Here is a 576,716-nt window from a genome sequence, read left to right as displayed (position 1 = left end):
TTTCTACTCTTAATAACTGCTTCTCTTGTCTTAGCTTTGGGTTTTTTTAATCTACTTTTTTTCTATTTTTTTAAATTAATAAACTTAGTTCATTGACTTTGCATATGTTTTTTAACATAAGCATTTAAATATACATCTTTCTCTCTAAGAAATGTTATAGCTGCACCCTCAAATGTTTATATGTTGTATTTTCGTTACCATTCAATTCAAAATTAATCACCCTTGTCAGGAATTATTTAGAAGTGTGATGTTTAATATTAACATATTGTAATTTTCATAAATATTGTATTATTTATTTGTTAATTATGTTATGATCAGAAAATATACTCTGAAATACTTTAACCACTAGGTGTTTATTGAGGATTGTTTTTTGGACCAGGAAATGCTCTATTTTCGTGAATAGCCTGTACACTTGAAACAAAAGTAAATTCTTTCTTTTTGCAGTTATTTGAAGTAGTTTTCTATAAATATCAGCTGGGTAAAATATTTGATACTGTTGTTCAGCTCTTCCAGCATATTACATTTTTACTAGTTTATCTGACACATTTGGAGAGAAGAATGTCAAATGTACTAAAATTATGGGTTTATATATATTCCCCTTTTAATTCTATAATTTTTTGATTTACGTATTTTGAGACTTTATTACTAGATTTATTCAGCGATATGTGTTATATCTTCCCCATGTATTGTTTCTTTTATAAACGTGATTCTTTTTCAGTCTGTTGAAATCCTTTGTCTTGAAGTCTCTTTTATTGGATACTAAAATCTTTACTCCAACCTAATTATATTTGTAGTTTTTATAATAAATATTTTTCTATCCATTTACTTCAATGTATCTGTTCTTCAAGTTTAAAGTGAATACCTTCCTAATAACATATAGAATAGTCTTGAATTTTTATCCATTCTGTCAAAGTCTGCCTTTTAATTGGGGAATCTGGACCATTAACACTTAATGTAATTATTAATATGGTTAGATTTAGTGTGTGTGTGTGTGTGTGTGTGTGTGTATATATATATATATATTTTTTTTTTTTTTTTTTTCCTGTAGCATTTCTTATGCCAAGTCAACTTCAGGAAATATCCCCTAACCTCCCAATAAGGTTTCACTGCTGCCTAACCTCCCTGAACTATGACTTCTTCTTTCACTAAGGGAAAATAATGTTTCTTTCTCCTTTAAGTTAGTTACTTTCATTCTTTTCAATATTTCTTGGCAAATGTTTTGTACCTCTTCATTATTCTAAGAGCCATATAAATGCTTTCCAGTTTGTATATGTTACCATGAAGTCCTCAAAATTCAGTGTAATTCAATGAATTAAATGTAATTCAACTCAGAGCATTACAGTATTTCCTGACTCTCAATATTATGTTAAAGTAGACTAAATAACCGTTCATTTTTGTTGGGGTCACATCATGCTGTTTACTCACATTTAGCTTCTGGAACACTAAAACCTATAGTGGCTAACAAGTAACATGGTATCTAATGTAGATTCGATATGATATCTAATGTATCTAATGTAGATGCTGTATTACTTGTTATAGGTAAATTACTTGTTATAGGTAACTTGTTAAATTCCAAATTCCAAAATCTGGGTTATAAAATGTGTGATCTTTCCACTGTGTTATTGATGGCAGCGGTGAGCCATCTGGAGCAGGGGGAAGCCTGGGAGGTGGCGGCAGGGGCGGCTGCAGGAGCAGCAATGACACTGGTGGGTTGCCGATGCCCTGCGTCCCCGAGGTGGCCAACTGTGCCACCCCAACACTTCCGTGGCTGGGTGGGACCTGCCCCCAGGCCCAGAGCCTCCGCAGCTGGAGACCCTGACCCCACTTCACTACTCCAGGAGAAGGAGGCCTAGCTGGGTCTGTGCTTCAGGCACCGGGGTGGGAAGTGAGAGCAGCAGAGCAGCATAGAGCTACATAGAGGAGCTACCCTCTCTGCTGGTAGCTGAACACTTGTCGGGAAGAACAGCTGTAGGGAGGAGTTACCGTCTCTTTTGAGAACTGAACACTTGTTGGGACGACCTGCCTAAAGGGGAGCTACCGTCTCTGCTAGGAGCTAAACACTCATCAGGATACCCTGGCTACGGAGGAGAGCTGGCCACTGTGTGTCTTCTCTAAGCTGTCCCATTGCTCAAAAAAGTTCCTCTTCATCTTGCTCAGCCTTCACTTGTCTACATACCTCATTCTCCCTGGTCGCAGAACGAGCACTTGGACCCACTAAACAGCGAGGCTAATATGCCTCTTGTTGACCATCTTGGAGGAGAAGAGAAGGAGAGAGGAGGAGGCCCTTTGGGGCACCCAGACCGGGGAGATCCCTGAGGCAGGGCTGTGACTCCCTCTTTGGGGCCCTGTGGATCTTGGTATCTCCAAGCATCCGGGCACCACTGCATTCCTCGGTGCCAGCCAGGGAAGCTGCTTGTGGTGCGCCAGATCCAGCCGCAGCCTTGCAGAGAGCCAGCAACCATGCCAGCACCTGGGGCTGTCCACCCTGGGGCAGCAGCCGGCATTTTTGACTGCGCAGTAGCCAGACCCCAAGTTTGCTCGCACACCTCTGGCCTCTCCACACCTGTTTCACAGTCTCCCTTGGAGGCACGGGATCCAGGCTGCTAGTGTGAGCTGAGCAAAGACTGCAGGCCGAATGGATGGAACAAGCCCAGCTCACCTAAGCAAAACTAGGGCAAGGCGCCACCAGCCACAAGTGTCCAAGAAAAGCAACACCCCAAAGATTCCATAACATTATCATTCGTTTGGAGATTTTATTTGTATAATTTTATAGTCCAAGCCATTTTCTACATCTTTGATCATGGTGTCTAAGACCCAGCAGCAAAAAAGCAAAAATATCAAAACATTCTCATTACCAGCACATTCTCTGGCAATGTTAGCCTTTATGTCATTGAATCTACCTGCAAGAAGTATGAGGTGATGTGTGTTATTACATGCAATGACTTCCAGCAGGTGTCATTTTAAGTATTAGATCATATCTGGGACTGAGGAAGTAACTTTTCCAATTTGCGATTGCCAACAATCTCCCGACACATCTTACCCAATTTAAAAAATGCTCTTCAATGTTTCTAGATGTTCACAAAACCTTCCTTTATGATTGTATTCTGTAATATCTATCTTATAATCCATGCTGTGTTCTCTGAGTCATTATTTAAAAAATAAAAATACTTTTTTCATTTCAATCTTCCATAATCGTTCCTGCCTTCCACTTTCTGCAAAAATTATCATCACTATTTTTTAGGTACTTAGGGTATAAAGTTATCATTTAGAGATGCATATATATTGTATGTAATATCTTTTTGCTTTGAAATTAGTTATGTTTCAGTGACTAAATATGCCCCCCAAACAAATCTCATATTTGATTATTTAGTCTATTTTCTTCTGGGAGCAAGAAGAAATAGAACTCAGGAATATATGAGACTTCTTCAAAAAAACATTCAATCAGTAACATTGATTTGCACCCAAATTTAAAATTAGAGTTAATGCAGTGAAAGAGAGCGAAAGCAAAGTTATCAAACCAGAAACCAAGTCTTATTGATAGTTGCTTTTTTTGGTATGTTGTTTTATGTTTTATCAGTATAGCTTTATTCATAATGGGGATTACAGTAGTATTCATAATTAAATGGTTTTTCCTTTATATATTTGAGAAAATAATTTCCAACTTAGTCCAAAATGTTTATATATTCATATAGGTGATTGAAATAAAGATATTATTCAAATTATAGCAGGAAAAGGACTGTGCAGTGATTCTTCTCTATTTGCAGCAATATGGTAATGATATTAATGAAATAATAAAATAAATCACAAAGTTACAGCATGATGATCTGCCAGGGAATGGTGTAGAACTAAAATGAATTCCAAACAGACTCATTATGTAAAAAATGGATATGGTTTTATTATTGTATAATGATCTTCATTATAACTTTTAGTTGTAAAGTATTAACAGGTAATATTTTCTATTACTTTATGATATTTGATACATAAATTTACTTTTCTTCTTTCTTGATAGTCAGATTTACTCATTTTCTAGGATCCATAAAGTGAAGAAAATCTCCCCTTAAAAAATAAAAAGAATAAACAGATAAAACGAAACCCTCTGGTCATGTTACTCAGATGCTTCCTTTTGGGAATTTATCTAGGCATAAATAATGGTATTTATTCAAATATTTTAGCTCTATAAGCAAACACTATGTAAATGCAAATACTGCTATACTTGTCATTTTTTCTCAGAACTCTAGGCACAGTCTCCTTAGAAACATAATTAAAATTTGCATACTCTTATTAAATGAAACTATTTGAAGGAAGTCATTTGGTGGCTCTCAAAATAGAACTTTGTTTTCAGAAATAGTTTATGAATGTCATTCAACGCATCCCCAAGGCTTCAAAAAGAAAATGTCAACCTCCTTCAGGATATCTTCCTAAATTTCCCATGTGTCACCTTGGTTTTGCAAAGCATGTTTTAAAATGAAGAACATGACTATATTCACAATTGGATATCAACAAAAGGACCTAGGAGGATCTGCTGTTGTAATTGGATAAATTGTGTGTGTGCTTGTGTTTGCAATGCATATGTTTGTGTGCAAACATGTATTGGCCAAAGGGGCTACTTATGAGCTGAAGACAACTGAAAGCAAGATCAGTGACCTTACATTGTTACCTTTCTACACACTCAGCGCCAGTTGCACTATTACAAATTACAAAACCTATTAAAAATTGACACCTGACTTGAAAGTCAGCAAAAGAAAGAAGGAAGGAGAAGGAAGGAAGGAAGGAAGGAATGAATGAGAATGAATGAATGAATGGAAGAATAATGAAAATAATGAGGGATGGAAGGATTGAAAGAAAAGAAAGAAAGAAAGAACGAAAAGAAAGGAAAGAAAGAAAGAAAAAGAAAGAAAGAAAGAAAGAAAGAAAAGAAAGAGAAAAGAAAGAAAGAAAAGAAAGAAAAGAAAGAAAGAAAGAAAGAAAGAAAGAAAGAAAGAAAGAAAGAAAGAAAGAAAGAAAGAAGGAAGGAAGGAAGGAAGGAAGGAAGGAAGGAAGGAAGGAAGGAAAGAGGAGCCTCAATTAAGAGGTGTAAAACATACTCTTTCAGGTGGTTCTAAATCTCCAGTCTTTATCCATGAAAAATTGCTTAATGTAGCAAACTAGATGGCTGTGGCCCATGACCTGGTCAGCAGAAAAGTTGCACTGTTATAAAAAAAAAACAAAACCATAAACATTGGTGTCTTTTAAGACTTAAAGTGTGAAAAGGAATTATTTTATCTGTAGCTAAGAAAAATATAGTCTAGTAAAATGGTTTTCCCCAATGTATTCCCTTATTGCATAGTGGAAACACAGCATTATACATACAAAGAGAGAGGGAGCTTTGTTACTGCTTCAAACACTTTTTCCACAAAACTGAAAAGAAGGAAATAGAGTGATATCGGGTTATGTATAGCACCCTGAGAGTTCATATGAGTTTCACAATGCAAGCAGGTGTTTATTTTAGCCCACTTGACAATTTAGGCAAACATGTAGCCATTAGTACATTTACAAAATGGTCCCCTGTTTTATTTCCTAGTCATCACATAGGCACAATTTAACCGAGTTCTAAAAACAAAATATATAGAGAACTTTTAATCAGGTAAAAAGAGGGTAAAATGAGAGGGAAAACCCACAATATAGAAAACAGATACAGATAAAGGAATTAAGTAAAAAGGTTTACAAAAATTTTAAATGTGAAAACTGATCCATAAGAGAACCAGACAACTTAATGAAGATGACTTTAAGTAATTATATAAATTATACATATAAATGAACATAGGGTTTTTCCAACTCCATGGTGCATCGTATTATTCAGTTTGCAAAGAAATTTTGTGTGCTGTGCTTTGGAAGAGTCCGAAGAATGACTATTCAAGACTTTGAGTTATTAGTTATGAGTTCAAGATATTGAACCAGAGTTATGTAATGACTATCTTTGCTTTTTGAATATTTAAAAACAGTGATATACAAAAAGAATCTGCATAATTTTATCTGATTTTCTAGTCAAACATTATCAGAGAAATAAAAAATCTATTCATTGGCAATGCCAGATGAACAATCAGAATTCCCTTAGTTGATGTACAGTAGTGTCATTCAATATAAATATAATGCAAACGACAATCATTTATAAAAATTTTCCAGTAAACACTTTGAAAAAGTAAAGAGATATGTGAAAGAAATTTAAATGATATATTTCATTAAATCAAATATATTCAAAATATTATCATCTATTTCCAAATATTTTATTTCACCATGAAATGAATGTATACTAGTTTCAAAGCTGTCTGTCCAAGTAATATCACTAACATTTGTGTCAACTCAGTATTATCATCATTGAATTCAAAGGATATTGAGTAAGTTGAAAAACAATTCTAAATTTATTGAAATCAATATATGTTCTTCAAATTTTTTCTATAGCTGTCTTAGTCAATTTATGTAACACTATTTGGTTACCATTTAAATCTTCTGCATATAGATTTATAGTAGAAAATGTATAAAATCTTTATTATTTGGTTTGTTTATGAAAAATTTGAATGTCAACATAAATTCTCATAACAATCTAGCTAGGTGGCAGATGAGCTTTTCCTTTCCTTGGAGTGCCAAATTTAGCTTTTTTATATATAGGGTGATACCAATGAGAGAATGTAAATCATGCTGGTATTATCTTAGTGTCTATGATTATTGAATATTTGACAATAATTTCTTTTGTTGTAATAGGAATCTTGAAATGAAAATAAGAGCACAGTAATTTGTTTTAAAATGTTTCCATAGTTCAATCAACAAGCATCGGCTTATTGGTAGTCATGACACTTTCCTAGGATCTGCCTCAGAAAACTGAGCACCAACATTTTAATATCTATCACGTGGTAGAATTAAGCAATAAAAGAAATATCGATCTCTTGTTATAAAATTCCAATAAATTTGGATTATTCCTAACATAACTAGGATACTATCCTTTATAATAGAATTAATTTATTTTTCAAATCCAGGTAAAATACTTCTTTGTTAGGTGTAGAAGATTCCACAAATTTGAGTTTTAGGCTGCAAATTAATGTTTCACCAATATTTGTAAGTCCTCTAAGGCAAAATACAAGCAAAATATTCATTGAGTCATGTCTCTTATATAGCATGACTCATTAGATATTTGCAATATTTTAAGTTGTTGGAGCATTTGATCTTTATATGTTAGGAAACATTTTATATCTCATAAGCAAATGTTATTGATGGCTTAATTGTAGATCTTTCACTTCTTAAAAACCCTCAATTTTACTCTTTTACTTAAAATTTTGTTTTAAGAAACTTTTATAAAGTAATAAGTTGCTATCTCTTCACCTAAAAATGTGTGTGTTTGCATAGGTACTCTGTGTGTATGTACTCATGCAAGAATCTAAGCCGTTTTACAGTTGGCTGGAGTTGAAAGATCAGATCCTGTTAGTAACCATTTAAAATATTTTGTTACAAATTTAATTTGTATTTCATTTGAATAATTTCATTGATTCTTTTTTATTATTAAGATAAAATATATCAAATTCCCTATTTGCTGAAAATTACTCCAATTGTTTACTTCATTACTATTCTTTTTTTTATTAAAAAACAGCTTTTACATTTTGTTCTCTAGCAAACCAAACTGCCTTTTATTATGAAATTTATAACATACCTCTTACTGAGTCTTCTTCATTTATTTTTTCCAGTCGGATCTGCCAGTATTGGTTCGTTATTCTAATTCTACATCAGTATTGCATCGTTATTCTAAATTAATTGTAATTCTTCAAATAATTCAATTATACTACAATTAAAATAACACTACGTATCTCAGTTTTATTAGTAATTTTGATTTACCTAAGTATCATTAGTATCACTATAACTGTCTGCATAAGGTATTCAGTTAAACATATTTCAATATTAAATAGTCATTTACACATGAAAAAATGCTCATCATCACTGGCCATCAGAGAAATGCAAATCAAAACCACAATGAGATACCATCTCACACCAGTTAGAATGGCGATCATTAAAAAGTCAGGAAACAACAGGTGCTGGAGAGGATGTGGAGAAATAGGAACACTTTTACACTGTTGGTGGGATTGTAAACTAGTTCAACCATAATGGAAAACAGTATGGCGATTCCTCAAGGATCTAGAACTAGATGTACCATATGACCCAGCCATCCCATTACTGGGTATATACCCAAAGGATTATAAATTATGCTGCTATAAAGACACATGCACACGTATGTTTATTGCCGCACTATTCACAATAGCAAAGACTTGGAATCAGCCCAAATGTCCATCAGTGACAGACTGGATTAAGAAAATGTGGCACATATACACCATGGAATACTATGCAGCCATAAAAAAGGATGAGTTTGTGTCCTTTGTAGGGACATAGATGCAGCTGGAAACCATCATTCTTAGCAAACTGTCACAAGAACAGAAAACCAAACACCGCATGTTGTCACTCATAGGTGGGAACTGAACAATGAGATCACTTGGACTCAGGAAGGGGAACATCACACACCGGGGCCTATCATGGGGAGGGGGGAGGGGGGAGGGATTGCACTGGGAGTTATACCTGATGTAAATGACGAATTGATGGGTGCAGCACACCAACATGGCACAAGTATATATATGTAACAAACCTGCACGTTATGCACATGTACCCTACAACTTAAAGTATAATAATAATAAATAAATAAATAAAAAATAGTCATTTAAACAGAATCAATCTGTTAATACCAACTAGATTAGCTGTGTGTTCATGTGTAATGCAAAAAATTATACAGGTAGCCAAATGTACACTGCAAAACAACAATAATACTTTATGTGATGCAATGGATAAAGTAAATAGTAATCTTACCAAAACTCTAGTTATGTTTGAAGGAAAAATACTCCTTTTTTCACATTTCAATGTATTAAAGAAACATAAAATTTAAAAATACCTATCTCAAGTTCAGTAACTACATTTCAAATGTTTTATAGGTTTTATAGTCATATGTGACTAGTGGCCACTGTATTGGACAGCACAGATATAGAGGCTTAACAGAATACATAAAATATAATTATCATTTTCTAGACCAACAAATAACAAAAAGCACATACTGAGTAAGTTAAAAATATTAATCAAATAAGATAAATTAAACATGTTTTGTTTTAGTCAATATTTACCCTCATTTGGAGGGGGAGAAATGTTAAGGACTATTTGACTTTTGCATAGGTACTTTGGAAAAGTTTTATAATACTATTTTAATGTAAGTGAATTTACATTTGTTGAAATGATTAATGTATACTTAATTATATTTCTACCACTAAGCAATATTATTTTCTTCTCAAGGAGTTATTGTTTCTATTTTGTTGTCTCTTATTATTTAACACCTAGCTCACATTTTTCTTCCTCTAAAGCAGATTAACCTGTGGTTAAGTGCATAGGCTCTGGTGACCATCAGAGTTCAAAGTCTGGCTTCAAATCTATCCGTGTGACCTTAGGAAAACTTCATAATATTTTTCAATTGTAGTTTCTCATTTCTCAAATTGGTATAACAAGAAATCACAGCTTGTCAGGTGGTTATGAGAATTCATGAAGCTAATATACATAAAGCACATGACATGATGCCCAGAACACGCATGTTCAGCAAATGCCTCCACTAATATCTCATCCGATTCCCACAACCCCAGTTTCCTCCCTCTCTATGGAAGAGTCATCCAGTAAATTCCCCAGAGCCAGAGTAATAGTATTGCCATTTGGTTTAGCTCATGGTACAGAATTGAGAATAAGATGGTTGGGTTTACCTCCACCAGCCATGTAATAAGGACAAGTTACACAATCTCTCCAAACTTTACTTTTACTGTTCAAAGCATTATGATAACGAAATCTACCTATTAGAAAATTAAACAGTAAAATATGCAAAAGCCATTCAGTAGAAATGTCTTACACATAATTAAAAATAAAATAACTATTATTTTTCTAATCTTCAATACTAAATTTTGTATTATGTTCACATAAATATCACATAAAATAAAATAGTGATTTATCTAATTTTATTATGTGAATGGCACTTATCCCAAATCACTCAATATATGTGATTTTTGTCTCAAGTAATAATTATTTTGTGGATGAATTATTTAAGATGATGGAATGAAATATGTTTACATAAATTATGTGTGTCTAAAGTGTTAGCATCAAAATAGAGTTATTTACAATATATGACTTGAAGCTAGTTTCTAGCTTTTGTGGACATAAAATTAAGTATTATGTTTTTTGCCCTTCAGAGTTCTATACTTTGGGATGCTAGATATATGGTCATAAATGTTAGAAATGAGAAAGGTCAATATTAACTCTATAGTGCAGATTACAACCTGGAGAAAATGTTCCCAAATTCCAGGAGGAAGAATTAAACATAAAACAGATATCAAACCTCCACATCACAATAGCCTTTACCAAATGTCCTCTGGAATGGTTAAAACGATTTCAATTTCCTCTAGTAACATAGGAATGATATATGTATTGAACCCCTAACAACACTAATATTTTTTAATCTTTTCCAAATTGATAAAATGAAATAATATCTCCATTATGGAGTATTTATTTATGAATTTTTGAGACTGAGTCTCCCTCTGTCACCCAGGCCAGAGTGCGATGGTGTGATCTTGCCTCACTGCAACCTCCGCCTCCCAGGCTCAGGCCTCAGCCTCCCTAGGAACCAGGATTACATGAACCCACCACCATGCCTGGCTAATATTTGTATTTTTAGTAGAGACAGGGCTTCACCGTGTGGGCCAGGCTGGTCTCGAACTCCTGACCTCAGGTGATCTGACCTCCTCAGACTCCCAAAGTTCTGGGATTCCAGGAGTGAGCCACCGCACCAAGCCTATATTATTGTTAACATTGAAATGTTTAACCTTTTTCTATCTTCTCTGTAGACTATTTATATTAGATTGTTTTCACTGTGTTTTATGTCTATTGTCCTATTTACCATTTTTATTTTTTATCTAATTGAAGGTGAGATTGATATTTTTGCTTTTCTAGCAACTAAAAGTTCTTTACAATTTTAACTGTTTTTCTGACTGGTAATATATCATTGTTTAATTAAAACTATGTAGGATAAAATGTACTTCTAGTTGTCTTAGACTCTCATATAATTTTGTAAAAAATAACCATAATGACAAATGCATTCATACATTCATCCATAACCACTGAAAAGAAATACAATAAATGGCTCTCAGTGACCTTCTGTAGATGCTGGGTGTACTAGTAAAGACCCTTTTAGTTGTAAGTGATAACAAACACGCTCCAATTTGCTTAAGCCAAAAACAGACAAAAAAAAGGTAAATGGATGAGGGAGAGTGAACTTCATTATTGATATAACTCAAAATTTCATTTATGTCATCTGTGCACAGTTCTGTTCTGTCCTCTCTTGATTTTATTCTCAAACTTTTTATGTTGGGCCTGCACAAGAGCGTGTCCGAGTTATTGAAGGACATCATCAAAAGAAAACACCTGCTTCCCATTTTTTCCAGAAGACTCCTGAACTTGACCTTCTTTGTTCCAATTGGATCATCTGCTTATTATTAAATAAATCAGTGTGGCTATGGGAAAGGAATAAACCTGATGTGCTTAGGCTGGGTGAAATGTGTGTTCCCTTCCACATGAAATGAGAAGTGGAAAGTAATGATTTCCTATGGGAAAATCACTGAACTGTTCCTATACTGAAAGTCAAGAGGAGTGGCTGCTGCACAGAAAATCAACCAAACAAAAAGCAGTGTATGGCCTACAATGAGATTATAGATATATTTTAATTAATTTGCTTTGTGTACTACACAAATTATCGAGCCTGGCATGATGACTCATGCCTGTAATTTCAGCAGTTTGGGAGGCTGAGGCAGGACAATCGCTTGAGCACGGGAATTAGAGGCTGCAGTGACCCATTGTTGGACCACTGCACTCTAGCCTGGGTGACAGAACAAGTGTCTGTCTCAAAATCAAACAATCAAACAAGTTATTTAAATTGTACACAAATAAATGTAAAAGTCTAAAAATTTATAAATGAAGACATATTAGTAAATATATCGCATATGTTACATATATTGAAAAGAGAAGAAAATACTGCATAAAAATAGATATATGTGTCTGCCCTAGATAAAGATCAGTATTTCCTAAGTTATCTCACTATTTGATAAAATCTACATTACTGGATTAAATATAAATCGTTGAATTATATATATGATTTTAGAGTATATTGGTAGAGGTAGTTTTACAAATTAGGCTAGGTAGAAAACTGGCCATTGATCAAAGCATCTTAGTTTTTTTTTTTTTTTTTTAATAAAGAAAGGGAATCTCCATGGGATATGTATATTTTCCTTTTTGGCTTGACTATGTCTAAAGCCTTTCTTTCAGGCTATTGCTTGATGTCATAGGGGAAGGGAATTCATTTCTAAATTACACTAAATTTTCAAATCGTATAGTCAAAAAATACCTAAAGAAAATAACTTTGATGATAAGGATTTCAGAGAAAGTTCAAAAACAAAATAAATGCAATAATTATTTACCATTGCGTGCTATTATTCTGCTAAAATCTCTACTCTAAAAAATAAAAAAAATCGAACACTGAAGACCTAAATTGAAGTAATTTCAAGGCTGTAAACATACACATACATTTCATGAACACCTTTTTAAATCTATCATTAGAACTTATGAGCAAATAAGCATTCCAAGTTTATTCTTTCAATTTGTAAAACTTCCATTGGTTCAAATAATATATTATACTAGAAACAATTTAATTACTCATGTGCATTATTACAAAAACTTAAAAAGTCAGGAAACAACAGGTGCTGGAGAGGATGTGGGAGTAATAGGAACACTTTTACACTGTTGGTGGATTAAACTAGTTCAACGGATATGGAAAAGAAGTACATGATTCCCCTTCAAGGATCTAGAACCATAATGTACCATATGACCCAGCCATCCCATTACTGGGGATATACCCAAAGGATTATAAATTATGCTGCTATAAAGACATGCACACGTATGTTTATTGCAGCACTATTCACAATAGCAAAGACTTGAATCAACCCAAATGTCCATTGCGATGATTGGATTAAGAAATGTGGCACATATACACCATATGGAATACTATGCAGCTATAAAAAGGATGAGTTTGCGCCCTTTGTAGGGACATGATGGAAGCTTGGAAACCATCATTCTTAGCAAACTACTACAAGAACAGAAAAACCAAACACCGCGATGTTGTCACCTCATAGGTGGAACTGATCAGTACTGAGATCACTTTGGACTCAGGAAGGGGAAACATCACACACCGGGCCTATCATGGGAGGGGAGGGGGAGGGATTGCACTGGGAGTTAAGTACCTGATAAATGACGAGTTGATGGGTGCAGAATCAACATGGTCAGTATACATATGTAACAAACCCGTACGTTATGCACATGTGCACCCTCTACAACTTAAAGTATAATACTAATAAATAAATTTAAAAAAAAAAACAAAAACTTTTCCTAGAAATTCATTTTTTTCATTAAAATGACCTCAAATTCAGAAATAATGTAATAGTTAATTAAGGATACACTGTCACTACTGTGTATATAACCATGCATAAGTCAACTCTACAATAGCTTTGATTTCTTTATATGTGACCTGATTTCATCTTTATCAGCCTTATTTTTCCAATCAAATTTATTGGTTTCTGAGTAGAAACCATTTAATATAGGTATACAGCATTAAAATAATCCCTAAAGTACATGAGGAGTAGGGCAGAGCTTTCTTTGTGTGTTTGAGACCACTTAGGTACTTGATGGTAAGAAAAGGTGCTCACTTTACCATCTAGAGCAGAGGCTTGTTTCTGTAAATAAGTGTTATTGGAACACAACCATGCACATTTGCTTATGCATTGTCTGTGCAGAGTTGAATACTTGCAACACAGACTATGTGGTCAACAAAGCCTATACTATTTTTTCTCTGTCCCTTTACAGAGTTAAAAATTTGCCCATGCCTGAGTTAGAATGCCCCCTTACTTCTATTGTATGAATGGAATGGATATTATTGATATTTTCTAAATCAACCCCTGAGTATTCTAAGGTGATTAAATAGTAAATTACATTAGTTAATTTTACCTTATATAGTTTTCATTAAACAACGAAAAATTAAGTAGCAAGAAAAACAAAGATGCCGAACAGAATCTGGTAGCTTTAGTGAATGTAAGATTGCTTAGTATCAGTAGTATTTATCCAGTAATCAGAAGATGTATTTCTGGTATTCTTGCCTTCCGCTGTATTAGCCATTTGAAATTTAATGGATACATTATTTCTGAAACATTTCTTCATCTATAAAATGGAAATAATGCCAGCAATCCCTTTCTCAACAGGTATTGTCACAATCAAATAAATGGCTATGTCTAAAGTACCATACAAATATGGAGTAGCTCCTGCTTCTAATTATATGTGAATACAATGTAGACATTTTATATGTTGCAAACAAAAACTTTCACATCGGAAGATGAGTTAAACCTATTTGAGAAGGATCAGTGGCCTGTTCCAAATTCAGAGTACAATATAACTCCATTCAGGACCTTCGGGCTTATCAACTCTCATTGAGCCAAACAATATTTTCTATATTTCCATATATTGAAAGACTATGGTCATGCCATGTTTGTATACCTTATAGCCTTTGAATATTCCTCCCGTAGAGACTACTTTGCAAAATATTGGCATACATCAGCCAAGTGAGTTACTAATAATCAGAGCAGGTAGCTCCTAAAATAACATAAATAATCTGACTCCATTGGTAGTTCTATTAAAATATTCTAGCTATATTGAATCTAAGATATTAATCTTGGCTTTGCTATTCTCTCTTGTCTCATGCCCAGAATAAATGTTTAATCTAAGCCCAGATTCTGCTTATTTTCTTTCACTTTGATTTCAATTGCCTGTCCTGTGTCCTCATGTCTGATTAGATATTCCCTATCTTAGATTGGCCCTCTATATGCATAATATTCACCAACTGCTCATTCTGTACTCATTGTTCTCTATGGTAATAACTTTAGATGTAGACAGAGAAATTGACATGTAGATATATACACAGCTATAGATACAGATAATCTTTTCTCCATCAGTTGGTCCCAGTTTCAGGTTTGGCTTGTCCTGCTTTTCCTTCATTTTCTGTTTTTAATAACCTGACATCAAATGTGACCTTCCTCATGATACTGAATCAAAAGTTTTATGGCCTAAGGACTTTGATGTACCTTTAATAAGTCATTTCATTCAATTTTTACTTACTCCAAATGTGAACTTTAAAATCTACTTTCCTAGAAGTCCTTTTTTAAAGGTTTGACTTTGTTCCCATTTCCCCATCCATAAATAGGTCCATTTGTGTAATAATAGACAGCCTAAAATTCATCAAGTTAGAAACATGTGTGATGTGGGCTAATTTCGTATTTCATTTCTCCTGCAGTAACCCTTGTTTGCAGGGCCCCTTACTATATTAAATTGGTACAACTTACGAAAACAGGCTGTAACCTTAGAAATCAAAAAGGAGGGGAAAATAGAAATTAATGCTCTAGAAAAATCAACGATGTCATGATAAGAACCTCGAAATAAAACCAAGCTGCCCTCTAAATAAAGTGTTAGATTATAACCAAATAACCATTTCCTGAAATTTTTCTGTATACATATTAAAGCCAAAAAAATCATGTTATTGTTTATAAATAGGAAGCAAATATTTTAGTAAGATAATTGGGATTCTGACTGTAATTCTAGTGAAAGATAATTGTCAATAGCTTATGTGAAGTAAAACCTTATTTGGATGGTGACAACCATCATTAAAATTTAAGCACAATGGAAAACATAAAAAGCACTAAGAAGCTAGTTAGGTACATTAGGTTTGCCTTCTTCTAAGAGCTATGTGGGGGTTGGCTGTAAAATACCTCTTTAAAGAATCCACTTTTATAACTCATAAAAGTGATCATATTTTTTATTTTAGATAGAATCCTAAATATACTATAAGCTGGACTTGGTAGCAAAAGCAGCACATATATATGAAGTTAATTAATTCAGCAATGAGTACTATGGATCTATAATCTGGGGGATTAATACATTTTATATCCTTCTTCAGATGATTAAATAATGGAGTATCAATACTTCCTCCTAAATAATATAACTTAAAGTATTTCTCAGAAGATTCTATTCATACATTTTCTTTCTGCTAAAGTTATTTCTGTAATGCTTTGATAAATATCTTTCTACTTTCTGTTAATGAAGTATAATAGAATTGATATATATGCTAGGAATATGCCTTGGAATTAAAGTATATAACACTGAAACTGAAAACACTCATAACTTTCTGATTCATGTAATTGGTGACAAATGATACTGTACATCGCTCATTATTTTTGAGACCTGCAGAAGGACTCCACAAAAGTGCATAATGCCTCATAAAAAATATGTTCCAATCTCATTTATCTAGCCCATAAATAATTAAAATTACTATTCCCCAAATTGGATTACTTTGATATAGATGCTTATTATTTATACAACTGCTCACATTACCTAAATATTACATTCAATCAAAATGTCTCAGACATCGTAAATATTTTTATAAGCAAATACTACATGCTATGTACTGGCATACAGTTTTCAGAGGAAACATTTAAATATTTCTGGCCGCTTGGGAAGCTTCTCTTACTATGGAGTCACGAATAATATTGATTTCTCAGAACAATGTTAAGAAGTTCTCCATACCTCCCAACCCAGGATTGTCTAAATCATACTTTCATATTGTCCTACTTAATTCTGGGCCTAATTCCCTACCTGCAGGTATATAAAGATATAAAGGGAGCACAAGGGAAGGGATGAATAGAGTACCTGTAGGAGGTATGAAAATTTGTCCTAGACTGTTCAGGACACTATAGCATAACACCATCACCTGGATAGCTTATAAACAACTGAACTCTATTTCTCACAATTCTGGAGGCTGGGCAGCCCAAGACCAAGGGGTCAGTAGATTCAGATGTCTGGTGAGGGCCCTCTCCCTGTGTTTCCACGTGGTTGAAGGAGCAAGGGAGTTCTTCAGGGTCTCTTTCGTAAGAGCACTAATTCCATTCATGAAGGCCCCACCCTCATGGCCTAATTATCTCCCAAAGGCCTTGCCTTCTAATACCATCACATTGGTGATTAGGTTTCAAAACATACATTTTGGAGGACACAAATATTCAGACTACTACAAAAATGAATTGTGTAATTTCAATGATTCAAAATATGAAGTAAATGCTCTATGTTTGCCTTTAAAGTAAGCATTGCACAATATAAAGATTAACACTAAAATTCATGCTAATATTTTAAACATTTAATATTTCTTTACCTAGAATGCCATTAAGCAACAATAACAACAACAACAAAAACATCTGGACAGATGAAGAGAGAACCCATGAAAGAAAGGGAAAACCTTAAGGTTTTAATACCTTTAATGTCACTTATAGCTATTCAAATATGTTTCATTTCCTGCTTTTTGAAGAATCAGTCTGCATTTTCATTTCATACTGAGTCCCACAAATTACGCAGTCGGTCCTGCTGTTGGAATTAACACCTATAGGAGAAAAAGAGAGCAGGATTGGACCAAGGGAGACGTCTGTGATACAGCACACAAAGGGCTGGTCCAACTCCACAGGAAACTCTGAAGCTAGTATAGATTGCCCTAGCAGGTGTTCCCAGTTGGATTGAGAGGATCGGGCCTTTAAATCTTGTGTCTGCCAGTTATTGAAGTCAGACGGTACTAGGAAGGTAGCTCTCCAAGGCCAAGGCAATTTCCAGGGAGGAAGCCAGTGGACAAGCCATGAACTGACGTCCTCCCCAGCAGTTGGGGAACCAGTGGCTCAGTCTTGAAGAAGAAAGCTGGAGAGAGCTCTATAACATCCAGAACGATAAACAGGGAGTCTGGACAGTGTGTCAGATAGTGCAATTGTACTACTTTCAGAAGAGCCCTCTGACAAAGAACGTTCCTTGCAAGATAGCTTTCATGTTGCAAGAGAATAGCCAAAAAAAAAAAAAGAAAGGATAAATCCAGAGGCACCTGACATTTGACAGCTTGATATTCCTAAGAGTAAGCCTCCTAAATCAAGGCTTATGAATAGCCGAATCTGAAAGTGTCTCAGGTATGGCATCCTTGAAGTAGATTCAGGGGAAATAAGCTGAAAAATGAACCTTGACTAGAGGAAGAAAAACAACTACTTTGTGTTTATCTGTTTTGTTTTGCCATGAGAGCTTTTATCCCAAGTTGAGGTAGAGACACATAATCAAAGCTTTTACATCATCATGTATGCCCTGCTTCATTAGGTCTACAGCTTTGAATTGCTGGGCTATCAATCCAATGCAATACATAAGAATTATAGCTATGTCTTCATCTAAAAAGCCAAAGAAAAGAAAAAATAATAAACCATGAAGCAGCAGTTCATTGGACACTCTCATTCTCAATACTGACTCTTTCTTCTAGGGAATTGGTACCTTCCAGAGACAATTTGCTCAATTTTAAATTAAGATTGTTCAATATTTAATTAATTTTGATGAGGTAGAGAAGATTTCTAAAATACATGCAACTTACAAACAGTTATTCGAATACGTTTCATTTCTTTTAGTTTGATATTAAAACTGACTTATCTTTTCACTATTTTCCATCAGAAGAGGGCTGTGGAGGTATGATTCATGCAACAATGCCAGCATACTAATTAATGGCTAGAAGCCTCAGCACACTGGTGGCAGAAGTGGGGAGGAGGAACTCGCTGATTCTGATGAGCATTTGGCAGCACACTCCCTTCCTATGGAACCTTGGCAAAGCCGCAGTAATAGAATTCTATATATATGTGTCCACCCAAGCCTGTTCCTGTCCCATCTTCAGGGCTGGCTTCATGAACCGGCAACCTGTGCAGTCACAGAGGGCCCTACATTCAGAAGAGCCCCTGATTTGGTTTAGTGTTCTGCTGTCACTGTCTTCAAATTCCTAATAGTTTTTGAAGAGACCTGCATTTTAATTTTGCATGTGATCTACAGATTGTGTGGCTCGTTCTGTCCATCTTTGAAAATTTCTGATAGAGTCAACGGGTTGAGATACCAATCTCAGAAGTGTTTGTCATCTGCAAGCAAAATAGCAGCCACCTTCAAAAGACAGAATGTTCTCTACGTAAAAAGAGAAAAGTGGAAAGTGGAAAATGGACCTGCTCTGGCAGAGGAGAGACAGAATGCCACCCATTGGGTCTTTGCTTCTATTAGCCCCTAAGTTAGGTCTGCAGAGTCTACAGAAACTGTGATACACAGTTTGGAAACCATTCCTTTAGAATTTATCCTAATGAATACAGAAAAATAAATGTTGGGAAACTAGTCATCCCACTAATCTAGCAACTGGAATTTGCACACATTTCATTAAACAAGTTATTTGTTCTTTGGTTGTATTTTGTATTTTCTAGAAAGTGTTTATTTGGTCCCTTCCCCCAAAATATGGCAAAGAAAAGATATTAAAAGTGCTTAGATGACATAACAGTAACCAGTTAGTGATTATTGCTTCCTCTTTGCTATGTGTTATGCTAAACTCTTTCTAATTACTGTATATCATTTAATCTTTACAATGGTGAATCTCAGAGAAGTTTCCAGAGTGGTGGAACTAAGATATTATGTAGCTAAATGGTGACAGAGATGCTATTTTAAACCAAGACAGTTTGACTCTAATGTCCTTGAACTAAACATCAATAAAACACTAAACTCTGTTTAAATATGCTTAAAATCTTGATTTGTTGTTGAGTATCTATAGCAATACTAAGTATGATTAAATAGAAATCATTACACTGAATAAGTACAAACAGAGTAGTTTAAAATAAGTAGAAATAGGAGAGAAGTCATTAGAAAAGAAAAGCGAGTGTCATAAACGTAATGCTAAGATCTAACTCATATACTTGGGCTTTTTGAAAGCAATTCTTACTCATTTCTAAGAGAGAAAAAAGGGGTAAGTAAATATCTTTAGAAACTTGGTCTAGGTCCAATGTTTGTTGGTTTGCAGGAGCTGAGTAGAAAAGGAAAAGAGATTAGAAGGAAATAAAAGGATATTGAAATGTCAGTGATGAAAAAATATGAGGCAATTCCACAACTGGACTCTCTATAATGCAGAAGAGTAAATTTGCATGTGAAAACTGACTTCTCAGAGTTATATAAATATTTTCTTCTGAAAAACTCCATCAGCAAAAATAACTCTTCCTACTGAAATCATTATGCTTCTGGGAATTGGACAAGTCACATCACTTAGAATTCATTTCCCTGGGTTCTTTCACAGGAAAGTAATCAATTCAGTTCAAGAAAACAAACCATTTTATGTTTGGCACCATCTGCATGATCAAATGAGTCACTGAAGAATTAGTAGTCCTGCCTCTTCTTTAAAAAGAGAAGAATGCAGTAGGATTAAATAGGCAAATTATATAAACAGATATTTTACAAAAGAGGAAAAGCAAATAGTGAACTATCATTCATTTTACTAATGCAAATGAAAATAACAACAAATTACAAAATTTCGCCTAACAAATTGGCAAAGTTTGTTTGCCTTTTATTTGTTTTTGAAAATACCCAATGATTGTAGGGCATAGACAAAAACCTATTTGCATGTAGAATTGGTAAAAGAAAAATTTAGTTCTATTTCTTATAGAAGCAATTTTCAATGAATAATAAAATGCCTTGAAACACTTATTCTCTTTGAATACCTAATTCTATTTCTGGAAATATATTATTATAAAATAATGACAAATAAAGCATTAAAGAAAAATTTTGTGAAGGTATTTATGTTACACTTGTTAGGGAAAAAATGGAGGGAAGTCAAATACTATCATTAGAAAATGGCTTAAGGAAATATGATACATAAATGAAAGAAAAGCCATTAAAATTATTGTCACAAAGAATTTTAAATTAAAATTTAAAAATTTCTTAAAATGTAAGTGGTAAAAAATTATAATATCTACATATATACTTTCATCTAAATTATATATAAAACTATGTATAGGCTTATATGTGTAATTAAACTTTAGGAAAGTTCATATGTAAATTGAAGTGTATGTCCATATCCATATATATATATAAAAATATATATCCATATATATATATATAAAATAAACTACTACATAACAGTAAAAGTGATTCACATACAACCACAGGCAACAATATTATGAAACATTAAGACATAAAACTGAGAGAAAAAAGTCAGAAAAACCTGTTAATAGTATTGTCATTTCAAACCTTAAAATTGTATGCAATGTGCATACAATATATATACTCCTATATATACACACACACACGGATATATGTATGTATGTGTACTTTCTATTGTGAATATGTGTGTGCATACATATATATATATGACTAAATTCATGAAGAAATACAGAGATACATAAGAGTAGACAAGAATAAGACAGCATAAGAGGGCTGGCTATAATACAAAATATTTTTGAGTTATTTATAGTTTACAAAATTTTAATAGTTTTTAATCAAAGATAATTTGGACATCATCTAGTTCAAATCTTTTATTATGTGAATCAGAAAGTGAAAGAGCACAAGTAACTTCCCAAGATCACAAAGATTTATGGATGAAATATCCTTATTATAGAAAGACAAAACATCTAGAATGACACAGATTTTGGTCCATTAACTTGTTTTAAATTTTATCAACCCAAATTATAGTTTTATGATGTGAGAATGCTCCTTGCCTTTATTTTTGTACCTTCTTAGCCCTTTATCCCAGGAAAATATACTTATCAGTTATACATTGTACAATTCAGCAATTGTGTACTCGATATCAGAGTAGATTTAATTTAATGTAATCCACAGACATGGAGCATGTACTACAGACAAGATGCCAGGTTAAAACTCTTAAGCATAGGAAGAAAAGTACAACTGATCTTTTAGTCCCCAAGATATTGCAATGTGAAATGGTCTCTGTCCCTATTCCTCTGCAGATATAAAAAGGGTAAGCAAGTAACATTTATGTTGAGTCAGTTTGCATGTTATCACATAATCATCATAATAATATAAAATGTATTTGTTATTTCATTTTTCTAGAATTAGATACAGTGATTCATGTACACAAACCAGTAACTTCCCAACAACACGCAGATATCAGGTAACAAGAAAAGGATTTGAACTGCAGATATCAGGTAACAAGAAAAGGATTTGAACTCATGTCTATTCGTTGTTGAAGTCTGAAGTCCTCCTGTCAACTCTGTGAACTCCTAGCTCATTCTACTGCCCAAGAAAGAAGCTTGAGAAATTCTTTGACAGAAACACATTATCTTACTTTCTAACTATATGCAAGTGATTAAAGTTTAGGACTCTAAGGAGGAAAACCATATAAAACATGTGTTCTCCAGTTGTCTAAAGTAAATTAGTGCCTCAAGTAAATGGGGACAAGAGAAGTAGGAAATGCCCACTGATTGTAATTTTTGCTCTCTATTCGCTCAGTTAATAAACTCTATTTTTCTTTCTTGTTTCCTAGAAAAAAAAGTAATATTCTTCCAGATACTAGTAGATTTTTTTAGGATCCCAACTAACTTTTTAAAATTTTTCTTAGTGCTAGATACCATTTCAAATTTTAAAAATACAATACTTCCAACTTTGTTCGTAGTCCCTCTGCCCATCTAATGAACTCATTATTGATATCTAAAGCAACTCTTTTTTTTTTTATCAGTATAATAACTGCCAAAGCTACCAATTTAAAAGTGAAGAAGATTAAACAGATTAGGTGGCATTATGTAGAATCATCTAGCTAACAAGTAAAAGATTATTATTAAATTCATATATTTTTAAATAAATTAATAATAAAAATTCAACTATTTTAAAATAAATGAGTTGAGTCATCTTAGACTATACACAAGAACTAAGCTGTATTGTCATCATTTTATAAACAATAATTATCAAAAAATTCTAAAACTTTTCTACACTGGGGCTTTTCTACACTGGGGTAAAAAACAATCAATTATTTTAAAAAACCACGTAAGGGTTGGATTAACAGATAAACATTCTTTTGGATTGCAATACAGAAACCAAAAATTGATAGTTATGCACTTTTCTTTTCTTTTCTTTTTCGTTTTTGAGATGGAGTTTCGCTCTGTCACCCAGACTGGAGTGCAATGGCGTGATCTCGACTCACTGCAACCTTCACCTCCCTGGTTCAAGTGAGTCTCCTGCCTCAGTCTCCCAAGGCGCTGGGATTACAGGCACCCACTGTCACATCCAGCTAATTTTCATATTTTTAGTAGAGATGGGATTTCACCATGTTGGCCGGGCTGGTCTCGAACTCCTGACCTCAGATGATTCACCCGCCTGGGCCTCCCAAAGTGCTGGGATTACAGGCGTGAGCCGCCACGCCCAGCCAGTTATGCATTTTTCTAACTGTTGTGCATGCCTTGAAAACAGGTGTTAGGAGTTAGTAATTCTAGTAATCCAGAAAGGAGACAAATTTAAGAGAATAATTGCTCTTTTTAAATATTTATTTAGAAGCTCTTACTCTTTCTCTTCATGATTTCTCATTCTAAAACCTAGAAAGACAATTGGTCACTCTTATTTCAGCTGCTCTTTACAAAGAAGTTAGCGCCTTCCAATCTTATCAGCACATAAGATCCGAGTGGATTATAACTCTAACAGATGTTAAATATTTCATTTGCAGAATATAAATTCTTACCCAAAAAGCTATAGCTAACGTCACACTTCTTAATGTAGTAAAGAACATTCTCTGACTTGAATTTTCACCAATATGAAAGTCTTCATCAAATATAAAAGCAAATTAAATTACTTTGAATACAAAGCTTTGTGCTTGGAGGATAAGAGTGTGCCAACTCTTTATCTGATGAATCAAAAATATAATATTTTGTTACTGCTATTATAATCTGGTTCTGTATGTGTTGTTTTGTAAGTTTTTTTTAAGACCTCAAGATCTTGAGCTATGACTAACTCTACATTGAAGAAAAACAGGTGTACATCACAGGAAATCATGGCAGGGTCCCAGTATTGATGAACACATCATCATTTTGCTGTCATTTCTCTATAATTAGCACATCGTGACAATTTGTTCTAATATACAAAAAATGCCAGCAATGATACTTGTAATTTTTCCTCCTTTCTACTTATTTTTATTTTTTATTTTGAGGAATTTCATTTTTCCATATGTAAATTCTAAGTCTGAAATCACATTTTATATTAGGGTAGATATTTGGCAATAGTTCATATCAAAAAATGTTCAACTTCTTTCTTTAGGTATAATCTGAATGTTATTGTCTGAATGTTTGTCTGCCTCCCACCAAAAATTTCTTATATTGAAATCTTAATCTTCAAGGTGATAAATAGTATTAGGAGGTAGGCCTTTGGGAGGTAATCAGATCATGAAAATGGAGCCTTCATGAATGGAATTAGTGCCTTTGTAAAAGAGATCCCAGAAAACTTATTTGTTCCTTCTACCATGTGAGGACACAGCTCATAAACCAGAGAGTGTGCCCTTACCAGACATTGAATTTGCTGGCACCCTGATCTTGGACTTCCTAGTCTCCAAAACTGTGAGAAATAAAGTTCTGTTCTTTATAAGTCACTCAGTTTATCGATTTTGTGATAGCAGCCTGAATGGACTATGACATTGTAATAAAGAACAAAAAGATAAGGCATTTCTGGAAATATGGCTTTTTAATTCTTACCAGCTGTTCCTTTAGACCAAAATAATAAGAATTATAATAATAACAATGTATTTCTAAAATCTTGCATATGAACACTCATTTTCAGTCTGTTTCTAGAAACTTGCCCTGTCTGTAGATTTTGGAGGGCCATATTTATCTACTAAAATAGACAGGTACCACCAGTCTGTGGCCTGTTAGGAACTGGGCCACACAGCAAGAGGTGAGTGGTGGGTGAGCAAGTGAAACTTCATCTGTATTTACAGCCTCTCCCCATTGCTTGCATTACCTCCTGCACTCCACCTCGTCAGATCAGCAGCAGCATTAAATTCTCACAAGAGTGTGAAATTTATTGTGAACTGTGCATTTGAGGGATCTAGGTTGCTCATGCCTTATAAGAATCTAATGCCTGATGATCTGAACTGGAGCTGAGGCAGTGATGCTAGTGCTGTGGAATGGCTACAAATACAGATTAACATTAGCAGAGAGGTTTGACTGCACAGAGACCATAATAAATCAATTGCTTGAAGATTCATATCAAAACTCTGTCAGTAAGTGACATGTGGCAATTAAGCTGCATCTGGTGGCAGGCTTTATAGTGGCAAGTGAGTTGATGTACTCCAATCGTACAGCTGCATCTGGTGGCAGGCTTTAAGTCAGAATCCGACACTTATTTTGGTCTGTGCATGGATCGCCCATCATTATTTTATTTACCATTTCTGTCCACACCTCTTTCCCCCACTGTGCATTTGTCTCAGTCACAGTTTTAGTAAGTCCACAAGCTAACCCTAGCCAAAATGAATAAAATATGAACATCACTGGAGAGCTTCTTTCAAAAGGGGGAAAGATCCAATGATGAGACAGCAGAAGACTCTAAGACACTCTAAGAATGTCAACCAAAAAGAAAGATTATTTAAAAGAAAATACCAAGAGTCCCACTTAAATTCCGGGTTCATTGCAACAGGTGATTCACATTCTTCAAGCCCACTTTGTACAATATGTGGTGACCCACTATCCAACGAAGCCATGAAACCGTCAAAACTGCTTCGCCACATGGAAGCCAAGCTCACTTCATTAAAAGACGTGCCTTTGGAGTTTTTCAAAAGAATAAAAAATGTGAACACAAAGAACAAAAGTAATTATTGAAGGCCACTACTTCATCAAATGTGTCTGCACTGACAGCATAATTCTTAGTGGCTAACTACATTGCTAAAGCTAATAAGCCCCTTGTTATTAGTGAAGAGTTGGTCCTGGGTGCTGCCAAGGACATTTATCATGAACTTTTAGGAGAGGCTGCATTCAAAAGGTGGACATGTTTCTCTTTCAGTCAACACCACGACTAGACAAGTTGTTGAGATAGCAGAGGATATTGAGGCACAATTGTTAAAAAGGATTAATGAGTCACTGTGGTTTTCAATCCATGTTGGTGAATCTACCAATGCTGACAACAAAACAATGTTTTTGTGTGATATATTTTTCAGGAGGATGTGCCTGAGGATATGTTACGTGCACTTTGCCAACCAACACCACAGCTGCAGAACTATTCAAGTCTTTGAATGATTACACATCAGAAAAACGGAACTGGTCATTGTGTCATCCATTAAGAAATGGTGGCTAGCTGAAAAATGTTACCTGAACTTAACAATGTTTTGCATTATGTGATTAAAATTATACACCACATTAAAGTACATGCCTTTAACTCACTCAAAGCACAGATGCCTTCTCTTATACGGAAGTGAGATAGCTTTCTAGCATAGATCTCTGGCCAGAGTTTTTGAGTTACAAGAGCCACTCCAGAGACTTGTTTGAGAAAAACAGTCACCACTGGCAGCACATTTCAGTGACACAGAATGGGTGGCAAAACTTGCTTACTTGTGTGACATATTCAACCTGCTTAATGAACTCAATCTATCACTTTAGGGGAGAATGACAACTGTGTTCAAGTCAGTAGGTAAAGTGGCTGCATTCAAAGCCAAACTAGAATTATGGGGGCGATGAGTGAACATTGGGGTTTCTGACATGTTTCAAACATTACCAGAGATTTTGAAAGAGACTGAGACAGGGCCTTCTTTCTCTCAGCTGGTGCATGATCACCTATATCAACTTTCAAAAGAGTTTGAGCAATTCTTCCCAACCAAAAAAGACCCCTAAACTGAGAACAAATGAATCTACAACCCATTTGTGAATAGGCCAGGTGAATCAACTTTGTCCAAGCTAGAAAGAGGATCAACTATTTGAGATCACAAATGACTGTGGCCCCGAAAGTATGTTTGAAACAACTTCAAATCTCCATGCATTCTGTTTGAAAGTCAAGGTGAAATATTCTGAGATTGCCACAAAAGCACTGAAAAGCCGGTTTCCATTTTCAACATCTATCTTTGTGAAGCAAGATTTTCTGCAGTGACAGCTACCAAAATGAGATTAAGGAGTAGACACTTCAGGTGTCAAAAATTTAGGGTGTCACTGTCTCCCATCACCTCCAGATGGGACTGTCTAGTTGCAGGAAAAGAAGTTCAGGGACCCCATTGATTCTACATTATGGTGAGTTGTATAATTACTTCATTATATATTACAATATAATAATAATAGAAATAAAGTGCACAAATAAATGTAAAGTGCTTGAATCATCCTGAAACCAACCCCTCAACCACCGCCCCACCATTTACAGAAAAATTGCTTCCCACAAAACCAGCTCCTGGTGCCAAAAATGTTGGAAATCGCTATATTAGAGGATTCTGCACCATTGGCCATGGCTGAGATACATACACATGACCCCAAATTAGACAATTCATTGTCTTAGTCATGCACATCGCATTCCTTTTTTTCAAGATTCAGAATTAAAAGACACAATCTGTATTTAGCCTAGGTTTAGAGTTTAAGATACAGTAAAGTTGGAGCTGAGGCTGCCATAAGTGGACATACAGAATTCAAGTAATTCCAAGAAGCAGATAAACAAAGGATAAAAATGGGGGAGAGAAATATAGCGATCTAGAAGTGTGATTGACCATAGAAACTCTCAAAGATTGAGAAATAAGCCCCGATTGATGACTTTCCAGGTCAGAGTTCAGTTGGACTACATTTCCTCCTTATGAATGTCTGAGTTTACCTCTTGAATCCTTTAATAAATCTATATTGTCTGTTGGTACCTAATTTTGTCACCTTTTATTTCTACTTCTTACTCTGGAAATTGTGCATAATGTATTGTTTTCATATTCTTATACATATAACCACATACCACGTACAAATACTTTGCTTATGTATTTAAGTCTGCTAAGAGCCTAGTCCAAACAATTGCTCCTTTGATAAACCAAATCTAACTTTTAAAGTGTATTTACAAACAAATGCACAGATTTGTTGATTTACAGCAATACATTTAGTAGTTATTTTAGAGTTGCTTTACAGGTACAGTTTTTTGTGTGCCAATTTTATAATTTGAAACAATTTTCCCTGGAGGGTTTAAATGAAGTTTTGTATCTTGGGGAAAGAAGCACACAGAAGTTCTTGCTGAATGCTTTAGGAGATTGCTAAAAATGGAACTGTGTTTCTAAGGACTACTATCATTATAGTATGTCCCACTTTATTGAATTTGCTGTTTTTTACTTAAGAGAAGCTATCTAAATCAGTTGTGTATCCTTGTCAAAACATTTCATTTCTTTGTGTCTCCATTTCCTCATCAATCAAGTGGGAATAATAATAGTATCAACATTATAGGTTAGTTGTAAGGATCAAATGAGATAATTCATTAAAAAAACATTGAACATATGTATTGCATTTAGAACAATGGCTGGGACATATTAAGCATGCAACATATATTAATCAGAATTTTTACTGGATGAAATAATGCATGGAAAGAAGTGGTTCTTCTTTATTTAATACTTACAATAATTCATTTAGCATACAATTTGCCCATTTAATGTGGAAATTTAATGGCTTTTAATATAGTCACAGATTTGTGCAATCATCACCACAATGAATTCTAGAGCATTTTCATCACCTCGAGAAAGTATCCACTATCCATCTCCCAATGCTCCATCAATTTATTCATAAGCAACAATAATCAACATGTCAGCTCTCTGTATTGCCTACTGTGGACATACATCATGATGAATAGACAAAAAAATACATAAAGAAAATTAAGTTTTCAGCTCAATATAACATTTGCCTTGTTGATGATTCTAGAAATAGTGAACCATAATAGATTTCTTGGAAATCTTAAATTAGAGCATATAGTGGCCCATTTTTCTTCCTCAGAAATTTTTCTTTCAACATGGAGGAAGCAGTACCAGGAACTTGGAAGACTGCCCAGTGTGCTCTGCATAGCATTCAATTGACCTTTTGACCTATGTCCCAAATACAGCTTATAACGTGACGATTAGTTCCTTAGTTTGTTTAAGGGCAAACTTACTCCCCTGTGCACAGTGCCATAAAGGAAAAAGTACAAAGTTCCTTTTCTAAGAAAAATGTTCAGGAAACCCAGTGACTGAGATCAACTGCAAAAATTGATTTTGTGAATGGTTTGTTAGAAAACACATAAAATGGTAACATCAGTTCTAATGTGACATTTGAATTGTTTGTATTCCAAGCCTGTGCAGATGGGCAATTCACTTTGTAGGTAATTTTTATGGCTAAGATAACAAACCATCATATTTGCCTTGGACAAACTACCTTATGCTATAGCAATCTTAATCAGTTATATTTCATGAATTTTCAAGTACAGCAATATTATGGACTATATAAAGACTACAAAATCTGGAAACCATTCTCTTGATTCTTCCTAACGTAGCTTCCTTGGTATCGTGCACCACTCAAACTGACAGGCTGGATCATGACACCCCCAACACACACAATTTCAAAACTATATTTAGATAATTTTCATATATAAGTGGCATTTTAGCATCAGGATTCTTTGCAACTATTTATTTCTTTAGATATTTTCTTACCTGATAGTAAAGAGCTAAGTGTAGCATACAAAGTTAAGCTGTAGGTAAAATATCCTAGGTATTTGGAAAAAGAAGATAATAGCATAGGCTACAGAAATCCAGGAATTTTGTAATATATTGTTTGCTGATAAAATCTAAATGTCGATGTTACATAGATTTTTGTTTTAACGTTACTTCATAGATTTCCTCAGTTAACCTGCACAGTAATATTGCAACCGATTAAGTCAGTAAACTGAGACCACAAATTTTGGACCTTCACAAAATTCCAACAAAATCTATGACTAGGAAAATTTTATCCAGCTACAGTGATGATTTCTACAATAAGGTAGAGCAGAATATTTTTCAATACCTTGTGCAATTTGTATGTTAATATCAAGTGTGAATGGTATGCTATGATAGAGAAGAGCTAGAAAAATCTATTTTTTACAGATCTTTCTACATTACATGGCACATTGTCTATGAAATCATAGGAAAGCACTCTTACATAGAATTTCTTCAACAATTATAATAAACATGTACATAGTGTGTCTACCAATTACTTGCTCTTGCTGCTACATTACAGGAAAGTATTTAAGAGAAATATAAAACTTTATCCCTCACACAATAAGACATGTTCTATGTATGCTTAACTCTGCCATTATAGAAAGAGGTCACAATTTTTTAAATGATATATATTATCGGATATTTAAACATGTATACATACAAGTCAGATAAAACTGATTGTATTGTGGAAACTTTCATCATTCTGTTTATGACACATACCAAATAGCACAGCCATTGATTGTATGATACATTAGGCACTGAGCACTTAAATATCCAATGTGATTAGGTTGACTTTTTGCTATTTATCTGTGGATCATAAAATTACCCTGATTTTGAAAGCATTGTAATTAAAATAATAATATATTGCATTCTAAACATTACATATCTCTAAGATTTTTTAAATGACCCATTCATTTTTACCAGAAGTGTAAAACATGGCAAAAATATCTACGGTAACAAGAGATGTTTGTACCCTCTCTGAAAACAAAATTGAAGCTATTTATTTTCAATGATAGCATCTTATGTTTAGCTGCTTTGAACAAACATGATGGGGTCAGTTCTAGCTACAACTGTCACTTCTTGTTCAAAGTAAAACTGTGCATACCTTAAACATCTATGATACACTCAATCCTAAATTGTTAGTATTATCCAGTTTTACCAATAAACAATCAAGAAAGATAAGTGCTTGTCACACCTTGATCATGTGAAAGATAGGAAATCCTGATTTTACTTCTTGACAATAAAACAGATGCTTGCTACCTTTGTTATTAACAAAATTTTGACATGGAACTGTAGTGAGTGTTTTGATTAGTATGTTACTAGTATATGTATAAGCATATGTTATAAGTAAACCCCCAACATTTAACCTGAAAAGGTATATTCATCAGCTCTTACTGATAGAATCACTTTAAATACAAATTTTTATGCATCTCTGTTGATTCTATTCTATGATTTCTCAACCTTAACACTATTAACACTTTGGATCAGATAATTGTTGTTAGGCCTGTGCTGTTATTGTAAGATGTTAAGCAGTAAACATGCCCTCTGCCCACTAGATGCCAGTAGCATCCCTCCCAGTTGTGACACTTTTTCCACATCCACAGAAAACCTTAGTATTGTTAGTCTTTTCAACTTGAGCCACTCTGATAGATGTAACGTAGCATTTCCTTGATTATCTTTTTAACATCGGCCACACAGTCACTCAATTTAATTTAGTATCAATATTATATCTTTTTTATCTTTTTATGTTCTTATATTTTGAACTTAACTACTAAATTAATGTAAATTGTCATTTAATGGATTAGATTTACAAATTTTCAAACATGCACTTTACAATATCTACTTTAACTTGCTAATTTAGTCCATTTATATTATTTGTGATTATTGACATATTTGGATTTCTTTTCACCTTTTAATTAATTATGAAGCTACATTAACTTTGAGTGGTCTGACTCAATCTTATTTTTCTCATCAGCCTATCATTTTATGGAAATAATTCTGTAAAACATAAGATTTATAATCATGCTGTTACAAAAATATCTGTATCTCCTTCACAGATTGAAATGTTATTTCCCTTCATTAATTTTACCTGTTCTGTTTTTTTTTCTGTCTTAGAATATTTTCTTGCAAACACATTGTAACTGACTTTTAATTGTATACAATTGATAAGTGAGTTACATACTTACTGGAATTATTCATAAAATTATACCTATTTTCTATTTCATATTTTCTGCTTCCCATATTATTTTATTGCTGCTTCTTTTCTTCTTTCCTACAATTTTGGATTAATTACATTTCCATTGTGCTTTTGTATTTTTCTAATCATTTGGAAGCTAAAAATACATATATTTGGTTTCTGCATTCTTTCTGAGTGAATGAATTTAAAGCATACATCATTAGTTATAAATATTTCTTTTAAAAACTCCTAAAGTTATTCATTTTTAAACCTTCTTTCAAGATAATATGAATGGACTTTAGCAAGTTTAAACTATTACATGATTCCCAACTTTCCCAATATTGTATTATTGTCTAACATGTTGCTTCACTTATTTTTATACACAAATCATCTTGTTATTTTTAAATGATAATTAGTCAGTGAAATTTACTATCATCTTATATCTATTAATCAGTTTCATTCTCTATGTTTCTTATACTCCATATATTCCTTTTGAGTTTGTTTTTGCCTTTTCTTGAAAATATGTCATTTAACAATTATTTTAGTGATGGTCTGTGTGTGGTAACCCTCTTAGCCTTTGAAACATCTAAAATATTTTATTTTATTTTATTACCCCACTGTATGTTTATTTCATTTGGGTACAACTTTCTATTTTTCCCCAGTACTTTGTAAAAGTGTCTCAGCTGTTATCCAGCACATGTTGTTGCTGTTGAAAAGCCTGCTGGTATTCTACTTGCCATTCTTTTTTTTTTTTTTTTTTTTTTTGAGACTGAGTCTCGCTCAGCTGCCCAGGCTGGAGTGCAGTGGTGCGATCTCGGCTGGCTGCAACCACCATCTCCCGGGTTCAAGCAATTCTCCTGTCTCAGCTTCCTGAGTAACTGGGATTACAGGTACCTGCCATCATGCCCAGCTAATTTTTGTATTTTAGTAGAGACAGGGTTTCACCATGTTGGCCAGGCTGGTCTTGAACTACTGGCCTCAGGTGATCCGCCTGCCTCAGCCCCTCAAAGTGCTAGGATTACAGGCGTGAGCCACCGCACCCGGCCCTACTTGCCATTCTTTACTAGGAAATAGTTTTCTTTTCTTCTTTGATGTTGGCAGTTTTGGTACAGTATAACAAGAGTGATTTATTTACTTACTCATTTTACTTGCTTAGTTTGCAGATACAGGTCTTTCTTCAATTCTGAAATTTTTAAAGTACTATTTCTTTAGCTATAGATTCTTTGCCATTTTTCTATTTTCTTTTTTGGCAACTCTCACGGGTTGTATGTTGAGGCTCTCAATCTAGCCTTAATGCCTCATTACCTCTATGAGCCTATATACACACACACATACACATACGTATGTCCATATCTTTATGTTTTGGATAATTCCATCCCCAAATTTACTAATTCTCTCATATCAATTGTTTATATAGAGTTTATAAGTCAATGGAATTTTAACTTTGCAAACGTCCAAATGTTTGACATTTGATTCCTTTCATATTGACTTGTGTTTATTTCCTTTCTCAGTTTTTGGTTCATGAGTTTATTTTTTTAAAAAAAAAAAAGACTTTTATTATTTCTGGCTAGGTGCAATGGCTCATGCCTCTAGTCTCAGAACTTTGGGAGGCTGAGGCACCTGAGGTCAGGAGTTCCAAACCAGCCTGACAAACATGGTGAAACCCTGTCTCTACTGAAAATACAAAAATTAGCTGGGCGTCGTGGTGCACACCACTGCAATCCCAGCTACTCAGTAGGCTAAGGCAGAAGAATCACTTGAAGAACCCAGAAGATGGAGATTGCAGTGAGCTGAGATGATTCCACCGCATGCCGGCCTGGGCTACAGAATGAGACTCTGTCTCAATAAATAAATAAATAAAAATAAATAAATTTTAAGACTTAAAAAACTTCCATTATTTCTAATATATGTTTGAGAATTCAGCCATTACTTGTATTCATTTATTTTGCAAATAATAACATAGAACTATTTGTGGTTTTCATATATTTAGGGAGTAAAGTACAGGTTTATTTCATGCATATACTGTATATTGGTGAAGTATGGGTGTTTAGTGTACTTATCACTGGAATAGTGAACATTATACACAATAGATAGCTTTTCAACCCTCATTCTTGTCCCACCCTCCCACCTTCCAGTCTCCAATGTCCATTATTCCATTGTGTATGTACATGGGTACCCACTGTTTAGCTCTCTCTTATACATGAGAACACGGTGTATTTGACTTTGTTTCTGAGTTATTTCACTGAGGATAATGGCCACCCCAAAAGATATAATTTCACTTCTTTATGGTTGAGTAGTATTCCATGATGTGTGTGTGTGTGTGTGTGTGTGTGTGTGTATACATGGTATATATACCTGTGTATATATACCACTTTTTTATGGCTGAGTAGTATTTCATGGTGTGTGTATATATATACATGTATGTATACTGTGTATATATACATGTATATATACCGTGTGTGTGTATATATTCACACACGTGTGTATATACACTATATATACATATATATACACACACACACATACCCACCATGGAATAATACTCAGCCATAAATTAGCATCACACCCTGCTAATTTTTGTATTTTTAGTAGATACAGGGTTTCACCATGTTGGCCAGGCTGGTCTCAAATTCCTGACCTCAGGTGATTCACCCACCTGGGCCTCACAAAGTGCTGGGATTACTGGCATGACCCACCATGCCCAGCTATGCCACATTTTCTTTATCTAGTCCTCCACTGATGGATGCTTAGATTTATTCCTTACTTTGTTGTACTAAATGTTGTACTAAATTACATTCCCACCATGTATAAGTGTTCTCTTTTCTCCACATTTTTACCAACAGATGTTGGTTTTAAACTTTTTAATAATAGCTATTCTGACTGGTGTTAGATGGTATCTCCTGTGGTTTTAATTTGTATTTCTCTGATGATTAGTGATATTGAGCATTTTTTCATATGTTTGTTGGCAGATTGTACGTCTTCTTTGGAAAAATGTCTGTTTATTTCCTTTCCCACTTTTTAAATGGTTTTTTTTCTTGTTGAGCTGTTTGAGTTCCTCATAGATTCTAGAATTAGCCTTTTGTTAGATGCATATTTTGAAAATATTTTTCTCATTCTGTTGGTCGTCTATTTACTCAATTGTTTATTTTGCTATACGGAAGTTTTTTAGCGTAATTAAGTTTCATTCGTCTATTTTTGGTTTTGTTGCAGTTGCTTTTGAGGACTTTTGTCTAGGCCAATGTCCATAAGAGTTTCTCCTGGGTTTTCTCCCAGGATTTTTATAGTTTCAGATCTTATGTTTAAGTCTTTAATCCAGGAAATAGATAAATTTCTGGAAACGCACAACCTCTGAATACTGATCCAGGAAGAAATAGAGCTTCCAAACCAACCAATAATGAATAGTGAGATGGAATTAGTATCAACAAAATAAAAATAAAAATAAATTATAAGAAAAAAAGTCCAGGATGAAATGGATTCACGTCAAATTCTACCAAACATACAGAGATCTAATACCAATCCTCCTGAAACTATGCCCAAAAATTGGGGAGGGAGAGTTCTCCCAAACTTATCATACAAAGCCAGTATCATTCTGCTACCAAAACCAGACAAGGACACGACCAAAAAAAGAAATCTGCCAATGAATATCCCTGACGAACATATATACAGAAGTCTTCAACAAAATACTAGCAAATCATATCCAACAGAGCATTAGAAAGTTAGTACACCATGAAAAGATTGGACTTATCCCACGGATACAAGGATGTTTCAACCTATGCAAATCAATAAAGTGATGCATCATATAAACAGAATTAAGGTTAAAAACTATATGATTATCTCAATAGATTCAGAAAAAGTCTTCAGTAAAATTTGGCATCTCTTCACAATAAAAATCCTCAACAAACTAGGGATAGAAAGAACGTATCTTCACCGCTTTTTTTCTTTTAGATAGAGCCTGCCTCTATCACCCAGTCTAGAGTGCAGTGGCATGATCTCGGCTCACTGCAAGCTCCACCTCCTGAGTTCAAGCAATTCTCCTACTTCAGTCTCTTGAATAGCTGGGAATACAGGCACGAGCCACGACACCGGGCTAATTTTTATATTTCTAGTTGAGACAGGGTTTTGCCATGTTGTACAGGCTGGTTTCAAACTCCTGACCTCAAGTAAACCACCTGCCTCAGCCTCCCAAAATGCTGGGATTACAGGCATGAGCCACTGTGCCTGGCCTTTCACCAATCTTGATTCAACATACAACTGGAATTCCTAGCCAGAGCAATCAAGCAAGAGAAAAATGTCAGAGACATCTAAATTGGAAAAGAGAAAGTCAAATTCACTGACGATATAATCTTATATCTAGAAAATCCCAAGGACTCTGCCATAAACACTCTTAGATTTGATAAATTAATTTAGTAAATGTTCAGGATATAAAAATAATATACAAAAAAAAGCATTTCTATACACCAATAACAATTTAGCCAAAGACCAAATCAAGAAGGTAATCCCATTTATAATAGTTACTAAATAAAATAAAATGTCTATGAATATGTTTAACCAAGGAGTTGAAAGATTTCTATAAGGAGAACTACAAAAAACTGATGAAATAAATTGTGAATGACACAAACAAATAGAAAAATGTCTTATGTTAATGGATTAGATGTAACAATATTGTTAATATGCCTCTACTGCCCAAAGCAATCTGTAGATTCAATGCAATCTCTCTCAAATTACCAACATCATTTGTCACAGAATTAGAAAAAAAAATCCTAAAATTCAAATGGAGCCAAAAAAGAGCCTGAATGGTCAAAGCAACCCTTAACAAAATGAACAAAGCTGGAGGCGTCACATTATCTGACTTCAAATTATAGTGCAAGGCTATAGTACCAGCATGATACTAGAATAAACACAGATACATAGATCAGTGGAATAGAATAGTGAACCCAGAATTTAAACCACATACCTACAAACGATTCCTTAACAGAGTCAACAAAAATATGCACTGGGGAAATGACACCCTATTCAATAAATGATGCAGAGAAAAATGGATAGCCATATGCAGAAGAATGAAATTGAGGCCATACCTCTCACCATGTGCAGAAATTACCTCAAGGTGAACATAAATATTACTAATATTTGCTCAACATCTTTTTAACATTAATTTTTTTCATAATGTTTGATAATTTTTAACTTTAGTTATTTGATAATCCCTAAGGCTGTGTCTCCACGTGCAGAAAATTATTTGAGCCTTCCTTTGAGAGGATGACACTTAAAACGCTATTTAAAGCAGGGTATTAGCTCTAGCTCCCTTATCTAAACAAGGCGCCAAACACGTAAGAACCCTCTTACCTCAGATACTAAGCTGCTGACAGCTGGCCCAGAGCTTCATTCTAGTTCACATTTTTATATTGCTGTTCAATTTTTGTTCCATAAAAAGTTCATATGTATTTTTTCTAGGTATAAAGTTTTCAGTTTTCTCTTTTTTTTTGTCTCCTTGCTTTGCATTTGACCATAGAATATTCTGATTCAATTTTGTTAGCAACCTCTCTTCTCAGATTTATTATCTTTCCTTCTCTGTAAAGCGTTATACTCCAAGAAACTGATTTAACAGACTTTGTTGCCCAAACTTCTTGGATTTTTCTAAGGCACACATGAGGAGGAAATCAGGGGACAAAAAGCTGAGAGAGCAGGGCTGGAAGTGATAATAATTTCCCCTGCCTGCATTTCTATAAGTAATTCCTTCATTTCAGTCTCTGTATTGGACCCATCTGAATTGGATTCTGCTTCCTGCCCAGACTGACGTACAGGGGATGTGATGATGTTTGCAAGCACCATTCCATCTTGACAGGAAGCCCCTTAGTGTAGCCCTTAACCACTTCCAAAGTGCTTTAGCACATTAGTTTTGGTAAGCTCATAGAGACACATTTATTAAATTTGCTCACACAATACCTTACAGATATTTCACTGAGAGCATTAACATAGATCTCTAACTGTTTCTGTAAGAACAGAACCAAGTAGTTCTGAGAACCAAGAATAAGTTTGGCTGGATGTGGCTCTGTTTGGCTACATTTGTCTTCTTCTAATACATATTCCATATCAAATAAAATACAACCCTAAAATAGATGTATCAGAATTGTTCCCAAGCTGCTCTTCTAATTATTACTGTTAGACTCTTGGGTAAAATGTTTAAAAACTTGGGGATGCACTAACTTCACTTTATATGGAGTAAAGGATTAGGAAACTAACTTCTCAACAGACTTCATACAAGAATTTCACCTTTTGAAGTGTTCCAGGAGTTCCACTAACCAAATTGAAAAGTGTGTTAACATTTACCTCATGAGACAAATGTTCTATTTCTTAACATATACTCTGCACTCTACAGTTTGACACCCTCATCAAATTCCATAAAGACATTGACAGCAAACAAAATTATAATGGCATCTTGTCATTGCACGCTTATCAAAAAATCAGAAACTGGGAGTAGGATAAAAAGATGTTTTTTGGGTGTGGGGGAGTTGATCAGCATGTCTAAAAATATAGCAGTTCCTAAGAGGTAACTTCCTGCTTGTGTACACACTCACATTCACATGATACATAGGCAAGTACAGAAATTGTTCCAAATAATTGCTCATCTTTGGTTCATTCGTATATCAAATTTTCTGTATGGTAGTAAGTCTGTTTAGGAATAATATGGTTTGGATTTGTGTCCCTGCCCAAATCTTATGTTGAATTATAATCCTCAGTGTTGGAGAAGGGGCCTGGTGGGATGTGATTGGATCATGGGGGTGAACTTCCACCTTGTCGTTAAGATAGTGAGTGAGTTCTCTTCAGATATGATTGGTTAAAAGTGTGTGGCATCTCACCCTTCGCTCTCTTCCTCCTTCTTCCACCATGTAAAACATGCCTGCTTCCCCGGCTGCTATGATTCAGAATTTCCTGAGGCCTCACCAGCCATGCTTCCTGTACAGCCTGTGGAACCATGAGCCAATTAAAGCTCTTTAAATATATATATACACACATTTGTCAGTTCTAGGTATTGCTGTATACAGTGTGAGAATGGATTAATACAGAATATTGGTACTGAGAGGTGAGGCATTGCTGTGAAAACACCTGAAAATGTGGAAGTGACTTTGGAACTGGGTAACAGGCAGAGGTTGGAAGAGTGTGGAGGGCTCAGAAGAAGACAGGAAGATGTGGGAAAATCTGAATCTTCCTAAAGACTTGTCAAATGGTTTTGACCAAAATGTTGATAGTGATATAGACAGAAGGGGCCAGGCTGATGAGGTCTCACTTGGAGATGAGGAACATATTGGGAGCTTTGAACTTGAGAGTGATGATTTAGTGTATTTGACAGAAGGAATTTCTAAGCACCAAAGTGTTCAAGAATGACTTGGCTGCTTCTAACAGCATATACTCATATGCATGAGCAAAGAGATGATCTGAAACTGAAACTTATATTCAAAAGGGAAGCAGAGCATAAAAGTCTGAAAAACTTGTAACCTGACCATGTGGTAGAAAAGAAAAAGGCATTTTCTGGGGAGGAATTTAAGCCAGCTGAGAAATTTGCATAAGTAAAGGGGAGCCAAATGTTGATAGCCAAAATAATGTAGAAAATGCCTCAAAGGCAACCTCTCCCATCACAGGCCTGGAGGCCTAGGAAGGAAGAATGGTTTCATGGTCCAGGCCCAGGGCCACTGCTGCTCTGTGCAGCCTCAGGACATGGCATCCTGCATCTCCACAGCTCCAGCTCCAGGAGCATTTGACCATAGAAAATGCCAGTGGCTTAAAGGGGCCAAGGTACAGTTCACACTGTTGCTTCAGAGAGTGAAAGCCATACTTTTGGTGACTTCCATGTAATTTTAAGCCTGTAGATGTGCAGAGGGCAAAAGTTGAGGCATGGGAGGCTCCACCTAGTTTTCACAGGATGTATGGAAATTCCTGGATGTCTGCTGCAGGGGCGGAGCCCTCATGGGGAACCTCTACTAGGGAAGTGTGGAAAGGAAATGTGCAGCTGGAACCCCACACAGAGTCCCCACTGGGACACTGCTTAGTTGTGCTGTGAGAAGAGGGCTGCCCTCCTCCAGATCCCAGAATGGTAGATCCACCAACAGCTTGTACCATGCACCAGGAAAAGCCACAGACACTCAACACCAGCCCTTGAGAGCAGCCATGGGAGCTGAGCCCTGCAGAGCCACAGCCACAAGACAGGAGCTTCTCAAGACTTTAGGAATCCACCCCTTGCATCAGTGTGGCCTGGATATGAGACATGGAGTCAAACAAGATTATTTTGAAGCTTAAAATTTAATGCCTGCCCTGCTGGATTTCAGACTTGCATGAGGTCTGTAGCCCCTTTGTTTTGACCAATCCATTTAAAAGTATACTTTCTAATTGAAAGTATATAGCACCTTCCCCTTTTCTCTCGTCCTCCTCCTCTAGGCATGTAAGACATTCTTGCTTCCCCTTTGCCTTCTGCCATGATTGAAAGCTTTCTGAGTCCTCACCAGCCATTCTTCCTGCACAGTCTGTGGAACCGTGAACCAATTAAACCTCTTTACCTAAAACTTACCAAGTTTCAGGATTTTTTATAGCAGTGCAAGAACAGAGCAATACAGGATTTAATATGAATATTTTTAATTTATAAGAAAAACAAGAGACAGAACAGTTTTTTACAAAAAGGAAATATGTATCTCACTTGAGCATAAAACTGTTTTTATTAGATGCAACATCAGAAGAGAGACAAATAGGGAAGGAATTATAAAATATATTCTACTACAGATTTTTGTTCAATCAAATTAAATCAATTTATAACGGGTCCATATCTATTTCTACATGCTGACCTAGGTCATGGAGATTCAAGGACAACTAAATTTTAGTTCTACCATTAAGGAGTTTATAAACTGATCTATAACCATTCAAACTGTCATAAGTTGAATAATACTACTTGAGAATCCTGTAAGTGGACAGGATTCATTGTAATCAGAAATATCCAAGTAGATTTCATATAAAAATTGACAATGATAAGAAGCTTAAAGTGTAAAATGATTTCAGTAGTAGAAAATGTCAGACTGAGCATTGGTCAATTGCATTCTAGATAATAGTGTAACTAAGGACATGGAGGTGTAATAATGTATCATGTGTCCTGGGACTAGCACATAAAAATAAATTTATATTTCAATGTAGCACAGTGATTAAGTGCAGGCACACTGGATTCAGACAGGCATGAGTGCCATTATTAGTTCTTTCATTTACTACAAATGTAATATAAATCCTGTATCTTAATCACTACATCTGAAAATGAGAAATATAATACTATCTAACTTACAGGATTTATTTAAATATACAGTGTTGTAATGTATGTAATTGGTTAGCATCACAAGACCCAGTATATAAAATAGAACACTCAATAACACAAAATTTCTCCAGAACTTAGGGTGTTTGAGTGAGATTTGAGTAATGAAGCTGAAGAGCAAGTTGCCAAGTTAGAGTGGGGTCAAATGAAGAAATAAAAGATCTCAGAATGCTCATCTGCATACCACTTTTACCCAAGTTAATTCAGAGCTGGGAAATTATATTTAATGTAATCCCAAAAATGGTCAAAAAATTGTTTGGAAACTCAGTATCTCAATAGTTTATACAGACCTTAAGCTTCAAGAAAATTCTATTTTTTATCTCTATTCCACTGAATAACTGGCCAGAGCAATTCTACAATAAATTAATACATGCAAAAATATGCTTTTTAAAATAAAGCAGATTATAGTTAGAAAAACTAGAATAACAAATATTCCTTTTTGCTTAAAAAGAGTAACAGATCAACTAAATAACTTGCAGATCTTGATAGATGTAAAGAATATTTAAGCACTATTTCCTGGAATCACAAAATAAATTACTTGAAGTTAAAGAAATTTAAGGGGTGGAGAATAGGGAAAGAAGCTTCCTATTTGCTAACAGGAGCACAGGAAACACACAAGACACATGATGTCATAGAAAGAGCTCTTGGGATTGAAAGAAAAAGAGCACCTTTTCTTACGGGTCATGTGAACTTGAGGGCATCATTTGATCTCTCTGGGCCTCGGCTTCTTCTCAGGCAAGATGATGATCTCCTCTTTACTTTTAAGAGTTATAATGTGGCACTCTCTGTTCCTTCTCCTTCCAAAGAATCCCTTCTGCCAATGAAATTTTGAAGAATTCAAGAGCTTCATAGTGACATACATTCTCCACATGGCCTGGATGTTGACATTTGCCTTGCTTTGTACACTCTGTCTTTCCCACCGTCTGTAATAAGCACACCTCTGTTCTAAGTGAACATGTAGCTGGCTGTCTTTGTTGGGTGAACTGAGTATCATTTTGGCATTTTTTTCTACCTCCTGTTAGTATAAGGATTTCAGTTCTACTGAAGCACAAGATGGTACTCAGGTCTGTGGTTCCATGCCAAATGTTTGGTTCTTCATTATCATTTAAGAGAGAGCATACAAAAAAATCCCAAATTTTGGTCACTTAAAAACATGTTATAGTAATGGACATATTTTAGATATTCAAGCATAACCCCTGGCAGAGCATTATCCTTTGAACAATTTATCTCATTTTAAAAATATGTCATTTTATTGGTGCAATGGGTTTTATGTTGTTGTTGTTTGGTTTATTTTTATTAAAGGGAATTACAAAAGGTTTAACATGAGTTCAGTAGAGTTTACCACAAACCCCCCCGCTTGTCTCTGTTTGAAATATCACTAACTTAAGTAACTGATATTAGGAGAACTTCACAGTTACCTTGGTAAAACTGAATGTTAACTAAAAATAGCACATATAGAATAAAAAATATTTGAGGCAAAAAAACTCAATAAAAATAGAAATTATTTATTTTAAATGTTATATCTGCCCTCTTAGAAAATTCCATATATTAATTTTCCAAGCTTAATGTTATATGTGTCCTGGAAATATGGCTTGAAGTGTAATTATGTTTAATGCAAATATTTTTGTATGAACTTGATTCCTTAACTAATAACTAATTGTCTTTTCTGGGGAATATATGTTCCTTGATCTCACAGCAGAATGTAATTTATTATGCTTTTTGCACATTTACATTTTGTGACCCACTTAGGTTAAAACTAATTCCTGTATACATAAGCTTTGTACAGGAAATGAGTAATTTTTATTTCATCTTCATACAGGGAATTAGTCAGATATTGGCAATGAGATGCAGTATGTCATCAGGGTTCATATTGCACAAGACTCTAAAAAGGAAACTTCTCTAATAGAGGGAACAAAGAAAGCAAATTCCAGCAATGTCATTTAATTGTTATATATTTTTTATTGTAAAGTATTAATCTATCAAAAAATATTTATAGAAATCCAGCTATATCTACAGCTCAAATCAGCTGCAAAATAATATAGAGTGTGGGAATGAAGTAGAGAATAAAATTACCATAATAGTCATCCTAAATTTTCACATAACTTATTTGAGCCTAAAATTCCATATAAGGTGGAAATATCATATTATATGGTAGTTAACATTATGCTGGGTTTTGAAAGCTCCTTATTAGTTGAACTGGACAGTTTTCTAAACTCTGTTTCTTAGTTTCCTCCTCTGTAAAATGTTGGTAATTATGACACCTACACCCTAGGTTTATAGGAGGATTAAATGGGTCAGTCACTTCAAGGTCCTTAGCAAATTGCCAGATATATAGTAACCACTCAAAAAATATTTGCTCTTACTTATGCTTTTTGTCTGTCTGCTGTAGTTCAGGCTGCTTATAATAAAGTTCCATAGACTGGGTCACTTATAACAACAACAGAAATTTTTTTTCTCACAGTTCTCAAGGCAGGAAGTTTGAGATCACTGTGCCAGCATGGTTGGGTTCTGGTGAGGGTCTGATTCCAGGTTGCAGACTTCTCATGGTATTCTCACATGGCAGAAAAGAAGGCAAATGAACTCTTTCGGATCTCTCTTATATGGCCTTAATCCCATTCATGGAGGCTACACCCTCATTCTCTAATCATCTCCCAAAGGCCTCCATTATACCACCATATTGGGAGTTTTAATATCAACATATGAATTTCGAAGAGCGAACGCCAACATTCAGTATCCGGGGTATGGGAAGGTACATTGAACACGTTCCATATTGGCGAAGAAAAGGTTGCAAGAAAGGAGAGTGGAAAAAAGAAAAAAAGATCAAGAAAAAAAAATGAGCAGTGTTTAACAGTATAAAGATATTAGTCTTGATCTCAAGTAATTTATAGTATATAGGGGAACAACACTTTATTAAAATCAATTTAGATATTATCAAATAATATACCAAGGTACTTACTCTAAATATAAATAAATTATGAGAAAGGAGAAAAACAGTGAGCAGAAATTGTCAAAAAGACTTCTTGAGGAAACCAACCTCAGTCATATGATATCAAGGCATTAATGCCATTTTTATACTGTCTTCTCTCCATCTTCCACTTCTTCTAAAATAATGCAAATAAACTGAAATATATCAGTCTACAACTTTAACTTGGTTAAATTGGCTAAACATTTTTGTTGTTATTAAGCTGAATTATTCCATGAAGTAACTTTCTAGAAAAAGGAAGTTGAATCCTTTGTAGGTCTATATAACATAACTCTGCCCCAGAATTTTCCATTAAATAAAATAATGACATCAAGTTGCAGGCAAGAGAAACCCAGACAAATTATTGGCTACTGTCAGACATGAACCTGTATTTGATATTATTTTATTTTTCAGCCAACCTTTGTAGGCTATTTTCTGCCACTGTAAGCTAAGTGAGACAGCAAATTGGATACTTTATATATTATCTGCCCAGTCTTTCATTTTTCTGGAAACTTCCCCGTCTGAGCACATATAGTTGGTTATAGGAGTAATTCTTGGCAGCCTTATTCCTACAGCATGACTCTGCACTCTGGTTTTAGTTGATGGAGCCAACAATCTAAGGACAGTCATCAATTTCCTCCCTAAGAATTTTCAGCTGGGGTCCAAAGAGATAATTTCTCTCTTGAAGTTGGTCATCTAACCTATAATACAGTAATATTTTAGCTATGTAGGTCATATTTTTCACCATGTGAACTCCAGAAGCCACAGGCTGGGGAGAGGGAGGTGCGAAGAAGAACTAAATGAAGAACATACAAAATGAAGAACAAATGAGAAACAAAGGCAAAGTCCTTTGTACATTTTTGGTTCCCTATTTTGTTCAGAGACACCTCATGTTATTAAAATAAAGGAATTGTTTATTCTTATTTATGCTACCTTGAATTAGTCTGTCTTGCTTATAGCTGAAAAAAGAATATGGATGATATGTGGTTCAATGATACTTGGAATTTTTTTCCTTGTTTGTTCCAGCTTCATTACAGATTGAAAGTATGTGAGAGTCAGGATTCCAGTAAGATATGTCTTATGGCAAAATCAAAGAATACTGGGAGCAGAAACCCTCAGATCAACTGGAAAGGAATGAAGGGATATGTTGTGTGGCAGAAACTAAGCCTGACTGTCTAAGGAAAGTATGCTGACTTTAAGATTTTATGTAGACTGCCTTCAACTTGAAGTCATTATTTTTTTTAAATAGAAAATTCTGGGACAGTTATGTTACATAGACCCACAAAAGATTCAACAATCATTTGAAGTAATTCTGGGGAAGAAAGAATATACTTCCTTCTCTAGAACTAGTTCAACTTACACGTAAGGAAAAATGATTTTAACTATGCTGATTTTAAGATTATGAATATGTTGACCAACGCCTAATTTGCCTGGAGTGTTTCTAGTTTCAACGTTCAAAGTACTATGTCCAGGAAACTTCCTGAATCTTGAACAAACTGGAAAACTTGGTCACCCTACTTCTACGATACGTCTAAATTCAAATTATTTCCCTCGAAATTTTTTGAATTATCCATAGAAAAATATGATTTATTTATCTTCTCTTCAATTTGTTGCATTAATTGAATTTTGAAGAGGTTACCTATTAATAGCACTCTTATTTTTCAGAAGTCAAGGCTAAGACTAACTTATCCAAAATGAGGAAAAAAATACATTTATTTGAATCCCTGGTTGGTGTTTTTTAAAATTTTATTATATTTTAAAATATATTTTAAAATTTTATTATAATTTTATTTTAAATAGTAAAACTTTATTATAACATGTTGTTTAGTTAAAAGAGTTCTCAGATAGATTGAATCTCTTTGCTCACAATGTTCTACCTGTTAATTATGAGAGCTTTGGTATGCACACGCCTCTGGTTACATGATACTCTCAACCAGCTGCAGGTGTCAAGAACATGAACATCACAGAATCTGGAACCTAGTCATGACTGCACTACCATCATGGGACCTGGAAAAGTTGCTTAAACTTTCTTAGGCTAACTTTCTTTACTAGCAAAATGAGATAAGCATAATACATTTCTCAGAGGGTCTTGGTGAAGATGAAATGCACTTTTGCATATGAAAAAAAAATCATAGTACCTGGATCCTGCTAGGAACCCAGTTAATGGTTGCAATTATCCATTACTTCATTCAATCTGATATTTACCTTCACCTTGTGAGCTAGGAAGAGTGAGGGTACTATAACCCTGTTTTGCAGTCGAGAAAACTCAAAATTAGAGAGAGAGAAAATTGAGACATTCCATGTAAATTGTGACAGAGCCTCTGTCTACTTGAACTCAAGTTCTTCTGACTTCAGGCCAGGACTTGTTCTACCAACTATGTTTCCTTTGGGGTAAAAACAAACAAACAAAAAAACCCTGTATTTTTTCTTGTTACATTTCAGGAAAATAGGTGTTTAAGTGTTGAATATGCCTCTGTCTAAATGATGCCTAAGCAATAAAACAAAACACAAAAAAGAAATGCCCCTATTGTTTCAGGAGATGCCAAGGTTTCTACAGGGATTCAAAGATTCAATTTCTCACTTGTTAATCTCTGTTAGGAGTTATGAGGCAATAATTATTATCATCTCAATTGCCAGGCATTATCCAAAATGAATCATCATATGGTCATAAAATATTATCTGGTACCAAAGAATATACTATCAAAACAAATGAAATAAGTGAAGATAAAACTTTTTAAAATTTGTATTTATTTTTTCTAGATGGGGGTCTCAGACTGTCACCCAGGCTGGAATGTAGTGGCTCTGTCTCCGCTCACTTCAAGCCTCCACCTCCCAGGTTCAAGTGATCCTCCTACCTCAACCTTCTGAATAGTTGAATAGCTGGGACTGCAGGCGCACACCACCATGCCCGGTTAATTTTTGCAATTTTTGTAGAGATGACGTTTCGCCATGTTGCCCAGGCTGGTCTCGAGCTCCTGGACACAAGCAATGCACCTTCTTTGGCCTCCCAAAGTGATAGGATTACAGGTGAGAGCCACCATGCCAGTTAAAACTTATTTTTTAAACAAGCTATATTAAAAAGAAAGTATTGTTGAATTTATTTAGTATAAAACCTTGACTTTAAAATTCATACGAATATTGTTTAGAGACATTAATTGTTAGAGAAATCGAGTTTCCATAGTCTGAACTCCAAAAACAAAAACCTCACATTTCAAAAATCGTTATAGAAAAACTCAGAACAAATGATATAATGGGAATGCACATGTTTTTGGTTTTGTGATTGCAGTGAATGAATAGAGAAAAATCTGATTTATGAATTTACAAGACCTAATCGATAGAATTTATGCTGCCAATAAAGTTGTTTGCAACATTTTTAATTGAACGTTTTTTATGCCTGCATAGATCCTATGGCATCTATAGAACTACTAACATAAATCTTTTCAGAAAAAGCAAGACAGAAGTATGCTAATACACAGGAGTAAGAAAAGCAAGTCTTTTTTTTTTTCTTGCTATACAGAAATAGTTTGCAATCATGTCACACATACAAAGTAAATTATTGCCAGACCTGTAATCCTAGCACTTTGGGAGGCTGAGGCTGGTGCTGGAGTCCAGGAGTTTGAAACTAGTCTGGGCAAAATGGTGAAACCCCATTTCTACAAAAAATACAAAAATTAGCCGGGCATGGTGGCATGCATCTGTAGTCCCAGCTACTTGGGAGGCTAAGGTGGGAGTATCACCTGAATGCAGGAAAGGTTGAGGCCACAATGAGCTGTGATTCACCACTGCACTCAAGCCTGGGTGACAGAGTGAGACCGTGCCTCAAAAAAAAGTAAAATAAGTAGATTGCCTTAGGAAATTAGTCATAATCCCTTACAAGTACTGTGTTAGGAAAAATTCTCACTTTATTTTGGAATAAAATGTATTTATTGATATATTTGATGGTTAACTTTATGTGTCAACTTGGAGTCATGAGGTACCCTGCTTTCTGGTCAACCATTATTTTAGGGTGTGTCTGTGAGGATGTTTCCAGAAGAGATTAGTGCTTGAATCAATAGACCGAGTAAAACAGATCATCCTCCCCAATATGGATAGTCCTCATCCAATCTTGTAGAGACCTAAATAGAACAAAATGGCAGAGGAAGGGAGAACAGTATCTCTCTGCTTGATTATCTGAGCTGGAACATAAGCCTTCTTCTTCCCTTGAACTGGAACTTACATCATCAGTGTTCCTGGTTCTCAGACATTTGAGCTCGAACTAGAACTTATGCCATCATTTCTCCTGGTTCTCAGCCCTGTCTCAGCCCTTTAGACTTGTCCGGGAACTACACCTCCAGCTTACATTAGTCTGTAGATTGTGAGACTTCTCAGCTTTTATAGTCATCATACGAGCCAATTCCCTCTCTTTCTCTTTCTCAGTCTGTCTTTCTGTGCTTCTCTCACTCCAAATACACACACACACACACACACACACACATGCACATGCACACACATATATGTGTGTATGTATTTGGAGAGAGAGAAGCACAGAAAGAAATACGTGTGCATACACACACACACGTGTGTGTATATGTATCTCCAATCAGTTCTATTTCTCTGGAAAACTCTGACTAATAAAGTAAGCCATTATTCTCATGAATTAATTTTTTCTTTTTTCCTGAACATCATCTGCCTCTTCACAAAGTTGAGTGTCTACATTTGCAAAAAGAAAGCATGTAAGTTCTCCATTATTGTACAAGGAAATGACACTATATTCCTATTTTATTTTCTTATTTTATGAAAGTTATATTGTGTTAAATTATTTTTCTTTTATTTGATAAATGTTGGTTTGTGTGTATATATATATACACACACACTATATATATACATGTATGTACAAATACTATATATTATATATAAAATATATAGTATATATACAATACATACTATATACACAATATGTATATATATTCACACTGTATATGTATATATATTTACTACATATGCTATATATATATATATAGAGTAAATAGTGCTATATTAGGCATTGACAAGAATAGATATACATATCTCCTTTGTAAATAGTGCTGTATTAAGCATTGACAAGAATGAACTGATCCCTGCCTTTATGGCAGGACAGTTTAGCCAAGAAGATTATATATGCTATTTGAATAATATTCACAGACTCATTAATTAAGTAAAGGATCTAAATAGTTTTATTTGCTGTAGACTTCCAGTATTTTATCCATATATTATGTTAACATGTCATTTTGTTTCTCTTTAACCTTTGCCAATTTGGCAGGCAGAAAATTGTACCAGATTGATGTTTAATTTTTTGTTTCTTTAATATTAAGGTTAATTTTATATGTTTATTATTCATTTAGGCCTGCAATTTTTGTTATTGATGTTTTCCTGAGCTATTATTTATTAATAACATATCTTTATATGTAAATTGTGTTTATCTTTTCTCTGTAAGATTACAAAAATATAATCCTAATTTTGCCTTTGATTTTTAATTTTATTTACAGTACTTGGAAACAGGCAGTTTGAATTTTTTTAATATTAAATCAGTAAATTGTAGTGAACAATAATGAAGTGCTAACTGTTCCCAAACACTTTAACAATACTTTATATATTTTATCTTGTTTAATTTAATCACAGCTTTACTAAATAATATTGTTATCTTTGTTTTATATGTGGGAAAGTAAAACTTTTTAAAGAAGATCATTTAATTTCAATAAATTTATTCAACTAAGACAATGAATTTAAACCGTAATGTTATTCCTTCAGTCTTCTGTCTTGAGTGCCATGTTTAGAAAGCAAATGCACTTGCTTCAACATTATTATATCTTCCTGTGTGCGTGTGCTTTCTTATTTTTTATCTACAATGCATTAAATAATTTGATAATTAAAAGTATAAAATTTCTGCAATCAATTTTGATCCATGGTGGAAGGTAGTAATATAACAGAGAGCTATACGGGTTCCAGTTCCAAAATCTGTATATAGACCCTGACTCGATTCTGAGTTGACAACTGAAGCATTCATGCTCAGGAGAAATTCATAGAGGCTCAAAGGAAAGCAACTGGAAAGAACTGAGCACATATCTCAGCTTCTCCACTCCTGAAGAGACAGAGTTTAGAATGTGTCACCTGATAGGCTAACTGCCTTTTAGAACAAAAATGAACAGCAATCCAGAGTTTCTACAAGTATTAACTTAATATCTAGAATACAGTCTAAAATTATTTTGAATATTGAAGCATCAATTAGAAACAGACATTGCGATGACTTAAAATATTGAAAGTACCTGATAAAGACTTTATAACTATATTTTACGTATAAAGACAGTAAAAGAAAATATGGCCTTAATAAATGAATAGATGGTGACTCTCAACAGTGAAATAGAAATGACAAAAATATTAAAATGAAAATTCCAGAATGGAAAAGTACAACATCTGAAATTTAAAAAATCACTGGATGGGCTTAATAGCAAATAAAGGTGACAGAAGCAGACACAACTGAACTTAAAATTAGATTCATATAAATTATCCAAAATAAAAAGCTGAAAAAGTTTTAAAAAACAGGGTTTCAGTGATCTGTGGAATAATATCAGAAGATATAAAATATGTGTAATTAGTAACAGATGGAAATATTTTTTGAGACAGAAAAAGTAATGGAAGAAATAGTAAAATAAATTTTCTAAAATTTGGGGGGAATAGATAAACTTGCAGATACAAGAAGTTCAGTGAGCCTTAAAGATGATGAACCCAAAGAAAACCGTAATGATACTCAATATAATCAAATGGACTAAAATCAAAACCAGAAAAATATTAAAAGCAGCCTAGGATAACACATTGCTTAGAGAGGAACAAACATTCAAATAACTGAGTATCTCCCATGAGAAGCCAAGGGGAACTCAAGAAAATGACACAGTATTTTTTTTTAAATTCTAAAAGAAAGAATTGTCAAATCAGAATTATTTATTCAGAAAAAATTCCTTCACAAATGAAGGCGAAATAGACATTCTCAAATAAAGAGAAAATAAGATAATTTTGCTTGCAGTAATGATCTAAAGAAAAAACTAAAAGTAGTTATTTAGAAAGAAGGGAACCGAAACGAGAAGGAAATTTGGAGCATCATGAATGAAGCAATAGAAACAGAAATGTTAAATCAGTTAGTAAACAAAATAAACTACTTATACCTTCTTAAGTTCTTTAAAATGTTTGACAGTTGAAAGCTAAAGATTATAACAGTTTGATGCTGTTTTCAATGTATGTAGATGTAAAATATAAGGCAACTATAACATGAAGAAGAGAGGGTAAGAGAACCTACATGATGGTAATATTTCTACGTCCCATTTGAAGTGAAGTATTAATTTAATATACCCTACGGAAATTAAGTCTGTATATTATAATCCTTAAAGCAACCACTAAAATAAATATAATTAGATTAAAAACAGATATGTTACAATGGAAAACTGAAACTGTTCAAATAATCCAGTAGAAGCTGGGAAAGAAGAAACAAGAAGAAAAGCCAGATGGACAAATAGAAAACAGGTAACATAATAACAAATCTAAATCCAAACATGTGAATAATTACAATGAATGCAATTCGTCTAAATACAACAATTTAAAGGCAAAGGTGCCATAATGTAAGACAATATATGGCCTAACTATATGGTATGCACAAAGAAAAGCTTCCTTCAAATGTGATGATAAAGATGATGATAATGATAAAGATTCTAAAGTGGTCCCAGAATCCCCACCTCCTTACATTGATGTCCATGCGTAATCCTCTTCCCTTATGTGTGAATGGGGCCTGTGACTTACTTCTGCCCAATAGAATACAACAAAAGTGGCTGAATGTGTATGATTATGTTATATAAGTCTGGAACTCTATTCCTGGGAGGAAATTGTCTCTCCCTTGATAGCTTTAAAAAAAAAAAAAAAGTTGCTATGTTGTAGCCTGACTTGAGAGGACCACGTGGCAAAGAAGCTGAGGATGAACTTCTGCTAACAATCAGCAAGGAATTGAAGCCCTCAGTCTGACAACCCACAGACCCACAGCCACCTTCCGAGCAAGGAAGCAGATTCTTCTTCAGGTGATACTACAGCCCAGAGAATTACTTTTATTACAGTTTTAGAGGACCCTACTATGCCCTGCCTGGACTCCTGAACCAAAGAAACTGAGATTTTTTAAATTCCTATTTTAAGCCCTACTTCTCTTACAGAAATTAAATTTATCATTTAAAAGAAATATCCAGTTGCGAGGAGCGGAAGAGTTAGAGGTGAACAGGCACAGCGCAGAGAATGTTTTTGGCAAGGAAAATGCTCTGAACAATACTAAAATGGTGGATACAAGTCATTAGACATTTGTCCAGATCCATAGAATGCACAACTCTGAAGGTGAACCCTAATGTGAACTATGAACTTTGATTATGATGTGTCAATATAGGCTGATGAATTGTAACACATGGACCACTCTGGTAGGGGATGTTAATAATGGGAGAAGCTATGTATGTGAAGGAATAGGGGATACATGAGAAATATCTACACCTTTTCCTCAATTTTCCTATGAATCTAAAGCTACTGTAAAACATAGTCTTAAAAAGAAAATCTCCAGGCCCAGATGGTTTCACTGAAGGATTCTACTAAGTTTGAAAAGAAAAAAAAAAAAAAGAATTAACATCAATTATACACATTGTTCTTGCTTCCAGAACATAGAAGAAGGAACACGTTCCTACTCATTTTGTAAAACACTAATACCAAAACTAAACAAAGAGAGTACAAAAAAAGGAAGAATGAATAAAACTTCAGAGGAATGCCACTTAAGAATATGAATGCAAAAATCCTTAACAAATTAGTAGCAAATCAAATTCAGCAATATGTACCTAGAATTATAAACCATGACAATGTGGATTTTGTTCTAGGAATAGAAGTCCAGTTAAATATTTAAACACCAGTGTGATCCACACTGTGGCTAATGAAAAAAAAGTACATTATCATATGTTAGGTTGGCGCAAAAGTTATTGCAGTTTTTGCCATTACTTGGCATTTGCATTACAATGGTAAAAACTGTGATTATTTTTGCACCAATCTATAAATCATGTAGAAAAATCATTTGACAAAATGCAGAACCCAGTTGTGATTAAAACGCTCAGAAAACTTTGAATAGAAAGAAGCATTTTGCACTTAATAAAGACATATACAAGAACCTACAGTAAACATCATACTTCCTAGTGAAAAAATAAGAGTACTAATTAGGAAAAAGACAATGATATCTACTCTCGCCACTTCTATTCAACATATATGATGGTAATCTGAAAATATGGCAATACAGTCACTAAAATTTCTGACTAGCAAAATAAGATAAATAAATAAATAACAAATAAAAGCATACAAATCACAAAGAAAGGAATTTGTTCCTAATTGCAAATGGCATGATTGAATATTAGAAGATCCAAGGAATCTGAAATAAATGAATTAAAAAATTAAAAAATTAAAAATTTCCTATGACTAATAAGTAATTTTGGCAAAGTCAAGGAACAAAAGATCAATGCACAAAAATAAATAATATTTTATTATAAAAACAAGGTATGATTGGAAAGTAAAAATAACAGAGTACCATTTACAATGGTTCCAAAAAATGGAATACTAATATATAAATATAACAAAACATGCACAGGACCAATATGCTAAAAACTACAAAATTATGACAAAAGCAATAAAAAGACACCTAGAAAGATGAAGAGACATACCATGTCTAGGGATTAGAAGACTCAACGTAATAAAAAACAAATCCTCCCCAGATCGATCAATGACCTTCTTGTCAAAACTGAGAAGAACTTTTTATAGATATAGACAAGCTGACTCTAAAATTTATATGGAAAATCAAAAGAACTAGAATAGACAATTTTGAATAATCAAAGCAAACTTGGAGAAATCATACTACCTAACTTTAAGACTTTAGTAATTAACAGTGTGGTATTGGCAGAAGGATAGATGCATAGATCAATGGACCAGAATAACAAGTGCAGAAATAGAACGACAAAAATATGGCCATTTGGTCTTTTACAAGATTGTAAAAGCAACTCAATGGGGAAAAGATAATCTTTTCAACAAATTGCATACAAAAAAATCTCAACCTAAATCTCACATTTTCTACTAAAAATAACTCAAAATTGATTATATATGTAAATTTAAAATATAAAACTTTAAAACTTTTAGGAAAAAAAGAGAATATCTCCATAACCTGAGATCAGGCAAATAAATCTTAGATGTAGCACTAAAAGGACAATCCACAAAATAAAAAATTGTTAAAATTACTTACCAAAATAACAAACTTTTGCTCTATGAAATACATAGATGAAGATACAAGCTAAAGATTGAGAGAAATATTTGCAAATTACATATCTATCAAAGAACCTGTGTCAAACTATATAAGCGACTTTCAAGAAAGCAAACACTGAAAATAAGAAAGCAAATAACCTAATTAAAAAATGAGCAAACAGCTTGAGCAGATACTTCATGTAAGAGATTATATGGATGGCAAATAAGCACATGAATGTTGTTCAACATCATAAAATATTAGGGAAATGCTGACTGAAACCACCATATGATATCATTATACATGTTAGAATGGCTTAACTAATCAACACCCAGGTACTGATAAAATAACAAGTACTGACGAGCACGAAGAACAACTGGAACTCTGATACATTAATGGTGTGAATGCAAAGTGGTACAGCCTATCTACAAAGTAATTTGGCAATGTTTTATAAGTTAAAAATATCCTTACCAGATCATGATACTTGGGTACTTAGACAAGAAAAGAGAAAACATTATTTTCATGAAAATCTATACACAAATTTGTAATTGCAGCTCCCTTTATAATTGCCCCAAATTGGAAACAACCCAAATGTCCAAGGATATGTGAATGGAAAAACTGGTAAAGCCATACATAGAATGGTATTCAGCAACAAAAAACGACAAGAGGGACAAGCTATTGATATATCTCAAAGGTACTGTGCTCAGTGAAATAGCCATTCTCAAAGGTCACATTTATGTACAATTACAACTATATGGCATTTTCAAAAACACAAAGCTATAGTGATGGGGTTGAGTAGAGAGGTGGGGAAAATGTAACTATAAGCAGATAGTATGAAGAAGTATTTTAGGGTGATTTAAGAGTTCTGTCTTCTGATTGTTATTATTACATAAATCTATGCATGTGTTAAAATTCATATAACTGCACACCAAAATAGTTTATTCTAGTGTATGATAATTAAATTTAAAAAGTTATGGGCCTAAGGAATATGCATTTATTGAATAGTCATGTAACTTAAAAAGCACCTCACAAAATTCTGTGGGGTCCACAAAATTCTGTGGGGGCTTTAAAATATTTAAGTGTGACCTAGACGATGATAGATGCTCAATTACCTAAAAATTTCTTGTTTCAATACATAGCAGAGTTATTTTCTTTTGCCTCAAACCATATCCTAAACAGGCCTTCTAATAATAATTGTTCTAGTTTCCAGAAATGCTGAGACTGCAACATATGAACATTTTCTCAAGTCGCTTAAGCCCCTTCTGTTTTACTTCTCTTGAATTTCATAATGCCAAAAGACCGTTGTGATCCTGGTTATATTAGCTGGCATTGTATGAGGTCCTAGGCAAGTTTTACTAATATAAAATGTGATTGTTGATAAAAACTTCCTTGACGGTTTAACAAAATATAGATTCAATTACAAAGCCAGTAGACGATCCTTGGGAATTTTAAACGAGGACATGCCTGTTTCATAAAATTAGACTGATTCTTTGAATAATATTATTAAAGGTCAGTGCCACAGCTGTGTATTTGATGAGCAGCTGTGTGAGCTACCAGGAACAATGAACTGTCTGATTGGCACCAGACCCGGCCGTGCCAGCAGTTAGGATGGAAGGATTTTGAACAGATTTAGAACAAGTAGCTACTGCGTCCTGCTGTGGACACCCTAACTATTGGAGAGTTTAAAGCAAAAGGAATAAAGATAGTGCAATTTGAGAATAATATAGACATCCTATGGAGACTAGGGTTGTGATGAGGAAAGAACACAGAATGTTCCCTAAGGCAATAGAGACAGTCTCTTCAAAAGCATTAAATGAATTTAAGTCTTTTAGTTTGAGAATATCAAAGTAGGATGTTTTTGACAGCATTTGTTGAAATGGTGGAAAAATTCACACAATCCCACTTTCCACTGGCAAGGTGACACTTAAATCCTATTTACTTAGATCTAGAATTTATCTTGGATTTATATGAGCCTGCAATAACATGGTAAAATTTCTTTTTCGAGGAGTATTATGGTAGGAAATAAAGGAACATATAATGAGTTCTTCAAGTAAAACAAGAGAGTCAGCAGCCTACAAATGCATGTGTATGCTTCTTGCTGGTAAATAGAGTTGATTTTTATTTCACTCATCATTATTTGAAAGACTACTTGTTTGTGTGTGTGTGTATGTGTGTGTGTGTGTGTCCATGTGTGTAACATGAATATTACTCTTCATATGTATAAAGTCTAATATGGAAAAAACTCTCACTAGCATGTTTTACAGTTTTTATTGCCAATCACAGTTTGTTATTTTGTCTTACCTTAATTACATTCAGTTTTCGTTTGCTATAGTTTATTTTGATTACATCACCATTACCTTCCTGTGTTCTCGTAACCTTCTATCCTCTCTATCCAAAGCAGATGGCCTTCAGACGTGAACTGCAGCATGGCTCTTCTCTGACACCCCAGCCCGTGGCCCATTCTACAGATGTGGGGACTTGCCAGCCTTTACAATCATGTAAATCAATTGCTTAAAATAAATCTTCTTCTGTATATATGTATACATCCTAGTGGTTCTGTTTCTTTGGAAAACCCTAACTAATAAAATCACCATTCTATGCAGAGAAGGTTGACTATGAATGTGGAAAAATGATCAGCGAAGCTTGGCAGTCATGCAGAAGGAAGTATATTTTTAAAGCTGGTAGATTCTATGAACAACAAATGAATATTTACTACCTTCAGTCTACACCTCAAAAACACCTACCAGTGGCATAAAAACCATAGATGAAATCGTTTCATATAAACTTTGTTGAATAAATATAAATTAAAACGATATAAAACATGCATTTGCATACAAACATGTATTAATCTTTCTTTTAGAAGGTAAAATGAAGATAACTTTTTTCTTCTTTTTCAGATAACTTTTTTATGGAGGTATCTCTTGCAATAAAAAATTACCAGTTCTTCTTTTACTGCTCTTTTAATCTGTTAAATACTAAAGCATCCTCAGTATAATTCCTACTGTTTCATATATAAGCGGAAACCAAAAGTCCTTGGGTCTTTTTTTTGGCAGTGTATAATCCCATACCTGACTGCAGAAGACAAGCACTAAAAATGTTTGTTTGTCTTCTAAAAAGCCCTTTAAGACATAGAGAAGAGAGAGCTACACAACATGTTACTAAGCTAGCCATACACACACACACACACACACAATGCATGTATATATACAAACACATTTGTATGTATTCTAGTAATCTCTAGCCTTCTAAATTTCTCTCTCTCGTTCTCTTTTTTCCCTCTAATTATTCTGCCTTCTCTTCCACCACCACATGCACAATGCAAACCATCTGTAGGACATTTTATTCTTCCAGGTCATCTAAAGACTAGCAACAAGGAGAAGCCTTCTCTGTGTAACTCACACATCTCCTCACTTGATAAAACAAAAGGAAGATTTTACTAGTCATCATTTTTCTAGGGCGAAAGAGCAAAAATTACATATCCTTATAACTGATTTTTTCAGCCATAAAATATAATTTTTAAATCATTTGATGACTTTTCCTTAATCTTCTCTTCGTCCCTCCCAATAAAGTACCCAGATATTTGTTCTGGCCTCCCCAAGGTTCTTTACCTTTCATACTGATTCATTCTGTCTTGAGCCATGTAGTTTTGTATTTCAGAAAAGCCTCTTTTGTGTAGCATTCCACCATGTGCAGTTAGATATTTAAGTAATGTTATAGTAATCATTGATCATACTTTTTCTATCTGTTTCACTGGGCTTTTTAAAATCTTTTATACTATATTTATATTTTATTTCCATAAATTTATAATATGCTGCTATTTATTCCTGTATTTAAAATCTTTACATAAGAATATAAACTAATGTGTCCATGAGTGAATCTTTCCTTTCAGCTTTTTGGGAAACTATACTATATGTCATTAGGCCATGAACATTCTCCACTGTAAAGAGTTCAAGAAGGAGAAGGCCTAGTCAGCCTGGATAGTCTTCAGAGACACAGGGCATCAAAGTCTGTGCGGGACACAGGCTATGCACCAGGTCTGTGTCTGTTGGGGCTAAATTGGGTGAGAACAGAGTCAACTTTTAAATGGACTGATCATTATGATGAAAGGACTGGCTTTCATTTTTATTCTTTTGAGCAGAAGAATGAGCTGGAATTCTGGCTGACTTATCCTGAATTATTACATAACATGCAGTTATCAATAGTAATAGAGAATGGGATGAAGAAATTCTCAGGAAATCTCTGGACCTCATTTTAGGCATAATTTAAACGTCAATGATAAGAAATATTTAATCTAGCTTCTACTAAAGTCTTTTCTTTGGAACATTAATTCTGTTTTATGTCTTAAAAAAAGAAAAATTCTCTAAAGAAATAAGTTTGGGAAATGCTAGGTTCAACAGAGTTAAAACCAGTTTCTTTTTTGCAAGAGAGCTGGAAGCCTTTAATACCCCAGTGTGTACTGTGAATTTTTAAAAGGGGGAATATAATATGCAGCATTTATCCAGCATATTGAATTAAAGAAACATTTTTAAAGGAGATTCTTAGAGAATATTCTATAGATCATACATTGAAAAATGCTGCTTAAATCAGAATTGGTAATAGATAGCAAATTGGTATGATTGCATTAAGTGGATTTTTTAAAAATTTTTCCCAGAAAATCTGCCAAATAAGTGCAAAATGTCCTAAGGGCAAGTAAACATATGGACTAGGAAATCAAAAAAAGTTCTGGATAACCAGCCTGCAAATGCTTCAGCATAAGCTATACTTTTAGTAATAATTGGTCTCCAGATTGTTCTGGAAATATGCGATTGACAGGAAATCGAAATCAACACATGCCCTACCAAACACCTTTTTAAACTGCTGCTTTTCCCAAGTACTAATACTTTCTTCTATCTCTCCAGAGCCAAGGGTAATCTTCACCAATATCCAGTCTGCTAGTGGCTGGGAAAAAGTCCAGCAGAGCCATGGGTGAGTACTTCCGCACTCAAAGCAAGTGATCACATTGATTAGTAGCTGCTCTGTAGGAGCTGGGAGACAGATGCCTTGTTCTAATTACAGTTTTAGCACCTTCCACTCCACATTTCCCTGCTGCTGAGGGTGCTGTGAAGTCTCTGCAGATGCTTATCAGCTAAACTCCATTTTGAATACAAAGCAGCATTACTACCTCACAGGAACTCAAAGTACAGGCTAAATTCACAAGGTGCATTCCCAGACTTCACCTCTGTAAATACCAAAGAGAATATTTATTTGTACTTTATTGACACAGGGAAGTTGAGACAACTGTGTAGACCTCTAATAACTTCATTTATCTGATACTGCATCAGGGAAAGAACAAGGAATACTACACGTGCAGCTCATTCCTGGCTTCTGCACTCAGTGATCATGAGAAACGGGAGGGACCAATGAAAGATACTGGGGCGTTATGGCCAGGGGAGTAGAGTGACCCTCCACAGCTCCTCAGCCGCTTTCATTGATTCTTTCTCTTTCACCTTTTATGAACGCTGGTATATTTTCTACATGTGAATTTTCTGTATCAATCACCCTTTTCCCTCTCAATGCTCTTCAGTGGGACTCTAAACCACTTTCTGTGGCTTCAGCCAACAACTCTAATTGGACAGCTAACAAAATTGTCCCTAAACCCCTGACTTCTCTCATAAACTATAGTCATATTTTCATCTTCCTGATGGACATTTTCACATAGGTATTCAACTAGTGGCTCAAATCAATACATCAAAAAGAGAACGCTTTGATCGCCACTTCCCTAAGCCCAAATTTCTTTTAAAAAAAAGTCATGTATTTCATACTTTTTTATTGGGATAAGGATTTAAAAATAGACCATATATTTAACAAATACTTTCGAGAGTATATTATGGACAAGAAACTGTCCTGTGGGTTAGGAATACAGCAGTGACCAACACAGAAAAACAATTCCAGCCCTCCTGGAGTTTATATTCTACTGAATTGTTCCAGAAAATAAATACGCCAAACACACAAGGTCAAAATGTAATGAAATTATGGAGAAAACCTAAACAGATGAAAAGACTCTGAGCTACACAAATGTTTGATGTGTTTTTGAGATATCAAAGAAGCCAAATGGTACTAAAGCAGAATGAACTAGGAGGAAAAGATTTGGTTCAAAGAAATAGTGGGCCCAGAAAGTGAGATACAATTGTTCTCAATCCAAGCTGAACTTGATAGTTACTAATACGGTTTGGCTGTGTCCTCACCTAAAACTCGACTTTAATTTTATCTCCCAGAATTGCCACCTGTTGTGGGAGGGACCCAGGGGGAGGTAACTGAATCATGGGGGCTGGTCTTTCCCGTGCTAGTCTCGTGATAGCAAATAAGTTTCACGAGATCTGATGGGCTTATCAGGGATTTCCCATTTTGCTTCTTTCTCATTTTCTCTTGCTGCCACCATGTAAGAAGTACCTTTTTCCTTCTGCCATGATTCTGAGGCCTCCCCAGCTATGTGGAACTGTAAGTCCAATTAAAACTCTTTTTCTTCCCAGTCTCAGATATGTCTTTGTCAGCAGCATGAAAACAGACTAATATAGTTACCTAACAAAATATTTTAAAAATATCATTGTCCAGATCCCATACAAGAACTGTTAAATTAAAATCTCTGAGTAAGAGACCCTGATATTGGTATCTTTCAAAAGCTGCCCAGGTGATTTTAATTTGCAGATTATGTCAAGAACCACTGAAATTGGGGACTTGCTGGCTATTATAATGACTAGTCTACTATCTGAGTAAGAGGTAATGTTTTTGTCAAAGACGTAGCATGATCCTATTTATGTTTTGAAAGGATAGCTCTATCTGATGTGTGGAAAATAAATTGCAAGTGGGGGTGACAAGGGCATAAGGATCAAGTCAACTTTTGGACTCCAGTAACAACTCAAGTGAGAGAGTTAGTGGTGTGGGGAAGGGTGGTAGCAATGGATGTGGTGGGAAATAGTTATCCTGAATATATTTGGAAGGTAGAGGGAATATGGTTTGCTAATACATCAAATGTGTGTGTCAAAAAGACTTGAATGATAACCCCAAAGTTTTGGCCTAAGAAGGATGGACGTGTCATACCTCAGCGATGGCATAGTCTCCCACAAACATGGGAAAAAGCTTAGAAGAAAAGGCTTGGAGAGGCTTTTGAACTTGTTAAGTCTCTTATGTCTTTAATAAAACACAGAACAAACGAAAGACATCCAAGACTATGAAGTAGACAAATAGCTAGAACTCTGAAATTCAGGGAACACATTTAGACTAGAGATATAATTTGGGGAGTCATGAGCAAATAGATGACTTTAAAGTCAAAAGATTGTATGAAAGCCCCTAAGAAGTGAATAAAATGAAAAAGAAAAGATGTCCAAGGTCTGGCTACCATTGAAAATTTATGGAAATAAGTGAGCAATAAAAGAAGGAAGGGGATCAGTAGAGTACATGGCATTTCAAAGAAATAAACTTCATCTAATGTTGTGAAGTCAAGTAAGATAAGGACTGACGATTGCTTATTGGATTTAGTAATATAGATATTATTGGTGGACTTGACAGGAGTAGTTTTAATGGAACCGTGTGGGCAAAAAAGAAATATTAGTGTAAGCTGAAGAGTAAACCCAAGGAGAGGACTTCAAACCAACGTTTTGATGAATTGTGCAATAAAAAGAAACAGAGAAATGTGCTTGGAACTGAAGGGAAAGTGGGGCTTCAAGAAAGTGTGTGTAGGCCGGGCACGGTGGCTTACACCTGTAATCCCAGCACTTTGAGAGGCCAAGTTGGGTGGATCACCTGAGGTCAGGAGTTCAAGACCAGCCTGACCAATGTTGTAAGCCCCCCATCTCTACTAAAAATACAAAAATTAGCTGGGCATGATGGTGCATTCCTGTAATCCCAGCTACTTGGGAGGCTGAATGACTTGAACCTGGGAGGCAGAGGTTACAGTGAGCCAAGATTGTGCCATTGCACTCCAGCCCAGGCAATAGAGTGAGACTCTGTCTCAAAAAACAACAACAACAACAAAATCAAGAAAGTATGTGATACTATTATTATTGGAGAGATTAAGGCATGTCATATGATAACACAAGAATCAATTAGAAAAAAATGCTAGAACTATGCCCTTAAGTAGATGAAAGGGAATTAATGCATTATGCACAAGAGGCTGAATTTTGCTGAGAGCACCAACTTTTTTTCTCCCAGAAACAAGAAGGAAGGCAGAGATAAGAGGGTGTGAGAAGATGTTGTGGTGGGATTACATGGAAAATTGTTTATGCATATCACTCAATTTTGGAGTGTTTTTAAATTTTTTTCTCCTGTGATACAGCTGTTAGATGGAGAAATTTCTTGCTTTACAAAATGGCTTTTTAATTATCCTAGGTTAGATTGATACATTTTTAAAAATTGTGACATCTTGCATTTTTCAGCGTTAAAGTAACTTATCTCTCCCTTAACTTTCTAAGCCATCCATATGTCCCAGAATTTGGTGAGTTGCTAAACAATTATCCTTCAAAAATAGATGATACATTGTGGGAAATAACATCCTGTTTTAGTTTACTACAAGAAAATCATGAGTCAAATGTAATGAATTTTCTCTCCAAACCTAAGAGCCCTCATACACATTCTGTCCCTCAGCTTCCAACTCTCCAAGAGAGCTTTCAACAACTGATTCCAATTGACTTTAATTCAAGTTGAAGTAAATAAAGGATTAAAGAATCATGCCTCCCTCTAACATGTGTGAAACTGATTATATAATCTACAAAGGATCTACTAAAATTATACAGATTGTACTATCCTTCATATAGAACATTTCATTAGTTTATAGAAAAGGGAGACTTACTGAACTAATGGCTATATGTAATCTATCCACAAAGACTGACTTTTTCAATTACAGAAAATTTTTCCCCTGTAAAGGCCAAAAATAAGATTTGGATTAGCTGCTTTTTATACCTTAAAATAACTTTTAGCAAATCCTGAAATTAAGGATTTGCATATCATTTTATTGTCAAATTTTTTAATACTTACATAAGAGCCTGTTATTCTTATACTGTCTGATATTATGGGATTATATTATGAAATCCTGATAAGGATCTGGCTTCCACCATTTTCAGCAACCCCATAGAGGCTGGAATATAACATATAGTAGGGGCACAGTAAACTTAATGAGGTGAATGTACTTTAAATTTTAATTGAAAAAACCAGTGTAAATAAGCAGTTAACTGATTAAAGTCATCAGAATATAAACTCCATGTGGGCAAGAACTTTGAATTTCTCTAACAACTCTATTTCTAATACCTGGCCCACAGTTTAACATATATCTGTTGACTGTGTGTTGAAGAATAAATGTACAGATAATTTCTCTGTTTACATATATTGGAACATGGTCTTTAGCTATGACATATGACTATATGCCAAAGGTTGAAAAGAATTATTGTTAATTTTGGAAGCTATGTTTCCTTATTTCTCTCTTCTTTATTTAGTTGGTATGGTTGTCTATCTTCAAGCCCAATCCGCCAGACCTCCTAAGAATTTTCTGAGATGCCCAGTTTTTTAAAAATTTTTTTTATGTTCAGCAAATGCCTTTTTCTACTTAAATATTTCAGAGACAATTTTTTGTTGTTGAAAACTAAGAATCCTGGCAGATAGAGGATTCCTGTGCTCCTTGGAGCCTAGAAGAGATTTCATCCCAGGGACATAGTCTAGACGTAACAGCTGGGTCCTCTGCCTTTTCTTCACTGGAAATTTCTTCTCTTAGGGTAGAGCAAAGAATTCCGGGAGGGAATTGGAATGAATCATGAATCTGCTGTTAATAACACTTTGTACTTTCCTTGCAAATTTTGTTCCCACCAGAGCTCAAAATGTTTTATAAATCTAGCATTTTGTTCTGTGGCTGTTATTTCCAAGGATGTTATGTTTGAGGATAATATGTGTTTCCAGAAAAATTGCCAAAGAATTGCTACATGTGAATAGAAACTGAAGCAAACTTTGCCTCTGACCCATGCTAAAATAACACTCTTTTGTTAGCTTGAGGAAATTAATAACCATGAAGGTGATATTTTAATACTACCTGTATTCCTTACAGGGGAAAAAGCTCTAGAATTAGTCCTCCAGTTCTTTCAACTACTCAGACCTTTCGATGAAGATACAAGACAGGTCTTGAAAGATGTTGTTTTGACACTCTTGACTATTGTAATAATCATTTCAATCTTTATTTCTTTCAAAGAGTGTAACATCACAACATGAAATAAAATGACTATCTCTTTTATACCTCTGTTTATTAAAAAAGCAAATAATTTTTGACTAAAATGAATTTTTACCAAATCAGATAAACCTGAGCTCCAGGATTTGATCTTTTTAGACAGCTGAATGAGAGAATTCTTGGCCTCCTTTTCCCCATCATGGTTTCCAAATCGTTGTCTTTAATTTGTGTGTGTGATTAAGCATTGTGTTTAGAAGTAACTAACAAATTACAGATCAAATTATTTCTGTAATGATCAGTCTCCAAGATGATCCTCAATGGCCTCTACATCCTGGTATTCAGACTCCCATACTGTATGAGGGATAATTTGTGTGACTAATAACATGCTATATGTAATGATGTTCAAGGATTAGGTTATAACATTGCAACCATCTTGGGCTCACTCCATCTCTTATATTGTGAGAAGCCCATGTAGTGAGGAGCTGCAACCTCTGGCCAACAGGCAGCACAGAACTGAGAAACTGAGGCCTGCCAACAACAACATGTGAGCTTAAAAACAAATTATCTAGCCCCAGTTAAGCCTCGAAATGACTGTAGTCCTGATTAACAGCTTGACTGCAACCTTGTGTGCTAGAATTATCCATTAAAGCTGCTCCTGGATTCTAGACTCTCCAAAATTGTGTGGGATATTGTACAGTTTTTGTCTTCTTGCTGAATTGTGCATCAACTTGACACACAGCAATAGACAGTTAATACTATTTCTATAGTGCCAATCTGATAGAAAAAAATTGTGAAAAATTATCTAGATATATATTCAGTTTGCATACAGTACATCAAAATCAAGATGCAGAATTAGTGATCATCCACGATTAGTGCCTCCACTCTGAATTTTACTTAAAATTCATGTTTAGACATTAATATATTAACAAAAATAAAATGAAAGAAAATTAAAGGCAACTTTGGACACTATTTAAACAAAATTTCTCATGAATTTTTATTGGCTACCTTAAAAATCTTTTGGTTTTATATTACTATCAAAATTATTTTAGCTTTCTATTATAGTCTATGGTTATAAGCAAAGACACTGAATATAAATGGGATTTCTCAGGACAAACTGACAGATTTTATGTTAAAACCTTAAAAGTCCTCAATTCTTTTGATTCATTATGAGACATATTAAGTGCCACCATCAGGCAGATGTTGTTCTAGGCACAGAGAGTAAAACAGCAATAAGCAAAACAAAATAAAAATGTCTATGCCCTTAAGGAGTTTATATTTTAGTAATCTCTCAAAGTATTTAAGATAGTTTGGCAACATATTCGCTAGCCAATGTCAGGAAGATCTTACTCTGTGTGGCATCATGCTCTTTCATAAGAAAAAAAAATATTTGTATTGTGTTGAAGTTTGTCTTCCCGTGAATGACACGCAATAGTTTCAGCTTTTCCCTCTAAGTGACACGAGGCATTTTTACCTTTATTTTATGGCTGGCCTTCAAAATATTAAAAATTAGCTGTTATATTTCCTTGTGGTAGTCCCATTACCCCCATTTTTTTAAAACAAGCTAGAACTTCAGCAATTTTGTGTGCATTTTTAAAAATCTAAATATATTCAGTGTAAAGTATAGTCATTTCTTTAGGCTAAATGAATTGTATGTTTGAACATTTTTGCTTTATGATAAACTCTATCATAACATTACATTATTTAGTTGTTCCCCTTGTATACATTAATGTAGCATGAGCCATACATATAGTATCTGCTTTTAAATGTTTCACTGTTGTAAAACGAAATTTTCAAATTATCTGCATTTTAATATAGTGCATGCCTCCAAAGGAGACTGTCATGGTTTTGTTTCTGGTGGACATAAGGTGAAAGTGCAGCTCTCATGATGCCATCTTGTGATAAGGCTGCCTGGAAATATAGTGCAGATGACCCAATGGTGTCAGAGGGACCTATTTCACCATTTGTGAACCTATAGAATCAGTAAAAAGCTGTTCATCTCTATGTCTTGTCAGATGCATGTAATGCACCTTGAGGATAGAAAAAGACATTCAGTATATACAGTAAAAAATGAAGGCTAGTGTGAGAGGTGAATAAAATTCCAGGGAGAAAAAGAACACTTGCATTTAAAAAATATTTTTCATTTTGAGTGGAATACCTGTTTTCGGTGGCTGAATTTTTGACAACAAAGTAAAACCTTGAGTATTTAGAAGATGTCAGGACAAAAGATAAGTGATCAGTTTTCTTCACAATGCAAGTTAGCTCTAAGCGTATCATCTTGGAGCTTTCCATTGTCTGTCAGTGACTCACACCATATCCAACTGTAGCTTTGTGTTTTCTCCAAATTTGAGAAGACAGTGTGTGACTCATTGACAGACAATGGCAAACTCTCTTCAAGAAAGCAGGGGGTAGAAGAAACAAACATCTGGGAACTAAGCTGTGAAGAACTAATTTAAGAGTTAAGATGCTGCTGTCCATCTCCATCTGTGCATCTCTTCTCCTGAAAAATGTTTGTTTGTTCTTCTTTAGATAGAAAGAAAAATGTATTTTGTACAATGGAAATAACAACTTTAGACTGCTAGAGCAGCCTGCTCAACTGTGTAGCACAGGGTTAATATTTTTCCAGATCACAAGAAAAGTTGAAATACATTGATTTGTTATTGTTGTTTTTAATACAAGTAATTTATATTATTTTTTCTAAATATAAGGATAAAACAGAAGATGGGCAGAGAACCACAGTTTAACAACCATTTAGTCATATTAGTATATGATTCTATAATATAATCACATTTTAATTTTATCTGTCTTAAATATATGAACTTATTTTATGCAGTTATCTTTATGTTGTGCTTGTATCTTAGTATTTATCTTTAAAATATATTACTTTCATCTGACCTCAATCAAAATCAACAAATAATGTGGTATCTTTCCCCTTTATATTTCAGACTGATATACATTTCTGAGAGTTCTTTTTTTTTACATCTAGTTATCTTTCAGAAGGCATGATATATTCACTCTTTACTCTGTAAGATTTTTCCGAAAGTCCCATTTTTTCTTAAGCACTAAACACTAGTTATTTTTTCTACCTAATAGAGTCAAAAATGCATATGCCATTCATCAGTAAATGAATTGTTCAAATTTTTGAAACTTTCAGTTTTACTATACTAGGTAGTCAAGAATATGCAATGAACATCTGTATTTCATATAATATAATGCTTATTTGCTGTTTCTCAATGATTTCCATTTGCAACTAAGCAAAAAGAGTATATGAAATTTCCAACATGCTGTGTCTCTGGAACAAATTACTTCAAGAAAAATTTTTATTATAATGATTTTCTATAAAGAGAATCTTTTGCTACTATTGTTATTTTTGGGTGTGTGTTTGTGTGTGTGTATGACCTGTTTTTATAAAATTACTCTGCAATCACAAAATCTTATTGTTTTGCTAGTGTTCTTGGAAGATTCCAAGTCCATCTTCATATCAATATAGACAACTCCTCTTGGCATCTCTGAGAAGCTAACATCTATTTCCTGCGTAAGTACCTTCATTTGCTACACTTTAAAAAATAAGATCAATTTGGCAACAACTATGTTCCAGGTACTGTCTGATATGGTTTGGCTGTGTCCCCACCCAAATCTCACCTTGAATTGTAGTAATCCCCATGTGTCAAGGACAGCACCAGGTGGAGATTATTGAATCGTGGGGGCAGGTCTTCCCCATGCTGTTCTCGGGGTAGTGAGTAAGTCTCATGAGATCTGATAGTTTTTGTTTGTTTGTTTGTTTGTTTGTTTGTTTTATTATACTTTAAGTTCTAGGGTACATGTGCATAACATGCAGGTTTGTTACATATGTATACTTGTGCCATGTTGGTCTGCTGCACCCATCAACTCGTCATTTACATCAGGTATAACTCCCAATGCAATCCCTCCCCCCCCCCACAAAATAGGCCCCGGTGTGTGATGTTCCCCTTCCCGAGTTCAAGTGATCTCACTGTTCAGTTCCCACCTATAAGTGAGAAAATGTGGTGTCTGGTTTTCTGTTCTTGCGATAGTTTGCTGAGAATGATGGTTTCCAGCTGCATCCATGTCCCTACAAAGGACACAAACTCATCCTTTTTTATGGCTGCATAATATTCCATGGTGTATATGTGCCACATTTTCTTAATCCAGTCTGTCACTGATGGACATTTGGGTTGATTCCAAGTCTTCGCTATTGTGAATAGTGCCACAATAAACATACGTGTGCATGTGTCTTTATAGCAGCATGATTTATAATCCTTTGGGTATATACCCAGTAATGGGATGACTGGGTCTTATGGTACTTCTAGTTCTAGATCCTTGAGGAATCGCCATACTGTTTTCCATAATGGTTGAACTAGTTTACAATCCCACCAACAGTGTAAAAGTGTTCCTATTTCTCCACATCCTCTCCAGCACCTGTTGTTTCCTGACTTTTTAATGATTGCCATTCTAACTGGTGTGAGATGGTATCTCATTGTGGTTTTGATTTGCATTTCTCTGATGGCCAGTGATGATGAGCATTTTTTCATGTGTCTTTTGGCTGCATAAATGTCTTCTTTTGAGAACTGTCTGTTCATATCCTTTGCCCACTTTTTGATGGGGTTGTTTTTTTTCTTGTAAATTTGTTTGAGTTCTTTGTAGGTTCTGGATATTAGCCCTTTGTCAGATGAGTAGATTGCAAAAATGTTCTCCCATTCTGTAGGTTGCCTGTTCACTCTGATGGTAGTTTCTTTTGCTGTGCAGAAGCTCTTTAGTTTAATTAGATCCCATTTGTCAATTTTGGCTTTTGTTGCCGTTGCTTTTGGTGTTTTAGACATGAAGTCCTTGCCCATGCCTATGTTCTGAATGGTATTACCTAGGTTTTCTTCTAGGGTTTTTGTGGTATTAGGTCTAACATTTAAGTCTCTAATCCATCTTGAATTAATTTTTGTAGAAAGAGTAAGGAAAGGATCCAGTTTCAGCTTTCTACATATGGCTAGCCAATTTTCCCAGCACCATTTATTAAATAGGGAATCCTTTCCCCATTTCTTGTTTTTCTCAGGTTTGTCAAAGATCAGATGGCTGTAGATGTGTGGTATTATTTCTGAGTACTCTGTTCTGTTCCATTGGTCTATATCTCTGTTTTGGTACCAGTACCATGCTGTTTTGGTTACTGTAGAAGTTCTGGCTAGGGCAATCAGGCAAGAGAAAGAAATCAAGGGTATTCAGTTAGGAAAAGAAGAAGTCAAATTTTCCCTGTTTGCAGATGGCATGATTGTATATTTAGAAAACCCCATTGTCTCAGCCCAAAATCTCCTTAAGCTGATAAGAAACTTCAGCAAAGTCTCAGGATACAAAATTAATGTGCAAAAATCACAGGCATTCTTGTACACCAGTAACAGACAAACAGAGAGCCAAATCATGAATGAACTTCCATTCACAATTGCTTCAAAGAGAATAAAATACCTAGGAATCCAACTTACAAGGGATGTAAAGGACCTCTTCAAGGAGAACTACAAACCACTGCTCAGTGAAATAAAAGACGACACAAACAAATGGAAGAACATACCATGCTCATGGATAGGAAGAATCAATATCGTGAAAATGGCCATACTGCCCAAGGTAATTTATAGATTCAATGCCATCCCCATCAAGCTACCAATGAGTTTCTTCACAGAATTGGAAAAAACTGCTTTAAAGTTTATATGGAACCAAAAAGGAGCCCGCATTGCCAAAACAATCCTAAGTCAAAAGAACAAAGCTGGAGGCATCATGCTACCTGACTTCAAACTATACTACAAGGCTACAGTAACGAGATCTGATAGTTTTATAAAGGGGAGTTCCCCTGCACACACTCTCTTGCCTGCCACCATGTAAGATGTAACTTTGATCCTCATTTACCTTCAGCCATGATTGTGAGGCCTCTCCAGCCATGAAGAACTGTGAGTCAATTAAACCTCTTTCCTTTATAAATTACCCAGTCTCAGGCATGTCTTTAATAACAGCATGAGAATGGACTAATACACTTTATGAATGCTGCAATTAGCAAAATGAATACTGGGTGTGTTGGTTCCCAGACAGCATTCTGTCTCCTTAGAGAGATGAACCAACGAGCAAATAAGTAGACAATAGTATGTTATGTGTCACAACGGAATAAAGTCTCTAGAAGGTAGAGAGAGACTATCTCTTTGAAAAGTTAGAAAATACCTCATAAAAGAAAGAATATTTGAGCGACATTTCAAACAATTTTTGCAGAGCAATTGAAAAATAAAGGAGAAAGTGTAGTCCAAATAAGCATAAGAGAAATAGTAGGTGTTTAGATGTGTGAGTGTGCATGATAATCTAAATAAGTCAGATTCCTGGAACTTACATGTAAGAAGTGTGGAGTGATTGGAAAGATGAAAAATAACACTGGAAATATATTTCTTAAGGATGGTGAAGGCCTGCACTATGTCTTAGAGTTTTGATGTTATCCTCTAGGTGAAAGGTAATAACTAAAGTTTGGCAAAGGGAAAAGGATGTGCTTGTTTTATATTTTAGGAAGTTCTGTTTGACACCAGAATAAAGGATGAACATTAAGGTTGGGAAACTTAAAGCGTGGATATCAGTCAGCAGGCTATTATCCTAGTCCAAATGCAGAATCAATGGAGACTTAAACCAGGAGTGGGACAATAGAGGGAAACATTAAAATAATCAAAGAAATAAAAGCAGCTGTTAGAACAATAGACTTTATTAAAAGTCAAAAATTGCCTTCCTATAAATTTAGTCATTCTGTATTAGTTTTGACCTCTGCTCTGACATTTCTGCATATATTAAGTTCAATTAAAAATATACATACACATGAATACATACGTGTGAGCATATGTAATTTATTTATAGGTCAATTTATATATGTAATTTCAGAATCATATTCTAAATCCATAATGTTTCAGATTAGACATATTTATATTTAAAAATTACTTATAACATCACTTTCCCCTTATCATCTTGATGAATCTCCTCCAGATATGCTTTGGTGTCTCAAGGTTCCTCTGAAAAATCACACTCAAATTTCTATGTTTTTATTGATTCATATCTCTATAGTTATGTTCTGTGTTGCATACGTTCATTTCCTATAGTAAGAAAATTATACCTCCTTTGCCTATTTTAAATATTCTCACAATGCTAACTTGTCTATTTTTTCTCATCTTCCTCTGATTGTCTAGAGTAAATTGCACAATTAATACAGTCAAAGTAATTATAAAGGGGTTATTATGGCAAATGAAATAGTTCATCTAAATAGAAGTTAACATATGTCACTGAATTAATAGAATTAAAGAGCTGTAATTATATAATTAAGTTAGTTCTTTTTTAGCAAGTATGATGATCAGAATGTATAGTGTTTCTCTAATTATAAATAAATTCACATTTTTATGATTAAAGCCCTTAATCTTTTCAGTTTTACAGGGATGGGAAATAGCTTGGAACCAAAAGGTTCAATTCTTCCAGTTAAAACTTTTAAAAGTAAAAAATGAAGTTGATATATTAAATGTTTTATTTTAACTTAAAGTGACCAAGTTGAAATTTCACAGAGTAGCATTTTTGCAGACAGCTGGCTATGTAGGCCACTGGCTGAATTTTTTAAAATTAATTTTAACTAAAATTTTGCTAGATATACATCAAAATTTCTACATTTTAACACCCGCTTTCCTGGAGCCAAGACCACTCAAGTTCTTTTTGACTTTTTAAAAAATATATCTTTCTTAGCAGGGAATATTGAAGCAACAACTGACTGGATAATTAGCCAAGAACACTGTTCCTTTGCTCTGTATGTATCTGCACTTCTTAGACTACCAAAAAAATGTAACTGTTACTTTCAGAGTTTCATTTGCAATGGGCAGCTGACATGTTAGGGAAGAAAACATCATTGCTATCCTTATACATAACCAATCATTAAATTAGTAATACTATTATCTCTCAATCTTTGTTGTTAAAGATGATGATAGTAACATAGATGTATAGTTTTTGCCTTTGATTATGGCTGTGAGAAAGGCACAGAAGTTTTCATTTCAAGGGAGCAATTAGAGAAATACATGGAATCTTAATTTCTCAATGTGCTCAATAGCAGAGGAGGACATCTGGCTGTACGCAGGCCAAAATGCAATCAAATTAACATTATGAGAGTACCACTGGCGAGTCCCATTTTCTTCCCAACATAGACTATGTTTTAATTCTTTGTAGTTTAAAATATGATCATTTTGTTTAGATTATCTGCTAGGAATTTCATCTCCAAAGGGCATTAATGTCATAATAGTTTTGAAAAGTGACTCTATCCTCTATTTCTCTCAACAAAAACTAGGTAGGTTTGGTCTAGCAAAGCAGAAAAGTTGTCATACTGTGGCTTACAGTGTTCTCTGGCTCTGTTTTTCCAGAGGGGCCACAGCTTACCCATCTTTAAGGAGGCAGGGGACAAGATTATCCTTTCAACAGAGGAGTGAGGCTTTTAGTCTCCATTAGTCTTTGTGGTATCTTACAATATTTCTGGCAGGTGCTATCTCTGCATGGGACTGGACAACTGTTTTTGAGGCTAGTCTCTCATGAGCAAAAGTAATAGCTAGTCAGGAGTATAATCAATAATAAAAATAAATTTATACAATCAAAAAAAGTTAGCATGTTTTTCTAAATAATTATGGTTTATGTCCAGGAATTAGATTTTTAAGTTTGATATATATGAGATCATATTAATTTACAAAATGACTGCCAATGCTTTAGAAAATATTTGAACTATAATGCAGTTCTGCGTGTGTGTGTCTGTGTATGTGTATGTGTAGTGTAGTGTACACATTCTAGAAAACAAGCAGGTTATTCAGCAAACAAACGTGTTTGATGACTGTCCTGGTAGTTTTGTTATTGGTCAAGACACAAATCTATAGTTTGCACGTCATATGCTATTCAGTAATCCTCATCATTCATTATTTGAATAAAAAATCATTTGTTTTCTTTATTGCAATGTCCAAACCATTTAAATAAAACAAGAATATACAAGGCAATTCATTTTCTTCCCAGTCTAGGCTCAAAGTCCCCTGCTCAGGGGAATAACACTCACAATAGTTTCTTGTGTATTCTTTCAGAATTTTTTTATGCAGTTATGATTAGAAGTGTATAATATTCTGTTTGTTCATTTAATCATTAATAATTTATTTGACACTTTGAAAATGTTTTATTTTTATTGCTACTATGATAGAAAAGTTAGATTATTGCAATAGAAAATGATTCCAATGAAATCAGTCAAATTTTGCTTTCACAAATTATTGTTGGTTGTTCCAAGATACAGAATGAACTTCGAGGTTTCAGGTATAGGAAAAAAGGGAGAGTAAAATTATATCAAATTAATTTTTATAGATACATTCTTGATGCATCAGTGCAAAAAAATCAAGTCTTACTTTACAAAATTTTACGTTAGGAAAGTTGAAACCAAGGTGAACACTCCATCTTGAGTGAATTTTTCTATAGGTAAAAAAAAAAATTAAGAAAAATCAATCACCATGTGACTCAACATTTCCTAGAAAAAAGAAGTGAATACTACCAAAACTGTTTTTGGAATTCGGCAGTTAATTCCAACAAAAAAACTAAACTTTAAGTATAGATGTGGTCGTGTGTAGAAACAGTCTTCTCTGCTGGACATGAGGTAAGTTTATAATCATTTCTTTCAAGATGTTTTCTCAAATATCCATATTGCTTGTTAGAAAACGCCAAATCAGCATTGGAGGAAAATGAGAAAAACAAGGAAATGCAGGCATAGATTCAGTTGAAGATATTGTAAGATATTGGAGAATATGTAAGATATTCTCCAAGTGAAATCATGGGAGGTACATGGGAAAGGTGAGAGCAATAAAGTATCTTCCATTGTCATGCCCAAACAAAATTAGAAAATCAGTAGCCTCTTCAGCAATCAACTTAACGTCCAACAAGTGACAGCTTCATCCTTTGATGTTCTCTCTCAGCTATTCCCAATCCTCCACTATCCTGGAGAGCAATCAATTGTTCTCTGTTTTAACATTTTACCTAATACTATCCAATTTAAGAATAATAAACTGCACCGAAAAGATGTAAGCAATTTATATGCCAGACCCTTCAGATTATGTTTTAAGCTGAAAATGCTTTTGAAAAGGCTGACAGACAAGTTGATAACTCTTTCATGTTGATATTGCTATAGTACTCATTAAAATTAAACATTTCAAGCACTGGGTCTGGTGCGGTGGCTCACGCCTGTAATCCCGGCACTTTGGAAGGCCGAGGCAGGGGGATCGCCAGGTCAGGAAATTGAGACCATCCTGGCCAACATGGTGAAACCCTGTCTCTACTAAAATACAAAAAACATTAGCCGGGCATGGGTCGCACACCTGTAGTCCCAGTTGCTCAGGAGGCTGAGGCAGGAGGATCACTTGAACCCAGGAGGGAGGCAGGCATTGCACTGAGCCGAGATCATGCCACTGCACTCCAGCCTGGCAACAGAGCAAGACTCAGTCTCAAAAAAAAAAAAAAAAACATTCAATCACTGAATCCATCAGTAGAAGAAAGCAGCCTTATAATGTTTCTTAAATAATAGCTGCGGTATGAATCTGTTTTAAGTTTTAATCCATTAAGCATGTCTAGAACTAGGGCTCTTGAAAATGTCATATAGAATGTATTCATATTTGGAAAAAAGAACAAACATAAGAAAATTTTTGAATTATTAAGTATTATTAATAACAATGGGAAATATAAGTACAAATGTTAAAATATTTAGAGAAGTGGAGCAGAATGAAAATATCAAGTAATAAGTTTACGACTGGGATGCAATAAAGAAGAAAATATACTTATGTTGGTGGTTACAACTGAGGAAAGATCATATTATGTTACATTCAGCATTGTCTTTTATTTGTCTGATGTATTAGGATAAGCATTTCGGATCACAGATATAAACTTTTTTACAAGATTGAGTGTCAAGTTAAACAGAGCCAATGTGAACAATAGAAAGACAAAGAGTAAAATGAAGGAAGATGAAAATTTGTTAAGCTGAGAAAGATTTTAAATTACCAAAAAAAAAAAAAAAAAAAACTGGGAGCCGGATTGGCAAAAAGAGAGAGCCAAGGAAAATGAAATAACAGGATATAATGAGACAAGAAAGTGTTATAAGGAAGAGAAAGCATGACATTCTACCAAAAAAAAAATCATAATATAACAAAAACCCACAGGCAGATTTACAGTTTTACTCCCCCAAAATCTTAATATCTGCATAGCTTAAGCAATCCATCAATCGATATATGTCAATAATATCTAAATTGCCAAATGTCAGTAGAAGTATTGGGTTCTCATGTTTTCCCATTCTGGGCTAACTAGGTAATTGCATAAAGCTTGTGTCTGGAATAAATTGAATACATGAAAATGCATTTCAATTAGAGTCTACTTCTACTTGTTCTGAAGTTACCTGATTTAAAAGAAACAATTTTAGTACATCTACTTGTCACACTCTTTCTTGTTCATTTAAATGATAGTTGATAAATTTCACTCTGAATATATTTGCTGTTTGGCATTAAAGCTATTAAACTAAAAAATCAAAAAAGTTATTTTAACATTGTGTGCCCTCACAAAACATATGGAATATGTAATTAGGATTTGTAATATACCAAGGAAATATAGCAACTAAAACAACTGTTTTTGATGGCTATATTATATTTGATAATTTTCCTTCTAAATTATATATTTAAGAAACTGTGTTAAAGGTCAATAGTATCAGTAAAAGTTAATTTAGAAGTGACAGTTTAGGACACACTTTCAATATATGACAATTGCAATAAACATTTATTGAATCCTTTGTCCTAAAGCAGCATGGCTGTTAAATTACTTCTCATAATGGTAGTTCTTAGTTTAAATAAATAAATAAAAGCCCACATCTGTTCATGCTTAAACTAAAAATAATGAGTACATTGTTTAGTGATAGCACCTCTGGAAAATAGCTCGGCAAGCTTCATTTATTTTCCTGAAACAAAACTTGAAAGTAAATTGTCTCCTATATCAAGAATTTTATAAATTTAAATTTAGAATTTTTAGAGGATTAGAGAAGAGGAAGCAACATATATAGGTTTAATAAATAATTCTCATGTTTTAAAAAATATTACCAACTAGAGATATCACAGTTTATTTGCCAAAGAATGGAGCAAAATTACAGATGCACATTTTTTACTACTAGTAACTACAAGAAATAACAAATTTTAAAATGTGAATAGGCCCATGAGAATCCTGTCATTCCTGATAGCTCCAGTCTGGTAGTCAGTGAATTCCTACTAATATAATTGTGTGCAATAATATTTTGATGAGTGAAAATACAGTTATGGCTAAGTTTCACGCTTAGGAAGGCATACTTAGTTTAGGCCTAGACACGTAAAATAGCCAGACTTCGATTCAGTAATTATTTTGTCTGTGCCATAAACAAAACTTATATATTAAACATTAAGGACAAAAAAATGAAGAATAAGATCCTTGAAAACGTTAGGGAGTTCACAAACAGGTAAGATATTGAAAAAGAAATTTAAGAGACTCTCAGAGCCTTACTGAACTTTTTTCATTTCTGGACCATGCCAAGCTGCTTTAGATTCCAGAGTCATCAGCTCCTGCATCTGACACAAAGCCTTTTCTCTCACTTTATCAGGCAATGCCTCCTCTTCATGCTTTTGGGCTCCCATTTCAATGCCACTCTGCTGGATGTGGCTTAACTTACCCTTGAATAAGTTAGATCCTAGAAATAGACGCCATTCTGTGCCTGTTTGCTTTTCCTGAAGAGTACTCATCTCAATTTCAACACATTATGATTATCTGTTTAATTTATTTTGCCAAGTCAAGAACCAAGGCTATGTCATATGTGCTGTAACTCCATACATGGTAGGTTCTCCAAAAAAAAAAAAAAAAAATCTATATGGACTGAACAGTTTATCAGTCAGGATTTCTACAGACCTTGTTTCACTTAAATGTATGAGATGGTGTGAGCTTTTATTTTAGAAGGAAAGAAGTTCTACAGAGTATTTTTTTTCATAGTCTCAGTTACTAGATGGCACAACTTGTGTTCTAATGTAAACCTCATCTCCCTCCACCATGTTGACTTAAGGTGCTACTGACTTGATAATTATGTAATAAATATTTTCATTAATGTTTCCTAATGTTCTGTTCAGCATTTTGTACAAATTGCTTAATTTTTTCTTTGTAAGTAACATCAATTTAACTAAACATAGAACCTCCCTACTCTTAAAAATGCAATAATGCCCTTAAGAAGCAATTTTACTGTCTGGTTGAACTTATTTATTTACATTTATTCTATACATTTATACCAGTAAAAAAAACTAGTAGTAGAAGTTTTATCTGTATGAACACCATGTAAAACATTATTTATTATACAGGCTAATTCTTCTTGTCACCGTAGCATACATTGTTATCCATAATAGTGTAATATTGGCCTTTAATGATTGCCATTACAGAAAGGAATAATTATTAATAATAACACTACATGATAAGGACCCTCAGTTTTTATGGTAAAGTGCTGATTTGTTTCAGAAGGAAATTTTTGGATTTAGCGTTTTCAATTGCAATCTAACATTCCTGGCTGGGGGGAAATGATGACATTCTCAAATACGTAAAAATTTTTACATTTACGTTATGTTGATATTAAGAAAACTAGTAATCCTAGCTTTAACTGCAAATATAATAGATCTTCTAACCAGAATAATAAAACAATTGTACTAAAATAGGTGAAAATTATCAGCATTCCAGAGAATGAAGTGAAAATTACTTGAGAAACTGTGAAATTAAAATACCTCGAACTGTTATTGTGGAAAACATGCCTTGACAATACATAATATATTGCACAGATCAACTAATTTTTTAAGCATTATTCTTAAGTATGAGCCAATGGTCATCAACTGTAAGCTATGAGACATACCACAATTAAGAACTTCATTTGCAAATATAGAGAAAACCCTTTAGCAATAACCTCAATTATTCCATAGAGGTTCTGAATAGGCAATCCCAGCACAACACAATGTGTGTTCAGAGAAGGACTGAAGAAGGGCAGTCAGGGAAGGCTTCCCACAGGAAGCCTTGACCCGAGAAGGGGCCAGGGCCCCCCAGTGAGAATCCCTTGCCTCTCCGAGAGCTTGCCTCTCTAACAAGCCACATTTTTTTTTTCCATAGAGCGTTACCAACTAAAAGAATTTGTGACTGATCACACCATATTCATATAAGAAGGAAGAAAGACACAAAAATACAAAGTGACATTTAGGGAGATCCATCTTGTGCTCGCTCACAAAGCTTCCTTACTGTTTGTGTGCCCAGCTCTCCAAATTCAATATCTTTCCTAGGCTAGATGAAATTGTTACTTGAGTGCAGTTAATGCCCATTCTATATTTAAAAGCTCCAGGCTATGATTTTACTAACTTTTTGTAGAACCAGAAGAAAATAAAAAAGATATTTGCTCTTGAAACAGTAGAGAAATGTAGAATAACTGTTGAAATAATAATTTGAAGAAAAATAAATAGAACTATAAAAGTTGGAGGCGGCATATAGGAATGAAAGGCATTCATCCACACACCATGTTGAGTTATTTTCTCAAGCTTGGAAAAGAAAACAGCAATAAGCGTGGAAAATGCAGCAAATCGGGTATTCTAACCTATTTGCCAAGGCTTTCAAGAGAACAACACAGAGGGAGTGTTTAAAACACAGCAACCAAGCCACATACAGCCAGATCTCAGCAACGTACCTTTTAAGAGGGCAAAAAATAAAGAGGAAAAAAATATTGAGTGGGAAAAGTAAATACTCAAAAGACTGCTTTTACCTACAGATCTACAAATATCACTGAAGTGGAGTCAAATGCTTGGCATTTCTGTTCATACTTGACTCCACTCCAATGTAGTACATTAAGAGAATGCAGAACAACAGGCACTGTGGTGATTATGTATAATGGCAGGGCATTTGTGGCAGCCAAGCCTAGTTGTTGAGTGCTCTGGGCCATTCACTTAGCGTATAGAGACACAGTCCGTGAAAATGACTGTGAGGCTCATCAACTTAAAAAGAACACACAGAATTTAGACAGAGTTCAGGGTAGAATGACAACAATAATGGAGACCTCTAAGGAAACATTAAATAGAGTCATTAGCCTGAAGAAATCTGAGAAGCTGAATATTTATTGATCTTTAAACAAATTATGGCTTACCCCTCAAAGGAAAGTAGTGCATACTTTTTATTCCACTGGGCATCACAAAAAGGAAATGAATTTAAATTGCACTGTGAGATATTTAAGTTAGACATAAAGAGATATTTCCAGGTAGTGAGAGAGAGTGGTTTAAAAAATTAACTTTCTCCGGAGGTCATTAAATATATGCCATCTTAATTGGCTTAACCCTAATGTCTCTGATTTTCTATCACGTGTTTTCTTCACTGCTGTTATGTTACTACCCCTGTTATTTTGGCATTATAACAGATTATATTTTTATTAGGATGGGACATATTTCTTTGACTGACTGCCTTTCACTCTCTCCTTTTAAAATGTGTATAACATACAAGGAATACAACCAAAATGACTTGTGCCAGCCCAGTGTATTTTTCTTTGTTCTTTTGTGTGAAGATATTTTAGAGAATATGCTTACTCCACATTGATTTTTCCACTTTTAGAAAAGGTTAGGACAGTTTGTGTGTTCCTAGAAAGACTAAAATATGGGAGAAAATACAACAATATTCCAAATACTCATTAAACCGATTTTACATACAGTTTAAAAGCATTCGTCGAGCCCCTGATGTGAATGGGACTGCTCATTGTGCTGTGCTCTCTTCCAAGATGGAGGTGACTATTCCCTGTAAGCTAAATCACCAAGCTATCTGGGAAGAGTTGAAGTGGAAAAAAATAAGTAATAATTTTTTATATTTAAGAAAGTTAAGCTCCATTTGCCCGAACTTTGTCCTACTCACATTAGTACTGGGTCCAATCTGATCATTCAGAGAGGAAATAGAAAATCTTAGACTATTAAAACAGCACAATGATCTCTGTCCCCCAAGTACTTACTCTGACATTCTAAATCAAATTCTCCCCTTTATTTAATTAATCTTCATATAAGTTTCTAGAAGGAAAAATTAAAATATAAAATGAGAGTCAAGTTATTGATCCCACTTGATTTAAATCTTCGGAACTGACTCATTTGTCAAGTTGTCAGTTGTTAAAAAGATTAGTTTCTGAGGCCGGGCGCGGTGGCTCACGCCTGTAATCCCAGCACTTTGGGAGGCCGAGGCGGGCGGATCACAAGGTCAGGAGATCGAGACCACGGTGAAACCCCGTCTCTACTAAAAATACAAAAAATTAACCGGGCGCGGTGGCGGGCGCCTGTAGTCCCAGCTACTCAGGAGGCGGAGGCAGGAGAATGGCATGAACCCGGGAGGGGGAGCTTGCAGTGAGCCGAGATCGCGCCACTGCACTCCAGCCTGGGCGACAGAGCGAGACTCCGTCTCAAAAAAAAAAAAAAAAAAAAAAAAAAAAAAAAAAAAAAAAAAAAAGATTAGTTTCTGAAATTATAAATAAATACCTATAATGAACTCTCCAATATGATAGCCAGTAGCCACATGTGACCTTTTAAGTATAAAATAATTAAAATTAAAAATCTAGTTACTTAGTCGTACTAGCCACATTTTAAGCATGCAGTTGTCACATGGGGCTAGTGGCTACCAAATTGGATAGAACAGATATAGGACATTTTATCATCACTTGAATTTCTATTGGACTGTGCTGACCTAGATAATTTATGACGTATGAAATTTTAGTCATTTTTCCTTATTTTATTCATTATATTATAATCTAATTCTCTGTAATTTGGATCATAGTTTATCAAAATATTGTACCCAGATTAGACAATGTTAAATGAATTGAACCTACATTAACTAAGTTCTCCTCTGCTCTCTGTCATTAGTTGAGTGACCTTGAGCAAGTAACTTAATAAATTAATTCACTCATTTATTCAAGAAGTATTTCCTGAGCATCAACTATGTTCAAGGTATTGTACCAAGCAGTGGATAGATGGCAATCATCTAAACAATGCCCCTGAACCTGAACTTACATCTTAATAAAAGAAAATTGCGTGCAAAACAATATGTTACATAATATCACAAAGTATTAATTACTCCAACAAAAAATATGCAGGGTAAGGAGTAGAGATATCCTCTCTGTCAAAGTGACATTTGGGAGAGAAGCTATGCTTATATCCCTAGCAGACACTCTTTATGTATAAACTCACGTTCCTATCCCTATCATACCTGTGTACCAGTTCAGAATCTCTCAGCCTCATCTGTCTGGTCTTTCAAACACCTGTTCCTCCCCAGCTTCTGCTACATAAAGTAACTGCACATAGGCTCTGACTTCACGCAGACACATCACCCAAGAACCACTCATGTATCTGTTGCATCCTGCTTCAGACAGTGGCTTCCCTATTGATGCTGAGGCATGAGACATTCTGCCTGAATTGCTTGACATCCATTCACGTAGGATCTGGAAACACAGAGGAGTCAATGCCTCAAGGCGAATACTTTAACCAATGATGAGGAGAGCTGAAGGATAAATTCTTCTCACTTCACTCTTCCAGAAGTGAATCCTGAGACACACCCTTTCATGACCTTGGAAGACGGGTCCATAAAATGGAGACATGAGCTGCACTGGATGTCAAGCAGTAGCCAGCTCTATAGCCCAGCCTTTGTTTTATTTTTTCTCTTTATTCTCTCCCTCGGTCTCCCTTTTCTTCCTTCCCCCTTTTTCTCATTTCTGCTTCCCTAGGATTGCATTCCCTAATTACATCACAAGATGTAAAGTTTTGCTTTGTGAGAAATTCAAGAAAAGTTACTGGGAAAAGAGCCTTCTAAACAAAGGATGTAAAAAATTCGAAGTCCTTAAGCTAGGAGCGTGCTTGGATTGTTGAGATATGACTACATTTTTCAGTCTTGGTTTTTATGTCTATAATGGTTGATTGATGTGTCAGTATTTTTAAATACCTGTGGCTTTTATATGTAATATTTGTACATATGTATGTTGTATATATTTATAAAATGATATTGTTTATTCTTTTTCACTTTTTCCAGATTTCTTTTTTTACAATTTTGCAATCTTATATGAAGGCAACTTATGGAGTCTTTCATGCATAATGATTGTCTATTAAGTTGACTAACTGGCCTACTGTATTTGTGCAACTACCTTTGAAATTAGAAAGAGTACTTTTTTTTTCTTTTTTCATTGACTTAATAGGTCAGTGTTTTCTCAAACCTTCATAAATACCTGTATTTCCCAGAATCCCATTTTTAAAAAGTTCCCTACTGCAATAAATCATTTCCGTTTGTCTGAGAGTAAACCGCGTAATCTGTATTTTTACGCAGCACCCCAGACAATTATAAGAAGGTACTCTGATGACTACACCTTTGAGAAACATCATATTATGTAGTATTCACAGATGTTGATGAGGCTACATGAAATCTTGGCACTTTGGTGATTTAGAAAACTTGGTTGTAAGCAAGCTCTTTCCATAAAGGGTTTACACTTATGTGGCACAGACTGGTATAACAGAAAGAGCTATAAATTGACCATTTAAAACATTATTTATTGATGAAAACAATTCACACAATTCATAGAAAAGCAAACTTCACTTGATGTGTCAAGGGTGAAAACATTTTCACAATTAATTGCATAGAACCACCTCTACTAAAGTTATACTGGGTATATTATTCAACAGTTTTTCATCACGGTAAATGATAAATCCATTAAAACAATTATTTTAGAAGATAGATGATGGCAGAACAAAAACAGTTGAACCATTATTCTAGTAAAGTTTGGCATTCACTCTGCTCATGAGATGCAAATTTTCTTCTGTGAAGATGAAGCACTAAATATTAGCAGAGGGTGTGATGTCTGAAAAATTATTACTGAAATCTATAATTATCATTAAATATTCAGGATACATGGGAGTATTCTGAAGAATATATTACCACATCACTTTCTTGTCCAAAATCCTTCAAGGATTCTTTTCAAGTTGCCTGCAAAATTAAGTGGATTCTCCTTGGCTTTTTATTTTAAGCATTCTGTGATCTGGCACTGATTCACTCTTTCGATTTTATCTCTTAACATCTAGTAGCACTGTTCATGCACTTTTCTGCTTGTTTCCAATAAAGTAGAGTTCCCCACAGGATGTCCCTGAGAACATTAATTTCAGGACACTAATAGGTGTTATATTTTAATAAAAAAAGTCTCCAAGGTCAAATGCATTTGGGAAATGATATGATAAGCAAAGTTAATCATGTCTCTTTTCTATAGTTCTCAGAAGCTTTAGGATGCTAGTGTGAATTAAAAATAGCCAGAGTAGATATAGAGTGAACTATTTCCCAAATGAATTTTACATAAAACACCTTTTTTTGGTGGAGTATCTGTTGAGTACTGTTCTGAAGGACACAGTTTAGGAAACATTTGTGATGGTGGAATGAACATGGGATTTGGAATCTGATGTCCTTTGGAGTCAAATCTCAGCCTCAGCATTCACCAATGATTTGACCTGGGACAGGTTAATCTTCAGATTTTTGTTTCTTCCCAGTAAAAGAAAAGAGATGTTTAACTTAGAAGGTCATTGTAATAATTTAATAAGGAAACACAAACACCTAATATGGATCTTGCCATATGTTATATGGTCAGTAAATAATATTTCTCTTCCTTTTCCTTGGCTTCCACCCAAACTAAACTCTTCACAGTTTCCTTGACTAAATGAAGCTCTTCACTTTTGGAGGTTATAGAACTCAGAGAATCTGTTATTTCCATTGTCCCAATCCTTTAAGAAAATGAGTTAATGAATATACACATTTTTTAGTGTAATCTTTGCCCTCTCTTCCTGACTGTTATAATCCCCCAATCCTCCATCCTTCAAATTCACCTCTGTAAGCCTTCCTTTGATCTTCAGAATTAAAATCTCCTCTAATTGTATTTCCAATGGAAATTTTTTTGCAGCATTATTTTATATATCCCTATTTAGTGTATTATAAATTATTTGCGCTTAATTTTTTATCAATTATTCTCTGACTTGTATTAAAGTATTTTTCTTGAAATAAATGATAATGTCTTATTTTTTAGGAAGACCATAAGCAGCGACACTGTTCTTGATGACATAGCAATAAGGTTTATAATCATCGACATCAACAAGCTACCTGTTGATCCTTGATCCATGTTTCTTAATTAATTTTTTCATTATTTATTCATTATCTGTTTTTAGAGACAGAATCATGCCATATTACCCATGCTGGAGTGCAGTGGCACAATCATAGCTCACAACAACCTAAAACTCCTGGGCTCAGGCATCCTCCCTCCTCAGCCTCCTGAGTTCTGAGTATCTGGGACTACAGATACATGCCAGCTATTTTTTATTATTTTATTTTATTTTATAGAGAGAAAGTTTCACTATATTGCTCAGACAGGTCTCAGGCTCCTGACCTCAAGTAATCCTCTGCCTTGGCCTTCCAAAATGTTGGGACAGGCATATGCTACTGTGCCTGGCCTGAATTTTTGACTTTCTATTGCTTTGTGTTTGTTGGATGATGAAAAAGATTCACTTATTCATGCCTCTTTTGTTACATTTTCATCATTGTTGGCCTAACATTTTTGTCCAAAATACTGGTATTTTTTTCTCTTGAGGTTCTCAGAAAATATCTAGGTCTGTACTTTTCTGTTTCTAACATAAAGTGTATTTGGCTGTATTCAAAAGCTGCAAATTAATTCATAAAATTAATTTTTTTTCTAATTTGCTGCTTAAATCTTGATGTTGAGAAAATGCAGAACAGATTGGATAAAAATGTAGTTTTGTATTCAAACACTCTTGGGTTAAAATGTTGGATTCATCACTTATTTACCCACAGGAACTTGAAGTTTGGAAAGTTTAAGCATACTCCTCAATTTTGTTATCTCTGGAAGGGGATAACACCACTTCCTAGGGTTAATGTGAAGAGTTAATGAAATAATACATATCATATGCTGTTCAATGAGAAATGAACATATTTTAGATATTGTTCTGTATAAATGTAGTTTTATTATTTTAACATTTACAAAAACTTATATTATTAAAATAGTTTAATTCGAATACTCAAAAATATGGTGCTATTTTCATATTCTTTACTTGTTTTAATATTATTCAGGAAATGGGAAAGTTAATAGTTCCATATATGGGCTGAAAATGAAGTGGTGGGGATTCCAGGCAGTTCCCCAGTGCTCATTCCTAGATATCAGCCCCCAGACTCTGTAACAATCTTCTCACTAAGTACTAATTATGTACTAAAATCATTTGTCTTGAACTAATTCCTATTTTTTATTTTTCTCTTATGTTTTAATAGAAAGTTACAGTTAATCAAATAGAAAACAAGAAGGAATAAATTCCGTATCTAAAAGATGAAAGTTATGAGAACATAAAGACTTCTTTATATGAACTTTGTTTTAATGTATAGTCTTGTGGAATATTTCAACATATCGATACTCATTGAGGCTAAAACCCCAAGAGCATGAATATTAGTGAACCTCAGATTTACCATAAATACAGTGCCAGAGCCAAAGTTTACTTCACTGTTACAGTATCAGGACTACGGGAATGCTGCACTAATTTCATGCTAACCCCCAACTTGCTTTAGAAGCAATTGCTTGAAGGCTTTGATATATCCATTCTTGATATTGGATCCCTCTTGTTCTCCAAATCACACACACACATACAAAAGTCACACCTCACTAATGACATCTAAATTTCTGGTTTCAGTAGGGGCTTCAATCAGAAAAGAAATAGTCAAGGAAGAGAAAGAGGCAGAATCTTTGAATATTTCAGAGGAAGATGAGGGAATTGCCATATAATCAAAGACTAAAAATATCTATTTTGTTAATATTAGAAGTAAAATTTTTATTCTGAGAGAGTTAACACTGAAGATTATCAATCTGTGGCTGTGTTTCTATTGTTGCATCCCTCTTATCACAGTGTAATATAGTTTTATTTTATAGAAAACAGAAGTCAAATTTCTTTAAAATATTAAATGAAGTCAAAAATAAAATGAAGTAACAATAATGACTTTGCTTAAAATGTATATTTTAAACGAATACAAGCACGCTCATTTTTATCTGATATTTAAGTTTCCTTGGTATCAAGGGAAAGAAAACTTATTAATTTCCATGGAAATAATGTTCCCCAATGGAGAGCGAAGTGTTCTATTTATCAGGACGCTGTTCTTTCTGTTGCACGAGAATTACCAGCAGATCACTGTTCTCCACCTGATGCCTGCAATAATTTTAAGCTGCCTTCTCTTGTGGCACAGTTTCCCTAAGCTGGGTGTGCTCTTTTTTATTACAGCCCCCAACTCTTTCATTTTAGATCAATTGCTTCTTCCCAAGTTGTACTAATTCTCATCTCTTCAGAAAACAAGTGTACGTGTTTTTGCAGGTGTCATATCATTTATGACAAAAGAAAAGAGCAACCACATAGAAATCTCTAAAGGTAGAGAGAATTGGAAATGTGCTCTGAAGTGGAAAACTGAAGAGGGAATAAAAATAATAGCATCTCCAGAGGAAATGACCTTGCTTGATTGGATTTGTATCAGTGCTTCCTCCGAACTAACCCCCACACTGCCTGTAAGCACATTTTGCACCTGTACTCCTCCTGCTGGTACTGTTGTTGTCTCCCCAACTTTAGTTGTTATCCAGCTGGATTACATCCAGTCTGCAGCTGTTTGATAAAGCCTTACTTGTTTAGGAGCTATGTCCAATAACTTTTTTCTCTGAATAAGTTTATTATCTATTCAGCTGTAGCTACTTTCCCAGGATAGCATTCCTTCTCTTATGGTGCAAGCTCCTTCCTTACCTTCTGCTCAGCCTCATGGTTCCAGCTGCACTTGGTCTCTTCTTACAAATCCCATTGTCACTTGGCCAAAATTGAGTGACCTGGTGTAAACATCTGACCAACACCAAGCCAATCGTATTATTACACTACCTTGCCTGACCAATGTGTGCCCTTCTTTGTGTTTTGTTTTTTGGTGAGTTTATTTTGTTTTGTTTTTAACTTGGATCAAGAACGAAGATGATTCTCAGTCCATCTGTCATAGAAAATCTAATAAATGTGAACTTGAAACTCTAGTAGCTGTGTTGAAGTGACCAATCCCAGAGAATAAAATTAACATATAGAGGGAAATGTGAGGGGACGGATGGAGAGCAAGGGAAAAAATTGAGGGTTTTTTAGTGGAGTTCTTATAGTGCTGGTTTTAATCATCTATAAGACCCCACTATACCCTTGCACCTTTGTGGCATATTATATTAGCTAATAGTATTTTATTTGGTCTAAGTTGTTCAAAATAGAATTTTGTGCTAGAAATTTAAAAACAGTAATAATATGTCAATATTATTATTTAAAGACACAGTATACCATCATTTTAATAGCCTTTACAGATGGAGGAATTTCAAATTCCATGAGAGTAGTGACTATATTTTATGTTTTTGCATCCTTTGTGAGACTACCCCACTGAAAGGAACTCAATAAACTCAACTTGCTGATGACCTGAGAAAACAGAGTTATAAGATTGCTTGTGGCCTCTGAAGTTGTGTCTTGCTACTTTAATCAAATTCTGGCATTGGTAGTAACAAGCAGCTAAGGGTGGAAACATCATAGCTGACCTTGCTTTCATTAAAAGCATTGTATTTGGTGTTTGGATAAAACATAGAATTTATATAGAGTGATCATAAAGACCGATTTTCTTATCGTTCAGATAAGAAAACTGAGATACAGGAAGATTAAGTAACTTGCTGACATGCATCCAGATATAGTAAAAATAAGGATTAAAAATCCGGTTCACCCGAACTTGGATTTCTCTGAATCACATCTTTAAACCACTTTTAATAGTTAACACGAACTACTTGAAATTTGTATGAATATGGGTTTTTTAGATAAATATCTTCATTGCTGAAATATATTTAGGTAGGTTAAATATATTGCCATAAATCAGATAAGATAGTGAACTTCTGAATTAAAAAATTTCTTACACAAAAAAATCTTTGATGTCTACATAGCAGTATATCTTATATATTGTCTATCAATCAATCTTATTTTTTAAATAGTAAAATAATCAATATGGAAGCAGTAAAAGAGAAATAGAAAGCTTTACCTTCCCACTCACAGAATAAAATAGAAAATGAGATATAAAATGAAACTTAGAAAGCATTAATAATAGTAACAGTCATAGAAAAATAAAAATGATGAAAGACCCAAATCTGTTTTCTTAGCTTTTACCTATTGTGATTTATTTGGAATAGAATCACATAACCAAATTCACTTCGATCAAGTCACAGTACTAAGTCATATTGATTACTCCTATTAGGGTAAAGAGCCTAACTCTGATTGCACACCTGGCTTTTTGCGGTTCACATGCTCCTTGCTATGGCATTTTAGAATATATGAAGTATACATAAAATTGGCTGCTTGATATTCTAATTTGCGCATAAAAAAGAGTTCTTTTCATTTGTTTCCTTGATGGCAATTGTGTTGTTATCTGAGATCAGAAATAAAAGAGTAGAGTTTGGGAGTAATTTTGATCATCTGAGTTCTTTTTCCTCAAATAGGAAATAGGAAGTTGGAAAGGAGTAGAAATTGAAAACTTTCATTGTCAAGCTAAAAATAAGAAAGTCAACAAAACCCTGAAACTACTAGGTAGATAATTATCTGTTCTATTATCTATTTCACCATTGGGAGGTCAAATTACCCTTGGCTGTGTTTCCTCACAGGTGATTTTTAGATTTATCCAGGAATTTTTCTTTATCTGAATTTCATTTTTCCTCACAAATATCCTAGTATAATCTACTTAAGATTTGTGAATTCTTAATTATTTCTTGTTATTTATTTGAAATTGAGGTTAAAACCATGTTCAAAACTCTATGTTGACTTATCTATAGATATGCACCTTGTCACTCCCATGGTCATCACTAGTGCTCTTGAAAGTAGACTTGGAATTTTATATCTTAAAATTTTAGGATTTCAAGGAAATATATATGTATAGAAGAAGAGTCATTGTGAATAGAACCAACAGTGATGGATAATGACAGTGGTTTGAATGACGTTGAAGATGTTAGACTAGAGAAGTACAAGGTCATGTAAGATATTATGAGTTTCATAAGTCAGGGTAAGATATTTGGATTTATTTGAATTAAAATAGAATATCAATAAAAAAGTCTCAAAGTTGTACATAGATTATTCTATGGATTTTTAAGGGGGAAAGAGTAGGTACAGGGAAACCAGTTCGAAGCACTGCAAATATACAACACAGGAGAGAGATGACAGTGGCTTGGGTGTCGGCGATAATAGAGGTAATAAGAGGTTTGCTTGGGGAGTGAATCAATAGGACTTGGTAATGGATTGGATGATTTAATCAAGAGAAAATGGGAAATTTGTAAACTTTGGCCTGACGGACAAGACATGATTTTAAAATTAATTTTGTTAACCATGATAGAGAAGATTTGACTGGGAGCAGGTTTGGAGTAGAATTCTGTTCCAGTAATATAAAGTTTGAAATGTCTATTAAACTTCCATTTTGAAATGTCAAATAGGTTTTTGGATAATTTTAGATTTCAGAGAGAAAAGATCAGGGCTGAAGGGACCCAGTGATATCTGAATATTTGAAAACATAAGATTGATAAGTTTACCTAAAAATATTGTGTATAGAGAGGTCCTTAGGCTCCCTCATATTTTAAAGATGAACAGAAAAGGGTAATCGAGTAAAGGAAACAGAAGAATTGGTCAGAAAGATAGAAGAAAAAGCAGGTACATTGCAGATAATCAAGGTTTATTTCCTTTTCTCTTTAAATAATTGCTTTATGATAATTTGCATTCATGTACCTTGTAGTAATCTCAAAGTAATGTTACAAATCATTTCTTTTTATAACTTTATAAATTTATATTGCTATAAGACATCTAAATAATTATAGTATTAGCCTTTCTACTGTGAACTTTTGAGCTTTGCTTTTAAGTTCTTTTATGGCAGGCCTCTTAGGGTAGAAACTACCCTTACCAGTTATACAGGAGATACATATTTAGGAAACAATCTATAAACATGATTAATAACTAGAAATATTTATCCAATAAAATTCTGTGCACCTTTTAATAATTATAAACTTACCTGCAGTATTTTGACAGCATAAAAATATAAAGTATATTTGAGGTCAGTAGATTTAAATTGCTTCTTTGGTACTTCAAGCATTGTAAATTTGCTGAACCTCACTTGCTCACAACGTAAATTTTAGCAAATAATCATCATGACCACATAGTGTTTGGTATATATTTATTAAGGTAAGATTGAAAAATGCTTGCTAAGTGATGATGTTATAAATACATGACTTGTGTTTACAGGAAAATCTCCACAAAATGCAGTATTTATATATATTCTAGTGACAATAGAACTATAGCTATTTAGTAATTGAATTCCAACTTTTGGCTAATTAAAATCAAAAAAGCTTAACAACTTACATTTGGAGTTGATTAGAAATTTTCAGCTTCTTTGTTATCTATTAATTTTTTCTGGATGAAAGTCATCATGAATTTATGTTCAAGAGTGTTACTTTTTTTGTTTTGTTTTGTATTCTTTTAAGTGATTAACTTTTTCTGTCAGATTAACTTACTTACAGATTACTGTGATCTTGTGAACCTTTCTTTCAAAATTCTTTTAAGGTAGGTCCAGAGTAGCTTTTATTCTAGTGCTGAGTAAGCCCCTCATCTAAGGTGTGGCCCAGCCTGGATGTCTACTGAATGCCCCTGTATTTAACAAGGTGGGAAGTAAAAAAAATTCCCAGCGCTGTGTGAGTTCTGAGAATTGTCTATCTTAGAGCTCAACAGTAAATTTCTTTCCTTAGAAGTTGTGCTTGTCTGGCCTTATCGGATTTCACCCCATACATATGCAAACTGTTATTCTGCCAAAGACTCAGGGAAACCTCTGCAGATTTCTGTAGCTCTCATGGTCTCTCCAACTCTCTCTGGGCATTTTCTTCTCCGTAGGTATTCTACTGGGCAAATTCCAGCAACCTTGACCTCTGTAGACTCCAATCTCTGTTTTCTCAAGAAGTTTAAGTACTATTCAAAATTGGAATTTCATTTCTATTGATTAATGAAGAGATTGGCATAGCAAACAATTGAATTATAAACATGGCTTATTTTGATATCAATATTTAAAAATATAAATAATTTATGGCATTAATTTTGAAATAACAGCTATATAAAAAATATTTTTAAATGTTGGAAATAAACAGTTCAAAAGGTACTTAAGTAATTTTAGGCAAGTTGCCCTAAAAACAGAATAGGAAAAGATTTTTTTGGGAAAAATGTTGACCTAATTACATTAAAGAAATAATACTTGTATCTTACCTAATGTAATTTATAAAATAAGTGAAACGAAACATCATTAGGGATAAATAGTTAAATGAGACATTTCTAAGTTGGTAAGTCATACTTCACTCTTTTCTGCACAGAAATGCAAAATCATTTTGGAATTAAAATGTAGTTTTGGAGCTCTGATAGTCATTACAACTAATCTGTGTACATATTTCTAGATTCAGGCTTTATCATCTATCACCTAAATGTAGGGTATTTTTTCTCCTTCTATTTGAATTTCCTAGAGTTTCTATGTAATTATATAGTACTAAATTATTTATTTATGTATTATCTTACTCATTATTAAGACATTATTGTATTAATTCAGCAAAAATGTCATTGAGTATCTGTTATATTCCGGGCAATGTAATAAACAATAAGAATATGATGGAGGCCCACAATTGAAGAGTTTGCAGTCTACATTAAGACTCAGAAAGGTATGTGGGTAATTGTAATTGAGCATCTTACTCCCAGTATTAAGTGAAGAGAGCAGGTAGGTTGACTTTGGGTAGGGGATTAGATAATCTTCCTCTTAGAGGTGACATTTAAGTGAGATTTTGAATCCTGAATACGAGATACATTAGATAGATAGACATAGACGCACGCGCGCGCGCACACACACACACACACACACACACACACACACACAAGAATGCTTGCTGGACACCTGTTAGTAAAGTGGTAATATAAATACATAAGAATTCTTTAGAATTAATTGCTTCACTTTAAGCATCTCAGACTGAAATGTATTTGATAAATAGTATGTTTTCTGCATACTCAAACATTTTCATAGTTACAATACAGAATGGGTGGTATTTATGAAAGTCAGAACAAAAAATAAATGTATTTTTACCAAAATATTTGAGTGAATGACAAGTTTAGAAACAGCCTTCAGAATTAATAATTCTCATTAAGGGTATAGTTCAAGTTTGTGTTTTGCTGACTGAATCATATAAAAGAAAAGTAGAATTGTATCAAAAACTATTAATAAATGATTACAAACTATAAAGAACTGAAGACACCAAGGTAATGAAATAAAAAGAAGAATAAAACCAGTTGACACAAGACATTTTCAAGTATTTCACATTTTTTGAGAAGCTTTCCTTCTGGTATTGACAGGTACCCATGAGCTTTTAGCTCACAGCATATAAATGTTTTAATGTCTTTATTTGCAAAACACAATACACTGCATTGTCTAAAGCATTCTTAAACCTTGGCATGTATGAATAGCTTTATTCTGCTCTCATGCAATGGATAAATTGTGGTTTATATAATTAACATAACTAGAGTGTCAAACTCAATGAATATAACTGTGTATTGGAGAAAAATCAACAACAAAAGGATCAAGCCCCTGAGGACTATTATGAGATATCAAAAAAACAGATTGTATTGGCACTAGGATTTTCATCTTGACATGGTCACTGGCCAGGAATGTGACTCACGTCTGTCACCTCACCTCCCTGGACATGTAGCGCCTCATCTGAAAATCAAGAGAGTAAGGCTATATAAGCCCTATGTTTCTTTTGGCTTCTAAAATTCTATGATGCAATAATTTTTATTGTCTGACGAGCGAATATATGATGATTGCTCATAAAACTACCGTCAGATGACACCGAACACCTTTTAAATATCTAATTAATGCCCTAAATATCTTGAGTTATATTGAGAAATACTCTCATATTGTAAAGATATAAAATAGATTTTTAGCAAATGAGAACCAAGGAGAATCTAAGTTATATCACATCTAACACAGAAGGCATTCTGTTACTTAATTACAGTGATTTACCCAGCAAGGTAGGAAATAAAAGAAATCTTTTACATTATACTAGTCAATAGCAAGAAAAAGTTTATAAATAACTGCTGATAAATATAATCATAAATTTAACAGTATATAATCTTTTATTTCCTCCTCCTAAAGGAAGTAGGTAATGACTGAGAATTACTTCAAGCTTAATTCCAAAATACTTTATTAAAGTATCCTTCTTATTACTGATGCCGGGTTTTAGCAAATTAAGTATCTTCTTGAAAGAGCAAATGCAAATAAAAAGGGAGGGGGATGGCTTTAAACTAAAAAAGAATCTCATTAATAGCTTCCTAAAAAAGGAAATACAACAAAGGCCTAGATACTGAATCTGCAGCTGCAGTTAACACTTCATCACTGAGCTATCTATGATGGACAATACTAGTACTGTACAGATTCAGGCTAAATTAATGCTGTTGGTTTTTGTTTCTAAAGACAAAAAAAAGTGTATGAAACAACTTCAGTTCTCACTAAGCTGGATCTGAGATCCCATCTGTTCGGATTTCATGCTTTTTGAAGAAAAAAGAAACCAACCTTAAAAACAAACCTCCTTCATTCTAATATTATTAAAATATTCAGCTGGAAAAACAGATAAAATCCTTGGAATTTTATTAAACTTGTGCATCTCTAAATGATGAAGGCACCATCGTTTTTGCAATACCCAGGGAAACTTGCGCTTCTAAGAAGGTCTATGAATGAAGCAGTGAGCTAGACCTATATAGAGTGATGTCACTGTTTTTCCTGGCACAACCTCAGTAGTGAACTACACAATTTAAGGGTTGTAGCTAACAATTCTGATAAAGTCTTCTATTTTACTAAAGGCTGTCAAACTGAAAAGCAGAAACATCACATCAATGTTTTCCTTTTAATTTTTAAATGACATTAAAAAGGATAAATAAATGTCCATCAAAAAACTCTACTACTTCTTCTTTCTTAGCAAGAAAGAAATCTGATATAAACACACAGTGCTATTGTCTAATGAAACACTTACTAGAGAATAACTAATTGGCTTAAAATAATTTAATTATAGGCTTGATTAAATTTTTTCAGTGTCTGTTGTAGCGGCTTCCTGGGTGCAATAAATATTGCATTTCTTTACAGTTTATGACGTTTGTAAATAATCTGCTCCATAATTTAAAACACAGTGAAGGAAACATTGTTTAATTTTAGGAAAAAGCTTTAGATTCTATGCTTTCTCAGAATTAAGATTTATATTATCATTATTGATTATGATAATTTTACATGTTCCAGTAAGCCTTCAAAATGGAAGATATATTGATGTCTTTATACTTTATTAAATGAAATTAATTTATGATATTCTTTTTCTATTAATCTGGCCATAAGTACTTATTATCTTAATATTCCAACATCATGACTTAGATATATTTTTCTCCACAAATAAAAATATAAAAAGGAGACTAACAACCTAAAAGCCTCATATTGTTTGGATACAAAGAATTTGGTAAAGGGGAAATCAGAAAATATTTGTAATGGATTAAAACAACTTATACAGACAGATTTTTTAAAATGTTCTCAGTACAATCAATCTTCCATACATTATGCTAGTAAATAGAAAAATTATAACATTCTGTGATATGAGTGAAATAAGAAAATTGCCCTGTTAAGGTATTTCTATATTCTTAGTTCTCATCCTATAATATGTTCTTGATAGCAACTAAAATTTACTGAGCACTTACTATATTCCAGACACTAAATGAAGTTCTTCAGTGTTGTCTATTATGTTTTTTTCAGTGTATTTCTCTTGACAATCCTCTTTCTATCCCCATTTTATTTTACATATGAGAAATCAAAAACACGGGGATGTAAAGTAGAGTGCTCAAATTCTTACAGCCACTAAGTGGTAGAACTGGGATTCAAACCAAGGCTATGTAATATTTTATGACTTTCCAAGGATAATAGAGCTGTTAAATTTTTTTCAAAATATTTTTCATTAAGAAGAAAAATTAGAAATATTTAAATATGTTGTATGTTTTTTTTATTCCTCAATTCACTGTTCAACCAGTATTCAGATCACATAGAGATTGAAGTGATGTTTTCAACCAAAAAAGAAAACTTTTTCTACAGTTTGGGTAGATTTTGTCAAGTATAAAGGATCACCGAGAAAGTGAAAATTGGCATTTGAAGACAGCAACTATACCAGTCTGCTATTTAGGGGAAACAATAAATTTGCTATTCATTAAATATTTACTTTTTGCCCTAAGGCGATTTAATATGTAATAAATGTAAGCAGGAGAAAAAGTTATGTATGTATGCGTCTTTTAAATAGAGCATAGAATTGTTTGTAAAAGAGCAAACATAAATAATTCAGAAAACAAGACAAATAGAAGAAACTAAAATTACCTGTTGCCATAGGTATTTCCAATAGCAATGGTTTAAAAAAAAGCAGTAATTGACCTCAACTTGGAGTATTTGCAATTTTTCTTCTTCACCTTGGTAGCATTATATGTGATTTCAAAAAGTTCAATGATGAAAATGCACCACAAAATAAATAAGTAAAAATGCATCGTATTGGAGCCTTTCTTTAGAATTTAGAGAGAGATCTCACATCTATCATCTCACTTGATGAAATAATGATGATCATGATCTCTTATTATCAGATAAATAGGTATCAGATGGTTTTTTGATAAAGACTCTACATAAATGCTTCATTACACATTCTTCAACTGTAAGAGTTGGGATTGTATCATCTTCATTACTATCTTCAGATGATACAATCCCTTCCTGACAGTCCTCTACCTGTGAGTCCTGTGATATAAACTGTTTTTGTAGAAGGTAACCAGGATGAAAGCACACAGATAACATAGAAAGAGTGGGGTTAGAAAAACATTTAGGAGAAAATGGGAGGGAATGTTAGGCAAAGTTTTAAACATGTTGACACTGGTAATTATACATCTTACATCAAAATTTACAAAAGGTTAAAATGCAAATTGTTTCTTGAAAAAGAAAATAAGCCATAGATAAAGGTTTAAAAATCATTCACTTAGTGGAAATTATTTAATCTTGAGAATAGAGGATAATGACAAATGGGAAAGGAAGGTGAAAGAGGGAGAATCAAGAACAAAAACCTTAGAAAATGCCCAGATTGGGCATGGGAGGTGGATATACAGCCAAGAGAAGAAAAGGAGAAATCATCAAATGGCAAGAAAAAAAAAAAAAAAGGACAGTATGTGCCATACATTTCAGGAAACATGCATATTCCAGAGGTTAGTCACTTTTAGGAAAGTGAAGATTCATGTTATTAAGCAAAGGGAATATATGGTCCATTTTTCTTTATTTTTCTCTCCTTTCATATGAGCCATTGTTTTCCTGCTTAGTGAAAAAACAAGAGGTTTCAGCAATGACTATGATGTAAATATTTGTGCAGATTTAAAATACATATGCCATCTGAAATTATTCATTGTATGTATGTTGACCTGTACTTCAATTCATAAGCAATCTTTTCATTACTTTGTTTATGAAAAAATGACAACACTTGGCTATTATAATTGCTTTTATTTTGTGGCTCATATGAGTGGGTGCTATGGTCTGAATGTTTATGTCCTCCCAAAATTCATGTAATAAAGTTTTTAAATCCAAGGTGATGATATCAGTTGATGCAGCCTTTGGGAGGTTATCAGGTCATGGAGGCAGAGCCTTCATGAATGGGGTAAGTTCCCTTATAAAAGAGGTTTGAAAGAGACCCCTCACCTCCTCTGCTACGTACGTGAAGACATACCAAGAAAACTGTCATCTGTGAACCAAGGGGAGGTCCCTTACCAGACACTGAATCTGTTGGTGCCTGATCTTGGACTTCCTAGCCTCCAGGACCGTGGGAAATAAATGTTGTTTAGCCAGTTTGTGATATTTTGTTATAGCAGCCTGGTTAATACAGTGGGCATGGTTCTGCAACAAAGTTAGTGGAGTAAAAGCTATCCTTTACAGTTCTGCTATGGTCTCAATGTGTGTGCCTTCCCCCAAAATTCACAAGTTGAAACTTCATACCCAATATGATGGAATTAAGAGATGGGGTCTTTGAGAGATGATTAGGTCACAAGGGCAGAGCCTTCACAAATTGTATTAGCACCTTTATAAAAGAGGCTCTAGGGTTGCCTTACCCTTTCCACCATGTGTGAACACAGCTAGAAGGCACCAGGAAAAGGGCCCTCGCCAGATATCAAATCTGCCAGTGCTTATTCTTGACTTCCCATCCTCCAGAACTGTGAAATATAAATTTCTGCTGTTACTAAGCTACAGAGTCCATGGTATTTTGATACAGAAGCTTTAATGATCCTTAGATAAGACAACTCCCTTGGATGAATGAAAATTTTGGTCAAGCCACATAGGCAAGTTATAATTAGGGGCAAAGCTATAACCATAGAGAGGATTTAGGAGCTTATGAATTCCCATGAGAGATAAAAGGCATACTAAGAAGAGCCACAATCTCAACAGAAAGAACAATGGATTAGGAAAACTGCCAAAACATCTGTCCATTGAATTAGGAAAACTGCCCAAACTGCCCAACTGATTGAACAAGTTATGACAATATCAAAATAGCCAGTAACTTGACCACTCTGGGTATGAGTGTCTTCTCTTCTATAAAAGAATCAGATTAGGTTACCTTTGTGAACTTTTCTTTATTTCTAATGAACTATAATTTTTCCACCCAGTAGTTAAAGAATATTTATTAAATTACAAGATGAAAAATATACAAACAGCTGTCACCAAAATTCATCTTAGAGAAAGATGTGTAATTTTGGAAAGAATATATTGATACATACTTGAATAATATATTGATACATACTTGAAGACAGAAGATAAGACCCTAAGAGTTATAAGTAAAATAATTTTAAATATGACAAGGGAAAAATGTTGTTTCTGGCTCTATGAAAGAAAGAAAGAAGAAAGTGAGATAGAAAGAAAGAAGAAGAAAGAAAGAAGATAAGAAAATGAGATGAAAGAAAGAAGATAAGAAAATGAGATAGAATAAGGTAAATGATATAGGGGCACTTACTTTGAGAGGAGCCTCTTTCCAGTGACCTCTTAAAGTCACAATAAAACCCACTAGAGTTATGAAATATTTAACGTGTAGATTGCTTATGAAATGGATGAAGGAGTTGAGTTGTGAGTCCATGGGGGAAAAGCAAATACAATCACCAAGCAGCTAGGAGCAGTATAGAGTTAGAAAGGAGTAGAAGACAGTGAGATCTTGTAATTTGCAGAAATTGTGGGTAAGGCTTTGAATTCCATCACAGATGAAGGAATTGAAACTCAGGCCAAGCCCAACAAAATCTTTTAAGAGCAGGAAACCTCAATATGGCATCTGGTTTATGACTCTAGATTGTGAGTTGTTTCATTCTCCTACTTGAAACCTCTTTATTTCTCTATTGTTTTGGTAATGATGTCCAATATCATTTACATGAATTACATGACTATGCCCCATTTAGCTCCTGCCTGTCAAACAACATCATTGCTCATTGTTTTCTGGCCCTTGTATTCCTTTCTGTGAGCCAGACTCTGCATAAATCCTGGCCTGAATATTTAAATGATTCTTTACCATAAATGTTATTCTTCCCCATTTCCATATGACGCTGAATAACAAGGTCTCAACTTATTATTTTTTTTTTACTTTTTTTGTTTAGTGGGCTTTCTTGATCTCTTAGAATAGGTTTAATCACCTTCATTTCTGATGTTACCAAACATTTTCTAGTTCTTATCGTTTCATAATATTCCTCATGCTTTAACTTTGTCTTTGTCTTTTCTTCTAAACTGTAAGGACAGAGACCATTTATACCATTCTATCCCCAGTATTTCACATAGTGCCTGGAACATGGTAAAAGCAAAATAAATTAGTAGAGAATGACTGATTTATAAAAATAATGAATTATTTCAGATACTAGGAAGGATCTGAAATAGTTCCTATGGGTTCAGAGTTAGACTGTGATAGCCAGTCATCAATCACAGGGCAGTCATGTTATATAAATGATAAAGGCAATATGAATTCTGCCACTTATAAATATTAGTAACCTAAAAAATAGAGATGCTACTTTCTATCATTTATTATATAATTATAACTTCATTTATCTAGTCATCACAAAAAAAAATCAGACATCTCTCCTTCTGACCACCCATTCTCTGGTTACTTGGTTTAGATTGCTTGCTCAATTACTCTGTTTTTTTCCATTAAGAAAGCTGCAAAACCTCATAACTTTCCCGCCTGCACTGTTACAATCCATTTTACACGAGGGGGATCAGTGGTCATTTTAAAACATAAATCCAGTCTGGCTAGGCTCTGAGTAAATCCTTGAGTGGTTTTCCATTATACTGTACTCAGAAAGCAGCAAGCCAAAAGTCTTGCTATGATTTACAAGACCCTGCATGATCTACTAAATTTGGCTCTTGCTTACCCTCCAGAACTCATAACATTTATTTATTTAACAAACAATTATTAGTGCAATATATGCTAGACATTGTTATAGTTCCCAGGATGCAGAATTTCTGCCCTCATAGAGCTTGCTTTCGTGGTCAGATGAAGCTAAATCATCTGTTCACATTACCTCCCAATCTACCATCTCCTCTCTGGATCCCCTTCTATTAATACTTCTTTTGATAAGTCACCAGTGAACACCAACTTCTAAACTCAAGTGGCACATTTTAAATCTTATCTTATTTGGCCTCTCCAAAGCCTATAACAAGTTGCCTACTCACTCCTTCTATAAACACTCTGTGTCATGATTTTCCCCTCTCTAAACAGCAATACCTACTCAATCCCCTCTAACAGTTCACCCTCAACTCTACGTAAGCAAGAAGGAGATGACAAAAAGTTGGGGGTGAGACAGAGCCCTGAGAAACTCCAATATTTAAATGAGTAAATGAAGAGCTTCCTAGCCCCTAGATCAACTTACTTGACATTATTATATACTCTACATACTTTAGTGCAGGAGAAACCTGTACTAATCCTCCATGAAAATTTTCACAATTATATTTACTTATTTGTGTCATTACTTACTCAATGTTTATCTTTGCCACTAAACCCATTTTCCTCCTAAACCCCCTAAGACTGTCAATCTTGTTCCCTACTGCATCCTCAGAGGTAGCTTGGGGTCTGACTCACACAAGCATTCAAAATTGTGGAAAAAATGAATGTACGATCCTACCACATCCACACATACTCATCTACATACCTTTCATTGTATAGCTGTATGACTGCGCTTATGACACTGAAATGATGAGAAATGGTCCCAAATTATTAACAATAAATCAATACACTAAAAATAAAAACTATTAATAAATTAGGATTAATCCCACATTAACATAGTCTTATCTTTTTTACAGCAAAGATCATCTATTTTAGAGTTAAGTATTTCTGCTATTTTATTGTCATAATAATGTCTGCTTCCTAATTAAAACCTACCTTACCCTATAAAGTAAAAGCACGCAGATAACTATCTAAAAATTATAAGAATATGTAAAAGACAAGTGAAATTAATGGTTGAAAAAATTAAATACAAGACTCTGATATAGAGATCAAAATTGTATTCTCACCTCCCTCTTGCCATAGATGGTGTTCCTTTACTTATCCCATCCTATCATAAATTCACTGGATGCTCCTGTAACAAGTAATATGAATCAAGAAAAAATGTGCAGAGGGGTATACTAAGCGACAACTGGAGCAGACCTTTGTACTTCCTGCATTCTTGTTAGCAATAATGGTAGATTCTGAGATCAATTTTGTTCAAAGATATTCACAAAAATATTCTCAAATTCACTATAATTTTTTAAATGGCCTAAGAAATTATTTTCGTAACATTGCTTTTTGTGTTTGTTTTTTAATGCAAAATTTTACTTTTAAAGACAGTATCGAATAACAAAAGAAGTAGAACAAGGGTGTTAATATGCATGTTCCTAAAGTTATATGGATATACAGATATATGAAATACATTTTTCCTCTTATCTAAGTTTACGTAGAGATTTACAAAAATATTGAAATAACCACAGACATAATATACAAATATTTTTGTAATAATATATGCATTCAACATGGTTTTATATTTCTTCATATATTCCCCAATCTGAAATCTAATGCAACTTACCAACATAGATCTTTATTATCAGAGTCAATCTATATTATAGAAATATAAATTAAACCAAGTCATTTGGAAATAAACTATCATGCTTCTATAACAAATTGCTTCTTTTTTTATGAAAATGGCTTACATAATGTGGTAACATTATCTTTGTTATTAATAATAAAAAATAACTCACAAAATATGGTGTTTATCCTAAGCTTCATGAGTTTTGGAGAATTATTTGTACCTCCTGAAACTATGTGTATATTTTGGCATAAGCTTATGAGTATTTTTCTGGGATGAAGAACCTCAGCTTTTATTCACTTCTCAATAACGTGATACCCTAAAATATATGTACTAATAATATACTTAAAAGGGCCTAAGAGTCCACAGTGAGATGGGTAATGAAATTAATGAGACTTTAAAATTAACTTTTTACATGGGGTTGTCATCTTAATGCTGAAATGGGAGAAATAATAAATTTAAGATTTATTTTATGTTTTTATTAATATCATTTATACTCTCACATGCTTAGAACCCATGGTAAGTGATTTTAACTTGAGGAATCTATTACTGAAATAACTTTCAATGGGTATGTCTGTAGAAATAAAATTTTAACATGATTGAACTAATTGATTGCTACCTCATATGTACAATTTCAGAGATATCGAAATGACTACTTAACCGGCTTAAGTTTGTGTTAAATCTTCTCTGAAAGTGGAGTAAAAATAAATAACATTTAAAAACTAAACTGCAGTTTTAAATGTTATATGCAGATGACCCACGTCTCCAGACAGGTAATTTAATGTTGCCAAATGTATATTTTCATGAAATGTAACTTTCCACACAGTGACAATGTTCTCTGTTTTTATATAATAAAAATATATATTGTACACCAAGGTGAAGGCATTTTGTTGCTGTCAATGAAAGCAACATACATCATCTAACCCTTATCTTTCAATCACATGACACTAGGAAGACAATATTTTATTAGCGAAGTAGAACTTGTTAGAGAAATAGCTTATTGTTATGGAATATAGGCCTATTCATGCTGTAAATTTATCTTCACATATGTCACATAAGATGCATTATCGACCATTAGATGCAAGTATAAGCTAAACATTAATGGAGTGATTGTTGATATCTTTTCACCACAATATCCTCCCAGTCGTGTGTGCTGAACAGAGCTCTTTCATCTAAATTGGTAGACTGCTCTCAATGATACACAATTAAGAAATGTGCTATTCCAATGCATTAAAGTACAAGCCAAATGCAGGTTATTAGCATCCATTTCCAGTACAGCTTGGCAAGTGAGAGAATGTACGCAACAAGGAAGTGATTGTTTACACTGTAATAACGGTTTAAGAAACCGATATTTACAATACATATATTCTAGCTAGAGAAGCTTTCTTTCAGCTCTTTGTAGTCATCTTGATAACTCATAAGGTAAGTTTATTTTTACGGGGCATTGAATTCTCAGAAAACATTAGGTAAATCTTTTAACATTAATTCCCCACTTGCTCAAATGGAAATGAAAACACCTGTCTTTTAAGGAAGGTGAGAAATACATAAACAGTTTTGTAAGAAACAAGCATTGTGTAAATATTGTTAACATTATTACTAATAAATCATCAAAGAGTTGACCTATTAAAAGGATATTTGGTCATAAAATTAACAGTGGCTTTTTCTCTATTCACCATGACATTGGATTTCCTCACCTATTCACTAAATCATACATCACGAAGATCTTAAAGATACATGTCAGCTACAAAACTCTTCCAAAATGTTTAAAATCTCTAAATTATTGTTTAATTTACATAAAGTGAAATCACAGTTAAAATTTTCAATGAAATGAAGAATTATGAAGAAAACTACTGTTTTCTACTTAGACAAAGTATCTTAGTTGTATTTAAAATCTGTGGGACCTGTCTTCTAAAGTTTCCTAGTTTTATGGACTTCATTAGTTCACATATAAAAATAGAACATTTCATATGTAAGACAATATATAATACACTTACCCTAACACAGATCCACCTATTTACATTTTTTTATATCTACCATGGTCTAGAATTAGAAGTAATTTCTTAATCCAGAGTGTGCGGAGCTGGGAAAATTGGAGAAAAGGTGTCACCAGTAATTATAATGGCTGCTGATTTAGGATTTGGCAACAAAAATCAAATAGCATAAACTTATCTTCCTTTGTACATAGTAAATAGCAAATAATACCTGTCTTATTACAGAGCATCTTACAGATAACAAATCTTATTTAATCCTCATATTGTTGCATATATAATGAAATTGAGTATCAGGAAGATGAGACTTACATAATCACAAGGATCAGAGCCAGAATATGGAACAAGATTTTTCAATTCAAGTTCAATTTCCTGACTATTGCCCCCAAACCTGTTCGGTGTATAATTGTAAATCCATAGCTAATTGTCACACTGGAAAATTAAAAACAAACAAACAATAAAAAACCAACCATTTTCAATAACAAACTTTCTATAACTGAAAAAGAAAGTTCCTTTTTTCTTTTTATTTTAAGCTCAGGGGTACATGTGCAGGTTTATTATATAGGTAAACTTGTGTCATAGGGGTATGTGAACAGAAAAGAAAGTTTCTATAACTGAAAGAAAAGATTAACCTTTGTAGGAGAAAAGAGCTAATTTACTTGGTCTATGCTGGTGTGTCATGTTAAACACTGTTTTATATATATATATATATATATATATATATATATATATATATATATAATGCATCCACTGTGATATGATATAATTTAACTTCTTTGGAAAGAATTCAAGACCAATCCACATAACATTGAAATATAATATGGTAACTAATATTACATTAGATGTTAAGGTTATAATAATGTATTATGACAACAAATGAACAAAAAGTCAGAGCTTGTAAGAAATCGTGTTGCAACTGCATCATTTGTTTACAAGTATATATGAAGTAAACTTGAAAGATATTTCTAATATCTTTATTAGAGATTTTTATTAGATATATCTAATAAATATATCTAATTAATAAATATATTTATTAGATATATATCTAATATCTTTATTAGGAACACTCGTGTTAAACATGTTCCTCACTGAGAGTAGTTAAGAGTGAAAATGTAAGCCTTTGTTTGGCTAGCTACCTCAATATTTCCCAGTAAACACATATTAATGTTCTCTTTGTGGCCTTTACCCTTTTGGTTGGGGGGATGAGGTAGACATCTTCATTGCAAAGACAGGATATTATGTGTCACAATTGCATTACATTTTAATTTCAAAATAAAATAAGCATTCATAAACAAGAAACTGAATAAATTATGAGACATCTAGTATGGCATTCTATCAACTCCAATGAAGCAGATATCCTTGTGTTAAGTGAATAAAGCAAGAAATAGAATGGTATATATGGTAAGAGCGCATTTGTAAATCAAACACACACACACATCTATCTATCTATCTATCTATCTATCTATCTATCTATCTATCTATCTATAGAGAGAGGGTATGACAGGATGATGGGCCTGGACAAATCTGAAAGGATTCTCAAAAGACTAGTGACAGCAGTTAAATTTGTGGAGTGAGATCTGAGGCTAAAAAGCCAGGATGATTCTATATAAACTATTTGTGATTTGAATTTTGAGTTGTTTATAATGTATAGATATATACATGTGTTTATATATATATACCCACATTATGTATCTATTATATGTAATATACATATATGTATATACATGTGTTTGTGTGTACAGGCATACTTTGGAGATAATGTTGGTTAGTTTCCAGACCACCACAATAAGGTGAGTCGCACAAATGTTTTGGTTTCCCAGTGCATAGGAAAGTTATGTTTACACTACACTGTAGTCTATTACATATTCAATACCATTACATCTAAAAAATAATATACATACCTCAATTTAAAAATACTTTATTGCTTAAAAAATGCTGACAATAATCTGAGCCTTCAGCAAGTCACAATCTTTTTGCTGGTAGAGGGTCTTGCCTCAGTGTTGATGGTTGCTGACTGATCAGGGTCATGGTTGCTGAAGGCTGAAGTGGCTGTTGCAATTTCTTAAAATAAGACTACAAAAAAGTTTGAGAAGTTTGAAATGATGCTCTTTCATGAAACATTTCTCTGTAGCATCTGATGCTGTTTGGTAACATTTTACTCACAAAACTTTCAAAATTGAAGGAAATCCTCTCAAACTCTGCCACTGCTTTATCAACTAAGTTGTCACTTCAACAAGGCTTATAGCATCTTTACTAGGAGTAGATTTCATCTCAAGGGACAACTTTCTTTGCTCTTCCATGAGTGACTCCTCATCCATTCAAATTTTATCATGAGATTGCAGCAATTCAGCCTCCACTTCTAATTCTAGTTCACTTGTTATTTCCACCACATCTGCAGTTACTTCTTCCACTGAAGTTTTGAGCACAGGTCACCAAAATAGATATAATAATAATGAAAAAGTTGGATATATTGTGAGAATTACCAAAATGTGACACCGAGACATGATGTGAGCATATGCTGTTAAAAAAACTATCACCCATAGACTTGTTCAATGCACGGTTGTCACAAACCTTCAATTGTATTAAAAAAAAAAAAAAAAAAAGGCAGCAAAGCACAATAAAAGGAAGTATGCCAATAGAGAGATAGGTAGGCAGATAGATAGATAGATAGATAGATAGATATATAGATAGATAGATAGATAGATAGATAGATAAGATAGAGTCTATACGTGTGTATGTGTGTATGTCTGGTCCCCAAATATCACCAGCTGCCTACCTTCCTTTATCTTTCCTTTTCTTTCATTTGAAAAACCTCAAATTTTGCATCAAGAGAATTTTCATTTATTTGTTTTATGGTCTGAAGAATTGGGTAGTGGATTTCCTGACATGAAGCCATGGGAATACATAGATACCAAAAATCTAAAAGCATAATAACACCCCCAAAACACAAATAACATACTCTTATAGTGAGGCAATGAAACCAATGACCACTCCTTAGGGAACACATAAGCAGAAGATGTGAATAGTTAAAACTCACTGTCCCTTGCTTAGGCAACCCCTGATGTGCTCTATTCTTCACATTCTCAGTGCTGGACTTTGACTCTAAAATAGGTCTTGCCCGTAAAAGACAGGGTAAAAGAACTTCCGATTATTCAAAGGAGATTTCACTACCATCTCTGGTAATAGTGTAAATAGGTGCATTCTTTCCAAAGTAGGTTGATTAATACACTCCGTTTAAACATTTCAATTTAATTTATCACCATTTGTTGCATGCCAACTGTGTATATGTCAATTTGCTACATCTTGGTGTATACATACATGAAGAATGATGTACCTGAGCAAAAATTAAAGATCTTTAAAATTCAACATTATTTGACTATTACATATAAAAGGAAATCTAGTTGGGCACTGTGGCTCATGCCAGTAATCCCAACACTTTGGGAAGCTGAAGCAGGAGGACTGCTTGAGGTCAGGAGTTTGAGACCAGCCTGGGCAACATAGTGAGACCACATTTCTACAAAATATTTAAAAAATAGCTGGACGTGTTGGAGCCCAGGAGTTCGAGGTTGCAGTAAGCTACGATAGTGCCACTGCGTTTCAGCCTGGAAAACAGCAAGCCTCAGGCCCTGTCTCAAAAAAAAAAAAAAAAAAAAAAGCAAGTCTTACATATGAAAGTCGAGAATTTACATAATTATGAATAAACTAGTTCTATAGTTCATTAAAAAGTTCACTCACTATACAGATATGTCCCATTTTTAGATGTACTAAATGTAAAATATAATTTTACAATAGCACATATACAATATATAATAGACATCTATTGTAGATAAATGCAATCTATAAACATTTATATCCAAGATGGGTATGGTAGGATCACAGAGAATACTGGTCTGTTCAGACAAAGGATGTAAACAGCTAAAGTAAAAAATAGAGACAATGCAGCCCCAGAAAGATTAAACATGTGCCTTAATTCCTGATAATTTTCTAGTTGTAGATTTCAGTCCTTCCCATAATCTACGTCCTTACTCCACTAGAGGTCCACAACATATTCTTTCTCTTTTTACACCAGGGTTTCTTTGTTACCTAAGGATTAAAATGAACTCTGGCCAAGACAATATATAGCGGGGTCGGAGAAACTAAGTAACTTATATGAATGTAAGTGTTTGTAGATTACATTTATCTACAATAGATGTCTATTATATATTATATATGTATTATTGTAAAATTATATATTTTACATTTAGTACATCTAAAAATGGGAGATATCTGTATAGCGAGTGAGCTTTTTAATGCTTATAAATGTGAAGACAAAGACTGCAACTCAAATAGTTACAGCTGCCTATCCCCTGTCATGTGATCTTGCCATGTCATTATACTGGAAGCTCTGATAATAATCAGTAAGTGGTTAACTGTCCAGATTTATACTGTAAAGAAATAAGTATAGACATGTAAATAAGTCAATTAAATTCTCTTTTAAATCTTGCGAATTTTCTATTTAAACTTTTTTTTTTTTTTTTTGAGACAGAGTCTTGCTCTGCCGCCCAGGCTGGAGTGCAGTGGTGCGATCTCGGCTCACTGCAAGCTCCACCTCCCGGGTTCACGCCATTCTCCTGCCTCAGCCTCCCGAGGAGGCTGGGACTACAGGTGCCCACTACCACGCCTGGCTAATTTTTTTTTTTTTTGTATTTTTAGTAGAGACAGGGTTTCACCGTGTTAGCCAGGACGGTCATGCTTTCCTGACCTCGTGAGCCGCCAGCCTCGGCCTCCCAAAGTGCTGGGATTACAGGCATGAGCCACCACGCCCAACCTATTTAAACATTTTAACATGTAGAACAATATAAGACTCAGTTTTTTTGGAAAGTCGTGTTATGAGACACAATCTGTATCTGATTCTGTGTTACAATCACTGCTAAGGAAATGACAGGCTAACATTTTAACCGTTTTTCGAAAGTGCTTATGATGTCAGAATACATTACATCAGAAGATAGAGTTGCGGAACATTTACACTACTAACGTAAAGAAGACCTGATTGTGAGCTGACTTCACTGCTGAAAAGACAAGTCAAAGGGAATGACCAGCCCTGGCACCTAAAAATGGCAACACAACTTTTCAAAAGTCTCATTCATTCCTTAAACTGTTGCTACTAATGAAGTAATAGGTGGAAATCCATTGCCATAGTTTATTGTACTGGTTTCTTGCTAAAAGGGATTCGTGATCAAATAATATTAGAAAATCTGAGGTCAATAAAGTTAAACAGGTGTTTCGTTTTCCTTGATGTCTTTTGCTTTATTTCACTGCAGGGCTCCTCAGAGCCTTTAATGTGTAAATGCACGTTGTGAAGCTGCAAGTCAGCGATGTTTATATGAAGTTTTCCTAAATACTGTATGAAAGAAGTTCCTCCCCTCCATTTTACTTTTTTTTTTTTTTCTTTCTGTCTTTTCTTTTTTTTTTTAGAAGAACCACATGTGAGTAGAAGAGCAGCAGCACAGTGGCTGGGAACATTAGTGCTCCGGGGGCCTGTTCTACCACTGACAAGTAACTTGGAGGGAAAAAAAAATCAATGTCACAGATAATAAAAGGAGAAATGATTGAGGCTTATGGCATGAAATAAATGGGTAAAATGTTCAGAATATGCAATACTGGATGGTGTTAATAATACAAATTGGAAAGAACTACCTTTACTAAGTATTTTTCTAATTTCGCCCAATAGAAGCCATGAGTGGCCAAAGAGAAACACAAAAGTTTCATTCCAAGATGATTCTAGCTCCTGTTTCTGACTCCAGAAAATAAATTGCAAAATGAGTTTGAAATAAAGCATTAGGCTAAGCCTTAAAAAGGCTATGATTAAAATAATAGCAATGGAAACCTACTTGAATTTATAAATAAAGACACCAGATTGTATAGAGATGACTACTGCTTATTACATCTAACTCTCTTCCAGTAACAGTTCTTCCTTTTTCTTTTCTAAACTACTGGCAAGCTAGTGGCAAACATCAACTGGTTCATATTGCTTTGGCTAGACATTTTAATATTCTTTGGTGAGATGTGTGTTTTACAAGTTTTAATTCAGAAAAAAGGTAAGTATTTTACTTCCTGAAACTTGGCTATTTGAGTAACGAGAAAATAGCCACTTACTTTCCCCAGGACAGTGGTTCTCAATCATGGCTATGTGTTTCTCCAGGAAAACTTTAAAAATATATATACACCAATGCTTCTGTGTCACTTCTAGAGTTTACAAGTCTTTAAATAGGAACTCAGCAACAGTATCCTTTAATTCTCCAGGTGATTGTCATGTGAAACCATGACTGAGCCCCACTGCCCTAAGATGAAATAAACTTTCTTCAGCACTGAAATCACAAACTTAAACTACCAAAATTAATTAAGGGCATGGGAATCAACAAGGCATAGGTAAACTTTTACATTATAAAATTATTTTTTTTAAATCACAGCTCATTGTTTATATGTTATTTACCATTGTAGAAAAGGGTGAAAAGATAGCAAATTTAATTACTCTCTGTTTGAAAAATTATCCAGAAATGAAGATGACTTCTCTGAAACATTGTCAATATCATTTTATTTATAAACAATGTTATAATACATTTACTACATACTGATATATACCTTTTCATATGAATATTATACATTAAAACTAAGGAAATAATGATTTAGAACATTCTATCCATATCTATATATCTAAAGTAGGCTAGAAAATAAGATATGAGTTATTAAATATGAGATGTTAAGGTTTGGGGGCAGAAATTATACTGTACTTCATTATCAATAATCAACATATACTTCAAAAGACTTAGTAAAGGTAGTTCTTTTCAATTTGTATTATTAACACCATCCAGTATTGCATATTCTGAGCATTTTACTCATTAATTTGTACATCTTTAATTATTTTTAATTATGTATATAAATATAAGTACACACACCTTTATATATTTATTTACTCATACCTCCATTCACTTCTTTATATAGGGGATCCCCCAAATCCATTACCGTTAAGCCATACATTTTTATTTTAATCTTTAGAACAAGCCCAGGAGGCAGGTATTGTTATTACTCACATTTTACAAATGAGGATATTGTCTACAGTCACAAAGTTACTGTATCAGAAATATTAGAAGCTTAATACATATTTGGTGAACATATGCATAAAAACAGAGAGACATGTACAACAGCTCATCTTTATACTGAGTATAAGCTTTTAATCTGGCTTAGAAACTCTCTGTGAAAACTGAGCAAAACTCTAGGTATCCTTTCGTTTGTCATATAGGTATAGGTGGTACCTTACTTCTCCAACAAGGATGAGTATTAAAATATGGATCCCAGGGCCCAACTCCAGATTTTCGGAATCCCTGATAGCGGGACTTGGAATTTGTCTATTGTTTCAGAGTTTCTCACGGTATTCATATGATCAACCAGGTTCAGAAATCACTGGATCTTATTGCTGAAGTTTGAGAATTAACATTTGGGCCTTACTGCTGCTCCACAGAAAGGGCAGACAAAGAAGTATCATGGACAGAACTGATACATTCCCAGTTAGCTTCCTCTCTCAGAAGCTAACAGGCAGCAATACAGAAGAAATTAGTGACTTTTGTCTTGTGCTCTGAAGTCAGGCAGAATTTCACAGAGTCCCAGCAGTGTCACTGACTAGATTTGTTTCATGGGGCAAGTTGTCTGATGCTTTCAAAGCCATATTCCTTTTCTGTAAAATGAGATAACAATATTCTTTGTCTCATAGGGGTGTTTTAAAGATTAAATAAAAATAACGTGTTATATCCTCCATGGCACAATGCCTGACACCTAAGAAGCAAAGGATACATCTTACCTTTACTGAAACAATCAGAATGTACGAAATCATGAAGAAGATAGAGTTCTGACTGGCAGTGTATCTTATTTTCCCAGGTTCATTTATTTATCTTAAACTATTCTTGTTGAAGAATAACTTCCAAACCCCCGACTTAAGCTGTGAGTAATCTCACCCTTTATATTGATGTTCTTTCCATGAGAAAAAAACAAAATGTTTTTAAGTTTTCTGGAGAAAATATCTCTGAGCTATTTCTACTGGAAAATCTAACAACTGGACTCTACCCCTCTGCATCAATTCTAGAGTGCGTATGCCACAAATAAAGTATCCTAGCTCAAGAAGATTGAAAATAAATATGGTATAGTATTTTAAAATAAGAATTTTGCAAATGCACGGTACGTTTTGTGTCGTATTACTAGTAATCATATAATACACAATGCAAAGTACAATTCATAAACTTAAATTTAATTCTAATATGTAAACCGATTTCACCTTGTTGGGGAAAAGTTAAAGCACTAATCCAATTGCTAATGCAGTCTTGTCTACTTGTTTGGTACCGACTGACGAGTCTAAATAATGTATATATTTTTATTTACGTATTCAATAATACAATTCTCTGCTCAATGAGTGATGTTCTTCTGCCACTTGGTGGTGCTTGCCAGTTTCAGAATTTGTTTCTTGGTGGCACTATAACACTAAGTACATACTAAGTGCAATAAAATTGCAGCATTCCCATTGAAAAGGCTTTGCTTCACACTGTTTAATAATTTAAAGGACCTCTGTGGAAGCAACTGCTTTTGTTAACCAGTCACAACCAGTAATTAACTCCTTTGGAGTTTTAACTTACTTTTGGCAAAACGTATTAGGAAGAGTATATATTATTAGAAAGTATGCCAAAAATTTACTTAGCAGAAAATTCAAAAAGAGTTTTCCTCTGCTAAGAGGTTCTGTAAAATTCTACTTATATAGCCAAGCTCTGAAATCCTAGCAGGTCCTGTTTCATTATCGTAATTACTGCATAAACACATTTAAGGACTTTGCCTTTAGTTTCAAGCATGACTTATTTTCATAAGCTTGATTAGTTACCACACCATCTTTGCTATGGAAAATGACATGTTCTCACTCTGTGCTGTAGAGTTGTTAAATCTTGATCTATATTTATGTTTCCTTCTCTGCTGAAAGCCTGTAGCGAAAGAAATCTCTAATTCCTTGTTTTGCAATATTAGTTGGCAGTTCTATCTAATGGGTATTCCGTTTCCTTAAAGAATTTAGCTGCTCTGTCTAGAAGCCGATTTTCTGATGCCTCCAACGTCTGGTCAAATTGATCTGTTTTAATGGAGTCTTCGTCGGTGAGGAGCGATATGCCACCGACTAGAATGCTGGGATCTGCTGCTTAATTGCCAGGAGTGACAGACACTGAGATTCAGAAATCTTTGGAGGTGGGAGGGGAAGGGGACAGTCTCGGACGGAGGCGGAGATGTAAGATAAAGGGATGGATTTCACACAGGAAAAAAAAAAAAAGATTTCTTTGAGGCACTGAGGTGCTGCACGATCACATCTCTCAAAGGAGAAGTTAAAAAGCGAGGAAGTGGGAGTAGGTTGGAGGTTAAAGTACTTAAAAGGATTACTCGGGTACAATTTGTTTTTCTGGTGGTGTCTGTAAAGGATAGATAGTCCCATTTTCAAAGTATGTTAATGCCTCTTTTAAGTGATTGGGAATGGACACTAATTGCCTGTTAAATGTTATTAAATGCTCTCCTAAATTCAGAGGACACAGAAAGAGGGGCACAAAAGGAAAATTTAAATAGAGAGAAAAAGGGAGGATCTGGAGGCTTTTGAAAACTGGGGGAGAAGAAGGAGGAAGAATAAAAGAGAGGAATAGAGAAGGAGAGCGGAGAGAAGAAGGAATAAAAACCAGGAATCACTGAATAATCACACACAAAAAAGAAAACTCTTCCATGTGGGGCCTCCAAAACACTGAGACTGCAATAGTGACCCCGGTCACGGAAGAAAGATGCTCCTCTCCACCCTTGTCCCGGAAAGCTCTCGGTCCCGTTACTGGCGACTAAAATTCCATTAGGCTAAAGAGTGTGTCTAACTGCCTGAAGAATGCAGCAGGCGGAAGGCGGGTCCCGCTATGCCGTTTGCCCTGTGCCCGCTGGAGCGAAGGAAAGAAACGCGCAGAGCCAGAGACTCCTGCCGAGTTAGACCTTCTCTCGTCGCCCCAGGTCACCGGCCATCCGGCAAAGACCTGCGTAAGGCACGCAGGGCCATTGCCTGAGCCAAAAAACAGAGCCCGCTCTCCCCTTCCGGGACGCCGCTTCCTGGCGGATGCTCCCGGCAACCTACCCGCGGTGTATGCGGAGGAGCCTTTCTCTTCCTCTCAGACCACTTGTCCCGCCCAAATCTGACCTTCCAAACACATCTGACCGCACCTCCCAGGTGGACACACGAATAGGCTACGGGCTGGAGAGGAGCGGGTGACGGAGAGAGGGATTCAAACCTGCGGCCGCTCGGGCTGGGTCGGAGCTGCGGGGGGCCTGGGAGGAGAGAGGGGAGAAGAGAGAAGGAAGGAGAGCGCCTGCCGGGATGGCTGAGCTGGCTCGGGGAGCAGCCTTGGGGTTGCAGGCTCTTGTGGGAGATGCTGCTGCTGCTTCCAGGCCGGCCAGAGCGGTTCTAACACCATCGCCTCTCACCCTCTCCTCCCTGCAAATCCCTAGAAAAATGTTCCTGGCCTCTCCGCCGCGACATTCTCAGCCTGCATCCCCCTACAGTCTAGGCGGCGCGCTCCCGCACGCTGGAGCACTGGGCGCCAGCGGGACGCCCTCTCCCGCGCCGGCTCGCCCCTCTCTGCCCTGCTGCTGCTGCTCCTATGACACCTCCGCCCCCACCATCTCCAGCTCGGAGAGACGCCTCCCAGCCGCGGCCGGCGCTCGCTGCCCGGGGTCACGCGCGGAAGAGAGGCGCTAGTCCGCACCCCGCCCTCGGTAGGGGGCGTCCTGGAGCGGAGAGTGAGGCTAGTGGTATATGAGTATGCGGGTAGCCCACCATGAAGCCCGAGCTTCTCACTTGAGCCAGCCCCGCCTAGCCCCACTCAGGCCGGCGCCCGGCGAGCGAGCCCATCTGTGGCTTCCGCGGCCGCCTCCTCCTTGCATCCTTGCACCTCCTCGTCGACCCCTCCCTCCCGGGACCTGCATCCTGCTCCACCAATCAGAGTCCGACTGCCTCTTCCCACGTGACCCCGGGCGGGCTGAGGACCTGCTGCTTCCCAAACGCCAGAGGGATGCGGGCGGCAGAGCTTGATAGGCGGCTGCCGGGCTGCGGGGCGCCTTGACTCTCCCTCCACCCTGCCTCCTCGGGCTCCGCTCCTCTGCCCCTGGACTCCCGTCTCCTCCTGTCCCCCGGCTTCCCAGAGTTCCCTCCTTATGGCAGCAGCTTCCCGCGTCTCCGGCGCAGCTTCTCAGCAGACGACCCTCTCGCTCCCGGGGCTGAGCCCAGTCCCTGGATGTTGCTGAAACTCTCGAGATCATGCGCGGGTTTGGCTGCTGCTTCCCCGCCGGGTGCCACTGCCACCGCCGCCGCTTCTGCTGCCGCCGTCCGCGGGATGCTCAGTAGTCCGCTGCCCGGCCCCCGCGATCCTGTGTTCCTCGGAAGCCGTTTGCTGCTGCAGAGTTGCGCGAACTAGTCATGGTGCTGTGGGAGTCCCCGCGGCAGTGCAGCAGCTGGACACTTTGCGAGGGCTTTTGCTGGCTGCTGCTGCTGCCCGTCATGCTACTCATCGTAGCCCGCCCGGTGAAGCTCGCTGCTTTCCCTACCTCCTTAAGTGACTGCCAAACGCCCACCGGCTGGAATTGCTCTGGTAAGTCCAGAACCCCCGTCCCCGACCCCTTAACCCCGCAGAAGAACACGCGTATCCAGCACAGACCAGCCTACCCTAGCGCGCCTCCTCAGCCCCTCACCTCCTACTGCCCTAGACTCCTAAGACCACCCACCTCTATCCAGAGAAACACGGAGAACTGTTCCAGGCCCGGAGGTGGGGGGTAGTTCTGGGATGGGTAGAAAGTGCAGGTGTAGCAGGAAACCTTTGCATGCTCGCGCTTACATTGGAGCTGAGAGAATTTTGAGAAATATTAAACGGGATGGTTTTCTGGGTTCACTGGAAAGAACACCAATCTCAGGGGAAACACAAAAAGAGAAGCTTTGTCATCATTAAAGAAAAAAGTCTTACTAGGATGAGGAAGAAATAACTTTATGAGAAAGAATGAGCGAGAAAGCAATAAATCAAATGGTGACTGCAGGGGAATCGCTGATTCCTGGCAAAGGTGCCATGAGGGTGCACTGGTCTCCCATTCAAGACCAGGTCACACAGATTCTAAAGGAGCTGGATTTCAATATAATCAATTTCTCTCTCTCTCTCCCTCTCTCTCTAGGCGACAAAAAACATTGGTTTTGCATTCCAGTTATGCCCCTCTCTTGCTTCCCTAAGCCTTCCCTCTACCCTAGTAGAGGGAAGTTGAGAAAAAGAACACTTTGCGGGTCTCCCAGGCTGGAGTGGGCATAACTGAGGCTGGTCAGGTTCCGTGTAGGCTAGCCGAGGGCGGAACCGACCTCAGTGGGCGCTGACTCCTCCATTTCTGGACAGGCTTCCGTGGAGTGGGTCAAGCACTCTTCTTGCTCGCTTGGGTTCCTTCAGATTCTGACGGCAAGAGCTTGGCAGGCTTCGCTCTGCTGAAGCTTCCTAATTAAATAGGGCCAGAGAATGGGAGTTGCTGCACTCCTAGCTGGCATAGCATTTCGGTTTGACAGCCTGTAGTATACTGGGCAGAATTGTGGTGTAATTTCCTTGGCATTTTAAACTCCGTTAACATGCCTGGGTATTGTCCCCTAGGTGTGGTCTGTTCTAGTTTTAGCAAGTGTGTATGTAATTTTTCATCTTCTGTAAATATAATTTTGCTGTAGTTAAATCTGGCTGTGAATAAAGTGGCTTTAAGGATGTATGTGAGCTGAAGTGTATGTAACTTTAGAGAGGAGGGAATGACCAACTGTAACTCATAGGGTGAAAGCCTGTATAGTTCCTAGTTATTACCACTGTAAATGCCAAAAGGAAAATTATTATGCATCCTTCTAATTTATCCTTTACAAAGACAAGTTGAGATTTGCAACCCTATTAGATTTGGGTCAATAGATTGTTCTGTTTTTTTGGCAGTTTCTAAATTTGGCATTTTAATAAAACTCAACATGTTTCTGTAACTTCTTGATTCATGCATACATGTGTGTTGTTTTTGAAAGAATAAGTTTCACTTTGCTTTGCCTAATCACTTTTTAGATGCTTTATTATAGTAATAATTTTGAGTCTGCAAAATCAGTTTTTGGAAATGTTGATGGCTTTGTAGTCCAACACAGACTGGTTTGCTTCATTCCTAGCCCTTGCATTGTTTTAGGAAATAACTAACTTAAATGTGAAGTTGACATTTGCAATCAAGAAATTCAATATTTGCCAGATATTTTAAAGGGGACGGCATAAACTAAAGAGAATAAACTGGTTTTGCAGATAGGTTGTCAAGAACTTGGCACCCCGCTCCCACCCCTGTTAACTTAGAGGTGATCAATCTTCATTTGAGCCAAACAGACCATCACAGAAAACACTGTGCCTGTTTATCTTTATTATTGAGGCTTTGTTTCCTCTTTGTCTGGATAAATTTCAAATAAGGGTTTGTTTCAGTCCTTGAAGCAAAAGAACAATTAAAGATGGGGAAGTGGTAAAAGGGCATTCAGAGATCATCGCTAGCTCTTTTCCAAAATGTGGAGTTTTGTGGTCATAAATATTGTCCACCTAATGAGCAAAAAAAAAAAAAAAAAAAACCAGGAAGCAAATGTTAAGCACCACTGTCAATATTAATGAAGCCTTAAAAAATAGCACTGTCAGAAAAGGATATTAAAGGAGAATTGACTAGAAAAGAATTGTGGAAAATGGAAACGAATATTGATCACTTAACTAGATTTTGAGGTTATCAGTAGATGGTGACCTTGCAGTACAGCTATAGTTGTTGGATTTAAAATTTAGAACAAGTATTTTAAAGCTTCAAGATAGTGTTTTTTGTTAAAAATCTGTAACATATTTTAATGACTGGAGTGTTCTCTTTAAATTTGAGGTTATGATGACAGAGAAAATGATCTCTTCCTCTGTGACACCAACACCTGTAAATTTGATGGGGAATGTTTAAGAATTGGAGACACTGTGACTTGCGTCTGTCAGTTCAAGGTAAGAAGTCTTATATTTGCATCTTCTAATTCATTAATGAGACTGCAAAGCAGGGATCTCCCTTTACAGCCTATCACTTGGAAATTTATAGCTATGCAAGCTAAGAGGGAAGCTGGCACCAAGCAAAAGTACTGGCAAGAGAGCCAACTGATGTCAAGAAGACATATACTTTTTGGAGAAATGTATATGCCAAAGTTATAAACGCCACTGAAGGTAGAAAGCTTCAGGTTGTGCTTTTGGGATGTCAAAGGAAAATTATGTTTCTCTGACCCTTCTAGCATCATTTTAAAAGTGAATTGACTGGGCATAATAGTCAAAGTAGGGGGTAAAAAGTGTGAACTTGTGCTTTTGTTCTTTTTGATGGGAACTATCATCTTTTTATCTTATTGCTATCTGTTTTAATGCTCGTGGCCTTTATTGCCCTTGCAACCTGACTAGGTTTTTAAGTTAACTCCTTATTAGTGTAACTTCAAAACTTTGTTCTAATTTGGAAATCATGGAACTTATTAATTAATATATGTCAGCTTTTTCATAGGTACCACCCTCAATTAGAACTGAATCCCCTAGGAATCCAAAAGAGCATTTAGATCCACAAGTTATTTTATGAACATCAGGAAGATGTACTTTTTCTTGTGTTAATTTATTTTAAGTAACAAAGCTGGCATCATCAAAACTAGGTTACTAGTATATATTAAAGATAGAACTTTTAATGTCATTAGGATGCTCATTAGCTAACAAATGCTTTCCACCATGTAAGTTATAAACCTTTTCCTCTCAAAATGGTCATATAATCATGTAGAACTTCAAGTAGCATGGGTGTTGTACCAGTAGCCTATATTTGCCCTTGAGCATTTTAAATTACTTTTAAAAATACTTTTAAAATCCGACAGTATGACTCAACCAGGAAATATGCACATAAACAAAAGTACATGTGAGATAAGGGAAACTTTTCTAAGAATAAAAAAATATAGAACAAATAAAAACATTAAACTCAAATTTAGACCTAGGTATCTGGTTTAATAGGTAATATTTAGAATTATTGATGAAATTTAAATATTTTAGATTGAATTTGAACTCCCACTAAGAAGAGAATTCACATTTAAATAAAGTTTAAGTGGCTTTTAGAAATGCTAAAACCTTCTTAGACATTATTTTCTTCTTTCTAAGAAACATAATATGACAACTGATATTTGTAAAGTGCACCACCTCCTGGTGGGTGAGTACTGCTCTGACTGTACAGTTTTTTAGACCATACCATAGTGTCAGAAACATATTCATGCATATTTAATATGCATGTAACATCAACTTCTAAGGTCTCCAGCCACATTAAACAATGTCATTATGTACTTTCAATGAACTACATGAGAGAGATAGAGCATGAGAACTCCCCAATTCATACTTAACCAAATGTTAACTAAACAGGAAAAAAGCACAATTGGATAAATCATTAATTAAAGGCCCAGAGAATTTTGTGAATTTTTCCTTCTTTCCCTTTTTGATTTCCATAAATTTGTCTTATTTTCATAACCATAGATAGACAAAAGAAATGAACTCATAAAAAATATCAAATGAACCAGGAAAAGCATTCCTGAAGTGTAAAGCCATGGTTCTAAGATTTCACCAGGAGAAAAAAAAAAGGGGGGGGTTGACAGAACTCCAAAGGAACAGAACTGTAAAGCTGCAAAATGAAAATAAATAATCTTCTTGTTAAAGGAATTGTTTTCATTTTATACGTGCTACGGAAGATTTTGGTAAAACTTTTATCAACAAAAATATGTGTGTTTTTCATACATTGGTCAGTCAGCTGTTTAGCATTAATTTAAATAATTGTTAAGTGGAATCGATGGGGGAGTGGCATCGAATGCAAGTTTGAGTAAGAAACTAAAATGTAAATTTGCTTTTTGTAATCCTCGTGGCATTTGAAATGTACTAGTGTATTACTACTGCTATTAGTTTGTGCTTTGCAATAGTTGTCAATCTGGCAAGAAAAAATAAACATCTCCCTAGTGGAAAATGTAGACTTTGCACATACCAAGAATATAGAGTGGCTGAATTAAATTGAAGATCAAAGAAAAGTATAAGTTGCATGAAGAATAATAAATAGGATATTTTAAGCTAAGAGTCTCTTGAGTCCATCTTCTCCAATACATGAATTTGAGTTTTTTGGTGTTTGTTATTTTAGCCCTAGTATCTGATAAAAAGGGAGAGGTATTGAAAATCTATTTTCCTATGTATTACTCTAAACTTCTGTTTCTTTCTCTGCTGCCTTTTCAGGTACAAGCAAGCATTCCTCTTTTTTTTTTTTTTTTTTTTTTTTTGAATTTTTGGAGACAAGAGTCTTGCTGTGTCGCCCAGGCTGGATAGTAGTGGTGCGCTCTTGGCTCACTGCAACCTCCACCTCCTGGGTCTCCCAGCGATTCTTGTGCCTCTGCCTCCCGAGTAGCTGGGACTACAGGTCACTCCACCATTCTCAGCTAATTTTTTTGTATTTTAGTAGAGACGCGGTTTCACCATGTTACCCAGGCTGGTCTCAAACTCCTGCGCTCAGGAGATCCACCTGCCTGTCTCCCAAAGTGCTAGGATTACAGGCATGAGCCACGGCACCCAGCCTGCAGTCTATAGTCTTTCTAGCTGAGAGATAAATTTCAAAGAGAAATGGGCATATATTTTTATATCTATAGTGTTTACAATTTGCCTTATCACTGGAACACTAAAGTAAACATTATTAGTCTTCACCTCTCTTAGATGATTTTAAATAAATTGATTTCTATCCTTCAAACATATTATCTCATTTATTTCTCACAACTCAGTGAGATGATTGTTTTCTCTCCCCTTTTTAAAACTTTTATTTTAGGTTTGGGGGTACATGTGAAGGTTTATTACATATGTAAACACGTGTCATGGGGGTTTGTTGTACATACTATTTCATCACCCAGGTATTAAGCCCAGTAAGTATGAGGATGAAAATTTGGAGACAGTAAATGGATAGACAGACAGATAGGTAGGTAGGTAGGTAGGTAGGTAGGTAGGTAGGTAGATAAGAATAAAAGTGGGGAGGAAGGAAGGGAGGGAGGCAGAAAGTGAGGGAAAAAGGAAGGGAGATACATGTAGATATTTATAGATAGCCCTGGTCATGCAATGATCAATAACTACTTTATAATTTAAAAATATTATGAAGCCTTATGTTTTTCAGGTATTACCTAATTCAAATACTAAATTTTTTTTTAATAAGTCATGCTTTAGATCTAAAATTTTCTTATTACTAAGGCTGTGTAACAGACTGCCCAGCACTTAGTGGCTTAAGACAATGAATATTTATTTTGTTCATGAATCTGCCATTTTGGCAGGGCTTAATCAAAACAGCTCACCTCTACTCTCTTTGGCGTTAGCTGATGGTGAGGGGAGGGAATTCAAAGGCTTGGTGCTATACTGATCTGAGGGTTCTCACTCATATGTCAGACTGTCAGCTGAAGACCTTCTTCTTCTCCATGTTGATCTCTTTGCATGGGCAAGTTTTGTCTTCCTCATAGCATAGTGGCTGAGTTTCAAAGTCAAGCATCCAGAGAGAAAGAAAGAGCCAGGTAGAAGCTATATCCTTTAGTGACCTAGCCTGGGAAGGCACACAGAGTCATTTCCACCATAGTCACAGGCCTGTCCACTCTTAAAATCATAATTTTTTTTACATTTAAGGAAATATAAATCACAGAAAAGTAAAAATTACTTATGGAATGGCCAAAGGATTGGAACATATGCAGATTTTTAAAATCTTTTTTCCTTTTTGGAAGAAAAATATACCATATCCCAAGCCATTCTTCTTAAGCCTTTGACAACTGGGAATATAACAGAATTGACTTAACATCTGTTGAGCACCTTCTACATGCCAGACTCTGTGGAAGGGGCTGGCAATATATAAAAACATAAGTCATACGTAAGCTTCTAGATGCTGAAATCTCAGCTCAAAAAACCTATATTAATCAAATAAGCAATAAATCCTATGAAAAGCTTCTCACATAATTTTTATTAATTTGTAGCAAAAATGAATTTCATGCATTCTAGTGTGTCAAGTTATTGACTCCACTAGTGTGGGGGTTAGCCCATTTTGGAACAAAATTCTTCTATTGAAAAACACTTGTTTGGAAAATAAACATAAGATTTTAAAACATAGAAAAATAGAATCACTTTTCCCCCTGAGAGGAAGTTTGTACAACACATACATTGATGGACCTAACCATCTGAACTCGAGTCTTGTTTTTCCTCTTACCAGGCAACTGTATGGCCTTTAGCAAGTCACTTAACATCTCAATCTGTCTCTTCATCTGAAACTGAGCAGTATCATGAATATTACTAAAAACTATTTCCAATAATTTGGCATATTTTAATGCAGTAGTTAGCGTATTTCATGCTTAGGGTTAGCCTGTTTCCTCTTGTTTTTCTAGTTCTAGAAATGCCATGGTTTGATGTTAGAGTTAAAATACATATCATACAAAGCAAATAATTTACATTTCTTTGTGTAAGTATTACAAGATGTTTCTCGTTTTAAAAACATGACTTTGTTAATTTCCCAAGTGTTCCAGGTAAGCATTTCAAGTGGGAAAACTAGGCTATAAACCTGTTAAATATTTCATTGTTGACTAACATTCAAAAAGTCCTACACCAAGGCAGTGAAAGAAATAGGAGGACCTAGGACTAGACTCCCACTCATGAGTTTTCATCATTTAGGACGTGCGTCCTCCTTGTATTCTTCATATTAATGAGTGCAAGTCTTGATACTAAGGGCCAAAAACATCATGCCAGTAATCTACAGTTAAGCTCTTTTCAGCTCTGTAGAAATCTCCCTTTTGGCTTGTGCGTGGAACTTGGCAGCTCTGTTTTTAGAACTGTTCGAATTTGGCTTACTGCATCCCTCAGAAGCGGCATATGAGCACTTTATCAGTTTATTCGATATTTTAAGATGCATATCAGCATTGTGTACTAGCAGTTGGGAGAGATAATAAATACTTTCCACTCCCCACTCCCAGTCCACTGACTCTATATTTGAGTAATCTGAGAAGGACAAATAAATAAAATTTAAGGATTGGAGAGAAGAAAACAAGGACCCAAATAATCTACACACAAAGTATTATAAGCAGGGTTGGAGATGGAGATTGAAAAGTAGTCTGGGGCAAGAATGCCAGGCCTCAAGCATTAGATGTTAGTCCAGCTAGTCATAGACATATTATGACTCTCTTCTGTCTACTGAAAGGATCAGCAAGTCTAGCGATCATAATGTCACCAGCTGTTTCCTTCTTTCTGGTCTCTCCTCCATGTGCTCAGACACCATTGTAGTGTTCGTAGATCAACATAATCCTACCTACATTCTCCTGTCTCAGGTTCTGATCATAGCACATTTATCAAGCACCTATCCCTGCACTTTCCTTGCTGGCCACAGTTCTGGCATGAGCACAAGCCACATTTATTTGTTTTTTCAGTACTGCTCATTGGAAAATTCAAATCTTCACAGGCATTTTGCTCTTGCCTTCTTTCTTGAATAGTAGTGCAGATGCTCAGACCTGTGGTGAGTCAGTTTTCAGATGTAAATTAAAACAAATTTTTGGAAAGCTCCTGGAAAACAGTGCTTACACAGGTATCGTCTAATCAGAAGTCAGTTGCTGATTGAGTTAAACATTAGCAAAAGATTAGTGAAAAGCTCTAATCAAATCAGTTTTTTTTTTTTTTTTTTTTTAAACAGAATCTTGCTCTGTCGCCCAGGCTGGAGTGCAGTAGCTCAATCTCGGCTCACTGCAAGCTCCACCTCCCAGGTTCACGCCATTCTCCTGCCTCAACCTCCCGAGGTAGCTGGGACTACAGGCGCCTGCCACCACGCCTGGCTAATTTTTTGTATTTTTAGTAGAGACAGGGTTTCACCGTGTGAGCCAGGATGGTCTCGATCTCCTGACCTCATGATCTGCCTGCCTTGGCCTCCCAAAGTGCTGGGATTACAGGCATAAGCCATCAAAACAGTTTTTTAAATATAATCACATACATAGACTGAGTCTGGGAGACAATAATGTAACTGTGGAAAAGAATTACTATATAGAGGACTTGCAGAATGTCTAGATTATATATTGTAGAAATTAAGATAAAGAATATTTTTAAAATATGTGCTAAAGCAATCTGTTAGTAATTATGGTCATCTTAATATGACTGTCATCCCATTTGGGTTTACTGTTTGGAAAAAAGTTGATCATAATTACCAAAACATTATATTTAAGTTGTTAATAATATATAAAAAAATAAAACTCATAAAATTAGGCTTTCATTTCAAAGAACATTGACATTTAAATTTGTTATGACACTTAAGCTATTATTATATAAAGACAAAGAGCAAGAGTTACATAGATGGTTAGGAATAAGGAAGTTTAGATATTGTAAGGAAATAGAGTAAAATAATAAATTTCAGGTTTTAATCAATCGGATTATCAACATGTTGAGAGGTGTTTTCTTTTGCATAAATTCTTGAGTTGAAGTTTATTTATGATAGGGTTTTAGGTTTGTTATCATATATATTTAAACTTTCCTACCCATCTCACTGTATTATTGGTTTATTTTGTATGTATTCTGAACTCACAGAACATCAAAGATTCAAATATATTAGATAAAAGTAAAACATAGAGAAGAGTTTTTACATGCATCTGTAAGTATGATTTTCCTTTCTTAGTTTCTGGCATAGGTGAGCATATAAAGATAATAATCTTGATCATTATATTGTTTATAATTAAACAATAAAGCACATCAGTAGTAGTAATCATGAGATAATCACATCCCTGGTGTAATTAGCAGGCATAGGACAAAGCCAAGTGTCATTAATGCCTTAGAGTATGATTATATTATGATGACTATACTCTGTAGGTTGCCTTAATTTTCACTGTAATATATATACTTTTTTAAATAATGAGGTTCTTTTAAAAATGAACTTTTCTCTTTATGGGATATCTATTAATAGACATACTTTGGAATAGTCAGTAAAGTTTACTTACAGTTCAGTAGTTGTTTAAATTTTTCTCTGTGTTCCATAATTTTGTTTCTCTCTAGACCATATCCATATCAATATACAATAGTCTAAAGAGGTATAAAAATAAATAAGTAAATCAGTGTCTTATCTGAATATTTAGAAATTTACAAGGACTAGAATTCAATAAAAATTCAATTAAATTCAATTTAAAAAAACAACTAAGAGTTAATTCATTTATTTGGCATTTTGGCCATATACTTCCACTCCTAACACAGATAGACATTACCTGTTTTTGAATAGCTTGAAATTAAACTGTATTTTAATTTTTTCCATCAAGTCATATGGGCTACATACTAAAAATAATATTAAGTAGTATTAATATGTTTGTTGCTATATCTTTGTTGTGCTACTTGTGCAGTCACTTTGTTGGAATTCCCTGATCAATTTACATGCTTATTTTTGCCCTATCTAAGTGAAATGACTGGTTGGCTAACTTGAAATTGGCTTTGTGAATCTTTCAATGATGCCCTTATGAAGACTCATTGGACACAATTAGAATCATTGAAAATGAAGACAAGTGGTTTCTTTTGCAAATTATTACTTCTGTTCATCATGTCAGAGGGATGCAGTCTCCAGTACTAACTATAGGCTTACATCTGTGTATTTCCCAGTGCAACAATGACTATGTGCCTGTGTGTGGCTCCAATGGGGAGAGCTACCAGAATGAGTGTTACCTGCGACAGGCTGCATGCAAACAGCAGAGTGAGATACTTGTGGTGTCAGAAGGATCATGTGCCACAGGTATGTGTGTGATCTTCTTTGAAACCTTCTGCCTGGATTCCAAATCCAAAAACTATGTCTTTCATTTCTTGTTATGTCATCTCCCAATAAATAATTCAGATTATATATTGACTAGACAAGCCTGTATTGTTCTGTTCAAAGCATTTATTATTCTTATTCTTTGTCATTTTTACATTTCAAGTCACTTTTGGAAGAAAGAGGGTATCTACCATAAGGACAGTGGTAGATTTAAGGACATGTGTTATTAAATGAAATACAGGCAGTTTGAATAAAAGTCACATATAATTAGAAATCTAGATTGACTGCCAACATGCCAAATATGGAGAAACCTGACTATGTATGGATAAAGTTGTATTATTTATTTGTGTGTTTGTTTGTTTTGAACAATAGCATTATCTGCTGGAAGGCAATTTTGCAGATTTGGGCTCTGAAGTTGATGTCTAATCTTAGCTCTACAAAATGGTCTTATTATTTAGTAGATTATATTGACAAATGTGTTTGTAGTAGACATAATTTCTAATGACATGTGTCATTTCTGACTCAATTAACCTGGAATTCTACAAAGTTTTTCAGTCAAGTTTACCAACAATGCTATAAAGGAAGTAAGAAGAAAGAGAGACTTCATATGCTCTATAGCTTTTCAAGCTTTCCTTCTATCTGTAGTAGTTGTTAGAGCTTACGCTTTAAAATGGGAAGTGCTTTAAAATGGGCCTGAGTTTTCAAGTTAAGCTTGATATCAAAGTCACATGTATTATAGAGACTTTAAGATGCCATGGTAGTTGTTCTTAATGGCAAATAAGCATCTTTCTGGGAAGTCATAATTCCTGAGAATTTAGATGATATAAGCATATTCAGGAATAATAACAATGATATCAAATATAAACTTTCTTCAAAAATAGGAGCAGAGAATAGCATCATGAAAAGTCTATTTTGTTCAAAAGTCCCTTAGATAACAGGTATTTCTAATCTAGAGTATGATGTTAAAAGTTATGTGCTAAGTGGCTGGGGCAGTGTGGAAAATGAGCAAAGAGAAAAGCCTCGTATTCTTTAAAAGATCGTCTTAAGCGTATTGATTGTTAGTAAAGTTATACTGGTGACTACCCAAGTTTCTGAGAATTAGCAGAAGAAAGAGAATAGTATCATATCTCATGGCCAATGATATTTTGTTTTGGTTTTGGTTTCTAGCAGTCTTTTCTCCTAAGGGATTATTTGCTTAGATGTGAATGTTCTTCATGAAAGGATGGTCAGGAGGCAAGCTGAGCTGGTACTGCATTTGCTTATTTGCTAAAGCAAGCAGGTCATTGCTGCTTGGTCTGTGAATGACAAGTCATGAATAAAAGGTACCGCAATATGTGAGAGTCAATGGGCAGCCTTCTCTAGTAGGAAAGGAGGATGAGCAGCATGCTGTTCTCATGCTAAGGATGAGGGATATAGAAAGTATGACAAGGAGCAAACGAATTATGAGGAATCAATCAGCCATACCAAAGAAATGAGAAATAATACTTTAGGACAAACTGAATAGAAAAAAAGTAGAATCCCAGGAACCAGGAAGGATGAAGGCAAATACCATAGAGTATTGAGGAAAGGATTTGCTTTTTCAAGATCATCAAGAATATCTGTTCTTTTCTAACAATAACCACATGAGAATTGGCAGGCAATTATTATAATAAACAGATCAGAAGTTACGGTTATGGCCGATGTAGCAAAATCTTTCTTTCTTACTTGCCAACCTCCAAGTTCTTGTCAGCGCATATAATCACATTCTCCTGAATCATTCAAGTCTTTCCATTCTAGTCCCTGATGTGCTGGTTATACTATGAAAATAAATACTTAGCCAAGTAGAAAATTTAATCACAATTGAGTAATCCATCTTTAGCTCATTCACATACTTAGATTTCTACAAGATTTAATTAGTAAGCCAGTCTTGCTGAATGCATCTTCCATGGACTTGTAAATCTAAAAGGTTTTTGATCTGAATAATGATGGAGAGAACAAAGTAATTTTCATTAACCAGATCTGACTGTAAATAAATTGGGGTTCTGACTTTTGATCTAAAAGGGATTCTCATTCTTTTCTTTGTATATTTCCCATTTATTTTTTAATGCTGTTTGACACTGAATGAAAGTGGCAAGTTGTAAGCTCTAGGAATAATAGGCAGTAGAAGATATAACTTTATATTTATTATATTTCATTGAACTTTATTTTTTTGTCCAGAGAATGGATTCTTATTGGGAAATCTGCTCAATGGTCTTACTGTCAATTTAACTTTTTGCCTTGTAAGAAATGCGTTAACTAGGAACTCAGATTTAGGTCTAACAGCATGACTTATTTTCTTAGGTGTTTCTGTCTCACTAATAAGACTTTAGTAGGCTACTTATCATCAGTTGGCCAAGATGACTCATCATATAATAGAGAAAACATTAAAGCTTCCCATAACGATTTCATAATGATGCCACCGACTTAAGTGATCATTTTTCTAATCTATTCCTTCTTTTCTTCCCTGGCTGTTTCATTTGTGTTAAATCAAATATTGTCTTAAGAACCATGCCCCTTGAAGTTTTAGAAATGCATGTGGGAAATACAAGATAAAATACTATCGGCATTTTTTTCTGATTTTTCCCAATCATATGTATTTATTAGAATACCCGTAGATGAATAGGCAAGATGTTTACTCTACATTTTAATTATTATGTTCCAGACAGTGCTTAAGCATTTAAAATATACTACTGTGCAGTAAGCCTCAAAATAGCCCAATTGGATAGATATTACTATACCCATTGAATAGAGGAGAAATATGCTTAGCAAGGTTGCATAACATTTCTCTATCATGCAATGAGTAAGGTTTGGAGCTTGGAACTCCTAAGCCTTTATGCATTTCTGCTTATGTTCATATAAGTGTAGAGTGATAAACAACACATTTTCCTTGACTGAAAGAAGTTTATAGGGGAAAATTTAAAATAAACTATATACATTTAACTAAAATATATTTAGAATGTGTTATCACTATAATACCACAACCTGCTATTTAGCCCTGAATGAGTATAATACTGAGTTAAGCTTTCAAATTAATGCAAATACAATCAATTAAAATTTTTGTCTGTGAAAGTATACAAAAAGGAAACTTGACAAACATTAAGCACTCAAGCACTGTTCTGTCCAAAAGAGATGATGTTGTGACTTATAACAGTCAGTTCAGTTGGTAGGAATATTCTAATATCAGCATGAATTCATCAGTCTTTCTTGATCTATTATCATTAAACAGTCAATTCTTATGATTAAAATCCTTGTTTGATTCTACATTTACTAAGAATAAATTTTATCATAAATTATTTTACCAATTTACTTGCCTTTAAGGAAAAGATATGCTGCCCCAAAGACATATGTCTTGTCACATTAATAGTTAATTGATTACTTGACATTCTAATAGTCAAGTAGTGCTAGACTGTATAAATTTAGTTAATGTGGGTCTCCAACAAGACTGACAATTCAAACTACTGCTCCTTCATGGTACTGCTAATGCCAATACATGATAAAAAGGAGGGCTGCTAGGAAGGCCTTCCTTCTTCAATATATGTCAGCCTTCTGTGGATTTTCATATACCATGCCTCTTTCTATGTGGTGCTTCTCAATAAAGTATCATGCAAGCAAACAAGTAAAAGTCATGTTTTATTTTAATTGGACTAAAACCGTAAATTCTTAAGAGTGGCATTTGGTATAAGTCTTGAACCCTGGGTGAGATTTCACTGTGGGATAAGGGCACATCAGGCAGAGAATATCAATATTAATCTTATTTCCCTGTATTAACATTAAAGTACATAACCAAATGTATTGTGGACGAACAAAAATGGAAAGGCAGAAGGAATATGATATCTATACTTAAGAAGTAGAAGCAGATGGAACCTCAGTGGTTTTGATTTCAACTTGAAATTTTGCATGTTTCTGGGAACTACTTTCCCAGAAATAAACAGCGTTGACCAATTGTAATTAATGGGAGGAAGGGGAGAGAAGAAATAGTGAAAGAAAAATCCAGAAGAGGAGGTATGATTTTTTTCTGCAAGAATCATTTAGTGAATATCGGACTTCAAGCACAAAGGCAAAAATCAAGCTCTCTTCTACTGATGTCAAAAACAAAGGATGGTTTGTCACAGATGGAATCATCTACAATTGTGGTATTCGTAAAACTTATCAACACCCATATAAAAATATTTCTTTTTAAACTGCTTTTCTCTTTGTTCATATGCAATTTGCAAGAATATAAGCCTTAATTATGGGTTTATTTGCCACAGACTTTAGACTATTTAATTTCTGAAACTTACTGATTGTTACAAGCATCTCATTTTTAATACTTTATTTTGCTAAGGGCACCAAATCCAGCCTGTCAAGATTAGGAATTTTTCATAGTCGAGATTAGGAAATTTTCCAAACTGGGCAATAATGTTTTCTTAAAGCTTTGGAATAAAAATGATGGATAATTTATTTTAGAAGTTACATTAATAGATATTAAATTAAATTGATGTGAATGTATATTTTTGGATTAAATATTAGTATTTTTCTCAAACAATATTATTGCAGTATTAAACTAAGAAAGTAAACTTGAGCTTAAAAAGTCATAAGTATTTTTGAATGTGTTTTACTAGCAAATATAATTTTTCCCCCCACAGATGCAGGATCAGGATCTGGAGATGGAGGTAGGAATTGCCTTTTTACATATTTGAAGATTTACTGGTGGATATTATTATGTATATTTACTTATATATATTCCATTTCAGATATTTAGGGAAAATTCATATTTTGCACTTTAGGAAAGATGAAAACATAAAAAATTGTCTCCATATAAAGTACATGTATATGCCATGCAAATTATTTGGCATACTTATGAATCATACTCTATCTCTAGTTAATCTTCTTTGTTCATTTGTTTGTTTGTTTGTAAGTTATTTTTGGTGTGGATAGGCATAATGTTAAAACTTCTGAAGAGAAGCATGCAAGCATATTTGGCAGGGAAGAAAGAATTCATGAGGAAATAATTTAAATATTGGATTTTTAAATATAAGACACTGCTCTCAATTACTAGGTGCTATTAAGACATACATAACCTACCATATAGACAAGGTTTTAATTATCAGATTTATAATTTGAAACTGAAGGAACTTTAGTTCATAAAAATGAAAAAGATAAAATTAAGTCCAATGAAAGTATATTATCTTTGCTTCCTTGAGTAAATCTATAGTTATTTTTACTAAAGTATGATATATGTTCCCATTATTTAGTTTTGTTTAGGGAAGTATATTAGAAAGAGAGAGAGAGGAACTTTAAAAGTTTGATCTAATGTATTTACTACCAAATGAAGATTTTACCTGTAGACTGAAACTAAATTGTAAATGTCCCAAATACTTTTGGCAATGAAATTCAAGCAAAATTAGACTTTTATACACACAAAACGAAACAAAATACAACCTATGTATAATTTCAAGATTAAGAAAAACAAAACAAATGAAAAACATTCTCTCAAGACCTTGCTTCAGTTGTGTAAAATAATTAAATGTGCTATTCCAAGTTGATTTCAGTTTTTAAATACAGAATTTGATAAAAGATAAGTAAAAGAAGGCCTTGGGTGCAGGGTGGCAGGTATTTAATGCACCCTTTATCTAGTTCAGGAAACACTTGAAAGATTTATCAAGTTTCCTTATGTAATGAAAGGCTTAACTAGTTCAAATAAGCAATACCCACAGAACATAATTAGAGCAGCATATTGGAGCACAATTTTTTCCATAAAGACTAAAACTGAACAGCAGCAGATTGAAGCACAATTTTTTTCCTAAAGACTAAAACTGTACAACAGTCAAGACTCAAGCATAGAATATGTTTCAATGTCACATGATGTTGGACAGTCCTTTGATGTCTGGACAGTCTTTCTCTACTTCTAATAAAGTTTTTCTTAGCTGATTAATATAGTATTCCCAAGAAAGTTTCCCTAGAGGTTTTGAAAATAAGACCTTAGAAGAACATATTAAATCTTAAAGAAAAAAAAAAAAAGAGAAAAAAGGCAGTTCCTTTAGTATATGTTTTACCATGAGAATATTATTAAGAAATCAATTTTTTAAAATGTTTCTTTTGTAAGGAAATAGTTTCTATGCAAAATTGTGTATGTTTTCTAGCTGTTTAGTTTTATATGTAGACTACCTAATTTTGCAAATATTGTGCTGAGACTGAACTGTTCCACTGTTTACCCACCAGTCTTGTTAATTTTCTAGCATCTTTAAAGACAAAAAAAGAAAAAAAATCATACCAAGAATGTCTTCATTTCTCTTTCTGTTAAAGCATCATCACATACGTTTTTCTGCTTGACTATCCTATCATACTATACATCATATCTTTATTTTTCTAACAATAAGATGTGAGTTTTGTTTCACATACTAGTTTCTAGTTTTCATTCATTGTTATTAGCATATGCAAGTGAAAGTGAAGTCAAACTCACTCTTCCTTGTTGCATTTTATATTAAAATCGTTGGTTCATTATGTTGTCTCGTGATCTGAATCAGACATTTTTTTCAGGAAATAATGTTAATCTCATGAATATGACATGTATAACTTATTTTATACCATATGAGTGAAACATCACTTAGAAACCACTTTTTTATTTTCTTTGTCTTTTTCTGTTTTTAATCACTCTTCCTTTCAATTGTAGGTGCTTTATAGTAACTTGGAGAAAACAAAAACAACTTCCAATGTTTGCTTTAGAAAAAAAAGCATATAATACATTTAATTCTGAGCTTATTATTTTAAATAATGGCAGCTCTGAAAATTGTGGTGATGAGTATTTGCTCCTAATTGCATACAATGTTTAAAATTAGAGACTGGTCAGGTTTTTCTTAACAGAACTACTTGTTTTTCTAGTCTACATGTTACTTTGCTCTGTAAGACTATTAGTTTTAATTTTCTTTAAATTCTTTATTAAGGGATGCCAAAAACACTTAGTAACTAAAACCTAAAAACCTAGTTTAGAATGACATGCACAAATTCAGTTCATATATCCATTGGATTGTTATCGTAAGATATATGTGACTTGCTATCTCTCTTATATAGATGATAGACTTTCCCCTGTATTTTTGTACAGTTCGTATTACCAAGGTATTGAGAGGCCAGAATCAGCTTTCTTTATTTTTGAATAAAGCAAAAGTGATTGAATAACTTGTGATTGTTTGGCTAATCCAACAATTGTAACTAGTGATTGTTCTAACTAATCTCTATATAACATATTCTCAGTAATGTGTATTTAATTAATAATGGGTTTACTTGGCAAGCACTTTGGATGGTTAATAGTTATTTTCTAATCTCTTATTTTAGCAAAAGTTAACATAATTCCAAAGTGGAGGACATTGAACAAAAGGGTGAAGTGAAGAAATTTACTTGCAAAACATTTATCATGTGTGACTATCATAAATGATATCATTAAACCCACAAATCTAAAATCATGTAAAAATATATCAACTATTACTTTTGAAAGATTGTCCTATATTTTAACATGAATGAATATTACAGTAGTAATGAATATTAGACCTGATTATTCTAAAAATAATTTAAGCTTAACCCATTTGCACAAGAGTATACCTGTCATTTACTGCATTTGAGAGAACTTTTTACTACAACATGAAAGGGACATAGAGGTTTTATAAAATTTATTTTAACTTGTTATTGTACATTTTACAGGGAGTTCTAAAATCTTTAACTATTGACCTATTTACTCAGCTGAAACAATTCAAATGGTTAACTGTATTGAGATAAAACATGTTTACTGTGTTTCCAATATGATCCACAAAGATGCATTCTCTCCTAAAGGTGATTTGTAGAGTAATAAGATACAAATGCTTCATACAAATCTTAATGTTTGGCTGTCCCATTTCAGTGACTGTATCCTCTTCTTTTGGTGTTTAAGAAAACTCATTAATACAAAAGATAATTTTGTATTATTAGTTTTGAACATAGGACCCGCCATTTATGGAACTCTGTTTTTGAACATAAATGTTTGTTTTGAAAGGCATCTACATCAAATAAATTTTTTGGATAGATTCACACCTGATAAAAAAAAATTAAAGATAAACTCTAACTGTGAAGTGTGCTATTGGGAGGTAATATGTGGTCCAAATTCCAAAGAATTGGAGAAAGTGATAGAAAGAAAATGATTGGTGTTTCAAGTACTTATATATGGAAGTTTAATGTTGTAAATAAGAAAACGGGTGTGTGTAGGAGGGATAATAACTTCTTATCCACCCACAGACTTCCTTAAGCAACAAATACTGCAGGAAGAAAAAGTATTAGAGGTGCCTCCTCTCAAAATTCAGAGGTGTGTGGGTGGTTAAAGAATAATTTTTAACCCTTGCTTTTCTCTCTAGGTCTTTCAGTCATATTATAAAGACAATGCTATGAATATTTTCCATTACTCTTTTTTTTTTAAGTATTTTTGTGTTGTTTAGATCTTTGTTAGATTCGGAAAGATAAATAAGTCTGATGAAATTAAAACCATATTTTAACTATCAAAATAATTATAAATGTATTATCCTGCTGTACATGTGGCAGAATCCACAGTTAAATTTTAATATCATCTTAAAGGAAGTTGTGTGATAATGTTTATAGAAATAAAATGTATCTAAGATACACAGCATAGATACAATAAGTATATTTTTATTTCATGAGATAAAAGGAAGCACAGGACTTATTTATACAATTTATATATTTATAAACAATTTTAAGATAATTCTTTAATAGGTTATTGTTGGATATGTACAACAACAAGTCAAATTAAACTTATGTCTATTGTTTGTATAAAAAAGCCTTGCTTTTCTATGAATTATCCAGATAATTGTTGTTATGATGACTTTGGTGTAGAAAATCAGTTGACATATGGTTTTTATTTAATGAAAAAAATTCAAGTACAAATTATTTTCATATAACATTACTAAATATGTCCATAATTAAGACATTTGCTTCATATACATATTGGATAGAACAAGAAAGGTTTACATGGCAACACATTGTAGATCTTGGGCTGCTATTTCTGATTATGTGAACTGCTAAAAACTGACAAAAATATTTTAAGAACTTCGAAACTTGGAGATAATTTTTTAAAAATCCTTGTCTTTCTAATGTGGATTTTATAATATTTAGTAATTTGGTTGACTTGAATGAGGCTAATACTATAACCTAGGTATTGTTGCAAGATTTCTGGGGCTGTAAAGATGAATATGACACAGTTCTTTACACTCAAGGAGATTACATGTAAATTCTCTTCAGAGCACACAATGGAAAAAATTATGATTCTAATTATGAAAAGAAAAATATTCCCCTGCAGAAATAAAATATAAAATATATTGTAAATAGCAAGGAAATGAATATTTATTCCATAAAACATACTTGTAAAAGGCTAATTTTCCCTTCCATGTTGCTGTACTAATTCCCTCTCTAACCAGCATACCCTTTCCATTTCTCCACTGTCATGGTCAAATTCTGGCAAACACAACATTTCACATCATTGTTGTATGTTTTGTTCCTCCTCACCTCAGCTCCCCGTGCTTGGGCTCACATTACAGCCAAAGTCTGACAGGTGTCAATTGTAAGCAACTTCTGCCGAAATACTAATTTAATAAAGAAATGCTACCAAGCATGACATGTCTGAGATTCTTCCCAGGAAATATATATGGGAAGAAAGCAAAACCTATTCTCTTTTTGCTCTGCCACACCTGAGAGCTGCTGTTCTGCTGGAGATGAGCTTATAGGCATCTGAACTTCAATTGAAATCCTATCTCAGCTCTTCTTAGGTTGAAATCTATCTTGCTTTCTCTTTACCCAAAAGAAAAACTATATTGCAGTGGAGTAATGAAATAGAGATAGAATGAATGAGGGCCATGTAATGGATAACAAAATTGGAAAAATATAAAAAGCAAACAGAAGGAGGAAAATAAAGTGTGAGTGATGGAAAATGAAAAGGGAGGAGAGAGGGACCTTTGTTATCAGTATGGCTATAGCTTGTTTTCACACATGAATACTCTTTTAAAAATAAAAGTAACTTTTTTTCTTCCAGTAGAGCAGTAATAGTTCTCTGAATTTCTGCACATTGCTTAAGAATGTGATATAGATGCTACAAACTTTTGTCTGAATCATCCATATGGGTTTTTAAAAACTATATATAGGAAAAGAAAGTTAAGCATTATGTGTAGTATGATAGAAATGACTTTGGATTATCAATCAGGAGATTTGCATTCTAGATTTTTAACTGACTTGAAGAATGCCTGTTTGATTTTTACTCTCAGTTTCCTGGGAGATTCATTTATTTTATCAGTGAAACGGTAATATGCCTCTATAGGAAAGATGATTAAAATAAAGTAATGCAAATAACTTTAAACTCCAAAAAATTCAAAATGAAATTAAAAGAATTTACATTACCTTTACTCTTTAAAATTTCAAAATGAAATTAAGAAAATTCAAAAAATTCAAAGTGAAATTAAAAGAATTTATGTTACCTTTACTCTTTATTCCCATATACTCTAAGAGTATAATTTCTCTGAAGGGTTTAATTAGAATGTTGAATCTTTTAATTAGTGATTTTAAGTCCATGGCTTAAAGTATTGATGCTGGGATGGTAATAACTCTAAGAATCCAGTACAGTTTCTAGTATTTAGAAGATACAGCAGCTCTACCTCCTGAAAGGAAGTGAAATCACTGTGCTAATACACTTAATGGAAGAGAAATGCATCCAGAGGAAATGCAGTTACGCAAGATAGGTAAGAAATAAGGAATAATGTTTAAAATTTCAAAACAGTACATAATTATTCTTAAAAGTACAGTGGCAGGCATATTGCCTCTATAACAAACCAATAAAGAAGAAATAGGAGGGAGTCACAATGTAGGAGATTCTGTATATTTACAAGAAAAAAATGTTTGTGAGGGCTCTAAGCATTGCAAAATTTTTCTTAGGGAATTAAGCTTTTTAGAAAGAGATTCTTTTAAAATTGATGGGAAGATTTTATTACAATTCTGCTCGATGTCAAAATATAAACTAAGTAAATCTGTAGGAATCCCTATGTTCATGTATAATTATTTATAAAATGCTCTATAGTTTATAGAAAGCACTATTATAGCATTTAATTTTTAATTTTTATGAAGATGTAATAGTTGAACATATTTATAAGCACATATGATATTTAGATACAAGCATGCAATGTGTCATGATAAGATCAGGGTAATTGGAGTATCCATCACCTTACGCATTTATTATTTCTTTGTGTTAGGAACATTCCTACTGTATTCTTTTAGTTGTTTTGAAATATACAATAAGTCATTGTTAACTATGGTCATCTTGTTGTGCCACCAAACACTAGATCTTATTCCTTCTATTTAACTGTATTTTTGAACCCATTAGCTATCCTGTGTTTATCCCACCCTTTTAAACCACAACAGCCTTTGGATGTGTAGATGAAGATGAGAAAGGATGAGCACTTTGTGCAGTAAATATGGTAACTAAGCCCGTCCTTGAACTTCAGGAAGGAAGGAAACTAGTCTGCAAGATCGCCCTACCTCTTGTACTTCTTTGCAACAACTGTACCAGACCTCATCTTCTTTGGTTTATGTAAATCATCAATTCTACCAGCAGTCCGATGACATTCTATTATTACATCTCCTCATCCCCTTCCCACTTTCACTTTTGATTCTGAAATCATCCGTTCTACTCAATGTAAATCTCAAACCCCATGGATTTATACTTTTTTCTGCTAAGTTAATCACGCACCTCAGTCCATGGGACTTAATGATTGCCAACTATTCTATTACTTTTCCCCTTTGTTTATCCAACCCTAATCCCATTCCTGATCTTCTGTAAGTATTCACTCTAACGTATTTGAGATACTTTAAATCATTGCTAAAAAAATATATAGGATAGTTGTGTGAGTAGCAGTAGGAGGTAGTGGTTCAACACACATATTCTAGAGCTCTAGACTCTGGATTTGATCCTGGCTCACGACTTATTAGCCAGGCTACTGGCCAGTACTTACTGTAGCTGCTGATCCTGGGCAGGATACTTAGAATCTCTGTTTTTCATTTCTTTATTTGTGACCTTGGCATGGTGTGCAGGAAAAAACTCTAAAGTTGAGATTTGTGCACATGAAACTTACGAATTTTGCTCTTAGGATCAGCATCTGCAGAAGGGAAGACAGTAAGATTGAGAAGAGGGTGAATTTGAATTAGTGCAGTTAAAAAAAAAAAAAAAGCTACACAGCGTGGCCCATATGAGTTCTCAAGATGGGATGGCCCCTATGAGTTGTCCTCAATTGAAAAAGCAGGGCTGAGCTTTTATACCCCACCATTAATCACCATTGATGTGGGCATCTCCCAAAAGGGAGCATACCTTGGGCCAGGCAGCTTTCTTCAACTGCAGACTAGACCTGGAGCGGGACTCAACTGTGAGCTATCTGAGTGAAATACTCCAAGTAGCTGAGGAGGGAAAAATGTGGACATTGCACCACGGTATCCACTAAGACCTGTAAAATATGAAACAACAACAAAATAACGGAATTCTTAACCTTGTAGAACTTATTTCTTGGAAAGAGACTTGAGCAGTAAACAGGAAAAACACAGATTGTCATATGGTAATGAGTGTGATGCAAGAGAAGGAAAATGAGATAAGGGAAATGAGAGGTTACTAATTTGTTTGGGGTGATCAGGAAGGCCTTGGAGAAGGATCCGGAGGGAATGAGGGGGCAAGTCCTGCAGTCAAGGGAGAGAAGGATATTGTAGCAAAGGGAACTGCAAATGAGAAAACTATGAAGCAGATGCATGTCTGGGATATTCCAAGAACATCAAGGATGTTAGTTGGACTAAAATGAGTGAGGAGATGCTTGGTTGAAGATGTAGTAAAAGAGTGAGAGTGACCCTCAAGGCCAGAAACAGAAAATTCTTTCTCTAGGTGAGAAGGGAGCCATTGAAAGGGTCTGGAGGAGAGGAGAATGTTGTAATCTGACTGGTGATTTTAAAAGATCACTCTGGCTGCTGTGTTGAGAACATGCCTTGCTGAAGTATGAGAGTAAGGGAGAAAGCAGGGAGACCTGTGCAATTAAAAGAAAAGAAAGATAAAGTTTTTTTTCCCTGGTTGTCATTGATTTGGGGATCACAGTATCTCTTGTCTATTTTGGTATATCACTCTGCTACTCATCTGAGGGACTTTGTGTATGGCCCTTTATTGAGTATATTGAGAAGATACCCTAGGTTTTGCTGTAGTCAAATCTATTTTTAATCCTCATAAGGTATTTTTATATTGGGGTTTTAAGATATCTTTCTTCTGTTTTGAATTTTTTAATTCCAGATAGTATTTAATGCATAGGAATGTCTCTGCATGCTGCAGTGCATGCCAAATTGCATTGAATTTGTTTCAAATTTGGATTTGAAAATATAGCTTTTGCTTTCAGTGTACTAAATGAACAATACACATTGTAGCATGTGATTTTCAATGTGTACTTAACAAAGAGCAATTTCATTTTCTCTGGTAAATTACACACTTGTTACAGCTTTGGGATTTAAAAAAATCCAGGAATAAATAGAAAACAATATGTTTAAATAATGTTAGCATCCTGGCTCAATGAGTCAAACCAAAAGAATTATTCCAGTGCCTGTCACTTAGTAAACTGGTTGTGAAAAATCTTTTAATTTTGTGTTCATTGCTGATCTGTCTCTGAAAAGAATAAAGGGAGAATTAACTGGATTTCAAATAATGTTGGCCTGGTGCTTCCATGAACCAATTGTGCAATTTGGTTATTTAAACTGGATTCATTCCAAATTAAATAATATTTCTTATAAACTTGAACTTTTTATCTATTTTTTTTTCTCGTTTTCCAGCTGCATTCTCAGTCTTTTCTCCTGTAATTTGGCTGACTGGATTGCTATTCTGTCATTACCTTCTTTTGGTGAAGGCCACAAACAGAAGGAACATATTAGTGGAATCAGTTGGAGAGGAAACCCATTTCTATAATTGCATCTACAAAAAAATGGTATACTCTGTATATATTTGGTCCTGGCAACATTGAGAAGTTTGCATGTTCTTGTAAGCATTGAGATAGTGTGAAAGTCGTTACGGGTATGCTGACTATCCTCTCCAGAGAACACAGCACTCGCAGAAAAATATGACCTTTGGCAAGTAGAATTTCTGACACACTAATTTAAGTGATAGTGGTGGCAACTCGTTGAAAGGACATGTGGACCTATATAGTGTCATCTTTTCTGGCCCCTTTGAGCCTCGTGATATAGTTTGAGATCTAATCCTTAAGGGTTAGAGAGTTTTACAGTGTTTAGAATTTTATTCAGTTACTCAAAAGACAACCGTAATAGCAGCTTCAATGTGGTTATCTTTAAAATAACTGTTATTTTTAAATATAATTAAAGAGAAACACAGCTGGCAGGTTAAAGAAAAAAAGGGAATTAGTAGTACAGTTATTATACTGCATCTTAAATAGTGAGGTGATATTAAATGGTTGTATTCTGGAAGCTCATGCCCACACTGCCTTTGAAGTTCAGGCTGCCCAACCACATTCAGGCATTGATTCAGGAAACTCCCTTGGCCTTCCAGTAAGAGAGAGCTCCCTTATGCCAAGAACTGCTTTGAAATAGAATGTGGCAGAGTTATATAGTGGGTCCAGTTCTGTAAGTCAGCACACTCTGTGGATTTTCTACTGTGAATAGTTCTCATATCTACATCTCCAGACCCTCCACCAATAGTACATTTCAGCCCCTGGGCATCTCTCGTCTATAGCATTGGGAAAAAAGCCTCCTAACAGATCTCCCCACTTCCATTCTTGCCTACCTAAAATTTTTCTTACTTGCACAGTCAGAATATTTACATAAAATACTTATCTAAATGTATCATTTCCCTACTTGCAACTCAGCAATGGCTGTCTATCATCCTTAGGATAAAAATGTGTCTTCACAACAGGAGCTACAAAGACCTCCAGAACTGGTTCAGTTCCTGGCTCTCCATCCACATCATTCATTTTCTCTACCTCAGACTTGACACTCCGGTATACTTTTTTGTTGATAGTAGTTCATTGGGATAGACCATCAATTGATTGCATACCTCTGTGCTTTGCTAATGCTCTTCTATTTGTCCAAAACCGTTCCCATATTTTTTTGCCTAAATATCATTCATATTCCAAGACTAAGTCAATGATAATCTACATCAGAATGATTGTCCTCAATCCTCTGATTGGACTACATGTCTCTCATCAATTCTACTTTATGTCATCAGTCTGATTCATTGCAATAATCTGTATATTATATGTGCCTCAGGCTAATGACTATTAATACCTGTATATCAGAAAAGAAAGGCTAGTGCTTAGTAGAATTTTGTTAAATATTTGCTCAACTGAACCAATGCATTAATACTAACAACAAAAAGTATGCTTAATTCAGGTATGACGGCATGTGCCTATAGTCCCAGCTACTGAGGAGGCTGAGGTGGGAGGATTGCTTGTGGCCAGGAGTTAGGGGCAGCAGTTTGTTATGATTGTGCCTATAAATAGCTACTATACTCTAGCCTAGGCAATGTAGCAAGACCTCGTCTCCAAGTAAAACCAAAAATTTAAATAAAAAATAAAATTGAAAAGGAAAGTGTGCTTAAATTTCTAAATGTTTCTGCTCACATGCTGCCATTTAAATTATTTGAAATTCTAAATTAAAAGTTGAATATGAATGGTTTTGCATGCTAAAATGACTGTAGAAGTATTTTAACTTCATAAAAGATGATGGGAAATCAGCAACAACAACAAAAAAATAATGGCATGCCAAGAGGAGCCTAGTAAAACTGGGTTGCAAGCTTAGCCTGAGAGTCATCTGATACCAGTATATCAACTTGTGATCTACCTCATTCTCCAAAAGTAATGTGCAGAAAGAAAAAAAATTGAAGTTATTTTAGGATTCTAGTTTGTTGGTAATTGAGATAATTTTCACCTATGTGAATACTCTATTCCACATTCAAATTACTTATTAAAATCCCGAATGACTTTGGCCAGAGAATGTATTATTTGGAATTCCATTTGATGCCTTCATTTAATTTGACATTGAACCAGTTGTGGGGAGGGGTGGTGGTGGTGGGGGAATAACTTTTTGGAATATTCGAGGAGTTACAATGATAGTAAATTTACGTATAAAGTTCATAAAATTTAACCATCAAAGCATATTACTTGGAAAATAAAACACTGGATGTTAGTTCCTCATATCTAGAAAGTCTCTTACTTTTTTGAACAAAGAGAATAGAATTCTTTGAACGTTTAACTTTTGAAATAGTCAAAGATATATGGAGAGAAAAATGGAGCCTCCATCTGATGCCATGGAGATTCTAGATCAAATGATTTTAGAGTAAGTCACATCACTGTCAGTAGACTGAAAGTAAAGACTCAGCCAACAACGTTTCATAGAATTGTGTCTGGCATGTACTATGTGCTTGTTAAATACTTGTTAAATTAAGGGATGAATGAATGAACTGTCGCAGAAGTGATGTGAACTGCTATGAATACAATTAATTGATGCATGCATGAACATGGAAGCCACTCTTCTACTTCCCAGTAATTGCTAACTATGGCCCTCAACTTACTGAGAGTGGGCATAGGAAATACCATAATACACATCATCTCTGAAGAAATCTGCAAAGTGATTCTGTTTCATCCATTATCTTCAAGTGAGATCTCCTACCCCTGTCCTCATGCTCTTTGATCCCATCTGTTTGCCTCACATGTGAAACTTCAGCAATGTAGTAATGCTGTGCTCAAATATAAAATATAAGTGTAGAGGATAAAAAGGAGAACTTGGAAAAAAACAAGGTAAAAAGAACAAACTAGTGAAGGGAAAAGGACTTTTCTATGTAAAATAACAGAAGAAGAAAGGAGAAAGCAGTGATGGTCAGCATTTTGTAGAAAAGTTTTAATGGTTAAGTAAGGAGAAAAGATGAAATTTTAAATAGCTGCAGGCGTGGGTAGGCCGTATTAGTTTTATACATTCTAACTCTTAACATTTCTTTCAATATTAACGTATACAATATTTACTAAGTTTATGCATTTCTCCCTTTGATTGTTTCTGTATGCCCAACACATGTTTTGAGAAGAAAATAAAGAAAAATGTGTTCCAGGCAGAGATTTATTTTCCTAACTCCACCACCACATGCATATTTCTCACCCACCTAAAATAGCATTTAATGCTACCATTAGATATTTTATTAGGAAAAATAGGTTTCGTGCTTGCCAGACAAGACAAAGGTTGAAATCAATGCTTCATTCTGCTGACTAGGAGAATTAGACATCCTTCTTCTACTCTAGCACTTTTAAAAATGTGTTTTGTGGAACTTGAATGCCTCAAGATGCTATTCTGAAAAGAGTATCCATTTAAGTGAGGTTGATAAAAGCAACATATTTTGATGCCTTTTCAAGAGCCATATATAAGGTGACCAACTAGTGCCAGTTTGCCCAGGATTTTTCTGATTTTAGCACTGAAAAGCTTGTATCCCAGGAAACTCTTCAGTTCTAAAAAACTGTTCTAAAAAATTCATATATGTCTTGAAGTAACAAATATGCTAAATTTTGTTTGAAATGTGTGTTTTTTTTTTAAGAATACCTGACAATGAAACATTTTTCTTAAGCAATAATATTAAAAATCAAAGGGATTAGTCATCTATGATACACAGTTTGGGAAACTCTGCCCTAATCCCATCCATTTTTCTCCTGGCCCCTGGAGTCTCTCCTTTCTGTTGCTCCATTTTGCAGGGCATATGGAGCCTGAGGAATGGTCTAGCATTGTAACTGCTTGAATTTCCTCCTGAGCGTTAGACTAGAGGTGCTTAAAGCCTTAAGCTTGAAATTTAAAATAATTTCTATGTTGCAAATATTTTTATCACTTTGAAATATTTCTCCTATCTCAATCTCTTTTACAAATATGTACCCGTCTTAATGCAAATCTCTTGGGAATTTCTACAAGCATGTAATACATTGTAAGAAAAATCCCTAAAAAGTCTGTATTCCATTTTCTATTACATAATTCTGGATGAATCTTGTGTATGTTTTGGGAAGTATATGTACATTTCAAAGAAGAAAGTCATAAAGAGTTTTGAGGTTGCCATGGTATGGCAACATAGGCATTCCAATAACTCTCTTCTGAGCCCTCTCTGTAAGAGCAATTTCCATACCTGAGCGGGGGAAGAACAACAAGACAAGCAGTTAAGAGGCATAAAACGGAAGGCAGACATTGTCAATGCTTGGAAAGGGAGAAAAATTCAAATTCACAGCCACTTAGTTTCACTCACTTTTTTTTTTTTCAAATAACCAACAGTTAAAAGTTTCATCTGCCTCAACACACCTATACTCCCACGGCGTCACAAACTAGAAACAGGTGCCTTTTCCTTCACTGCAAACAGTCATAAAAGGCAAGCCCGTTTCAGTGAACTCCCAAGTACTGGGCAAATGAATGTATGAAAAGAGCGCTATTACACTGAATAATGTTTCAAAGACTGTGTTTGTTTCAACCAATTCTGAATTTTTTCTAAATTCAGAGATATTTATCTAACTTCTTCTAAGTAGTTTTCATCTCTAAATATCTGAGAATTAAAAAGTATGATTTCTGACATTTCTAGCACACAGTATCTACTGATAATGCTGAGGGAGCATTCTTTTTGACACACTCTCTATTTTTTTTTTTTTTTTTTTTACCTCTGAGATAAGACCATGCAAAAGAAAAATGCAATAGTTGCCTGCTGTTCCCTGGGGTTATTGGAGAGGAAAGGGAATGGATGGAAAAGTACTTCAAATAGTATATTACTTTAGGTATGCTGCTTTCAAAGGGGGTGATTCTAAAAACACTGACAAAGACACATCACTGCTGTTTTACAAATTTTATGTGTGTGTGTGTGTTTATATGTCTCACAAAAGTTCATAGAGCTTATCTTCTCCCATAATTGATAAGCCCGGTATAGCACTCTAGAGACTAAACTATCTTGTTTTAATATACTTATTATAAGGAGTACCTACTATGTGTCAGGCATTTTATAGCCATATGTTAAGTACTTGCTATAACTCTTCAAGAAAGACATATCACCTCCATTTTTGGGTGAAGAAAGTAAGAGATACAGATATTAAGTTATTTATGCAACATCAGGTAGTGTTAGTGGCAAAGGCAGGATTTACACCCAGCCTCCTGGGCCTCCAAAGTTTCCCTTTTCTCCACTGTTTTATGTGTAGTCTGTTATTTTTTAAAGTCAGGGATTTATAACAGAAAATTATAAAATTTCATATTAAAATGTGTTAAATATATGTTATTTTGGTTAAAAGTAAGGTATTGCTATCAAGGAGAAATACGGCACTAGTCACAGAAACATCTGTGCTATTTGTTTTGTGTGATGTGTCTTTGGCTTGCTAGTCTCCTGCACATGCAAGTATGTGCATGCACACACAAATACACACACACGTACATGCACAGTTTTTATTCAGAGTAGTCATTCTGCTAGTATGTATTAATAACTTTTATATATTGCTGTATTATACTCTGAGTATTTATAACATAGCATAACATTATTATACTCTGTGCCAACCATATTTTAGATGCTAGAGATACAGAAAAAGTCCCAATTCACAGGAAGTTCAATTCAGAAGAGAAAAAAACAGACATAAACCAAGCAAATAAATAAGCAAAAACATTTCAAAAAGTCTCACTATGTCACCAGGCTGGAGTGCAGTGGCGTGATCTCGGCTCACTGCAACCTCCGCCTCCCGGGTTCAAGCAATTCTCCCGCCTCAGCCTCCCGAGTAGCCAGGATTACAGGCACGTGCCACCACGCCCAGCTAATGTTTGTGTTTTTAGTAGAGATGGGGTTTCACTATGTTGGCCAGGATGGTCTTGATCTCCTGACCTCATGATCCACCTGCCTCAGCCTCCCAAAGTGCTGGAATTACAGGCATGAGCCACCACGCCTGGCCTGTAATTACTTTTAAGAAAGTAAAACAGTGATGTTATGCAAAGTAACTAGCTTTGCGGAAAGAGTGAGATTTTCACTGATGCCTTAATTAGTAGAAAGAACAAGGTACACAAAGATCAGAGGCAGGGCATTTGGAGCAAAGGGAAGAGCACAGGCCAATGCCCTAAGGGATGCCTTGGTGAAATATAGAAATAGAAAGAGGGTAAGTGTAGCCCGAGCATAGTGAATGAGCAGGAAAGTGATAGAAGAGGAGAGTAGAGAAATGGTAAGGAATTTGGAGTTTATACATAGCATCATGGAAAGCCTTTGGAGAACAGTAATATAATCCGGTTTATATTTTCAAAAGATTGCTCTGGCATCTGTGTGGAGAATGAATTGTAGATGAGGCAAGAGTGGATGCAAAGAAAGCAGTAAAAAGATTATTATAGTGGAGCAGGGAAAGAGGATCCTGGCCTGACTAGTATGGTGGCAACAAATGTGGTGAGAAGGTGACGGATGTCCTGGGAGCTATGTCTACCCTCATTATTTCCCATTCCTTTCTATATTGATATTGGTGTGAACAAAATTGTTACATGCCAATGCAAAGAAGGATATGGAAAGGAGAAGAAAAAGAAATAACTCCATCACGTCATTTAGTACTCGCCAAGTTCTCCATGCCCATTTAACATAAATGAATGTGTAGGTTTACTTTTAAGACATGAAAATGTGTCATAAAAAGCATTATTTTAAAAACCAAAACCCATGCGTTGAGCCTACTATATTCATCTACAGTAATTTTCTCAGACTTTCAAGAGAGAAACAGATTGGTGTACTTTTGGGGTTGTTAACTAGTGGCTTTTCAATAAAGCCTGAATATATTGGTGATTTTGTTTTTCATTTACCTTTTAAAATTTATACAATTTAAGTACCATCACCGATATGGCAGTGAAAAGTAAAATATAAAAATAGACAGCTCTATAATTTGGCCTTTAAATGGCTTTACATATTTATATTCTATGTAGGATATGTAACAGATTGTGACAACAGAATCAGATATAATCAAATTGCAGCCTTACAAATATAGCAAATATCATGAAACAGCTCCCTTCTGCTGACTCAAAGAGTGGGAGTTTCATTTCTTTCATTATATTTTTTCTGTAACAGCTTATCACTAGCAACACCTTTGTAGCATTTCTCCTTCTTTCTTAGTGTGAATGTCCGCACAATAGCACTTTACCTGTATTTGCCATTGATTCTCTCACATTGGATTTTCTACTCTGGAGACAACTAATTTGAGTAACTGGAAATATAAAGCTTATGGCTTCCACCTTCAGTTTCCCAGTTCACATAGCAATATAGAAGTCACTTCCAGAGGCAGAAAGCCCAAGACCCACCCATAGACTTTGTTCAGCCTCCATGGTGCTCCTTAGCTTATTTCTCTAAAGTCTGCAGATTTTCACATGTGGTATTTGGGGAAAATCTTATTATCAATATATAAGCATTCACTACAATTAAGCTCTGCTTGTTGTGATGTCTGAATATCAATAAGGACTGCAGTTCATCCTGAGAGTGACACCCATTTACTTCACTCTGCCTGTCTAATCTTGGGCAAGGATTTAAAAGATGCTGTCAAATATTTGTAAACATGTTGTGCATTTTTCTTTCACAGAGATTATTTTAGAGTGAGAAGAGTTATTTTTCTGTTTTTGTCTTGGATTATTGTTTGGTTTTTAAAAGCTCGTTTAGCTTTTCCTCTTCTTTAACAGTAAATTGCAATTTTTTTCCCCCTAAGACTCACAGTAGCTATCCTTCGCTGTATTCGTGAAGTGGGAATAGTGTTGTACCAGTAGGGGGAGCTCATATCATACCTATTTTGTGGGTTGGCGAAAAGTAAATTCTGTAGGTTTGTGTAGTTAAGGGTGGAGCTATTTTACCTCTAAAGGCAACAAAGATTATGAGTTGGAATAGAAGTTATTTCCCCCAGTTGAAAAGTTAAACTTTGCTAAAGTTGTAAATCTTCACTACAGTAAGAGTTTAAGTGACTTTTGGTTAATGAAACTGCATACTGTGGTTGAAGTTTTCAGATAGCTTAATGTGGAGAATTTAAAACATATTAAAAGACTTCTTTCCTGATAGGTATTATCAAATTTTTTAATCCATAAATAACAGACACAGCACACACACCCCTGATTTTAAGGGGTTTCTTATGTTTGTTTCATGGCTGTAGTTTCATGTAAACATAGCCGGTGCTAATGTGAGTGGCAGTGGACATAGAGTTGAACTTCTTCTTCTGATAAGTGTCTCCTAAGTAAGTTTACTTTGCGGTCATTTGCCTTCTTCATTACATTGGCATCAAGTGTAGTCCCAAAGGCACCAAGATCATGATTAGCTAGCTTTCACCAACACCAGTGAGGAAGCAGAACCTGAGGCATCCTTCTATTCCTTTTTCTTCTTCAAGGTTGTTATGTTTGTCCTTTGAGTTGTCAGCACCCTTCAAAATACTCTCTGTAATTTTAGAATCTTTAATATGGTGAACATCAAGCATCTCATCATGCCAAATGTAATTTTCTACACCCCCAGCATTTACTGTGTTCACAGGAAATGAAAAAAGAATCACGCTTCCTCTCTTTGCTTGTTTCTTATGCTTTATCGAACACCATTTTAATGCCAGGCACAGAGTGAGAGACCAGAGATTAAAAAATAAAAGATGAACATGGCTTATCACTGCCCACAACAAACTCGTGATCTAGGCAACACATTATTTGGTGTACTGGGGAAAGTATGACTCCAAAGCCTGTTTTCTTTATCAGAAGAAAAGGATACAGTTGTCTGCACACTGGTCCACATGTTTGACTTTCATATCATTTCTGACTCAAGCAAATTGCCTAATTGCTTACACTATACATGCTGAAATTGAAAGTCTTTGAATTTGGAAGTGCATGATGCCTGCTTTTAGATGGACGTGGATTATGGATTCACTTATGTCATACAATTTTCATGCAAACTATTATGCTATTTCAGGCCGGGTGAGGTAGCTCATGCCTGTAATCCCAACACTTTGGGAGGCCGAGGAGGGCAGACCACTTGAAGTCAGGAGTTCAAGACCAGCCTGGCCAACGTGGTGAAACCCTGCTAATGAAAATAGAAAAATTAGCCCTGCATGATGGCAGGTGCCTGTAATCCCAGCTACTAGGGAGAATTGCTTGAACCCGGAAGACAGAGGTTGCACTGAGCCAAGATCATGCCGCTGTACTCCAGCCTGGGTGACAGAGCAAGACCCTGTCTCAAAAAAATTTTAAAAAAATTAATATGCTGTTTCATAGGTTGAATCTGCTTGGACACTGGTATGCAAGCAGGAGGGGACGAGGGGAGAGGAATAGGAGGTGACATGGGAAGATGAGACTGGGAGATGGTAAAATGTCCCCACTTCCTTAGGGTGAGCTCCACAACTGTCTAGCAATTCTCTAGCAATAAAATGGCTGTCCTAAGATTGATAAGCCTTTAGCATGGCAGAGCGATGACTCTAGACTCTCGGATTTAAAGATCTCTTTGCTTCCCACAGGGTGAGTCTCTTCTCCTCTCTTTCCTCTACATGAACTTTCTTCTCTGTCATCGTTACTGCCTATTTCATCCAGTTTACTGTAATGCATAATTACCATGCCATGATTGCTGCTGCAGATGCCTCGCCTCTTTCTCTGTTCTTCCTGCACATCCTTTTCCATTTATCTTATATTTCCTTCCTTGGAAACATAAGATACATCTATATACATCACGGTGCCTTTGTGATGTTAAATATCTTTTTTTTCTAAAGAAGTTCCCCTACATTGCAAAAGCTCAGGCTCCACAGAGACTTAGATCAGTCTCTGTCCGTGGGTTTTAATATTCACATCTTTGGCTCACTTTCCAATTGCCTTGTTGTTTTTGCTGCTGCTGCTGCTTTTGTGTTATGATTCTGTAGGTAAATTATTGTAGGGCTTGTTCTTTTCTTAATGAATATTTTTAATATCTTTTTTTCTCCCAGGCAGTTTCCTAGTCCAGAGTTGTGCCAGAAGCCAAATTTTCTAATAGAGCTTAATGGATTCTTTGACAATTCTTATAAAATATGGTATCTTAAACATCTATCACTAAAGTGGATATTACAGTACAGATATTGCAAGAATGTATTTAACAGGGTACATAGAATTTCTGCCAAACCAAATGTTGATACACAGTATTAATAGGACTCACTCCGCAACTTATATTTCAGCCTTCACAGTTACTGTGATATCAAGTTCTTTATGAAATCTATTGAGTACTCTCTCAGTTTCATCCACCTTGACCTCCCCTCCCCAAACACACATACTTGCTCCACCTAAGAGGCCTAAGCCTTTCAAAATTTTAGAAAGCAGTTCAAATAAGATGCCCTTTTTCCAGGCAGTAATATCACAATAGAAAACATCTTCTGAATACTAAACCTCTGGCAACAATAGAGTCTATTCATTCCATTGCCAAAGGAAATGGAAACCCAATAATTATCACTGGCCCTATTACTTCTTCTCATTAGCCCTGGTCTCACACAAAGCCATAGTTCAAGTTCTTGGTTCAGACTTTGGGATTTCCAAAGAACTGGTTTGGTGAATGACTTTTATTTCTTAATTCAACGAAGCAGGGCAATGAGATGGGAGATATTAAGGGATGGAAAAAGACTGTTTAATTATCTAGAACACTTCCTTGAAATAGATTAACAAGCTTTCAATACCAAGCAGTTAGGGTAAGCCGTTGCTCAAAGGGATTACTATGACAGTTTTTTGTATTACCAAATTTTATTAGATGTTAGGTCCATACAGAGGTTGAACTATATGCAATGGCAGTAAACCGAATATGAAGTCATTAAAAATTAAGTTTTATGTTATTCTTTTGGGTGTCATGAGAGTAGCAAAACCAGCGCATTCAGTTCCCAGAATCACAGCTTCATCATAAAGATGAGTCATGTTGAACTAAAGGGACCATATTTTAATGAACCAGTCTGGTTACTGTAGCTCATCTATGCTCAGCAGCAGACTGCCTGGGGAACAGGAGACAATCTATTTGTCAAATGAAGAATTAGTCCCTGATGCTATCTTTCTGTCTTGATTCCCCTCTCAACACTCTCCTCTCTGTTCCTTCTTGTATGAAGTCTTGCCTTGGGGGTTTCCCTTAACTGCAAATAACAGTAGCATAAAACAATCTGCAATGTGCCTGCGATTCCCCATTTGGCATTTGTTGACAAATAAGAGTCATCAAATATTTATTATTTATCTACCATGCTTTTAGCAATGTGGGGTTAAAAAATAATCTTTATAGAATAAGTTCTTGTCCTTGAGGAGGAGTTTACAGTCCTTTGAGAGAGTGAAAACATCCATATATAGAACTTCAGAACAAAAGGTATGGTCTGTAGTCATTCAGAAAAAAATGATTGCTCGACCGTATATTAGGTAGTCAATAGGGAGAACCTTAGAAAGGAGTTGGGACATGAGTTAAACATTGAAGGATAGTTTAGGTGTTGAATAATTTGGCATTTTTATCATTTTCCAATTTGCTCTCTTTTTAAATTCATGTACTAAAGATTTCCTATTGACAAGCATACGATGCACAATTACTTTTATTCCTGATTTCAGTGGATCATTCTATGAGTTGCTGTGGTTGTTTTTCTAGCTTTAGGAGAGGATTAATACCTTGAATGCTTACTTTTGAGTCTCACCAGCACTAGAAGTTTTAAAGTGTGGAGTAATAACATCTAGTGTGAGGGAACTAGAGTGGAGACAAAAACATGCTAATTTTCAGTAGTCAGTGTATCCATGGGTAATTTTTATGGTTTGTGATATTCTGATGTAAATGCTTTAAAGTAGATTTTGAATATATTATCTTCTACTGAATATCACATACTGTTATTTTAAAATGTATTAGTAAATACCAACTCTGTGTCAAGTAATGAACATTACTGATGGCTAAAAAGCTTGACTGGCATCAGATCTGTCTAGCTTTCACATTAAAAATAATCTAGATTTACAAAGTTCTTGACACACAATATATCAGAGGTATAATCTCAAAAACATATATCCAAATAAGTACTGTCCTTTAAATTTGATCCTCTATATAACGATAATCATACCTGAATAGTAATGCCATCATTCCGTAGATTTTTTAAGTGTGTGTTTCAGTCTTTCTTAAAGTGCCAGTAGACAACTGTACAGATAAATTTCTTACATTATTGTGAAATTCACATTTTTACAAAGATGGTATTGCCCCTGCTTGATCATCTGCTTCATTAATTCACGCAACAAACATTTTGCATGGTACTCATACTGTGCCAGGGAGGCAAAAATAAATTTGGCGTGGATCCTGCCTCTAAGGATTGTACCACTAGTAGACTAAAACAGGTAAGAACTTGGCAAACGAACAAGGAAAAGGCCATTTGAGATAGAGGAAATGCACATAAAGACATGGAAGTGCGGAACAGCATGGCATTTTCAGGGAACAACAGATGGTTTGGCATGACTAGAATGTGAAATGCAAGGAGAGAAAGGGTGCAGATGATGCTTTAAAAAGTTATTTTAAGCCAGACAATAAAGATTTTTTAACACTTAAAATAATTCCCTGTTATCAAAGATTTTATCTGTCTTTTTTACGATAGCCTGGAATAAAGTTCTAGTAGGCTTTTCAGGTATACTTTTATTAAAATTTGAGGGAATAGGGACAGTAGGAACAAATAAATAAGCTTAGAAGTGCCATACATGGTGTCAAAGTGATGTCTTGCTTTCACATTAAAAATGAATATAGATTTACAAACTTCTTGACATACAATATATTGGAGACATCATTTCAGAAACGTATATCCAAATAAGTATTACACTTCTTGTGAGCTATTTTCTTTTTTAGTCAAAATAGTTAAGAAAATCACAGAGAGTATAGATGCTTACTTTTATGTGTTTTTATTAAGCTTTAATATTTAAATACATTAACTTATTTAATATATATAGCAATCTAAGTAATACGCATTTCTCTCCCTGTTTTACAGATGAGAAAACTAAGATTCAGAGAAAAAAAGTGGCCTAAGATGTCTAGGTTACTAAGAGACAAAATCAATATTCAAACAGATATGTTTGACGACAAAGTTAATAGTTTATACTGTGTTGCCACTTTCCCTTAGTCAGACTTTATCTATACCATATTTGGGTTTGAACACCTTCTGTTCTGAAGAAATTTTAAAGCTTTCATTAAACTGTCCCAAATGTCAGGTAGGAAAAGTTGACACTGATTTCTCTAAATCACAATATTCATATTAAATATTCTGGAGGTTGCCAGGGAAGAATTTCATAGCTATATTATCTGCAACATCCTGTACAAACTGCCTCTTGGTTCATTAATCCTCAAATGATGTTAAAGAAAAATTGGGACTATTATAAAATCTCTAAGCGATAGTAGTCTCTCAAATGTGACTTTAAGAAAATATGTTAACCCCTCTCGACCTTAATTGTTCATCTCTAAAATGAACAGTTTAGGCTAATAATCCCAGTGATCCTTCTGCATGGTCTCAGGATTCTGTGCTCACTCCAAAATAAATAGCATTTCATTCTATAGATACAGTATATGCTGGCTTAGAGGTGAGAGAGAGACTTGTAGTGTTATTATTTTATAACCGCCAAATTCGCAATCAGATTTGAGAGCTGTGATTTTTGTGTTTATTTTTAAGAACTCTCATGGCCTACATATTTCTGGCGTATGTAAGATTTGTTACTGGTGATATTCCCTGTTTATAAACAGAAACTTGTTCTTTAAAAACAAGTTACCAATATGCTTAATTTTCAAATCAATAGAAATAAACTAATCAAGAATACCCATCAACTGCATTGTGGAGTGGTTGTGGTTGTTATATAAGGAGGCAGTAGGGTATAGGGATTAAGGACCCGGACCCTGGGTTTGAACCCTGGAAATGACACTTCTTCCTAACTGTGGAACTTTAACCACGTTAATGCAGTTCTCCGTGGCTCAGTTTTCTCATCTGTAAAAACAACTTCTGCCTCATAGAGTTGTTTGAGGATTAAATGTGTTCATGTATGTGTAGTACCTACAACAGTACTCGGTACATATAAACATTCATGAAATGTTACCTGTTGTTAGCGTTATGGATAAGAGATCATTTATTTGAATTTAAGAAGCTACAGAATTAATGGATAAAACAAAAATATTGAAGGTAAGCTGCAAGAGGGCAGAGATTTTTGTCTGTTTTCCGTATCTGTTTCCTGGGCACCAGCCTAAGTATCTGGCTTAGATTAAGTGCCCAACATATATTTGTTGAGTGAATAGTTCAAGATTCAATGATTTGAAACCTCTATTATCCTGTTTTTTCCAAATGTTCCTCTGTATTTTAATGTTTCTTGTGTTCAAGAGCATTAAGCCATATGCTATAAATTCTATAACATAATGAGTAGTAAGTAACAGCTTTGGTCTCTAGACTCCTGTTTCAGTTCCTCTGTGCTATTTTAAGCAGAAATATCATAAAATCTTAGATAATTTCTTATAAAAACAAGTGTTAGGCCTCATCTTTTTTCTTCTTTTTTTGACAGGTAAATAAAACCAGGCCTCTACTTATTTAAACATTTCATGGGTCTTGGCAGTTCTCTTTGTTATAGCAGTAGCTGTATTGATCCAGCTGTTGCAGTTGCTACTTGGGCAGCTGCTGGGCAGCATTGCCAAATGTCTCAGATGGTTTTAAACTGATTTTAGGGAGAAAAACAATCCAGGAATTCCAGAAATACAGCTCAGCTTCCCCTCTCTCTTGTCCAATTAGCAGCTATGACTTAGAACCATGGATTCCAAATACAGCAATCCTGCTCTTTTGGATGCAAATTAATGCCTATCTTGAAGAGTCTAAGTTGGATAAAAATCTCACCCTCAGTCTCAGTTTTAGTAATAATACTTCAGAATTACAATTACTGTAAGCCAAGTGTTTATAAGGATTTTCATAATCTATATCTTATTTTACTTAAAAACCCATGCTTTCTCCTCTTTACTCTTTCCCAGATAGACATAGTTCCCAAGTCACTGTTGATTAGACAAAGTGACAAGGATAGCCACTTTAGTTAATGAAACTAAATTATTTCTCCCAATAGGCTCTCAGTCAAAAACTTGCTATATATAAGGTGCTTTCCAGCTTTGTACTGTCTTAAATGTCTTATTGTTGTCTAGATGATTTTGTTTGAGCCATAGGCTTGGAAAACAAGAAAAATATATTGTACAATGCCAAAACCTAATAATTGTCACCACAGGGTGCATTGGCCAATGAGAGGAAACTTTGCCCCTTTTTTTTTAACAGAAAGAAATATCTATGTCCAACTTAAAGCTCCCAGGAAGAGTAAGAAATTTTCGCATAAAGATTTTATAAGTTTTATAGAAGGAAAGAGGCTAGAAACCTATTTAGACCTTTTCTGCCCAAAATGCAGTGGTACAGAAACCTGTCAAAGTTTGGGAATGTACTTTCCAAAGACCAGGGATGAGAAGCAGGCAAGAAGCCCTTAAAAATCTGCTGCATGAAGATGGTGGCTGCAACATCACCAGCCTCATAAGAATATGCACATGTTTCAATTCCACTGTGGAGGTAGAATCCAAGCACAAATGATCCCTTGGCGATCACCTGAACAGTCTCCAGAGAAGAGAGAAAAGAATGTACCTGCTATAAGCATTGTGGAAGCTCTTATAATTTAGAAGGATTATTAAAAAGAGATGCTACTTTATGTGTTACCCCAAAATAAGTGAAATAAGTGATAAAATTCATTAAGGTTGGTACAAAGTTCTGTCTGTGGTCCTTATTGGAGACACAAGCACCAAAGTAGTTTCTAAATAGAAACTCTCCATGTTTTTGATTTGTGGTATTTGAGGAGTAAATGCCAATCATGGCTAAGTCAGAAATTTAACTTAGCATGCTTACTGTACCAATGTAGAAAGTGTACATGTAATCATTATGTCCATGCTTACTCAAACCATACCCTCAATCAGAGCGACCTCTCTCTTATACCAAGCTCTGTAACCAACCAATGCTAAACTATTCACTAGAGAGAGTTGTACCCAGTGTTACATATTATTTGGTGTCTCTACTCCCCACAAACATACACTGCTTCTGGATGAGGAAAGTCATAAGCGCTGGTTCTAAATACTGAAATGTAACATTGCCAAGTTAGTCCTTTCCCCTATAGTCTTGGACTCCTCTAATCACAGGAATCCAAGGGAACCACTGGAAGCACAAAAATAATCCTTCCCCATTTTCAAAAGCAGCCATGTCACTAATCAGAAACTGGTTAATGGAATTAGTATTGCATTTAACTTTCTCTGCCTTCAAATTTAAGATACAAGCACAGCTTTGTATTCACCCTTCGCCCCACCAGGTAAGAATTTAAGCTAGTTTTGATAGAATTTCCTCTCAAAATAATAAAGCAATTTTATGTTTATTTACTGACTGAACCTGTGCCAGCCATTCTGGTGCGTTCCCAAGTAGGCATCAGCCATCTCATCCCTATTTGAGCAGCATCAGCACTTTCATCCCTATTTGAGTATACAGTATTTTGAGCAATACAATGTACATCAGCATCTGTGATAGATCAGCTTCTTTCAAAACAGAAAACAGTGTAGACAGCCTATAATATGCAGTTTTCATACCATAGGTGTTGATTTCTCCCCCAGGAAATGTAAGAACGGCACATCAACAGATATTGGCTATCATGAGTTGTGTCTGAGTGTTGATTTTAAGTAGTCTAATTAAAATGTCCCATGGTCAGCAAAATATTTGATGATCAGCCTGCACCATAGTTGTTGCTCTATCACAAACAGGGTAAAGTTGAGCCTGGTACCTGATCATCGGCTGCCATCAGTGAATCTGCACAAAATGGAGATGCATCTGCAAGTAAGAATTGGGGAATTGGCTACTCATCAATAAATTGGTGGTTATGAAATGGGTATATATGCTAGGAAAGAAGCACAGTGGGAAGCTAAATACACACTCATCAGTGGAAATAATTCCAAATCCATAATTTTAAAAAAACCATTATTCAGGCATATCGTGCTGTATAAAATGCAATGAGATTATTTATAAGGGCTAATATTTAAAAGTATAGAAAAATATAATTTGGTTTAGACTCTTAATATCTAAAACCTATTTCTTTTAAAAGGTCTAGTATATCTTTTAAGCAAATAAACTAATTCTTAGATTTATTAAAAAGAGTAATAATTCTTAATTTAATAGTAAATAGTAAATATTTAAAATATTTAAATATAGGCTCTGTACTGACAATTGAAGAATTTTCTTAAATTTAACATTTTCAATCAGTTTAAATTATATGCCAAATTAGCTAATATCTTCATGCATAAGATTCTTAAATTTTAAGATTGTAATGGAACCTGATATGACAACCTTATGGTACATGCTAATAAATCCACTAAAGTAGGGTTTTGATTAAATGTATTCTGAGAATGGTTGTCTTTGGTTATTATAATAGTTAGAAAACAGTTTTCAGCCTTCATCAACCTTTTAAAATTAGTGGCCTGTAGGTTATTCCAACACAGTTCTTTTGTACATACTAGACAAATATAGTTGTTAGTTGAAATAAAACCAGTATTATAAATGGATCAAATGACTCTGGGTTGATTAAATAATTGTCTTTTTTCTAATCTATAATCTGTGCTCTCTTTTATTAAAATAGATTCATAGCGACTATCTGCTATGTGCAGGTACTATACTAGCTACCTTCATAGACGTTGTGTTTTACGGTCTTTAAAATGTGAATAAGTTTTGCGTCTGATAAATGTGACTGGTCCCCGTTGGGCCCACTCATTACTTTTACTGCAGCATCAAATCCTTTTTTTCATGACCCTATTATATCATGTAAGTCCTGGTCTCTTTCTTGCTTAACTACCTTCCATGAGGTCAGAAATGATTACAACAGCAATCATATTAGGTAATTTTAGTGCCTATGAAACAAGATAAAGAGAAATCTCTGATTTGGTGAATTGAAAACCATATAGATATGGGGATGAAGAGTTCGTATGACTGATTTTCCTATCTGGATTAAAACCTTGCATTTAGTGTAATATTTACAATAAAAAAACAAGTCTTCACTGCCACCCACGGTCACACCAGTGTTGTTCTCAGCTGGACAATATGGATTACTTGAGTTATGGATGAGATAAAAATTGGCAGCCATCCTAGTGCACTCAGTTCTTGATTACACATGAATGCATTATTCTTTTGTGGGTAACACATGCATCTCCGGATTACCACCTCATAATTGCTGTTATGGGACCTCCAGGCCTCTTCCTTCCTGAACACTTCCCCAACCACTCTAGAAGCCCCTAAGGACATGACTCACAAGGTTCCTGAACAATTACCCTTAGCCAACATGGAACATCTGCCATTTTCCTCCCCTGCAGCCCAATTCTCTTCTGTCATATTGCTCAGTTAGCCAGGTGCATGCCCACTAGTAATGCAATCACAACCCACTTATGTTGCTACCTGTGTAGGCTGTCCCAAGGTGAGACTATTTAAACATCTCATCACTAAAACTCTGCAAAAATGTTGAGAATGTCTTCTTCCCATCATGTTAGACTCTCTCATGATAGTCCTTGCAGGATGGGCCTTGTGAGTGTCAGAGAAAAGTTTGTGCAAGAACAATTTACTTCCCTGGTTTCTGTTTACACTTCTAGTCTGGGGGACTAAACTTGGAAATTTACCTCAAAATTCTAACCGTCACGCTCTTGATAGTCACTAGTTAAAAAACAAACAAATAAACAAACAAAAGCAAACACGTCTTTCCCAGTTTTCTCTTAGAGTTTCTTAATCAGCATAGTTGCTCTTAGAATCAGGTTCAGACATCTCAAAATGAGCATGTGAAAATAGAACTCTTGATTTCTCTAAACAATTATACATGCTACAGCCATGGTGATCATCTTAAAAGTGTAACAGACCAATAGTTCTCAAAAGTTACTGGATATTAGAATTAGGTGGAGAGTTTTTAAAAAACAACTGATGTCCATATTCTTAACCAAGTGTATTAGTTCATTTTCACACTGCTGTAAAGACATACTCGAGACAGGGTACTTTATAAATAAAAGAAGTTTAATTGACTCACAGTTCCTCATGACTGGGGAGACCTCAGGAAACTTACAATCATGGTGGAAGGGGAAGAGACATGTCTTACATGGTAGCATGTGAGAGAGAGTAAGCAAGAGCAAGGAAAATTGCCTTATAAAACTATCAGATCTTATGAGAACTCACTCACTATTACAAGAACAGCATGGGGGAAATGCCCCCATGATCCAATCACCTCCCATCTGGTACCTGCCTCGACACATGGGGATTATAGGATTACAATTCAAGGTGAGATTTGAGTGGGGACACAGGACCAAACCATATCACCAAGGTAATGAATCCTTTCTAAGGGAGAAAAACTCACAGGAAATATGTGACCCACCTCATCTCCAACGACAGAGAATGAAAATGTAAACTTGACATTCTAAACTCAAACTTTTCAAAGACAAAGAAGAGGCTGGAAGGAGAAATGTACTAGGGTGGAAATTCTGGCTCCCATCCTCCATTTGTTCCCCGGGAAGTTATAATAGAACTGAATGTAAAAAGAAACCATGAAATGTCCTCTGCTTGGACCTAGGAGTATGTGCTCTGGAAGCACTCTTGATACCTTGAGTATGAGACACTTTAGGAAAAGTGACCCACACCAGAAGAGAACTGATAGTGAAGTAAAGAACATAGGATGTACTGCAGGGCCTGGATGCACCTGTTCTAGGATTACTGCAGAGTTGTTCACTATAGCATCCACCAAAAACATCCCTGACTTTAGTTTCTGTTCCTCAGGATTGTTTCTTAACATTGTAAAAGCATTCTACTGGACAGTGTTGGGCTGAGCAGGTGAATGTTTTTCCAAGATTGTGGATCAAGGCTTCAGACAAGTGAATTGTGAAACACCCCACACTGGCCCGTATTGTTAGGGGCATGGCTGACATCTGGCAACTCACAGTTTCCTTTTGTCCTTTTGTCAACATCAGCCCGATTATTTTAATAACAATTCTTGTGTGTCACTATCCTTGTTTGTATATTTTTTAGAGGAATATGGTAACTAAGTTTCCATTGAGGAAAAATACAAATTTAAAAAATCTAAAAGATCGTGTGTGTTTTATTTGTTCACTTGTTAGTTATATTTTAATTAATTTTAAAATGATATATATAAAAATGAACAAGATGGGTCTCAAAAATCACAAGTGGAACTTATTAGTATCAGTTATAAATAGTGCCTGGCAACAAAACATTGATTTCCAGAGCCTTACGAAGAATTGCTCTATAATGGGCCTTCTAAACTAATGTTAGATAGAAATTGTACTTAATAAAGGTACTGAGATATTAAATTATTATAGTTGAAGGTTAGCCAGGAAGTTATATAATATTTTGCCTTCCTGGAATTGTGTGTAACAGTAAACAAGTCAATCCCTTCATCAAGAAATTGTATGAAAATATGTAATGGTAAGTGTAAGATAGACTTCTTATTACACTCTTCTCTCTTTAGAATGTGTAACTCCGACATATTTCATCACAGGTTATTTACTGTTCTTAAGGCAGACAGTAGTATAACCATTACTATCATTACCATAAGCTTTAATTTAGAGCTCATGTGCATAGTGTAAGTGTGAAAAAATTCACAAACTAAATTTACATTCTGATCTTCATATTTAAGACAGCTTTTCGATTAAGTGTACATCTAATATTCCATTTCCATGTTCTGAGTTCAAAGCTCCATTGCTTCACGTATTAAAAATCCCCCAGAAGTCTTTAATCAGCACTGTTCTCCTATAGAAGAGATCCAAATGAAAGTTGAAGAATAGGAAAAGCAAAATTGGAGCTATTTCTTCAATTTCTTCTTCCTCCCCCGTCACTATGCTTGTCTTTCTCGTTCTTGTATACACACCCACTCGTACGTATTTTTGGAGGCAGAAGAGCACTGCTTGCTTTTTGTGCAAATGAAATAGCAAAAGAAAACATGTTGCTGTGAAGCTGAAACACACTCGTCAGACTACCAAGTGCTTCTAGAGAAAGCTTTCACTGAACGTCATTCTGAGGAATGCAGCTCCCTTCCTCTTGGGGCCCTAGGCATGAGCCATCCGACTTCCCAGTCCAACAAAACCTATTAGACAATGAACAGCAGTTGAATGCAAAATTAAAGGCCTGAATATTGTAGTCACTAAGTGATTGGTAGGTTGTGACTGAGGGAAATGAGGAAAAAATAAGCAATTCTCTTGTTTCTTCTTGCCTCTCTTTGTGGTTTTCTTGTCATTCTAAAAATGCAGAAAATGCTGTGGGACTTAGGGACCTCCTGGACACAGAAGATAGTCTAAAAATACATTTCTTTAGAATTTTTTTTAAAATTCCACTTTAGAATTTGTCTTCTTTTGAGGTAATCTGTTACACAAGGCTGCTATAATTTGGCTTTCAGCAGTAACAACTAGTTATGCCAAAAATGAATCATAAATAAAGTCTAGACAAATGTAGACAAATGCAGTGTTTTTATTCCAGAGGCAGCCAGCAGATGCTTTGTGTAACCTGCACTCTCCTGCCGGCCAGATTAATTTTGCACTATGCTTTTACAGTGTAATGCCTTGGAACAAAACAAATTTAAAATGTGTCCTTTGGCCACTTGGACTTCCTCAGATCACTCACTGTAGCATTCTTCAATATTAACAAGAGTAAACTGTCTTTTTAAGGGCCTTGTGATAGTCAGTGACATATCACACAGTCCTACTTAGGCCAAGGAGTTCACAAGCGAAGTAATAAGTACTCCAGAGATGTTCTTCAGTTGTCAAAATTCTGTAGCATGTCAAGTGTGGAAAGAAGGACAAGGCAAAGGAATGCAAACCTAGGGGAACAGAAATCTCAACTTTCTCCATGGACTGTCGGTCAAGTATATCATTATAATTTCTGAAAACCTCGCCTTTCCCTTCTGTAATATTCATATTATTGTGGAAAATATGAAACCTTTCAGATCCAGCACTTTCTCTTCAAAATGCATGTTATATTTGAACAAACAACACTGCTGCTTTTCCAAATGGACTAGTAACAGGATCTTAAAAAACAGGCTTTTTTCTTTCTGAGTGAACCAATGTATCACTGCTGAGGAAAGAGCAGAAAGGTTAGTGGAGCTTGTCCTTGAAATATAGTCCGAATTGATACTCTGTGCAACCTAAATGTAAGCATTAGCTGCAGTGGTTGTGGGAAACATGATTGAGCTTTCCACTCATTACAAGCAATTCTCCTAAGCTCAATAGACAGACTTTCCTTAATTGAGGAACAGGCATTACCAATGAATTTTTATGAGTTTATTCATTCTAGAATTGTTCATCATAATGCAGTCAGTTTTTTATATTAAAAATGTATATCACAACTGAAGCAGTTTTGTAAAACAGACGTTAATACACTACTGTATCTGTTTATTTGTACCTTGGGGATATAAGGAAAAAAAAAAAAAGCAAACTGCTTGCTGCATGAAAAATCCTAGTCATCCAGTGGCTAATGGCTGTCATGTTGAAAGTCAAGTAAATGCTTCCACTGGGCCCCAGTCAAGTGTTTGGGGTTGATTATAGTAAGATGAAAGGGTTAGTTGAAATTGCAAGAAGATGTAGCACAATTGTGTATTAATATTTTTAATGTTTGTTGAAAATAAAATGTAAAGGAAGATAACGTATTTTCAATATGTCTACAAGAGTTCCTGATTCTTCCTATGACTACTCATATCAATAATTCTGGAAAGGGGAGTCTTAAAAGCCACTTAAAAAGGAGAGTGACCCAAGAAAGCAGAAGGCTAAAGTAAAGTGCAGTTGTCATCTATTTATAGACTATTTTAATTATGCCTTTTAATGTATTACTATGGTTAAAAATAAAAGCTGTATATGAAGTCTTGAAAACTAAAACTGAAATGTTTATGTTTTCTTTATTGTAGTTACAATTTTTCCTTTGAACTTTCTGAATAAAAAATTCCCCTGCAGACTCATAGGCAACCAGTATTGCTTAGCTTAGGCTGTAAGTCTGTAAACGGGAAAAAATTGTTCAAGAGTGTAATCACCAAGCCATGAATATGGCTCTGGGTGCTCTTATGCAAGTTTCTCTGGCCAGTATTTTTATGTATGATTTGTTGGAATATATATATATTTTTAGATTTAAGAGAGTTGTTAGAAAATGTGCAATTGGAGAATAATTTACACACACACACACACACACACACACAAATTACAGGCTGTTTCTATGGGCCTCTATAAAGCTTACAAATTCAGAAAATAGGATATTCACATTCTTTCAATGAATCAGAAATGTAGCAGTTCACATGACTAAACTGATGACTAAGCAGACACTCAGGGAGAAGAGCTTGCAAATTGGGCTTTAGGGAAAATGCTGTCATTAGACTCTAAAAATCTAAAATAATTATCACTTAAAGAAAGCCAATGTGAAAAATTAATTACAATATTTTAGGTCATTAATTTTTCTAGTCTCAGATCTCTTCCTCCCCTCCATACCCATTTCCTGGCATATTTTAATCTAGCCCAATATTTAAAATACATCAAATGTCAGAGGAACGCTTTAAAAATCAAACCTGGAGTTTCTGTCAGTTCTTTTTCCACAATGTTTTTATTGGCCGGTAGACTGTGTTCTGAGAACAATCCATTTTCTCCTAACTAGAAAGACTTAAAAAAATTTTCTTTGCAGTTGTCATAGAGATGGAACCTAGCATGGTGGCAGGATGTCAGTTATTTTGTCTTTTGTGATATTTACATTTTTGTGAATATTTTTATGGTCTTTTTTATCCTGCCTGCATGAAGTGATTCTCCTGCGTGTCTTCTGGTAGTAAACACAGGAGTAAACGTGCTTTATTTCCTCACCTGCTAACATTTGAGTGTGATATGCTTAGTTAATCAGTTCACTGAAGCAACTAAGTTGCTTTTCAGTTTTTTTTTCTTTTTCTGTCTTCAAAAGGGCTTCAGCTTCTGGAAGTGCCACATTGACATGATAAGAACAAGTTTATATGGTGCTTACTAGATGTTGCTCACTGTTCTAAGTTCTATAAGTAGAAGAAAACATTGAATCATTGTGGTAACCCTAAAATATACCAATGAAGACTGAGGCACAGAGAAGTTAAATAAATTTCCTAAGACTGTGTGCCTAGTAAGTTGTCAGGTCAGTACAGTATTTGAAGTGAGCAGTCTGTGTCTAGACTCTATGACCTTAGCCACGACTCTGTTCTTCTCCCACAGAAATTTACTCATGTTTTTTCAGTTATACAGAAGAGCCATCCCCAAAAGGTTATTTAAGATGAATGCTTTGTCATTTTTTTAAATCATGTAGTGGACATACTTTCAAAATGTTACATTGTATTAATTGAAATCTCTGATTCCTAGCATAATATAGACTTTTTAAAATGCTACTGCCAAGGAATTGCTTACTTGAAATAAAATTTTACTTAAAAATGGGTACTCTGTGTTACCATATACTTCTGTATTGCTGTCTCTTTTCAGCTCAGCATTTTACTGTAAAAAGAAATGCACACATATTTAAAAGTTTTTATATACAATGAAGATTCATGACATTAATTACTTAATTTATAGAGTACATAATCAGAATTTTATAAACATAAGTATGTATTTTCTAATGATAATGTTGCAAAATTAGTTACTTTTCAAAGAAATCAAGATCAAATTGCTTGTACTTAATAATGTTAATGTTAAGTAATTAATAACATAACATATTGTTATATAACTTAGTGTTCCTTGTGTACTAGGACTAGCACTATATAATATGCATATTTACATCCTTAGAAAATTTTGTTTTCCTGTTAAAAATGTATATTCAGTTTTCCCCAAAATGGGAAAATATCTCAGAATAAAATACCTATTTGTTTCAAGTATGTCAACAAATAATGTTTACTCAATTATTTTGGTGACTCTATACAAAACCTCCCAAATTTGTATTTTTTTGAAAATTTTAGAAAACTCCCAAATCTTACATTAAATTAGTTATGATTTGGCATTTAATCACTTTAATCATTTTATCAGAAGAGTTGAAGCCTACAAAGTCAAGTTAGAAATGATCCCACTAGTGACTATGATTTTGTATGTTAAACCACCTGTTCTCAGCATGTACAGTAACATTATCTTCTGTTTGAAGAAGGTAACATAAAAAACTGAATAAAAGACAAACGACCCTGCACTTGTTGTTATTACATTTAAATAAGTTATTTAACCTTTTGTCATTTGTTTTTGCTCATTCAGGGACAAGATTTAAAGTACTGTTAGATGAATGTTAAAACGTACTTGCACACACATTAATTTAGCCAGTTCTATGGTTGTCTACAAAATAAAGAACAGTTAATAAAAGTTAATAAATAAAAGTTAGACAATTCAGTGAAAATATTGCTGGATAAGGGCTAGGTGAGCTAAAATTGCTAAAGATGACTCCTATCTCTGCTCTAACATTATTGGGCAAATAGAGTGTGATACTTAAGAGATGGGTATGGGATGAGTATAAGTCGGAATGAGACTAGAAAATGAAAAGCAGTATAATTAAAATTTTTAAAGCATCAGATATATTTACATGTTCTCCAGTATCATGCCCTTGACAATGAGGAAAAAATAATATTTCATACTAATCCTTAAAATAAAGAAAAAGGAGGTAAAAACTTCCCAGGTGATATTTGAGAAATGAAATCAGAAAATGGGGAGAGTGATGGTGATGGTGACAATATGGGAAGGACTGTGGGCTCTTAGGAATAAGTTATCCTTCTTGTCTTTCAAGTACTTGAACACAGATTTCAAAAAATAGAAATTATGTTTTCCTTACCACATAAGTGAAGATTTATGAATTTGTAAGTGTTTTGATATCCACCACAGTTTTAAAATAGCCGAGTAATACTTGCAGTGTTATTTTCTAGTGTTATCACTTGTGTGAATGAACACACAGCTAATAAATGGTTAAATGGAATAAAGACCAACCTAAGAGCATGACATCGTGAAGTAAAAAGTCAGGCAAAAATAATCCACTGTATGTGCAAAAGATTTCACATTCTAAATTAAAAGTAACTATTAAAAAATATCAACGAGAAGACAGTATAAGTCTTATATCCTTCAAATAAACCACTTGATAAATTCAGAGAATGCTACAGGAGGGTGCCTCTACTACTCAGAAGTTAACAAAAATGTGTGGTTGTCATGGGGATACTCAAATTACAGAAAGGAAGAAATCAGGAAATGATGAATGTAATTAATTTTTCTTGAAGTTCAACTGATGCAAGGTAAAAGCATATTTATTATGTGACTGTCTAGCCATCCATGATATTAAAAAAATGAATAAATACCAAATTTGCAATATATGTAAATTAGGCAAATTTTGTCATGGAAGTTCACAACAGATACAATTATAGTTACTCACTGAGGAATTTAATTTTTTCATATGGGTTTGCATAAATAAATAAATAATTTATAAACATAGAAAACTGACTTTTGTTAGTTTTTGCACTTTTTATTAGGAGAAAAATTAATCAAAAAGGATGCAATAGCCCGCATACACCAGAAGCAATTGGTGTGTCAAATTTGCTATAGTGCTGAGCAGTAGGCCACTCTTTGAGGGCAGAATTTGAGCAGCTTTCAAATGCCCAGTTCTGCTGCTAACACTAAATTAGAGAAATAACAGATCAAGATTAGATTAGAGAAACAGATCAGGCAAATAAGTGGAACAATATAGTTGCTAAAAAAAAAATCAGGAGTAGTAGGGGTTGGTGAGGTTTACGGTAGACTAAAGAGCTCATGCTTTGTTGAAATGAACTGCAGCAAGTCAATTTCTCTAATAGTTGTCCTGCATGAATTTGAATCCATACATGCTAAATCTGATTTTTCATGGGAAGCTGAATGTGTTTCCATGAAATATTTTTCTGCAAAACTTCCTAATTTTTAAATGTGGGCAAGTAATATGTTTAATCATCTAGTGGAATACAAAAGAACTACTGTCAGTAACTAGTTTGGGATCTTTTTGTGGGTCTTTATGTAGAGTTGTCCTTCATATGCAGGCTAAAAACTGATTAATTAGGGATTTGTTGGTTGGAATCTGGTTGGAATTTTATTACATTTCCTTACTCACAGGTGTATAAGTATGAAGCAGTCCACTGTCTTAGATCAGTGATAGCTTTTAATAAATGATAGCTTCTTCTATCTGTAGGTATAGTCTGCCTTTCATAGATCCCAGGTGCCAACCTAATAAAACCTTTCTATCAGTACCTGCATTCCAGGCCATGGATATTTTTAGTTAACACTTCTCTATGGTTCACAAGAGAATTTTACATAGCCTCCAGTAAAAGAATTTGCTAATTGCTACTCCCATCATTTGCCAATCTTTAGATAAAATTTTGGCATCTATAACAACAAGGAATTTTTGTATCTTTTTGATAAAGATTAATGTATATGTACATGGGTTTAGAATAAGAAAAAAAAATGGTGTCATCTTTAATGTTGAAAAATATACCAGATCATCAAACCAAAAGGCACTACGTTTGGCCCACTGAGAACTAATTTATTCACCAAAGTTTATCTCAGTATGCCAGATTGAGTTCTTTGCTTCTAGGAGAATCCAAGATTTAAATCTACATGTAAGAAACATATGATACCTAACGTTCACAGAGTGCTAAGAATTTTCAAACTACATTTTAAAATAAGATCTCCTTTTGATCCTAGACATAATGAAAACAGACATCAAACTCTTTCATTCCCCCTTTGACTTTCCAAAGAGGGTCTTTAAAAAATATTCTAATGGATTATTTTCTTATTTTTTCTGTAAAGTCTTTATCGCCTGAAAATTACAGTGTGATACAGTGGCATATATTATCATAATGCGATAATATATACTTGATTCTATATCTTTTTTTAGTTAAATTTTCCCATATAAGGCTAGGAGGATTGAGGGAGATGTTAAGAGCATCTCCCTTGTGAAGAGCCTCAACCTAGTGCCCTGGAATATAGGCAGTTTGTAATAAATACAAATATCCTTAGTTGTTTCGATTTTGGTCACCTTCTTTCTAATACACCAGTTTTGTCCAACTTATCCACTTATGCCAATTCCTAAAACATAAATTCAGTCATGGTAATTTCACACTCCAACATGTGCTGTGGATCCTTCCTGCCTCTGAAGATGGGGTATAGCTTTTAAAGTCCTCTCTTCCATACTTCCTCTTTACCATTGTTTTTTATCCAAACTAAACAACTTTCTGTTCAGGGTTTCTCTGAGCTCACTAGCTTTGTTACAATGTTCCCATCTACCTGGAATTATTTTACTAAATAATAATAAAAGCCAAATGCATGTCTGAGGCCTAGCTCTATGAAATATTTCTACATTTTTTTTTTTTTTTTTTTTTTTTTTTGAGACAGAGTCTCACTCTGTCACCCAGCCTGGAGTGCAGTGGTGCAATCTCAGCTCACTGCAACCTCTGACTCCTGGGTTCAAGCGATTCTACTGCTTCAACCTCTGGAGTAGCTGGGATTACAGGCACGCACCACCACTCCCAGCTAATTTTTGTATTTTTAGTAGAGACAGGGTTACACCATGTTTTCCAGGCTGGTCTCAAACTTCTGACCTCAACTGATCCAACTGCCTCAGCCACCCAAAGTGCTGGGATTACAGCCGTGAGCCACCACGCCCGGCCAATATGCTTAGAATATTCCTACAGTTCTAAGCCTTCATCTTCTCTGGTTCCAGGACCCTCTCAGTTCTTAGAGGACATACCAGTTTTGAGCCTTAAAAATTAATGGAGCATATACCTTAGCTCCATTATAAGATCATAAGCATATTTAGGATAAAGACTCCATCCCACTCACTTTTGTATACCCAGAAAGGGGAAAAATGCTTTTCACATAGTAAATGCTCCATAAATCGTTACAGAACTAACTTGGCAGAAACTACAGGAGCCATTGACCAGCTTCCTGCCTGTTCAGAAATCAACTCTACATCATTCCCGTGTCCTGCCTGTGGCTAAAACACGTGCAAGCTCATGACCTCATGACATAGTGTTTTTCCTTGTTGAAAAATTGAAATTATTAGAAAATTCTTTCTTGTTTTGAGCTGAAATATTATTTCCACTTTACTCTTACCTCTGCCTGTGGAATTGGAGTACTATTTTTTTTTTCTTCTACATGCCAGTCCTTGAAATGTTGATACGGTGCTCCCCCTCAGCATTCTCTTATCATGGTAAACCTCACCATTCACCCCCACGTTGTGTTTTCTTTATATGGCTCCATTCTGGTCATCCTCTTTTCAAATGCTGCTTATTGTTTTCAGTCTATTTCTTTCAGTGTGGGACCCAGAACTGAGCAGAATACTGTGTGAATGATCTGACCAGTACAGAATGTGGTAGAAATATTATCTCCCTTGGTGTGGAGACCACATTCCTATAATTCAGCCTACAACTTTAGCAGCTAGATTATATGGTTAGCTCATAGTGAGCTTCAACAAATAATGATTTAATGAGTGCCTGTATCTGCCAGGCACCATAAGGACCCTCCACATGTTATCTCAGTAAAGTTTATAAAGCTCGATTAAAACTCCCATGTTCTTGTCAAAAAAATTGCTGTCAAGAAAACATCTTCTGTCCTCAACGTGTATAATTGTGATCTCAACACAAACTAAGATTTTTCGTTTATCTCAGTTAAATTTTATTGTTTTGGTGTTGTCTCATCCCTTATCCCAGTTAAATTTCATTATGCTGGCTTTGCCTCGTCCCTTTAACCTGTCAGTATCTTTTCAAATTCTGTGTCTGGTGTCAAAGATAGTAGTCAGTTTTTTCCAGCTTTGAGTCAACTACCTCGTTGATAAGGAAGCCATTTAGTTTGCAGCTAAGACATTGCTGGAAAAAAAAAAAAGTGTTGAACTGAATGGAGCAGAGCCAAGAATGAAAATTACCCCTGTAAACTCCTTCCTACAGATTTACAATTAGAATTCCAAAACTAGGGCTCTTCTATAGCTACAAATTCATTAAAGATTCTAGCATTCATCCCACATTCTCCATCATAGTTAAAGGGAGCAGCATGAGCATTTTTTAAGTTTATGATTTATATAATGATAGACCTCATGAAATAATGAGATGGGCTTGGCATGCAGCATGCTCACCACTTACTAGAAGTTCCAAACTAATATTTTGACAAAACTTTATGATATTTTCCAGGGTTGAATAACAGTCTCATAAATCTTTGGATTCTATACTTTGACTTTTATCCATTTTTGGAAATTGGTCCTTTGTTCATCTCTGATCTTGTGGGATTTACTCTGTTCACCATCGCTTCCCAGTGATTACCCAGATTGATTTGTTTCACCTTTCAAATGGAATTCATCTGTGTTTGGACTGCTGCATTCATTTAAAGAGACAAAATGCTCTCATAATCTTTGCTTTTATTTTGTGCTTCAATTACCTCTTGGTGGTGCTATCCTTCCTAATGTGAAAATAGTTCTCCCAGTGGAGAGAAATAAAAGCAAACCACCATTTTACCATATTTAACAGTATATAACTTTTCCCAAGCAATGATTATATCTATCACTTTTGAGGTCTCATTTACTCCAAAAACAGTATTTATATCATATATGCAAATATTTTATGCTCATCAGAAGACCTCTTTAATGTCCCTTATAAAGGTAAGACATATCAGACAATTTCAGCCACTTGGTCCTTTTTTTAAAGATTATTGTTTCTCTTTTGTATTCAACCTTGGTTATATGTTCTTCCCTTCATATTTTGTACACGTTTTGTTTAAATCAGAGCTCATCAGAAAGAGAGCCCTAAGCAACTACAATGGTTTCCTTGGATACAGATTCTTTATTTTTCTCATCAATATCATTTGTGATTGTATTACCAGATTTTCAATTTTTACTTTCCATCTCCTTTATATTTTCTGCCCATTGAACCCCCCAGGGAGACAATAACAGCTGTTGATTCTTAAATTGTTTTTCAATAGAATTACCTAAAACCTGAGGTGTACTTTAGTAGCCTTTACTTGGCCTCTAAAATGCCATGGATGCTTTTTCTAAAAGTTTCCGTTGTTTCACATTCAGGAATAATCTCCTCTTTGCTGCTAAAGATTAAATCAAGAATGGAAACTTCAGAATGAGAAACTCCCTTCCTTGTTCTGTCTTCATTCTGAGGAATGCTGTTTCATCAAGATAGCACAATAATTTCAAATGCTTTCTATTAGGAGAAAGAGCTGCCTAGTTACATGCCCAGGTGGTTGAAATTTCCCCGAAATTGCCACTTTCACCACTTTATGATTTGTGTAATGCAACATCAGCATCATATGTGTACTTATTAGAAAAGTGAATTCAGGGCCTCAGACTGGACCTATGGGGTGAGAAACTTTGGAGGTGGGTCTCAGCAATCAGTGTGTTAGCAAGTCCTTGAGATAATTCTTCTCACTAAAGTTTGAGGAGCACTGTTGTAAAGCATCATCCCTACATTCTGAGTGGGAAGCAATGCAGCGTATTATCCCTTAGTCACTTATGTTGGCTCAGATATCTATACCAATGTGACAATTTTCTAAGCAGATGCACATATACCATACATGCAGTATTCTTGCCTTTTTTATGAACATACTTCTTTTGAACAGAGTCTTCTATATTATGTAGTTGCATCCTAACACATTGTAGTAACTGTAAGATACTGAACTTGTAACGTTAAGTTGCCAGAGTTTCAAAAATATACTACTCAGGAGGCCGGGTGCAGAGGCTTACACCTGTAATCCCAGCACTTTGGGAGATCAAGGCAGGCACATCACCTGGGGTAAGGAGTTTGAGACCAGCTTGGCCAATATTCTGAAACCCCATGTCTACTAAAAATACAAAAATTAGTTGAGCGTGGTGGCGAATGCCTATAATCCCAGGAGGGGATTACAGGAGTGCCTCAGGAGTCTGATGCAGGAGAATAGCTTGAACTCTGTGGGTGGAGGTTGCAGTGAGTCCTAGATCACACCACTGCACTCCAGCCTGGGTCAGAGAGTGAGACTCCACCTCAAAAAAAAAAAAAGACATATATATATATATATATATATATATGTATATGTGTATATATATAACATATATATAAATAAATATATAGACAGATATATTTTACTCAGGCTTAGTGTATAGGTATGCAGATATCTGAGGCCTTTCCTATAGTCTGACTCATTCAAGACTGTTTTGCCAGAGAACTTCTTGGCACCCTCTCCACTGCTGGTCTTGCCAGATGATACCAACCACCTATGCCTGCTCTCCTTGCTCCCAAACTCCTCTCACTCTGATCCTTTCTTCTGTAAGTCGACCTAAAATATAGCCCTAATTATGGCATTTCCTTGCTGGAAACTCTGCTGATTTTTAACTCCTCACACTGGCACATGAGGCTCTCTGTAATGTTACTTCAGCCATCCTGTCTGCACTTTCATTTCATGACTGCCTACTTTGTAGCGCACTCTCCAATTCAATGAGATGGGAATGTGTGTTGTGCCCTGGACTTTTCTGCCCCAGGCCTTTTTTCATTCTCTTCTATCCTTTCGGCATATCATTTACCTTCACTTCCCCGGTTAAAATCTTTTACTTCACATCTCTGAGGTACCCCACCCTCACAAATCCTTTTTAATGTAACTTAGTTAGGTGTCATTCATCTTGCCTCCTCTCCCTCTGGTAAGCACCAAAGGAACACAGAAAGTTATGCTTGATGTGCCTGATTACACACCACTTCTTAGAATACATGATTAGTGACTTGTCCCTCCGTTAAAAAGGGACTTGGATATATGCTTCTTCCTTAATGATATCTGTTGAATGGAAGTAAATATGATGCTGTAAAAATTCATTTAATCATTTCTTCTCTTTCCTTTTCCCCCTCCTAAAATTTTCTCAAATGATGTAGTTAATTTCAAAGTGCCTAAGTAGATTATAACTGCCAAATTATTTGAACTTAGTGATTTAACACAACAATGTGTTATCTTTTAGATGAAAGGCCCCTGGAGTATAATGTTCTTTTGATAAATCTAAAGTTGGTTGTTTATCTTTAGTTAGTTGTTCATGACTTATTTCCAAACGGAAGCAGGTGTCGAATATTAATTTATGAAACTTAATGTTTAAAAAAAGACATAAATGTGTGTGGTGAGAGAGAGGGAAAGGGGGGGAGAGATGGAGGAGAAAGAGAGGAAGAAGGGAAGGAATGAGAAAAAAGAGAAGAAATAATCCACAAAGAATGATAAATCTACTTATGTTTTGGTCATAAAGGTCTTCAATATTTCTTTCCTCCTGTTGATAGTACTACCGTACACTCAATTTAAATGGAAACATCACCTAATATAGGAAAAGAATTATTTTATTCTACACTTAAATACAGGTAAGTGCTAATTTAAGAATTATAAAAAAAAGATACCATGTATTTAGACAGTATGTCGTAGAGTTGAGATTTTATGAATCATAAAAAGGCAAGAGATAAGGAAGCTGAATCTGAAAATAGGGGAAAATACTTAGCAATTAACCTTGGGATGAAGTCTCTTTCTTTTCTTATCATTATCAATTCATATTTAAGTCTTAAATGGAAAATGACTTGTATTTAACCTTTTAAGATTCAGGGAACCATTTAATTGTAATTATAGCTAATCCAATTAAAGATGGATTATAATAACTGCTGAATTAATAGGTCATGAAATACTCAGTTTAATTAGTAGATTTCTATTTATTTTCAGAAAAAGGAAAAATATTCTTTTTAAGGTATTATGTGAAAACTAAAATTTTCATCTAAACTCAAAATTATGGAGGTTGCATTATTAGAAGAAAGAGGAGACAGAGGAGAAGGAGGAGGAAGAGGAGAAGAAGGAACAGTGTAGCATGAAATTTAGGAAAAAAATCTGAGTTATTACTTTTTTAAAATTTAGTTTAAATTATTTTATATTTGCAATCCTGGAAGAAAAAAATAATAGCAACTGTTTAATTCCTTCTTTCTCTAGACAAATTAAGATTGTTAATACATACACTCACAGAATAAAAAGTAATAATTAAATGACAGTTTTAGTCTTTAAAAACTACAAATCACAATGCAATACAATCTAAATTGCTTATAGACATTTTGCATCTATTTGTTTTATATTTAGGGAAAATAATGCAGGTGCAGTTAAATTAAGCTAAGTGACCTATGCTAGCATCAGGTGAATTATTTCAATATTCGTCTTTGTTAATTTGTTTTTAGAAAAACTGTGTTAACAAATACAAATTTAAGTGACTAAAAACAAAGACTTGGCATGACAGATAAATTCCACAAGTAAAATTAAAGGACTGTTTTATTATGTATGTACTGTAGATTATACAGTGTGGTGGGCCTCAGTCTTGCTTTCTACTCACACAAACATATACAAAGGACCTTGCTCCCACAAATGTACACATTTAGTCCAAATCCTCAAACTGGGAAGTCCTGGAGCAACATCAGCAAATCCCTCACCATAAATATCACATTTCCTTAATTCTATGCTGCACTGTTTCCATATGTAATATTTCTGAAGTCAGGATTGATCTTAGAATTGAAATGTAAGAACGCATGTGGGGTCTTCAAACTCTTGTTCCACTGCATGGGGAATTTTTCAGGTTGACATAAACTAAAGTCGTATTAAAATCCTTCCCTCTAAGAGTGTCCTTTTTCCTTAGATGGCCCAAAAACTATGTACATCATGGTCAGAAAGGTATTTTTCTGAGGATATTGCTCTTTTTTTTTTTTTTTTTTCTATTAAACATGCTGGTAAAATGTGTCAGAGTATACTGCTTTCTCCTCTTATAAAATAACCCGGGGATTATATTTTCAAGATGACAAAAACTACTTAAATGAGACAGTTAGTGGACATTTTTTAAAAACTGAAAATCAAATCAATCCAGAATATATGCTTGAGGAACTCTCGGGGAACCAATTCGAAGGTTTGCACAAGGATCCCAGGTTTCCTAGTAGTTTTTTCAGCCTTGGGCCATGTGGGTACACAGAAACATAAACTAGCACCAGAACTAGAATACCTAATTTAGGGGCCCCAAGCCAGGGGGTGTTAAGATTGCTCTGTGCTCAACGCTCTCCTATGGGGCACCCAGGCATGTCTGAGAGGAAATGTGTGGCTACTGAAAAGTCCACTATGGTAGTATACATCAGGTACACAAATAACCCAAAAGGCACCACACGTGCTACACACTGGAGAGTTTTGCTACCTCTCGGGGAGGCCAAAATGCGCTGCTGCAGCACTTGGAATGAAAATGCATTTTCTGTGAGCAACAGCCTCCTTTGAAGAAACTGCTTTCTCCTTCAGCATTTGGAAGCTGCTGGGCAACCCATAATCAAGGTTTTCCTTACATTGTTTTAAACAGACCAATTATCAAAGTCGCATCTCTCTGAAAGCTTCAGACTTCATTATACTATTTTTTTTTAATTAACATATTATGCCTGATAAGCTTCTGAAACTTGCAGCCTTACTAATGCTGGCTGTTCCAGCACTTTCTTCCTACTAAAAGCGAGTTGCACAATAATTAAAATAGATGCTATTTGTCTACTCCTTTCTTGAGATAAGAAGGTAACAGTTCTCTTGTTCTGATGTTCATTTTCTATCCGTACATTCAAGAATTCATTTTTAAGATGTCCTTTCTTTTGTCAAAATGTTAGATCTGTGCAAAAATTTATGAAGGAAAATCATTTCAGACGTATTTATAATAGGTAATATTAAAAGTAAATTTGAAGGCTACAGTGACTTATTGCAATATTTTATTGTCAATAGTCTAATTAGAAACTAAGAATATTATTATATTCTACTAGTGCTGATTTGTTACCTCACCTGTCAATTCTTACATGCTGTAAAGATAGATTTGGAAAAACTGAAAATAAATATATGCATAGACATTGAGCAAAAATAGCATTTTTAGCTTCTTGAAAATTACAGGCTTTATCTGTAATGACAAATTTAAAAAAATGTGACAGAGCAATTTATTTGGACCTAAGTTTAATGAGTGAAAGGCTAAACTTATGTAATAAGACTAAAAACTACAGTGATCTAAAATCTAAAGTTGCAATGGCAAATCAAGATTGGAAATATTAATGATCACTACCTTGCACAGTAGAATTGTGTAACTTTGGCTAAGAAGAGCTACAAAAGAGCCCAGAACTATATATCTCAAAACTTTAAATTAATGGATTTCCAAAGAGTAGTTATGTAGCACATAAAAATTAAAATTAAGATTAGAAGAATGTAATAGTGTAAGTTGAGTGGATATAACACTTCTTTGGTAGTTTTAAAGATTTCTGCTAAGCTTTGACTCATTGATAGCAAGAATAACACACAAAGAAATATTATTACTTAAAATTGTCACGATTTATTGAACTAACATTTTACGATTTAAGCTACAAAGATTGGGTTTTTCAGTTAATGTAAAACAAACAAAGTTACATAATTGTGCTGTTGCTCAATTTTTGACTTTAGACATAGTCAGCTCATGTTCTTGTCATGTGTTGAAGCACAATGTTTCAACATTTGCCCCAAATCATAGTTCCAAGCCAGCAAGTCACATTTTCCCAAAATAAAGAGGATTTCTCATCTAGTTTGAATAAAAATAGCTACATTGTTGATTTATTGAATGTTTTTCAAATGCAATAATTTTTACATTTTGGATTTAGAGAAGAGAGAAGTAGGAGAGAAGGCAGGAAGGGCAGCACTTAAAGACAGAAGGGAAAATATTCTAACACCATTAAGAATTCACTCAGAAAATAGCAATGAATTAGGTGGCCTGTGATATTTAATGAGCCCTGTATGATTTGCTCTATTATTAGTCAATATTTGGCTTTCTGTGAGCATTTGCAAAATTATACCTTGATGAACAATAGGTCAAGTAAGTTTTTCCTTCTTTTTGCTGACAGAGAATCATTGAATCATTTGAAAATGGTCAGAGGTAATCCAGATGTCATTAGTGCACTAGATTCTTTCATGACTTGGGGAGGAGTCACAGACTCTCATCTGTCAGAAAACTTGGTAGAGCGATGGGTTACTTGGCATGAATAATCTCATTCATGTACTCAGTGTTACAGCTGTTTAAATAAGAGTGCTTTACTGTTCTTATATTTATACATAATTAAATATTAGTTCTAAGTTACATAGCAAAACAACAAAATTCTAAAACCCAAAGCAAAAATTAACTTCTATATTGAAATACTTGAATTTTCTGAAGTGGAAGGAGGGGACATTATTTTACAGCAGCCAAAACAAGTTTTTGTTTTTGTTTTGTTTTGTTCTGTTTGTAGTTAGAAGGCAACTCCACATAGTGAACAAGGACAGGTTTTGGAGTTTAACCAACCTAGGTTTTACCACCTTGAAGAACTTACCCTGTCTCTCTGAGCCTCAGTTTCCTAACATGACTGTCAGAAGGGAACAAGATCATGAATGTAAAACATCAAATATCCTAAGTGTTAGTCATTTCTCCTTTCTAGTTGCAAGTGTGCCTTACTTCCTTCATACCAAATGTCATTACCATAGCAGTATCTAGAATGTGTCAAGTTGTGACATGAAACCTGGAAAATACAGTCAGTATCTTTAGTTTGGGACTGACAGTTATAATTGTCATATTTTATTGTTCCCTTAACCTCTTGATACTGTGTTTTTCTGACATATATCATGTAATATCTTTATACAAATATTCTAATGTATTTGAGATATCAGAATAATTTATAATATTTTCTGTTACCTAACCTGTCATCATATAGACTTGGCAGATGTATTAGCAACTGAAAGCATTTCCATAGAAAAGAAATGGTAAATTATTCAAACTGTACTTTTCCTCATTAATTAGCACAGCATATTAAGGATCTATATTATGTAGAAAGTAGTATGCAACTAAATGTAATGAGCAAAGATTCTAAAATATTTCAGAAAATGGAAATTCATGGTGTGTATTATTTTTACCACTGGGTTGATAAATGTGTTTTTTATCTTTTTCAAATATCTGAATCATCAACTGAATTTTTCACTTGCATTTGAGTATATCCATTTATTGGTATATTTTTAAAGCACAAATTTTTTTTTCTTTACATTTTATTTTAAGTTCTGGTGTACATGTGCAGGATGTGCAGGTTTGTTACATAAGTAAATGTGTGCCATGGACATTTCCTGCACAGATCAACCCATCACCTAGGTATTAAGCCCAGCATCCATTAACTATTCTTCCTGATGGCCTTCCGCCATTCCTCTGACAGACCACAGTGTGTCTTGTTCCCCAACATGTGTCCATGTCTTCTCATCATTCAGCTCCCACTTATAATTGAGAACATGCAGTGTTTGATTTTCTATTCCTGTGATGTTAGTTTGCTGAGGATAACAGCTTCGAGCTCCATCCATGTCCCTGCAAAAGACATGATCTCGTCCTTTTTATGGCTGCATAGTATTCCATGGTGCTTATGTACGACATTTTCTTTATCCAGCCTATCATTGATGGGCATTTGGGTTGATTCCATGTCTTTACTATTGTGAATAGAACCAAAATTTATTAAACCTGCTTTCTTTAAAGTATTTTATTTTTGCTTAAATTTAAATGAAATTAATAGTTAGCTTCACTTTAAATTTAAGGATATTCTTGATGATCTTGAAAGTCAATCTGTTAAAAAGATGTCTAAGGGAAAACCCCAATATTATTGCTTGTAATACAAAGATATTTATATTTCTATAATATAGGTTTTTTAAAATTATGAAATAGTATACTTTTCTTAGAGTTGAGCTGAATGTTATTTGATCTCAGAGATGAACTGTATATAATAGCTAAAAAATAATTGTATGTTTTACTTGTTTATCTTCTCCCTGTAACATTTATTTTAAGATCTCACTTCTGGTTTAAAATACTCAATTAGACGTAAGATAAGAAGGGAAATTCCACAAACCTTTGGGATACACTGGAGTCCAAATGTCTCCCCATCCGGCTGAGAAAACTTTTACAAATATAATTCTGTACTATATAATTTCATACAATTGTTGTTGTTTGGGTTGAGAAATGATAATGGATCTTTTGTGGTATCCTTTCCCAATTAATTAAGGCCTCTTTTAGGAGAAGTTTGGTCATAAGAGCTTTATAGAGAACATAAGGCGAGTTCTAGCCAATGGAGGAGAGTTAATTCTGGATATACAATGGACGAGTAATTAAAGGGTACAAGAGGCAAAACAATTTTGCAGAGTGACTAATATCCACTCTTTCCAAGGGACATGCTAGAGGAGCAATGAGGACCGATTATGGAAATGAGGCACCCTTGGCTTGTAACAAAACTCTGAAATATTGGAAGAATATATATGTGTTTCCTCTTAGTTTAATGATCAATATGAATTACTCCTGTGTCCTTACATGTTTAAACTCCATTTGCCAGGTGTCAGCCAGGAAACCCATTTTCAGCTGCTAATTTGTGTTTTCTGTCAACTGAAAATTTTTTATAAGTGTACAGTCTGTTTCTCTGAGGTTGGCCACATAAATTTGAAATACTTGCTGATCTTATCCATCCAGAAGATCCTGACAGTTTCACAACCATATAGGGGATCCAGATATTCCTCTCAGGAGTCTTAATTTGACCCAGAAAAGGAGCAAAGCATCCGGATCCACAGAAGAAAGAATGGAGCATCCATCACTTCTGCCAGGCCTTTGTCAGGTGACCCTCAGAGCCCCATTATGATGTCTTCTGTAGGGAAAAGTTTGACTACATTCTCGGGTTAAGAAAAGGTGATGCCGTTTATAACTGCTGAGACAGGGGAATGAGAAAGAGTTGGATAAATCAGTCCAAATGAAACCATAAATTGAATAGAGCATGAATGTTTACCCCTGTAGCCCTATACCCACATTCCCTCCAATTTTTAGACTTGACATTCATTTTTGTAATGATTGCATTCATGCATGTTTATCTTAAAGTGGCAGAAATGAGGTGATTGATTAAATCCAAATGCTCTGCGTGAGATTTGTAACCCAGCAGCACTGCAGATTCAGACTGCTTCAGTTAGGAAAGAGTGAAAGGTGCATTAAGAGAAGCAGCTGATCAGTTCTTGGCAGGCAGAGTACTGCTGAAGTAACAATTTGCAGTAGTTTTGCACTCCTGTCAGTGCCAGTTGGCAAACTAATGGAGATGATGGAATGAAAGAACAAAATGTCACAACAGAAAGGAGTGAGCTGAAAATTCAAACGTTTTCTTATTTCTCATAATCCTGCTGAATCAAAATGAAATCAGCCTCAGTCTACAAATGAACCAACTCAATAGTGAATAAGAGGCAGCTATCTGCGCATTTTTTTTCCAAGTAGGAAAATTGATTAACAGTATTATGACCATTAGCTTGCTCAAAACTTCATCATGGTTTGTAATAACTCAGAGGAGTGATTTATAAACAAGAATACTGATTTTAACAGAATAAGTTTTAGTTGAGAATAGCAACTGATACAGATGTTGTTGAAACTTCAAGGATTCCCGTGTTGGGTTGCAGTGGAATATCAGTGACAAGGCAGCAAAGTCAATTTTAAACTATTATTTTGCTAATAGTAAATATAATGCAACTCCTAGATATCCTCCTAATACAGATCATCTGGATTTACTATGTAATCTTTGCCTGACACTGCAGACTACACTATGAAAACCAATTTTATGTACACATTACGAATCATATTTTTAACTTCAAAGATTTAAGTGTTATTGACTTCCCGTGGTTCACTCAGTTTTAAGTGTTTTTGTAACCTAGATCAATTACCTCAATTTTTGACTCCAGGAAAAAAAACATAAACTTATTTATGAAAACAAATAGGAGAAAATCAAATTAGCACATCATATCAGAAGTACAGCACAAGATAACTAAATGTGAAAAACAGATGCTACCAAACAGCATAAATATCACCCCAGTAAATACACTGAAGAACAGATCCTTGTACTTCAGATGAACTACGAAACAGTAGCCATTAACACATCAAGAATGAACTACAACTTGCCAAAGGTTGAAAAGTAATTTTCTCCTTAATATGATTTTAGAGTGCAGCAATGTAGTGGCTTATTCATTTTTCTCCCATTGGGTATACAGGATAAGTTGTTTTAATATTCACATGAAAATAGATAAATAACTTTATTGCATGGCTGCTATAGAGCTCAGAGCCAAAGTTGTGTGTCTTGGTATTACAAATACATCTTAATATATGCTTCCTAATTGCATTTCTGGTTCAAATCTGATTTTTTGAACTTTACATTTTGCTATTCCATTATGTTTTTCTGTATTTATAAATTATTGAATCACATTGAATAATATAGGATTATAGCTGTGTCAATCTGTTAGTGCCTGATAGTATTTTAAAGGCATTGATTACAGGGTATTTTATTTCTATGTAGTGTTATTGTGTATATTTATCTCATAAAGGTAATCTTCTAATTACTTATTATTCTACACTGAATTAGTCTTTGGACCAAGCAGATGTGCACAGTTAATTTCATAAACAAACTTGGTATCATGCAGTCTATTTCATTGCCCATTGATCAGTACTGAAGCCATATAATGCAATACCATACACCATATTTAAAATACCTTAAAAATCATATTGTTCTTTGGCAGATTTAAGCCATTCCAAAAGGAGAAAGGCCTATCCCATTCTTAAGAAAAGAAAACTTGCATAACTTATCACCTGAATATTTTCTGGAATCTTAAAATAAAGCTTCTACATTGGCAGAGTCTAAATTCCTCTGACATCAGTTTCAGCAGACTGGAGGTTAGCTATTACACGCCAAAATATTTCTCTTGTATATTTCCTGTTGGAATAAGTCCTGTTACTAAGTACCTTTTTTTAGCACTAAGAAAATCAAATTCTGTTTTTGCTTTTTCACTGGAGAATAGAGGGGTTGGGATGAAGTTATGGCCGTATTTTTTCCATTGAGTTTTCTTGACATAAAATAATTGTGTATATATATGGGGTACATATGATAACTTGATATACTTGTAATGTGTAATGATCAAATTATAGTAATTGGCATATTCATCCCCTCAAATATTTATTATTTCTTTGAGTTGGGAATATTCAGAATTCTCTCTTCTAGCTATGTAAAATGTACAATAAATTACTGTTAACGAAAGCCACTCTATTATGCTATAGAACACTAAAATATAATCCTAATATTTAACTGTAATTTTGTACTCCTCATCCATCCAGCATTTCTTTCCTGAGGATAAATGATGTAAGAATTTTTTTTGCTGAGAGAATCTTCTTTTCTGAGAAGTTTCTCTCAACAATTCTCTTCTATGCTTGTTTCCTATAGGCAGTTTTACTCCATTGAGCTACAACTTTATCTTTGTTATTCTGAAATTTGATTGTGTTACTATTCTGCTAGAAAAATGACAACTGTCTAATCCATGACCAGATGAGAGCTAAAACCCTTAGTGTAGTGTGGAATCTTGCTATTCAGGTGTGATCCTAAAGCCAGTAGCATTACCACCACCTGCAATCTCCTTCCAGAGGCAGAATGGCAGGCCCACCCAGGACCAACTGAATCAGAATTTGCATTTTAAGATCACCCAGATGATATGTCTGCATTTAAAAGCTGAAGCCCTAGTTCCAAAGACCACTCCAGTTTAGCCCTATCTTGCCTCTATAGCCTGGTCCTTCCACCTCATCCTTCCTCTCCTTCTACTTTGTCTCTACTGGCTCTCCCTTCTCTAGGCTCACAATGGACTTTTCGTGCCTCTAGCTCTCTATATACAAAGTGACCTCTGTCCAGAATTTCCTTTCCTGACCTCTCTAAGAAACTTCTACGTAGTTGTTATGACCAAGACCAAATATCCTCTCATCTGGAGTTTCTTTTCAAACTACGGCATCTGACAAATTACAATTATTTGATTCTGTCCTCTGCTTTATAGCACATTTTGCTTCTTTCTTCTTAGCACTGATTGTGTTGTTAGAATTACCTGCTAACATGTCTCTTTCCCCCACTAGACTCGGTGTATTTTTTTTTTTCTTTTTCTGTTTCTTTTTTCCTTCTCTGATACTTACTAGAATTCAGGTACATAGTAGGCCCCTAAAAAAATGTTTGTTCAGGCCGGGCACGGTGGCGCGCATCTGTAATCCCAGCCCTTTGGGAGGCCAAGGCGGGCAGATCACAAGGTCACAAGTTCAAGACCAGCCTGGCCAACATAGTGAAACCCCATCTCTACTAAAAATACAAAAATTAGCTGGGCATGGTGGCGCCCGCCTGTAGTCCCAGCTATTCGGGAAGCTGAGGCAGGAGAATTGCTTGAATCTGGGAGGCGGAGTTTGTGGTGAGCTGAGATTGCGCCATTGCACTCCAGCCTGGGCAACAGTGCGAGACTCCATCTCAAAAAAACAAAAAAAAAAAAAAGAAAAAGAAAAAAGAAAATGTTTATTTAATAAATTTATGAAAGAGTGGATATTATAACGGATTATAACGGATCTCTACATTTTGCTCAAGGCAAATAGAAACAATAAGCATTGTCATCCAAAAGAGCATGAGGATGGTTAATTGGTAGAAAGGAGAGTTTTACTGGCGTTATCAATTTCCAAACTGGGAAGAGAAAGTCTCCACAGGGCACAAAGGTGCTCTCTCTTCAGAGAGGCGAAGAACAAGTTGGATTTTATGCCTCACAAGGCCAGTATCATACATATTCAATAGATTTAGGCGGAAAGCTATATATATTTATAAGCAGTGCTGAGCACATGCACAATAGGTAAACATGTATGTATTGTACATCCCATGTTCACTGTGGGGTGGGGTTTGAGCATTAAAAGAGGTAGAATTTCGCTCTTTACATGAAAAGGTGAACTACAAGACACAAAGACAGTTTGTGTGCAGCCTCTACAAACTGACTGAAACTGGCTTAAGGTCTACAATAGCTTTTCAGAAAAAAAAATGTAAGGCCAGTCCTCTGTTCTATCAAGGTTGTAGTGGTCTGGGTGGTAAATCAGTCTAATAGCTCTTACTCTTAGGGTGTTTAGCAAGGGTGTGGTTTTTCTTATGGCAGTAGAAATTTGGAAATTTGCCCTACCAGCCAAGCCTTGACCCTTGACCCATAGGAGACCCTTGTTTCCTTAAACTTAGGGCTCATCTTAATTGATAAAGAGATGTCTATTTCTGTTTTTCCTATCATAATATTTACTAGAGAGCAGTTTAAACAATTCCCTGTGTTAATAAATTCCACCTACAATTGAAGGCATACAACACCTACATGTGAAAACTACACTGCTATCAATTCATTTAGAGGACAAATGACATTGTTTGAATCACAAGTAATGTCAAGCTGCGTTAGAAACAAACTCCTTTAACTTGTCAAAGTTAAAGCAGGAAGTGAAACCTCCATTCTCACACAGATTTATGAGGGATGTATTTTCTGAGGTCAAACACCAAAGTAAATCCAAAGGAAATTTTTTTGTTTTAAAATGCATATAACTGTGTGATTGTGGGCTTCCACCTAACTTTGAATTGGAAGTCACTAGTCTACAATTTAAATACATGCTAAAAGGCATATATTGAGAGATGAATCTAGTGGAATTCTATGAATTCCTTCCAAGTGACAAATATACTCAACTAAAATCATATACCCATGCATTTATGTAAGTCTTTAGCACTACCTATCTGGTTGAAAAAACATATTCAAAGATGTAATAAACACAATCTTATTACAGAAGAACATTTGCAATTAATTTCAATGATAGAGAACACTAACTTTGAACCTCAATTATGCAAAATGTTATATACTCCCCAAAGAATTTCATTTTCTCACTAGTAGATTTGTATTACACAATATGCACTCCATTTTTACTATTATATTTTGGATTTTATCAATAACAATTTTGTGAAAATTAGTTTGGTATCTTGTCACATAAGTACTTGGACAATGTACTTGATTTTGCCTCTTGGTCCACAAAGCCTAAAATATTTATTCATTGGCATCTTACAGAAAAAGTTCTCTGGCCTCTAGAAACAAAAACAGAGAGATTGAACATTTGAAACAATCAATATGTATTTATTAAAGGTATGTTTATTAACTCTGAGAATAGAGACATTTTCACTAACTCAACTTGTATTATCAAGTAATATGCTTACCTATTTTCTAAATAATTTGGTAAAATATATAACAATAATATTGGTATATTTTTAAAATATATATTTTAATTTCTAAAATTGACATCAGAATAAAGGGCTATGAAATTATATGGGAAGCTCAAATGGAAATCTACATGTAAAGTATTTTCATATCTAGACAACTCAGGTTTAGCTCAGATTTATTTACTTTATGGACATTTTACATCTACTGGACAAAGAAATTTGGTCTTTAAGGAATTTGTCTTGTCAGGTAGCAAATTGTTATAATTTTTTAAAAGCTGAAAACTGCCTTCATATTTAGGTTGCTGAATACACTCTCCGTTCCTGAAACAACTTCTATAATTAAACCAACAAGTATCTCTTCGCTATTTACTGTACACTTCACATCACATAGAGGCATTTCTGAACACACAAGGAGGGCCCTTCAGAGCTGGAGAAAGGGGAAATACATTTTGTTGTACTATGACTTATATATATTTCTTAAAGACAAAGCAATTTTCTCCATCAAAACTTTGATTCTTTTAGAGCTATTATGGTGGAGTAGTTACATCATTCCCAAAATTTTTACTGCAAAGGGATTGCCTGTTACAAACATAATCCTTAGAGAACTCTCAAAAAACTGGCAGTTGCCGTAGACAGTCAATTGAAGAGGATCAAACACATTTGTTGTCATGTCCATCTGTTACAAAAAATTCTCCAAATTCTTGCTACAAAAAACTTCCATTTTGATTAGAACATCACTGAGAAGCTTACAAAAATGAGACTGAGAGAACGTCATTACCTTTAAGGAGTAAATCATAAGGAAATAAAATCAAGTATCTCTCAAGTAGATTAATTTTATTCCAAATCTATTTTTTTTAATCAATGGAACTGTTACCAGTGGAAGGTGTCCAGATTCTTGGCATTTTGAACAAAGAATTAGATAAAGTCCACAAACAAACCAATGAAAGAAAAGCACAGATTTATTGAAACGAAAGTACACTCCACAGAGTGGGAGCAGGCTTGAGCAAGTGGCTCAGGAGCACTGGTTATAGAATTTTCTGGGGTTTAAACACTCTCTAGATAGATTTCCCATTGGTTATTTGGTGTACACCCTATGTGAATGAAGTAGTGGTCTGCAATCAGAGGCTGAAGTAACAAAGTTATACTTCCATGCAAATGAAGACTTGACCTGTGACCAGTCTGATTGGTTGTGAGGCGGGAACCAATCAGAGGCCCTTTCATCTGCCATGCAGAAAAGTGGGGAGTGGGGAGGTGGAAAAGAGTCATCTCTGGTCCTTTTGTTACTTGAGCATGGAAAGTTGGAGTTTTCCTTTTGATTTAGTTCTAGGAAGCCAGAGTTAATCAGCCTTAGGTTCTCTGCCTCCAGACTCTATTCTCCTGCCTCAGAAACCAAGAATTTTCTTTTTAACTTAAGCACTTCTCATTCATTGGTTTTCCTTTCCCTGGTGTTCTATTTGGATCCTATTAAATAAATTACCATTTTACTAACTTGAAGAATCTTTTACTTCTACTTAGTAGTTAATCTACTACCAGTATTTTTAATTTGTATGCCAAATTTATATACATAACAGTGTATACCAGTATTATATTAAATAATTTTATGTCTACTTATCATTGAGTTGATTATAGGTCTCAGAAATAAATTCTAGTATCATGTATAGTTTCTGAAAATTATCCTTAAAGGTAGCTATTCATAACTCTGAGAGAGCACTGTGCTTTTGGAAGATTTCTGAAATGGTCTTTTTACTATGTCTGATTACAGCCATTCTGTTATAACCTCCATCTATCAGTAATCACATTCTAAGGAATCATTTGTCAAGAAAATAATTGGTCAAAAACATTACAAATATCAAACATGTATTGAAAATATATAGAGCAGTACTTATTAAAATGGTGCTGTTAGATAACAGTGAAAATAACAAAAATACATTTTTGAAAAAATAACTATATAAATAAGATGTAATTGTTCTGAATGACTATTGAGTCACAGATGTTTGATCTCTTGCTTAAAAGGTTTACAAACTCTTATCAGCAATCATAAGTAACATGATGCACTGAGATTTAGCATTTTTGATAATCCTGATCTTGATTCTTTCATTTCTTACATCATGACAAAGGCAGCAGTCTTAATTTATGTAAAAAGATTGCTAATACATAAGTCTCACGTCTCACAAAGATTCAGACCAGCTCTCAGAGAATACTTTTTGAAATATAAGTAGTTACATTTTAAATAAAATTATGTAGCTGTTTTGTCAATCTGTTCATATTAACAACTTCAACAAAAACTACAAAATTATTTCCTCTATGGTTATATCCAGTGACTAATATTAGTATATATTCTTTTATTAAAATATAGTAACTTAACCCTATATTGAATTGATTCATTTATTTTCATTTTGCTTTCTAAATAACACTAGGCAAGTCTTGTGATTTACTCTGTCTTAGCAAGTTTCAAGTATACAATGCATTATTATTAAGTATACTCACCATGCTATACATTTTGTCTCCAGAACTCATTCATCTTATAAACGAAAATTTGTACCCTTTGACCAACATCTCCCCATTTCCTCAGTATCTCTCCCTACTCCGTAATCACCTTCTGCTGTCAGTTTCTATGAGTTTGACTCTTTTTAGATTCCACACATGAGATTATATAGTATTTGTCTTTCTGTGTATAGCTTATTTCACTAGACATAATTGTCTCAAGATTCATCCATATTCTTGCAAATGGCAAGATTTTCTTCTTTTTAAGGCTGAAAAAAATATTCCATTGTGTTTATGTGTGTCACAATTTCTTTATCCATTCACCTGTTGATGGGCACTTCAGTTGTTTTCATGCCTTGTCTACTGTGAATAATGCTGCAGATATTTTATGAGGTGGTGGTTTAATTTCCTCTGGTATATATCCAGAAGAATAGATTGCTGGATCATATAGTAGTTCGATTTTTATTTTCTTTAGGAAACACCATACTATTTTTCTATAATGTCTGCACCAATTTAAGTTTCCACCAACAGTCTATAAGAGTTCCCTTTTCCCCACATCCCTGGCAACACTTATATTTTGACTTTTTTATAATAGCCATCCTAACGGGTGTGAGGTGATACTCATTGTGGTTTTCATTTGCATTTCCCTGACTAGTGATGTTGATCACCTTTTCATATGACTGTTGACCATTTAGATGTAAGCTTTGGAAAAAAATGATGGCCTTTGCCCATATTTTGATTGAGCTTTTGGGGGGGGTTATTTTTGATTTTTGCTATTGAGTTGTATGAATTCTTTATATATTTTCAATATTAACCCCTTCTCATATATATGGTTTGCAAATATTTTCTCCCAGTCCATATGTTGCTTTTCACTTTGTTGACTGTTTCCTTTGCTCTGTAGAAACTTTTCAGTTTGATGTAATTCCACTTGTTTATCTGACTTCTGTTGCCTGTGCTTTTGTTGTTCTATCCAAAAGATAATTGCCAAGATGCCAAGATCAATGTCATAGAGCTGTTCTCTGATGTTTTCTTTTAGGAGTTTTACTGTTTCAGGTCTTATATCTAAGTCTTTAATCCATTTTGTATATTCTTGGAGCCTTTTCTGAAGATTAGTTTGTCTTATTTGCATGGGTTTACTTCTTGGCTTTCTATTCTGTTCTGTTGGTCTATATGTCTCTTTTTATGCCACTACCATGGTGTTTTGATTACCATAGCTATGTAGTGTATTTTGAAGTCAGGTAATGTGGTGCCTTCAGTTTCATTTTTCTCACTCAAGATTGCTTTAGCTAATTAGAACCTTTTGTGGTTCCATATGGATTTTAGGATTTTTTTTAATCTGTGGGAAAAATGCCATTCAAATTTTGGTAGGGATTGCATTGAATCTGTAGATCACTTTGGGTAGTATGGACTTTAAAAAAACTTTAGTTGACAAAGATTATGTATAGTCAGCTGTATAGTGTGATGATTTGATATATATATATACTGTGTGATGGTTATCACAATAATATCGTTTAACACATTCATCATCACCCATGCTATACATGAGAGCCTCAGAACTTGTTTATCTTATAACTATCAGTTTGCAATATTGACATTTTGATACTTTATTATTTCATTTATTTGTGTCTTCTATAATTTCTTTTATCCATGTTTTATGTTTTCAATATACAGAACTTTTACCTCCTTGTTTAAGTTTATTTGCTAGTATTTTATTCTTTTAGATGCTACTGTAAACAGAATTGTTTTCTTAACTTATTCATTGTTAGTGTCTAGAAACTCAACTAATTTTTGTATGTTGATTTGACATCCTGCAATTTTACTGAATTTGTTCATTAGTTTTGATGAATTCTTTAGAGTTTTATATATATAAGATTATGTCTTCTGCAAACAAAGACCATGTTACATTTTTCTTTCCAATTTGGATGCCTTTTTTTTTTTCTTTTTCTTGATGAATTTCTTTGGCCAGGACTCTCAGTTATATGGATTAGCAGTAGAGAGAGTGGGCATCCTTGTCTTCTTCCTTATCATCCTTGCATTTTTATATGTTTAATTTTTACTGTATTTATTCCAAATATACTGTTAGAATGTATCTACCACAGAAACAGATAATATGATCCAAACCTTATTTTCATATAACAAAATATGATTCTTTTGGATCAAGGGCTATATGCATGTTCTCTGCAGTCTGAGTTGTTTGTTTTATATTTTCTTTTGGGTTTTTTTGTTTTAAAGAAAGAAAATTTATTATTGGTTAAGGGCTATAACACACACACACACACACACACACACACACGCACACAGAATTTCCAGATTTTATTCAATATTGCTCTCAAGTAAAAAAGTAAATCTGTGTAGAAACCCATATCAGTTTTGATTGTCAATGTTATTAAAGCATAGAGGTTAAAAGCCACACTTTGAAGTAAAAGAGATTTAAGATCAAATCCCTGCTCTACTGTTAGCAATGTGCCCTTTTCTGAGCTTCAGTTGCCAGCAATACAGTGGGGATAATAATAGTTCCTGCTTCATTAGGAGGGTGTAGATATACAAATACGATAAAGTGCTTGATGAATACTAAGTACCCAGCAACTGTTAGCTACTATTGCTGTCACCTGCTTTTGAGCAACTGCCAATATTAAACTCACTGTTTGAGAACTTGTATTACTTTCATATATAAGTTTATTGCATATTGAAAAATATCTTTCATTTTCTTCTACTATTTCTAGGGATGCTAATTATATTTACCAGAATATATATTTAAAACAACCTAAACAGCTTATTAGAATTAATTTAATGTGATTAAGTGATATATTTATTCCATATTATTTCTATGCAAAGAAAAGAAATTTCTTAAGGAAGAAATATCCCAAACAAAAATATGTTCTATAATCTACGTATCTATTTACTTTGCATAACCATAAGACCAGTGTTCATTCATGAAAATAGTTTTCTTGTTTGGTGATAACATATGATATGTGATAACTAAGACTCAAGAATATATAAAAAATAATTTGCCTTTTCAAGGAACACTATAATTTACCGAAAAATATCAATATGCAGACTCATCTACTCAACCTGCCCAATTATTAATCCTTTAATTATTGTCAGTCTCTGGGGGAAAGAAGAATAATACAACTGACACAATCTTCTCTAACATTTGCTACAATGGCAATACTTTTTCAATAGTGTGTAACCCTAAACATTTTCAAATGAACAAATACTCTTATTCATAATATTAATTTTAAGTGCCTCTATACAACCTTCAATATTAATAAAATCATGTTAAAACGCTTGAAGTATATGAAATATAGATTTTCAGGTTATTATCCCCAAGAAGCTATTTTATTAGTCAGTTTCCACACTGCTGACAAAGACAACCCAAGACTGGGTAAATTATAAAGAAAAAGAAGTTTAATGTACTCACAGTTCCACGTGGCTGAGGAGGCCTTACAATCATGGCAGAAGGTGAAAGGCATGTCTTACATGGCAGTAGACAAGAGAGAATGAGAGCCAAGCAAAAGAGATTTTCACTTACAAAACCATCAGGTCTCATGAGACTTATTCACTGCCGTGAGAAGAGTATGGGAAAAACAGCCCCCATTATTTAATTATCTCCCACCAAGTTCCTCCCACAACACATGAGAATTACAGGAGGTACAATTCAAGATGAGATTTGGGTAAGCACATAGTCAAACCATACCATTCCACCCCTGGCACCTCCCAAATCTCATGTTCTCACGTTTCAAAACCAATCATACCTTCCTAACAGTCCCTAAAGTCTTAATTCATTTCAGCATTAACTCAAAAGCCCAGAGTCCAAAGTCTCATCTGAGATGAGGCAAGTCCTCCCTATCTATGAGCCTGTAAAATCAAAAGCAAGTTAGTTTCTTCCTAGATACAATAGGACAATAGGGGTGCAGGCATTGGGTAAATACAGCCATTCCAAATGGGGAAAATTGGTCAAAACAAAGGGCATACAGGCCTCATGCAAATCCAAAATCCAGTGGGACAGTCAAATCTTAAAGCTCCATAATGATCTCCTTTGACTCCATGTCTCACATCCAGATCATGGTGACACAAGAGCTGGGTTCCCATGGCCTTGGGCAACTCCACCCCTGTGACTTTGCAGTGACAGCCTCCCTCTAGGCTGCTTTTACAGCCTGGGTTGTGTGTTTGCAGCTTTTCCAGGTGCACAGGGCAAGCTGTTAGTGGATCTACCATTCTTGGGTCTGAAGGATAGTGGTCCTCTTCTCTCAGCTCCACTAGGCAGTGCCCCAGTGAGAACTCTGTGTGGGAGCTGCAACCCCACATTTTTCTTCTGCACTCCTCTAGGAGAGGTTCTCATGAGGGCTCCCCTCATGCAGCAGACTTCTGCCTGGGCATCGAAGCATTTCCATGCGTTCTCTGAAATCTAAATTGAGGTTCCCAAACTTCAATTCTTGACTTCTGTGCACCCACAGGCTCAACGCCACATGGAAACTGCCAAGGCTTGGGGCTTGCACCCACTGAAGACACAGCCCAATTTGTGCCTTGGCCCCTTTTAGCCATGGCTAGAGCTTCTGGGACACAGGGCACCAAGTCCCTAGCCTGCACACAGCAGGGGGGTCATGGGCCCAGCTGACTATTTTTAATTCCTAGGCCTCTGGGTCTGTGATGAGAGAGGCTGCCACAAAGTTCTGTAAAATCCCCTGGAGACATCTTCCCCATTGTCTTAGCAATTAACATTTGGCTCCTCGTATGCAAATTTGTGCAGCTGGCTTGAATTTCTCCTCAGAAAATGAGTTTTTCTTTCTTTGTAAGGCTGCAGATTTCTCAGACTTTTATGCTCTGCTTCCCTTTTAAAACTGAAGACTTTTGACAGCACCCAAGTCACCTCTTGAATGTTTTGCTGCTTAGAAATTTCTTCCACTAGATACACTAAATCATCTCCCTCAAGTTCAAAGTTCCACAAAGCTCCAGGGCAGGGGCAAAATGTCGCCAGTCTCCTTGCTAAAACATAGCAATAGTTACCTTTACTCTAGTTCCCAACAAGTTCCTCATCTCCATCTGAGACAACCTCAACCTGGATTTCAGTGTTCATATCATTATCAGCATTTTGGTCAAAGCCATTCAACAAGTCTCTAGGAAGTTCCAAACTTTCCTACATTTTTGTATCTTCTTCTAAGCCCTCCAAACTGTTCCAACCTCTTTCTGTTACCCAGTTCCAAAGTCGCTTCCACATTTTTGGGTATCTTTATAGCACCACCCCACTCTGCCAGTGGCAATTTACTGTGTTAGTCCATTTTTTTTTTTTTTTGAGACAGAGTCTTGCTCTGTCACCCAGGCTGGAGTGCAGTGGCCGGATCTCAGGTCACTGCAAGCCCCGCCTCCCAGGTTTATGCCATTCTCCTGCCTCAGCCTCCCACGTAGCTGGGACTACAGGTGCCCACCACCTCGCCCGGCTAGTGTTTTGCATTTTTTAGTAGAGACAGGGTTTCACCATGTTAGCCAGGATGATCTCGATCTCCTGACCTCATGATCCGCCCGCCTCGGCCTCCCAAAGTGCTGAGATTACAGACTTGAGCCACCACGCCCGGCCTAGTCCATTTTTTAAGCTGTGTTAAAGACATACCTGAGACTGGGTAATTTATAAAGGAAAAGAGGTTTAATGGACTATCAGTTACACGTGACTAGGGAGGCCTCACAATCATGGCAAAAGGCAAAAGGCATGTCTTACATCGCAGCAGGCAGAGAGAGAATGAGAGCAAAGCAAAAAAGGATTTCCCCTTATAAAACCCTCAGATCGCATGAGACTTATTCAGTACCATGAGAACCGTATATGGGGAAAATTCCCCCGTGATTCAGTTGTCTCCCACCAGGCCCCTTCCACAACACATGGGAATTATGGGAACTATAATTCAAGATGATATTTGGGTAGGGATAAATGCAAAATAACAAACACGCATCTTTACAAGATTTCATTCAGCTATGTTAAAAAGAAACAACAATGAATGAAAAATTAGTGGTACAAAGAGATGTGCTAGAATTGCAACAAATCTGACATTTCTGTGTTTATAACAAGCTGGTATATGGTAAATAGTTGATAAATGCTATTTATCCTAGAAGAAATATAAAGAAGTGGGCAAGGATTGTCTTGGAAGGGAAGGGAGATATTTAGACAGAAAAGAATGAAAGTACAGTTGGAATTTTTTTTCAAAAGATGAAGGATATCAGCTAAAAACAACAACAAAAACTTTCCTCTACCTCTAGCACACTCGTTGCCAACACTCTTACCTTCTCTTGTTTATAATTGTCTATATCCTCTAACTCCACTTCTTCACTTCCTACTCATCACTTAACCCATTTCAATTTGGTTTCCTACCCCATCTTACCACATAAACAACTCTTTGTAAAGTCACCAGTGACCTCTGGGTTATGAAATCCAGTGGACGTATTTTAGTCCTCAACTCCACCACTTAGATGTGAGCGACTCCATTGACCCCTTAGTTCTTGAAAATCTTCTGTTCCTTCAGCTTGTATTGCTCTCTTGTACTAGTTGCTTATGATGCCTCTAATAACTACTTCTCTGTCTCTTTTTGATGGCTCATCTTCATCATCCAGACATTAAATATTGGAGTTCCTCAGTAAATAGTCACAGATTCCCCCATCCTTTTTTCTCTGTTCTTCTTTCTTTTCATCTCCTTTCCTTTTTCTAAATTTTCTCCCTAAACCATATCATTCATACCTATGACTTTATGCTCTATATGCTAATGGAGTCTTCACTTAGGTCTCTCATCCAGAATTCTCTGAGGTTCAGACTTGGAAGTATAATTGCTTACATAATATTAGACAATTAAGGATATCTCAAAAATGCTTTAAAAGAACCTGCAACATAATATGTCCAAACCAAATGAGTTATCCTCCTACACACAGGCATGCACACATTTTGCACATATCAAAATCTGGAGTTTCAGTTGAAGTTCCTACCTCAATTCAGTTGTTTAAGTCAGAAAACAGAAGGTTGTTTCAATATTTGTCCCTTCCTCTACCTCTCCACCGTATGTAGTGTGTCATCAGATAGTGTGGAACTGACAGTGAGTCTGTCTTGAAGCCGTCTACTTATTTTTATCTTATCTATAATAGAGATAACATTGTAAGTGTTCATTAAATCCAGAGGCATCTTCATAAATTAACTATTTATTGTTGGTTAAAAATTTAACATCTCTTGGTCAAATAGAAGAGGTTAGAAATAAATGCAATGAGGATCAATATACTAAGGAAAGAAGTACCTTGAAGGGATGGGAAATTGATAAGAGGTGGCAACCAGCAGTGAGTCGATAAAACAGAAAGGAATTTGCAAAGATTTCACTTGCAGTAGATTGCATGTGAATCAACAGTGTATGTCTATTGATTTTTGTAAAATCAGTAAAGGATCCATAAATAAGAATATAGTACATGAACTCTCATACTAATTATTTATTTCATATGACTCTTGATATATATTTACTGGGGACAAATGTATATGACATAAAATTTGCCATTTTATCTATATTTAAGTGTATAATTCGGTGGCATTAATTACATACACAGTATTGTGCAACCATTACCACTACTTATTTCCAGGACTTTTTCATTACACTAAACAGAAACTTTCCCCATTAAGCAATAACTTCCTGCTAGCTACCTTTAATCTATTTTCTATCTATGAATTTACCTGTCTAGGTATTTCATGTAAGTGGAATCATGAACTATATGTCTTTTTATGTCTGGCTCATTTTTCTTGGCATGTTTCATTAATGTTGTAACATAAATCAGCACTTCATTGCTCTTTATGGCTAAATAATATTCCATCAGTATCTCTACATTACATTTTTTAATCCATTCATAAGTTTGTGGGCACTTGTGTTGTTTCTGCCTTTTGGCTTTTGCAAATAACATGCTGCTATGAATATTGGCATACAGGTATCTGTTGGAATAACTGTTCTCAGTTATGTTTAGTATACACCAAGGAGTGTCATTGGCCTGCTTCATTAATGTTGTAACATAAATCAGCTCTTCATTGCTCTTCGTGGCTAAATAGTATTCCATCAGTATCTATATATTACATTTTTTAACTTATTCATCAGTTTATGGGCACTTGTGTTGTTTCTGCCCTTCGGCTTTTGCAGATAACACTGCTATGAATATTAGCATACGGTATCTGTTTGAATAACTGTTTTCAGTTATTTTTAGTATATACCAAGGAGTGTCATTGCTGGGCTAAACGATAATTTTGTTTAACTTTTTGAGGAACCATCAAACTCTTTTCCACAGTTACTGTACCATTTTACATTTCCACCCACATACAGGGTTCCTCTCACTGTTAATTTTTCAAGTATGGTATTAATTTAGTGTTTGATAATTTAGAAATCATAAAGAATTTGTTGCAGTGTGTTAACAACATTAAATAATTTAAACATGAAGGTTAAAAAGCATTAGCACAATGACCTGGAAAGACTTTTAGTGTAAAGAAGGCTGTGGAATAATCTAACATTTATTTTCATTTAAAAAAAGATTACTTTTAAATAAAGTCCTGTCTTTTATACATGTGGATTATACTAATAATCTGTATGAATATTGCATCCAATTCAAGTTGTTGTTAGGGAATCAGAAACATTACTCTGATTTAGCTGCTTTGTGTTTTGTTGTATTTTGTTTTGTCCAAGCTCCAAATAATCAAAAGTATTCATTTTGAATTTACTGGCTAGATTAGTAATTTGTCTGTGGAAAATATCAGAGTTAATTGCCTGCTTTGAAAATCAATTTTTTAAAAAATTGACCTGTGTGAACTAGGTAAGATAATTGATCACATATAACGAATGAATAGCTATCTAGTTACACTTTGTTCCATTCAGTGCCAGAACAAAAGAAAGAAATTTAGTTTATAACACATTGTCATCATGACGTTATGACAGAAATTATGTTTTCTAAAAAAACAGTTATATTGTTTCTATCTTTGTATAGAATTAGAATTAGAGAGATAGTTTTGTAAGACAGATAGACGATGACTAAGATGACCTTTTAATTTCTCATTTTGCCTTGTAAGTTCTTGATTGATCTGCACTACTGACGTACTGAGTCAATTTCATTGGAGTACAGGAATTTTCATTCTTACTGCAGTGTGTGTACTCACATTGCCATATGTGGAGAAATCACTTGAATTATTATATTTGGGAAGCTAACAAGGACTTCAGTGTCTTATAAACATAGGAAAATATCTTGTGAATGCATATACATTTTCCAAGTCTATAAAAACTTTAGCTCCTTGTTTCAGTAGACTATCAGCATATGAGATTCTAGAGATTGTATAAATTGGGCAGTTCTACTTTAGAAAAGCTATCTTTTTTCCTAATACTATATCTTAATTTCTTACAAATTATTGTATCTAGCATAGCATTTACACTGATGTTCATGATAAGATATAAATATGTGTAGAATATTGTCTTAGGTAAATTTAAGAATCTTTTTGAAATGTCTGAAGTAAAAGAGAACATAAAATTTTCTAGGTTCTCTAGCTGAAAAAAAAGAAGGAAACTCTGGAAATTCTCTTTTTCTTTTGTACTAATCCATCACAATATCAAGATTCTTCATCAGTAGATGATGCTGAAGCACTCAGAATCAAGGGTTCTGTTCATGGTTATTGAATCAGTAGTGCCTTAATCCTACGTGCATTTAGCATTAATATTATTCATACTTTAACATAATGTAATTCTCTAACTGAAAAACTTTTAATAACTCCACAATAAATAGAGAATAAAGTAAAAACACTTTTAGCCTTTTTCCCAGAATATTTGGACCTTGAAAAGAGAGTTCTCTTTTCAGCCTTATATTTCACTATTATTCATCAAATACTCAATGTATAAATAAACCATGCAGTTTACTATGCCTTACTCCCTACATGTTCCTCATGTAATCCCAACCAAATAAACATGCGTAACTCTTTGACTCCACCTACAAAAGTCCTGCTTACTCTTCAAGTCCAATTTCAAGATCAAATGCCATCATTTCCAGTAAATTTCTCTCTGTTCACTGAATGGGAAATAATTTTCACCACATTGCCACTATAAGAACTTTTGCCACTATTGATTTATTTTTACATGTTATCTGAAATTAAAGTTAGGTTCTATGTGCTTTATTTTTTCTATTTGTGAGCTCCACGGGGACTAGGACAATATATTCATCTTGGAACATACCAAAACACCAAAAAAAGTGTCATGCAGATAGGGAGTACTTAAAGTAGAGTTTATTATTTTGAATTGAACGAATTTTACATTTTCAAGCATAGATTATAAAATGTTATTTTTAAGAAGAGTAAATTTTATTATTTGTTAAAGAAAATAATTAACACATGGGTAAATCATGGACATCTTTTGAAAACAGTGTAGGCTAAGTATTATCAGTGTTTCAGAACAGAAAATAACATAAAATGGTAACTTTCTGAAAATAACTTTTTGGTTTATTATCAAGTTATACATTTATTCTATAATAAGAAACAAAAACATCCACAAAAATAAAATTAATTTTATTTCCAGTATCAACAATAACTCCCATATGTACCAAGTTTCATTTTTGACCCCACAAAGTGGTACATAGTATATGTATTTTTCTGTACATATATTTTACGTATTTTTTGTACATATATTTTTGTGTTTAATGACAGTTTAACATGACCTTTTTTATGTTGATGAATATACTTCTCAAACATTATTTTTAAGAATGCCTAGCATTCCTTTCTTATCTCCATAATCTCTATTTTTGGACATTTCAAATATCCTATTTTTTTTACTATATTTAAGTTATTTTAGCTTCATTTATGTGATTTAATCTTTAGCTCATGTTGGACTATTTTCTTGAGATTAATTCCTAAAAATGCAATTGTTTTTCCCAAGATATATGTGTATTGTTAAAGCTATTGATATTCACTAGTAATATGCCCTTCAAACATTTTTATTGCCAATTGCTTTTGGCAACAGTAGTATTTTGGAATGCCCAATAGTGACAGTGTTTAGCACCCTATTTCTGACACAAGTTGCATTGTCTAAAGTATTCCTCAAAATTGGGATATGTTACAATTCTTATCTATTAGATATTAAAGTACTTGATAAAGAAAATGCAGTTGGATTAAGGATATAATAACTTGGATCCTCTTTTACCTTCCATTTTCTGCATACATGTTTTGGAATTAGTTTTATTAGTGCACATTAATGGCATGTAGTATGTGGTGACTTAGTGTTGCAAATTCAGAAATGCCAACTGAATTAAAGACGCCTTCTAGTTCTGAAGTTAACTTGCCTAGGTTCAGAGTGTTTTCTGCCACTTACCATAGCATGATGGTGGACAACATACCTAACAGCTCTTAGCCACCATTTCATTATTCACAAAATAGAAATAATGACAATACCTTCTTTGAAGGGTGGTTGTGAGGGATAGATGCAATAATGCATATAAAGTAAATTGCTCAGTGCTTTCCCACTAGAATGTCTTCACAAAATAATAGCTGTTATTAATTTTACCTATAATATTTCAAAAATATCTGCTTAAAATACAGGCTCATTACTTGATAGATATGCGCAGTAGGTGGTTTTACTTATTGTAGAATGAGTTATATTACATAAGGGGGAAATGTGAAAAATAATATTAATTTTATGTGTACTTCAGTAATACTTCATAAAATATGCATATAATCAACATTTCTATCTCATGAACATTGAAATAATTTGAGAAAAAAACACAGCTTTATGTCACTTTAGAATAGGTCAAATGAAAAGAGTATGTTACCCAACATTACTACATCAATTAAACTTTATATGAATATTTAAAGGATTCTGAGAATAATTCATGTGACAAAATTCAAAAGCAGCCTTTTCAATAAATGAAAAGTTTCCAGGTCAAATCTCTTCCCGACATTCATACATATTTTCTTGTCTTGAGTTAACATGAGATAACAGTCTGGGTTACAATTTTACCTATAACTAACTTAGAGAAATAAGACAGGTAAAAAGAAAAGTACTGCTTTCATGACACAAATGTAGAATTAAACTGTCAAGACTTGAAATGTTCAATATACTACATGTAGAGTAAGAATTTTTTAAATTCAAATAATTTTCTTTGAATGTGATAGGAAATGAATGTATTGGCCAGAAATTTGTGACAATTAATTGCAGAATGACTGAATTGTAATGAAAGGTTCTAAGGAAAAAAAAAAAAAATAAGATGAAATGAATGTGCTGTTTGCTTTTAAATCATTTACAGTTAAATAATTTATGTTATCTTTAATTCATCCAGTTAAATTATCCAAGATGAATATAATATGAATAGAAGAGGTTTAAAATTGTCAGGTTTTTGCATTAAAATGTTTGCCAGTAACCACTTTCTATTTTTTTATTACTATTTTAATGGTTTGATATATTGCAATATGAGTTAGAAGACTAAGCTGGAGTATACAGTGTAATGGGTTTCCAGGGTTATAAATATTTGACCTATGTCTTGAGACATTAAAAGAAAACCTCTTATGTAGACAGGTTATGTATTCACTCAAAGAAAACTAGTGGAAATTACTCTGATATGCCCCCTAAAATTTCACCCACCATATTCTTTCCCTTTCTCTGAATAACAGCATTCTTTAGTTGTTTATACCAAAAACTTTGGAGTCAACCTTATTTTCTCTAAACACTACATCTGTCAGCAAATCCTGTCAGAAGCTACCTATGAAATAAATTCAGCATACTTAGAAATGCCTACTGCTACCTCCTTTTACCTTAAGCCAATGTCAGCATTATATCTCTTGTTCTCTCTCTGGATTGTTAAAATAGTCTCTTAGTTCTCCTTCCTTTAGTGGTTGCTTTCCTTTGCTTTCTTTCCAATACAACCATCAGAATGAGCCTTTACAATGAAAGTTAGAATGCGTTAGTCCTCTCAAAACTCCCAATGGCTTTCCATCTTGCTCAGAATAAATGCCAAAGGTCTTATAATAAACTTCACAACAGTATACTGATCTAGATCCCCTGCTCTTCCTCTGATTTTATCTCAAAGCACTCTCTTTCTTTTTCCCTCTACTCTCTCAAACAAGCATGCCCTCACCTCAAGGCTATGGCATCTCTGCATATAAAACAAAGACGTACAATTTCTCATATTCCTTCTCATTCTGCTAATGACTCCACCATTGCTTTGATTCTTACCAAGAGAGCCCTGTAATCAAGGTCTAAATGCTAACAGACTGACTGCCTGACTTAATATACACAATAATTTACAGTTCATATAGCGTTCTACTAGGTTCTTTACCTGCAGAGTTGAAAACAAGACTACCTTCTTGTAAGCTTTCTTAACACAAAGAATTAGATACTGAGTCAGAACTCGGGTTTCGTTAATGTAAAATTAGCGGAAGAACAAGGTAAAGTAGGAAGACTAGATCCAAGTCCTAGTTAAACTAAATGATTACTGTACATCTGAAATGGAAGCAAGACACAAACCAATTATTCTAAGGAGAAACAAAAGAGGGCAGATGTCTTAAGGTGAATCCAAAACTAAAAGTTCCATATCCAGGCCACAATCCAAGCAGAGGTGTGACAGGATATGAGAGGAAATCTAATACCTGTCGTTGGTGAAAGTACTTATGAGTGGTCAGTTGGGGCTAAGAAAGGGGCATAGAGAAAGGAAATATGACAGCAATTGTACCTACTTTGGGATACTGATATACATAAAAAGAATTTCCTTGGGAGCAGGGATAAACATCAGAAAACAGTTTTAGAAAAAGGAGATCAAGGAGTACGAAACAATGAGTTATAGGTCAATGAATATCATTGACATGAGAATAGAATTTAATTTCTGAGTGTCTGGGCAGCCAGCTTCAAGTCTGAATTAGTGAGAAGTCACTATTTCCATTGTTAATGTCCAGGGTGACCCAAAGTTTTTGGGAAAAACTCAAGTAGACCCAGCTTCAGTATTCCACACCACAGAATGCTCATAGAAAAAAAAAGCAATTTTCAGTAGGATGATCAAGAAAGACATTATTGAGGCCAGGCGTGTGGCTCACGCCTGTAATTCCAATACTTTGGGAGGCTGAGGTGGGCAGATCACCTGAAGTCAGGATTTCAAGACCAGCCTGACGAACATGACGAAATCCGTCTCTAGTAAAAAACAAAAATTATCGTGCCACCTCACTCCAGCCTGGTGACAGAGTGAGACTCTGTCTCAAAAAACAACAACAACAACAAAAAGCCGGTCGTGGCAATGTGTGGCATTAATCCCAGCTACTTGGGAGGCTGAGGCAGGAGAATCACTTGAACCCAGCAGGCAGAGGCCATAGTGAGCTGAGATTGTGCCACTGCACTCCAGCACTCCAGCCTGGGTGACAGAGCGAAACTCGATCTCAAAAAAAAGAACGAAAGAAGAAAGACATTATTGAAAAGGTGACATTAAAATAAAACTAAAAGGAGGGGAAGGAGAGAGGGAGCCATGGAGATATCTGGGAGCAGAGCATTCTAATCACTGGGGACAACTGCAAAAATCCCGTCTTAAGAATTGCATGAAGGCTAGAGTAAGGGAGTGGAGTGAGGAGAAAGAGAAGCGTGGAAAATAGGCTTGGAGTTGAGGCACACCAGTGGGACCCTATACACAACCATGGTGAAGACTTTGTGTTTTATTCTGAGTGAAAGAAAATGCTCCAAGATGGTTTTTTTTAATAGAAGTATACGTGATCTGTGTGCTGGTGATAAGCTTGTAAGCATGTCCTTTATTCCTGGACTAACTGCTGCAAAATGGTTAGCTAAAAGCTGAAAGAGAAGTAAATGTAGGCTTCAATATGTTTTCTTTGTTTTTCTTTTTTATGTGGTAATAGGTTCTTACTATATGAGCTTCAATAATGTGTACATAGTGTTTTGCATACCTCTCCCAGACATACTATTATTATTTAACATTCTAATTATTTCTAATTTTGTAGCTTAATCACCCTAAAACTAAGTTAAATCACACCTATGGAGCTTTTGTATGTGCCAGACATTGTGCTGTATGCTTCATATGTAGAATCTCATTTACTCTTCCAACAGCACATAATAATAATCACCACCATTTTGTTGACAGGGAAACTGTAAAGCAGAGAACTTAGGAATTCCAGAGCGTGTGTCTTCACCAGAGTTAACATCATACTTGTTATTGTGGACCCGAGTGTCCTCGTCAGATGTTTTCTTTAGGTTGCCTAATATTTCATTATAAGAGAGTACATTCTCCAGGCTGACTAGATGTCTAAGCGAGAAGACAGTCTGCATTTTCAGTCTTTTGTTATAGCATAAGATACTGCCTGGGACATAGCATAGTCTAGTGACTCAACATATGTACCAATGAATCAGAACACAGGGTTCCTATCCCAGCTCATCCATTTGCCAGCTGTGTTTCTCATTTTGGTTCTTTGTAAAATAACAGTACCTAAAGTAGGATCCAAGTCCTATTAGATTTCAAGATCACATTTTAAGAGAAAGAATACGAAATTAGGCACAAAAGTAAATATCTATTCATGTAGAGAAAATAAAACATAGCAAAATGTGAATTTTAAAAAGTTAACAAATACCACACAAATGATAAACTTCAGAAAAAAGTAACTATATTGTTTTATACATAACATGACTCTCTAGGGTGTTTTTCATTTTTTATCCATTTTTGGCTATATGTTTTTCAACTGCCTCTGCACATTGACTTCAATTTGGTAATATATCACACAACTAATTACACAGTAAAATTATTTTGGGTAATATCCCCAGTATTGTTCTCTTCCAGCCCTGCAGTGAAAGCTGCCCATCAAACTCTGAGGAGGCTGCATAATTAAACTCTACTGTTTCACAAGCTAAGCTGCTGAAACACAGTAAACCAAGTCCTGGGAAATTTCTTTTTCATGGTATACTTAACATCCCATGAACTATGTGGTATGGAAATCCAGTTTGCAATGCTCTGTTCTTCATAAAACACAGACTGGCTTTACTCTCAATTAGAGTTTATAACAAGCGAGAGGAAGGAGATAGAGATGTTAAAATTTTGTTCTACTCACAGATAGCTAAGAAACTTCATGTGTCTCCATAAAGGAATAATACAAAATTTGTGCAAATAAGTTACAAATTCAAAAGGAACTCATACAAGAAAATGTATTTGTGATGGTATACATTCGTGAATATTTAACATTTTGATCACCTTGAACTATAATGTTTAATCTGCATTTTATGTTTTTCTGGATGCTTAGAAATTTCAGGAGTATTTAATTTCAAAAAGATTGTCAACATGCAGATAGAAAATCAGATTATTTTACATCTATAAGTGAAACCTTGTTATCCCCTTCATTTGAGGAAATCCAAGAGTTTTAAACAGCTCAAGTTTACTGGCTCTCTCTATCGTTAAGCCACTAGTTGGTTTTTGGTTTGTTTGTTTTTAGCACTTAATATTAGTGTGTGTTTTCCCATAACTTAATTACCAAATTAATAAAAGGGTCATTTTTTACTAAGTATCACAGTAGTAGTGAGTAGAGATAGTAATTCTACCCAAACAGCCTTTGTTCAATAAAAGTGCAGTAACCAGGAGTTGGAAATACAGAAGATGTGCTTTGAAAATGCACGTTAGAAGGCTTCAGTCACAGTGACATGACAAGGGATTGCTGGAAAATAGTATTTGAAGTCAAACTCTCCTGAAAGCCCAGGCATGAGGCAAGTCTTTCTGGACAAAAGTTTCCAGCAGACCACAGTCTGACACAGCATCATGAACAAAATCAGTTTTTAAGCCTCCAAGTCAATCAAGAAATTACCTTGAAATGTGCACAGTGTATTTTAAGTAAAACCAGTCTCTGTAGGCGCTCAATATATGTTTGTTTAATGTAATTAAGTTTGAATTAAATTCAGTAAGGCTGGTTTCCTAATATAAAATATGAAAAGGCTTATTGAATTTCAAACTTATTTTTATGGCTATTTTAAAGCAATTACTAACTTTGATAATAAAAGTGTGAGCAGGACTGTAATTCACTATTAGGCTGGCACTTCTTACTGTGGGCATTTGTCAATAACTTTTCCGGCCAAGATATGCGGTGATCTTGGGAATACGCGTGAGTAATACATAATAATACAGAAACAATTTGGAAAACCAAATGCTGACTACATTTTTTCCACTGATCTATTTGTCAAACTATGTTGATTCAAAAGCACTACTGAACCAAAATATGCCATCACTCCTAAGATGGAAAAAAAAAAGAAAAGCAATCCCATCATTATTATGTACTGTGGGAATACATATGCATGGGAGTAAAACCCTAGTTTTTTTTGTACAAGTTTGATAAACAGCTAATAATTAATTTGATAGTTGTTCAAAAAAAATCAGTACCAAAAAACCCAAGCCAACCTCTGTAAGTTGTGGGGTTTCGTACGTGGGCCATCTGAAATCGCCAAATAACCTGGACAATTTAAGTTATTCTTACATAATTGTGAATAAACAAAGTCATTTTGTTCTGAGTGCAAGGGTTTAGAGAAACAGATCATTGCTAACCCAAGAAAATTTGAAACACAATGGGAACAAGAAATCTATATGCAGAAGTGTCTGGCTTGAATAAAAAAGTACATCTAAAAGCTGCTACAGTCTCTAATGTCCTAAGCCTCTCAAAGAAGTTGTTCATGGATTTACTTACTCTCAAGCGTTGAAACCTACCTATACATTAGTTAGGTAGTAACAAATAAACAAACAAACAAAAATATGTTTGTTGGTTACTAAGGTATGAAATTTACCTAAAACAGTTACCCAGAGTTCCAGTTCCTATTCTATGTGAGGAGAAAAACAATAACATTTTGTTTACTATAAAGATTGAAATGGTAACAACCTGAAAAGAGGGAAAAAAGGGAAGGAACAATAGGGAAGGAGTTCTCTGTGGACTCCTCTTCAACTGAGTGTGTTCATGCTCTGTGCTGGTTCCCCCCGTGTGGGTGTCCTATGATGGTACCTGGCTGTCTTTGGAGAATATGAACCGAGTGCTAGAGTGGTTTTGGAAGGTTTGCCTTGTTGCGAGTTTCAAAAATATAATACCCCTGTTTTCCAAATTCAAAGCCATTTAACAGTTTCATGCCTGGTTTCTATAACTGAAGTTCTCTGAAAAACTTCAAATCAATTTTTTGTGAATAACTAAACTGAATAAAATGTCACCAAAGTCTTCTCAAGACTTATTCTAAAGTTTTGTAGTATTCACTCACATACAAATAGTGAATTATGATGATCAGCTAGCTGGCAAAGATGTGCTTTTAGCCATCCTGCTGTCCTTCCTGGAGTTGCCATTTTACCCAGGAGAGAAAATCTTCAGCAATTGCAGCTTTATTGAACTGCCAATTTAGCTAATTTTTATTTATTTTTCAAAGTTTACTTTTATCATCCAATTGAGAGATGAGCAGCAGATGGCTTCTGCCTCCAGCTCAGCTGCCCTGCTATAAAGTAAGCTGGAAAACACAGTAGTACCTTGGTTCTCCCTTATTCGTAAATCTCACTGTCAAATCAGGAAACATCTACTGGGAGCCTCAGAGTATTTCCTTTAAAGACAGTCTCTTAACACTTTCCTACTCTTGTTTGAGCAGCTTGTCTTGTCAGATAATGAAGACCTTTTTTGGAGCAAAGTATTTTAATTCCGAATGGCAGACAAATCAACTACTTTGAAAATTTTGATTTCATATTGACCAAAAATCTTCAAATATTAAACACACATAATTTTAAATATTCTTTTTCAAACACGGAGGGCAAGGTTTCATTCAAATAAGGTTTGAATTGACATTGTTTTGCTTGATAGAATGTTACCTGGCACTCACTGAGCAAAAAGTCACTTTTGTATTTAAAGAACATGTAAGCTAGTATTTCATTTCACTTTGCTATTGTGGTTAAATTCAAATTTGAGAATATTGTTTTTAGATCACTTCCTAGCCAAAACATTATCAAGTGATGATGTGTACTATTTAAATATAAAGCACAGAATTCTAGACATTTTACCTCAGTACTTGGTTAATTGTGGCAAATTAATTGTCATTCACCAAATGCTTGTGACCTTTCTTTTCTTCATTCTGCCTTCCTTCCAAGCTGCTGTTGAAAACAGAGATTTGTTATCACTTAATAATACTTTGGCCAAGTGTAAATGTGATATTATATATATTGTGCCTAGGATCCTAACTGGGCACCTTCTTTAATTCATTTATAAAATTTTTAGGCTAATATGAGCTTTGAATGCAAACACACTCTCTTCAGTGATATATTTGTATAGTCTAAAAATAAAAATATAAAGACCTTAATAAATAACAATAATGGAGGTCAAAGGGTACATAGTGAAATGCAATTGAGAAATGATATGACCTGTGTAATTGTCTTATTCCTGCTGTATCGCATAAGCAGGAGAATGAATTGAAAATTGTAATTAAGATTTATTCCATTTTGTTAAGATTAAAAATGAGCAGTCAAATAATTCTTTCTCTGAGAGAAGAGTGTATGGTAGGTCCATTGAGGGTATCTGTTGTATCTTAAAATCTATTTGAAATGTTTGGGTGAATTATTGTCTAAATTGACAGATGATTGCTTCTGTCAGCATACTTCAAAATACTTGTGTTAGCATAGCTAAAGAATATATGTTAAGGAATATATGCTCTTTGTAAGTTTTGATTGAGTATATAAGATGATACAGATACATGAATTAGGAAACAAATCAGCAATCAACTGGAATTACAACCAAATCTATGTAATTCTGTTGTGAGATCTTTTTACTTGGAATCCTTTGCAAAACATGCTATGCACAATGTAATAAGTATGCTTGTAATAAACAATTAAAGGAGCTTTTCACATGGAGAAGTCACACATAATTTTTGTTAAATCATCTCAATAAATGCCTATCAGCGAAGCCAACATGATTTTCTTAAGTTCTTTGAAAATGTGTGTATGGCTGCTATTCTATTTGCAAGAGGCAGTATACACACAAATTTGATTATTTCATTCTTTATCAAATACTGTATTTAGCACATTAAGTGCTAAGAAATAGCACTAAAATGGGCCGGGCATGGTGGCTCACGCCTGTAATCCCAAAGTTTGGGAGGCCAAGGCAGACGGATCACTTGAAGTCCAGAGTTTGAGACCAACCTGGCCAACATGGTGAAACCCCATCTCTACTAAAAATACAAAAATTAGCTGGGCCTGGTGGCAGATGCCTGTAATCCCAGCTACTTGAGAGGCTGGGACAGGATAATCACTTGAACTGAGGAAGCGGAGGTTGCAGTGAGCTGAGATTGTGCCACTGCACTCCAGGCTGGGCAATAAAAGTGAAACTCCGCCTAAAAAAGAGAAAGAGAGAAAGACAGAAAGAAAGGAGGGAGGAAGGAAGTGGGGGAGGGAAGAAGAAAGGGAGGGAGGGAGGAAGGAAGGAAGGAAGGAAGGAAGCAAGGAAGGAGAAAAAAATAGCACTAAAATGGACATAAAATATATGTGTGTGTTTTAGAACAAATTTTACAAAGACTCAAATTTATACACTCAATTTTAAATTTTTAAAATAACTTTCAGAATAATGGGTTCATTTGTAAAACAAAATTAAGGTTGTAGGTATAAAGAATTAATTGAAAAAAATCAGTCATGTAGGAATATCTCTTATATATAGAATGAGTATTAATTTCCAAATGATGTTTTAAAGAAACCTCTTATAACAGTACCCTGTAAATCACTAAAAAATTAACCTAGCATACAGTCACATGTCTGTTGTTTTGTATTAGTGCTCCATCTACATCTATGTGTATAAAATTTTTTAATTCAGTTGAAAATCTCTTTATATAAAAGGTTCAAACTGTCCTTTGAAATGAAACAGGCCCAATGAATATTCCATTGATTTCATTGTAACATTAATGGGGGACCAAGTCATAGTTTGAGCAGAAGAGAAAGTTAAGTAATATCAACCGCTTTGTTTTTCATAGAGGAACACCCATGCAAATGCCATTTTCCTGCCAGTAAGTGCTCTGTAGAGCAGTGTTTTAAATTCCTGTAATACCACTTCTCATTATGAAAACCTCTTCACGATTTAAAGAGTAATAACAGAAGACTAAGCCACCACAAATGTCCAAAATGTCTTTTAAATTAGTCATATGACCTCTGAATATATTAATATCTTAACCTCAAATTAGGGATTATGTCAAAAACTAGGAAGGATACTTCTCTTACATACATTTTATTTGCTGTATATTTATTATTTATTTGCTAAATATTTTGACAGTTAATTATTTCTTATTTATTGTATATTTAAAGTAAGGTACTAAAAACTTCTGCTCCCAGAGTTCAGGAAGCACTAGGCCTGAATTTAGAAGTGGTAGGTTGAATAACTCTGGTATTTCTAGCTTTGCCATTCGTTTATTATGAGGATCATTTTGGAAAGTCTTTTGGTCTTTGCCTCTACAATAAATTAGTAACAAAATTATCTGTATTATGAGGATTTGTGTTGTTGTTGTTTCTTATCTTTATTTTTGTTTGAAATAATTGTTTTCCATATTTCTTTTGCTGCAGGAAAAGTTTTGGGTTTATTGTGTTTCCTCATAACTGTATAATTTTATTTTATTTTAATTTACTTTTGTGTCTATGCATGGAGATGAGGGCCTTGCTTTGTTGCCCAGGCTGGTCTTGAACTCATAGCTTCAAGCAGTCTTCCCACCTTGGCCTCCCAAAGTGCTGGGATTACCGACATGAGCCAACATAACTGTATAATTTTAATATTGCAAGGAACACTCTTAAAAATAAATTAGGGCCGGGTGTAATCATACCCATAATCCCAGCAATTTGAGAGGTTTCTCTATGGCTTCAACTATTTTCTCTTACCTAAGTTGACTTCCAAGCTTTAGATTTGTAGACTCTAAAGGAAGAAACCTAATAGGACTCTGCAGTCTACACAGAAAGGAAAGCTGGCTGTGGATAACTAAGAACCACATTGCAAAAAAAGAAATTAGTCATTGGATTCTAGAGGAAAATACATCCATTTCTGTTGCTAATGGGATGCTGGAATATAAATTTTTCAAAAATCCTTTCTTTAAAGCCAAAAACTGCTAAAAATAACAGTAAGTTTGAAACTTAATTATTGGAAGCTTAATTTCTCCCTCTCCAATATATACACTAACTATTGCCAATTGATGTCAACACAAATCGTGAGCATGCATGAAAAACTAATTGTTCTATATTATTTTACAGTTATTATTGATTATCATGCCCTTTGCAAATCAAGACAAAAAATAGAAGCTGTAATAATTCTTAAGGTGAATTTAACAGTTGCTAGAGGAGAGGAAGCGTGTTTCCAAATACTTTCTTAATCAAACATTAAAATTACAGGCTTCATTTAAAGGGTTTCAACTGAGTATAAATAAAATTTGACTCTATTTTCAAACATGATCTCTAATCACATAAAGACTGGTTTAAGATGAGACTTCTCTCATCAAGTTTGAAAATATTTGGTTTTTTTCTATCAGAGGGCATCCTCTTCAGCCACAAATAACGTAAGATGGGGTAAAAATCGAGGTGTGTAGATTGACCAAACACACACAAACACACACACACACTGCTAAGAATATTTTGTCCTCTGGCCTCTGGTGGAATATTTTCTACCTTTGGCCTCTGGTAGAATTTTATTATGAGTATTCAGTTATCACTTGAAATGCGTTTGGGTCAGTGCCTTTGAAACCTAGCTGTATGTACATCACATGGAATACAAGTAGGTTGAGAGGCTGCATCACACATTAAAATAAGAACAAAAGAAAAGAAACATGAGGAGCATGATAATAAAAGTTGTATAGCATCAAACTTTTATCTGTGTTGTGAGCCCCAATTCTATTCAACCCTCTCACTCTAACCTGAGAAACCCAAAAACCTCAACCAGAATGAAGTATCTCAGCATTTCTCCTTTTCAAATACATATTGAAATAAAGTGGATAAGCTTCATTCAAACTAAATTAATAATAAGTACATCCAAAAGTAACCACATTAAAATGTGACAATGTAGAGAATTATCATAACTTTATTGCTAATACTGTTAATCTAAAAACAACTCACAGGCATGAGAAAACACATCAAAAAATTTAGTCCTGGCTGTAGCAACATGGATCCATGTGTCTCCAAGACCAGCCTCAACTTGCATGAAAACCCAAATTTCTTTTCCTTTCACTTCGCTTTTTTTCTTTTGATTTCTAGTCTTTTCTTCTTACTGTTCTTTTCCCTCTTCTTTCTTTTTCTTTTTCTTTTTTTTTAAAGAAATATATTTCTTTTAACTTTGGAGTTCTCCAGGTTTAAATATAATCACAAAGACTTTTACCTTGGGTTTCAACTCTAAAATCACAGCAGTGGATGTAGAAGTGGCAAATAAGGTCTGATTAGGCCTGGGTCTACTCATTATCAGATGATTCAATTTTCTATGGAGATTCCTGGTGAAGTCTATTTTGTCTGGTTCTCATTCAGCAACTTCAAAGAAAGAGGATAGAAATATCTTATGCTGTTGAAATGTTGGAATTCAGATTTGGCACTTGCATCCAAATGTTTTTTGTACTATTTTCTGCCTTGCTAATTATGGCTACATTTTAGAAATAAGGAACACCTAGCTTTCTAATATGTGATGAGAGATGGGATATTATTGAAACAAGAAAGAGTCTGTTTGGGAGTCCCAAATGAACCCTTCTTTGTGGACAAATAATATATAAGAACATAGAAACAGAATTTGAGATATATTCTTGAAAAAAGATATATTCTTGAAAAAAGTTATAAAAACTTTTATTTTTATTTCATTTTTTATTACTACCTCAAAATAAATAGCACTAAAACATCACTATCTCCTTGTTTTATTTGTCTTACTACCCGCTTTATCATCTAGCAACATTTGTGTAACATCTATTTCTTCCCAGTAAAATGTGAGCTGCAAGAGATCAGGGACACACTGGGTAAGCAGAGCACCTGCCTTAAATGATATCTACAAATAAAGCTAAAGAAGAACAGCTCAACAAACAGCAGAGATGGGCATTTGCCCAACAAAGGCCAGCTGGAGAAATATCAAGAGAAGGTTTCTAATTAAACTCTTAATTTTGTGGGGTCTATATTGGTTTTCTATTATTGCTGTAATAAATTACCATAAACCTAGTAGGTTAAAACAAGACAACTCTATTGTCTTATAGCCCTTGATGTCAGAAGTCCAAAATGAATCTTACAGGACTAGTAGTAATGTATGGGAAGGGCTGCATTCCTTATTGATGCTGTAGGGGAGAATTCGTGTTTTTGCCTTTTTCAGCTTCTAGAATCACCCACATTCCTTGGTTCATAGCCCTTCATCCCAATGCCTTTTCCCTCTCTGCTTCTTTGTTCACATCACCTTCTACTCACTTGATCTGCTGCTCCCTTCTTCCAGGGACCCTTGTAATTACATTGAGCCCAACCAGATACTCAAAGATATTCTTCCCATCTCAAAGTCCTTACTCACATCAGCAAAGATGCTTTTGCCATGTAAGATAACATGTTTATAGATTCTGGGGATTAGGATGTGGACATCTTTGAGAGGCCATTATTCTGCCTACTATCGCGTTCTATACAAACTTCCTTCCCAACCAGTCCTCAATCAGTGAAAAAATGTATATTGGTATTGGGAGCACCGAAGATTCCTGTAAAATATGGAACATCATTTTTTTATATAGTCGCCAGATTTCTTTTTAAAATTTTAAATAATCTATAAAGTATCTTTAAGTTATATCTTTAAGAATTTATACTTGTTAAATACAAATTCTAATATGGTAATGAAGCCTGTATATTTGAAAATAAATATAGAAAACCCTGCACATAGGAAAATAAATGAAAGAGAATATTGAAGAGAGTTTCTGAGTAGCAATATAAAACTTTATTGTGATTCCATTTTCTTTTTTGGCACTCATTCAATCAGAAATAGGAGAAAGGATCACACTGAATACAATAGGAATTGTCCCTTGCATATAATATCTAGCCAGTCTTCTGGAAATATTATTTTTGTTACTGAACTTTGTTGAGGGAAAGAGCTGTTAGTTAAGGGTTCAAGTCCTGGGCAAGTACCTAGACATAAGTTGTTTCAGTTTCTGATGAAGAAAGCAAGCCGCTATATGTTTTTAAAACTTTTAAGAGGAAGTAGTCACACTATCATAAAAGAAAAATCCTTCTGAAAAGGCAGCAATACATGTCTCTTGGAGTGAGGACAGGGTTTTAGCACCTAGGTTTCACTGCCCCTTAGGAATTTTATCCCCATCCTTTCACTCCAGTTTTGGATATTTTAGCATAAAAGGCAGATAGCAGTTCATGGCTTTTAATGAGTTGAAGAATTACATTGAAATTCAGTACTGTGATAATAACCTCCAAATTAATGTTTTCCTTCAGATGAATTGCACTTGAAAAAAAAAACTAATCTTATTGCCCATAATGTGACATAATAAAACCAGAATGCCAACTATAGCATGCAAAACTCTCCCAGCAAATGTTACAGAGACAGTCCATTTTCTGAGTATTTGCTCTTTGTGTTTAGCTATTAAAATAAGGGTTTAATTTAAAATGCATGAATAAGCTTCTTACTTGATTGCAGACAAGCAAAGGAAGTAAATATTTTTTTTCTTTCTCTCTTTTAGAAAGCAAATGTTCTATGCTTTTCTTTCCTTTGTGCAATTGCAAATTTAGTAGGTGACCTGGGAGTGAAAAGGGGATTTAGGGGCAGGGGAGGAGGGTATTGAGCATAACTGTTCAGGTAACTGATCTAATGTCCTGATCATCTCTGTGATTTCCCTGATGTTTCTGCTACTGTGTGACTTTCATTTATGCTGGGATTTATAACTCTGTCATTCACGAATAGGTGTTTGAGAGGAGCCATTAAACAACCATCAAAGCATTAAACAGATACACACGGGGGAAGCTACCATAAGTACTGCCATAAGTTGGCTGCAGAGAATCCCTAAGCCTGGCAGCAGATGTGATACTACTTGGAGTGGGAATCTGGGTAGCTGAGAGTTGACAACAATGTCCAGAGGACTGGAGGTGAAAGAGCAGGCAGCTTGAGTGTGTGAGACAGATGCTGCTTTCACTATCTCCCACGTGTAATATTTTCAACACATCAAAGGAGCATTAGAGTTCGTGGCATGCTTAGTGACAGGAATAGAACCATGAAATTGTAATGTCTTGCCAGTTTTAAGATGTAGATGAATAACTTCTTGTCAGAGCAATGAAGTCTTTCTTATCCTATAAAAAATCCACGTATAACTAATGAGACTCTTAGGCCATCATACCTGCTCTGTTCAATGTCTTACACTGATTTGGCTGTTCAACTAACTACCTGTGGCATTTGGACTATGAAGACAGGTATTTTCCAAATTGATTAATGCTATAATAAATTTGAATACAAATGCCTACATCTGAGTTGCATCCTGAATATACTGGGGAAATTTGACATATTATTTAAGCTATTCCTGGTGCTCCTACATCAATGATCAGATTTCCATGATTCTCTTTCATACAGAAAACATAAAAATTAGCTCATGTCACACATTGTGGAGGGAGACTAGGGATGGCAAGATGTCAGGGAACTGCCATTTTGACTGATTGTCCTCCTGGCAACTTATTATGATAATAGATTGCTTTTTATTATATCACTGCATTTGACTGTGATGATATTTAACTACTGAAGATTAAAGACATGTCATGATGCCAAAGAACTTTATGAATGGACTAGTACATTTTTTCCACACTTAAAATTAATAAGACAGACAATAATAAAAAATTCTGGAAAAACTCAGAGTCACTCCACTAAAGAATCTACAATTTTTGTCTTTCAGCACTTCCTTCAATTGTTGAGCCAATACATGTTTATTGTCTACTTTTTATATGATAGCACTAGGCTAGGCACCACTAGGCCAAAGGACACTTGACCATAAACTATGACCCCAATCTTAAAGATTTTACAGTCAAGTTTATCATTCATAAGGCAAGAGAAAAGAATGCAAGATAATATATGCCATTTCTAATTTGTATGCTATAGAAGATAAGTGAAGTGCTGCTTACAGAAAAGAGAAGCAGATCAGTTATGGACAGAATGATGTAGAATGATTTTGCAGTCAACTGGTGGATGGATAGAATTCTTTGAAGGAAAGAGAAGAGAAGCCATCTTACATAGGGAAGTCAATGCATGGAGAAAAGAACATGCTTATGAGGGGAACAGATAAGACCATTTCTTAAGTTTAAGGGTTACTGTGTTCCAGACGTTGTGCTACCTGATTTACATGTCTTTTCTTATTTAACCTTCTCAGCAATTCTGTAAAGTAGATTTATGGTCCCCATTTTACAGATGAGAAAACAAAACCTTAAAGAGGTTACGTAAAGTCATAGAGTTGGAAGAGGAATAACTTGGTCTGAAGCCTAGTGACATGACTGTGTGCCAGCTACAATGCAAATAGTGGCTACATGCAGGTTCAGTCTAGGGTGGTGGCTGTGGGAACCCAGAGGTAGACCCAAATCGCAGATGCTGTTCTCATGAAAAAAATGGTCAGGACTCTCTGGGTATGGAGAAAAACACGAAGACTGTCAAAGATTCTAAGGGTTTTACTCCAGAAGTTGAGTGCTGACTTTAAGACCCACTCAAAAAAGTCGGGAGAGTCTGTTCTCTGAGATCCTGCACTCTGTGGAGTTATCACAGAATTTCAAGAGCAAAATTATCTGCTGCCTAGAGAGCAATATTCAGTCATCCTCACCTTTGGGGGGGAAAAAAAGACTAAGATTGTTGGTCCCTAGGCTGCTTACCTAATTCTTCTCTCAAATAACTAGGTCAAGTAGGAGGATGCTTGGGTGGGATTGAGGAAAAAGGCCTTTCCTGAGCCTAAAGGGATTTAAAAATAAAGGGAAAGGAGGTTAGGAAAGACTGTGCTGGAGTCTAGGGAGCAGGAGCTTTGTCTGGGTACCCTAATTCAGTGAAAAAATGGAGCAATTAGCTGAACTGGAGCAATTCTATCCCCGAACGTCACTTTTGTCTTGATTTTCAGTGAGTGTACTTATCAAACAAATGTCTAGTGAGTGCCTCCTATGGTAGTGGCTTAAGAGATACAAATGTAAATTAGATACAGATTATATCCTCCAAGAGTTTATTGAGATTTATGGGACCACATATACCCATAATTAACCCTATAACTGGGGTGAACATGATGAATAGCTTGAGCTAGGCAGATTAAATTATTTCAGAGTTCAGAAGAGAAAGACTTCTGCAAGAAGGGAGAAGGGTAGGTGAAAGGCTAAGAACAGAAAGTATTATGGAGATAGTTTTTGAAATGTATGTGATAGGCGTTGGACATTTAGGGATGGCAGAAGAAAGGAAACCAATTTTAGACAAAAGGAATAGCATGAATTAAAAGATTAAAAGGTGGGAAAACATGAAATATCAATAGGGAACAAACTTGAGTACTTGGGTTTGCCTAGAGAGCAAAGGATACATGAGTATTTCAGAAAATACAGGATAATTGATTCAATTTTGCACTATATTCTGCATATCGTTTCATTTGTAGCATCTTATGCTGATACCACCAGCTACAGTGGGTGCCCATAATGTTATCAGAGTTGACTGCCCCTGACCCAAGTGTTGCTCATTGCTTCTGCCAGTCAGGTCAGGTGAGACCCTGCCCTCTTTGCAAATTCAGCCGGAGGTGATTTGGAAAAATGCAGACACTCCATCAGCTAAACATCCATTGACCACATATTTTCCCAGCTATTGGACATAGTCAATGTTAATAGTCCATGTAAATAGTCAGTGTTAGTAAAGTTAGTGTGAGACTCCCTTTCCCACCTCCCTGTTAGTCTTCTACGTCCCTTCATGGATTCAGTCTTTTCTTACCTATGGGCACAATTCAGCTTCCTTGGATGTGTTGGGGGAAAAAAAAAAAAAAAAAAAACTTTGATTTGAGCTTATGGTAAATTTCTAGAAGTGATAAAATTGATGTCTATATTCAGAGGCCCTACAAAGAAACTGTTTTCTCACTGTTGAGCTACCAACAAAAAAAAAACCTGACACTGAAATGCTGCAGTTTCTTAGTAAACCAGGCAGCTAGAGGGCTATGAACCACACTGAAAAGAGTTTGCCTTTTTCAAATTAGTGTTTGGCTCAAGGGGAGGAACAGGAACTAATTGTAGTAAATATTACCTCCCAGCATTTAATTCTTTATAAGTAAATTTACTTTTGGTTTAATAAACACATTATTTCACCTTTTATATTCAAATGTATAGCCAAACTATATAATATTATGGTTTTCTTCTTAAAGGTATTAACAGAGGAGTCAACGGACATAGTACAGGGATCTGAGTCAGTCAAGTATGAGTGTGATATAGAGAACTTCCACAGAAGAGCATTTGTCAGTGTCACACATACTGTACATTAAACACAGAAAAGTTTCTAATATAATCTTTAGTCTCATTTATTGTATCTAGTTATAACGGATCAGCTCCCTTTTCGTTTCTTCTTTAATTTCACTGTGGTAACATGCTTGAGTGAATTCAGACATGGTACATTTAACCAATTTGGCACTATGCTTTAGGCTTTTTAAACAAACAAAGATTTGATGGGCTGTCTCTACATTCTAGCCCCACAGGTAATTCTTGCAGCTGTAAATACTACCCCTAAGGTGAGTTTTCACTGTACTGTTGGGACTCAGGATGCTATCAGAAAGTGGAACCCACACACTTCAGGACCAATGTTAACTCCTCAGATTTCTCTCCTCCTTTTAAGCTGAATGTTGTCTTCCCTCCAATTTATGATTTCTGCAACTTTATTGAATTAAATTGTAGGCTGTTTTTTTTCACTAGGTGTTGCATATACTTCCTAAAAGCCGTCATGGTTGGGGATTAAATATCTTGCAAAGTTAAGACATAAGTTAATGAATTACTCTATTATTTTTCCAAATGAACAGACAAAATCCTCCTTATCGATTAACTGGATTTTTTTCCGGGAGCTCCTTCCCATAGTAGGGTATAAATAAGTATATTTATTTATAATAAATACATAATTTATATAAATCAATATTTACAATAAATATATAATATATAAAATATATAAATAAATATATAATATATAAAATATATAATATATAATATATTAAATATAAATGTCTTTTGTGACTTTATAGATTAAGAATATAATTTAATGTCTGAGGTGGAATTTTTTAATGTTGAAAAGATATATACTTCAATTATGTTCTTCTTAAATCCAATCTAGCAAATGATGCCTAACCTTTATTATACGTAAGTCAAAAGGGAAAATTGGCTTTTAATGTATTTTCCTACCATGTTTAAGTTGCAACATTATATGCTAATAAAAATATTTCAAAGCAAGTGTCTTGAGAGGTTGCATGTAGGCCAAAAACAATAGAAAGTATATTCCACAATGAGTTAAAAACATGTGAACTTAAGGTTGCTTGTCCCCTAGGTAAGAGATTTGTCTTATTTTGTATTAGCTTGGCACCTACCACAATGTTGATGGATCATAAAATTTGATTATTACCATGAATTTTTTTTATAACCCAAACTTATGACCCATGACCACCACCTCATCTCTCAACTAACAGCCCTTTACCTTTTTTGAAGTGTTACCAAGGTAACACATACTACAAAGAATGCACAACAAAAGACATGGGAATTACAACAGGAATGTTTCATGGGCATCCAAATTGTAAGCAAATTCCATAATCAGCAATTTGAAAGAAGTCTACATAAACCTTGATTCAAGACAAAAACCTTGTCAGAAGGATATTATTTTCTAAAGAAACCGGGTTAAATTACAGGATAATTGCAGTTATGTTTACTCATGGTATTTGTGGAGGACAACAAACCTTGAAATGTACTTTTATATAGATTTTGTAGTGGCTCACTGGTATTGCATAGAATTATGAAGGCAAAAATGAGTCAGCCAACAACCGGATATGCCAAAAGCTTAGATGCTCTCAGTTGTGGACAAATATCAACGAGTCCTCTAGCCAACTATTGTTAAATAAGTCTCTTTCCCTAATATCATTAATGACCAAAGATACAGATTTACACAAAATAACAGAGTTCATCTTTCCTATAACACCTTTGATTTTTGCAATGGCCTATAGTATTGAGGGGAGTTGGTTTTCCTAATGAGGGAATTGACACAGAGAAAGAGGTAAGGATTTACTAAAGATCATAGCAGCATTTTGAAGTTGCTCTTTCTTGCTTTTGGGAAATGAATCCTGTCTATATGAATATATCCTTTGAAATTCCGAGTTCTCTGGAGTACTAATTGCATGATGAGTCAATGCTGCTATGAGATGATGGTGAAAGTTGTTTCTTAAGAGCTTCATGATCAGATTTGTACATTTGTATGCTAGGTTTCTCTGACCTGACTTTGTTTACTGAATTCTGAAATTACCTCTTTTGTGGGTTTTTTTTGTTTTTTTTTTTTTTTCTGCTTCTATGAGTTCACTTTCTATCTCCATAGATACAGATTTCTTCTTCACATTCCTCTTTAATATGGTTATTAGATATAAAGTGCAGAAGATTTCATAGTTGAGATAGTGAGATGGAACCAAGCACACTGTTTTGAGGTTTGCACCCTCCCAGTTTATCTCTTCATGTGGCTGCCTGGGATGGGATTATGCCTTGCCATCTTTAGGAGCAAGGCCTTTCAGCTGCTGTCAGATTCATTTAAATAACCCATGGTGAGTGATGCCTGACTATGTGGTGCTGTTTGATGTGCAGAAAATGCCAGGGTACATATGGAGAGTAAAGCCCTGATGCCTTGTGTATCTCATTTTGGCCTCGCTGAGTTGGTTTTCAGTGATGTGCTGCTTCTCCCCTGCATTCCATCTCAATTTACTGAGGAACTGTGAGCTCAAGTAACTTATCCAAAGTCACACATGAGTGGCTTACCAGAATTCATACCCCAGAACTGTCATGGTTCCTAAATCCTGTATTATGAGCATTATACCATACCATCTCCAGGTCTCAGTATTAACATCATGTAAATTTATTCTCCAGCATGATTCATTAAAATGAAAATGGGCCATTTTCTCTGATTCTCCAAGCACTTCAGAAGAAGCACTACATCCTGAATACAGATTTCATTTCTGAGAAGGGGATGAGAAAAGAAGCTAAACCTTTGCTTGTATTGGAGGCTGGTTCAATTTTTAAGGGCTTTCATAACAGTTTTCAGTTTAAAATATTTAAAGAAAAACCAAACAGTATTAAGGTTAAGAACAGCTACAATTGCATTTTTAACAGTAGGTAAAACAAGGAAACTAAAAAGTGCCTGTAATTCAGTGGCAGAAACCTAATGAATCCCCTCTGAATAAAATGTTAATGTAAAACTAAATGAAAAAAGAAAACAATCAACCTGTGCTAGACACCCACTCACACATTTTAAAATGCATTCTGTCATCATAAAATACATAAGCATCAAATGCCTTTTTTGGCGGTATCTCATTTTTTGTTTAAATAATGAATTAAAATAATGATAGAGCAACCATTTATATGTAGCTCCGAGTATAAAATAATATAACAAGAAATGAAACTCAACATATAAGCATGTTTGAAATTATAGTGAAGAGGTAGAAAGGTAAAACTAAAAAGTGGAGAAATTTTAAAATGTGATTTTATCCTTTTCTTCTCTTCAGTAAGAGTACTTGCACTTTGGGTCCATTCTTCTTTTAAAAAATATAAAGAATACTTGCTTTTTTTTACATGGATGCTTAGGTTAACTATTATCTTCAGCAAAAGTCACTTATTAAGCACCCATATGTGCCAAGTAGCAGAATTGACACTATTTGGAAAATATCATTTCCTCTCTCAAGGAAGTTATAATTTGGCTGTGGAACAGAGAATACAGAGACGAAAACGTCAAGTAAGTGGTGCACAGAGTAAATATTGCAGGGTGTTTTGATGAGAAATGTATGTTACAGCAAAAAATTAGCCTTCCAAATCAAAGCAGAAGCACAAAAGATGGTGACAGACGGTAGAAGAGCCTGACTTTGGGGTTCCGATGGACCTGTTGGCAAATACCATCTCTACCACGATGAGTTGTGTGATGTTGAACAGGCCTTATTCCCCAGGTATAAGTAGGGATGATACTACCTACCCAATAGAGCTATTTTGAGTATTAAATTAGAAATATACACAACTAACTTTCCCATCAGTGGTAACAATGATTCTAGTGGTGGTAGCAATAAGAGCATTTTTGAAACTCCTGGAACCAGTGCCTTGTGTAGAAAAGGCTCTGAATGAATTTCAGTTCCCTTTTCTAAGCCCCCTTTTACCTGCAACACCATCTAACTCTAATTGCATAAGTTGAACCTTAAGTCAAAATAGAACATACAAGTTTAGAATTGGAGACAGACATTTCATATGTGAATAAAGAGTAAACAAAGTCTGGAATTTGAAAATACAATTAGGGCCTTTAAGAAACGATGAACATACTAGATTCAGGGGATAGGTGTTGATTGTAAAGTACTACCACATGCGTTTTGAAAGCTGATGAGCTGTCTAAATACTACATATGGTAACCGCTATGTAGAGGGTTTTTTTCTACTACTTGACTTTGAAATAACTTTTCTCCATATGCATGCCAAATTAATATAGCAGAGGGAGAAGTTCAATTCAGTTCACTTCATCAAGTATTTATAATTGCAGAATGCCAGAAAAGGACATTTTTCTTGATCAACATCTGCATTCCTCTTCCAGTAAGTCCCAATAGACTTACTGTCCATATTGCTGTTTTCTGCATAAACAGGAAATCTTGGAGGTTTGGCCTCTATACTCTTCTGAAACCACATATGACAAGTAGAATTGTTCCTTGATACGCTGAGTTTAGATGATTGCCCCAGCCTTCAGATCACCTAGTGGAGAGAACTGGGGACAGACTAGGAAGAGGGCAGTGATTTTATCAACTGGGTACAAAAGAACACAGGCAGATCCACATTCGTCAGTCATTCTTCTACTCTTCCCTGGACACTACCTACCACCAATTTTGCCTTCCTTTATACCTCTCAGTTGCAATTTTGAAATTTTTTCCTAAGGGCCTGTAAATGTCACATGTATAAATATAGGGATTCAGCACATAATATTACAGTATTATGTGTCCCTAATGAAAATGTTTTAGGTGACAAGAGCTTCAGCAACATCACAGAAGAATGCAGAGGTAATCAAAAGACCATGTTCAGGGAAAAAATCAACTCTCTAAAAGTCTTGTTGCTGTTGACACATTCCAAATGCAGGAAACCTAACTGATAAAGTAAAATGTTCTACTTAGCACTTTGACATCTTTTACTCTCTTCCAGTTTTTTGTAATTAAAAACATATTTTATGGTTGAAAATAAATCGTGTTACTCAAGTGCATGAAAATTAATTTTTAGGAATAACAGTTTGGGGAAATGCACCAAAATAAATACCAAATGGAGTAAAGAGGTTCCACATCTAATTCTCGAGGAACATCATTTCTCTATAGAATCCCAGTAAGTAAACAGGCAAAGCAGTTTTAATAAAAGTCCATTCCAGAGCCAACATAGTTAACAAACATACATATAGAAGGATGTTTACCCCATGCATACTCCAAGAAACAAATACAATAACCTTATGATAAACGTTATTTAAAAGTTTAAAAATGATAAAAACTGACAAAATGTTAGCAAAATTGCAATAAGTCTCTATATTAATTTGTTTTTGGTAGCATTGAAAATTGGATGATTCTTTTAGAAAATCATGGGTGAAAAATGACAAGTAGGTAATATTTAGCATGCTAACTCTGACTTTCTGTTTAACTCCAGTGCTGTTTGGAGCTTTGTGCTGATAAGAATCCTAAAGTCTCATGTGGTTTTAGCAGGAAAGAGCACTAGACTAGACTAGAAGTGTGTGCCATGGGTAAGGGAACAATAGTAAGAGTAAGGATAAATAGTTTTCACATTCCTTGATTTAAAAAACTGCACTCCTAAGCAAATGTTTCAAAAAATTTAAAAAAATCTATTTATAAAGAGGTTCATCACAGAATTAACTGTAATGGCAAAAAAAGACAACTTTAAAAACAAGGGAAATAGTTTAATAGTATCCATCGATTTTTATGTATTTAAAAGTATAGTTTTAAAGATCATGTTGAAGACTATTTCCTCTGTAATATTTTTCCATGTAATATGCCCATATGGTAAGCAAACAGAAAATAATAACTAAATTGATTAAAAAGCACTAGGAGTTTTCTGCCACTGAGATCAGTTTTGTATCATCCCTCACCCTCTGGCATTTTAAAAAATAATAGTTTTGATTCCCTGATTCTATGGAAAGAAAAGCATTATATTTTAGCACAGTTGATTCTGTAGAAATTAAATTTCAGGTATATGAATTTAACAAATTGGCATATCATCAGGCTGATTGTTTGATCTTTCTTAAATTAGAATTAATAAGGCTGGAAAGAAATTACTTCCAACTTGTGCCTCTTTATAGTGAAATTTGCTAATGAAACAAAACCTCAAACTACGTAAGAATGCAACAAATTTTCATGCCCTGCATTTTCAGGCTTAGTATTAAAGTAGACAAGCTTCTTTGCAAACAAATTTTTCAGAGAAAGCTTCAAGACTAAATTACAAAGCACACTGCATTTTCTGCAGATTTGTGGTAAACCAATAAGCTGTGCAGCAAGCTGTTACTAGAAAAACAAAGCGTATCACTGTGCTTTTTCAGTTATTTGTGTGTGTTTTGGATGGGCCCTAGTATTGCATCTGAAAATACCTATTACAAAATGTTCTTTCTTTCATTCGTCATTGTCTGTCATAACAAAAAATTACTGTTTTTGTAACATTTCTATACATCTTTCTAAATACTATTGCAATGAATGCTAATTTTAAAAAATACTTTATTCAGCAACCACAAATAAAAGCATAAAGGATAGTTATCTTTTAAGATTTACCTTTAAATATCACACAGAATTACATATAATGTAATGTTTGATCAAATATTTTGCAAAGCATTATACGTAATGAGAAGCAGAAGATGAAAATTTGGAAATCAAATAAGCTTTGGATGTATAAAACAGTAGCCTAATAAGCACATGTATGGGGTTTGGAAAAGAGATTACTCTATACAGTTCAAGTCTTTATTGTAGTGAAACAAGGAAATTGTGAGACATCAAACTGGTCATTGAAATCGATATGTGTAAAATTTGTGCAGTTGCAGTGTCTCTGGAAATATCAAATTGACTTACTTTCTCTACCACAACACAAGCCTCACAAAGGTGTCTCTATTAGTCCAATTTCATACTACTATAAAGAACTGCCTGAGACTGGGTAATTTATGAAGGAAAGATGTTTAATTGACTCACAGTTCAGCATGGCTGGGGAGGCCTCAGGAAACTTACAAATATAGCAGAAGGCAAAAGGGAAGCAAGCCACCTTCTTCACAAGACAGCAGGAGGGAGAAGTGCTTAGCAAAGCAGGATGAGCCCCTTAAAGAACCATCAGATCTCTTGAGAACTCACTCACTATCAGGAGAATAGCATGGGGGAAACCACCCCTATGATTCAATTACCTCCACCTGGTCTCTCCCTTGACACGTGGGGATTATGGGGATTACAATTTAAGATGCAATTTGAGTGGGGACACAAAGTCTAACCATATCAGTGTCTAAGAAATGTGTGCCGCATAAGTTCCTAAATGACTAACTGGAGTAAGCCTATCTGATGGTAAATTATTTTGTTATATTGTGGTTTAATTGATGTGAGCTAATATGCCTTAATTTACATTGATAGTAAATTACTCCATTGGACTATGCCATCATGGTTTAACCATTTATAAAATTGTATTTGCTCTGCCAGCCTCAATTCTATCACCACATACTTTTGGTTATAGAAAAGACCAGTTTTAAAAATAATGTTAAACTCATTTGGATTAAGGGAATCTAATCATCGTTATACTTATCATGTGTCATGTTACTCAAATTTACATATTTTTCTATTTTTTAGGCTGTATTTACACAACATGATATAAAAATACTAAGCAGTGCACATGCTTTGGGTGATTTAAAAACTAATAAAAAATAAGGAATGTTTTAGACCCTAAAAAGCCAGTAAGGAAATCAAGAATTTATTTTTAGAAAGCTGATCAAAGTTTAGATAAAGAAATGACTGAGGAATATAAAATTTGGAGAGTAAGGAAAAATCATTTTAATCTTTAATATTTATTTGTACATATATTAGAGTCTAATACTCTAACAACTATACATAGTACCACAATAGCTCAAAAAATAAAGGTTATTTCTCCCAATGACCGTCTAGGCCTTCAGAACAGATGAACAGCTTTGCTCCACGTGATCACTCACAGATCCATGTTTTTTTTATATTACTTAATTCAGTTGAGTCCTCTGAGAAATAGTCATTGTAACAAATGTAATTTTACAGAAAACCTTATTTGGTGAGTGAAAGATAAAATGGGGAAGTAGCAAAATTAGACTACAAAAGCCTTCCAACTGTGATGCAGATCTGAAACCTATGAAAAGAAAGAGGAAAGGAGGCAGGATTGAGCACAGCAAACCTGAGACCATCATGTAAATCTGGTGAAGATTAGGTCTGTCCAGTGTACATCCGCAGAGCAAATATTGCTTATTATAGAAGTCTCATATTGGGCAAAAATGGGCTGACCCTAAAGCCCTCACCATGCTCAATTTTTGGCTGTGGCTGCCCAAAAAGAATGTGGCCTGGGCTTGAAAACTAAGGTAAATCCTGAAGGCCTTAACAGTTAGAGGCGCTCAGCCAATCTTGCAACTACATGGCAAGCTCTTTTCTTAATGTGAGATCTGGGATCAATGCCTCCAAGGCTGCCATATTATGTAATAAAGGGAGAATGGGTTCAGGGGACACCAGCTGTTGGCACAGTATGCATATATATCCCATTACTAGGACTAGAATACAAAGAAATATTGATTTAATAATTGGTTGGATTCCTGCTAAATCTATCTAGAAGAGGGCTGTATCAGAGCAGTGAGTGTTATGCCTGCTCTTCAGTTTGAAAAACATTTATGATTTTTTTTGTTTTTCAGACCAGAACTGATATAGTTGATTAAATAGCAGTATCTGTTGTCAGATTTGTGATATTTTGAAGTTTATAAACAGACACTACATAGAATATGGTTTTTCATTTGTATTGAGATTTAGCTGAAAGAATAAGAAAGAGCTAATGAGGGTCCTTGGCCTGAATTCCCCACAAATAAGCTGTAATATGCAGAATCAGCAAGAATAAGTGATGAATTTTCCTGATTCAAATTAAAAGCATCTCTGCAATGTATCTCTAACACTCGTAGTAAAAATTCTTACTCTCTGTTGCTATCCAGATCCAATGACTAGAATTAATTCTGACAAAAAGGAACACAAGAGACTGGGTTTGAATATAAATATTTTTGTCCAGATCCAAGAAGTTAATTCAGTGAAGAAATAAGTTTCCAATCCAGAGAGATAAAGAATAATTTCTACCATTTATTGAAGGTTTACCATTTATTGACATATGTCAAGATGTTTCTATATGTTGCATCTAATCTCAGAATATTCCTGCAATCAGTACTGTTATCCTCATGTTACAGATGATGGAACTAAGGCTTAGAGTTTTACTGATTACCCAAAGACATATGGCCAGTACAGACTTAACCTGGTGTTATACTCAGATCTCTGTGATCCAGAACCCATCAATTTTTAATTATGCCATTGTCTTTCTAATAATGAACAATCCTTTGGAATAAGCAGTCTTTCCTTTTCTTAAGTGTTTATAATTGGTCAGATTTGGAAATTATTGCTTTTTTTAAAAGACGATAGTACAGTTTAAATGAATGTGTTCTGTTTAAGGCAGACTCTAGTGTGTGCTATAGTCTGTTTATTTTCCAGAGTTCACACACATGGGGGTTGGCAAGGAGCCAGGTTTAGTTTAGAAAAAAGTTAAATAATGTTTTAAGACATAGAAGTTTTGTTAAGTCTCTTTCTTATAAGAAATCAGAACATTGTGCTTATATATATATAAACATATATAAATATGTACATACATATAAAATTATATATGTACAAGTGTATATGAACACATAAATGTAGACAAACTTGAAAACATAAATTTAAATATCCATGATACCTTCTGTATCCACTCAGACATTATTATATAATTGACATTCCTCATTCCTGGCCTCATTATTGCCTGATTTCATGATCAAGAAGTAGACGAAAGACACCTTTGGAAGGTTAATAAGCCATCCAGAAAATTAGATTAGCATGGTCGAACCTTAATGATTATTGTTTCTCATTATAATAGATCACCCAAAAGTTTGAGGAAGAAAAAAAATAAATTGGCATCATTGGGCAATTATACTTTTAGTTTTCCACAGCAGATTTTACAGATGATCACCAGTTATGAATTCTTTTCATATCAAAAACCAGAGATTTTTTTATACATTATACTGCCATTATTATAGTAATCAAAGGCCGTTTATTTGATCATCATCATAATGGAGTACTTGAGGCATTTTCTTCTTTGCTAATTGACAGTTGGTCAGTTAAGAAGTGCTTTTCACAAAATCTTCCATAACCTTAAGGGTTTGAATTAGCTTGTAATAAATGCCTGAGAAGCTCCTCTAGATTCTTAAGTGCATTTGCTAAAACTCTCAACTGCTATTTTCCACCTTCTGGTCAGGAAATGCCTTTGATCTGCCATCTAGCTGCCCTACTTGCATATATCTATCTGTCTCAAGCATTGTAACCCTACTCATCAGCACAGTGACACATTACCATTTAGATATCATTTTCTGATGACCGATTTCTCTGAAAAAGAAAATGAAATGGTAAGAGTAGGAAAAGGGTCAAACCGAAGCTCAGATTGTCCTATCTGGAGAATTGCAGGAGGTGGTATGTAGTCAGAAGACTGAGCCCTGAGCTTGATCTTCACTCCCACTTTAATTACACACCTAAGCACTTCCTGTGCAGACTTTTTGGCTCACTGGCTGCTCCCTGATCACTCACGTGCCACTTCACCATCTGTGGTGGGACACCCTGCCCCAGAGCCTGAGTTCCACAATATCAAAATCCAGTAATACAAAATTGCTTCCTTCAATTTCACTCTCCCCACCACTTACCAATAAGGTGCTGGTAGTAGGGGGTGGGCATGGGAGTGAATTGGAGGAGTGGGATAAATGAACTTGCTGGTTTTTTAAAAGGAAGAGTGCAGTACATGGTCTTAAAGCATGATAATACTATAATATCCATAGTGACAGGGACTTTATTTAGCTCAGTTTTCTCCCCATTCTGCCACTTATGTGTTTAGTAAGTGTTGGTGGAGTAAATGAAAAAGCTAGAGAGATTGGTTTATATCACTGAATTAAAAATTAAATCTAGTTTTACTTCAATTCTCTCATGGCATTCTATTTTTAAGTAAATAAAGATTTAGAGAAGATATTTGTGTGGCATGCTCCCAAATATTAGGAATTTAATTGATCAATCTAAAACCTCTGTTAATAATAGTAAAGGAAGAAAGACAATAGGGGAGACATAGAAAGAAAGGAGAGGACAGTAATGTATGTTAGTTTCTCAAATATAACAGAGTAATAGATATTTGAGTAAAGAAAGTTTATAACTATAAACATATACCTATAAATACTAAGTTTGGAAAAAAAGACTTTTATTCTTTTTCTTATGTAACAAATATTCCCTAAGTGCCTACTCTGTGCCAAGTAATGTGTGGGTGCTAACACAAAGAGCAAAATGAAACAGATTTTACCCACAGAGGGACCATACAGGTAGTTCCTTACACTTTTACTTCTTTCATTCTTTGCTTCCTTCTTTCCTTTCTTCCTTCTTTCTTTTCTTCCTTTCTTTATTCCTCCTTTTTCTCTTCCTTCCTCATGTACAGAATACAAAGTCAACAGTTTGAAAAATAAAATGCCATCCTTAGTATCTCCCTAATAGTTAAATTAACCTGGAAAAGTTAGAAATTGAAAATCTCTTTTTCTCCATAGAAGTTAGCTTCCTCAGTGTGCTTCCTAATATTTAAAATAAATATTTTGCAATTAGGGTGAAATATGTTAGTGACAGCTGCAGAGGCTGAAGGCTTCTATTTATTCAGATACCCATTTATCTCCAAAATATCAAGGTAATGGCAGATCCCCAGCTTATCATTGCTTCTAGATGTGAACACATAATTAAAATCTCTATATGCCTTCTTATTGCTTTAATCTCATTCCTCAAACTGCTAGTAATGAGAGACCTGTTGATGTCAGTTGGGAAGGTAATTCTTTTGTAGGAAATTTTTAGCCACTGAAAATGAAGTTTGTCCTATTACAAGTAATACACTGCTCAAGGGTTCCATGTTGTCTTTGTTTAAACTCACATAGCAAAATTTATACAAGGAACAATTCGGCCCCCGTGAAAAGAAAGCACTTTTGCAAGGATATACATAGTATGTGTATAATAGTACTGTACTCTGGATACAATAATTAATCTCAGTGGATGAGATAGGCATGCTAATCCAAACTATAAATGTAATTGCAAATATAGAAGCCAGAGCCTTGGGCAGAGGAACCAAAGATATTCATTATAGCGACATTCATCCTTCTGTGCCTAGTTCGATTATTCTAATCTGTTGAACTTCAAGCCACAGTAATATTGATGCTCGTCATTAAGATGTTAATGTTAAGAATAAATTAGAAGACAGCTTTGTTTCAGCCCTTTAGATAAAATGAGTGTGTTTTCATTTATGAAAGTTTTCTGTTGTGTTTGTTTATTAATCAAGAGAAATATATACAAAAATAACACACATAGACACACCACACATATATGATCATTCTCTCCATTTCATGAGAAGATGAAAATGGCAGTCATGCTATCTCTTATTTTATACAATTTGAAAGTCTGAAAGGCTCTAAAACAAAAGCCCTGAATTGGGAAGACTGATTCATGGATGCTATTATATAATGTATTTGAGTTATATACTTGTTAGAGCAGCACTATCCAATAACATTTTTTGTGGTAATGGACATGTTCACAGTAACCACTAGCTACATGTTGCTATTGACCAGTTGAAATGTAGCTAGTCCAACTGAGAAACTGGATTTTTAATTTGATTTAATTTTAATTAGTGTAAATTTAAACAGCTACAGGTGGCTACTAGCTTCCGTATTGGAAAATACAAACCTAGAACATTTTGTTTCCATTTTTAAAAATACTTGTTTTGTTTTTTATAGTAGTAATTTAAAACACTGCTTTTAGACAAATATTAACCAAAAAGATATATAAAATATAATTTATCATTCAATAAATATTTATAGAATATTTTATGATCACCCAACAAAATGGATTTTTGATGCTTGCAATAAGATTCCTCCTAGAAATTTAGAGACCAAACTCACTACAGTCTCCACCTTCTCACCACCCCGTTTCCTCAATGTATGAGGTTTTGTAATTTGTGATTTAAAGTGTTAAAACTAAATATAATTATTTAAAAAGTGAGTCAAACCTTCTCAAAACTAATAGCAGCAACCGAAGGCAGGTTGATACTCAGGTTTGGATAAGCCACACCAAGTGACATATTAATTTCTCTACTGGCTTCTTAGAAGAAAGATTTGAGGTCAGAAAATAAAGGAACTACAGGTGCCCACTCTTTTAGTCATCTGACTATTTGATTTATTTGATGAGTGATCTCAGTTGACCCTCCCAGGCACTGAACCATCAGAGAGTTATGTTGCTTTGTGATAAGAAACCTTGAGAGATACCTAAATCTTCTTTTACCACTGGGAGTTTCATCTATTCTGGAATAAAGAACATTTTTATGTATGATGTTTCTATCTAGATAACTGTAGAAATATTCGGAAAAGATTCACAGACTTAAATCAAATTCATTCTGACAAAAATCTTAAAATTGTATAATATTTACCAAGAATATATTAGATAACACCTTATTTTATTTTATTTTTGTTTCTTAAAGGTTGAAGGAATGGTTAATGTATTATACATTGAGAAGTCAATTAATGTTTTGATTAGCATTTGTTTTTCTGTATTTTCCTCAGAGACAAACCAAAAAATGAGGAATTTTTTAATTTGATCTCTGGAGTAATCATAGATGTGGATATTGTATCGTTTAACAGATGCACTAAACAAACTAGTAGGTATTGAAGTGTACATTTCTATTCACCAAGAATGCAACTGGCTTCTTAATTTTCCTGAAGTTCTGAGGCTGGTTTTTATTTATAATCTAATGTTGGGCTGCTGATGATATACAGTCTTGAGTTTTTAAATAGGAGTTAAATACAAGTAACTTGCTTAAAAAAAAATGTTGAAATCATTCCCAGCTGCATTAAAACTGATGTGAAACCTGCTTTTAAAAACATGTACTACACAAGTGACACCCTTGGCTGTTATATCCTATCCCACCCACAGATTTCTCTCAACATATAGCAGTTTTCACTAAGGAGATTTCCTTGTTTATAGTATACTCACCTTGCCCTGGGACTCTGCCAGGTATAGCTGATATAAAATATACACTATCATTAAAACACATCTTCCCCATTTAGAAATACCTCACCTGAATATTTTTTTCATTTCTTTGCACAAACCCATCTACACACAAACAAATCACTACCTCGACCATCTGACCCTCTTTTTTTTTTTTTTTTTTTTTTTTTGAGACGGAGTCTCGCTCTGTCGCCCAGGCTGGAGTGCAGTGGTGCGATCTTGGCTCACTGCAAGCTCCGCCTCCCGAGTTTATACCATTCTCCTGCCTCAGCCTCCTGAGTAGCTGGGACTACAGGCGTCCACCACCACACCTGGCTAATTTTTTTTGTATTTTTAGTAGAGACGGGATTTCACCGTGTTAGCCAGGATGGTCTCGATCTCCTGACCTCGTGATCCGCCCGTTTCGGCCTCCCAAAGTGCTGGGATTACAGGCTTGAGCCACCGCACCCGGCCCATCTGACCCTCTTAAGAGTAAAGCAAGGTACATGTTTTATTTGGAAACCCTTTTTAGGCAAAGGAATGTGGTTAACAACCTTTCTCTTTGAACTGCTTGTCAGGCAGTGTGGGAGCAGAGGAGGAATGAGATTTGTCATGAAAGACAGCCCATGCTTCTGACATGGAATTCAGCAACTCAGGCTGTGTCCTCTTCATTTGGAGTACTTGTGTTGTGCTGGTGGAAAGTATTCCTATATGGAAGTGGTATTCCTGAAAAAATGAATATGATGCAGCAAATATATGATTAGTCTTCGTGGACTACTATATAGATTAAATCTCTTTTCCTCTCCCTTCTCTCCCACTTAAAAATGCTGTCAATACCAGTGCTTGTACATCTACATAATCCCATAAGAATGGTACTTCAGATACACAAAGAAAAAGCATTTGAGTATAGAGACAAAATCAGTTGCTACATATCAATATTTCACAAAGTTTTAAGTATTTCATTTCATTAACATTTTCTTTGAATCACACCACATATTTTTCAGGGAAAAAGACTTCTATTCATTTTATCTGATCTAAAAATACGAATATTCATGAAGAAATCTAAGCAGCATTGAGGAAAAATGAAAGCAACAGTACAGGATGTTGTGTGGGTATGGATTTGGTCAGGAAACAGAATGTGTCTTGAGATAGGAAAAAAATGTGTTGGTTCCCCCGCCTTGCCCCCGACTTTTGGGGATAGCCTGAATCAGCCACAGTCTGATCTTTGTATCAAAGTGCTTTAAGTTTTTTAAAGTATGCATGAGAATATAACTTTTAAAATACAAGAGATTATTAGAATATATTTCCTGTATATTCTGTGAAAGTGAAATTGGGCCTATTTAAGGATACAAGAATTTAGGTATATTCTTGCACCTTTTTTGATAGTTATTATCAATATTAGCTCTATAGAAAAAGTAAGGTTAAATTGTTCTAAATGTTCCAACAGTTTGCTCCTGTCTTCTCCTCTACTAGAGAGCAACACCCCTCAAACCTTATCTACTTCTACTCTCATCTCTGGTGTAAGGCTAGCAGACTATATATTCCTTGCTTCGTACTGTCATTTTCAAACCACTTTCAATGCAATCCAGCATTACTATCCAATAAAATGCTTCTTATTTGAAGTTCATGCTGTTTGCCTATGCCACCTTTTCTCCATACTTTAGTTATAGGTTGCTGAACTCCACATCACTATCACTTTTCTCAGTGACTCAGCGCATGACTTATTTTCATATGTAGTCAGCCCTCTGTATTGTGGGTTCCATATCCATGAATGCAACCAACTAAGGAATAAAATATTTGAAAAAACGTGGATGATTGCGTCTGTACTGAACATATACAGACTTTTTCTTGCCATCATTCCCTAAAACAGTATAAGGATTATTTACGTAGCATTTACATTGTAGTATTATAAATAGCATAGGGATGATTTAAAGTAGATGAGAGGATGTGCATAGGTTATATGCAATTACTATACAATTTTATATTAGGGAACAGAGCATTTGTGGATTCTGGTGTTCACAGGGGTTCCTGGAACTAATCCCTCACAGACCCTGAGAGATGACGGTACTCTTTTTTAGGGTAACCAATCAGGTAGCTGGGTACTTGAGAGCTAATGGTGAAATTGACACGTTTCAGGTTTCTAAGAAGGTGTAAGATCTATAATATAGACCTCATCCTACATGTAAGAATAAGCAGATTGCATCCATGCCACTTAGCCTTATCTTGTAAAATATTCAAGTAGTGCTAGGTTGTGTAAAGTTAGACAGTAGTAAAACATCCCCCAAAATTTAGTGGCTTAAGAAAACCAAGGCTCACTTCTCACTCTCACTACTTGTTCACTGCAGTTAGTTGGGCAAGATGCTAGGTGGGGCAGCTGGCTCTGCATATTGTAGTCACCAGAGGACCTGGACAGAGAGCAGCTATCTTAAACATTGACATTACACCTGTCCCCAGGACATCAGTAAATCTCATCAGTTCTCTTTTCAAATTATATGCCACATTTGACACTTTTTACTATCTCTCTGCTGCACAGCCTCCTAATTTGGCCTCCTCCCTTACTTGTTCTAAGCACTCGCACAGTAGGGAAAGAGTGCTCTTCAGGGTCTGCAACTTGCAATTACATGTTCTACCCTGAATTGATCCCATGTGACTTTCCACTCAACAACTCATTAGTCAGAATAAATAATGTGACCCAGTCAACCACAGGGCACCTCGGAAATGCAGACTTGCCTTATGCCTGGACATTGACTGCACAACTTTAATAACTACCAAAGGGTCTATTTGATCTTTCTTCTCAACATTGGCCCCATAGTCCTCAGACTCCTCAACTTCGGTTTAACCATCTGGACATGTGGTTACATCTTGTTATTACCTAGAACTGCTATGATTTAAAGATCTCAAATTCTGAAATTTATCTGACCTCTAGTTCTTACCTCTCAAGCCCCGTGCTAAGATGGATATAAAAGCAAATGAAACATATGACATAACCTTGAAGAACTCAAGGTTAAACAGTGAAAGAATCATAAAAATAACTCAAGTTCTAGAATGCGATAATTACTAAGTACTTGTGGGGCCACAAATTAAGAGCCCAACACAAGGATGGAGGAAAGGGGAGGAAAGTGAGTACATCTTTCCTAAATGGTGTGATGCTGTAGCTGAATCTTCAAGTTAGAGTCTGAATCAGCCACAGAGGCAGGAGGAGATATGCCCTTATAGATAGTGATTACAGTGTGTATAAATCCCTGGCAACATGACAAGTATAATTGCAGCATAAGAAACATGCCCAGGGGGCTAGAGATGAAGGTGAGATGGTAGGGTGGGGGAAAATCATGAAAGACTTTGAATACGATGATAAGGACTGTGTATTTTCATCCTTAAAGCCTTTGAACTAAACAGGCTTATATCGTAATCAGACTTACATTTTTAAAAAGTCATTCAAAATTGTTTATTAACCTGTATTTCATAGTTATTAGAAATACTTCATTGGCTTCTAAACTGAGGCATAATCTGAAATTATATGAACAACAGTGAAGCCCTACAAAACATGAATTTCAAAAATTTTGTCATTAATTCCATCAGTGTGACTCACTATGTTATAGTAAGACAGATCCTTTGACATTTAAAATGCTTCTTGGGTTTATTATTGTTTCCAATATGCCTTTATTCATTCACAAATCTAAATCATAACTTATACCTGAAAATTTTAGCTTATATGTCCTTCAATATTTGTATAATATCTTTAAAACAAACATTAAACAAAAGTAATAATGGTGCCAGTTAAACCTAAACCTTCATAGTTCAGGCCAATAGCAATTTTCCCCCTAAACTTGAAGATATATATATATATATATATATATATTTTTTTTTTTTCCTAAATCGAGAAAAAACAGGGAAATTGGTTGATTTCCAATTATATTACAATTAAGGTATAACATCTTTAAAAATAGATCCATGAAACTTGATGCAGCTAGGAATGAAAGTAGTTTGAATTTAAAAACCTAAAGTTGAAAAAATTAACCTGATTAAGAAGTTCTAAATAGAACATTGTTAATTTTAAAAAATTTATCTCTTTGCATTTATCTCTGGGTAACCTTGGTGATCTAATGGCAGTAAAATTTTCTCTAAAACTCATACATTTTTTTAAAAACTAGATGTCTTTTCCACAAATATTTATTTTCACTTTATAGTTTCAGATTGAGCTAATGGTTTCGTAAGCAGACATATTGATTAGTTCAAAGTCAATTTCTAACCTATTCCAGCTCTTCAGCTTTCTTAGACCATTTTGTGAGTTTTGTTTTTTGTTTTCTTTTTTTTTTCATTTTGTGGAAGATGGTCATGTCTTCTTTCACACCTGAAATCAAATAAATCTGACCTTTCTGTCCTTAAATGTTTGAGGATACATTTTTCTTCTTGCCATCTGTTGTTGTTGTTGTTGTTTGTATGCTGATTTAAAATAAAGTATGTGAAAACACTTTGGATAGATGGGAATGAAACTTAAGGTGCTGGGACCTCCTTATTTGGCTGCTCGTGGAGCAGATTCCAAGATGGGGCATCACTGCAGAGGTCTTCAGGGGTCCTAGGGGGTAGACTATAAATTATGGATTTGAAACCAGAGCTTGAGGGGCAGTTGTAAGCTGGAAGAAGGAATCACAGGAGTCACTGACTCTACTACCTAGAGCCAATAGCAAAAGAGAAATTGTAGAGATGAAATAGGGTCCCTCAATGTGAGTCAAGCAGGGGATCAAGGAAGATATGTAGCTGGATCGAGCAAAAGACTGAAACTAATTACAGGCACTGAATTCTGTTTTGGTTATTGTAATTCCCCCCTCCCAAAAAAACAAAAAAAAAACAAAAAAAACAAAAAAAAACAGGAAAAAGGCCTTAGGTAACAAAACTAGGCTGGAAAATATTACAGGCAATTCAAAAAAATTATTGCTATAAACTACCAATTTTACAAAATATGTTGACCTCTTAAATTGGCTTTTTATATTTTTGCTACTCTTTTATTTCATTGTTCTATTTATATCAAATAAATTATGTATTTAAACAAGCCTGATTTTTTAAATTTCTTCTTAAATTTTACCTAGACTTAGAAGTTAGACTTAGATGGATAATGTGTCAGGCTTACAGTGAAAACTACTACCTATAGTGGGCAAGTACTAAAAGAAAAGGATAAAGCCCTTATTTTGTTTTTGTCTTCATCAATAAGAAAAGAGAAAATATCACTTTAGTGCTTTCTTTTATCCAAAGTCCAGTGCACTAAAACAAAGAGTCTGGAGCTCCAGGCAATTTCTGAAGATATCTACCAGGGACTTCTTATCTATTTCTTACTTGCTCCTTTGCTCCTCCCTTGATCCTTTTACTCCTCAATATAAGAAACCAAATTTGGATGTTTCAGAGGAAGACTTTTACTATAGGCTCCACAATGTATTTATCTGTTTTTGTTATGTTGTTTTGTGTTTCTTATTCCCCTGTTCATACAAAGATTTCCACTTCAGCATCATTATAAGGTCAAAAATTCACATTTGAGATGCTCAGCTATGAACTTCCTTCAAAGAACCATCTTACTTGGAATAAAATAATGACTTTCCTTCACCTTTAACACTTTCTTAATGGTAACGCCTTAGAGTGGCAGAGCAATTTGGAGGGTGCAAAGCAAAGTCACACATCTTCCTATTTAATCTGCATGAGCACGGCAGGCATCTTATTTTACAACTAAAAGTTCTGAGCCTCAAAAAAGACTCTGGACAGCCCAAATCTTCTTTTAGCAGTAGGAGAATTTTGTGAATATGCAAGTGCATTTAGATTACTTAATGTCATTTTCAGTTTTAAGTGTCACTATTAGATTTTCATTTCAGTAAGAGACATGGGAGATATGTGTAAGAAAGGCAGGTTTGTAAGTACATAAATCAGCTAGTTAGAAGGTTACTTTAAAATTTAGGCAAGTTATGACAAAGATCACAACCACTACAGTGGTGACAGAATGGGAAAATATTTAGGACATAAACATGGAGTAAGTTATTAACAGATTATGAAGTCCCTCTACCAAAACAAATATTTAGTAGGTTAAAGTTAACTCAATTGGCAATTAAGTCTTCATTTGATTATTCAAATGAAACTTGCTCTATCACAAAATACCTTTAAGTCATCAAAACCAAATGCCATTTGCTAAAGACATACAGAAGTGTAAGTTAATAAAGATACATCTTTATTTGTTAGAGGCTTAGTAATTAGAAGAATTAAGTACAAAGTTGGCAAGCAACAAATTGATGTAAGAAAGACTTAGAAAGACTTTTGGTCTTCCTTTATTCACATTAATTTTCCTGCAGTATTTCACACCTTCTTCCTTGTTACATCACCTCAACTGATGACCTCCTTAGATGTAAATACAAGAGAAACAACGAATACAAGTAGAGGAGATCAACTTCGTCTTGCCTTTTCAGTGGCACCACCTCTCTACATATGTACCTGCATACTCTGCCATCCCTTTTCCTCCAGAAGACATGGTCCTGCTTCTAAGACCAACCACCACACCTCTCTCTAAACCCAATCCCTACTTTGCTCCTGTAATTACCCGCTTTCCTTCCCATCTAACTTTGTTCCTCTATGCTCTGTGATTCCTCTTAGCACACAATGATGCCTGAGCACTATTCTTCCATAAAATCTCTCTCTTGATCCTACATTTTTATCCAAGTAATGCTGCATTCTCTGTTCTCCTCATTAGCAAATCTGTGTGAAAGTATTGGCTACATTTACTGTTTCCACTTAGTAACCTCCCAGGCTTTTCTCAATCCCTTCTAACTGGGATTTGCCCTGCAGTAGCCCAAGCAAATGTTTATAATTTACCAATAAAAAAGAAATTCCTCATCTTTCAGGAATTAAATAAAGAAAAAATTAAAAACCATTTATATGAATATGCATAAAATGATTCAAATAAATTATCCTGGGAATAACAGCTATATTTAATTATAATACCATATTGTTGGTATGATATATTTTCATGAAGTCTGGCATAGTAACCTGCTCTAAATGAATTTTGCTATGCATGATATCAGGCTGTCTGCCTTCCTTCCTTCCTTTCTTCTTTTCTTCCTTCCTGACTTCATTAATCTCTTTCTCCTGTTTAAAATAAACTGAGTATCTTCAGTTGTAACTCTGACAGGCTTAAATGATAATAGAATTCTCCCTCAATATAGTAGCTTTGTATTAATCTCTTAAATTATTTTTCATTAATATGCAAAAGATAAATTATGTGTGATTTCTAAAGAAGCTTTGTCAAGCTCTAGCAAACTAGCTTAATTATGAAAAATTAAATATTCTGTAATGATCTCTTCTTTTGAAGTCTTTAATATGAAATTACATTTGTTTAATCATAAGCTTGGTTCTTGGGCTTTTCAAGTGGATTTTGGAATTGTAAACCATTATGTTTGAGTGTAATTTCAGGCTTTCTTTAGTTTTTGGCATTAAAATCAATTTAAAATTAAAAATTATCAGTGGTGATATATTTTTTAATCAAAAAGAAACAAAGATAATGGATTTCCTCCCTAAAATCTGAACATATGTTACTGCACTATGACAGATACATATGCAGTATTTTGTTTTAGTTTTATAGATAACAAACCAAAATGCTACTTCTTGTTTTCACATTTTAATAATATGATGTAACAGTATAACTATTATTCATATGACTCATATGTCATAATCTATGAAAAAAAGGAAAGTGTTTTCTTACTATTTTTCTTTAAAGTTGTATTGGGGTTTCTAGGGAAAATTTAGGAAATTTTAAAGAAAATATGACTACAGCTCAAAAACAACAACTTAGAATTGTCTAGGCCTCTAGGAACTGTCAACAGCTTCCATCATTTAAATACAACTTACTCACATGTGGGAGAAGCATATGGAGGGAAAACTCACACAAGATGCAAAATAGGCAAGTTGTACAAATTAAAGAACAGAATGGAGAGTTTTTATTTAAAATTTTCTTTTTATTTTCTAAGTCAAATATGTCCTTTATTTTAATGTAAACTCACAGTTCAGATTTTTTGTGATAATGAGACAATAATTTTTATAATTTATTCAAAAAGAAAAATTGCTGTTCATAACTTGATAGTCATTTTAGCTACCACAGATATATTAAATGCTATCACTAATCATTTCTTTATCTATGTAAATAAAGTGAAAAAAAGATAAGCCTATCAAGAACTATTTTGTTACCTATTTAAGAAAAAAACACTGACGACTAGATTGATATTGACTAAAATAGGAGAAAAGTACATTCTAAAGTTTGAGATAACCAGATTAATATCTGCATAAAATATGTGTAAAAGCTCTTTTCTCAGCTTTGTAATAATTTAAATGAGTGTAGAACCAGTATTTTTGTGTCATATTTTAAATCTAGAAGTCTCCTTTTTTTTTTTTTTTTTGTTAACATAACCTGATAGTTTCGGGGACCTCCTGCTTTATTTCACACTTGATGTATGTAAATACTTCTATTTATACACATTTATAGTGTGTTTAATGTTATGCTATGCTTAATTTAAATGGGACATCTTACATGTTGATGAGAGACACGTACTAGAGCTATATGGAAGAGAAAATTTGAACCATGCATAAAGTAGGAATAGTAGTGTTATGTTGGGAGAAAGTCAAAATATAATAGAAGAAACATACCTTAACTATTATGAAATCTATACTGACAAAGAAAGAAAATGTTAGAAAGTTTGAAGGCATATTTGGAGAAAATTAAAAGGAGATCTTGGTTTGTATAAGTAAGTAAAGCAACCAAAATCTGAAATGTGGAAAATGATGTAAAAATATTTATTTCCTTAGAATTTATCAAGAACATTAATCCATATTTTATTAGTCAGCTTTCACTAGGTAAAGCTAAAATTACAGATGACCTCAAAATCTCAGAGGCTTACAGAATCATTGGCATATTCCTTGCTTTGATAACTGAAGTCAACTGTGATTGTGCTCTATGTATCTTTTCCTTCTGGAACTGGTTGAAGGAATAGCCCATATTTTGAGATGTGCCTTTTTTGTACAGAAGGAAAGAGCAAGAAAAAAGAAATTCACATGATAGCTTTTTAATAGCTTCTATTAAGAACTCTCTCGATTCCACTCACATTTCAATGGCAAAAGCATGTCAGAAAACTAATGATGATATCAGGGAACTGCAAGTCATGCAGCTATGGCAAGAAACATATAATCCTTTTATCAGAAAGGGAGGAAAGATAATGGGGGAAAATGATACAATCTATTCTGCATCATATGCCAAAAGTGTTTTTCATGGAGAATGTGGTACTACAGATAAGTCTTGAAAAGTTAGGGCAAATACAGAACAGACGTCAAATCATTTAGCAGCGATTGGCAGGGGTCTTCATTTGTATAGAAAACTTTAGCTTTTTGCCTTTGAAATTAACACAAAAGAGTAGAATGGCTGTATAAAGTAAAAATAATTTTTTAAAAGGACATGAGTTTTATCACATAGGTAGAAATAAAATGCATGACAATAAGATTGCAAAGACTGGAATGTGATAATTAGAAATATATTGTCATAAAGTTAGTAAATTTTTCATGAAGTAATAGATTAGAATAATTTAAAGATGCATATTGTAATCCTTAAAGCAACCACCATAATAATAACAAAGAAACACTACCTCCCCACCAAAAATTTATTGGAGATAAAGTAAAATATATACCTAAGAATACTTTATTACACACAAAAAAGACAGAATTGGAAACAGAGAAAGAGAAGATTGGTCAAATATGAAGCAAACACCAAGTTGGTGAGCTTAAAACTAAACATATCAGTAATTGAAGTAAAAGGACTAAACACCCTGATTAAATCCAGACTAGATTTTTTTATAAGTTAGACTAAATTGTATGTCGTTTAAAAGAAACACACTTTAAACTTAAGGAGCAAAGAGATTGGAAGTAAAATGATGGAAACAATAAGCAAAAAATTAACCTGGTGAGGCAATGTGAATATCAAAATAAAGTAGATTTCAAGCTGAACAGTGCTAGCAGAGATTTTAATGGGTCATTTCATAATGATAAAAGAATCACTTATTCAAGAAGACATAAGACTACTAAAAGTTTATACCCCCAGTACAAAGCTCCCAAGTATGAGACAAAAACTGACAAAACAAGAGAACTAGATGCAAATTTACAGTCACCAATATAGATTTTAACACTATTTTCTCAGTAATAGGTAAAACAATTAAATAAAAATCAGTATAGTTATGGATGATTTGAACAACACTAACCATCAATGTAAGCTAATTAACATTAATAGAAAATTGTTCCACACTAGAGCAAGTTACAACTTCTAAGGTGCACATGGAATACTCAAAAAGATAGACCATATCCTGGGCCATAAAACAAGTTACAATACATTTCAAAGTATTTAAATTAAAGAATGTGTTCTCCAATGATGATAAATTAAATTACTAAATTTAATGAAGATGAATAAAAATAATATGCCTTTGAAAACCCCCAAATATTTAGAAGTTAAAAACACACTACTAAATAATTCATGAGTCTAAGAAATCTCAAAGGATATTACAATATATGTTTTGAACAGAAATATATGAAAATACAACATATCAATATTTGTGGTATGCAGCTAAAGCAATCTTTAGAAGGCAATTTATACATTTTAATACCCATATGAGAAAACAAAAAAGACATAAAGTCAAGCATTTCTACTTCCATTTTAAGAAACTAGAAAAATAATAAATTAAGTCTTAAGTATGTAGCACAAGGATATAAGAACAGAAATCAATAAAATAAAAAATGAAATAGCCTTGTATAAAGAAATCAAATTTGTAATTGAACAACAAGAACAAAAAAATCACTCCTGGACCAGATAGTTTCACTAGTGAGTTATAACATATGAATAAAAAATAATACTAATCTGACACAAACTCTCATAAAATAGCAGACTTGGGAACACTTTTCAGCTCATTTCATGAAGGGCAGGCATGGAAAATACAAGAAAAGAAAATTACAGCCAATATATTTCGTGAAAATAAATACAAAAATGCTCTACAAAATATTAGCAAATGAAATCCAGCAATATATTAAAAAGTTAATATACAAAGATCAAGTTTGACTTTTCCCAGGAATGCAAGGTTAGCACTGTCAACAAAATAGACCGAGAAAAATATTGCAACACATATATCTGACAACAGGTTTGTACCCAAAAGATATTAAACATTCCTGCAGGTGGAGAATTTAAAAACCACCAACAACAATAATTTTTGCCTTAAGATTCAGTAATCCTGCTGCTAGTTATTTATTCAAGAGAAATAAAAACATATGTGTACACAAAGTCTTTTACAAGGATTTGTACAGCAGCTTTATTCATAAATACTCAATTATAATTTTCAGTCAATAACTGAAAACAACCCAGATATCCTTCAACAGGAGAGTGAATAAATAACCTGCAGTGTCTCATTCAGTGGAATACTAAGCAATAAAAAGATATAAACTATTGATACATGCAACTACCTGAATTAATTTCAAAAGTTATTATTTTGAGTGAAAGAAACTTGACACAAAAATTACATATTGAGTTATTCCGCTGATATGATGTTCTAGAATAGTTAAAACTAATCTGTGGTGATAGAGATCTACCCATATATAGACAGGGTAGTGGTAGGGCATTGCCTGGGAAGGGTAACCAGGGAACTTTCTGGGATGATAGAGTTGTTCTGTGTGTCTTTATATGCACTTCTCAACACTAATTAAAGGCTACTGAGTTAGTCCATTTGCATTGCTCTAAAGGAATACCTAAGGTTGGATGATTTATAAGGGAAAAAAGTTTATTTTGGCTCATGGTTCTGCAGGCTGTATGAGAAGCATAGTGCCGGCATCTGCTTCCAGTGAGTCCTCAGGGAGCTTTTTACTCATGACAGAATGCATAGTGGCAGCAGGTGTGTCATGTGGCAAGACAGGCAGCAAGAGAGAGAATGAAGAGGTTCCAGACTCTTAAACAAGCAGATCTCACCAGACTCTTAAACAAGCAGATCTCATGTGAACTAACTGAGTGAAAATTGCCTCATCACCAAGGGTATGGTCCTAAGCCATTCATAAGGGATCCACCCCCATGATGCAAACACTTCCTACCAACCCGTACCTCCAACGTTGAGGATTACATCTCAACATGAGATTCATAGAGGATAAATATCCAAACCATATCAGGTACCCTTAAGATCTGTGTATGGTCATCCTTCAGTCTTCTCAGGGGATTGGGTCTAGGACCCACCCTCCCCACAATATACCAAAATTTGTGGATGCTCAAGTCCCTGATGATATTAAAGTGGTGTATCCTATGCACATCCTCACATATAATTTAAATCATCTCTAGATTACTTGGAATACTTAATACAACATAAATGCTGTGTAAAAATTTGTTATACTATATTTTTATTTTTTATTATTTGTATTTCTGCATTGTTATTTTGTATTTTTTTCTGAATATTTTGATTCAAGATTGGCTGGATTTGTGAATGAGGAACGAGCAGATATGGAAAGATGACTTCATTTCGCTGAATTTCAATTTTAATTGCATTTTTAACAAAGTGAATTACAATGCTTACCCATGTTTGAACAGTGTTCTGAAAACACTGTTTTCAGAAATGGTATGACAGGTTAAGAATATTATAAGTCACAAGAAGCATGATAGTGAGAACTGGGTTCATCATCATGTAGGACCAGCAAGAAGAACAGGGTGGTGATGGAATTCAACCTTCAGAAGAAATTACCAGGGCAGAGAGATTTGAGAGAGAAGTAACTCAATCATTTCTTGTAATCCCTCCGCTTCCAAACCTCCCTAAAATGATTAAATACGTTTTAATGGAAGGGCAGAATATTAGGGATAATGTGCTTTCAGTAGCTCCACCTCCCTCACCCCTCAAATTTCCCTCAATCATTTGCCAAAACCTAAGTTTCTATAAAATAATGGGAAATAATTATCTTACTTTGCAACTCAAAATAAAAGAGCTTAAAATATAAATGCGTGATTAAGATAATACTTTAAGATAAATGAATTTTATTCCTAATCAATGTATGGATGCAAATAAGCACTGATCTTTCCTGTTACTGGTAATATAGAAAGAAGAGAAGGAAGTAGCAGTCCAATTTAACACACATTTACTGAGAGTGTAACGTGTACTAAATCAGTGGTTTTCAAGCTTTTGTTACTGTGACCTTTAGTAAGAATTGCAATTTATATTGCAACCCTGTATGTAAGTACATATGTATAACTAAAGCAGTGTTATAAAATAAAACATGTACTTGCTAAATAAGATGCAGTCTAGTATTTACTAGACTAGTATAGTGTGTTTCATGTTTACAGAAATGCAAGTCATGATGCATTAATTTCACTACCTGCTAAAACGTTGTGAACTGTGGTTTGAAAAACACAGTGCTATTCTTTCTACTCAAAATGTGGTCTGTGGACCAACAGCAGCAGCATCTGGGGACTTTAAGAAATACAGAACCTGAGACCATACCTTGCACCTAATGAATCAGAATCTGCATTTTAACTAAACCTCCAGGTGCTTCCTGTGCGCTTTAAAGCATCAGAAGCCCTGTGCTAGTTGATGCCTGAGGAGGGTGCTCTGGACAGATGAAGCCTTCTTTGTATTGTTTAAGGCAGAGATTCTTCCTCAGAGATAGTCTGTATTCAGAACAGGCATATTCAAGCCCCCAGCTAAGTCCAATTCAGTATCTCCAAGGATATCTCAGGGCATTTTTATTTTAAAAAAAAGGAAAAAAAAAACATATTAACAAACAAGATCCACGAAAGCCTCTGAATCAGATCCTGTTTAAGAACCACTGGTATAAAAAGTGAAATGAAAGTTGAGCACTGATTAAGTCGTTTGTTTGTTTACTATTATACAAAGGCGCAAATCTATGTTTCCAGTAATGTGGAAAGATTTTATTTTATATTTCTTTGTGGGTGACTTCATAGAAAGGCACTTTATTCACACAATACTTATTGATGGGGGTATTCCCACTGCTTCTTTTGAATGTACTTCTCCTTATCGGAGAATTTCCAAACATCTCCATTTTACCAATAATTGCCCTTTTATATAAATGTAATGTGACTTCTGGTAGAAATATTATTATTAGTCCTGCTGAGATAGCAAAATTTATCCCTGGATGACCTCCAGTCGATCCCTTACCAAAGATCTCAACTGCTGAAGAAAATGGGGCTGTCTCTAAGTGGCCATCATTGTTCATTAAGGTCCTTGCCATTGTGTTCGTATCTTTCCTGAGTAATGGGAAGTTTTAGTCTGGAAGTTGCTAATCTTGCTAACACTAAAAGGCTTTCTCCCATTAGCAGCTTCTGTGTTGCATTAATAATAAGAAAGTAATACAGAGACGGACCTCAGCTGTTCAGTCTCCCCTGAGATGAGGCCCCAGCTTCCCTCTTATCCCCATGGTCCACTCTAATGGTCTTGCCTATATTAAAGTAGTAGAGTGGATAATAAGATAAGTGCTGTTTATTTTATCAGAGTCTAAAATTCCTTCTTCCTGTTGGGGAGGACACGTTTTTTTTTCTTAAGACATCCAAATTGAAAACTATACCATCAATACTTTTGCAATTGAAATTGACCTATTTGCTTCATACTGTTTTAAAAATGTAAGTGTTGACTATCAAGCACAGGAAAAAAATGTTTTAGAAAAAATAAATCCCTCCACCTTTCTTGGAAGAGTTACAAAACAGATAACTCTCCTAGGGATGTCTTCTTGTCCTTTTTTGAGTAAATCAAATTACTCATCTGAACAGCAGTAGATTAAAGAAAACTAAAGATCTTTGATTTTATAAGTATTAAAAACTCTTGTTAATAATCAAAGAAGAAATGAAGAGAAAATAACATATTAAAACAAAGTAAGTAAGACTGGATTTGACAGGTTCAAGGTGCATGTTAATAAATTGTCTTTGTTATTTAAAATGTTCATAAGGACAGGAACTAATGCTGGGATTAATTGCTTATGTTCTTTTTCTGTTTAAAATATGTTATCTTTTGCAGAAGTGCACTTCTTAAAGATTCCCTTGATTTAAACATCTGTTTTTAAGTGTATATGATCTGTGTATGCAATAGTTAGTGGATTGCAATTTTTCATTTTAAAATAAAACTACTTTTTCTTTCAACAATATATTTTTAACTGGGAAAAGAGGTAATTCACCTAGAAAGTGTTGCTCATTCCTTGCACTCAAATACTAGAAATTTTTTCTCAATTTACACTGTTGTATCCTGATTTTGAAAAGCTAACTTTATAATTGGGTGATGTATTGCCCGTTTTTGTACTTGTCATTTAGAGGAAAAAAGAACCAATATCAATCATCATCATCATCAGTGACTAAACAGTGACTCAATGTATTTTTTAAAATAAAATATATGTTCATAACCCTCTAACAAGGAATCACTGTGATTAGCTTTATGCAATACTTATGTGAGATTCAATAAATGACAGTAAAAAACAACTAAAAGCTATTTTATAAAAACTTATAATCAACATATTTTTTCTTGTAAGTACTTAACTGTTTGAGGGAAAAAATGTGGGCATATCTAATAAATCAGGGATGCTCATTGAAATTTTTAAAAATTATACATGAAAACTTTCTTTAGACCAAAAGGTCCATAATCTGGAAATAAGAAAATTCTAAATACGTTTCAGTAAAATAGACAGTAGATCTTTCCCCCAGAGAGGTGAAAATTTAACTCCCTGTTAACTAAATAACTCTTTCATATGGTCTATTTATTAGGCAAATAATTTTGATGAATACAGTAAACTCACATGTTTGTTGTTTTATTTAGCATGCAAAATGCAAACGTGTTCACCACATACCAATGGGAAGCATATTATTGTTAGAGTTGTCTTTAAATTGGAGGAAGAAAAGAGTTGCTTATGACATTCTTACGAAGCTTCAATAGCAGACAGGTCCATTGGGAAAGTAACAGCTTTAATACAGAATTGTTCTGGGGTTGTAGATATAATGCACAATTACCTGAATTCGTTTTACTTTTTTCTGTCCTACAGTCCATGAAGGCTCTGGAGAAACTAGTCAAAAGGAGACATCCACCTGTGATATTTGCCAGTTTGGTGCAGAATGTGATGAAGATGCCGAGGACGTCTGGTAATATGCTGTTTTTATTCTTTTAGACAAAATAATGACAGTGATTAATTTCTTTTTAACGCCATCAACCATTCTGCAACAGAAGACATTGTCTGCATTTTTATTTTCTTATTCAGTTCCCAAGTGAAAAAATAAATAAATAAATAAGGGCTGTAATAACAGCAAGGAATTTCTGGAACTTGATTAAGAGGTGGGCCAGCCAAGCAGCTATCCATGGCATTACTTGATAAGGTACACTAAAATATCATTGAATCCTCCCAAAACTGTCAATGTTAGGATATAGAGGGGAAAAAAAAGTCTTATTTACTAGAATGTCTTTGAAAAGGTATCATCAGGACTGGGTGTGATGGTTCAGGCCTGTACTCCCAGCACTTTGGGAGGCCAAGGCAGGAGGATCGCTTGAGGCCAGGAGTTTGAGACCAGCCTGGGCACAAAGAGAGACCCATATCTCTACAAAAAAAATAATAATAATAATAATTAGCTGGGTATGGTCGCACTAGCCTGTAGTCCCAGCTACTCAGGAGGCTGAGGTGGGAGGATCACTTGAGCACAGGAGGTTGAGGCTACAGTGAGCTGTGATCATGCCATTGCATTCCAGCCTGGGCCACAGAGTGAGACTTTATCTCAAGATATTTAAAAGGCATCATCAGGAGGCAATAGATGATCAGAGTTAGTCTGTTTGGGTTTCTATAACAAAATACCATAAACTGGGTAGCTTATAAACAAAAGAAATTTATTTCTCACCATTCTGAAGGCTGAGAAGTCCAAGATCAAGGCAGATTTAATGTCTGATAAGAGCTCACTTTCTCTTAAAATAACCTTCTTCTTACTGAAGCTTCACATGGCAAAAAGGGCAAGGGAGGTCTCTGGAGCCTGTTTTATAAGGGCACTAATCCCATTCATGAAGCCTCCACCCCCATAACCTAATCACCTCCCAAAGGCCCTACCTCCCAATACTATCATTTTGGAGGTTAGGATTTCACCATATGAATCTGGGGAGGGGGACACCAACATTCAGATCATACCAGTTGCTAATCTGACTTCTAAGATGATGGAGTAACTACTCTTATAAAGATATGTTCATCAAATAAGGAATCATACTTATTATTTTGAAAGGGTGCCAACATTTTAGCTTTCTACTATATTGGTCCCACCTTAAGCATGTTGAAAAGTGAATAACTCAAACTTCTCAGGGGTTCTTTGTGTCATGATAGTGAAAAGAAGCAGCCTCTTTTTTATTCCTTTCCTCTTCTCTCTTCTGCTCCTCCCCTCCTCCTCTTCCTCTTCTTCTTCTTCCACTTTCTCGTCTTCTCCTCCTCCTCTTTTCCCTCCCTGTCTTCCTCCTCTTCCTCTTTTCCTTCTCCTTTGTCTTCATCTTCTTCCTATTATTATTATTATTACTATTATTTATCTCTTTTTCTTTTTTACATATACCTCACCCTTTTCAGGAAAACATCTGGCTGCTTTTTATTTTCTTCAGTATGCAGACTGTGCTTGCCTAGAGCAGTTAACCATCATTTTGATCAAACTTTTATGAGTAAGGGGAAAATTCATCTAAGGAAAATGAAGAAAAAAAATTAAGACAAGATTATTTGGCAGTAGTAAAACAGTCTGCACTTAAAATATTTTTCAAGTGAAGATTCTATCTGAGTAAACGGTGGTTCTTAGGGTAAACTACGTACTTACAAGTAAACACTGCCTTTGAATAGCTAAGTGAAATAAACATCTATTAGTAAAACAGCAGTAGAGTTTTCATACCTGTCAAACACTTCTAGCCAGTGGGCAGCTAGGAGCCAAGTGAGAGAGTCTATGCACTGGTTTGACCATCTTGAGGTAAACAAATGTATGTTTTTTATTGAGACAGCATCTCATTTTCTTTCTTTCTTTTTTTTTTTTTTGAGACAGAGTCTCACTCTGTCGCCCAGGCTAGAGTGCAGTGGCGCGATCTCAACTCACTGCAAGTTCCGCCTCCCGGGTTCGAGAGATTCTCCTGTCTCAGCTTCCCAAGTAGCTAGGATTACAGGTGCGCACCACCATGCCTGGCTAATTTTTGTATTTTTAGTAGAGACAGGATTTCATCATGTTGGTCAGACTGGTCTCAAACTCCTGACCTCAGGTGATTTGCCCACCTCGGCCTCCCAAAGTGCTGGGATTACAGGTGTGAGTCACCACGCCTGGCCAACAAATGTTATGTTTTTTAAAAAACATCCCAGGTACCTTAATGTCTGATGAATTTGTGGTTCCCAAAACTGAGAGATTGCCAGAGGTACTATGAGAATTTTTTTAAACATACCAGTTATTTAGTTCTGCCCCAAAATTAATGAATCAGAATTTCAGAGAAGCGGGGCTTAAAATTTTAGTTTTCTACAAGTCCCCCACGTGATTATGGAAATACTACTCTAAAATAAATTACTAATTCAAAGACTCTTTCTCCTTCCTAAATGCTTTAGGGCTCTTCTGTAGTCATAAGATCAAGACACACAAATAGGAAATGTATCCTTAAAATATGTTGTTTCTAATGTTTGTTGGTGACTGCATCTGTGTTTCAGCATCATTTTTTCAAGCTGTCTTCTTGTAAATTATTTCACTTAAAAAAATGTACATGAGTCTCTTTTTTTAAGAATTTTAATTTTCCTAGTTCCTTATCTTTTTAATGATCATTCTTTAAGTGGTATAGCTCCACTTTCCAAGTACAGATATTTAAGACATGAACTTATAAGAGCAGCTAAAAATTATTGGTTGCTTACAATGGGTTCTATCCATTTGTACCATTTGTATACTTTTTTTTTCTCAGCATTCTTCAAAATAGCCATAGGAGGTAGATTCCATTATTATTTTACTTTAAAAAGAGAAAACTGAGTTTTAAAGTGTTAAAGTGGCAGGACCAAGATGAAGACAGGAGGCGAAAGTAACTAAAGGGTGTTAGCATAACAATTCAACCAAAGATGCAATGGAAACAATATGTCTTTGCTATCATGTCTAGACAATGAGATGGCCAGATTGCAGGCAGCATGTTTGCACTGACTCTCCAAGGCCTGCAAGGTTAGAGCTGGTCTAGGTAGATATTTGCAGCTGGAAGTGGGAAAACATCCAAGCAAGCAAGGGGTTAATCCTGGTATTCTTGCAGAAGTTCAGATCCATGGTATGAAGGCAGTATGAAGAGATACGGGCAAGGGTAGTGACACCAGAAAGGCTTAGCAGTTGTCTACAGGGCCCAGCCATAGCAACTGTAATTCAGAAAATAAGTTCAGTTACAAATGGGACAAGGAGAAGGACAAAGCAGAACCTCAGTCATGGAGAAATTGGTGTCAATCAGAAAAACTCATCAAGAACTGAAATAGGAGAGCCTGGATAGATACTGGAACTGGTATACAAAGTCAAACCTTGGTTACAAGTGGCTGGGAGAAGCATAGCCTACATCTGAGAAATAAATTACAAGGTCAGAATGAAACCAGCAGCAAAGCTGTCTGAATGCTAAATCAGTTAGCTTTTGGCTACGATATCTTGTATACCCCCAGCATAGGGACAAGATTAGCTCCAAAATGCAGAATAAGCCTGAACCTCCAGATGGGGGCTAAGTGGCCACGGCTGTGAAGATTAGAGGGCTGCAGGGGCAGGGAGCCAAGAAGATCATTAGACTTCCAAGGCAAGAATGAAAGTTTTTAGTGTTTAAATAAAATGTATTTAAAATGTTCAATGTAAGCAATAAGGAATTGTGCTGAAATGACAAGTGCATTGATTTTCATTTACATACCTTGTATGTTAACATACCTTTGTATGTTAACATATTGTATTAGTCATGGCCATGAAGGGCAGATTGGAAACAGCTGAAGGACACAGGAATAAAGCAATGAGTGAAATTAAATAGGCATAGAATGAAAGAGGCTGTAAAGTAAGATAGGAAGCAATAGCGGAGCAATCTGACTGTAGTACCAGGTAGCAGAACCTTCACTAAATCAAGGGAGCGTTGATACACTATTGATTTTGGATGACACCATGGCCACGTTCTCTCAAACATAAAATACTACATATGCTGTGTGGCAACAAAGAGTACAACTTATTGTTTCAGTTTTTTCCTTTAACACTAACTAAACTATAATTTTATGTGTACAGATTTCCTTAATCCTGCACTATGAAGTAATAACAAGATGTGAATAACTGCTGACGTGAAATAATGTTCTTACTATATCCACAATACTGAAACAAAGGTGAAAAATTAATTCCCAATCTTTCTTTAACCCTGGCCTAATAAGTTAATATTTTGCATTTTGCCACAGGGTTAAATCTAGTTATTCAAACATTCTTAAGTACTTTCAAGATGAAGATAAATCTTTATTAGAATAAAAACGTCAGTACACGGTTAACTGATCATGTTTTCATAGTTAGATGAGTTTTTGAGTTCAGAAGAAAGTCACACTGGAGATGGGAATTTAAAAAAGTAATAAATAGGGGAAGGAGAAGGAGAATAAAATAAGAGGAGAAAAAGTAATAATCAGATGGCATTGACAAACTATGATACTAATGACATAACATTTTAATGCTTTTATTTTGAGAAAACAGATGGCTTGTAATCTAATATAAGACCCTAGTTTATGTTCTGTGATTTCATTTCAAGGTTTTTCTCTTGCATTTTTCTTATATGGAGAACATCAAGGCTGTAAAAAATCAGAAAATTTTAGGTTCTCTCAATAGGAAAGGAAGACCATTGCTACAAAATATTTTTTTTCAGTTATAGGTATTAACTTAAATGTAGAAAAGGATTGAGCTTCCAAAAGAGGGTTAAAATTCAACAGGACAAGTTATTCACACGTCAGTACATCCATTCTCATAATAGAGGTATCTTTCATTAAGGAAGGACTTCAAAAGTAGCTGAAACACCTGTGTGAAGGGATGTGTGTGCCTGTTTATGGGGAAGGGGTTAAGAGAAGAAGGGCTTAAAAGATCATTTCTCTTTATATCCAGACTGAAAACAGTCAAAACTAATACATTTATACATAAAAGAGACTCTCAAATACACCCTGCCAAATATAATTTATAAAGAAGAAGAATGGCTTATAAATAAGTCAAATATAATAAAATTGACTCATTGCAAAGTAATAAAGCTCCATCTGATAGCACTGGGAATACCAACTTATGATTTCAGCAAATATTTCTGATTTCACTTTAGAAACAGCTTTATATTCCCTTAATTATCTTACCTGATAAATTATCTCAGTAAGTCCAAAGTAGGTCAGTGGAAACTCTTTTCTCTGGGAACTGTTCCTTAGAAGTAATTAGCCTGGAAGTTTCTGTTGGTTCTGTCAGTCACAAGTAGTTCAGAGCCCTGGGGTTGATACTTGATTTAATATACATATACATACAAAAGCATTGATAGCTGGGTCTGACCATAGGAATAGCTAGGTATGAAATTGGCTGCATGCCTAATATTTCCAGGAAGAGAGCACAGGTGCACAGGTGTAAGAGCAGATGCAGCCAGATGACAAATGACATAATATGGGACAACTTAAATTATTAGGTATATTTGCTTTATATGTATTCTTCAGAGCTCTTTATTCCTGTTTTAACTTTGCTTTTGTAGTATTCTCTACATGCCACTCAGGCTCCATTAGCGATATCTTATTGGCTTAAATGCTATTAACTCCTTAGTAGTCATTCATTTTGTCTTTGAAAGCATTAATAATATTTTCCAGTTTTAGTGTATAATATCCTTGGTGTTTGAGTGCAATGGTAAGAAAGGAAAGAAGCAAAGTTGTTGCAATAAAATGAGTTCCAAAGAGGAATGCATTGAATGTCTATTATTTTCTCTATTTCATGGATGTTTCATAATTGAAACAGGGTGTGGGATCTGGCATTTCTTTTCTGGGTGTCTCTTACAAAGACAGTTTAGTTTGAAGTCTTTAACATCTTGCTCCTTTGATCTGAGAAGGCTCCTTGTCACTAGGAAGACTGTGTTATTGGCAACCTGCCCACATTTAATGCATTTTGGATTGTGGAGGCTCATGAATATTTGAAGTGGGGCAATGGCCATGGATGATCCTTGGCACTAGATTTCATCATAGGTATAAGTAAATTAGACATTAGGTCTTGCTGACTTTAGTACCTTTGGGTTGTGAATTTGATAGGGAAAATTAAGACACCTCTGAGGAAAATATAGAAAATGGTTTTATTTAAAACCACTCCTGGTTGACAGTTGAACAAAAAGATTGTGTTTAAAGTAGAAACTGCAATCTTTGTATTGCTTTTCTACTAAGCAAAAAGAGCAGACTTGGATATGGTATATTTAAAGAGGATGCTGATTAGTCACAAAATTAGCCACCTAAGAGTTCATTCAGTTTCTCCCTAGGGTGTTTCCCTTTTATTAATTTCCTTTGCTCTCTGGCCCCAGAAGTGTAACTGGTAGCCAACATTAGGTCTGGTTTCTAATATGAGTTTACTCATGGAGACAATAAAAAAAAAACAGAAAAAAGATAATAGATCTGGTCTAGAAAATCTAAGGTTTTTGTTGAATGTATACATGGCTTTTTGAGAAAACATTTTAGTTCCAAGATTCCTGGAGTTGAGGTATGACCTCCCTCCATTTACCTCTTATCCCCACCTTGAAGACAGTAGCTGTCACCTCTGAAAGTTGCAGTAGCGTTTTCTGTTTGAGTCAATGAGTGGGAACTGAAGAGTAGATACCTCTAGTTCTTTTAATGATTCCATTTGCCCAAAAAATGTTTTTGATGGGGACATATACAGCTCCTGACTTAGGGAAGCAGACATCTTTCCACTCTCACAATTTCAAGGGGAAAATGTTGATAGTTTTTAGCAAAGATGTGTCCAAATCTAAAAGTTGGGGTTTGCTTTTATTATTTATTTCTTTTCTGTATTTCTTCACCTACCTTGATCAAGAAAATAAACAACTTATATTTTTCTAAATTTCAAACACTATAATAAAATTTAGAAGTAAAAGACTAGTAATTCTGACATGGTCTGTACGTTGGTCTATACAGGGCATTAAACAATGCCCAGTGTCAACAAATGCCGTATTCGCAATCCAGACTTCTCTCTGCAGTAGCTGCGAGTAATCCTACCTGCAAACGGAAGTTAAAAGCTTCAAATGTTACTCAGGAAGACAAATGAATAACAATGACTCTTCTAATATGCAACAGTCAAATAATAACCACCCCCAACAACTAGCCACCCCTCCAGAAAAAGGAGAGTCATGCTTTATGAAAGTAAAAACTAAAAAAAATTGAAAAATAAAAATAAACAATAGTCTTTAAAACCTTGGGTCTTCTGTGATGCTAGCCTACTTTTTTAAAAAAATGGGTTTTCACATAAATTCTAGAGAATCTTTTAAATTTTTTCTCGTTATCCATACCTTAACTGTACTAGCTATCACAGTGATTAGTGAAACTTAATTAGGTTATGACAACTACAAACCGAGATCTGGTGTAGAGTACCAAGAAAGATGGGGATAAAGAATTCTGAACTTCAATGTGTTTTATTTGTTTTTACAGTATTTATTAGGCCATGCAGTTTAAATCATATAACTTCTATTTTATATCAAAATCATAAATTACTGCATGGCAATAGAACAAAGGAAACAAAACTCCTAAGTACAGATTGTATTTCTACCACTAACTTAACAGTTTTCATTACTTGTTTCTCTTTTTACTTGCTTTTTTTGTTTGTTTGTTTGAGATGGAGTCTCGCCCTGTGGTCCAGGCTGGAGTGCAGTGGCGCCATTTCGGCTCACTGCAAGCTCCGCCTTCCAGGTTCATGCCATTCTCCTGCCTCAGCCTCCTGAGTAGCTGGGACTACAGGCGCCTGCTAGCACACCCAGCTAATTTTTTGTATTTTTAATAGAGATGGGGTTTCACCATGTTAGCCAGGATGGTCTCGATCTCCTGACCTCATGATCCGCCCACCCCGGCCTCCCAAAGTGCTGGGATTACAGGCTTGAGCCACCGCGGTTGGCCTTTACTTGCTTTATAAATCTTTGCTTGCTTTTTAAATCTTGTTGTAGGCCACACCCTGTTAATGGTAGGTTGCCTAACTTTTGGTGCTCACTCATTAAATTCACTCTCTATTTCTTCTTGAGTTTTCATGTCTCAGTTTCTAGCATATTCTGAGTCAGCGATTCCTGTCTCCACACTCAGGAAATACCTGCTCCATGTTCCGATGTCCCAGTGTAACATCCCAGTCTCAGAAATAATAATAGGAATCTCACTGTAGTTATCAAAGTGTGACAAACGTTTCCAAAGCGTATCAGACACCATCCTAAATGTCTAGATTTATGGAGCCATTTAATCCTGACCACAGTCTTATGAATTTAATACACTAGTAATTCTCATGTTACAAAACAGAAAACTGAGGCACAGACAGGTTAATCAAACTTCCCAAAGCCAAACAGCAAGTGAGAAAGCCATGATTTGTGCCAGCCAGGTAGACTCCATGCTGTTAACTACCACTCAAAGTCTTCTCTTATAAATTATGTGTGTATATAAGTGTATATTGTGAATATGCGCACACACACACACACACACACACACAGACCAAATGTATCACTTAAAGTAAAGTGGCAGTTTGGGATGAAATTCACCACTAACACACCTACATTGTGTATGATGCCCTTGAAGTTCTTTTTCACTCGGTATATAAAATATATTTCTTTGTAGTTCCCTTCAAGGCTGTGTGGTTTTCATTAGTTTGTTTTTCACAGAGGTATTGAATTGTTATGTATGGAGCATATTCTTATCATGGTTATGCATGCGTCCAATCAGATGAGAATGTTACTAGCCTTAAGGTTTCATAGAAGAGACATACCTTCACCAAAACCTGAGGTTTATTTAGCTGCTTCAATTCAATTTGCCTGTTTTGCAGTTGCAATGGCAATCCTGACTGTGAACCAAAGCTTATTACAAATGTCTATTTCTGCTGTAAGAATAGAAATTCCTGGAGATGAGAAATAGAAAAAGAGGGAAGGGTCACCAAATTAAATAAAAATAAATATGACAGTGGGTTTTAATCTCTATCTTAGGAGCAATGCCCTGCTGTATCTTTTAATTTAGCACTTAAAATATGATGTGAAGCTTCTTATATTCCAATATAACATATATTTTTGATGGTTATATTAAAATGGGTTTTACATTTTTTCTAAATATAAATACACACATTGCATCATAGTGAGTTTTTTAAAAAAATAGAAATACAAAAACCTTAGGAAAATGTCATCCCTTTCTAAGATAATCATTGTGAAATTTGGAGATATATTTTCCGTGTGTGTGTGTGTGTTTTATGAGAATCTGATAATATTTTACATATTAACAAAACCACTTATCTTGATCATTTTTAATCTTGAGGGTGAGTTATTTAGTGATTGTTAAGAATGCCAAACCAATTTAAGAATAATGTATTCATATTGGAAAGCAATTTCTGTATCCCAAGCTCTGATAATTCTTTCAAAATTTTCAGCACTTCTAAAAAAAATTCATTTGAGGGTACTGTCCTAACATTGTGATCTAAAAAATTACCAAACCCTATATCCCCTCTAAGCCTGTGTTAAACATTTTTCGTGTTTAACTCCAAGAGACTAGACAGTATGTGAACTGAAAACATTTCCACTGTCTGTATCCAGAGTGTTCATAATAAATAGCTTTCTGAGGCATAAGCATTGTTTGCTGAGAAGCTGTCCTCCCAAAGGTGTATTAAATCGGGTAGAAACTGTTGCTGGTCTTCTGTGGTTTACTTCCAAATAGTAATATATTGTATGTGTTGGCTCATCTAAACTACAAATCAGTGAACCATCCTCAGCAGCCGACATCAGTCTCTTCTAGACACATTTCCCTACAAACAGGGCATATAATATCTAATAAGTGATTGAACAAATTGTAAAATTATATGCAACACCCAATCAAAAAATCAATACTGCTGAAAGTCTAAACACTTATTAGAGAAAAAAGCCAATAAATAATGAAAACGCATATCTGATTTTCTAGCCCTCCTAATGTAAAGCAAAATTAATCAAGAGTGGGTCCATTCATCCTTTTTTCACTAAGCTATGAATGGAACATAAGAAATCAGAACAATGCATTTGGGACAGATGATCTTCTGAAGATTGTTTACCACAGCTCTTTCTTATTTATTGCAGCCTTTCAAAGTCTTTGACATAGTAGTTCACTGTATTCTCTGAGCTCATCCTGAAATGAGCTTTCTACAATCAAAATTATATTATCCATGGTAATAAATGTAATGGTAGGTTCTAGCTAGCCATAAGGGCTTATAATAAGCAGATATTAGGAGATGTTTATCTGGGAGAAGTGCACAACAGTTTGGAAAAAGGCAAAAATAAGAAATAAAATAAAATATTAGCTTCACATTAGCAAAAATTAGTGATGCATTTCTGTAATAAACATAGGTATCTGCAGGCCGGGCACAGTGGCTTACGCCTGTAATCCCAGCACTTTAGGGGAGGCTGAAGCAGGCAGATTGCTTGAGTTCAGGAGTTCATGACCACCCTGGGCAACACAGTGAAACCCTGTCTCTACTAAAATACAAAAAATTAGCTGTGCATGGCAGCATGCGCCTGTAGTCCCAGCTACTCAGGAGACTGAAGCAGGAGAATTGCCTAAACCTGGGAGGCAGAGGTTGCAGTGAGCCAAGATCACACCACTGCACTCCAGCCTGGGTGACAGAGCAAGACTCCATCTAAAAAAAAAAAAAGGAATAAACAGGTATCTGCATAAATTTGAAACTTTAGGACGTTCAAATATAACATCGAATTATCAATAATGATGAAAAATGAAAATGATATATTTGATTACAGTATGCAACTTAATTTTAATTGAATATTATTTGTCTTCCCTAGAAAGTATGTTGATTTTTGGAAAAAGAAAATACGACAGAACTGCTTGCATTACAGCTACACTGAATGGTCAGACTTGGGGGGAAGAAAGAAAAGAAACAGAAGAAGCCCTGCATCGATCAATATATTGGTATATTAATCAGGGTTCTTCAGAGAAACAAAGGAATAGGAAGCAAAAATTTTTCTAGTGAATCACTACAGATAATAGTGGAAGGTGACAGTTCCATTTCCACCCCTTGATTTCTGGACCAATGAATTTTGGTTATGGGAGACAGAGCACCACATAGTAAATGCTGATGCAGAGCACATACAGCCTTCTGGAGAACCTTGCCCCACTCCTAGAAAGGATGGCTACCTAGCTGGTGTTACAACTGTGATTTCTTTCTTTTTTTTCTTTGAGACAATGTCTCACTCCGTCACCCAGGTTGGAGTGCAGTGGCACGATCTTGGCTCACTGCAACCTCCACCTCCTGGGTTCAAGCAATTCTCCGGTCTCAGCCTCCCAAGTAGCTGGGACTACAGGTGCACACCACACGCCCAGCTAATTTTTGTATTTTTAGTAGAGATAGGGTTTCACTATATTAGTCAGGTTGGTCTTGAACTCCTGACCTCAGGTGATCCACCTACCTCAGCCTCCCAAAGTGCTGGGATTACAACTGTGATTTCAAAAAACCATTCCACCACTCTATCAAGCCAGCAGCTATAGGATGGCAGGAAACATGGTGAGGCCAGGGAATTCCATGAGCGTATCCCCATTGCCATGCTTCTTTTGTGGTGACGTGAGTTCCTTAGTCAGAAGCAACGCTGTGTGGAATACCAAGCTGGTGTATAAAGCATTCTATAAGTCCATGGATGGTAGTTTTGGGATAAGCATTGTGTGCAGGAAGAAAAATTTATATCCAATGTAAGTACCTATTTCAGTAAGGACAAACTGCTGTTTCTTCCATGATGGAAACAGTGCAATATAATCAACCTGCCACCCAGGAGCTGGCTGGCCACCATGAGGATTGGTGCCATATCAGGGACTTGGTGTTGGTTTCTGCTTCTAGCAGATTAAGAACTCAGTGGTGACTGTAGCCAGGCTGGTCTTGGTGAGTAAGAGTCTATGTTGCTGAGCCTATGCATAACCCCCATTTATTGCCACAATGGCCACTTTGTTCATGAGCCCATTGGGCAATGAACAGGGTTGGCTGGAGAAAGAAGCTGAGTGATAGCTACAGAATGGGTCATTCTATCCAGTTTATTATTACAGTCTTCCTTTGCTGAGGTTTCCCTTTTGTGAATATCTACATGGGACAAGTATCTTCATGGTTTTTTGCCCATTGAGAGAGGTCTATCCACACACTTCTTCCTCAAATTTTCTTCTCACCAATATTCCAGTCAAGTCCTTGACCATCTACCTAACCATTGGCCACAGTCCATGAATCAGTGTACAGTCACATGTCCTGCCTTTTCTCCTAAGCAAAGTGAACAATCAGGCGCACTACTTGAAGTTCTGCCCACTGGAAGGATTTTTCTTCGCCATTGTCCTTGAGGAATGTTTCAGAGAAGGTCTGTAGTGCTGCAGCTGCCCACTCTCAGGTGGTAGCTGCAATATCATGCAGAATCTTCTGTAAATCAGGCCTCTTGTTTCCTCTATCAACTGATCACAAGGAGCTCCCACATGAGGCCACAGAAGCAGGCGGGAAAGAGAAGGTCCTGTAATAGGAGTGGGTGCCGTGACATTTAGGCCCCTCTTTTCATGTAACTTACTTGTGCCAAGGGCCTGATTTGACCTAATCTCATGCAAAGCACTTCCATTTGATGATGGAGTGCTGCTGTGCATGCCCAACTTCATGGCTTTGCAGGTAAGACAACACTCAGTTCATGGTGGGAAGCTCAGGTCGAATAGTAACTTGGTAGTGCATAGTTAAGTACTAAGTCTCTGCTAAGGCCCAGTAGCAAACTAAGAACTGTTTCTCAAAAGGAGAGTAGTTATCCACAGAAAATATCAGGGCTTTGTTCAAAAATCCTAAGGATCCACACTGTGATTCACCAATAGGGACCCATCAAAGGCTCCAGACAGCATCCCTGTCTACCACTGACACTTCAGGCACCATTGGATGTACTAAATCATAAGGCCCTAGTGACAGAGCAGCTTGCACAGCAGCCTAGACCTGTTGCAGAGTCTGTTCTTGTTCTGGGCCCCACTGAAAACTAGCAGCTTTTAGTTTACTCAGTAAATGGACCAGAGTAACAGCCTCAGATAAGGAATATGTTACCTCCAAAATCCAAAGAGGCCCACTAGGCATTGTTCCTTGTTTATGGTTGAAGACGAGGCAAATGCATCAAGTTATCCTTTACTTTAGAAGGGATATCTCACATGCTCCACATACTGACCCCTAGAAATTTCACTGAATTTTCTTGAAAATTCACTCTCTGACATGCAAATGTCTTACCAATAACTATAGAGTAGTTGCTGCTTCTTGCTCACTACATCCCATCAGCATAATGTCACCAGTGTAATAGACCAGTGTGATATCTTTTGTAAGGGAAAGGTGATAAAGATTCCTGCAGACTAAATTATGACATAGTGGTAGAGAATTAACATGCCCCTGATGCAGCACAGTGAAGCTATAGTGCCGACCTTGCTAGCTAAAAGCAAACTGATTCTGGTTGTTCTTCTTGAGAGGTATGGAGAAAAAGGCATTTGCTAGATCAATAGCTGCATACCAGGTACCAGGGGATGTATGAATTTGCTCAAGCAATGAAACCACATCCAGTACAGCAGCTGCAGTTGGAGTCATCACCTGGTTAAGCTTATAATAATCAACTGTCATTCTCCAAGATTCGTCTGACTCCCACACAGGCAAGTTGAGTGAGAACATAAGTATCACCCCATCCCTGAGTCTTTCAAGTCCTTGATGGTGCAGTCTTTCCCGGAAAGTAGTATTTTTTTGTGTTTAATATTTTTCAAGGTAAAGGCAGTTTTAGCAGCTTCCACTTATCTTTTCCTACCACCCTAGCCTTCATTCCGCATGTCATGGAACCAGTGTGGGGTTTCTGCCAGCTGCTGAGAATGTCTACTCCAATTATACATTCCAGATCTGAGGAAAGAAACACAGTGTGGGTTCAGCGACCCACTGGATCCACTGTGAGATGGAACTGAGCTAAAACTTCACTGATCACCTGACCTCCATAATCCTGTACTCTGACTGTGGACCACAGTGATGTTTTGGGTCTTTTGTAATTAGTGTCAGTACAGAGCCAGTGTCCATTTGTCTGTGAAAGGTCTCATTCCCAATGCACAGTTATTCTGGCAAACAGCTGAAGGTCCTTTTGAGGAAGGCTAGGAGAAAGATTAACAGTATACATTTTTGGCACCATACCAGGGCCCTTTCTCAAGGGGACCTGACCTCCCCTTTATGCAAAGGGTTCTGTATCCATAAACTGACTCTAGTCTGAGACTTGATTAACGGACCATAACTCTCTTTTTTTATGATGTAGGCTAGACTTTTGTTTAACTAAGAACTTTTCTGCTTATCAAATCAAGTAAGATTTAGTAGGCTTTCCATCTATTTTTCACTTTTAGGAACACCATGATCCTAAAACACTAGCAAGGAACTCTAGCCAATACCATAGGTCTCCATGAATCTGGCGATTCTGATTGCTGCTTTTGACCTTGCTTTTGGCAGTGGAGTGCTGCCACTTGGCCCCTGCTGCCCTGAGACCCAATTACTCCAGTTGCATTTAGATTTCCCAATTCAGTTACTGCTATTCCCATTTAAGTTCTGGCCTGCAGAGAAGAGTGGTCCTAGAGCTCTCAAGGATGTTGTGGCTCTCCTCACAAATCTGTTTCTAACAATATGGATAGAAGGTATGTCTTCTGGACCCTTCCAGTGTGTGTGAGTAGGTCTTAAATGACAAATCTACTCTAGCATTCCAGTCTCTCTAAGCCTTTGAACCTCTTTCTCTGTGTTAAACTGAGGCCTGCCTGGCATTTCGCTCACTGTGGACCACCTTTTGGTCCATGTTTCAGTCAACCAAGCAACCAGACTGCTGGAGCTCTTTCCAGTTCCCCAAGCTGCAATATTAAATGCAGTATTTAATATCTGCCGAGTGAGCTCATATCAATAAATTCAGCCTGATTCATAATTTCATGTTGTTTTCACCATTATCCCACACCCTAGTGTCCATTCCTACACATGTTTTTGGGATTTTTGTGTAAGTTAGGAACTTAGGTAGTTCTTTTGGAGTGTAGCACACCTCTTCATGGATTTCACTTCCTATCTCACTTTTAGGTGCCTGCTGGGACTGGCGTTCAGTACAAGCATACCTCATTTTAGTGTGCTTCGCTTTACTGCACTTCAAATATATTGTATTTTTCACAAATTAAAAGTGTGTGACAATACCATATAAAGCAAGCCTACCAGCACCTTTTTTCGAACAGCATGTACTCTCTTCATGTCTCTGTGTCACATTTTAGTAATTCTCACAATATTTCAAACTTTTTCAAACATTTCTGTTATTATGATCTGTGATCTGTGATTTTTATTTATTTATTTATTTATTTATTTTGAGACAGAATCTCACTCTGTTGCCCAGGCTGGAGTGCAATGGCATGATCTTGGCTCACTGAAACCTCCACCTCCTGAGTTTAAGTGATTCTCCTGCCTCAACCTCCCAAGTAGCTGGGATTATGGGTGCCTGCCACCACGCCCAGTTAATTTTTGTGTTTTTAGTAGAGACAGGGTTTCACCATGTTGGTCAGGCTTGTCTTGAGCTCAGGTGCTCCACCTTCCCTGGCCTCCCAAAGGGCTGGGATTACAGGTGTGAGCCACCGCACCCGGCCAATCAGTGATCTTTAATGTTACTACTGTAATTGTTTTGGGGCACCCAAACCAAACCTATATTAAACAGTAAACTTAACTGATAACATGTTATATGTTTTACTGACCTGCTGATCCCCCATCTCTCTCCTTCTCCTACGGCTTCCCTAGCATGAAAAGTATTCCACTGTATGAATATATCATATTTGGGTTATTTGTTCATCAGTTGAGGAATATTTGAGTTGTTGCTACTTTTTGGTTATTATGAATAATGCTGTTATGAACATTTGTGTAGGAGATTGTGTGGGAATGTATGTTTTCAGGTCTCTTGGGTATATACATAGGTGTGGAATTGCTAGGTCCTATGGTAACTTTATGGTTAACTTTTTGAGGAAGGGCCAGACTATCTTCCAAAGTACCTGCAACACTTATATTCCACCAGCAGCATATGAGTGTCCACATTTCTTTACATCCTTGCCAATGCTTGTAATTATCTGTCTTTTTGATTATTACTACCCCAGTGGGTATGAAGTGATATCTGATTGTGGCTTTGATTCACATTTCACAGGTGGCTAATGGTGTTGGTCTCTTTTTATTTGTATATTGAACATTTGTTTATCTTTTTAGAAGAAGTATCTATTCAGATCATTTGTCTATTTTTAAATTGAGCTATTTGTCTATTTGTTATTGAACTGTAAGAGTTTTAAAATTTTATATATATATATTCTAAATATATATAAATATATATATTCTAAAATTTTATATATATATATATATATTCTAAATATAAGTTCCCTGGCAGATATATGGTTTGCAAATAGTTTCTCTTTTTTGTGGAATTGCCTTTCACTCTCTTGATGGTATCCTTTGAAACACAAAGTTTTTAATTTTGATGAACTCCAACTTATCTATTTTGTTGTTGCTTATGTTTGTTGTCATATCTAAGAAGGTTTTACTTAACCCAAGGTAGCAAATATTTATTCCAATATTTTCTTCTAAAGGATTTATGGCTTTAGCTCTATATTTAGGTCTGTGATCCATTTTGTGGTATTTTTTGCAGATGGAGTGAGGAAGGGGTCCAAATTCATTTGTTACATGTAGATATCCACTTGTTTCTACACCATTTGTTGAAAAGGCTAGTCTTTTATCATCAAATTTTTTGGATACCATTATTGAAATCAATTGACCCTGCATGCAAAGATTTATTTGTCTAGTCTCATTCTAGTCCAGTGATCTATGTATCTATCCTATGTTACAACTGGACTTCATTTTCTCATAGGTAAAATTCAGGAAATGAGGGTGTTGCTCTATAAGGTTTCTATGGTTCCTTTGGGCTCTAACATCATCCATCATAGCAGAAGAACTACTGTGAGCTCTAAAGAACTGCCCCCAAAGCGTCCCCAGTGGCCCTAGTGGCATTTTTTTCTCTCTCTTTGACCTAAAATTTCCAGAGTCACTTTTAAATTTGAGAAGATAATCTATTGTGTCCAGAAGGCAACATTTCCCGCTTTATATTTTAATCCTTATACATTCACAGAAACAAGTTTTTCATATTAGCTAGTCACCTCTTTAGAAAGCACAGAAAATAGGAAGTTCTTCAAAGGATTTGAAGCAGCTATGGCAAAAGGTAAACATATAATGAAGCTACTTAAGTAAGAGAGAAAATTCAAGAGTTAAATAAAAAGACAATGTCGAGGAGAAGGAAGAATGTAAAAGGTAGGATAGAAATAATAGCTTTAAAGAAAAACCAAGACTAAGAGAAGCTGCTTCTATTAATCAAAAGCCTTATCTCTGAGTGCTCTGAATTCAAGGTGAGAAAGAAAAGGAATAACTCTTGTGTTGTAATTAGAAATGACAACTAGTTCATCAAGGAATACTTTTACCAGTTCTGAATTCTACAAAAATATATACTGTGTGCATTTAATATGATTTTGAATAAATGACACTATCTTTGATTACTAGCTTATAAATTACATAAAATTATTTATATTGGAACTTAATATAATTTGTTACTGATAAAGTTGTAAAATTGTAGGTGATTCTTTGTTGAAATGTGAATACTGATATCCAGGCATATCATTGCTATGATTATATGAGCTAGTACAGGAGTAAAACATGAGGAATACATGGCCACTGTATTCCTTTGTCTCCTTTCAATTATCAATAATCTCAGCCAGAGATTAGGAAGCATCTCTAAAATACGTAATATGAATCTTTAAAATTATAATTCTCATTCACAGACAGCAAAACTAAGTAGTTATTGAGCAATAAATCATTTGTTCATATGGCAGAATAAGGATGAATGCCAGGTGTCCTGAGATGGTCCTAGGATAGTGTTTCCTGAACCGTTCCCTGATTTATTCAAAAACTACTTTATGAACAACTGGGGAATTAGATGACTTCATTTGTGGCAATGAAGGACCATTTCCCTACATAGTTTATTTTTCTGTAAATATTTTATTTTACTCCCAAGAATAAAAGCAATTGCTGTTATATAAGTTGCATAGATTGGAAAACATTGGTCTGATCAAAGTTTTATGATAAATATCCTTGCTTTAATTATAATTAATTGATTTAAAACACAAATGAGAAGCAAAGAGAAAAATGTACAAAGCTATAACAACATATCACAATTTTGGACCTAGCAATTATAATTATGTGTTTAGAACATCCAGCCTGACTTGGAGATAAATTTACTTATAAGACTTCCTACTACCAATTCTGTTCTGTCTTTTTTTATTCATACAATTGATAAATAACCAATAATTTTCTAGTTATATTTGCCTTTTTTTCCTGAAAGTCCTCACAATAGGACTTGTAGTCCTTCATTAGTATAATCAGGCTGCTGAAAACTTTAACCCAGTTATTCACCTATTGCATCTCTTTTCCTCAATTTTTGTTTGCCTTAAACCAAGACACCATTTCAAATTAAAGTCTTCTACTATAATGTTAAGTTAGATGGGGGGAAATACCTTTGCATTAAGGACCAAAAACCACATGGCAATAAGGTAGAGTGCATAAGGGCCATAGGCTTGCATTTTTTAAAATGTAATTTAGTTAAATTCTGTTTTTGCTGCCTATAGCATTGGCTAGAAGGGTTGGTATAGAACAGTGTGGATATTAAAAACCGTAGCTTGCAAAGTTACTTGTCAGGAAGACTTTCTTTTTAAAAGGAAATACAACAATGCAATGCATACAACAAGTTTCTTAAGTATAGGAAGAGGAGGCTGGGCAGGGTGTCTCACATCTGTAATCCCAGTATTTTGGGAGGCCGAGGCAGGTAGATTGCTCAGTCCAGGAGTTCTAGACCAGCCTGAGCTACATGGTGAAACCCTGTATCTAAAAAAAAATAGAAAAAAAAACCTAGCCAGGCATGGTGGTGTGCACTTGTAGTCCCAGCTACTCTGGAAGCTGAGGTGGGAGGATCACTTGAGCTGGAGAAGGCAGAGGCTGCAGTGAGCCAAGAACTGAGTGAGACCCCACCTCAAAAAAAATTAATTTAAAAAAAGGAAAGAAAAGAGCAGTGTCAGTAGGAGTTGGGATGGTTAGGTTTGAAAGGTTTAAAAAATAATTTTAAAATAACCACTAAGTATTATTGTTGCAGTGCTTACTTTGTGCACTGCACTCTTCTAAGGACTTTGCATTCCTTAACATTGAACCTTCAAAAGAGCAGTACAAGTTAGGTACTATTAGTATTCCAGTTTTAAAAGGGATGAACTTGAGGTACAATGGTGTTAAGTAACTTGTCTAAGTTTACTTAGCTCTTAAAGGTCAAAGCCAAAATTTGAACCCAGAGGTCATGCTCTTACCTGTTCCGTCAACATTCTTATCAATTGTGCTCCAGAAAACCTGCAACATAGTGAAGAACTTGTAAGACTCAAAGGACTTTTACACGTGTAAAGAAGGGAAAGAGTTTTGTTGAAGAAACAGAAAGAAATGTATTAATGAACATACATGAAGTCATATGCACCATCTTATTTAATCTTTCACAACGGAGTGGTAAGTTAGTCGTGATTTTCCTCCATCTGAACAAAGGAAAGCAAGGTTCAGAGAGATGGGTAACATGCTGAATATATGTTGTTAGGTTGAGGTGGATCTTGAGTTCAATCTCAAACTTTTCTAATTCCAAAGTCCATGTCCTTTTTACTGCATAATGCTATAGGATAGAATTCAAGGTAGAATTAAGACAGAAAACTGTCATTTCAAAAGAAAGAACAGTTTATGGTTGAGAATGTGTGTAGCACTTGAAGAGTTAGAAAAGTACATATAGCCAAATGATGGAAGATTTTGTTGTCACGTATAATAGGGTAAGCAATATTAAATGCTATAACAGATAAGTGCCAAATTCTCTCCTTCTCTCTTTGTCTCTCTCCCTCTCCCGCCCCCCACCCCCCCACACACGTTACTCTCATCATAGGTCAGAGAAGATGGTGCCAATCAGGCAGCCTAACACAAGGTCCTGCAGGGGCCAGGGGTCTTTCCATATCATGGACCTGCCTTTCCTTAAATCATTGAGGTTCTAGTCATTAATTTAATAGAAGGAAAAAAAATCTTAAGTGAGAGGGTTTTTTATTTGTTTGTTTATTTGATTTTTTTTTTTTTTTTTGCGGGGGGGCTAGTCTTAGAAGTGCATTCTGCACTTCCAGCAACGTGCCACTGGCCAGAACATTTGCTACATAGTAAAAGTGGCATTAAAGAGAAAGGACCCAGTAATGAGGTTCGGTAATGGTCCCCAAAAGAGAGATTAGAGTCAGGAAAGCTTTACAGTATGAGGAGATATTTACTTAGTACACATGATAGGTCATGCTCTGTCTGAGCCCCGGGAATACAGCATATAACACAGATAAGGTCCTTGCCTTTAAACAGCTTACATCCTGAGAAGGGGAGAAATGGAATAGACAATAAAGACATGAACAAGCAAGCAAGCAGACAACATCCTTTCAAATAACAAGTGTTTTAAAAATAAAACAGGCCGGGCGCGGTGGCTCAAGCCTGTAATCCCAGCACTTTGGGAGGCCGAGACGGGCGGATCACAAGGTCAGGAGATCGAGACCATCCTGGCGAACACAGTGAAACCCTGTCTCTACTAAAAAAATACAAAAAACTAGCCGGGCGAGGTGGCGGGCGCCTGTAGTCCCAGCTACTCGGGAGGCTGAGGCAGGAGAATGGCGTAAACCCGGGAGGCGGAGCTTGCAGTGAGCTGAGATCCAGCCACAGCACTCCAGCCTGGGTGACAGAGCAAGACTCCGTCTCAACAAAAAAAAAAATAAAATAAAATAAAACAGAATTCTGAAAAACAGGATCCTGGGAGAAAGGGATGCTACTTAAGATATTTAAGGAGTACCTCTCTGAGGATTGCCATTTTAGTCAAATGGCAAGAGCCAGCTATGCAAAGATCTGTTGAAACAGTATTCTAAGCAAAGAAAACCTCTGGTCCAAAGGCACAAGACTGAGGATAAGCTTGGTGTGCTGATGGAACTGACAGAGGTCAGTGTGTCAAGAGCCCCTAAAATAAGAAAGAAGGTCAAAATTGAAAAGGGGTTTGATCGTGAAGGTGCTAGTAGGCCTTCATGAGGAGGCTCAATTTTATTCTAAGTATACTGAAAATCCTCCAGATGTTTTATTCTGGAATAAATATTTATTCCAAATATTTATTCAGGAGTTATATGATTCAATCATCACTCTCACTTCCTCCTGAAGCCTTACAAGACCATTCCAGAATATCATCATCATCCCCTTCTCTTTCCATATCATGGGCCTGCCTTTCCTTAAATCACCGAGGTTCTATTCCTTAGTTGAATAGAAAGAGAAAGAAAAACATGTCTCACATGAGAGTTTTATTGGCTAGTCTTTGAAATGCATTCTGCTCTTCCAGCAGAATATCCAGCTGGCCAGATATCCCATAGCAATTTCCCTTGCTAGTTACCTGGAAGTATGGATATGCGTTCTCCTTAACTGGAATGTAACCTCTTGGAGAGCAGACTTATATTTAATTTGTGGCTTCCTCAGTAACAAGCACAGTTCCAAGAAAACACTTAGGTCTTGAGTAAGTACATGAATAAATGAATGATGAATAAATAAATAAGGAATGAAAATAGTTGAAGGAATAGAGAGCAATATCCTCTGGTATTTGGAGTCTACAACGTACTTTCACTTTCACTGTATCATTTGATCCACATGAGGACATGGAGTTCATGGGGGAGAGTTTGGTAACTGCACAATTATGAGAAGCAAGAGATTAGAAAAAGAATCAAAGAGAAATGAAGATTTTAAGGCTGAGCACTGAGAAGAATAATGGAACCACTTTGGAAATAGGGGATCAGGAGGTAGAGTCAATTTGGAGTAGGGGAGGGAGGTGGTGAGAGAAAGTTATGTTCTGATTCGGCTGATAAAAGGCAGAACCAAGTAGAATGCCCAGTAGGCAAGTAATTAAAGGTTAAGTTGTGTGATGCAGACAGAAAGAGCTGCAGGAGTTCAGAGAAATCTAATAAAGAAAATGGATTTGGGACTGAGGAATGAGAATAGACACTGAGGTAGCAAAAAGTTAGATTGCTAGGTATAATGACAGCAAATATTTACTGAAAATAATGGAATATTGGGAACAAAGACAAACTAAGTAATGGGAAATAGAAAGATATCACAATATATTAATTAAGATAAGACATCAGAAGTAAACCACAGAAGAAAAAAACTGAGGAGCTGCCATTTTCCATTTGTTTAATTAAAAAATGAAATTACTGCTCTATTCACAGTGCTACTCACTGAATATTTCCAATTTCCTACCTCCAAAGCAGTGGACATAGGACTGTGTTGTGGGATGCTACTTCCTGGCTCCTTTTCAGTGGAGGACACTGATGTGTCTGGTTCTAGACTGTAACCTGTGGCTGAATGTTTGATTGTCAATACAAAACTCTGCAAACTTTCCTCTTTTTGACTGGTAGTAGTCACTAGCAGTGTTCAAGTAGGTGACTGATTTGTCATCCAGGGACCCTGGGCGATATAGAGCATAAAACAAAACAAAACAAAAAGATCTTTGTCATTTTAAGCCACTGAGATATTGAGGGTGTTTGTTACTGCAGCATAACATTATACCCTGACTGATGCTGTCAGCATCAGTGCCCAGTAAGAAAGGATAAATGTGGAGTGAAATTGACTCCTGTGACAGGAAACAGTGGGGAAACTAAGGACCATTAAAAAGGGAAGAGACATCAAGTTGGCAAATGATACTGACCAATCTTCTAAGACACTTATCCCCGAAGGCCTTGCAGGAGGATAGAACTGGAAACTTCACAGCAGGTGTGTTTACCTACCCATCCATGCCCCCTCCAGTGAAAAGCAGGATAGAGCAACTCCTTCAGGATGATGGAAAACCCCTCAGACTGGCTGGCTGTGTCACTGTCCTTGACTCCTCCTCACAACTAGCATGACTTAGGTTGATGTGGCCGAGCATCAGAAAATCGAGAGAACAGTTAGTGGTGCTTCCAGGTCTCCAGAGCCACAGTGCCTATGACAAAGGAGAAAATGAACCAGAGACAATCATAACCAAAATTATAAAGTAGGACAACAATTTATAAACAGGAGAGAGCAAAATGCTTGATTGGGTTCTGACAAGAAGAATATATTTAGAAAGATAAAACCAAGCTTACAAGAATAAAGCAGAAATTGATTTTCCACATAAGACCTACCAAGGTAGAGATTAGTAAAAGGAAAAGAAGACAAAAAAGGTAAATCCATTTTTGTTCCTACAATGTACAACATATCAGTGATTTTTTTTATCCCCATGGAGGAGTGATGGGAGAGTGGAAGGGAAGGGAATGAATATATTTTTCAGCTAAATCTTTGACTACTTGTCATAAACTAACTTTAAATTTTAGGAATTATATACTTAACACTGTACTTGAGATTGTTATTTTAACTGGAATTCTAAGATTTATTGTGAAAAATGAAAAACATACTCATTAAATTTTATTTTTTTCTTGATACTCAAAATCATGTTTATAAAAAAAGGATTTTTTTAAAGGAGAAAGAGGTGCAAACCTCTTTAGTTAGTAAAAACTAACTAGGGAATTCTCACTAACAAAAGGCCCTATTACCAGGGTAGATGGTCCATTTGTGACTGAGTTGTAGCCAAATCATAGGTGTGGGATGATCACACTATATCAAAATCTAAATGTAAAAATCTGCCTATCTTTATTCATTGACCATGAACCAAGAGCTCCAGCCCTGCTGGTCATATTTAATAGGGAAAAATATGTTTGGATGGATTGATGGATGGAGGGCCGAACAGATGGATGTATGGAGAGATTTATCTAATGAGGCAGCTTGGTATTTTGAGAGAGCACAGGTTTTGTGTAAAAAAAAAAAAAAAATCCAAACTGTTTTTTTTGTGCTAAAAGCAGTCTAATTAAGAGCTGAGATGCTAAAGTCAGTTTGCTTGGCTTAAATTTTGGTGTGTCCACTTACTGCTGTGTGGCCTTATGCAAATTTCTTAACCTTCCTGAGTCGCCAGGTTCTTATTCATATAAAGGGAATTTGAACATCTATTGTATGAAGTTACTAGGAATATACATAATAACTATCATTAGTCTCAGTTGTCTTTGAATTGCTTATTTAAAAAGCTTATCTCAAAAGTATTTATCTTTGCCTATATCTTAAACATTTATTATTTATACTGATTTGGAGGAACGTATTTGTTCTGTTGTTATTGATTACCTGTATGATAGTGTCTTTGCTCATCACAGAAATTCTTTATCTGACTCCAAAGCAGCCATTTAAATAGGCCTTGAATGTTAGCACTTATTCTACTAGGGGCTTGAGGTGAGGGGGTACTAACACCATCAAACCAATTGTTTAGGTTTGTAAAAACAAAATTAGTGCTTTAATCTATTTTTATACTTTGAATACTAGTATAGGTATTAAATAAAGAGCTTAAACCAAGAAAAACCATACCATCCTGAATCTTAGGAAAGTTATTTTGTTGTTGTTAGAGAAAAAAAGAACAGGTTTATTTATAATATAAAATAAACAGCAATTGTTCACAAAGAAGACTTTGTTTGCTACTCAAAAGGACCGTAAGTGTTCCTATCCTGATTTTGCTAGTAAGGAAATGGGGAGAAACTGTTAGGAGGTACATTCCTTATACCGTATCCTATGGCTGATAAGTGAAGGGGGCCAAGATCTGAACATAGGCATTCTGGCTCCAGAGCCCAGGCTTCTCACTCCCTCACTAAATTGCCTCTCAAATAATCATACTGTGTTAAATGGGCTGGATGGGACCTTGGAGATCATATAATCCTGTCTCTTTGTATTACTGCTTGTAAATGTAAAGCAGAGAGAAGTTAAACGATCTGCCCAAGGTTATACACTTCTGTCTCTTTCCCAACATAATAACACACTCTCGTTGAAACTCATTTCTAGGATTTATACAAACTAATGGCAAAGTCATGACATTTTTTAATTGAATGCCCAATAAGAGAATCATTTTCATCTTGTTTTCCCATCTCATGTCCATGAGTAAAATGTTAAAAACGTGTTGCAAAGCCAAGAGGGTACTTATCTTCATTAATAGCCTGCTTTTTTATAGAAGGAGGAAAACCATCCCTAGGCTGAGTCTGTTTTAAATGAAATAAGCGTGTAGTCATTTTCTTGGTGAAGAGAATCTCTGAGGCGTTAAGGGAAAAGATGACACGTCTGACCTTCTAAGTCATGTAACTTCAACTTAGACAATACATGACTTCAAGAAAAGCATCATCTTTCCTGTACTGGCTAGTCTTATATATCTTATGAGAGCCTTCAGGTCACTTCACTCTGGTTTCAGGTAGAAAAGCAATGGGGCTAAAAGTGCTTTGTCTTTCCAACAGACCAATTAATTTTATTTTTAACTGTTAAAGTATTTGTTGCTGTTTGATCAATCTTTTACTCTTGCTTTATTCAGACATTAGAGAGGATGTTTATAAGTAAGTATATTATCTGAATGATCTTCTGATTTCAAAGTCAGGAATTATTTTCCTTGAACATTTAAGTGGTCATCTCTACCTTTTACAAAGCCAGAAAGCAAGAAGGACTGTGGGTCATTTTCCTCGAAAAACTACATACCACAGCTGAACACAATTTAAAATTGCAGCCATTAGAGTAAAATCTCTCTCAAGGGTTCTACACAAGAGCTTATTTTGGTGTTTCATATAAAGGCCCAGCTCCCTGACTGACTTTTTGACCTTAGTTGAGTTACCTAATCTCTCTGAACCTCAGCCTCTCTACCTGTAAAATGGGAGAGACAACAGTATTTACTCACAGGATTTTTATAAGAGTTAAATCCTAAAATGTATATAAAATTTTTAAGACATTACATGGTGCTTAATAAATCTCAGATATTATCTTTGTGAATTCAGCATTCAGTAAAAATGCATTTATCTAGTCCCGAGGCTTCCATTTTTATCTTTAGGCATATTATAGACAATATTTTTGCAGCTCTGAATTCATTCATTCGTATAACACATATTCACTGACTGTCTGCTAAGTGTCAGGCATTGTCCCAGGCACTGGAGCTGCAAAGTGAGCAAAACAGATAAAAAGTTCCATTACTGAACTTACCTTCTATTAGGAAAACATGATAAATAAGCATATATGTAGTTTAATATAGATAAATGTTCAGGTAAAAAAATTAGTGTAGAAGCGACACAGGACTTTTTAGGATATATTGGACAAGACTGTTAAGGAAGTGGGTCGTGAATATTGCAATTTCAGATAGGATGACCAAGGAAAGCTTTCCTAAGGGGGCAATATTTTAGTAAAAATGTGAAGGAGATGAGGAAACAAACCCTATGACTATCAGATCAATTCTGTCCCAGATCACAGCAAACATTTATGTAAGCACCAACCACATGCGCTCTATTTTAAGTATCTCTTTCTTGACTCTGTATGTCCCAATTTAACCCATCATCTCCCCGCCCCACCCAACCTGCAGTATTTCTGTTCTATTCTTCTAATCATGCAGGGGAGCAATTAACCATGCCATTGCTGATGCTTGCCTTCCATTCTCCTTTCCGTGCATGCCAGTGTCCATCTACTCAGCTGCTAAGTCCTAAAAATTTATCTCCACAGTTCTTTCACATTTACTGTATTCCTTTTGTTTCTATTGACACCATTGTAGTTCAGACCCATAGTGCCTTTAACTTGACTATCTTAATAATCACCTCGCTGCTGCCTCAAAGTCCAGCCCACAGTGATCAGTCCACTCTTTGTAGACAGTTCACAATTTCAGAATCTTCAACAATTCTCTGAATCAAAATAACTCAACAATAAAAGAGGTTGGGCAGCTCTGTGGCTTGTCAACAACATGCGGGCTCTCGGTCAGCTCAGATTCCTTTGGCTTTCTCAGCATTGAAACAGGAAGGCTACAGCAAGCTCAAGCAGCACAATATCCAAAGGCAGAAAGGAGTAAACCTCTGTATCGATGAGTTTACACTTTGCTATCACCACCAACCACAGCTGATTTCTTTTCACCACCATGGTTGTGTCACATATATGTGCTTATAGCAATCATGGGAAAGGGAACACCAATCAACATACTTCCCCTCAACCCATGACCTTCTAATATCTGAACAGATTCAAGGATTCTCTAGTAAGGAAGAAAGGGAGCAGAAATGGCTTTTGGATAGGCAGCAAATAATGTCTGCCAAATCCTCTACTGAATAAGCTGTTGAGTATGATATGCAAGCCTTCTGAGAATAACTTTATTTTTCCATCTACAATGTGGTTTAGTCAATATGTGTTCTGGACTCTCTCATCTCCATGACCTAGATCAGTTTATCTCAATGTGTGGTCCAGGGACTAAGATATTATTTGCCTTTTTTATTCTCATTCTTACACAAATGCACAGTGGAGGTTTTCAGAAGCTACTTGATATGTGTTCTTCAACAGATTCAATGCAGAAGCAGGTATAGAATTCAGCTTTGTTGTATTAAGCCAAGCAGTAAAGGGGTTTTAAAAAATATACACACTGCCATTCTTCTCACTGAATTTACTTTTAGAAAACATATTCATTTTTATAAAAATGTTATCTATATCAACATGCAATGGGTATGTTATTGTTTCTAAATAAATCAATAAGTACAAATTTTAAATCCCTCAGTTGCATTTTCTAATATGATAAATATCAATATGTATAGAATGCATAAATAAACGCCCTTTGGGGTCTTCAAATAATTTTTAAGATTATGGTGGGGTCCTGTAAGAAAGTGGTTTGGGAAATGTTGTCCTGGCCTAGATTACACAGCATCTTCTACCTGTGATGCCACTTCCTCCATCACGAAATGCTCATCCTAAAAGATTTAGATCAGAGGACTCTTCTTCAGTCCTTGGGAGGAAGCTCTCATTCCACTGCATCTCAATTTTCTATTCCTTTTCTATTGCTGCATTACAAATCATCCTACAATTTAGCAGCTTAAAACAACAATGCTTAAACTTCAGAGTTTCTGTGGGTCGGGAATCTGGGTGTGGCTTAGCTGTGTGCTACTGATTTAGGGTTCCTCCTACAACTGCAATCAAGATGTCAGCCAGAGCTGCAGTTCTCTCAAGGCTCAGCAGGGGGAAGGTCCACTTGCAAGCTCACTCATGCGTCCGCTGGCAATACTCAGGCTCTTGGTGGTTGTTGGCCAAAGTGTCTTGACAAAATGGCTTAAATTCCCTCCCTTCCCCCAACCACTAAGAAAGAGATGGTAGGTGGAGAATGGAGGTGGGAGGAGGGGGAAAGAGGTGGATGCCAGAGTATTATTTTTATAATCTAGTCTTGGAAGCAACATAGCATTATTTTGGCCTATTATTTGTGGGGCCCAGTGCAAAAGAAATATATGAAGTCCCTAGTTCAAAAAGCAAGAAGAAGTTCCCTTAAAGGGTTTCCTCTTTCTTCTGTCGGTGTCTTTTTCTTGACTTCCTATGGTGATTCTTACTTGCTTTGTCATTCTGAGTAGAGAAAGGTTAAAATTTTAAATAATTAGCGTAATTTTACCATTCATTTTTATATTGTACTATGCCAGGCTTAAATGCAAATATAAGAGCATCTAATTTGTATATAGAATCACCAAAATTACACAATTTGTATTTCATAGCTTATACATTCATGTGTATTTCATTCTTACAAGAATAGTGGAAACTTTTACACAAAACGAATTTAACTGTTTTTATTGCACATCATGATGCTCACACATTCTACCAACCCTGCCTACCTTTGCTTGTTGATAAAAAGTGACTGCAGGAAAAGGAAATATAGTCTGCCCTGTCTTTTTCCACCTGTGTCATAATTTTCAATATAAATGGTTGGCTAATCCTGAGAAGTCAAATTTCACACATCCAGGGAAGTCACACACACACACACACACACACACACACAACAGTTTGATAGCGTTCCTTGGTCATTCATATTTCTCAGGACATTATTGCCATCTTTCTCTGTGATAAACAAGCTCTAGTTTGAACAGAAGGGGCATCTTCTTGCGGCAGTCTGCATCCTCCTTACTTAGTAATAGAAGTAATGCACTTGTATTCGTCTGTTTTCACGCTGCTGATAAAGACATACCCAAGACTGGGCAGTTTACAAAAGAAAGAGGTTTAATGGACTTACAGTCCCACATGGCTGGGGAAGCCTCACAATCATGGCAGAAGGCAAGGAGGAGCAAGTCACATCTTACATGCATAGCAGCAGGCAAAAAGAGAGCTTGTGTGGGGAAACTTCCATTTTAAAACCATCAGATCTCATGAGACTCATTCAAGAGTCTCATGAGACTCTTGCACAAGAACAGTGCCAAGAAAGACCCACCCCATAATTCAATCACCTTCCACTAGGTTCTTCCCACAACACATGGGAATTATGGGAGTTACAATTCAAGATGAGATTTGGGTGGGGACACAGCCAAACCATAACAGCACTTACCTTCTACTTGCTTTGAGTCTCACTGAGTTCCCATGACTCAGTGAGGGAATCTTGCGCTCATGAGGCACTGAGAACCACCTATGTGAACAAGGTGGCAAGGGAAGGAGGCAGACACACATATTGAACACAGCTCACAGAGCTCATGCTCTGATCCATTGTCTCACTTGACTTCATTTACAAAATTCAAAGCTAAAATGATTAAGAACATCAAGTTGATGACAATAGAACATTAAACCAAGTTCAAGACTCTGTGTGCCCCGTGTGCATTGGTCACATGCCCATAAAGCCAGCCCTGCCCATCACTTCCTCTGGTTTATTAGAATAGTTACTAGTTCCAGCCCACACTCAAGGGTAGGGCATCACACAAGGGCATGAATACCAGGAGGCAAGACCCTTGAGGATCATTTTAGATGTTGCTGCCACATCCAACATCATCTTTCTGTTTTGACTTGTTCTTTTCTTTCTTGTACTGTCTATATAGTTACTCATGTACATATTATTTTGTATATTGTTTTATATGGTAACCTCCTTAAGGATAGCATTCCTCTCTGATATATATCCTGACATTCCTTTGTCATGTGTAATATGCAACACAAAGCAAGGACTGAATACATGCTTTTGAAATGAATGAATAAGTGAATTAATGATGCAGTGCAACTTTGATTTAAATTCTGGTAAGCAGTCTTTGTGAAAAATTATCATAATGAGAAGTTGACCTTAATATTTACCTGAAATGTTGCAAGATTAAGACTGTCGTTATTATTTCAGATCCTTATTTTTGCACAAGCCACATACTAATTTCTCTTTCTTCCCCCTTGTCATGAACTGTCCTCCCTCTAAGCATGGATTTTTTCTGACCTCTACAAAAATCTTATTTAGGTTATTGTTAGGGGCGAATTATTGTACTTGAAAAGAAAATTAATGATACAAGGGACAGCTGGAGAATATCTGGAGAAACTGTTCCATTGGCATTTATATTTTTATTTTGGACTGCATCAAAATGGCAGGGGAGCTACGCCCTTTTAATGGCTTGCACATGTGGTCAGGCATTGTGTGAGCAAATAATGCTTTCCAGTGCTTGTATTCAATTTTCAGAAAAAGAAAATAAAAATGAACAGAAGTCTTTTTAGATCTAAGCATTTTCTTCAGTTTTCTTCTTCAGTCTATCCCACAATGCATAAGCTTTCACTTCTAGATCTGTTTCAAGGGTCTTTTATAATGACAGAAGCTAAGTCTTTGTTTCCAAGTAGCAGAATACAGAATACATCAGTGTGCCATTTAAGAAGAACTATTTTGTCAGTCTTGTTTATGCACTCAAGATAATACAGTGTTTTGAAAAAAGGCTGGACTCAACCTCTGCCTGTTTATTCAATATAAACAGAAGCATCCCTTTTGACGTTGTAAGGACAGGATGTGTGCTAATTTCACCAAGTAAAAGCCACTGCACTTGGCCATATCAATCCTTGTCTAAAGCAACCTTACTGCTTCACAATATCGTGAAAGTGCACATAAAGGATGCTAATGATGATGCACATCAAATATTAACGTGCATTGACACATAGTCATCTACTACAGCAGGAAAGTACCCATAGTGGGCTGCTGTAGGGTTATGCCTTCCTTCACCTTTGTCTTTACCCTTGAGCTTTCCCTCCCCTTCCCATGCCTAAGCAAAACAAAGCACTCTGTACCCTAAGGAGGAACTCCAGGAAAGTCTGGCAGCAAAGTGACTGGTGTCCTCATGGTGGCCTGTTTGGTTAAAATAAAACGCCTGTTGGGCTAATGTGTGATCAAGAGAGGAATGCCATTTATTGTTTCGGGTTTATAATACTGTGAACTGAGCATAAGTGAAAGCCACTCGGGGGCTTGGGGCGCACAGGGGCAGAAATTCACAAGCAATGAATTGTATTTTTTTTCTTTACCAGTTTCTTCCCAGCATTTTAGCAATAAATGCATTGTCTTTTTATCATGTTTTATGTAAGAATGTATGAATAACCAAGCAACAATTCAACTCCGCAGTTTAGAAATAAACGTGTTGATTAAATAGTTCAGTCAGGGATGTATTTTTCTCTTTGTACTAAGCGGCAAAAGCAGCTGTGCTGTATCTGTGCCCCGCATTCAGACATTGCATCTCCCCCTTGTGGATCAGGCCCCCTCGAGCTAGCACCCGTCCCATATCCTGCCTCATTTTAGAATAGTACCACACCTAAATAGGAAGGAAGCACCAGGAATCTGTTTATGCAATTCTAAATCTTCCAATTTAAAAAGACATATGCCGAAAAATCAACATATTGCTTCCAGACAGAGTTTTGTATTATTATGGCACATCCACAGATATCTTCCCATAGAAAATGCAACTACTGAATTTTATACCCCACAATAATATGCTGAAGCAGAAATTTTGCTTTTTGCTACACAGAAAACCATTTCTACATTTTATAACTGATGCTTAAGTGAGAGTTGCACCAACTTCTTAGATTTGAACTGTGCTGTTTTCCATGTCTTCTTATGAAACATGTTTGGGTTTTTTGTTTTTAACAAGAACCCTATATCATTAAATTAAAAAAAAGAAAAGAAAAAAGAAACCTCTGTGAGCTGAATTTTTGCCTCAGATAATACCTTACCCGGCATCAACTTAACCAGTAACTTCACACTTGGTTGTAGGCTCATCCTTCATCATCCCTGATCAATAATTCAGAAGCTCAATAGAAATGCTTTAAATTGAAATTGAACACACCATTAACAGTCCTAGAAAAGTGGGCATCATTCAAACAAAACAACCATAGGCACTCTCTCCGTCACCAGCAATGCCTGATATAGCTTGAAGTCTGGATTCCTCACTAACTGCCAATGCATTTCCCTCAGATCAATTATTTAGTCCTGAGTGAGTAAACTTCTGATCAACTCCCTTCATCTTGGCATTAGTCTATTTCCTTTATAATAGGCAACAGTATACCTCAATCATTCCCTCTTTCTTCAGGCCTCTCTGCTTTTCGTTAATTTTCTCCTGGTCAGTCAGCCAACTCTGGCTCCCTGTGGTTATAGGAAATTATCCATGCAATGAACTTTATTTAGAAAACTCTGCTGCATAAAGAGGTGGCAGAATTATTCTTCTCATAGTCCAGTCTATGTTGACTTTCGTGCTACAGCATTTCAACAGTCACTGACATAGAAATAGATGCTTAATTTAAAATGTTTTTGCAAAAGTCATTGGACAATTGATAAATAAAGCTGAGACTAGACTCCGAATAAAGTGCTTTAAAAAGTAAAATTCCAGCATTCATCTTCCTTATCCCTTAATGGGGAAAAACTCTCATGAAGCACAAACCATATATGTACTCTGAGAGTATATATTTTAAAATGTGTGTCTCTATTATTAGAAAATGTGCCTGCTATGCACACTTAAAATAGGTAAATTCTAACTCAAATTTTGAAATTTTACTGTAGAATAACTGTTTCAAAATTTCATTCAGGAACTACCAGTGTTCTCCACATGCCTGACACAGCTCTATTGTATACCATGCTAACATAAGGAAGCATTTCGCTTAATTTGATAAATTTTACAGCGTCTCTCTTTCTGCTTGTGAAAGAACAAGAATCCACCATATTTTTAAAAGCAAAACAAAAAACAAAATACTGAAGGGCACTCCTGAATTTTTTACAATTTATAATATTCTGCTATATATAAATTGAAATAATGTGTTGACCTAATACAACTTGTGTTGACTTAATGCAGCTAATAGTAGAATGAAGAGTGGGAAGTATCCATAAAATATAATTCTATTTTAATATTTATGATAAATCAGCTATAGAAAACCCTCATGTATGGGAAATACATTCAAAATTATCCCATGAGTAAAGAAATATGGGAATATTGTGCCTTAGCAATCATAAAGATACGCATAGATTTGTGACTGTCACAAGGAATATCTGTGAATTTGTCACACATTTGTTCCCAAACTGTCCCCTTGGCAGTGTTCTTTCACAGAATTCCAGAAGAAACACTCTTATTTCATGTTAATCTTTCTTTAGCATGCCTTTTAATCACTTTGAAGCTTGTGATTACCTTTAATCAATGAGAGTTGCTAAACCTTCATCCAATGAGTATAGTCTGCCCCAAAGTCAGGTGATCTAAGGATAATAGAAATATCACTAAAAAGGAGCTATAGAGGTGATGAGAGGAAAACTTTCCCAGTTTAATTCTGTCTGACTAGCAGACCTAATGAAATTTTCCCAACTAATAAAACAAATAGAAACGTAGATAGAAGATAAACAGGCAGACAGACAGATAGAGATATGAAAAAGTCAAGCTACCATAAGTGCAAAGCCAATAAAACTGGATTTAAAAATTTAATCAACACCCTCCATTTCTTTATTTGCAGAAACAAAGAGTGCCTACCCTTACCTGCAGCCTATTTTGAAGAACATAAGGACAAACCGATCAAAAACTGTGCAGCCTTTCCTTTATAGATTGATGTTGCTTTTGGAGAAAACCAGAATACTGTCATCCCCGTTCTCCTTCCCATGAGTTGTCACCTCTCTCTCAAAATTCAGGCAGAAATTACAGTTCCTAGGGTATAATTAGGCATGACATAGACATAGGAAGTACCTGGTGTTGATGTAGTTCCCACAAGGAAAAAATGCTACAGGCAGAAGAGCTAGGGGGTATAGACAGAGTCATGGATGTTGAGAATATCCATGACTGTAGATTTGGGTGTACTCAATCTATTCATGTCTTAGAGGGTAAAGACCAGCCATTTTAGATAAAAGCCTAAGCACTCGGCTTTGAACTAAGAACTCTGTCCATCAACCTACCAACAGAGACAAATAAGGGAATATGGCCAGTGTGCAAGAAAATAGAAAATAGCATAAATCACAACCTGTACAACTTGCATATTGGCAAACAACATTTAGGTAAATCAGGACTTATTCAAAGATGAATAAGCAAGTAAAAAAAAAACAGATAAAAAAAAGCTTCAGTGTCTTTTCTATCTTCCATACTTCATAACATAAGGAAATCCAACATAATACTTAGTGTGACTCATTGGGAGATACTTACTTCATAAGCTTATTGTAATAAGATAAAGAATGTAATCTATCTAGAAAGCACTTAGCACAGCTCCTGGCAAGTAGTAAACATCCAATAAAGAGTAGGTATCATTGTTATTGATAAACAATTGAAACTAAAGAGATAACTCAAAAACTGCTTTCCTGAGTCCAAGTAAATCCAAAAAAACAAAAACTCAGTCAGATTAAAAGAAAAAATCTCAGTCAACATCAGTGAATTAGTGAATAGATGTCCACTCCAAGATATATCATAAAATAAGATTTTAATTATAAAGACAGAGAAGAAAAACTGACAAATATCCAGGTACAAAGAAACACTTTGCTTACTCTATCAGAAGGATTCTACCAAAGAAACAAAGCCACTATGAATGTTACAAAGTTAGGAATGTTTCACGAGAATAAGCCCCTACACATTTGTGAGAGCTGCTAAAGTAATAAAGTAGTACATGGTAGGGGTTGCCTCTGCATGTTGAGTTGGTCCCAAAGTCACTATAGACCAACAGGGTTATTAATCAGGAAGAAAAGTTGAATGTGAGTCAAGGACAAACTAGAACTCTCAAGGACAAACTAGAACATGCAAGGACAAACTGGACCACATATCTCTCTCTCCTAGCCTTCCACTTCAGTGATGAGGATGACCTGTAGAAGTCGAAACCTTTACTATGAACCTGCACACCGCCTGGATTTGGACTCAGAGAGGCTGATGGAGGAGGTCTAGTGGGAGCTTGAGATGCTGCAGGCCCCGCTACTGCCCCACATCAGCAAAGTGAGGCAGCAACAGATCAGCCGTGATCAGTGTGATCAGCAGCTGCACCTGACACCCTCCATAGATGTGCAGAGACTAATCGGTATAGCTTCACTTCCAGACAATTCTCTTATGGCCAACACTAACCCAAAACCATGCACAAGGGGATTTCTGTGAAATGCAGTTGTAACTTAGATACCTACAAAGGAACAAAAATGAGAATGACCTCAGGCTTCTCTTCTACAAATCTTAATTCCAGGCAAAAATGGAACAATGACAACTGAATTATGAAAAAAAAACTAAGCTATGGGCTAAGGACTTAGTTCCTGTATTTGCTTTTTTCACATTCAAAGACATCTGTCCTTACTTCAGCTCACTCAGATTTTTAAAATTCGTTAGATTTCCCATACCTCCATCTGCCCCTGCTGCTTTTCAGTTTGAAAAGCACACCCCAATGTTTCCATGTATTATGATGCTCCTGGAGCAGTTCTCAAATTCACACTTTTGCTTGCATCTTGTCACTCTTAGTTATGGCACATGGAGTCCTGCATCTTATTCTATCACACTATCTTTCTGTCTCTTCTTTCCACCTGCGGTCTAGCCACAGCTATTCTTTAAATTGCTCTCAGGTTTACTATGGTCTCTGTTCTTTCAGTATGGGGTCCACACATACCACAAAATCAGTACCTAGGAGGACAGTCTTTAGATCATCCAAGCCTTGCTCATTAACAAAGCCCCAGACCCCCTTGAGTAACTGCCTCTTTGATCTTGATTCCTAGTATGCTTTTCTGTTATTTGATTCCTGAACTGTTTCCCATTTTCAGTCAATATATTCACCCCATAAGGTATATACTCAATACATACTCTGGAGTATGTAGTGTGGCTTTTATTTTATCCTCCTTAAATTTATTAACTTAATGCATGGGTCAAACACTGAATTTTAGAAAGAAAAGTTAGCAATTTAATTGCCTGTTAATTAAAATACATGTCATATACAGGCAAGATTCAGCTACCACTAATTAATCTTTCATTTCTAAATAATGACAACAAAACAAAGGGAAATAGAGTATAAATCAATTTTGTATGTCTCCTTCTAATATGAGCCTTCATTTGTCTTATACTAGGACTTGTCTCTGTCTTTAGGTGTCACTTGGGAGTTGTGTAGAAGCTCTTCTCACCATGACCCAAAGAGTTAAAACTATTTACTGGTAATAAATAAACTACAAATTCTGTTTCATTTTCTACATAGTAAGTTAAATTGGCAAAAATATTCCCGAAATACTTATAGTCCTCCTTGCAAACTACCCTAGCTAACCAGCCTGCAGTCCACATACCCCACGCTATTGCTCCCACCGGGTCTAACTTTGCCCCCATGGAGGGGACTCATCTCTCCACCACCCTGCCCATTTAAAGCTGATTCCCAGAGGCCTCCAGCTTATCTTCTTTACAGGCCAGACTTTGAGAAATACTGTTGTGAAAAGAGGATTTATGGTTTATTCACTGATTAATTGAGGAATCAAGGGTAGTAAGAAAAATCTAGGAATGGTAGAGTCTGCTTTGAAAGATAATTCTCTTGTGTCTGTTTCACCCTTTGTCTTTTTCTAGATCTTCTCATTTTTCTTTCTTTTTCAAATTTCATTCTATTCCCTTTCTTAATTTCTATACTTCTTTAAAGGGAGAAAGTACTCCGGAACCTTCAATAATCAAAATTTCATTTGTTTTCTTTGATGTCCTGCTTCAGCCTAGTTCTTCTGAGAGCCCTGTGATCAGTTCTCCTAGGAAAGTGACTGGTAAAATCAAAGAAAATTGAGGAAGTAAGTGTCCTCAACCCCAGAGTAGTATTGGTGTGATAATTTAAAAAGAAAGACAACACCTGTGCTTGCAAAGATACAGTCTCTCTTTAAGATGTAAGGGAGGACTAGGTATTCTTAAACTTTTTAATATGCTTTTCAAACTATTCTAAATGATCAATGCTTAAGAAAAACTATTAAATAGATAAAATGTTGTTGAGTATTATACATTTGAGAGGTCACTTTAAAATAGAACAAAAGTTCAAAAGTAAAACAAGAAATGTATTTTGCCCTTAAAGTATTAGCATACAATTCAATATGCTGTTGAAAGCCCAGACACAGAGATGGTTGCAAGTCAAATGAAGGTTATATTATAATTGATACTTTGAATTGTTAAGGAGAAGCAAAGGTGAAATGGAATGCTTTTATTATTATTTTTGTTGAAATCTTATTAAAAACTTTTAATGGAATGCAAACTAGAGACTATTTTCAAGGTCTCAAGTTAAATTAGATATGCAGCCATTAATAGTATCCCTTACCATAACACTTTTTGAAAATAACTTTCCCAACACAGAGATGGGCTAATGCATTTTCTAATTTCTTTGTATTTTCTTTGCTATTTCAGAGAAATTCATGAGCTCAAACGATATAAGATATAATCATCATACCTACTCCTGATTCTCAAATATAGTTGAAAATATCTGGATTGCAATTTAGACTACGTACATACATATATATATAATCAATAAGTTTAGCATTATAATTCAGTGGTTTGCAGTCATGTTTAAGTGCTTGAGCACCTGAAAATCTTGATATTTGTTGAAAATGTTCATGAAATAATGACATTTGAATTGAATTGAATTAGAAGGAAATTCACCTGCAGAAGTATGACTTTTTATATGTATGCAAGTCTCCACACATAAAAAGTAATGATTCATAATGTATATTTGAGAATTAACATAGATAAGATTTGTCTTGTTTCTTAGATGTTCTTGGTTCATTCATTTTGTCAAATTTAGCAGCACATGCCACTAGGCAAATTGAAGAACCAACAATACTAGAAAAAAGAGGGTAGGGAAGAAAAACTTACAATTCAGAAAAATTTCTTTTTTAACTTGTTTTCCTCAGAGCCTGGAAAAAAGCTGTTATTATTTTATTTTAGTGGCAGAACATCTTGGTTGTGCTCCCAACAGAATGGTTTCCTAGAAGCATAGTATGAAACCTACTATTTTAGTGTGTGTATCTGCTCAGACACATTTCTGAAAGAGAACACTTCATCTATGTGAGCAAAGAAAAATAGTATAATTGCACTAAATTTTTCACATTATGAAAGCTGAAGGCCTTTAAAATAATTCTCATCATCCAAAACCGATTCTCCATGTAGTGTTCTAATCATTTTGAACATAGTTTACATATTATTCTAATTATTTGATTAACCTTGTCTGTCCTATTGAATCGCCATCCAGCACCTTTTCAATCGCTTTTATTCTTAGTAAAGAAAAATGTGCAAACTTTAATGTATCACCAGGGAAAGTCAATGCAAAATACAAGGACCGTGAAAGAGGAAAAAAAAAAAAGACAACATTTAAAAATGTAATATTTTGTGCATGTTATAATCATCATTTCAGAGGAAGGAAGCAATTCTAAAAACAAATTTTCAAAGCTATTTTTACATTAACATTATTTTTTCTAAATGTGCATCCATTATGGTAGAGTTATCTTTTCCTTCCGTAAGCGCAGAATTAAGTCAAAGTTAATTTCCTGGTATGCAATGTGGCTTTATTTTTTTTTTGTTATTTAAATTGTTTAGCCAAGGTGGGATCAGCGACTATGTATTTATATGTTTCAGAGCACTGTGAGCTGAAATAACAAATTTTGTATAACTTATCTAAGTAAAAATATTTATAATACTTCTCAACAATTATTCTAATGAAGATGTATTGAGTAATTTATTACCATATTTTATGTTTTAAGAGTTCTGATAGTACAAGTAAAAAAAAAAAAAGGTATAGCCTACTTCTACTCTTTTACTGAAATCAAATAGATGGCATGTGATGATTAACATAAAAAAGAACACATTCAACGTAATATATTGCGATAGTGGCAGTCTAATAGAAAAATAGCAACTGTTGATTTACTTTTATTTATTTGTTTTATTTATAATAGATATGTACCAAATGTAAAATTATTTCTAAGAAGATTTTTCTTTAAATACCAAGCATTACAGTAGATGTTGTCTGTATGTGTGTAATTTAGAATAATGATATTGTATAATAATATTAATATGATTGTGGCTAGAAGGAATTGATTTGATCACTTACGTACAGCAAATTAAGAATAAGATCTTAGCATATCCTAGCTACTACATAAACGTAGCAAAGTTATTTCGCTACCTTGAAAAAAATACAAGTGGACAAAAAAAATTGCCTAATTTCATGGAAAAACTATAATTTTGCCAGTTAATACCTGAGATTCTCAAATTCATGAATTTAAAATGTTGAAATAATTATGCTTTTGCTGCCTGAAAATATATTGGATCAAAGTTTCAAGTGGATATCATCAGGGGATTTGGATGGGGAAGAGCAAGAGGGGAAGGAGGAGAGGAGATTTAGTCTAGCCCTATTTCCAGCTGATCCCCACCCGGCAATGCCAAGCTATGGGTTCACCAATTCAATAGGATGAAGTCAATCAAATCCTCTTTTAAGTAATGGTTGAATAAAATAAAATGAGGGGAAGAAAATCAAGTACTCTAAATGATTAAAGGGTATGAATAAGTGAAAAATGTTTGCGAAACTGAGAAGGAAGAAGAATCAGGAAGTGGTTATTTATGGTGCCTCAATATGTAAGGGTAAAAAGAAATTTAATATAATAAGGATAAGCTAAAAGCAAAGAGGAAATGTTGAAGCCCTTTACCTCTCACTCTCTGATGTATAGAAATTCTAACACTGCTAGATCGTTTTTTCTCCTGGCTATCTCAAGTGAGTTTACCAATTAGAAAGAATATTTGTTTATTGAGAGAGAAGAGAAATCTAAGACTCAGATAAACAAAAACTGCCTCTAACAAGGCTTGCATTCTTACAGACTCCAGTAGAATTTATTATCCTCATAGAATCAAATGGTACAAATTCTCCCCTTCCCCTCCAATCTCTTGCTCTGACTCCATCAACAAGCCAAAGGCTTGTTATCTTTGATAAGCTTGTCACCTGAGGTAACAGTGGGGAAAGTGAGGGTAAAGAGGTGAAAGATTACAGTGAGACGTAAGAAAGGATATATCAACCCTGACTCGTAGGCTTCTAACTTGACTACCTGGTGGATGTAGATGCCTATTACTGAGGGGGGTCAATTCAAGTGGAAGTAAATATCTGGGAAAAGAACAAGGGTTTAATTTTTAATGTTAGTTTATGGTGCCTATGAGACACCCAAGTGGATATGTGAAGCAGACAGTTGAATTCTAGTGGTTGGATTCTAGTGGATTCTGGCCTGGAAAAATAAATTTGAACTTGTTGGACTGAATTGAAGAGACTGCCTATAGAGAAACAGCAAAGAGAGAAAGAAAAACAGGAATTAGGACTGAGCTTTGAAGAACACCAACCTATAAAGCATGAAAGATAAAAAAGACATATTAAACAGGCTGAGAAGGGGGAACCAGAGGTACAAGGAAAAACAGCAGAAAGTGGTTACACAAAAGGTGAGAAAAAGAATAGAATGTTCATCTATGGTGAGTGCTGCCAAAAGGTATAATCAGATAGTTAATCCCGGCCTCCACATTTCTCCACTATATTGATATATGGCTTTTGAACTGGTCTCCCTGCTTCCTCTAGGAAGAAATCTCTAATCGATTACTATTCCTTCTGACAGAGGGTATTTCTAAAATAAGCAACTCTCTCTGTCATTCTTCTGCTCCCATTCTTCAAAGCTCCCTGTGTCTTCAAGGTCCTTAGCAGTTCGTACACCTACCACATGGTTTCAAAGTCCTTAGCAGGTCATCTACCTACCACATGACCTGGCCCCACCTGCCTCTCCAGCCTCACTGCACTCCTCGCCCCAGTGCATGAGAACCTCCAGCTCTACCAAGTCACCTGTAGCTCCTTAAACAATGGCTTCATGCCTCTGTGCTTGGACAGAAACTCTCCTCTACGTTGGAGATTTGTCTCCCACTTCTGTGCCCAACCAAGGCCTACTCAATTTATATTCCTTCTCTAGGAAACTTTTACACTCCACCACACCCCAATCTCAGTTAATCATGCAGCCTTGCATTTGCTCTAAAACAACATTCTGTAATTAATTTTGTGTCTCTTTCTCTTAATTGTAGGATATTGTCTTGCCCATCTTTGTATCCAAAAAACAGTGATGCAACATGTTAGATATTCAGCACAGATCTGTTGAGTAAATGACTAAATGAATGAAAACACTAGAATTCTGCTTTGCAATTTTTCTTCTCCAGCTTTCTGCCACGTTGCTTTATTACTCAATTGGAAGATCTAATATTTGGTTAATGCTCAAGAAAACACAGCCTAGCTTCTTTTTTCTCATTTCATTTGAGGATAGCACCTTTTGGACTCTGATTTTCATTTATTGGCTACAAAAGAGAAACATTCAATTTTACTGGACTTCTAATAACTAGCTGCTAAAAGAACATGAATGAAAATGTGAAAGGCTATAAGATGGACTCACAGGATCCTTGGCATATTTCATCTACTGAAAGCAGGGTCTTCTTAAGCCAGGAGTGAGTATTAGTGTTTCACAGCTCATGTTTCAGTTGATGAGGCATGAGATTACAATGATATTAGTCATTTGATTGAGTGCCTTATGCAGATGGTTACTGTAGAGCTTTAGGTTGCCATGATCAAACTGTAGTGTCCAAAAAGATGATAAAATGAATGACCCTTGACCAATCTAATCTAATTTTGAATTGTTAATAAACAAAGGTAGACATGTATTCACCAATTAATTAGACAATATTGAATGAAAATGAAAATCATCCTATTCAGCTCCCCTACCCTGATTTCTAATTATTTTCTTAAGAGTTAATTGTATCTCTCAGTTCATGGGATTCTGTCAGCTTTGGTCCATGTGCAAGTTCTGTCTTATGATATGGTCACAACCCCAAATATTGGTACCATCATTGTCCTCTGTTTAAGGTAGTCTTTAGAATTTGTAGGCTAAAAAGTGAGTATCTTTCTATGTGACCCAAGGCATTGAATAAATATATTAATACATCTCTGTACAGACCTTACGTTTAATCAATATTCATTTTAAGTGTCTTCTCCTGTGAAAACATCTATCATTTTCTCAGACTATAAGCCTATACTTTCAGTTAGTTTAAGCTGACACAGTGATTGCTTGAACTATGACACTGTATTATGATACAGTGAGACAACACCAACATTCGTGACACTGGCATCATGCTTCAAAGAAAAGAGAATGGACCCTAGTCTCTCAGGCAACCTGACAGCTCTGGTTCCACTTTCCTGAGTATGATACCAAGTAAAATCATATGTATTTTCTCATAGAAATGAGCCTTCTCCTAAATGTCACATTTCAAAGTTTCTGGCTACTTATTAAGTGGTCACCATTGTTTCCTACATATGTATTATCTTTTAAAAAATATAGTTGCCCTTTTATTTAGTGTGGATTGCTTAAACACAATTACTTCAAAGTGTATTATATTTAAAAGGCTTCTGCTTTCTGCTCTTTAAAAACATTGTGAATATGATAATCATTCTTTAGCCTTTAAAAAAATGTGGACCCTAATGTGTGCAATTTAGCCACAGTTGCAGACTTTAATCATAAATTCTTTTAAAGGGGCACATATATTGCAGATTATGTAGCCGAATGGACCAAGTTCAGAATGAGCATCTAAAACCCTGTATACATTTTAGTCATTACCAGACTGGCAAAAAAAAAAAAAGCTTCAGTGATAGCCTCTAGAATGCCATTGAACCATTTTAATGTCCCTCTCTCAATCAAAATATTCCAATGACAAGTCACAGTTATCATCTTTAGATTCAATTTTTATAAATCTTTGTTTAGCCTAAACCTTATATATCAAGATACAGCCCAATCCCAAATGTTAACTAGGCACAAACCTAACAGCATGCCGTCTCCCCAGGCAGAACATGTGTATCAGAAAGTCAGAAGAACATTGCTGCCTAAGAAGTCTCTCTAAGTACGCAAAGGGAGGTATTATCTGCTTTGCAGTTGCTTGCCTTATTAACTACATTTGCTGCAAAAATGCCTTATGATAGTAGGTTCTGGAAACCATAGTCAAAATAAAAACATTGCCTGTGAAAAGGCAACATCTTTCACTTCAAAGTATTTATGTAATATTTAACATCCTTCTGTTGCAGTTCATGATTTAATAATAGTTGCATAAGTAATACATTGATACTCATTTTTCTTCTTGTTCTACCTAAACTTTTGAACCCACAGAAAGCAGTTTCAACCAAAACAGGCCCAAGTTTATTTGGTTTTTCAGTAGCTGTCCCTGCATCTTTGAAATAAAATAGATGTCTTGATGCAAGTATAATCGGAAGTCAGATCAGAATAATCAAATGATCAAATTACTTAAATTAGACACATACTGAATTGCCTAAAGAAGAAACTGCTCAGTTTGGAAAGGCTTACAGCAGACAGTAACCTTCGGATTCACTCTTTTTTTTTTTTTTTTTTGAGACGGAGTCTCGCTCTGTCGCCCAGGCTGGAGTGCAGTGGCGGGATCTCAGCTCACTGCAAGCTCCGCCTCCCGGGCTTACGCCATTCTCCTGCCTCAGCCTCCCGAGTAGCTGGGACTACAGGCGCCCGCCACCTCGCCCGGCTAGTTTTTGTATTTTTAGTAGAGACGGGGTTTCACTGTGTTAGCCAGGATGGTCTCGATCTTCTGACCTCGTGATCCGCCCGTCTCGGCCTCCCAAAGTGCTGGGATTACAGGCTTGAGCCACCGCGCCCAGCCGACAGTAACCTTCAATCATTTTCCACCTCTGGAAAAAATATTGAGTCATACTTTGAAGGATAGGTGATCTTAAGGACACTAGCAACAAAGATTCGTACAGATTAAGTAACCATTGAAAGAAAATGCTGATTGAGTTTGTGTTCAGAATAAGGAGATTCAGACAGAATCTAAACCATTTTGGGCATCACAATGAAAAAATATGAAAATTACATAATATGAATTTTAATACTAAGAATGTATATAGATAGTGAAAAGGCTAACTGGATGCACTGCATGTAGCCTAGGGCTCTCAAACTCTGGGGACCTTTACCGTTCACATTGATTACTGAAGACTGATCATTAGGGCACAAAATTCATCATCATGTTTAAAATAACCTATTCTACCTAATAGGGGTATTTGGACCATTGTTTGGTAATTAAATACCAAAATGTCTAGTAACTTGTACGTGGTAGGTACTCCATTTATTCCACAAATATCTATTGCACATCCACTATGAGCTAGGCATTTAACAAAAATTAACACATATTTATCATGTGTATAAATGAACATACTTTTTTGATAATTGAAGCAAAACAACATGCATTGATCTAATTAATCATATAATTTGAATCTAAACTTTATGTCTAGATCACTGAAATATAAGCATATTTTAAATTTAGAATGTATTCATTCACTTATTCATTTTTTCAACAAATATTTATTGAGTGCCTATTTTGCATCAACCATTGTTCTAGTTGTGAAGAGTACAACACTGAACAAAGCAGACGGAGGTCACTCTCTATGTGTAAGTGTACATTCTAGTGAAGAAAAGGGACAATTAAAAAAATCAAGTATGGGCCAGGCGCAGTGGTTCATGCCTGTAAATCTCAGCACTTTGGGAGGCCAAGGCGGGCAGATCGCCTGAGGTTAGGAGTTCGAGACCAGCCTGGCCAACATAGCGAAACCCTGTCTCTACTAAAAATACAAAAATCAGCTGGGCATGGTGGCAGGCGCCCGTAATTCCAGCTACTTGGAGGCTGAGGCAGGAGAATCCCTTGAACCCAGGAGGCGGAGGTTACGGTGCGCCGAGATCATGCCACTGCACTCCAGCCTGGGGGATAGAGCGAGACTCTGTCTCAAAAAAAGAAAAAAAAATAACAAAAAAAAAACAAGCATGTAATATCATACCATGATGATTCAGAGATTAAACTGGTGCTTCGTTAAATAGGGCAGTCAGCGTAGGTTTGTCAGAAAAGTAATATTTGAGCCATGCAAGTATCTGAGATTAGGACATTCCAGGCAGAGGGAACAGCAAGTGAAAAGTGCTGGTGGCAGAAGCATGTGGTATGTTGGAGGAGCAATAAAAGTCTAGTGTAGTTGGAGTACAGAAAGAATGTATAAGATTGATCAGAAATATAATGGCATAGGTAGTCAAGAGCCAGATCACACAGGGTCTCATGAACCACAGTATGAACTACAGGTTTTATTCTAGGGTCCAGGGGAAGGAGGCCTTTGCTAGATTTTAAGCAAGGGAATGATTCTCATTGACATCTTAAAGGCATTGCTCTAGCTGCAGCATGAACTGACTTGAAGAAAGGCAAGTAGAAATAGGAGAGCAATTCAGAAACTCTGTTATTTCCCTGGTAATTTATACATATGGATTTATCTTTTGCTGTTTTTATATCCTGAGCATCTTAGTATCCTAATTGTGGACTAGCCTCTAGGTTTTTCTATAATCGGGGAAGAGTATTTTTAATTTGTATACATTTTTACTAATTTTTTATACCTTTGTATTCCAATTTATATGCTGGTAATTTTTCTTAATATTATAATAATAATGAGTATTTTGTGATCCAAGTGACTCTGTAATCTATGAGTATGAATACAAAGTTAAAGTCATCACATTTCTTTCTAAATATTTTATATATTTTTAAATTATATTCTGTTACTTTTGATTAGAACTTTACATTTTAAAAGTACTTTTGCCTATTAGGAAAAAATCCTAAATAAGAGAACAAACCGGTTCATAATTATTTAGGACTAGCATTTTATCAAGGAAAACATAAGCTTAAACTTCAACTCCTGTGAAGGGGCCCCCAGCTAATACAGTATTTGGATGCATAATGAAAGTATCCTGCATGGTTTATTGGCATAGGTTCCATTGTACCTTGATATGTGTGTGATGATAATGTAAGCATGCTCCAAATCTGCCTGCCTGATAACTGTCAAGTCTCAGTAGACCTTATGTCAGTGAGAAAGGTATAGAACACCTACTATTCAGAGACACAACAAAAGTTATCACCCAGTGATTTTAAATTGTAATCAACTATAACCTAACTAATTTAAACAGAATTTATGTTTTCTGCTATGTACATATATAGCATGGCACTTGAAGATATTTATTTTGAAAACAAGATAGAAGATAATATGTAGGCCGGGTGCGGTGGCTCACTCCTGTAATCCCAGCACTTTGGGAGGCCGAGGCGGGTGGATCACGAGGTCAGGAGATCAAGACCATCCTGGATAACATGATGAAACCTCGTCTCTACTAAAAATACAAAAAATTAGCTGGGCATGGTGGTGGGCCCGGCGTGCTGGTGGGCGCCTGTAGTCCCAGCTACTCGAGAGACTGAGGGAGGAGAATGGTGTGAACCCGGGAGGCGGAGTTTGCAGTGAGGGGAGACTGTGCCACTGCACTCCAGCCTGGGTGACAGAGCAAGACTCTGTCTCAAAAAAAAAAAAAAAAAAAAGATAATATGTAAAAATAAATATATTTTGAATTTAAAGAGTTTATAACTGAGCTTGCTTAAAATAGAAGACTGACAATGTATAAAATGGATGACTAGACTAGGTAAGGATGAATCAGATCTCTCTCACACACTATATATAATATATACAATCACCAAACAAATTGTAATAATAAAAATATTGCCAAATTTCAGGTAATAACTGATAACTCTAATGTTTATCAATAGCTTATTGGTTTCATAAAAATGATATTTCCTCTTAGAAGGAATTCAAAACACCCATTTAAAAAACATATTACATTCCTGTAGTGTCCACTTACTATTATTGAAAGAAAAGTCTACATTTGATTATGCAGCTTCTAAGATGAAGCCAAGAACAAAACCATTTTGTACACCCAGGCTTAAGAATAATATCAATTGTTTGTCCAGCTCATTCTTGTCTTCCTGCCACCCTTGCAGTCTTTGCTGATTCTTCTCTGCTGGATCCTTTGCTACATGAATTTAGCAAGTTCCTCTGCCTTCCCTGACCCCTAGCACAGTGTTTTGCACAGAGTAGCCAGTCCACATAGAATGGTTGAGTGAATGAATGGATTAATGAGGACTCCTGTTTGATTTTTCAGCATTTCTTTAATGTCCTTCCAATCAGTAAATTATTCAGTGATTCCTACGTGTCCAGGGCTCCAACTATGCTCTTTATCATTGGGGAATGCTTCCTTCCTGGGGTGGATGCTCATAGGTTCTTTGTTCCAACTTTATCTGTAGCTATAGTCACTTAATCTCCAACCTGTTTTCTTCACATGGTTTAGTGAAAAACACATAGACCCATGAATCTTGCAATGAGGAATTCAGCCCATTATCAGTACCTAAAAAATGCTTTTGAGTCAGTGATACACTTAAGTTAAAATACAATTCTGTGTTACTTGACTCATCTGGGATGAGCATGAGAATGACACCGTTAGGGGGAAATCGTCAGTGGAGAAAGGATTTACATGTCCTCTTGTTTCAAGTCAGCAGGGAGACCAGCTGCTGAAATTCTACTCCTTTTCCAAGTTCCAGCTTAAGCATCACATCCTCCGTGAAAGCTTTTTGTACCCACCAGGTGTAAGTAGTTATTACTGCTCGGTGATAGCAAAATACATTTTCATGCTAACAAAGCCAAAGTCTGATGACTCTGTTTGATGAATATTTGTTTTTCTCCTTCTGTTTTGATCTCTGTTGCCAACTGTAATCGTAAGCATCATCTTTGTCTCTGATGTTCAGCCTAGTACCTGGTACCAAGTAGGTGCTCAGCTACACTTATGCAATTCAATTGAATTAAATGAGATCTGTGGTAAACTAAAATGTATATACCTCGGTAGGGGGAAAAAAAAAAAAGTGGCAATAATAGCTGCAGACCTCCAAACACCTTTGACCAGAGGACCTTACCTAGGGTTCACTCTCGGAGGGTACTCACAGATCCTGTCCTTTCTTACTTTCTAAAGCTTAATATTTTTGAGATACTGAGAAGCATTTTTATTTCAAGGCAAAATATTCAAACATTTCTACTTAAAGTCCTTCATCCCGAGAGTTTCAGAACAGCTCACAACTATTTCTGACCACACAGTCCTCTCTCAGAGCAATCAAAACTCACCGGCAATACTGCAGGAAGCCAGTGAGGAATGGCTGGTTTGAGGCTGTAAACTAAAATGCCACCATGGGTTTTTGAGTTTAATATTTTAGTGGGCAAACACATAAGATGAGGAGAAAGAGAGAGATGATTCCCTTCATATAATAAACTCTGCTTGAAAGTCGCTTTTAGACAGACATAAACTCAATCTTAAATCATTATTTTCAAAGAAACATTATCTTGGTCCAGTGGAATGTCTCCATGCACATAATTCTTTTTCAGTTTGTTTAAACAACTTAGAAATAAACTTTCCTGATCAAAATCATGCAAAAACTATTTACCAAGATTGATAATTTAATCATTTAAAGCAAAATGTCAAACCTAATATTTTTATTTTAAATGATAAAGTACAGTGTTTTGAAACTATTAAAAGTAATATAATACTTGTGCTCTACTACCTAATTTGAACAGATGCAAACATTTAGCATATTTGCTTTTGATCTTAAGAACCAAAACATTACAGATTAAATTAAGGCATTCTCCTACCTTAATCATATTTTCCATCTTCTCTTTCCAAGTTTCAGTGCTCCTATAAATATTTCTATTATATTTATCTTTATTCAAATATGATATTTATTATAGCATGGTATAATATGCATTAAATATTATTTTTAAAGTAAATTTAAAGTAAATTGACCCCAAAATTAATAAGTAAAAGATTGATATAATCATGAAGGGTAAACATTTGGTATGAGTTCTAATTATGAAGAGTTAGTTAATATCAACATGATTTAATTAGTACTTTATTTTTATACTCAATTATAGCAGTATAATCTTTAGCGAACATCAACTGGGAAATAACATGTTACAAAAACACTGAGAATTAATTCCATGATGATTTGTTGCAAGTGCACAAATGTCACCTTATTTTCCTACCTTTAACAAAAATCTATTAAACTTGTTAAATTGAGGATTTGTTGTTTTCGTATACCACCTGTCCTTCATTTTATATATACACACACACAATCACACACACTCACTGCTTATCTCTGAGCTCCCTGAGAGCCAAGGAACAAAGGAAAATACAAAAGATCTTATAACTGACTCGATTATCTAATAAAAGGAAATGTGCCGTATCACCAGGTAGGACTACCTTGTGTTCTCTGAAAATAATTATCATGAGTGTTCTTATAATAAGATAAACAAATATAAACCAAACAAATAAAAGCCACCTGAACAATATAGTGGCCAATTATTTTCAAACTAGCAGTTTTACCAAAGTACAAAGCTGTAATTCATCTGTTGTTTCTTATCTTTCATGGATAAAATCCAAGGGCATGATGTGAAATTGCAGTTTCGTGGGAAATCTAAACTGTAATGATGTTCATACACATTTACTCCTAAAAGCCTTTTGTCAGGTGAAAGCATAGCAGAGGGCCAGTTGGTAAAACACAAACATGAAGCCACCCCAATCATTAAAGTGGGTGTGGGAATCCCGACGCTTGGGAATGTGCTTAAACGTTCAATGTGATAATGACAGAATGGAGCCAGTGGGAATCTAGTCTACCACATTATTCAAAAGTGATTTTTTAGTAACTTTACTGTATTGTTTTTCCTGCCAACTTTTTATTCTGGGGTTTTCATGCTTCCTGACTCTAGTGTGTATAAAGACCCATCCAGTCGGAGCGACCGCACTTCTCCATGATCACAAAGTTACCCTTGGTTATGGAATATGTTTTCCAGCTTAATGAGCAAGCACATACACATGATGCTAATGAGGAATTTTGCTTCAAGATACTTTTAAAAATGTACATGAGTAAGAAGAATTGTCTGCTTTGATTATTTTAAGATGTAAATGCAGCTGCTTCTAAAAAGAAAAAATAATCCTGAGGAAAAGGCCATCGTGATCCATGACAATGGATGGAGAGTTAAATCCTGCTTCCATCTATCATATGTACTGAAGAGGGACGTGGGAGCAACTTCTGCCTTGGAAGGAGCCTTCTTTGCTCACTAACGCAGTGGGCATTAATAAGTCTCTGCTGCCCGTATGGTTTTGTTTCAGTCATTTTAAATCAACCCTGGAACCAGGCAGAGTACACATTAATAGAAGGCGTTATTCTCCTTCAATTGTAGTTAAGGGTGCTTGCGTGCTATCACTGTTGTGATAGAAGCCTGTTTGCCTCTGTCCCAATAGTGAAGGCAGAAAACTCTCCCTATGAGGAAAGAAAGCTTTCCTGAGTCACACACACAGCTGCCTCCCTCCCTTAGCTTGGCAGCTCCTGTAGTAAGTTTCTAGTTTGGAACGTAGTACAGATCAGGAAAAAAGCAGGAAAGGGTAGAGCAGGAAGGACATGGTGGTTAGATTTTTGCCTTGGTGCTTCACTATAATATGCCTTAAGTAGCAAGCCACCAAGTCCTAATGACTCTTCCTTTTCTTCCATATAGTGAATGCCTCCCTCTGGGGCTTTCCTTCCTTGTCCCTATACCTAACAGCAATAGCCTGGGAACTAGTCCCTCTGCCTGCACTCTACTGCTAGCATCATCTTTCTAAAGCACCGCTTTCATCATGTTGACCTGCTCATCACACTGTGCTCAAAAAGCTTTCAGGACTCCCCATTGCCCAGAAGATAAAGGTCACTCCTTGGACTGGAATTGAGGCCCTTTGCAATCTGTCTAGAGCGTTGTGTTCAGTCACATTGGATGAGAAGAGTTCATTCTAATCAGACTGATCTATCTGTGATCCTCCCAGCACACTGTGCACTGTCTTCCTCCATACATTTCCCCAGGCATTCTCTCCACCACTCTTCTTCATCTAAATCCTACTCTTCTTTCCAGATAGTTCACTTTCCACCTCCTCCTCCCTATCTTATGAGCATAAAACGAAAGAGTCATAAGGAAGTTGGAGCAAGGTGCCAGACACAGGGGAACCTCATGATAATTTCATCCCCTTTTTTTGCCACTTCTCCCACAGAAAAAGCTAACTTGCTTTAAGATACTGATTTCTGAATGCCCCTCCAGGTATTATTGCAACAAAATTTGTCACGATGAATCTTATATAGAGTAAATCTGGAAAATCTCTTAGCCTTAGAAGGTGAGAAAGATTATCTAATGTAATTCCGGCTCACCCTGTCTGCACATCAGAATCACCTGTAGCATTTTTGACAACAATGACTACCTAGTCCTCACAGCAGACCTCCTAAATGAGAATCTCTGAGTTGCAACCCAACCATCTGGGTTTTTTAAGTATTCCGCAGAAGATTTTGATCTGCATCTAGAATTTGAAATCCAGGACTTGAAAGCCAGAAGTTAATGCTGGACAATATTTATTTGATTACAACTTCTCAGAAACTTTGTTAAGCAATTGATATGCATTTAGTGACTACAGTCTTGAGTCATTAACTCCATTTTCACAGGTGAGGATTCTTAAGCTTGGGAAAGTGAAGTAGCCCAGTGCCATCCAGCTAGTAAATAAGCCTCATTAACTACAGGTCTATCTAATACCAAGTTCCAACCTGTAGTCACATTCTCCATCTGCTTTTATTATAATTAGACACTATTTCAATATGTGGCCATCAGTCTCTTTCCCAGCAATAGTTCCCTCTCTTCAAAATGTGATTCTGTTTTTTGAAAGTTCTGGGACCACCCAGGGCAAGAGTTTCGCAGCTCAGTTTTCCTTTGATTGGCTATTTGTTGTCCTAATCTATTTCTGATCAGTAAGGCCCAGTATTCCCAAGACCTTCCCCATGCAATGGGCCAACTTCTATGTTTTGTATCCTTATAAAGAGATCGATACTAATGGCAACTAAGCTTTTTCCACATGCAAGATAAGCCTAGCCACCCTGGAAAACCTGAGTGCAGTCCTGGGTAATGCTTCTGGAGAATGGCATTATTCATTCCTCCTAGATTTCAAAACTAAAAGGATTACCCACTCTAAGTTTGAAAAAGAAACAAAAAAAAGTCACCTGAGACCTGAGTAATGACATGGGAGACTTACTAGCCTTGCCAGTCAATGCTTTTCTACCCTTTGAATAGAGGGTTTAGTTTTTCGATGCATTTTCACATCTTTTACGTCATATTTTTCTCTCACAACACAGTCATTCCTGCACTGCAGTTTCCTTACAGATAAAATACTTATAATCAAGTTCCATCAAAAGGAGTGATGTGAGAGTTAATGAGTAAATGGGCTTAAAGTATCATAAGCATCTTGAATGAAAGGTACACACTGTTTTTACTGTTATTAATATAATGCAGTTCATCCATTACGGATCTGACAGGGAGCTCAGACAGCAGCTCTGACCTCATTTACTGGCCAGGCCAGAAAGGGTCTGCATAATGGCCCCAGAGAAAGACACCCTCAAGAGAAACAAAACAACCACAGTCAAGGTCCAAAACAACCCAGAAAGCCAGCCTCACTGCAGTGCAGTTGGGTGCTTTGAAACTAACTGGGAATATTGTGTGGTCAAAATACGGAATGGACACCGAGTCAAGGACCTTGGGAGAGGAATAAGTGACAGCCATGTTTAATAGATGAAACAAAATCTAGTGAAATTAGAGGGCAGCCACAAACCAGACACATGAATAAGTAATTTGCTAGCTGCCAGGTTCTGCATTCTCACACTCTGGCAGATGACAAGGCACTTCTAAATACACAGAGAAGCTTATTTAACTCATTGCAGATCATCCTTGGAAGAGCAATTTCAAGTGAGGCAGGGAATTAAATTAATGTCAAACCCCCCGAAAATATTGATGAGCTAGTTATAAATGTATATGAGTGGTCTTAAATGCTACCTTTTACTGCTATAATTTAGGTTCCTTACTCCATCAAGTGGTCTTTTAAAATTATTTCCTATTTCTCTTCTATCTTATAATTCAGAGAGCTAAGGTTTTCAGTCAATGTTAATTTTCTTTGAAGGATTTTCAGAGGGTAGTATTACCACATATAGACCCCTGAAATTATTATTTTTGAGTAAGGCTGATTCTTTTTCTTTGTAGCCTAGAAGAAAAGAGATCTATGTAATCGCAGTGTCAAAATGTCAAAAGACTGAGATAGGTTGAAAAAAAGAAGAAGAAAAGAAAAGAAAACACAAAAAACCTTAAAGGCATTCGTGCAGTCCTCAGCTTTACAAATCCTTGGCTCACATAAAATACTTGTGACATGCTATAATTAACTAGTTACTCCTCTCGGAATGAATAATAATGCAATTATTTGCCAAAAGCAGTGAAGGGATAGTTTCTGTTTTCAAAAATGTGTGCTTTTCATTTCTGTAGAAAGAAAAACCCTTGATTAATTTACATATGCTGCTAAAGTGACCTGCAGTTTCACCATTACATTATATGATAAATGCTACCTTTTTTCTTTTTTCTTTTTTAATCTTTAAAACGTATTTTTAATTATTTATTTATTTAGAGACAGGGACTCACTATTTTGCCCAGGCTGCTCTCAAACTGCTAACCTCAAGTGATCTTTCTCCCTCAGCCGCCTGAGTGGCTGGGACTACAGACATACACCACTGCACGTGGCTCTTCTGTCACCTTTTTATCAGAGCCTTATGTTTTTCAGTGGTTTAATGTAGCAATAAACTGACAAGTTGCTATCATGTTCAAATTATATTGGTGCCTGAAACTGTACCCAAATACCACAAATGAGAAGTAGTAGCCTGCCTGGTGAAAACATTTTCTTGTCCCAGTTGGACTTTGATGCCATCAAGATTACTAACTGCTTGTTCCCTGTTTCCTTTGTCTGTGGAAACACAAATAAAAGGAGGACAGTGAGCCTTAGTTCTTCAAGAACCACCTCTCCTTTGGAGACCCCACATCTGCCAAGTAGCACAAAGTTCTCTCTCCTAGATGTTAATATATAACACACAGTTAATATACAACACAATGAATATTTTCAACTCCTTCAACACCATCCGCCATTCTCTCAGTAATTTATTCAACAACCATCTATTGAAGATGTTTGTAATGCACTGTACTAGGTACCAGGATGTCAAAGGTAAGTAAAACACCTTGCCCTTGAGAAGGTTTCAGAAAGGTAGAGGTATAAACAAGTAAACAGGCAAATTACCAGTGCAGTAAATGCACCATGGAGGTGAGTGTGAACCCCCCACCCCCAACACACACACATTTTTTCACTCATATAAACACACAAAACCCCCGCTACCCCATGAATGTAAACTTCCCAAAATGCCTCTTTGAAAGTTTTGAAGCAGACACTTGGAAAAAGATTAATGCTAAAACCCTCTAATTTTGTAATTTCAGTAGAGTCCATTGAGCTATACATGTGTGTGTGTATTTGTGTATAAATATTCGTTTTCATGTGGATCTTTATATAGCATTTTATTTAAGGATAAAATATTTTGAGCAACTGATGCTTTAGATAGGTTAATCTAACGCCCATAAAATTAGTTACTAATTCTAAAACCAGGTTTTAGTTTGCAATGTCTTAAAACTAACATTCACTGATGTATCCCAGTGACACACAAAAAGTCTGGATTGCTTGTTTGAGAAGACAAGGACCAAGAGTCAATATGATTTAGATTCATAAAATCATGATACATATTCCAAGAGCAGACATAGCCTTGTTTTCCAAATCCTACTTACTCAAAGGATTCCTTTAATCAGCGAATGATAGGAATTTGGGTCTGTGATAGGAGTTTGGGTCTGTCTTTCCTTGTACTTTCAGTATGTAGAACAGGGCAGGCTCTGGCATCAGACTGCCTAGATTTTAATTTAGGCTCTTCCATTTGCAAGCTGTGAGATTTCTCCAAGTCTCAATTTTCTTATCTGTAAGATGGGCATAGTAATAGTAACTTTTAGAATAGCAACCTTTCTTTAAGAATGTAAAATTGTTAGTATATTCATTCATTTCGTTTAGCTATCTATTCAACATGTAGTTATTGAAAGTTTCATGTGTGCAAGGTATTGGGCCCATTGGGGAATGCAAAGATAATTCAATCACTGCAAATAGAGATCAAGATGGACTTGGAGTTTCAGACTGTGGTCCTGGAATCCTGCATGTTTTTCTAATTGAGTAAGCTTAATAGACATAGATACATGGAATACAGTAAATAATGATTATGTAATCAGAGTTTACTGGTCTTTCGGAAACATAGAAATGGTAGGTCCTTGGTAATCCAGTCACAACATTTCCTTTTCCCCAAGCTTCATCGTTTTTGTGTTTTGTTTTGTTTTGTTTTGTTTTGTTTTTGAAACAGAGTCCCATTCTGTTGCCCAGGCTGGAGTGTAATGGCGGGATCTCAGCTCACTGCAACCTCCACCTCTCCCATTCAAGTGATTCTCCTGCCTCAGCCTCTGAGTAGCTGGAATTACAGGTGCCCACCAGCACATCTGACTAATTTTTGTATTTTTAGTAGAGTCAGTGTTTCACCATATTGGCCAGGCTGGTCTCGAACTCCTGATCTCAGGCGATCTGCCCACCTTGGCCTCCCAGGGTGCTGGGATTACAGGCATGAGCCACCATGCCTGGCCAGCTTATTGTTTTCAAGCCATTTAGCAAATCTTTGAATTTTCTTCCACTTATTCACAAAAAGAAAAATATTCTCCATAGATTTCCAATTTCCAATGATTGCTGAGAGCCATATGAAGTATTTTTAAAATGTACTCTTGTATTAATTTAATATATGCAAGTATATAGAGTAGGGAGCAAAGATGGAGGTTAATGATGAGGATATGCAATTGAGAAAAAGACCAATATAATCCATGCTTTCCTGAAGCTTATATCCCAGGGAAACTCACCTCAAGGAATGAATCTATGTTCTCCTCTTGGGCTGAGAATAAAAACATCAACCGTCTATACCTGTTTCTTAGCTATTCCATGAAAGGCTTTATTTGCAGCAACAAGAGCCAGGAATTTCGAGAGGAAACAAATCTTGAAAGGAGGCCTTGAGTGAGCAATGCTAGGAAAGAAAGGGGGAGAGGATGTCAGCAGCAGAAAAGCTGTGGGACTAAAATAAGATTAGTCAAACTGAAAATAAATAAATAAATAAATAAATACACCAACTGGAGAATCTTGTAAAATATTCCACACAATTTTTCAATTTGGTGTTAAAGGTTAAGTGAATTTTTCACTGAAACATTGATTCTAACCAGTCCAGTTCAATCAAATGTTACCTTTCTATCTGTATTAGTCCATTTTCACACTACTGATAAAGACATACCCAAGACTGGGCAATTTACAAAAGAAAGAGGTTTAATGGACTCACAGTTCCAAGTGGGTAGGGAGGCCTCACAATCATGGCAGAAAGTGAAAGGCGTGGCAGCAGACAAGAGAAGAGAGCTTGTGTAGGGAAATTTCCCTTTATGAAACCATCAGATCTCTTGAGACTTATTCACTATCATGAGAACAGCAAGGGAAATACCTGCCCCCATGATTCAATTGTCTCCTACCAGGTCGCTACCACAACACATAGGAATTATGGGAGCTACAATTCAAGATGAAATTTGGGTGGATACACAGCCAAACCATATCACCATATCTATTCCTTTTGCACCATTTTGTCATGCTATCAAATGGGTTTCTGAACTGCCAATTAGTTTTTGTCTCTCTCTCTCTCTCTCTCTCTATATATATATATATATATATTTAGAAATGTACTATATATATATTTCTAAATTTCTTTGGAGTTGATTTGGAGATACCTTCAAAGCCCTGATATCTTATCTAATTTACCATTTAGGTAGACAAATGGCAGAACATACCTTTCTCTGTGTTTTTCTCCTGCTAAAAAACAACTTTATAGAAGACCTTGAAGGAGATAATTCCTAGAGTCTAACACAACAACAAACAGTCAGAATCTAAACTGGTTTGAAGGCAAAAGAAGCTACCTTTTTAAAAATGCAAATGTCAACCTCCCCACTCCTTTTTTATTTAATATAATGATTAAGGCTTGGCCTACAAAGTCACTTATCCACATCCACTCTGTAAGAACCAGAAGCTCTTTGAACACATAGGCAGCTCCTGATCTCAGGTTTTCAGATGCCAAGAGTCAATTGAGGTAGCAATGTCATGTTTCAGTAGCTTGTGATCACATGGCAACATCAAAGCTGAGGTAGGAACACCACTCCTCGATGAGTTAAGTGTTTAGAGATGGTTGCCATCTGTTCTAGCTATTTGTTCCTAAATAGGTAAATGTAAAAATAACCAGGCATTCCTACAGCAATTCTCTTACAAAAAAAAAAGTTCATTAGCACATTTTCTGCCAGCATTTTTAAACAGCAATCTAGGTAATTCTGACACAGATGGTCTAAGGGCTACACTCTGAGATGCACTGGTGTGTAGAAAAACCCTCTCTCACTCAATCAACAGACTGATCAAGCAGTGATTCCCAGGAATTGAGTCTGGTGCCAGGATGACTACTTAAGAATATAGAATGTTAGAAGCTACCCTAGATTTACTGGAGCCCAGAAATCTGCTTATGAATCCGTATACTTAAAAGTTCTCCAGGAGATTGTAATAACACAGTCTGTGGTATTAGAGAGAAGGGGTTGGGTTTTAGCTTACTAAATCTATGAGTGGGTCCTTATTCCACAATTTACCAGTGTCTAACCTTATGTAATATCTTTGGTCTGTGAAACAGCTGTTGTGAGGATTAAATAAAGCAATACATGTTGAGAGTCTAGCATGTAGTAACCTGCTTGCCATTGTATGCCTAGCTCTCAGTAAGATATACAGAAGTAAAAATGTATGCTTCATGACTTTGGGAAACATATAATCTATTTATAAAACAACATAAATATTAATAAAAATGTGAAATATGAGTTTATATTCTAAAGCTGTAACATGGTTGTACACACACACCAAAAAGCACACAAGACCCAATATTCAGAATAATACAATAGAGAAGTATAATGACATAGGAACAATCATGTAAAATTTTCTTTAAAATGTTTAATTCTTCTTTAGGTAACCTAATTCTCATTAAATCACCGAATTTTTATTTAGATTATAGAAAAATATTAACATCATGAGTGGCAATCAACTTGTATTTATTATTTGATTATTTAAAATGAGGGGTAGAAAAATAGCACTGTATACCTGGGAAGGGGTTTCATAGGATATGCCTAAAGGGGCCCAAGACAACCCTGAAATTTTATACAGAAGTGTTGTTTATATGAACATGGATATTTCTGGGGAGAGATCTATAGCTTTCATTTTTCCAAAGGGTTTTGTGGCCCCCCCCCCAAAAATGTTAAGGACAACTGAAGATTACCATTTAGTACATTTTATGTGCATCCTTATTTATGCCAAAGAAATATATCTCCTGATTGCATGCCCAATAATTTACTTATTTGCTTTCTCTGACCTGTCCTCTGAGTCAGTTTTCCACAAGCTTTAACCAGTCAAATATCCCAAAAAAAGAAGAAAGAGTAAGATTCAATTTAAGAAAACTCTAAAGCAGAGTTTCGTGACTACCTCAGCCTATTCCTATTCTGCAGACATCAGCATGGAAATTTATGTACATGTTTTTAAAGTTCCAGGGCAGAGATTAACTCATGATCATTTTTGAGTTTTTCCTTTTCATTTTTTATCCATTGCTCAGTTGTTTGAATTATTTTCTATTAGTTCTGTGTTTCTTTTCTTCTCAGGTAGGAAAGTGAAGGAACTTCCCTGGAAGGATACAATTCAATTTTGCCAACTTGCATTTTGTCAACTTAGCAATTCTTTCATTTGTATTTTATTTATAATGCGGTAACAACACTATTGATATTACATGTTTTTATTTCTCTGGTTTTTTTAGGTGTGTGTGTAATATTGACTGTTCTCAAACCAACTTCAATCCCCTCTGTGCTTCTGATGGGAAATCTTATGATAATGCATGTCAAATCAAAGAAGCATCGTGTCAGAAACAGGAGAAAATTGAAGTCATGTCTTTGGGTCGATGTCAAGGTAATGTTCATACCAAAATTCATTTCGAAGAATGTTTTTAGTCTTTGTGCAAAAATGAAAAGTGAAGAAAACTCCTTATTAGGCAGCTATTCCATTTTCAAAATGCAGTTCTTATTTACAATGGATCGTAGAGTCTACTGTAGCATTTTTGTCAATTATAGGATTTTGAGGGGCTCTCAGCAACCGTCCAGATCTGTCTCTATACAATGGAACTGTATTGTCACAACGCCATAAACACAGAAGCTAATATTCACAAGATAGCAGACAATTTTCTTGCAAAGGGAAAAAAGAAAGTCAAAGACATTTTTAAAATGAATCTAAGAATTTATTAGGCATCCTTGAAACTAAAAGCAAATCACTTCATTTTTATGTATTGATTCAGTACAAATATTTAAAATGCATTTTTAAAAGCAAGAGGTACTAGAATGTTCTATTTTCTTTCTTGTTCAGAAAAAAGCATTTTCTTAGTTTTTGATTTGCTACTCCTTTGCCCAATTTTTCTCAGTTATAATTATGAATCTTCTTCTTTTCTCAAACTTTAGAAAGCTCTCTTCATTTTACTATTTGCTCTCAAACAGAAATTGCCATTGTAAATCTGTCTTAGTATACAGGTTGCTTAGAACTCCAGTTGTAAAAATTCCTTAATTGCAATGAAGATATTGTTGGAGGAAATATGTAAGTTTCATATTAGATATTTAGGAAACAGTTAATCAATGTGTATTGTTAATTTTTTAACACAGATAACACAACTACAACTACTAAGTCTGAAGATGGGCATTATGCAAGAACAGATTATGCAGGTACATAATATTTTCTTCTACAAAATGTGAGCTCTTCTATTAAAAGAGAGTCCTGGGAAATGGTTGTTTACCACTTATTCCAAAGTGAAACTTGCAAGACTTCTGACATGTGCTAGTCTTCTCTTGCCTAGTTCAAGCTTTCATTAGGCAAGAGTAATTTTTTGTTCAAGCAAAGAAGACATACATTTTTGCCAGAGTTAAAGCAATTGTCAAAAATGTCACTAAGACATAATTAGCTTGTTTTGACTGTGCAAATGGTACAAATAACAAAACATTCATCAAATTAATAGCATCAGTGGAAATCAATGCAATTTTTGGCAATATATTGTAATAAATGCAAGTGTTCTTGTTTAAATTTTCGTAAAGGTCAACAATGAAAAGTTTGCTAGTCTCTAAAAAGCTAGAAAGGACAGCTACAAACAGTAATGCAGGTTGTCTTATTTAGATGCAAAGTTAAAAATGTATATATAGTTTTTTTAATAGTAAATTTCCTTAGCTTATTTTGAAACTAAAATGTAGTTTCTCAAACATGCAAAATTATAAAGCACCTTATATAAAAATATAAATCATATTTAGCAATTATTTCACTTTGAAGAATGTCTCTAGCTAATCTAACTTTTCTAGAGTGAGAAATAATTCATGTGTATGCAATTGAAATTTTAACAGATACTTAAATGTTATAGAAATTTGGGATAAAATATATAAATAATATTATATAGGTTGATAATGATATGTGAAGTTTTTAGGCAGAGCTTTTCATTTAGATATTAAGCAATCATAACTAGATTTATGGCAAATATTCAATCAAAAAGAGTAGTTTCTTATCTTTTAAAATATTTACTACGATCTATTCTTTCTTTCTTTCTGAAATTTTGTTTTCTTTAACAACAGGATAAATGTCTATGACACTGAAAAAAATTCGTTAATATACTTATAGACATCTGAAACCTCTTAGAATTTGGATATAAAAGATATTTTAAACATTTCCCACATTTTATCTTAATGTTTTTCAATATGTAGATGGAATTTTTATGCGCTATAAGACAGAAATTATCATGGACAATTATACATGGAAAGACATTGGCTCTACTATTATGTAGCCATTCCTAAAGTGTCCAGGAGAGATATTTACAGATGTTCCTTGAAAAGAATAGTTCAGTGGTCTGTAAGTTTGGAAGAGCTCATATAAACAAATGGATCTTCTACCCAGAACTTCTCACAGCTCTTTTGTTCATTATAAAATATTTAAGAGACATGCATCTTTTATTTATTTGTTTTACTTTTTGTTGTGGAGAGTTTCAAATAAAGGTAAAATACACAAATGTAGGCTCTATAGCATACTGAACCCACAAGTACTCATCATTCAAGTCCAGTAACACCAACCCATGGCTAACCCATCCCTGTCCTCACCCCTATCCTTTTCCTCTATTTTCATAATATGTGGAAGCAAATCCTGGAAATTTCATCATTTCATTCACAAATAGCGTGCATCTTAAAAAAATATCAATAATTTTTTAACAAAATTACAACACTATAATCATATCTAATAAAATTATAAATAGTTCCTTATAATACACAGATTTTAACAAAGTTGTTTGATAACACATTTTGCAGCATGTTTTGCAGTATTAATGTTTCCAAGAATGTACATTGTGATATGCTGATCCACAGAAATATTATTAAAAATAATAAAAGATAATAATGAAAAATCAAAGTCGGAGGCTAATTGTATATATTTTAAATTTTAAATGAAAACAAATTTAAATTGTTTATATTTTTATAAACAATTATTATATTTTGATGGTGTTATAAGCCACTGCTACTAACTGCAATTAAAATACCTTTATTCCTACTTTGCAAACTAATTCATTTGGAAAAATCTTCAAAAATGTAGAATTTATGCATACCTTCTTTAGTGAACCATCCATCTTTGTACTCATTGAAAAATCAAGCCTCTCCCTGAGAATTTTGTTCCTGAAACAAAGAACTCTTCAAGTTGATCTGTGTCACTATACAAATATATATGCATTTATAAAATTGTTCCCATAAATATCATGAGAGATTCTACTGGTCTCTCAAAGTCATTTATATTGCATGTTAACATTTTGCCCATTTCAAAGAGATTTGATAATTGAATTTTTATTCCAAAAGTATTTATATATGGATTTGGTTTTAAACAGATTATCTCTAATGTTGAGTGTCACTGTTCTTAATTGGCATGTTTTTCATATCTTATTACTTTATTGGGTATCGGAAGAAAAAATACATTTTTAATACATGCAAATTAAAATTCTTCTGTCACTCAGTGTAGTCCAGGATCTTCTAGTTTGATGTCAGATTTATCCTGAAAACTCTTAAAGAAAAACTTTTAAGATAAAAGTAAATTTTAAAAATACATGTTTGTTGAAATCCAAGTTTAAGACAGGAACAAAGATAATGTCAATTGAAGCTTGTAATTCCTGGTTAAACACTGATTGCATACTTTAAGATTCTCAAGACATTTATTTTAGATATATTTATCTTCATTAATGGTTTCATTAGAATACAATGTACACCCTCTTTAGAAATCATTTAAGTAATAGTCATGTTCCTCAACATTTCCAAGCTTCCAATAGTATTTAGTTTCCTGAATTTGGGAACACGAACTTTGGAAAAAACTAAAAGGAACCAAATAGAGAGTCTATGTGTCATTGTCCTCTTAATTTCTATTTCACATGCTAAAATCTGTCCAAGGAGGGAAAACAGGAACTGTGTGACTCCTATCCCTCAAAGTTTGCTGTGTGCTCACAGCTCATTTAATGTCATAGCCACTTCCCGTGTTAGACACACATTCACGGACTCTCCCACCAGAGGGAAGTAAGGATCTAACACGCTCTTATTTTTGCCTTATATGTCATTAATACTATAGATTAAAAACCCTTACTTATCTCTCCCAGTTTTTTGTTTGAGCCTACTTTAAGAGTCATTAATACAGGAACACATGTTTCTGATTAGAAAATGGAGATCTTCTTGAAAGAAAGCCTAACTCTTAAAATAAATTAATTGTGTCTCATTTTTAATATCAGTTAAAAGAGATCCCAGCAAGGATCAGCAGGAGGTGAATTACCAAAACGTGCAAAAAATGCAAACGAAGGGAGCAATGCCTTCAACAAGACTAATATGTACAGTATACTAGAGTGTGGCAGACTAGCTCAGAGACTGAATTCCATGACCTCAAAGGCACATAAATGTAGTCGGCACCAAAGGAAACCAAAGAATTTGCTCAATCATCCCTGCCAGTATTACTTTCTGGTTGCATCTGATTTGGGTCTCTATTCTACCCTCTGTCCTTTAATGAGACCCAAGGCATTACTGAGTTTTGAATAAAGGGCTTTGGATCTCTTCATTTCAAAGCCCAGTGACAGGATACCTGTCAAATGAGCTAAACAGGCCATTTAATGTTATTCTTCCTTCATCACTATAAGACTTGGGCTTAGATTTAAGTCTGTCTGTACACCCACAGAAAGATTCAGGGAACACAGATTTTACAAACCCACGAAGCTAGGGCTTTCCAGGCTTTTCATTGTTTTAAATTGCTAAAATTAAACTGTCCTTTGGGAAGTTTTTAAATAGCAAATGTTTTACACCTCTTGAAATTTGCAACATTTTCTTTCATATATATGTGTATATATGTGTGTGTGTGTATATATATACCCCTCATGTCTTCTAATGGGAAAAAAAATGAAATTCAACTATTTGTTTTTCTTTATCCAGTATTTATGTATATTTTCTGATTGTGTTTTCTGTCTAAAAGTTTGTTCATGCTTCAAAAAAAGGGCTATATTTTTTCCAGTAAAAATGTACTTAATTTTATAAGTTGTTAGATACTTTATAAAATGAAGTCAGATGATATTGGTTTTAATTATCTAGAAAATAAAATATTTTTTATTTTATGACATCCTATACCAGTTTTCAGAGTTTGCAGTGTTTTATAATTAAAATACATTTGTATTTTTCTTCCATATTGTTTAAATTGAAATTGTTTAAATAGAAATTGAAAACATGAAATCAGAATTGTTAAAGAAAATAAATATACCAACAACATAGACTATTACAGTTACTGCATTTAGCCCTAAGTTTCTTTGCAACCAACACAAAAGAAGAAATTATGGTTGAATCAATTCATTCAACAAATATTTGCAGAGTCACTGCAACATGCAAGCCCTTGTCCTGGGGTTTACAAAGGTGAACAAATCAACATAGGTATCTGCTAAATGAAACTTAGATTTTTATTGTCTGATAAAAAAGAAACAAAAAATAAGTTCAGAGATGAAAGACAAAGTTTCTCTATGTTAAATTATAAAGGAACTATTTAGCATAGATCTTTCTACAAGGCATCACCGAAAAACATAAAATGAATAAAATCTTCAACAGTGATTTTTACAAAATATGCCAAGAGGCTCTCCGTATGGCTGGGAATTTTTAAAATCAATTTTTGACAACATCCTAGAGCACAGTATAACTCAAGGACAGTGTTTCTATGACAGACTAAAGTAATGACTTTCATTTATGGGTATTTCCAAATTGGAAAAAGTAAATAAATTACAGAGGAAATGGCTATGAGGAGGAGCATGTTTAGCTTATTTTCCTCATGTATACATAGGTTAAACAGGAACAGGAGTAAAGTTAAGATAAAGACTATGCTGGATTATAGTATGTATGTGGGGACAAGATATTTCCCCTGCTTTTAGTAGCTGTTCATGAAAAACGTTAAGTCCTGGATTTCATGTCCTCAGAAGGGAGACAGGGCCTCCCTAGCTCTGAGGGTAGCTACAGGCCTGTGTCGAGTTCCTGTGTTTACTTATTGAACATTATACTGTGGCAATTCATTATTTCTTGTAATATTTATTTTTAGGAAAATTTCCATTCCTTATCTTCAAGCAATAATTTATACATTAATCTCAGGTCTGAAATATGGAAGACAGAAATCAGAAAAAGTTAAGCGAAATTCTATCCATCCTATTAGTAATATTCCATCAACCCATTTTTCCACATTAAGAGGGAGCTGACCTCTGGAAAGGGTATCTAGATAGTTTAAGTGAGTTGTCCTAATAATTGTTCTCTGTAGAAGCCACTGCAATTTACAAAGCCTTTTCATATATACTGTCTCCTTCAGTCTTCACAACGGACATGTGAAAGAGATACTATATGCTTTTGACAGGTGAGATTTGAGGTTCAGGGAGATTAAGTAAAAAGAGTATGTGATAGAACTAAGGTTAAAACCATCATTGCTAATTCCAGAATCCAGCAAGTTTGAGAACCAGGGAAGAAGTGTCACTACCTAACAAGTCCCAGCTTTGGGACCGACTCTGCACCCTGAGGGTTCACCATTTGGCAGTTCCAGACCCAAAAATATTTCATCATGATGTTACGTTTTGTGAGATGCTCAAAAGAGTTACGACTATATATTCTACACATCCTATAAGTGATATAATGTTTGCTTTTAAATTTTTCCTTGTTCTATTTCCTATTTTTCCACATAGGGAAGAGAAAGCAAGAGGAAAGTGTTTGCTACCGAGTAATCCTGCATTAATAAAAAATAAATAAATAAATATTTTAAAAAAATAAAAATTTTTAGCCATATTTGATACATCATAGCTTTGCTAAGATTCACTCACATTGCTTCATGTGTTCTATGTCAACCCAGTAAAGCACCAAGTGTACAAATACTAGAGGAAATAAAATTGAGTCTCAAAGAACTAAGTGGCTGAGCTGGAACGGGACACAGTATTTTGACATATTGACTGCCTACCTGTGTAAATAGGGTGCTTGCTTGATTTACCTAATATTTGCCTTGATTATGCCTCAACTCTACATATACAGGCATGAATATCAAATGATTTCATATCATATTTATAACATGAATTAATTCAGTCATGTGGCAAAAACCTACATTTAAAATGGAAGCTTTTTCCATTTGCTCGTGAACACAAGGAGCACTTCACCAGAAACCATGTTTTGTCTGGGCCAATAATTTGATCTGTAGGAAATAAATAAATAGCAGCAAATGCAGACAGCAGCTTGTAGCACAAATACTGGTATCAACAGTGAAATAAATAAAAATGTTTGCCCAGGCTATTACAGTGCCACCAGACTAGCCTAGAATATTTAAGCCTAGGAAATGAATTAAGATGTCAAGATTTTTTCAAGATTTCTGAGGGAAAGTGTCTCATTGCAAGTATTTTCCCCTCTGGGATTTACATTAGAGTGCTGCAAAATTCATAAAGCTTTCTGTGAACTCTAACTCACAATTTTTCCTGCTCTCTTGAACTTCTGTGCTTTAGTTGTTTCCCCCGTAAAATCATGTAGCCAGTCATCTGTAATATTATGTTATGTTCATGGTTATAGATAAACACAGAAATGGTATTTGCAATACAGATGAAGATTTTTCACTGAAGAGTTGCCTTGGGCCCTAGTAGACACTCTGGAAAACTTTATATTTATGCGCCAGTTCATAAACGCATCCTGCATCATTTATGTGCACTTTTTCCTATTTGAAATGCTCCTTTCTGAAACAAATTGTTCACCTTGCAGTGTTACTTATCTACTCTTCTCTGCCATAAGTGTGCAGCAGCTAGTTTAGTGGTTGTAACCACAAGATTAGAGGGAACAGAGTTTAAACATTGGTCATGCTATCGTGGTGATTTAACCTTGTTAAATTAGTTGAAGCCTCAGTTTCTTGATCAGTTGAAGCCTCAGTTTCTTGATCTGTTTAAATGGAGATAATAAGTCTACTTCCAAAGGATTGAAGTTTAAATTAAAAGACATGATATAAGGCATTAACAAGCAAATTAACAAGCTAGCTATTGTTGTTACTTTCCTTTTGGTCTGAAAATGGAAGAGAATTGATTTTTATGGGAAATAGAGCACATTTTATGGAATATAATCTGTCAGTATGATATGTGTTCAGAGTTTTTATACATATATTATCCTTTATGGACTCATACAATTACAAGAAGTTTCTGGATTATTTTTTCTGCCCAAGTCATATAACAGATTGTTGCAAGATACCTTGGCTGACTTTTTAATTCATCTATAAAGAAATATTTATTGAATACTTATTTATAAGTTTTCAGCACATTAACATGTCTAAATATTCACAAAGCAAATTTTCTGATTTTCCTCCAGTCAACATAATTTATGTATGGTATATTTAGATCACATAAAATATTAATAATATGATCATGAGATTATTACAACATGAAATTCAAATAGAAATTCAGTAGGAAGACATAGCTTATGACACAACTGCAGAATGACGACGTCATATGCTTTCCTCAATGTAACCTTTAAAGTCAATCGCTTCTACTTGAGTGCATATGTTTAGAGGACCTACATAGTCATTATTTTACAAAAGGAATGTGGTATATGGAAATTTATTTCTGTTTATGTAAAACATTATTTTCACTCAGAAATGTTAATGTTCATACGTCAGTAATTCACATACACACACCCCGCAAAGAGATCAAAACAAATGTTTTTAATGAACTCACAGTGAAGAAAAGACAGGTCTATTTAGCATGGAAGACAAAGAGATAAAAGCTGTGTGAGTTCAGACATCTAGATAATTGCTTGTGAAAATGCCGTAATTCTCCACCTTAATTTATCTTTTTACCTCAAGTTTACGTTATTTCCATTCCTAGGAAGAGTAGTGTAAGTGCAGGTAGAATGTATGAAGCTTAAAGAAGAGTAGGATATATCCCAATGCTCTGTATAATTTCCAGGCACAATGTTTTCCACAAACCTAGTAAATAGAATTTAAGCCATCTCAAACAAAAACAATGCACGTGCACACACACACACACACTCTATTCTGAGCACTTTGATTGGCTGCTTTTGTTAAAGAGTCTGACATGCCCCAAATATATAAGCCCACATTATTAAGAGCATTAAAAATGCAGTTCTCACATCTTAGTGATTTGAAACTATGTATAAACATTATCAACTAAAAATGTCTTAAAACATCTATAAAAGGCCAGGCACGGTGGCTCAAGCCTGTAATCCCAGCACTTTGGGAGGCCGAGATGGGCGGATCACGAGGTCAGGAGATCGAGACCATCCTGGCTAACACGGTGAAACCCGGTCTCTACTAAAAAAAATACAAAAAACTAGCCGGGTGAGGTAGCAGGCGCCTGTAGTCCCAGCTACTCGGGAGGCTGAGGCAGAAGAATGGCGTAAACCCGGGAGGCAGAGCTTGCAGTGAGCTGAGATCCGGCCACTGCACTCCAGCCTGGGTGACAGAGCGAGACTCCGTCTCAAAAAAAAAAAAAAAAAAATCTATAAAACAAAAATCTCTCAAAGAAGTGACATTTCTAAACAGCTATTTGTCTCATGGTTGTAGCTTGTTTTCTCCAGTTGTTCATTCAGAAAACACTTACACTTTTTCTTTTGAACTTGGATGTAATCAAAAGGAACCAAACTTGTGGACCAAACTCCAGGCATAACAAGAATGTAGAAATCAGTGCTAAGGCTTGAGGGAAGTGTGGCCTAGTAATCTAGGAACAGTAATGAGGATTAAGGAGGACAGTACTCCACCTGTGAGTCCTGAAGTGCAGGGGAGGAGGGTAGAAAATACAGCCACTTTGTGAGAGGGTGGAAGGGGGTTGGTATTCTCAGAAAAATCTAGTGTTTCACTATGCAAGAAGAAAGGTGAGAATTTCATAGAAGCATCTGAGGCTAGAAGGGAATTTGCCAATTCTAGAGCACAGTTCTGGGTGAGCTTTGGGAAGTTTTTGGAAGTTGGGGACAGAGAGATGAGCTTAATCGAGGGCCGAGAAGCAACAAGGGCAGCACATTGTGGGTGTGATGATTTGGTGCAAGATGGAGAATTGGACAGGATAATGCCAGAATTATACTTTGCATAGTGACTAAATTCATGATCGAGGCAGGTATCGCTCTCAGTTGTAGACTCAGATATCTAAATTTTCACTCAGAAATGTTAATGTTCACAGACAGTTTACATCTTCTGGCCAGTGTCTTCTCTTCCTAGAGGTGAATTGCCTGAGAAGCCCAGTTATACTGAGGTTACTTGATGAGCCTAACAAGAGCGTATATTCTTTCAATGTTTAAGGCATCGAGCTAAAACAGCCTGATGCAAATGTCAACACAATAGAGATACCACTGCCCTCAAATTAGGATAAATAAGTGTTCTTGGCTAGGACTTCCTCCCCAACTGTCAGAACTTGCTCTAACATTCTTGACCTGACCATCCTTGGTCTGAGTTTCCATTTCTGGGTAGCCTCCCACCCAGTTCACCTGTTTTCTCAGATATAGTAAATTTAATCAGGATAAAATTGAGGCCTGGTCTCACAGAAGCCGTTTCATGACTTTAAGCCTGAGCTCCTCTGGGGTCTCTAGCTCAGTAGCCCCCAAGAAATGACCATTTTAGTGTATATCTCAGTCGTTATTGGATTCCCATTGTCCTTCTGCAATGGGAAACCTGCAAATGTTTTTACACAAAGTTAACTTTGAAAGGCATTTTTTAACATATAATTTAAAGAGGTTTGGCCAATAACAAAGAAAAGTGAATAGTTTTTCCTATGGTCAATCAGCATGTATGCTAGCAAATGCCTTTTATGGTGACACTGTTAATGTTTAACTTTATAAAACACAGACAGAATGAATGTATTAATTATCCTGTATTTCTGCAGAGTTATTGATGCATTATCAATATTTGATAGAATTACATAATGTTCCTGTAAAATATATTTCACACGGTTTAAAAAAAAAAAAACTCTGCCTTTAATCTTTCTTTCACATTTTCTGAGGTTGAAAGCTGTGTGTGTCATATGTTAGAAAACTCGCTCCCAAAAGTATGTCTTTCAAAATTTCATTTACTAATGAAAATAAATGTCTGTTTAGCTTAAAAAGTCAATATTTTTTTAAGTATTCATAAAATGAAGACTAAAATCAAGCTCCATTTGTCCTCTAGAAATTAAGTATTCCAGAAAGACCATGTTATTAGTCTATAGACTTTAAACCAACAAGCGATCAGTGTTTTGTCAGGCAGTACACATCCAAATCCACTTCTGCAGATTGGCTGTTCATGTACTGTCAAAATTATTCTACAAATCTTGCACCACTGCATTTTTTTCCTATTTACTTTTCTGTTATTTAAAGAGCACCAGGGAAGTTGAAGGTTTTCTGTTGTTTGAAATAATCTCTGAGCTATCCTCACACCCCTAGCCACTCACTCATTCCCTACAGCTGGCACATATGCCTTTGGTTATTGATTTTTGATTTTTAATGAAATATAGCTATAAAGCATGAGAAACAACCAACAGGCAGACCAGGGAAACTTATCTGTAAGGTGGTTTTAATAAAGTGTCCACATTGTCTTCTATACGTAGAAAAATTAAGAGTAAGCCTAACATTCGATCAACAGTGATAGGCAGCTATTAATGCTTATGTATCTAAGAAGATTGTCAGTGCTATATTCTAACTTTAAAGCTGGTTGTTTTCTGCAGCTTAGCATACTTCCGAGCTGTTCATCTTGCCATGAATTGATATGTACTCAGGAAACACAGCTAATTGTAATGTTATCCTAAGAAAACCATTATCATCTTCATTATAATCATGATTATCATCATCATTATAATCATCAGGAAAATAATACCACTGGAATAGGCTCATTTTAGTTCATTCCAAAATCACCTAGAAATTATATGTGTGTTATCTGTTGTTTTGGATTCTCTACAAGGCTATTCTCCAATGACATGGATAATCATATTTTTAATTTCATTTGGATTTTAGAGCCAATGACTTACAAACAGCATTTTGTAGGAGAAAGAGCTTGGAATAGGACTCAGAACTTTTGACTTAGTCTCATCTCTATTCTAATTCACCTAAATTTAGTTACTTAGCCTCTCAGAACCTGTTTTCTCATCAGTAACATTTGAAAATAAGATTAACCAGCCTGGGCAACATGGTGAAATCCTGTCTGTACAAAAAATACAAAAATTAGCTGGGTGTGGTGGCATGTGCCTGTAGTCTCAGCTATTCAGGAGGCTAAAGTGATAGGCTAGCTTGAGTCCCAGAGGCCAAGGGTGCAGTGAGCCAAGATCATGCCACTGTACTCCAGCCTGAATAACAGAGTGAGACTCTGTCTCAAAAAAAAAAAAAAAAAAAAAAAAAAAAGTAAAAAGAAAGTAAGATTATGATGTTGTCTTTCCAACTTTCGAGTTCTATAACAAAGTATATAGCTTTAGTTCAGAAATCATGATGGAGGGGCAATTGTTGACCATCGCCTTATGGCAGCAGTTCTCAACTGGAGCAATTTTCCCTCTATGAACCTTCCTCCTCCTCACTTCCCTGGCACCTCCCATTCAGGGGACATTGGCAATATCTGAAGACATTTTTGATTATCTGGGGAAGGGGCAGGAGTAAGTACTGCTGGCATCTAGTGGGTAGAGGCCAGATATACGGCTGTACATCCTACAATGCACAGGACAACATTATCCAGCCAGAATGCCAATCGTGTTGTGTTTAAAATTCTGCTTTTTGGTGCTAGAGATTAGGGGAAAGTACATATTAGATGAGGTCTAGAAGTTAGGAGGCATTGTGGAGTACAGAGTTGGCCTGCCTAATCATTCCTTAATTCTCCCGTTCCCCAAAGGGAGATAAAATCCCAGAATGAAGATCACCAGCTTAGCCCAAGGTTCTTTTCATTTTTGCTGCCTCAAACACACACATCTACCCCACTTTTTTTATTTTATTTTATTTTTTTTTGAGGCGGAGTCTCACTCTGTCGCCCAGGCTGAAGTGCAGTGGCACAATGTCAGCTCACTGCAACCTCTGCCTCCCCGGTTCTAGCGATTCTCCTGCCTCAGCCTCCTGAGTAGCTGGGATTACAGGCATGCACCACCATGCCTGGCTAATTTTTGTATTTTTAATAGAGACAGGGTTTCACCATGTTGGTCAGGCTGGTCTCAAACTCCTGATCTCGTGATCTGCCCACCTTGGCCTTCCAAAATGCTGGGATTACAGACATGAGCTACCGCACTCGGCCCCGCTTAAAAATAAATAAATAAATAAAATTAAAAAATGATAGTTGTCCCAAAATAGAAATGTGAGGTTTCACAAATAAGAAGCAATATTTGTCTCTACAAAGGCTCATTAGAATGATGAAAATTCTTCTGGCTCAAGAAGTTGTTTTTCTTTTAGTTATAGGTTATTGAGGAAAGTCTCATAGACATAATTGGATCGCTTATCTTATTCAGTATTCCTAACTAGTATTTGCATAACTTGGGTCCCTGCTTTTCTTCTGTTCAAAGCCATGTCATCCTTTTGTTCATTTTAGCTACTTCTTACAAATTTTGACTAAATTACTGAGCCAAACACTGACTGTTTGAAAGACTGTTTAATGATGATTTTTAAGGAGGCAATAGCAACCATTTCAAAGCTTCTTTTTATCTGGGCACTTCCTCTTTATACATTTTTGTAAGCCTTGGCTCATAGAAATATATTTAAAACCAACTGGTTAAATTCTATTAAAACACTCAATGGCAATCAACACTCAATGACAATTTTTAAAACTGTTGTGTTGTTCGTGGAACAAAATGTTTGGTATGCCATTAGAACTGAAGTATTCATGAAAACTTTCATAGCTCAAAGAGACCGGGAACCTGAAGAGGTTCTTAAATGGCAACTTAGTACCCAGCTACACTTTGTCACATTCTTCTGGGGAGGACAGGAATGTGCAATACTGTTAGGTGGCTCCCAGTAACAGACCCTCCTTGGAACAGGAATAGACCTGACTGTATTGGTGTGCTGTCTTACCTACCGAAATAAAGTTATTGGTCTTGCAACAAGGACAATGAGGATATTTGTTTAAAAAGACAGCTTGAAAAAATAGCAAAGACAACAGGAAATGATAAACGAGCAAGGCTTTGCTACAGTAATTACTGTAGTATTGAAACAAATGAATAACTTTCACAGCAATGTTATTTTCTGTCTTAGATTGTACTACTACCTATTCATACAGTATATGCACCATTCCTCTTTTACTGGGAAAAGTAAGGAGGAGTACCTCTAAGAAGGAGGAGTTGGTTAATAAATTGTCTGATAAATTTGTGTTAATGTTGCAGAAAACTTACAATGTTTTGTGAAAACAGACTATCTCTGAAAGATGGAACAGTTGTTTTATTTTTTATCTTCACTAGTTTTATGCTAAAAGTCATTAGAAGAAAAACTGAGGTAACTCCCTCTGATATAGACTGGTGAAATAATATATAATTATTTATAATCTATTTTGTGAATGTTATTCTATATGTGATTTGTTAGTTCCTACTGAAATGTTTTGGTTTTGTGAAAAATACATGGGACAAATTATCAAAAAAAACTAAATTCTATACCTAGCTGCTAAATTTAGAAATGTTATATAACTTCTCTGAGGATCTGTAAAATAAAGATTTTATCTATATCTCTGTTTTTTCCTTTTTCCTATGTTTCAGATATGAAAGCCCTTTGTGAGATATAACTCACTATGGAATTGTAAGAGATTATTATTGACAACGATTTAGGATATGGACATGCCTCATTCTAAGTGTTTTTCATATTGTCGTAAAATTTGTATTTTCTACATAGAAGTAATTGTTTCATTTGGACAGCATAATCTGATCTAATCTTAACAAAATTCAGACTGAAGATTTTCAATTCTACATTTTTATTTTCCCATTTTTGTGTATCAGTATATTAACTGGGTAATATTTTTAAAAATTAGATGATAAGGATGATGGACTCTTTTTTTTGATGTATGTTTATATATACATAAAGCTTCGAATTTATGCTCCAAGTAGTTCTGTTCCCCACTGATTGGCTTAAATCTCATTCAAACTCCATTTCCCAAAAGCATAAGGGCTCTTTGGAGCAACTGTTCATATTATTACAATAAGTTTCTTTTTTCCCCTCCCCTAATGTGTTTCTAAGTAATGGAAGAGTTTATTGGGCTCCACATGTTTAGACTGTTTCAGAATGTGAGCACATAGTATACTATGTTAGTCTAAGATAATATTAGTTAGCCTTAGAAGAGAAATCTATTATATAATTTGAATGTAATAGTAATGCCAATTAAATTTATGAGTTTAAAATGTTAAGAGCATATTACAAACCCCATCATTCCTACATTTCATTCCCTCATTTCAGGGATTTCATTGAGTTTTTGTCTCAGTCAATAGAAACATAAACTTTTCCAGTATCATCAAAGGAAGGATTTTAAAGTTGTAGCTCTTGTTCTCTCTCTGGGTAAACAGAAAGTAAGGAAGTCACCAATGTAGTTACTGGTGTTCATGAAGATTAAATTCTAACCCCTCCCATCATATAAATGAGACTTTATCCTGCTTTTAAATTTATTTGGAGAAACGTAGATTAACCTTGGAAAAACAGATTTTCTAACTTTTCTTAATCACCTAATCCAGTAGCTAATGTCCCTTGTATAAAAAGGAAATTCATTTTTTTAATTAACATTTTTTCACTGGACTTGATTTCCAAGAGTGCCCTTTATTACTTTAAAAAGAAAAATAAAAGAAAAAAAGAACTTATGAAGTTTACCTCCATAGCTTATGTTACCTTTAATTAACATAATATTTTCAGCAGATGGACTACTAGGGTTTAGCAGAATACATCTACAAACTATTATTCAACTTTGGATTACATGTTGAGCCTTGAAATAACATAGTTCATTCATTGCTGTATGTGACATTTTAAAAAGCTGAGCAAACAATATTATTCTTGGAAAAGAAGAGTTCTTTCTCACTGGATTCACCATTCAGAAACAATATTGAATTGATTTGAATCAAAATTGTCTCTAAAAACTTGAAATGAATACAAACATTAGGCAAATGATCTCACCTCTTATTTCCTGCTTCAGTCCTGTTCTGTTTCCTTTGAGTGGTTCTTAATATTCATTCAAACATTGTATGTCTTCAGATGTATCCCAGAGCCACAGTTTGCTCTCACTTTTGTCAGAGCCCAGGTTTAGTGGGCTCTGTACTTCAGAGCTGTGCAAGGCTCCTATGCCCTGGGGTAGACCCCTCTTAATAAGAGGCATGTTATAATTGTTCTACCAGGCACTGTCATCTTACATGTCAAGAGCACTTGTATATTTTACCACTATTTCTTCATCTGTAGAAAGCATATGGTGCTTTTAGGTGACTAAAGTTCTCCTGCCTTACCCTTCAGGCAAAATTCTTACATTCCTTGGAGTAACAAAGGTTCATATCCCTTTTTGCCCCAGGAGAAAAAAAAAAGACTAAGATGCATCATTAATCATGCAAACTGTCTACTGCAACAGTGCCAAGAAAATGATCATCCTCATACTACCCATCAATATTCCTGACACCTGTCTAAAAACTCAGGTCATGCATATCCATCTGCCTTTGGAGAAGTGTCAATGTGCAAACATCCTTCCACTATTTTTAGGGTCATGTTAAAATTATTCACCACCTGCCTGTCAGTTCATCCAATTTGTCATATTATCCTGATCCACCAATGTCTATTATTGGTCATTCCTCTTTTGCATTGTGTTTCTAAAGCATTAGAGTGTAGGATGTTTTTGAAACTGTCAAATACAAGACAGTAGAATCCTACTGGAGGCCAGAGTTCCCACCAGTAAATTGCTACACTCAGTATCCCCTTATGCTTAAAAGAATATGCAGACATTTTGGGTTCCCATTTCTACTGCAAGCTCCACCTCAATCTCATTTCTGGTAAATGAATTATTGTTTCTAATGACTTTTATTATAAAATCCACCACATTTCTATCTTGGGAAATTGTTCTAAGAAGTTAAAAACACATCTTACAAATAAAGCAAACCTTTTAAAATTAAGGAGTCAAAGAAAAGCTGTTCTGATAAAACTGTCCATACTCAAATGCCTGGAAATATTATGGTATATTCAAAATTTAAAATGAAATGGAAATTTTGATAGAAAAATATGATGTAGCATGAGAAACTCAAGCAATATATTGATATGTCTCATCCATTATTAGTAAAACTCATAACTCCTAAAACTAGCTAGTCAGTCAAATTTGTTCACTGGTGTCAAGTCACTTTTTAACATTTGTATTTTACATCTAATGTAATTTTGAAACTAGTGTAACTTTCTCCATGATCTTTGATTTTTTTTTCTTTTTTTTTTTTTTTTTTTTGGCTGTTTTCATTGTCTTGTGCTAACACCTGTGAAATAGGTTATAATATCTTGGAACTGAGGCATTTCCATGTAGATGAGAAGATCTCAGAACGGAGATTTAATGCATCCTGGTTCTACTTGTTGCTGTACACTAATCCTCAGGAAGACCTGTGTTAGGTATTGCAATTGACCATAACCTCCATGAGTCTTCGTATTCTTATCTGTAAATTACAGATCTCAGATAACCTCTAATGTCTGTTTCATATAATAGCCTACCTTTCTATTAATTTGAACAATAATGGCACATAAAGCCATGGACTGAAGTGCTCAGTCCTTGGTAAATAATGACTTTTCCCAGGATTTGCATAAATATATTAGAATCCTGAAAATGGGTAGCAAATTCAGAGTGTCTCCTCAGAATTGTTGTTGCCTTAGTCAACGTTGCTGGCCCAAACTCATCAAAATGGTAAATTGTAAGCCTAGAAAAGTACCAGTGATTTTCAGACAGTATGAAGTGACTTGAGTTTAACTGTGACATTCATAAAGTCACGTGTCCTGGTTCTTAGGCTTGCTGGTATCCAGGACTTCAAAGTGGCAGATAGAACACAGCAACCTAAGACCTATGAAATCTACTCATGTGGAAGATGGAGGGGCTTAGGGAGCTTATGATTTAATTAGCTACTTGGGATCAGAATTTTAATTAGTAAGTTCCTTATGAGGATTGATAAATGTATTACTGATGCTGGTAATATTTGTCATGACTTTTTGGAAATAAGGAAATTTAGGGGCAAACTACACCCAAGCTTCTCTCTCTAACTTTATATTCAGAAACCCACGTTACTCAAACAAGTACACACATGCTAAATTATAATTATTCAAATAACTTTTATGGCAAACAGGAAATGAAGCATTAAGAATGCTAAAGTAGAAATAATAGAAACACATTTATTTTGCATTTACTTCATGTCACGCTTTATACATACAACATGCTATCTCATCTCTTCACAACCTGCCTGGGGATCAGGTATAATGAGGAAAGCATAGCTCAGAAATGTTGATGCAATCGAACAGGGATTCAAGCTGATGTGTGTAACTGTAACTGGCAACAGGAGAAGTCAAGAGTGTTTCAGAAAATGGTAGTGTTTGCATTGAGTGTACCTGGCAAAGAAGAGAAGAAACATTATAGACATAGGGAAGAACATTTAAAAGGCAAAGAGCCTTCAGTGAGTGGGAATGTCTAGAGAATGACAAATAGTTTCATGGCTAAAGCATGGAATGAAAAAGTGGAGCAACTGGAGCTAAGTCAGAGTAGTAGTTTGTTGCTTCAATTAAGTTTCTTTCCTCATTTGCAATAGAAGTTAAAATTTATCTTCTGCTCAATAAGGGGGTCACTAAGGTATTTTAAATAATGTCATATTTTTTATTAAAGAAAAAAAAAACCTGGCAGCAGAGTGAAGAACAGGCTAGAGAGGGAAGGCGCATTAGGCAAGATTAATTAGAAGACTACGGTCATAACAATGAAGAATGGGTGTTGTGGATGATGGTGGCAACGGGGAGAAATAAATCAATTTTAGGTGGATTTAGGAGGTAAAACGTTACCAGATTTGCTAACTGACCAGGCAGAGAGAAGTGGAAAGTCAGGGAAAATATGAAGGTTCCTGGTTCATCTGGCTGCCTAGATGAATGACAGTTCCATTCCCTAAGATAGGGAAAAAAGTATGAGGAAGAGCAGGACTGGGGGCCAGATAATGAATATGTTCATTTCTATATTGATGTCTTCATCAACATAGATGACTGGAGGTCTGGAGAGAAGAGGGCATGGAAATGCTGATGTGGTAACTAACCCTCAAGTAGAGGCAGACGCTGGGAGTGGCAGGGAATTCAAGTGGAGGAAAAAGCAAAGATGACCAAATACATACCTGGGTAACCATGGGCAAATAACAAGAAGCCCTGGAAGCAGATAGAAATTGTGGAAACACTCATTAGCTTCTTTCTCCTTTGTTTTCTTCCTTTCTTCTTGCTTCATGTTTTTCTCTAATGTCAGCTGAATAATGATTTCACTGTGAGAGATGTATTTTAAAATGTGCTTCCCATTCCAACACTTATTTTTCTGTACCATGAGGCCTAACACTTACAATTTGCCCTGGCTGTTTTCTGTGCTTACAAAGATGTGCTTCCTCATCGTCTCCTGGCCTACCCTTCACCCTTCCAGGGTAGGGCTGCTGGGCCACTCTCTTTCCTGTCCATGTCACTCCATGCATTCTCTCTGCCAAGAGTGTATTATTTTCTTCACTGTGTTTCATGTAAGCAGATTTATCTATGTATTTGCATTTTTACCTTTTTATTTTATGTCATCTTTTCTCCTAATAGAAACTGCATGAGGGCAGGGAATTTGTCTTGCTCCTCGCTGTAAATGCAGTGCCTAAAAGAATGCCTGACAAATAGACTCTCAATAATTATTTGTTGAGTAAATGAATAAGACTGAGAGCTACCTCTCTAGAAACCAAACTAAATAAAATTTTAAAGGAAGCTCCATACCAAATTAATATCTCTTTGCTTTCTGTTTAAGAAATTCTAACCATACTAATATTATTTAACCAACTTATAATGCAAAGCCATATAGAGGTGCTAAAACATATATATATAAATATTCATCATAAATTACAAATTTTCACTCCTGACGAAATGGATCCTAGTTAGAGGGTTTAATTTTTTTTTATCTCTACTGGGCATTTAAAAAACATTTTAAAGAAGAACTTGTATAGAAAATATAATTCCAAACATTGCTTTGGAAGTAATAGCACAGCCTGTTTACTGAGAGGGGAAGAAAGAGACCTTCATATGCAAATATATGGCATTTGAAAATGTCATATAGCTACATCTACATATAAATAAGCTGCTCTCTGAATTCCAGGGAAGGGGAGAGTTTGTATAGCATTAGCCAATTTCTCTATCAAAGTAAAGTAAACTAATAGAATAGCAGTGACTCAAGACAGGGAAGAGCACATCTTTACTACCTCTTAATACAGTTGTGGCACTCCAGGTCAAAGACCACCTGGCCAAACTGCAAACCTAAATGAAATCAAATCCCACAATGCTTGAATGGCAATAGAAATAAATCAGCTAGAAGAAAAGGGATTCACAGATCAAAAAATTGGCAACTTCCTCTCAAGTATTTGCTTCCTTTCTAAACAGTGACATGAAAACCAAAGGCTTCATAAGGTCTCCTACGCTTAGCCTCTATGCCAGAATTGTTTTTCAGGTGGGGTCCTAAAGGTTAAACCAAAAAAAGAAAAGATTTAATTTTTACCTCTTTCCTGTTTCATATTTGTTTCATTGCCCGTATACAAGATGGTCACTTTGGGAAAATTTCTCCGGTAAACCATAATATATAAACTACCATAGAGGGATAAATAACTGCTCTGTATTAAATGAATTATTCCTCCAGGACACCAGAGTACCATTCAATAAATTATATTTTAGGCTGGGCACGGTGGCTCAAGCCTGTAATCCCAGCACTTTGGGAGGCCGAGATGGGCGGATCACGAGGTCAGATCGAGACCATCCTGGCTAACATGGTGAAACCCGGTCTCTACTAAAAAAATACAAAAAAAAAAAAAAAACTAGCCAGGCGAGGTGGCGGGCACCTGTAGTCCCAGCTACTCGGGAGGCTGAGGCAGGAGAATGGCATAAACCCAGGAGGCAGAGCTTGCAGTGAGCTGAGATCCGGCCACTGCACTCCAGCCTGGGCCACAAAGCGAGACTCCGTCTCAAAAATAAATAAATAAAATAAAAAAATAAATTATATTTTTCCTACATTGTATGGTTCTCCCAGCTCCTGGAGGAGTTAATTGACCTCACTTGAATAGGCAGCCCATTCCCGGAGACCAGGTGCCCTGGTGTTATTTTTACAATAGGCCATTTGCTGCTTTCCAAGTTGAGGCTATGGAATTCACCATAAGAAGAAAAAAATCTTAATAAATTATTTTATGTAATTTTTACTGACCATTTCATGCAGTCCATGTGGGAGTTATGTTCCCCTACCAGGAGTAGCTGACTGCAATCTCTCAGGGGTGCCTGCACCACAGTTTCATTTTAGGTGCTAAAAAGCGTAACAAAGCCTGCCCTGTCCCTTATATAGCATATTTATAAGGGAGCTCAGGCTGAGAAAATAAGCTTCTAGAATGATAACTGAAGGGAATACTTGTATTTTAGAGAAAAAGACATTTTAGTAAGCTTAAGGTATCAATGGGGAAGAAAAAAGAAAATACAGTAGTCAAAGGAAAGCAAGAAATCAGGGTTGTCTTCAGATAGATCGATACAATTTTTTTTTTTTTTGAATAGGGCTGACTGCTTGGCACTTTTATTAGTGCTTCTCTTTGAAATGACCTTTCAATGAAAGAATTATTATCACCATTATAAAGATAAAGAAATTTAAGCTCAGAAAGGTTAAGCAATTTGTCCAAGGTCACCCAGCTATTTAAGAAGCTGAGAGTATGTATAAACTGAGATCCCTTTGACCACAAAGCTGGCCGATCGCTTTCCATTATACCAGCCTGCCTCTTGATAAATTGAGTAACAGGGAAAAGGTAGCAAGATGTATATTGGCTACATCCGAAACTATACAGTCTCTTGTGGCAGATATTAAAGGAACCCAAACAAATCCCTAATGAGGATTAAAAATATCGTATCAAAAGAACATGTTCAGGAAACTAAAAAAGGAAAAAAGAAGTAGAGAAAATTTTGTTGAGTTTCTGCTAAAAGTGCTGACATGTGGGGATATTTATGTTTTTCTGAACATCTGGTGGATATTAGTATGTTTTTATTCACAATCTTTTCTTTATTAATGATAAAGAAAAGCTGAGTAATTATGATATACTGCCACAATGAATGAATACCATGCATTTTTTCCAGTGTATTACAGAATCTCATCATTCCATCAAACATAAAAACATAAAGTTATTTTTGAAAAGAGGAATATGGATGTTATCTTATTATAACAAACTTGTTTCCATCAGAATAGATCACATTGAGTCAGCAACTCAGTGTCTAAGAGATGAGATACACTTCAAGTCACAAGATTTGTTGTTATTAGTAAGTAATTCAAATTACACTTTTAATATTGCCTTTAGTTTGAGAAATGACCTAAACCTGATATATATTTATTTTGTCAAGACAAAAAATCCATTTCTTTTATAAGATTTCATGGAAGGAGAGATTATTTTATTAGCAACAGACACACCATAGCTTTTGTTTCCTTTGTAGATTGTCAAAATGAAGTGTATCTTTGCTGACCCTATAATCTCCCTGGCTTCTGTCTAGAGCTCCTTCAACTATGCAGGCCTTTAAAAAAAAAAAAAAAAAATTCATAGGCCGGGCGCGGTGGCTCAAGCCTGTAATCCCAGCATCTAGAGGTCAGGATCGCTGGATCACGCAGGTCAGGAGATCGAGACTATCCTGGCGCACGGGTGAAACCCTTGCCTCTCTACTGGGTAATACAAAAACTAGCCGGGCTTATAGGTGGCGGGCGCTTCTGTAGTCCCAGCTACCTGGAGGCTGAGGCAGGAGAACATGTATGGGAGGTGGAGCTTGCAGGAGCTGAGATCCGCCACTGCACCCAGTCTGGCGACAGAGCCAGACTGCCCCAAAAATTCATTACTGAATACAACTGAATATCTTCCATAAAATGCCAGCCATGACACATGCTCAGAGGCTAAAACAAGCCTGAAGTGGGACTGCCCATAGGTGAGAGCATAGCAGGTGATGGTTAGTGGGTGCCGCCTTTGCAGCAGGACTGTACGATAGCTCCTATGGCATGGACCACACTCCTCAATCCATGCCCTCTAGCCTGCTCCAGGCACAACTAGTTCCCCTGAGAGCCATGCTGTCTCTCCCATCTAAGGTTTTTGTGTCTATTGGTCCATGATGGAATACTCTTCTGCTTTTGTCTTTGGCTAATTCATGTTCATATTTCATGTATCGGCTTCAGATAGCCTTCCTCTGAGAATGACAGTAATATAACAGCCACTTTCATTTATTGAGCACTTACTATGTGCTATTTAAAACTCTTTTACTCAAGACACACATTAGTTTAAAATAGCTATAGTTTGTTGAGTACTTATTGTGTGCCAGACAGGCAAAAAGGTTAATAAGTTGCCTGTGGTGACAGATAGGAAAAAAGGAAAACAAAAAAAATAGGATTTGAACCAAGGTATTCAAACTCCCAAGCCTATGATCTTATTGCTTAATAAGTGTTTATAGGTAAGTTCTGTTATTTCACTCATTTTAAATGGAGGTCTTCACTCCCCACCTCCCACCTGGAGTCTGGGCCTAAGTCCTGTTGTGTGCAACGTGGGCCTCCTGTCTCTTCCCAGTCATCACATTGCATTTTATTTGCCTGTTTGCTTTTCAGACTCTTTCTTTCTAGATAAGGAAACCAAAGCCTTGAGGAATGAAGGAAATTGCCAAAAGACCATTAACAATAATAAATGACTAAGCCCTCTGTTCCACAGTCTGCACTTTTCCTTCTGCTGAACGGTCCCTTATAAATGTAAGCCAGGGCATTCCTCCACAGATGGGTATCCCATTAAAAACAAAGCCAAAGTGACCTGAAAGGCACAGAGAAAATGTATGTCTATGTCCATTTCTTCCTTCTCAATGGTTCCTTTTTATTTGTTTGAAAATATGAATATGAAGATGTGATTCTAATGGCAAATAACAACTAAAACATTTATTAAGTGCTGATTACTTGCCAGCTCTTGTGCTGAGAGTTTTATATGGATCCTCTCATGTATTCCTCATAATAAGCCTGTAAGGCAAATACTATGATTATCCCCATTTCACAGATGAGAAAATATCTACAGAGGAGTATTTGACTTGATTTGGGCCCCATAACTAGTAGGCAGAGGCACTGGCTTTTAAACTCAATTTGACACAATTACTCTTTATTTGCAGGAGAAATGAGATTATTATCAGTATTGCAAAAATTCACTGTCAATTACCAAACTATTTGACTCAGATAACATATCAATTATGTGTTGTGAGACAAACAGCAAACATACCTTATGTTAAGAATCCTTTAGAAAACACTGAGAAATATTTAGAGAATAAGAGAGAAATGAATATGCCTAAAGCTCTCCATGCTCATATTTTGCTCCTGGTTTCTTTGGAATGTCCTAGCTTGAAGAAATGATAAAGGGCTTGTATGAGTCCAATTCTGTGTTGTAGAAAGGCAGATGGGATCCTGAGGCTCTATAAAACTGTTCCTCTGCTAGGCATACTTCATATTATCTATATTAAACTGATCTTTAATTGGCATGGAAGATTCATTGTTCCAAATCTCAGATGAAGATCCCTATATTAGATGCAATTAAGTCTGGCAGTGCCCTTAAAAGACAGTCTTCTCACTGCTAGCCACAGCCAGGACACAGTAACAGTTCCTTCCAGTGACCCAAGACCAATAAAAAATGAAAATACGAAAGAAGTTCTGACCTCCAAAGGCAATTAGCCCATTCCTGGTACTGCCAATTATGATTTTAAAAAAATTGCCAAGCTCCTGGGATATGGAAATACACTCAGTAACATTTGAGAACTGGAGAAACTATTTCCAAAACAGTATGAAGACATGAAGTTGATTTGTAGATATTTGAGTTTGGAGAAAGTTGAGGGAAACCAGATTACACATTTTTAATCTGTTTGTAACTTGAGTCTTTGTGTTTGAGTCTTTTGATATATGAGCTACTATTTTATTTTAAAAATCTACTTTAAAATAGATTTAGGTTTAGAGAAAAGTTACAAAGATAGTGACATGTTTTGGCTGTGTCCCCACCCAAATCTCATTTTGAACCGTAGTTCCTATAATCCCTACTTAGTCTTTGAAAGTCTCTACCATATTCTTTCCAATTGATGGTATCTTAAATTTTCTCTGCACCATTAACCACTGGCTAACCAACATAATAGGTGGACTTCCAAAAACTACAATTCTTCTCCAGATAGACTAAATGGCCTACTTACAATGATCCACACTGAACAATTTAATTCCCCTGGTATTTTAGAGCAGCTTTTATAGACATGGCTGGAGATTAAGTTTACAATTAAAAAAAAAAAAGAAACATAAAAAAGAATTCCATTTGCATAGTTTAAACTAAGCAAACAGATACAAAATATACACATAGTAAAAAGACCAGATGTAAATAAATAAAATTTTGGGCCGGGTGCGGTGGCTCAAGCCTGTAATCCCAGCACTTTGGGAGGCCGAGACGGGCGGATCACGAGGTCAGGAGATCGAGACCATCCTGGCGAACACGGTGAAACCCCGTCTCTACTAAAAAATACAAAAAAACTAGCCGGGCGAGGTGGCGGGCGCCTGTAGTCCCAGCTACTCGGGAGGCTGAGGCAGGAGAATGGCGTAAACCCGGGAGGTGGAGCTTGCAGTGAGCTGAGATCCGGCCACTGCACTCCAGCCTGGGCGACAGAGCCAGACTCCATCTCAAAAATAAAATAAAATAAAATAAAATAAAATAAAATAAAATAAAATTTTGATTTTGGCCTTCGTTAGTTTGTGAACTTTCTGTACTTTCTTTTGTTCTTTTCCTATCTATATTTTCTACTATTCTCAAATCAATGTGAATTGCTTTTATAGTGAAAAAAGCCAATATACTTTATTTTTAAGAAAAAGATATATAGAACCAAGCAATTTAGCCCTCCAAGAAAACCCCACATTCTTCACATTGAATGACATACAGTTTCCTATTACAGTAGTACACAAAACACCTATGGTTATGACTATACCTACAGACTCAACTGAAAGAGGAAGGCAATCATAGGAATCTCTCCAGGCCAAAAAAAAAAAAAAAAAAAAAAAAAGCATTCTGTCTCAATTATCTATACCTTTCACACAAAATTGTTTTCCGGCCTGGAATTATCCAGATGACTGACTCTTTCATTTTTTTTCTAACTCCACATGTAGAACTCTAAGACAATTATTTACCATTGAAAAATTGTGAAGAAAACACCAGATTAAAAATGAGAACACAGAAAAATTGGGTATGAGTATATAAGAATTCTCTGTACTTTCTGGGTATTAATCCATTCTCATGCTGCTAATAAAGACATACCCAAGATTGGATAATTTATAAAGGAAAGAGGTTTAATTGACCCACAGTTCTGCAGCGCTAGGGAGGCCTCAGGAAACTTACAGTCATGGTGGAAGGGAAAGCAAACCACATCCATCTTCACATGGTGACAGCAAGGAGAAGTTCAGAATGAAGATGGGGAAAGCCCCTTATAAAACCATCAGATTTTGTGAGAACTCACTATCACGAGAACAACATGGAGGTACCTACCCCCATGATTCAATTACCTCCTACCGGATGCCTCCCATGACATGTGGGGATTATAGGAACTACATTTCAAAATGAGATTTGGGTGGGGACACAGTCAAACCATGTCATAATCTTTGTAACTTTTCTCTAAACCTAATCTATTTTAAAGTAGATTTTTAGGAGACACACATGGCTTCTGGAGTTCTCTGCCTTTAGCCCTCTCATGACATTAGAGACTCACTGAATATTTCTGACTTCAAGCTCCTACTTTATCAAAGAAAAAAACTACATCTATACACAAACACATAAATATATGTGTATGCATGTATAGGTATATATGTGCATATGTGTATATATGCATGTGCATGTATGTATATATACACACACATATATATAAATATGTATTCATGTTCTTAAGCTTACATACCTCTTAGGAGGTATGTAAGTTTGTCACAGTCTCAAACAAAATAAGAGGTACTAAAACAAAATTTTAAGTCACTATATGATTATAAAATAATATTATTTAATAATACTTTGGCAAGTAGAAAACCTATGTAATATAATGGACATTGAAGAGGCCAAATCTACAAACTTTTTATCTTAAAAGAACTCTTATTTTCTTGTGATAAATTTTTCAAAAAGAAAGCAAAGTTTTGCTTAAAAGCATTTCTCATGGATGTTTCTGCATAGTCTAATTTTTTCCTTTCACTTCATGATATACTTATCTTGCCTTTAAATTTACATCCTCAAATTCCTTGCAGAAAATGACAAATGCCCTTCCCCCTACTTTAGATATCACATAGCTGTAAGTTTTCATTTCATAATCATACATTATCTATTATTTAGTAGATAGTTCACCCCTTAATAATTTTTGACTACACCATGGATTTTTTCCAGTTAAAATCAATTCTACTGTAGACATACCCAAATACAAACATAGGATTTCCAATGTAATCTCAAAAATCATAAGGGATATCTGTCATGTTTATACATTGGAGTTTAAATGTTTCTTCTCATTTTTTCCATTGTACAAAATAGCACTACCAAGATGTTTTAGCCAAAAACTGCATCATCTTGGAATTGTTCCTACCATTTTGCAATACATAAACAGGTCATATTCAATCCACCTGTAAGGTACATGCAAAATAAAAGTAATTTTTTTCCCTTCTTCCACTGCTACTACCCAAGTTGAAGACTGGGATATTGTCTTTCTCCCACACCACTGTACTGGTCTGTTTGCTCTCCCTGCTTCCTCTGTGTCCCCTTAATGATCCATTTTCAGTAACAGTCAGTGTCATGCGCGTCCGTGTGAAGAGACCACCAAACAGGCTTTGTGTGAGCAACATGGCTGTTTATTTCACCTGGGTGCAGGCAGGCTGAGACCGAAAAGAGAGTCGGCAAAGGGAGATAAGTGTGGGGCCGCTTTATAGGATTTGGGTAGGTAAAGGAAAATTACAGTCAAAGGGGGATTGTTCTCTGCTGGCAGGAGTGGGGGTCACAAGGTGCTCAGTGGGGGAAATTTTGAGCCAAGATGAGCCAGGAAAAGGAATTTCACAAGATAATATCATCGCTTAAGGCAAGGACCGGCCATTTTCACTTCTTTTGTGGTGGAATGTCATTAGTTAAGGCAGGGCAGGGCATTTGCACTTCTTTTGTGATTCTTCAGTTACTTCAGGCCATCTGGGCATATCCCTGCAAGTCACAGGGGATGCGATGGCTTGGCTTGGGCTCAGAGGCCTGACAGTCAGATGTGCTCGAAACTACCCAAATGCTTTCCCATTGATCTTTAAACTAGGCCAGGCACAGTGGTTCACGTCTGCAATCCCAACACTTTGGGAGGCTGAGGTGGGCCGATCACCTGAGGTCAGGAGTTCAAGACCAGCTTAGACAACACAGTGAAACCCCATCTCTACAAAAATAAAAAATAAAATTTAAAAAAAGCTGGGCATGATGGTGGGTGCCTGTAATCCCAGCCACTCAGGAGGCTGAGGCAGGAAAATCACTTGAACCCAGGAGGCGGAGGTTGCAGTGGCCAAGATCGCACCACTGCACTCCAGCCTAGGTGACAGAGTGAGACTCAGTCTAAAAAAGAAAACAAAAATCTAACGCAATATTTCTTAGCTTGGTATATAGTAAGGATCTCACTGACCTCTCCAACTTCATTTTATCCCTCTCTCCACCATAGCTGGCACACTCTCTGTTCTAGCCACAAGGCTGTTTCCTGGAACACTTCTTTCCTGCATTTGTCTTTCTCTCCGTGTTCAGTCAGTCAGAAGCTCTTCCTGGGCTATCTCTGACCAGCTTTTTCTCATCCTTCCTTTCCTCAACATGACTTTTATCACCTCTCTAGTATCCCACACTACTATTCTGTATCTGAGCACCCTATTTTTTCCTGTGACATTTCTAATTTAGATGTTGGTTTTTGTTTTTGTCTATTGTCTATCTCACTCTCTAATATGCATGCTCTTCCAGAGAGAAACTGTCTATTTAACTCACCACTGTAAATACTATACTTGTAGTATTTAACACATAGAAGGAAACCAGTCAATATTTTAAGTGAATCAATATTATTGATGAATTAATTAGGTGTGGATAGGATCAAGCTCTGGTAAATTTAGAAACCTCATGAGAGAAAACATGTTTCTTACCTTCTCTGAATCCAGAGGGCTACATAGTTACACATCAAGAACCAAAAGTTGTGGGTTGCTATTGGCAACATCAATCAAAGCAAAAGTGAGGGGCTCTGTTGATTTATCAGTGTCATATTTCACTCCCAACTCTGAACATACCTATTTTGTGATTTTTCTATTTCAAAATTAATGGTTCCTTATAAGCCCAATTCTAAATGTTAGCCATTTTACTTCTATGAACAAGATAGATGTTTGATTCTCTCCAAATTCAAATTTGTACATGTCTTATAACCCCTATTGATTTCTTGAGTGGTTAACCATGTACTTAGAAAGGAGTGTAATTATATACCTGGAGGGTGTTAAACCTGTTAAAAGGTAAATAAACACTATAAGATCACAAGGTACCATTTAGTTAATAACTAATCTCCAGCCCTAAATGATGTCCATGTGGAAGTAAACTGTTTAGACTCACATTGGATCCTTAACTGTTTCTAAAGTAGTTGCTTGCACTCCAGTTATCACTGACTAGAAATTAAGGAAGTGCCAGAAGCAAGTCAGTTGTTCAAAACTGGGAAGAAAAAAAAAAATTAGTCTTAGCTACACATCAGCTCTTAAAAACATAATTTTGAGGATGTAAATGCAATGAATCAGGGGTACTTCGACTTAAGCTTAAGCTAAGGTGATCATACAATTTATCATTCATTGTAGGACACTTTTGAGAGTAAAACAGTACACCATTAACAATTTATGCTGGGAAAATAGACATAAATAAACCAAGACTTTCCAGGTCACATCCCAGCCGAAACCAATCTTTCGGCCGGCTTTCATTGACTCCATTTGGACTATTAAAAGATATACTTTATCAATATGAGTTTGATTGGTAAATGGTTACCAACCATTTACAAACCCTAGTTTTTCTAGGGCTGCCATAACAAAATTACCATGAACGAGGAGACTTAAAACTACAGAAATTTATTATCTCACATTTCTAGAGGCTAAAAGACTAAAATTCACATATTAGAAAGGCCACACTTTCTCTAAAGTTTCAAAAGGAGAATTTTTTCCCAGACTCTTCCAGCTTTTGGTGGCTCCTGCATGTTTTGGTTTCAGTGGCACACCTCCAATGTCTGCTGCCATTTTCATATGACCTTCTGCTTGTGCGTCTTCACTTGGCCTTCTCTTGAGGACACTAGTCATGGATTTGGGGCCCACCCTCATCCAGTAAGACCTCATTTTAAGTAATTACTTATTTCCAAATAAGATTACATTCTGAGGTTCCAGGTGAATGTGAATTTGGGGTAAACATCGATCTACCCAGGACAGTGACCAATGAACTATTGGTTATTATTTTACCAATCACTAGATATAATATTTTGCTGATAGAAAAAAAAAGTAATGCTGGGCATGAAAAAAACTTGCTCATTGGTATTATTGTGTCTCTTTGACAGGTTAAATAGAGGGACAACCCGGAAATCTACCATGGATCTTCACATCATTAAAAGTTTTATTTTAGGCAGCATTATCACTTTCAATGACAGTCTTACTGTGCTTAAAAACAAAGATATTTGATTCACTGATATGTACCAATAGATTGTTGAGAAATACCAAAAGTCATTAAATTCTTCAGGGCTTATACTGGGTTTGGAAGTTATTTTTAGCAAAACCTATAAAATTCTTAGAGTGATTCCATGACTTTTTTATTGCCAGTTTTATTTAGAATGCTAATTTAACATGTCAAACCCACCTTCAGAAATACTCATAGCGCAATCAGCTACATTTGTTTCTTAAAATAATTTTATCTTATCCTTGACTATGAGAAGAGATGGTATACCTTCTAGCTCTTTCAATGAGAATCGCTTACATTACTTTGGTCAGGTACCATCAAATGGCAGTAGTCCAGATTTATAAATTAATTCAAATCTACACAATAAATTTTCTCCTTGCCATTTCTGGGCCATGACATCATTCAGGAGACATACACAAACCCATCAACATTTGCTTGTGCTTGACCTTTCACACCATTCACGGATATCCTTCTTGTCTTTCATGATTAGCAACACATTTTTGCTCTCCATATTTTTACCTTTTGCTGAAGGAGACTGAAATATATAGGAAATATGGCTTTTACCTATGCACCTAGTCTTTTTGTACTGGAATATATACTTCATATTGAGTAACCTTCTCTGCCATGTTGCACCTTACCTTGTCACTGAAGGTAGGGATTGGTTGTACCTTTATGGACATTTCACTGAAGTGGTAATGAGCTGGCTCTTTGATGCAGACAACCAGGGGCATTAATTTTTTCAAAGCCACCACACTGAGGTAGAAGTGGCTGCTAAACATATCTCCTATGCCTATAATATTCATTTATTCATTCATTCTACATATGGAACACTCACTTTGTGTCAGTCTCTGTCCTAACCATTGGCTATATATATATATACACACACACACACACATATACACACACACATATACACACACGCATACACACACAAATATATATATATACACACAAACATATATATAAAAACCTGGAAACAATACACAGTCTCTGCCCTAAGAGAGGGTATAATCTAGTGCACAACTTTCTTGTGTGTCCTGAATAGGTAACAGGTGTGTTAGTGCAGCGATCCATCTTAGCCTTCTGGGTGGCTTGGGTGGCTAGAGCCCCAAGGCTGATAATGTCCTCTTGTTACCAAAAACTCCATGTATTTTTTTCTGTATATATGGTGATGTGAAAAATTTGGCGATGCCGTAATCTAATGCAGTGTTTCCCAGAATGAAGTCTGATGGAATAGTCGCACAAAATGTTCCTCAAAAGAGCAGGGAGGTTCCATTGAGAAATGAGTCTAGGAGCACTACCTAATGCTTATCCCCTCCTGCCATTTCACAGTGTAAGTTAGCCTTTTAAGGGCTCTGAGGAAAGCAGCAGTAAAGAAACCAATATAATTTGGTTTAATCCACTCCATCCCAAATTTATTTGACTACAGAACCCCTTTTTCCCATGAATTCTGCTACAGAAGTAGTCATGCATCAACAGAGCTCCCCTCAGGAAACTCTGGTCTAAAGAGCATGTCCTATGTCCGTAAGGCTGCAATTTAGAAGCACAGGTGGCTATTTGTCCTGCCCCATGAAACCAAAAAGATATTTCTCACCTTCCGCCTCTTCTTTTCTGCTGTCAATACCCACTCTTCGTTTTATTATCATTTATCTCAGTTGCCACAGTGAAACAAATAGTAATTTTGCCTCCAATTGTTTTCCTCTATTTGTCTTCTTTCCTGCCCCTGTTACCTTTCTTGTGGCTTCATCTTTTCCATGGACTAGCTGAGCTGATACAGAGATCACCAGTGGCCCAATGCTCCTTTACTCTCATCTGTAAATTGAACAATCATAAACATTGGTATAATCTGCACCTTTTCTCAGCTGGGTTATCTGTTCCTATATTTGAGAGGATGCTTCATTTGCTTTCACACAGGGTGTTCTTGTTGTCAATTCTGTTAGTTATCCAACAGAGTCATTAAAAAAGCCTGGAGATTTGAAAAAATTGGTCTCCAAATATCTGAGAATTGACAAAATCCAGAAATCTCTCACAGATGTTGGCACTTGTTACAGGCACACAGCCCATTCGTGGAGTGGTGTGTTCTCAAAAGAAACAAAGACATTCTAAAACAAAGTGAGTTTTCCAGGCTGACTATGAAGGGTAAGGAAGGCTTGGCAAGCTAAGGTCCCCCGAGGACTTCCCGTAATATATAAGAGTGGATGCAGGAAGAGCAGCAGAGGGCAAACCATGGCTCACCCACTCATAGACCACGGCGGGGACTGGCACTTTACAGAGAGGAGCAAAGACAGACCTGGGACCAGAAAGGTGGACCACTGTAGGACAGTTATCAGGGGAAGGAAGGGGTATCCAGGATGCAGGAAAGCCTAGCATCAGGTAGCCAAAGCCTGTGAGAGTTAAGAAAAAATGGTGACGTGAGGTCAGGACCACCAGGCTGTACACTATTTGTACGTCAGTGTCACCTAGAGCACTTTTTAAAAGACAGATCCAGGCCCCTCAGCTGGCAATTCTGATTCAGTTGATCAAGACCAAAGCCTAGAAATCTATTTTTCACAAGGGAAGGAGGTGAGTCTGCACTAGAGCAAGAAACATTGCCCTTAAAATGGGAATTTTAGTGTACTATAATTTTCATCATATTTTATCCTTAAAATTCACTATTTGTGAGAGATCATAGTAGAATTGTGTTTATACAAAACTCACAGATTTACGTATCTATATACATACTTCTGTGAGGGGTATCAGAGCATCAGCAGTGCCTTCTAAGATCCTGTGATGTCCAAATACAGTACTAAGGTGCTGTACCTATACTGTGGCTATCTACAATTTCTAAACTGGATAGTTCATTAGTGTTTAGAATTAAACATTAAACTTAAATATTCCATTTAAATAATAGAAAACATTTCTAGCTATTAGAAGCACTTTTACTACCAATTTTATGGAACTTTTTAGTTTCCTTTTTTTTTTTCAGAAGTTCAGTTTTAAACCAGTTTTCATAGATAATTTTACATTACTTCTAGTGTCTTTTCTCAAGCACTTTTGAGACTGTGTTCAAAAAAAGCCTATTGAAGAGTAAAAGCTATACCTCTGTTCCTTAGTTTAATAAATTATAAAAACCCCTCCAGTTCTTTTTTAGAGTGCTCTTGTAGAAAACCAAACTGATCACTAGGTTTTATTTATCACAGTATCATCAAGTATATCTGTACTTCTAATTTTGGTGTTTAGCATCTATTACCATAAAATACTTTTAAGTTTGAGAATAAATGCATGGTTTTATTCAGAAGCTGACAAGTAAGGAAAATGTTTTATTAATTTAAAACACTAGTTTCTATTTTGAAATTCATTTGCCTGTTTTTTGTTTTTGTTTTGCTTTTTCAAATAAAAAATTCCTTCTGCCCTGAAAAATTTCAATATTCTTACTTCTGGACAATGCTATGCACACAGTATGAATGGCCAAATTAGAATCTATTAATTCAGAATTGACCATACATAGTTCCACTGTGATTTTTAAGATATGACATGCATACAAATAACAATGTTTCCACCTAGAACGAAAGTTCCCATACTTCAATCTTTAAATGAAAGGGGTAACAAATGCTTCCTTTCAGAATCACACATATCCCTGGCTAACAGAAGTGATATTATTTTAAAAACTCGATCTGTTCATTTCTCCATTAGCCTCACCAGAAGCTGTGGAAAGAAGAAACCACATCCCCTTCTCTGACTGCATTTCTTCAGGATCTGCAGCTACTCCCCTCTGGCAGATATTCTTTCATAAGGCAGTTCTTACAGTACCCCTTGACATGGCACCCTCACCTACAAAAAGCTGTTCACATGAAGCAAAGTTAAGATTCCTTTTTTACTGCTTTAACTTTTGGATATTTTTCTGGAAGCTTCCAAATATCAGTAGAGAAACCTAGGGAAACATTCCTTTATTTTAAAAACTATGTGTTTATCATCTTATTGTGCTGTGTTCTGTGCTACGTACAGAGACTACGCGATTTTTTTTAAATCAAATATATTACCACCCTTTAAAAGGGAGTTTCTGAACTAACGTGTCACACAGACAAGTAAACAATAATGAAAATTTGGTATGGACGGTGGCGGAATAGGAGAGTGGTTTTAGGTCAGAGGGGCAGTGAGCCCAGACTGAGGAGACAGAAGAGAACATCGCAGAAGTTTCTTAGAGGAAATAATGCCAATGTTGAGACCTGCGTGATAAGCAGGACTTAGGTAAATGAAAAGGAAGGAAAGTGAGCATTCCAAGCAAAGGGAATAGCATATGGAAAGTCCCAGAGGGGAGAGAGAAATTTCATATGATGAATGTAGGAAGATGCAGAAGAATTGCAAAAGATGAGAATGGAGAAGCTGGTACTAGATTCTGAATTGCCTTCTTAGTATTGTTAGCATTTGGCTCATTAAAGGAATAATGAGGAATAACTTGAGAATTATTTCTTTGGGAAGTTTTAAGGGCAATCATAATGTACTCACGTTTTCTTTCTAGAAAGATCACTCTGGCCTAGTGTGGAAAATTTATTTCGAGAGGGCAAAATTGGAGGCACGGTGATTTTCTGACATATGGTCTGATTTTAGTGAGTAGCAGTAGAAATGTAAAGAAATAGACAAATTTGGGAGATCCTTAAGAGGTAAAAATCACGGGACTTGGTGATTTACTCATTTAGAATTTAAAAGTGAAACCCAGATTTCCAGTTTGGTCAATGAGTAGATAAATATGCCTGGGATAAGAAGCAGGGGAAGGAAGTGGGAGAAGGATCTGATGAGTTTGAGGTGCCTGGGAGACCCTAGGAATGTTGATATATAGATACGAAGCTCTATAAAAGTATGATCACCTGATCACCTATAAAAAGGTGATCTGGGCTGACTAATCAATATTTGGAAGTCAGAGGCAGTAAAATGACAAATAGAGGCCTTGGGTGAGGATGAGCGCTCTCAGGGAAAGTGTTTAAAGTGAAACAAGAGAAGAGCCTTAGGGAAGTATCAACATTTAAGGAATCAGTTGGAAAATGGGAGCCTACACAATAGACTATGAAGGAGCAACCAAAAAGAACAAGAAGTGGGATGTGTGTGATTCTGAAATGAAGACTTTATTACCCCTTTCATTTAAAGATTGAAGTATGGGAACTTTAGTTCTAGGTGGAAAAATTGTCATTTATATCATGGAAACCCTGGGAAGAGAGGGCTTCAAAAAGGAGGACGTGGTCAGCTGTAGTGAATATTACTGAGAGATTGTGACGGCTAAGGCCTGAGAAGAGACTACTAGTTTTAACAACAATGTTGTTGGTAACATTGGTCATAGTAGTTTCTCTGAAGGGGTGACCAGAGAGCTGCAAGAATGAGTAGAGGTGAGTGCAGAAGTGAAAAAGGGGAGCAGAGACAACACTTGTAAGTGTCACTGTAAATGGAATAAAGGAAACAAGAGGTCTACCAAGGGACATGGATTGAGAGGGCCTTTTCCATTTTTATTTTAAGAAGGAAGACACTTGAGTATGTTGAAATGCTGATGGAAATGAGCAAAGACTGAGGGAGAGTTGAAGATACAGGAACAAAGGGAGATAATTGATGGAGAGCCCTTGAGGATGATGGAGGGGTTGAGATTCATGATGGGTTGGCCTTAGACAAGGTACATGGGTTAAAAGGCAAAAGAAAAAAAAAGAAAAGAAAGAAAGAGGGAAAGAAAGAAAAGAAGAAAGAAAGAAAAAGGAAGGAAGGAAGGAAGGAAGGAAGGAAGGAAGGAAGGAAGGAAGGAAGGGAAGGAAGGAAAAGAATTGTTTTTTAGAGTAGCAATAGAATCTAGGTGGGATAAAGAATCAGGAGTCATAAAACACAAATGATATATAAGATATGAAGGCCAGATGTTGTGTATTTTAATAAGTTCCTAACTATCATACTATACATATTACACTGGAAAGAGCCGTGACTTCGACAGCACTTCTGTTTACTAGTTGTGTAAATTACTAAGACAAGTAATTTAACTTCATTTTCCTAATCTATAAAAAAATGGAAATTTTATAAATCTACCTTGAAAGCCTATATTAAGGAATACATTTTGATCATGTTAAGTCAGTATTAACATAATGATGGTCCTGTTGTAAGATTCTCAAGTAACTGAAAACATATTTACTATCGTCTTGTCTTAAGAATCAGTTTTCTTGGTTGTCTTTAGAAGATAATAAGCAAAATCACTGGAAGACAACCAATAGCTTTAGCGTATGGATACACAACACATAGCATAGTGCCAGACACATAATATCTACTCAAGAAATATGCATATAATAAATTACTGAAAGACAGCTTGGGGGTTCCATCTATGTTATTCAAACCTTTGCTTTCACTATATTCCAGTAAATGCTCCAGCCTCAATCCTCTTCACTCTCTGCTAGTTAGTCACTTCAGGGTCATAGAAGAAAACAAATACATCACCTGAGGAGGTTTGTCTTGACTATTAATCCATTTTTGCACACACAGCCTACAAAGAAGAAAATCGCTTGGCTCACATGGCCCAGAAGGCTAGAGTAGATGGGACCTGATGTGTTGCTTCTCTCCTCTGTTACTTAGTGTCATTTTCAACATTGTCACCAATGAAGCTCACTAAGAAAGGATGCCTGAATTAACCACAAGCAAATAATTTTGGTCGAAAATGCATAGATTTAGTTCAAGACAAAAAGGAAGAGAATAAATATATTCTTAGCATAAAATGGTTTCCCACATCATTTTCTTTCTCTAAAGTTTATAGCAAACTTTGTCTCCTGAGAACAGCTTGAAAGTAAGGAGATGCTGAGGGGAAAACTCAGTGGGGAGAGCTGCAGCAAATTGCCCCAGATAAGCTTAAGGCAACTCCAGCTCTGGACTCCCAAGACGCTAATGAACCATAGATTCCTACCTCTTCCCAAGGCCTGATATTTACAGAAATGTTATCAAAGACATCTAAAGTTCCATAAAATATTGTATTTTTAAAAGGTCTTCAAACCAAGTCCTGTAAACCGATAGGAGTTACCCACTTGCTGAGAGTTAATAGGCTCTTGACTGAGTGGTGAAGTTTGAAAAGGACCATTAGAGACAGAACACAACTTCTCCCAGCGGCCTGCTCTCTTCACTGTTCTGAGGGCTCTGCCTTCGAAAGCCAGGCAGGGCATTGCCGAGTCAAAAAACAGAGCAAACAACTAAGGAGCTACTTATTTTGCTCTTAATAATAAAATGTTTTGAGGTCCAGGATTTCTAACTAAATCTATATGAACCTTTTTATGCCAAATTATTGGATTATAATTGTATTTGGATGTCATAAGTGAAAATGTTGCATACAAGTTTTTCTCGCAAGATTTCACAGATTTTTCAGTATTTATCTATGTAAATATATTACAAGTAGAAACTGAGTTAATAAAAGCCCATGCAAATAATCATCCACTATTGTTGCATTTCAATTACTCCAGTCTCCAAATTACTATGTATATTTGAGATGCTGGTACTTTTTCCAATTTAAATTCTAGCAATTCCTGAATCATGTCATCAAGGCCTTGCCTGAGAATGCAGTAACATGAAAATTAGTTTTCTTACACTTTATTTTAATTTTATATTCAATAAGAATATTTATAGCATATGCAAGCAATGATAAGGATAATCACATTTCACATTTTATATTAGTACCTATGACTGGTGGAATGAAGAGGAATTTCTGTTTATTTGCATCCATCCTCTTCCCAACCCATACCACTGCCTTACTAGCAAAGTTTCTGATCCAAGTAGTTTCAATTATTTTTCTGAAAAAATAGAATAATGTTGAACTTGCAGAAGAAATGTTAAATTTGTAGCAAGAATGTTGAAGGACATGGTCTCTGTTGTGAAGAGTTGTTTTCTAAGTCTTTAACAGAGATTAAATAACAAGAATGTTATGTCTGGTTGTCTGCTCTTTACAAAACTTGAGAATTGATTGTATCCTTAAATTCTCTGTGTCCCTCACGCTAGGCTGTCACTTTTAGCTAGCATTTTTATTGGAGTCTGTGTCCCAGAAGCTTTAGAAAGGAGAGACTCTTCTACTCATCTATGCCTTAAAGAAACTATGACAGCAGGTGAGGCTATTGTGGAATCTGTTAAGTTGCAGGAACTCAGACTTCATTACATCCAGAACCCATTCAATAGGAATGCTTTTCTAGTCTTTAAAAAACTTCGATCGCAACTCAAGCTAGATATGAGGTTTTACTGCCTCGTATGTTTATGCCTGATAAGATAAGGAGAGGAAATCATAAGAATTGTATATCTTCTTTGAAACCAACTCTAACCAACAATGGGGACAATCATGACTTTATTACTATATTCATAAGTTTTTTCTGTCCCAGGCACAATGTAAATATAAGGAGAACAAAACAGTTTTTCCTTTTCTAGTTAAATAAAAGTAGTTTCATTTTGCTTTGGAGAAATGGCAGTAAGTAGGGGAAGGGTAAAATTAAGTAATTACAAACGGTGTGCAAGAATATGAATATTTCAATACTGGGGTTTCCCTCTACTGTCATTACATATAAAAAATAGCAAGATTACATAAATACATTTAAAATTGAAAATTTTTGTTTTCTATAAAAGTATGACACATTTTGTGGGCCAACAGCAAAAGATAGTTGAAAAGATAATAAATCAAACTGTAATACTCACATGCTTGTGCATGTCAAGATCATATGGGATGTTAAAGCATGATTTTAAAAATTGAATTGAGGTCCACTAAACAAAAGAAAGGCAATACATTACATAGTAAAGGTTCTCTCTGCTAGAATGTCTGAATTACCGACATAGTCAAAATGCAAGATATTTTATACCCTTTCAAAAGGTAACATGTTCCATAATTAAGGCAAAAGTAATTTATTTTGTTTAACATATATAAATAATATCTCTATTTCTCGACATCTTTCTCCTAGCATATCAAAATAATATTTTATAATAAATGTTAGTAAATATTCATGATTAATCATAAGTAAATTTTAGCAATAGAAATAAATATTACTTTCAGAATTCAATGAACTTAGAGTTCCGAAATAATCTAATCAATATACATTAACAGTCTACAACATTCCTGAGAAAGGGCCACACAGCTCCTTTCAATACCACCAGAAGCCCACTACTTTACAATAGAACTCATTCTCGTATTGAACAGCTCTAGTTGTTTAAAAATATGCAGTGGAGATCTGCCCCCCTAAAACATCCACTAAATTCCTGATGTTTCCTCTAGTTTAGGATCTTTTCAATTTACTCGGAAATGCTTACACAGAATCAGACTCTTCTGGATGAATCAGTGGCCTAGGAATTTGATTACATTTGAAATAAAGTCCTAATTAAAGTAGGGCACTACCAGAGAAATATCATTCGCCCAGCCCCCAAAGGCCTTGCAGACTGTAGTGAACAATGGGTAGGGTCTAGTTCTCTGGTCTGTACAACAGAAGTTTGACCTTATAAAACTTCAGAATTGAGTGGACTGAAGAAAGTTAACATGTAACACCCTCAAAAAATAAACAGAAATTCGGAACTAGTCACTTCTCTCAATTGAAATATGTAACTGTTAAATGAGTAAGATATTCATGTTGTTTTGTCAAAGCCATTCCAATGTGAAGGCTACATAGAAGTCAAATTATTTTAAGAATGACTAGGCAGTAGAGCATCAGAACAAGAGAAATGGGTTAACTGACTAAATATTTAATAGCATCAGAAACTAATAACCTGGTGCATCTGTCTCTGCACCTGGGACTCTGGGTTTGCTAGTTCAGGTTGGTTTTTTAAAACACACCAACTTGGGTGGTTGCAGTGACTCACGGCTGTAATCCCAGCACTTCGGGAGGCTGAGACAGGTGGATTACTTGAGGCTAGGACTTCAAGATCAGCCTGGCCAACATGGAAAACCCCCATCTCTACTAAAAAATACAAAAAGTTAGCCAGGGTAATGGCACATGCCTATAGTCCCACCTAATAGGAAGGCAGAGACACAAGAATCACTTGAGCCCAGGAGGTGGAAGTTGCAGTGAGCCAAAATCACGCCACTACATTCTATCCTGGGTAATAGAGTAAGACCATCAAAATAAAAAACAAAAACACACCAACTTGGAAAGCACTTGGATAGAAAATACAACTTAACTTTCAGAACTTCTTTGGCCAACCTTTAATCTTTGTCCAAAGGGAAACATTCTTTTTTATAGAAATATGGATTTAGTCAAATTTTACACTGTAATATTTCTGCTTTGATCCATAATGTGTTCTTTTGATAAATTAATTATCTAAACAACATCTTATTTTCAGCTTTTTAGGGAAAGGAATACAGGGGCAATGGTAAACACATACACACACACGCATGTACATACTGGACTGTATTGATTTAAGTCTGAACTGCTAAATCTGGCTTTGCCCCCTTTCTACCCACTTAACCTTACTTGACTTGCAGTAAGGTAAGGCCTCACCATTTGCCATTCTCTGTCTCTTTAGCTTTCCCTGTTTCCTTCCTTGCAAGCACCAGGGTAGAAACAATATGTGTAGCTGTACTATAGAACAGCCCACTTCAATAGCTCTTGACCGAAGTGTTGACGAGCAATGGGCATGAGCCCTATTAGCTCTGCTGCAAACAACTCAGATTATATCAGAAATTGTTCTTCAAAAGGTCAGGAACTCTCTAGAACAAACCATTTATAAACATGTAAACAGGAAACTAGTTGAGGATTTTAAACAGAGACATGAAGAGTTTCTACTACAGCCTCTTATCTGTTTTAGAAGAAAGAGCACAACCCTTACATTAAACCTCTTTTTTTAAATGGAGGACAGAGAAATCAATGTCTAAATCATAAGCTACTGAAGGAAACATGCAGACTTCCCGATATACATATAATTTTTATATAATTTAAAATGTTCAATGCTTTGTTATTGCTTAATAGCTACTGTACATAAACATTAAGATCACAAACACTATGGTTCATATACATGTTTGTTTGGATATTAGATTTCTGTGTTTCTACTCTTCTTAATATACTAAAATCTCATTTCTAAAATATGTCTATTCCATTACTAGCAGTGGTTATATATTCAGGTTTTCAATCAACTGATTTACTTGTTTGGATTGACTATAAATTTGTTGACATATATTGATGATTCCTCATTTTCTTGCCCAGAGATCATTTCTTCTACTCATTTATTTATTTATTTATTTTTTTTTTTTTTTTTTTTTGTGAGACGGAGTCTCGCGCTGTCGCCCAGGCTGGAGTGCAGTGGCGCGATCTCGGCTCACTGCAAGCTCCGCCTCCCGGGTTCACGCCATTCTCCTGCCTCAGCCTCCTGAGTAGCTGGGACTACAGGCGCCCACCACCGCTATTCTTGGCTTTGCAGACAGGGTTTCACTGTGGTCTCCGGGATTCTCCTGACCTTTGTGGATCCGCCTCACTGCCTGCCAAAGTGCTGGGATTACAGGCGTGAGCCACCGCGCCCGGCCCTCTTCTACTCATTTATTTTCAGTCTCTCTGCTTTCTTATTTGACAGTATCCTATGAGCAGCATAACAGAGCATTCCAAACTCATAAGGAATAGTGTAAACTGATTACCAGATTTTACGATGGAAACTATTCCCTGCCCATGTGATCACCCTGGCTGGATAATGAACTTTGTGAAAATATCCATGTCTTACCACACTAAGGCAACAGCCTCATTCAAACAAGCTCTTATTTTTCCCTTATACTTCAGTTCATAATTGTGAATATGGCACGAATCCAGAAACAAACTGTCAGTATGGGATGAGGTACAGTGTTAAAAATAAAATAGACTAAAAACTGGATTTTCACTTTTAAAAATTCTTGATATTCTTTTGTAACTGACAGAAAGAAAAATAGTCCTAATAAGATGTGTTTGAAAAATACTATAGCTGAAAAGACAGTGTATAACTGAAATTTAGGGAACTCACAGAAAATTTCCCTGCATGCAGGTGTTCAGAAGCACTGAGGGGTTACTAATGAACCCTAAATAGAAGTGTCAAATAGTTTGTTATGGGAAGAAGGTCCAGAAATAAAAGTGAAAATCAGAGCTGGTTCATTACACCGGCAGTGTGACTGGCAAACCCCACTGCTAACGTCTCCTTTAAACCGCAGGTGCATGGTTTGAGCGCTATGGTGTGTAGCCCCCGGCCCTGGCACAGAATGAACACAGCCTCCTCCATGGGTTCACAAATTGCCCTGCTTCCATTTTAGTCACATGTTCCCATGTGGGAAATTTCACCCAACACTACCACTTTAATTTTGGTGTATTTGCTTACTGCAGCTGCACTTGCTACCAAAAACATCATACCACAAAATTCCAAAGTAACTTCAAAGAAGAGGGAAGAAACCAAAAAAGTTCTATACATTCTTAGTTTTCTCCATGGAAGTAGTTTGTTCAGTTTAATAGCAGTTATCAATGTGGAAATACTGTAATTCAAACAAAAAAAAATCACCAACCATCCTAGCTAAAGAGACACAGATAAGAAACAAACTAATGATTTAAATGTCATCTACAGGCTCTCTAGTATACTGATGGTAAATCCCTTACAAATTTGGGTGTGTAACATAAAATATTGCCCATCATAATGATGCATATAAATATCTCTACACAAGAAAAGACTATACATATTTTACAATTTTTTTCAGACTTTAATGTTTTGCAGATGGCATCTGGATCTTAAAGATGTATAGATATTTTGCAGCTCTGCTTAATCATAAATAATACATTTGTCTGATTCATTAATACCAGAGGCATGTTTTTTCTCCTGATGAATATGCTTATCATCCATGACTGCCAATAATAAAAACCCTTATATGGAAATAACCCATTTCATAAAAAAGGAATTCACTTGCCATTTTCCATTCCTGCTGACTAATTACTAGGGTGTTGAAGAGTACCTTCAGATTGAAGAATGTCTTCAGATTGAGTTCATAAAATCTATATTTCTCATGTGTTTGGGCAGAAATTTTCAAGAATGTCATATTTCAGATTTAGTGAAAGCTCAAGGCAAAAGTTTTATCATGAAATGAACATATTAAGACTCAAAAGACACTTAAAGATGACGTTACAAATATGAAGCAAATGTATTTGGACTAACAATGGTCAAAAAAATTCAAATACCTACGAAAACATGGCAAAACAAGTAGAACATGTTGTAATGGCACGCAAAAGTGTTCATTTTAGTGTTTATTCTTTATCATGAGTTTAGGTTTCACATAGCATTGTCAATATAGGCCAAATATGCATTTAAATATATTTATAGTATTCAGTGTCTACTATGTGGATATCTACATAAGTTATTTTGAAATGACATTTTCTTGTTCAATAGGTTTATTTTGGCAACAAAAAAAATGTATGGATGCTAGTGAAAATCATGTTTGCAGTAGATTTTAAAAGCCTCAAAGAATACATTTGTTGAAATTTGCATTCGGTTTGAAAAACGTGTGTTTAACAATTGAACACGGCCATATTTTAACTTTTAAGCTCTCGTGTTGTGAAAGTATCAAGGTATTACAGCAATTTACTCTTAAGGACATTATTCTGGGCTTTGAAATTTAAAAAATAGGATATTTCTTCTTGGAGTATTTCATGATCAATGTACAGTCCCTATGCGAGGAAAATTAAAGCTGTCTGACAAGTCCTAGAAACACCACTAGCTGTTAAAGACGTAGGAAATTGCATAAAAGCATAAAAAGCACTGGGTAATTTTGCAAATTTCATCTCTAAACACAATTGTAAAGATGTCTGTCTTTCAGTTCTTTCTTCCTCTTATTTCTGAAGCATAGCCCTTTAGTTCTTGCCGTTTTAAAATCTTTGCCTACCATAGCTTTGCTTCTTAATGTACTGGTTGATCTTACCAGGCTAAAAAAGTATTTATAGGGGGTGCTTGCTTTTATCTGTATTCACAGAGAATGCTAACAAATTAGAAGAAAGTGCCAGAGAACACCACATACCTTGTCCGGAACATTACAATGGCTTCTGCATGCATGGGAAGTGTGAGCATTCTATCAATATGCAGGAGCCGTCTTGCAGGTAACATTTTTACTCGTAAGCATAGTTAATGTATAAAGTTAATATGTAGAAACTAAATTGTGATGTTTATAGAAAATTGGTCGACATTCTTCTTGAATGGGTGATCAGCAACAAAACTTTTCTCTGCTTCTCCTGTGCATGTATACACACACACACATACACACTAAAAAATATATATGTGTGCACCTTACATACTATATAACACATTACTAAACTCTTCTAGTAGAATTTGAAATTGTACTTTGTGCATTATAAGCTCCTTAAAGGTACCAGTTCCTCTGTATTACCTCTCTTTCTCCTGAACACAGAATAGTACTTGGCATATATCAAGTGCTCAGTAAGTATTTATCAGACAAATGAATGGATGAAGCCTCATGTATTTTAGATAGCATAGTTGCTTCTCAGAGTTCATCTCTTCCTAAGTCCTTCAGGTCTTCTCATAAATATCATCAATCCTTGTTTTGCCAGGCATTCACTATTTTCTATAGATCTGCTCTCCCATGGAGCCTTGCAAAGTGAAATCATTAGCTATACCTCCACAGTTTCAAACTCAGTAGAGACACAAAGAAATTGCCTATCTGGATTTAGTTTATGAATATAAATACTGGCCAGGCATGATGGCTCACACCTGTAATCCCACACTTTGGGAAGCCGAGGTGAGAAGATCACTTGAAGCCAGGAGTTTAAGACTAGCCTGGGCAACAAAGGAAGATCCTATCCCTAAAAAAAAAAATTTTTTAATAAAAAAATTAAAAATTAGCCATTCAGGGTTGCATGTACCTGTAGTCCCAGGAGCTACTTGAGAGCTGAGATGGGATGATCCCTTGAGCCCAGGAGTTCAAGCCTGCAGTGAGCTATGGTCACACCACTACACTCCAGCCTAGGCAACCAAGCAAGACCCCATCTCTTATATATGTACAAATATATATTTATTTAAATACCTCCTGTGTATTCATGTCTAAAATATAATTATTTCAGAGATGGCAAAGCCAAAATGAAAACATGATTTATTTTTATTTTTATTTACATTAAGTACAAGTGGCATATGATGAAATAGGTTGTATTTTCATTTACAACAGAAAGTTTCTCTCCCTGTCTCTCCCCCTCCCACTCTTCCTCCCTTTCTCCACCCCTCCACCTAGAGCTGTCTTCCTTTCATGTTTTCCCTCCACAAAATATACTAGCACAGGCCTTCAACTGAAGTCAGGCAGAGTGAACAAAACTGAGAAGTTACTCCTGCTACCCGCTCACTCCCCAGCAGTGTCATTATTATTAAACCCTTCCTGATGGAGAGAAAAAAATTCTCAGGATGTAGTTATAAGAAATTCAAAGTGAAGTAATAGAATAGTTCCACAAAATCAATGACATGTTGATCCCCTTTAAGTATTGTTTTCTTATGAGCTATTTTCTCATTTAATAGACACATGCTAATTTTCATATGTAGATTGTCTACCTGAGCTTTCCATGAGGGTTGAGTGGGAGAGGCAACATTCATTCTCAGATGAACACTACCTTGTCTTGTTTTGCAGAACTATATTGCCTACACCATACTTACTTTTTTCTAACAAAATTTGACTCTATCATCAGCAGATGATTTTTTGACCAGAAAACTAATGACTCATCCTGTAACTCTGATCCGAGTATTTCTCAACATTTATTCTGACAATAGCATAGAGAATGTTTCATCCAAAACAAACAGACTAATTTTTATACCCATGTCATCAGAAACAAATACTTTTTCAAGTAAACATGTTGACTTAGGTTGATTAAAGAGCAAATTAAATAACATGTAAAGCTCATCTTTCAGAAAATATAGAAATAACAGTCCTTCTTGGACATGTATTATCTCTCTATATTGTCACCAAAAACAAATTATCGAGTAATCCTCCTACCTTTGAAATTACTATCATAAATGTAAAAAGAAACCACATATCTTATAACTGAGAAACACAAAGACATCTTATTGAAAATAAGTAGTTGTGAGCCATAACCACAAAGTAATATTTATTTAGAAAGGGACACAAAAAGCCCTAATTTTGTGATGAAAATAAATGCCTATCAATCAACTATAAAAATGAAGGCAGCAGCTACAGGTAACTGGGCACTATAATTTCTTCCAGGTGTGATGCTGGTTATACTGGACAACACTGTGAAAAAAAGGACTACAGTGTTCTATACGTTGTTCCCGGTCCTGTACGATTTCAGTATGTCTTAATCGCAGCTGTGATTGGAACGATTCAGATTGCTGTCATCTGTGTGGTGGTCCTCTGCATCACAAGGTCAGTAACAGCACTTGGTGGCTACCCAGATAAAGGGATATATTGTTCCTCCTTTATTTAATCAGATCCCTCTGAGTTGAGTTCCTTCATGGACTCTGTGGCCATCCATTCTCTATGAGTCCTATGTCCTTAGCATAAGAGTATTTGAATAGCCAGTGGAGTGGTACAATAGCATATTGGGGTGGTACAAATTACCTTCCTTAATTTTGCCTGATGATAAAGATTATTTATTTTTACCCACTTGAATTAGTATCCTTATCTACCTGAATCAGTATCCTTATGTACCTGAATCAGTTTTAACATATCTTGGTATAATAACAAACACATTTTTATCTTAGGATGACAAAATAGTTTTCAGTCACAAAATGCACAAATACATGTAGTTGTACTTTTATGGTAAATGAAAACCATAGATACATAAAAACATGCAGCAAATATCACAAAAAACTCTTATATCAAATTCCCAGCCGAATCAAAAGGCAATTGTTTCCTGGAGAATCAGGTTGAAAGACACAGGGGTTTCCATCAGTTTCAACAGAAAAGAAAACCATGATTAATTAGCAATGTCTGACATTGGGCTTGGAGTAAAGGAATGAGGCCAGTATTGCTTAATTTCATTAGCATACAAACCAATGATAACCAAGAACTGGACTTTAAGCCAAATGCGTATCATTTATGTTGTGTGTAACCAGAAAAGTCATTGAAGATAGTCCTTACTGACTTGATTTCACTCTTCTATAAAAAGTTCCAAGGAAGTTTCTAAGATTTTCACCAAATTCACAAGGCTTTTAGACTTTCTTCATTTGTGCAGCTCTCCAGTAAATCAAAATATTTCTCTAAAAATTGTTTTGAACAGATACAAAAATAAAAGAAAGTATCATATCTTTAGAAAATAGGGCCATAATACATTTCAGTATGGTATTGCACTATCTTCTTTTAGGACAAGTGTTGCATTTGCTCTTGAAAAAGACAAAATGTGGTTCATAAATCCTCGCCTGGACTAAAGGCTTAAGGGAAGATCATCGACTAAAGCTTTGGGCTGCTCTAAGCCGAGTTGAGTTCATCAACTCGACTCTCACGTTTAGATGCCAAGTGATTATATTAAAATAGATTCTGGGGAACATAAAGATAACAAGAATCCAAAAATATGCATATAAAAAGAAAAAGAAAAGAATCTGAAACATAGGAAACTGTGCCATATTACTCTAATATCTAGCCAATATCAGTACATGAAAAACAAAACCTATATTTAATGGATATAATCTCAACAATGTGATTGCTACTTCGACTACTGACACAAATGCAAAACTGTAAATACTTTAGCAGATGTTTTCAATTCTGTTATGAATCACAGTTGCATTCCCATACATAATAAAAGCAACGGAAATATACAGGGTCCTTTCCTCACGAGAAATTGTGTAAGCGTATATTATGTGTGTGTATCATATATGTGTATACACATATACACACATATATATGCACATTTAATAACATTACAGAGAAGGAACAATTATCTCCGCTTTCAAGATAGAGACCCTGAGGTAGAAGTTGGCAAATTGCTGACTTTACACAGCTGAGCAACAAAGGCAGAAATGGGGTCCAGGTGGCCTAGTGCCAGAGCCTGGGCACTTCACCATGCTCATACTGCACCGTGTCTGGTAAGGATTTTGTGTATTCTGATGCTCAAGATTATCTAAACTGAGTTCCAAATTGGAGTATTTTTCCAAGGCATATGGACTTATTCATTTTCCGTGTTATAATAAACTAAAACCTGTCCTCAATTTATTGGCTTTTGAGGGGAAGACATAGCACATAAACTAAATTAGTATTTTGTAATGCCTTTTACAAATCTGCCTTAAGACCATCAAACCTTCTAGAGCCTTTCCAGGATTCATACTAGTCAATAAAGCACACCAGTTCCCAGTGTGGATTCATTTCACTCACTTGAAAACATTCTGCTCTGAAACCAGACTTTCCAACTAGGCTATCTGTCCCCAAACCCCAGAAACCCTACTTTCCTGATGACCTGGCCATATTTGTCTGTCAAGACCTATTTCAAAATAAGTCTTGCTAAAAGATTTACAAAATTGCAGCAAGCAGAAGTCCTCCCATTTCCTTTGATTTTTCATCTTCCTCATCTGGTCTCTCCTGTCTTCTGCATCTCTCTTCTATCTCTTCTCCTTCTTTCTACTTTCTTTTTTTAAAAAAATATTTTCTGTTTTGCTTTACTATTTTAGCCAAACACCTGCCCTCCTCCTAAACACCACATGTGTCACAAAAAATATGGACATTTGGAGACGTATTTCAAAATGAAACGAGTTGCCCTGTTGAGAAGTTGGATTTTTGATCCTTTTATTTCTAGCTCCCATTTGCTGGGAATGTGATTTCAGCTCCCTGTTCACTTTAACAGATCTATCCTCCGTCTAAAACTATACATATATATATTTATATACACCTACATACACACACACACACATACATAAACCCATATACACACATGATATATATGTGTATGTATATTTATATATTTTCATATATTCTGATACTTCACAGATTATTACAATAGAATTTTATATGAACTTTCCATTATTCTCATTTGCATAGTCAAAGCATTTTTTGTTACAAGAAAAAAAATACTAGATCAGAGATTTTCAGATAATTTGACTGAATATTAGATTTTTATAGATGCTAAATAATTGGTACCAATTTATGTCCTTAATCTATACTATTAAGGTACAAAAATGATATTAGGCTGGTCCAAAACAATGTTCCTTTCCATTACATATCAGATATTAACAGTTGGCTCATTCTCTGCTGGTTTGATAGGATTTAAACTCATAACATTGAAAAGTCAATATAACATTCATTCTTAGGACATTTAAAATATAAAATTGTTGAAGACCTTTAAAGTGAGATAAAATGGGCTCACGACTTGCTTGATTGCATTGTGCTGAGTCATTCTTTGTGCCGTAAAGAGTAAGCAGTTAAGGACAAAGTAAATGTCTTCCTCTTCAGCTTCTGCCTGTGTTCAATTCCCAACAAAAACTTAAAGACAACTGCACAGAGAAGCAAAATAATAACTTTTCCAAAATAATCCAAGTTTCTACTAATGATAAATTCTTTCATCTGAAATATTTTAATAATTTGCTTAATCCACATCTTTGCTCTGTGATTGTAGGACCAAACTTTAGGTAATAGCATTGGACTAAGATCTGTAAACTTTCCAACCTTCTAGGAAATGCCCCAGAAGCAACAGAATTCACAGACAGAAGCAAAATACAGGGCACTACAGTTCAGACAACACAACAAGAGCGTCCACGAGGTTAATCTAAAGGGAGCATGTTTCACAGTGGCTGGACTACCGAGAGCTTGGACTACACAATACAGTATTATAGACAAAAGAATAAGACAAGAGATCTACACATGTTGCCTTGCATTTGTGGTAATCTACACCAATGAAAACATGTACTACAGCTATATTTGATTATGTATGGATATATTTGAAATAGTATACATTGTCTTGATGTTTTTTCTGTAATGTAAATAAACTATTTATATCACACAATATAGTTTTTTCTTTCCCATGTATTTGTTATATATAATAAATACTCAGTGATGAGAAAAAATTGGCATTCTTAAATTTGCGGTATCTCATAACTGTAAATATAATCAGACTAGTACAATCTGTACAGCTACCAATATTTCATGTTTCTTTTCATCTTGAGACAGCACATTAGTTTGTACAGGACTCAGTGGCTAGGTTTTGAGTGATTCCAAGATCAAGGGAAATGATGGTTATTGGAAAAGAGAAAAAAATAATTTACTTTATATCGAGTGAGGATAAAATATTTCAGATCTTTGAATCATCTCTATTTCATCAACTTTCTTCCCTGGCCTTCCATTTTCATCCCTAGAGCAGAAAGATCTCTGGCATATAAACTAAATAAAAGAAGAAGGGGAGGGAAAGTGTTTTATAACTCGTAAAGGAGAGGGAAAGAAGATATTGGTTTTTATTGGGGAAGTAGCTTAGAATCCCCCAGTTAAGTGCATGTATCTGAAGGGTACTGAACAAGTTACATACTAGGTATACACAGAGTGGCAAAATACATTCCATTTAGGTGGGTGGAATTACCAGGGGAAAAACGTAATAATACCATTAAATGTGAAACACCAAAGTCGTGATTTCTCAAGAGCACCATACTATATTTATAGTATATGGTTCTTTGAAAAGAAGTTAGAATCACAACCAATACCCCACGAATAGTTTTATCGCTAATGCAGCACCGTAATTTGTAAGGGATGATGACAATATTTCATGAAAACAGAGATATGTTTTGAGCATATTTATATGGTGAGGTAAGAAAGAAAATCCTATAGCATCTGAAAAACCTCAGTGGGAAGTTGGTATGGATTTTTGTTTGATTTGTGCATACAAATAGGTATCACAACTTGGTTTGGAAAAAATAAGCTGTGAAAAGTCTCAAGGAATAAGATGAAAATAAATCAATTATTATCATTTAGCTCTGCAAAGCTTTCCATGGCTAACACAGTAAATTTAAATAAAGCTCTCTTTGTCTCCTTCAAATAACCTGTGCGTGGACTTTAAAAAAAAAAAAAAAAAAAAAAAAAAGGACACTCCAAATATCCAATCAACACATTCTGAATATAAAATATTCAGTGAAAAATTATTTTCTGAAGTGATGTTTAAAATACTCGTCAAAACATAAATAAAGGTGACAATCTAAGTAGGATTTAGGACTCTGAAAAACCTGGTTTTCTAGATTAGTCATCACTGTGAAAAGTGTGACTCTATTGGCATAATCATCACTCAAATGTTCCCATAAATCGGCCCTATGCCACCTGTACAAGACAAATTCCTTTTCGCCTTCTTCGTGGAAGTTTAGTTTGGTTAACAGATAGAAAGATGTAACGAGCCAGGGTCTCCTTTGTAAGATTCCTGTGACAAAGAAACCCTTCCTCCTCATAAAGGAAGAGGAAAAAGTGCAACATCCACAGAGATTTATAGAGATTAAAAGAAACAATTCCACTGACTCTTGCTTGTAGGAGTGTGAAATGATTTGATTTGTTAGATATGGATGCGTTGCTATATGTGAATTTTTATCAAATGATCATAAACCTATGTCCTTGGAGTTCATAATATAATACACTCTTGCCCATTTCCATGCTCACCCACCCCATGAAGGAATTTCTTTTAAAAGATGCATAACAATCTTAAGTGAGCATATACTATGTGCCAGGCACTGTTCAAGGTCCTAGGGAAATACAAACAAAACATGGTCTCTGCTACAAAAAAAAAAAAAAAAAAAAAAAATCTCACAACCTAGAACTAACAGATAATCACCCAGCCTCTACTAGCATATTTCTGGTAATTTGGAATTTCATCCTTGGGCAGTTATAATTTTTCAAACAATTCTTTCTCATATCAAGGTGATGCTTATTTCTATATGCTTATTTCTATGTGCTTTCTACCCAGGGCTCCTATTTTTTCTCTTAGGAGCACAGGAATAATGACTTATGTATTTAAAATAAAAAGAAGAAATCATGTTTTCCCACTCACCCCACAGCCTTCCTGCAACTCTGTTCATCTCCAAGTGAAACATCCTTAATTTCCTCATCTGTTCTTCATGTGATATCACTTCCACATCCCCCTAGCATCTGCATTGTCCTTCCTTGGACAATTTCTACTTTATCAATATATTTCTTTGAGTGTAGAGCTCAGAATTGCACAATTCTCTGACCAGCACGCTATGTAGTAGAACTTGTAGAAGGCAAGTTTAATTGAGAGCCGTCATTCTTAAATTCAAGTTCTACTTAGACCTGCAATTTTGCTGTGGTACCATGAACAAGTCATTTCATATCTCAGATCTCAGTTTCCTCGTTCAGAAGATCACTTCTGTCTATCAAGATTCTATATATTCAGGAAAAAGGCACTATATACTTTTATTATTGCTACCAAGGACCATATTAACTACTTTTATTGCTTATCCTCAACTTAAATTCAAAATTGTTTTAAAGTAAACTGCTAATGGCCAGGCGTGGTGGCTCACGCCTGTGATCCCAGTACTTTGGAAGGCCGAGGCGGGTGGAACACCTGAGTCCAGGAGTTCGAAACCAGCCTGGCCAACATGGCGAAATCCTGTCTCTACAAAAAAAAAAAAACAAAATTAATCAGGTATGGTGGCGCCACCTGTAGTCCCAGCTACTTGGGAAGCTGAGGCAGAGAATCACTTGAACTGGGAGGCTAAGTTTGCAGTGAGCCAAGATCACGCCACTGCACTACAGCCTGGGTAAAAGAGCAACACTCTGTCTCAATAAATAAATAAATAAACTGCTAATATGCCATGTCATTCCCTCATTTACTCATTCATTCGTTGTACATTATTTATTAATTTAGCAAGGGCCTTCAGTTACCAGCACCACGCTAAGTTACAAAAAGACAAAGATAAATAAGGCAGAGTCCCTGCCTGAAAGGAGTTCACTATCAGAACATCCCAGTTCCTTGTTTCAGAGATCTCACAGTCCTGTGGGGAAGACTGAGAAGTAAATTAAACAATTATGAAGAATGTGACAAAGGCTCTGATACTGGTCAGCTCAGAGTGCTTGGGGACCCGGAAAGAGGAAGTGTGAGGCTGGGGAGGTGTCCTCTTGACAGTAAGTTACACAGAATGACTTCTTCATTCTCCGCACATACTCCGACTTCTTGCTTGTGATATTTTATGCACTCCTCATGCTTTCTTCACACCCTTCTCTTCGCAAAACCCAGAACAAATAACAGCTTATCAGTGAAGCCTCTCTGATTCCCTTGGCCATCTTCCTAATTATCTCATAGTGCTTTTCATGTTGTTCCCTCATTGTCCATGCAAGTCTGTTTTTCCCTTAGCAAAGGAGCAACAAAGAAACAGAAAATCAGTGCCTTGCCAATTGTTTTTGTTAGTTTAAGAAACATTTACTGGATCCCACACCATGCCAGACACTATTCTAGGTACTGTGATGTAGCAATACAGTGCCTAACAGGTCTCTGCTCACAGGCTCACATTTCAGCAGAGGAGGTGAAGGTGGATGTGGGGAGAGGGTTCATCAAACAACAACAACAACAAAAACTGCAGTTTCAAGTTCTACACAAAGAATTAAAAATAGGACAAGGTGACTGGGTAGTGACTGAGGACTGGGTGCCTCCAAAGTGAGCATAATGTTTAAAACTTGGGCTCTGAAGCAAGGCAGATATGACTGCCAGTCGAAGTTTCACTTTACTAACTAACCTTGGACTAGTTGCCTAACTTCATTATGCCTCATATTTTAAATGGAGAGAAAAATATCTTCCATGTCTAATATGACTGGTTTGAGAAATGAACATGACAATCCATACTTGTGCTCAGAATAGTGACATGCACACAGTGAACTTTCAATATATGGAAATTATTTTATAGGGATTTGATAAATAAGTGTTGTAAAAGTAAATAAATAAGAAGAAACCATATTTCATCAGTTAAATGTTGTATCATGGGAATCATATGGTCACAGTTAGAAGGAATCAAGCAATCATCTTTACCCAAAAAAAGCATCTCTCATCTCTTTGAAGACAAGGGAGCTGGTTTTGGTTCTGGAAAATAAGGCAGTATAGAGTTAAGAAACAATGCAGCATCTCTAAATCTCTTTTTCAAATGGGTCCACTGGTATTGTGTCTGAATAAAAGGGAGGTCATTCTGCTACTTTAAAATAGATCTATCCTGATAAAGCACATACCATTAAACCTCTTGTGTGTTTTCAGACAGGGAATGAGTGAGTCAATATTGCAGTGACTTTGCAGGATCAAAGTCTTTACTTGCATGGGTCCTGGAGAAGTCAGTGCAGACTATTGAAATATGACAGAGATGATCTCTATGTCATATCAGCCTCTCTACTAATGTTTATCTTCAGATGCTACTTCCCTTTGCCAAAATTATGCAACCCCTGCACCACCTGTTGCTCTTCCCCAGTTAGAGTAGACATGTTAGTTATATAATTAATCATCTGGATGTCAATGATAAAAGGTTTTTCATTGAATTAATTGATATATGCATACCATCATCCTCAGGAAGCTCACATAAAGGATGGATAAAGGAGAAACAGAGGATGATACAAAGTAATGGGGTTGGTTTTATAACCAGTGCATAAATATACAAATGAATATGACCCTTCGAAATCAACATCAGGAAGTTACGTGTGATGTCCCACCTGCTACCCAGCACATTCAAAGCCTCCTTCCAGCCTCACTGTGGACAGAAATCTACTGATACCTCTACTCTGGGTATGGCACCTTGGTTAATATCTACTTCCAGTAATACTTAATGTGTTGTTTTAACTTGAATCTTTGGTACATTTTTAATTTTTAATTAATTTTTACTCTTTCTCTTACATCAGGTAAGAAATGAAGAATAGAATACGTTCTTTTATTTTTCCAAGCCAAATTTAATCCAGGACAAGAACCTAACTCAGAACTAATGAGAAGTCCCAAATCAGGTATTATAGGGGAAAGGGAGAGAGGGATAGGAGCAAAGTCTGGCCCTCTGTTCTCAGTGGTCCCATTGTCGTGGCTAAACCTCCCTGTCTTCCTGATCCATCACAGGCACTCCCCACACAGGCGGCTCAGCCATGGTGATCATCCTGAGGCAGCGTCTATCAAGACCCACATAGTCAAACCCATTCTTCAGGCTTTATTTTGAGAGGGCTTTATTCCCTTTCTCTCTATGGATGTCTCCCCTTATTGGACTTTCTCTCTTTCTCGAAATAATAACCACCTCTTTTTTCTTCACCTCATACAATAGCATCCTCCATTATAGCCCTTCTCTGCCACAATCTAGCTTCATTCTTTTCCATGAACTTAGACCTTGAAAACAGAGGCCTTTTAATGAATCAAAGACATGAAAACAAAGCACAGAATTATGTCCCAAATTATCACGAAGTTCATCAAATTATTAATAAATATATTACATACATAACACTTTATTACTTTATTCACTGGCAAAATTAGCAAATATAGATAAGTCGGAGGCATAAAATAATATCATCACCAAAAGAAAAGCACCATGGTGTTTGTGTATATCATTTCAAATAATTTATATGAATATATTAATATATGTTGAATTTTTTTAAGACAAGAAAATAATTTATTAATAAACTGAATCCTCACTAAAGAATAAGCTGTGAAGTTTGATAGTTATTAAGCATAATTTGTCCAACTACACATATACAGGGTAATTTTTGTGTATATTTCAATCACTCTTAGTTACAAGTCAGTGAGGCCTTTAAAGAATTTAGCTGAGGATAATCTCTATTGCATTGCATCTTTACCTTTCCTTCCACCCATCTCACATACTACTTAAAAGGGGCCTTTCGTCTTCACACTTTCATGCCAGTTGAAGGCATTCTCAGTCTCATGCTCTGCATCTGTCCAAAGTGTACCCGTAAAGCATGGAAACCTTATTGACAGTTTCTCCCTAATTATCCCTGTGTCTAAGTCATATCTACGTAGATTCAGAGATGCTAAGGCAGTTTTTCCCCCCACTCACTCTAAGGATGCTTTGTTTCTTCTCTTTTCACCTTGTGGAGGTCTCTTCCTCTGATCCCTAAGCTGGAGAAGCCCAAGGTTTTGCCATTTAACCATCGCATGCTCACAATGCATTATGCTGAAGCTGCCATTCTTTCAACAGTTCACACTTAAGTTAAACTAATCTCATAATTGGTGCTAGCTTCAAAGCTGAGTTATTTCTCAAACTGGAGCTCTCCTTCCCCATTGATGCCCCTTCCTCTGCCTTGCATGGTATGAGTAAAGAGCTGTTCACTGCTATTAGCTGAGGCATTCAGTTTGGTTCAGAACCAGGAGTTTGTATAAGTAGTGTAACATTGAACAACAATAGCAATGACATTAAGTATACATATTTTTACTTTTATTTATTCAAAAATGCAGCATCTTATAATATTCAAAAGTACTCAAACCAACTTTCAAGCCTAAACACAACATAAAATTGAATAATTAAAAATAATGTAAACAAATAGTGTATTACTTAAAGGAACATACAAATAGCTGCTACCTATTACCTGAGCTGAAGTTAGCTAATGCAAAATGGCATTGAAATTTACTGGAAGAATTACTTTAGCAAAGACAGACTGAATTCTACTAACAGGCTTTACTACATGTCACCTGAAGGAGTCCTTTTCTAAGAATCAAGAGGAAGAGAAAATGTTATGGCCACTAGAGAACATACTTATCTCCTTACTACTTACTTGTGGGGAAAACAAAATTCTTAGCTAGAAATTACTTCATCTGTTCATCTCTGTAACCTCTTGACCAATGGCAGTTCATGTAAGACACGCTCAGCATAAGAAATGACAATATATGGGACGGGGAAAAAAGAAAGTGAACCAGAAAGAGCTAAGTGGGAAATCAAAGGCCCTGGAAAGGTGAAAGGAATGAAGATAACAAACTATTGAATTGTAGGAGGAGGGCAATTATGGGAAGAGGAATGTAACAGATTGTCCATTCGAATAATCCTTCTAGAAGAAATGAGTCTAAAATATCTGATCAGGATTTCAGGAATATGAAATGGCAGCAAGAAAGCAGGGAGCAGAAAGGTGGCATCGCTGGGAAGCCCTCTTGCCCTGAAGTCTAAGGAGGTTAACCTTCTGTGTGCACAGTTTGCAGGCACAGGCGCTGGCTTGGCAGGCTGGGCAGAATCAGGCCAAGGCACAACTCCAAAAATGATTTTCAGGACTCCGGGTGAGAAGGAGAATATGTTTAAAATAAAAGTTTTGTCATGTACATATTTTCTTCCTTACAAATCTTGACCTCAAGATATGTAAATTAGATTTTGTATATTCTGTAGGGCAACCTTGTCCCAAAGCACTAGATCTGCTCTCCAGATAAAGAATAAAAGAAAAGCTCAACCTCTCCACCCAGAGGCGAGCCCTCCCTCCCAGGGATGTGGAGGCGCTGTAGCAGTCACAAATGCAGGCTGCTGGATAGTATCTGATCTGGCTACTCTTGGAAAACAAAATCCTGGGGTTATAAAGCAGCCCTGAGTAGCATTAGAAAAGACAAGCTAAAAAAGGAAGCAGACTAGCCCCTGCTTGCAGAAGACAAATCCATCTGTAGTCTGCCTGGGGATATATGGGTCAGAACTGCCAAGCAGAGCAAACCATTGGAAAGCATTGTTTAGGTTTGAAAAGATGAGTAGAAAGAGAAAAATGACTGCTCTATAAGTGGAGGTTAAGAAAGAAATGGGAATGGAAGCCCCAGTGTTCCACTTCTCAGCTACTCCAAAGGCACATGACGCGTTCTTCACAGAATAGTGCCAAACAGAGCTGGGTGATTTGTAATTAAGCTCACAGGCTAAAGAGTGAGTCTTGTAAACAGCCAGTGATGTCGCTGACTTCCCCCCAGAGGGTTGAGACTTTGCTGCACCAGCATCCACATAATAACATTATATTTCATTTTAAAATAAGATGTACATGAATGTTCACTTGTGCCCAATTACAGTAATGCATGATTTACATAAAATTAACTCTCTTGCTTAATTACAGTCACACAGGGATTAAGGGAGAAGGGGCTTTTGCTTTGTAAACAGTACATGCTTTAACACTTAGCCTCTCCCTGAAGTAACTAGTCCAAACATAAATGAAAATGAGTTATTTAGTCATTGAGATTTGCCATATATTTTTATGGATCAGGATAATGTGTAAACTGAGTCAGGACTATGTGTAAACTTCCATCAGAATTATGTGTAAAGCGAGTCACCAGAGTTTTTATCTAGTTAGAGCAAAGGAATCCAATTCTTTTGAAATGTGAATGTATAAACTGGATTGCTTTGTAGCAAAGATCTAGGGTTTTGCAGTTTGGCATACAGTGTGGAGTTTAACCCTCTGGGTAAGGAATCTGCAAAGGGCAGGAGAATGAGTCTCCAGTTTTCCAAAAGCAGCAAAGAAAATGCTTTCTTTAAAGGGCAATCCAAAGCTGCTTTGACAACAAGATGATTAAAGGCTGCCCCTTCTCTCATCTTACATCTGTCACTTTTCTGCATCCTGCTTTTTGTCACAAACATGAACAGAATTTTTCTCTGAATAGGACTTCAGAATGCACATTAGCAGGGAATTAAAAGTGAAGTTCACTGCAAACCACACCAAAAGAATGTTTCTTTTTCTCCGCCTCTGCCAGACCAGGTGCCAGAACCGGAGTCGAAGAAAATTCATTGAGCTGGCACAATGAGAAAATGATTGAAGGCAACGGGGATTGAAGTTTCATCGTTATCAGTTCAGTGGGGACGTGAAAATGCTTCTCTAAAGGGCTGCACAAAAATACCTCAAGGGGACTGAACGCTCACTGCACTGGCTAACCACAAAAGATGGCAATTTCATTTTGCCACATCGTCAACCTTCTTTTCACCTAGTCCATAGAAGCACCAGATACCATAGGTAGAGAAAAGGCTTTGAAGGAGGGAAAGAAAACAAGATAACCTGTGGGCACCTAGGAAAAGTGTGGAAGAACACGATCTGATACTCAGAGCAGATTGCATTTGGAAGAAAGGATTATAAATTGAACTTAGGCAAATTGGATCTTATCTTCAGAATATTGAAAAAAAATCACATTACTAACTCAGGGCCCAGTACTCAACTTCCCTAGAAATACTTCTAAACACTATTCCTAATAAACTAGATACCTATAGCATACCAAGCACTTTTATAAAAGAATCATTAACCAGAAATCATTAACCAAGAATTGCATTTAATATGTGCAAGCATGGTATATAACACAAAATTATTTTACTTCGTAATCCCTGCCCACTTATTCTGCAACAAAATGTTAAATGAACGGACTTTTTCAAGTCGTTAAATTTAGGAAGGACTCTGTGGGAGAGGTTTTCAGAGGTATCTTTGGAAAGTCTGGAGATAGTGCAGGGTTACTTCGCAGTTTGGGGGGAAATTTTTCCAGTCAACTGTGTTTTCTTTCTTTCTTTCATCATTGTAAATTTTTCTGTCAGGATCTGAGGCATTAGAGAGATTAAGTTGTTGATTTTTTGTTTGTTTGTTTGTTTGCTCCTTTGAAATCAAGGTCTTTCTGTTCTCCCGAGTTATCATCTCCCTGGCACTGGCTCTTTCGCATTGTGTCCGATGCTACAAGGCATCCTTTCTCTAAAATGCATGAATCAACCTTCAATTTTCCATCCTTTGATCCTTCATTGAGCTGTTGTTTCACAATATCAAAAAGTCTCAAAAGCTATGACTTGAATAGTGGCCATACTCGAAGGAACAGTATGAAAGGCTTGATCCTGAATACACAAAATCAAAATGCCTTCCATTTCACATAAAACCCTTTATTTCACCTGATAGTAATGGAATGAAGCTGTCCTTACAGCACTGAATTTGTCTTGCTAGTTGCATTTGAAGATTTTAAGAATTGATATCATGGTTTATTGATTGTAATAATGTGTAATGTATATAAAATTATAATTTATGACTAAGGATAAAAACAGGAGCATGTATTAGCCTCCTATTCATCCTCTATAGGAGTGGTATTGTTTGGGGCACTTTCTAAATATTATTTTGCTTATATTTTATAATAATTCCCAGATATTTTATTATTTTGCCAATTTTAGGATGAAATGACATAAAGTAACGGGTAATGTTGCAAATAATGTGGCAAAGGTCACTGAGCCAGGATGAGCCACTGCCAAGATCTGAACCCAAATCAAACCAAAATCTATTCTGCTCCACCATATTACTCTGTTTTTATTATGTTCTGTTTTATACTAGAATTGAAGAAATAATACATCTTTTGAAGTTACATGTTGCAGCCAAATTTTTATTCCAATGATGCTGCAATTGCTTCAATTATTTTGAAATTTTGCTGTGGAAATTATCCCTAGAGATAATTTATGAACCACACCAGAATGCCTGTTTTAACATATTATAAGGATGCTGTCCTTCAGTTTCTACCTTTCTGTTCTTCCCTCTTCATCATTCTCCCAATTTTAACAAACTTAACTATAGACAAAGTTCTTCTTGCCTAAAGTATAATTGCCAAGGGAAAAGGCTGAACAAGATAGCTTCAGAGTCTTATAAGTGATATCATACCAGACATTATCTTGTTCATGTATATGTTTAGTTTTTGGGGGTTTTTGGGGGTTTTTTTGGTTCTTTTCCCTCTCACACCGTTTCATGCCCAAGGAATGTTACTCTTCGTGAGATCAAGAAGCCTGTCTAGGCCGGGCGCGGTGGCTCAAGCCTGTAATCCCAGCACTTTGGGAGGCCGAGACGGGCGGATCACGAGGTCAGGAGATCGAGACCATCCTGGCTAACACAGTGAAACCCCGTCTCTACTAAAAATACAAAAAACTTAGCCGGGCGAGGTGGCGGGCGCCTGTAGTCCCAGCTACTCGGGAGGCTGAGGCAGGAGAATGGCGTAAACCCGGGAGGCGGAGCTTGCAGTGAGCTGAGATCAGGCCACTGCACTCCAGCCTGGGCAACAGAGCAAGACTCCGTCTCAAAAAAAAATAAAAAATAAAAAAAGAAGCCTGTCTAGTTGATACAACCCCAGTTCTAAGAACAGTTCTTGGCATTTTGTAGGTGCCCAATTAAACTTGATGAATGAATAAATGAATGAATGGATGAAATTAAAGTCATCCCCAAGCTTCTTCCAAGTTGTGTGATTTGACTGCTCTATGCCAGTCGAGAACATAACTATGCCATCATGGCATAAATCAGCAGAGGATGAATAAGATATGTTCAGTATGAAAGTTACTAGTCTCTAAATGGAGCCCCAAAAGTGTAAGCTAACAGTACAGAGGCAGCTAAAAGGGCCTCAGAGTCATGTTTTCCTTTACTCTTTCTTCCTTCCAATTCTCCATAAGCCATACCAGTTTCCAGGAAGCACCCTGCTGGGGCAAAGGGTAGTATGGAGCTGGTGTGCTATAAATTATAGTCATTACAACATGTCAGCAAACCCCCAGCTGAGCTCTTTAACTCGTTGCTATGAGAACTTTCAAGGGCATTCACTTTCAGGAAGGTTTAGGAGCATCGAATGCGTTTTGCAACCCACCAGGCTTTTTAACTCACGTGAGTCTGACACCTGTTAGGTGCATTTTATATTGCAATCTGTGTAATTAGGAGTTGTCAGGTTAAAAATGATTTGCTGCCACTGAAAGGCATTCCAACTCTAAGATTCATTTGTAAATGCTGTTCTCTTTCCTTTGTCTCTCATTCTGTCCTTTCAATACTTAGCACAAAGCAGCATGAGGGGACAATGTATTGTGACCACCTTGATAACCAAAGAAAGGCACATCCTAAAGCTCATTCAGAAAAAAATCAATGATTGTCAAGTCATTATTGGAATTTTCAGACGTCATATACACATCCTTACAATTATCAAGATGGAAATGTGCTCTTGTTTTATTTCTTATTAATATCACTTATTTTTGACCTTTACTCAAAGAAGGAAAACTTTTTAAGTGACGCTTCATGGCAGAGATCAGAGTGGCTAAAAAGTGAAAGGATATATAGAATAAAACTCAAACACAAATCTAGACAGTAATAAAGGAACAAGGGGCACCTAGTCCTATTTCATTTGTTCAAGACACAGGCCCTGATTTTATCATTAGCCATTCATGGGAAGGGATTCAAGAAAAAAAGAAAAAAAAAAAAAAGTTATCTAAGAAGTGTACTTCCAAAGCTACTGAGGTAGAAGGTGTAAAATGAACCTTTCTTTCCATGAGATCAGCCATAAATGAAAGAGATGTATTCAGAATAAATTACCACCAGCAACGACATTCACCAACCAGGCTTTTGGTGTCATATGGAAGAGGTGAAAGGTGAAATGAGGAAAAGCCATTTTAAATTACCTAATTCTAAGGATGTGCATTTCAACCACCACCTGATTTAAAATTTCACATAAGTAAAAGTCTTCTTGTTAATAGTTAAAATGATTAGTAGGTAGAAGACCCTGGATCTGTCAGACCCAAAATGTGCTAGAGAGAAAAAATCCATAAGATACTACTGGAAATTAAACTGTTTTTAATTGTATATGTTACTATTATGTGTTTGCACATTTATTATTAAAGCTTGATTACTCTTTCCTTCTTTGGTATAAGAAAAGTAAACTAGAAATCCAAACAGATATCATGTTGTGTTTGTTATCTGAATTGGGTCCATTCAAATCTGTCCTGGGTCCAATGAACTGTTCCAGAAAGAGGCAATGGGGACAGAACTATATTAGGGAAAACAAATTCAGTGCAAGAACAACCTTAGCTAACTATAAAGGGATTTGTCAACTGCAAGGACTTCCATACTGAGTGCATGGGAATTGAGGCAGAATGTTAGCCATGCACTTTCAACTTCTGAGCAGAGATTTGCTCTAAAAACAAACTGCAAGGAAATCTATGAAGCCAAGCTACCTGTGAATAATACATACTAGTTGCTGGTTCCTTTTTTGTTTGTTCGTTTGTTTGTTTTTTAATAAATATCACCATGGTTTTCCAGTTGAAATGAAGCTCTCAAAATAAGTAATTTCTGACTATGGAAATCTACAATTTAGCTTTTCCTTGATTTTTTTCCATTCTTGAGTTTGGGGTTTGGGAGGCCTAGGGAAAGGAGTGATGAGGATCCAAGTGTGAAAGCACAAAGACCAGGTTTGGTAAGGCGCCTGTTTTGCACAGCCTTTAAAAAGCCTCATCTGGGCACTACAATGGCCATAGCTATTACGGCCAAGGACTCTACCACACTGACATTTTGGCAGCAGGGTGTTCTGGCAGTGAAGGATAATCCTGTGTGAAGCACAATCTGCCTTGTTTTATGCTGTATTACAGAATCAGTCGCATATTCTAATCACTTTTGAAGGTAGAATATAGTTTAGGAAACAAAGAGACCCGAGGACCTGTACAATACTAACAAAAGCTTGCCAAGTAGTAAGGTGGTGGAACAAAGCACATTGCTTAATGTTTTGAGGAGTGTTTACAATCCCTGGGAGAATTGTCCACTTTTTGTGAATTACCCTAGATACTCACACATTAGACAACCAAATTCTAGGCTTGACTCTGAGTCTATGAAGCCCTAAATAGTGTGTACCTTTTGAAACCTAGACTACCTGCTGCCCTATGTCTCATTAAAGGCCCTATGATCAATAGGATTAGATTTGCTGACCATCCTGTTGTACACTTGAAAGAGAAGAAAAGAAACAAAGAACTCTCCTTAAGGAATCCTTTACCAAAACCTTTTGTAGTACTTTTACAGTCTTCTTTAGGGAGGGATAGAAATCTTTTCCCCTGACTTATGGGTGTCTTGATTTTATGAAATGTTGCTCAGATATTATAACTTACATTGAAAAGAATCCTTCATTCATTCAGGATTAAAATGGTACCTATTTTAGTTCAGCCATCTTAGTTATAATAAAAATCAGCAACATAGCAAGACAATTACTGACAATGTGATTGTGTGTGTGTATATGTGTCTTAGACCAGTCAGGCCCTACAGCTATTAAAATGCTTATTGGGTTCAAATTACTATAAATGTCTTTGAAAGTTAACTTCCCAAAGCAAACCTCCTAAAAACAAAGAATTGTTCAGTTCTTTGAAAAATTTAAACAACACACAAAGTTCAGGATGAGAGTTCAATAGGAATGTAGATTAAAATTCGTGTAGTTACAAAGATTTAAGAAGGTTACATCAGATTTAACTATCCTAGCATTATTAATTTAATTTCTAGTCATTATGATAATACTAAGCATTTAAAATGCATTTGGTGTTTATGTAGATGGAATCACTCCTCAAAATTATAATTTTGAATTAATATGCTATTAAAAATGCCACTAGAAAGTGCCTTTATTATTCTGCCAGTGAAATAACTGTTCCCTGTTTCTTTTTATAAATGAAATTTCAGCATTTAGTTTTTGATCTTCTTTAGATTTTGAAAACTGTAATGTTTCTGTTTAAGAATTCTCCTTATGCTACATTAGTGCCATGTTCTTTGACAGCATAAAAATATGCAAATATAGCCTTTTTAATGGTGATTTTTCATTTTGTTACTGTCATTTAACTGAAAAACAACTGATGATGTTTCAACTTATCACTTACAACAGTGAAGTTACTGAATTGATATTTATGTTCAGAGCAGATGACATAGAAACAAATATGTTTGAAATACCATCTGCACCATGTTGATTTCTTCCTTAAAGGCACAATAGAGTTGCTGAAGTTTAGCCTTACAGGGAACATCAGACTTGGGGGCAGTGATGACACATTACTACCTAGGAAAAATGGGTAAATGAGAGTTGCCGAATTTGGAGATAGGTTGTGGGGGAGAAGGGTGGGAAGAAGAAGGGTGGGAATGTGAAATTTACAACTTCGTAAAAATCTTTCTATCTTGGTAGCAAGAGCTCTGCCTGCTTTTTGGCCCTCCATTTCCCAGACTGCCCACTTGGCTATCTGCCTCATTGCCTACCTCTCTTTGCAGCCTCCACTCGGTGTTACACAGCTTCTCCATCTGGTGCTGGTTGCCAGCCTGCTGCTTAGGAAATCCCAGAATACTCTGCACTGAATTATGTGGGAGTGTCACCTTTCACAGATATTTGAACTGAAAGAGGCAGGCAGCTGGGTGGGAGGATAGTTGGACAGAAGGGCCTTGCTGGAGCAACCTGTTATGCTTAGCAAGACCAGCTCTCAAAGGTAGAGCTGAAGGGTTATCTCGAGAGTTTCTAGAAATCAAATAGGGAGCTTTCCAGCATTCCAAAATGGTCAGAAAATGAAGAAATGAACTCCTGTTAACGGGCCAGGGAATAGAGTATTGCATTGAATGAGGTTCTTCTCTTAGCTTGACCTAGGTAAATGATGCTAGACAATTCAATAAACTCCACTCTGCCTGAATTTCCTAATACTGGGACACATAGATCCAGTCTTCCTGGGTAGGAAAAAATGAGATTTCATCGAAGTTTCCCACACATACATTCTCACCCAGCTTACCTCCATCCACAGATCCCATTAGCGGGCAATAATCATTATAATAACAGTTGTCACTTATTGAGCTCTTACTCTTCGACATAATTAGTGTTAAGTGCTTTACAGGCTATGCTGAATAATTTTCTTCTGCCCCTCAGAGCCCATCTCTGTGCCCAGTGAGGCTGACCGCTCTGGACTGCATCTTTACGCTTCCTTGTCTTCAGGCTTCTGGATGGGTTCAGCTTACAAATATGTCACTTGAAGCATATTGGTGGGAAAGAAAAAATTAAGGTCAGGATACTCCTGCCTCTCTACCCTGTCACAGCAAGTGACAAAAACCCTAACCCTAACCAGCAGTATCTCCGAAAGCTACAGTTCCCTACGTGTTCTTCCTCAGTAGTAGGGGTGGTAACTGATCCACATCACCATCCCTTGCTCTTTCCTTTAATCCTGCCCATACCTTGGTAAACATTCTCTTTATTAAACTTTTCTCAATCACCCTGTTTGGGTGTGCCATGTTCTCTATGAGAGAGCTACCCTTTTCTAGGTGAGAAAACTATGACTTAAAATCGGTTTAGCACTTGCCCCAGGTCAAGTATCTAATAAATGCAGTGACCAAAAAGTGTAATACTATTTTTCTAACTCTGAACTACCGCACGGTATTGCCAAGATGATCAATTCTAACTTCATAATATTTATTGTGTTAGCCTGTCTCTTGCCCTTATCACTGTAAAACCCAAACACTTACCTAGACTATTGCAATTCTATCATATTAAGGAAGATTTATTCAGTTTTACATAGCAGCAAACAATTCAAGTTTCACATAAGACAAAAAGAAAACCAATCTAGGGTTATGGTAGGCAGCCTCAAATAGCCCCATGATCCTCACTGGTATTCAAGCTCTGCGCAACCCCCGTCCCTTGTGTGTTGGCTATATTTATTGATTTCTAATGCATAGAATATGTCAGAAGTAATGGGATGTCACTTCTAAGATTAGGTTATTTTTTAAAAATGGCTTCAGTCTTGGCTGTTTGCTCTCTCTCTCTCTCACCCATTCTTATTCATTCTCTCTAGGGAAAGCCAGCTGCCACATCGTGAGGCAGCCAATGCAGCCAGGACCCGAGGCCTTTCAATAACCACAGGAGTGAGCTTGGAAGTGGATCCTTCTATAGTTGGTCTTTCAGATGACTGTGGTCCCAGCCAATATCTTGATTGCAGTCTGCAAGAGACCCTAGGCCAGAACCCCCTAGCTAAGTGGCTCTCAGATTCTTGACCCACAGAAACTATGGTTTGTTATTCTCAGCTACTAAGTTTTGGGGTAATATGTTACATGAAAATCCACCACTTCAACAGATTTTAATTCCACAGTGACTCTAGAAACAGAATGTTAAGGATTCTCTGAATGGGTTCTGCATTCTGTAACTCTCACAGGAAAGCTCGATTGTGGAAATGGAGTCACAAACAGCCTTGCTGACCTGGCAACTTACTCATCAGCACAAGGCAGTGGCCAGGCCTACACCTGTTCCACCTTCCCATAGGGCTTTCCCCTTCAGCATCTCTGACTTCTGGGCCATATGCATGTTTAGTTTACAACCTTATAGAGGCTGCTGAAGCAGATCCAGCAATTGCATAAGGTCAAATACCTCGAATTTCATAAGTTCAATAAAGGTTTTACCAAAAAGTCTAGGAAAGCTAGGAGCCACAGTAGCCAACAGCAGGAGTTAGTTGAGCTCTCTCTTGAGCTCTACCCTCTTAGGTCTCTTAGTCCGTTTTTGAGTCTCTTAGTCCAAATTTGTATATTCTTGAGAAATAACCTGATTGATCCAACTGGAATCAGCTACCCTCCCCTTGACCAATCAGCTGGGCATTGGGAGTATTACATGGTAAAAAAAAATGTATAGAAGGCCGGGCGTGGTGGCTCAAGCCTGTAATCCCAGCACTTTGGGAGGCCAAGACGGGCGGATCACAAGTTCAGGAGATCGAGACCATCCTGGCTAACACGGTGAAACCCCGTTTCTACTAAAAAATACAAAAAACTAGCTGGGCGTGGTGGTGGCGCCTGTAGTCCCAGCTACTCAGGAGGCTGAGGCAGGAGAATGGCCTGAACCCAGGAGGCGGAGCTTGCAGTGAGCTGAGATCTGGCCACTGCACTCCAGCCTGGGCGGCAGAGCAAGACTCCGTCTCAAAAAAAAAAAAAATGTATAGAGATACAGATTCCGGAAAAGAAGAGCAAAGCCAATAGCCAGGCAGGCCACAGTGGCTTCCTGAAAGTTCTGCCAGCTTCCAGTCTTTCTCATCTGAATTATCCTACCCATGGGAATCATAACCTCCTATGAACTACTCACAGCTCACCTCAACATGGCCAGAAGTACCATTTGAAGTTCAGATTAATTCATCAGTGTGGTTCACAGTCTACACACAGTGTGCTCAAGCCACGCTGAAACCCCGTAAAGCTACATTTGTATGTCATTTATGACAATTACCTATTTGACCTCTTATTATTATAATTACTTATGGACTTCGAAGTAGAGCTAAGATTTAATATGTATGACACAGTTGTCTTGCTTTTATTCAGTAATACTCACCGTTGCCACACTTTGGTCAGGCTATCATAAGCAGAAAAGCTACCTAGAGATGCTTTCTAACATTGTAGGGAGGGTGTAGTTTTCCTTTTCATTGGACTCCTTTCCCTTTGCAGTGAGTAAGGTTTGTTCACTCAGTGAACAACTGTCTAATAAGAAAGAAGTTATAACACCCTACTAATGTTCATGCCAAATAAGGGCAACAACAGTTGTAGCAGTGAAGAAGTCATAAACATACCTTTATAGGCAGTGAATGGCTTTTGTTTAACACAAGTCATTAGGTACACAAATAGGAACACTGTAGGTCTGCTCTTAAATGTGTTCATATGCTCCCGAAGCTGTGCTAAAACAGTGTACGCTAAGTGGTATTGTTCTTTGCTTCACATTCGTTAAAAATCTCGTAAGTATTTTAAATTATAAAAATGAGATGGCAACTGGAGTAATAGATCTCAATACTTTTGTGTGTGCATGAGAATCACCTTAAGAAGTTGTTTTGAGGCCGGGCGCGGTGGCTCAAGCCTGTAATCCCAGCACTTTGGAAGGCCGAGATGGGCGGATCACGAGGTCAGGAAATCGAGCCCACCCTGGCTAACACGGTGGAACCCCGTCTCTACCAAAAAAATATAAAAAACTAGGCTGGCGCCTGTAGTCCCAGCTACTCCCGAGGCTGAGGCAGCATAAACCCGGGAGGCGGAGCTTGCAGTGAGCTGAGATCCGGCCACTGCACTCCAGCCCGGGCGACAGAGCGAGTCTCCGTCTCAAAAAAAAAAAAAAAAAAAAAAGAAGTTGTTTTGATAGTAGTCCCATAAATTCAGATTCAGTTGATCCAGAAAGGACCTGGGAATTTAAACATTTAATAAGGATCTCTAGGGGATTCTGATGAAAATCATCTGCCTGCCCACATCTTAAAAAATTCTTAAATATTGAAGTGAGCTCAGTTTTAAACCAATCAGTTCCTGACTGAATAAACACACACAAAAACTCTTAGTTTTGTGAACCCAATCACATTACCAGGCCATCTCACAACCCAAAAGGAATTCCTTCTGACCCGGAGGCTTGCACTAAAAGGTGAGTCAACCAAAAGTTCAAACAAGCAAAGAAAGCTCCAGGGAGGAGAAAAGGAGAAAAGGTCAACGTGAGTATGAGCACTGCTCAGTCTGGGTCTCTTGGCATCTTGGCAATAAAACCTTGGAAGCTCAGTTGTAGCTGAGGACCAGCATTCTAAACGCTAGTCAAATGAGGAAAAAAAGACCATTTTGTTCTAAGAAACAGTTTCTGTTTAGAATGTTTGGAAAATCAGCCTATAATGGTATTGTTTTATTGGCACCAGCTCCACAGATTTGGTTGCTTTTAGAATAATGTTGGCAGACAACTTCCCTTAAGACCTGCAGACCTAGTGCCTTTGCTATGTGTCAGGCACAATTTAACCTCCATTATGTTCTCAGCAGAGGTGTTTATTTGAGCCATTGTGACCACTAGACGTTGCTTCCTCTTTTTGTTTTTCCACAGCCACAAATTTGGTAACTAAAAAAAATTTTGTAAGCCTGCAGTTGGTACAACTAACCTATCTATTTTACCCAAGCTCACCCTGAGGGTGATGGGCTTTCAATGGCTGTGCAGGTTTCCAGGATAACGGAGTATCAGGGAATGCTAAAATTGAGCCCATTTAACTGAATGACAGGTAATGGTTAAACTGACCAGGGTTTCTGGCTAAAGGTAATGAGAAACTCAGGGATCCAGGTGGAAGGCAACAAATAAGACAGGGATGTGATCAGGTGCAGGGTCAAAAGCCAAGGACTGGGCCAGGTGCGGTGGCTCATGCCTGTAATCCCAATACTTTGGGAGGCTGAAGTGGGCAGATCATGAGGTCAAGAGATCGAGACCAGCCTGGCCAACATGGTGAAACCCCATCTCTACTAAAAACACAAAAATTAGCCAGGCATGATGATGCACGCCTGTAATCCCAGCTACTTAGGACGCTAAGGCAGGAGAATCACTTAAACCCAGGAGGTGGAGGTTGCAGTGAGCCGAGATGGTGTCACTGCACTCTAGCCTGGGTGACAGAGCAAGACTCTGTCAAAAAAAAAAAAGCCAAGGGCTCCACACTGAGTAAATACGCCATTAGAAGTATGAATGCTTGTTCCACGAGAGACCCCCAAAAATGAATGAGAAGCTATATAGTCAGCAAGTCAAAGTCTAGGAGAATTGAAGCAAGACAAATAAACTCTCTACACTGGTCAGCTGCTAGAGCCCAGGAATCAGTATAAAATAAAGGGATCTTGTGGTCTTTCTGCTGATCCTTTCCCAACTGAAGTGTCCATATCACTGACTTCATAACCATCCAGGGCATGAGTTAAATTTCAGATTCATTTGATCGAGTGTACTGAGTGAAACTCTCCAAGGGTGGGGCTGAACTGCCACAGTAGCTTCTGTGTTCATCCACTAAAGCTGGAGGCCCACTGTGTAAGGAGTTCTTCCAATATGCTTTATTCAGCTTTCCTCCTCCTCCCTCCTATCTCATTTAATGCAAGCAGATGTTAGTGTCTTTATCTCAGGATTCTTGTTTATTTCCTTTGAAAAGCTGTATTGGATCCAGCAGAGTGGAGGGTCAGAAGCGCATATAGATTGTTCACTAAAAGTTTTGGGTAGACCAAAAGTTACAGGACAAAACATTATAGGCTAATAGTGTTATCATGTCAAAAGGGAACATGTACTTGAGACAATTCCAAAGAATATAATTTTCTCACCAGTGTAACGAGGTTGTACATATTGGTCTCTTGGATTAATGTAGCAACTTTTCCCTAATGAGCTCTAAGCTGTTCCATTAGAATAGCTGTAAAAGTAAGACAAGACTAAATATGGAGTCACCCAAAGTGGGTATTAACTTCTTTTTTTTTTTTTTTTTTTTTTGAGAGAAAGAGAGAGTCTCACTTTGTCACTCAGGCTGGAGTGCAGTGGCCTGATCTCGACTCACTGCAACCTCTGCCGGGCTGGTCTCAAACTCCTGGCCTCAAGGGATCCGCCCACCTCAGCCTCCCAAGTGCCGGGATAACAGGCAGGAGCCACTGCGCCTGGCAGGTATTACCAATTGGAAAGGGGAGAAATAAACTCCGGTTGTTCCCATCCTCATTAGAATACTGCTATATCTATCTATTCAACATCAAGTGTGGGAAATTAGATAAAACACTCAATGGAATCCCCAATATTGCATTCCGTAATTTGAATGGAAAATGGGATCTGCAGTAATGCAGATAACAAAATTATATTTACTACCTATGTACATAGCTCATCTATTAGAGAAAAGCGACAAATAAATACACACACGCAAAAAAATGATGTGAAAGAAGGTAGAGATCTAGTAACTGCAGTTTTCTCAAAAATTGCTTTGCACAGTGATGATAAAATTCCCAAATCACATGCACTGAGTTCCCAACTTATGTACACACAGCCCCTAGCAGGAAGAGCAGCCAAGTCACATGCTGTAACTGAAGCTAAGGACAATTACCGGAAAACACCATTAAACCCTACTTTCCTTTCTTTTACATCCACCCCCACATGTCTGGCTTTTGAGTCTTGCCCGGAGTAAACAAGACTATACTCGAACATTCCACCAATGAAGAATTTTATTTCATACTTGTTCAAAATCATGGAGGACTGTGAGGACTTTCCAATTAAAGTAACCTTGTAAGTCTTACAATTCTGTCGTTCTTTAAGGAGTTCCTATTAAGTCTTAAATGCTTCAGAGATTAAAAGGGTATATAAATGTTATTGGAGACTTGAGATAAAATGCGGTGCCTTGCAGGGTATCTTTGCACTTAATGAAAACATTTTCATCATATTCTAAGTCTATTATGCCAGATCTTCATTTCATAAGTTGTAAGATAATCTTATTTTAATTAGAGGAGATATACCAAATATATTAGAGTAATACAGTTAAATATATTCATCAACTTTCTTCTTGTCAGGTAAAATGCCTCCTTCAGAGTTTGTTACTCTGATGTGCTATCACAGATGTAAGTAAAATGGTGTGTGTGTGTGTGTAAATTCTGAATGATTTCTATAGAATTCATGAATAAAAGACTGTTTTCTGAGGAGCACCCTATATAACCCTCTCGAAGGTTACACTGTCCAATATGATAGACACTATCAAATGTGGCTACTAAGTACTTGACATATGGCTAGTTCTAATTGAAATGTGCTGTAAATAGAAAGTACACACTGGATTTCAAAGATTTAGTATGAAACATATAAAATCTTATTAATAATGTATATAGTGATTACATGTTAAGATTGTCATGTGCGTCCATGTGAAGAGACCACCAAACAGGCTTTGTGTGAGCAATAAAGCTTTTTAATCACCTGGGTGCAGGTGGGCTGAGTCTGAAAAGACAGTCAGCGAAGGGAGATAAGGGTGGGGCCGTTTTATAGGATTTGGGTAGGTAAAGGAAAATTACAGTCAAAGGGGGGTTGTCCTCTGGCGGGCAGGAGTGGGGGTCACAAGGTGCTCAGTGGGGGAGTTTTTGAGCCAGGATGAGCCAGGAAAAGGAATTTCACAAGATAATATCATTGCTTAAGGCAAGGACCGGCCATTTTCACTTCTTTTGTGGTGGAATGTCATCGGTTAAGGCTTGGCAGGGCATTTGCACTTCTTTTGTGATTCTTCAGTTACTTCAGGCCATCTGGGCATATACGTGCAAGTCACGGGGATGCGATGGCTTGGCTTGGGCTCAGAGGCCTGACATAGATCATTATATTTTAACTACCAGGGTTAAAAAAAATATATCATTGAAATTAATTTCACCTGTCGCTTTTTACTTTTTGAAATATGGCAACCAGAAAATTTTAAGTTTGGCATGTAACGCACAATACATTTCTCTTAGACTCCGATGCTGTATATCATCTAACCAATATGTAAGATCAAATCTTAATTATCTGTGGCATATTATCCATGTTGTAAGTAACAAACATAAATGATAAAATGATGAATCTCAAGTTGGCTCCTCCTAAATTTTGAACAAGTTGCTACTCAATTTTCCCCCCTGTTCAGTCAGTTAAATGAAAGCATGGAAATGCTAGTCTTAACAACTGCCTAGGAGGCTGGTCTGTGGCTAGAGAAGGAAGTTGGATAGCATCTTCCAAAACTAGACGTGGATCCTATGATTCTCAGGAGTGGATTGCGAAATAAAGCCAGAAGTAGCTGGTGGGAGAACCACTCATTAATAGCAATTACACTTACGAGCCAGACATTCAAGTGGGACAGGGAAAGCCTCAAGTTCCATTTCCATCTTGTGATTTTGCAATTCGTGAAAGGGAAAGGAAGAGAAAAGTACGCATATGGGTAGGCAAAGTTTTCAAAATAAACAAGTACCCCCTGGAGACCACATTAAAACACTTCATTGGGAGACCAGGAGAAATGTGAGGTATAATCAGAACAGATAGCTCTTCAACAAGAGCCTCAAATGCCAAGTTGGTAACATGAAAAGGCCATACCAATATTTTCAAATGTAAAACTTGCTACTCTCAAAGAAAAGAAATGTAGAGCAGGTCAGAAGCAAACTAAAAACAAATGGTCCATGAAGAAATCAATAGAGCACCTCACAAGGGAGTCCAAAGCAAAAATGCAAACTCCTTTAAGTATAACAAAGTCAGGAAGCCAGCTAGAAAATGCAAAGGCCATTCAGGGATGAAAAGGTGATAGCAGGAAGGATCGATGAATTGTTTGCTTCAGTCTTTACTGAAGAAGACTTTAGAAAAGAGTCTCGCTTGCATCTTGCTTTAAAGTAGTCAGGTCAGAGGTATTGGAACAAACAGTGGAAAAGAGGACTTTCCCAGACCCAAGTGGCAAATGAAATACAAATAAATCACCAGTCCCAGACAGCAATCACCCAAGACTTCTCAAGGAACTCAAGGGCGAAATATGGAACCGGTGGCCAAAATTTATGACCTGTTGTTAACAACCACTACTATATGAGAAGAATGGCAGCTTGCCAGTGTAACTCACACCCATAAGAAGGACTCCAGAGGAGATTCTGGAAACCAAAGGCTCTCAATCTGATTTCTAATATTGATATGATAATGGCATCTCCATAAAAGTTACAGATGCAATACCCATGAGAGTTATGGTTTATATATTGAGGAGTCTTGGCTAATAATCTATGAGAGACATTTTAGATGACTTGGACCAGATACTAAGAAGTTACGGAAATTTTGTTGAATTTTTTAAAGAGTATTTATCTGTGATCAGATATACGTATGCATGGATGAAATTATATAGTATTCAGGATTTACCTTAAAATATTCCTAGAAAAAAGAACTTAGGAAAAAGGATAGACATAACAACAACAAAAAAGAAAGCAACATGTTGGTAAGATGGGTACACAGTCGTTTATAACCTTTTCTCTCCACTTTAGTGTGTTTGAAAACTCCCATAATAAAGCTAAAAATTAATCAAGAAGGGAATATAGAAATAAATAAGCACATGTCCAAAGGGAAACCACTGAGTGCTATTTATTTAGACTTTCGAAACATTTTGACAAAGTTTCACACCAACATTTTACACACACACACACACACACAGTGGATTTCAAGTTTGTAGGTGATATGAAACTCATTTCAGTAGTGAACTGTCTGAGCTTACAGGGAAAATAAAACGCAAACAACAACAACAACACCACTTCCAATACTGCCTAAGAAGAAAGAAAACTAGTGTATCATCTTTAACATGTGCCAGTGTTAAAGGATTAACCTTAGAGAACAGTGATATAGAAATATATGTATAAGATATGAGATCTTATCAATTACTAAAAGTCTAAACGAATGTTTAGAAAGAACTAAAAACAATTTTTCCCAAACTCAGCTTACCTTGCTTCTGTAGTTAAGGAAAAACACAATGCTGGGCACCCCTAGGAAAGGGTTTTGGAAATACAACATTTTTAAAATTAAATTTGTTTGAGGCAGCAAAGTTACCTGCTTTTTCTGGATGATCCCACATCTCAATGACAGTACAACTAAACTGAATGAAGTATAGAGAGTAGCATCTGGAATCATTAGAGGGGTTGACTAGACTCTGTATCAAGAGAGACTCAAACAATTAAAACTTCTAAGCTGAGAAACACAAAGCTTAGGTGGTATATTAAGATCAATATTTATTGAGTAAAAAAAGCATACAAAATGACTGAATGTGGCTTCATTTATCAATTCCTAGAACTAAGGACTACTTCTTGAAATGTTACCTCTTTAGTTCTTAAACTAAATTAATAAAATACTATACAGTGTGAGTAAACTTTAAAAAGATGTTACCCCCAAGAAAGTGTTGCAACTAAAAGTACAAAGGCATGGAAAGGAAAGTTTCCATATATTTATGTCCAAGTTGTTAAGGATCACTGGTAGATACTCAGAATAACAAATCCACTTTTTTTTGTAAAGAAGAAACTAACAAGAGCAAAAATACTACAATATTTCTTGGTACCCTTCAGTGTTGGAAAAGTAAACTACATGGACAACTCTAGTGTACAAGTATTGGATGAGCTTCATCTTCAATGTATTGGTGTTACTTTTCTCCTTCATTGTAATTGAACATTAATTATAATGACACCAAACTTTCAGTTGCATAATTCAATATCACAAACCACAACTTTACTATGAAGAGACAACCGACTACAACTCATATAACAAAAAGTATCCATTAAAAGTTCCAAATATTTGTTTTGTTATATTATTTTTATACAACTCATCATTGACTAGAAAATTAGCATTAATAAATTATTTTCTTTAGTTTTTCCCTAAGAACTATTAGCAATAATTTTATGAACATTAGTTGACTGAATCCTTTATTCATCCTAAAAGATGATATATCTATAAGATATTATTTTAATGTGTCACTCACAGTATTGACTTTTTTTTTTTTTTTTTTTTTTTGAGATGAGTCTTGCTCAGTTACCCAGGCTGGAGTATAGTGGTGTGATCTCAGCTCACTGCAACCTGCATCTCCTCGGTTCAAGTGATTCTCCCGCCTCACTCAGCTGGGATTACAGGCATGTGCCACCATGCCTGGCTAATTTTTGGATTTTCGGTAGCGATGGGGTTTCACCATGTTGGCCATGCTAGTCACAAACTCCTGACCTCAGGTGATTTGCCTATCTTGGTCCCACAAAGTGCTGGAATTACAGGCGTGAGCCACCGCACCTGGCCATCACAGCACTGACTTCTAAATCCCAAGAAACTAAGTGTGAAATAGGTAACTCATTTCATCAATAACCAAGAACAGTTATTTTATACTCAGGGAAGCTAGTGTAAATAAACATTAGATGACAACAGGAATGTTGGCCTTCAAAATATCTGCTTACTTTACCAAGCTTTAAAATTATCACAGTATTTTCCAGTTGTCGTAATCTATACTAAAAATATAACTAATCATCACATTCCAAGAGAAATATTTTCATGCTACAAATCTGAAAAGACAGCAACATTTTCTAATCTCTTTCTGTATTGCTTATTCCTAGGTTCATTTTAATTTAGACACCTGAAACTTTTATTAGTGAATGTATAAGTTATAAAGCCTAATGTGAGATTAAGGTGAAACTTTAATTTGTCCCAATTGTCTCCCTCTGCAGATGGTGGTAAAAGTTGTATGTCTCGCCCACAATAGGGAAAGGGAGCCTGGTGCTCAGTTCAGCTGCACACTTGTCCAGCTTGAGACAGTGTCCCCGACCCAGCTTCTGACTCAGTCTCTACACTCGCTTGCCCATCTTAGCTCAATAGCAAAAATACAAAAGCCTCATCATTGTGACCAGTATTAATCTTTGCTGAATAATAACCTTTGCCTGTGTGCTGTTTAAGAAGAAAATTATTTAGTTAAAACGACTATTATAACTAAAACTGTAATAGTGGTGACTCTGGTTAGTGGTTTTATTGGTAATTTTATTTCCTTTTTTATATTTTTCATGTTTCAATTTTTTGAATATAGATAAATTGATTTACAAACAGGAAAATCATGAACGGTATTTTAAAATACATGCCACAATTTTCCATTAATCTGGAAGAAATATTTACAGTCAATATCTCACTGGCAAAGAAGTTTTCAGGTCTGGTATCTCATAAAATAACTTCTGATTTTCTCTAAAATAGAAATTACACTTGATTTCCATCCATGAGGAAGTTGCAAATCGAAATCTTTTACAAGAAAAACAGACTAAAAAGATGTATGGGGGATCCATTTTAATTCTTGATGAACACATAATACCACTATCTACTATATCTTATGTCCTTATATCTAATGGGTAGACAGAATTAGAGAAGGGCTCAACTATCATAGCACACAGAGGATACCACTATTTCGGTGTCCAAGTGATTCTGATGTGTTCTGAATCATGAGAGGGGGCTTGACATTTTAGAGTAAAATGCCACAGAATCTCAAAAGAAGACTTTGAGAATTCTCAGGGTCCACATACTAAATATATATATATCCAAGAAAACTAGGTGGGAATTTCACTTTACCTCATTCACCTAAGGAATCTCAATCAGTTGTTCCCTAAATAGCAAAGTACAAACTCAGCAAAAGAACCCAAGAATTATTCACACATTGTTTATGGCTGAGTGAGCTTACAGAATGCTGGTATATGCTGAGCACACAGCTATTTGTCATAAAGCCATCAATCAAATTCAGTTGATAATAGAAATCCCTAAATAAATGAATTACAGAAATCAATGAGTCTGCTATTCTTTCAGAGTTTAAAATCACCGAAAAATTTACCATGGATTTAGGAGGCAATTAAATAGTGGGGCATCAATATTCCCTTATTCATTTCACAGCTCATTCAGCCCTAACTGCTTTGTTTATCAAAGACCCAAGGAGACCACTAAAGGCAGACTCTACTGGGGTCATCTCAAGAATAAAGAGAATAAAGGCAAGGGTCAAATCAAGCTACCTCATCTATGAGCTCCTAATTATAAAATAAAATGAAGTTCCTTGGGGCCCATCCAATCACACCTACCAATATAGACCCAGGTCTCCCTGACCTATTATCTCAATGAGTAGGTCCAGATGGAAAGAAAAAATGAAAGCCCACAGGCAATCAAAACTTCTCACATTAGCTGTTAAGTTTCACTTCACTTTTTCCTTCTCATTACTAAGAGAAACAATGACTTTCTTGAGTCTCATCTTTTCTCTTTGTTCCATTCCAAAGCATAATGATCAATACCTAAAAGTCACAGATGACACTCAGTAAAGGAGAGAAACAAAAGGCACAGATAATTATAAATGCAATAATACAACTGAAGTGAGTTGGTTCAACAAATATGTTGGTATGAAGCCCAGACTGACGAATGTAGTCCAATACTGGGTTGAAGGGAAGCACATGTACTTAGGTAACAGTAAAGCTAAATTTGTTCTATCATGCAGTGTGAAAAGTATGATACTGTTTAAGATACAAGCAGTGGAATAGGGCTATTAACTCTTTTAGGAGTAGAAACCCAGCCAGAAAGAGCTCACGGGAGATGGTGATCTAGGAATTGGTGAAAAGTATGATACTATTTAAGATACAAGCAGTGGAATAGGGCTATTAACTCTTTTAGGGATAGAAACCCAGCCAGAAAGGGCTCACAGGAGATGGTGATCTAGGAATTGGTGGCTAGATAGAAGCCTTTGAAGAATAAGTTAAATTTAGTCAACAAACAAGGAATGGAGGGCAACTCCTGTAAAGTTCACAGTATGTGCGAAAGAACAGAATGTAGAATAGCCTAGTGTGTTGGGACTGTTAATAATTTGGTGTGGCTGGAATGTAATGTGGACAATAATGAGAACACTATCCTCTAAGTTTATGTATACTATCGAACCATCCTCCAAATGGGAGCTATTTACAGAGATGAGTCTGTTGGGGTTCCCTGAGTTGTCTAATTTTGGTCCAAGTTGAAGCTCTGCTATCACCCCATATTCAACTGGTGCTGTCATTCCTGGCCATTAGCTGTCATGCTGCATGATTGACTTCCAGTTGTGCTTCATCATAAGCTCTGCTCACCTTGCTTACAAACACTTAGAAGGAAAATTGACACTGAGGCACCAGTGAGTTTTTATAAAAATGCAATTCCTAACAGGACTTTATTGCTGAAAATACAAATTAAGGTCTTTCTTCCCTTTCTCATCCTTATCCATCATCTTCCTCCACTCTCCAGTCAAAGATGCATTGTAAATATGCACTCAAAAACTCAGTTTTGTCTTTTTTAATATGCTGTGATTATAGGGATTGTATTGTATTTATAGCTTTTCCTAGGTAACCGACAGAGGGGCTTGCCTACAAGTGATTGATGAACAGAACAATCAATCAATCAGTTCATCTGATTGCTGCACTGAAGGCAAATGTGAAAGCATATGCCATGTGCAGGCAGCCAGTTGAAGCGATGGAAAATATTGTACATTGTCTGCAAGTTTAATGGCCAAAGAGGAGAAGGCTTATGAGAAATCATAAGCATTTATCCTTGCATAAATTCTAACTAAAAATAAAATAACAGTAAGGTTATATCATTTACAATGTCTTGGCTACAAGAAATGGAAAATGTATTGTCTAAACAATAAGGAAAATGTATTCTCTCACGTGAGAAGTCTAAAGTTCCAGAGTTGATTAATTCAGTGTCTTAACAATGACATCTTTTTGATCTGCCATCTTCATGCTTTTAGTCCTGTTTGCCATATTTGTGATTATAGTTTGGTGTAGTAGCTTCAAACATCACGGGATCACATAATACCTGAATGCCAGATAGGAAATTAGGGTATCTCCTTTTTCAATATATTCCTCATGTTTCTTTGACCAAATTGTACCACATGCCCAGTCCTTAGTCAATGACAGAAAAGGGAACTGGAATTCTTGTGCTTGCCTTAGACACAGATCAGTCAAGATCCACCTTATTGAGAGGTATCCTCTAGAAACATGAACGAAATAAGGATCTGAAGCAAGGAATTAAGGGGTGGAGAAACACAAGTAAGGTTTGTTGTTAAATAAGCAACCAACAGTGTCTGCAATAGCCAATTACCTATTTAACTTTATTTTATCACACTCATCCAACTCCCAAGGGGTTAAATAAACAACAGGTTAACCATATTTTACCCCAAAAAAAGGCATATCTGTATTTACCTTTAAGAAAGAATAAATGAATAAATAATACTTCAAAAAATAAGCAAGCAGGAGGAAGATTATAAAAATAAGAAGATTATTAGGAATTTTAAGCACCTTGATCTTTGAGTGAAAAATGCCATGTTACACTATTACAAATTATTTTTCCAAAATTAAAATTAAAATGCTAGTGCTGCATTCAGGTATAATAAGTCAAAGTTCCTTCATATATTTCTTTTGCTAACAGTAAAGATTGAAAAATTATCAAAATAATCAAGAAACAATAGACAAATAAAAACAGCCAGAGACTCAATTTCTAGCTACAGGCCTTATAATTACATTTGCTATGTCTGCAGTCCTTTACCCAGAAATATGCAGGTTCTCATCAAGTCTTTAAGGATAACACTAATTAATTTGTTAATTTATTCAAAAGTTATTTTGGTGGGTAGAATAATTTAGCTCTAACCACAAGTTAATACAGTTTTAAGGAACCTTTCTGGAATTCAGTGTCTGTCACACATTTAGTGTTAATACCATCTTGCAATATTTAAAAGTTTATTAACATAAAATATTTCAAGCAATACATTTTTAAATTAATCTCAAAATAAATTGAAGATTATACCCATTAAGCATACCCTTTAAGATTTGAATATCGGGCATGACAATCACCACTGGTTACCTAGCAACCATGGTACCTGCTCTTACATTAAGTTCATCCTAAACACTAATGTAAAAATTAGTGATGAATATATAATCACTTCAAGTCTCTATTTACTAGAAAACTGCATTTTTTTAAGTTATTAATGTTTCCATATTTTGCTATTCTGGCAAGTTGAATTTTAATGGAAGGTTGGGAGGGTGGTGTCCTGGTCATTAAGCTGCCATCTACTCTCGACAAACAGTCCTAAGAATGATGCCTAATTATTAAAGTAATGATGCCCATCACTGGTCATTACAACTAAAATGAAATTAATGTCAGGTGAGTATCTCAAGCCATCTTTTAAAAAAAAGTCATATGGAAATTATACCTTGCTTCCACACATTCTAATTTCTAAAAGAATGTAAGATTAGACTATGAGTGCCCTGGGGCACTCCCAAGGCTATCCTACTCTTTAAAATGCCTGAGGTGGGCCCCACAGTTAAAAAATGTCATCTCTCATCCCGTTTTCTACTGCTAGAGTATATTGTAACAATAACCTTTCCAATTCTGCATACGTTCCCATGTCTGTACATTTACATTATGGAGTCTCTGGTGCCACAATTGCCAAGGAGCTCTCTGAAGCACTGCGGCTGTGCTCTGCCAACTGCATTTGGCTGCCCGGCTCCTTCTGGGCTCCCAAAGCTGGCAAGCTAATATGCTAATAGAATTCATTAGCCTGGGCTTTGACAGACAGTTAAAACAGGACGCCACATCAGCACTCCAGCACTGCACGGCCATTATGCCATTTCAGGAGGTGCAGCTAATTCAAAGAACATGATGACAGGGTTTGCAATCAGGGAACATTAGAGTGTCAGGCAGTGGAGAGGCTGAACATGCTAGGCAGGCAATACTGCCAGCAACCCTGATTTGATTTCTGGCACCACTGGCGGGCTTGGCAAAAAAAAAGGAAAAAAAAAAAAAAAACAGCAGAGGTAATGAGATAAACTGAAATATCAGGCACTGGGACTGGTCTTTGAAGCAATTATTCTCCAGTGTAACAAAGGACAAGATGAAAAAGCTTTCAGGGACAGGCAGTGGGCACCTGTGGGACCCCGCTTGCATTACAGAATGACACTCTGCTGAGCACTCTCTCTCTACTGGGGAGAGCAGGGTACTAAATAGGCTGTCAAAAGGGAGGGGACCTGGGAGAGAGTCTGTGAAAGAAAATGAAGCTGAGGAAAGATAGAAGCAAGATAGAGAGGTTGTCAGAGCCTTGCAAGGGAGTGAGAATTAAGTGAGGTGTATCAGAATCTCTGTTAGGAGGGATGATAACTTACGTGGTTTACATCAATTAGTTTTGACGTTCACACATTGGAGGAAGAACAGAAAGCAAACAAGGCAAAGGACGCAATAGGCCACAGAAGCCCCAAGAGTAGTAAAATCCCTTAAGATGTTGGTCAAAAACAGAAAAGCCTTTGGCATTTCCCCTTCGGGGCTCTTGATTCTGTCAGGTTGAGGACCAGAGTGAAATGATTAAGAGACTACTTTCTGGAAGTTCAAGCCTCTAAGTCTCGGAATATAATCAAGCTCACCCAGCAATTCTTTATGTAGGAACAGGCCCAAGGCTAAAGTTGAACCAGAAATGAATCATTTCTCATTCTGCAGTGAATACTACTTCTGAATCAAGTTGGAGGTCACTGGCTAAACAAACGGGGAAGCGTGTGTGTTACAAACCCTCCCTGTGCACAAACCTGGAGCTTTAGCTTTCTTTGATCTTTACAAGGGAAAACATTCCCCAGCTGAAAATAAACATCACAACAGGATTGACAACCGAGAACATTTACAAATCATGTCATCTTTGCTCGGTTTGATTTAAAAAGTGGGAACCAGGATATAATATTCAACCCCATCCCCCTCACTCCCCACACACAATGCTGTTGTTTCAGAGAGGCAGTATATTTCAGTGACACACTTTTGATTTCTGCATAGAACAAAACCAGTATATTTATTAGCTATACTTCTCATGTATTTTTTCCAAAGATCTCCCCTGGCTCTTTCTCTCCTCTTTTTGTATTTAAGCAATGCATCCCACCCATTCACCAATTCCTGCAATTTCAACTATCACCACAATGGAAATAGTTACCAACCTCTCTCAAAAACCCAATTATCTATAAACTCCAGGCCCCAAATTTTCACTGGCCTGTTGAAGGGTACTAATGATGAACACAGAGCTGGCAAGCAAGATGCTTTGACTCACATCCACCAGCTCAAATTTTACTTGTCCAAAACTCCTCCTTCTATGTTCCCATTTCCATGAATAATATCATTATCTTTTTATTCACCCAGTTCAAAACCTTGGAATCATCTTCTCTTGTCTCCCATACCCAATTTGATGTAAATTTTGTTGATTAACTCTCTCACATCTCTTGCATTGATCCTTGCCTGCTGTTCCCACCATACTTTTCTAATTTAGGAGCCACATTATGAATTAAACAGTGTTTTATGTACAAAACTAGGAACATATCATCGCAATATTATTTCACTGGGAAAATATATTCTATATACCTACCAACCAACCAATTTCAACTCATTCCTGACCCTCTCCAACTTCAACTTGCTCCTGATTCTGTCCCAACTTAAACTCATTCCTGACTCTATTTACTACACCCTAAATTTATATCCAGTGAGTTCCAAAGCTTATAGCTCTGCCTCCATATCTCCACCTCTACCTCCTTATGTTTGCTACCTCCGGACAGAGTCCTGCTAGTATTCTGAATTTTGCTCTCAAAACTTTCACTGGAACATTGCAAGAGCCTCATCATTGGTCTTTTCTACAAACATTGCTAAAAGATTAACTCTGGGAAACATGAATGTAATCATGGCATACCCCCACTCAAAAACTGTCATGTTTCTATATAAAGAATCTGGCACTGAAGGCCCATTGTGACATGACTGGGGCCAATTACTCCAGTTTTCCCTTACTTATTTTAATGTTCCACCACTTGATATTTCTTTGTTTTGCCCAGGAAATTGTACATTTTCCAAAACAACCACTTTTGTTTAAAATGCACTAATATACCAACTATACATTTTTTCCTGTCACGTCCTACCCACGATCAAGACTGCTCAAATCTATGTTCTTCAGGAGGCATTTTCCGTGTCTTCCCCACAAGTAAACTACTAACTCAAGAGCCCTGATGAATGTTAGGTAGCATTCATAAGTTTTGTCTCTATTGTCTTTGAAAGCAAGGCTTGTGCCTGTTAGATCATTTTATGGAAGCAAAATGCAGATAGGCATGTAATTATGAGTCTTTCCTATGATATAAATGAAAATTAAGTATCCTTATAATTGGGTTAGTAAACGAATTCAATTAACTGGGAGAAATGACTGGCACAGCTGATTAGTCTCACTGTTCTCCAAAGGGGTTCCCTACATAGCGATCGCATGGTCTTTATGTCCACCCAAGTATCTGGAGGCAAAGGTTAGTTGAAAAAGTGATGGTATCCAGTGTTCCTCTCTCCTGATCCTTCTCCTCTGGTTGTTTAGAAATACTAATGACTTCCTTCATCTCCCTCAATTGACATTTATAGGATTTCTAGATAATCAAAGAGGGTCATCAGTTAGAAATAATAGTTTACAATAGGAAGAGGTTGGGAGGAGCATCGTTTTGGTCCAGAGTGAAATGCAAATAAAATTCACTGTGGAGCAAACCCCTCCTCAGATTCCAGTATACATCCTGGAGAGGATGGAAAAGCCCTCCTGCTGAGAACTTCTACCATTGTGAGCATTGTTATTGATTTAAGTGTATGCTGCCATTTGGGTATTTTGAAGAAGAAAAAAATTTTAGAACTTATGATTTACATCATGCTGTTAATCATATTCGTTATATGACAGGGTTATTAGAAAAGCAAAGATGATGTCAAATATGAAAGTGACTTACAAGGGAAAAAAACCAAACTCCAAATATGACACTTTGGGGTAACATAAACGTGTCTAACTACCCATTATGGAATAATTTGTTGTTGATAATCTATCATTCTGTCTCTGTCATCGTAGACTCATCTATGTGGGTCTTTTTTCAGACTGAATTTATATAACATAAAGTGAGCTGAATTGCATAAGCCAGAAAAAAAATTATCTGGTCTCACCTTCTATATCTGTTATGTTAACTGTATATTTTCATCTCTCCACTCTACCCTGAATTAGGGAGAAGCAGCCTTATAGTCTATTTTGTTAGAGAAGTTGAAACAACGCGTTCATAGAGAACATAATTAGAATCATTGAATTTTAGAGCTGGAAGAGACCATAGAGATCATAATTGAGAGTAAAGTTTATTTGGGAGATATAATTTTATTTTTCCCCTTCGTAAGTTAAACGACCAGTACAATCTGCTCCAGATTGTTGCGTCCCTTCTTAAAAGTAAATTAACTATATCTTCCAGAATAGGGAATTCTTTTCTCTTTGCACATAATTTAAACAGTAGTTACTAGTACCTTTTAGAAGGTTTTGTTTGTCTCTTTGCTGCCATCCCCAGTCTGGTAACCACAGTTTTCTGTAAATATTCTAATTACAATATGCTCCCTCTTCCGAATGGTCTCAGGATGAGTGAAACAAACGGGCATGTAAAGAAACACCATAATGAACAACTTTTGTAACACAGGAAGAATTATGATAAAGGAAAATGTCTGTTTGCATTCCTTGACAAAACTTTCAGAAAAGCAAATGTATCCTGTAAACGTAGTTTCAATGCTAAGTAAAATTCACTTGGCAAAAGGATGGTCTAGTCACAGTCACAAAACGAAAGAAAATCAGAATACGTGAATTCTAATCCCAACTCTACGAGCAGTGTGAACATGAATTAAATCAGATAATGTAAGTAGAAGTCATTTGAATGGTGTTAAAAAATACGCAACAGGAATGTATTTTTAACCATATAGTCAATACTCTATAGTCAATTACTATTTAATTTTAACTCTATAGTCAATTTTAATTTAACTCTATAGTCAATTACTATCTGCCTTGTCAACTTATAAACCTCTAGGTGTAAAAAATAATTTTTTTTGAGGAAGGCAGGGGCAATTATTCTACACAATGTCTTGCATATAAAAAGTACTTAACAGGTAAGTATTCAATAAAAGAATACATGAATAAAGGATACAAGGATAATAGCGCAATTGAGTGACTGAATGATTAAAATAATATGTTAAAGAAAAGGGGAGAGAAAGAAATCATAAAATCATAAAAGGATCATAAACACCGTAATAAGTTAGAGTTGTTGAACAGCATTCTCATGTGAACACAAAATGCTTTCTCTTTTTAGCAGATAAGAAGGTCATTAATTCAAGGTGTTTCTCTTCCTGTTTCCAGAGGTATAACATTTCAAAACACTGTCACCTTTCAGATTTTCCTTTCAGATAGAGCAAGCTAGAATGCACCTGCACTGGGACGGGAATTATTAGGGCTATTCTTCCGCAAGCTTCAGGACATAAACTGATCACCAGCTGGGGTCAGGAAAAAATTATGGAGACTCCTAAAAGCTTCCTCCAGAGCCTGCTGCAGTGCTCACTGCTGGAGTCACAAAACCAATACTAAAATGAAGCTCAACTGTTATTTTTTTTTATTGAGTAGCAATTCTCATGGTTTTCAAAATGAGAAGAGAACACAACAAAGGAATCCACTCGAATAGTATCAGCAGCTCTCTTGTTCCAGCTTCCAAACAAAATGCAGGCAGTGGGTAATGAAAGTCAGGAAACCTATCACGTTATGGATCTAAAATCCAAAGTGTTTCTACCTCTGTAAGGAAGCATCATATTTCACTGAAGGACCAGGTAAATAGCACAACCTTCTCCTGAGAAAGTTCACAAATATTGCATCTTTAAGGTCAACAGCTATATTACCATCAAGTTTTCTCATTGTAAAGCTACTTGGGAAGTAAAAAAATACCCTATTCAGGCTGGGCGCGGTGGCTCAAGCCTGTCATCCCAGCACTTTGGGAAGCCAAGAGGGGCGGATCACGAGGTCAGGAGATCGAGACCATCCTGGCTAACACGGTGAAACCCCGTCTCTACTAAAAAATACAAAAAACTAGCCGGGCGAGGTGGCGGGCGCCTGTAGTCCCAGCTACTCGTGAGGCTGAGGCAGGAGAATGGCGTGAATCCGGGGGACGGAGCTTGCAGTGAGCCAAGATCTGGCCACTGCACTCCAGCCTGGGCGACAGAGCGAGAATTCGTCTCAAAAAAAAAAAAAAAGAAAAAAAAGAAGAAATACCCTGTTCAAACAGAAAGCTTTTTGGTACAGGCTGGTAATTTCATTAAGTTAAAATGTTTTTGTGAGATCATTTCACCTGAGAAAATAAACAGGATATGTAAGAGATGACACTCCTTCCAAGGACACGATGCCTTAAAAACACACAAGTGACAACTGCTGGTGGCAAAGCTGTTGGGGTTTATTTAAAGAAAAAAAAATTGTTAGACATTGATTCCAATACTTAGATTCCCAGGAATCTTGGCTGGCATATTCAAAACAAGCCGTGATCTTTAGCTGTGCTGTGTGCTTCTCAGGCACAGACTGCCTGGATGATGCAAATCTAAGTGAAGCTGCCTGAAAGCATTAGCAAGAACCACTGAAGTCCTTAACTCCATCCAAGCTCTTCACTCTACAGGGAACAGTTTGAGGCTTTGTGTGGTGCCCAGAGTCAAAAGTTCATTCCCTCGTGGGAATATTGGCAGCCATGGCTCCTGAAGAGAATAGAGCCACAGTCAGCAAAGCAAAAACGTTTTGCCAGATCCTCACTGTTTTGCCTTAGACGTCAATGAGAATGCTGTGAACAGAATGCAAGCCTGATAAATTATACCTGTTTTTAAATTAATAGTACCCTGAAATGATGAATAGAATACAGTATATATTAGATAAAATGAACATTAGGTGGTGCCGAGCTATTTAAAGAAAAAAATGAACACGTTTAACTCCAGTGCAGCTCTCCTCGAAGTGTAAACTCACTCACGTAATAAATATTTGTTGAGTGCTTACTCTGTGTGTAGGTGATAGGAAGACAATGGTGAACAAGCCTTGCCCTTGTCCTGCAAGTGTGGAAATGAAGAATTCAATAAATAAGTTCTTCCAATATTTTTCTAGGTCTCAAACTTCTGCAAGGAAAATAAGAGAAAATGTCATTTAAACCGAATGTGGCTATCTCCATTTGTACTTCCAGAGGAGTGGGGGTGGGGCAGCGATATAACTCCCTAATCAGAGAGAAAGGAGAATGGGTGGGACATGGAATCATTAGTGCACTGTTTAGCAGAGCATGGTGGTGAATAACAGCCATGCAGCAGAAGCCCAAGCAGAGCTTATGTGTAGGGAAGAGAGAGAGCTGGATTGCTCACTATACATAAGTATGAGAAAATATTATTTTTCTTTTTGGAGTGGCCGAAAGGCAGCACAGAGAGGAGAGACAGAGGGGGGCAAAAAACATAGCAGATCCCCAGTACTCACGTTGGGAAAAATGGCTGAAGAACTTCTTCAAGAGCTCAATGTTCAATTTTCGATTATCTAACTATGGAATGCGATATAACTTCTCTCACCATTATCCATCTCTTTAGTAAAACTCTACCACCCACAGCTGCTCCCCAGAGTGATATTTTAGGAGTAAGAGGCAAAGAATTAAGGGGAAGAAATTGTGTCCTATGTCTGAGTCAATACTAGGGCAAAGATAAAGGAACAGCCAGAAGACACAATAAACAAAAATCCAGCATCAGTAAGATAGCAAAGTCCAAGAGGACTAAATGAAGCACAAATCCCTGAACACTGCAAAACTCCTAGGGCAGTTATTGGATTTCCCTTAAGACATGGGGTAGAGGTTCTTAAGAGCGGCAGGTGATATCTGGATTACTACTTCTAAAGGGCAGGACCACGTCTTTGTCTTTGTGTATCACATAATACCTCTACAGGCACTAGTACAAACCTCCCAGGAAGAACTTATGAAAGTTTGTTGAATAATTTATAATGGTGAGATGAAATCTCAGCTCCTAACTGCCAAATAGGGAATAGGGACTTCCCAGGGGCCTTCAAGTATGAAACACAGAAGCTGCTGTGTTTGCAGGTGAACACGTAACTGCCCCAAGACCCTGATTTGAGGGGCCACTGGCCAGAAACTTCTTTACCAGTCAGCCCCAGATTGAGATTCCCACCACCAGGGCTTTTATGGTAGACTTAAGACAAGAGATCCAAAAGCAATGCCTTCATAACTAGTTCTCACAACCCAGCATAGGGAAAACTCCCATCACTGTATGAAAAGGTTTTCAAACTCAATCTTAAAAGACTCATTATCAGCCAGGCACAGCAGCTCACGCCTGTAATCCCAGCACTTTGGGAGGCTGAGGCGGGTGGATCACCTGAGGTCAGGTGTTTGAGACCAGCCTGGCCAACATGGTGAAACCCCGTCTCTACCAAAAACACAAAAATTAGCTGGATGTGGTGGCAGGCACCTGTAATCCCAACTACTCGGGAGGCTGAGGCAGGAGAATTGCTTGAACCTGGGAGGCGGAGGTTGTAGTGAGCCAAGATCGCGCCATTGCACTCCCGTCTGGGGGACAAGAGTGAGACTTTGTCTCAAAAAAAAACAACAAAAAAAAGACCCATTATCTCATTTTTGTTATTTGAATTTGAAAACAGCAAAGACCAACTTAGTATTTCTCTGGGTTATGAATAGTGTTGAAGGCGGAGTCATCATATCAGAAGGAAAAAGAAAACAAATACTACCTTAAAAAAGATAAATATACTCTTACACAGAATTATTTCTGTACTAGTGAGATGATGTCTAAAGGCAAGCGAGGTTCCTGACGCTTAGTCAGTCTCTGATTTACTGAGCACATGCATATGCTATGCAGAGAAGGAAAATAATGTGGACAAGATAGAGGTGGTCTTGTCTTTGTCATGATAGCATTATAATGCGAGATACAGTGAAGGGGAAATTATAACACAGAATTAAAGGGGAAATTATGACACAGAACAGGAAGTGCCATATTGGGGGAATACAGAATGAGAGGAGAGTTTGTAATCAGGGATCAGCTCAGATTCCAGGTCTAGGACAGCCTTTGAGAACTAACTTGTAACATGAGACCTAAATGAGGAAAAGAACTTGCCAAGAAGAGTCAGTGAGAAGTTGGAAGGGTATCCTGGAAAGAGGGAAAAGCATTTTCTGGAACAGAAAGCCAGATTGAACACAGGGTCAATTCACAAACAAAGCACAGGCAACAAAATCTCTATTTCTATTTTTCAATCTAGTGTTTTGAAAACAGATCAAAGTAAAAATCATTGAAAAAAATCACACCTTTCTTAGGCTGACTTATTGGCTGAAATGTATTTTACAATCTTGAATTGTTTTTATTTTGAATAACAAATGTGAGGTCCCACAATCTTTTCAGTGCCTAGGACTGGTGGCAATATTGATAGTGAGTGATGTTTGCCGAATATCAGTTATACCCCAGCATTGCTCTGAGTGTTTTATACTCTTTGACTCATTTAAGCCTCACAATAATTCTATTATCACCTGATTTTATAGATGGGAAAACTGAGAGGGAGCAATTAAGTAAGCAGGCTGGGGTCATGATGTTATTAAGTGACAAAGCTGAAATTTGAACCCATATAGTCTGGTGCCAAAGTCTGGGCTCCTAACTACAAACTTTGTACCCATATGTTGGGGAAGAGAAATAACTTCCCTATGGCTAGTTTATATACCTAAAAGTTGAGGCTAAAGAAAAATTGAGAACAATATCTTGAAGGGTCTGATGAGCCCTATCGAGGAGTTGGAACTACTTCATGAGAGAATGAGCCTTGAAGGCTTTTAAGCATAAAAATGACTATTTGGCTGGGTGCAGGGGCTCAAGGCTTTAATCACAGCACATTGGGTGGCCGAGATGGGCAGATCATTTGCGCCCAGGAGTTTGAGACCAGCCTGGGCAACGGGGCTCAACCCCCCGTTTCTACTAAAAATATAAAAATTAGACAGGCATGGTGGCTATGATGGTTGATACTGAGTGTCAACTTGATTGGATTGAAGGATACAAAGTATTGATTGAAGGATACAAAATATTGATCCTGGGTGTGTCTGTGAAGGTGTTGCCAAAGGAGATTAACATTTGAGTCAGTGGGCTGGGAAAGGCAGACCCACCCTTAATCTGGGTGGGCACAATCTAATCAGCTGCCAGCACAGCTAGAATATAAGCAGGCAGAAAAATGTCAAGAGAGACTGGTCTAGCCTCCCCACCTACATCTTTCTCCCATGCTGGATATTTCCTGCCCTTAAACATCGGACTCCAAGTTCTTCAATTGTAGAACTCAGATTGGCTCTCCTCACTCCTCAGCCTGCAGACAGCCTATTGTAGAACCTTGTGATTGTGTGAGGTAATACTTAATAAACTCCCATATATATACTCCATATATATATACCATATATATATTCCATATATATATACACCATATATATATATTCCACTTTTTCTGTCCCTCTAGAGAACCCTGATTAATACAGTGGCACATTCCTGTAATCCCAGCCACTTGGGAAACTGAGATGGGAGGATCAACTGAGTGCAAGAGGTGGAGGTTACAGTGTGCCGTGATCGTGCCACTGCACTCCACCCTGGACAACAGAGTGAAACTTTGTCTCAAAAAAAAAAAAAAAAAAAGAGAAAAAAAAAAGAAAAGAAAGAAAGAAATGACATAATTTGATTTGCTTTGTACCAAGCTCCCTCTGGCTATGAGGAGAACCAATTAAGAAAGAACAAGGCCAGCCGGGCCCGGCAGCTCATGCCTTTAGGAGGCTGAGGTGGGCGGATCACGAGGTCAGGGGTTCGAGACCAGCCTGGCTGATATGGTGAAACCGAATCTCTACTAAAAAATACAAAAATTAGCTGGGCGTGGTGGCAGGCCGAGATCGTGCCACTTCACTCCAGCCTGGGAGACAGAGCGAGACTCCATCTCAAAAAAATAAATAAAATAAAAGGCCACAGGCAGGGAGACAAGGAGGTGCTAGAAGTAATCCAGGTGAGAGATCATCACTGCTTGATCCAGAATAGTAGATATTTGAGAGATATTGAGGAGGCAAAAACGACAGAAATTAGTGACTGACTGGGGTGGGGCTGACAGAAAGGGGGAAGTCGAGAATGCTTCCTGCATTTTGGGGTGGACGGGTAGCACAGGGCATACAGAAGGAGCAAGTTAGAGGCAAGACATAAGTTCAGGCCTGGACATGTTCTATGTAGGGGGCCCAATGTTTATCCAGCAGGTGATATCCAGTAGGTAGTTGGATATGAAAATCTAAAATTCAAGAGAGATAGTAATTAAAACATGGCAGTATATAGAGAACCTCTATGGTGAATGTGTTATGAGCAAGCAAACAAAATCCAGCGGGGAGGAGAATTCTACTAAAATGTAAGAGATTGGTGGAAGAAGAAAAGACCACAAAGGAAACGGGGAACAAGCAGTCAGAGAAGCAGGAAGTCAGAGTACAATGTTTCACAGAACAAAGAGGAAAAGGTGTCAGGAAGGCAGTCCACATCTATTGCTGCTGAGATTCAGAAGACAAAGGTCTGGAGCGCCCACAGGATATAGCAACAAGGACATTATTAGTGACTTTGCCAAAAGCTGTTTATAGACAGAATGAAGGAAACAGCCAGGTGGCAGCAAATTGAAGAGGGTATGGGAGGTGAAAAAGTGGAAACGGCTGTAAATGTCAGGAGGTTTGTGTGGGAGGGGAAAGAAGAAATTGGGTGGAAGAGTAGAGTTGTCATCATCTTTGTCATCTCTTCTGTAACTGTTGCTTTTCCTCCAGACGTGAGCACAGAGACAAAGGAAAAGAGCAGAGAATGGAACATATTTACAAAGGGAGATCTGAGAAGGCAGAAGGGTTGAGATTCCAAGAAGAGAAGGATGCTTTGGCCAAGATGAGAGAAGAGAAGGAGCAAGGGTGGAAGGCAGGCACTGACTAGGGGCAGAACAAGAAGCAGAGATGATTACTGAGTAACAGCTTCTACTTCTTCTGAAATGGGATGCAAGGTTATCTGCTGAGAGAGAGGGAGGACACAGGAGAGGTTTGCAGAGGTGATTCATCTCTTTTGCCACCTTCACTGATTATGCATGTGGGTGCTTCATTTTGTCCCTGAAATTACCAATTCACTGACAGGGGCTCTTCACGTGTATCCTGCTATTTTTTAAGGGTTAGTTGAAGTACTAAATATTATAGATGAAATTAGGCTAGACAAAATGGAGTTAAAGAAGTAGATAATGGAGCTTGTCAGGAAAAAATAAGCGAGACATTTTCCTAATATAAAACTCCCTTTCAACTGAAATGATAAACCACTTCTGTATAGGATGGATTTCAGAATCTTCCTGAATATTTGTTTTTGTCTATTCTTACATTCATATTAGACTTTGGGGTCCCTGTGATATCAATATAGAGAAATCTGCCACAAATAAAAGAGTCTAGCACTAAATATTTGTGAAATGGCAGATTCTTTTGTATCTCACATATTCTATAAGACATTAAAAATTTTCAGATTTGAGCCAAATTTATTTTACAAATCCCTTCTTCATTTTTTGTAAAACTGTCATCAAAAATACAGTACATTATATTGCTTGGATATCCGTTTATTAGATCTCATGCATTAAATTGCATTCTGAATAAAATGCTAAAATGATCTCATTTGAATAATTGATATGCTCCCTCCATCCTGTTAACAAATTTTATGCAACTTATTAGGTCTCCTCTCCTTTGACATAGCCACAAAGAAATTTTTATGTCTCCTCAGAGCCACCGTACTTGTCCTTGTAGTTAGCATATACCTCTATTTCCACTTTGTGGTTTCAAATGTCACCTTCTAATCTGTTATCCTGAATTGATGTGTCCCTCCTGGAAATATCCTTTTGGGGTGTGTGCTACAAATTAATTAATTAAAAGATCAACCTAACCTTGTGGTCAGTTGAAAGCAATTCAATTTCTCCACGAACACTTATGTGTTTGCCTGGTATTCAGAGCACATAATACATTTGTAGAAGCTAAATATCCAACTTTGCTCTAAAATTCCGAGCCTACACTGGAAAAAAAAAATCTTGAAAAATTCTCACACATTAGATTGAATTGTGTCCACATCTACTCATTGGCATTTCAACCTTTTATTAAACCACAAAACAATGTATAAAGGAAACAAACAAAAGTATAATTCATCAGTGTTCAAAAAAAATTGGGGACCTCAGTATTTGAGTATATTTTTTGTTGCCCATTTGACCTGGATGTCTTCCGGAAAGTAGCGTTCTAATTTTTCTGAAGATAATTGTAGCTCTGTTTGCTTGGATGTTTTTATTCTCTCAAGTGATTTGTTTTACTCAGTTTATACCATTCACCTGCCTCATGTTCTTTTCCAGGAGCCAGCCCATGATACTGAGAAGTGATACACATCTGGTACCTTTAAAAGCAGCATCTGCATTGCCTGCAATAATTAGCATTTTGCTTTGCGGTGCATGCTGCTTTGCATTTATACTGCACCCTGAATCAAATGACTTTAAGACCCTGAATTAGTTAATATACACAACACAGCTCTCTTGCCCAATATCTCAGAAAGATCTGAAGAAATTTTATTCAAATTTAACCTAGAAAATGGGTGAAAGTGAAATTAGGCAAGCCAGGCAATAAAGCAACAAGCCTAGAATAAGAGCACCTGGAGATGAAAAAACTGGCGCTGCGTTTATAAGCCACGCTACTTCCCTGATAATTCCTGAGCACTAATGAAAGCAATCAACACTGCACACAGCTTGCCTCCACGCACACCCTGCATGCTGGTGGATTACCAATGCCCCGGATGCCTTCTTCCTGAGAGCACAGAAGAAAGCACAATAAAGGTCAACTATCCCATCATCCTAGAGTTTCCTTTACACTGAGTGAAACTGGAATGATAGAAATCATTCAAGAATGCCGCCTTATTTTCTCCAGAAGCACTGTGCGTTGTTTAAAGGCAATTTTTATAAAAGACTCCTGGAGGTTAAAAGTCTCATGTTTTGTCTTTGTAAAAAGTCTAATTCGTCCCCCCCCTCTCCCCGCCCCATAACACCTACGCACTGGAGAATGTGAAAAGAATATAGTACATACAAATTCTGTTCTGATTGGTAGAGATGGAATTTGGTAACTTCATTTTGGATCAGGAAATAAGTTATGTCTTTGCTGAAGCTGTGGGTTTAGTAGACTGTAAAGTGCATGTTTAATCTCATTAGCTTTTCCAGAAAGTGGGGCTGTTGTGATGCATTTTAGAATTTTTACTATGTTTATAGGGTGATTCACAACATGCAATTTAAAATAAATGAGTTGTTCTGACATCATCTTTTTCCTACTAGGTTTAGACTGTACCCTTATCGTGTAAAAAATTTCCACTATTATTTGGAGTCTATTTCTAAACTTCCTATTTATTCCTCTAATCTATCTATTTATGCACTGGTAGAAAACTGCATTAAGTTCTGAGGCTCTATAATAGGTTTAATATCTGGTAGGGTTAGTTCCCCTTCAAAGTTTATTTTTTAAAATTTACTATCTATTTACATTTTTCCACATATTCTTTTGCATCAATATGAATATTTCAAAAAAAGTCATTAATCTTTTTATTGGGTTGCCAATTTATAAAATAGCTTAGAAAGAATCATACCTTTGACTATTCCTATCCAAAATACAATGTATCTTTCAATTTGCTCAGCAGTATTTTATTGCCTTTCAACAGTACCCCAAACTTTCCTTTACATAGATTATGCACAAACTTTATTAAGTGTATGTCTAGGTATTTTATTTTTTATGCTGCTACTGTATGAGATCTTTTCTATTAGATCTTGCACATAGTTGTTACTTGTATATGAAAGCTATTGATTTATATATAAAGGTTACCACACTACCTTATTTAACCTCTTATTGGTTTAGTGTTTCTTTTTCAGTTCATTCTCTTGGGTTTTCCAGGTATAAAATCATATCTACAAAACGTGATTTTTTTTTTCTTTTAGCTTTCTTTAAAATTTTTGTACCTCTATTGTCTTTCTTTAGTATAATTTTATGGACTATTCTTCAGTACAAAGTCAAATAAAAGTGTTCAGCATGGGAATACATGTCTTATTCTTGATTAAAGTGAGTGGAATTCCAGAAAAATAATTGAACCCTTATATATGATACACCTTATATATGATACCTTATGTATGATAACAGGACAAAATCCAAATCAATCCAAGGTTTACATGGAAATAATTAAATCATATAAGTAACTATGGGAGAATTCCTTTATAAACTTTGTTCCAAGGAGTTCTTTCAAAACCTCAAATTCCAGAAGCCATAAAAGACTGATAAATTTGATTACATTTAAAAAGACTTTTATGTGTTGAAATAAAATAAAAACAAAGGCAAAAGACATAAAACAAACTCTTTTTTTAAAAACTGTATTTACAACTCATTTAACAGAGAAAGAGCTAAATTAAAATATGAAATGCTCCTAAAAATTGATTTAAATAATCAAAGACCAATAACTCAACAAAATAATGGGCAAAGGATATAAACAGACTTCACAGAAAGTGAAATATAAATATCTCACAGTCCTATGAAAAGATAATATCATTCATATTAACAGAAATGCAAATTAAAATGACACTGAAATATCACCTATCAGCATGGGTAAAATCTAAAAGCTTGATAAGACACTATTCTAGCAAGTCATTAGGGAAATATTTTTAAACTTCATTGGTAGGAATATGAACTGCTGAAATCTTATGAATGAAAAATTGGTAATATCTATCAATATTACAAATTTAAATACCATCTGACTCAGCTCTCCTGCTCTGGGACTGTATCCTACAGACATATTTGCCATGTGCAAAAATGAATAATGTACAAGGTTATTTATGATGGCATTGTTTGTAAGAACAATTGATTGGAAACATTTCTAATGTTTATCTAGAATTGACTGGTTAAATGAATTATTCATAAACGGAATATTATGTAGCTGAACAAAATAATGAAAAGCCATTTGGTGTGCAAATTTGAAAAGTCCTTGAAGATATTGTTGGATGAAAGTAAAAATTCAAATGTAAGCCACATATAGAATATCCTTTCTATTTAAGAGAATGCTGGGTAATAAGAAAATATTTATATTTCTATTGGTTTGTGCATGAATAAACAAATTATAGATGCAAACATAGGATACTATTAAAGGTGGCTACCTATGACAGTACAGTAAAAAACTCAGCAAATTGGAGACAATAATAGAACAAAGACATTTCACTATATCTTGCCTATCTTTCCTTCTTTCCTTTTTCCTTCCTTTCTTTCTTCTTTTCTTTCTTTCTCTTTCTTTTTTTCTTTCTTTCTTTTCTTTAGGTTTTTAACCACTTAATACATTTTTTTTAATAAAGTAGGGACTTCACAGAGAGGTAAGAACAGGAAGAATAGGGTCAAACTCCTCTTACATACCAGCTGAAAAATAAGCGAAGTACATGAAAAAATTTCTCCCAGAGATGGCCCAGACAGAAGAAGATGAAAGCAAGCCATCAAGATGCTCTCCTTTCCAAGAAAGCACAGTTCACAAACTCACCTAATGTGGCAAGGACCACTAATAGACCATACTAAACATTTGTGCATGGAATAGAAATGGGCACTTGCTCTAGGATAACTCAGGTCTCCAAACTGGGCAAATAAACCATGTCTTTATAATTATTTTTATATAGGGCTTCTTCCTCTAGGTCACACAGCTTGGTCAGCAGGAGTATGGATTTCAGCATCCACTCAGACAAGTGCCCTTGTGCAATGACAACCTACTTATATGAGTTCGTTTTCACACTGCTGAAAAAGATATACCTGAGACTGGGTAATTTATACAGAAAAATAGATTTAATAAATTCAGTGTTCCACATGGCTGGGGAGGCCTCAAAATCATGGCAGAAGGTGAAAGGCACGTCTTACATTGGTGGCAGGCAAGAGAGAGAATGAGAGCCAAGTGAAAGAGGTTTCCCCTTTTAAAACCATCAGATCTTGTGAGACTTATTCACCACCACTAAGACAGTATGGGGAAAACTGCCCCCATGATTCAAGTATCTCCGTCCCAGAACACATGGGAATTCAAGATGAGATTTGGGTGGAAACACAGCCAAACCATATCACTCCACCTCTGGCCCCTCCCAAGTCTCATGTCCTCACATTCTAAAACATATTATACCTTCCCAACAGTTTTCCAAAGTCTTAACTCATTTCAGAATCAAGTCAAAAGTCCACAATCCAAAGTCTCATCTGAGACAAGGCAAGTCCCTTCTGCCTTTGAGCCTGTAAAATCAAAAGCAACTTAGTTACTTCCTAGATACAATGGGGGTACAGGCATTGGGTAAATACAGCCATTCCAAATGGGAGAAATTGGCCAAAACAAAGGGGCTACAGGCCTCATGCAAGTCAAAAACTGAGCAGAGTAGTCACATCTTAAAGCTCCAAAATAATCTCCTTTGACTCCATGTCTCACATCCAGGTCACACTAATGAAAGATGGATCCCCATGTTCTTGGGCAGCTTTGCCCCTATGGCTTTGCAGGGCACAGCCTTCCTCCCAGCTGTTTTCATGGGCTGCTGTTGAGTGTCTGCAGCTTTTCTAGGTGTGTGGTATAAGCTGTTGGTGAATCTATCATTCTGGGATCTGGAGGACGGTGACTTTCTTCTCACATCTCTATTAGGCAGTGCCCCAATAGGGGCTCTGTGTGGGGGTCTCAACCCCACATTTCCCTACCCCACTGCCCTAGCAGAGGTTCTCCATGAGGACCCGCAGGTGTTTCCATACATCCTCTGAAATCTAGGCAGAGGTTACCCAACCTCAATCCTTGACTTTTGTGTACCCGCAGGCTCAACACCACATGAAAGCTGCCAAGGCTTGGGCTTTGCGTTTTCTGAAGCCATGACCTAAGCTGTACCTTGGCCCCTTTTAGCCATGGCTAAAGCAGCTGCAATGGCTGGAAAGCAGGGCACCAAGTCCCTAGGCTGCACACAACAGTGGGGACCCTGGGCCCAGCCCATGAAACCATGTTTTCCTCCTAGGCCGCCAGGCTTGTGATGGGAGGGGTTGCTGCAAAGGTCTATGACATGCCCTGGAGGCATTTCCCCATTGTCTTGGTGATTAACATTTGACTCCTTGTTACTTATGCAAATTTATGCAGCCAGCTTAAAGGCTTGGATTTCTCCTCAGAAAATGGGTTTTTCTTTTCTATTGCATCATCACGTTGCAAATTTTCTGAACTTTTATGCTCTGTTTCCCTTTTGAGACCGAAAGTTTGTAACAGCACCCAAGTCAACTCTTAAATGCTTCGCTGCTTAGAAATTTTTTCTGCCAGATACCTTAAGTCATTTCCATCAAGTTCAAAGTTCCACGGATCTCCAGGGCAGGGGCAAAATGCCACCAGTTTCTTTGCTAAAACATAGCAAGTGTCACCTTTACTCCAGTTCCCAACAAATTACTCATCTCCATCTGAGACCATCTCAGCCTGGATTTCATTGTCCATATAATTATCAGCATTTTGGTCAATGCCATTCAACAAGTCTTTAGGAGGTTCCAAACTTTCCCATATTTTCCTGTTTTCTTCTGAGTCTTCCAAACTGTTCCAGTCTCTGCCTGTTACCCAGTTCTAAAGTCACTTACATATTTTTGGGTATCTTTACAGCAGTGCCCCACTCTCTTGGTACCAATTTACTGTATTAGTCTGTTTTCACACTGCTGATAAAGACATACTTGAGACTGGGTAATTTATAAAGAATAAAGGATTTAATGGAATCACAGTTCCACATGGCTGGGGAGGCCTCACAGTCATGGCAGAAGGTAAAAGATATGCCTTATACGGTGGCAGACAAGAGAGAAAATGAGAGCCAAGTGAAAGGGATTTCTCCTTATAAAGTCATCAGATCATTAAGGATTATAAGGAAGAGAGACAAGAGACAGAGAGTGACAACTCCACTTGGAACTCTTTGCACCATTGCATCAGTACCCTGGGAGTAAGCTACACCAAATAGAAAAAAAGGTAGGGGGCCGGGCGCAGTGGCTCAAGCCTGTAATCTCAGCACTTTGGGAGGCCGAGACGGGCGGATCACAAGGTCAGGAGATCGAGAGCATCCTGGCTAACACGGTGAAACCCCGTCTCTACTAACAAATACAAAAAACTAGCCGGGCGAAGTGGCAGGCGCCTGTAGTCCCAGCTACTTGGGAGGCTGAGGCAGGAGAATGGCGAAAACTGGGAGGCGGAGCTTGCAGTGAGCTGAGATCCGGCCACTGCACTCCAGCCTGGGCAACAGAGCGAGACTCCATCTCAAAAAAAAAAAAAAAAGAAAAAGAAAAAAAGGTAGGAATTTCTACCAACCCCAGTTTCCTACTATGGTTCATCCCTCCCCAGTGTGATGAATACTTTTCTGAATGAATGAGACATTTTTCCTAAAAGAGAAAGAGGCCAGGCACAGTGGCTCATGCCTGTAATCCCAACATTTTGGGAGGTTGAGGCGGGTGGATCCCCTGAGGTTAGGAGTTCAAGACCAGCCTGGCCAACATGGTGAAACCCCATCTCTCCTAAAAATACAAAAAATTAGCCAGGCATGGTGGTGGGTGCCTGTAGTCCCAGCTACTTGGGAGGCTGAGGCAGGAGAATTGCTTGAACCCGGGAGGCAGAAGTTGCAGTGAGCCAAGATTGCACCATTGCACTCCAGCCTCGGCAACAGAGGGAGACTCTGTCTCAAACAAACAAAAAAAAAAGAGAGAGAGAGAGAGAAAGGAAGTGAGAGAGGAAAGGAATGAGGAAAGGAACAGGAGCGGGAGGGGGAAACTATAGGAAAAACAAACTACTTGCCTTATAGTCAGTTTCAATGATTCCTCAATAAATAAATAAATAAAACCCTCTGAGGCAGAAGCACTGAGCTGAGGAAATATATGAGGCCACACAAAAAGGAGTTACAATCAGGCAGCTTCCCACCAACTGACATATTCATCCTGACTCAGAGGCATTTTCCTAAAACAAAACAACATTTGCCCAGATTGGCAGACAGACAACAAGAAAATGATGTCATGTGCCTAAAAGCAATCACAAGGTTAAGGGCAAAATTAGATGTGGAAACTTGTTCTCTTCAACAAATACATAAAATATCATTTTCCTTCTGCTTCTTTTGGGACTGTTCATGCCTCAATTTTCTCTTCATCCTTCTCTGCCTGCCTAATAACCAAGCTATTAATATAAATCTATATCACCTCTTTTTTATTATAACATATAAAAGGAGGAGTAGAAAATGTCAAGCTAAACAGTGAGCAGACTCAGAAAAATGTACCATGTTAATTTTTATTCAAATAACAGATCAAAATAAACCTGCCTTCTATCAAAAATAAGTATACAGAAAATAAACAGTGTTAAGTCCTTTGAAGTTTTGGCAAGAAAATCAAAATAGCATGATAAAACTGGAGGAGTGTATTTTTATAAAGATTTGTTCCAAGAAACAAACATTTTAGAACATTGCTTTTATAATACTTAAAATGAAAGATAAGATATAGGAAGATATTTTTGGAAGAGAGTTGACTGCATTTCGGGAAAATAAATCTAAAGAAGGTAAGATAACTAATAATGTCATGATAGTATTTAAAATATCACTTTAAGCCATAAAGAGCTAAACTGACCTTGCAGAACATTAAACCTGGGCTGTGAAAAAAGATTTGACACACTCTTTCAGAGAGCAAAGGTAAAGGAAAAAGAAATTAAAAATCAGTGTCATGGTCCGTTTCCTGTTGCTATAATGTAATACCTGAGACTAAGTAATTTACAAAGAAGTTTATTTAGCTTGGAATTCTGGAGCCTGGGAGGTCCAAGATCAGGAGGCTGCATCTGGTTGGCTACTGGTAACAGCCTTATGGTGCATCATAACATGGTGGAGAGGAGGAAGAGGAGGCAGGCATGTGCAAAGACATCAAACATCAGAGGCAGCCTTGTTTTATAACAAGCCCCTCTCAATGTAACTAGTTCAGCCCCTGGAGAGCAAGAACTCCCTCTCATGTGAAAGGCATTAATCCCTCTTAATGACCTAATCACCTTTTAAAGGCACCACTTCCCAATACCACTATATTGGAGACCAAGCCTCAACATGAGTTTTGGTCAGGACAAACCACATTTAAACCATAAAAGTCAGAGGAAAAGGACAAAATAGAAAAGCAAGCAGCAGAAATCTGACAACTAGATAATTGATCTTCTCTGATGAAAAAATAGAAGAGTCCAGTCCAAAGCCACTTAAGAAATAGGGTTTTACACTTTCAGCATTCTCTTCTAGTTCACCCTTCCTAAAAACTGAATGCTAGCTCAAATGTTCAATTCATTGATCCTCATGCCCATATTGTGGGTTGTTTTCCTCAGGAATCAAATTTGAAAGTAGCACCTCTAATTTCTTGTCTTGAAAGAGAATAAATGTATTTATCAGACAAAAAAAGAAAGAAAGACACAGCTGTAAAATATGTAGTATTGATTTGTATATTGACTGGTAATAATAATAACAATAATAACTTAGGTATATTGAATATTTCCTGTTTCAGGGACTGTGGGAAGCATTTCCTAATTTTTTTTTTTTTAGATAGTCTCGCTCTGTCACCCAGCCTGGAGTGCAATGGTGTGATCTCGGCTCGCCTCAACCTCCGCCTCCAGGGTTCAAGCGATTCTCCTGCCTCAGCCTCCTGAGTAGCTGGGACTACAGGTGCCCACCACCATGCCCAGCTAATTTTTCTATTTTCAGTAGAGATGGGGTTTTACCATCTTCGCCAGGGTGGTCTTGAACTCCTGACCTCAGGCTCAGGTGATCCACCCGCCTCGGCCTCCCAAAGTGCTGGGATTTCAGACGTGAGCCACCACACCAGTGGCATTATCTAATTTCATAGCCACTAACAATTCTATGAGGAAAGTTCTATTCTCATCTCCATTGTACTGGTTAGTAACTTACAGCTTAGCATGATTAAGTAATTGGTCAACAGTTACAGTTAGGAGAATGGAGAACAGGAACTTGAGCCCCATTTATCTTTCTCCAGAATGCATGCTCTTACTTACCTTGACGTTGCCATGGGACAATGGTTCTGAAAGTTCAGGTTATCCTAAATTATAATGCTCATTCCCAAGATGTTCCTTTGTGGTAGCTCCAGAGCCAATGTAGCCAATGAAAGAATCACAATAATTTGGATCTCTACTATGAGCAAATCAACCTCCAAGTTTCTTTGCCTAGTTAAGTTTTTATTGTTTCTATGATACATAGAAATTTGTAGCTTATTATTGGCCACAGCCCAGAACTATATTAATCACTATTGTGGCCTAGTAAGTCTGCTTTGCTTGTAAGTGAAACTGTGGACTTCTCCAAATGACGAAGAGACAACAACAACAACAAAAGGTAAGGGACAGGGGAAAAGAGAAAAGAATCAATAGACTATAAGAGTAAACTCAGCTTTCTAACTGACCAAGCAGATTCCAATTAATCACCCAAGCTCTAACAACTGCACAGAGTCCTGTCTATATCAGACAGGTCATTAAGTGTCCAAAGAAAGAAAAAAATATCTCCATATTTGACCTTAATTTAGATGGCATGTGTCATAATCTGTTACCTTAGTCATAAGACCTTGCTACATTTTACATAAAATGCCAAGTGAATTTACTGAGTCAATTTGTAAATTGAAGGGAAAACACTGGCTTCCCCCAGACTAATGTAACAGAAAAACTTGTCTATGGTATAATTAAAAAAAAAAAAAAAAAACCTCTCCCAAAAGGAAAGAATAAACAAACCTGGAAAAGAATAAGACATACCTGTATATTAAGCAAAACTTATTAAAGTGACCAACAGCTTGATGTATCCTAATAAACTTACTGAATTTTTAGGATGAAGAAGAAACCCACAAGAATACAGGCAGAAAGAGAAGGTGACATAGAATAAGTAACAAAAAACTAGGCTGTCCTCAGACATCTCCCCTGAAACATTAGATTTTAGGAAAAAAAGAAAAAAAATGAAGCAGTATCTACTCCATATCCAATATTATCTTCCTGAAGACTCAACATGCACATTAATGTAGTAAAGATTCTGCCAAAGTCCTGCGATGTGTGTAAAAAAGAATAACGTTTAGCTGCCTACACATACTAACTTCTCATAGCTTCCATAAAAGGTGAAGTTATTGTTTTATTTATTTAACAACAAAAAGAACACTGAAGCACAAGGAATTTTATAACCTGCCTGAGGTCACATATTTAAAAAGTGGCTGATACTCAGATTTGAACCCAGTCCCTGCAGTTCAAGAATCTGTACTTTTTGCTGTTAAATTGTTTTGAAAATAAACAAATAGTATAAAAGATAATGTGCTAGTACTGAACTAGTGATAGTGCCACGTTCAGTTTATTTCTGATAGCTCCAATCATACCTCAGGTTTTAGCTTAAATGTCATTCCATTAAGGAGATCTCTCTTTTCATCCCTTTCAGACCAGGTCTGTCCATCAGGGTATAACCAGGAAATTAGAGCACTCTAGATATTTCAGAATAAGGAGACCTTATTCAAGGAATTGGTTACCAAAGGTGATGAGAAGTCAAATAGGGGGCAGTGAAGCGACATAGAGACTGGTAACAGCAGGAAGTTTCTAGTACAACCTTTAATCTCTGTGGAGTAAAAGGACAGTGGCCACAAGCAGTGTCTCAGAGATAGACCATGACTGTTTAGAGAGAGTTAGGACCACAAAGTGAGGAACTGCGATAGGATCTGGAAACAAGAGATGCAGCTATTGCTGGAGAGATGAGGTGAGACAAATAAAGAAGGGGAAAATAAATTGAATTCTCCTCTCCCACATTTCAATCTCCTGCCAGTTCCTGCCGGTGGCTTAACCTATCTGATAGGCTTAGGGCAAAAGAATTTTGGTAACATTGCTTGCTATGACACAGAGCAGAGCACTGGAAAAAAAGTAAATGCATATAAACTTGTCTTGCTATACCACTAAAATACCCCCATAGTATCCTTACTGTAATATGCTTCACCCTTGTATCCATTCAACAATGTACCTTTTAGATGGCCTATCAGGAAAGGGCCTGTGCCGTTAGCTGACAGCCTCCTGCTGTCGTATCGCCCAGATCCACCATGGTGTTCAACAGGGACCACATGCTTTCAGGGCTGCTCTGAGCTGATAACTCAACGCAGCAGAGGCATTAGAGCTGGGCCAGTACTGGCCAACGTGGGACTCTTCTAAAAAGCAAGTTTTGCTCAGGGCTCCCCATCAGCCTAGCCGAGACTTTCTCAGACCTGCACTATAGTCTTAGGTTCTTTCCACCTAATCCTCCTTCCTCCATCTTTTCCTTCTGCAAAATTGTCAGGCCTGCATCACGGTCTGAGGCTTTCTGCATATACTCTCTTTCCCTTTCTCTGTTATCCCTCATGGGTATTGCCTTCAATAAATCTCTTAGAGTTCTAATTACATCTTAGCATATGCTTTCCCAAAAAACTCACCAAACAAGAACTTCCTAGAGAGGACAGAATGTACAGATTTTATTCACTGCTATAGTCCCACCACCCAGTATGGTACCTGATATATAGCTGTTGCTCAATATATATTTAATAAAACAGTGTAAAATGTTTGAAGGAATGAATTGACACTACACAAAAGATCTTTAGCAATAAGTATTAATCACAAATAGATTCAAGATAAGCAGTAAGTAACTAGCCTTCAGATGAAGATTCATTATGAGTCATCTTGCAATTTGCAGCTTGCTCACACATACAAAAAGAATTCTGTATTAGTCATTAAACTGAAAAAAATCAAATATTCCTGGACTTGATATGGGGGAGAACTCCTACAATTCTTCTTTGGTTTCCAAGTGAAGCAAATAGCTTTTAACTTAGCATTTCAAAATTTTCAGACTTCTACTATTCACTGAAAGATGTGTGTATTCAAGAGGTAGCGAACAAAGAATCCAAACTACATAAGGTCAGAAGACAAGATAATTAATAGGATTAATCTTGCAGTCACAGAACTGAACACTACAGAATCCAATTTAACTGCCCCTGTCCCTGTTGGCTTTTTATTTGAGTCTCACATTTTTTCCCCTTTTTTGAGAGGAAAACATTTAAAATATCTAAATCACAGCTGAGATTACTAAAACCAAGCACACAGTGTTATGGAGAGTTAACAATTTTCTTTCATCTTACTCCACATAACCAAAAGCAAGATAAGAAGATAGGATGTCAGAAGAAATAATAGACATCCTGTTAAGTGTCAACCTCTTTAAAAATGGCTCTTTTGCCTCTAAGATTAACCCTATCCTAAGACAAAAATCTGAACTAGGCAGACACCTATATACTTTTGTGTGAATATCTAGAGACATTTAGGTTTAGTTTTCAAAAGGAATATGCATCCATTCACAGTTCAATTTCAATTTTTTTCAGGGATTATGAAAAATAAATTAAGCAAAAACATATTAATAATCATTCCCCTTTCCTATATTTCCTATAAATTGGTACATAAATCTATAGGCTTAATATGATTCAAGTGTTCCTTTTTTGGCAGGACTACATCAGAGGCGGTATTGTGAACTTCCATTGAGAGGCGCATATTGTCTGGCCATCTTCCATTTCATGATGCCAGTAGTCACTGCTGCTTAATGCCCAGCTCCTTCAAGTCAGTAGGAGCTGCAAAATGCTATTGTTGTAGTTTTTTCTTCATTTATTAACTTGAATGGTTTATAAAGAGAAATCATTCCTTATTAATAATGTGATTGCTTTAGGTACATGTAGCATAGGAAAAGAAGAATAAAAGTTAGATTCTATCAATTTACTTACCAGTTCTCAAAGTAATGAACTGGATCCATAGCATCCTTCGAAAGTGAGCAATGAGTTTTTCTCTTCTATTTTAGCATCATTATGAATGCATTTATTTAAATATATTTTGTATGTTTTAATCCATTGTAACTATTATCTTTACTGATGCACAAATTAGTCCATCCTTGGTCAGTGGCAACCTGCTCAAGTTGGCTCCTGAGTCCTATTAAAATAATTCCTACAGTCTTTGATAGCAGCTTTGCTTTCAAGTATGACAAGATTTCCCTCCTTACCTTGTACATTTCCTGCCCCGGACTGCCCTGTTTTCCTGCTCCTTAAATTAGCCTCTTTTCCAAAATGTCCTGGTTTTAGAGACCCTAATCTATGAGCTGGTGGTGCTCATTTGCTGCTGGATTGGTTATTGTTCCAGGCCTTTACAGAAAACAGAAGTAGGAAGTGTGTAATTTGGAAAAAGGATAAAATGTATCATGTATCCAGACCACATTGATACTTCCCATTCAAATTCAGAACTAAAGGATTTTTACAAGTTTTGCACTATAAATTGACAGTATAGACACACAGTCAGAAAAACTCTGATTATGGAAAAACAGGACAATCTTGTTTCTTTAAAAGGAGAAAGAGAGGAAAACAGAGATAGAAACAAGAAAATGGAGGAGACATTTACTTCAGAAGAGAATTAAGATATACCCATTAAAATAGCCATTATTTAAAAATCAAAGCAAACAGAAAATGACAAGTATTGATAAGAATATGGAAAAATTTAAACCCTTGTGCACTGTTAGTAGGAATATAAAATGTAATTGTCATCTGATCCAACAATCCCATTTTTGGATATATACCCAAATAATTGAAAGCAGGGTCTTAAAGGGATATTGATACACCCATGTTCATAGCAGCATTTATAGTCAAAAGGTGGAAGCAACCCAAATGTCTACTGATGGATGAATGAAAAAGCAAAATGTGGTATAAACATACAATGGAATATTATTCAGCTTTAAAAGGAAGGAAGTTATGACACATGCTACAACATGGATGAACCTTGAGGGCAATATGCAGAGGGAAATAAGCCAGTTATGAAAAGATAAATATCACGTGATTCTACATATAGGTACCTAGAGTAGCCAAATTCATAGAAACAGAAAGTAAAATGATCATTGCCAGGTGCTGGGAGAATGGAGAGTATTTTTAATTTTGATAGGTACAGAGTTTTAGTTATGCAAGATAAAAAGAGTTCTGGAGACAGATGCTGGTGATGATTGCACAACAATGTGAATGTGCTTAATACCACAGAACTACACACTTAAAACTGGCTAAGGGCCAGGTGTTGTGGCTCATGCCTGTAGTCCCAACAATTTGGGAAGCCAAGGCAGGCAGATTACTTGAGCCCAGGAGTTCAAGACCAGACTGGTCAACATGCAAAACTCCACCTCTACAAAAAATACAAAAATTAGCTGGGCGTGGTGTGCATGTCTATAGTCCTAGCTACTCAGGAGGCTGAGGCAGGAGAATCACTTGAGCCCTGGATGTTGAAGCTGCAGTGATCTGTGATCATACCACTGCAATCCAGCCTGGGTGACAGAGTGAGACCTTGTATCAAAAAAGAAAAAGAATGGCTAAGATGATAAACCTTATGTTATATTTATTTTGCTACAATTTTTGAAAGTGAATTCAATTGCATATCAACATATTGCAATGTAATTTGGATCTGAATTCAAACTATTAAAAGTATGGGATATCATAGTTTGCATACCTCACAGACTTGAGATTTAATTCCAAGAAAGAGAACTGTGGGAATAAGGAAAATCTTACTGGAAAGGAGGAAAAGCCAACAGAGGTGCGTTAGGAAGGTTGCCACCATAGGCATAGGAGGCTGATTTGCTGGGCCTCCGAGAAGCATGTGGCAGTCTGCCAGGAATTGTCTATTTGAAGGACAGGAGGCTGAAACGCTGCTCTACAGGCTCCCGTCCCCATTAGGTCAGTGTTATCCTTGGGCTTTTATCCCCTCACTTTTTGGATGCATTGTGGTTTGGCCCAGTGGTGTGCTGTCTGCCTTGGCGCAGAAAGGCTTGGGATGCATGCTTGAATGAGACACTGAGTGAGCCTGAGTTCATACAGAACTGTGAGGCTGACATCCATCGGGGCAGGAGAATGTGACTTGGAGACCACAAAAGACAAAGCAGGAAACAAAGACACTGAATGCATACTGATGATACAGAGGAAAGATGATTAAAGTGTTTTTTTAGATTTGATCATTGTATTGTGTTATGTTTAAAAGAGAGCGAGAGAGAGAGATAATTCTTATTTTAAGATACAATCTGGAATATTTGCACATGAATTGATTTGGGATTTGTTCCAAAATAATCTGAGAGAGGGAAAGAGGTAAAGTATATAGAAATAAACTGTGGTTCTTAATTGTTTCAGTCTTCACATATTGCAGTAGATATTGCCAAAAGCATGGACTGGGATATAGAAAGGCAGTGCTTTAAGTTGACCACACAACTTCACAGAAAAAGAAGCAGGATGACTTTTTGAACAAAAGTCTGTTAAGATGAAAAACCAAGGTGTTGTGTGTACATGTATATCCACTAGACTATTTCTTGATTATTATTATTATTATTACATATTTTTGAGACGAGTCTCAGCTGTGTTTCAGGTTGGAGGTGCAGTGGCCGGATCTCAGCTCACTGCAGCCTCGCCTGGTCTTCACGCCATTCTCCCCGCTTCAGCCTCCCAAGTAGCTGGGACTGAGCAGGCGCCACACCGCTAGTTTTTTGTATTTTTAGTAGAGACGGGGTTTCTCACCAGTGGTTAGCCAGGGCAGTCTCACATCCTGACTCGGATCCGCCCGTCTCGGCCTCCCAAAGTGCTGGGATTACAGGCTTGAGCCACCGCGCCCGGCTATTTCTTGATTATTTAAGTCCATACAATAATTTGTATATGGAACCTGCAACTTTAAGACACAGTTTAAAAAAATTGTAGACTCTGCCTGTAGTGACTATGGTATTTTCCACACTGAGTACAGAAAACTATTGATCACATATTGATCTGGTAGATACATCCTATAGATCTTTGTCAGTAATATCATTTCCAAACATGAAGGGCAACAATATTTTGCCATTAATATGAAGAACTACCATATATTGCAGGGACACAATTAGACAGCAGTGAAATTGAGAATGTTCTATGAATGATTATATAAAATATGTCAGTACTTAGCCATTTCTAAATCAACATTGTAGTCCATTAATGTTAACGTGCAATTTATGGATGACTATAAGCACAAAGCTCTTTTTAAATTCAGATAATTTTGGTAGCAATGTGCATGCAAAAATAAATATTAAGTAAATCTCATGCTCTGTTCATGCAACATATGATTATATGCAATGCAATAAAATAATTTTGTACTGGGATACATATGAAAAATAAATCACATTCTGATCCTAAAATAAATATCAATAAAAATGCTAGACAATTCAAAAACAACCAAACATGCTTTCCCTGGATAAACATAGATCTACTTCAACAATAATTACAAATTATCAATCATTGGCTTTTACTGGAGAGTTCAAATGCTTCTGCAGTTTTCTAATTATTCCTCTTCCTCTACAAAGATGTCTAATCAGCCAGCTAAATCAAAGTGTTTAGTAATGGCCCTCTGTGTAAATAAAAGCACTGGCTGTAGAAACCCACATTTCAAAAGTGCATCCCTTACTAATTGTGTTTTATTTGAAAATGTCTTCATAGACTCTGATGTGGTGTGGATGTTTCCCCACCCAAATCTCATCTTGAACTGTAGCTCCCATAATCCCCACATGTCATAGGAAGGACCCAGTGACAGGTAATTGAATAATGAGGGTGGTTTCCCCCATGCTCTTCTCGTGACAGTGAATGAGTTCTCATGAGATCTGATGATTTTATAAGGTGCTTTTCCCCTCTTCACTTTGCACTTCTCCTTTTCTGCTGCCATATGAAGAAGGACATGTTTGCTTCCTTTTCCACCACGATTATAAATTTCCTAGGCCTCCCCATCCATGCTGAACTATGAATCAATTAAACATCTTTCCTTTATGAATTACTCAGTCTCAGCTACGTCTTTATGAGCAGTGCGAGAATGGACTAACACAGTCTCTGTTAAGGGGAGTCTTAAATGTCAACTCTTTTACTTAAGCCAATTCCAAAGAAAAAAATTTTTCTTTATGAAAAAGAGGAATAAAAAGGCAAAGAGAATCTTTCGCACAAAAACTATGCTCAGAAAATGTTTGTTGAATGACCAGGTTTAGAGATTCCAACTTGAGCCTATATTGCCACTGCATTTCAGAAAATTCTATCTGGACATCTCAGGAAAACTGGTAAGGAAGACCTGATTAAAGTTTATTTGCTTCAGAGAATGAAGAAATTTCCAAAGAAAGTCATCCAAAAAGATAAAAATGACCCCAAAACACTGCCTTGATTGCTGACAAAAGAACCCAAGCTGGCATTCACTTCTCATTCCCTCCTGCTGGATGCCCGTCGGGTACCCAGGAAAAGACAGGGCTTCAGGTAAAACCTCAAGGTCCTATTTCATTAAAAATCCATACAGAAAGAGACACCAACAATGTAATGTTGATATACCTTAAAAGATTTACACACGGCCGGGCGCGGTGGCTCAAGCCTGTAATCCCAGCACTTTGGGAGGCCGAGACGGGCGGATCACAAGGTCAGGAGATCGAGACCATCCTGGCTAACATGGTGAAACCCTGTCTCTACTAAAAATACAAAAAACTAGCCGGGCGAGGTGGCGGGCGCCTGTAGTCCCAGCTACTCGGGAGGCTGAGGCAGGAGAATGGCGTAAACCCAGGAGGCGGAGCTTGCAGTGAGCTGAGATCCTGCCACTGCACTCCAGCCTGGGCGACAGAGCCAGACTCCGTCTCAAAAAAAAAAAAAAAAAAAAAAAAAAAGATTTACACACAAAATGGGAGAAAGACCTCATCCCCCACTTTGTCACAAACCATCCTGCAGTTCAGCCACTTAGAGGGCTCTGTCACATCCCTCATGTGCCCACCAGGAGACTCCAGTGCCTGACTGAGAGTGGAACAACCACGTAAAGACCAACTGGACATCTCACAGGCATATGTTGGAATCTCTGAAATGACCATTTCAGGGGAGCACAGATATGGTTTAAGTGGGTGTCAGTGAGAGCCTGCAAGATTTGGAACAGTACTGATAATGTGACTCTATTGTACTTACAAATTAGTGAGCCTGAGTAAACTCAGGGAACAAATAAATGACTAAGCCCCAGTCACTACAAAACACTTTTGCCTTCACGCGATTTTACTTCAATCAAAATCAGAAGGCTGTGATGTCACAGCCAACTGTAATGTATCAGGACAAAGGATAACAATGGGAAATATCTGAGTTTATCCTGAACAACGGTCTGTGACAATTATCACTTATTCTTTAGTTCCATGGTTGCAGGAAATCAATCCAAGCAACTCCTAAGCTCCTTAAAGATTTGCTTGATTTTTTAAATATGCATTCTGGATGGCTTCTTTCGTTTTAATGTCATCTTGTCCTATCATGTCTGATAAACAAAAAAATTAACTCAAGTTGACATCCTTCCTGCCAGAGACATAGAGATATTGAATTATATAAGAATGTTTCTAAATACTAGCCTTTAAATGATAACTGATCTGCAAAAAGCAAGTATTGTTTCAGACACGTCATGTCACATTTCTAACTCTTCATTCTGCATTGTGCTACATCTTGCAATGTCAGCTAACATAGAAAGCAGCAGAACACAACATGACGGGGTGACTTAAAATTGAATGAAAGCCACTATTCAAGCTGAGTATCCATTTTATGCCATCCATTAGGAAAAATATAAGGGCAAAGAATGAAAGGTTATTTTGAACCATTGTTTAAAATAAGCTATGCTTCTTTGAACACTTACATTAAATGATCTCTCTTCTCTGTATCTTTAGTCCATGATTTATTATTGTGAAAGCCAATTTAAAAAATAATCCTATGCCATTTCCCTAATCAACTTGCACTTATGTATGCTGTCAGCTCATTCCATAATATAGTTTTTGGCTTTAAATCATGGGCTTTTTAAAATTCTGGACTTGGAAAGAACATGGGAGATAAGATAGATCAACCCATTTACTGTGCTGATGAAGAAACAATGCCAGGATGTAAAAAGATTTGTCCAAAGTCACATTGCTTTTTAGTGTCTCTCATTTGTACTACATAGGGCATAAGCTGCTATGAGGAGATGCAGCAAACAGAAGGGCACCTTGACATTATTTACAATAGTTTAAACAGCAGACAATTAGACCAAACATACTCTGACTGAATTTCTATTGCATTTTCTTTTCTTGTCACATACCACTGATTTAAGAGACTTTGCTGTGTATTTAGAGTGGTTGAGAAACAAAATGCCTATGAATCCGATGAAATGTGCTGGGTAATAAACCAAAAGTAAAATTAATAGAAAGCCCAAGAACAGACCAAGAAAAGCAAGGGTATGGGCAGGGAATCTGGAGATGAGAGACATCTGATTGCTGCCTAGCTATTGCTCCCATTTCCAAGATGAGAAACCAAAGAGGAGTCATTAGCTTGCCCAAGGTGACCAGGAAGCATATATTTATCAAATCTTCTTTCAGCTACTTTTCCAACAGCTGCTAACTAGACCTTTCCTAATTTATTCTTAATTGCCTTCCCAATATAAATTGCTCTTCTACTGAACCTATCAGTTCAAGTTAGGGTGTGAGACATGATCAAAGGAAGGAAGGACAAAGAGTAAAGAGTCATATCCTACAAAAGTGCCTCTAAAGCCTGGCCGTATTGAAAGGGGCAGAAGAGGCCTGCTTAGAGGAACTTCAGGAGAACCGTAATTCTCTCATCTATCACCAAGGCCTAAAACCACAGTTGAATTGCTGCTGCGTGTTAAGGATTTTTGTTCTGGGTGCACAGATGGCCTATCCTAGAGTTTGTGCATGTTACCTTCCCATCGTTCTCATCACGTATTTGACTAAATCCAGTTCTGTCTTGCCTCCCTGCTATGCTCCCTTAGCTCTGCAACCATCTTCCATGACTATAGTACTCATTCCCAACTTTGCTCACTTTTCAAATGTACACAAATCATTTGTTTAATAATACACTCTCCTTTCTTGAAAATGGGGACATTTGTTCAATTCACAGCAGCTTGCATTTCCCCCAATGTCTCTGCTCCCTCAAGTACTATCAACAGTGATTCGTGTCTCCCTAGGAAGTGGACATAGGTGTCTAGACTTAAAAATCTGAGCAGGGCTCTCTGACGATCTTTTTACTTATCTTGACCTTCCAGTTCCCTTACCAATTATTCTTCCTCTCTTCCTAGTCTTAAAAGCATTCTGTCTAACCTAGGAGACAGATGCAAAAGAGGACTCAAAATAGTGGCTTTTTTTTGTTGTTGTCCATTGACCTTGTACTGCCACAAGCACTAAGCACTGCAGATAATTTTAAAAGCCTCTTGTCCTCTTTGGTATTTTTTTCAAAAGTCTCTGTTCTCTCTGAGTCTTAACCTTTCTGCCTCTCTTCATGCAGGTTCCTGCGTGTATTTCATGTTTGTACTAGGTCATCTGCCCATCTTTTCTTTCTCTGAGCACAGCCTTTTAAACTTAAGACAACCCAAGTGGTTGGTCCTCAGCCAACTTTAGAGACTCCATAGAGTCCACTCTTTTTATTTCATGAGGAAAGGGGACAATTTAGAATTATACCATCAGGGTTACATTTTTAGAGCCTTCTTTTTTCTCCAGAGCTATCTTGCCTGTTAGGGTCTTGGCTGTGCAGAGTCCTGAGGCAGAAGGGATCTTCATCCATTCTAGGAACTTAAAGGTGGTAAGAGGTGAGACTAAAGTGGTTAAGCCAGGGCTTAAGGGTTTTGATGCCTTAACCTTCAGACTTTTAAAGTTAGCCCTAATAATAATGAGAATGATTTCAGGGTCTCTTCTGTCTTCTGCTAAACATTGCAGGCCCATTTCATTGCCTTGCAGGAAAAGAAAGAAGAGAGCGCTCTCAGAACCCTTTGGAATAATAAGTGTTAATATTTCTGATTGAACCCATTGTGAGGAAAACCAATGGCTAAAGTGAGATTCGAAGTTGCCTGTGTTCTCAGGAGTCTGAATGCCCACCAGGCCCTTCATCAACAGCAGAGGGGCCTGCAACAGAGTGCGAGTTTCTACACTGCAGGAAACGAATGCAGCTAATCCAGTATGGATGGGAGGCACCCACATTTTCACATCTGCCATCCACTGAGGCCTCAATGTGCATTCAAATTTGCCCAACTCCAAGGCTCATTTGGACCCAAAGATTCATTCTGGATAACGAGATGTGCCAGGTGAGCAACAGTGCCCTGAAGACTCTGCCCACCTGTGAGTCATACCTTCTGTCACAAGGCATCGTGTGGCCTCTGCTCACGACTCACCACTGCCAATCGCGGAGGTGCCAGTAAAGACAGGTGTTCCTGCTGCTCCTTTTGATGTCACAATGCCCCCACGACTGCTGTCAGAAATCAGTGACTGAGTCTACCTCATGCCTTCTTCCTCCCATCCTCAAACTCCCCTCTTTCCAGAGCCCATTTCCTTACTGTGAAATTGGACGGGTCTCTGCATGCTCCAGAGAGGCCTCCAGATAGAGCATTCACAGCTCTAGCAGCCACTGCTTCAGGAAGCCACCCTGGCACCTTGGAAAGAAAACAAACTGCAGGGGAGAGCTTCTGCTTCCCTTAATCTCTATAGTTAAGCACACAGGAAAAAGACTGGGAGCATAGTTTCAATTATTGTCAGAATTTTCCATAATCTGACAACTCATTGCTTTTGCAACATTTATAATCCCAATCCTTGGATGGGCAGGCCTGTGCCAATTTGCATGACTGCTATTTAAAGATGAAACCCAAAAGGTATACATATGCTTCAACATGGCTGCAATTTTAGCTGTTCAGAGAACACAGCAAGATAAATAACCATGCCATGAGAAATTACAGCATTATGTACTGCAATAAATATGACAAATGATAGGCCAGATATTCATTGGCTCATAACAGTTGGCAGGCATAACCATCTGTGGATCCAAAGTTCAAACTATTTGTTTTCTCTCCTACATCTGCCTTGATATTTCCCTCCTCAGCTGGATCCTCTGGCCTTTAAGGCATCCTGGACAACCTTGTGAAACCTTTGACTTTATTAGGTTTTCATTAAGAAACATAAGACTTGCAGCAAAAAAGCAAAACTCTCTATATGTGTGAAAGAGGTGGAGAAAAAAAATGAGGTCTGATGTCCCTTTCTTAGTGTAGGGAGTTTTTTATTTGCAAACAATCTAAAAGCAGGAAAAGCAAACCTAAGGATAATTAAGAAAAATGATGGTGTTTGTTGCCACAGAAGAAATAAATCTTCTGTGTCTCTCGTTTATTTATTGATTAAACAAGGAACCCTGCAATGGATTTAAGTTCCTGCTTTTGTCACTAGAAAGGTAACACTAAAGTCCATTATTTCATTATGTGAAATGCTAATCTATATTTCTCATTTAGAACCTAAACCCTCTGCTTGGTGGAAATCTCACAGCTTATACCACTGATAAGAGAAAGCCTAATGAGCCCTAATGTCACCACAGCAAAACTTGTCCAATTAGACCAGCTGTTCCACAGAGAAGTCCACTGTGAACCTCTAATGCAGAATCTTGACAGTTTGGAGTTGAAAACTCATGCTAAGAGAAATCAGAGTTTTAAAAAGGTATCTACTTCTAAGCACAGCTACTTCTTGCTCTTGATTCTCCCTACTAGGATATAGGAAACGGTTCCATCAGAAAGGTAAGGGAAAAGTTTTTCAGGCAGTGAAGGATGCTAACAGAATTCTCTGTAATAGAAACCTTTTCCTTGGTTACGAACCCAACCTGGATTGAGACAGCTGGGCAGACAACGGACATTCTGATTATGAGGTAGTTTGTCTTCTGTATGAATGTTTTCTCTTTCAGCACTTACTAAAATAAAGCAAAATGGTAACATCCAGGAGCAACTTTTTTTCGCAACTTTTTTTCTACTCCCCTCACACACAAAACCCCAAACCAAAAAGCCATCCAGGGCAAATTTGGTGGGAAAAAGGAAAACACAGAATTATGCTTGGACTACCATTGCTTATCCAAGTGCTGTACTGTCACATCAACATTGTCACAGTAAGGCAAATCTATTTAGCAATATTCATTGACCAAATGTTCATTCAGTATCTTCTTTGTATAAAAGAAGTAGATTTTGTGGGATGGGGGCAAGTGGGGTGGAGGTGGGGTGGAGATGGGGGTGTCAGGGGCTAAAGATAAATCAGACAGGGTTCCACCTTTGGAAGCTTCCTGTTCATGAAGAGGAATCATTCTAGTACAAGACAGAGACACAGGGAACACGGACAGTCCTGGGGGCACCAGAGGAGAGGCATGTTCAGCTTTGAGAATAGAATGAAGGAAGGTTTCAGGTGAGACCTGAAGCAAAGCTGATACTTGAACATGCAGCTTAGAGGAAGTAGAAAGGAACAGAGGAAGAATCTCAACAAAAGTAGAAAAGTGCCTGTGAGCCGAGGAGTGTGAGTAAATGGCCAGAGTACCAGGTGCACAAACAAGCCTTGAAAATCATCTATTCACAAATACTAAGTGAGCAATTCTCTTAGTGTATATCTGGCACTCTGGAGCACTGAGAAGACAGAAGTGAACAAAACAAGATCTCCACTCTCACAGAGTTATATTCTAGCTGGGGAAGACAAACATTGATAAAAAAAAAAAAAATGTAGTGTATTACATGGTTTAAAATTAAGTAAGGATAGGGGTTATAGGAAGGGTTCAGAGGAATTTCCTCAATAAAATAACTTTGGTTTTTGAAATGGGGTCTCACTCTGTCACCCAGGCTGGAGTGCAGTGCAGTGGCACAATCATGGATCACTGCAGCCTCCACCTGCCAGATTCAGGCGATCCCTTCTGCCTCAGCCTCCCAAGTAACTGGGACTACAGGCACAGGCCACCACGTCCAGCTTATTTTTCTATTTTTTGTAGAGAAAGGGTCTCACTATGTTGCCCAAGCTGGTCTCAAGTTCCTGGGCTCAAGCCATCCTTCCACCTTGGCCTCCCAAAGTCCTGCGATTACAGGACTGAGCCACCGCACCTGGCTGATAAGGTAACTTTTGAGCAGACACCTAAAGTAAGTGAAGGGTACATTAAGTGTGTATCTTTGAGACTTACAATCCAAGCAGAGACCCTGAGGCAAGACCTGTCTAGTATGGGTGGGGAAAGAGAAGGCCAGGATGGCTGGGCAAAGGTGAAGGAGGCAGGAGATGGATACCAGAGAGTTGGCCCAGGTGGAGGGTGTCCTGCCATATTCTCAGGGCTTGTCTGACAGAGTTAGAATTCGAGATTTCCTTTGAATCAGATAAGAACACTCTGGAGGGTTTAGAGCAGAGAAGTGGCATGACCTAACTGCATTTTGAGATGAGTACTATAACTGCTGTGTAAAAGATAGACAAGAGATGGTAAGCATGGAATCTGAGAGACCAATGAGAAGACCACAGCAACAGGACAGACAAAAACAGTGCGGAAAAGAGATGATGGCGGCATGAAGGAGGAGTAAGTTGTGAATGTGAATCTTCTAAGGGCAAGAAAAGGTTTAAAACACCATTCGTAGAGTGCTCATTCTTAGTTTGAATTCTTTATTTACAAAGTTTAGCTTACACAGCTGCAAGTTAGTTTGACCCTGACAATCATAATATTCAAAATGTACAACTATCAAAGTTAACTGCAATTCCTCTGAAGTCCCAGCTATAATGTTAACCTCTGCAAGCAGGACAAGAAATGATTGCAATGGTGTTACAGCTGATTTGACTATAGCATTAGTGACATTGTCGCTATGGACATTCTCACCCAGGGCTTTGAAACTGCAGTTCTCTCCAGTCACAGCTAAAATGAGAACTCAGGTTAAAAAGCCAACTGCACTCCTCTGTTCCTATAACTACCATTAACCATTAAAGAAGGAATGTGATCTCTTTGTATAACAGCCACTGCTGGCCGGATGAGTATACAGAGTCCGGGACCGGGTGGCGGCGGAGCCGGGGGACGGCGACAAAGGCTGGGCGGGCCGCAGGCCGGGGCCACTGGCAAAGACTATTACCAGACGCTGGGCCTGGCCCGAGGCGCCTCGGACGAGGAGGTCAAGCAGGCCTACAGCGGCCAGACGCTGCGCTACCACCCGGACAAGAACAAGGAGCCCGGCGCCGAGGAGAAGTTCAAGGAGATCGCCGAGGCCTACGACATGCTCAGAGACCCGCGTAGGTGCCAGATCTTGACCACTACGGGGAGGAAGGCCTAAAAGGCAGCGGCCCCAGTGGCGGTAGCGACGGCGGTGCCAATGATACCTCTTTCGGCTACACATTCCATGGAGACCCTCATGCCATGTTTGCTGAGTTCTTCGGTGGCAGAAATCCCTTCGATACCTTTTTTGGGCAGCGGAACGAGGAGGAAGGCATGGACATTGCTAACCCATTCTCTGGGTTCCCTATGGGCATGCGTGGCTTCACCAGCATGAACTTTGGCCACTCCCGCCCTGTCCAAGAGCCCACCCGAAAGAAGCAAGATCCCCCAGTCACCCACGACCTTCGAGTCTCCCTTGAAGAGATCTACAGCGGTTGTCACAAAAAGATGAAAAACCCCTGGCCGGGCGCAGTGGCTCAAGCCTGTAATCCCAGCACTTTGGGAGGCCGAGACGGGCGGATCACGAGGTCAGGAGATCGAGACCATCCTGGCTAACATGGTGAAACCCCGTCTCTAAAAAAATACAAAAAAACTAGCCGGGCGAGGTGGCAGGCGCCTGTAGTCCCAGCTACTTGGGAGGCTGAGGCAGGAGAATGGCGTGAACCCGGGAGGCGGAGCTTGCAGTGAGCTGAGATCCGGCCACTGCACTCCAGCCTGGGTGACAGAGCAAGACTCCGTCTCCAAAAAAAAAAAAAAAGATGAAAATCCCCCACAAGCGGCTAAACCCCGACAGAAAGAGCATTCAAAACGAAGACAAAATCTTGACCATCAAAGTGAAGAAGGGGTGGAAAGAAGGAACCAAAATCACCTTCCCCAAGGAAGGAGACTAGACCTCCAACATTCCAGCTGAGATCGTCTTTGTTTTAAAGGACAAACCACACAATATCTTTAAGAGAGATGGCTCTGATGTGATTTATCCTTCCAGGATCCGCCCCCGGGAGACTCTGTGTGGCTGCACAGTGAACGTCCCCACTCTGGACGGCAGGACCATACCCATCGTATTCAAAGATGTCATCAGGCCTGGCACACTGCGAAAAGTTCCTGGAGAAGGCCTCTGCCTCCCCAAAACGCCGGAGAAACGTGGGGACCTCATTATTGAATTGGAAGTGATCTTCCCTGAAAGAATTCCCCAGATATCAAGAACCGCAGATTCTTCCAATATAGCTACCTTAGCTCCCCAAGGACTGACCTGGGACCTTTCCAGAGCTCAAGGATTTCTGGACCTTTCTACCAGTTGTGGACCATGAGAGGACGCAAGCACCCAGGGAGGGCTTTTGCACTACTGAATGTTTTCCAGAGCATATATTACAATCTTTCAAAGTCATACCCTAGACTTAAGTGGTTTTTCAAGCGATAGGGCATCAGGTAGTGGGAACAGCAGGAAAAGGCATTCCAGTCTGCCCCACTGGGTCCGGCAGCCCTCCTGGGATGGGCCCACATCCTCCTACTCCAGTCCCTGTTCAGGGGCGAGAGGCAGACCAGCAGCTGGACTTGATCCTTCTGTGTCCCTTTGCTTCTGGCTGGTAGATAATGTCGACCTGCTGTCTTGGTTCCCAGACCCTGTACACTCCTCCGGTTCTGTTCTGATCACTTCTTAGTTTATTCTGTATTTGTCTCCCATGTCTTGCTCTTCCCTTGAAGAATTCTGTCTTCTCTTTGGCCATCTCAAATTGAGAACCTAAACTATTCCTGCAGAACTGCCTCGCTGGCACCCACAAGCAATACCTCTTGTCCCAGCAGCACCAAGGGAGCCAGCCTCCGGTGAGTGACTCCAGTAAGTGCAGCTACCTCTCCCTTGAGGGTCTGGGAGCCTGGACCCAGCAAGGGCCCTCCTGACCTCTGGCTCTAGTGAAGCTGAATGTCCTCACTTTGCGGGTCACAGTCTTTCCATTTCTGTAAGGCAATCTTGGCACACCTGGGGCTTACCAGTGGCCCAGGTAATTTTTTGTTTCATGGACTATGGACTCTTTCAAAGGGATCTGATCCTTTTGAATTTTGCACAGCCCTAGATATAATCCCTTTTCATAAAAGGGTCTTTGCTTCTGGTTGCAGGAGCACTGTGGAACGTCTGTAAATATGTTTTTATAATTCCATGTATAGTTGGTGCACACTCAAATAAAACCTGTCTCTAGCAGCCACTGCTCTCCATATAGGGCCATAATGGAATTCTGAGGAAATCTTGGGGAGAGAGGGGGAGTTGGAACAAATATCTGTTCCCTGGAGGCCAGTCTTGCGCTCAGACCTTTAGACTCATTGTAAGTAGCCTCTGCCAACATGAGACCAAAGGGTGTGACTTGTCAATGCCTCACGACAGCATTAAAGACTGATGCTAAGTCTAAAAAAAAAAAAACAAAAACAAAAACAAAAAAACAGCCACTTCTTTTCTTCTTTCCTGGTAAATTCACCATAAACCTTCTCCAAGACAGAATTCTTCAAGGGAATAAAATGTGTGGTGTTATCTGTGCTTTTAGGCAGCAAAGAAAGAACAGGGAGTGACTGATGGCCATTTTCTCCCTATCACTAGTGCTGCCTAATGATCTGTTTGCTCCACAACCTTCCAGGTGACTTATGGATACAGCTCTCCTCACTTAGTCCTGGCTCCCTCATCTTCTCCCTCGTACCTTCATGGTACCACTCTGATTTCTATTTGTTTCACATCTCCTATCACAGTTTCATTTTATTATGAACACAAGTTATCATGTCATGGGAGAGGTACTTGCATCATGGCTTGGGTATCTCAACAGTCACATGATTGATAAACTCTTAAAATCACTCAGGTAAGACCTGCTGCAGCAGATCGAATGAAACTGATAAAGAAAACCATATTTCTAAATGCCTGCAGCAACCTCTAGGTCAGTTTCTTCCTCTGACTCAAAAATAAGAAAGGAAGGAAAAGAATCCACCAGCATAATGTGATGAGAAGTGCAAGGTGAAATAACAATGCAGGTCAAGCTGGCATTTGTTGTTACTGAAAGTGATGAGCTGCTATTCCTTCCCCTATAACTGCTTTGGCTCCTTCAGGAAAAATAATTCTATATCAGTTATTATCTTTCCCAAGCACTAGAGTATGAGAATTTTTTCCCACTCTGATGATAGCCCCATTGTAAAATAAGGATGACCATTACCTCTGAGTATGACATTGTTTTTGGAAAACAGCAATTATTCACATAATTCCGTTAACAAAAATACTTTAAAGTGCTGCTTTCCAAACTTTAATGTGCCCGTGAATCACCTGAAGATCCTGCTAAAAAGTAGATTCTGCTTCAGAGGGTCTGGGATGTAGCATGGAATTCTGCATTTTTAATAAACTTGTGGGTAAAAGTCAATGTTGTTAGTCTGCCAATCACATTTTGTGTAGCAAGACATAACCAATACCTTCAGCATTGTATTTTTGATTACTCTGGATGTTGTTTTGCTTTCTAGAATATGCCAATTTTCTAGTGGATTTGACTTTTGATCAGGACCATTGGTCTTCCAGTGCTTGGAAGTTCTCCGGTGACAGGCTTTAATACTTCAGCTTTTGAATGACTATAGTTGGTTATGTATTATGGTTCCCAGTGTTAGCAGAATTCTTTGGCTATGATTCATGTACTACATTTACTGTTAATACGTAATGTGAGTCACTTTGCTGATGTGTTGAAGTTGGTAATTAAATCCTTTAAAAATCCAGTAAGCAAGAGTCAGATTGCTTAAGAAATACTGGATTTCTATGGAAAATATTAAGGCCCTAACAATCACCTTTCAAGGGGGAAAAAAAATTATTTTACCAATTTTACTTGCTCCTTAGAGCAAGAGCTATGAAAATCATGGAAGAGAACTTTGAATAAAAATACTGTTATTTCACCTTTTGATTCAGATCCTATAATTTCAAAGAAAGCCTTTGAAGATAGATTGATTTTGATAATTTTCTGCATTGCACTTAACATCACCTGGAGCCAATCAAAAGAAATCAGAAAATCTAACTCTGACATTTGGGTGTGAAGCAAAAACAACACCTTTACATTTTCAACTTCAGTGTTTCTGAAAGTGAGAGTTTGAAAGGCTGAGAGGTTGAAAGGTCTGGTTTCATCCATGCACATAAGAAAGGAACGTAGTGTCTTGTCCACAGACAAATTAAAATCAGATTTGCTAAGCTGGTGGTTCTATCTGAAACCTCTCTTAAGTGCAATGTGTTAATCAAGCCAAAGTGTGCCCTGTAATTTGTTTTACAGATAAGCATCCTCTAAAGTCTATGGTTGAGAATATTCTATTTCCTTAAAACCTATGCCAATTTTAAGATCGTCAATTTATTTTCAAATTGCCAAGTTGGGATGGTATTTGGGCATGCAGGAGGATATATTGCTCAATTGTCATTTAACCATAGATTAAATGTCTGCATAAAAAGGAATGCATTTTACAATTTTCAAATTGATGAAAGTTTTATGGGGAGATGTAATGAGAATAAGGATGTATTTTATGCAGGAGGGAATGCTATCTGGCAGTAAGAACCAAAGATGAGGATTTAAGAGTCTAGGATTGAATTGGTGGCATCACAAAAGATGCCTTCAGGCGTGGATGCTCCAAGGTAGGTCAAAAGAGCATCAACTGAATCATACATGCTCACTGCTTCCTTTGAAACCTCAAAGACTCCCTGGTTCCTAGGGTATAAGGAGAGGGCAGGATCACCTCAGATCTGGCTGTGTGAAGCTGGGCACATTATTGAAAGGAGCATAGAATAGAGCAGAGGTGGTATAACATGGTGCTCAGAGGAATGGACACCCCAGCCCAACTGCCCATGTTTCAATCTGCTTACTAGCTATGTGACCTTGGGGACAGTATTTAACTTCCTTGTGCCTCAGTTTCTAAGCCATAATGAAATGAAAATAATAATAGTATCTACCTTATAGGGTTGTTACAAGGAGTAAGTTGTATAATGCTTAGATCAGTTTCTCGAGTAAGTGTGAGCGTTTTGTGTTTGTTAAGCAAATGAATGAATAATTAGGCAAAGTGGTTTAGATGCACATTCTCTAGACTCAGGTTGCCTAGTTTCAAATTCCAGCTCTCTGCCACTCTACTGGGCAAGTAACTAGTCTTAGGTTACTCACAGAATACCATCTACTATTAAATGAGTGGTCTCGGGCAAGTTACTAGCCTATCTGAAGTTTGGTTTATTCATAGGGCAGTATACTTTCTAAGGTTGATATATGTTAGTTACCTCCCCCATACTAGTCTTATCATTAAATTTGATAAGTATGCTTTTAACTGACTGGAAAACATTTAAGTGAGAAAAGGGCAAAGAAAGAAAACAAGACAAAAACCCTTTAACATTACACCAAAGGTATTCTTCCAGGTTAGCATCCGTACATAAATCAACCCTCCCTGGGCACAGTCGTTCATCAATTATGACTTCACTTCACAGTGCTGTCATGCAGCCCATATTTGACTATTTAGTCCACAAAAATAATATCATTTTACTGCATGTTTTTTAGTACACAGTACACAATGATAACACATTCCATTTATATAGCACATTAATGTTTTGTAAAGCCTTTCACATCCATTATTTTATTTAACTAGACATACTGTAAGAGGCTCATTTGTCTTTGAAGAAGCAGCATTGAAGAGGAAATTTCCAAATTTAATTTAAAAACATATTTTTACTGCTACCAGGAGTTATCATTGAAAATAGTACTTCCATCGATGGTTCTTTTTCAGTGGCAGATGGTAGTCACTGCATCTCTGGATGTTCGCTGCAGTGGACAAAGCCATCCCAACATTAAAATAATTCTTCATGTACTCCCCTCTCCTCTTTTCTGTTTCCATCTAATCTCATACCATCATATCACCCACTATATTGAAAACATCTCTACTTAAAGGAAAAGTAAAATGTTTTCACAGATGTATTCAGAGTCTCTGCTCATCTACCGCTATGGTGAATTTGTCTATAACTCCTTTCCTTGAGCCCAATACCTGCAGATGAGGTGCGTGCTGCACCCCCACACTTGGTCAGTGTGCAACCTGAGCATTAGTGCTACCTTGGTGTTCCTAAATCACCTCCTCTTCAGTCCATGATCCCTTTGCCCAGGACTTTCTTATTTTATTTATTACCTGGACTTTTTTTTACTTAACAAAAAAGTATTTTATCTCCTACTTTCAAAAGGAATCTGAGGTGTCCTAAAAACACATGAGCAAATCGGGGGTGTAAAGAGAGAAATAAGAAATGGCCTCCCCAGCTCTCCCTCTCACTGTCCTCAGCTTTCCCATTGTCTTTCCTGCCCACGCTCCACACTCAGACACAGGTCACTTCATTCCAATAATCGCAGGCTTTATATCACTCTGTCAAGTGAATGTAAACTTTGATTGCAGCCAACAGTCTTCTAAGGACTAATTTTTTTTTCCTACTTTTCCCAACACAGAATTCTCCATTTAAGGCCCGGGTAGGTCTCTGGAGACCTCATGTGCCTGGTTCTTCCTTTCCTGCCTTCATAACTTTCCCAGGAAGTTTATTTTATTTATTTCACAACATTTATATCAAGTTCTTAGTCTGCTCAGTCACTGTGCCTACTATATATACATGTCCTGTTACATACATACACGTTACATACATGTAATGCACATGTCCATTGCACGAGGAGCTCATTTAATCCTCAGAACAATGCTTATGGGTGCAAGTATTACCCACTTCACAAATGAGAAACTAAAATAGAGAGAGGTAAAGTGACTTCCACAATTTCAAGCTGAGTGGCAGAGTCAGGATGGGCCTCTGACCACCTGAGTCTACAGTCCCGCTCTTCACCTCGCCTCTGCTCTGCCTCTCTGTTTCAACCACATGGAACAGCTGCTTTCTCCAGAGCACCTAGCGCCCAACTTACTCCTCAACATGAGGATCATGACCCAACCTCTCCACAAAGCCACTGCAATGGTACCACTCATTCTCCACATGGCAGGAGAATTATCTAAATCATCATCACCCTCGAAATGTTTTGGAAATGTATTAGTTTCAAAGACCTATCCCTTGTGATGTTTACAGATCTATCTGAAGACCCCTACGGGCTCCCCAAGGTCAGAGTACATGCTACTCTTATATTCCAAGCATCCCATAAGCTGTTGTGTTCCTCCAACACTGGCTTCAATAGTTGGTGTCCCACTAGGATTTTTTTTTGAAAATAATAACTTGAATTTATTGAGAATGAGTTTCATAGACCCAAGTATTTCTGCATTCAGCCTAGAAAGTAATTTTTGCATTGATCCTCATGAACAACATCTGAACTTAGAGATGTGAATGTATTGCCTAGCTTTGGAAGGAAATAGAAATGAAATAGAAATAAAACTACAAACCAGACTTATAACAAAAAAAAGGTATTTCTGAGTTTCTTCTTTTGGAGGAAAAAAGCATAAGTCTTGTAGGAAAATAGGAGGGAGACAATTTAAAAAGAAATAAAAATGCACATCTTTACTTAGTAAACATCTTTTCTTCCATTAATATATAATATTAATAGTAAAACTCTAGACAATATTGAACATTTACATAGACCTTCTGTTTCACCAGACATTTTCATCTCCAGACTTTTGTATTGTTTTTATTATTTCATATGGCCTAATAAATTACCAGTAATGTACTGACTTAAAATATTTATTATCCAGAGTACCACATGATCAGTGAAGGATGGCAAATTTCTGTCAAAATAACTCACCCCCATTGATTTTGCATGAAATCAGGCTTTGCCATTTATTATCTGGCTGAAGGAAAAAAAAAAAAAAGTAACGAGTTCAATCCTTTCTTATTGTTCTATTTCTCCCCATCAACACCACTGCCAAAGAGTGTAAAATGTTTCTTAAATCCTCCCTACCTTTGCCACTATCACACACACAAAAATGCATTATGCTATTTGAAGAGCAATTTTCTTCTCTAAATGGGTAGCAACTGAATATTAAAGCAGGTTACTTTACACTAGAAGAATAGGGATTTTTTACTTCCCCAAAATTCAACATATTAAAAATGTTTAAACATGGAACTGACCAAAAAAAATCATAATATGTTTTGCCATTTAAATAGTTGATTACATTTCAGAAGATATTGTTATGATTTCAGAGAGTATGTTGGAGTTACAATAAGTATTGTTATTTTATTTATTCCTATCAATACATGAAATTAAGTATTTTGAATATATCTATGCTAGTCCTTAATAGATGAGCATAAAGATGTAGCCTTATCCAAAACAAGATTGTCATTCACTAAAGAAATTTGTGAGGGGTAACAAGAATATACTTCAAACACTAGGTTTTATAGACAACCTACAATGTATAATATTAGTGCATGACCAAGAAACCACCGCAGACAATTGAGCAAGGTAGAACTCACTCACTATTGGTGTCATTGGCTATCAAAGTGCCCTTAGAAGTATAGATTTTAAAAATTAAATATTAAAAAGACATTAAATATGTGAAAAATTTAGTAAATATTTAACCCCTGAGTGGGCAATAATTTTTTTTTTTTTTTTTGCTCTTGTCACCCCAGGCTGGAGTGCAATGGCGCGATCTCAGCCCACTGCAACCTCTGCCTCCCGGGTTCAAGAGATTCTCCTGCCTCAGCCTCCCAAGTAGCTGGGAATACAGGCGCCTGCCACCATGGCGGGTAAGAATTTGTAAGCAGTAGAAGAAAGCATATGAATAATGGTTAGTTATTTTACTAGATTTTTTATTTTTTTGAGATGGGCTCTCACCATGTTGCCCAGGCTGGTTTTGAACTCCTGAACTCAAGTGATTCTCCCACCTTGGCCTCCTAAATTGTTAGGACTACAGGCATGAGCCACCATGCCTGGTCAATTTTTAAGTTCAAAACACCAAAAAATAGCATTACCATAATAATAAATAATATATTGGAGAAATAGTGCACAAAATTCTAGTACACAAAATGTTACATGTAGGGTTTTTGGAAAGCTTTCCCTTATTAAGAAAAACACTAAAACATTACCAGAAGCTGTGCAAAGAACATGAACAGATATTTTATACAATAACAAATACAAGTGACCAACTAACAGAAGAAAATATTTTCTCCTTACTAATAATCAAAGAAATCTCAAGTTGAAAAAATGTATTTTTAAAAATATCTTATTGAAAGATTTTTTTAATTAAAATATTCAATTTGTGATGAAAATATTGGGGGAAAAAGTGGTCACAAATATTGTACCATGTATATAACTGATGTCCTCTTTCTTGAAAGTGATCTGGCAATAAAGATCAAGAACTTTAAAATAAAATTAGACACTTAACCCAATAATTCTTCTCATAGGAATCTAACCAAAGGCACTAAAAAGCATTTATGTACAGAATATTCATCGTAATAGTATTTGATAGCAAATTTTCTAACACTGAAAAAATTGTTTTTAAAATAGTTATATTTATGATAGAATATTATGCAATTATTTGTAAAATCATAACTTAAATGAGACTTGAAGTAACGTTTTCAAATTTCAAAATCATGACTTGAAGTAATGTTTTTCGTATGTAAAAAAGCAAAACTATCAAGACACTACATAGTACATCACATAATCTCAGTTATGAATATAAGAAATACATGTACAGAGGCATTAAAAGCCAATAGTTTAATAGCTATTACCTCTTGAATAATGAAATTATAAGTGATTTCTATATTTTTCTTTATACTTCTCTGCATTTTCTATAATGACCATGTATGATAATACCACTCTCATTGTCAGGGAAAAATAAGATCTTAGTTATATATTTACTGTAAAAACATACTTAAAGTAGGAAGACTAACTTTCTGGAAAAATTTTAAAAACAAGTCAAACTTGTGCATAAACAAAGTAGACATTTGACTTTAGTTATGACTTTAAATCTGCCAAAAACAAATTCCCACAATGATCTCTCCTAGTCTTCTTATTGATCTGCAAATGTTGTTGGGGGAAAATCTCTACAGATCTCTCTCGTGTCTGCATGTCTCTATTCTCTTTGTTGGGGGTGGTGGGGGGCAGAGGGGCATAAAGTCTCACTGTCACTCAGCCTGGAGTGCAATGGTATAATTTCTCCACACTGCAACCTCTGCCACCAGCTCAGGTGATCCTCCTGCCTCAGCCTCCTGAGTGGCTGGGAACACAGGCACATGCTACCTTGCCCAACTAATATTTTTTGTATTTTTGGTAGAGACAGGGTTTTGCCACATTGCCCAGGCTGGTTTTTGTTTTTTTGGTTTTTTTTTGAGACAGAGTTTCGCTCTTGTTGCCCAGGCTGGAGTGCAGTGGCGCGATCTCATCTCACCGCAACCTCCGCCTCCTGGGTTCAAGCGATTCTCCTGCCTCAGCCTCCCGAGTAGCTGGGATTACAGGCATGCACCACCACCCTGGCTAATTTTGTATTTTTAGTAGTGATGGGGTTTCTCCATGTTGGTCAGGCTGGTCTTGAACTCCCAACCTCAGGTAATCCACCGGCCTCGGCCTCCCAAAGTGCTGGGATTACAGGCATGAGCCACCACGCCCGGCCCAGGCTGGTTTTGAACATCTGAGCTCAAGTGGTCCGCCTGCCTCAGCCTCCCAAAGTGCTGGGATTACAGGCATGAGCCACTGCACCCGGCCTTTATTCTCAATTATCTTACCTAGTATGTTTGTTTTCTGAACAGTCTTGGAACATATAGCATCTCTCTTGAAAACAAAGGGTATACATGCTTGCTGCCCATTATAATAGATTCCAGTTAACTGAGTTCTGGATTCCCCTGTTGTAATACAACCCACTGCATGTGCAGGTTCACCTGGCCCTCTTTGAAACACTTTGTGAAAATTGAAACAATGAATATCTGGCTACTAATATTGCTTTGAGTAATAAATTGTCCTCTAATTCTGACCCAGAAGTCTCTTATCTTCTGCCGGCATCCAGGAAACTATGGAAAGCCAACTAGTTAGCTTGCAAGTACAACAAAGTCTCAAACCCTTTATAATGCTTGACAGTTATATGATGAGAGATGACATGCATTTAGCCACCTTTAAAAGTTCATTTTCTATTAATATATACATACATTCAGGAGGGATAGGACTTAAGCTTTATCAATCATTTACGATTTATTGTGTGAAAGAATTTATACAAATTTTAATAAAAACAAATGTAGATAGGGGAGAATATGAACTTTCACCCTTAGCAATTGAGCTTAGTAGATACTGGTACACAAAACAGGAAAGTAAATTCTCTTCAAAGAGAAGTGGGGAGAAGCAGGCAATCAGTGAATAGAGTGACCATGTAATTGATGTTCACTTGGGAGTATAATAGGATGTTACTGAACAATAAATTAAATAAAGAGTAGTAAATTTATAGCATACAATAAATGACAAAACCACTGTAACAAGAGTATTCAGGCTGCCCTAGAACCCCATTGCAGAACCGCTTGGTCCTACCTAGTTTTTCACACCTGGAGATTCTGTACCCTGACTCAAAAGAGCATCTTCATCCAATAGTACAACAGCACAGTGCCAAGCTCAGTAACAGGTTGATTGTCAAATGTAGAAATTTCATACAGCATAGCACATAGACTGGGAAGGTTTATTTTTTTTTTTTTTGTATTCTTTGATAGGATATTTTAGTACTAGCCACAGTTTGGATTTTTTTAAAGGGGGAAAATGATGTACTTCTGAGTGAAGATTTTCTCTAGTGGAGAAATTTATAAGGAAATGTAGTAGGGTCCACTTGCAAGCATACCCAGTTCCATCTCTGTTTTCAGGAGCTAAATACTTTCTGCAGCACACAGCCTCCACTTGAGGAACCACTGGGTCATGCCTATTATTATCTCCAGCTTGGCATTAGACAAGATTGATGTTAAACTTGATTCCCATGTAAATGCTCTTGCTAACCCTGAGATGCTTTTTAGTTAAGTTGTTGTCTAAAAGAAAAAAATATACATAGACTGAATTTTTTCTAAAAAATTTCTCCAAAATATAAAATTCAAATGATAAGTTAAAAAAAAAAGTAGCTGATTCAAATGCTTTGTACCGAAGAGAAGAATCATGTCATTATGAAGTGGTGACAAGTGGATAAAAAGACAACCACACACTCAAAGACTGCAAATTTCAACTCTTGAAAATTCCACAGGTACTTCGCCTCTCTGTAATCCCCAAATTTGGGAACATGTGGTCAGTACTGCTTTGAGAACTCTAAACTTCAGAAAAACTAATATGTAAAAGCAAGTTTAATATTGATGAAAATGACCTCTGTTTGGATACAGAAATAGGTCATGGGGCCAGAGTCTATTAAGGAATGTTGAAAACATTCTTGTGTGTTGTTAGTATTAACTATAGTGCTTTATTTGCATTGATCTTGGAAAAAGCCCTTTATGATGCTGGATTTCTCTAACTCTTTTCTCTCCTTAAAGAGGAAAAAAAAAAAAAAAAAGAAAATAGGAAAAACTCCTGAATTTTTATATGGTGTGTGAATCCACTTAACACAATTATAATGCCCAATTAATCTTAGCAACATGAGTGATGAATCATTTCTCCAGGTGTCTCTTCAAAATAAAGTAAATTTAGTTCCAACATTTGACTACTGATTTAAACCAACCGTAAGCTTGCCAGATTAATGAGGAAGCTAATAACTGAACTCCAATCCATATTCAAAAATGCTCTCTCTCTGGGTGCCCACATAACAGCACACTGACTACCCTGCATACCAAATTTTTTTAGGTAATACAAGAAACAATGACTGAATTCTATCATTTGTGTCCCTTTTTATAGCTTGATTTGATGGTATCTCCTGCCATCTACTGATAGATAAAAAAGATAAAAACAACTTTTCTGAATCATTTGGCCATTATACCATAGATGATCAACTGCCATCTTTTGCTTGAATGTGAAAAATCACCTAATACATTGGATTTTCACATACAGAAACTAGCAATAGTTTTGCTTCTAGTGGAAAACCTTTGGTTGTAACACATTTTACATGTGAATGCATTATCATATAGGAAAAATATTGGCTTTGGAGTCACAGACTTTAGGTGACCCCTCATCCAAGGGCACAGACTCATGTTCTCAGCTTAATTTTCTTGTTCTAAAATAAAAGTGGGAGTTCCACTGGAAATGTAAGAAGATAAAAAAAAGTGGGGGTCAAGGTAAGAGGGACACTTCCTCCCACTTCCAAGATGCTCTAAGTTTTACAGGACGCTTGAGTTCTTGAAAAATACAGTTGCAAAAAACAGGTAGTTCACAGGTTTACAGCTCAGAGCTCAATTAGCAGCTCAGAGCACCACCCGTTGGTCATAGTCAAAGAGTCCTCATCTCTCTCTGCAGAAGGCTCCTCTCTGTCTTGTTTGTCTACATCTAAACATTGCACTGCCTATCCCCAATGAGCAACACCTTTACGAGCTGTCTGCAGCCCCTCCTCATGTTGACACGGCTACCTTCACCATGAAAGACTCCTTTGCACTTGCACAGAAAGTCAGCATGGGAGTAGCCATTAAGCTGTTGCATTTTAATGACTTTGCCAGCTACGCTGCAGCTGACTTCAAGTCCCAACTCGGCCATAGATATGTTTGATTCTTTTTCTAACCTTTGAAGAGCAGTCAGTCCGATGAATTCGTACTTATCTGAGGGTCACTTATATGGCAACTTCAAATGTCTAGGACCCCACTGAGAACCAAAGATGGACACAAAAAAGAACCTGTGAAATGTGGTTAAAGGTCTCCAAGAAGGCGAAATGCATGTCACCAAACTCATTTGCTAAAGTTCATGCAATTGACAAGAGAGGTTCTGCCCTGTTCAAAGACATATATTATCAATATAAATAAATTTCTAAAGTTAGCCATATTGGATTTTTAGCCATGGGCATTGAGAAGCAGCAAATTAAACTGCAGAAGAAAGTCTATTAGAAATGGGAGTGGCAGCCATGAGAAGTGACAGCCAAGCATCTGACAGTAAATAGAAAAATGAAAATGCTACATTATCTTAACTAAATCTTTTATGAAAGCAAAATGTGTAATTCATGTAGAAAGATTAGTATTAAAATTTGTTAAAGCAAGGTATGGTGGCTCATGCCTATAATCTCAGCACTTTAGGAGGCCAAGGTGGGCAGATCACTTTGAGCTCAGGAATTGAAGACCAGCATGGGCAACAAGGCAAAACCCCGTCTCTATAAAAACATACAAAAAATTAGCTAGTTGTACTGGCTCATGCCTGTAATTCCAGCTAGTAGGGAGGCTAAGGCAGGAGAATCGCTTGAGCCCAGGAAGTGGAGGTTGCAGTGAGCTGAGACCATGCCACTGCACTCCAACCTGGGCAACAGAGTGAGATCCTGTCTTAAAAAACAACAACGACAAAAAAAAAAAAAAAAATGGTTAAAGTAAAAGTGTCCAGAGACATTGAAAGTGTTGGTTTTAGATAAGAAAAATTTACTATGGCCAGGCACAGTGGCTCACACCTGTAATCCCAGCACTTTGGGAGGCCAAGGCGGGCAGATCATTTGAGGTCAGGGGTTCAAGACCAACCTAGCCAAACCCCATCTCTACTAAAAATACAGAAATTAGCCAGTGTGGTGGTGGACACCTGTAATCCCAGCTACTCAGGGCGCTGAGGCAGGAGAATCACTTGAACCTGGGAGGCAGAGGTTGCAGTGTGCAGAGATCACACCACTGCACTCCAGCCTGGGCAACAAAGCAAGATTCTGTCTCTAAATAAATAAATAAAAGAAAAATTTACTGTGTAGACTTCCTTGTTTCTGAATGATTTCAGGAAGATGAAATATTTCTACAGAGTTAAAAATGGTGCTGACACAGATAGGTTCTTCCATGACCAAGGTCTTCAATGGTCTAGTACTTCAACTCAAAAAGTTGTTGGTTTTCCAGTACCTTTCCCAGCCTGCTCCCTTGCACCACACCCTCAATTCCTGGATTCTTAAGAGTATAATGTATGCCACATAAACTTTTCTTGATAGTTCAGGTTCTTCTCTATTGATATCATTGGTCAAAATGGTGATGCCCTGAGAGCAGAGTTGTAGAACTGTATAACCCTCTACAAAGGGGCACCTGGCCAGAACACTGTTGCAATACCTTTGCCTGTTTTGTCCTGGTACATAATATCAAATGCAAGTTTGCAAGGTGGCGGGATTCAGAATTTGGAATGCGGCCTTCTTCCCTCAGGGATTTCCCCTTTCACTCAGTTATTTCCCCAAGTCCTCAGTGGAATGCTGCCCCCTTTGACACTACCCTAATCCTAGCAGGCTCTGGGTTTATCCAAACTGACTTTTTAAATAATCACACCAGGTAGACCAGGCGAGTTTCTCTCAACCCTGACCTCAGTTTCCACCATTAGTACTGTCATGTGAAGCAAAGTATGTCAAAAAATGATAATGTGTAACAGATTGCAAGAAAAAATATGAATATGCTTCTGACTCCCTCGGATTTGCCCTTTTACTGTCATGCACTGGGGTGTGAAGAAGCACAGCTTGGGAGGAATTTGACCTACTCTGTAAAGGTCATGAAGTTTCCAACAGAAAGTGATGACTCATGTTCCATACTTCCTGATATTTCAGAGTGTTCAGGAAAAATGCAATCTAGTCCAGCACAGCCTTTCTTTCCAACAGTCTCTCGCCAGTTCACAGTACTTGTGAATTTCACTACAAAGGGAAGTTCAAGAGCCAAGGTGAGGGAAATTGCTAATGTGAACAAAAGTTCAAAAACAGGGCAAGAGGAGGCAGGCCTCTCTGTGCCTTGTGTTTACAAAAGAGGCAGGTTTCATCCAAACACACAGATCTTTCTCGCACAAATATGTGGCTCAGTGTTTTGGCATCTTTCAAAGCAAAGTTTTAGAGGCTGCTTTTCCTCCGCAGCTCTGTACACACACATATGCAGGCACACACAAACACCAGCTTTGAAATCGGCTGGTATTGTTCAGAACTTGAAACACACCCAGCATTTGACCTTAACTTTCCAACACTTCAGGAAGCAGGAATTCTCACACCCTTAGGCCTTGAGTCAAATGAATCAATGGAAATCTCTTTCCAAAAGATGCTTAATTGTACACACCGCATATATATCATTTTCCCTTCTCACTGAAAACATACAAGGTCACACATTCCAAATCTTGACACAAGTTCCTCATCTAACAATCAAGCAATATGGCTACATAACAAACATATACAACTTGTGAGATCTATTTGCCATCTGCATGTGAACCTAGGAAACAAGAACTGAAGGGCATTCCCTTCTTGGAGCTGCAGTGAAACAATCAGCTCCAACTTTTCTTTGTCCTGTGTCATAGCACTCAACATTCAAATTCAAAGAGAGAGACACGTGGCCAAGTGTCAGTCAGTTCTCACCCCTTAGCCTGGGAGAGGCCAAGATTCTTTATCCGAGGAAGCACCAAAACAACCTGCAATGGGGGAGGCATTGTCTCCCAAAGAAAAATGAGGGTGCTGTTACCAGAGGTTATGGGAATATATACTAGGTAGGAAAATCCACAGGTTAGCTCTGCAAACAAGAAGGTAACAAGATGCCCAAGCTCAGTTCGGATTTTTAGGGTGTTGGTCAGGCGACAATGAGGAGCCATGAATAACTGGTTGATGTTGTAAGTTTTCCTTCATATGGGATTATGTACTCCAGCACAGAAAATAACTAAAAAATAAAAATAAAGGACATAAGACCAATTTCATTACAACCATGTAATTGGTTCAATTATCTTATTAAGGAATGTAGGAAGAAAGAAAGAGACTTTCAAGCCTTGTCAGTCCTCTGTCAAAATGCAAATAGAACAAGAAACTCCTGATTCAGAAAATTATAGAATATTTGAATTACAAGGAATCTTTACAGGTCTGGCTCAACTACTTACTCAGTGCAGGAATTTTCTCTATAAGGTCTTGTAGCTTTTGCTTGCAGACATACATTCCATCATTGCACAACTAATAAGCAGAAGGACCTTCCTTATATAGAACAAAAATCTGTTTACCCATGAATCCCACATATTGATTCTAGTTCTGCTGACTGGAACTGCATGGAAAAAAGAAAAATAATCATGTGCATTTTCACATGACAGCCTTTCCAACGTTTGAATCATGGCCACTACCCTCCTCCAAAAAATAATAACGATAATAATAATAATTGATCCCTGTAGGCTGAACATCTCCAGTTTCTTTCAATGATTTCTTATGGCACTTTGCGGACTCTTCACCATTTTGTATAGCTCTTTTCTATGCAGGTACTAGTTATGCAGACATGAATGTAGTTATATTTTTCTCCTACCTTGTTCCAAAAAGATTTCTGGTGGCTGAGTTCCAGTTTGTCAATACTCCTTTAAAAAATATGATACCCAAAATGAAACACAATACTCCAGAGTCAGAAAGCAAATGTACTATTCAGCATACTTCACAGATAGGCTACCATATGTCACTAAGTGTTTCGGGATCTGCCGTCATTGAGGAGGAGGAAGTACAAGACTGCAGGGGAGTCAAGACAGAGTCCTGGGTTGTGTTCCAGTATCATTCAGTGTGAAATATACCCTATATAAAGAAAACAACAGATGTAATGTGCTGCTTTTCATACAAAACTCTTCCAACACAGGAATATCTTATCACAGTCACAATCTAATGTTGCCTCACACCCCCTAGGGGAAATTCCCCGGGGATGTGTTAGAAGAGGAAACTGCCTTGAAAGAAATTTTTCAGGCACATTAGAGCTGACAGAAATCAGTTCTGATGTCAGGACTGGGTATGGGTAGGAGCTAACTAGGAACACAGACCAGGTGCGCTCAATGAGCCATCACAGCTTGTCTTGAAAGCAGCCTCCTAGATGCCCCTGGTGCTGAAGATTTTAACTCTCTCTGATTCTGGGGTAAGTAGAGAAAATAAAGGTTGGGAAGGTAGTAAGTTGTAATCACAGGGATATGAAAAGAACATTTCGCAAGTTCAATACATTCCCTGTGCCTGCTAGAACAAACAACATATAGGAGCCTCCTTTGATTTGCAGTTGATTGTAAACTGTCTGGCTCCCTGTGATTTTACAACTGTTGCAGCTAATTCGGAGATTTAAAAATCCAGCCCAGGGACCATCTTGTGCATTTATGAGGCATCTAAAAGATTATTGGTTCTGAAGCCAGGGGATACCTTACATTTTCCCCCACTCACAACTCATATTTCCTGTGTTCCTAAAATATGCACACACAAAGGACATGGATCAGTATGGGGGGGGGTGTGTGTGTGAGATAACAGTTTTCTTTTAATTCAAGTGTAATTATTTACTTTCCAATTCTCCTAAGCAATGACAATCAATTCCCTATGTTTTGTCTAAAGTCTACTCCTGAACTTTTCATACTTACCACTGAAAATAGTGACACAGTAGTTAGTACTTGCAGAAATGCGACAGTGAACTTTTTTAAGCTGGTTTTGAACTCTGTCTTGTCAAAAGAAAAATAAATGAAAGCCCTGCCTGGTGACTCTAGCTAACACTGACTACATCTTGCTTATGCAAACCTGCATTGGGACTGTAGCGTTTCTCCACCAGTAGCACAACCCTGCTAGAGATGAAAGGCGTGTCACACTGGTATTCTGTAGAATCATGGAAGTTATCTCACACTCATATTTCAAGAGAAGCCTGCCAAAACCAATCCTGTTTGAAAAGCTAGCCTGAAACATAATGTTCGCTTTCTTGGGAGGAACTCTACTTCCTATGCAACGCAAACTGCTGCATCCCAAAAGCAAAACACTGATATAACTCTAGTGTAGGAATCTACCTGTATTTTTATATATGTACGTTAAATGGAAAGTAAGTACCATAAGGGCAGGAATTTTTTGGTGGGGGAAGGGTCTATCTTGTTAACTGATTTATCCCAAGCACCCAGAACACTGCCTAGCTCACATTTGTTGAATAAATGATATGGCTGAGAACCACTGTCCCAAATCCGTTCTGAGAAAATACTGCTCCTGGACCCACTATTCTGCAGAAACATTAAGAAGTAAACAATCTTTTGCTGGCAAATATCAGCATACAGACTAACATGGTGATGGACGTCAAATGAGGAGCCTCCGTAGAAGGTAATATTTGGATCCATGTACATATAAAAAGTTATGCTGAGGCCGGGCGCGGTGGCTCAAGCCTGTAATCCCAGCACTTTGGGAGGCCGAGACGGGCGGATCACGAGGTCAGGAGATCGAGACCATCCTGGCTAACACGGTGAAACCCCGTCTCTACTAAACAATACAAAAAACTAGCCGGGCGAGGTGGCGGGCGCCTGTAGTCCAGCTACTCAGGAGGCTGAGGCAGGAGAATGGCGTAAACCCAGGAGGCGGAGCTTGCAGTGAGCTGAGATCCAGCCACTGCACTCCAGCCTGGGCGACAGAGCAAGACTCCGTCTCAAAAAAAAAAAAAAAAAGTTGTGCTGATGTTTTACTGACCAAGAAATCCTTTTTCATGTCCTTTGATGTTATACAAAACGAGTTCATGAAGAAAAACTGGTAGTCCTCATAATCGGGTGTTTTCATCTTTATGTCTAGCAGGAATTTAAAACTTTTATAACTCTCTTAACTCAAGCTGTTGCAAGGTATTAAAACAATAGAAAAGACGAGTTGAGCCCTGATGCCAATAGACATCTCTAGTAAGATTGAAAAACTGGCAGGTGAAGGACTCAGTGCCAATAGAGATGTGAGACTGAAACTGCAGGGTAAAGGTGTGGTTGCCAGAAACCAGCAAAGCAGAGGGCCTGCAGGCAGGAGGCAAGGCAAAGGGGCAGAGCTCAGAGGAAGAGCCCACCAGCCTCTCCATTGCCCACCTTGAAGGATGAAAAAGAGAATGGACAGGCTTCTTGACAAATGTGCTTGGCTGTCCCCTTACTTTTACTAATTGTTCTGTTTTATTATATGTTCATGCCTGTTTAACAATTAGCAGATCTGGTAGATGGGTAAACCAGGAGTGTCTGCATGAAGATCCTGCAGGTGAAGATTAGCACTGGTTTTCTAGTCACACAACATTATTTCTGATAGGTATATTAATAACAATAATAACAATAACCACAAAGTATTCATAACTGTCTTGTCTATAAGTGACATTTTTTCCTCTAGAAACTGCAAAAACCTCACGTTATTATTTGTACCTAAGTAAGAATTACAGGTTAAATAATTTACCCAAGCTTATTGCTGTCAGTAGCAGAGTCCCCATGATAGTCTATGCCATACACATGTATAGATTCTATTAGATTGCTACATGGTTTGTTTTGATGGTTTCACAAAAATTCTATAGTGGTGCCATATTTGAAAATGAAAGAAATTAGAAAAATGTTTATTACATGGTTTTATTTTTTTCCTTCAGACTCAGACCAAAGATTTAAAGCCCGAGTCAAATATTATTTATTCTCCACACTGTACTAATTTTAAGGACTAGCATCTTTGAGTCTAATACCAGTCATATTTAGATTGCCAAGCCCTGATGAGCAAGCCAAAATATATGTGGTGGGTCATAGGGAGAAAAATGTTTAGGTACATTGGAATCAACATTAACTGTACTTTAAAAGTGTTAAAACCAGCTCTGAGACACAGGTTTTGCCAGAGCCAAGATAACATGAAAAGATTTTCATGTACTTGGAGCCACGAGAGAAACGAAGAGCCAAGTTCTGTCATCTGGTGCATATTTCCAAGGGACCGACTAGAGCCCCTGAGACTGACTCCTCAGACCTTTCCCAGGAAAGTCTTCTAATGTGCCTAACAGAATTCACAAATGGGACCTTGCGAATCACTCGCAACGAGATAACATAGAAACATCTTTGTTTCCAAGTCATCACTTCCTCCAGAGGAAGATGGAAGCTAAGCTTTCCAATTGGAAATTTCCACAAATAACGAGAATGTGTATTTAATGATTATGGCTTTATATTTTATTGACCTTATTCCCATTCAGTGTATATAAAAATAAAAAAGAAGCTTAAATTCAACCAAATTAACATCTACTTTTTAGACCGCTTTCATTTTTTAGTAGCTATAGAGTAAATATTATAGATGAAGATTATGATGCTATGCCAACATCCTCTTCAGGGATGTGAACACTGGGAAAGGGGTACAAAAAGCTGTCTCTGTAGAGCCATGGAAAGAGTGTGGACCAGGAGGCAGGAGGGGTGACTCTGGCCCAACCTCCCAGCTCACTGGTTGTATGATGTAGGGCAAGTCATATAAACAGTTTTTTGCCTGTTTCATCATCTGTAAAATGAAAGGGCTGAATAATGATAATAATGGTGACAATAATAATAAAGGTAGCAATAACAATAGACAGGTAAGAGAGCTTGGTAGTGATCATTTAATTTAATTCTTTCAACATCCCTGTGATTTAAAATAATTGTCTCCATTGTATAGTTGAGAAAACTGAGGCTCAGATATAGTAATTTCCTTAGCTCAATGGCAAATAGAGGTGAACTTACTGAGAAATTAATGAAGTTTAAGCTTCTGAGGCCCTTATTTGAATAAGCCCTCTTTCAAGACTCTGTACCTAACTTTATATTCTCTATCTTAAAGAGGGTTTCTAAAATTGTCTAAGTCCTAGGCCCCATGAAAGTTGGATTTGCCCCTAATGCAAGCAAGAGATGAAGCTGGAATTCAAATGCAAGTGATCCAACACGAAAGCCTGAAATCCTGCTCCCTCTACTGAACTTGCTCCCTTTCAAAGGTTCCTTTGTTCCTCATAGCTCTCTAAGCTATCTACTGTGGACTCAACTATGTCCCCTCAAAAATTCACATGTCGAAGCCCTAACCCTCAATGTGACTGTATTTGGAGATTGGGCCTACAAAGATAATAAGGCTGAACAAGGTCCTAATCACTTAACCTTAAGTGGGATCCTATACTAATAGGATTAACCTCCTCATAAGAAGAGGAAGAAAGAGCATAGCTTTTTCCATGTGTGTGCACCAAGAAAAGGCCGCAAGAGGACAGAGTGAGAAGGTGGCCATCTATAAGTCAGGAAGAGACCTTCACTAGAAACAGGATTTGCTGGCACCTTGATCATAGACTTCTAGCCTCCAGAACTGTGAGAAAATAAACGTCTGTTTTTAAGCCACCCAGCGTGTAGTATTTTGCTATGGCAGCTAAAGTAGCCTAATATACTATCCTATGCCTGCCTCATCCCTGCAGTTTCCTATATCTCAAATAATAGGAGTGCCTACATTTCCTTTAGAGGGTCATTCCACAAAGTAGTATCTTAGCTATAGTCAGGAAAACATTTTTCTGAACCTGACTTTGTATTATTTCTCCTAGAAATTAAAATGCCTTCCTTCTCTCTAGTTTTGAGGAAACAGTGGAACATTAAATTTCCAGTGACAGACAGCAAAAGTCCAAGTTCTCTTATCAATTAATCCTGATTTGCCAATGATAAACTGGGCTTTCATGTGCAAGCCATTCTAGTATCCTCAGGTTTAACAACTTCATCTGCATAAGACTGTTGGTTAGAGATATTAATCAAGACTATACTACAGAAACTTTGCTAATATAATACAAAAAAAATACTACTGATTCCTCTTTACGCTGCGTAATAGTCACAAGTCCCTCAGTAAGAAAAGTGAATTAAGTGGACGATCCAATCACAAGATTGTTTTGAACTCAATATAGGGTACTAAACATACATCTGAACACAACCAATAGTTTACTTACATTTCTCACTGATTCCTCAATTCTTATTTATTTGACATTTACTCATTCATTCACTCATTCATTCGCAAATATGTTTTTAAATACCTACTGTCATTTAAATGGGCTACAACAGTGGGTAAGCAGAATTATAAGGTGGCCTCCAGGATCCCCACCTGTGGTCCACCAGCCCTGTATAATCCTCATCCCTTGAGTATGGTGACACCTGTGAATATGATGAGATATCACTCCTGTGATTACCATTACATTAAGTAGCAAAGCTGAAGATATTTTGCAGATGTAATTAAGGTCTCTAATCAGTTGACTCTAAGTTAATTACAAGGAAATTATCCTGGATGTGTTTGGCCTAATTAGGCAAACCCCTAAAAGAGGGTCTAGAGATCAGAGATTCTCCTGCTGGCCTTGAAGAAATAAACTGCCATGTTGTAAGAATGTCTTATGTCTAGAACCTTGGGTAGTCTCTGGGAACTGAGAGCACTCCCCCTCACCCTGGTTTGCAGCCAGCAAGAAAAAGAGGATGTTAGTTCTACAGCCACAAGAAGTTGAAATGTGCCAACATCCTGAATGACCTCAAAAGAGGATTCCAAGTCTTAGATGAGACTGTAGCCTAGTCAATACCTTGATATCTGCCTGGCGAAATTTTGAGCTAACCCTAGTGAAACCCAGAAAATCTAACCCTGCACTCCTGACCCACAGAAACTGTGAGACAGTAACTGTGTGTTGTTTTAAACTGCTAAGTTGATGGTAGTTTGTTACAAATAATAGAAACATAATACAAACCATGAAAAATAGTTTGTATTATGAAAAAACCATGAAGTCCCTGCCTTTCTGGAGCTTTAGATCTAGTGAGTGATACAGGCAAAGAGCAGCTCACAAACAGTAAACAGTATTATTTCAAGTACGCAGTGGTATGTGAAGAATATGCAACAGGGTGCTCAGGGAGAGAAAGACTGAGGATGGAACCCCTGTAAGGTAGGATGGCCAGGGAAGACTAGCTGAATAATGAGGGGAAAAAAAGCCAGCCATGTGAGAATGAATAGGAAGAACTCCAGGCAGAGGAAACAGCAAGGGAGATTCCCCCAGCGGCACTGGCTATATCATTACAAAATTAACTCCAAGAACCACATGGAAACACTGATACATAAGCTCATTCATTCACCGAATGTTTAATTTAATATAAATGTATAACAGCCTAAAAAATATGCTTCAGTAGAGTGGGTCCCATTGGACATTAATCAGTTTAAGTGCCATTAGCAAAAGTTCTAATTATAGTAGCCTTTTAAATTTGGCTTTTCTTCAACCTTTGCCAGGTGGAAATGTGCCTTCTAGGACACAGTACTTAGCACATAATGGAAACTCAAAAGGACAGTTATTGAATTGAAATGAATGCTGCCACTTTATTTAAAGTTTCATGTTTGTTTGATTCTTTTAGGGTAGGGTGTTGTTCCCTGTTAGGAAGACATAAAAATAAAGAGCAATTAAATTATACTCTATCCAAGACCTCTGATGTATAAGATCTCAATTATTAAATATAGAGTAGAAAGACTGTATGACGTGAATACATGCAAAATGAGGTAGCGCAGGTAATTTTGGCTAGCTGACTAGTATTTATTGAGCTGTATGTAATAGGCACTGTATGGTGTCATTAAATCCACAAAACATTAACGCCACAGTAAGTATTATTATTAGCACAGTTTTATTTAATAAGAAAAGTGAGGCTTCAAAAGATTAAGTAATTTTCTCAATATTGTACAACTAGAATAATAAACTGGAACTTGAATCAAGGTAACTGACTCTAAATCCCAGCCTGTAAACCACTAGCTATAGATTGCAATGATGACTAAAACGCATTGAGTTTTTACCACATGAAAGGCATTCGACCAAGCACATTACATATAGAACTAATTTAACCCTCAGACCAACCCCATGAAGCAGGTACTCTTAATGTTTCTCATTTTATAACTCATTTTATAGCTAAATCTCAGAGAGGTTAAGAGACTTGCACAAGGTCATCTAACCTTTGTAAGGTTTAGTCCCTTTATCCTAAAATGGAGCCTCAATACATGGAGCTTTTCCCAGACAGTCTGGCACCACAGCCCACACTCAACCAGCACATGACACTGCTGCACTGGTATCAAACCTATGATCCAAAATAAAATAATACTTACTCCAAAACATATATGGCATATATTCTGTTCCTCATTACTCTGGTGTCAAGTTTACATAGCTAAACTATGTAACGTCCATTTGGACATTTTAACTTCATCTTTAATATAATTCATTTTAGTTGCCTTTTTTCCTTTCCTCTGGACTGTCTAGTTATCTTCCATTGCTTGGTCAGTGACCAGGGCTGGAATAAGATGTTCTCTCCCGTCACTACCCAAATCTCAAATTTGATCAGTAACTAAAATGTTATGCTCTGCAATTGAGGCTAAAAAATATTAATTAAAATGAATGCAAATTGCTTGTCTACATAATAACTTATTGTAATAAGTATTTTGTAAAAGTGGGGGTAATAAGACCAGGGGACTTCCTTGCTTTGTAAAAATAAGACCAAAGTGACTTATAAATCCAAAGTAGAGAATATTTTTCAAACTAAACAAGGTGACAAGGGTGTATCCTAAGGACAGAATTACAGCTAACATATAGAAAGTTTGTATTTAATCAATTGTGTTGTAACCTATCCAGGGCAACAAATGTGCACCAGGAGGGATATGGTCTGTGTGGAATCTAGAAAAGGAGATCCAAAAAGGAAACACCTGTCAGTGTTTATTCAGCTACATCCTGGGAAGAGAGGGTTCTGAGTCGACAGCAGTGTTTTTCACATTGTGGGTTGTGACTCATTGGTAGGTCATGAAATCAAATTATTGGATAGCAGCTGACATTTTTAACAAGTAAATGAAATAGATCAGAGTACATTGAATGAGGTAAGATTAAGTATTGTTTTGTGAAACTTCGGTTTCTGTTATAAATATTTACATATTCATGTATGTCTGACTGTGCACGTACTTTTTGATATGATAATGCATTTCTTTCTATGGATGAATAAATGAAAACCATTGGTAGACAAATCTTATTTAAGTTTTCTAAGCCAGGCGTTCTCAGACTTTGGGATTTCATGAAACCATAAATCACACTCCAAAAAAGGAAAAATTGGGACCTGATAGGGTCGCCCGTATTCTTATTCTGTAAAGTTAAAAGTGATTTTTAAAAATTGTACTATAATGTCTTAAAATCAACATTTTGATATCAATAACAATGACATAATCAAATAATAGAGCACATTCTTCTAAATAAAATACATTTAGTTTTATGGTGAGTCCACCGTATTGCCCTTATTTTTTTCATTTCTCTACAGATTCATGAAACCTCCATGGGAAGGCATCATGTACCCAAAACATGAAAGATCAGTACATACAGTTACCCGCACTTCAATAAAACATTTCTCAGGAATATCAATCTTCTTTTATGCCATCTCAGCATTTACTAGGCTTCCAAAATGGCCACTGTGGTTTGTTATATCAGGTAGCTCTCTCTTTATTAATTAATACACAGATACTTGGGTTCATATATTGCTCTCCTGTGAGTTTCAGTAGAGTGAGTTAATTTTCCCCAAATATTATCTAAGAGTGAGTGGATAAGATTACATTTCTGGACCTACATACTGGAGATTTGGGTATTTTAGACCACGCGACTCTGGGAGGCAGAGTCAAAGATCAGCTCACAATAATTCCTGCCATTATGAATACCAGTGTGATTAGGTCGAAAAGCTGACCCCAGAATTTCACATGGCATTTTCCATGTTTCGAATGCTCTTCAAGAAAACCACCCAGTATCTCCTTGCTCCTGCCTGCTCCTGCATCCAGACTGATTCCTCTTTCAGCATTTCTTTTAAACTTTTGTCATCTCGGCTTCTCCTTAGTTCTTGCCTGGATCTGACCTCCTTCCTACCTGAACAATAGCTAAGCTGGAACAGACACTATGAGGAACTCTCCTGACCACTTTATTTCCATCTTCCAACTGCTATCAATATATTTGTGTCCAAAAAGAGCCTCCAGAACCTCATCAATCATGTCCCTTACTATGTCATGGCATATGACAGCCTGAAGTAGCTAGCTGGTCTCCCTTTATTATTTGATTTTATCAGCAACTTTTTAGGGATAACAGTTTCAGATCTGGTTGTCAACAAGTTGCACCATTTCTAGCACATAAGAACCTGAATGAGACAGCATTCATTCAAACCCCACTAATTTGTAACAAACTTTTGAAAATTAGAACCATATTGGACTTGAGTTTACCTCTGAACTATTTATATAAAAGCGGTCACTAAACAAATTAGCAGCATGAACAAAATTTAAAGAGCTTGATTAGCCATTTTGCTTCAAACGTATTAACACATAAATTATATACATTCCAAAGGGCAGTCCTCATGAATCCAAATTTATCCATTCATTAAAATAAGATTCCAATAGCACTTAAACTTAGAAATGCTTTTCTAGCAATTAGTTCAACTTACCACTATACTTGAAAACAATATAATTAGGTTACATTAAAAAAAAAAAAAGATCCTGTAATTCAGATAATATTTTTCTCTAATTTAGATCAGGCTCCCTCCCATTTAAACTTAATTAGTTCAATCTTATGTCAGGGATATTTACACTAGTTTACTCTACTGACATTACCCTCTCTCTGCCCTGATTCTTTTAAAGGTCAATCCCTGAACTGGAAAAACTCGATCTTCCCACGTTTTCATTTCTCTTACACCCTGCAGAGGAGTGAAATTAGCAGCGAGAGATGGACATGCCTAATCACCGTAGTAGATTGTGGTTCTAAGTAGCTGCTGCAATGAACTACATCTGCTAGCAACAGTGTCCAAAATGCAGGCCAAATACACCTTTCCCTGAAGGGCTCTTCCATTATAGGTTAACATTATCTTTCATAATACTCGAAAACTTTGAAATGTATTCATTGCCTCCTTTGTGCTCCTAGAACTTTGTTTTTTGTTTTTTGTGTTTTTTTCTATTATAATGCTTAACTCTGTCCTTTTCTCTCACTGGCTGTATATTTCATTAACAGCTTCTCCATGCCTTTAATTTGTATTTTCCCTAACTTCACCCTCATGTCCTATTCAAGGGTCTTAAATGCAGGAAACAATTAATAACTGTTTGTTGAGTTGAATTAGATCATGCAGTGAAAGTTTTCATATTACAAATAAGGAAAGCCAGTGCCCATAAGGTTGAGTGTTCAATGTCATCCAGTTAGTGTTAGAGCCAAAAATCTAGTTCAGGTCTTTTGATTTCTCAGTCCACTGAAACACTACAGTTTGTCAAACTACCTCAACAGTGAGAAGAGGTGAAATCTAGTGACCAAAATATGCTGTGTTGTTTGTTTTTGTTTTTTAAAGTTGAGAATGTGAGATAATACTAACAAAATTACTCTGCAAAAAAATGTGTTAAAGTGTTCTTTAAGTTATAAAATAATATCACTGGAAAAGGCCTCCGAAATCAGAGACCAGTTTTACAAATGAGGAAAGTAAGCCCTAAAGACACGAAATTCCTTTCGCATTATAATAAATTCCATCATGTTTTGTGTTAATCAGCCCTGATATGATGACTGTGCCTGTGCAACAGCCCATAATTGTTTTAGGAGGAGATACTGAAAATATGTTTTAATAAAGCAGTCAGGCACATGAGGACAGTCAGCCAAACCCTTATTCCCTCTGCTCTTGTCACCTCTGCTTGTTACCTGGGTTTCTGGCTCACTCAATATTTATTTATTTTTTCAATTGGAATAGAGCCATAGCTTCCACTAAGGCAACAGTTCTTTGAAGCCAACAAATGTGCGCCCAAAGGGAAAGGAATTTGGAATCACACATTTTTAGCATTCAGAGATAATTCAAGATAGTTCAAGTACTTCCTAAGTGTAAACCACCAGGCAAATGCTTCTAGCTGCCACCATTATTCACCTACAAAAATATTTTATTGCTGAAACAAGTTGCATTGCCAGAATATTTTTGATACAAGGTTATTTATAAGCAGTGGGTTCTACCCAGATATAGCCCTGATTTAACCAGGAATCCTAAATTTTAATACGAATATGTAGTAATTACAGAAAAATGATAATAGGCAATCCATAAAAAATCCATTATATGACTATTCATTAACTCAAAAAACAGCAGAATGAGAGGAAATGGTTTTATATTGCTATGATAAAGATTTAAATTATCTATGAAGAACTTCCTGACATAGAACAGACTTGGTTACCAAAATGGTTTTAGAATTTCCTTCTCTAAAGCTTTCAAATTAATATAACTTTCTTTTCAGACAGGATAACACATTTCTGTTGTCCTTGGCGTTTATGGGCTTATTTGTTTGTTTGTTTCAATAGAGGACAAAATTGTACGACTTCTTGACATCCATCTATCATGAAACTTCAAAGAACAAATTCACAAAACAGACCTCAAAATTAACAATTTCAAAATAAGGCTTATTAAACTCTGAAACATGTGACCAAAGGAATCTCTAAAATCTCCTTCATAGAAGAGATTTAAGATTCAATAAACAGCAGTTAGGTGTCACGGGACAGGGAAAGGAAAACTGAGGAGAAGGGTGGAAACGCTGCCTCTAGCCGGGGAAGGAAGAGCATATTATATCTATCTGCTCATCTTGCTCTCCTTTGCAGCGCCCTGGACTTCCCCTAAGCATCAATTTAGTCATGGAAAAACAATAGATACCCGCCCATTTCCTTCAAGCATTATTTTCCAAGGTTTTACAGTATCTCAAGACATCATACATGAAAAATACTGTATTATAAGAAAAGCATTATTACTAAATTATCCTTTTAATTTAAAGCTCTTTGCCTCAATTCCTGTTTGCTTTAGGGGTCTGCAGTGAAAAACAAAAACTAAGGGTTGTTGTGATATTAAGTGTTTCCTGAAACTGAAAAAGAACAACTTCAACACTTCATTAGGTATTGCCTTGTATTGTCTTCTAATTGTTTCTTGTGCGTAAATCTTGCTTTTCCTGTAAGACCCTGAATCTCTCCAGGATGAAGGTGTTGATTGATGTTTATTTCATATTGTCTAAAAGTCTAAGTCTGTGCTTAGACTTTTAGCAACTCACTTAACGCAGTTGATTAACTTATGTGTAAGAAAGGCCAAGGTACTCCCATGTATTTCCCCAAGGTATGCTACACAGTACTGTGTGAATGAACAGGGAAGATAGAGACAGCAGAAAAGGTATTAATTTTTACTGTAGTGTATGCAATACATGATATCAACATATTATTGAAAAGAAATAAAGTCACACCTTCAAAGCCATGAGGCTGAACTAATTATATTAGTAAGGGTTTTTATTTATATATTTAACACATGTGCTGCTTCCCTGTTCCAGACACTGGTCCAAATATTTCACAAATATTAACTCATTTAATCTCTGTAACAACCCATAACAGTAAGAATTACTATGATCCTCATTTTATAATAAGAACCTGGGGCCTACAGAGGAAAAACAATTTGTCCAAAGTCATACAACCTTGCTGGAATCAGAAACCAGGAAATCTGGTTTGAGAGTCCATGCTCTTAACTGTTACTCTGTTTGCCGAGGGCAATGAGAAAAGGTGGCGGGAGACAGAGGTGAGGGGACAAGAGTGAGAGGGCAGGAAGAGCTGCCATCTTCAATCATTAAGTCAATGGTTTCTATTTCTGTGTCCAGAGTCAGCTTTTGACATCTCCTTAAAAAAAAAAAAAAAAAAAACGGGGGGAAGAAGGTAAGAATCAACAGGGCACACAACTAATTCTTTGAAGGACAGCATTTGGAAGTGGCCCATATCACTTCTCACATCTATTGAACAGAATTCAGTAAAACATCCACACCCAGCTCAAAGAAAGGTTGGGAAGTGTTGTCTTTAGCTGGATGCTCATGCACCCAACTGAAACTATATCACCATGTTAAAAACGACAAATTACTACAGAAGAAACCCCTTTCCTCTCGTCCAGATTCCTGCAACATGTCTCTGCTTAAATGGTCCTGGTTCAAAGAGGACTTCCTTGACCACCTAAAATAGCATCCTCATCACTCTCAGGCCCCTTACTCTGCTTTAGTTTTCTTCCTAGTATTTATCATTATCTGATATTACATTGTTTTTTATTTATTATCTGTTTCCAATCTCACCCCACCCCCCACCCCACCACACCAAAAATATATGCTCCATAAGAACAGGGGCTTTGTCTCTTGTTCACTGCTGTATTCCCAGCACTTAAGAGTTACTCAATAATATTTGTTAAATGAATGAATGATGAAGGAACAATGTTCTAACGTGTCCTCCTGCCTGTGTTCTTGACAAAAACAAAAAAAAAGGTAAAAAAAAAAGTTAACTGGCACCAGAGCACCAGAATTCTTCTCAGAAAGGGAGGAAACTTTTATGATAATAATCACATATCTGATTGGGGTACAAGATAAAACCTAATGTCCAGTGTTTGAGTAATATTTCTTTTCATGATAGGAGAGTGGAGGTAAGGAGGAAACAGAAGAAAGAAAACTAGGAGAAGAGAAACCAGCTAGATGTCAGAAATCTTCCTAACTGTGACTCTAAAACTTCGCAAACATCTACCACACTTATAAATACTTCGTGTGAGTGGATTGTATGATACTTAAAGAAGGGGTTGGAGTTTACAACCGGGCAGTTATGGAGAAGTATAGATATGGCACATAGGGAAACACTGATTTAAACCCAAGAGCCAGAGAAGGCCTTGAGAGTGTAAGCTCCCCTAGTTTCCTAAAATCTTGGAGTTCCTAAATGACAGCACATGGGAAGTGGGTAAAATCTACCTTATATGTAAACACTAGACACTATTTATACTTCATCACTCATTTATGTAGGATTTCCTTATACATTTCTCTACTTCTTACTGACATCATTGATACACAAGGACTTTGGTTGGAAGAGATTCGAATCATATAATCATGTGATTTTCATCATTAATATTTCTAGTGAAAGTAAACACTTGATTCCTCTTCATTGCCTTAGAAAAAGATAAGGCAAGACGTCCAGGCATTCTGCGAACTGCACCCTCACGTTCTATCCATACCCACTGCAGGATTCAATGACTAGATACAGAGTTCACCCAGATAGGGTCAGATGATCTTTCAACTCCACCTTCCTTTCTGCGTAATTCATTTTATCCTGGTAATATGCTTTTTTCCTACCACTTTTGGTATTAAGCCCAGTGTTAAGTTTTTCTTAAGGTGAGAATAATCACACAAAGTCCTTTATTTTGCTTTATAACACTATCTTAGCAGTTAAGTTTTGGAAACAGTAGTATGTATAAAACATTAGATAGAGGGGTTCTAGGAACAAACCTAGACTGTTAACTATAATTCTTTAAAAATTGCATTTTTATTGCAAACTACATGTTTCCAGTTATCTACTGTTGCATTAAAAAATCACCCCAAAACTTAATGACATAAAACACGTGGATGTGTCATTACGTGGTTTTTCTCTCTTTCCATATGGTGAATATACAACCCTAGGACTGCCTCCTGCTCAAGAGGAAACCAGCCTTTGAAAGGCTTTTGAACTCCAACATAGAGGACAGGGGAAAAGATGTATGGATTAGTCTGCTTAGCTTTCCTTGTTTCTTTAGCCACTGGGGAAAAAGGCTTTCTTTTCTGTGGGATCCTCATTCCAGGTCTCCTATTGCTGTCAGACCAAGAGTGCCCAGATTACTTTATGGACCTACATGGAAAAGGTCAACAAAAGAGACCATTGAGTTGCCTCTGGTCTAGGAATTATGGGCTAGTCGTTCAGAATAGGAAACCACATAGAAATTGGGACCAATTTCTTAACTGATAATAAGGTAGGTATTTTCCTGGAATGACTTCTGTGCTTCTGTGACTTAAACCTCTGAGGTTAACTGGTGTTCGGGGGAGCTGGTGATCATCTGGAGGATTCTGAGTCCTAACCATACCCTGTCATGACTAAAGCCTTCATGCTCCTGGACTCCAGCAGAGCTAATCATTCCCTCTCTATGCCCACACCTGTACATCTATCCCTAGGATTTGTCTACCTACCTATCCTCCTAAGGTGGGAGATTTTAAAGGGTAACAAATACACATCATTCATTTTTGCATCCCCAGTGCCTAGCACTTATTTCCCACCAGCCAAGTGAACCCTCTCTACATCTTATTGCCGTACGGATTTTTCTTAAACACATCACCTTCACGTGTTCAAAAACCTCCAGAGACTGTCGCTGTATCAAGTCTAAATTCCACTACCTAATTTCCAAGAAACTTCATAATATGCAGTATGTAGAATTAATTTTTTAAACATTTCTTTTAAGAACTGACTGCTGAAATTCACTGATTTCTCTCAGACAGAAAGAAGACTTAATTTAGGACAACTAAATGGTAAGTTTGGTTGCTCAGGGTTACCTCTATTTCTAACTCATCAACGGTGCTTTCTTTAGTTGTCTTTGCTTTTCCTTTATATGAACTGTTGCTGCCCTTACAGTCTGTATCATATATTACTTAGTTTCAGGCCGTCTTGTACGTTCCCATTACATAGCTCCTTCTAGCTGCCATGACTGTAAGGTTGTCCAACGAAACAAATTGCATCACAGCATGAAACTATTCACTAATGAATTGATTTAAATTATATTTAAAAGTTAAAATATAATTTTTAAAGGATATATGCCAAATTCATTAAAATGATTACCTGACAAGAGAGGGAAGGGAATAAAATGGAAATGGTGATCAAAAGAGGCTCCACTTTATCTGTGATAGCCTTTTAAAAGAAGATTCTATTCACGTGGTGATTGTTTTCAAAGATGACTACAAGAATCACCCCCGACCGGCTCACCCTTTTGTCGTGGGACATTACTACTTCTCTCTCATAAAGAGGTGGAGTCTATTTCCGCTCTTTAAATCTGATCTTGGCCTGTGACCTACTTGGACCACAGCATGTAGAGGTGACAAGGGGAGAGTTCCAGAGATACCCTGCAGCCTTAAGACACCCTGCAGATTTGCTTCTACTCTCTTAGAACCCTGAAGTACCACGTAAAAAAGCTTGACTTCCCTACTAGAGAGATCAAATGGAAAGGCCCCAGAGACTGAAAAAGGAAAAGAGAGAAATCCCAGTATCCTAGTTGCCCCAGCTGAGAAGCCAGACATGTGAATGAGGCCCTCTCAGATTCCTCAGCTCAAACTACAGATGAATGCACATGCCTAGCAGAAATGATCCATTCTAGTTGAGCTCTGACTAGCCAAACACAGAATCATGAGTAAATAAAACATTATTTTAAGCCACTGAGTTCCATGGTGGTATGGTACATAGCAATAGATGACTGATATTATTTGTGTTATTCAAAATATATATTTTAAAAATAAGTAAGCCCACAAGCAAACCTTTCTTCCTATTTAACAACTAGCCTCTTTCCTTTTCCCACCTCACACCCCATCTCTTTAATGTCTCTATTCATCTAGCTGATTATACAATATCCAACAATGCAATGCAAAATCAGCACAAATCAATGCAAAATCAGGGTGAAGTGATTATAATGTGAAATCACAAATTTTGCAAAATACGTAGGAAATCATGAAGTTGATGAAGGTAATGTTAGAGAAGCCCTTGAATCATGGGCAACTCCTCTGACAAATGAGAATCTGCAGCTGGAATAGTTAACATTAACATTTGAAGAAGAACAAATCTACACGGATGATGGCACAATAAGGGCTTCAAAAAGAAATGATTTGAATGTCAAAATTTAAGAGAGGCTCTTGGAAAATTGATGAAGCCCTCAAATATTTTTGAAATAGTGACACTCTATGATTTGCCCACAAAAGTCAAATGTAAAAGGACGTCGTGTCATGATACCATATAATTTTGTTAGAAAATTGTGCTTCTCAAAATCAATACTTGATTCATCCTTTATTCTAATATTTAACACATTTTTGACCAACTAAATTTTATCAAATATAAGATAAATTAATTTTAATAATGTTCTTACTTTTTTAAAAGATAACATCTCAACCAAACCTTCTTTTCACCTTTTTTGGTCTCTATTTTTAAAGCATTTGCTTTAAGTGGGTTTTGGTGGTACCAATTATCTGAAGAAATTGGAGGCCTCTGTATACATCTTTAGTTCGTCTTCCTAACTGGCAGCTATACTCATTGAGAGCAGGGTCTCGGTCATGCTTTGCCAATGTCTTCCGGATAGTGCTTCATGCATATAGCAGAAGGCAGAGATTCAACCAATGTGATAACCAATGGCCTGCTGAGTGATTGGCTTACATGTGGGTGTTACTATTGATGAATGGCATTGCTCCATTATCAATCCCTGACCTGGTATGAGCTGGCATTTGTTCTTCTCAAAATTGTTCATAGAAGGCCTGTTACAAACTTCCTGCTGAAAGCACTTTCAAAGGCTGGATACATTTAAAATCAACTCAAGCATGTAAAGCCATTTTAGGAAATAAGCCCCACATCCCAAGGGTTCAGCTGAGGAGGGTCACATTTGAGAACAGGTGTGCTACTTCACTGAGCAGGAATTTTAAAATGTCAAACATTAGAACCACTTGAGAAACTGCAACTCAGCCTGCCAACAGACACTTCTGGGCACGTGTCAATAAATGCCTTGCAGAGACGGGCATTTGAGAACATCTCTCCTCATCAACTCAAAGTTAGTTAAAACAAATCATCATGGTAGGTTCTTAAAAAGACTACATTTTATTTTTCCTCTCTCAATCTCACCTCTTTAAAAAAACAATTATTTTTTTAAATGTGGTCATCCAAAAAGTTTACATATATTACACGATAATAGTCATAACAGCAACATTACTTTTTTTAATATCCCTAAAGTTCAATCTCTTTTAACCTATTTTGTATCCCCAGCTGCAAGAGTAATAAGAACTGAGCTGCTTTCCTTATCATTATCAGAGTTACTTCCATTCCTTTGCAAATGAGAAACTAATAATACAAACTTGGCTGCAGTACCCTTTAAACTCTATGCCTCCCAGTAGGACACCCGGGGTTCTGCAATCCATCAGTCAGTTCTAGGGCAAATGCAAACAATACTTTCCGTTACAATAACTTGTATCCAGGAAAAAGAAACAGGCACCCTGTTGCATCTGTAGCATAGCAGCCAGAGAAAAGTATACTAGCTGTAGTCAATTGGAAGCTGTGGAGCTGGGCCAAGTTAGCATGTTTTTCTCCGCCTCTAGATGAAGTCATGATTGAAATATGACATTGAACTTTTTTAAAAAGGGAAGGGGAGCAGGAAAGAAAAGCTAAACCTGCGACAAAGTGTCCTGTGCCCAGAACGCGGTTAGGAAGTGTGTGCATACTTCTGAACCCTGAGTCCTTCTCAGTTCTGTAACCTTCTCCTCCCACTGGGTGGAGCAGGGCCTTTAAGAGCAGCTGGAATGCAGTTCCCCTGATCAGCGTAGCCAGTTGTTGCCTGTCTGAACCTCTGCCAGTCCTAGAGAGTGGTGCTCTGAGCTCCAACCAGCGGGCCTCATCCTGCACCCTCACCACCGCAACTTCTCACCCAAGCAAGAAGCAGCTCCCAGAGAGGAAGAACGTTCCCACCTGCCTAGCCATGGGAGAGGACGCTGCACAGGCCGAAAAGTTCCAGCACCCTGGGTCTGACATGCGGCAGGAAAAGCCCTCGAGCCCCAGCCCGATGCCTTCCTCCACACCGAGCCCCAGCCTGAACTTGGGGAACACGGATGAGGCCATCCGGGACAACTCACAGGTGAACGCCGTCACGGTGCTCACGCTCCTGGACAAGCTGGTGAACATGCTGGACGCCGTGCAGGAGAACCAGCACAAGATGGAGCAGCGACAGATCAGTTTGGAGGGCTCCGTGAAGGGCATCCAGAACGACCTCACCAAGCTCTCCAAGTACCAGGCCTCCACCAGCAACACGGTGAGCAAACTGCTGGAGAAGTCCCGCAAGGTCAGCGCCCACACGCGCGCGGTCAAAGAGCGCATGGACAGGCAGAGCGCACAGGTGAAGCGGCTGGAGAACAACCACGCCCAGCTCCTCCGACGCAACCATTTCAAAGTGCTCATCTTCCAGGTCAGTGTCACCTATGCCTCCTTACAGGAGGGCTGGAACTCCTCAACATTCTTGATCTCACTCATCCTGGCTCTCACAGACATTTTCACATTTGTCCTGCCTGTCAGGGATCACACACATAAGGCACTGTCCCCTGTCTGCCTACAGCAAGCAAATATGAAATCTGCACACAGGGGTGGGAATTTTCCAGGTCACTGCAGACTAACCCAAAGAAGATGCCCGCGGGCTTAGTAGGCCCCGGGTCATTTGTCAGGGAGCACCTGGATGTACTCTGTACAGGTTGGGAAGACGTGCAGGTGCTTGCACCCTAGTCAAATTCATTTATCTCTTTGCATTAGGGGCGTAGGGCTCTGGCTGCAGCTGTTAGCTGGACAGGGCAAATTAATTCAGTGGCTGTTCATTAACTCTTTGTGGAAATGAAGTGATCATGTGAGGTATTTTGTTGTTTTTTTTAACCAAAAAGTCAAACTATCCCTTTGTACAAAGGCTACCAACGTTTTGGGGACCAAGCAAATAGAGGATTGATTCCATTAGAGTTAGCCTTGTTCTTTTAAGACTTTTTTGGGGCAAAGCAATCTTGCAGAGTTCTTTTCTAGCAAATGCACTAGAAATAGAGAGTACAAACACACTAGATATGCCTCTCTTTGTTCAGAGAGACCACAACGGTTAAGTAAAATAAACGGAATGTTATCAGCTATAGTCACAAAGGCTAGTCTTAAATGTTTCTCCCTCAAACGGTTGCCTTCGAATAAAAAGGCCACTTAATTTTTTTTTAATGCATCAATGATGCAATTAATGTAGCAAGAGGCTATCTGGGGACAGGGAGATTGCGTGGGGCTGTTGTTCCGCCAAGTGGTGGGCATTTGTGAATCCCAGGGCAGCCCTGCCTAATGCTGGAAGCCCTTCCGCCCAGTGGAATCCAGCCAGCACAGAGCCCAGGAAGTGATTGCCATCCTCGCCCCAGGGCTGTCTTGTTGTGACCATATGAATAGGAGAAGATTTCAAAGCCATGGAAGGGAGAGGCTATAAGCAACAGTTTGATTGTGAAAGGCACACAGGGAGAGCCTTCATCTCCCAAGAGAGATTTAGAAATTGAGATTTAAACCGAGGGAGCCTTCTTTTTCAAAAGGAATCTGCTCTGCCAAATTAGAACCTAAGCCTTCCTACCCCCATAAAAGGAAAGACTCATCTCGCTGCTTTTTTGTCCTCCTCAAATTGCACTTGAGTATTGTAAAGGTTTAGGGAGCTGATGTCCTCCTCTACCTTACAGGCTTTTGCAGCTGAAAACTTTTCAGCTTTTAATGCAAATGCAGTGGCTTTTCATGCACCAGATGAATTGAAAAGAGATACCGTAACTGGGCCTTTCTTAACCATATGAGATCCTTACTTTATTAGCCTAAGAGATATTAGAAATCTCAGCTCTCAAGGCATTTCTAAATTAAATACTGATCTCCAAACAAAACCAAACATGTACAGACCTGTTTAAGTCTGAGACACCAAAGGAAATTGTCCTGCTTCCAGTATGAATCAGGCAAATTCTCTTGTCCCATCCCTCAGTTAAGGAGGAGGAAAAAAGCATTTATCTTGTAGAGGAAATCACAATTTGTCAGGATTGGGTTTTGTTTTGTTTTGTCACGGATGTTCTGCAGATGTTGAGGGGAGGGATGGAGAGGATATGCTAGTAGAAATTCAGGAGAATTATAAATCTGACATTAAAAAAAAAAAAAAAAAAAAACCTGCTTGGGAACTTAAAGGCATATGCTGTTTTGAGGGCCTGACATGGTCTCCTATTTTGTCGCATTGAATTGGCAGGTGTGAAATTGCAGCCAGAAATAGTAGAAATTCTCCACCTAGTGAGTAAAAGCTGAAACAGGGGTGCTCAAGACCAAACTGGAAGCTAAGAGTATCCACAGCAATGTGCTCGGACTCCATTCTGGCCCCTTTAGAAAGCCATCCCCAAGGACACATTTCAAGAGCATTTTAGGAGGCAGGAAACTAGAGGCAAGTGACTGGACCTTTCTTAAGCCGTGGAAGATCCTTTATTAGCCTAAAGAATACTAGAATTCTCAACTCTCAAGGCATCACAAGACGATTGTTTTGTAAAAAACAAATGCAAGTATAGTCACTCAGTGGACTCTCTTGGTCCTTCTAAAAGTAGCAGTTTCCCCAGAGTAGTAATTATGCCAATGGACAAACCAATAATTTGTATTAGAGAGTGGTCCAGTATAGTAGTTCAGAAGATAAATTTTGGAGTCACACAAACAGTAGTTCAAATCTTAGTTCTACCACTTGCTAAATGTCATATTGGACACAGTTTGTAGCTTCTCCAAACCTGTTTTCTCATCTACACACCGATGATATTAATAAGAGCAAAAAAAAATCAAGCATTTAATAAATCCAGCATACATTGGTAAGCATCTTATTTATCCTGAATTTACAGATGAGGATGTTGAGATTCGAAAATGTTTATGGCTTGTCTGAAGCTAGTTAGTAAGCAAGTGGTGAAACTGGGATTCAAACTCATGTTTAATTGATTTCAAAGCATGTACTCTTGAACACTAATGCTTCTTCCCTCCTGTCTCTCTCATAGAGTGAGGAATGAAAGAAATAACATTTAAAATAGTTAGCAGGGACTGGCATGGTATAAGTGCTCAATGAATAGAAGATATTACTGAGTGGATCTGAAATTCATTGGCTCAGAAAGAAGGCTACACTTTTGCTTGGTTAGAAATATGGTCCTTGGGTAAAAACTGACCTCACCTTACCCAGGATCTTAAAACAGCTCTGCTATACACAGAGAACCATGTATTGTATAACCACCGCCATGTTGAAATCAACATTATATCTCATCTCCACGAAAGCAAAGGACTCTTCCCAAAAGACCTACTCTAAATAAACCCTCTAGTCACAGCATAATCTTCACAGTGTAGCATAAGGAGACTGTTTCCTAGACCTGTGGAGAATGTGGAGGGCAAATATGTACCAGGTGTTACTCAGTATCTTTAGGTAATTTATCATTTTCAGCCCATCTGAATCCTATGCTGGACTTCCCCTTGTTAAATCTACTGTTTCTAGTTTAAGACAAAAAATTACATAAAAATAAGAGAGTGAGAAAGGAAAATCTATCCCATGACCTGAGCATACTTGATACGGTACTGTTGAGAAGAGTACATTTTCAGTTTGGGGAGTCCTGTCGAGCCCGCTGAAATCTACAGGTCTGCTTTGGTTAGTGGTTGAAGATACTTTTTTTTCTTTTAGACAGAGTCTTGCTCTGTTGCCCAGGCTGGAGTACAATGGTGGAATCTCAGCTCACTACAACCTCCACCTCCTGGGTTCAAGTGATTCTCCTGCCTCAGCCTCCTAAGTAGCTGAGATTACAGGCCCCCGCCACCACACCCAGCTCATTTTTGTATTTTTAATAGAGACAGGGTTTCACCATGTTGGTCAGGTTGGTCTTGAACTCCTGACATCAGGTGATCCATCCACTTCAGTCTCCCAAAGTGCTGAGATTACAGGCGTGAGTCACCATGCCTGGCCATAATTGCATTTTAAAAATTCCAAACTTTGTCCTTAATTTGTCCTACTTAAAACATGTCATTATTTCTGTACTGAATGTTACAACATTGTTGTAGATGGTAGGCATCTAATTTCTTAGCAATTACTTTAAATTATAACCAGCAGTGTCTAAAACTGAAGAAACATTCATCTCTCTTTCAGCAATAAAATAAATGTTAAAATCCTAGTTAAATTCTGCAGTTTTCTCTTTTAAACTTTTTTGTAATAGCTTCAGATCAATATTTGAATTCAAAATACTGTGACATGACCCAGCATAAATAAAATAAGACTCATAGGCATTCTGATCAAAAAGCAAATGCTAAAGAAAGACTGAGACTTTGCTTCTCATCATGGTGATCACTTACTAAAAGAAAAAATAGAATTTGTACAGAAAATCAGTGACTCTACACTTATGAGGAAATTTTCTCTTTTGATTTAAGAGACTAGAATTTCACAGGTAACTGGCCCTGAGGATGCAGTACCCTCTTACGTCCTCTTAAGGTTCTAGTAATGATTATTTGAAAAAGCAGTTGGGAGATTATTTCAAATCCTGGGAACAAAACGAGAGTACTCATGGACAGCTTACACTTTCATCCACATAAAATTGGGAAATTGGGTGAAAAAAGTGGAAAGGTTAGCTATTTGCACTGGATACATTTCTGGAGAATTGAGCCTATAAATGTGTTCGAATTTTCATCCTTTGGGTTCCTTTGATAAGGTCAGAATTTTAGAAAGGCGCTAAAAGTGTAACATCTTCAGATCATTTTTAAATTGATTTTTTAAAAGCCTGTACTTTATCCAAAGTCACTGCTCTGAAGACTGTTACATTAGTACAGACCTGGAAGAAATGAGGATATATATAAGAAAAGACGCCTTTATATGACAACTCGCCATGTTTCTATCACACTACAATGTTCCCATATGGGATATTCGCTTTGATGTGTTACTTATCCAGTGCCCTTTTACTTTATGAGGTAAACAAAATATTTGTTCTTATTGTTATTATTTACATTTATTGAAGGTGAGCACTGCCCCAGACACTTTAAGTGAATAACTGATAATTGTTGGTATTCCTTAGAAAGAATCATTACATACTCTGACGTAAAAAAAACTAGACTCTTTCAGATGCAGCCCTTCCAAGTAAATGCTGCCCCTTCCACTGCTTTGTAATCTATATCTGTTTGAATTGAATGAATGAAAAATATTCTCCAATGCAACTCAGGTCCTATAGTTCTGATTCTTACATAAAACAAAACACATTTGGTATCAGTACACTATGGAATCAATTCTGCAATTTGTTAATTCTTTTTTGTGGAGTTTATGTTAACATCACAGATTCAAATATGTTAGAGCTGGAAAGCACCTTAATAATCATTCAGTTTAACTTCATTTTATATCAAAGAAACAGAGGCCCTGAGAAACAGTGACTGGCTAGGTTTCATTTTATTATTAATAATAGAGATTATAGAACTGAATTGCAAAATGAGTAAAAACAAGCACTATAATCCCACCATGGTAAAGTTCATGTTTGCTGGGTTTTCTACATCAGCTTTTAAATAATTCAGTGTGATTTGGTTTTTTTGTTTGGTTTTGTTTTGTGTTTTTTATTTGTAACAAAGAACACCTAACCAGTGTGTCTTAAAAAAGAATTGAACCCTTGATAACACTGACAAATAATGAAACTTTTAAATCCTCCAGAATGTGAAAGACTGCTCAGGGATTATAACTAATGCATTTTATTCTTATGACTTGCTGATTCTACCGACAGCTGCCTTAGGGGTACAGTTCTAATCAATGACTGTATCCACTTGGCAATCCATACCTCAGAAACACAAATCGGAGAAAACCATCAATGTGTAAAAAAGACCTATAAATCAGAATGTCAGGTGGGCACAGTTTTATTTTAATAACTAGTATTTAGAGATTATTGGATAAAACATTCCATGGACACAAATTTATGGTCTTCATATCCCTCCAGGATGCTACCGCATCCCAGTGGGAATATGACATCCTTTGTTATTTTCTTCTACCAACAGGAATGATGAGTTAGTGACACGAATTCTCTCCTTATTCAAGCTTTTAAATGACTTACTATGATTTCCTTTCTAAGGCAAGTCATAGAGTCTTCTTTTCTGTTACAGTGTGCATATCTAGGTATTTAGATACGTATACAGAAGATTTGCTTCCATGAGCTTCAAACCAAGAAGTGTCCAGCATGTTGGCAAGTTTGTCTGTGTTGATACAAATGGACTATTAGTTCACTAGGATCGATATGAACAGCAAACAAGCTGAACTACAAGGAGAAATGCTACCTTTTCAGTTCTTTCCATTCATTTTTATGCTGTGAGCCTATCAGTCATATATGTTTGAAGTGTGCTGTTTTATTCCCCTTCCTTTGAAAAACTCCTTAGGGTTCTTGTGAAAGGTCAGAACCAGGAACACCTGCATCAGGGGAGCTGAGGACCTTTTTGAAAACAAAGGGTAAATAATCAGCTCTCCTGAGGGCCTCCACTGGGCAGAACTACCGAAGAAAGCAGTGCAGCCCACAAAGGATTCCTAGTGCCATTTTCAGGGGCTACAAACCCTAAGTAGAACTATAAGTAACGAGGGCAGGGAAGCAGTGACAGAATTGAGGATGTGTACTTGATCTTCCCTCTTGAAATCGTCATCAGTCTTGCAACCTGTAAGAGAAAGCAAATCAGAAACATTACAACAGGAAGCTGAAGGTAGAAGTGTCACATTGCTTATAGGCATATGAAATATCAAGTGTTTCCATGAGGTGTATGTGGGAGCTTGAGCACAGGGCACATATGCAGGTGAGATTAGGCACCTCAGGAGAGGGCAGTTATCCAGCATCCATTGGCTGAAGTTTAGACTGAGTATCCACCACCATAAGAGTTACTTAATTGTCAAATACCACTCATATGTTTTACTAGGGAATAGAAATTTTGAAAAGTATCAGTATTTTTCTGCTTCCAAACAAACATTATGGAAAGGTAAGAGCTACATGTGCTTGGACATTCATGGATTTTTGTGTGAAAAGAAAGGGCTTACCTTCAGAGTAGATGCCATCAGAAGCCACAAAATAAACACTGTTCAATATACAGAACATTAAATCCTGCTTGTGTAATTAAAATGACAGCAGAAGCATAGCAGTTAGCCAAGAAGACATATCTCACTTGTTTCCAGTTGCATAAAGACACATCCAACTCATTCTGGATTATCTCTGTTCCTGCTGGGTTTATTTTTATAGCTGGCATCAAAAAAGCCCTCATATAATTTCCCTGGCATTTTACAAAAGAGTTCAATTGGGTTTCCTACCTTCCCTCAGCACCCATTCATATACACAGTGTGTATCTACCACAGATCACATATGATTCACCTTATAATAACTTTCCTCAAAGCTGTCCTCAAAAGATACATGATAAAAGCATCGAAAGAATCTAAGACTCAACAGCAACTATGCCTTTGTAATAATAAAATGTACATTTAAAGAAAAACTGTAATATTATTAGTTTAATTCCTTTAGAAGTTCAGTTAATATGCCTACCTTTTGTTGGGATTAAAGAAAGGGAAGTTATACAACTTACTACCTTTGATTACCCTGAGAGATTATACTATACAAAATGTAACTCTTCTCTGGTAGCCAAGGATTATTTTTGCAGCTTTCTTTCTGAATTTCTGCTTTCCTCACTGAGGACTTTTAATGACATTTCACTGATCTCTTGGTTTCTTCCTTCCCTGTAAGCAACTCCTGTCAAACCTTCTCAACCCTCTTGTCAACCCCAGAAGTAATTCTGCTTCTAGACTAAGCATCCAAGCTTTAGCTATTTCAGTTATCTAACCCTCTTTTAGTAACACCCATCCGCTGCAAAGAAAATCCTTCCTTAAAAATAGAGATCATTGCCTCCATTGGGACTTAGGTTCTCTTGATTTCCTAGTGGCACCAGAAGTCAGCAAACTTCCTTCTAGACACAGAGGTAAACTTGTTCTTTCATAGGCCTCAAGCCTGCCCAAGAGAGGGCAATCTCCATTCCAGCCACTCTCAGGGCTTTCTTAGAAAGCCACCTACCCAACATGCACTCATTTAACAAGCAACTGTTGAGCTCTAGGTATTGGAACACAGCATGGACAAGAGACAAAAATCCCTGCCCTCATGGGGAGTACATTCCTGGGAACTAGAAGCAACCTCAACTTGAAACACGGGAAAGCAGTGCTTGTAAAAGTCTATGTTTTTTTTTTTTTTTTTTTTTTTTTTTTTTGAGACTGAGTCTGGCTCTGTGGCCCAGGCTGGAGTGCAGTGGCCGGATCTCAGCTCACTGCAAGCTCCGCCCCCCGGGTTTACGCCATTCTCCTGCCTCAGCCTCCGGAGTAGCTGGGACCACAGGCGCCCGCCACCTCGCCCGGCTAGTTTTTTGTATTTTTTAGTAGAGACGGGGTTTCACCGTGTTAGCCAGGATGGTCTCGATCTCCTGACCTTGTGATCCGCCCGTCTCAGCCTCCCAAAGTGCTGGGATTACAGGCTTGAGCCACCGCGCCCGGCTAAAAGTCTATGTTATAATAACTTGTGACAGTCCCATGCTCCTTTTATTTATTTATTTATTTTTACTTTGTCTTTTACTATGGCCTGGACACTTTCCATGACATTCAAAATGGCAGAGTGTGGAGAGAGTTTTGGGAAACAATATATGATATCATCATTCTAACAAGGATTCTATTTAATTGGACTTTTCTGCTTTTTGCCTCAACACAAGACATTATCCTTTGTTTCTAACCAATTTATGGAAAGGACTCTGTATAGTGTGTGTAAGGGGAGAGACAGGGTTGTATTTTTCAAGGAACATCATAATTCTACCATTCAGTTATTAATAAGGAGAGTTTTTTTAGTTTCTCTGTAATATCTAAACTTTATGTAGTCTTTGTATCAAATATAAAGTGACACTCTTAAAGCGTGTTTTCATCTTTTCAGTCAATCAAAATTACAAAACAAGTAGGGAAGTTCTTGCCATTAACATAAACTTTGCATGACGTTTAAGTCCCAAGTAGACTTTAAAATCCACTAAATCCAGTTATTTTTCAAACTGAAAGTTTACTGAACAGCCTTAGATATAAGCAGGCAATCCTGAGGCTCTGGTTGCAGGAGGGGTGGCAGGGAGGTCTGGAGCCTTGCCCCCTTCTGGCATTCCAGCAGAACCCCTGGTGCCCCTGGGAGTGCAGTATGAAAGCTACTAATCTAGGTCAAATCTCTTGTTCATATCTGGAAGAAACTGAGACCCAAACAGATTAAGTTATTTGCTGAAAGCTGTCCTGCTATTCAGTAGTACAGCAAAGACTGAGACTCAGGCCTCTGGCCACACATTCACTACTGTGCCATTTCTTTCAAAAAAGATATGAAGACATTTTGCTGACAGGCTCTCCTTTTCCAATATCCAAAGAAAAATATTTAAAAATCAAGGGTTCTTTAGCTGTGTAACCCGAGTCTGTCTGCATTCAAAACTCCCCAGTGAGCAGTGTTGCAACACCATCCCCCTTCCACTCTGGAGTTGAGTGTTCCGGTGCTGCTCCTTGAAAGCCAAGAGGAGCCATCTTTGCCTGTGTGCCCAGCAGCTGGAGGAGAGTGCTGGCCACGGTGAAGGGGGCAGCTTTCTGTGCTTCTCTCCTCACTCTTCGCTGGAGGTGAGGGCCAAAGTATTCTTGCCCAAAGAAGCTCTGTGTAACACTAGAGAATTGATAAACTATGACTGGAAGAGTAATTTCCCCTCACTACTCTAAAAATAACCCTAAGATCTCACCTCCCCTTAATAACTCCCCAAAGGATATTCTAAACCACAAGGCTTCCTGAGTGCACCCCCAGGAAGCCTAGTCCTTGCTTCTCTCACTCTAAAATTATGTCCTCAGCCAAATTAGTGTGGACCTTTGAACGGATTCTAAGGTTGACCCTACCTTTACTTCTGACTCCTACTTGGAGAGGGAACCCAGTCAAGGCTTTATGTGTGTCTGGTATTTGACGACTTCTCAGTTCTTACCCCTGCCCTATCTTTTATCTGCCAACTTGACCTTCAGGCTCTTCTGCAGTGGGATTTTTGCAGGCTCAAGCCCTCTGACCTCAAAAGAGGATAGGAGAGAGAAGGCCTGTGGGTTGACAGTACAGTAACGTACTTTAGCTCCGTTATCTAAGCAGCTTCCTGTTCTATCTCAGTCACTGCCCACTTCCCCTCTGCCTGTCACTGATAGAGTTTCTGCCGGCTGTCCTTCTGATATTCCCAACAGGCTGCCCTTGGCCTTATCCAGCCTAAAGAGAATGACTTGACGAGTTTGGAATTAACTCTTCCTATTCTAGAAAACTCGTGCCACAAACATTTGGTTTTTATCATCACCGTGTCCCCAAAACAGACACACGTATTACAGCAGCTCAGGACTATCTGTGAAATATGTTATTAACATGAAACCTATACCGTCCGTCTTTTCAGGAGGAAAATGAGATCCCTGCCAGTGTGTTTGTGAAAGAGCCCATTTCCGGCGCCGTGGAAGGGAAGGAGGAGCTTCTGGATGAAAACAAATCCCTGGAGGAAACCCTGCACACCGTGGACCTCTCGTCAGATGATGATTTGCCTCACGATGAGGAGGCCCTGGAAGACAGTGCCGAGGAAAAGGTGGAAGAAAGTAGAGCCGAGAAAATAAAAAGATCCAGCCTCAAGAAAGTGGATAGCCTCAAGAAAGCATTTTCTCGCCAGAACATCGAGAAAAAGATGAACAAGCTGGGGACAAAGATCGTATCTGTAGAGAGGAGAGAGAAGATTAAGAAATCTCTCACGTCAAATCACCAGAAACTATCCTCAGGAAAAAGCTCCCCTTTCAAGGTTTCTCCCCTCACTTTCGGGCGGAAGAAAGTCCGAGACGGAGAAAGCCATGAAGAAAATGAGACCAAGTCAGAAGACCTACCTAGCAGCGAGCGGATGCCGCATGACCAGGAAGAGGGGTCCTTTGTGGAGGGTCTTTCGGAAGCGTCCCTCGCCAGCGCCCTGGTGGAAGAGGAAACCGCAGAGGAGGCTGCTGAGAAGGTGACCTCCAGGGGGAGTAACTCGGGAATGGACAGCAACATCGACTTGACTATTGTGGAAGATGAAGAGGAGGAGTCAGTGGCCCTGGAACAGGCACAGAAGGTGCGCTATGAGGGTGGCTATGCGCTAACCTCCGAGGAGGCGGAGCGCTCCGATGAGGACCCCGTGCAGCCCGCCGTGCTCCAGGTGCACCAGTCCACCTGAGCTTAGAGCTGCTGTGTCATCCTGTGCTATGCTCAAGCTGGCTTCCAGGGCCGAGGAACAAATTCCTGCACATCTCCAGCACGACCCACCCACTCCTGCGTTCCTGTCCAGGCAGTAATCATTGACCACATAGTCATAGTAACACACAAGACACCAGGCTTTACCGTGACAGCGACCTGTCACGGACTCCACTTTTAATTTGCACTTAGGTTCTATCTCCGTAGAATGTCTCCAAGATTGAAGAAGAAATTGAGCAGTTGAAAAATGCTAATCTATTTGGCTTAGTCAGAAAAAAACAGAGGATAATTAAGATACTAGTCATGAAAAGTGATTCATTCTTTTTTGTCATTCCATAAGCTTGCTGAATAGTGTACCAGCAGTATATTGTATTTCCACCGTACTCTGTGAATCTAATTTTATTCTTTGTGTTGATATATAATATACATAAATATGTAAGCTAAACATATAACTATATGTTTTAAGAAGAAAACATCTACAAAAGATAAAAAGAGATGCCTAGTTGGTTGTTTACTTAATAGAAACCATTGTATTATTGCAAACGAAGGAAAAATGAAGAGACTATATAAGTCAGCTAATGAAGTAAGATATGTAGTAAAGTAAGGACTATTCAGAAAGTAAGAAAGAAAATTTAGAAAATGAAACAGGAAACAAAGAATGCCGAAAAGAATGAAAACAGAGAAAAAAATGTATGTGCTTGAAAGTAAAATATTTACAATAGTAGCTTAACTATTTCACTCCTTAAATAACAATAATAAAGAAGTTCATATATCCTGGAATAACATGTCATCTTCAAAATTTTTTAATTTTCTAATATATTTAAATAATAACAAACAGTGTTAAAGCTGTATTTTTTCTTAATAAATAAAAGATATTACAAATATTTCTTTAGGGAAGCTCAAACGGATGTTGTCTTGTTAACATTGGAACGAATATAAATCTTCAAAATACAATAATATATACTGCTTTGTGGAAACTTGGCTCATACTATTCTTCAATGCTCTTCAAATTTGAACTAACCCTTACATTCCATATGATGTGATGTAGGCTTATAAGATGCTAAAATCTATAGGTTTTGGAAATGAAATATTCTATTTTTTCTTTTTTGTACATAATGGGAATTTCATTCCAGATTGTATTTAATTTATATATTAATTTCACAGAATATTAATGTTTCTTAACTTCTTAAAGCATGCTAGTGTTTTATGTATATGTACACATATATTCAGACAGGGTAATTTTTACTGCTACCTAACATTATACTAAAATATTGCTTTATCTGTTTTTAATTACAAAATGCTAATGATTTGTTAAATTATAGTTTAAAGACACTTGGTCCAGGGAGCAAATCCCCTGCCTTTAGTATGCACCACTGTAAGTAACCTTACAAATAGAGTTAATCCAAGACAGTATTAACAAACTATGCTTTGTCTTTAATAAAAGGGATAGGATTAACAAATGTATTGATGGCATAACCTATTCAGCTATGTCCTTATTTTTGCAATAATGTAACCTCAAATATTGGATTGTTGAACCAACAATGGCTGTGTTAAAGAAGATTAAATAAACCAAAAAATAAAAGGCATGTAACAATGTCAGTTTTTTGGCAGAACAGTTTTAGAACAAGCAGAAAGAATTGATTTTTAAACTCTCCTCCAAACATAGCAGTAATGTTGATTGTTTCAGTCTTGAGTTCTCCTATTAACTCTGCTTCCCCCAACCAATCTCATTTAGAAATCTAAGTCTCATTCTTCAAGTTTAACTTTTTTGACATCACCTTGCCAGCTCTAGAGAGTATCTGAATTTATTTCAGCAGCTTGATGATTTGATAGTTACTTCTGCATTTTTCTTGTATTATATCAGAACTTCTAATACCTTAAATAGTCCTGCAAACATGAATGTATTGACCTGTAAATTCAGTTTATTCACACAGATAATCCTTTGTCTTCTGCAGTGCCATAGAGTTGGTAGCAGACTTAATTTTACTCTGGGCCCAAAGCAAGCCTGTTTAACCTTTATGGAGTTGTTGTTACTTTTTGCAGGCGAGAAGTTGGGGGACCCAGACCTAATGTAATATTTACATTTCCTTTTCAAAATGTGTTTTTCATTTGTTCCTATAAACTAGCTGTATGTCAGCTGAAAACTGCACTTGAGCATTTTTTTTTTAAGTTTCACTGGCAATCACATTTATTCTATGTTCCACATTTGAAGCACTAAAATCCTAAGCAATAAAACAGAGAATTAGGCCAGATAATTGTTGAAAATCACACACTGTAGGGATTACAGAGAGCAACAGTTGTGGAAATTGAAGCGATTTATTCTGTATTATTTTTGAGTTATTTGCATACTGGTGAGGCAGCAACATCCCCAAATTAGATATGTCTTCTCCCCACCTATCCAACAACTCATTCCTAACTTTCTATGCCTGGAGCTCAAGAACTGGATTAGTTTTCCCCAAAGATTTGTCATACATAAGATCGAGACCATCCTGGCTAACACGGTGAAACCCCGTCTCTACTAAAATACAAAAAATTAGCCGGGCAAGGTGGCGGGCGCCTGTAGTCCCAGCTACTCGGGAGGCTGAGGCAGGAGAATGGCGCGAACCCAGGAGGCGGAGCTTGCAGTGAGCCGAGATGGTGCCACTGCACTCCAGCCTGGGCGACAGAGTGAAGACTCTGCCTCAAAAAAAAAAAAAAAAAAGAAGGACTGAGAGCCATATCTTAGAAATATAATTCAGGAGTAAGAAGCATCTATTACATGGGTCACGAATCTCACAGGTATATAGCAAAAAATAAAGTCATTTTTCTGTGAGATTTCTTTTTAAAGTAAATAGATATGTATTTCAACAGGAATGTTTTCTTCTTTCTGCTTAGGAATCCAGTATGTGGCTGAATTGCTGGTTCTTTTTATATGTGAAAACAAAAGACCCTCGCTAAGACTAGTTCTGTACAAAACAAGGACTTCTGATATTTATTGTCTGATGAAAACCCAAAATGTTTCTGCTTTTAGCAGTGCTCACCCAGAAGAGCAAAGTTTGACAGTCATGCGATTAAGCCCACTATTAGGAAACCTCAACATAGCCTGGCTGCCAGTATAAGTAAAGGTTATAATGAAAGTCATTTCCTACATTAAGACAAGTCCAGTTAATTCTTGCTCAAAAGTTTGTTTACTGCCCCGGAGCCCAAATCTAAGTGATTTTATATTGGAGATTGGGAGTATGAAGAATTAAGGTACAGGCAGCAATCATTATTAACAGTTCCATAGCAACCACAAGTCTTTTCCTAAAAACCTAGACTCAAGCACTGCAAAACAAGTTTCAGATGAAATTGGCATTGTGACCTTTGTATTCTGCTTGATTTGGGTGTCTAGATAAAGACTTCCGTAGCCAGGAACTCATTCTTAAAGGGAACAGGCAGTAACTTGCATTATTAAAGATATTTTCTTATTTTTGTTTTAACCATTACATTATCCTGCAGTATTTGAAACTCTAAAATTATTTTTAACTCTCCACATAAACTGCCCTAGTTAAGAAGTCACACCTTTAAGCAGCTTGATTTTCATACATATACACACTTTTCACTGTAAAAAGCAATTTGTTAAATATTTATTGAGCAGAGCAATCTTTAGTTCCTCCTATTTGCTAAAATTTTTAGCACCAAAGCGGTGAGACCCAAGAAAGAGAGAAGAAACCAATATTTTTGACAACGTACTTTATACCAGCTGAGCACTCCAATGGCCAGCAATACTGTGTACCAATCACATGTTAGATACAAGCATTATCTCATTTAGTCATATAAAATCCTATTTGGAAGGTACGATTTTTACCTCCATTTTAAGAGTAGGAACCTGAGAATTTTGAAGTTTACTGAATCCAACTAGTAAGATGGAATGGAGAAAGGACTCCCGAGTTCTTAACTACTCTAAGGTCTCACTCATCATGTTATAATTTAACTACTTTTCTATTAAAGGTCACAGAATTAAGTGATTAGTCCAGGTTCAAATAACTAGTGTCAGGGCCAGTGTTCAATTCCAATCTGAAATCCATGCTACTGCCAAAACAGACACTTAATTATCCTGCAACCCTGCTTAATTATAAGTCAGTTTATAAGCTCTCAAATGGCATAATAACTTCATTTTACCACCCCTTATACAGCATCACTTACACTGCACTTTGTAAATGATTTTGATGATTGTCATTCCAGTACTAAAAAAAAAAAAAAAAAAAAAAAAGACAGAGAGAGAAAGAAAAAGAAAAAAAGAAAAAAAAAAAACTTCACTGTTCTTGCAGAGCCACAGAGTGACTATTATTCAGGTATGCTGAGGCCACAGAGGGGCTCCTTAGCTCCTTGGCCTCATCCATTGTCAGTAGCTGCAGGGTTCACTTTGGGGAAGGGTTTAATAAGAGCAAGCTGTCAACAGAGATAGATACTAGAATCAGCTCATTCAAAGATGGTTCATGAAGTCTGCCTCAAACTCTTTAAGTTAAAGGAGTTATATCTCTGTGTCGTAGGAGAGAACTTGCTATATTCTCCTTGGACACTTCCTCTCATAAGCTGAAAAAAGGAACAAATGGCAAATCAGCATGCGGCCAGGGGTGGGGGATTGTAGAGGTTCAGGAATTAAGGTGAATCATGAAGATACAGAGACCTAGCCTATGAATATAATTCCTGCAAAATTATCCAGCTGTGTTCTCAGAAAAACACAGGCGGTAAGTCAAACAAATGCTGGTGTCTCCAACTCTGTGTGCAAGCAATCAGAGAAAGTCCTCTAGGCCAGCAGCCCTCTTCCATCAAGATGTATGCTGCAGACAGCTACTTCCTCCAAAGGCTTTGGCAGGGGTCACAAATTCAAATGCCTGAAAACTCAGACATGAGTAAACTGACTCAAGGAGATGGCAGCAATTGTGGCAAAGCTATTACACATGGGCTGTGTCCTGTCCGATGGGGCACCCTTATAATCCACCTGTGCAGTGGCAGTGCTTCTTTCTAATTCCCACACAGGGAAGGTATGTTCTAGGAGCCACGCTGCATGTGGTAAACTGGCAATCACTACCCAGTTCCACTTGCTGTGTGAGAAATCGGGTCCAATGACTTTCCAGTCGAAAACCTAGGCCTCTTTTAAGAAGAGCCAAAATTTAGATTTCTTTTTACATTAAAATCTCCTGGCTTTTAAGTTTTTGGCAACTGATTCAAATCATTTTAAATGTTATGCAAGCCAAACGTAAATGCCTGCTGGCTGGATGTGGCCCAGGCATAGACCATCGTTTCGGACTCCTGGCCTACAGAAATGAAGGCTCTTGGGTGCTTCTTCCCCTCCTGGAGGCATAAACACAGTAAGATAAAGTTAGTGACAGGATTGGATTTGCCTTAGGAAAAAACACAGAAGCCTTCTTAGGGGGATATAAAATGCAAAAACACTCTTGCCAGTACTTATAAGAAGATTCCCTCTTGCCACTTTCCAAATTTATGAAAAGATTGCTGTTAATGCTGTGTAAGGAAGAGAAGTAGTCAATCACATTGGAGCGTGGTTGTATGGTCTCTAACGGAAAAGCACCACTCCTTGTTATCAATATTGCTGGCCACCTGCACAGTCCCTGGGTGTCAAAGGGATTGGTGTTCTTGGTAAGTTGAGCATATGAAGTTACCATCCCATTTCTGTGTTCCAGTTGAAAAATACCTACTCTTGTCAATAACCTGAGGCCCTGTAGATGACAAAAAGCAAGGCTGTATTCTGCTCTGTCATATATCATCACAAAATTGCCAGCCAACACTCCAGTTCTTCAACTCCTTATTGTTGGTAATGAGGTACAAAAGAGAAAGGACACAGCTCAATTTTTTTGGATGCTAAATTGAGCCTTCAGAGCTCTGAGTTGGGGAAAAAAAAAAAAACTGATACAGATTTAGCACAAAGGGTCAAGATGTCCTCTGTTAAGGAGAAACTTTTTATGTTGGCAACCACTTGAAGATCTAAGGAAGCACGAGGATTAGTTGTGTTCTCTTAGGTCCACTGCACGTTAATTGTCTCTATGACCCTAATGGCCTGCAGGGAAAGGCAGCATATTCCAGTGAATGTGCCTTATTTGAAAAGTCAAATTTCCTAGGGACTTTAAATCAATAATTTTACATACCTACATAATAAAAGGAAGGCCTTCCTGCCAGGATGGATGGAGAAAAGCCATTTCTTAACTTGTGGGATTGCCCCTGAAATCAACCAGAGAAAGGGAAACTGATGCCCATTGGCTGTAATTTCACTACAATCTTTAGTGTTTTCTTTTTTCTTTCTGCCATCACTCTTTTTATTATGAGAGTACAATGTTCTTCCCAACTATCTCATAGCTAGACTTTTAAATGATTAAATAAAAGAAGGTGGCCAAATTTTCCAATAACTGCAGGGCGTTTTTGTCTTCAAAAAACATTTCCCCAATACAGATATTCATTTTGTTTTATTAACATTTATTACATTTATTGGGCAGCTATATGTGCCAGGCCCTGTGCTGGGTACGTAGATAAAACAGAGGAATAAGAATAATCTCTGCCATCTATAAATTTCCCATCTTTTGAGGAAGGGGAAAGTGCTGAGAATCCTCTATATAGAATATTTAAACTTATAGTAGCAAAGCAATAGGAAACAAATAATTTGTAAACGAGTCACCCAAGATGGTTAAATGGAGCTACTGTAGCTTAAGGCTGCCATAACCAAAACATTATAAACTGGATGGATTATAAACAACAGAAATATATTTCTCACAGTTCTGGAGGCTGGGAAGTCCAAGATCAAGGCACCAGCAGATTCAGTGTCTGGTGACAGTGCCAATTTCTGGATCAAAGAGAGTACTTTATCACTGCATCTTCACATGGTGGAAAGGACAAGGCAGCTCTCTAGGGCATCTTTTATAAAGGCACTAATCCTGTTTAGGAGGACTGAGCCCCCATCATCTAATCACCTCCCAAAGGCCCCCCACCCTAATACCATCATACTGGGGATTTGTTGTCAACAAATGGATTTGGCACGGAGTAAGGGAGGACATAAACATTCAGACCAGAGCAGATACCATAAATATCCAGGATAGAGCTGGCAGGAAGCTAAGTTGTTTGGACTTAATGATACAATCACACAGGAATAGGAGTTTCTCCCTCTAAAGCAGGAAACAAAATGGTGGAAGGGAAGCCCTAAGTGAAAGAAACCTTATGAAGTCTTTAAAATGAAACATTGACAACAAGCACAATCATTTGTTTTAATTGACAAGTAAGTGTTGAAACAGACAGTATGCCAAGACCTGTGAGAGGGGCTGGGTTTACTGGCAAAAGCAAACAGACGTGCCTTTTCCATCCTATAGTCCTAGTGTCCCTCAATAAACTGTTTGCTTAGTCACTCTCTTGCTGAAAGTTTCCAAATTGGTTTGCTTTTTGGTTTTAAGGAAATTTTCTCTCATGAAGACACATTGTTAATTTATAATGTTAAAGGATGAGGTAGGAATGTATAAATGAAAACATAAAATGGAAATCAATGAGAAAATATGGCTCCCTTTAGTATAGTAACTTTATATCCAACTTTGAAAGAGGGCATATTCTCCTTACAATAACAACTCATCCTTGTTTTTTTTAATTATATTTATTAAGGTTTTTTATTTATTTTAAAAAATATTAAATAGGGAAAAAATGACTCCTAATCTCACTGTCCAGATAATCCCTACTGTAATTGTTTATTTTCTTATATTAAAATATTATGGAAAACTAATAGTTTTCTTTCTTCTTTTTTTTTTTTTTTTGAGACTAAGTTTCACTCTTATTGCCCAGGCTGGAGAGTGCAATGGTGCGATCTCGGCTCACTGCAACCTCCGAAAAAATATATTTACATTGCTAGTCATAACTTGTGACTCCTGAAGCTTCCGCAACCTACGGGTTCAAGCGATTCTCCTGCCTCAGCCCCCCAAGTAGCTGGGATTACAGGCATGCACCACCACGCTTGGCTAATTTTGTATTTTAAGTAGAGACCGGGTTTCTCCATATTGGTCAGGCTGGTCTTGAACTGCTTACCTCAGGTGATCTGCCCGTCTCGGCCTCCCAAAGTGTAATAGTAGTTTTCTATTGTTGTGTAACAAATTACCACAAATGTAGTGACATTAAACAGCACTCATTTTTTAGCCCACAGTTTGGTAGGTCAGAAATCCAGTGTGGGAAATAAGAAATAACTGGAAAATAATAAATTTCCCAATCTCAGTGCTCTGCTCAGGGTAGCTAAAGACTGAAATCAAGGTGTCAGTCGGACTGAGTTCTTGTCTGGAGGATCTGGGAAAATTTGCTTCAAAGCTTGTTCTTGTTGGCAGAATTCAGTTCCCAGCAGTAATAGGAATGGGTCTCCATCCCCTCGCTGGCTGCCAGCTAGAGACTGCTCTCAACTCCTAGAGGCTGCCCATATTCCCCACCGTGTAGTGCCCTCCATCTTCAAGCCAGCAATGGCAAGTCCAGTCCATCTCATGCTTTAAAGGTCTGATTTCCTCATCATCTGCTTCCACCAACTAGAGAAAACTCTCTGCCATTAAAGGACTCATGTGATTGGGTCAGGCCCACTTGGATCATCCCTCTTAAAGTCAATGGTGCCACACAACATCATTAAATCACAAGAATAAAACCCACCATAGTCACAGACCTGGGATGACACAGGGCATGTCCACTGAGGAGGCAGGAAATCTTGGGAGCCATTTGAGAATGTTGCCTACCACATAAAGAAACATAGTAAGGAAACTGAAATACTGCAAACAGGTATTAAACGGGATATAAACAAACTACTCCTACCCCACTTCTCCCAACCCCACACCACAGTGATAATCATGGTCAATGGTTTTCTTACACATCTTTCCAGGGGAAAAAAATATATAGCAAATGTGTCTCTGTATCTTCTCTTTGAATTTAAACAAAAGGAATCAAATTGCTTTTCTCTTTTAATCTTGCTTGGAGCTCCTTCCTTAGTGACAAATGTGGATCAGCATTATTCATTACACATAAGAGTAGCTTTTTATTTCTTCAATAGTTACATAAGAATAAGCAAAGAGATCAGCAATGAATAATCCTAAAACAGAGACACATTATTTATTATTTCCCTTTTTAATTTATGGACAGAGTTTGCATCAGACCCATTGTTCTACCTGAAACACCTTCTTCTCTTAGACGAGTCCTCCAAGAGTCTCTATTTTGGAATAGAGTCAACTAATTTTCCGCTAAGGCAAATTTAAATAACAACTTCTGAAGGAAGTGATCCCTTTAGACACAAAAGGCTTTTAACAGTATGCCCTTGCCTGTAAAGAAATGGCACCATAAAAAAGAAGATAAAGAATAAGAAAAAGAAAATAGAAAAGCAGAAGGGATCAGATTAAAGTTAAAATTAAAGTCTGGAGTTCATCTGTGCTTCAGAGCAGGAAGAAAGCTCCACCCTCTGAACATTACCACATCTTTTCTCCCAGCAACACCAAAGAAATAAAAAGTACTACTTTTTCCACAAAAGATGTATTTCTTTCTAATTATCGTCATTCTAAAATTCCTAAACTACAATGTTTGATCTATGACTGTAGAATACCAATTTTTCATATCGATTTCTTCCAAGCACAAAAAGACAAAGAGACTTCCACTACCTTTCATTGTTCTTTGAATGGGACTAGACACTAAAAAATAGATTTACATTGCTAGTCGTAACTTGTGACTCCTGAAGCTTCCACAAAACTCATATATTCTATTTTTTTCTACTGAAGTGACAAGTCGCTCTGCTTTCCTCAATTTAAATGAAAACACAGTAAGCAATAATAATGACCCCATTTCCGTGAGCTGTTTCTCTGTGTGAAGAGTCCATGAGCTGGAAGTTTCTCTTCAGAGATCAGTCCAGTGTTCTGAAGTAGAGATGAACTATTACATATAATGCTAATGCATATGAATTTATGTTAATTCTTGAAGAATGTGGTAATTTACTCTCAAAATCTTAAACTTCCTCACCTCTGCTGCAGAGACCCTAAAAGCACATCTCTGAAGGTTGCCTCCTGGGACATCAAGGAAGGCACTTAGTAGTAACTAGGCAGCAATTTAAGAACAAACTTCAAGATCATATGAGGTAATTGTTAGTGATGAACCGAAACAAAGAAGCTGAGAGGAGATCCAGTACCATCCTTTGATCCAGGTAAGCAGGAACCCTGACCTTGGCCTGCACCTCAGGGAGCACCATGCCTTAAAGCGCCTTCCAAGAAATTTTCTAAGTCCCAATCTGGTGCCTAGGACCAGCTCCTCTGCTGTTTGGTCAGGAAGTCTCAGACTAGATCAGGACCTATGTCTCCATTTCTCCTCTACAGAGCACTCACTAAGTATCTACCTGGGCCAGCCATGGTAGTTCGTGCCTATAATCCCAGCATTTTGGGAGACTAAAGCAAGAGGATCACTTGAGGCCAGGAGTTCGAGACCAGACTGGGAAACATAGCAATGTCCCATCTCTACAAAAAATTTAAAAATTAGCTGGGTATGGTGGCATGTGCCTGTAGTCCTAGCTTCTCAAGGCTGAGGCAGGATGATTGTTTAAGCCCAAAAGTTCAAGACATAGTGAGCTGTGTTTGTGCCACTGCATTCCAGTCTGGGTGACAGAGCAAGACCCTGTTGCTTAAAATAATAATAATAATAATAAATTATTCTCTGCCTAAAGCATGGGGTAAACCAAATTCCCAAAGAACCTCTAGGAGGAAAGGCACTGCTGTCCAGGATAATACTTTTTATATGAGACTGTGAAAGATTGGATAAAATTGGGCCTCTGGAATGGTGCTGACATGCTGACTTAGGGTGACAGTGACCCTGACTTTGGAGGGACACAGAACAATTCAGGACTCTGCCGATCCCTGGGCTTGAGCCACACACATGAGCTGGTATAATAGCTCTTTAGACTGTGGTGCCACCTCCAGTGTATGGAGGAACCAGGATGGCACAAGGTATCCTCTACCTACAGCTGTCATTCTACTTCCTCCACAGGCTCTACACCATGGGTCAGGCTATGGGGTGGCCTTGACCATCTGCACCCAGAGCTTTCAAGATCTTTGCTCTCCTTTACCCTGTGACTTTTCAGATCCGTCTCCTCTCTTGCCTTACATCATGTGTTGATGTTGTACTGTGCCAGGCTGGTCTTGAGCCATGCTAGACAAGAGATGGACATTTCTTCTGCAAATGGGACCACTCTTCTTATCCTCTGTAGGTTCTTCACTTATTTTCCCCACTAGTAGAAGTGGTGGAAGGCAAACGTCCAGCAGCACTAAAAGAGATCACATTGTAGGAACACAGTGGCCACTGCCTAAAGCATTCAGGAGAAGACATACTGGAAAATACAGTATCCTAAGTTTACATGCTGTAAAATTCTATACAGTAAATTTTACATGACCAGAAAACAACTTATCATTCACATTTTCCTGCATATGCTTGATAAAATTTGCATTTGTGGTCATCATCAACAAAGCGTAGTAACAGCCTTTGAGACGGTCATGAGAAACCAGTAGTCATGGGTGACATGATGAATGATGTAGCCTCATGAGTAATGATGGAACTAGCATTAAATAAATGGTATTAGAGAACTGCAGAGGCAAGAAGATCTATACTGTCTCAGTATAAAAGAATCTAAGGAGCCATTGCATTGTGAATAATAACAGCATTGCTACCTGTTTCTCACATGGTGGAAGGTATGAAATTAGCCAGGAACCACACGTTTGACAATAGAGAACCAGAAGATACAGTGCCAATCTACTGGATGATATGAGGAATCATTGCAAGCAATGATTGGACAATAAACGAGTGTGTAAGTAGCTCCACTTTACCCATTATTCTGAAGAATAAACTTTGTAACACTTTTTAAATCAAATCGTTTATACAGACAGAGGACCCACAACAAATATTTACCTGAGGCCCTGTACATTTTTGGGATGATCCTGAGGAAAACTCTTGGGGAAAGGAAGCAGCTAATCTTCCAACATACAGTTTCATCCTTTCTCAATATACATTTCATATTACATGGTTTAGGAATCTTCACAACTTAATACAACAAATATTTTACATACGCAATGAAATAATTACCACTCTGTGATACAAAGACCCTCTGACACAGTGGGGACTTTTGCACTTTTTTTCTTTTTTTTTCTTTTTTTTTTTGGTAGCTGTTGTTCTGTTGCATTTTTTCGTGCTTGAAACGAATTCTCAAGTATTCAGATGCAGCTTGCTTACTTAGTCAATCAACTGCAGCAAAAGAGTTCTTTCCAGACTGACTGACCTTCAACACCCAGAGTATTTTTGGATGACATCACTGTCATTAATTGGTAAAAACTCAGAGAATGTAAACTAATTTTCAGGTTAGCCTTAAATATTTTAATTATAGAAGAAAGCCTGCTCTAAAAACACATAAATGCCAGCACTTTGGGAGGCCGAGACGGGCGGATCACGAGGTCAGAAGATCGAGACCATCCTGGCTAACACTGTGAAACCCCGTCTCTACTAAAAAATACAAAAAACTAGCCGGGCGAGGTGGCACCCCAGCTACTCGGGAGGCTGATGCAGGAGAATGGCGTAAACCCAGGAGGCGGAGCTTGCAGTGAGCTGAGATCCGGCCATTGCACTCCAGCCTAGGCAACAGAGCGAGACTCTGTCTCAAAAAAAAAAGACAAAACAAACAACAAAAAAAACATATAAATGCATGTCAATAACATATACAGGTTATTGCTCAAATATCTCTTGGATCTTTTCCTTTTTTATGAACATGGATAATTAAGGATTAACTATATTTTAAAGATTCCATTTTACCAATGGTCTGTTTTTCCCACAGTCATATCTATAAAAATAATTATTCACAAGTGATTAATCTGCCTTGATGACTTAAACTATGAGTCTAATCACACAATTACTAGCCAAACAACTAAGAGAGGCTAATAAGAAAGTTCTAGTTTCTGTTCTAGTTCAAGGAATCTTGGCTTATTTCTAGAAGTAGGCAAGAAATAATTAGAACAAGAAGAAGACTAAATTTTAAACCAACATATTAAACCAACTTAAAGCAGTGACATAGCCAATTTATAAGCTTACGAAAATATCCTTGTGTCCTTCCTCTTACCCACTGATTTTTTTTCTCCCTGCCAGATTCTAATTGTAGAAACTACTATTAGAGATGCTTAAGCTAATCAAGGTCAAAATTTTAACTCCCTCAGGATTTTAAAATGCAAATACCATTGAATTTCTTTTCAATAAATCTTACAAATACATGTTACAGAACAAAACATTCCAATAACATAGTATATTGAAATATAAAATCTGAAGTTAATTTTTATATTTCCAGTTATTGCTTGGTAAGAAACCTTAAAGAAAAGCATACTGTCAGTGCCACCATTCTTGTTTTTAAAAATTTGACATATGTTTCCATTTCGATAAAGACAGTTATAAAATGCATTATGGACATAGGAAAGAGAATAGAACAATTCAGATTTTCTGATGTATTTTTCTTTTGATTCACCAAGTATTGCTTTCCTCCTATCAAAGAGGGATAGGAAGTACCTAACTTTGAGAGATGCCTCTTCTGTGATCTAACCCTTTAAAGTGGGATGACAATCCTGTGGCAGGCAGGGAAAGGATATTGAACAAGGACATTAGCAACTAGAATAGTTACCTCTACTTTCTCAGTAATAAATGGCAAATTCCAAGTCTTAAGCCCTTTTGTTTGGAAATTCAACAACAGTAACAAAATGAGTTCATCTTCCCTTAAGATCCAGTGGCCTTTTTGAAACAGAATCCCAGGAAAACAATCTTAGGGTGTGAAATTCTGTGAATTTTACAAATAAACCATAAATTACATAAAATTAAAAGCAATTTCCTGACTTTTCAGCACTGACCTTCTAATGGATGCATCCCATTCAAAGATCAAATGGTAAAAACTTTACATCCTACAAATCCAGCAAAAATCTCTTGTAAACATGAAGACACTGGACCCAAATGAACATCAAATGTCTAAATAGAAACAGCACGAACCTGCTTGCTTTAGAAATGTTTTAGGATAGAAGATGTTGATTATAAATAAGCAATAACATGGTAGAAACAAAAAACCGATTTGTTTAGAGCAAAATATAGTATTGAGAATCAGTAACACCCAATTCAGTGCATCAGTCAACATGTTTGGACATTATGTTTGATACAAAGCACAGTTGTCAAATGAGTGAAGGATTCCAACTCTTCCACTGTGCAATCATGTATCCTTGCCCCACCCAATAGAAATAATAATGCCTTTAAAATATTTCCATTCCCTGTATCCTTTGCCATCACCTCTCTGTTCTGCTTTTCTAAGCAGCAGGGTCAACCTGACATTTCCTGGAGGACTGCACCTGTCAGCTGGAATCACCGTTCTTCCAATTGCTGAATCAGCCCACCCTCATACCACTAGCTGGTAGTGATACAAGGAGACCTTCAAATTCTGCGAATTTTGTGTCCGGATTAGAACAGGCTGTAGGCCAATTTCTTTAAAACCAGAAAAGATTTTCAGACATTTATACAATCACATTTCTAATTACAGAGGGCCCAGAAAATACATATCATTTCAGACTTGAATGGACTATTTGATTCCAAGCAAAAATCTTTTATTTTGCTACCCAGATGACTACCATATACTAAGACCATCGTAATTATTCCTATTGTGGCAGAACATTGTTCTAACTTGAAAAGCCAAGCTTTTAAGGGGAGTTCTGTAAATAGTGTTGAATACTAGACAAACTAACAAAATGAGAAAGAGGCAAGTAGGAATCAGTCACAGGGTTCAAATTTTCAACCTTTGTGACTTTGATCCTTTGTCAACCATGATTTTTCCATGTAAGCTGATGGATAAAGGCTACCCAGAGAACACTGCTGAACTGAAAGAACTTTTCTTATTGAAGAAAAGATCTCAGCAACTCAGAGAGAATAGTCTATTATTTTTCAGGGAATTCTAGTTAACAATGATATTATGTTATTGAATCCATTAAGAAAGACATATGAGCAAACTCAGTCTCTTAGTTCTGGGCACACTAGAATCAGAGCCTCAGACAGTAGTTCTGGCGCACAAGGTTTAGTGAAGCTGTGCTCTTCAGAGAAAGCCAGCAGAGTGGGGTGCAAAGCGGGAGAGGAGAGAGGAAAGAGCTCAACACGGATGTGGTCCTGTACAAAGGCTAGTCTTGACCTGATCCATGGGATCACACCACAAAATTAATTTTGGCCCTCTCCTTCAACGTAAGGGAACCATTTGTAGCCCCACATTCATCAGTCATTGGCTGCCCTTAATTGGAGTGAGGAGCATGACCTCCTGGGAGGTGCAGCTGCCACTCGCAATTCTCTAGAAAAGGGGACAGCTGTGGGTCATTAGAAGTCTACACTCACAGCAACTGGAGAAGGGAGTCATGGGCCGGGTAAGGGATCCAGGCAGGGTGCCACAGCATCTACTACACTTGATAATTGCAGATCACTCAGAAATTAGAAAAACACCTGGGCTCTGTAAAATGTTAGACAGACTGGAAAGGGCCACCTCTGGCATCAACAGGTGAAGTCATTGGGATGAAATGGCTGGCAATCTTACCCAGGTGCCCTTAATTGTATTATATTCCATGCTGTGTGCTTCCTTTGCTTGTTAACAATCTACAGCCTCTGACATAATGTATCCTTAACCTATTTTGGTGTTCTTAATTCAGAATTATTTCTTCTTCCCGCATGAAGAAAAAGCTGTCAGTTTTGAGAATATCCATTAAGTTAAGGGCACAAGGCAGAACGTTAACATTCAACTTGAAGAGAAAGAAACAGACTTTATACATCACAAAGCACAGTTCTTTTTTAACGGAAGAATGAAGTTTCAGATGGAAAGATGTGGGGACAGAGAAAGAAGTTACCTTCTTTGTACAATTGTTATTTGCATTTGACGAGTGCTGTTCCATCACTCAGTAAAAAATGTCCACCTCTGCTGTTAGTTTGTGATGCTCCCCATTTCTCAAACACGAGCACTTAGAAATTCCAAACTCTCTGATTTTTTTCCTCCCCGACCTTGTGCTAGAGTTGGAGTGATCCACATTTTCTCTGTTGCTCTGTGATATTCTGAAACAATCAAAATAAAATGAATCCTTTATTACCCAATAGGTAGATCAGAAATAAGAACCCAAAGGCTGGATAACAATAAATCTGGTGGTATCTTTACCTGAGTGGGTATTTTGGAGTCACAGAAAAACTCAGACATGTCATTTTGTACTTCCAACTTTCTCCTTCTCTGTTTTGAGGTGATTAATTTTCTCTGGATATCTAGAGAACAAGATGGCTTTGTATTTCAGTTCATTATAAAAACAGAGAAAGAAAGAAAAGATTTGCCTATCTCCATAGGAAAGTCGATTTCTTTCTTTTTTGACCTAATCAATGAGAAGGCATTAAATATAATGGTTTCAAAATCTTAACTAGAAATGCCAGTTTGGCCACAAAAGGCTTTGTTAAAAGGGCATGTGGCAATCCATGGAGAGGGTCATCATTATAATAATCCACTCAGGATGATTTGATTTCTGTAGCTCCAAGTCTTGATATTTGTCCTGGATTCTGCAGCCAGGCAAGGCAGTGGGAGATTTTCTTCTGAAGCAAACAAATCTCCCTGTTTCGTACTGATTCAACCTAATTCTAGCCACCCAGCCTACACATTATATCTTTCCTATTTTGAGAAAAAACAGTCCTGGAACAGGGAGTGGGCAGTGGACTCAATTCTATTTTCCACTAAATTGAGACACCTTACAGATAAGAAAAGCCATATTTTCTGTGACGGGGAAGAAGCAGAATACTTGCTGCAGTGAAAAATCACAAACCAGGAACCAGAGGATAAGAGGAGAATGGCAGATTGACTTCCGGTTACAGGACAGCCGTAAGCTCTTACAAGGCTCCCTCTGGCATCCACCTCTAATTCCTAGGCTCTATGCACGTCCATAAATAAATAGTTTCCCAAAAGTAGACTCATCTGGGAGTAAAATGTCAGCTTTGCAAGGCTTCTAACCCTGCTCTCCCACAATCCAGGCAAGACCCTCAAGTTACAATTAGCTTTCATTGACCCTTCAGTCCTCCGTTTTTTGCATGGTCAATTCACTGCTATTTATATCAGGGCTCAGTGGCAATTTTTGTGGCCACAACTGTGTTCTGACCTTCTCCAGAGAGGATACTGAGGGTCAGGACAGTTTTGTTCATGTTTCGACAGAGTTAATACATCATCTCTAGGATTAGAATTCTAGTTTAAAAGAGTGAATGGTAGTTTTGGGTTTTATTTTTGGTGCAAGAGAGTAAGGCTTTGCTTTTAATATTTGAATTTAGGTGTGGGAGTCAGTAAATATATTTATGAAATGCCAGTTAGAAGGAGAGAGAAGGTGTAGAAAAAGAAAAGAGGGGGAAGACTTCCTACTAGAATTTTGCCAGAATTTATAGAAGTCTAAGGTTAGAACTGACCTTCTAAGTTAACATTAATACAAATTTACTTCTGTAACAAGCCTAAGTTCAGTCTCGTAACAGGGAGTTTCAGCTCTTCAGAAGTATAATCGAAAAAAATGCAAGCTAGGTGGGCAAAAGCACTAAAGCCAGAGGCACATCCTCCTTGCTGCTAATAGAATTAGCTGATATTTATTTTGTATTTGCAGGTGCCAGGTACTGTTAAGAGTCCAATGCTAGTGTTAAGTGTTATCACTTTCAGAACACAATCTCTACACTAGTCAGTGGGACTGAAGCCCAGCTGTAACAATTACTAGCTGTGTACCCCACAAAAATATATTTAACCTCTCTATCCTTCTGGTTGTGTTTTTTTTTTTCATTTGTAAAATGGGTGTTAGAAATAATCCTCACCTCATTTCAATTCAAGATCCTGAACAGATATCCACATTCTCAACTTCATTACAGCATTATGCACAAAGCCAAAATGCAGAAACAACCTAAACATCTATTGGTGGATAAATGGTTTTTTAAAACGTGGTATATACATACAATAAAAACAGTATTCAGCCTTTAAAAAAAAGAAAAAAGAAGGAAATCCTGCCACTTCTGATAACATGGATGAATCTTGAAGACATTATCCTAAGTTAAATAAACTAGTCATAGAAAGACAAATATTATATTATTTGACTTACATAAAGTATCAAGAATAGTCACATTCAGACTAGAAACAGAGAGAACAGTGGTTGCCAAAGGCTTCAGGGAGGGAGAAATGAGGAATTATTGTTCAATGAGTGTAGAGTTTTAGTTACGCGTGATGAATCAGTTCTAGAGATTTGCCTTCCAATGTTGTGCCTATTGTTAACAATGAGGTGTTGTACACTTAAAAATGTATTAAGGAGGTAGATCTCATTTTAAATTTTGTTACTACAATTTTTTTAAGAAAACTGAAAAATACTAAATCCCTACTTCACAGGATGCTATAAAGTTAAATCAGTTAGTGCATGTAAAACACCGGGCACAGAACCTGGCACATGGAAAGAGCTTACATAAATGTTGGTTATTACTATTATCAACTTATTAAATGAAAAAGTGGAGGTTTAAAAGGGTTATTTGTTCAAGATCACTCAGGGAAAGATGGGCAAAGCTGAGATTTGAATGCAGGCAGTCTATCTCAAAGTCCATGTGCTTATGTGGTAAACCTTAACACCTCCCTGGCAAGCACATCCCCAAGGACTCAATGTGATTGGACTCAGTCCTATCTGATGTGGCAGAAGCAGCACAGCAATCAGACGCCCATGGGTTCCTTTTGACCAACAGCTTGTGGCAGACCATGAGTCTAAGAATTAGTAGCTACTAAAAAGGCTGATGGTGCCACAAATTTGAAGACAGTGGGAAGGAAGACCCTCATTTCTCCATGAAAAGACTTGATGTGGGAAAGGTTCTTGGCTAAAACTAGATTTCTCTCATGTGAAATTAAGGCATGATTATGAAATTTTTTAAAAACTCTTATGAATTTACAGCTTTTGTGAGGGCATAATATTTCACTTAAAGCAAAGAGAAATTACCTTTTGTGGTAGAAGGGTACCCATGTTCCTAACCAACCATTTTATCCTCATGTTGTGCCCAATAGTATATCATACCATGTCTCATTTCATCTGTATTGAAATTCCATGAAGTAGAAATTATTAGCTTTGTTTATGAATGAGAAAATAGAGAGGTTAAATAACAAGGTCACAAAATGGCAGAGCTAGAATTTGGACCCATGTCTGTCTATCCTAAAACCCAGTGTTTTAACTGTGAAACCAATACTACCTTGTTGCTTGTGGTTGTGGTGATCTGTTTATGTACAAAAGTCACAGTGAGGAATATGTAGATAAGGCTCTCTCCTTACACAATAGTATGACCTTAGCTTGACTTGTTACATATAGAAAAAAACCTAATAAATGTTGTTTTTTTTTTTCATTCTAACCATACACTTGCAACGTACTTTGGAATTTTAAATGATTTGTACCTCCATTAAGCAAAGCTAAGAAAGGCATTATTACTTCCACTTTAACTGGTGGGAATTCTGAAACTTATGAAAGTGACTTGCTCCAGCCCTAAAGTTTTGAAGTAGCGTCTTATCTGTAGTCCCCTGGGCTTTTTCCTACACTTCATTCTCTACCTTTGGAAACATTTTCCAGAACAGGTGATTAGTGGGTATAGAAATACAATAAATTTTCTATAAATATAAATAATTTGTATCAAGAGGCGAATACTTCAGATTCCATATAGGTGAACCAAACACATTTCCTGAAACCCCGTCTCTACTAAAAATACAAAAATTAGGCCAGCGTGGTGGCACATGCCTGTCATCCCAACTACTCAGGAGGCTGAGGCAGGAAAATCGCCTGAACCCAGGAGGCAGAGGTTGCAGTGAGTCGAGATTGCACCATTGCACTCCAGCCTGGATGATAGACCGAGACTCCGTCTCAAAAAAATAAATACATAAATAAAATAAAATTCCAAGAAGAAAATCTGTGTACATATGAGGCTCCCAAGACTGATAGATACCTTTGGGTTCCTGTTGCCCTAGATAGACTGCAAATACTATGGTGTTTGCAGGTTTCAAGCTGCTGGGTGGCCAAAAGTGCCTCTAAACTGTTGGTGGGAGAATTGAAAGGTTCAAAGGGAAGCAATGGTATAGAAAGTGTGGTAACTGGGAGACTGCATTATGGTTTTGTTTTTAGTTTTTTGGTTTTTTTTGAGACAGAGTTTTGCTCTTATTGTCCAGGTTGGAGTGCAATGGTGCAATCTCGGCTCACTGCAATCTCCGCCTCCTGGGTTCAAATGATTTTCCTGCGTCAGCCTCCCGAGTAGCTGGGACTACAGACATGCAACAGCACGCCCAGATAATTTTGTATTTTTAGTAGAGACAGGGTTTCACCATGTTGGTCAGGCTTCTCTCAAACTCTTGACCTCAGATGATTCACCAGCCTGGGCCTCCCAAAGTGCTGGGATTATAGCCGTGAGCCATCACGCCCAGTCTGCGTTTGTTTTCTATGAGGGGATTAAAGCAAAAGGGAAAAAAAAAACAAACACAGCCAAATGTCTGCTACGTGGCCATATACACAATGGCAAGCCCCTTAGCATAGAACCATTTATCATTTATATGTAGCAGAACTTTAGCTTTGAACTGAATGCTCAAAATTTAAAAATAATAATAACAAACAAAAAAAGGCCTCATTTTCCCTGTCTTTCTACAGGATCAGGAGAGGGGAAAGGTAAGTCTGCAAGGAAAAAAAAGAAAGCTTTGATTTCCTGCACATATTTACGCAGGAAGAAAAATGTCTTCACTGCCATCTCCAGACAAGAGCACCCTGTGCCTGTCAAGAACTTGTGTCTCATCCTAGGCACTCAAGACATGCTTATTGGATGAGGAACCTGGGGCTCTTAAACTGATGGAGATGGCATCAGTCCTGCTCTGGAGGGATTTGAAATTGAAAACTTCTGACATTAACCCAGACAAAAATGGACAAGCTATCTAGATAATGCACTCAGAACTTTGAGCAATCAAATAAATATCCAGTTTGATTTTTTTTACATCACTTATAGTCACAAACTGCTTAATTTCCAACCATTCTATGGGTAACCTTAGTTCACAGACTACTAAAATAAAGTCACAATACATTTTGAAAAATGCCCTTCAGCAACATAAATAAGAAGGCATTTTTGAAGGGAGATGAGTAGAATGTTTTAAAGATGCATTAGGAGGCATTTGTGAGTGAATCTTGCGTAAGAATTTCCTCTCAATTCTTTGAAAGGTAAGTAAAATCGGCAGCTAAACTAGTTTCCAATTGGACGTAGATTTAATTATTCTGGCTAGCTCAGAAGAGATCTAATGATTCTAATGGATTCTTAAACTTTCCTAAGTGGTTCTCCACACTTGGCTGTGTCCAGTCACAATGGACTTAATGACATACGTGTGGAAATGGAGCCATGGTGGGAGCAAAAACCCCATAGACAGTGTCTGACAATTTTGCTTCCTGGCATTCCAAGATCTGCCACACCAGCTGATGTTACACCCTGATGTGCCCTTGTGTCCCTTTATGTTAACTTCCTACAATTTCTCATTCTTCTTCTATAGTATTTCCATGATACCTTTTGATGGAACCTACCACACAATCACTTAGGTTTATTGTCTATCGTCTGAAACTCTTCTTGTGAAAGTCTTCTGGGGCTGCTGGAGAGCCTACTTACATCACAGTGAAAAGGACTAAAACATAAAGAAGAGAGAAATGAGTTTGTAAATGCAGTCTGGAGAGGTCAGACTAAATATTTTGTTAAAGACGGTCTCAGGAGTAATATTTGTTCATAAGGCAGACATGAACATTTCCGCTAAGAATCAATAGTGAACCCATTTGCACTGCGCTTAGTGCTCAAAAGTGTTTCTGTGCATTTATCCCACCTCGCGCACTTTCTCTCTATAAATAAATATCAGTGGTGGTGGCTGTCTGTGTTTCAAAATGCTGCTGCCAGTCATGTTGTTATCCCTGCCTGAGAGTGGAGCTGAAAAGACCAATGTATCGCTATCCATCTTTTATAGCCTGCATTCAAGCAAAGGTTTTCCTGGTATGGCAGTTCTAATTGCACTTTGCTTCTCTTCTTTTAACTCCACAGTCTGTCTGATGCTCTGAAGCCTCTGTTTGGAACAAGACACCCCATTTCTTCAGGCTAACCACCCGTCTCCCAGAAAATTCTGATGATTTTGTTTCCCAATATTCCAAAGCCCTGCAGACTAAACGATGGGACGCTTCCGGGTTCCTGTATATTATGTCTTCTGCCTGATCCCCTTACAGATGTCAGCCTCTCTCAGCACAAATCCTGGGACGGCTTCTTTTATTTCCCTTCCATACTTGTTCTGGCCAATGAAACAATGTTATAGCAAACAATTCCTCAAAAGAGAGGGAGTATGGCATAGCTGGAGGGTCATGGACAGACCTTGGTTTAATTCTCAACTAGGCTACATACTTGGCAAATTAATCAACTTCTTTAAGCTTCAGTTATCTTATATATCAAAACAGTATAATAATGCCCCATTTGAATGAATGTCATAAAGATTAAAATAATAATGCTTGGAAAGGGCCTGGCTCATAATGGACAGGCTATAGAGGAACCACCGTTACTTAATTCTGATAAAACTCGGCAAGTTCTAGAAGAAGATACCACATTAGTTAGGAAGCTGGTAAAATAAGCTATTTGTAGACTGCAGATGATTTGACAGGGGGCTTGAACCCTTGCTTACTTTGTCCATCTAACATTTGAAGAATAGCCTGACCTTTTTAACTGAGTTTTGGGATTCCCCAATGTCTCTCAGTACACCTTTGGACAGTATGCCGGCCAGTAGCAGAGTTCAGCAGCAGATTTACAACAGTCTATTGCTGATGGAAATCTTTGACTGGAGCAAACTAGAATGTGACCCTTTTCTCCTTTGAGTTTATCATCAATCAGTGGTGCTCTGCCAGCTCTCCATAAAGAGGATCCTAATCTCCTTTTGCCCTTACACTTCAAGAAAAGATAGGCAGCAACCAGGAGTTCCTGCGAGGTAATTTTGCAAGGACTTCCTAGCGCGTGGAACAAGGATAAGCACCCAATAAGCACTCAAGAAGTGCTGGACATAAGGAAGAATGAATGAATGACTTTATGTCCTAGTGAAAGAATTTCCTGTGGACCTGAAAGCATTGGTGTGCCCACAAGTCCTTACATTCTCACATGTTTGAACATAACTCTGTAAAATAATACTGGAACTCCTCTAGCTCCATTTTATTGCAGTGATAGTAGGTCACCATCAATATCTAGATAAATGATTGCACCTGTGTAAATGTCAAGACAGTCAAATTTCAAACTGAATTGGGGCCTTAGTGGTTTGCCCTTATCTATCTTTCCTGTGCACCTACAATATCGGCCATGTAACAGAGCTCACATCCACTCTCCCACATTTCACTGTGTTTCCCATGTGCCTTTAAGGAATCATTCTTGATCTCAGCCATAAAATTGGAAAGCTGCATAACTGACAAGATGATCCCTAAAGGCAGCTGAAACACGGGGTAGATTGAAACCGACAGTTAATTTGTGGCAGTAAAAAATAATGATATCATCATAAAACAAGTTTAAGATCAGACTGGGCTCAAACACTGTGCACCCACAGGATATATAGATGGGTATTGTCAAGCTTAAATAACAAAGCAAAACAAAACTGAACCTCCCAGCTTCACCAAGCCCACTTCATTGGCTTTTTTATGGTACGCTATCACCATCTGCTGGCTGCAGCCCATAAAATGCCCAGCATTCTCTAAGTCCTGGAATATTCCATTCTGCAGAGCCTGATGTTAATTACTATGCACCAGGAAACATATTAACCTCACAATATCATTGAAACGGTACAAATAAGTCAGATCTTCTTAGAATACCAAACAAATAAAAGATCCCAAGAGACTAGAGATTGCCAAAGGCACCCACCCTGTTCTGCCATGCCTGAAAGCTGCACCTGCTGCTTGCGCACAGCCTAGCATATTCTCTTTTTATTCCTGAGCTCTTTCTTTACAGGCACTCACTTTCCGACTTCCTCCTCTCCAGCTGCCTTCTCTACCAGGCATCCTACACGACACTGCAGTGATAGGCAAAGCAGCAGCTCTCAGCTAAAAACAACCTCCTCCTAGATATCTTAAAGAAAGAAAACCACTGACGCATCTTCTTCAAGGAAAGCAAAGCCCCAGCAGGACTGAGCAAAGAAAGAAAGGATATTGTTGCCTCTGTAAACTCTGAAAGCAATATTTTGCATGATTTTTCTCAAGGCTTGCCTTGCATTGTGTCTGGATTCCCTAACTCAGCAACAAGTGATGCTTTGGAGGGAGAAAAGATAGAGTATAAGCAAATAAAATATAGCCACCTGTACACCCCTACATATTTTATATTATGTGTTCAATCTTACCATTGTAGACCCTCTCTTCTTAGCATTGCAGGCCTCTGACTTCTCAACCATCCTGGGTATAAAAGAGGCTTTAGAAAACGTTCCTTCTTCACCACGGCTTGCTTTTGTTTCTTCCAATTATCTGCAATGAAAATTTTTTATTGAATGAGTATGTAATAGTTGTGTAATAAAACAATTTTTTAAATCCTTCAAATTTTTATCTATTAAAATTTTCCTGTCACTAATATTTTCATGACAAGAATTAGATGATAATTGCTCTCAGATAAAATATTTAGTTCTTATTTAGCAATAATGCAAATTTATTGTAAGATGTTTTCCCTGGAAAGACACCTGGTGTAGTAGAAACAAGTGACATGCTCTAACTTGGGCACACATCTATAATTGAACAGGCTATCCCTGTTAGAAGAGCATAACAACTCTGTACACAAAACACACTGAACAATTATTTCATCCTGAACACTATCATCCTTACATCTGTTTAAACAATTAGTTCACTCTCCTAAACACTCTGAAATGTGAACTTTAGTTCAAAGGTGTTCTACATTTTCCTCCTGATGCTGCAATTTTAGAAGCAGACCACTTATAGGTTAGGACATTTTTACATTGCAAAGTAAACCCCTATAGAGCAATAGAGCCTTGAATAAAATTTCCATCTAAATTATTTTTGTTTGTAATGATAACCAGTGAATATATTTTAAATGTTCCATATCATCAAAATAACTAACAGCAAATTACTCTAAGGTAAAATAATAATGAATTTTTTCTTATCAAATAGCAAAGGATTTTTAACAAATAATACCAATGCAGTCAAGTAACTATGCACTACTATCAAAAGTGTAATTCAAAGTAACCCTTCTAGAGGGTAATTTGGTGTTGTCTATTAAAAGTCTTTTTTAATGTATATATATTGTGGTTTGCACATTCTAGCATTAGACTTTTGTCCTAAAAGAATAATCATGGCTAATGAATACAACATACAACATCACAGCTTTTTAATATAATTTATATACAACATCACAGCATTATTTATAAGAGAAGATTTTAGCATTCGGATATGGTAGGCTGAAAAAATGGCCTCCCCAAAGATGTCCATGTCCTTATCCCTGGAACCTGTGAATATGTTACCTTACTTGGTGAAAGTGCTTTGCAGATGTAATTAAGCTAAGGATCTAGAGATGGAAGGATTAGCCTGAACTATCTGGCCCAACGAAATCATAAGAGTACTTATAAGGGGAAGGCAAATGAGTCCAAGTCATAGAAGGTGATGGGACAATGGAAGCAGAGTTTGATGTGATGCTCTTTGAAGGTGGAAGAAGGGCCCATGTGCCAAGGAATGCAGGCAGGCTCTAGAAGTTGGAAAAGGAAACAGGCTTTTCCCCCTAGAGACTCTAAAAGGAACATGGCCACACTGACACACTGATTTTAAGACTTCTGACCTCTAGAACTATAAGATAATAAATTTTGTATTGTTTTAAGCAACTAATTTTGTGCTAATTTGTTATAGCAGCAATAGAAACTAATACACAAGATATAAAGAAATAGAGACTTTGGTAAATTGAGGGCTCCAAAAGCCTTATTCTTAAGGGTCTGAGTTACAAAAGATGGTCTTTTTGTGTTTTTTGGTTTTTTTAATTCTTTTTTTCTTTTTTTTTTTTTGTACTTTAAGTTCTGGGGTACATGTGCAGAACGTGCAGGTTTCTTACATAGGTATACACATGCTATGGTGGTTTGCTGCACAACCCATCATCTGTATTAGGTATTTCTCCTAATGCTATCCCTCCCCTAACCCCCTACTCCCCAACAGGCCCTGATGTGTGATGTTCCCATCCCTGTGTTCATGTGTTCTCATTGTTCAACTCCCACTTATGAGTGAGAATGTGCGGTGTTTGGTTTTCTGTTCTTGTATTAGTTTGCTGAGAATGATGGTTTCTAGCTTCATCCATGTCTCTGCAAAGGACATGAACTCATTCTTTTTTATGGCTGCATAGTATTCCATGGTGTATATGTGCCACATTTTCTTTATTCAGTCTCTCATTGATGGGCATTTGGATTGGTTCCAAGTCTTTGCTATTGTGAACAGTGCCACAATAAACATACATATGCATGTGTCTTTATAGTAGGATGATTTATAATCCTTGGATATATACCCAGTAATGGGATTGCTGGGTCAAATGATATTTCTAGCTGTAGATCCTTGAGGAATTACCACACTGTCTTCCACAATGGTTGAACTAATTTACACTCCCACCAACAGTGTAAAAGCATTCCTATTTCTCCACATCCTCTCCAGCATCTGTTGTTTCCTGACTTTTTAATGATCACCATTCTAACTGGCGTGAGGTGGTATCTGATTGTGGTTTTGATTTGCATTTCTCTAATGACCAGTGATGACGAGCTTTTTTCATGTTTGTTGGCCACATAAATGTCTTCTTTTGAGAAGTATCTGTTCATATCCTTTGCCCACTTTTTGATGAGGTTGTTTGTTTTTTTCTTGTAAATTTGTTTGAGTTGTTTGTAGGTTCTGGATATTAGCCCTTTTTCAGATGGGTAGATTGCAAAAATTTTCTCCCATTCTGTAGGTTGCCTGTTCACTCTGATGGTAGTTTCTTTTCCTGTGCAGAAGCTCTTTAGTTTAATCAGATCCCATTTGTCTATTTTGGCTTTTGTTGTTATTGCTTTTGGTCTTTTATTCATGTTTTTGCCGATGCCTATTCCTGAATGGTATTGCCTAGGTTTCCTTTTTTAATCTAGTGTCTTTATGTTGACAATTATTTAAAGAATGTCAATGTAAAGATATTCTGGATGATCTGGTAGACCACCTCAGCTCTGCTGTGATTTTGATGCCAAAGTTTGTGTTTGTACTTATAGTCACAATAGTGCCAAGGAAAGGCAAACCTCCTAGAGAACAAGGAGGACACAGAAGTTGTGGGAGAGCTGAATTATCACTTAGCAAACAACTGTTAATGTCATATTTACACAGTGAGGAGTTATCTTTGAATCTAACAAGATTAAGTTTAGTAGTTAAGAATTTTTGTTTAAACTTTTGATGGTACTGTACTTTGAGGTACACTGTTAAGCTGATTGATCCATAAAAACAATGAATCATTGACTTAAAACAAGTTTATTGTAGAAGAAAAATATGATTATATTCAAGATAACTGACATGATAGTCCATCAGGCTCAAAATCAAATGAAGCACACCAATAAAATATCAAACATTTATCATCCTACTATTAAGTATCAGCTATCACTTTAAGTAACTGTTGGCATTTCACTTATATTAATTTTATATCAAAATTTAAACATAAATTTGTATTGGTTTTGAAGTTGTTAGCATCATAAAAAATTTATTCTGATTTTGTACTTCTACATAGAGAAGGAAAAACAATGAAAATAACATAAATCAAGCCTGGAGGGAGCATGACAATTTCTCTTTCCTTTGAAAAGGATCCATACATTTGCTCAAGTATGAAAAATGTAGAGTTAATTAATTATGTTACTCCTCCTGATGGAATACTATTCAATCATTGGGAATGATGTCATTAAAAAAACATTTAATGAAACGGTGAAATGATCAGAATATGTTGATAAAATTTAAAAGTAGTTACGAACTGTTATAGAAAGATTCCAATGTTGAAAAAGAACTAAATTTCTATACGTAGAAAAATGAACAGAAAGATACAGATGGTCCCCAATTTACAATCGTTTGACTTACAAGTTTTCTACTTTATATTGGTACAAAATCAATATATATTCAGTAGAAACCATACTTTGACATTGGAATTTCGATCTTTTCTCAGGCTAATGGTACGCAATACAATACTCTTACATGAGATATTCAACACTTTAAAATAAAATAGGCTTTGCATTAGATGATTTTGTCCAACTGTAGGCTAGTGTATGTGTTCTGCACACATTTAAGGCAGCTTTGGATAAGCTATAATGTTCAGTAGGTTCGGTACATTAAATACATTTCCAATTTATGATATTCTCAACTTACAATGAGGTTATTTCCCAAAAACAAATCCTCTTCATCTTACAGAAATAACCCTATCATAAACTGAGGAGTATCTGTATACAACTAAACAATAATAGATTGCTGGTTTTGATTTTGTTTTCCTTATAATTTTTGCTATTTTCAAAATTTTCTGAAACAAATATTCCTTTTCTAATGAGAAAATTGATTTTTGAATAATAAATCTAGGGTCAAAACACTATTTTATCTTGGCTCTGACTTCAGAGTGTTTAAAAATTGGAATGACAGATTTGCTTCTCAATGTCTAGAAGACAACTTTGCTGATCAACATAACCTGTGCTCCCCTATAAGAAGAGCAGAGTGTCAATGAAAAAAACTCAACGAATCCAACACTTGCCCTCAGAACAACTGTAGGGGTGGGGGTGTGTGTGTGTGTATATATTTACTTATTTATAAATGTATATACAATCATTCTCCAGGAAACCTGTTTTCTTAATGTTTAAGTGATGTAATTAACACGAAGGCATTTTCCTAGTGAGATATCTGGGATACTCCTCTTCATTCACTGGGCCACCACACTTTTTCTTCTTCCTATCAGCTAATATTTCAAATCTATGACTTTTTGAGAAACTATGTATCCCTTCTCATATCATTAAGTTTGACTTCTGAAACTTTTACTGTAAGTTTAAATGATTATGATTATTTACATATTAACACATGCATCAAATGTATACTTTTCAAAAACCTTGGGGCTGAAAATTTAGTTCATTAAGTTTATAGAAAATGTCAATAGAGCTAATTGGCAAACCTTGTCTTCACTGTCAAACCAATCAACCAACTCAGACTTACTAACAGAAAATGTCTAGCTTCCCTGTTTATTTTTAGGAAACATCACTAAATTGCATCTTGTACTTCCTTACCTATGAATTCAAATTCATTTTTAGATAGACTGAGACAGAAAGACATGAGTTTCTTAAAGGAATGATATGAAAATAAGATGTATCATGTTTCAGTAATTCTCACCAAAGCTTTCACTTTGTGGGAGTGATGCAATCTCAAATACCAGCACTGTACACCATGGTAAGATTAGAGATGGGTGAGAGATGTTATTTTTTTATAGAGGCTAGAGGAGAGTGATTATACAAGGGAAAGTGGGGTAGGAAAACTGGCCCACCACAGCCATCCTCTCCAGAAGATTAGTGTTAGGAAAACATACACATTGTCTTAGTCTGTGCTACCACAACAAAATACTGTAGATTGGGTCATTTAACAAGAACAGACATGTATTTCTCACACTTCTGTAATCTGGGAGGTCCAAGATCAAGACTGCATCCTCCAGAGGGGCAGAATGCTGTCAGCTTATCCGGCAGAATAGCTGAAGAGCAAGCTGAGGACTGCCTGAAGCCTCTTTCATAAGGACCTTAATCCCATTAATGAAAGAAAAGCCCTCACGACCTCATCACCTCTTAGTGGTCCCAACCCTTCATACTGTCGCATTGGCAACACCTGAATTTTGGAGGGGACACATTCAAACAATAGCACACATACAAGCTGGGGATTTGGCCATTGGTTCCCTTAAAGGTATCTGTGACCTTGTAGCTCCTAGAAAGTCTGTGTACCTCCAGGTTTATATGGATTCTTGTTTGAAAATTGCTGTTATAAATGCAAACAAGATAAGCAGAAATATTCTATCCAACCAAAACTAGATTCATTAAATCAGAATACAAGGCTTGATACCAGAGCTTAGAGTACAAAACACTCATGAAAACATATAGGATCCCCTCTTTTAATGAGTTTGAAGTTTTTTTGTCAGATAAGATGCACCTTTTGCAGGTGGATTATGCAGATAAAATTCTCACAATCATAAAGTCTCAAGATTTAACATAAGAAAAGACCTCTGAATTGTCCAAAATTTTCAATAATTAAAAAAAAAAAAATCCTTTCTCCAGTACTTGTGCAACTCAGCCTTTGGGATGCATGTGTAAATTATTTAGTTATGGTCTCCTTTTGTCTTCCCCATTCTGTCCTGCTTACATGAAGGGTTTCATTAGGTTTAGACTACAGGGTAATCGTTATTGCAATTAAATTAAACTTAATCTCCCAGAAAAATTTTTTAGTGCATACTCCAGGCAGGCACTGTGCTAGATCGTAAGAAATGTGTTATCAGATCACACCTTAATGCCCATGACATAGAGAAAATGACTAGATGTAGATGAACTCCTAAATGGCATGTTGGTGCTTCATAATAGTATCATACTCCATTTGGACTTGAAGTGTTACAACAAAATACTCCCATTCAGTAAATCTGTCTAATGTTAACCTAACTTTGAAAACAAAGTTATCTAATGCTCCCACATAGCCCCTTTCTTGACTAGAAGCAGAGAGCTTCTCTGTGCTTGCTAGAAAGCTCCAGCCACTCAGCTAGCATCAGCAGGATTCCATCTGCTTGTATCTATGTTCCCTGACCATAATCTTATCTCTTATGTTAAACTCTCTGCAGTCCAGCCATAATGGCCTTATTCCTCCCAAATTCCAAGAATTGTCATAAACTGGCCTTTTTCTGGAATATGCATGTCCCTCCCACTCCCCTACTAAACTCTTCCCATCCCTTTAGATGGCAACACGGTACAAAAGACTCTGTTTGTGCTTTTGCAGAGCTTCGTACTTCGAATCGCAGTTTGTAATCACATCTTTGTTTCTTTGACTATTTGACTAATATCTATCTCTCTCACTAGCCTGGAAGACCCATGAGAGCAGGGTCTATGAATAATTCATCACCATCGCATCTTTACCATTCCTGGAACTCAGAAGAAGCTAAATAACTCTTTGTTAACAACATGAACCCTGCTTGAGAAACACCAAACCTAGATAACCAAAGTAATCACGCATCAGTTAATGACAGAGATACATTGTGAGAATGCCTCATTGGTAATTTCGTTGTTGTGAGAACATCACATAGTGTACTTACAGAAACTAGATGGGATAGCTACTATATACCTAGGCTCTATGGTGGCATAGCCTATTCCTCCTAGGTTACAAACCTGTATAGTCTCTAACTGTACTGAAAAATGTAGGTAATTATAACGCAATAATTATTTATGTATTTAGACATATCTAAACATAGAAAAGGTACAGTAAAAGTACAGTGTAAAAGATAAAAAATGATATGCCCGTCTACAGCATTTAGCATGAATGAAGTATGTAGGACTGGAAGTTGCTCTGGGTGAGTCAATCAGTGAGTAGTAAGTGAATGTGAAGGCCTAAGACACTGCTGTACTGTAGATTTTATAAACACTGTACACTTAGGACACATTAAATTTATTTTTAAAATTAAGCAATTGTGCTATGACATTACTATGACTACATCACTAGATGATAGGAATTTCTTAGCCCTATCATAATCTCATGGGACCACCATCATATATGTGGTCTACCATTGACAGAAACGTCATCATGCAGCACATGGCTGTGTATTCAGAAGGGCCATTCTCTGAGTATAGTCTGCAACCCCACCCTTGCCTTGCAAGGTCCAGGGAAAATGTGAGGTACGTAATGTTCCATAAGACCTTTTCAGAAACTTCCCTAGTAAACAGGGAGCCAATGAGGTAGAAACTGAAAAGTGTGCTCACCTCGTGGTCAACATTACAATTCACTCTACTGGGCCCACACCCTTCAATGATCATTTTTCCAGGTCTTCTCCGCTGGGCCAGAGTTTCATCTGTCTCACTCACTCCTGAATCACCAGCACTTAACAGACTGCCTGCTACATATTAGGTGCTCAATAAATATTTACTGAATAAATCAGTGAGTCAATCAACATCTGATCTAAGCCTTCCCCTTAGCACACAGTTCCCTGAAGCTGCCCAGTGGTAGAGTGTGTGGCATCTATGCAGTTGAGTTTTTCCACATTAATCTCACTTTCCCTTTCTAACTCACTAATTATGTTTTCTCCTTGACTCATTAATTTCCACACATAAACTGTCATTTCCCTCTGAAAGGTTGGTACCAAAATAAGTTGACCAAAAGAACTTTCTTTTTCTCATAACTCAAAAAAACAAAGAAGAAAAAATTGTCCCACTCTTTTCTCAACCAAATGTGCCTTTGAAAGATTTGATATTTGAGCTCAGCATCCAACTCTCCAATTATCTAAATAATTCCACAAGTACAAAATACCATATTTACATATGCAAAGCAAGAACAAGAAATTAGAATACTTAATTTATTCACACAATTGAATGTTGAAACAACTGCAAATTCAGATACTTTTTTTTTTTTTTTTTTTGCAAATTCACATCTCCAAAGTGGCCTTATAATGTACTTCTTTATATAACATCATGGTCCTCAAAATCTCATCTTCAAACAATTGATATTTTAGGGACTTAAGTATTTAGGTAAATATTTGAAATATGTTTGCAAATTGAGGTTCCATAAGCAAGGTTGTTAACTTACGATCCTCACCTGAAAATGAGGTCATTGGTTTGCAAACATTTTGTTCTAATACCTAGGTGAGGAAGGAGGAGGGGGTACACTGATGGCTTAATAGCTTTTTCTTCCCAGGTAGCCTCATTTAGAATGAAAGTGATTATTTAGAAATCCATTTTATTCTAAGCAAATGTCTTTACCCTGGGAAAATAAGACAGAGCTACTTCTGGCGATTGTTGCCATTGTATTCAATGTTCTTCCTTACTACTCCCAATAGTTTAAATAAATATCTATAATAGTCCCCACCCTCCATGTAATCCCATATAAAACTTATCCCATTCAAAAAAAAATGTGTTCTAATGAAGTTATAACTTTTCTTCAGTCTTTCTAGGTCAACATTTAATGCTCTCCTTTTCTAATCTTATACCATTTCACAGCAAAGTTAAGGTTCAACTCCATCCTGGAATGACACATTTTCCATCCAGCTATCTTCTTGCTGTTTAACGATGAGCATCATTCCTGGGGAATGTCTCACATGAGATCATCTCCCAGTCCATAAAACCCACTAACAAACAGTCCAACTTGTCCTGATCTACCTTCTCATGGCATATTACATTAAAGAACCTGTAAAATAAGTTAAAGAGATAATAAAGTGATAGCTGAGAAACTTTACATAAATGGAAAAAATTAAAATATAATAATTAACACTATGCTTGGACCTTTGAGTTCATTTCTATTCCCCAGTTTCCCTTTTTTCTGCATATCTAAAAATCAGGGCTTCTTCATTTCACTGTTTGGCTTAAAAGTTCAAAACCTCCCTTCTACTAGTTATCTAGGGAATCCAGAAAAGAGCTAATTGACCCAGTGCTTCACTTTTTTCCCCCCAAACTGATTGCATCATTTTATCTGTGTTCAAGAATTAGCCTCTGAAAGTACAAAGCTTAAGATGTGATAGGGTGTTGTGTAGCACACCCAGACAAAGGCAATATTTAATATGAACATGAGAGAAGAAAGAGGCAGAAGGTATTATTTACCTGGTTTGCACGCTCCAGATACAGGCATTATGACTGCAGTTGTCAAGTGTGTCAACACTGTCAGATTCTAGCTATAAAAATACCTATAGAGGTTCATTATTATAACCCTTGGAAGACAATGAAATAATTTATTGGGAATCACAGAGCCTGCCCTATAGAGTAATAATTACAGGTGGGTTACACTGCAGCTGATTATAATAACATATTTAAAATCATATAGTTGGTTCTAACATTTAGCTTAAATTATTCATTGTAAGAAATTAGCAAACGCTTGAACCATGGTACCAAATAAAACATCTCTTGTTTATCCTCAAGATACCTTCTTGCATTCTGAAGGTTGTACTCACTGGCCTCCGAGGCCCCATCCCAAGATGGTCACTGTCATGTATGAATCCTGATTGCATAAAACTGTCCCTCTTAATCTATTTGAAGGAACTGTTTTTTTCTTCATTGTGCTCTGCTAAATTCTGGACCTTAGCCAGTTAACTTATTTCTAAGATTAATGACACCACTCTGCAGCTTGCTATACCTGAGTCTACAGGATGTTTACCCAGATCATTCCAGATCTCTGGAATTTGCCTCATCTTCTTTTTGGGTTGTAACACACTAGACAACTGAGGGAGGTAGAAAAAGCAGCAGGAAGGATTATTTACTCAGTTCTTTTGAATGAGTGTGGTAAAAGTTGAAAATACATCCTTCATGGGTCAGAAATATGAATTCTATGACCTTTAATCTGCCTCTTCTTCACAATCCTTTTTATCTAAACATACTTCTACCTTTTGACACAGTAATTCCATCCTAGGAAAATAATGTAAAATATAGAAAAAGCTTTATGCCCAAAGATACTAATTGGAGTATCATTTTAATAATAGAAATAATAAAAGAATAATTAAGTAAATGATAGGTATGATTACAAATTATGTTTGAAAAATGTTTTAAATAACACATAGGTACACATAATTTTATAGATTAAAAAATCTACATACGTGCACTGCATTAGTTTCCTACTGCTGCTGTAAAAAAACTACCACAAACTCAGAAGCTTAAACAATATGAACTTTTTTTTTTTTTTATTATACTTTAAGTTCTAGGGTACATGTGCATAACGTGCAGGTTTGTTACATATGTATACTTGTGCCATGTTGTTGTGCTGCACCCATCAACTCATCAGCACCCATCAACTCGTCATTTACATCAGGTATAACTCCCAATGCAATCCCTCCCCCCTCCCCCCTCCCCATGATAGGCCCCAGTGTGTGATGTTCCCCTTCCCGAGTCCAGGTCATCTCATTGTTCAGTTCCCACCTATGAGTGAGAACATGCGGTGTTTGGTTTTCTGTTCTTGCGATAGTTTGCTGAGAATGATGGTTTCCAGCTGCATCCATGTCCCTACAAAGGACACAAACTCATCCTTTTTTATGGCTGCATAGTATTCCATGGTGTATATGTGCCACATTTTCTTAATCCAGTCTGTCACTGATGGACATTTGGGTTGATTCCAAGTCTTTGCTACTGTGAATAGTGCCGCAATAAACATAAACAATATGAACTATTATTTCACAGTTCTGGAGGTCAGAAGTCTGAAATGCATCTCAGTGAGCTAAAATCAAGATGTAGCAAAACTACATTCCTCTTGCATGCTCTAGGGAAAAACCCAAATTCGTTGCTTCTTCCAGCTTTTAGAAGCTGTCAACATTCCTTGGCTTGTGGCTTTCTCCTCTAGCAACAGACGGAGTCCTTCTTGTACTGCCATCTGTCTGGTTCTCCCTTTTCTGCCTCTCTCTTTCACTTTTTTAAAAAAAATTATACTTTAAGTTCTAAGGTACATGTGCACAACGTGCAGGTTTGATATATAGGTATACATGTGCCATGTTGGTTTGTTGCACCCATCAACTTATCATTTACATTAGGTATTTCTCCTAATGCTATCCCTCTCCCAGCCCCCACTCCCCAACAGGCCCTGGTGTGTGATGTTCCCTGCTCTGTGTCCAAGTGATCTCATAGTTCAATTCCCACTTATGAATGAGAACATGCGGTGTTTTGTTTTCCGTCTTTGTGATAGTTTGCTGAGAATAATGGTTTCCAGCTTCATCCATGTCCCTGCAAAGGACGTGAACCCATCCTTTTTTATGGTTGCAGAGTATTCCATGGTGCGCATGTGCCACATTTTCTTATGACTACATTGGGCCCACCTGAATAATCCAGGAGGTTGCTAATTAGCAACCTTTATTTCACCTGCAGCCTTAATTTACTTCGCCATATAATTGCATATATTCACAAATTCCATGGATTAGGGATTAGGATGTGGATATCTAAGCAGGGGGAGGGGGATTATTCAGCCTACATGTGCTGTGCAAGAGAAACAAACCAACCAACCAAACTGAGCTGAAACAAAAACAAGTAACAACAAAACTAAGCATAGAAAATCTAGATTAAAATATACCACATTGGTCGCATTGCTTACTAAAACTGTGGATTATTGTTTTTATTTCCTCTACTTTTCCATGGTTTCCAAATTTTATTATTTTCTAAGATTTAGTATTTCCCAAATAGTATTATTATTTTGATAATAAAAAAAATCTTGACAAAAATGTGTTTTTAAAACATTCTCTGGGCTATAGTAGCCTACAATTTTATTCTTTTATCTTTTCACATGAATTTTCTTGCTTTCAAATAGTAATCAACTAGTTAAAGGAAATAAAAGGATAGTAAGTACAATAGTTATTGATTAGGATTATCTCCCCTCCCTCTGAAAAAATATAGTAACACCAACCTCATTGACTGAGAGAGCTCAGAATTGTGTATCTGTTTGTAGTTATATGTCTTATTTTCCCAATTAAAAATGAAATAATTTAAGAGCAAGTATGAGTCATTTTTTTAGTTGTCAAAGACAATGTTTATTTTTTATTTTTTTTTATGCTTTAAGTTCTAAGGTACATGTGCACAACATGCAGGTTTGTTACATATGTATACATGTGCCATGTTGGTGTGCTGCACCCATTAACTGGTTATTTACATTAGGTATATCTCCTGATGCTATCCCTCCCCACTCCCGGCACCCCACAACAGGACCTGGTGTGTGATGTTCCCCTTCATGTGTCCAAGTGTTCTCATTGTTCAATTCCCACCTATGAGCAAGAACATGCGGTGTTTGGTTTTCTATTCTTGTGATAGTTTGCTGAGAATGACGGTTTCCAGCTGCATCCATGTCCCTACAAAGGACACAAACTCATCCTTTTTTATGGCTGCATAGTATTCCATGGTGTATATATGCCACATGTTATTGGTGTACAAGAATGCTTGTGATTTTTGAACATTGATTTTGTATCCTGAGACTTTGCTGAAGTTGCTTAGCAGCTTAAGGAGATTTTGGGGTTTCCTAAATAAACCCCTAGACAAAGGAGTTTTCTAAATAAACAATCATGTCATCTGAAAACAGGGGCAATTTGGCTTCCTCTTTTCCAAATTGAACACCCTTTATTTCTTTCTCCTGCCTGATTGCACTGGCCAGAACTTCCAACACTATGTTGAATAGGAGTGGTGAGAGAGGGCATCCCTGTCTTGTGCCAGTTTTTAAGGGGAATGCTTCCAGTTTTGGCCCATTCAGTATGATATTGGCTGTGGGTTTGTCATGAGTAGCTCTTATTATTTTGAGATATATTCCATCAATACCAAATTTATTGAGAGTTTTTAGCATAAAGGGCTGTTGAATTTTGTCAAAGGCCTTTTCTGCATCTATTGAGATAATCATGTGGTTTTTGTCTTTGGTTCTGTTTATATGCTGGATTACATTTACTGATTTGTGTATGTTGAACCAGCCTTGCATCCCAGGGATGAAGCCCACTTGATCATGGTGGATAAGCTTTTTGATGTGCTGCTGGATTCAGTTTGCCAGTATTTTATTGAGGATTTTTGCATCGATGTTCATCAGGGATATTGGTCTCAAATTCTCTTTTTTTGTTGTATCTCTGCCAGGCTTTGGTATCAGGATGATGTTGGCCTCGTAAAATGAGTTAGGGAAGATTCCCTCTTTTTCTATTAATTGGAATAGTTTCAGAAGGAATGGTACCAACTCCTCCTTGTACCTCTGGTAGAATTCGGCTGTGAATCCATCTGGTCCTGGACTTTTTTTTCGTTGGTAGGCTATTAATTATTGCCTCAATTTCAGAGCCTGTTGTTGGTCTATTCAGGGATTCAACTTCTTCCTGGTTTAGTCTTGGGAGAGTGTAAGTGTCCAGGAAATTATCCATTTCTTATAGGTTTTCTATTTTATTTGCATAGAAGTGTTTATAGTATTCTCTGATGGTAGTTTGTATTTCTGTGGGGTCGGTGGTGATATCCCCTTTATCATTTTTTATTGCATCTATTTGATTCTTCTCTCTTTTCTTCTTTATTAGTCTTGCTAGAGGTCTATCAATTTTGTTGATCTTTTCAAAAAACCAGCTCCTGGATTCATTGCTTTTTTGAAGGGTTTTTTGTGTCTCTATCTCCTTCAGTTCTGCTCTGATCTTAGTTATTTCTTGCCTCCTGCTAGCTTTTCAATGTGTTTGCTCTTGCTTCTCCAGTTCTCTTAATTGTGATGTTAGGGTGTCAATTTTAGATCTTTCCTGCTTTCTCTTGTGGGCATTTAGTGCTATAGATTTCCCTCTACACACTGCTTTAAATGTGTCCCAGAGATTCTGGTGTGTTGTATCTTTGTTCTCACTGGTTTTGAAGAACATCTTATTTCTGCCTTCATTTCATTATGTACCCAGTAGTTACTCAGGAGCAGATTGTTCAGTTTCCATATAGTTGAGTGGTTTTGAGTGAGTTTCTTAGTCCTGAGTTCTAGTTTGACTGCACTGTGGTCTGAGAGACAGTTTGTTATAATTTCTGTTCTGTTACATTTGCTGAGGAGTGCTTTACTTCCAACTATGTGGTTGATTTTAGAATAAGTGTGATATGGTGCTGAGAAGAATGTATATTCTGTTGATTTGGGGTGGAGAGTTCTGTAGATGTCTATTAGGTCTGCTTTGGTGCAGAGCTGAGTTCAATTCCTGTTATCCTTGTTAACTTTCTGTCTCGTTGATCTGTCTAATGTTGACAGTAGGGTGTTAAAGTCTCCCACTATTATTGTGTGGCAGTCTAAATCCCTTTGTAAGTCTCTAAGAACTTGCTTTATGAATCTGGGTGTTCCTGTATTGGGTGCATATATATTTAGGATAGTTAACTCTTCTTGTTGAATTGATCCCTTTACCATTATGTAATGGCCTACTTTGTCTCTTTTGATCTTTGCTGGTTTAAAGTCTGTTTTGTCAGAGACTAGGATTGCAACCCCTGCCTTCTTCTGTTTTCCATTTGCTTGGTAGATCTTCCTCCATCCCTTTATTTTGAGCCTATGTGTGTCTCTGCACATGAGATGGGTCTCCTGAATACAGCACACTGATGGGTCTTGACTCTTTATCCAATTTGCAGTCGGTGTCTTTTAATTGGAGCATTTAGCCCATTTACATTTAAGGTTAATATTTTTATGTGTGAATTTGATCCTGTCATTATGACGTCAGCTGGTTATTTTGCTTGTTAGTTGATGCAGTTTCTTCCTAGTACCGATGGTCTTTACAATTTGGCATGTTTTTGCAGTGGCTGGTACCGGTTGTTCCTTTCCACATTTAGTGCTTCCTTCAGGAGGTTTTGTAAGGCAGACCGGGTGGTGACAAAATCTCTCAGCATTTGCTTGTCTGTAAAGGATTTTATTTCTCCTTCACTTATAAAACTTAGTTTGGCTGGATATGAAATTCTGGGTTGAAAATTCTTTTCCTTAAGAATGCTGAATATTGGCCCTCACTCTCTTCTGGCTTGTAGAGTTTCTGCCAAGAGATCCGCTGTTAGTCTGACGGGCTTCCCTTTGTGGGTAACCCGACCTTTCTCTCTGGCTTCCCTTAACATTTTTTCCTTCATTTCAACTTTGGTGAATCTGACAATTATGTGTCTTGGAGTTGCTCTTCTCAAGGAGTATCTTTGTGGCATTCTCTGTATTTCCTGAATTTGAATGTTGGCCTGCCTTGCTAGGTTGGGGAAGTTCTCCTGGATAATATCCTGCAGAGTGTTTTCCAACTTGGTTCCATTCTCCCTATCACTTTCAAGTACACCAATCAGACATAGATTTGGTCTTTTCACATGTCCCATATTTCATGGGGGCTCTGTTTGTTTATTTTCACTCTTTTTTCTCTAAACCTCTCTTCTTGCTTCATTTCATTCATTTGATCTTCAATCACTGATACCCTTTCTTCTAGTTGATTGAATCAGTTACTGAAGCTTCTGCATTTGTCACGTAGTTCTCGTGCCATGGTTTTCAGCTCTATCGGGTCATTTAAGGACTTCTCTACACTGGTTATTCTAGTTAGCCATTCGTCCAATCTTTTTTCAAGGTTTTTAGCTTCTCTGCAATGGGTTCAAACGTCCTCCTTTAGCTCAGAGAAGTCTGATCATCTGAAGCCTTCTTCTCTCAACTCATCAAAATCATTCTCCATCCAGCTTTGTTCCATTGCTGGTGAGGAGCTGCGTTCCTTTAGAGGGAGAGAGGCGCTCTGCTTTTTAGAATTTTCAGCTTTTCTGCTCTGTTTTATCCACATCTTTATGGTTTTATCTACCTTTGGTCTTTGATGATGGTGATGTACAGATGGGGTTTTGGTGTGGATGTCCTTTCTGTTTCTTAGTTTTCCTTCTAACAGTCAGGACCCTCAGCTGCAGGTCTGTTGGAGTTTGCTGGAAGTCCACTCCGGACTCTGTTTGCCTGGGTATCAGCAGTGGGGGTTGTAGAAGAGTGAATATTGCTGAACAGCAAATGTTGCTGCCTGATCGTTCTTCTGGAAGCTTTGTCTCAGAGGGGTACCCAGCCTTGTGAGGTGTCAGTCTGCCCCTACAGGGAATGCCTCCCAGTTAGGCTACTTGGGGGTCATGGACCCATTTGAGGAGGCAGTCTGTCCATTCTCAGATCTCAAACTCCATGCTGGGAGAACCACTACTCTCTTCAACACTGTCAGACAGGGACATTTAAATCTGCAGAGGTTTCTGCTGCCTTTTGTTTAGCTATGCCCTGACCCCAGAGGTGGAGTCTACAGAGGCAGGTAGGCCTCCTTGAGCTGCAGTGGGCTCCACCCAGTTCGAGCTTCCCAGCCACTTTGTTTACCTACTCAAGCCTCAGCAATGGTGGGCGCCCCTCCCCCAACCTCGCTGCCACCTTGCAGTTAGATCTCAGACTGCTGTGCTAGCAATGAGGGAGGCCTTGAGGGAGCCAGGCATGGGCTATAATCTCTTGGTGTGCCGTTTGCTAAGACCCTTGGAAAAGTGCAGTATTAGGGTGGGAGTGACCCAATTTTCCAGGTGTTGTGTGTCATGGTTTCCCTTGGCTAGGAAAGGGAATTCCCTTACTCCTTGCACTTCCCGGGTGAGGCAATGCCTCGCCCTTCTTTGGCTCTCACTCGGTGGGCTGCACCCACTGTCCTGCACCCACTGTCTGACACACCCCAGTGAGATGAACCCAGTACCTCAGTTGGAAATGCAGAAATCACCCATCTTCTGTGTCACTCAAGCTGGGAGCTGTAGCCTCGAGCTGTTCCTATTCAGCCATCTTGGAACTGCCTGACAATGTTTAAAAGAGGGATAATCATGACCCTTATATAAATGCAAAATGAACACATGTCAAATATTTTATTTCTGTACAATAATGAGTGAGGGGACTAGTAAGATGTTATAACCCATTCAGACAATAATTTGAAGTACCAACCATATAATCAGTTAAGGAATTCTGAAATAAATTTACAAGTAAATGCCTAACAGGTCTATTCACTGAGCTATAATCAATTTCTTCCCAGCAGACACAATTAATTTACATTTCCATTATTATCTGTTTTTTTCTACAACTTAAAGCATCATAAAATAGCAGAAAGACAATGAAAATCAGAGATATCCCAGAAGGTCATGCTAGACACAGACAATTCTCTTTCTCCCTCTCCCACCCAACCCTTCCCCCACTTTTTTGGGCGCATTCAGTCTCTCAGAATTTTTCCTGACAATACAATACCTCATATAGTATCTTGAATGTAGTATGCACTCAGTATAAATTTGGGGTTTGAATGTTAGATTGAAAGATCAGTTCTGGCCTGATTACATTAAATGGGTTTGGAATGCCAGCTACATTATTATTCTTTTTCTTTGTCTGAGGCCCCAGTTGTTTGTCTTTCTTCCCAGTTATGCTTACATTAGAAGAAGAGGAACATTTCGGGCCTCTGGGTTTAGCTGGATCTATCAGGGTGATATTGCATGAGAGAGAGAAAGGGCCTGATGCTGAACTATAATGCTAGTTTGAGATAATCACAAGAAGTACTCTCAGGACTCATGAGACCGGAAGTGACAGACTCCCCTACCTTGAGCAAGCACTTATTTGGCTCTGAAAAGAAAACACTCCAGAGATGGCCAGGTAGCTCTCACCATCCTGGCTTGAGTTCTCTAGATTTCAACAAGATTTCCCTCAGGTTTTCCAAAGTTAGAATAAACTGTATTTTTTTTTCAAAAAAGTTTAAAGATTTGCTTGAAAAATCTTTATTTTCAAAGAACCCATTCCCATAACCTCATAAGAGAATTGTAAAAGTAAATGGGCTTTTCCTTCAAGACCTAGAGAAATTAAATAGTTTAAGAACTCTAGGGCCATGATATGTTCCAGATGGGTGAAGAAGCAGAAATTAAGTGCAATTAGAATTCCAACTGAAGTCATCAAGATATGAACACTAAAGGAAATAAAAATCTTTCAAGAGTTTCAGTTACTTGAACCAACAACTTAAAAAAATACTATTGTATTTTTAAGGCAATGTATAGATAAGTATCAAGGCATTTTTATAACTGTTATCAGAGACGGTCAACTCCAGTGCCCTTGGCTGCAAAGAAAACCAGATCACACCAAACAAGGTAAGATGCCACACATATTGTCAATTAAAACCCTGAACAATTTAAAATGCAGAATGATCTATCTACATTAAATAAAAAACACTCCATAGACATTTATAAATTGCCCCTTAAGCAAAGAATTTTGTGCTTTGAAAGAATACATATATAGGAAAAAAAAGCTTGGCATTGCACCAATGATCAGCCAACATCTTGGCACCCATTCAGATAGCATCTCCTACTAACAGTTGTAGTAATTTTTCTCATTATAGTGTTTGCACGCACATAAATCAGATTCAGGTGAATTTACAATGTGCCACGAACTGTCAAACTTATAGCAGCCAGCAGATTGTCTTAAGTGATACAGGATTCATGCCTTTGAGCAGCACATAACTCTCACAGCTATTGGACAACAGTCCAGATGTAGCTTCCTCAGTATTCTTCCATTTCCGTAAGCTGATAAGTTTATGTGTGACATTTCAAACTTTTGATTTTTATCTGTTGCCTGATTTAAATTCTAAGTGAATCTTAAAACTGAGATCAGGAACATGAAGTCTTTTTAAATGAGATCTGAATTTGTCTAAGACCAAAGCAGCCTTGGTGCAGCGGCAGCATAGCTCCGTGTTCCCTTAGACTGTGGTCCATTTACCACTTCAAGCTGCAGTATCTGTGGGCATTTGAGCTTTTTCTCTTCCTGCTAAGCCTACAATTTCCAGGTGCACTTCAAACAGACTGAGAAAGATAGCCCCTTGACTGCGTGCATTTCAAGCTTATCCTTCACATAGAATCTCAGCAGCTGCCACATTAAACAGGAAACCCATGGGTCAAAATCTGAACTGAGAGGGAAAAGGTAACAAGCCGACCTGAGCCAGGGGTAATTTATGATTAAGTTAATGAAATTCTAATTAGGCTTATAAAGCCCTGAAGTATTTCTTGCAATGACTTGTCACGAAGCCTTTATTCAGGGAAAGCCAGAGTGCCTTTGATCTGGGTCATGCAGCATATTGTAGCATAGATTCGTGTTTATATTGCCTCTTTTATAGTTAAGCACACTCTTAGAGGCTTGAAGGTAATATGAAGCACTGGGGAGAAAAAGAAAAAGCAGCAATCTGTTCAGACCCAATGTGATACTTGCTTAGAGTACCTCTGGGTAATTGTTCAAGTTCTTGATTTACAAAACAGATTATTTTCAGCCGAAATAATGGCTAATAAATGCACCATAAACCATTTTTAGCCTGCAGTCCAGGTCCTTTTAAGAGTGGACTTGTCCTTAGAATTAAGAATATTTCAGAATTAAAACTAGAACATTATTAAAAGTAAGGACCCCTACTTAATTAAGCACGCCCACTCACAGGCATTCAGCAGTGCCCTCTGCAGAGCAGACAGAGAGAAGAAGTCCACTTGGCAAGTTGCCTGTGTGACAGGGAGCGAGGCTCCATTAATTCCGAGGTGTATAGATCGGGCTCACACCTGCAATGGGAAGAATCGCCGTGCCAATGGAGGTAGCCAGACCAATCTATCCTGAAGTGTGCTAGCTGGGAATTATACCTTAAGGGGAGGAATAGAAAGTACTGCACTTATTTTTAAAAAATAAGACAAGAGTCAAACATAAGTCTATGTTCGGGCTCATTTTTACACTTTTAGATTTAATTAGCTTATTAGAATAAAATCATATTCAGAAGGCAACCATTTAAAAAATCTTCAGGGGCCTGCTTTCAAGATCACATCACTTTAACTTGAACCTTTCTTGACTCATTTTACTGACATCTCATTACCTTTATAATTATTCAAACAACTTATGCAGGACCTATGCATGCATGGCACGAAGCCAGCATACAAAAATTGACACCTGAGATTTCAGGTTTCATGTCCTTTCCCACTCTGGCCCATATACTACTGCTTTCCTTTGACGGTCTCATTGGAAAAGATTTCTAGAATTATGTATTCCCTCCTATCTCTTGACTCTACATTTAGTACAGAGATTACTTCCACATACCTAATAGGTTTTTTTTTTTTTTACTTTCTCTTATACTTTCAAAAGGCCATTCAATTATGAAACGAGTTCATCTCTTAAAAACAAAAAATGTTCTTTGACAATGATATCTAATAGCATTGATCTGTCATGGAATACTATATCAAACGTAATTACTTCAAGTGAATTATTTCATTTTAATTTCTTTAAGTACCCTTTGAGGAAAGTACTATTCATATCTCTATTTTACAGATGAAAAAACTGAGGCATGAAGGAAGTGATAATTTTTCAGGCCTATCTAGTGTGGCCTGAATTTAAAGCAGGGTCTCTCTGACATTAAAGCTCTTATTCTTAATCTTGTCATTGACACTCTATGACTCACTATGCCATGTCCACTTTTCAATTTTCTATGAATTCATGATGCCAAACAATAAATACTTTTCATAAGACTGCTCCCCCAAAATAAGTAGTTCCCAGCATCCTTATGTCCTTAATATATTTATAACAGAGCAACGGCAAATGATGATGATGCAGACTTGCATAGAAAGGACAAATTGTTCTAAATCACAGGATGCGTTCATCAGTCAGCATGATTAAACTGTCCTCACTTAAAATAATGCTTCTCATTCCCTCTTAGTCATGACCACTGTCCCCAGCTGCTACCAACAACAGAAAGAGAAACTCCAGTTTAATAAACTCAGGGTTTCCCTGGAAGAGAAACTTCCAATGAAAACTTCCTATGAAAATACATTACAAAAATCAAAGAAAACACATGCTATATTTCAGGCTTATGATTGGTCTATTTTAATCCATGTGGGTGTGTGTTCATCTGATTTGTCAAAACGTCTTGAAAAATAAATAAGGCTTTATCGAAAGGCTTTGTTCAGCACACACACATATTTATGTGTGTGTATATATATATGTGTATATACATATATATTGGACTAAGGATAAGAGTACTTCAACTGTGATTGGCAAAATAAAATTATTGTTAATTATTTAATAATCTAAATTACTTTGATGCTATCAGAACAGGTAACCCTGATTCATGCTAGGTTTAGAATGTATTCAGGTTGGGATCTTATTTTTGTTATTTTGTGTTTTAGTTCTTTTGTGAAGTGATAAGTGATACGGTTTGACTGTGTCCCCACCCAAATCTCATCTTGAATTGTAGTTCCCATAATCCCCATGTGTCGTGGGAGGGACCCAGTGGGAGGTAATTGAATCATGGGGGCAGTTACCCCCACACTGCTGTTCTCATGTTAATGAGTGAGGTCTCATGAGATCTGATGAGTTTATAAGGGGTTTTTCCATCTTTGCTTGGCAATTCTCCTTCCTGCCACCATGTGAAGAAGGATGTGTTTGCTTCCCCTTCCGCCATGATTGTAAGTTTCCTGAGGCCTCCCAGCCATGTCGAACTGTGAGTCAGTTAAGTCTCTGTCTTTTATAAATTATTCAGTGTCTGGCAGTTCTTTACAGTAGTATGAGAACGGACTAATACAGTAAGGATCACTGGTGTATTACTATATAACAAAAGTTTTATAAAGACAAAAAAAAAACTAAAGAAAAAAAGAAACACATTATCCTTAGACAATATTTTAAATCCCAACTCCACCATGTCCTTGACAATTCCTTGAGACATTATTAGGCTCATTTTACAGGTGAAGGAACTCAATCTTGGAGAGCTTAAGTAATTTCTTAAGGATATCCAGAATAGTTGAGTAAGAATTTCAAACCTGCTATCTTGCCTCATCTTTTCCACCTGAAAGCACTTGTCTCAGGAAGGATTATAATGCCCTCTCCATATCTCTGTATTTGCTTGAATAAGTCTTACTGGCCTTGGAGGACTAACTTAGATATTCCCTTCTATAGGAAGCCTTCCCTGGAACCCCACATCTGGACTGGATTCTTCTTGTATCTGTACCCATGATACTCTAGGTATACCACCCTCTGTCACAGCACTTATCATGGTATAATATGGTTGCCTATTTCCTTATGGGTCTCTTCCACTCACCCCAATCACTGACTGTAAGTATCTTGATTACTAGGGACTATGGTCTATTCAATATTCTATTCCCCCAGGTTTAACATGATGCCTAGCACATCAGAGGGACTCCCATGTTTACTGAAGAAAAAAATCAATGGTCAAATGAGTGAATGCAGACTCCAAAGCTCACACACGTGCTGCCACAGGTTAAGTGGTATCTCAGCCTACAGCACACTGCCTCTTAGATCAAGTGTGTGGCAGCACCGAGCACAGGACCCACCGGGAAGCCAGCACTCAATAAGCATTTTCAACAGTTAAATTCAGGTAAACTCCCCAGGGTCTAAACCAATTATTTCAGTGAAGGGCATCAGCTTTCTCATATTTCAAATCAATCAAGACTTTGTCAATAGCACAGCAGTTTAGTCCTACTATTGAAAACATAATTCGTTTCTCATTATTTAAGTGGAGGAAAAGGATGAGCTATATGTGAGTGACTTAGCAGTAGTGCAACTTCAATGTTATTGTATGAAATTCAACCTAAGCAGATATGACTAAAGATAACACAAAACTAGAAAAATAAAAATAAGGACTCCCTTTGCATTTAAAAGAAAATGCTAGTGCTTTGCAAGGCTACAGGTAAAAATTAACTTAAAAAAATAAAATAAAATCACTCTCTTTTAGCACCAGAGTTGAAGCCTTTGTCGATAAGACACTGGAGAGTAGTTAAAAGAGTGGGGAGGGAAATACAGTGGGTGACAAGAATTAACCCTGATACTGAAAAGAGAAACAGGAAGAGGATATAGGAAAACAAAATGAGAAAGTCTTGTTCTTTAGCACTCTGGACTTCTCTTTTTACCCACATTCTTTTGGGCATAGAAAACAATAAAAAGATAAATTTAATTATTACCTCTACATAAATGCTTCCTGTAGTAGACAGAATACTGCCCCCCACCCTCACAAAGGAGTGCATGTCCTAACCCCTGGAACCTGAGAATAAGTTGTCTTACATGGCAAAAGGGACTTTGCAAGTGTGTAGATTTTCCTGGTGGGACCAATGTAATCACAAAGATCCTTATAAGTGAAAGAAGGAGGCAGGAGAGTAACAATCAGAAATATTTGAAGACACCCAACTACTCGCTTTGAAGATGGAGGAAGGGGCTGCAAGCCAAGGAATTCAGGTGACATTGAGAAGCCGGAAAAGACAAGGAGACAAATTATTTCCCTGGAGGCTCCAGAAGAAATGCAGCCCAGCTGACAATTTAATTTCAGTGAGACTCATTTGAGATTTCTGATCTCCAAAACTATAAGAGGATAATGTGTATTGTTTTAAGCCACTACGTTTTTGATAGTTTTTTTTACAGCAGCCATAGGAAACTAACACACTCACAAATTTTGCTTTGTGAACCTGAGCTTCTGATACTAGGCTGTTTGAGTCTCTATTTCAGTTTACCCCTGACAATCCCAATGCAACACATCCAGTATTAAGCTCATCATCCTCTTCCCTACTATGATTCGTCTCCCAGACTATCCTACATGGTCTGTTACCCTGCCTTTCTTCCAGGTTGAAGCTAGATGCTTGTGATTCTTCCATATCTTTCTCCCTGCTCCCCAGTCTGTCTCCTCTCTTGCCTGTTCTCTGGATAAAGGTCCACTGAATAACACTGTTTTCTACTCCCATTGTCATAATGCAGAAAAGAATTCTAATTCTATAAAGAATTAATTCTAAAGGAATTTAAGGTGGCTGGCATGGGAAAAGAATAATGAACAAAGAAATACCAAAAGAAAAGAGAATGGGGGAGAGACCCTTAAGTATATCTTCAGGAAAGAGGGAAGGGATTTTCCAACAGGCAGTGAGTCTTCATCATATAAGCTGATATAAAGATCTTTCAAATCTGAAAATATGCAGTTCCTATGGTTAAAGAAAGTGAGAAGACTTGTACAGAAATCAAGTGAACCAGTCTTTCCAAAATACTCTAAAACTGGTGGTTCTACTTCACCATGCCTCAAGTTTTTACATGGCACACAACTATGATTTTTAGCAATCCCCTGCCCAAGATGTGATGATGGTATATACGAGGTGCTCATTCTTTCCACAGCAGAGCAGAATCAGGTTTCAGGATTCCAGTCATTCCCTAAGATAAAAGTATCCAGCAAGAAAGAGTTAGTTCATGGAAGGTCTGGCTGACCTAGTTAAGATAATATTTCATCCTGTGAAAGTTGTTGAGAGAATAAAATATGTCACCAAAAGCTCAATTAGATAAGGAAACTCTCTAAAGGGCCAAACTCTTAGAAACCAATAAAGGAGAACGGTTCACTTTCTAGTGACAGCTTGTCACATTCCAAGAGAAATGTCTCTGCTTAGGCAGTCTCAGGACACCAGATACTGACTCTGTCCTGACATGCCCTACAACTCTAAAGTCATTCAGTTCTGGGTTTTGGAAAACTGCATTTATAGAGACATATATTCTATTGTGATCTTTATAATATTTGAGGTTTTTTTAATAAGCCATCCAGAGTGTGTAATTTCCCAAGACAAATGAAAACAACTGACCATCCCCAAAGGGTCAGTCCTCAACAGGATCACTGCAATGGACATCCGACATTTCTTGGTGGCAGTAACCAATGACATGCTACAGTTACTGGAATCTCAATGAGGATCTCACAGTCTCTGCTGGCAGTTACCAACAGTGTGCTATAATTCTGCTCCCCAAGCCTCAGGGGAGAGCCTGGTGAAGACTTGCCTACCAGAGTATAACCCAGATTCTATCGTAAATTGTGTCCACTTTTCTTGTCATTTTAGCCAACGAAAATCGGTACTTCTTAAAGCCAAGCAATGTCTTGAACTTTGATTTACACGTAGCTCAGCTTTAGAAATTTAAAGTTCTTGGAAATGCATGTAAATTAGTGTTCAAATATCTGCCTTTCGTCTCCCTCCCACTTTCCTTCTTGCTCTCTTATATGAAAAAGGAATATGAAACCAATGAGCAACTTTATCAAACTATGCTTGTCTCACTCCTGCCCAGAAGATAGAGTTGAAATGAGCACAAATCTAAGTGGTATAAGTATCCGAAATTTCAGTGTTCTTATTGCCTCCAAATGGCTATCCATGAAGTAGTCCAACCAAGCCCAAGGTGAAGCACTCTTCCTGGTTCTTCCAGTAAAACTTCATCAATAAATAAAATCATCAAAGAAAGATACAGCTGACATTCTATAAACTATATCCAGTCATATGGGAAAGATAAGATCTACCCTAATTATAAGAATTATAGGAAAAACTCTCTTTTATAAGAAAATTGAAACCAAAGAAAATATTTCATTAACTAAATCCCATTCATGAGATATTCTTTCTTAAGAGTATACTTCTGATTGCTTTACTCTCAATCTCAACTTTAATTGTTGAGATTAAAGCCTTGGGCAAAATCAGGACAGCAGAAATAATCACTTCAAAAACAGTGTGTTCACTTATAGATAAAATGTCTAAAACTAGGGCAGTGAGTGAGTTTGCTGTGAAATAGGAGAAGATATGCTGCAATCAGGCTGACGCAGACGGAATACAGAGATCCCAAGGATTCAAACAGTGCAGTCTTCTATGAGAGTGTGTCCCAGCTCTGTAAACAGTCATGGCCAAAATGCCCAAATAAAGAGTTGTAAAAGATGTGCTCTTAGCTAAATATTTCACGAAAACATGACTTTCAGGGTTGCCTTGTGTAAATGGGTCACAGAGAGTTAAGGAGACAGAAAATGCAGTGGTTTTAACTGAGTTGTAGAGCATTCCTTTAAATTCTGAAGTGGTTCTCTTGAGAACTGTTTCAGTGCTCACTGAATTCCCAATGTTTAAAAATATGTCTGAAACAATCATTGTTTAATTTCATCCCTCGAGACCCACCCTCCAAAAATGTCCTGTGGCACATGCATTGTTACTTTCTAAATTAAAGTAATCCAAAATTGGCTTTATTCTATGAATATAGGGAAATATTCCCAGCTTCCTTTCAGACAACTGCTTTAACTTTAAAAATAATAACGTAAAGAGAAGAAATAAATAACATTCGATGTAATCAGATGTCTTGTTTTTTTAAAAGGAAACTTAAAGAAATGCTCCTGTGTACCATACAACTTGCACTTGTGACTAGAGTCATTTTCCTTACCCAGAATTTCCATCTGAAATAGAAACTAGGCATGAGACAAATACTCTCAGAATAACAGAACTGCAGCCTGTCTATGATCATCGACAGGAAATGAGTCTGTGATCTGCACAAACATAAACAGAAAGAGCAAGGCAACATCTTTCCAAATACATTCAAACATATTTGAAGTCTCAACTGTGATGCAAACTGTTTCATGGAAAGGTGGATTCTTTTCAGGGCTGAAGTCATTCTTCCAGAATGCAATAAGTAAAGTGCTTGGTCAATAAGTGCTTTTGAGCAACCAAGGTAATATTTTCCAAACTTCACTCCAAAGAGCAATAGTTCTTCTGAAATACTATAGATGCTTCTTAAAAATTCATTTAAGTAGGCATGGGAGCTTAGGAAATTCCTACTTTACCATAGACTTTGCCTTTGCTATGCTAAGGTGTGTTGAGACTCTCTAAGAGTGAATCATACTTACAACATACTTATTTGACCAAAAAATCTTTTCACAGAGTCTTTTAGCATCTCATGGGTTCCCTGGTGCTTTAAGGAACACAGTTTGGAAAACATGGCATTCGTGTAATATAACAAAGACTATGGAGTAGTGGTTGCAAAGTTAGAATGAAGTGATAGTCATTCTAAAGCAGTCTTGTTACGTGTAATACTGCCATCTAACCCAAGCAATGGCATCAAGTACTTTGCTACACCAACTCTCAAACTTCTACCAGTCATCTGAAGTTGCAGATTGAGCCAAATGATAAATAATTGTATTCCGTAAACCATTTGGGAGCATTTCTCAAGATCTCTTTATAGTTTGTTCCTGAAATTTTATGCAATTGTACATTTTTGGTGCCAGGACTATCTGGCTGTACATTTAATTTTCAGTTTTGTTTCAGAGCCTTGTCATTTCATCAATCAGAGCTATTCCATCTGCTGAAATGCTGACAAATCCAGCTGCTTTGTCACTTCTAATCAATTTCATTAATGTCTCCACGTTCTGTTTCAATTAGCGGCCTATTCTTTGCACTGTTTGATGACTTGATACTACCTACTGTCTGCAGATTAAAAAGCAAATTACAAATTGCTTTGTCCTTGACATTAAAAATCCTTCCTTCTTTACCAAATCATTTCTATTTAGCACATTTACCCCTCTTAAGTTAAATTATGCTCTACCACATTGTGAAGTAAGGGGTTCAACTGTTGTACAATAAATGGATCCAAACTGGGATGTTCTTCTTGACATTCACTTAATCCTTCTGCCCTCACTCAGAATTCAATCTTCTTTCATCTAAGTCTTTCCATTGTTGTGATTTTTTTCCACACATTACTTTGAACACCTACTTGAAGTGTTATTTAGCTGGTTATAATCTTCACTCATTTTTTTAGTTCATCAGACACAATACCAACATTGTCTATTTTCTGCAATTCTTGACTTAGAAAACTGTCAAAGAAGAACCAGTTGGACAAAATCATCCTGTTGCTGATTATATTACTACCCAAACCCAAACAATGAGGAAGTAGCCTTTGAATGTAATTTTTCAAGTAGATATAATACCTCTTCACTGTTTCCTGTCTTTCTCTAAAAATCAGTCTATGCTTACTTATTTTCATTGTATAGAATTGTACAAATTTTTACTTTTGTAAAAAAAAATTCAGAAATAGCATTGAATTTTGACTGTCCTTTCCCATGCTTTGTGTCATAACTGACAGCATGGAGCTTTAGTAGCCTAAAGCAATACAGCAACAGTGCTGTGGGTCATGTTTTTAACTTTAATGACAATCTGTAATTGCCTGCAGCCTGCCTCATTTCTGGCCCTGCTGATTTCTTGAGGACCTGTGATAACACAGCTCCAACTTGGTTCTCTAATCTGGCTCGTGTCCTCTTTTATGTGTTTTTTATATTTTTTCAGGGTTATCAGTCTTATCGTAAAGTAGTCAGAGTCTACAACTCTACCTCGTTCTTCAGGGCATTCCAAAAAATTAGAATTTCCTTCTATCCTGCAAGCTTTCACAACCGTCTGCTTTTTCCTGTGGCTGGGAGTGGTGAGAGTTTGAATAGCAACAGCTTTGCTACAAATTGAACTGTCTGATACCAACCACGAAATCCCCTTTAGCTTTAATCTTTTTTAGACATTTGAAATTTTCAAAATACTGCTTGTCAGGGTAAGTTCCCTTTGCCTCTAGTATAGCTGGTTCACATTTGACTTGCACTTAAAAGATGTTGCAGTTATTTCATTCTTCTTAGAAATATTATCATCCTTGATTGTTTACAGAAACATATGTGTGTTCATTTATTCAAACAAATGGTTTTTGACCACCAATTATGTGTTAAACATTGTCTTAGAAGGTACTAGAATTCAACAAGGAACAAAGCCTCCATCTCATGGAGGCACAGTGGTTGAGATAGACATGATTACTAGAGAGAGAAAGGGGGCCTATGACATTACCACTAAACAAGGAATCAGCATAAAGTAAGAGCCAGGTGGATGTGGTGGCAAACAGGCTGGGAAAGAGGATGTCAGGGGCCAGAATCCCTTGTTCAAATCCTGCCCCCTCATTGATTAGCTGAAACCTTAGGAAAGTTCATTAACCTCACTGTACCTCATTAGCCTCATTGATAAGATCGAGACAGTAATGGTTCTACCTCAAATATTTGTTGTGAAGATCAAATAACTTAATACTGTAATGCCTTAAAGCAGTGTCCAGCACATAAAAAAGTGTTATCAAGTATTTGTAAAATTAAAAAAAAAAACAGATAGTAGGAAAGCATTATGATCTGTGAAGTATATTTTGCTCTGGGAGTTCATTGCAAGTGTGCCTCAGCTAGTGTAGGAGGAGTCAAGGACACTCTTTAGATCTGAAGGAGCAAGGATAGCCACTACAGAGTGAAGGAAAAGAGAATAGAGTGGTGTCTGTATAGCTAGAACTTAAAATGCCCATGAAAGACAACTAAAAATATCAGGGCAACAGTAGGGAACAACTTGAAAAGATTGGGACTTTAAAATTCCAGAAAGCCGGAGGTCAAGAAGAGACATATTAATAATGTAGAAAACTATAATCATCATGGATAAAACAGAATAATATCCCAAAATGCGAAAATGTAGACGATCCCTTAGGTACTTGAAATAGTAAATACAGCCAATAGAAGAAAGTGCAGTCGCTTCCCTGATTGTAAAAGTAAGAAGCTAATTTCCCAATGAAGTAACACAGATGCAAAATAAACTGTGGCTTCCTGGAAAAACAAAAACAAACAAACAAACAAACAAAAACTAAGGTATTCTGGAGATATATCCCTACTTTTGAAGGAGGTGCACCTCCCCCAACCTCAAAAAGAAAAAAAAATAAACTGATAGAGTTGGAAGAAAAGATCATTCTTAGAATAGCAGCTCTTCTCTTATCAAGTCTTCTTAGCAGTTTCCAGGAACAAAATACAACTTTGTGGTTTATACAATCCACACTGCCTACATAGAGAGAGATGGCAACAGCTTAAGTGTTGCCCTTCCAATCAGTGATCTAAAATAGACTTCATATTCTACTCCAGGGTAGTATTCTATTTCCATTAGATTGAATCACATGAAATTGCCATTTTTGTAAGTCAAAAATGATTGAGTAACAGCATTTTCATATGGTTAAACCTAATATATGTTATGGGAAATTTTTAGTTTGTTGTGATGTTTTTTGCTGAAAGATAAAACCACAAGAGCTGCAAATGTGCTCTCAATTTCCCAACGAACAGTAAAGTAATGCAGAGCTTACCATTTCATGGTGAAAGATTATGCACATGCTCCAGTTGCTGGAAAATGTGTCTCCTTATAGAAAGCAAAACTGTGCCTCTTTATAAATTCTGCCCATTAGTACCAGTTCTTTTCTCTGAAGTACCTGAAATAAGCAATATTTCTGTCCCGCTAGAGAATCCTGGATACTTCACACATTCTCTAGTCTTTCCAGTTATGTGTCATCAGCACATGTGATTAGCACGTCCTCCATATTTTAACTCTAGTCCATGAAACAGCACTCTAGGTACACAATGTCGGCTGGCTGAGATTCAGCCTACTCACAGAAGCATTCTGTTTACACAGCTTTCTGTAACTCCTTAGCCTTGAGATATCATATACAGATATGGCATGTATATCAGAAAAATACTTCGCATTATTTTAAGGATAGGCATTATGATTTGAGTACCACAATTTTGTGAAGACATTGAATCTATGTCACCATTTCAATCATGCAAGAGGGTGGCATGGTGGTTTGAGACAGTTGGTCACTGTATCTGGAGTGAACACTTTGGCCACAAACAATAGAAAATAGTAAGACATGGTGACTACCCAAAGGATTACAAATCATTCTACTATAAAGACACATGCACACGTATGTTTATTGTGGCACTACTCGCAATAGCAAAGACTTGGAACCAACCCAAATGCCCATCAATGAAAGACTGGATAAAGAAAATGTGGTACATATACACCATGGAATACTATGCAGCCATAAAAAAGGATGAGTTCATGTCCTTTGCAGGAGCATGGATGAAGCTGGAAACCATCATTCTCAGCAAACTAACACAAGAACAGAAAACCAAACACACTATGCTGTCATTCATAAGTGGAAGCTGAACAATGAGAACACAAGGACACAGGGAGGGGAACATCACACATGGGAGCCTATTGGGGGGTGAGGGACTAGGGAAGGAATAGCATTAGGAGAAATACCTAATGTAAATGACGGGTTGATGGGTGCAGCAAACCACCATGGCATATGTATACCTATGTAACAAACCTGCACGTTCTGCACATGTACCCTGGAACTTAAAGAATAATAATTTTTTAAAAAGATGTTTCAAATTACCTCACATAGCAAGATCCATGGAGACAGATGGTTCAGGAGCTACATAATGTCAGGATGTAGGATGGTATCTCTGAAATCCTCTTGGTTCTCTTTTATTGTCACAAGATGGCTGCAGCAGCTCTGATAACCTTGCCCTTGCATGACAACATCTAAAGCAGGAAGCAAGGAGAGAGAGAGAAGGAAATAATGTCTTTATTACCTAGTTGCCTTCTTATCAGAAAGGACAAACTTTGCCAAGTATCTCTTACAACTCATTGACCAAAATGAACCACATGTCTATACCCTACACCAACGGTTGTCAAAGTGCGGTTCCTGGACCAGCATCATCCTCACCTGGAAATTTGTTAAAAATGCAAATTATCAGATCCAGCCCAAACATACTGAATTAGAGACTCCAGAGTTAGCGCCTAGAATTCTGGATTGCAACAAGTTCTCCAGGTGATTCTGATGCACACTAAGTTTTGAAAGCCTCTGTCCCAATCTCTGACAAAGTAGAATCATATCATAATGACTGGCTTGGACTAATCATTATTCATCCAGTGGAACTGGGCAAATTATTGCCTAAGTTAAAATTGGGCTTTGATGGCCATAAAGGGAGAAGAGGAGAGCAGCAGTGAGGATTGGCCGTGAGATAAAAAAAGGAGGAGCAAGAGTAGAAACAGAAATAGGAGCAAGGGAGCCAAAATTATCATGGTAATAAGAACTAGCAGATCTTAAATCAATCTGAGCCTGTTGCTTGAGGAACATCTAAATAATTACTGAATTTTGCAGATTATAGGGAGCTAGTAGAACTAATAAAGTGCTGGAGAAAATCAGCGTTCTAATGATAAACAGACTTGATTATTCTACTTCAAATGTAATTTAAGAGTACGATAAATACTATACCATAACACATTTACCAAAAAGTGATACGCATTGCAAAAATCAGTAGCTAGTTAGAACTTCAGTAAAGTGCCAGATTTCATACACAGTGTATGAGGTGGGATAAAGAATGTCATTTAGGTAAATGCAAATTAGTGGTCTTGTGTCTCATTCTACTGATGAAGAATTAGTTTTACTTCTGTCACACATTATTAGAGAATGCACAAAGTTGAATTTCCAATCATCCATAGCTATGCTGCCCAACACAGTAGCCACTAAGCACAGATGGCTACTGAGCACTAGAAATCTAACTAGTATGAATTGAGACTTGCTATAAATATAAAATGCAACCTGGGTTTCAAGGCATAATACAAAAACAAGACTATAAAATATATCATTAACGATTTCTATATTGATAACATGTTGAAATGACAATATTGTGACCTATTGAGTTAAATAAACTGTATCATTAAAATTAATTTCATCTTTTTTCTTTTTACCTTTTCAGTGTGACTCCTAGAACATTTTAAATTACATGTGTGATTTGCACTACATTTCTATTAAGTAGCACCCATAGTTTATATCTTTGATTTGTAAATTTACTTCAATTAATTCATGAAACCTTTTTCAAATACCAATCAGGCAAGTTTTTAAAAATGTGGGTGAAATTTGCAGTTGTCTATGTGCCCATGTCATAGGATCTGAGAGATTCTGATGGGAAAACACTCCATCCACGAGTTATTACCTTCAAGAGTTAACATATTTAAATTAACCACATTTCCCTAACTATCTGCACTAATATATAAATGTAGTCATGAGAAGACTAATATATTAAGTATACATAAACTGGGAATGAGAAAAGACTTTCCAAGATCTCAGTTTTTTATTTGTTCCCTTTCCTAAAAAAAAAAAAAAAAAAATTCATCTGGCCAAGACCAAGTACAGTCAACATGTTGACCCGATGTCAGGTTCTCACGTCTCCTTTTGTGATAATCTATCCAGCCACTTTTTTAAAAAAGAGGTATTTCTTATCCTTCACAGATACTACAATGGTACATTCTTGTGGTAGCATTAGGGTAATATCTAATAATGGATCTATTTGGTGCTGGTGTTGAGAAAGATAATGGTTCATTCAATATATGGATAAGAAATTCCTTAGCAAATCGTTCAGGTGGTTTTCTTGCTTCCAACAAAATTGAAGCAAAAACTTAATTGTTTCTCACTGAGGATTTATTTTTAAATGTTTTTAAGGAAAAGTTACTGAGTAATTTTTTGCATATAATTCAAAAGTTGTTCAAAAAATTCAGTGACATTTTCATAACAATATTTTTTCCAATGACAGTCTCTTTGTTTGTGTGAACAAGGTTTGTCAGCATTTCCATCTATAAAGTGAAAAATTGAGTATTATTGATGCTTTAGCATCAATGTGTGCCATTTTGCCATTAAGTGCTATACATTAAAAGAAACTAAAGCCCCATACATCTCCTTTTAAAACGCATTTCAAATAAAATTATAACGTTTATGTTTAATAGTTACCAAAATTTGTCATATATTTATGTCAAGTCCATGACAATAGCACTTTCCACTGGAGGGGAGGGTCATTTTAATTTGGAGCCTTATGGAAATTTTTTTAAATGTTAAATTTTAATTAATAAACATGCTTTTGTTGCAGAAAAATATAAAAAGGTAATCAATAAACCTAAAATGATGTGGAAGAAATAAAATGAAAGTAAGAGTTCAAGAAGAAGAAGGAATAATGTAAAATGTCCAACTGCTAGAAGAGAGTTTGTTTATTTCTTCAGTGGATAATGGCAGGTAGGTATCAAGTCTCATCATCTCTGGTTTCATTATACTTATTTAATAATCTACTAGCTTTATTTTAAGACATCAATGTACGTAACATGCAGAAAATTACATTATTTGAAACCACTTAAACTTATGTTGGAACATTTTAGATGTCAACCTAAAAATATACAAAGCGAAACAGAATTTTTCTAAATTATGTATGTAATTTATGCATGTAATTTATGTATGTAATTTTTCTAAATTATGTGTGTAATTTTTCTAAATTACATTAGAGTGTATGCGAGGGGGAAAGCTTGAAGAATACTTGGTTCTCAACCTTGCCTGAATCAAAGCGATGAATGCCCAGACCCCAGACTTCATGAAAAATGAAGTCAGAATCTCCAGAAGCAAACCTTCCCCCATCCTGCCCACCCTCATGAAATTAACAGGCAGCCAGGGTTAAGAACCACTGCCATAGGGTGTTTTAGTGTCTCCTCTCACATTCCTCCAGCACAGAAAGGGTCTGAGAAAGACGACAGGTGCAGGACAAGAAAAAGAGGAAATCCAAAAGAGAAGAATAAGCAGAGAAAAACAGCAGGAAACAAAGGGCATTGAAAGCCATCTCATCCCAATTTTGCCACAGGATGACTCCACCTCTAATCAATAATAACTTAGTTATTACTGGTGACTCTCAGAAAGTTTTATTCCTTTTTTGTATTATTGTAATACTTTACAAAGTAAATGTTCAGTAGATGTCATTTGAATAAATTAATTCCTGTTGCTTATCTGATAATAAAACGTCTTTTATCTAATGAATATTGATTCTCACCATTTTTATGCCAGTTCCTCCTCCACAATCTTCTTTATATTCAGTGCAAGAGAGTGGCCACATCCTCGTTTCAGGCTTATTGCTACAAGCACTAAGAACTTGGAATAGATATTTTTCTCTACTTGTTAGAAAGAAAATGCCTGCTACTTTGCTACAGCATATTTCATTTTAGGGGTCCACGATGATGCATCTCATACATGTATTTTAATTCATCCTTTTTATTTTCCTTTTTAACCACTTTGTAAGTGGTAAATTGCATAATTCTCTTTTGCTGACATCACTGAATTCTGACACTCCATAAGTAATTGATACTGTTGTTTTCATCCCTTGGATGTTGACATTTGTGGCAATTCCTTTAAATAATAGCTCACCTGTGGGTACTGAATAATCCTACATAGCCTTCAAAGGCTGCCAGAGTTGCTTCCTTGAAATTTTACCGTTTTATGAACAGATGTGAAATCCTCAGTAAAGTCCTGAATTTCTTTATATTTTTTTGGAAGTTCATTCCCAATTTGACAAGTTACAGTATACATATGCTATGAATGCTCCCTTTCAGTTCATGTAAGCACGATGCTGATGACAGCAGCCAAAATATTTCCTCATTAGAGGAAAACAATTTATTGTGAAGTACATTTCACTGATTTCATACAAAACTTTTCAAGTCGAGAAAAAATAGAATGCCCGTAAAGCAGTCAGCATATGCCTCCTCATCATCACAAACCTCAAATAGGCAAATACTTTAAAGACATTATTGAATCTAGGTGTCTGAACTTGTTATTTTGAAGACAAACCCCAAACCAGTAAGCAGAATTTCTAGACATAATTGATACTTTAATTTCTTATCTGAAAAATTTGACAAGAGCCACTGTGTTTACTAACCCCTAATCCTCTCTTTGGAGACCTTCATTGTTCATACAAATGGCTCTGGTGTTCAAGACTCCTCAAAAGTTTTCATCAGCTGGGTGTGGTGGTGCGTGCCTGCATTCCCAGGTAGGTAGAGGATTGCTTCAGCCAGGAGTTTTAATCTAGCCTCAAACTGGGCAAGGTAGAGAGACCCCATCTCTGTTTAAAAAATGTTTTTATTAATCACAATAACTTGGGGATAATATCAAGCTGTTGGTTTTGTCTACCTTTTTCTTCTGAAGGCTCACGTTTCATGCCAGACTTCATTAACAAGAGAGATATTAGAGAATCAAGGCAGCCTATTTAATTACATAGAAGTGGCAAATTGGCTGAAAGGTTTTCAAGTAACCTGAGTTTGATAGATAACTGCAACTCCAAGCCCTCGCTTTCATTTTCTACATTGTCTGCATCCAAATGTTGCCAGATCTAAATGAGTTTATTCCTCTTTCTATTCCCACAGCCTCTGCCCCTGTGGTCCAGGCTCTGCACCCGTCACTGAGACGTTCGTGACAACTGCTGACAGGTGTCCTTGCCTTGGGCTTTTCTTCTCTCTGATTTGTTCTCCTCCATGCTGTTGCTTATGTTATCTTCACAAAGCATGGCTCTGATCATATAATTTCCGTTCTTAAAAAGTTTCAAAGACTCCTCACTGCATACAGGGCCAAACCCAAACTCCCTTGCCTGGCTTACAAAACCGTAGGTAGCTGGGTTCCCTGCTTATCAGATTTAACATTCATTTTCTAGGCATTCATGTAAACACCAAGGTTACAAAAAGTACCAAGAATATTAAGCATTTATTGGTATTAAGGGGAAAAAAGAATAAAATATGATTCTCCCAGAAAAAGTTCTCACTAGCTGGGAGGCAGACACATCAACAAACACTACGCTACAATTCAGTGAAGACACGTAACAAACTCTGTAGAGCACCATGGAGTAGCACGAAGAAGAGGTTGCTTCTACTCTTGGCCTTAATGCCCACTTATATTCCACCCTCTTGCCCCCAACACACCACAGACAGAAATGCTCCCCTCAAGCCATCTGGGCCAATCTGCAATCCTTAAAGGTACCAGCACTTTCCTACTCTGTGCCTTTGTTCATTAGTCCTCTTCATCTGGAAGTGTTTCCCTCTGCCTCCTTCCTGTGAGCACTTCCTCTTCCAGCTCTGATCAAATCCTAAATTCTCTATTAGATTCTCAGATTTTCCCAACTAGATTAATCCTCCCCCTCATTTCTTCACTGTGTATTTAGTGTCATTGAAATCACATCATCTTATATTACTACTTAGGGAGTCTTTTTCCCCCACTAAATTTTGAAGACCTTAAAAGTAGGGATTACATGGTTTTTTCCTTATGTTTCCCATGGCTCCAAGAGGTTTGCTTATGACTAAATAATTCCCAAGACATATTTATGATATACAGTGGATGCTTTCCAATAGGACCTTAACAAAGTAGTACCTGATATGTTGTGTATTCTTGTTGAAAGTTTACATCACTGTTGTAGAGAAATAGGAACACTTTTACACTGTTGGTGGGAGTGTAAATTAGTTCAACCATTGTGGAAGACAGTGTGGCAATCCCTCAAGGTTCTAGAACTAGAAATACCATTTGACCCAGCGATCCCATTACTGAGTATATACCCAAAGGATTATAAATCATTCTACTATAAAGATACATGCACACGTATGTTTATTGCAACACTATTCACAATAGCAAAGACTTGGAACTAACCCAAATGTCCATCAGTGGTAGACTGAATAAAGAAAATATGGCACATATACACCATAGAATACCATGCAGTCATAAAAAAAAGATGAGTTCATGTCCTTTGCAGGGACATGGATGAAGCTGGAAACCATCATTCTCAGCAAACTATCACAAGGACAGAAAAATCAAACACCACATGTTCTCACTCATAAGTGGGAGTTGAACAATGAGAACACATGGACACAGGGCGGGGAACATCACACACTGGGGCCTGTTGAGGGGTGGGAGACTGGGGGAGGGATAGCATTAGGAGAAATACCTAAGGTAAATGTCGAGTTGACGGGTGCAGCAAACCAACATGGCACATGTTTACATATGTAACAAACCTGCACATTGTGCACATGTACCCTAGAACTTAAAGTATAATAATTTTTTAAAAGTCTACATTATTGTGTTCTATGTCATATTAAGATTTAGTTTCAAATACGTGCTAGAGGTTTTTTTTTTTTTATCATTTCTCTGACTAGATTGCAAGGCAGTTCTCTTTTAGCCAGTAACATACTGTGGGGGAAAAAAGAAAGACAATGTGTCTTTTCTCTGTGCTCTGCAACTGCATATTTCCTTGGCTATGTCTCTCTCTGATGATCCTTGATCCAAATGGTGATGCTGTATCTATAGTAGACACTGAGCCACAAAGCAGCCACAATTATAGAGATTGGTTGGCAGAAAAAAAAAAGTTTTCATTAAATACTTGCTAATTAAGTGGCATGGGTAAATTTCAGGTTTGTGAATTACTACCATCTTTTGTTTTGGATAGAGGTATTCTTGGTCTCCGTAACACAGAAGCTGTGTCTATGCAATGACAAAATAGCCATCAATTAAGTTTTTGAAAAAAAAATCAATTCTCAATCCAATAGAGGAAAAAAATCAAATAGGTTTTTGGACTCACATAGACAATGCAGTTGGCTACCTTTGACTTTTTCCTTTTCATCTTCGTGCTTTGTTATCTTGTAGACAGGAAACATTTTAGGGGTAGCTACAGGGTTTCATGCTAAACTCTGCTGGATACAAGAAGAATATGCTAAGACCTTCAGCCTTCAAGATTATTCAGTATTTAGGAAGATAAAATAAATACATAAAAAACTGAAGTGAATTCATCATTGTCAAATATTATAATGCAAAGATATCACAAAAGAGCACCTCACAGACTGATTTCTAAATATTATCCATAATCAAAGCTGTATACTTAGCTGATGGGAACACTGCTATGAATGATGTGTCCAGCAGTATGGGCTAGCAGACCAATGGGAAGTCCAGTTTAAATGAGGAAGAGATTTAAATTGGGAAACTAACTTTTGTTAAGCTTCAAAGTTGTATCTGTATCACCTCCAGATTGTACAATCCCTTAGATTTACCTGTAGTGTTTGGAAAGATGCAGGTACAATTTGTGACCGGAAAGAAAATGGCGTTACAGTCAGATCACCACAAATACTCATGGGGTCCCGATAACGGTGTGTAGAATGTTTCTTTACTTTTTTCTGCCCATCATCAGCAGCCTATACCACATACCTCACTGAACACCCTTCTTCCAGTCTTCTGCTTCCTCTTCCCTCTCAGCCTCTTCCACAACTCGCTCAGTCTTTTCTGCCTCTATGCCATCTGCAATGAGTCCCAGTTTTCACAGCATTGAACTTTGCTTCTGTTTTGACCATAGATTAGCCAAAGCAAGCCTTCCTGTGGGTTGCTGGTGAAGACTTCATTTCAGACGTTGCAAGGTGGTGGCCCCCCGGTTGAAACCAGCCTACTAGCATACTTTGTGTTGGCCTACACAGTGTGTTACTGTGTTAAATTTGTTGCCATTTTTAAAAATCAGGAAATATTCAGCTTCTTTCTTTATTAGAATATCCACATTCCAACAAGAAAATTGACAGCTCGCCTTTAGATGGATATATGCTTTTTTGATTCCTCAGACTGGAGCATCTGAGAGACAAATAAAACTTTATTGTTAGTGACCACCTCTCCTAGTATAATACAGACTCATTATGTTTTTTTAAAAAATCCCTGTCTCTACTCTGCCTTTCTGAAGACCTTCCCAAGGTCTTCCACAGTGATTGAATAACACACACTTATTTTGTCAAATGACTAGATTACCACAGAAGTAGTTACTATGTGATGTACCAATCACTTACTAATGTGTGTTGAAACAAATGCATCCTTCACAGGGGGGAAAAAAGGTGAATGCTGGAAAAATCTAAATCTGTAAATACTTTTTACTTTCTTTTCAGCCTCCAGAATAAATTTCAAATCCTCAGACTGAGGGAATGCAAAGCCCTTCACCTGTGACTTGCTGTCACTCGAGAATTAACTTCCATCTCCACTGCTACCACCCTAGTCCTGATTAGCTGCAGTAAATTCCAAGAGATCTCCTGAATTTGTGTGTTTTCCCTCCACACTCAACAGTTCCTTCTCCACACAGCAGTCTAGGTGTTCTTTCTGAAATGTAATGTAGATAACATCACTCCTCTGCATAAAACCCCCCAGTGGTGTCCCATTGCATTTAGAATAAACTCCAAAATGTAGCCATAATCCTCAAGAACCCATGTGATCTTGCTTTCATCTGTCTCTGCCCTCAACTATTATCATTCTCACCACTGGCCACGGCTATTCTGCCACACTGGCCTTCCTGTCCATCCAACAAGCCTGTTTTTTCAATGGCCTTGCAGCTCCCTCTCCCTAGGCCATCTCACAGCTAGATCCTTCTCCTTCCAGTTTCACATCAAATTTCACTTCAGAGAAGTCTTTCCTGACCTACCCATTCTAAGGTAACTTCTCCCAATCTTGTCACTTCTTATTTCATTCATTATTTCATTTTTATTGTATAGTACCCCTCATCATTATCTTATTTGTGTACTTACGTATTACCTGTGTCCACTCTCTAAAATGCATGCTAGGCTTCGGTGCCTAGTCTGCTTGTTCAGCTCTGTATGTCCAGAGCCTAGAGCAGCCCTGGGAATATAATAGATGCTCATTGTTTAAAGTTTGCACCCTACACCTTGTTCACCAAACTGAATAATGTTTTTCCCCTAAAAATTTCCCTACTATTTCCCATCTCTCTGCATTTATTTACTCATGCTACTCTCTTAGCCAAAACTTCCCTTTGCTAGTTTCTCTCATTGTCTAAATTCTTCCTGTCCTTCAAGACTTAACTTGAATATCATTTAATTCATGAAAATTTTGCTAACTCTTTAAACTAGTTTTGCTGCCTCCCTCCTCTAAACCTTTATGGCACTCCTCTTATCTTTTTGATGTGCCTTTTAGTAAATTATGTCATATATTTTAATTATGCATATAGCATTTTATTCCCACCTCAAAATGTTTAACCATTTGTCTCATTTATCTAGCACCTAGGACAGCGGCTTGCCTTACTCAGACACTCAGTAAAGGTTTTATAATAAATAAGTTGAACAGATAGATAAATTCTACTCCTAGAGACATAACTCTATGAGAAATGAATAAGGTACCTAAACTTCATGGTCATGGAAGATGTTCAATTCATCACCAATTTTTTGAAAGACAGAGAAAATAAACAATTTCCTTCAGATTTTTCTATCACTGACTTTAGTAACCTTATTCATAATTTTTAGTGCCTTAGAAGCCAACAAGTTTTGTGTCCCAACTATAAGGAAATTCTTTTTTAAAAAATTAGCAAGTGACTCTCAGAAATGCCAATAAATAACAACAACAACAACAACTTGCAGAGCCGCCTGCGTGGATGTTGCCAGGAGCAACTTACTGACTAAATCAATTAAGTTATATTGAAGTAGTTAGTCAAAGATCTTCATTTCTATCTTGGCACAAGAACAAAAATGTGGAACACAATATCCAGATGGCAAGTAAACAACATCGTTGTCATTTTCAAGTAGAAAAAGTAAAATTAGGTTTCTGCAGAAACATGGGAAATATTAGGGGAATGAAGAATACCTTATAAGACAATCTTGACCTCATGTAAACCACATGTTACAGAAAATAGCAAGTATGGAATCTGTCTCTGACACTTCTGAATTTATTACTTAATAATAACAACTAAATTTTAAAGCACTTTGTATACATCAGGCACAGTTCAAAGTTCTTCTTTATATATACCAATTCATTTATTTTTTAACTTTTATTTTAAGTTCAGCATGTGCAGTTTTGTTTTATAGATAAATTCATGTCATGGGAGTTTGTTGTCACCTAGGTATTAAGACTAGTACCCATTTTATGGGTACCCAGATTATTTTGTCACCCAGGTATTAAGACTAGTACCCATTATTCATTCTTTCTCATCCTCTCCTCCATCTTATGTGTTCATGTATTCTCATTATTTAGCTCCCACTTATAAGTGAGAACATGCAGTATTTGGTTTTTTGTTTACTGCATTAGTTTGCTAGAGATAAAGGCCTCTAACTCCATCAATATTCCTGCAAAGGACATGAGTTCAATATTTTTATATCTGCATAGTATTCCATGGTATATATGTATCACACTCTCTTTATCCAGTCTCCCATTAAAGGGCATTTACGTTGATTCCATGTCTTTGCTATTGTGAATAGTGCTGCAGTGAACATGCATATGCATGTGTCTTTATAATAAAATGATTTACATTCCTTTGGATATATACCCAGTAATGGAACTGCTGGATCAAAAGCTAATTCTGTCTTTAGGACTTTGAGGAATTGTCACACTGTCTTCCACAACGATTGAACCAATTTACACTCCCACCAAAAAGGAATAAGCATTCCTTTTTCTCTGCAACCTTGCCAGCATCTGTTGTTTTTTGACTTTTTAATAATAGCCATTCTGACCAGTGTGAGATGGTATCTCATTGTGGTTTTGGTTTTCATTTCTCTAATGGTCAATTATGTTGAGCTTTTTTTCATACAGTTGTTGGCCACATATATCTTCTTTTATCTCTTCTTTTAAAAATTGTCTGTGCATGTCCTTTGCCCACTTTTTAATGGGGTTGTTTGAGTTTTTCTTGTAGATTTAAATTCCTTATAGATGCTGGATATTAGACCTTTGTCAGATGCATAGTTCGCAAAAATTTTCTCCCATTCTGTAGGTTGTCTGTTTACTCTGTTGATAGTTTATTTTACTGTGAAAAAATCTCTTTAATTATATCTCATTTGTCAATTTTTGCTTTAGTTACAATTGCTTTTAGTGTCATCAACATGAAATCTTTGCCCATTTCTATGTCCAGAATGGTATTGCCTAGGTTGTCTTCCAGAGTTTTTATAGTTTTAGGTTTTACATTTAAGTATTTGACCCATCTTGAGTTGATTTTTGTACATATACCAATTCATTTAATCAGCAAAAAAAACTATAAATATTATTACTATTTTATTATTATTTTGCTAATATCATATTACATTATGGAATAGATATTATCACCTTATTGTCATCTCCATTTAATGGTTGAGGAAATAAGGCACAGAAAGGTTCAGCCCTTTTCCAAGGTCACCCAGCTGGTCAGTGGTAGCTCTGGGAGGTGAATCCAGTTAGTCTGACTCCAGAGTCCACACCCTAATCATTTCACTGTCATTTTTCTCCATTTGTTCTATAATTTTTCCAAAATATTTCATTTACCTAAAGCAAGCCTATGTCTTTTCACAGTCAAGATAATGGATTTGCTAAACCCATAGAAGAAAGTTCATTGCAAAATTTCAAAGATGATAAAAAACATCTTTCTCTTCTGCTATGGGACCTTTGGGAACTACACTGGCAGTGAACTGAGAACCTTGGTTCACTTGAGAACATCCCACAAACGAAGGAGCAGCATAGCATGTATGCCCCAAGTTTCCTCATAGTCTTATTCTGAACAACTTCCAGCAGCATAGGAAGAACCGGTCTGCATCGAGACAGGCTCTTGTGTTTTAATTTGGGCTGCCTTGAAAAAAAGAAGAAAAAAAGAATCTGGACAGGCCCAATGAAATCACTCTTTTCTGTAAGGACTACTTCCAGATTGGAGAGTGCATTAGTCCATTTTCTCACTACTGATAAAGACATACTGAGACTGGGCAATTTACAAAAGAAAAAAGGTTTAATGGAGAACTCACAGTTCCACATGGCTGGGGAAGCCTCACAATCATGGCAGAAGACAAGGAGGAGCAAGTCACAACTTCTGTGGATGGCAGCAGGCAGAGAGCTTATGCAGGAAAACTCCTCCTTATAATAACCATCAGATCTCGGGCAACTTACTCACTATCATGAGAACATCATGGGAAAGACCTGCCCCCATGATTCAATTACCTCCCACCAGGCCTCTCCCACAAGACACGGGAATTCAGGATGAGATTTGGGTGGTGACAGAGCCAAACCATATCATTCCACACCTGGCCCCTACCAAATCTCATGTCCTCACGTTTCAAAACCAGTCGTGCCTTCCCAACAATCCCCCAAAGTCTTAACTCATTTCAGCATTAACTCAGAAGTCCACAGTCCAAAGTCTCATCTGAGACAAGGCAAATGCCTTCCACTTATGAGTCTGTAAAATCAAAAGCAAGTTAGTTACTTTCTAGATATAATGGGGGTACAGGCATTGGATAAATACAATCATTCCAAATGGGAGATACTGGCCAAAACAAAGAGGTTACAGGCCCCATGCAAGTCCAAAATCCACTGGGGCAGTCAAATCTTAAAGCTCCAAAATGATCTTTGACTCATGTCTCACATCCAGGTCACACAGATGCAAGAGGTTGGTGCCCATGGTCTTAGGCAGCTCCATCCCTGTGGGTTTGCAGGGTACATCCCTCCTCCCAGCTGCTTTCACGGGCTGGCATTGAGTGTCTGCAGCTTTTCTAGGCACATGGTGCAACCTGTCAGTGGATCTCCCCTTCTGGGGTCTGGAGGACAGTGGCCCTCTTCTCACAGCTCCATTAGGCAGCGCCTCAGTAGGACTGCTGTGCAGGGTCTCCTTGCATATCTTCAAATACAACCTGATGTTTATACTAAATAAAAACTTTTCTAGCATTATTATTGTTATCATTTCCCTTCTGCACTGCCCTAGAAGAGGTTCTCCATGAGGGCCCCACCCCTGCAGCAAACTTTCGCCTAGTCATCCAGGCATTTCCATACATCTTCTGAAATCTAGGTTCTTGACTTCTGTGCACCAGCAGGCTCAACACCATGTGGAAGCTGCCAAGGCTTAGGGCTTCTACCTCTGAAGTAACAGTCGAAGCTGTACCTTGGTCCCTTTTAGTCATGGCTGGAATGGCTGGGACACAGAGTGCCAAGTCCCTAGACTGCACACAGCATGGGGACCCTAGGCTGGGCCCATGAAACCATTTTCTCCTAGGCCCCTGGACTTGTGATGGGAGGGTCTGCCATGAAGACCTTTGATATGCCCTGCAAACATTTTCTCCATTGTCTTGGCAGTTAACATTTGGCTCCTTGTTACTTATGCAAATTTCTGCAGCCAGCTTGAATTTCTCCTGAGAAAATGGGTTTTTATTTTCTATCACGTTGTCAGGCTGCAAATTTTCTGAACTTTTATGCTCTGATTCCCTTATAAAACTGAATGCCTTTAACAGCACCCAAGTCACCTCTTGAATGCTTTGCTGCGCTCAGAAATTTCTTCTGCCAGATACCCTAAATCATCTCTCTCAAGTTCAAAGTTCCACAAATCTCTAGGGCAGGGGCAAAATGCTGCCAGTGTCCTTGCTAAAACATAACAAGAGTCACCTTTGCCCCAGTTCCCAACAAGTTCCTCATCTCCATCTGAGACTACCTCAGCCTGGACTTTATTGTCCATATTGCTAGATGGCTTTTGGTCAAAGACATTTAACAAGCCTCTAGGAAGTTCCAAATTTTCCCACATTTTTCTCTCTTCTTCTGAGCCTTCCAAACTGCTCCAACCTCTGCCTGTTACCCAGTTCCAAAATCGCTTCCACATTTTCAGATATCTTTTCAGCAGTGCCCCACTCTACTCATGCCAATTTACTGTGTTAGTCCATTTTCATGCTCCTGATAAAGACATACCCAAGACTGTGCAATTTACAAAAGAAAAAGGTTTAATTGGACTTGCAATTCCACATGGCTGAGGAAGCCTCACAATCATGGCAGAAGGCAAGAAGGAACAAGTCACATCTTACATGGATTTCAGCCGTCAAAGAGAGCTTGTGCAGGAAAACTTCCGCTTATAATAACCATCAAATCTTGTGAGATTTACTCACTATCACAAAAACAGCACGGGAAAGACCTGCCCCATGATTCTATTACATCCCACAGGGTCCCTCTTACACCACATGGAAATTCAAGATGAGATTTGGGTGGGGACACAGCCAAACCATATCAGAGAGCAAAATTGAGCCTAATAAGAATGGTTTCTAGGGAAAGAATATTACGCTGTGTTTAAGAGAAACTACATTTCTACTTGAAGAAAGACTGTTTCTTTGGTAACTATAGGGACTATATGACAATACTCAGATGATGGCTTCCGTATGGTAGGTCTTTAACACTGTAGACTAATAGTCCCCAACATTTTTGGCACTAGGGACCAGTTTTGTGGAAGACAATTTTTCCACAGAGGAGTGGGGGACATGGAGGAAGAAGGTGTTGACGAGGAAGGTTTCCAGATGGAACTGCTCCACCTCAGATCATCAGGCATTAGATTCTCATAAAAAGTGGGCAACTTAGATCCCTCACATGCACTGTTCACAATAGAGTTTATGCTCCTACGTAGCTGCTGATCTGACAGGGGCAGAGCTCGGATGGTAATGCTCTTGCTTGCAGGCTGCTCACCTCCTGCTGTGTGGCCTGATTCCTAACAGGCCACAGACCAGTACCTGGTCTGGGGGTTGGTGACCAGGGATTGGTGATCCCTGATGTAGAGAGTAACTGTGAAGGCCTTGGGCCTTCAGAGATGGCTCTGCACAAAAGAACCCCATTAGATCAGTTCAGTGGACTCCTACAGACTCTTCCTGGGTCCTTCTCTTTCTTCGTTGTCAGCCCCTCTTTGTTCTCATCTAGGCATCTCCACACACTGACCTTCACACTGGTGTCCTGCTAGGTAACCTGATTTCCAAGCACCCTCACCTTATGTCTAACTTCAATCCTCCAGCTTCTCACCCTCCTCATTAGCATAAGCAAGGGCAAGGTTTTGAAATCACACCTTGACGTCTACATTTTTATTCTTCTTTTCTCTCATTAGAAACAAAAATGGCTTTCTACTTTGTTTCTCCAAGGGCTTTCTAACCTCCCCCCACCCCACCACCACATTAAAAAGGAAAAAATGGCCTGTGTAACTGATTCTTCCCCTATAAAGTTTTCAGCCATATATAAATCACCACTCCAAGAAATATTATCTTAAACTTAAGGGTTTAATAAAATATAAATAGCTACCTTGAACTTTAGATCAAATTTTATTACTCTGAAAGAAGTATGCAAATTCCAAGTAACAACTCAAGAGAAAAAAAAATGAAAAAAGCCATTATTTTTTCAATTATTCCAAAGAACCTTATATCAAAGTCACTTTGATTTAAAAACTTCAAAGACACACAGATTTCATTTATTGAAGGGCCAACCAGTCAGTAATATTGATAAAATTATCCTTATCCTTAGAAGAGATTAACCCTGGATTTTAACCATCCTACAACTTCTTAAAGTGATCTTGATCCATATTTGTCATCAGTAGCCAACTCCTTTGCTCTTGGATATTACATGCTAACTAATATTGAATAGGCCTTTATCACCACCTTGAACATACTATTCTGAGACGAGACTAATTCTGGTTTTTTATCCTAACTTCTACCAAGTTCAGTTTGCTCAATTTGATTAATGTATTCAGTTTAGTATGGATAATATATTTCAGAGAAAGACTAAAATTTACTCCTGCACTTAAATCTCTTTCTTTGTATAACTTCTTTCTGCCTTTCCTTGCGTATCTTCAAATATAACCTGATGTTTATACTAAATGAAAACTTTTCTAGCATTATTATTGTTATCATTAATGTTTTTATTGTTCACTTAATCCTTTTTACTTTCTTTCAAGCAGCACATATCTCCTTTTGCTGCACAACTAACCCAACGTGTTATTTTATATCTACTGGTTTCAATTCCCATGTAATATCTCCCACCATCATTGTAGCTTATACATATTAAATTTAATCTCCAGCATCTCCAAAAGTGTGTTTTGTCTCCATAAGACCGTGTCCTCTGATCTTCACTTGCATTTATCCTTTTTATGGACTCATCAAGTCCAGGTTCTGGTCAAACCCACCTCTTTCACCCCTATTCCTCAGCACATTAGTTTCACATTTCAAACCAACTCCAGGCATCCCAAGTGGATGTCCAGCAACAACCTCAAACTCAAGAGGCTTAAAATTCAATACACTGTATTTCATCTTAAACAGAACCCTTTTACAACCATTTGATTTTAAGTATTTAAGAATCGAAACTGAGAGATGTCTCTAATCTTCCCCCGTGGTTCTCTGATTTTCCATCTGCCACCTCTCAGAATCACCCTTTCATTTGTATTCCAATGGTTACTAAAGTCATATCCTTACCACTTTACACATGAACTGATTTTCAAGGACAGGTCTCCCCACTTCAATCCAGCCTGAATACAAAGCATGAGAAAAGAATACTTTCATTGGGTCACTCCCCATTCAAGAACCTTCAATGTTTCCCTACCTTTGACTGCACTATCACTACAGTGCCAACTCTACTGACTTTCAGATTCTCCATAAACTTAAGATGCTCTGGCTATGCTCAACTCATTCTCTAATTATCCACAATGTACTCTCTCATCTCTTAGGCTGTCTCCACACTGCCCTCCAAATCTTTTGCATGTATTACTGAGCTCTTAACTTCTACCTCCTTTCAGACTTATCTCAAATTCTACCTTTAGAAAGCTTTTTCTGCTTGTCCCAAATTCTACTATATTTATTCTTTGAATGGCTACTACATACTTAGTTGGCTTTTGTCACCAAATGCTCAAAGTTTCTCAGCTCCTCTTACATGTTCTCGGTTGCCCCTAGGATGATGCTGCATTCATAATACTTGAAGTAACTCTTCTACAAATACTTTATAATCAAAGACTGGGTTAATCAGCACAGATTGTCTTCACAAGCAAGTGGACTCTGGGCACTCTCTAGGGTAAAATTGTTCATACAGTGTACAACTAATTCTAGCTGTACAACCACTAACATCCAGCGATTCCTGCAAAAACAGAGGCTTTTCAAAATAAAGCTTCTGTTTTTGCATGCATGGCCCTCCTTGATCCTATGTATACCAGCCTTCCAAACTGATATCTTTATCTACCCCTGCCCCCATCCTTTACCTTAAGCATTGAACTCAACTCAGAGTTCTCTTATTATTGTTTGAAATTGGTTAAATACTAAAATCAAACCATTAGAAAGTATGCAACAAAAAAATCTAATCTAGTATAAAAGAAATAATAAAAGCAAACATAACCAAATTAGTAAACAGAATCATATTAAAATTATAAATTAAATCCAAGAGCTGATTCATTGAGAAAAAAATTATAACAAACATAATTTTAGAAACTTAGACTGCATGTAAGTAAATGTAAAAAGCATAGAGAATATAAAAATTGATAAGGTGAGTTTTACAATTATTTGAAAGTATTACATTTTTGTGGCCAAAAATCGTATTAAAAAAAGTTCAACATCACTGATCATTAGAGAAATGCAAATCAAAACCACAATAAGATATCATCCCACACAAGTCAGAATAGCTATTATTAAAAAGTCAAAAACTAACAGATGCTGGCGAGGTTGCAGAGAAAAGGAAGGCTTTACACTGTTGGTGGGAGCATAAATTAGTGTGACAATTCCTCAAAGGCCTAAAGATAAAATTACCATTTGACCCAGCAGTTCCATTACTGGGTATATACCCAAAGGAATATACATCATCCGATCATAAAGACACATGCATGTCTATTAGGCATGCCATTTAGGCAACCTAAATGCCTATTAATTGTAGACTGGATAAAGAAAGTGTGGTACATATACACCATGGAATACTATGCAGCCATAAAAAAGAATGAGCTCATGTCCTTTGCAGGAACATGAATGGAGCTAGAGGTCATTATTCTTAGCAAACCAATGCGAGAACAGAAAGCCAAATACCGTATATTCTCACTTATAAGTGGAAGCTAAATAACGAGAACACAGGGACACATAGAGTGACAACATGCACTGGGGCCTACCAGAGGGTGGAGGGTGGGAGGATTAGGAAAAGCAACTAATAAATACTCAGCTTAATACCTGGGTGATGAAATAATCTGTACAACAAACCCTCATGACACATGTTTACCTATGTAACAAATCTGCACATCCTGCGCATGTACCCCTGAACTTAAAAGTTAAAAAAAAGAAAGTATTATGTTTACCTCAATACTAACCCTTTTCAACCAGTTCAACTTCTCTCCTCTGCCTCTAGAATTGTAGTAGTTATGTTCCATCTTAGGAAAATGGAAAACATAGCCACTGCAATCTTTCTTTGGAAGCCTCATTTATCTAGATCTCAATGAAATGATAACATTGTAAAACAAATAAATAAATAAATGACTTAAAGGAAACCTAGTTAGAAGAAATCATTAAAAAATTGAATAACTTCAAAAAAAGTAACTTCTGAAAATGATCCAAAGCAGCTAGTTTTATGGGTGAGTTCCTTCAAATCCTCATCCAACGTAAGCTCCAGAAAACAGAAAAAAACTGCAAAACACCCAATATATTTTAGGTAGCTAAACACTGTCCCATAATGAAATCTGATGGAAGAAAAAATATTAAAACTATAGTTTTGTTTTATTTGTAAATATAGATTCAATAATCCTAATTTTAAAAAAAACTAACCAACTGGATTCTATGGTGTATTGCAAAGAATGCCCAATAATCAAAGTAGAGTTTATCATAGCAATATAAATTGGGTTTATCACTCAGAAAAAAATTCATATATTAGTTCCACAGATCCAATTGGAAAAAAATGAAAACTCAAATAATTTCAATCCATGCTTTAAACTAGGAACAGAATAATTTCTTAAAATGAAAAATAAGGCCAATCTTACAATAGCCAGCACTATACTGATAAATATGATGAAGATACACTGTTTTACTGTTAACATTCAACATGGTTCTGGAAGGTCTAGTCAGTACACTAAAATTTTGAAATCAAAAGAAAGGGTAAACTTTAGGATGTAGAAAATAAAACCACCACCATTTGCATGTGATATAATTATACATCAAAAAAATACTGAAACCATAAATAGCAAAGTTCAGTAAAGCAGAAGAACTGTAGACAAAAACAGAACGCTTTCCAATATATTAGCCAAAATTAGTTAATAAGTACTATGAAGAAAACATCCTAATCCCAAACGCAACAAAACATCTAAAATGCCCAAAACTAGACTTATTGAATAATTTCTGTGAGTACATCAATAAAATGACCAAACTTTATAGAAATATATTTCTTTAATTTTTATAAATGGAAAAACACCATGTTCTTCCCTGGTAAGAGCTGACATTAAAAAGATGCCATTCTTTCCAAATTAATTTGTAGATTTATTGCAAATTTAAAATTCAAATACCAATAAAATTTTTTGACTTGTCTAAATGATTCTAAGATTTATCTGGAAAAATAAAATATTGAGACCAGCTTTAAAAAAATTAAAGAAAAGAGAAATTAATAAGGATTTAGCTACTAGACATAAAAACTTTTATGAAACTACAATAATTTAGATGATGTGGTAATAGCACAGGCCTTGACAGATTAATAGGACAGACTAGATAGTCCTGAAATAGGACTAAAAATATATAAAAACTTAATGAAGAATGATAAATGAAAAATCACATACCATAAAAATGTTGAAAGTAACATTGGTGAATATAAAACTGATTCAAAAGCAATAGAATATGTCACCAAGGAAAAAATACAGAGATTTAACTGCATAATATTTAAAATTTGTATATCACTGAAATAAAGCTTATCTAATGTAACATCAATGATATTTTAAAAGTTAACAACAAAACTCTTATCAGAAAACACCATAAAATTATTTAAAAGCAAATGGCAACCTTGAAAAAAAATTTGCAATACATGTAACAAGTTAATGACTTTACTGCATATAAAAATATTCACATATCAATAAGAAAAATAAGAATATTCTATGTTTTCCTTTCCTATTGCTGCTGTAACAAATTATCACCAATTTAGTGGCTTACACCACACAAATTTATGCTCTTACGTTCCTGGCGGTCAGAAGTCTGAAAGCATTCTCACTGAGCTAAAGTCAAGATTTCAACAAGGCTAGCTTGTTCCTCACTCTAGGAGAAAATCCTTTCCCTCCCGTTCCCAGTTTCTGCGGGCCACCTGCCTTTCTTGCCTTACAGCCTCTTCTTCCATCTTCAAAGCCAGCAATGTAATAATACAAATCGCCCTCCTGTGACCTCAGCTTCCTTTGTCAACTCTCCTGCTCTGACTCCAACTCTCCTGTCTCCCTCTAATAATGACTCCACCTAAATAATTCAGAATAATCTCCTCATCTCAAGGTCCTTAATTTAATCACATGTGCAAAGTCCCTTTTGCCATGTAAGCAAACATATTCATATGTTCAGGGACAAGACTGTGGACATCTTTAAGAGCCCATATTCTTTCTGGCACACATCAATAGAAAAATGGATAAAGAAGAGACAATACAGAGAATAAAAAACAAATAAATGCCCAATAAACCCATGAAATACATATTCAATCTCACTAGAATTCTAATGACTAGAAAAGAAAACAAGAGTTAGATACTTCTTTTGCCTGACAAATTGACAAAGATTTTTCTAAAATGTGAATGCATTTTCTGAAATGTGAATGCAAGAGAACAGTTTCCAAACGATTAGGTGATATGTGTTAAAAGCCTTAGAAAGTTCACGTCATTTAATCCCATAATTTTATCACTCAAAATTTTTCTTAAGGAATTACTTAGAGAGAGATTTGAAACGTATCATATGACTATTACCCACAGTATTTTTAAAGAGAAATAATTAGAAACTACATCCAACAACAAGGTATTGGCTAAATAAAATGTGAAAAAACTATATGATTGAATATTATGCAGCCATTAAAATTTGATCTTTAAAGATTTTTAATAATATTGAGAATATTCTCACAATAGACTGCTGAGGACAAAATATAAACAGGATCTAAAACTGCATGTATTATAAAATATATGCAAATAGAAGGCTAAAGATGGTTAACTCAGAGTCATTGGATTATGAGTTATTTTTATTTTCTCCATTATACTTTTTATATTTGCTAAATTTTTAATAAATAATATTACTGTTATAATCATTTTTTAAAAGGTAATTTAAAAATTTCAAAATGAAGGATGACAGATGTTGGCCATTGAGCCTTAGAATTCTAAGCAGGATGGAAAATAAAGTGTTTTATGCCCCCAAACGGCAGCTCCCACACATCAATCGGGCCAGCCATGCACATTATTCCTTTTAGAAGCAAAGCCAGACAGCACTGTGTGCAAAACAGTATCTCATAGTTACGTACAGTTGCCAGGAGGGAGACAACACAGAACAAGTTCAGCACAGAACCCCAGCTTCAAGGAGAAACAGGTTTTCCTCCTTGCTGTGGGCCTAGAAAGGATTACAAGCATATTGCAGAGCCCTCCAGAGTCAGAAGGGAAGAATAAAACAATATGAGTTTTAATTAAATTCTAACATAGGACATAGAAACTAGTTGGAATAACTGAAGAATACGCCAGATAAACACATCAGCCATAGCACAGTTCACAATACAACTTTCCATCGGGCAAAAAATACAAATGATAATTTTGATACAGACTCCTAGAAGGAACACCCATTCCAAATGTGAATTAGCTCCTTCACATTGAAAAATATCATTTTCAATAAGCTAATGGAAAGTTAGCTTTAGGATAACAGGGACTTTTTTAAAACCCTGTTGTTTCATTACGATATGTCTGTTGACTTAAATAGTGCCTGTTGCCTAATGGGTACTCAATCGATAATTATTTAATTAAGGTTGGATCAATAGAATTACTATAAACCTTGATAGTCTAGGTTAATTGACATCACTTTCGTAGGATTTGAACTCATAGCCAGTCAGAGCCAGCAGTGAGGAATTAATGAACACAACTTGTACACTGAAGAGGATATTATGTTAGGAAAAATCCTATCTCAGTATCTGAAAAGGAAAGTAAATCTCTTCCAATTCAGGTCTGTTTAACATGAGAAAACTAATATCTGAGTCTAAAGTGAGTCACTCCAGGACACTTGCCTAATTGATAGCGGAACCGAGTCACTGCCACCTAGCGGAGGGCTCTGCTCCTCTCTCGCCCTTCCGCACACTGACTAGAGGGGTAGGTGGAAGCATATTCCGTGGGGCCCGCTTTATGGCTCCTGCCTCACTCTCCTCACAAAATAGGACCACTCCCCATGTTACCGCACACTCTACACCTGGCACCTGCCATTCTCATATTACTAACTCTAAAACTCAATGTGGGCTGCATGACTTTTCTCAAGACATGGCAAAGATCCTTTTTCAGATCAGTTGCCAACTGATTTTGAAACCAGCTCAAGGAATGTCCTTTCTGAAGGCATTGAATATTGCAAGCCTAGTAGACTTCCTGCTCCTTGTAATTGTGTTATTCATCCTCGAAGTCTCTACGTTTGACATTTTGCCATTGTCGGCTCATTAAATAAATTACTTATTAAAATAAAAGAGCATCCTGCATTAAGCGCCCGGCCTGCTGACATGGAGCTGAGGAATGATTCCAATCGGTTTTCAGTGTCATCTGATTGCGTCGAGCCAGCCTGGCTGCCAGCCCCCAAGCAGCCCTACGGAAACCAGGAACACACAGAAATTGAGAGCACGGGGTAAACAGTAAGGCCTGCTTCCAGCGAAGGGGGACACTTTTACAATCCGAGGGTCAAAAACATACTACGAAGCCATTGTGGGCCACTTTGTGTTCTTAGCGAACATCTTTAATTTGCAGATTTCTTTTCTTATATTCAAGGAAAAGATCTGGCAGGATCTCTCCCAGAATAGGAGTTGACAGTAACCCACCAGAAACAGGGACAACACCATTATGAACGAACTTCAAGGCAAAGGAAAGACTTGAATTCCCTTGCCTCTCACCTCAAAATTCTTTTCCAAAACGAAAATTCAAGCAGCAAACATAACATTTGAAACATGAGATGCTCCCTCCCCCTCCGTTTTCATCTGTTCCTGTGGAATGTGAAGCAGCAAATGTAGATTTCTGTGATTTCTGTGCAAGGAAAATTGGAGCAGATAAGGTCTTAGCTGAGCTGGGAATGTGATAAATATTTTCATGGACTGCTGAATCTCACTAATTGGATACTTTAATGAAACCTGAGGTATCTCTTCCTAACTTCTAACACCCTTTTAACCCTTACAACTTGTATGGGCAATTTTTTAAACAGAAGAATGTGTGATCCAAGAAAATCTATTTTTTTCTTCAAACAGAAAGTCCAGTGGTACATTAATAACAGCTCCTAACAAAGAAAGGATCATTGGTTTTTTTCTGCTGCCTTCAGAACAGCTAATAAAGACTATTTCTTCCTAGTGTTCTCTCAAAATGAAAGGAACATAAATTGGACGTTAAGTACTAAGGAAATGCCCACTAGTTCTTTCTCACTTCTCCCCCACCATCCTCATCCTACCGTTTCCTCTGTTAACAAACTAGGCAGAAAGATGTCTCCTCCTATTGTACCTAAACAAATCAGTGTACAGGGAAGTGATTTATCATTCATGAAAAGCAATCAGATTGCTTGGGGCTGACAGCTGTTCCCAAAATGCAGCTGAGAAACAGACCTTTGGCAAAGTGTAAAATTTGGAACAAAATCATATTACTGTACTTCAGCTGGCAGCACAAAAGGCTGACAGTGAGCTTAATAAACAAAATACTACGCAGCTCGAAATATATTAGCTAGTCTACATTTATGAACAAAAATGGTCACTTCTCCCATTTTTTTTCTAAGTTACTTTCAGTCAAACTAAATACCTAGCAAAAGCAAAATGATCTCTTTAGGTTTTTTTTTCTTTTTCTTTTTTTTTTTTTTAAGATTTAGGCAAATTTTTGGTAAAGACTTTTTTCCCACGCAATTCATTATGGGAAATGGACCAGAGGGAGGGAAAAATGATGAAACATGCACAAAGGTTAAAGAGGGACACAGCTTTTACTAGAAAAGGAAGAATTCCAGTATATTCTGGCCTCTGAGCCATAATTCATTTCATTTCCCGTGTTGAGAATGCTTTCCCATATCTCTCTGCCTGTCTAAGCTCTAGCTATCCTTTCAAACAAATTTAGATCGTCATCTAACCTCAAAAATGCTTCAATTCTGAAATGATTTTCCTGACTGCTCTGGCCCCCAATGATCTCAGCCTCCCTTGAATTCTGTAACATTTCTTTCAGTACCCTTGCTCTCTTTCCCTTTGTGTCCCCTCATGTCTAACCTCTTTCTGCACAGCCCCCACCACCAATTTAATCACATTGAACCCCTTGCTCTATGGCCAATGCAAAATATATTTTTTCGTACCTCTGTGTTTCTTTAACCACTGATTCCTTGGCAAAGAAATCTCCCTCACCTCTTCTTCATGGCCAATCATATTCACAATTTAAGACTTACTTCAGGGCCAGGGATCAGTGGCTCACACCCATAATTCCAAAGCTTTAGGAGGCCAAGGCAGGAGGATCACTTGAAGCCAGGAGCTCTAGACCAACCTGGGCAACATAACAAGACCCCAATCTCTCTCTCTCTCTCTCTCCACTCCCCCCTCTGTGTGTATGTGTGTGTGTGTGTGTGTGTGTGTCTATAGGGGAACATATTAATATTATAGCAGAGTTTGGTGTCATGTGCCTGTAGTCCCAGCTACTCCACAGGCTGAGGCAGGAAGATCCTCTGAGTCCAGGAGATAACTGCAGTGAGTTATGATCATGCCACCGCAGTCCAGCCTGGGTGACAGAGTAAGACCTTGTCTCCAGAAAAAGAGAGAGAGAGAGAGAGAGAAAGAGGGAGAGAGACAGAGAGAGAGAAGGAAAGAAAGAAAAAGAAAGAAAGGAAGAAAAAAGAAAGAAAGAAAAGAAAGAAAGAAAGAAAGAAAGAAAGAAAGAAAGAAAGAAAGAAAGAAAGAGCAAATGTCCTCCATTTGATAAATATATAGTGAGCTTCTATGCTGATTCTTGCCCTGAACTAATGGCTTGGGGTAAAGATATTTAAAAGACACAGCCTCCATCATAAAGACATCCATGTATTCTTAGTATTAAAGACCCAAATCCTTAACCTGTTCTAAACATCATAGTGTCATGTGGTCCCCAGCTACGTCACTAGCCTCACCTGTGCCACTCCTCCCCTACTCCTCTGTGCTCCAGCCACACTAGCTTTCTCTTGTTCTCAAGCCTTCCATGCTCCCTCCAACCTCAGGACTTCTTTACTGTGCTTTTCATCCCATCATGCATGCATCTTTGATTAACAGACTCCCGATCTGCCTTAATTCTCAGCCCTCACACTCCATTCCCAGGGAAATCTCTTTCGAGTCTTTTATCAAAGTCCAATTATCTGATTAAGCACTCTTACAGCACCCATGTAAGTTTTCTTCAAAACAGTGATGAAAGTTCTGATTTTTCCAAGTGTTTATTGGCTTATTTGTTTAATGCCTGCTTCTTCCATAAGACTATAAACTACATGCAGCATAACCTTTGTATGAGTTTGCCAGTAAGTCTTCAGGATCTCTTTTCGTATCTGTACATGTTCACATTCAAATGACTTACTTATGGCATACATTAAAAAAATCAATGTGTGCAAAAATAAAAGTCAAGTTGGTAAGACAACAAAGCCCTTGATTCCAATAGAATGCACTATGGAGGAAGCTGTGTGTGATGTAGGACCCCCACGAGGGCACCTGATTTAACAGAAGGCCACTGATACCTCTCATGCAAACAATTTTTCTGACCATCAGATAGTAAAGTCAGATTGAAATTGGCTAAAGGGTGAACGGGAAGTGAAGCTGTGGCCACAACAAGTGAGGACTCTCCTTTTAACAGGTTTAATTATAAGGTGTCTAGAGAAAAGATGTAGACTGGAGAGGATGACTTTTTTTAATGTGAGACTGAAAAAATATGTATGTGTTGATGGAAAAAAGCAAGAAAGGTGAAGAGGTTGGGTAATTGTTGAGTCTACATCCCAAAAAATCTAGAGAGAATAGGAAGTGAAACAGAGGTAAGGGGAATTATTCTTAACAGAAAAAGGGATGTCTCTTTTATTAGGTAGGAGAAAAGAATGTTAAAATGTATAGAGATGCAACTTTCATTTAACAAAGATTTATTGAACATATACCATAAGCCTAATACTTATCTATGTTCTTAGGTTACAATGGTAAATGAAGCAAAGTTCTCTACCCCAGTGACATTTATATTCCAGCAAAGAACAGACATAGGATGTAAGCAAATTACAGAGTACATTAGAAAGTGGTGGTTGCCACAGGATAAGGGGGCTAGACTGTGTGTGGAGAGTGGAATGGGATTTTAAATAGGATGGGCCTCATTGAAAAGATGACAAGTAACCAAAGACATAAAAGAAAGGTGAGTTAGCCATTCAGATATCAGGAAAAAGAGAGATCCAGGTAAAGAGAACAACTGGTTCAAAGGCTCTGAGCTGGAGCATGAATATTTAGAAGGAAGACAAGAAATTGATGATATTGTATGCTAATGGCTCCAACATTTTCTTTGTGAAGCAAAAGAAGACGTTATCTGCTGATGGAGGAGCTGAGGCTGAATTGAGGAAAACTGTGAAAGTTTATACTAACTGCTGTTGAGCATAGAAGAGGGAACCTATATGAGATGTGTCAAGGACTTCTGGCAGCATTGACAATTGGAGAGCAGAGTTCTGGGTTCATGTATTTGCACTGGCGAGATTCCCACTCCATAGCCCAAGCCTAATAGCGAAGAAAGCAAAGAGGCGAACTTGTCCAAAGAGAGGGCAAAGTCCCAAGAAAGTGGGGAGACAATTATTCCTGTGATGGACTGTGGAAAAGAAAGAAGTGGTACCAAAATACAATGGATGCACCCAGAGAAACAGAGACAACCTTCTCACTTCCACAGATTCTCCAGAGGAGTTAGCCACTCCTTCTTGTACTTCCATAGTAGGTCCTACTACATTAAATACCATGTTAATTATGTCACACTTGATTATGTTCATATGTAAGAATATCTTATTCTCCTTTGGATCTCCCCCATGGCTTTGCCCAATGCCTGGCCAAGAGTAGGCATTTAGAAAACATTTGTTGAATTAAACAACAAATTAAATAATATAACATTTATGCTTTGCTACCTATTATAATTATTTATTTTTCCAGGCATATAATCTATCTTCTCTACTATAGCAGGTAGGTTAAGAGCAGGAATTATGCGTGGTATTTCTTTGTTTCCCTAGGACTGTGCCCTAGAAATAAAAGAAACTCAATAATTTTTTGTTATTGTTGTTGAAGGGAAAAAAATGATTAAGACAGTAAAGCAAGGTCAATTTCTAGAGTTCTGTATCCCTGAAGCAATCATAAACCTGTAGTAGAGTAATTGTAAAGTTTTGAGACTAGAACAGAAAAAAATGATGTAATCAGAAGAACTGCAGTGACAAGTGTTCAAAAGGATGATTCCGGAGATAAATGGTTCCTTGTGTCTCCAACATAGCCAAGTACTTCCAGAAAATTATTTCCCAGGATAGCACCATCCCTGGGGTTAAAAAGAGCATTTTACAAAATCATCACAGCTTGATGGAACTATCCTTCAAGACAGTGATTCTCCAATTGTGGTATGAGTATCCTCAGGGGAATTGAAGGTGATTCTGAAGATATGAGAAGCACCAGAGTAAACATGGTACACTGTTAAAATATTACTAGATGTCAAATTAAAAGATATTATTAACATCGAGAGAATGGCAGATATATTCTGAGATAGAATGTAAGTTTTGAGTGAATGTTAATGATAAAAATTTAACTGTACATAAAGTAAGCCAATTTGATCTCTGCCGCTACACCTGGTACAGGATGTAGAGATCAGAGGTGGGGAGGACAGGAGATGGGTATTCACTTTCATTAGCTATTCTAGCACTTCACGAGGTGAATTTGAGGAGGACTGCATTATAGCTACTCTTTGCTGACCTAATTAAATATCAAGCAACTTCTCAAGTCAATTGAATTTTTAAGTGAATCTTACCACGAGACAGAAAGCACCCTGCGAAGATAACTATTCCCAGTCCCAGGCCAAGCGTAGACCTTTCATTAAAGTCATAAATTTTCTTCCAGGTACAATATAATTTTGTGTGAATATAGGCAATAAAAATAAAACACAAAACAATTCATTAGCCCTTAAATGTTATTTTCATTTACTTGTGTCCCCCCAAAAAGCTTTAATAAAACATTCATTTTCTTGACCTAATCTAGTTGCAGGCCTAGATCCACAAATTCACCTAATTGGAAAATAATATCTAGAGTCCATGCTTCAATATTAGCACTGCAATGGTATTAACCCAAGTTATCAGTAGACTTTTTCTCTCCCTTCACACATTTATTTTCTAGTTCTATGTTCATGATCTTAGGGTATATATGCCCTCTATTGTAAGTTTAAATTATACTTTATAGTAGGTATGGTATAAATTGTAAATTGAAATATAATTAGAAAGGCTGAGTCTTCTAGATGGAGAACAAAAGGGAACATGCAAAGTTATCTTCCTTCTTCATAATTTGTGCTTCTAGAACCTTTCATGACTACCCTTCAAGACACTCTCTCCTCAACACCCAGGAGAAGAGGGTTCAGCAAGTACGAGTACACATTCTGAACTGATTTTATCTGCTCAGAGGGAAAAAAAATGTTTAAGGGAAACAAAGTGAGAGAGAGAGAGAGTTTTACAGTGTTATTTTGTATGCAATGTACCACCAAAAGCCAAGAATACAGAATAAAAGATACCTGGGGACAGCTTCTTAGAAACTTATAATTAATATATTATGTTTATTCTCAAACTCCTGCTTTCTCCCTAAAATATTTACATCATTAAAATTCAATATTCAAACATGTATGTAGATTTTAGCTAAAGTAAATTAAATTTAGATGAGTTTGCATTTATGTTTCTTTAATCCACTTATGTATTTATTATTTGATCATCAGAACATTAGCTAGTGATTTCCAAGAATTGGACTGTACCATGAGGCTTTTTATGAAACACATGAATTTTTTTTTACTCTCTTGATTATTTGAATGTTAGTCATTTTAATCAAATTACCCTCCTTCAGTTGCCAAATGAGCCATTTTTATGGAAACAGCTAAAATGTATTTAAAGGATACCACAGTAAACTTAAAAAACGGTCCCATTGATCTTAATATGGAAACAATTTAAATTCAGTTTTGTGTTGGTTTGGATATTTTTCAATCAGCAGGATAAACTACATTATTCAACAACAAATACCCAGAAAGTTTTCCTTCTGTACAATTACCCAGGTTAAGCAATCAAGGCACAGAGCCCCAGAGATCTCGTATCCAATTTACACCAAGATTTGCTCTCTGAAAGGCCACTTCCTTCATGCTTTCTCTCTCTCAAAAGCCCATAGCAAATTTTTCAAGGATTTTCACTGCCAACTGCCTTTCCTTACTCTTAAAGTACACTTCTTCATGGAGTACTTACCAGTATTTTTCCTCAGTTATCTTTCCCTATTTCAGGTTGACCTAGAGGGGTTTACTACCAGGTATTCTTTTTCTTCGACAAGCACAACATAATCTTAACAGCTCCCTTAAGAGCCTAGCAAAAGCCCAAGTTGTTTGGAAGGTGCCTGTGTGTGTTCAGTGTAATTTGAGTTACAATCCTTGGCTTTGATGCTCCACTTTCCACACAGCACCGAATACAAAGAGACAGGTAGAAAGTATGCCCATTTAAGCTAATTTCTCTATATAATTTCACCAGAATTATTTTAAATTGGATTTCATCTTAGCATAAATTTACATATTTATTATTGGGCCTAGAAGTCAATAGTTTTAAGTGCCTCTGAACCCCACTTATTCACCATCAAGGAAAAAGTGAAATAAAATTGGATTTTGACACAGATGAATTTATTCATATTTATTACAGAATAATGTGAATGGACACAAAAGAATCCCAAAATTAAGTATAAAGCCTAACTCCTATTTACAGGTAATATATGCAATGTGCCACAGCTTAACTCTCACTCAGCCTGTTCTGCCCTCACCCTGACACGGACAGGATCTGGCCAATAATGTCCTCAAGCACCACAAAAGTCCTAGACAGGAAATGCAGTTGTCCTCATTTTCCTCCGTCATCTTCATGACAAAGATTGGACATGGATAGACACCTTCAACGGAGCATGGCCCAAGAGATGTGCAGAGTCTCCAAGGATACCAGTGGAGAAACATATGAGACTAGAAGAGGGAGAGAAGACTTTTCCTCCTCTTCCCCTCATTCTTCCTTTTCCCGCACGAACTCACATAGTATCCACTATGCCTTGTACTTAACAGACACTCAATAAATGTTGAACTAGTAAAATTAGCAAGTTAAAGAAGAACCATCCCTAGACCTAGGTAAGAGGAACCCCAGCTTTACAGGATGCCATGTTTGAGATGGGTCCCCCTCTGCTCCTGCCATAGCTGCACCCCTCCCCTTGGAGCCAAGGGGACATGTCTACCAGGAACCTATATCCATCCCCCACTCTATCCATGCTCTAGGAGTAGAGGACCTTAGAATTCCCTACCCAGGCCAGGCATGGTGGCTCATGCCTGCAACCCCAGCATTTTGGGAGGCCAAGGTGGGTAGGTCACTTGAGGTCAGGAGTTCAAGACCAGCCTGAACAACATAGTGAAACCCCATCTCTACTGAAAATACAAAAATGTGCTGGGCGTGGTGGCATGCACCTGTGATCCCAGCTACTCGGGAGGCTGAGACAGGAGAATTGCTTGAACTCAGGAGGTGGAGGTTCAGTAAGCCGAGATCGTGCCACTTGCATTCCAGCCTGGGCGATAGAGCAAGACTCAGTCTCAAAAAAACTAAAAAACTAAAAAAACAAAAAAACAAAACAAAACAAAAATTCCCTGCCTGAATGACCTGAGCCACTTCCAGGCCCTATGTTGTCCTTCTCCCAGGGTTTCTCTTCCCAAGGGCTAGCCAAACTAGTGCACACTTTTCCAGGGGTTGCCAGGCAGCAGCTGTTTAGCAGGAACCCGGGAATGACCATGGACACAGATCCTGGGCCTGGGACCTCCCCTGAGTGTATGTGAGGCCCCTCTAAGAGTTGGAGGAGCCAGTAGTAACGAAAGAAAAAGGAAGGAACTGAGTCTGGGGTACCAGATGTGGACTCTCCCAGAACCACCATATTCTAGTTCAAAATCTGAGGAGTCTGAGAATGCTAAATTTGAACATAGCTCTGGCTTATTATAAGGGTATATTTGTCAATGTAGGAGGATGGAACATATTTTATTTAACAGTTTGCAAGTTTGTCTTATGACTTATAAATACTTAGACATAAACTAGACAGGGCTCCATTGTATTCTTGCCCGAGGCCCCACAAATGTTAGAAGCAGGTTTGTGTAGAAGGAGGGAAAAAAGAGTTAGGAAGAAGAATGAGGGAGACAAAAAAAAAGAAGTAACAAAGGGCTAGATATGATATCTTGATATACTGTACTCAGTATAAAGTAAGATGCCTGGAATATTTCAGACGTTTAGTGTAAATTTGCTGAATGATGAAATAATCAGTCAATCGATCGATAATAAGAAAATAAAGCCAACGTTACTGCAGACATAGTTATGACCAAACTGGGGATCACAAAACTTTCCAACATGACCTGCCAACTCCTTCAGGTACTTCATCCCAACCTTAGTCATAAAAAAGACTGATGGCTTTAGTGACTCATGCATTGCACTATGCATAGAACCCTCCTGACAGGTCGACAGAGACTGAGTTGATGTTCAGGAAACATCCTCACATCTTAGGCTTCAGGCAAATCAAATAATCAATATAAAAATAGGAAAGCCAGTGTCAGGACTTCTCAAATTGTAACCATTCAAGATAAAAACCTTAAACTTGGCAAGGTTAATTAAGCTGAATAGGAAGGGTTCAGATGTATGCAAGCATAGTGCAAATAGAAAAATCAGTTTCGTCCCCCCGAAAGTGGTTAGTAACATTGTTAACCCGGGTTTACTTGTTTAAACTTATTTTCAAGTTCCATTTTTGTAGCCAAGCATACTTGAGTAAGAAAGCATGTTTATCTCTCTCTCCTCGCCACCTCCCGTACCTGACCTCCACTTATCTACATGGTGGTTCTCAATCCTTAAAAAATCCCACTGCCTAAACTCCACCTGCAGAAATTCTGATTAAACTAGTCTGCGGTGGGCCTGGGAATCGGTATTTTTTAAATGGTATTCTCTACCTGGAGCAAACAAAATAAAACAAAACAACAACCAAAAAAACTAGAAGAAGTGAAGATCCTCTGAGGAGGTAACCTAGAAAGTCCCCATCCAAGGGAATAGCTAATTATGACACACAGACTACGTATCTCTTGCTTTCACCATTGAAATTTATTCTGTTTTTGAATAGCTCACTTCCAAATGTTTCAAAATCACTGATATGTATTTCAGTTTTCTAAAGTTTTCTAGAATAATCCACTCATACTTAGACTCATCTGAGTATTGATATTCTCAATTATTTGTGCCATATTCATATTAAGAATGCTTATTACATATTGAATAATACCATTTTTCTCTGCAGATCTCAAATTTCCATGAGTATTAGAGTCTTCACAGTGTTTGATAAAATTCACATTCTGAGTTCCACCCCAGAGCTTTCATTCAATAAGTCTGCCAAGGGGCTTAGGGGCTTGCATTTTGAACAAGTTCAACAGGTGAGTCAGCTATTGGTGATTAGCAGACAACCCTTTGGAGAAATACTGCTCTCAGGGCACCCAGATCTATGAATAATCACCAGACACGAAAGATTTCTTCTGCTGCTGCACTTTGACATTCTGTAAAACAATGACACAGTCATTCCAACTTTGTCATATAAAACTAATTATAAATAGCTTGATTTCCTTTGCTCTTGATAATGCTATTTAAAAACACCATTTCAGAGTCTGTGGTGTAGTCAAATCAACTCTTACGAAATCTTGGCAAATTGATCAACCTTTTATGAAATCTCTGAACTCATTGCTTATCCCATTACCATTCTCTAACACAGGGCACACAATACAGTATATTACCCATTAATTAATATAATCACATATATCATGCCAAAAATAAATACATGATACTTAGAGTTTTGAACAACTTACCTTGCATTGATAGTTTGACAATCATGCAGGATTCCACCTCCATGATTTCTTATCTTTTGGGCTGTTCCTCAATTAGAGAGGGCAACAAAGTTGGAAAGGTACCATTTGATCTTAAAGCCATATGGGTTGCTTTCCAACTTCTTGGTTCTTTTAAATCGTTGCTAATTAATTGCTTAATGATTTTTTCCACTAGCTTCCCAGGTATCAGTGTAAGCTGATACTCCACTTGCTATCTTGCAGAAAATTGTCCTTCCTGGTTTCTAAAACCAAAGACTGGCAGCTGTGCAGTGACATCTGCAACTGTTCAATATTCCCTAGGTCCAAATAGTACTTCATGATTTATGTCATTTTCTCTGTAGAACAGTCCCATGAAGAAGGTAATATTATCCCTGTTCTGCAAGGATGGAGGGCAAGGTTCAGAGGCCTTCCTGTCCCAAGGTCACTCTATTAGCAGGTAAGGTGAGTTGAGATGGAGCCTGAGTGTTCTGAAGATTCATCCAATTCTCTTTCCACTGCATTACACTGCTAGTCATCTGGCTCTGCTAGTTCCACTGTACACAGACATTCCAGGTACTCTTTAATTACCTCTTTGCCTGTCCTAGTTGGCCTGCCTATCTCCTCTCACAGCTGAGACTTGTTCTAGCCAAGTGTTCACATCTGACCATTTCTATAAAAGGGGGAAGTGAAAACTACATAAAAAGTTTCTGCCATTTCTCTGTCCTCTATCACTACCTTTTCCTTTGCTATTTATCAAAGGATGGTATTTTCCTGGTCATCTTCTTTGTCTATTATATTCATCATTGCCAAGTATTAGTTGGCCACAACTGTGTGGTTGGCACCATATTAGGTGCTACTGTGGTCACACAATGAAAGGACAGTCTCAGAGTGCCAAACTCATACTGGCTACGGCTGACAAACAGGAGAGGAATTACATGTGGGCAGGAGGAGTTGAGCCAAAATTAACTCAAATAAGTGTGAGCTTTGACAAGGACCAGGTGCAGAATGGATGGGTGGGAGGTGGAGGTAGAGGATTCTGCTGTCCTGTTCCTCAAAGCCTGGCTGCAATCCCATACAATCCCTGGGGAGTGGAGATGGTTGCTCAGCAAGGTGATTACTACATGTGCTGTTAATCAAAGGTAATCAGTAATGGTTGTTCAGATGGACACTTATTCTGGGCTTCTTAAGGAAAGCCCCCTCTGACTCACCTGAACTAACTTGGAATAAGTCCCCCTGACTTCACCAGCTATCGTTCATCTCTATCATCACATATGTATTAGTTTTAACCATTGTTAGATAGACTGAATTTCATGTACAGTTGTTAAAGTTCATTTGTGCAAGAGCTCAACATTTGAAGCCAATTAAAATTTTAGCCAACAGAAACTAGTTTCTCAATACATAGTAACTGCACATCCATAATATGTATGGAAGGCATTGTGCCCAGGGCTAAGGGAACAGAGGTGACCAGACACAGATGTTTCCTGCTCTCGTGGAGCCGGGATTCTAGCTGTATTGGAATTCCAGCTATCATTCACAGTATCTTTCACATAATGATTTCATCTATTTCTCATCAGTGTGTAACGTGAAATAACATAGTCTATAGAGGTGGAATTCTTTTTTCTTTGAGACGGAACTTTGCTCTTTGTTGCAAAGGCTGGAGTACAGTGGCACAATCTCGGCTCACCGCAACCTCTTCCTCCCGGGTTCAAGCGATTCTCCTGTCCCGGCCTCCCGAGTAGCTGAGATTACAGGCACCTGCCACTACGCCCGGCTCATTTATGTATTTTTAGTAGAGATGGGGTTTCACCATGTTAGCCAGGCTGGTCTCAAACTCCTGACCTCAGGTGATCCTCCTGCCTTGGCCTCCCAAAGCATTGGGATTACAGGTGTGAGCCACCACACCTGGCCTGGAATTTTTACTTTAATATTTCAATGCCCAGGTCCCAGAGAGCCTTTGTTACTTGGTCTTTGAGGAGGACTGGGCATTGACATTACTTGAAAACTTCCCCAGATAACTAATTGAATGTGTCCCAGGAGTTGAGAACCAGCTCTGGTCTAGTGTTTTCCATCCCTGCTAGGTCCTAAGAATCACGTGAGGATACTATTAAGCCTGAGCTCTAGACCCACTATATTAGAATAGAGGGCTGAGAATCCATATTTTTAACAAGTGTTCCAGTAATGTTTATAATCAGACCAATTTGGAATATACTAATTTTGTCACAAATGAAGTAAACTCTATCAATTGAAATGCGAATTCTACCATAAATTCTGGTTTTTTAAGTTATATTTTTAAATGTGTAATCAATTTTTCATTATTAATGAGGCAGAACTTACCTTTACAATAAATCTCGTGCCATTTGATATGATTTGGCTGTGTCCCTGCCCAAATCTTGAATTGTATCTCTCATAATTCCCACATGTCATGGGAGGTACCCAGTGGGAGGTAACTGAATCGTGGGTGTGGGTCGTTTTGGTGCTGTTCGCATAATAGTGAATAAGTCTCACAAGATCTGACGGCTTTAGAAAGGGGAGTTCCCTAGCACACGAGCTCTCTTGTCTGCCTACATGTAAGACATCACTTTGCTCCTCATTCCCCTTCCTCCATGATTGTGAGGCCTCCCCAGCCATGTGGAACTGTGAGTCAATTAATCTCTTTCCTTTATAAATTACTCAGTCTTAGGTATATCTTTATCAGCAGCATGAGAACAGACTAATACATTATTGTTTTATGAAATATCAGAATAAAGTAGAATTAAAATAAGTGTGGCCTTATATGTTATTGACTTTTAAAAGGCCAAATTAACCATGGAGTTTATCCTGGGAGCCTTAATACAGTCACAAATCAGTTTGCTAAAATATGAAATAAATTAAGCATTGTTGAAATGTAATTCTGATTACATTGGATTCAGAATATCTGATTTCTTGTTTACAAACTAACCTAAACATTTCTTATTAAATGAAATTTAGTCATGACTTGAAATATTTGAAGACAAGCAATCATTCAGAAAATTAAGGTCAACCAAAAATAGATGGCACCTATAGAAGAGGCTGTTGACTTCTGTGTTATGCCAAGTAAAAAAACAAAAACAAAATCTGTGTTAGAAGGCAGTCCTTCTTTAAGGTATATGTCTCATGTAGGAATGCATATGTATTTTTTAATAACCCAGACCTTTTTAATAGTACCAGCCTTTCACATTTCCTTGCAAGGCTTCTGCTATTTAAAAATAAAGTTCTGGCAAGCATGGATTTGAGAGGAAACATATTTTCATGTCACATAATCTGTTATCTCTTCTCAGGACGGTCTCAGCCTTAGCTCTACAGACTCACTGCATGACCTTGGACAAGTTCTTTGCTATTTTTGGGCTTTGTCTTATCTGACAAGTGGGGCTACATCCACTTGGCCTCATCTCCAGGACTGAGAGGAAAGAGTCCTCTGGGGTAAAAGCGAAGAGGCTTACCGTCCCTCTTCCCATGGGGGCCCACAGTGCTGCTGCATGTGCCACTGCATTTCCATTGATATCCATTAAAAAGAAAACATCTTTTCACTACATTTCTATAAGTCTTTTAAAGAACTTCATTTTCACCCTAGTGATACTTTTGAAGAAAAACTTCCCAATTATGATGCATAAGAAAAAAAACATATGTTCTCAAGGTTCAGGGGACAAATCCACCTCCACCACTAAGATAAAGTTTGGAAGAGTAAATGACACTGGTGAGGGAACCACATGATTTTGGTGAAGACAAAAGCAGCAGATACTATTCCAGGGCAGCAAACCACGATGAAGCACAGAGTTGCTGTTGTAGAGCTGTTCCATCACTCATTTCCATTACATCCTTCTATCTTTCAGATGTAATGAGCAACCCAGAATTTTTCATTTAAAAGTATAGAAAGTCTCTTTCCAGGGCACGGAAATGTGAAAGACATGAATGAAGATGAAGAAATGGGCATTTTCATTTTGATTGGAGCTAAGTAGTTTAAAAATGATAATGGGATTGAAAGTGTATGTCATATAAAATTATGCTGTGAATAATAAATCAGATATTGTAATTCTGACATTTAAACCATTTTCCAAAATATCCTAGATTTTTAGTAGAATATGAGTTCAAAACTAAGAACTAGAAAATACATTAGATATTTTTCTACCCTGAAGAACATTTTTCTTCTTTGTTGAAAAAACAAAAGGCAAAATCGTGCCCTAAACTGATATTTATGTATAATATAGTATATAATTTTAAAGCTGAATGTTTTAAATTGCATTACCAATATTAATTTATTAATCATTACTAACTTTCACTGTGAAATATAGCAAAAATGCCATTAAAAGAAGCCATACCCTTGTTCTGCCTTCCAAATGGCTTTTCCTACATTTCCTACTGTAGGCTTCACCTACAGCAAAGAGCTTTATAATTTATTATTAATCAAGTTCCTAGGAAGAGTTTGGTCATTTTCTCACTAATTATACCATTTGTTCCAAACATCTGATTTCCAAGTTACAGAATAAATGATTCACAGTATGGATTTATTCCAACATAACTTGTTCTCAAACCACATTTGCTGAAATCTCACTGAAATCTAATGATGTGGAAAGATATTTGTGTTATGCTATTAAATAAAAAAACAGTTTATCAAAAAGCTACATGGGGCTAAAATGTGTAAATACATACCAATAGCTATAGCTATCAATACGTCTCAAAGGAATTATAATTTATGCACATTTTTCTTTCCCTTTTGCCCATCTGTGTTATCTAATTTTTCCACAGTAAACACAGCTTCCTATTATAGTATTTGTTTATTTTTTATTCATTTAATTTATGGTATACGACTTATGCGATATACTATAGCCTTAGTCATGGTGATAAGAGAAGGTGATAGTTAAGATTATCACACTTGGCCAGGCGCGGTGGCTCATGCCTGTAATCCCAGCACTTTGGGAGGCCGAGGCAGGTGGATCACAAGGTCAGGAGATCAAGACCATCCTGGCTAACGTGGTGAAACCCCATCTCTAATAAAAATATTTAAAAATTAGCCTGGCATGGTGGTGGGCGCCTGTAGTCCCAGCTACTCCGGAGGCTGAGGCAAGAGAATGGTGTGAACCAGGAGGCGGAGCTTGCAGTGAGCCAAGATTGCACCATTGCGCTCCAGCCTATGGCCTACAGAGTGAGACTCCGTCTCAAAAAAAAAAAAAAGAAAAAGAAAAAGAAAAAAGATTATCACACTTGATTGTATTTAAATACACTATTCTTAAATAAGCAGACAGCAGCAAGACCTGTTAGACTTGGATTATACCAATTGGATGATACCAATATCATAAAAATTTCCAAAAAATACTAGAGTTAGACTTTTCATCAAAATTTTCATGACCTGACTAAGTGTTTCACCCTCTGCTCACCCAACAGCCAGGCTTCCTGGTCTCCTCCCGCTCACTCAATACTACCCAATGCCCTTCTGGATGTATGCTGCATGACAACCAACAGACAGCTGGGAGTGTGTGAGACTCACCACGTTTTCCACAACAAGGGCAAACCAAATTCAGATCACACCCTCAAGGAGCTTAAAAAGAGAAGACATGTTCACAATCTACCATAAATATAATATAAGAAAGTTTCTTAAAAGGACTAAACCATGATGGTATAAAATTTGAAGGCCTTCTTCCTGTGTGTTTGATTCCATTGCCCCATCCTGTTCTCCTTGGATGTCGTCTTCATCTCTTGCACCTTCAGTCTAGTCTTTGCTGACTCATGACCTCAATTGTGACACCGCCTCTAGTTATGTTTTGCTGTCTTCCTTCTTTCATGTTGACAATTTATCTTTGTCTGCTGTCAAAGTCAATATACATCTTCACTGCTCCATTGTTTTACTCCTTCCCCCACCTGACTTGGAACTGCCCTCCCAAATTTAGGTGTCTACTTAGTGGGGCAGACAACAGTTTCTCTCTGTGCCAATGCACCACCCCAGAATCAGGCTAACCCCCTCCTTCTGAAGAGCCATTCAGGATGCCATCTTCTGCAGTAGCCTCCAGCTCTTCCAATTACTTTCCCCAAGGAAACTGCATACAGCAAAGCACATAGAACAAGAAGTGTCGAGGGAAAGGTGGTAGGAAAGGAGTAGAGGTTCATAGCAACCAATTCTTCTTAGGCAGAGTCCAAGTTCTAAATGTGTATTAGATTGTGTTTGAGTCTGTTTGACAGAGCTAAAAATATTGTGTATTGATCATTTTCTTCTCTGCCAATTTCAAGAGATGGCTTGATGGCTGCTCGCTTCTCGGCCCTTCCTTATGCTCACCCAGGGCACTTGGTACAGAGAAAAGAGCCAAGAGGGCAGAGAGCTGCAGACCAAGGAATGGAATAGAACAGGAAGGCTGGAGGAGGAGCAGGGGAGGGCAGGCAAATCTGGGAGAAGGGGTGGTTTGGATGGACTGCGTTGGAAAAAGAATAGAAAGTTGAGAAGACGGGCAGTATTGTAGCCATGTGAATAATGGGAACCCCATGTCTCCCCGCAACATAATTCTCTTTGCCTTCTCTTAAAGACTGCAGTAAAAACATACAGGAATTTTAAAGACATTTTATAATGTATTTGCATTTCCTTTAAATTTGACAGAAGCAAGAAGATCAAGATCTATTTAGGTTTCAGTATGTGTGAGATGTCAGGGTTAGTGAGGAATGTGACAAGTGAGAGCAGGCAAAAAAGAAGGAAATACAGCAAACTCATGGCACCAGTATGACCAAATGGAATCTAGTCTTTCAGTTGCCAAAGCTTTAAAAATACTCTTTATTTGGGAGATATACCCCTATTTTTGCAAGACGCTTATGGCTGCCAATTTTTCCCCACTAACAAGAAATGTTCTACAGTGTCACACTAATCTATTTAAAAACCAGAGAAGCAGAGAACCGTGAAAAATCTGCACAAAAATCCCAAGCCCATGACGAAACAAACAGAAATGTGTATGCTGCTATATCTAGGTCCTTTAAAAGCTGTCAAGGTTCATTATAAAATATTAAATGACTGAATAAATATTAGCACAAATTCTTTTTTCATTTCAATAGAGACTAAAAGGGCAGCAGGAACTGTTTCACTGATGAGAATGACTCATTCTATCCTAAGTAAACTCCTATGTAATCAAGTTCATTACATTTCTCTGTATCATCTGTTTGGAAAAAGTAAATCTGTTAATAGGCCATAAACCTAAATTCTAAAAATTAATATTGTATATTTAAAAAATTATCATATTTTAAAAAATAAATTTATTCTGGGATTAAGGAATTATGGAAATGCAGATAAGCCCAAGAGCAAAAAAGAGAGAAATCATTTTAAAAACCGATACCATGAGTCTTTTGGTTCATCTTACTCACCATAGAACTTTGTTCTATTTAACCCCAATTTTGCCTTGATCAGAGGCACTAGAAGTATGGTCTGGCTTAGCTGCACTTTTGCAGTATCATAAACCAAGAGTAATTCTCAGTGTTAACAGGACACGTTCCATACACAGGCAGCTGAAGTTTGCGTCTCTCTGATTCATTAAGCTCATTTGTTACCAGATTTTAACTTCACAAGTCCAGAACTTTTAGTACCTGTTGCCAAAGGAATTCATATGGACACCAATCTGCCCAGCAGTTCCTCTGCAGGCTATGTCTGCATAATACTCTCTGTTCACAGTAAAGCTTCATTCCGCAAGCTGAAGGTCTTCTGAATCATTGTGAAGATGTCTGCTGCTTGACTTCTCCTTTAGGAACTTCTAGGAAAGCTTCATAACGCCCCATCATTTCCAAACAGAAATAAATGATAAGCCAAGAATACATACACTCTAGTTTCCCAGGATTTCAGTATTATATAACCGCTACGTCTTCCTAAATTCCTTCTAGACAGCCAGCTTTAATTCTTCCAGCAATCATCTTCACTCATTCGCCATAACTTAGAATTTTCTACTAATCCTAGGAAATAGAGAAATATGGTCATGCCATATGTTTCTTTACTGCAAAAAAAATTTCGATGAGGTAATTCTATTTTCATTCTATTTTGCACAGGTGGCAGAAACCATGATTGTATTTTTTTTCTTTTTATGTGCCCTGCTAAGCCTTGGAAAACAAAGATAAAATCTGAGCTTCCTGCAAGTTTTACCTACTCAGCCACTTACTTTCTAGGATCCCTCATCATGAAAACAATTGTGTGGGATAAGAGATTGGAGTTAGTGCAGGAAACAAGAAAAGACAAAACTAGGGCCTCGCCAAGGGAACAGCCCCAGACCAGCTATATTGGGGGCAAGAGGAGGAAGTAAAAGATGAAAAGGAGTTTAAAGACAAGCAAGTTTTAGGTGCACAGTGACCATGCAATGCTCCAAAGCCAGGCGAATATGATATAACCCATTAAATTTTCTCTTGCTTTGGTTGTTAGGAAGCTGAAAATTATACATTTATCATTTATTACCATAAATATCTCTGTATGATTTCTCTTCCCAGGTATACAGGATGCATGGCAGTGGTGGTTGGAGAAAATTGCCATGGGATTGGCACATGGATTGGCACTGAGCACAGGGATATGAAACTTCATGCTCATGATTGCAATTCAGGAAGCCAAAGGGCAAAGGAAGCATCGTATGGGGTTTGTGATCTAAGTATCAAGAAACCAAAATGCAAATACTAATAAATATGGAACCAAAAAGACTTTATGTATGGAGCAGTGCAAAGCTGGTACAAGAGATGTGAATCCTCAAGAATGCAACTTCTACTGTGAGCTTGCTGGAAGAAATTAATGATGCTAAGGTGGAAAGTCCTCCATTTTGAGACACTTACTCATTTTCTGCTACCTTTCATGGGATGTTTTTATCATCTATGCCATGCTGTACCAGGAAGCAAAGGGAACTTTCATCCACACTGTTGACAACTTTCGTGCATGAAGTTGGCAACTTGCAGCACCTGGCAGCTCCTAGTGGCCCTGACACATTGAGTCCCTGCTGGTCCTTGCTCACATACTATTTCAACAGTTTGTCTCTCCCAGCAACAACCTTCCTGGGGTTCCAATAGCTCTCATTTTTTAATGTAATTTTTCAAAACTCTTTATAATCAGCCTTATCAAATAGTCAATATTTTCACATCAATAGTAGACTTGACTCTCTAGGTAACTTTTCAGCTATTTTCCTCCCTACTGTTTGTGTTTATGGACATCTATAGAGCTGTATTTACAATTACCTTTAACCTAAAATCTCATGACTACTATTGGGCCCTACAGTAAATATTTACTGTTGATGAGGATATGGGATGCTCCAAGCCCAGAACTCAGAGGATGTAAAGTCATGATCCAGACATGGTCCTGTTTTGAACTGAATAAGGTCATTGATGATTAAGGCAATTACAATAGTAGTATCTGCACTATGTTTTATATCTTATGAAATACTTTTACAGTACTTATGTCTCTTGAGCTACACAACTTACTAAAGTAGTGGAGCACAAATTCGTATTAATTTCTATTTACAGGTGGGAGAAATTGAGGCCCTAGAAGGTTAGATGACTTGCTCAGGATCAACAATTTTTAAATGTCAGAGCAGGGATTCAGAACCAGGACATATGACTCCAAGTCTAATATTCATTCCACCATGTATCACCGTGGCCTTTTCCTGTCTTGAGCCTACATTAGAATTGAAGTCTCAAACTAAAGGGCACTCACCATTTTGCTGGCATAACTGAGCAGCTGAATGTCACTCTTGATGCTTTCAGTCTTGTGTCTTTATAGTTGTTTCACAGTTGCCTGGTGTTTACATCTCCTAAATGCCTTTCATATATAATAAATGTCAGAGACAGTGGTTGGTCATTTTCATTTGACTTCTTAATGATTTGATGAAGAATGTACAAGTGGCCTGTGTATACTCGCTTCAGAGGTCAGCTTGAAGCAGCAAGTCACTATAAACATAAGCATTTAGCCATTATAGTCATTCATTTTAGGCAAGGATGGTAGTTTATCATTTACTCCTCTTCTTTGGAGCTGATAAAGAAATAGATGACTCATTGGGCTTAATTATCATGAAAGAGGGAGATATTGTCCCTCTATAGGAATCAGAGCTATATGTTGCAAGGGCTCTGAATAAACTACCTACTCCAGAAGGTCCGAACAGGTCCCTAAGACCATCTCCTTTTATGTGTATTTAAGACTGATTTGGGGCCACCCTTTGAGAAGGCTAGGATGAGGATACTTTATTTTACACCAAACTTGGGCACTCGGAGCTCATATTAACTCCAGCTTCTTCCAGTACAAAATGAAATGAAATATATTGACTAAACACTGAACAGTTCTCTATTAACCCCCTCACTTTCATGCATGTCTTCATTCCTCCAAAACATCTTTCTTCCAGACTAGATGCCAGGGTATGTTTTTTAATATAAAGACTTCTTTCCAATTAAGAAAAGGGGGGGCTAGGCTCCCACATGAAAATAATTGTAATTTTTGGAATTTTTATATCTGTTCAACAAGAAAATACAGAATAACAAAAGGCTCCTGTGAATTCAATACTATGTTTAAAAAGACAATTTTGTGTCTTATTCACCATGATATTATCAACACACTTTTGAGAAAAAAGTAGGTAGTATATTATGCAAGACATATTTATGTTTCGTCTACATATGGATTCACAACCATCCTCCCACCCATATCTCCTTCCTCCCTTGACTCACAAGTTGGAAATAACTGATCTAGATATTTTGCTTCCCAGACTATTCCATTTTCTGAGCAGTCTTCACAGCCCTTCTCTAGGTATAGAGGCCAACCTTTGGGACACACAGAGCGAAGGGCATCTTCCTGGGCAGATGGAATAGTTTGAGGAGATTTCATTCATCTCTTTAGCAAACACTTCAAGCACCTTCAAGTGCCAAGCTAGGACTAGGTGGAGGTGATTTCTGGGGACTTCCCTACCTACAGATATCTGAAATTGCACTAGTCAGAACCACATTCCTTTGCTATAAAGTTTAGATTTCTCAGTGTTCCAATTTCCCTGACAAAGGTAATAGTAAGTTATTAGTTGTTTATCAATTCTAGCTACACAATAAAATTACCTGGGAAACTTTGAAAAGACTAGCAGTGTCTGAGTCCCAACCCAAGTCAATTAAATTAGATTCTATGGAAAATGGGAACCCACACACTGTTTTTTTGTATTGTTTCATTTTGTCTTTAAGTTTCTAAAGGGTAATGATCTAATGGGTTTCCAGGTGAGAATGTCTTGTTTCTCAAAGTCTCTAAATGACTTAAAGGAGGAGAAAGGCAACAAGGAGAATGTGGGGAAAGCCTGTAAATATGAACAGGCCCTGGAACTTGGATCAGTAGAGCAGGGTAGAGGAGGAAATCGTGAAGGCAAATTTCTTCAATCTCATAGCTCCACCTTCAACTTGTGCCCCCTCCCTGAACTGAACATTTCACTTAGGATATTTTCATCCAAACACTTTTCCTTTGGTTGAACGTCATTTTCTCATTCATTCAAAAAATACTTATATGTGTTGGATACCTGATGCTGAGTATCAAGCATTAGGCAATGTTCCTCTCTCATAGAATTTACGTTCTAACTGGAGAGAAAGACAATAAATTCACAATAAATTTTGCATCGGCTTTGTGCCTCTGCTGATTATTTCTTTCCTTCTGTTTGCTGTCAACTTCTAGGTACTTGGTATTACTCTGATCAGATGTCAATGTCTCTCATATTGGGTTTTTCCCATGTCTTCATGCATATGTATCATGCTGAGGTTTTTTAGAACAGTATCTATAATTGCATTCCACGGATATATGCCTGAGATGACTAACTTCCATTCCACCCCTAAAAAATTGAAGAACTTTGGTTTCAAATGTCTCTGTTTACAGGAAAAATGTGGAGTTAGGGTAGAATCTTAAGTCTGGGGACCTGAATTCAAATTCTGACCCTGCCTTACTAACTGTGTGACCTCAAACCAGTTACTTAACCTCCTCTTTAGGTCTTAGTCTTCTCATTTATGAAATGAGGATAATAATATGAAAATCAAAGGTTTAAATAAGAAATAAACAATATATACAATCAACAGGTATCCACATAGAGCTCACACATAAGACCAGTGGCCAAGATTGAACTGACCCTGTGACTGAGACCACACTTTCTAGGCTTTCTACTCCCACCATCAAAAAGAAAGCTCCTCCTCTTCACCAACAAACACACTCCTTCACCACCATTATCTGTCTTGATAATTGCCTCATGTTTGTATGTATCCATATTTATGTCAGACACCACAGAACCCCCTGACTTTCTCTCTTCTCACACACTCTGTCCCCTTAAAGCTCTATACATACCCTGTTCTGTCAGCTCCACCCTCCTGCCACTGGTTCTGAAGCCTACCCACTGGGCCTTCTGAAATCCATAACCATTATTTGCAAAGCCCCCTTGTATCATCAATAGATTTGCTGCATAGAAATTTACTCCAAAGATTAGTGGCCTAAAACAAAACCAATCATGTATTATATAACATAGTTTTCACAACTGAAAATTAGGTAAAGCTTGGCTAGACAATTTGGGCATGGAGTCCCTCATGAAACAGCAGTCAGATGTCTGAGGGGGCTGGAGTCATCCGAAGGCCTGACTGGGAATGAAGGATCCACATCCAACACAGTTCACTCCCATGCTGGCAATTGGTGCTGATTGCTTTGGGGGAGTCATCTCTCCCTCTCCACTGGGACCTCTCTACAGGGCTAAGGGAGTGTCTTCATGACCTGCTAGCTGGATTCCCCAAGAGCCTGTGATCTAAGAGAGTAAGATGGAACCTATAGAGTTTATTATGACCTTGTCTCAGAAATTGCATGCTATCACTTCTGTAGTAGTCTATTGGTCACACAGGTCAGCCCTGATTCCATAAGGAAGGGAACCAAAAAAGGCTTAAATACCAGGAGACGAGGGTCATTGGGTATCATCTCGGTGACTGGCTAACACACCTCTATTTTCTTTTTTTTTTTTTTTAATTTTTTTTTTATTATTGTTATACTTTAAGTTCTAGGGTACATGTGCATAACATGCAGGTTTGTTACATATGTATACTTGTGCCATGTTGCTGTGCTGCACCCATCAACTCGTCATTTACATCAGGTATAACTCCCAATGCAATCCCTCCCCCCTCCCCCCTCTCCCCTCCCCCCTCCCCATGATAGGCCCCGGTGTGTGATATTCCCCTTCCCGAGTCCAAGTGATCTCATTGTTCAGTTCCCACCTATGAGTGAGAACATGCGCACACCTCTATTTTCATGCTCTGAACATTCCCTTCACCTTTTTGCTCTCATCAAAACTTGACTTTTCCCTGAGAACACATTATCAGGCTCCCAAACTGGAAAGTGCCTTTTCTTTTGTAGCCCTCAGATCTTTGAGCCTGAAGATAGCTAGGTGTCATTCTTGCTTCTCATTGCTTCCCTTCCTTCTCCCTCATCCCCCAAAATACCAGCTTTGAATCTCACATCATCAGATTATATCATGAACCAGTGATGCCTCTGCCATTCTCCTCTTTTCTCTAGATCCTGGATTCTGGTTCACAGTCATACTCACCAATACTATTCTGTCTTAATTCCTAGGGCTATGGGCACAGAGGTAAACCGTCATGCCCACACCCAGGCCTCTCAAATCCATGAATTTCTGTTCTCCATTGATCATGTCAAGCATTCTAGCACAGCCTCAAATCCCATGGTCATAGCCCCAGCAATAAATGCAAAAATGCATTAGCAATAAGGGCAACATTTATTAATGTTAATTTCATGCATTGTACCCTCTGACCACCATTTCCAGTCTTTTCTTTCTACTCTCTCTGCTATCCTATCTCCAGTTATCTTTCAAAGTCCCTGGGACCCCCAATCCATTGATCTACCATCATTCCACTGTCCCTTACTTCTTGATGTTATTATTCCCCTACTTATCAAGCTTAACTTCCATGGCCAGTCTTTATGATTATTCCCATACATATACCTTTGCCTCATTTGTTTTCTTTGGATTTATTGTACTTACTTGGAAAACTGAAATTCTAGTTAAAATCCAACTCTGTGCCTATGTCAAACCTCCACTAAACAACTGAATATTACCAGAGAAAAATATGCAATTATGCTTAATGAGCTCACTTCCAATTTATGAACAGATCTTAAAATGTGCTCTTAATGCTACCAGGATATCATACTTAATTTCCCAAGACCATTCACTTTCCCACTCTCCTGGACAACTTTTTTACACTTTCAATCTTCTAGAATACCCTAAACTTTTTTCTTGTCTTAATATTCTTACTTTATTGAAAAACTTAAAGCAATCAGAAGAGAACTTCCATAGACTTCCACCATCATATTTATTCGCCTACCAGCATCTTCATCCACATACTCTGCCTCCATATTTGTTACTATTCATGATGCTAACCAAAGCCAACTCCTCCTCTTGTAC

The 576,716-nt window shown here is 36.6% G+C and overlaps 2 protein-coding genes, 1 long non-coding RNA gene and 1 pseudogene across 4 annotated transcripts; 3 read left to right on the top strand and 1 right to left on the bottom strand.

Moving 5' to 3' along the window:
* The first annotated feature begins 114,277 nt into the window (after positions 1–114,277).
* Positions 114,278–356,867, top strand: TMEFF2 (transmembrane protein with EGF like and two follistatin like domains 2). Its single transcript, XM_003907748.5, has 10 exons — positions 114,278–115,632; positions 117,926–118,035; positions 125,698–125,827; positions 130,489–130,515; positions 246,978–247,074; positions 306,303–306,451; positions 307,192–307,251; positions 350,839–350,962; positions 353,083–353,241; positions 356,477–356,867. The coding sequence occupies exons 1-10, from the start codon at positions 115,461–115,463 to the stop codon at positions 356,571–356,573; spliced, it is 1,125 nt and encodes a 374-aa protein (XP_003907797.1). The 5' UTR covers positions 114,278–115,460; the 3' UTR covers positions 356,574–356,867.
* A 68,579-nt stretch (positions 356,868–425,446) lies between these two features.
* On the top strand, positions 425,447–428,018 carry LOC101009350 (annotated as a pseudogene). Its single transcript, XR_002516211.2, has 2 exons — positions 425,447–426,096; positions 426,384–428,018. The product of XR_002516211.2 is annotated as a dnaJ homolog subfamily B member 1 pseudogene (transcript).
* Positions 428,019–461,495: 33,477 nt separating this feature from the next.
* On the top strand, positions 461,496–474,764 carry CAVIN2 (caveolae associated protein 2). Its single transcript, XM_003907746.3, has 2 exons — positions 461,496–462,341; positions 472,367–474,764. Exons 1-2 carry the CDS (start codon positions 461,859–461,861, stop codon positions 473,159–473,161), a joined length of 1,278 nt encoding a protein of 425 aa, XP_003907795.2. The 5' UTR covers positions 461,496–461,858; the 3' UTR covers positions 473,162–474,764.
* Positions 474,765–483,798: 9,034 nt separating this feature from the next.
* On the bottom strand, positions 483,799–497,755 carry LOC103876397. The gene is made up of 5 exons (XR_002516210.2): positions 497,600–497,755; positions 494,787–494,884; positions 489,377–489,477; positions 489,075–489,276; positions 483,799–484,453 (listed from the first exon to the last, which is right to left on the bottom strand). It is a non-coding gene; the product is annotated as an uncharacterized LOC103876397 (long non-coding RNA).
* Positions 497,756–576,716: the final 78,961 nt, after the last annotated feature.

The sequence above is a fragment of the Papio anubis genome, chromosome 10 (genome assembly GCF_008728515.1).
Source record: "Papio anubis isolate 15944 chromosome 10, Panubis1.0, whole genome shotgun sequence".
NCBI classification, from domain to species: Eukaryota; Metazoa; Chordata; class Mammalia; order Primates; family Cercopithecidae; genus Papio; species Papio anubis.
This window is presented reverse-complemented; position numbering and strand designations above follow the sequence as displayed.

Coding starts and splice junctions, on each gene's coding strand:
- CAVIN2 (XM_003907746.3), top strand. CDS start 461,859: ATGGGAGAGGACGCTGCACAGGCCGAAAAGTTCCAGCACCCTGGGTCT. Junction 462,342..472,366: donor TCAAAGTGCTCATCTTCCAG/GTCAGTGTCACC, acceptor CCGTCTTTTCAG/GAGGAAAATGAGATCCCTGC.
- TMEFF2 (XM_003907748.5), top strand. CDS start 115,461: ATGGTGCTGTGGGAGTCCCCGCGGCAGTGCAGCAGCTGGACACTTTGC. Junction 130,516..246,977: donor ATCAGGATCTGGAGATGGAG/GTAGGAATTGCC, acceptor TCTGTCCTACAG/TCCATGAAGGCTCTGGAGAA. Junction 247,075..306,302: donor GAAGATGCCGAGGACGTCTG/GTAATATGCTGT, acceptor TGGTTTTTTTAG/GTGTGTGTGTAATATTGACT.